The 539904-nt window shown below is 41.8% G+C and overlaps 19 protein-coding genes and 4 non-coding genes across 36 annotated transcripts; 8 read left to right on the top strand and 15 right to left on the bottom strand.

Moving 5' to 3' along the window:
* Nucleotides 1-24597: 24597 nt before the first annotated feature.
* On the bottom strand, nucleotides 24598-25827 carry LOC124049959 (musculin). The gene is made up of 2 exons (XM_046372123.1): nucleotides 25051-25827; nucleotides 24598-24894 (listed from the first exon to the last, which is right to left on the bottom strand). Exons 1-2 carry the CDS (start codon nucleotides 25471-25473, stop codon nucleotides 24811-24813), a joined length of 507 nt encoding a protein of 168 aa, XP_046228079.1. The 5' UTR covers nucleotides 25474-25827; the 3' UTR covers nucleotides 24598-24810.
* A 2394-nt stretch (nucleotides 25828-28221) lies between these two features.
* Nucleotides 28222-43341, bottom strand: trpa1b (transient receptor potential cation channel, subfamily A, member 1b). Its single transcript, XM_046372142.1, has 27 exons — nucleotides 43246-43341; nucleotides 42648-42810; nucleotides 41959-42134; nucleotides 41298-41405; nucleotides 40981-41089; nucleotides 40252-40397; nucleotides 39328-39464; nucleotides 37823-37871; nucleotides 36990-37089; nucleotides 36782-36882; nucleotides 36180-36355; nucleotides 34976-35140; nucleotides 34674-34788; nucleotides 34305-34471; nucleotides 34013-34103; nucleotides 33833-33892; nucleotides 33646-33738; nucleotides 32604-32674; nucleotides 32284-32440; nucleotides 31743-31832; nucleotides 31253-31422; nucleotides 31029-31158; nucleotides 30326-30508; nucleotides 30145-30213; nucleotides 29674-29775; nucleotides 29474-29592; nucleotides 28222-29136 (listed from the first exon to the last, which is right to left on the bottom strand). The coding sequence occupies exons 1-27, from the start codon at nucleotides 43339-43341 to the stop codon at nucleotides 28923-28925; spliced, it is 3357 nt and encodes a 1118-aa protein (XP_046228098.1). The 3' UTR covers nucleotides 28222-28922.
* A 21187-nt stretch (nucleotides 43342-64528) lies between these two features.
* kcnb2b (potassium voltage-gated channel subfamily B member 2b) lies at nucleotides 64529-141374 on the top strand. Of its 2 annotated transcripts, none has more exons than XM_046371171.1 (3): nucleotides 64529-64974; nucleotides 66162-66763; nucleotides 135490-141374. In XM_046371171.1, the coding sequence occupies exons 2-3, from the start codon at nucleotides 66179-66181 to the stop codon at nucleotides 137476-137478; spliced, it is 2574 nt and encodes an 857-aa protein (XP_046227127.1). In that variant the 5' UTR covers nucleotides 64529-64974; nucleotides 66162-66178; the 3' UTR covers nucleotides 137479-141374. The 2 variants fall into 2 exon arrangements, with proteins under 2 accessions (XP_046227127.1, XP_046227126.1); XM_046371170.1 differs by having other exon boundaries at nucleotides 66064-66763.
* Nucleotides 141375-142206: 832 nt separating this feature from the next.
* terf1 (telomeric repeat binding factor (NIMA-interacting) 1) lies at nucleotides 142207-147372 on the top strand. The gene is made up of 10 exons (XM_046371172.1): nucleotides 142207-142459; nucleotides 143037-143129; nucleotides 144066-144193; nucleotides 144310-144396; nucleotides 144480-144629; nucleotides 145694-145803; nucleotides 145905-145931; nucleotides 146045-146142; nucleotides 146362-146441; nucleotides 146571-147372. Exons 1-10 carry the CDS (start codon nucleotides 142276-142278, stop codon nucleotides 146730-146732), a joined length of 1119 nt encoding a protein of 372 aa, XP_046227128.1. The 5' UTR covers nucleotides 142207-142275; the 3' UTR covers nucleotides 146733-147372.
* LOC124049479 (somatomedin-B and thrombospondin type-1 domain-containing protein) lies at nucleotides 147269-151727 on the bottom strand. The gene is made up of 6 exons (XM_046371173.1): nucleotides 151591-151727; nucleotides 150242-151100; nucleotides 149035-149229; nucleotides 148776-148854; nucleotides 148048-148224; nucleotides 147269-147768 (listed from the first exon to the last, which is right to left on the bottom strand). The coding sequence occupies exons 2-6, from the start codon at nucleotides 150465-150467 to the stop codon at nucleotides 147651-147653; spliced, it is 795 nt and encodes a 264-aa protein (XP_046227129.1). The 5' UTR covers nucleotides 150468-151100; nucleotides 151591-151727; the 3' UTR covers nucleotides 147269-147650.
* Nucleotides 151728-158064: 6337 nt separating this feature from the next.
* Nucleotides 158065-160988, bottom strand: si:ch211-171b20.3. Its single transcript, XM_046372124.1, has 7 exons — nucleotides 160588-160988; nucleotides 160442-160487; nucleotides 160193-160284; nucleotides 159700-159838; nucleotides 159205-159312; nucleotides 159053-159108; nucleotides 158065-158801 (listed from the first exon to the last, which is right to left on the bottom strand). The coding sequence occupies exons 1-7, from the start codon at nucleotides 160790-160792 to the stop codon at nucleotides 158662-158664; spliced, it is 786 nt and encodes a 261-aa protein (XP_046228080.1). The 5' UTR covers nucleotides 160793-160988; the 3' UTR covers nucleotides 158065-158661.
* A 199-nt stretch (nucleotides 160989-161187) lies between these two features.
* On the bottom strand, nucleotides 161188-165783 carry rpl7 (ribosomal protein L7). Its single transcript, XM_046371906.1, has 7 exons — nucleotides 165708-165783; nucleotides 165092-165194; nucleotides 164781-164947; nucleotides 163985-164122; nucleotides 162634-162743; nucleotides 161920-162135; nucleotides 161188-161353 (listed from the first exon to the last, which is right to left on the bottom strand). The coding sequence occupies exons 1-6, from the start codon at nucleotides 165719-165721 to the stop codon at nucleotides 161927-161929; spliced, it is 741 nt and encodes a 246-aa protein (XP_046227862.1). The 5' UTR covers nucleotides 165722-165783; the 3' UTR covers nucleotides 161188-161353; nucleotides 161920-161926.
* Nucleotides 161779-161871, bottom strand: LOC124050024. Its single transcript, XR_006841532.1, has one exon. It is a non-coding gene; the product is annotated as a small nucleolar SNORD12/SNORD106 (small nucleolar RNA).
* LOC124050025 lies at nucleotides 162381-162472 on the bottom strand. The gene has a single exon (XR_006841533.1). It is a non-coding gene; the product is annotated as a small nucleolar SNORD12/SNORD106 (small nucleolar RNA).
* LOC124050023 lies at nucleotides 163783-163874 on the bottom strand. The gene has a single exon (XR_006841531.1). It is a non-coding gene; the product is annotated as a small nucleolar SNORD12/SNORD106 (small nucleolar RNA).
* On the bottom strand, nucleotides 164196-164287 carry LOC124050026. Its single transcript, XR_006841534.1, has one exon. It is a non-coding gene; the product is annotated as a small nucleolar SNORD12/SNORD106 (small nucleolar RNA).
* A 39-nt stretch (nucleotides 165784-165822) lies between the features above and the next one.
* Nucleotides 165823-178862, top strand: rdh10a (retinol dehydrogenase 10a). Its single transcript, XM_046371907.1, has 6 exons — nucleotides 165823-168341; nucleotides 168802-169037; nucleotides 175029-175127; nucleotides 176238-176383; nucleotides 177036-177167; nucleotides 177297-178862. The coding sequence occupies exons 1-6, from the start codon at nucleotides 168056-168058 to the stop codon at nucleotides 177418-177420; spliced, it is 1023 nt and encodes a 340-aa protein (XP_046227863.1). The 5' UTR covers nucleotides 165823-168055; the 3' UTR covers nucleotides 177421-178862.
* A 4569-nt stretch (nucleotides 178863-183431) lies between these two features.
* Nucleotides 183432-260224, bottom strand: stau2 (staufen double-stranded RNA binding protein 2). 4 transcript variants are annotated; one of them, XM_046371903.1, is made up of 15 exons: nucleotides 260037-260224; nucleotides 257447-257654; nucleotides 256379-256509; nucleotides 255845-256004; nucleotides 254799-254934; nucleotides 242053-242212; nucleotides 238706-238813; nucleotides 232199-232411; nucleotides 231570-231707; nucleotides 228061-228189; nucleotides 225874-225931; nucleotides 219430-219791; nucleotides 209339-209452; nucleotides 185265-185330; nucleotides 183432-184265 (listed from the first exon to the last, which is right to left on the bottom strand). In XM_046371903.1, the coding sequence occupies exons 2-15, from the start codon at nucleotides 257643-257645 to the stop codon at nucleotides 184230-184232; spliced, it is 2010 nt and encodes a 669-aa protein (XP_046227859.1). In that variant the 5' UTR covers nucleotides 257646-257654; nucleotides 260037-260224; the 3' UTR covers nucleotides 183432-184229. The 4 variants fall into 4 exon arrangements, with proteins under 4 accessions (XP_046227859.1, XP_046227858.1, XP_046227860.1 ...); XM_046371902.1 differs by lacking the exon at nucleotides 260037-260224 and adding an exon at nucleotides 259475-259531; XM_046371904.1 differs by lacking the exon at nucleotides 260037-260224 and adding an exon at nucleotides 258902-259412.
* A 466-nt stretch (nucleotides 260225-260690) lies between these two features.
* Nucleotides 260691-269552, bottom strand: ube2wb (ubiquitin conjugating enzyme E2 Wb). 3 transcript variants are annotated; one of them, XR_006841449.1, is made up of 7 exons: nucleotides 269399-269552; nucleotides 268439-268530; nucleotides 265397-265499; nucleotides 263238-263393; nucleotides 263074-263149; nucleotides 262664-262961; nucleotides 260691-261860 (listed from the first exon to the last, which is right to left on the bottom strand). XR_006841449.1 is itself a non-coding variant. In XM_046371656.1 (6 exons), exons 1-6 carry the CDS (start codon nucleotides 269435-269437, stop codon nucleotides 262948-262950), a joined length of 480 nt encoding a protein of 159 aa, XP_046227612.1. In that variant the 5' UTR covers nucleotides 269438-269552; the 3' UTR covers nucleotides 260691-262947. The 3 variants fall into 3 exon arrangements, 2 of the variants coding, with proteins under 2 accessions (XP_046227612.1, XP_046227613.1); XM_046371656.1 differs by having other exon boundaries at nucleotides 260691-262961; XM_046371657.1 differs by lacking the exon at nucleotides 269399-269552 and adding an exon at nucleotides 269308-269328 and having other exon boundaries at nucleotides 260691-262961.
* Nucleotides 269553-270996: 1444 nt separating this feature from the next.
* eloca (elongin C paralog a) lies at nucleotides 270997-273270 on the bottom strand. Its single transcript, XM_046371990.1, has 4 exons — nucleotides 273134-273270; nucleotides 272598-272631; nucleotides 272184-272327; nucleotides 270997-271449 (listed from the first exon to the last, which is right to left on the bottom strand). Exons 2-4 carry the CDS (start codon nucleotides 272599-272601, stop codon nucleotides 271259-271261), a joined length of 339 nt encoding a protein of 112 aa, XP_046227946.1. The 5' UTR covers nucleotides 272602-272631; nucleotides 273134-273270; the 3' UTR covers nucleotides 270997-271258.
* A 5136-nt stretch (nucleotides 273271-278406) lies between these two features.
* Nucleotides 278407-307348, bottom strand: jph1a (junctophilin 1a). The gene is made up of 7 exons (XM_046371819.1): nucleotides 307224-307348; nucleotides 306601-307101; nucleotides 303453-304221; nucleotides 288748-288866; nucleotides 281453-282186; nucleotides 281140-281236; nucleotides 278407-280958 (listed from the first exon to the last, which is right to left on the bottom strand). Exons 2-6 carry the CDS (start codon nucleotides 306977-306979, stop codon nucleotides 281156-281158), a joined length of 2082 nt encoding a protein of 693 aa, XP_046227775.1. The 5' UTR covers nucleotides 306980-307101; nucleotides 307224-307348; the 3' UTR covers nucleotides 278407-280958; nucleotides 281140-281155.
* Nucleotides 307349-308487: 1139 nt separating this feature from the next.
* gdap1 (ganglioside induced differentiation associated protein 1) lies at nucleotides 308488-312802 on the top strand. Its single transcript, XM_046372130.1, has 6 exons — nucleotides 308488-308688; nucleotides 309638-309830; nucleotides 310272-310445; nucleotides 310732-310826; nucleotides 311071-311185; nucleotides 311358-312802. Exons 1-6 carry the CDS (start codon nucleotides 308527-308529, stop codon nucleotides 311708-311710), a joined length of 1092 nt encoding a protein of 363 aa, XP_046228086.1. The 5' UTR covers nucleotides 308488-308526; the 3' UTR covers nucleotides 311711-312802.
* Nucleotides 312803-342237: 29435 nt separating this feature from the next.
* pi15a (peptidase inhibitor 15a) lies at nucleotides 342238-348273 on the top strand. The gene is made up of 6 exons (XM_046372062.1): nucleotides 342238-342558; nucleotides 342720-343036; nucleotides 343859-343977; nucleotides 345039-345171; nucleotides 345261-345376; nucleotides 346233-348273. Exons 2-6 carry the CDS (start codon nucleotides 342773-342775, stop codon nucleotides 346366-346368), a joined length of 768 nt encoding a protein of 255 aa, XP_046228018.1. The 5' UTR covers nucleotides 342238-342558; nucleotides 342720-342772; the 3' UTR covers nucleotides 346369-348273.
* Nucleotides 348274-357429: 9156 nt separating this feature from the next.
* Nucleotides 357430-372261, top strand: crispld1a (cysteine-rich secretory protein LCCL domain containing 1a). 2 transcript variants are annotated; one of them, XM_046372001.1, is made up of 15 exons: nucleotides 357430-357750; nucleotides 358258-358613; nucleotides 364552-364670; nucleotides 365881-366013; nucleotides 366124-366239; nucleotides 366465-366565; nucleotides 366652-366843; nucleotides 367547-367607; nucleotides 367697-367763; nucleotides 367930-368060; nucleotides 368191-368234; nucleotides 368355-368427; nucleotides 368534-368609; nucleotides 369407-369540; nucleotides 371216-372261. In XM_046372001.1, the coding sequence occupies exons 2-15, from the start codon at nucleotides 358359-358361 to the stop codon at nucleotides 371265-371267; spliced, it is 1554 nt and encodes a 517-aa protein (XP_046227957.1). In that variant the 5' UTR covers nucleotides 357430-357750; nucleotides 358258-358358; the 3' UTR covers nucleotides 371268-372261. The 2 variants fall into 2 exon arrangements, with proteins under 2 accessions (XP_046227957.1, XP_046227958.1); XM_046372002.1 differs by lacking the exons at nucleotides 357430-357750; nucleotides 358258-358613 and adding an exon at nucleotides 364142-364160.
* Nucleotides 372262-382612: 10351 nt separating this feature from the next.
* Nucleotides 382613-425050, top strand: dok6 (docking protein 6). Its single transcript, XM_046371790.1, has 8 exons — nucleotides 382613-382985; nucleotides 405768-405875; nucleotides 409668-409782; nucleotides 413075-413194; nucleotides 415326-415515; nucleotides 415904-416042; nucleotides 417149-417254; nucleotides 424031-425050. Exons 1-8 carry the CDS (start codon nucleotides 382920-382922, stop codon nucleotides 424183-424185), a joined length of 999 nt encoding a protein of 332 aa, XP_046227746.1. The 5' UTR covers nucleotides 382613-382919; the 3' UTR covers nucleotides 424186-425050.
* A 3714-nt stretch (nucleotides 425051-428764) lies between these two features.
* Nucleotides 428765-434885, bottom strand: cd226 (CD226 molecule). 5 transcript variants are annotated; one of them, XR_006841428.1, is made up of 7 exons: nucleotides 434052-434885; nucleotides 432973-433296; nucleotides 432417-432797; nucleotides 431897-431996; nucleotides 431744-431807; nucleotides 430984-431038; nucleotides 428765-429380 (listed from the first exon to the last, which is right to left on the bottom strand). XR_006841428.1 is itself a non-coding variant. In XM_046371326.1 (6 exons), the coding sequence occupies exons 1-6, from the start codon at nucleotides 434113-434115 to the stop codon at nucleotides 430234-430236; spliced, it is 1089 nt and encodes a 362-aa protein (XP_046227282.1). In that variant the 5' UTR covers nucleotides 434116-434885; the 3' UTR covers nucleotides 428765-430233. The 5 variants fall into 5 exon arrangements, 3 of the variants coding, with proteins under 3 accessions (XP_046227282.1, XP_046227280.1, XP_046227281.1); XR_006841427.1 differs by lacking the exon at nucleotides 428765-429380 and adding an exon at nucleotides 430339-430371; XM_046371326.1 differs by lacking the exon at nucleotides 431744-431807 and having other exon boundaries at nucleotides 428765-430371; nucleotides 430984-431065.
* A 106-nt stretch (nucleotides 434886-434991) lies between these two features.
* rttn (rotatin) lies at nucleotides 434992-465387 on the bottom strand. Of its 3 annotated transcripts, none has more exons than XM_046371320.1 (49): nucleotides 465206-465387; nucleotides 464667-464854; nucleotides 464293-464482; nucleotides 463997-464095; nucleotides 463818-463908; nucleotides 463544-463658; nucleotides 462191-462341; nucleotides 461804-461969; nucleotides 461096-461286; nucleotides 460748-460863; nucleotides 459700-459867; nucleotides 459379-459591; nucleotides 459026-459138; nucleotides 458798-458924; nucleotides 458348-458473; nucleotides 457927-458043; nucleotides 457236-457375; nucleotides 456289-456460; nucleotides 456098-456197; nucleotides 455465-455550; nucleotides 454739-454856; nucleotides 453949-454045; nucleotides 453781-453849; nucleotides 453492-453683; nucleotides 452338-452580; nucleotides 451813-451960; nucleotides 450583-450749; nucleotides 449689-449908; nucleotides 448562-448696; nucleotides 448338-448448; nucleotides 447201-447359; nucleotides 446804-446881; nucleotides 445942-446143; nucleotides 445348-445445; nucleotides 445149-445236; nucleotides 444629-444830; nucleotides 444353-444443; nucleotides 443871-444021; nucleotides 443470-443607; nucleotides 441850-442052; nucleotides 441605-441710; nucleotides 441378-441475; nucleotides 441066-441143; nucleotides 440493-440619; nucleotides 437605-437786; nucleotides 436909-437182; nucleotides 435605-435708; nucleotides 435285-435354; nucleotides 434992-435159 (listed from the first exon to the last, which is right to left on the bottom strand). In XM_046371320.1, the coding sequence occupies exons 1-49, from the start codon at nucleotides 465234-465236 to the stop codon at nucleotides 435080-435082; spliced, it is 6729 nt and encodes a 2242-aa protein (XP_046227276.1). In that variant the 5' UTR covers nucleotides 465237-465387; the 3' UTR covers nucleotides 434992-435079. The 3 variants fall into 3 exon arrangements, with proteins under 3 accessions (XP_046227276.1, XP_046227277.1, XP_046227278.1); XM_046371321.1 differs by having other exon boundaries at nucleotides 453781-453846; XM_046371322.1 differs by having other exon boundaries at nucleotides 464308-464482.
* Nucleotides 465388-471095: 5708 nt separating this feature from the next.
* On the top strand, nucleotides 471096-478230 carry LOC124049644 (suppressor of cytokine signaling 6). Its single transcript, XM_046371537.1, has 3 exons — nucleotides 471096-471806; nucleotides 472274-472343; nucleotides 473233-478230. The coding sequence occupies exon 3, from the start codon at nucleotides 473359-473361 to the stop codon at nucleotides 474967-474969; it is 1611 nt and encodes a 536-aa protein (XP_046227493.1). The 5' UTR covers nucleotides 471096-471806; nucleotides 472274-472343; nucleotides 473233-473358; the 3' UTR covers nucleotides 474970-478230.
* The last annotated feature ends 61674 nt before the right edge of the window (nucleotides 478231-539904 follow it).

The following is a 539904-nucleotide window of genomic DNA, read 5'->3' as shown; positions in this document are numbered from 1 at the left end:
GCTCTCATGCTTGTGTGAACCTCCTCCATAAGCAATTGTCATTCTACTCCTTTGATAGCATCAACTCATTGGACTAGATGGTTGGATGGACAGCCCTTAACAGCCTTCAGCAATACATCACAAGACAATTCTGATGATTTGTTGCATCAATTGACTGCTCACATAATCTCATTTGGGTTAGGAAATGCACTCATCCGAAGGTTCCAGTCCAGGCCTTCATTTCAACACAGCAGCCCACACACCTTCAGATAAAGGGATTCGAGTGGATGCAAAGTGCCACATATCCTTGAGAGCATTTTTTAATTTCTTGGTGCTCCATCTGTTGAAATGATAAAGTGCAGCCATAATGGAGTGCAACAAGATTAAATTAATCAGGTTTGTCCATTATACCGCCGCAGGCTTTTCACAGATGATTGCAATTTTCTCTGTCAGGCCCATTATTGTGAGATCTGTTTAGTGGCTTGATGCAATTAAAATGGACTTAATGTAAATTTAACAATACAAATAACACTTCTGTCTGTGTATGTTTAAGAGGGGTGCGGCTGGAGGGTCACCCACTGTAGCCATTTTTAACTTCAAACAAACCAGGGTGCTATTTGATTAGCGTGGACTCAGTGATCAATAACTATGTTTCATGTTTTCATGTTCTCTGTGATGTCAAAGGATCCGGTTGCACAGACCACCCTTGTCTGGACATCGGCACTAAGGAACACAACACCTTCTACAAGCGTATCATGATGCCTGTAGATCATTTGAACCTGGCATGTGTGTGTGTGTGTGTGTGTGTGTGTGTGTGTGGTGGGGTTTAATGGAGGTGCTCTGATGAAAGCATGTAAAGTGCACGTCTTCACTCTTGTGTATGAATCTCATGGTTCAGTACAGTAGGTGAGGCAGACTTGAGAGAATTTCATTAATTTTTCCCGGAGCTGATCTAATATTTTCCTGATTGGTTGCTTCCTCCTGCTGGATCAGGTCACTGCCAGGGGACAAAGCCTACAGGATGTGTGCTTAACAGGAGGAGATCTCGGCCTAGCGCCACAAAGCTCCCGCCGCCACTTAAACACGGGAACGGCGGAACTGTCACGCTAAAAATGTCAGATGCTTCTTATTCTCAGCACCTCTATAATTTTTGATTTATGCCATACAGTAAAATATAACAATGCACCAATGCTTTCTCTGCATGAAGACACTCCTACACGTTTAAGGGACCGGTCCTCGGTGGTACCTCTGCCGTGAGGCACGTTTTTCATAGATCTATCTGGAACCTCAGCGCCACATCTGTTTTAGGTGATTTTACTGGATTTGAGGCGGCTGAGCTTAAGGTTATTGTGGCTAAATGAAGAATTACCATAACCAATCAGACAATGCACTTTATTACATTATATGCTGCATTTCATTTTGAGGTCAGGTGTTTTGTATTAGTCTCCATATCACATTACAAGCAAAGTGAAATAACCCACACCTGGAGAAAAGTACATATTTTCTTTGATAAATAAAAGAGGCTTTTTTATTGAAAAAAATCTTTTCTTTTTCTTCTATACCCACTTTTTTAAAAAAAAATATCACACAGTGAGATTTATAATACCCAGTGTGCCGTCCAGGTAACCTGAGGAGGTATGCACCAGTGTGTTTGTTGGAGGCACCTTTCACACGAGGTGCATTCCAGTGGTCATGGCAGGCCAACAACAAGTCAATCAATCACATTCAGTAATTTAGTAGGTGTCACACTATCTCTTTTGTTGGCCACAGCAGTGGGAGTCAGAGAAAGAAGCAAGACAACAAAATGCTTTTCAAACAGCTGAGGACACATAAACAGCAACGTGTATTCCCTCCCAAAATCAGATTTTATGTTGTGTGTATGAACACTGAACTAAAATCACACACAATTTAAGACAGTAACATTTTTTTTATTACTTTTTTTTTTTATTACCAAGAATTTTATACACCTTTTATATCATTAAAATGACGAACTTTATTGGGCTCTGCAGAGAAGCACCCTTAAAGTTCAGACTCAAGCACAACTTGAAAACTGTTAGATAGTTGGCTACATTATTATTACATGAAAGCCTGTCTGTCACTTAAAGGTCCACTCTGTAATTTTGATTTGTGAACAACTTGTAGATTAAAAATAACTTTTCTGCAAGTCCCTCTACTAACTGAAATCTTAAATTCCCCTTTGTTTGTATTAAGATCACACATTGTTTCTTTAAAGGAGAGACGTTTTCACCATTTTAACCCTGCAAAACAATTTATTACACACCCCGATATCATGGAAAAGAAATAATTTATTATTATGATATATAGAGAGAAATATAGTTTCATTAGATCCAGTTATATGTGCTCAATAAATTACTCAAATTATTAATTTACATAATACTGCACAATAAAACCCAATATGTCCTTATTGTAATTACTTGCCATCTGTCATCATTTATATGTTTGACTTGCTAGACATCTGCCGAAATATGCAAACACAGTAACAGCCAAGATACTTTAATTCATTGCTCTGGTGGTAAATGACCTTGAGGTGACAGCCATCCAGTTGCCAAATCAAATATCCCTGCAGGTATGTAAAACCCGGAAAAATACAGTTCAATCTGTCCTCTATCAGCGGTTATATTGGAGAGGAAGTATGGCCAATGTTTGAGAGTGGAGCGCAAAATAATGAGACGCCCATTCCAAAAAATGTTCAATACAAACATACAAGCACCGGCATCAAATGCCAAAATTTCCCACAAAAAGAGCTCACGAAGCCCTGGTCCAGTGGGATAGCACAAAGTATGGGAAATTTGTAGTGGGGTGAAGTCCTCCAAAACTGTTCAGTACAATTACTCGGTATGTGTGGATTCTTTTTAATATGTCATGAAGAAAACTGGCACTGAGTGCAAGTCCTCCTCTTCGCCTTTTCACTCAGTCATGATTGTTTATGGGACCCACTTTTTAAAATAAAACAGGCATCTTCTAAACTTTGCCAAAGTTGGCAGTTGGCTTTACGGAGCTTTTTCACCACTGCAGAGAGATATGTTACCTTCTTTTAAAATGAACACCACAACAGAATCCTTATGATTCATAATAGAAAACTGCTTTTGGAGGAAATAATGTTAGTAAAGGTTAAAAATGTGAATACCAGCGAGGCGTTATGTTATTGGCTCTTCTCGGATATAATGTGATTCCACTGATGTGCCATCTGCAACCACCTTCTTTAATCTCACTCCTTCCCATTATGCTGACACCTTTTTCTGCCAGATTTGCCTTACATATTTTATATAATAATACAATAACTGGTAAATGCTCTGGCTGAGAGTGCTTGTAAAAACATTAGACACATAAAAAAAAAATAAAAAATCAGTGCTGACAGGTTGGATAATGTGTTTTAAGTCCATTCAGGTGCACATTGTCACATACAGGTACTGTCATGGAGGCTGTATTTCATAATGATGAAATAATTTTCTTTTGGGGGGGGTAATTAGATTTGTAACGTGTCCTCCCTGCTGCTTTTTAATGAAGACAAAGTAACCTCTGCCATAAAAGCAGACCACAGTCCATATGGTGGAACTCACTTAATCATAACACATCTACCTTCACCAGGACTTGCACGTACAGAAAACATCTTTCTCCTTAAAATGGCAAACACACCATTGAAAGAAAATGTGTTTGCCTCGTAGCAATAGGTCAGCAATAGGTGTGGCTGAGTCCGCAGACGGATAGTGATCATGTGGATTAAACTGCATTTAGCCACACTTGTCTCATGGGATTTTCCTTGGCTACATGCAAGCAGACACTGAGCCAAAGCCCAGCTCAGTATTTTGACAGCAGAGCCAGAAAAAACAAAAGTGTTTTGCTTTTCCGTTGAAAAAAAAAAGCGAGGGAGAAAGAAATGAAGATGTAGTGGAGAGAAACGGTAGTCCCTCAGCCACTGCCTTACTCAATCCATATGCGAGGCTTAGAGGCAGGAAATACCCACAATTCAGTGTAATCAGCGTAGAGGCCGCCTACCCCATCGGAACGGACCTGGTGGAACTGATTGGGCACCATTAGGGCAAGTAAGAGCTCAATGTGCAGCACACTCAGAAAGTTACCTTTTCATACAGCCAGAGAAGCAATCTAAGTACAATCTAAGTAATGGAAGGGAACAAGTTATATCTCCCATGAAAATTTAAGTAGAAATGGATTTGATCTTTAGGTTCATGTCTAATCTAACATCTTCAGTCTGCTGCCAAAGCGACACACACTTGCACTAGTTTAGAGTGACACATTTCCAAGTTAGATTTGTTTGATCAGTGCAAGGCCACATGTGTAAAAATCTCCCAGACCCTCAGTGCTGCATACTCTCGGTTGCCTTTGAATCACAAAGGAACATTTGTATTTTGTTCAGTTGCATTGCTAATTCACAAACTGCGGTGCACAGCATCCAACCACAAGCAAGACTTTGACCGAGCAAATGACAATGTGCCTCCCTAAGAAGGCAGCAGTTGTTTGACAGGCCGGTGGGTTTGTTCCATGATGAGGGAGAACTGCTGGCATGTTAAACCATAATAACACTTCCCCCCCAAACTAGCGTGCTAGCTGGAGCTCTGTGTCAGAACCAGAGAGGGGTTTCCCAGTTATACAAACAGAGGCTGGCTGGATTGTTGTCTCTCTAGCTGGACGATGATGGAATTTGAGGAGTCTGCATGTTTAGTGATAGTTGGTTTTGGTTTGTCCCTTTTGAGAAATAATTGGGGAGGCTGAAGGAAACAAGGGTAGCGACAGCTGATGTGGTTTGGTCAAAGGGAATGGGAACATCTGCCTTCCATTTAATGTGTGGTCCAATAAAGACCCGTGGCTCTGGTGCAATATCTGTCTTTCTCTCTGTCTCTGTCTATTGTTGGATTTGTCTGTCTCTCACACCATTTCTCACTCTTTCTCTCACACACGATGCAAAAGGCATCATCACCACCACCACACGGCCCCCCTGCTTTTTGATTGCTTTTGTTCCCCTTTTTTGCACAGTAAATGTAAACACTGGCCTGCGCGTTGTGAGTAGGAGAGACGGCTGGAGTAGTTAAATCCTTGATTTGTACCTCTCGAAACTCTCACAAGTCCCTCATGCCCCTCCACCCCCGCTCTCCACCTCCCACACAATTCCCAGGTCAACAGAGCTCTCAATATGAGGCGCGTCTGGTCTACTGTGACAGCATATGGTTATCCACTCAAGGTGTCCGGAGACAGTTGTTCTTAATATATTTCCAATAAACAATAGCATAAAGGGCTTATTCAATCAAAGCGGGTACTGCATTGAAGAAGCAAAGAGTCACTGTGCCTCAGTAAAATAAAAATCATGTATATATAGTATATCTTTAAATATTACTTTGCTCATAATCTGGCATTAAAAAAGGTAACGTTATACTAACATAGAAAGTTGGATTTCACTTTTTTTCTTCACTCTTTCTCTGCTATCAAAATATCCCGCCTTTAGCAGTTAAATTCCTGGCAAAAAGGAGCTACACTGTATGCGAGCGAAGAGTAAACACACTAAATGAGACTAAGATTACATCATATTTTGAACCAGGGACTCGAATGGCATCACATGAAGTTTCATGGGCACTGTCACTTACCTTTTTAAATACACTCATCATGGAGATGATGTTTACTTAAAGAAAACAAGTGTACGTTTTGCCTGTTAGAGGCACAAGTCCTTAAGTGCTCGGCGGCTCTGTGCAGATGTTTGTAGTGTACACATGCAGTAATTATTAGAATGATGTAAGCCCTGGGGGCCTGCAGACTATTACCACCTCTACTACTTTGCCTCTTTATTTCTAATGTTCATGATGAACAACCAAGCTGATGCTGATTCCATTAGATTGTATGCTCTCCAGCAGATCTGTCTTATGTATTGTCTGATCGGATGATAGACAGAAGCTGCCTTTCGCAGAGCTTTTTGTATTGCAGCTACATGGCGACAGTGTGGCAGGCATGATGGAGACGTGTGCTGAGACTGATAGCATCTCTGAAAGGCACATCCCCTGGGTTAATGGGGGAGTTATCCTATTAGAGCCCTCCCCACCCCCGTCTGCTGCAGAGCACCCATCACTGCCCGTCTCTCTTGCAAGGGGAAGAGGCTAATGGCCTCTGCTGCACACAGAGCGTCCAGGGCCGGGCTGGAAGTACAGCACTGACGTACAAATTTAGCAGTTTTACTTGTAATGGAGTGTTTTTAAATTGCATTTGCCACATATTTAACGAAAGGACCTGAAGACTTCCTGTTGATTCTATGTTTTAGAAACTAATAAATGGAATAATAAACATTTTATAATGCCACATAAGAAAGCAGAAGATTTGCATTCATGGGAATAATATTGAGAATACCAAAGTGGAAGTATCTCCATTTAGTCAGAGCTACCGGAGCTTCATGAAGATTAACAGTACAGTCGTAGCGCAAAAAAAAAACAATTCTATAAATATTTATTAATGCCACCTTAATTTTGGAAGTTCAGCTGACTAACTCTTGAACTGGAGGCTGTCGAGATGTATTAATACATCTAAAATATGTCACTGGGATAAACGATAAAAATATTTGAACAAAACAGTGAATGTACTGAGTCTGGCCTGGGCAGATGGTAGATTTTTGATCTGAATTGTTATGCCAGAGTACAGCTCTCCTCCCTCTCTGTATCAGTCTGCTGTCTGACTTGCTGTATGTCTCTCCTCTCTTCCTCTTCACCACTTGTTCCTAACTGCTGATTCCCAGGATCGATAATTCTCTGCGGGTGCCCTTACATTTCCCTCTCAACATGTTGGGCTATAAATCACCCCTCTGCCTCTCCTGGCAGGAAGGATGCCTCAGCTCGAAAACATCTCGAGCAAGCGCAGGTCAGGTGGAAAGGTGAGGACAGCTTAACGGCCTCTCCCCAACAACATGCCCTCCTCTATCGCTTCTAAAACAGATTGTTTTTGTGTTTGGTCCTGAGTCAAATGGTGGGAGGAGGAATAAATTAGGAAGCCACATTAAGCTGCCACCCAGGCCTTTGTACAACACAAGACTAGCTCTTCTCATGTGATGACGCTTTTCAGAAACCACATTGAGCAACTGAACCAGCTTGAAATCATATTTGTAAATAAAAAACAGTCCAAACAGAATGGGAGCACTGGATTTTTAAGACTATTTAAGACTAAATTACATCAACAGCCTTAGAAAATGTTTTACTTTAATGTGATTTTTGTCAGTGCCCTGTTGTACACTGTTCTAACATCTCCGCTCACATCAACCACAGCCACTGGAGAGCCTGCACAACAGGAAACAACAAAACCACCCTATTTAAAATAAATCACCACTGGTACAGCATATTCCAAATGGTATCCTGTTGTTTAAAACTCAACCTTCAAGTGTATAAATCACTCTGGGCCCAGGTTTTTCCTCTTCTACAGATATGACCATCATATAAACCATTCTTATTGCACATATGTTTGATAGTGAAAGTCAAAGGAATGAATCTTTGAAGATTTCAGGGATGTGCATCTGGCCTGTTCACCCCACTGCACCAGAGCTGCTAGTCATTTCCCCATGGCTTCTGAGGGCAGCACAAAGACATTGACCTAAGCCTCAGTAAAGGCCCCTTGGTGGCCATCCTGTCTTGCGATGTCCATCTTCTGCATAGCTGAGTCCCGGAGCACTTGACATTTTTATGCCGTAACTTGTGCAACTCAAGCGCATCAGCAAGGGTGCACTTGTAGGATGTTACAATAATGGAAGTGAGGAGAAAGAACCATAAAATAGTTGGGAGGATTAAAACAGCCTCAGAGATCACAGCCAACTGGGGCCTGCCTGAGGCTGCACCATGACTCGGTGAACACAAATTGTGCTTCAGGTGTTTTTCAGGACATCAAAGGTTGTATGGGGAAGGTGACTCACCCTCAGCAGGGATGGCTGATATATGGCGTGAGGAGGGAGACGGTATGAGGCTGAGGGGCTCATGAGGAAACTCCTTGGACAAATTCTCACTGCACCGTGTTTGCCCTTGTGACCCATGTTCCTGCCAGCGCTTGGTGAGGAGAGGGGAAATACTAATGCTTTTTCTTAACAGAAAATGCTCAGAAGTCCTCGTGAGGCAGTGGCTACGTGACTTTGGTTTATACTGACTGGTAGCAACACATTAGACACATTCATCTTTCAGTCTTCCACTGTTTGAACCACGTATTTAAAAAGTTATCATGTTCAATGGGGCGTGTACTTGGGTCTCAAATGAACCTCTTTGCTCTTTTGTTTCTTCACAAGATGAGCAGTGGCGGAGCAAAGCTAAAACTGCACAAATGCTTCAGAAAATGAAGAGTTTAATGGATTTTATCTGCCAACAATTTACGATTTTGAAACAAAGATATTTCCAGGAGAGGCAAACATTTTTCCTACTTGAGTGTAATTGTGCTGATTTACACCAACAGCTACCGAAACATTTAATTCCTTCTCCTCCCTTCAGGACAAGACTTTGTCCTTAACTGCCGCACAGACACACCATTGTGTCTCCACATTACGATAGAGAATACACAGATAAGTGGAGACTCGTACGAGACAATGGCTTTCCTATTGCAAGTGTGGGTAATCATCTTGCGGAGGGAGGCACTGTGTTTTGGCAAATTGCATCAGATTCATCAGGCTATAGGCATCCCCTTTCCTGCTCTCTCCTCAGGTTTCCTCCAACCCATCACAGTGCAGGGGCCTTATAGTGCTGCCCGCTCTGAATAGGCAGGGCCGACGCTAAGATTTCACATGCTGGCCAACCTCTCTGAGGGAACAGGTGTCCCCTCTGTCTGCCTGTGGTCGAGGTCCCGTAGTGGAAGCATGGGAAAGGGCAGCCACTGCAGAGGTTCTACCCCAGCGGACAGGTAACAGTGCGCCTTTCAGCTCAGCCTGAATTCAGCTAAATTGGTATCCTTTAAGGAACCTCGGGAAGCAGTTGGAACTAGAAAATAAAGAGCGGAAATTCACCAGGCGATTCCCAGTTGGCTTGAGGAGTATGGAGCTCTCACAATGGGAAAGGAGAGAAACTATTTTGATGTGTAAATGAGATTAAAAAAAAGGGGGAGGTGGGGGGGGGGGTTGCTTTACTTTGCTGCTTTAATAGAACAGACCGGACTGCACTGAACATATGCAACATACTCAGTGAATTCAAATACATCAGTGATTCAAGAATAGTTTTTGTGTGACTTGATGCACAAACAGTCAACATTTCCTGAGGAAATGTTTGGGGTTTTCTTTTAGTCTGACATGAGACAAGAGGGATTTTGGGCTCGGCGGTGAGCAGGTCATTTTGAAAAGAGATCAAAAGAGCAGCAGTGTCAGCCCTGAAGCAACCAGCTCATCAGTGTGGCCTGTGATCAATGGAGCAGATGTGGAGGAGAACACCAGGGCAGGTAAATATCTCAGAGGCTAACACCTTCAGCTACTCATTAGGCACATCAAGTTTATATCAACTGTGAAGGTTTTGGATTGTTATTATTTGGATTAAGTCCAAACGTCCTAATTTAAACCTGGTTAAAAAAAACACTTATTTTTTTGTCCAATTAATTAAAGATAATTAGTTTTATTTTTATTTTTTTAGACCTTTAACATTTTTATTAATGTCAACATCCCCCTCCATTAACAAATACAACGCAGCATAAACAGCTAAATCATCCAAGTCAACCACAGCCTCGAGGAAGCTCTGGGGTTATAGAACAAAGACATTTGCAAATGTCATTTGTGACCTCCACGCTCAAATTCTGCAGAGTGATAATATATCGATGGGAATGCCATTAAAAACAGTTTCAAGCTCCTCCTGGATTCATTTGCGCTGACCCAGAATGCAGTATTTTCTTAACACAAGCAGCAGGCCGCTTTGATGTTATCTCCCTATCCAAACAGTGGAGGGCCGGCTGCCCCTGCCCCGCCTGTGGCCGCGGAGGACGGCGTCGATTAATCACAGTGAAGCCTGCGAGAGCGCGCTCATAAATCGCCTCGGCGCTCCTTAAACAGGAGAGTCCCAGGGCGCAGCGCCGTCATTTATCAACACTCTCCCCTCCGGATGAGGAGTAAATAAAACTCTGAATATGTAACGGAGGTGAAAGGAGGGGAGGAGGGAGGGCTGTGCTGGGATGTTGAGCGTATCCACTGGTGTAATGGTAAATAAAGAAGTGCCTAAACTGTGACCTCCAGGCAGTCATCAATTTAATTTGTTTATTTATTGAATATTTTCCTCCATCTCACATTGGTTTGGTATTACGTAGACTACATAGTGCGTTTAGATAAGCAAAGCAATATGAAGTTCATAATTAGGAGCTGAGAGAGTCCTTGTATGTGTTCTAACTAATCTAAGGAATAGCCTTACTTATCACACACAAAATCAAACATTGCACTGTGTTACCTTGAAGATCTTTCTGGACTTTTTTTTTAAAAAAAATACTATTATTTAAATGTCGTTTTGTTGATCTCTGGTCATATTCTGTTCATATGTGGATCTCTGAATGTAATTTTTTGACCAAGGAACTTGATGAAAACTTTACCAAATCATGTGCAGAACCGAAATTATCATTTGATTGATCATTCAGTAAACTGGCAGAAAAAATATGTGCAACCACTATGACAACTAATAGAATATTTGAATTAAAAATGCCACTGAGAGCTTTGGGAAGTTAAGATTTTCAAACAAAATAATTAATTGGATGAGAAATTGATAAAACTGACAAAATTATGAACAGCTTAATAATTAATAACAACCTGACTATGTTTATGGCATCTTTTTAAAAACATTTAACAGCTCGCTCTCATCAGAAGAGCCTTTAGTCCAAGCTGTGTGCTGCAGAAACAAACTGGTGCCACAGCTGCATAATGTTTCCCTCAAGTGGAGATCAGGAAAAATGCATTAGTTTGGTGCTGAGATTGAGGGCTGTCCCTGATGTGGCACTGATGTGGCTCTAACTATATGGCCCTACAGCAGATAGTTCAGGACAAAACAAGAACTCTTTCATTGGATTAACTTCTGTTCCATTTTACTGCCTTATCTGTCTCATTCATTGTACAAATTTCATGATAAACATGTAAACACAAACTGCAGCTGCAGCAGAAACACACTTCTGATTTAAACCTCAGCTGCTTCTGTGAAACTACTCGCGCACATGCACACACACACACACACACACACACACACACACATACACACATACAATTAACAACTGGGTTGGTTGTCTTAAATACTAATAGTTTCATAAAAGAAGTAAGAGATGACATGCCATAAGGCCATTGACATAATAATTTAAGCTTTCAAATTTACACCCTTGTGAATGCATCATCAGAACAGACCACCCCAGAGAAACAATAAGACATGGAGACCAGTGAAAAGGTTTCCCAGGATTTCTCTTTGGGTCTGGCTGGGGGTGTAAGCATTGCTCCTTGTGTCCGGCAACACTGGAGGCCTGAGAAGAGTCTGGGAGAAGCAGCAGCAGAAAGCACTATCTCCATCATCGGTGCTCACCAGGCCTGTCCTCACACTGGCAACCCCACAAAGCCTGCCCGGAGACAGATGACAGCGCCACAAAGACAACACAGGTGGCTGGCTGCAGACCACCTGGAGCAGAAAAGCTCAGCCACACTAAGATCTCTGGGAGACACCACAGAGAGGAGAGCTTGGAGGGGGGGAGCTAAATTATGAAAGGGCTGAGGTGGTAGACGGCGTGAAGAGCAGGATGAAGAAAAGAAACAAAGGATAGGAATTAAGGTACAAAATGATGAGAACACAAGGTTGCAGGCCATCTTTTCATCAAACTTAACTTAACATCAAGCTTACCTAACAACACCAAAGTATTAAAGAATAAACGTATGATAATTTGAACATTAATATAGGAGCAGACAACTATTTGCTGTATAAAGATATAGTTTAATAATGGCGTCAGAAAATGACATCACACTCGCTCTGTGTGTGTGTGTGTGTTGTAACCTGAGCTTCACTGTCCTACAGTGCATGTGAGTCCCTCTTTGTCCTTTCAAAATGGCGACCTGGTAAGAAATTTTCTCCTATCAGGCCTAAAACACTAAAATACAAACTAAAATATTTTTATGAGTATTTTAAGAAACAAAGTGTTGAGTTGTTTCATGAGCAGAGTGTATTCAGATGTGCTTCTGGTCTTTTTCTTTTCGGCTTTATTGAGTGAACGACATGCGCATTTGTTTTCAATATCAAACGGCAGTATTGGACGATCAGAGCCAACTGCACAGCGTGATGTAGTTTACAAAGCAGAGGGATGGAGGTTGGGCTCGAGTGGTGGGTCACACACACACATGTGAGAGGAAACATACATCCCTGAACTTTTTGTAAGCCTCACCACAGAGTTTGTGTGCCTAAACTTAACCACAGTGGCTTTTTGTGTTCTTGATGACACGCATGATGATGTGGCAAAACACACAAGCATTAGTTGCACTGACTTACTCATTTCAATGGCGAGAAGGCAAGAAGAACTTAATCTAAACAAAGTTTTAACAGATGAGTCACACAATCTTAGATAATAACAAAACACACATACATTTTAGAAAGTAATAAGTGAGCATAAATGATTTAAAATAGCTTCCTACCCTCAAACGACACCTCCATACTATTATTTATAGTGATGGATAAGCTCATCAAAGCCAACCCTCTATCTATCAGCAGCATTAGTGAAGGACTCGTCTCAGATGTCACAATAAGACGGCTTACATCAAATTTGACCCCTCTTTCTCCCATTTCCTTCAACAATACCGTTTTATAACGATATGGTCCGTCACACTGCATATTGCGATTACATGCCCTCCTTTCAAGAGGTTTTCCCCTGACCAAGATGAATCTCTAGGGCTCACGTTCACCTTTGAACTTAGGGAGATGCTTTAGTGCCATGACCTCAATCCATTCCCCATATAGAGCGTGGTGAACATTTATCCAGACAGCGCAATCCCCTGGATCGAATTCATCAGCATGAGGGAGAATTTCTGGAGCCAGCAGGTCTTTCAAGCAAAGGTGGACTTTCAGTGAGGTTGCGTGCACTTGATAGCCTTTTAGACCCTCGATAAAAATTTTCCAGTGCTGGACATGAGCAGTAGTTAGTCTTTACAGAGATGGAAGAAGGTGAAAGGCAGCGGGAGAATAAAAATAAGTCAGACAGAGCATTGGTGGGGGACTGATTAGAAACACAGGTGAAGCTTGTACTCCCAGCACGAGGCCACATTCAGTTTTTGACCTCCTGCAATTGTCTGTGCTTTTACATGCCAGTAATAGCAGATATGACCTTACCTGCTGCTGGAAGAGCAATGTTGGAACATCATCAAGGCAGATTGATAAGCCTCTGTCGCTGCGTTGAAAACCACCCACAGGAGGTTTCCATGACATAAAAACAAAGTCAGGGCTCTGTTATTCTTCTATAATCTATGTTAGCTTTGGAAAACGTTTATTCCTCTACCATTCCTCCTAATCCCCTGGATCTTCTGTGACTCCTTCAGAGTGTCTGCATCTCTTTCTGTCCTTGTTGTCATCAGTATGTTTTTCTTTTCTCATTCCCTTGTCAGCGTCGCTTCACCATCCCACAGACTTCATTTTTCAATTCAAATGGTTTTCCCCTTTTTATGCCCCAGTCTCACCTCATCAGCAGCGCTTCCCTACGTGCACCGCAGCCTTCTGTATATGTTACATCTGGGCCCAGGCCTGCATTATGGGAGCCCTTCATGTCCAGCGTGAGGCCTGACTCTCTGCAAGCCTCTTCAACAGCTGTCAAGAAAACCAAACAGACACCCTTAATTGGCGTTCCAGACTCAAGGAAACTGGACTAAAATATTTGCATAATTTCACAGAGGACGGGAGGAAATTGTTAAAACATGTGAGCCGAGGCCCTGGCTGCTGTAACCCTACCCAGCAGGCCGAGTGGCTCTTGGGTGCCACCCAGCACCAACGGTGCCAGGAGGGAATGGAGATTGGAGGTGGGGAGGTGATGAGGGGAGGCGAGGAGTGAAAAGGTCATACTGGCTGATCCTATTAGAGTGTCTCACCTTCTCATGCTGCTCAGAGCCATAGAAGACCTGACACAGAGCCTGCATGTAGTATCATATGAATCCGACGCTGGGTGGTTCTTGTTGAGGCAAACAGCGATTTTTTTCTGTATTTCTGAAAGGCTTTTTTTTTCATATAGCATCTACCCATGTGTGTTTGGGGAATACAGTGAATTTTTTGTTTCAACAAATAAATCTAAAATTTTTATTCTACTGTTTTTTTAATTTCCATTTTCTTTGTCTGTATAATTTTATGTCTTGCTTAGTGTTCTTCGAAGTGAACTGAGTCAAATCCTTTGCTTTCTTGAGACTCTCACAGCTCATAGAATGTTAAAAAAATGATAAGAGAATGATGCGTTTATAGTTTCAAAGGCTCACAAGATAAAAACGATGGGGACAACTGGCTTATATTATTGCTTATATCATTATAGATTAACAAAATAGAGTATCTGATGCATTCCTAGCAAATCAGAGAAAATTTGGAGATTTGGAGCTAGCAAAACCAGGGAATGTTCATTTAAGGGTATAGTGACTAGAACTGTCCTAAAAACCAATGTATGGAGTCATACAAACATAACCTGTCTGTGTAGTCACTAATGACCCAGTAGAAGTGTGTGGCTGTGACTGTATCTGCAGTCTGTATCATCTTACTTTCTTTTTATTTTTCTGTGTTTGGGACATTTCTGGTCATTGATGATTCTGAAGAAAGATAAGCAATTGTTGAGTCTCATTCCCAGGTCGTCAAATACCACCATCAAATCAATTCAATTCAATACTTTGCTGTGCTTTCAGCATCTCGTATTATTGCATATTAGTTCATATTAGTATTAGTACATATGACCCCTGTCCTCCTCCGTTCTGTTTCCCACATAGCGAACCAGAGCGGTGGGCGTTCGCAGCCACAGCTGAGGCCGGGCACGGTAATTAAACTAGTCTGGACCATGTGGAAAAGACATAGAGCTTTAAATGCCCTCACTGGAGATAACATGAGCGCCATGCAGATAGATCACATGGGAGCCCACCGTTTACTGGGGATGCCAGCTGCACTGTGACACTGCGGCGAGCTTTGTCACCTTGTAAATGAAAGAGGAGAGACAGAGAAGTGTGGGGAAGTCAATGAGTGGTGCTACAGCATGTCAGGGGTGGGGGGGGCATCAGGCTCTGAAATTGCACGGTGCGTAATAAAAATGCGGAGGAGGCTAGTGTGAGGTGCATGAAGCGGCTCAAACAAGCATCAGGTGTCTTTGGGATTTCAAAGGAAATTTCATGCTGCAAAACCGTATTTTATGGTTCTCAGGAGTGATTGTGAAATACAAGCCTGTTTCTGTTTGTTTTTTCTGCTTTGTTATGTAGATGCAAATGAGGCATCACTGTAGCTACACTTCAGCAAAGGAAAGAGCAAATTAAAATTCACCACAGCTACAAGTAACTATTCTAAAAAAATAACTGTATTACCGACAGGTGATTAGATCTAATCAAGTGGAGATAAAGTGAGTAAACAGATCAGGAAACATCCGCTCCTTATGAATACAACATAATTATTAAATGATCATGGTGATTATACGCCCACCAGGGTTTGTGGCGTGTCTTCATTATCACACAGATTAATCAACGCCACAGGCTCAGGCAGCAGACTGCTGGAGTTTTCACGGTGTGAAAAAGATGCATAACTAGGTGGAAAATAAGAGCATATACATTTGTTTCCTCACAAAAATACAAACATAAAGATAAACCTTTTTCATGGTTCATCATTTAACTGTTTAACATTGTAAATATAAAGCAAAACTGTATATAATTTGCCAAGAAATCTGCTTGAATCAACTCTCTGGATGTTTGGCAGAATATGAGTTTTTTGATTATTTCTAATATGCTTTCCGATGCCTCATTAATATATCAATTATGATAAACAGAGAAGTCAAAATTTGAATAAAAGATTTAGAAAACTGGTGCAGCTCAAAGGTAAATCACCTAGGGGGAAATGCTATATTAACCTCTTGTTTTCTGAGTTAGACTATGGATGAGAGAATTTGAATATGAGAAAAGCTGACACATTATTCTTGTCTTATATTGTTCATTCACTGACTCAGAATGTATCAACAACTGCAGAGTAGTCAGTCTGATATTAGTTATGTCTCCATTATGTGCCGCAAATTAATCAGTGTCAAGGGCCCAGACAGTGGGAGAAAGATGATGGATGAAAAATATTTCTATGGCAACCATGTGATGCAAAGAACGGAAGAGAGAAAGACCCTGAAACAGACTGATCGTGTCTGTGCATCTGTGATGTGAAGTGTGTGTGAGTGCGTGTGTGTCGATGGTGACGAAACAAACCACCTCCGCTGTCATGCGTGGCCTTGAGAATCCTCTATGGATTTAAGGCTCCATCAGCCCGGGGGGGGCGGCTCTCTGGCCGTCCTTGGAGCTGCCTGTTTGTCTCTTTCCACACCGCCGACTAGCCAAACAGCAGGGTCCTCCGCCTCTCCCACGGGTCAGGTCCCTCTCAACCCCCGGCGAGCTTTGATCTGAAGGACGGGGGGGTCTGAGAGGGCTTTGGAAAGTCTAAGCTCTGCGTGTGTGTGTTTGATGGGGTTGCAGACAGAAAGGCAGGGGGATGGTCCGGGTCAGGTGGGGTTAAAGGCCGATGTCCATCTTGACTGTCCTGTTTTTTGACTACTGATGAACAGCCAACACACCCATCAGAAAGCATACACATACATACTGTACTTATGAAAGATTTAAAGCTGCTGCGATGAAGAGGCTAACGCTGTTATAATCTATAGTTTTGCGAATCCAAAGGATGTTATCCCTTGAGTCTGCTGTTTCAGAACTTCATAGTATCTTTCACCTCATTGTTTTGGTTTTCTGGCCCTCAACTTCACTGTTGTCATCCATTCTCAACACATTAAAAGAGCCACATTTTTCTTGGAGTTAGTGAAGACCAAAATGTGGTTAAATGAAGAATGAACACTGGACTTACACTTGTCAGATGCCCAGTGGCATGATAATGAAACAAAGGTTCCTCATATCAAATTAAAAGGTGATATTGTTTTTAGATTTTGTTTCTGCTGCCCGTAAGTGGCTAACAAATAAACTTTGTATAATTTAGTTTATTCAGTTAACTCACAGGTTTAAAATTATGCTATCATTTGCTGAAGAAATATGAGGAAACGACAAACAAAAAAGCACACTTGCAGGCCTTGCATCACTTTATGATGAGTCTAACCTGATGGCTCACCTGTGTGAGCGGTTGCATGTCTGTGTGATCACTGGGTGTGCGTGTAGATCTCCACATGTGCCCCTCGTCCCCACGCCTTTTCCCCACGGGCATCCTCTCTGACCACCACACAGCCATCAGCCCTCCACTCACTTCTAGCCAGGACAGCCCCCTTTTGAAGGCTGAGTAATTAACATGCCATCTGATACACCATCCGGCCGTGGAGCCTCTCCAGGGGGACATGCACACACACACATACATCTCACACATGCACACACACATCCAACCTGCACGCACACTTGCAGGCTTACACACACAGGCGATGCATCAAACAGTGTTAACTGGCCGAGTGTTGCTGTCAGCTGTGTCTTGCTGTATGACGGTGACCCTGAGGTTAGCCCAGAGAGACCATCATGTGCCATAATGACAATCCCCTCTTCAGCAATTTGGAATTGGATGCACCATAAAACTAATCCTAAAGATGTGATGTCTGATTGAAGGTCTCCAGCAGCCTTTATCCTGAAGGGATAGTTTAGTACGGGGGGGGATTTTTACTAAGTCTGCACTGACTTAGAATCAAACAAACTCACTTGTTTTGTTGTTCAAAGGTGTGTTGAGCTTTGTGTAACTTTGTTAGATGTACAGGGACACAAACACTCAATTACTGGGGGCATTTTTATGTCAATTAACTCATAATAAAATTACAGAAATACACAAAAAGAGTAAATAATTGCATAATTATTTGGAACAGCTCTTTCCAGTATATGTACACTCACATTTTGAGGCAGTGTGAGCAGGTGTAGTGAGGATGGGCATTTTTACACCATATGCACAGATAGATGTACAACAAATAAGTTAGAACATGAAAATTAGGTTTATCCTGACTACCAAAACATATTCATCAAAGACTGCACCGGTGTGTTTGGTCAAATCCCCCCCCTCCCAAAAAAAAAACATGCTTTGACCCATTTAGAAACAAAAAGGAAACATTTTCTCTTGATTAATGTCCTCTTGATGCATTAAAATACATTTGAATTGCGAAATGTGTGTGTGTGTGTGAGTAAGAGAGAGAGACGTATGTGTGTTTGCCTGCCGATGCAACACTTGAGCAGCAGTGTTGAGTTATTCATGCTGCTGTGTAAATTAGACATGAGCCTTACAAAACTCAACCGTAACTCAGCACAAAAGTTCATCAAAATGAGTAACGGCAGCGAGTGAGTTTTTGCTGTCATCCAAGAAGTTTGACAGAGGATGTCGAAAAAATCTCTGTAAAGAAGTCTTTGTGAAGCCACAAATTACAAAAAAAAAAAAAATATATATATATATATATATATATAACAAAAAAATTGCAGCTATTTATCTTTTCAAAATTCAAAAGGCCTTCATTTTGTTGCACCTGTGCAGACTGTAAGTGCTCCTCAGAGGCAATAAACAAGAAAAGAGACCACGTCTCACTAAATTTCTCTCTTCCACCAAGATTTTTTAAAATGTCACGTTCTCCATGATGACCGTGAAATCACTTTGATTTCTGATGTGGTCATGGAAAGTTCAAACCTCTTAGGGAAAAAAAGGTTGGATTTGGGATTTAGTTGCTTGGATGTGGCCATCAGAGACTCTTGAAAGAATATTTTCTCCCAAAGGTTAAAGGTAATGTCGGGATGTCAAAATAAGACTAATGCCTGGAAAAGATATCCTTCCTGACATTTATTTGGACTTGTAAAAACATTTGGAACGTGTAATTGGACTGATTGAAATGATGGACTCCTGTAAAACAATATAAATCAATTCAACATAGGACTAAAATAAAGTTGTCTGACTTTTTTTTAATCCCAGGTAAGCGTCTAAACACAACACGATAACAGTAATTACAAAAAGAAAAATCATCTGCATATTGTGTCTACCATTGTTGAGGGTGTTGACTAGGAAAGACTTGTTGTTTTGGTCTCTGGGATCACTTCTGATGCTTTTGATGTGGCCAACACTGCCATGGGCAATGTGTCAGTAAAGAAAGAGAAAAGGACAAGAGAGAAGAATAAAGAGGGTTAAAAAAAGAGAAGAAGTTCTAATCCATAGTTGCAGGTGTGTTACACTTTTGTTGCCCCAGCAGAAATTCACAACAGAGTTGATGACAAAGGGTTGGGCCCCATGCAGCCTATTGTGGCCTGGAGAACAATATGGAGGCTGTGAATGGCTAATCCCTCTGGACTGCTGACAGGTTGGGCCTTTAAGCAACCTTGGGACTCATTTCTCCACTGGGCTGGGTCGCCGTCTGACAGGGGTGGGAAAACCCGGGCTGCTTACAGCGACTGAGCCTTCGCCCAGAGCGGAGACTGGGAGACCATTGTGAAGGGAAAATATTATCTCCATTGTCAGGTTGTGGCCGTCTTTGTAATGTCAGAAGATGAACTCCAGGTAAATATGCCACCCGAGGGGGACTGGAGCAGCGATAGAACCAGCTCAGAGTGTGTGAACGCTATTCAGCCAATGAAGAGGTTTTTAGTCTAACACCTTGTTTCAAAACAAACTCTTTTGACCTCATTATTGTTGCAGAAGGAATACCCAAAAGAATCTAGTATAAATAAAAAGGTTACTGTTGATATTTTTATATATTCATTGGTATTCATGTCTTTCTTATTTTAATTACTCATGGTGTCATTAGGCTTTAATTATTATCATCACTGTGGTGTGTTTTAATAAATGTCTTTAAAAAAAAACATCTCCTTGGACACAACTGACATAATTTATAGCTCGTGTACACCATAAATCTGTTTGCATGGCTGCTACAGCATTTCTTAGAGCGCACCTTCCATGTGCAGAAACTGAGACACAATGGGAGAAATATGCAGTCAGTGTGTATGTAAAACAAGCCCACTGAAAGAACCTTGGTGGTGTAAATCTCTTTGTGAGAGAGACAGAAAGGCGAGGACAAGATAATAGGTCAGGGGGCACCGCCCAGTCCTTGTAAACAGGGCTGGGATAGCTACACATGCCCTGAGAGCAAACACAAATATCTGTTTCTTCTGGACTCCCACTGACGGCGGCGGCGTTGGGAGCAGGACGCCACCCAAGCAGCTCAGCGACAGCCTCAGCCAGCAAACAGCAGAGCAGAGCCAGTTAAGGAAACAGTGGAGGGCGAAATCGAGAGAGGGCCGCGGGGCTTATGTGGATGTTGTTTTGTCAACCTTCCCCTCCTAGTGCCCTCCTTACCCCTCCTCTCCAATTTAAGCATCCTCCCTCCCTTTTCTTTTTCCCTCTCCGTGTTTGGCTCGACCTTCCCTTTCAAAGCGTCCAGCTCATCCTGCCACAAAGAGCCTCCATTCTCTCCCGAGAGGAGGCGGCCAGTCCCGCGCTGTAACCCAATCACCGATCTAACAGAAGAGTGTGTCATCTCCACAGAGTAACAGGAAGTCTCGCGCACAAGACGGTCTCTCTGCATGTGTCTCTGTCTCAGTCACACCCACTCACCAGAGGGGCATATGCAGACATGCATGGATGGACGTGAATGAATAATATGATGGAAAACAAAACAGCATGACATTTCATTTTGGGGTCTTTCTGATACTTGACTTGGGGGGTTAACACTGACATGATTGTGCTCTTTAAAGATAAGGCTGATAATATTAATTATATTTTTCCAGATTGTGGACCACAGAGACATATTTCCTCAGATGAATGTGGACGCTGTAGTTTATTTTGAGTTGAGCCCACATACTCCTGCCGGAAATACTCAATAGCTCAGCAAATCTGTGGCTGAAAATAATCTCCCAGGAATGCAAAATTTACTCCTGCTCATATATAAATATATGATTTAAATCTTTAGTAGGAAAGACTGGGCTTATGGTTGTGTGTGGAAAGTTTTGACAGTCTAAGACAATGTTTTGGTCTTTTCATGGTTTTCCTTGATAGGAAGAAAATTGCCAGCCTTGTCCTTTAAATGACATAATTTACTATCAGAATACTTGTTCCATTTATAAAATGTCTAGTGTCTCTTGTCCTAAAACAGCAAAATGTTTGTTTTCTATAAATGTAACATTCACAGAACTGCTTATGTCCACAAAAAAATGAAACCAAAAAAAAGTGCATAAATACATACATACATATCCACTGAAAAATGTCTCAGTATCATTCAGTGGCCTTCATCAAGACAAACCAAACCTTCTTTCAGTCCAAGTCCAGCTCTGGATCTGTTGCAAGTATCCTTAAACTTTCAGCTCTTCAGTTCATGGTCACATTCCTGGAGATGTTCTGTCCAGGCATCACTGAGTTCACAGAGCCGGTTATCAGAAAACAACATCCGCTTCCATTCTGGACCACAATCCCACAGTAATAATCATAATTACAGCAATTTTTTTTATATATAGAAAAGCTCAACTGTTACCTTACATATCTGTTTATGATGACAGTTGTAGGTTCAGGGTCAAAATGTTCATACCTGGAAAGAATGTGTTTTCCAAACAAAGCCTGGACACAGCAGAGGGACTGATCTCCCCAATGGGGAAGTGTATACATTAGGCAAAAGTGATTGAAATAGTTTGGGATTTACATATCCCTTTTCTCATTAGTGGTATTGAGTGACTGGATATTAAATAACAAACACGCTGAATGTGGGTTTGGAAAGCTCAAAGCATACAAGCGGGATTCCTGCAGGCGGTGAAGGCCTAAGGTTAGTGCTTTTGGGGCAGCTACAAAGGCAGCCTCACTGAACCCCGGATGTTGGCTTTGGACCTATAGTTCCTTCCTGTTCATGGAAATTCCTCTGCAAACGAAAAATGTTTTAGTCGTACCAAAGGAAAAGTTGGACTGTGCTGAGCCTTGATGGCTGACGATGCAATTTTATATCAAAGCAGTGCGTCCCGTCTGAATTCAATTAATGTCTGAAAACAGTTTCAAGTGAGATGAAAAAGTAGCAAAGATAATAAAACAAGACAATATTTCTGTGTGAAAAGCTTACAAGGAGGAAAAGGGCAAGTGTGCTGCTGTTGGACTCGCATTTAATTTGTTCAAAAAAAAAAAAAAAAGTTAGTTGAACAAGTGAAGTTTTGGAGGGAAAAAGTCAGAAAAAATAATGTAATGCTGAAGATTCCAGACACCAATTCACTTTACAATGCAAAGAAAGCAGCGAGTGTCACAGTCTGTTGTGACCACAATGAAGACATGCTGACCTCTGCTGGACAAAAAGATTCCAGACAAAAATCAAGATATTTCTCCATCCTGCAGTAGTATATTTGTACTTAAAGCTTTGCAGTTGTGTTCACTGCGCTGAAAACCTTGCAGTTTTTTCCTCAACAGATTTTTTTCTCAGCCGACATTCAGACTTGTCACAGTGAGGAACAAACAGGTGTTACCAATGACACTAACGATGACTCTGCTCTGTTCAGGTGTCCCAGTGAGTCATGACAGCGTGATGGTGAGCCAGCATGAACAGCAGCCTGGAAGTGAAGCAGTTAAATGCAACTCAGCCTTCATTACATTTAATTTAACTTGGAATTATTTTACACCTGTGTTTTCCCACTGTGATATGACAAAATGCCCTCTGGTGTCTTTAACCTTTGTATAATAATAATTACAATGATTTTAGATCAGTTTCTTTGTGTTTTATTAGTTTATACTCTGCTAAATGTCATAAACAAAGATGTTATGTTGCACATACAGCAACTTCGACACAAATATGGCTGTAAGTGAAACTCAGTAATAGAGGAAGTGGCTTAATTGGTTAATTTCTCCATTTAAGGTTCAAACTCTGCAAACTGACCCCTTAAATGTTGCACATTATCATGTCTTCATAAGGTTTTTTTCCCCGCTCAGCTGAGCCTGAGGGCTGCCATGGGTCGGCCTCTCTGTGTTCACATCCCTCACCACTAGATGGCGCTCACGTACCATAACAAACCACACGAGCTCAACTGAAACTCGACACAGCAGCCCGTTTCCTCTGTCGCTCCGGCGCCATAAACTGGCACAGTCGTCACAGCTGTGAAATGCGAAAGCTTCTCTCCCAGAGAACTGAGATCAGCTCCCTGCCTGGAAGACGGCCCCACGTGTCAGCTTTTTGTTGACATGCCGCATCTTGATTAATGGCACCTCATTTTCCGTGCAGTCAGGATGCATGTCGGACGTTTAAGTTGCCGTCCCTTGGCGTCACTTTTGAAGTTGATGGTGCGAGAACGGGAGGCGGACTGAGTGTGAGAAGGCAGCTCATTAGCTCTCCGGGTCCAGCAACAGTGGCTGGTTTCTCTCAGGGGAGCAGCTCCGAGTTCTGGGAAACTCACCAACACGGCAACAGCTGCGACTCCACATGAACCTGATGAAAACTCTTCCTCTTTCTCCTCTCTGTGTTTCTCTCTTGATGTCCAGCATTGTGTCGGTGTATCCCACCAGACCGTCAGGCCCTGGAGCTCCATCCATCTGTACACACCTCATTTTGGGGTTTAAGTGAATAAAAGGACTCGTAGAATAAGACATCGCTGTCATCCAGTTTCTTTCTCTCTCTCACAAATGTGTGTGAATTTCTCTGTGTATGAGTGTGTTAATGGAGGTTGGCTTGGCTCTGTGACTGAGCTTCATCTCCCATGATGACTCGACTGCTCTCAAGTCGTGGTCTGAGTCCACCATGGTGTGTACGGTGGGCAGCACATTGTCCTCTGAAGAGAATTAATTTTTGACATTTAATTTTAAGTTGTCTGTTTTGTGAATATCTGGACGAGCTTGTCATGTGTTGGTAGATGTGTGGCAGAATACAACTAAACAAAGACAGAAGTACCAGACCTCGGCTGTTCACATCCACCACTACAGACGTATTTAAACCGTCCAGATTCAAGTATTTGTTGTCACCTGTGCTGAGTTTTAACACATGAAATATATACACAATGAGATGCTGCTCAACCACAAAGGAAACTGAGAGAAGGCAACTGTGATTAGTTAGATTTTATCTAAAATACAAAAGAAATATCATATCACAAACACAATAAATACAGTGGGTCTACAATATAGAGGAATTCTGCCACACATTTACACTTGGTGACTGCTATACAGTCAGGTTAAAGAAACAAAACAGACAGGGTTTTCAGCTGTGATGTGATAAGATCTGTCAGAAGCACCTGAAGCTATACACACTAGAATACTGCACTGACTGCTACTGTGTACCACAGACAGAGCTCCCAACACTGTCTTACACACCAGTGAGGTTTTGTGATCACTTGTCATACTTTTAGCACTGTTCAATAGTCAGACAAACAAAACAACTGGCTGGACTGAAGTTTGTAAAAATCCAAATCCAAACTTAAAATCCAATAAATGATCTACACACAGTGTAAACATGCCACGAAATTACAGCAAACATGCACACAAGAAAATACATCTGAAAACAAACTTGGAGTATTGTCTTTATTGTTGTAATCGACATGCTCTGAAATACACAACCCAAAGTGCATTAGAGGCTGAGTTCAAAGTCACTGTTCAGGACACACATGGAGAGACTGAGCCACAAACGTGCAGGCTTTTTGGACTGTGCACAGGACGAGTCAACATGTCATATGTCCCGCAGGCTCCAGGAGAACCAAAGCTGTCAAAGGAGGAGGCAGTCCTATGCTGTTGCTCCACACAGTCTCATTGCTGATGGGATGTCTTGGCTGTCCTCAGATCGCCCTGTCATCATAAATGGCCAGGTCTGACAAAACAAAAGAGACCAGGTTTAGCAGTCAGGAAACACAGCCAAAACAGTACATTCAAAGTGCGTTTCAAAGTGGTTTTTGGTGCAGTACTACACGCTGAGATATTTCACCCTAAAAGTTATTATCTGTCTGTTTTAGTTATCTCTTCGTACCAGATTTACTGGGTGCACAAAGTGGTTCTCGAATCGGTCATCCTGCAGAAGCTGTCTCAGGTGAGAGATGTAGCTCGAGGCGAGTCGAAGCGTGTCCAGTTTGGACAGTTTGGTGTCTGCTGGTACCCAGGGAAGGCTGGTTTTCAGTCTGGAGAAAGCTTTGCTCAGCACTCTCATCCGCGCCCTCTCCCTGGCGTTGGCCGCGTTCCGCTGAGATTGTCTCGCGTCCTTCTGGTGCGCCCTGGAGAGTTTGCGCTCATGTTTGACCCTCCCCTCCGCGCCGTCATCTTCCAACTCCTCATCTGAGTACCGGTTGGGATTGTAGCAGGTATCCTTCCGTGCGCTCCTGTCCAAGGCGGTGGCAGTCCTTCTGTGACATGTCTCGTAGTCCTCAGCATCACTCGCAGCAGAGTCAGTAGACATGGCTGCCCCACCTGTGCGTCGGAGGACACCGGTGGCACTTTAGGGACAGCACTGACAGGAAATCTGGATTGTCAGCTCGACGATATTTTTGAAAATGACACAAAGTTGGAAGTCAGCACTCTACCACCACGTTTAAATTCCCATTTGGTAGCCCACAACTTATTTCACCCTGAAATGTCACCACTTGACAATGTTACAGTACCAACTGCTTGAGGTCAAGTCTGAAAATTGCAGCTCTCTGAAACTGAAACATGCCTCTCTGCTTAGCTACCCCTCTAATTTAAGTGTCCAGGACTTGGCATCTGTATAGAGTTTTTTTTTCTTCTTTTTTTTTCCTGAGCATTTCTCCTCCCCTTTCTCTCCAAACCACCGTGACCTCAGAAAGACCACAACTCTATCTCTGTGTGTTTAGAGACTTAAGTTGCTCATCTGCAACTTGATGATTACATTAATCCTTGTAAATGAATGGCATATTAATCTAATAATCTAGTGTGTGTGTGTGTGTGTGTGTGTGTGTGTGTGGTGGTGACCTATAGGGTGATTTTTCAAAACAGACTGATAATCCTTCTACGTTCATTGTATACCTGATATTAATACAGATAGACCATTTCAGCATTTGGAAATGCACATTTAAAGTAAACATTTCCTAAGTTTGGCGGTTCCACAGATGTGTTTTGGTAATAGAAATGTCTTGAGGACCTTATCAAAAGTGTATAATCCTTTGCTGGTTTCACAGAGGGATTGGGTTTCTGCAGATGGAGCAGCCTTTCACACGCAGCCTGCGTGCACCAGCCCCAGCTGTTATCGGTTCCCATGACATCTGGAGCGTTGGCATGACAAGGGTGTGGCAGAGGCAAGGAAGCACCATCTTCATTCTCATAATATCACAAACATTTCTTGTTGTGCATCTTGGTCATTTTCACATTTGTTTTGTGTCCTCCAAACCTTCTTGAGAGCATCGGCTGCTAGAGATCACACAGGGTTGCTTAGTTTTGAAAAGAATTTTTGTGCACCTAACTCTTCAAACTCTGTTCTTCATACAGAATATCAGTTGTAGTCTGTGAGATTTGCACAAATTAAAACAGAGCATACTGCACATTAAATTAAAAAAGGAAGCTATGGGGAAATCTGTAAGGATCTGGGGGATGTTTGCACAGTTTCTCTGGATGTAAAATGTAAAGTTCTGTGTCATAAGAGCACTCACAGGAACTCCCCCTTACTTCCTCAAGATATTCCCAGAAAATCCCAGGTCCCTGATAGCTACTACGCCACATAATATGTGTGAAATTTAGATTTTTTTATGACAATAGTAAGGCTCTGCCAAGAATTACCTAACTGCAGCTGAGATGCATGCTTGATTTTGGTTGCTGGCCATGCCAGGGTGGAAAAAAGGGGCTGAATGAAGGCCTGGGCTGAATGTTGTACTGTGGTCCAAAAGTTCCCACGATGTCGTGTAATATATTCCAACATCTTGGCTCACGTCTTACAATATTAAACTTCTAATATTATATTAGACATTTGATATTGTGAGACTTGTTATACTTGTTTATTAGCTGTTTATAATGATGTTACAATTGAGGTTTTTAGTGTCAAAATCCACCGTGATTTTTTTTCCACCACTCAGATTTCCCTCTTTCACAGATGCGCCCTAATCCAAGGACAAATTCCCATGCTTCCCGCAATCCTGCTCCTGCATGCACATTTTCACAAAAAGACCTGACATCAGTTGGACCTTGGAGGGATCTTAGCTTATCCTTGAAAGTGTCATGAGGTTGAGATATTAAGTTCCAATTGTGCTGGTAAGACGGTCAAAGCTCCAGGCAGGTTGCCATCTCATCCCGTCACTGCAGCCGTCAGCGAGGTGGACAGCCTGACTGATACACTTGAAGGTGCAAGTTAAGAGATTCTACTGTCGGATTTATTCCTCATTTTATAAGCTGTCATCTTTTTCTTTTTTCTTTTTTTTTTTTTTTTTTTTTACATAACAGGAAAAGGTATTGGCAGCGTGACACATATTTCAGCTTGCTGCTTCATTCAGCGTCAACAAGAAGCAGGTTGAGTTAAAACAAGGGTGCTCATTAGTCATTCTGTACATGTACTTCCTCAAGTAAGAGCATCAAATATTGTCCAAAACATCAGTGTAATTGATGGCTACATGGTTATCGCATTTGCCCTGGGAATAATTAAATTCAGGGCCAACAGTAATAAATATCACTTGGAATTTGACTTAAAGGGAGAGCTAGCATTTGTCTATCAGCACAGACTTTCAGGGGTCGGGACCTTCATTGGGGCCCTGTGCTGGAGAAGCAGAGGGACAGGTGCGAGCCCAGGATGTCAGAGGCCTCTCTCTCTCTCGCTCTGTTTCGCCCCCAACCTCCTTTGATTCCCGGGATCCCTGCTGAAGCACCTCAAGTGCACAAAGCTGCTGAAGTGCACAAGTCTGCTGGCAATAATCCATCAACCACTGTGAAGTTTGGGAAGTTTTTCTATTATTGTGTCACACATTAAACCATGCACAGCCTGCAGGGCTTTAAATGGCACCACGCGTTAATATGAAGCAGATCTAGAAGCTTTCAAAAGATACTACAAAGAGTCAACAAAAATCAGTTCATACAATTCATGCAATAAGATTTCCATAAGATCTATCTATCTATCTATCTATCTATCTATCTATCTTGCAAGAAATGTTCTTTTGTGCAACTGATTCATATGGATTTTATATGCACTGAGGAAATACATATTAAATTTTGTTATGGGTTTTTCATAGAAATTCTTGCTTGCCATAGTAATTCATCCACACATGGGTGGTGTCCTCTCAGCTCTTATTGCAGCTTTAAATTTTGTCTGTGTCTCAACCACCAAACTGAAAATCGATGAAAACTTACAAGTTTAATAATACAAGAAGCCCCAAAACATTCCTTTATCTTTCAAGATCGTAGACATGTTTAATGATGGGGTGAGACGGAGGGAGAGGGGAAACATCATATGTGAGAGATAAAAGAGTGTATATTGCACATTAAGGCACATTACAGCAATACAGAAAGAGCTACTGTGTAACACAATGACAGCACGGCATACACAACACAAAATGACGTTAACACTCAACGTTGTCAGAGGGTCACTGGTGTAAGTTAAGCACCGTTTTGGACAAGAAACGTTGCTATTTCAGCATGCGATGAAAAGATTTTACAATTATTGGTACTTCATAATGCAACAGTATTTGGGATTAAACATGTAATAGTTAAGACAACTCAGCTAAGAGCACATAGTTAAATTAACTGTTAAAATATCCAGAATACATATAGTGGATACAGTGCTAAATGTTAACATGATGAATTACATAGTGCAGAAACAAAATAATTTGAAGTTATGCCTGGACTTTTACAATGCAGAGATAATTCACTTAGTAGTTGATGCTCTGTTGAGATGTTGTATTTTTCTCATCTTGTTCATTTCTTCTTGGACTCGATGGCCTTCATCAGTGGGACCCAACGGGACACTTCGTGTCTTCTTGGTTTCACCTGACTCAAGCTCGGCCACATCCTGCCCCTGACGTTCACCGGACCGTCATACTCGTCAGCCTCCGTGGTGATCTCCATCTTCTGGATGATGAGCTTCAGGAGGCTGTGCTGCTTCTCCAACGTGCTCGACATCTCCTTCATCCTGAAGAGGAAAACCTTGGTTCATGGGGCTCAGTGACAGACTTCCTTTAAACTGAAACTGATTTATAATCAGACTTTTTGAGGGTGGTAGAGCTGAGTGGTTCCATGTGTTGAGATACGGTGAGTCCGTGTCACCACAAGGGGCTGCTCATGCATCAAAAGCTGACTTATCAAATTGCTTGTGAGGCCATAGTTGTTGTGTTGTGTTCTTTTCAGTAGCTCACTGGTTTAAGTAATGATTATAAACAATTAACTGTTCATTATATCAGTAGCAGGCCTACTTGGAGCCTAGTTTTAAGTTTTCAGGGAACAGAAAACTGATGTCAAGTTTGCTTTACCTGTACTTCTGCTTTTTGAGCTCTGTCTCTATTATTGAGCACTGCTGTGATTTGGCCTGCACACGACTCCAGACTTCATTCTTCTCCTTTTCACCGATGATTAATTGTGTTAAATAGTGCTGTTAACAAAAGAAGTAAGCGTTAAGAAACTGACATAAGTTACATGCTGTGCAGTATCTGTTTTTAAGTATTGAGCTTGCCTTGGAGCACTTGCGGTTGGGGTAGATGATGATGGAGCTCTTGTCAACTCGTTTCACAAACCAATAAGGCAGCTTGTCTTCCAGAGCCGTGTGGAGTTCGATCTGGGGTCAGAAATTTTCAGTGTTAAAACTTTGAAGAAGAACTTAATTGTTGTATTACTTTGGTATGAAATCTTAACAGTCATAAAGCTGTTTTTCTTTTTGCTTTGTTACCTTTGTTTTGAATAGACAATTGATAGTACATTGTCTCTCTGCAGATAATATTTTTTGAACACTGAATTTTACACGCCAATGCTCAAAATCAACTTGGAAAAACACCGGAAGAACAGAACACGACAGCATCATCTGCTGTGCTTATGATGTTTATATTTGCCCGTGTACAGTCATGGCAGACTCTGCTTCTATGCTTTGAATATGCTGCATCCATTAAAAACAATACTCCAGTCACAGACGAGCTGCTTCTGTACATACCTGCATGGCTATCCTTTTTAGGGCAGCATTTCTTTGCACTTCAGCAATGTCTCCCACCGCTAAACCGATCTACACACACAACCACAAACCAATGAGCAATTTAAAGATAATAACAAGTAGTTTAGTGTGAGAAGTAGACATTCAAGGGGTGGATGAAAATGGACACAAAAGGTTTACTCACCATCAGGTTCACCAGCAGAATCGGCATGAGCAGAACAAAGTTCACAAAAATAAAATACGTTAGGAAACCAAAAGGCAGCTCATTCTTCAGATAAATTTCCAGGAAGTTATTCTGGTAGTTCAGTTCGCCAACCATCATCACGAAGGTTTGTATCACAGAGAGGGGCACGCTGTCAAACTCTTTCTAATGGCAGAAAAGAATCTACATTAAATACTATACTACTTTTCAAACAGTACATTATAATAAAACATGCATTGACTCAATATTGACGTCCAAAACCTGTCGTGAAATGTTTTTGTAAAACAAGTCTCCCCTCTGTTCAACATATTTAATGGGAGTTGTTTCAACCAAGTCAGTCAATAGAGTGAGTGCTGTGAGTGATCTTACAAAGACCAGTCCAGCACATGAGATACATGAAATGCATCACAAACATGAGCAGTACATGAAAAAGTACATGTGCTGTCCATGTGGATGATACATGTCAAATTCATCTAATCCATTACAGTGAGGCCTAAAGATGGTGAGTCAGCTTTTTTCTTCTCTTCCTTGCAGACCAAGATCACTGACATCCACTGGCTTCAGTACTGTAATGTTTATTATTGATATTCAGGCTCCACAGATGATGATTTTGTGACTTTGTTGCCTATTGTATAATCAGTATAGTAGTAGTAGCAGTGTCTAATTGCTGCAACCCTCATTCTACCTGGTTGAGCATCAGAGCATGGAAAGCCAAGCTGAATGCTAACATCAGGTAAAAGAACAGCATTACAATCCGGACCAGAGTCTTCATGATCTCCCAAAACATCACAACATAGATGCCAATGCCCTCAAACCTGCAGAAACAGGAGATTATACCAGTTAGTGGCCGTTACACCATAAAAAAGACATTATGTTAAAATGGTACAATTAAATCAGAGTGAGCAGGACCTCTGGAGATAAAGGAGAAATCCGATCCAGGACAGTAAAACTGCCAATGCCCCTGCTTGCCAGTGAAAAGAACCTTCTGCATTGAGCATGATGGGAATGATGAACAGAAGAGAGAGGATGGCTGAACACCAGTCGGACTGGTTGGAGTAATCCCTGAAGTAATTCCAGCGCTTTCAAGTGACAAGAAAACAAAAATTAGCAAAAGTCAACAATAATTAGACAAAACAAAAACTTGAATATGAGCAACATTTGGATGTAGTGTTTCATTTAAGATATCATGCACAACAATAATGTCACAGGATATTACTGGACACATGATGTGGGAGCGTTTTTATCAAAATGACTCAGATGAAGTGAGGAGGGGTCATTCAATCGGTGACCCTGCACATCTCAGGCTACATGATTGCTTGTGTGTCCACACAGACCTCACGCTGAACACATTTATGAGCACATGCTTCATGTGAGGCAATGAAACTTGTGGGATGGTTACCTGTTGTGATATCTGCACTATTTCCTTCGCCATGGCATAGACGTTCATGATCACGACCATCACCATGCAGAAGGACAGGAATAGATTTTGCTGTGAAATTAAAAAATATAAGACATTTTCTTTATCACTGCATAATTTTTCTCATTCTCCACTGCATGCGATCTGCTGCAAAAACTGAACTTTCTGGTCAGATTTCTACCACAGATTTGTGGTGTTTGTTTCAGTTTAAACCTCTGCTTTTATAGACAAGCAGTTGCAATGCAAGCAACATTTTTCACGTATGTGCTTGTCTGCTAAATGTTATTTTTTTAACGCAGCTTGCTTTGGGTAGCCAATATGTGAAAGCTAATGAGTAGCTAAAATTAGGTCTCTCACAGACTTAAGAGCATAAATATATTTTAAGTTTTTTAAGTTTTTTAAGTTATAGCTATGCTGTGTAGACATTTTAATGGCAATATTTTGATATTAAACAGAAGTTCCATGTATGCTAACACAGAGCTACAGTCTCTTTATTAATAGTTGTCACCACTGTGATTAGTACCTCTGTGAAAGATACGGGCACCATGGTGATAGTGTGCTCGCCTATTGCAGTGGTGTTTAAAGAGGGCCTCAGAGTCACCACCAGGTGAGTCAGGGGCAGCAGGCCCAACAGGTACAGAAACATGTTGAGCAAATGAGCCTTGCTCCCATAAGCGACCCTGTGGATTGAAACAAAAGAAGCAGATGGAGCAGTCTTAACATTAAAACAATGACATTAAAAGTAATTTGTGCACCAGCATAGCAAATCTTCTTTCTTACAACTGGAACAGTGGTTGCAACATATGAGAATGAGAGATTGGTGGTTAAATCATGGATACTCACCACTTCATTTCGAGGTACTTTTTGCAGACAGGGTGGTTGAGGAGTTCAATGCGGTTGTATTGCACCATTGCCTGCCCAAAGAGTAACAGAAAAATAGCCTGCTATTACTGGCACAGTTTCTGCAAGCAATAAAGAACAACCTGACAGCTAAAGCCTAAAAGTAGTATATGTATCCTCTTGAGGACTGGTGGTAGATGAGACTTTTTGCCTTTATGTAATAAATCAAAAGCCACTGCGTATTAAAATAAGTGGCGGTTGCTGTAAGAATGATTAGATTGCAAAGATTACATAAAGTACCTTAAGCTCAGTGATCTGACAGAATCATTTAATAGAGCGCTGCAGACATGGTTAATCACCAAATCATACCTGTGAACATTTGCTTGCAAAGTAAACACAATCTGAAGGAATGAACCATTTCCCAAATGAGAGTACTCAATATCAATATAAGTTAAATGAGCACTGTGGAGCTTTTGGTGGGTTCATGGCTTCCACATTTGCATCGTCAGCTGAATGCTTGCTTGCATCTTCCAGCTGTCCAGGAAACAAATGAACTGAACTATCTCCTGAAACATTCAGTGCTGACAGTCAACAGCAATGCTTGATAAGAGGTGGTGACTCCTGAGAACATGTTTAGCAGCTTGTCCATAAGCTTGTACACCCAACACATTGCAGCGTTAACAGGACAAGAGCAGCAGCCAACTTCACAACTTATTCCCACCTGGCCTTTTGTCAGGCTTGAGACCTGCTGCTCCTTCTCTCCCTGGAGGCAGAGATACAGTGCCAGCGGTAAGACAGCAGGAGCATGCTCTTTGCTAATTTTTCAAGGCGGTCAGAGGCATGAAAATTGAAGGACACACCAAAGTCTTGACAAAGTTTCATTAACGTCTTGGTCATCAGCTGTTAGTAGATGAAACACGGGGACAGGCCTGTGGTGAATGAACTGTGTGACTGCAAAGCAACTTCGCTGCTTCCCGTGGGTGTAAATTGCTTGCATTCTGCTGCAATAAATTTGTATTTACGTGAATAAAAAAAATTTGCTTACGTTTAGTGCAGCCAGCGGCCGGACTCTCAATGTCTTGTCAGTTTCCTTCTTCAATTCAAGGGGGGCTTGGAGCCATGCAAAGTTGTATACAATCTAAACCACAGAAGAAGTATTGTCTATTTTAACATTGCCTTGTACAGTATAGACTACTGCGATGCTTTTATTAGTCAACCTGAAGTTGAATTACATGGTAGTCCAAACTGTTGTGATCGTCTTCAGATTCCCTCACGCAGCTGTCCAACAGGTGCTGTTGAAGAAAGAAAAACACAGTGACAGAGGATCTTTAAGAACAAAAAAAATCTATGTTCATTTAGCAAATTTGACAACAGATTTATAATACACAGGTTTTGTCTTTGCCAATGGCAACCTTGTAGGTCTCAGGAAGGAACTCAATCATGTCGAATACTGGACATCTCTGACTGCTGCCAGGTGTGAACAGCTTCAAAGACTCGACACATCTGGAAGAAGAAAAAATGAATGAATAAGCATAATATGTGCCGAGTTTAAACATTTCAGAATTCTGAGCTACCCAGTGATAGTTTTCGAAAAGAAATTGTGGCAAGAACTTGAATGACAGCATGGTCACATAAAAATTATCCAGAGCTGTCAAGTAAAAAACCTGTAAAAGTTGTTTTAATCTGATCCACTCGTATGGGTACCTGTCGCTGTCAATCACAGCGTTGACCACATCTTTCCTCCCGTTCTGCAGAGCCTCATGGAGGAACGATGTGTCATTCTTGTTTAAAATGATCTCTGCTCCCCGATTCAGCATGAGCCTGACAGCAGCCACGTGTCCCTCTCTCGATGCGATGTGGAGTGCAGTGTTCTGTTATATCAACACGTAACAGGAGACAGTTTTCTGTATTAGGTATAGAACAGTGAATGTTATTAGGGTGCTGATGGTTTTATTGTCATGGACTGCAAATATAAGCTCATGATCTCAAGATTGTCAGCACAGATTTGAAGGTTTTAAATTAATTAAAGATCTGGATGACGTTGAACGTTTTTGAAATAATAGTAACTCATACTCCATCCTCATCTGTTTTATCCAGTAACTTGAGATTGGCTGACAGGAGAATGTTCATGGTTTGTGTGTATCCTGAAGACGCAGCGTGGTGCAGACAAGTCCAGCCTTTGTAATCACTGTGAAAAAGACACGTTTAAACAACCAGACTTGGCGTAAAAAGTCAAACATTTGTGTACAGCTTTGTATACTGCAACTACTGCAAAATAGTATACAGATGATAGTGTGGCATAAAGTCTTTTGTACAGTATGTGTATGTACTTTATATGTTTTCTTTCCATGTTCTGTGTATGTGTTTGAGTTCACCTATGGAAGAGAGCTCCTTTGCGCAACAGCAGCTGCACCACCTGAGTGTGCCCCTCTCTCGAAGCCAGATGGAGTGGTGTCAGGCCTCGCTCATCACCTTCGTTCAGCAAGCGAGAGTCCGTGATGGTCTCCAACAATCGCTGGCATGTATTGATACGACCATACCTTGAATAAGAGAGGAATGAGGAGAAGCATTAGGTTTTCTCGCTGTAATGATCTGTCGACCTCTGAAATGGAAATGCTTTTTATGCAATGTCCACGGCACAGCAAAGCCAGAGACCAGGGGGCAGTTACAGCACAGTTCATCTTGACAACTGAGTATCTGAGTATGAACGTAAGATTGCTGTTACACGGCTTGCGTCTGTAGGTAAAATGTATTTAAAAAGTGTCAGTGACTAATGGCGAGGCGAACTGGGAGAACACATAACCAGAAGTGACACACTGGCTTGCGCTGTGATCTTTCTTTGTCTGCAAACCTTTTAAGAAGGTCAGCAGCACTTTATGTTAGTGCAGTGGAACTGATGGGGAAAGAGAATGAGGTGTCTGCAATAATTTAAGTATGATATCATTGCATGGACTTCATTTGCCCTCTAGCTCAGATGAAATAGGAGGCACATGATAGAAAAATCAATAACAGTAATGTTGAATGTCCATTCATTTTGCGCTGTTAGAAACATATCTTCACATGTGTCTCGCTAATTGAATTCTATTCTTGTGCCAATTCCTTTGGGTAACTGTATAATAGGTATGTCATGGCAATTAATCATTCGAAGACTTCTGAGCGCAGAAACCGCTCACCTGATTAAAACAGCAGTGACATAATAGTTTAAAATGTAGGCACATTGTTCGTAATTCATCTGACCCCTGTTTTCATTTACTGTGATAAAAGTCTTGGCTTTTGGAAGACCAACAGTCAAATTCTTCTGAAGAGCCATTTTTAATTCAATGATCAATACCCAAAACTTGGTAGAGAACGAGAACACTGTCCTGCTGTGTAAAAAGTAACTGCTTTAGAGTTTAAAGAGTGGGACACATGGAAGAAAAGATGGAGGGAGTTTTTATTGCACCAGTTCTGCAAAATTGTTTGGCACCACTTTGATCAAATTTGCAAAGTCTGAGCAACTCTGAGTGACAATCAGGTCAATTAAGTATTTGTTTAGCACTGGTATGGAAAGTCATGCCCTCGGGGACCAATAAAACTCACTGAGCAGCAAAGTGCAGGGCAGACTTCTTGTCCTTGGACTTGCATTGGAGGCCGACCTGCCCCGAGAGGCCCAGCATGTTCTTCACTGAGTCATGGATACCCAGTCTGCAAGCGTAGTGGAGTGGGGTACAGCCCTCATTATCCTCACAGCTCAGCAATGTCTTCACACTGTTATGCTAAGGTTAGAGACATTAAGTATTCATACATTATAATGTAAAGTAATATGTGTATTAAGCAAAGCACAAATGCAAAAGACCTGCAGCAATCATGCAGCATAAAGGGCACATATTATATAACCCCTCAGTGTAGTGTAATAAAATCTGAGCAGAGAGAGAGAGGGATCCCGCTTCTAGTGTAAACACCATCCTTCCTCTGTGGCTAATTTTGAAGGCGTCATTGTAGCTTTAGGTAAAGCTTACACTGTTTTAAAGGATCATTTGGCTTAGTGAGAGTAAAATGAACTTCATAAGCTGAATGAATACAGCTAAGCTCAAGGCAAATTGATCAAGGGTGGAGTAGTAATTAAATTACAATCTCATAAACATCTTTGCCTAAGCAGCACGTTTGATGAGTCACAAACAGGCAGCGCTGATTCGGGGTACCTGCAGTACTTCATCCGGGAGGTTTCTCAGACCCTTGGGTTGCAGAATGGCCAGATGAAGGAAGTTACAACCGCATCTGTCTTTCACATTTACATTTGCCCCTAAAAGACATTGACACATGCATGAGAGTGCCTGCCTTATCGGGTGACTTACAAAACAAACTGTAATATGAGCATTGCTGTTGGCGAAATACAGCACAGTAGCTCACCTTTGGACAGTAACAGATTTACAGTTCTCCACGCTCCACAGCTCGTAGCCAGGAGCAAGGGAGAGTTTCCTTTACAATCAACACAATCGAGGTCTGCGCCCTGACGGGAGAACATGACACACACTAGTTTTAACACACAATGCTGTGATCACTGCAAATACATGCTTTTCCAGCATGAGCGATGTATGTGTAGAGCATTGTGAGGAGCCCGCTATGGACTCTCTCACAATGTTAAATGTAGTATGTAGTATGTAGAATGTAGTATGTGGCACATGTGCAAGTTCACGGACAAACATGTTAGTGTTGAAACCAATCACTCAGCAACATGTCTGTAAATCTATGGCTGAAAAGCTAAGGTATAGTCTAGTGTGATTGGCCAGCCTTTGCTGCCACATGTCACTCTGTGACATAAACATGCTCAGTGTGCAGACGTTTAACATTGTGGTGTTTGCTAACAGAATGACTTGACAGAAAATAAACTTGGACCCAAGCTTTTTGATACGAAGCGGTCCACAAAGTGCAGCAGATGGTGGCAGATGGTCCAAGCAACGGGTAGCACCTTTAACATTAACTAAGCAGAAGCATGCTTAAAATTACTAATGTTCTTTAGTGGTGAACACAACAAAACACACAGGCCATGTAAAATGACCCAATAGTTACATGAACTCTACCAGCTCTGATGCAAAAACTGGCAACTCGTCCTTTTTTTTGCAACAGGAGAATGCAGCATATATTAACTATTGGACACTAAAATATTATATATATTTAAGGTGGGATTGTCTTGTGCATAACAGCTGTTGGTGTGAGTGTCTGTGTGTGTTTGCCTTATTTACCAAAGAAATTAGGTACTCTGCCAGCTCTGTGTGGTCAAATATTGTAGCCCTGAAAAGTAAACACAGTTGTTGTAAAACCAGCCACACAACACATGTTTTGAGAGCCAAGCTTACGGCAGCACTGTCAGATGTTGAGCAGGACAATCAAACTCTAATTCTGCCTTGTCAGAGTATGATATAACAGCCATCCTGTGAGGCTGTTATATCATCTTTCCTTTGTGGTTACATCTTTTAACTCCTGGATTGAAGTGGCTCACTTCAAAGACGTACTTTAACAACTAATTCCTGGTATATGACATTCTGCATCGTGAGAGACTTAAGAGAAGTATTGATGCTCTTGAAATCTAAATTCCACAGATGACTGCTGTTGTTCTTTTTTGTCACCGTTTCGACTTACTTGACCAAAGGTGCCATTAATTAGTTTAGTGTGAATATCTTACAACACACTACAGCAACGGTGTCACAATAAGAATAAAAATGCAGGGTAAGGAGTTTTCTTTACAGATGTTACAAAGAGGGTAATCAGGCTTGTATAGATCCATGCCCCCGCCCTCTGTCCTTGTATCTCAGCCTGCTGCTGTGCCAACACAAATCGTTTACAGATAGAACTCCGTGTGGGAAGCATATCTTCATTATGCATTCATATCGTTATTATTGTCCCCATTAAAGAAGCTCACTGCCAACCGCATCAGAGGGTATTATATCTTTGTTCATTTGTTTGTTTTGGAAATATCTCTGAATATTTGCAAAAACTACCTAAAAACTTGTGGATCATTATGTCAGATTGGACTAATAAGATCACTTTATCTTTATCTTTTCTCAAAGGTCAGCCCTGTCAAGATGGTTTTACATTTCAAAATGTACCAAAGTTGGACTATACTCAAATGCATTATGAACATTTATATAAACTGCAGATGTAGGCCCAAAACACTGTGGAGCCCCAAGTCTGACCAAGTCTTGCCAAACAGCATGACAGTCAGCTGCTGCTTTGCTTAGCTAAACATAAAGAGTGGGAAAGAAAAAAGGAGAAACAACTCTATAGCTCACTAATTAACATGTTATATCTGTTATGTTTCATACAAATAAAACAATAGTGTGAAATTGACACAATTTCTGGTTTTATGGGTGCTTATGATCCAAGCTGAATCACTGGGATTTACTCTGGTTGCCTGGCAATGTCACAATAATGACAGTCACTGTGCCTGGCCAAGAAATGGTCCCACGCACAATAGCTCATGGCATCGGTCCATCTCTAGACAAGCTAAACAAATTTCCCATCAGGTCAAACTATTCCTTCAAATCCTCGTTGTGAAGCACAAAGTTTAGCTATAAACACTGAAGAACATCTTGAGGACATGTAATATCAAATTAGCATCTTGACATCTTTGAATCTCACTTGATAAACACACATGCAGTGGCAATGCTGTCAGTTCAGAATTTTCAAACGGGAGTAAAAATTAAACAACTACTCCGACAATAAGGGTGGAGCAGTAGGTTAAGCCCACCTGTGCAGAGGGGTCTGATTCGCCCCATCGGTCAGGTTGATGATGTCTTCCACTTGGTCAAATGAGGACAGCATCAGCTTGACTACCTCAGTTGCACCCTGGGTGCAGGCCAAATGAAGTGGAGTGGACTTGTCATTCTGAACAACGAGAAACACAGATACATTATGAGTGATAAATAATGAATGAATAAAATGAATATTCACCAGCTCTACAAGCCTGATTATGTCTGCTCCAATCAGAAACACCGTGACATCGAGAGTCAGACAGGGCAGAACATGAACACACACACATATGTGCAGACACACATACATGCAGACACATTAGCATGCATGCAACCTCTCACATGTGCTCATTTACACACATACATATTGTACACTTCCCCCAGTGCAACATTAGCAAAGACTTGCTGACTGAACAGAGAGGGCTGTAACACAAGCCTTTAATGAGATAACCAGGACTGGCAGGAGGAGACCAGTGATCGCTCCACTCAGCTTCACTGTGTAAGTGGAGGTAATTTGTATCAATTTAGCCAACCGAAGCTATTACTGTGCTCACTATTCCTGCTGTAGCTCTGGCCACTAGCCCGGGGCTAGACATAATGATCAGTCCCAGATGGGCATGATAAGACTGACATGCTCTAACAGGACGGAGACTGAGATCCTTTGCCAGCCTCACAGGTGCAGGCAAATGAGATCTAGTTTAAAAAAACAAAAAACTAAACAGTGTAGATTTGACAAAGCATGCAACAGACAGATGGACCATCAAAAGCAAAATTTGCAATCTGTAGCTGCCAGGTGTTAGAAGTTTATGACAAGGCGTTGCAGGGTGGTAGGAAAAACTGTGGCGACAACCAAATAAATCACTGTAGAGATTTGCATGTGAGTTTTCTTGTCATTACAATAATTATTATTGGGATGTCAGTACCTGTTGCTGGTCAACTTTAGCACCATTTGTAATGCAGAGACGGATGGCTTCCATATTCCCGCCGCGTACAGCCAGATGGAGGGGACTGCTCTTGGACTTGTCCAGATAGTTGATGTGTAAATCTATCTGGTGGCCAAACTCCTCTCCTGCCAGCAAAGAATTGAATAAATTGTGTATCTTAATGGTGAATAATGTACCAAATATATAACAGGATTATGCTGAAGGACTCTTATGCTTGCTGGTCTAAGCTTATTTAATAAGCTTTCTTTCAAGGGATTTAGAATTACAGGGCCTCCATCTTGTGCCTTACTCATTGGATTTTAATATTTGGATTTAGGGGAAATAAGGAAGTAATGAGTATGAATTGTGCCTATTCATGGTGAGCTGGTTTCGTAAATTCCTAAACAGCATAAGAATGTGAATACCCGTTAATTCCCTTGCTTAGCAAACACAGATATCTCCTAAATATTTTGTGCTCTGACTAAACCTTCCTTCAGCAACACAAGATTCACTAAACAAACCTCCCACTGTGAATAAACACACTGTCAGTCTGTGGTATCTGGACTGTGTACAAAGTAGCACAAGCATTTTTCTGCTGAACGTCTCTGGGGACTGAGGTGAACTCTTGTGTGATCTATCAGTTTCAATGTGCTGTTTGGCCTTGTAAAGACTTTTTCATTATTTTCAGCACTCTCAGTTTTTGATGTCAGATCATTCATTTTGTCGTACCGGCCTTCAGGATCACTTCCATGGCTTTCCTAGCACCTGCAAAGGCAGCTGCGTGGATGGGGAAATGGCCAAGCTTGTTCTGTTTGCAAAGCCGCGCTCCATGCTTTAACTTTGACAGGCAGGAGAATGGATGGAGAGAGGGACAAACACAGACAATTCTCTGTCAGAGACAAAGCTGCAGTGGGCTGGCAGTCAGTGCAAAGAACAGCTCCATAATCTCTTCTGCACAGCTGCACAGTCATCCTTTACAGGCTAGTGCAGGTGGACATTGCAATTGAATGAATACATGAGTCTGAATGCATTGCTCCTGTACATACCAATATGCTGAGAGCCTCACAGTTATTGATGGAGCAAGCAAGCATCACTGGGGTGTTCCCAAGGTCTCCCTGCAGATTGCTGTCTGTAGTGCTGTAGGACAGCAGCAGCTGCAGGGGGCAGAGATAAAAAAAAAATTAACAGCCTGTTTCTGTCCTCTATGATCTTACATACACCCACGTCCTTTATCCTCCACCACACTGCAACTATGTCAGTTTGTGGACGAGAGCCAAATGCTTTGGGGACAGACAGGACAAGGTCTTTCCGAGTAGACGGTTGAATCAGGTTTTGTCAGCGATGGAAACAGTTTTGAGTTGACCTCAGAGTGCAGTGGTCCCTCTGAGTGACAAGTTCATGTGCTGTAAATGATGAGATGTGATAATATCCTTTTTTCTTTCTTTCAGCAGTGCAGTAAACACATATAAAAGTATAAAGATGGTGAAGACAGTATGCTCCTGTATGTACTGTATGAAAATGGGGTGGGAAGGCGAGAGGGGTGCGGATTCATTTTTTAACTTATTATTTTAGAAAAAAAAGGAAAATAATCATAATAATACTACATTTATGACAAATAAATCCAGTGCCTCTGCAATGACCTCAGTGAGAAGACCTAAAGACCCTGGAGGACATTTTATCTCAGCTGGGCTCTTCCAGCTTCCTCACCTCCACCAGGTTGTTGTGTCCAAGGCTGACAGCCAGATGCAGGGGAGACAGGAGGGCCACGTTGAGGATGTTGGGGTCGGCCCCCCGGTCCAGAAGAGCCCTGCAGCTCTCCGCCTTGTTCCTCTCCACTGCCCAATGTAGGGGCACATTGCCCTGTTCATCACAGCTGTTCAGCTCTGGGATACGGGGATACAAGAGCACATAAAAATACACACAAATTCAATTACATCAATATGCATGTAGATATTGTTAGCTTTGAGTACCAGACAGAGAACTCTTTAATGTAAATATACTGCTTTAATATAATGTAATGCTTGTGTGTATATGTACTCTCTTTTATTTTGCTGGGAACCCTCTTGAACCACCTCAACAATCCCTGAAAAGTGGGGGTTCCCACTTTGAAAACCACTGTTCCATCAGTTTTAACTGCAGTCAGTTCTTTGCAAGCACACGGATAAAGTTTGATGCCGAACTCACAATGTTGGTATGACTGGTGAGTAAACAGCTGCTGTTGCTAAGGCCAGGGACACCCCAACTTTCTGCTGATATGCTGTCCCCTGTTTGTTTGAACTATTATTTCGGCAGGTGGCCAATTGTTACATATAAGACAGAATTATGGTGATCCACAACACACATACTTTTACAGTGTTGGATTGCAAACTTATGATCAATGACTGAGGGATGCCTACCCTGTGGGTCTATGACAGAGGTAATGAATTGGATGAGGGTGATGTAGCCCCCTGCGGCGGCGTGATGAAGGGGACTAGCTCCACATTCATCTTTCTCACTCAGGACCTCTGGGCTCTTCCTCACCAGGTTCTCCAGGAGAGCCAGGTCACCCTTCTCGGACAACTGGATTGTGATACAGAAATTGTTGTAATACAAGGAGAGTGAACACAATATCCATGTAGACTTTTCCATTTGTCTGGCTCTCGTTTCACCACAGATTATATGATGGTGAGCAGCTATCACTGGTTGTTGTTTCCATTGCCATAATGAATGTGTGACATAATGTCCATTTGTTTAATTCCCAAAGACCTGGCTCTAAAAAGCTAAGTTTCATTACTGCAACTAATGTAACATCATTATACAATGCTTGTTGTCATCATGTCTCCTTTCAGTGCTTTACAATGAAGGTTACACAGGGTGGGGATTACTGATGGAGTGTTACATAAACACTGTAAACACTTACAGGAGAAAGAAAACACATCTTAGAATGCTTTTCGTGGAGCTGTCCTTAGTATTTGTTGTTTTTTCTTGTTAATATCCATTTGGCTACAGCCTCACCTCAAACACATTAAGCCTTGCCAGGGCTGGATCCTCATCTTCTATCACATATGTATAACAGCTGGTCTGTCGGGCCACGTCTCTGCTGAAGTTCATCACTCAACTGACACAAACCCTGGGTGACCACCTGAAGCGTGACGACATGTGTATAGACCTAACCACACACACACACACACACACACGTACACATCTGTATGCATGCAACAACAAAATACACATCTGTATGCATGCAACAACAAAATACTAAAATAGAAAACAAATCCACCAGACTTTCAACCGGGTCGTATAACTGAATTTGTAAAGCCTGCTTTATAAGCTAGAAGAACATAGAATGTTATGTGACTGAGAGGGCAGATAATGCCTTAAGCCATACGCTCCTTGCCATGAGGGGATATGGGTACAGATGACTTTGTCTTTACCCGGAAGGGCATTCAGATCCAGCGGGTGTTTGGTTGAAGGTTGAAGCCCTTCTTGTGGAAAGCAATTATCCCCTCCACAGCTGGGGGGGCAGCTCGTTTGAGTCAGTCCCAGGTGTCCTTGGGTGATCCTGAGTGAGCGAGATTGAGAAAGACCTTGTAATTGTGTTGTATGAGGCCCTCAGTCACATCAAAAGGCCAAACAACAAACAACATTTTTGGTGAACAAATTGCTATGGAGAATTCTCTCTGGGAATCTCCTCGATCTTGTGCAGCAGCATTCCTTTGGAGTATACTGTGACTGATCGAAGTTGTTAGTCAGGTCAAAACAGCGGCTAATTCTTACTCTGTGTGGATGGAAGTCATTTTGTGCAAATGATATTTTGTTTCTGTTGCACGCTTGGTATTCCATGGGTCATTTCACCTGGATGGAGGTCCTAACGGGACTCTCTCCATAAGATAGCTCAATAATTAACTCTCGCCTCTGTGAGCTGTGGTTACTGCGGCAGTCGGTTTAATTTACGTTTCCTCAGGCAGCTCTGCAGAGTAGCAATGGATTTTCCTGATGGGTAAATAAAGGAAACGAATTTGTTTATACCAAATACAGTATGAGGGACGTGTACATATATCGTCTACTGTTACAGGTCTTACTAAAACATTTCTGCTGAAGAAGATTCAGAAATGCAATATAATGTTTGCCCCTGTTCGTAATAAGTTACCGCAAGACATTTCTACCAGAAATGTTATGATTTGTCAATAATTTATTATTGCTTCTACTTTGGTCATTTAAAGTAAATGTGGTCTCTTTGCTTTCTCTGTAATCCAAACAAAAATCCATCAGTGCAACCTCATTTTCTTCTAATTTGGTGGATTTGATAATGACACACAGTATTTCATCTCCCCACCATCATTTCCGAGCAGCAGTGGTAAATAATTATCGTTGTTGTAATCGAGTCTGCCGCTCATCAGCTCGCAGAGGCCGAGTACACAGGAAGTGCGCTAATGCACATTGATAAACATAGATCAAAGACAGCTGAAAAACAGGTTACAGATATGGTTGAATTTAGCAATAACATCCTTGCCAACCCTTTAAAAGTTTAGTCTTATGTCATTCATCTTCAGCTGTAGAATTACTGACACCTGTGGGGTAAATGTTTGCTTACACAATTTGACAATTTTAGAAAAACATTACCTTAAAAAACCTCCAATGACCAGTCAGAGTTTAATAAGTGAGACCAAAAGAACCACAGTCAGACCAGTCAGTTTCAACCCAGACCATTAGATTATGATGATGATTATGTTTATCCAACTTGAGGTACTAGGATAATTGTTAAGTTAATTATGAGCTCAAATCAATCAAGAACCACTTGTGGAAAACATTCAGGCACTGTATTTAAGTGTTATTTTTGAGGTACTTGTCACATGTCAAATATTATCTCAGTTCTACCCAAAAGATGCCTGAAGAGGTAATATTATCTATCATTTCTCAAAGTAAAAATGACATCCAAAAGTGATGATGAATATAATCGCATCTTTTGAAGGGGCCTGGCCCCTAAAGGTGGGGAATCAGTTGACTAAATTAGCTAACTGTATGTGAATTAAAACTAGCTTCACAGAGTGCAGCTACAACAGTGACTATTCTGTAGTATACACTGATGCATCAATATTAACGGATAGATAATACATCAGCCACAGGTATGAAACAAGTACTTTACCTTAACACAAGAAAAAAACACATTTTGCTGCTAATACTTCTGACTTTTTCATCTCACTCACAGCATGTACTTGCAATCTAGTATTTTTACACAGCTTAAGTAAAGTATCTAAATCTTGTCAAGAAGATACAACAAGGAAGTTACAGCATGTAACAACAATGATTCATTCTAATCCAACTGCATCATATAAATTGTGAAAGAGCAGCTAAAATATTCAGCTGGAAAGATCTGAAACATTTGTCTGCATCTAAAGTAGTAAATAAACAGTTAAGCTCTAACAGTGAAGCCAAAGTTGAAGTCATGACGTACTTACTGTATTTGTGTGATGTTGCTGTTGAGCTGAGCAGTGAGTCTCCCATGAATCTCCTCACTGCTCCTATAGGGCTTTTAAATAGTGTGGGAAGATGAGCTATTAGCAGGCAAGACGCTGCCCCTTGTGACCAAATGATTGTCGTGATGTTTTCACCGAGAAGAAGGCAAGCCCATGTTGTAATGTGATAGGCAAATTTGGTGGGCAGCAACACATTAAGCAGCACACATTATACTATTGTCTCCTTCACAATAGGATGTTTGTTAATGTGAGTTGAAGCTTGATACTGTATTAAGGAGAAAAAAACAGTCGCAGCGTGATGTGATCTTTAAACTTGTACACCATAATGGATAAAAAGCATTTTTCACTTTGTGCTGATTTACAAACTGGAAACCCTCTTCACACTAGAGGAAACAGATGAGGCATTCGGGTCCAAAACAGCTTTTGCCATCATTTCAAGTCTGAAGGGCTGACCTTATTATTATTGTGTAGAATTTGAAAGGCAAAGCTCCCTGACATTTTCAGCAAACCCGAGCAGAAACTTGACCACCCAGCTGCACATACAATGTATACCATTTATCCAAGCTTTACACTGTAGCAGAAAACTATTTCCTTTACGGCCGTGTTTGGGATGAGGTCTGTCCTCTTTTCTCTTCGAACATCTGACTTGACAAGATACACTGAACACAACCTCAGAACTCTTGTTGATGGTGGGGATTAAGGAATATTCCTCAGGGAATCTTTATAAGGCAGGATTATCAGATAAGGAATATCATTAAGTAAGGATTATACTTGTTTCTACCGGAATTATCATCAAGGGAACAAGTAACCTCTAAGATTGTGGACTGGTCGTTGACTACTCAAAATGTGGGTTGTATTCTGGCTGCAATACTACTGAATTTTATATCTCATTAGATCAGGTTAATGTTAATCAAGCATGTTCATTTAAGTAGGTGAACCGAAGTTTTTTTGTATTTTTAGTTTTTTAGCCATGACAGAAGCTAAAACTACCAAAACATTTGATACAGATATTCATGTTCCCTTTAGGATGAACTGAAATCAGTCAGCCTCAGCCTGAAGTTTCTGTTAAATGTTATTCGGCACGTCTTAGCATGCTAACACGCTAAAATGGAAAGAAAAGTTAATATGGTGAACACAGTAAACATTTTGACCTGGTACTATGTTGAACAGAGAAACAAATTTCAAACCAAAGAGAAGTAAGGAAAATTCAACACTCAGACACACAGATTTTATTCACATGTTCAAATGAGCATGCATTTAGTATTATCCTGTCGGTCATGAAGAGGACATCAGTGAGGACAGAACTAACGTCAAAGTCTGCTTGGCAGGGTGTCTCAGGTGAAATTATGTTTTTTTTGAACAGCTTTTAAGCTTTTAATAAGTCTTTAATAAGCCTCAGCAGCCAAGAGTGAGTGATAAGGACAGATCATCTAAAAAGTGTTTCCTAAATGCCATCAGTTTACTTAAACCTGGTGCGGTTAGAAGACAATACTATAAACTCTACATAGACGGCTTTTGATTGGCTGTCAGCGTTTCTTTCGTGTATCAGATCACTCTGAAAGTGATCTCAAATATATTGTCTTTGTCATTTTAGTTGTGGTGGAGGTTCCCCCATCCACTTGAGTTAAAATGATTTTTAAAGTTATATATACTAAATAGTTATTGTTATAGTTATAGTTGTTGGTTTGGACGACCCTTTAATCTTGTTTGTTTCCAGGTAGTAGAATTTGCAACCTATCTTTAAAACATTGCAACACTTTACAGTATTGAGCACTGGAGAGGTGCCACAGCAAGCGTGGAAAAATTTAATACTGCTATTACTACTGCTATTTAACCACTGACACAGCTTTGATTTATATCAGGTGACTTATAATTAATAAACTGATAAGTCTGCAAACAAGCAAAGAATTTGGGTAATTTTATTAAAGAACCTTTGCTTCTATTCTCCTGCCAAGCAATGAAAAACAAAACATCCCAATAAATGTCACCAGGTATATTCAGATCTAGAGTCCAGACCTAGTATACATTTAATGGCTCAATACTAATATTTGCCCGGTTATTGTTCCCCTAGGTTATCTTTGAGGTGTGCTATAACTGTCCAAGCAATATTTGCGGAAAAGCCACACCTGCAGCAGAAGCGGAGCCTGTGTCACAAAGACAGCATTATCTCCCTGACTGAGCTTGATGAATTGCCTGGTTCAGACTGCATTAGATAAATAAGTAGTAGGCCTACCTGCAGGACAATATGGTTGTTTAACTTGGAAATTTGAGGTGGTGATCATTTATTGCACAGCGGCGGAGGTGGATGTGAGGATGAGGTGAACCAAGTGATGGCTTTATGATATGTGTGTGTGTGTGTGTGTGTGATGGCTGTATAATGGCAATAAGGTTGAAAAATTCTGTCATTTAGACAGAGGGCATGTTTATTTAGCAGTGAAGTAGTGGCGCCTACAGGATGCTCCACTGCACCTGTCTGCGAAGCTGCAACTTGCTGACAAGTCGGATACTGAGGTCTGGTGCTGGAAGGCCTACTGGGGACTAAATTATACATTCATGCCCTTATACATACTGCACACCGAGAAATTCCCAACTGCATAAAAAAATTCTTTTTTTTTTGCCTGCTTTCCCACAACCCTTTAAAAAGCTTCAAAATTTAATTTTCAGTTTTACACGTTTTCCCTTAATTATATATTTAGTGTTTTGTTGGCAACAGAACATCTTCAAGCAACATGGACCAACATTTGTGACGCATGTCGCCATAAGAGCTATTTAAAGACTTGCCTTGCAGTGGGAAAACCTCTTATTGGTTTCAAAAGTGCATAAAGGACATTTTAATGTATTTCTGTATACTAGAGTGGCTGAGAACAGCTATGCAGAGTGCTTTACACACAGAGCTGTCAATCAGGAGTTCACAACAGCCTAAGTGGTGTTAGTGTGTGTGTGTGTGTGTGTGTGTGTGGCCCTGGTAACATGTGGCACTGCGTTGGTGTTCCATCACTTATGAATGAGGTTACCTCTAAGAGTGGTAGTGTCCTCAGGGACTCTCGTGCAGGCCTGGCTGCCAGATTGCTTTTTGACTCTATTTGTCCCCCGCCGAAAACCTGCTGAGCATGTTTGACTTCTCAAAAATACCATCAGTGTATTGTAATCAAACAAAAAGTCACTTTCCCATCCATTAAACCAGTATGACACAAGTTTGTTTTTCTATGATGGCTAAACTTATTTTAGAGATTTTCCTGCCTCACAGCGACACTGTAAGACAGACACTGTAAATTACCCAGAGACAAGAATGCAAATTTCATTATAAATATGTTTGCATGGGGAATCTCTTTAGTCATACTGGGGATAAGATACTTTCTACGCATATAATTAAGAGCTCAAAGACATGATTTTCAGGCTTTATTGAGATGTGCAGCTGTGTCAGAGAAACACAGCTGGATGCTTTCCTCTTTTGAAAGGAAAACATATACGATTCTTGTATTCCTAGTGTACTTTCACAGGGCAGTCAGAACGTTCTGAAAGACTGGTGATCATGACAATAATGCAAAGGTGAAATTATTATTACTCTTCCACGTGAATTATGAATGTCTATGATTTTAATGGACGTCAAAGACAGAGAGCACACAGCAGGAACAGTAAACTCTCTCTCACATGTGCGGGGGCTTGAGTGATGACAAATTAAATTAAAAGAAGCTGAAAAAGTAATTCAGAAATGTCCGCTATACACCCAAAAAATGCATGTTTTGCAAAAAGTAGAAAATTAGCCTATACTGGAAATGTCATAGTTAGGTGCCCTAAAGAGATTTTCTCTATTTTTTGTGTTTGTAGTGTCAGGGGTTTTTGTTTGTTTTGTTTTGTTTTGTTTTTGGGTTTTTTTTACAAATAAAAATATATCAATAATTTTTCCTTTTCATTATCCTCAATCCCTCCATGGACAGGGTAAATAAGAAAAAACAAAAGTAAAAATTAAAACAGAAATGAAGCCATGAAAGATGCCGCAGTGGTTAGAAGGCTGAAAACAAGCAAGTATTTTTGACAAAACACTACACTATTTTGAAACGCTTACCTTGTGGGGCAAAGTGTTATTTTTGACCCCACAACACAAGAGAACTAACAGTGAGGTAGAGGATGGTCTCCTTCTCCCAGAGATGTCTGTCCTCTGTTTTCCATCCCTCCAAGTCCCAGCTGGTCTGAGCTAAGCTGAGGTGAGCTCAACTGCATTGTCTTGAGACCACCCTGAGCATTATGAATGCTCAAACCCCCTGAGGTCTAAATCCTTGATCCCGATGCCTGCGATTATCTGTGTGGATTCTCTCAGGTCAGATTGGAAAAACAATCATAAGCTACACAGGCTGCTGCTGCCTGTCAGAGACAGTTTCATTTCTATTCCATCCTAGCTGCACCATCTGCTCAGTTTGTAGGGCCACGTCCTCACATGCTCGTTAGCTGAGCACTGTGGAACAAAGTCAAAGATTTGTTTTTAATTGATTAAACCAGAATAGTTCTCAGGTCATACAAATCAGCAGTAACTCAAAGACCCCAATTGAAGAAAAGAAGGATTTTTCAGAACTGCTTGAGGAAACGGCCGATGCACTTCATGTGCTTCTCTTTGCTCCATGTGTTGACATACCTGGAGGACCACATCCCCTGAGCCCACCTTTAATCCTCTTTTAACGGTATTCTTCCATCTGTCAGCATTGTGCTCTGTGCTGATCAGTTACACTAAAATTTATACTTCAGCCACTGACCTGGCAGGTCCTCTCATCCACTGGTGCTTACAGTGTGAGCAACAGAAAACTGCGGTTCAATTGACCCTTTGCTAAGTACAGTCCTTTGAATGAAGTTAAATCATACAGGAGTATTGGCCAGTGTTGTGGGGACTCAGAGGAGATTTAGCTGTGTCTAATCAATCAGAAAAATCTTCTCTCAGGACAGGATTCTGTGCAGCAAAGATTTTAATGTTGACAAAAAAGAAGAACAGTTCAACATGCACACTAAGTACACCCGAAGGGCTCTGAATAAAATGGCTGGAGGCTTTGCCTTGTATACCTTAGGGTTTGGACCTTTCCATGCCTATTGTCCATCCCTTTGCCGTCTTTATTTTTACACCATTAAGTCATCCTTTACCCTGGGTTTGGCTTTCCACAGGCTTCATTTTGCCTTCCACTTTAATTTTAATAATTTCTTAAACACAGACTACACCAATATTTCTCTTCCCCAGGCCTGTTTCCAGTTGTAGTTAGTTACTTAGTTAGTGCTAGTTATTGCTAGCATCGGACACCATTATTTCCAGTCCTCTTCGTACAATATTTTTTTTAAAAAAATTGTTTCATGCGAGATTACAATGAGATGTTATTTTCAGTCTTACAGAGATTATAATAAGGTTACATATGTCACGCTGTGTTAGTTTTGGTTATGTTCTGTCTTTTGATTTTTGTTCCATGTGTCATGTTTAATGTGTGTCTTGTCATGTGTTTCCATGTATTATGTTCCAGGTTTTGTCATGTCCTGTTTTATTTTGAAAATGTCACTTCCCCTGTGTGTCTCTTTCTTGTACCTTTGCTTTAGTTTATCCTGATTGCTTTCTCCCTCCTAATGTGTTTCACCTGTGTCTCGTTATGTTGTCTCCTTGTCTTCCCAGTCACGTTTGTTGGTCTGTTGTATTGCCGTGCCTTGTTTTTGTTGCCACAGTTTTCATGATCCCTTGCCACAGTGTGAGGTTTTGGGGGTTTTTTTTTTGATGAAATTAAAAGAACATTACTTTGGACCTCTGCCTGCCTGCCTCCCCTGCCTGTTTGTGACTCTGCATCGGGGTTCAGCCCTCTGTATCAGCAAAGCCTCTTGACAACATAGTGTTTCACTATCATGAACAGTGTTTCACTACTATAACAGTGTTTCACAAACTACACAGTTCACCTTACATAGCTCACAGGCCCATAGACAGTTGTACCTTTTTAATACCTTGCTTTTCTTCGATCATAATCAGAACATAACGTGACTACTTCATGTTGTCATAAGGCACTGCATACTGCAACTTTAGCTCATCACAACTTACTTTTATTGATTACTTAAATTATACCAGACCAGCTCCGACCAGGGTCTGACAACTGTTCGCTTGTGCTCCATAGACTCACACACAATTGTTTCAGATTTTTTTATTTTCATTGAGAAATTTTCATGTTGTGAGGATTTCGAGTGTTCTGCCTGCCATTGTGTCATAATGATGCTCGTTACACAGAGAGGTTGGAGGGAGACCTGTGTTTCTTTTTATGCATTAAGTCAGTCATTAACTATCACTTTGAGTAACCACTGGAGGTGCTGAATGTATACATGCTGTCTTTGCTTTTGAATTATTGCAACAGGGGACACAGACCCTGATTTACAGGAATAGTGTTGGTTCCTAAAGGGGAATCCTGGCAGCCTATTTTAATTCAGCGATTTGTAAATCTCTGCTTACTGTAGTAAACCAAGAACCTGGACAAATTTCAAACATGAATCACAATGATATTTATCCAACAATTGTTGCTGGGCATCTGGAAACAGATAAGAAAGATAAGAGTGTATGCTTGTTGGGCTAAGGAAATACCATACATCTTGTTTGCAACTACTTAAAGTGAAAACCGATTTTCCGGTTTCTAAAGTTTTGGTTCCTACAAACGCTCTTGGTGAATGAATAAGCCGATCATGTGTCATGGTTGGCACTGCTTGCTTGGCCCAGACAAAGCTTGTTAACCCCAGACACAAAGTTAAACTCACCCACAGCCAAAGCTGACCACTGGGCTGTCATTAGAAACAAACTTAAAGTCATATCGCATGACTGCTCATCAGAGAGTGAAAGACAGCAACTGTGAGTTTGTATGACAATAAAGAATGTGGATGAAACGCAAGGAGGGATTAGGTTGGAAGGCTGAGTTAGAAAAAGGGAGAGAGGAGATAGAGATGAGCCACTCCAGGATGCCCTGTTTTCTTGACCTTATTTAGTGATTGAGGTTGTATGAGCTAGTGGGCTGACAGGCATTGTGGGTAATGGACTGTCTCCACTTCTCTGCAACAATTATTTTGAAGGTCGATGGACGGGTCAAGACATACAGTTCCATGGACCAGCACCTTCCAAACTGTGGTAATGAGTGGTTGGCTTCACCCTCTCACTTCGCTGTTCTGCTCTCAGCAGTAAACGGTTTTGTAAAGTAACACTTGGCACTTCCTACTACAGGATAACAACAGTCCACAGACAGTTTAAAGTAGCTGGCATAAACAGTGAAAAGCACATTTATGCAGATCTCTCTGTTTGGAGTGGTGGTGTGTGTGTGGGGGGGTGGGGTGGGGGGTAAAGCAGAGTTAATTAAAGATCTATTTTAGACTACTTTATTTCTATCGACCAGTGATGTAGATGTGGGAAAGATGGAGGTAATAACACCCACACAACAAAGCCTTCAGGAGTCTGACTGGCTGTGAAAATGAACTACAACATTTAGCTAATGAGCATGACACCACCTTGTGGAGACAACACAGATTTCTGACTGGAACACACATGCTGAGACACACTGCTGCCGCTCGGTTGGTTGGCTGGTTGATACAGACCATTCATGAACATTACATTGTGCACAGAGAGGCAGGGCTGTTAAATTTTTAATTGAGAGCACATGCTTATCTGACAAATGAACGAACATGATTGTGGAGTTCGATATCATACTGGAAACTGTGGAACTTCTTGTTAATCCTTTTTACCTTCTGGCCGTAGTCTATCCTACTTCTTTTCCCAGAAATGCTGTTTCAAGAGCATTAGGTTTGAAATGTGTTTCGCTTCACTTGCACCACCACCACCAGCCAAAAAGAAAGCCAATCAGGACTAATGAATTTGAAACTGATAGCAAATGTTTATGAGGGAAGGCCCTTGCTCGGATGACGGGGGCCTCTGAAAAATGAGAAATGAGAGGCGGGAGAGGTGGGGTGAGATAGTGAGGTGGAGACAGCTTAACGGACGGCGAGGAGGGGAGGGAAGATACACTCCTTAGATTTATGACTTCTTGTTCAGAGCATACTGCTGAAACAGACTCATAAATGTTTTTGATGGTTCACAAATAAATAACTCTCAGCATGTCAGTTCAGCACACTATAAATAATCCTAAAAAGTTTAATCATCTTCTGTCCTTCTGATATATTTGGGGGATATTTATGTGAGTTCATATACACTGCAAAGTGCATACACACCAGGCTTACATTATGTTCCTGTTTAACTCCACATGTCACCTTCCAGTCTGTGAGATTTTAGTGAAATCTGAAATGGGAAAACTCTATTGGCTGTCTCCTCTGTGCAGTCATTTCAATGTATTTTGCTAAGAGCCATGTTCACCCTTGAACCTCCTCCTCTTCCACAGAAAACAGCTTCCCACATGCACAGGTCAAGAGACTCACTGTAAAGGTGCCCCCCCCTCCCTTTTTTTTTTATAACACTGCACTCATTATAACACACTGGGCTCCAAGAAATGCATCTCTTCTCCAGAGGCACACATGGCATGCATGTGCAGTTTGTGCTACAAGTGCATTTGTATGCTTTCATAAAATGCACTTCTGTGTAGGAAGACATCTGCAGCGATGCATGTGTCAGTAGGGAGCCTGAGATTGACCAGTGTGCGTGTGTGTGTGTGTGTGTGTGTGTGTGAGCTCATATGTGTTGGCGGAGGTTTCCCTGGAGAAGCTGAGCAACAGAGCTGACCTTGCAGTTAAAAAAAAGAAGACAATAATTTATTCATTGGCATTGCACAAATTTCTCTCTACCTTCTCTCAGGTGTTCAGCTGTTATCTCAGCTGTTTTAAGGCATCTCTTCCTGCACTCATGGACTATTGATTTCTCCAAATACTCTGTCTTTAGTTTAGGACATCAAGACTGATATCATAATTTATGATCTAATCGGTACACATTCAGCAGTTTCTCCTTCATTTTGAATCAGTTGTATACCAGATCCACACTGTCTGCATTGTGTATTTTTAAACCCTGAAGCTGAACCTTGCTGTAAAAATGTCTCTTATCGGACAGGGTCCAGCTGGCAATGTCAAACAGATGGCTTTATACCCTCTAGGGTTTCCATTCAGAATAAATTAGTTCAATAAAATACCAAGAGGGCACTTAGAGAGCAGACAATTAAACACCTTGCACAGAACGCAGTCGAGCTGTATTTCAAATGACTGAAAGCTTATACTGATGAATGCAGTCATTAAAAAAGACAGCACTCAATATGGTTTCAACAATGGACAGTCGTCACCCAGCCAAGCTTAAAGTAGAACGGGCACAGAGTTGAGATGGGTTAGGAAATTACTGTTTAAGTGTGTACTCGGAATCAAGCTGTTTTGTAACAAGTGGGTTACTTAACACAGAGGGAAAATGTTTTTGTTTCATTATCCTGGACCCTATGCGTGTATAATGTATGAATGAAAAATATGCTAACGGTATTCTTGACAAAATAGCCACTGTAGTGTATAAACACTACTTCTGTGCAGTAATTGAACCATATATGGTCACAGCATGAAGGATGACGGTCTTTAAATGACTTTAGTCAAATCAAAGAGCTACAGTTTTTAGGCTTAATTGAAGGATACTGTAAAGCTGATTAACAAAAAAAAAAGCTATTATAATCAGTGGAAAAAAACAATATATTTTCCAGATGAATTATCAAGCAGATCGCTCGCTCCTCTTAAGTAACTTTTGGTTATACGTATTAAATGACTGAGTTTGGTGGCTGTGGAGGTGTTCATTTCCTGAATCACGTCCAAACTGCCAACAGGCAACGCAGGTGATACGGTCGTTTCACTCTGAGCTGTGACCAGCGACCAGGGATAACAATGAAACATTCATTGAATCCTACTCAACATAATTAAACTGTATTAACTTAATTACCTCTGCCTCTGTCACGGTAATCAAATGGACAGAGATCCACTGTGCGCTAACCTTTCCCTCAGGTGTGAGTTACAGATCACCCGAGGGATAACATTACCACCGCTGCCAAGGGCCCATTTGACATTTCTTTTGAGGGCTTCATTCCTTTTCTGTCTATCTGCCAGGCCCGCAGGAGCTATAGTGAATGCAGGTGCCCTCTAAAAAGCGGAGAAAGTATTCTTAGAACAATGACCCAACTCCCTTGTGAAAGTAAGCTTGGGCCTGATCCCTTCACAGGAAGGTTAATGTGGGTGCAATGATCCAAGGACTGCCATCTGTCCTCAGGGGGTCTCCTTTATGCTGACAGCAATAACTCATTTTGATACTTCTCATCATGAGTCCACTTTTGGACAAGGGCTTGGACCTGAGTTCTGGGCAGAGGGCGTGTTGAGCTGCGCAGGGTTGCCTGGCATGTCGCATGATGGATGGAGGGAAGGAAGTCTTAGTTCCTGACAGGATCTATTCAGCCTGCCTCTTCAGTGGGGATTTGGAAGTTCAGGACTTGTGTCAGCTAGTTTTCAGAGCTGTACAAATCAATCATCCCCAGGCCATCTTAAGGCTGAGATGATCTTTGCTCATGCACCTGCAGTGAGAATCATGTAACCTAAGATATTTTTTAGAAAATGGGACCTTCATCTTAAGGATTAGTTGACCTTTTCTACTGTGGAAGTCTAAACAGGCTTCCCCGGGCTCAGCGTGAGGCTATAGAGGTATGGTGAGGTTATGGCATGTGAAAAAGTGTGGCTCACTTTAATTACGTTGAACATTTACAGTTTATCTAAACAGCATTTGGCCTTTTGCCCTAAGTGAGCTTCAGTAGTTATAGAAAAAAAGTAAGTGCCCTGTCTCAGATTTACAGAGGCCGGGAAAACACTATTGATGTCTGCTAGTGGCTAAGTGTATTGAAGTGGCGGGCCATAAATAATTGTGTGTAAAATCCATGACATGCACCACTCAAGTAGACCAAAAGATAAACCCTGCTAACAGACAAATCTACATGTCAGCCTCACAACACATGTACCCACTTTACGTACCCAAAAGACACGTCTATCATCATTCCCAGATATGAGCCCAGTCATCAAGTCTATTTTTAGGTGAGTATTCAGACACATCGACAGCAATCAAAGATGACTTTGTCAAATCAGTGTGGATGTTATGGAAGGGAAGTGGACGGAGTGACAACTCTGATGCTCTTGCCTTTTCTCAGAAACTATACTGCAGGGCGTTGATTGCTCAGCTGGTGTGGAGCTGTACATTCAAGGAGCCTGTGGTCGTGTTGAATGTGTAAAACCCTCGTCCCTCTCTCTGGAACTCATCCAGTAGATTGTTACTTTGAATCAAAATGTTGGTTAAGACTGCATGGTTACTTAATAAAGTTAAATTAGGATACAACCTGTTCTTGTTCTGAAAAGAATAAAAATCGTGTCCTCCAGTCAGCTCCTTAGTCCCAAGAGTGGCCTCCCACAGTAATTTGGGGTAAATGCATAATGTTCCAAGCGACTGAATCTCAAAGCATCTTCGTCTGTTCATAGGCGTAGGTCTGAAAACATCAAAGTAGCAGAGGACGCTCATTTTAATAAACCATTTGAATGCGACTCATAGATGGTGGCCTTATGAAACCTCAAAAGCAATATTTGCAATCTGCCATAAAATGGAAAGAAGAAGCAACAATTCACGGTTGATTAACATGGAGGAGCCACAAGGGGAAAGGAGGAGGATGAAGACAAAGATTCACATTCCCTTCCAGCTCTCAGTGCTGGGCAGTTTGACACTGTTGACGAATTCAGAGGCACGTGAATTAAACTGTCATGGCTTGTGTGTAGATTTGAACTTCAGAGCTCAAGGTTTTTGCTGTCCAGAATTATTTCTTTAACAAGCTCTCACAGATTTGATCAACGTTTTAATGCTTATGTCCAAAATGTATCGTGTTCCTGTTTTCCGTCAGCTTCAGTAACAGAGTTAAGATAAGACTGGTTTCTAAAAATCACTGCAAAACACAAATACACGGTCTATGTTTTAAATGTCTAGGAAGTTTTGAAAATGAGCAGAAATTTTGCTGAAAGGCATATGAGATAATAAAGTCCAAATTAAATTAATTCATTTATCACTAATGTGCACAGGTGCCACATACACAAAAAGTAATCAAACAAAAGACACAAAAGAGGATGGAAGATTAAATAACGCCTACATCTGTGTTGACTCAGCAGAGATAACATTAAATGATTTACAGGAGAATAAAGCAATGCAGTATTTTGTTCCATTATGTTTTCTATTCTGATTTGCCTTTTGTGTTTTCCTTTATATTAATAATGACATTTCCATCATAAACTGATACAGAAAAGACACAAATTGGTCCACAAAAATTCACCAGAATGTTTTTTGTGTAATGAGTGAGAAGAAAAAAAACGCTGGAGGACAGGCCCAATTTATCTATTTCACAGTAAAGCAAAGCAAAGGGATTCCCTGGAGGAAGCTATTTGGAGTAAGAGAGCAAAGAGTACAAAGTGTACAAAATCGTGACTGGCACTTAAATGTCCATCTGGGACAATAGCCAATATGATGGTTTTCTTTATAAGGTTTAATTTTACTTCAATTTCCCCAGCATGGTGCATTAACCTTCTACTCTGCCTGAGGGCAAAAATGAACTGCTTGGCACTTATCAACACAATTTAACTCCCTACTTTCTTTGCAATGCGAGCAGTCTTTATATAAATACAAGTGCAAGTTATTTTACTTTAGAATTACCAACCATATAAGAATAAATCTATTAAATGAAGGTGTCAAAAGCAGATTTTGATTCAAAGACTCTTTTTGAGACCTTAGGACCTTAGGGTCATCGAACAAAAGCACATTCAGGTTCTTATCTCTTCAACTGATGTTATGATTGAGTGGTGCACATTCACAGACAAATTTTCACTTTGACTGGCACAAACCAGATGACATAAAGTGCATCTAGAAGTTGGTAATCCAGGCTTGGTCCCCAGTCCCAGATATTCCATCTGCCTGTATCATTCGTGACACTGGTATGATACTGGTCTGGGCCAATCACTGTGGGTCACATTCAGGGGATCACCTGCCGTCAAGGACAGAATTCAAGTTCGGCACCAGTGACCTCTTTAACAGGCTGGTTTAAATTAGGAGGTGCTTCCAGAGAGCATGTACTAGAGTCCATCAAGAGCCTTGACATCTCCAGCAGTTAGCATTATCTTTAAAGTCCAATATGTGTAACCTTGAAGGACACAGACGAGATGAAATGATATCATATCACCACTGGACGTTGATAGTGATTGAAAATATCAACCGTGTACATTGGATCGCTGCATGTCCAGTGACTTGATGAATTGGTTAATGCAAATACCCAAGGTTATTGCTTACACACACACACACACACACAGTTGAGTTAGCTGAGGGGATGGGGGATTGGATATCAGTGCAACACCATCTCCTATACTTAAAGGCAAGAAATGCTGTTGCCCAGTATCATCAACATGACAGCAGACACGCATCAGTGGGTAAACAACAGCCTGAACAGGGAAACCAGATAGGGCGACATCACCTGCTCTGGTCTGACCTCGACACAGACAATGTATGTCTGCAGACACCTATAGTTAGCCCTATTTGCAAACATTTGTCACCCAGTGGTGTGTTCACAGCAGGATGCACAGTGCAAACATGAATACATAAGTCAAGTCAGATAGGCATGGGTCAGGCATGAGAAAATTGAATGAAAAATGAATGCAGGTATCCAAAATCGAAGGACTACGGTTTTACTATTAGGGCACCTGAGCTTCTTGACTTTGTCAGAAAACAAAACCCTAAAGTAGGCAAACAAGTAAATGTTGTTTTTAACTAGCGAACAAATCTATGCAGTATATTCCCCCAAAAGGCTAAGTAATTGAACTTGCAACACATTAGCAGTAAAGTACTGCATCAGTATTACATTACACAGCACCTGAGTGCAATACGTGGCTCGTATCTTAACAAACTGGTCCATCAGGCAAAAAATGGACCTGTTTGTTAACATGCTGTTTATGTTCTATAAAGCTCATCAGTGTTTTGGACTTTAGGTTTGTTAATTAAGTTCAAGCACTTCTGCCAGTTTTAAGGATGAGATCATTTGAGAAAAGACACAAACACAGTCAACATTACAACCTCCCTCCTCTTTCCTGAGTTCATTTGTGTGAGGAGGAAAGAATTTCCCCCTCTCAATATCCCTCCCAGGAGTGGGAAGGTTTTGGTTTCCTGTCCAAATGATTAATCTTTCACATTATTTCACAGAGGGAGTCATAACACCATAACGCTACCTGTGGACCCAATTACACAACTGACAACAGTATCAATGCAACTCTCTGACTTATGGCAGAATAAACAAGGCCTTTGTGCTACATCAGCATAAGTGGTTTGCAGGAATGATCTGCATAGATTGACAAGCCATGAGCGCTGTTTTGATAATGTTAGCTTGTCCTGTTTAAGATGCAAAGCAATGAGAAAGTTAATAACAATAATCCAGGCATGCCAGCAGCACCTATGGTAGAAAAACTCACTTACTGACTGGTCTGTTTCATATATGGGCTGCAATAAAGCACTAACTAAAAGCATATTGTCAATTCTTTTACTATAACAGGCACAGTGTGGTATATTGGAACAAACAGAACATAAAAATGGCTGTTTCATCTTCAACAAGTCAGATGCAAACTGAAGATAGGCCTAATAAATGGTCCACGCCAGGACCGTATTTCAGCTACAGCACAAGTGACTTCATTGCTATTCATACCGTGGTCTCTCCTCCCCGTCTTTCACTTCGAAGTACAACTCACAGTGATCAGTGGAACACGCTGGAGGTGCCAAACCTGCCCTGATTACATAAATGCTTATACTCATAGGGCAACTCTTGACAGTAGTTAGTGGGCCAAATCGCCAGCCTGGGTGTTTTTGCAGCAATTAGACCAAGTGCATTATATTCACATCATCATGCTGCCACAAGCACCTTGGGTTAAGGTGCAGCACTGAGCATCTTTACTACTCTGCGTGGCAGCATATTCACACTGATGAATGCTGATGAGTATGGCACCAAATTCCTGAAATTTGGAGGTTAATCTGAAGCTGTGCTGCAAATGATGTGACATTCTGAATTTGGTAAACAATGATGTGATGTTTCACAAACTGAAAATCTTTTCCTAACCTTGGCAATAGTGCTTGGGTTGCCCAAATGTTTCCTCCCTGTGACTCCAGTGCAGGCACTTAAGATAGTCACACGAATTCTCTATATTTCTGCTGCGATACTATGTTGGTCTGCGAGAGCAACCGACCAGCAACTGGAATCTCAATAAAAATATAAAAAAAACAGCCAATTTGTAATTCATAGCCCTGGATGTTTTGTTCAAACATAACCAGCAGAGTGGAGTAATCAATCATGTTTGTTTGTCCCATGTATATGTGTGTGTGTGAGTATATACATATATATATATATATATATTGAAAGATTGGTAGGGAGTGACAATAAACAATGGGAAATGGATTTGACCCAGGATTTAGTGAACGCATGGTTACATGATGGGGACTCAGACCTACGATCCCATTGGACACCTTGTATGCTGAAGTCTTATTTTGTGCAACAAAATACCAAAGCACCAAATGTATTTTTGACATGTTAGATGGTGATGGCAGTATCCGAGGTGAACAGGTGTGTTTTACGGGATGAATGAAGAGATGACATAGATTAATGACTCTGGTCTGTGGCAGACCATTATATTGAAGGCCACTGCTGCCCACTGTGGGTGGGTGGGTGGTTGTGTGGACCTTGACATGGCCACCATCTAAAAATAGCCAAAGAGAATAAACAGGCTGCTGCTAGGGCTCGTTTCCTCCCTCTTATTGACAAAAACACACACATGTCCGCACAGATGCAGTCACACACACACACACACACAAACACATTTGCACACACAGCACTGCACCTCGACATACTCACAAAGCCTTCAAACTCACAATCTTGATGACGTATGAGCTTTACTCTACTTTGAATTTCATAAAATAATAAATGACACTTCTTAAAAGGATGTTACATCCCAGGCTTGCACTGGCAGCAGAGAAACAGAGTGGGAGAAAGCACACGCTTGCATTTATAACCTTGCCCACCTCTGTCTTGTTTTTTTTCTTTACAAGTATTCAAATCCATTGCAGCTTTCTATTAATAGAAAGGTGTCCCACACTGATTGAATGCTTATTATTGTAATCTAACTGAATGTGACTTTTGCTCTCCCCCCTCCTGCAGAAGCTCACAGCAAATTACAGCCATCCACATTTCTTTCTCTCCCTCTTCTGCCACACACATTTTGCACACAAGACAACACAGCTTGTTTGTTTAAATCTGAGGTTTATTAACCTTTTCTTGCATGAATATATTCAAAGTCCAATAGAGTAGAATATTCTTTATCTGTCAGTGAAGACATCCAGCTACTTGCAGGGGAGCCATAACTGATATGTGCATTTCTCTCTCCCTAATGAAGGCGTTATGAACAGATGATGGTGTGTCTCCTTCATGTGCTGACAGCATCAGAAACAGGAGCTGCGGATTGCAAGTGTGTCCACGGTGTTAGTTGGATGATGGAGTGGACACGTTTTATGACAAATTGGAAAGGGAAAATACAGCAGGCAGTGACGGCTCAGGGATGCGGCAGCCGGTGGAGTCAGTCATCTCTTTTTGGTCTGAGATTGATGAGAACATGCTCAGTAAGAGCGAAGCTGGAGGTGACTGTTAAGTTAGGTTAGCGCCTCACCTTTGGGTTCTTCTTTAATACTTACTCTCTTCAGTCTTCACTTGCAGAACGTGCTGTATGAAGCTTCTGCATGGCTTTTAGTCTGCATTGCGTAATTTCTGTCAGGGTGCATAAAATATTCTGATAAGTACAGTAAAGTTTAATTGACTAAATTGTTGATTCAGTCGCCGTCAGCCATGCTAGCGTGCATGTCTTTCTGGCTCCGTGGACCAAAGTGTTCCTCCAGCATGATGCTACAATTTGGGTTGCTATGGCAACAACCCACACAAGTGCACATGCCCACATAGTACACAAGAATTAAAAAAGCCTGCATAACCTCATCTCTGTGAACACCCTCCAGGAAGAGAAAAAAAATCATTTTGTAGTCTTTTTTAACCTGCAGTGCATCAACAGATTTCTATATGGAAAGTTGGTAATTACAGATATCAAGCTGCTGCTAACTGGAGTTATTCCACCCACATGGTGGGACGCAGGCTGGCTTCAACTCCCTGGAGTACTCATGCATGCAGTTGATGTTAGTATAGAGCTGAAAGATTCTGCTGCACAAAGTATTACTCTTCACAGCACATTTGCCCGCTTTAGACGCTGTATTGCACACTCCTTCTCTGCTGATTATATTGTATCAATGCTACCTCACACATTGTGACTCAAAGGATAGTCGATTGGCTGCCACTTTGGATATAATTAATGGAAGGGGACACAGTCAATTGCCCTTAATCATTTCTCTGTTCCCTAAGTTATTAAGTGTTGTGTCATCAGTCATCGTGTGCCATGATTTTGTCTTCAAGAGAATCATTTACACCTGTCAATTAGGGGTCAGAGTGATGCTTCACTACTCCAGTCATGAACACTTTCAAATGAATCTCATCATGGTGTGTTGTCGGAGTTGACGTTTTCTCCCTCGATGATGAACATTTTCCACAACTCCGATGACCCTCTTGCCATATTCAAATAAAATTTGCATGGCAAAGAGATGGGGGCAGCCCATGTGCTTGACAGAGTAGTGAAGTCACATTCAAATAATTAATAAGGTCCATATGTGATCGCCATAAAGATGATGTGGGATTATACTGCGGAGAATCTGCAGATCTATGTGTGACATCTGGACATTTGACCTTCAACCAACAATTGCCACAGTTAAGACACAGTATACACGCACACAAAGGCTCCATTTAGTCAATGCAGCATTATTGATCACTTGTCACTGGAAGGAAGGAACATGGCAGGGAAATCAATTACACATATGCAGCGTATAATCAAATTTCTGCAAAAATGCTTGGCTAAGGGGAAATGTTCAACTGACAACTGACGCTCTATGGGGAAATATTATTGCTGTATTGAACACTATTCATATGAAGTGAGAGGGAGGGATAGAGAGGGGAGAGAGAGGAGAGCACTCCAGTAGTGTGGGTAATGATCTGAGGGATAATAAGGGATACATAATTTAAAATCTCCATTTATTCATTTAAGACCAGGGAGTGGGGACATCATTACATATTGATAGCTAAGAGATAAGGTGGGTTTTGATTACCTGGCATAAGGTGCATTTGCGTGGGTTTGTTGCTGTGTTACTGCTGCTGCCTGCCCTCTCAGGTGGTCAAGATACAGGGCCAGGACATGTTCTTGTCATCTTCAGATCACGTTACTTGCTGTGCTGTTACCATTGAGGTTTTAGCTATTTTGCTTGTAATTGGTGTGCATGTGTTCTAAAAATAAAAGCCAAATTAAAGAGTATTTTCTCTAAGTTTTAGTGGAGATTCTTCCCACTACTGTAAAGTAAAAGCCAGGGCTTTATTGTGCATAATCAGTATATCATTTCATAGTCACTTCACTAAAAGCTGCCCCTGGCAAAATTACGCACCTCATATTATTTGCCAGCAACACTTCAATACCAGCCACGGGATCGCTGATAGTAATGTGATTTCTCAGATATGAGGTAAAGGTAATTGCCTGTGTGTTTGTGCTGTTATGATATAAATAAATAAATAGAATCTCCAATCAACTCTCTTCGAGTCCACAATCCATCGGAATGGAAGGAGTTGCTTTCGTTTTGTTTTGTTGCAGAACATAATCTGCTACCCAGTCACACTGACGTTTTCACCTTTCGGATGTGGTGCAGCCCGAGCGCACCCCTCCGCTCCTCCTTATGTAGTATACAGCGGGACACTCCGCAGTTATCCCGTTCATTCCCGTTGCCTTTTTACGCGCCCCGACGTCCGCAGCACAGTGATTCAGTGAGCCCGTCTTCTCCGCACGCTGCGAGCTTTTGGATGAAGGCTGCACTCTTTTCCTTGTGTTCCGATGGCGAAACGCCGCTGCTTCTGACCCGGTGATCGTTTTTAGAGGAAGATATTCACGTTTTTCCCCTCCGCTCCTTCTTTTCTCGACTCGTTTTCAACAAAATGTGGGACGCGCGTTCTCAGCGCGGCGTCCGCCGTGTGCTCTGCTCGGTCTTGTCCGCTTGACTGAAGGGGGATCCCGGCTCCCTTTTTCATCCGCTACTCCCCGAGGAACAAGAGGAGTTTGCATGCAAAAGGTGGTTTATCTCAGCAAGGTGAGAAAGACTGTTTATTTGTGACTTTTTCAAAATTTTGGACGCCACTTTGAGCAGAGTCGAGAGCAGAATTCGTGTGTTGCCAGGTTTTATAGGCTGATTTACATACAAGGTGTTGGATTATGGAAACCTAATCAAAATACGGTGTAGCGTAACAGGTAGGCAATGCAGTGTTTTTGAATTTATAGGACTGCAGAACAAGACAAGACATAGAAATCAGCAACGTGATGCCAGTTTACATCCCTTTCTACACATCTACTTGAATTCATCTGGACTGTACATTTGACTGCTTTGTAGCGAGTGTTGGGAACACAATAATCAGGCAGTTCCAAATGTGACTAAAAACTGTTGCAATCAGTAACATCCGCTTATCTTCGTTCTCTACAGGGATGATACAAGCCCGATTCTTAATTAAAAATAGAAACTTGCTTCAGTTGATGATTTGAGAATAATATTTACAACTTTTGTACAATTTCAAGTGTAAAGATTAAATTAAAATTCATAGAGTGAGTCTTTTAATGTGCAAGGGATTATATTCGTCAGAAAAATGTGATTAAATTGACCACACATGTCAAGGGACAAGAGAGAATTAACAACGACAATTTAAATAAGACTGCAGAAATTGCTGTCACACATGCCTCCTCCACCCAAATAGTCCGAACAGATCAGTGGATTCGATAGCTTCTTACAGTTAATTTGTTTCCTGACCTACCACTGAGTCCCATTTCCACCGATGGGCTGCATGGAAAGTAGTGCTCCAGCGGGAGTTCATTGCCTCACTACAGCCATAACAGCCCTAGAGTGGAGTGCAAAGCAAAGCAGCCATATTGACTGTTAAAACAAAATCATTGATTCTGTCTAACACCTTCTCCGAAATGTGATGAAAGGGATCAATTACACTGGGCAGCTGTTGCTATATTTGACTGACAATTTGAAGTAACAGGTAACCGTGTGAGGGGCTGATTTAATTTTTTGTTTCATGATCACGAAAAAGATGTCAAATTTTGGAATGTTCAAATTTTAAATCACTTAAATAATTTTCATTTCATTTACTCATCTCGCAAACTGTCTCTTTTGTTGTTTTCTCAGCCATGGAGGGACTTCCCTAAAGAGGATCCACCATAATTCTAAATTTTTTTCCATTTTCCTTTTTTCCTCCCGTCATCATAATATCTTCCCCCAATCAGTCTCCCTTTCCATCATCATGGCTGAGAAGCTTGGACCAGCAGGGCCGAAGCCCACCAACACCCGGACTGCTCCCTCCCTGCCCCCCGAGCCCATCGACATCATCCGCACCAAAGCTCGATCCCGCAGAGTCCGCCTTAACATTGGGGGTCTGAACCATGAGGTCTTGTGGCGGACCCTGGACCGTCTACCCAGGACCCGGCTCGGCAAGCTTCGAGACTGCAACACCCATGAGTCCCTGATGGAAGTCTGCGATGACTACAGCCTGAACGAAAACGAATACTTCTTTGACCGGCACCCGGGAGCCTTCACCTCCATTCTTAACTTTTACCGCACAGGCAAGTTGCACATGATGGAGGAGATGTGCGCCCTTTCGTTTGGCCAGGAGTTAGACTACTGGGGGATTGACGAGATCTACCTGGAGTCCTGCTGCCAGGCCCGTTACCACCAGAAGAAAGAGCAGATGAACGAGGAGCTGCGGAGGGAGGCAGAGACAATGAGGGAGAGGGAAGGAGAGGGAGAGTTTGATAACACCTGCTGCCCAGACAAGAGGAAGAAGCTGTGGGATCTCCTGGAGAAGCCCAGCTCCTCTGTGGCTGCCAAGGTAGGGAACCGAAACTGGAAGTGTGATCACACCGCCCCCATCTCACACTTCCTGATCACATTCAAAGCCGAACACTCTGCCTGGATCATAACACATTACCAGCACACTTATTAAAGGTCTACTCCCACTAGGAAAAAAATAAGCATTAGTTCATCAATTTGAATCTTAAACAGGCGTGTACTGTACTCTCATCAGGTTTTTTCTCGTGCCATCTGTCTGCTCTTCATCTTTGTAAGTAGCAACAGTTGTTAGGGATGAATTAAATATAGAGAAAGTCTTTGGGCAACAATTTGTGCGGATGTAATGAAAGGAAAAAAGAAGAAGGTGAGGAGTGGAAGTAGATGTGTGATGTGCGAGCAAAAATCATGGTAAAATAAAACCTTAAGTTCTGCCACTGATAAATTTGTAGTGAAATCACAGCAGGAGCTACATTTAGACTCAGCTTAGTTTGACAAACTAATTGGTGAGTGCGTCAGCTCTGAGTGTTGCTTTCTTTGCAGGCATAAAATTTCTCAGTGTAGACCAAATCTGTCAATGACTTGTGACACGGCACATCTCTTGGAGGGAGCCGTACAAATCTCTTTCCCTGTGCTGTTATGTGTCAGTCTTAATCACTGATTGCATGTGCTCCCTTCTGGATCTGACTGTGACTAAGTGTAATGACAGGATGATGTCAAAACCTTGTGGCAGGTGTGTCGATGGATTCTGACGTTTCTAGCTTTGTTTAGCTGTGTTTACCTTGGGGACATTTACGCGATTTGATTATGAACTGAGGTAGTCATTGGCGCTTCCTCCCTCCCGCAGACCACATGTTTAGAAAACTGCTGCGTCAGTCACAGGCAGGTTTCATTTGTACATAATTAAGTAATCTTACAGAAGTCAAATGCCTGTGGGGCAATATGATAAAAAAATCATGACATGACGTGTTTGGTAAAAAAACGATGACATCTTATTCAGTTCCTCCTCCTCCTCCTCCTCAACTCTGGCTCAATCCTCAATTAGGTAGGTCAACCTTGATGAAATCCAATCACTGGTAATTTACCTTTGGTCTCCAGTATCCTGATCTCATCATCGGTCAGTGCAGGGTGAGGCTGGTTGGGATTATATTCCATGTCAGAGGATCATAAACACAGGGTCCTGTTTGAGCGTGTGTGACCGAGGCAACATCATCCCCCCCATGTGAGAAATGCAGCTCCCGGTGTGCTGTACGTGTTGTGTGGTGCATTGTTGCGGCCTTTCCCCTTGAAGCAAACAATATTTCGCTTTGGCTCAGGCACTTTGGAAATCGTGCTAGATTCAATTTCAGAGCCCTGGTGCCTTGTACACAATTTATAGTGCAATATTCAGCTTTAAAAATGGCAAAAATATGGTAATGACACTGAACACGTAAGGTTCAGCTCCTTTGTAGGGCTACTATACATGCCACGCTTCTCCTCCCTTTATTCCTGCATGGCTCATTTTCCCCCCATCAACTAGTGATTTGTGATGGACAGGGATCCCGCTTCTTCTCAATAATTGTATTCAGTCTTCAGTGGGGGTGCTGTATATCACAGGAATAAATTATCAGGAGGCTGCCAATATCTAATTTAGGCCAAACTCAGGTGACAGCGGTGGGGTAATTAGATACACTGTGTGATATTTAAAGTGATTTACCTCCTCAGCACAGCCAGTCATTCTCAAGACACATTTGCTGACCTGCTCACTATCATGTGGGGGAAGCCTGTGAAACCTTAAAAGGGAAACTCCAGCCTAATTCAAGTTGAATTGACATTCTGCTGAGTGCTCCACGAGGACAACTTGAACGTGGCTCTAGTGGCTGAGCCCTGTGATCGTGCTAAGGTTATCCACAGCTGAAAGTACATTTGGAAATAAACTACAGGGGCTGCTTGACAGTGCGATGGCAGCTCCCCAAGGTCAGGGAAGCCTTTGATGGGGCACACACAATGCAGGGAGAACCCTCGAAAGCCCCTGACCAAGGAAATGCCATTACTGCTCTGGTACACAGCCGTGTGCTTTTATTCAAAGCAACCTGAGCTCTTTGTCAAATGCAATCCCGGAGACTTCTTGCATGCACATATTCTCTCTCCCTCTCTCTTTCTTTTTCTCTCACTCCTTTCTTTTTTTCCTCCCACACTGCCCTAATCAGATATTAGAGACCAATGTGCTGCTTCATGGCACCTATGGCCCTCTCTGCCCTTAAATAAAGGTTAAACATGAGAGGACTGACCTTTTCAGCAGGGTCAATCAAGCTAGGCTTACATTCATCAGCAATAACAGCAGTGCACGGGCCCCTTGTAGAATGGAAAAGCTGAAAACTAATTTGATGTTGCACTAAGAAAAATCAGTTTAAGAGAGCAGCAGCAGAGTTGCGTTTAGAGAAAGCCACAAGTGAAGGAAGAGAGGTGGCGGAAAAGATAGTGAGGACAGAGGGAAGCCCTGAGAGAGAGAGAGGGAGAGCGTGATGTAAGAGATGCAGTCATGTAAGTTACGCCTCAGGATGCTGAGCTGGATCTTTGCAAACCTTTCCCAATGAATAATGAATGCAATGGTCAAAACAAAGAGGACATGGGCTAATGCAGTGGTTTCTGTGCGGTACTGCGTGACTTTTGGTTGAGTGCCCCGTTCTATGAGGAGGAGGAGGAGGGAGCAGGAGGGGGGATTATCTTCTGTCCGGTTGTATCTGGTGCTTGGCTTGTCACAGGTGAGCGTCCAAAAAAATGAGAAGTTCACGTCTCAGCAGGATCCTTGTAAATCCTTGTACTTGTCTGTGTACACCTTGAGGAGCTTGCAGCTCAAACATAACACAAGTTTTCTTGAAGATAAAATTTGATGGAAATCATGTCTCTCAGCAGTGCTACACCTCTGTTCTCCATTTCCACTGCTTATAGCCACTGGTAAAAGTCTGCCATGTGCTATTAAATTATATTAGATTAGGGGGGCAATCATGGATGTTGCCATTGTTTCCTTACTGCGGGGTATAATTTTTATTAATCCAGTAGAACGTGTCATCCTTGGTGTAGAGCCAGAAGGATTTTTGCTGCCCTGACCCTCATTTGTTTACAGTGAGTCACGGGTCGTGTTGTGCAGCAAATACGCTTAGCACAAGCTCATATGAGGAAGCCATATCCAAATTGCTGTATTGCTGGAAGGAGTCTGACTTGCAGTAGTGTTTACTTTTATGTTACATAAATGTACTACCATTACCAATCATCATGAGACCTGTGTGTGTTTTTCCTGCAAGTGTCTTCACTCATTGGGAAGTGTGATTAGATGCCTCAGGTGCATTTATCTGCACAATAACATGCAGAAAGTATGTAATTAATATCGGGATCTCGCAAACCATTTGCTAGACAACAAGTGATTTAGTGAGAGCTTCAACATTTAACACATGACTCAGGCTGTGCTTCTGGTGCCATAACTTAATGCTATTAGTTGTGGTCACACTTTATATACTGCATGTGTGTAGAAGAGTTTGCAAATGCAGCATCTTTTAATTTTGATTTGTGTTCGTGCAAAGCTTTCCACAATATTAACAATGTCGTATAAAATATTAAAGCTGCAGTACACCCATCACTCTAAGAGAGAATGCATTTTCCTGTTTAGCTTTTTCTGTGCTTTAGAGTCCATTCAGTCTGGACAGCCCTGGAAAATAATAGCCAGGGATTCAGAGCATTTTAAAGAGATCAATGTTTCTACTTGCCAGACATTTCAAGTTGGGTTTTCTGCCCCCCACCTCCTCCTCCACCCTACACCAGCCATGTCTAGCCTTGTGCTTGCTCCTAATGTGGATGTGCACCATCACTCTTTCCTTTATCTAATAATGCAGTCTAGCTGGTGGGAATGCTAAGCAATGCTTGGGCGCAGACTTGTGCTGTTTGGTCCTCCCACGCTCAGGAGCAGCCAAAGTCAGTCCGCTACAGACACTGTTGGTGATGATGACACCATGTGAGGAAGCTGTAGCGAGCATAATAAGGTACTGTAACAGACACCTCAAATGCCAGTCTTTGTGAATGTCAGTTTTGTCATATTCATCCACCTTAATGCAGTGCAGCCACAAGTGCACAATTTTCTTGATAAATTTATAGCATCGCTGATGAGTGATGCAGCAGAAGCGGCAATATGAATGCAGAGCTCACAGTAGCTCACAGTTTTGCTGTAACTCTACAGCATGTTGTTTCAGAACACTGCAGATGGCCTCTTACTCTCCACTTTAGCGACCTTTTGTGTGCATTGACATTGGGAGAGTTCAAGATGAAGGGAGGTGGGGATAGGGAAAATCAGTGAGAGGTCTTTAGTCAGCATTAAACCAAAGGCTCTCTGTAGCGTCTGCCCTCGGATCAAATTCAAGCAGCAGGTTCACTTCCGCGCATTTTCATCCTTTCATCTCTGCCTGGACTTCAGAGGGTTAAATCGATGGGCATTGGCATTTCCTGGAAGAAATGTTCTAAGCTTGTCGAGCAAATGGATTTTAATTACTTTTTTGCTTATTTTGTGCAATCAAAAAGCCTGTTCACTGGAGGCTGACCTTGACTGCTGAAATCAGCTTTTAAGGGTCTTCATAAGCTTGTCTCTATCTTTTTAAGCCAGTTACTTTGCTCAGGATGTTTCCTGTGTGCAAGAGGCAGAATGGGTTACCAGCAGCAGTTCATATTGTACTACATTATCTTATTTGGCCTTTAGGAAGTTATCAGACTGTATTACAGCAGGGGAGTTTGTCATTTAGGCAGAGCACATCTTTCCCCCCTGCAGTCTCCTAGTTACATAAGCCTTCTACCGGGCTTCTAATCAGTACAGCCTAGCATTTAGGCGCCAGCACCTAAATCCTCTTTACCCCACAATCATAATCAGATAAGAGTGAACCTCCTAGATTATAGGTGGCATGAGTTCTTATAGTCCCTGCATGGCCAGAGGCAGCAGCATTCATCATCTGGGTGTGCCAGGGTGCTGTTTAAGCCAGTCCCAGTGTCCACCATTGTCTTCATTTACTCTGAATAAGTCAACATGTGGAGTATGCTGAGTTGAAATGAGTTCTCTAATGATTTTGTTTTGATAACAAACGGTTATTCTTACAGTCCTGCAGTTCAAAGGGTAGTGGAAGCTGCATAAAGGAACAGGTTCATTGCTTGCCAACTAACGAGCAGCAATTTTAATCATTTCTCCTTGGAAATTCATTCTGATGTCAGTTTTATACTTTGCACACTGTGGCTCTTTCATTTGCTGTGTATGCTGCATATACCCAGTGGTTTGTTCTGCTGTTCAGTCACTCTAAACATGAATTTCCTCATATGGACAACAAACTGCACAAGTGATGTAAGCAATTGATGGAGCACTTTCCACTCTCCACTGTTGTGCTAGTGCTGTCTGGATTTATAGTTGTATTACTAAGCAGCAAATATCAATTTTCATAACAATCGTGTCGCATGTTTGTCATATGAGTTGATTGTGCAGTAAAATCATTTTAGAGTCTATGAAATGATTTCTTTTAGCTCAATTCTACACATCATATTCAGTGAGTGCATTTGATTTCTACTGATAATGTTGATGCACTGCTGTATGTGCAGAGATAAAAAAAAAAATGTACGTGGCAAATAATCCGTGAATCAATAGTTCATCACACAAAAGCGATTTTTAATTTTCAGATTATCTCTCACTGCTAAGAGGCTGGCTACATCGTATTTTGGTTTTATAGCAGAGGTATCCCAGGGTCATATCTACAATGAGAAGAAGCTTGGGACACTGCAGGCCTTTATTGATCTCACTTTAGTGTTGTATCTGTGAGTCTCACCCGCAGGGCTGAAAGGGAACATTTTTAGCGAGGCGCAAAGGAAGTTGTTGAAGATGATGCAAGAGAAAGCTATTGATGCCTCCGACCCTTAAAATTGATCTGTTGAAATCAAGCTGTTGTAAATTTGTAATTATTTCATAAATATTCATTGATCATTGTGTGCTGTAATTGCAAAACACACCTCCATCCTCTTCTCTCGTTTTGCTTTGCTTTGCACAAATAGCCCTTCACTGCTTTCTTCTATTTTCATGATTGCAAATGGGAGCTTGCATGCAGAGGAATTACAGTCTGGATGCAGTTCGGTGGCAGTGATGTCCCAGCAGAGCCCACTGGCCTCTCCTAAGGCTTACAGCACATGACCATGCACATAGTGATCCATGAATGAAGACATCATTAAGTGAAACTCATGAGGCACGACTAATATACGCTATGTTACTCGCACAGTGAGAGTGATCGAGAAGGGAGACAAGAACAGGCAAAAGTGGATTGTATAAACAACATGGCCAGTACAAACCAAGGCTAATGGGTGGCCAGAAGGTGTGAGGAGCCTGATAGCTGAAGTCTCATTAGTAATTCTGCTGTCATCCCCAGAATACACCTTCACATTTCCTAAGTGAATAAGTGTGTTATGACAAGGGCTTCTACTGTGGATAGTAGTAGGATACGGATAATCAATTAAGCTCTTAATTTTTTGCAAGTAATCATTCAAAGATGTTAATTTCCCAGAGGTGAGGTCTTCAAATTGTTTGTGTTGTCTGACCAGCAGTCAAAAAACCCAAAGATATTTAATTGGTAATGATATAATCCAAATCCTCTCATTTTAGTTGCCTGAATAAGTGAACATTTGACTTGACTTATCTGACAAATTATCAAGTTTTAGGTTGACATGGCGATGTGGCACGTGTGGCGATTTACACATGCAGCAGATAGCAAGCAATGTTAGCATAACAGAGGTTAGTTAGTAACTTTTAGCAGGTAAAGTTCAGTCCTTTAGTACTAAAAACAGCAGTCTTTGCGGATGATAGAGTGGTGATAAGAGAGAGTGTTAATAGTGAATTAAAACAGCAAAGTTGTGGAAACCAAACCCGTACGTAAAAGGTTCCACAGAGCTGGCGGGAACTGCAGAGTTGAACAAACCTCCTCATACTTTATTACAGCCTCTTTAAGCAAGCATTATTAATTTTCCACAGTCTACCATTTCTTGTCACGCACTTGCTATGATGCCTGCTCAGCCTGCAAAAAGTCCATCGGATAAGAAATGGCATAAAGCCTGAGCACCATCAGAGCAAGTCATAAATCCCACCGAAGGCTGGGAGTGGCTGTGGACCAGCAGCGAGCGGCAGCGCTGGCTGGCACTGCCAGCTTGAGTGACACTCAGGTTAAGAGGCTAATGTGTTCCTTCCTCCTCCTGCCTTCCTCGTCTCCTGCCTGCCGTCCTGCTCGCTCCTCCTCTGCCACCCCTTGTGTGGTCTGCTCTGCTTTTTGTTGCACTCGCCCAGCAAGAAATGGGGGGGGGGGGGACAGTGAGAGGGCAAGGGGTAGAAGAGCCATCATTCTAAATGCTATGAGCACCAGGTCTCCATTACGGGCTTCAGCGAACCCCCTTCGCACACAAACACTCACTGTGTACTCACAGCTCACAGTTGGTTTTCCACATCTCTGCACATACGCACATTGTGCCCTCTGTAAAGTGCAGCACACAAACAGACGTTCCCATATGCAGATACACACACACACACACACACCTTCAAATACTGCTGAGCCAGCTTTCTGTGTGTGCCACAACACAGTGAGTGCCACGCTGTTGTCTCCCTCACTCTCCCCATGCCATTTCTCTTTTAATATCCTTCACCTCCTCTCCATTCCCTGTTTACCTCCACTGCTACTTTCATAACCTCCCTTTATGTTTGCTTTTTTTTTATTGCCAGCTCTATTGCCAAATCCTGCCTTATAAGGCAGACTTCCCGCACCCTTTCATTCCCCTGCTACCCTCTGTTTTCCCTTCTCCTCCACGTTTCTGTTTTTATTTACTCACACGGTGAAAGCTGAATTGTGATCCTGTTCACCGTTCCATCTTGGAAGCAGCGAGATGAGAGTGCATTTGTATTCATGGTGGTGTTTTTACTTTTGGCTCCATATCAGTCATGTTTATGATTCAGTACTGGTGGCTAGAGGAGTACTTCCTCAGGTGTCTCCACTTCCTTTGTGCCTCCAGAGCCGCAGCACAGAAGTACTCTGCTGCTCCTAGATACAAACACTGCGTGGCTATACATGCAACAAATGCACAGTCCAGACACCTTGAAGAATGGCCAAAGCAAAACCAAGTGATGCGAACTGAGAATACTCACAAACAAAAGGGATATCCTTTGGATGAAGAGTCCTGGCAGTCTCCCCTGACCAAGAAAAAAACCCTCCACTGAGCTCTTGAAAGGAAAAATAAAAAACAAGGAATGTGTAATCAACTTGATTTTACTTGCTTCCTCAGAAATGCCATGTTTGCGTAGTTTCCATGGTGACCGTGGTGTGCCATGGTGACTTATCGACACCCAGGGAGCAATTCATCTCTATACAGGCTGCGTGAGAGGCAGAGCAGCTGGTACCTCAGCCCCCACAGCCAACCCCAAATGCAAATGTAAGGGAAACGCTTGTGCAATACAGTCGGGTCTTACTGCTAATTTTCTCTTTGTTTCATCTCAGCCAAATGCTTTAACAGTTCTCGCCCTAACCCTAACCCACTCCAAAATTAACTTCTATTGTACAGCGTTCAAATGGGCTCACACAGTTACATACAGCGCAATCACTGCTGTGATACGATGAGCATAAAATACGGTCAGTTTTAATTGCAGCAAGATGTAAAAATCTGTTGTCTTCTGTTTGAGGGGGAGAAGCTGAGAAGAGAGGAGAGGAGAGAGGAAGTTGGCTTTGCGTTTATGTGAAAGAAACAGGAAGAATGGGGTCTGTGCCTTTCTCGCGGCCCAGCTCTTCAGGCCAACCTGAGGGTCTCCAGAGTATCAGCAACAGAACAGGGACTTGGTTTTGTTGGACAGAAGCAATTAATTAAAAATCTCTGCTCAATGAAGGATCCTCTGAGGACATATGAGAGAAAAGAGACAAATCAGTAGGAGGTTGACAAGAGTTGAAGCCACTTGTTAGCCTTTGCCTCATGGATACTGGGTGACGAAGCAGAATTAATTGGGATTGGGCAAGCATTTCTTCACATTTCCCTCTCATCATCACCTCCTCTTCCTTCTCCTGTTCCTCCTCCTCCTCCCTGGTCTTCAGCTTTTTCCAATTTTAGCTCTTCAGTTGGACCACGTCCATTTTCATACACTGTCTTTTCCTTCTTCTTGCTTCACTTTTCTCTTGTGTCATCATGCCTTTGGCATCACTGTGGGCTGTACTGCCAGCTGTTTGCTGTCTCTGCGCACCCCAGGAAGTGACAGAAGAAATTATTATATCTCCTGTTCTTTGCTGTGCACGCCGGTCTTCTGCCGCGCCACAGGAGTTCCTCAGTGCTGACCGCAGTAACTCTGCCTTGCCTCAAATGCTTTAATGCACCTTAAATTTCAATTTTCCTACATCTGACATCCGTTCTGCATAAGGTTCGTCTTAAATACTGTATTCTCATATTGAGTCATAAAAGTTTAAATACGATATTAACAATTTATGCCCATGGCAGGAGATACTTCTGCTTGTTTCAAGAGTTTCTTTACTTGGACTTTCCTGAGATGTGAGCCAGTGTCTTTTTTAGACGTGGCTCTCTGGATGGCAGTGTCAGTCTGTTGGTCCCTCCCAAATAAAACCTGTCAGTATTCTAAAGGTCACAGCTTTAATCCCACTGACAGCTACTATGTGAAATCTTAGACAAAAACGAACAGCTTTTTATGCTATATTCGTCCCTCATTTCCTCTGGTATTCAAATTTCAACCAAGCCACTCATAAAATCAGTAAATCAATCAAACACATCACTAAACGTGTCCTAAAGTGAAAATGTCCATCTGTGAGTCCAGTCGGGCGAGGTGACAAGAGGCGCTGATACAGTCCTTTGGCTCGCTAGAGTGATTAGAATCAGCTTACTGTCATTGGAAGGAAGCACCCAGCTGACCAGTGGACGCCTGGGGACAAAGACACACACTCAGACCATCTGACCCATGTCATTGTCAGTAAGACAAGCGATGGGCCAAAGGGTCAACATCTGACATACCTGAAAGGTCACACTGCACAATGTATGTGCGGATGTGGGTCTGGTCTCCCCTGCTTGTAGTCGTACATTTAGAGTGTGTGTGTGTGTGTGTGTCTGTGTGTGCACGTGTCTTCAAAGTTAACAAATGGTACATTATATAGACAAAAGTACTCGGACACCTGACCACAGCACGGCCGTGATGTTGGAACAAAAGGCCTCGCTCTCTGTTTCAGTTTATCCCAAAGGTGTTGGATGGGGTTGAGGTCAGGGCTCTGTGTGGACCAGTCAAGTTCTTCCACACCAACCTCATCCAACCATGTCTTTATGGAGCTTTGCTTTGTGCACTGGGGCAGAAGAGGTCCTTCAACAAACTGTTGCCACAAAGTTGGAAGCACAGCATTGTCCAAAATGTCTTGATATACTGAAGCATTAAGACTTCCCTTCACTGGAAGAGAGGGACTGAACCCTAACCCTGAAAAGCTACCCCATAAAGAAGCCTGTCTGGATACTTTTGTCTATATAGTGTAACTGTGAAGTGTTGTCAGAGAAAATGTTCTTGGTGTCTTATTTTATGTGGTGCTGTCAGCTAAAGAGGGATCTGTCCTCCGTCACTGTAGAATCGGGGAAGATTTTGGTCTGTTGGGTGTTGACATTTGGTTGAAGCCTTGCCAATCGATGGAATAAGGTTCTCAGGTATTGACTGGTGTGCTGAAAGGCCCACCTGTCTCTTTAGATTTGAGAGAACAGGGCTGTGTAATGTGTACAGTGCAAGTGTCATCCAAGAAGCACCACTGGCTGAGCTCACTGTGGCTGTACTGGTGCTTCTACACGCTTGCATGTTTCTGATATTTGCTGTTTCACTCCCTCAGCTCCAGTGAATTCTGCATTTATGTCTGGATTCTTATATTTATTTTTCTGAACTTGGTGCTACTTTTGCAGCAGCTCAGCTCTCTTCTTTATGCCTCCTTGTGATTCACATTCCGTGACTCACTGTTAAGACGATTCTCTTTATAACCTTCTTTGATTATTCACATCTCTTGTGTGAAATATACTTGTTCACCTCCTCCTCTCTGCCCTTCATCTCACCCTGGTGTCCTCCATTCATTCACCCTTGCTCACTTGCTTCCTCTTAAGTCTCATCTTTTTTCTTCTTTACAGACTCTCTTTTGTATAAAGCTAATAAACATTTATGGGCCTTCTCCACCTGTTCTTTTTTATTTAATTTGCAATGTTTGCCGGCATGTGAATCAGCCAAACCCACTGGAAGTCTGGGTTCTGCCTTGCACCCAGACTTACTGGCCACCATTTCTGGCTGTGGCCCAACTAAAGATTTTTAAAGTACACTTGTTTTGCAATAAATCCTCCTTAAATAGCATGACAGTATCTAAAGGCCACCTAGTACTCTTAAGCATCCCTAGTTTTTCCTTCCAGGGTATTGAATAAGGTGTCTGAAAGCGAATAACAATACTAATGTTGATGGATGACTGTTGATACAAGCGAAAGTAGCACCGGCTTTGTCACATTTCCAGTGTTGCTATTCTCTCCTTTTTTGAGTGGTTGCTTTCCAACAGTATACAGTAAGAGATCACACTAATACCGCCTTAAAACTGCATTAATGTCACTATAAAAGTCATCTTATTCCACTGTTGGACACCATAAAGCTTAATATTAAAACTGCTTAACACTTGGAGGCAGATGTAAAGGAAAGCTCACTTCTAAAAATACCTACAAGGCAGCCAGTCCCACCACATTACAACACACTGAGTAAACAACAATGTGTAATCATGCAGAGAATAAAACCTGAAAATCGAGATTTTCTCTTCACTTCTTAGTCTCGTGGAATGTGGGGAGAGATTAGGAGGTCACATTTAAACATATAGCTGCATTGTGAATGGGTAAAAGCTAATGCGGATTATAATGTGAGGCATTAAATCGGCTAAGGCAGTGATTCATCCACCCTTGGATGCATGATTCATCTCCTCTGTTATTACTTCAATATGTATTTATTCCCTTTCTTCACATGTCACAGCTGATGAAACCGTGGCCTTTAATCTTTGCTAAATTCAGCTGGGACAATGTGGAATTTTATAAAGTGATGCACTTCCAGTGTGACCTTTTGACTCTGCGTGTATGGATTTGTATGTCTCAGAAGGCATAACTTCCAAAAACACAAGAGAGTGAGATGCACGGATAGCAACGACTGAGGAATATTCAGACAAGACAAATGAAAGACAAAAGTGATGACTTGGTGTCAGTTTCATTTGAACTGAAAGTTGACTTTTTCTTTCAGGCAGCTGAAGGAGTATGAACGCGTTCTTAACGTTAATCTGGATTTTCAGGTCAATTTATTTAACATTAAACCGCTGATTTATTTTTCATTTTTGCCTCGGTCTTCCAGACATTCACTCCATCACTTTGCATTAATATCTGCGAGATTACAGTCAGATTCACAGGTTTATACAGCTGAAGGATCCACTCAGACTTGGAGGAATGTGTCTGGAGAAACAGCACACACTTTGGCAGTGGAAAGTTGTGATAAAGTTGTGACAGAGGAATTCTGTTTATGTTTAATAGTTTAAAGTTTTAATAAATATTAATTTAAAAATGTTTACCATGTCGGCATGTTTAAGAGGTGCACTGATTTAATCATGCGGTGCAATTTGTCTTACTGAACACAAGAAAATTCCGCAAATGACTCTTTCCTAATTGAAAGCCCAAGTCTGTCTTCTTCCTAGGATTAACTCTGGTATTGAGAGGTATAAATCCAGCCTCCTGTCTGTCTGACGGACGGGCGAACACACCCCCAACCTGATGTACTGCTGCTCTAATCCCTTCTGACGACACTACCGAGTCTGAGGACAGAAATTAACTGCCCTGTTGCAATGTGTCAGTGACGACGTCCTGCCCGTCTGCCATCGCAACAGTCACATGCTCATGACGATGGCAAATCAATTAGCATTGCTTGTATAGCATATCAGATTAAGGCTAAACAGGGTCAAAGGCGGGCTCATTAAAACAGTTGTCTGTTTAGCTTGCCTCATAGAAGACCAAACAGAGGCTTAATGGGGGAAGGTAGATTTGTGGATTGTGGATTGCCGGGGTTCACACTTTAATCTGGAGTGATTGGCTTCTCTGTCTCCAGGCTGAACAAAATCAGAAGAGGGGGAGGTGAACGTGGACATGGAGGTGAAAAAATAAAATATAATATGTTAGACTGGAGAGCAAACGTTTGCACCCAATCACAGAAAATGAATTTCAAACCACCATCTTTCTCTAACTCAAAACAAATGTTTGTGTTGTCTGAACTGAACTGTTTGTCTCCAACTCTGTGTTGGATTTTTGAATTTAAGGATGTGTACACCTGTGCGTGTCCATTTGAGTATGCGTATATGATTGCATGTGTGTATTAACACACTTGTGTGGCCACATTGCTGCCTATTTTCAGGTGGGAACTCCGCATGCCTGCAGAAACAGTGTATAGGAGTCTTCCCATTGGTCCCCACACGGCCCTGCACTGAGAGACGCAGTGTACACAGCCTGCAGATTACATTAGTGCACACTGCATACATGTGTGTATAGTGTGTGCATGACTGTAGGAATGCAAATGCAGCACACTGTAGCCAGCCATGTAGAACATTGCAGGGACAGCATCATGCAAAGCATGTTGCAGTACAAATGCTCTGCAGCACGCGTGTCGCTACACTCACAAGAATACATCAAACACGACTTAATGGTGAAATTTCCCTTTAGTTCTTTGTCCTTTAGATTAAACATGAGCTCTGTGAAGTAGGATAGTATGATAATCAAATCTCCAATCTTATCAACTGAAGATATCTGCTTTGTGCTCTGACAAAGCACTCATTTATATCTGGAAGCACCACCAACGCAGGGTACAGTATGGGAGATGTACTTTGATATGAAATATTGATAGGCAGGACATTTACTTGAACAGCGACAAAGTGCTCACAGACTGAAACAGGGAGTTTTGGCCAAAGAAAATGAAAGAGCAAGGACAGAGCGAGGGGTGAGCTACAGTTTATCAGAGTAACAGAGTGCGGCAGTCTGAGGGATTAAAGCATATTATGAAAAGGTTGTGACTCTGCGACCATAACAGGGACATGGCTCCTATCCACAAGATTTTTACTGGTAGCATCAGGGCTCGTCTCCTCTCCTCTCCTGCTTGCAACTGCAGCCAGCTTGGAGTGTTTGTTGCTAGGCCACATAGAAGACTGTACATGGGAGAAAAACACACTACACAGGTGCAATCAATAGTCCCTAAATAATTTCCTAACTCTATTTATTTGATGTTTGGTTCGATCCAAGAGCATCATCAATAATGCTGTCAAATGAAATAATGTTGTAGTCGGCCATGTTAGCTGGGCCCTCTCTCTCTCTCTCTCTCTCTCTGCCCCTGCAGATTGAGGTAAATGTTTAATGCCCATGTGTTCAACCTGTGCCTTGAAGTGTACCACTCTTTGCAAAGCACATGCCCCATGCTCGATTTGTATGAGAAGACAGTCTGAGCATGTGTGGATGTACAGTAATGTCCCATCTCTTTGTCTGTCCTTCTCTGAGCTCTTCTAGGCTTGACTGCCCCTCTGCCTTGTGGTGTCTCTTATTTTGTAGTTGAAAGCTTAGGTTGTACCTCATATCTCAGGTTCTATGCATGAGACATATTTGCATTTGGCTGACTAGGTTAAAAATATAACAGAACATAATGTAGAGTAGGACAAACAGAGTCACAGAGCAAAGTCGAGGTATCGGGTCCATTGTGGGACTGGGACTGTTTAGCTCTCTACACATCAGAGAAGACGTAATCTGGATGTGGGGCAGTGATCCACCCAGTCCATAACTTTATTGATGCCATAAAACATCAGAACATCAATTCTTTAAATCCCACTGCACTTCCCTTCATTCATTTTATTCCAACCCGCTTCTTCATCAGTTTCTTTCTTCTTTGTTGTCCCTCGATGGCAATCCCTTTTTCTGGCAATCCCTTTTTCTGGCCTCTACTTGCTCCCACCCACCCACTATCCTGCACTCCTCCATCCAGCAGAGAAAACTTCCCTGTATTTCACATGTGGCAGACACTGCATGTAAAATCCGTCTTCCCAAGTAGTCCGTCATGTTTGCTTTTGTCACCAAACTCAGACCTGAAATTTGTGTGTTTTTTTGGTTTGTTTTTGTTTATTTTTAGGACGAGAACGTGTTTGTGTATATGCATCCTTTATCCCTGAGTGAGCTCTGAATCTGCAGGCCTGTGCAACAAGAGTGCAAGTCATCACACCAACTAATCTGGCACCGCCATCCAAGGCAATTTAGGCAAATTAGCAAGTGAGCCATGCGTGTGCCCGTACTAATCTGGCATAAACATAGAGAGGACTATTTAAAGTTCACTTTCCACTGCGACAAGACAAATTTAGCCTGAGCGTATGGATATCACTTTATCATCCTGATAACTTAATCCTGTCTTTGTGTAGTCATGCAAGAGGCAGAGATGGAGGGGATGGAGTTGGAGGTGTGATGGGTGTGAGTGTGTATTAATAAGATCATGGAACTCTGGAGCATAGCAAAAGGAAAATACCACATACTTCTGGAGATACAGGCAGGTGACGAAGAGGGAATGACCACGATGTACTTTGATATTGATGGAAGGCAGCTTGAGTTTATTCAAAAGACTGTGAATGTGAAACTTGTTTGGGGTTAAAGCTGCAGCACCTCCAAAGCACGGGATGGGAGTGCTGTCTGCTTTGAAGGAGGTCTGATAGTGAGGTTTTTTAAACATAACACATTCCCTCACAACTGCTTCCAAGAAACTGAACAACCCATTAAAAGTGATGTTTACTGTATCATAAAATACACTCTGAGGCCTCTGATGTGCATGAGGCTGTGTCCATGTGCGAGTGTGGTGTATAAATTTCCCCGAGCACCAACACTGCTTACAGGGCCAGCGATTAGCATTTAATCAAGTTTTTATTTGGTTGTAATATAATTATGCTTATGTGCAGGTGCTGTATCATTATTGTATCTATTGCAGGACAGGATAGGCGAGGTGGAATATGGGAGAAGCTGATGAAGCATAGGACATGAAACAAAATAAATAAATGTGTATGACACAAAGCAGGAGAGGCATGGGGAGAAAGATGAGAAGAAGCAGCAGGAAGTGAAAGAGTGTGATAAGTGATAAGAGAAAGAAACGAGAGATGGTGGGATGGAGAGCGGGGGGACTAATGTGTCCTTCATGGGGTGAGGCTGGACAGAAATGGCTCAGCGTGGAGCTAAATTGACTCCATTACAGGAGCTGTGCACCGGAAAGCATCAGTGACATCACCCATCCTCGACAGGCAGTTACTGCTCTCAGAGGGACTGATGGGAGCAGCCTGTCTGCAGGATGCAGCAACTGATGCGGTTGAGGCGTGTTTAATGCTGCTTTGCATGTTTTAACTTGCAAAACAGCGACAACATGTAAGATGCAAGAAAACAACATGTGAGATGATTTCATGCATGCTCAGGAGCCGAGAGACGCGGGAAACAATAACAAACAGCTAATGTCACTGGGGTCTACAGAAGAGTGGACACACTAACACAATTCACTTGTTGATTTCTGGCTGTTGAAATGCATGCAGTATTTCACTACATGTTTTATATGTACACTGCAAATTAACTGTGTGTGTTTGTGTTTAGACTGAAAATGTTATGTGCATCAGATGAAATGTCACCTGCTGGGTTACAGCTTTTAGCAAGTTTTCAGATTCAGTTTATCTGAATTTAAATGGGGCGGCACGGTGGTGCAGTGGTTAGCGCTGTCGCCTCATAGCAAGAGGGTTCCAGGTTCGAATCCCGGTCTGGGCCCTTCTATGTGGAGTTTGCATGTTCTCCCTGTGCCTGCCTGGGTTTTCCTGGCAGGCACAATACCAAAAACATGCACATTAGGTTAATTGGCTACTCTAAATTGCCCCTAGGTGTGAGTGCGAGAGTGTGTGGTTGTCTGTCTTTGTGTGTCGGCCCTGCGATTGACTGGCGACCAGTCCAGGGTGAACCCCGCCTCTCGCCCGTAGTCAGCTGGGATAGGCTCCAGCTCCCCCGCGACCCTGACACGGATAAGCGGTATAGAAAATGGATGGATGGATGGATGAATTTAAATGTAACGCATTCATTGGTCAGAGATAACATAACGCTTAATGTTATTAATTTTTGAAAAATCTGCTAATTATTTTCTCAATTAACCAATTATAGTGTTTTTTGGTCTGTGCAATGTCAAAATGTAGTAAAAAAATGTTTTTTATCGTGATTTCTTGGAGCCCAAGTTTGACACATTCAAATTCAGAGCTCATTTTGTGCAACCGACAGTCCAGAACCGCAAAAAAAACATTTTGCACCCATAGAAGACTGAGAAATGCAGCACAAATTATCATTTGAGAAACTGAAAACTGTGAATATTTGAAATTTGTGCTTGAAAAATAACTTAAGCAGTTACTTGGCGATGAAAATAAATTAATAATAAATGTCAAATGACTGATCTAACTGACATTTCAGCTCTAGATGAGATGATTGTGTTATACAGATTTCTCACCGCAAGCAGGCTGTAATTGAAAACTTACAAAATTACTGGTTTTTAACCTTTTTGTTTTGTTTTTTTCTTACGTAATGCAGTAAGGCAGCAGAAAATAATTGCAGATTTATGCAGACTTTACAAAGACATCTCTAATGAAAATATTTCAACTTTGGAAAAACACTATTATTGGCACTGAAATATTGACTTAAACCAAATCTATAAGCCTTTACTATAGACTATCTTGTGACATGTCGTCATGTTACCTTATCTGGTGTCACATTCAGTATGTGGCAGCCGAATCTGTTTTGTGCGTTAGCCCGTGTTTCACAGAAAACAGGTGCAGGTTGTGCACGATGCATTCAACCATCAACACCTACACTAAAAGCAGAACGACTAAATACGAAATGCAGTTAAAATTCTGTGCTAAATCCTACCTGCCAACCTGGATCAACAGCAACACACTGGAATCCGTATCGGATCTGTTACAGTGTCGGATTGCTCATGCACAGGATTAAGAGAAGGTCATGCTGCCACAAGTATGGGAATCACATGCCGTTGTGTCATCCTGTTTTGTGTATTTGTTGTCTAATACATTGTATGTTTATGTTCATTAACTAAGGCTTATTACTGATTTGGTGACAGATCAAGCGTTTCACATTAATCTGTTGTGTCCCGACAGGCTTCATCATCTGGATCAATACCATTTGTTTGACAAAATTCAACTTGATTTCAAGTATTGTTTTTATTTATTTATTTATTTTTTTGCACTCTGCCATTCATTTTCACTATTCGATGCTTTATACTCTGTTCCAACTGTTGACTCATACCAATGGGGGCTTCCTCTGAATTCACACCCCTCAGTGTTATTTTTAGAGCCAGAAAAGACAAGAAGGAACATGTAACCAAGACAACAGTGGATACTTTCACACTTCACACTGGATTGGGCTGAATGGAAAAGAAAGCATACAATTATGTCTCTACCCTTACTGTGATACAGCTGCCTGATTACAGAGACAGAACATGCATAAGCTGATGAATGCATCCAAACAGAAGCAACGGTGGAACAGAGTGTGCAGCATGTAAACACCTTTCAGACAATAACATCTCGTAAAAATAATTCCTCCAGCGTTTGCCCTAGTCTCAAAACAGCTCGTTTATTGAGATGTGCCAACTTGCATGAAGCCGTGTGGCCACTGGATTGGCCTGCGCTCCCTGATGTCCAGTCTAGTCAACACTGAGCTGTCTCATGACTTTGCACAGGGCAGAACTTTTTGGATCATTTACTTCAGTAAAAGTCCCAGCACCACAGAGTAAAAATACTCCACTAACACATAAAAGTACATTAATTATCAGCAAAAGGTGCTGAAAGTATGAAAAGTAACTGTGTCACTGTGCAGTAAAACGTTCGCCTTCAGTGTTTTACTGTTAAATCTGATATTTCTTAGAAATATTAACTGTACCACTGCATTCATGTTGCATTTTACTGCTGGAGATGTTTAAGTATGTAACCTTTATATACTGTTGGGTAGTTTAATCTACAGCAATGCATCACATGCCATAAGATCATATGTTTGTAGCATTGCTGTCCTGTGAGAACCATTTGTCTGAAAAAAGCCCGTTTTCAGTTATGAGAAAAAGCATTTTCCAACTAATTCAACTGGGTTTTTTTTAATAGTTTATTTGTCTTAAGAAGTAGGAGAATTTTACCCACTCATCCTTCAGTTTATCACCAAACATTAAAATATATAACATATTAGGAGGTACGTGGTTCTCACTGCGACAAAGTGGCATGAAAAGTTGTTATGGGAAAAGTACTAAAAAGTACTAACTGAAGCTGTCAGTCAAATGTTGTGGAGTAAAAAGTACAACATTTGCCTCTGAGATGTGGTGCAGTAGAATTATAACATAGTAGATAATAACATAGCAGTAAACTAAAGTACAAACACCTCACATTTTTACTTAAGTGCACTACTTGCATAAACGTACTGAGGTACATTCCACCACTGGTATTCTTCATTACATTATCAGGTAATGAAGAATGAACAAGAGCAGAAAAATATTGTATGCACCAGCAAGCGACTGATTAGGGAAAGTTAGTGGAGTAATTATACAGCTGTATGGAGAAGTTAATTAAAAAGGAGCACTTGGCGGATCAAGTGTGGTAGACACAGAGAGCACAAGATGGAGGCGCCTTGCTACAGACCTGGGCTGGACAGTGGGAACTGTGCAGCTGCAGTTCTCTCTGGCCACTGGCCCAGGCCTTCGTTTGTGCCCACTGCCTCTCCTCCGTTTCCACTTTCCGAGCTCTTCCACGAAGCCAGAGCACCTGCTGCCCATTCTTCCCCGGACTGATTTCCATCTGTTCTTTTTTGAACTTCCCATGAAAGGCAAGCCATGGGAAGACAAAGGAGGAAGACCCTCATGGTTAATGCAGCAGCATGTTGTCTACTCGTCTCATCTCTCGGGCCCTTTCTATTATTGATGGCTTGTTGATGGAGTGACAGTCACAGATCATAGGTCTTCCTTTGAGGGAAAGCTGCGCACAAAACGTCAAACATATCCTTCACAGCAGAATGCATGTAATATATATCACATTTCAAATTTCATCTGGCCCACTACGAAATACTCCCTTTAATCTTTTGTCCCTGCATGACATTCAATACCTGTTGATAGATCCAAATCCTCGTGTTTGTCTCACTGTCATCTTTTGTGCTGGGGAGAGCAGCCACAATAGAGATTATGATGTGGGCTTGTGTTTGCTGTGGTGAGTTGTAATTAGTGCATGAGAAGAATACAGAGGGACATTCTGGTCTTTACAATTCACTTAACCTCTATTATCTGCTGCACTGATTTGATCTGCACCCCCCAACCCCATTCTCATTAGCAGGGTAATTATCAAACAGAGCCCCAAGACACAGAACTGGAGCACAACATTTGGTAGAGCTGGATAACTCTGTTATCATACCTCAATTAATTAGACAAAGACTCATTCAGCATTTGTTAACTCCTCTGGTGTTCTCAGAGTTCGTCATCGGAAACTTCTCACACCTGCATCACTGTGCTGTCATTGCTACTGTCACTCCTCATTTGCTAATAACACACTGACCCTGCTGCAAGAGTGATTCCTGTGGCCCCTATCATAACAGGCCGACACTCCATCACCACAATTAAAGCTTAATGTTTCAGGTCGCCAGGTCTCTCGCTCCAGAGGAGGTGAAATGAAAGACACTGGATGTTAAAGGGGGCTCTTGGGAAAGCAGCCATTGAGGGAGAAAAGGAAGGAGGGCAGCTGCGCATTGGAAAGGATTGGGGGAAGTGATGGAGGAAAGAAAGGTGAAAGAGTGGCAAAGGGAAGGCAAAAGGAGAGGACAGAGGGCTTTTGATGTTGGGCTTTGGTGTGGCTCCACCGTTATTATTCAGGTGCACTTTGCCCAGATTTGAAACGGGCTGACTCGGACAGCTCTTTGGAGTCCTCTGAGGCTTATTTCCTTATCAAAGAGAGCCGCCTCTTAGAAACCACGACTGCAGGGCTGTTTTATTGGCTGCCCTGTCAGTTTATTTAAATGAATCCAGCTTTTCTTCAAGCTAGTCAGGAGGACAGTGTGCAGGGGTTTCCTACATTTCTGTTGACATGCCCACTGGTGAAACTTGTTCTTTGTTTGCATGCCAAATACAATATATATTACTACCCTTACTGAAGTTATTATCATTTATTGTCATCAATTTCCAGTAGTGACATTAAATGACTTTTGTCTGTGTAACAGTTTTGATGGTTATTGATGGAGTCCGGCATTCCTGTGCAGGATTATTAAGTACAAGCGATTCACATGAAATGACACATTTTTGAAATCTTGTATAATTTTATTGTCAACAGATGAAAAACAACAGGAGTTTTCTTCATTTCTTGATCAGTTTTAAATTTGGCAATGACTCATAACTTTGGCGAGGTGCAGTGAAGAGTAGCCACAGTGAGCTGCTAGATGAGGAAATGCAGGTGACAAGCTGCACACCTCCAAATTCTCACAAAGGTAACTAACTCCTTTGGTTATCTGCTGTTGGAAGGCTACCTATTCACACGATGTTCAGCATGAAATCAAACTGCGCTTTCTCAGGCCCAATAATTTTGGACTGACATCTTTGACTCTTGTGAGTTTGACTTGAGTGTAAACAGATACACCAGGTGGTCTTCTGTCTCTGACAGAGTGGCTGCTCAGGGAGTATTTTCTCCACCCACAGCTCTGAGCCCGAGGCTGCTGTTACCAGTAACTGAGGGTGTTTGATCCTGGTTAAAATTTTAAGGATAAGAAATTTGAATATGAATTTGATCAAACAAGCTGATTATGGAGAGAATTTGGGCTTTTTGTTTGGTCAGCAGAGCAGAAACCTAACATGGAGAAAAATAAACGTGTTTGGACTAAATATATCCAGTTGGAGGTTAAGTGTATTTTAAGATGGAAACAGACAAGGCTGTCCCTGTGGGTGCTCTGTCCCAGGCTTTATTTTTATGTCTCGACAGCAGGGCTGACTTTACTGTGCTCTACCTGTCCTATGAATGTGGCAGACTCCCCCTCATCCTTCTGTGATCCCGCCCACACAACAGCAAGCTGACATGGCCGTTGGCAAACTTTGTTTTTCTGGATCTGTAAGGGAATGTACACACATGAAAAGCAAGAGGGAGACAAGAGAGAGAGAGAGAGAGAGGGAGACAGTGTGAAGAGATGAACGACATGAACCATAACCTGCAAGACTAATAAAGGAGAAAGACAAAAGAAAGAAAAAAACAAATGAAGTGGGGGGGGTTGCAGGGGGAACGAATGAGAAAGAAAGGAAGAGATTAGATGATAGAATACAGTAGAGACAGCTGAGTCACTTGGCTTCTGTCTGAATAATCTGATATTGTTATTCATGTGGAGCAAGCTGCTCCACACTGCTACGGGCCATGTGCAAAAGCTGAATGACTGTAAAGAAAGCGAATGACAAGCTAATGGACTTCTGTAGGAATGCGAGGAAGCACTCGGAGGGAAGCTATGTGAATATGCACACTGTTTACTTGGTGACATTTGCAACATCATCGTGGCTCATTATTGCTTTGTTTTTCTTTGTTTACTTTTGTTTTGTTTGTTTTGTTTTTGTTTTTTTTTTTGCATGAGGATCAGTGAGTCTGTCTAAATTACAATGAGACACCGAGGGAGCTGTATGTTTTCTGCTATACTCTACCGACTGTGAGTAGTAACTTGTTTTCAGTGAGATGGTGCTGGTGGTTTGAAAAGCAGTCTCTCTTCCATGACTCCCATCTCTTGTATTTACTTCACAGTCAACAATAACTGCATTGCACGATCTGTCTGGAGGTGAGGTGTACAAACACACACACACTCACAGAGACACACATACATCCACATCTCCATGTAGATATACATAAAAGCTGGCACATAAAGCTACCCAGAGAATCAGCGTGATATATTTAAACTGATCACATAACCGTGCTCTATGCATAAATGCACATGCCCCTATTACCTTTGGTCTTTGTCTTTTATGTTCATACACCAGGGTGAACAGACACACACACACGCATATGTCGCCTCACCCCATCAAACCTCATAATATCCTGACATTTCATCTAAAACCCACAGGAAGGGCAGAAGGGCAGAACCAGGAGCTGCGAACTGTGTGGGAAGCTACAGTCATATCTCACCCCCCCAACACACACACACACACACACAGTTACATGATGTTAGCCTGTGTAGTGTAGCACTCCAAACAAAGTGAGTGCAGCATCCTCATGTTTTAACCAAAGAATGAGACGGTATTATATGCTGCCCTTCAGGTCCCACAGTGCGCCAGACCATCAATTATGAACAAATGCAGGGGTTTGATGTGGTGCTGAACAGCTGGGTACGATACAGAGAAGAGCTGGCAAATTTGTTATTCTTTGTGTAGTGCTAATGAATGGCTTTCCTCCTGTCTCCTCTGAATTTCTTTCTTCAGGTAGGGCACGGTCATGCCAAATATTAGCATTTTTCTGTAAGAATACACTGCACAGATATGATTAGTGTTGAACAACTTATTTGAAAAATGTACTCAGTTAGGTACTCATTGCATATTACTCGGTGAAAGTATTAAGTTAGTAAATAGTTAATATTACTTATTATTTTGTTGCCTTCAGACAACTTCAAATTCTCCATATCCACATAATTGTATTTAACTTTTGTGCACAAACAAACCGTTCAGGGACATAGGAATTTTTGTGCACATCATCAAAGGAGGTGAACGTAACTGTGATCAATAATATACTGGTATGTAAGCAGTATATGCAACAGCACCACTTGGCTAGTTTTGTGAAAAGATCATGATGTGGGTTCAGATAGGTGGCCTCAGATGGGGCTTGAACTGATTTAAGAATAAAGGAATTAATTATGGTATGCTAAATGATTCAAGTGGATTTGAAAACACTCACATTTCCACTTTGAACCTTGAAGGTAACGTTCAAAGGTAGTCTAACTTTCCAGCCAGCTGATCTTTACATCCTATTATAGCTTGTTGGATTTTGTGTCTGCATTTCAGGTATTTCAAAGCAGCCCTTACTTTCATGTGTTTTTTCTCTTTTTTGTGTGTTTCTTGCCTGTGGGCATAACATCATTAATACTGAGATCCACTGTGTATCTCGTCAGACCCCTCTCGACTCAGTGCATTGCAATGAAATGAAGTACAGTCTGTCTCTTTGCTGTCGTTGCCCTCTCTGGAAATGCCAGGTGCATGTGATAAGTGATTTGTTACCATCACTATGCTGAACATTTTACTTGTGTTTGGGGAGCAAATGCAGCCATCAGTGAAGTCTGAAAATTGCTGGGGAGAATTGGCAAATGAGTTCATATAAATTCTGTCACACGTGTGATGCAGTTGTCTAATCTATTAAGAAACACTCGTGTGGTAAATGGCCATGCAAACCCTAAGTGGGCTCCTAGAGGTGGTATTAATTTGATAACTGGCTTTGGAGAAAGGATGGGGCAATTGTTACAGTATGAGGTCTGTTCTCTTCCATATTTTACTCCTCACAGAAACCATTATTCTGTTTCATTTGTCACATGAGGCGTGCAGGACAGCCTTGTGATTAATGACTGCTTTATGTGGGTGTGTACCCCCCCCCCCTCCACCCTTTACTTTCCTGTCTTCATTTCATCCCCCTCCTTTTCCATATCCAATCTCTCCTTTCCTCCATACTTGTTCGCTATGCCGGAAACAGCAGAGCATTTGGTGAATGATGTGTCTTTCCCTTTCTTTGGATGACATATAATGGGCATAATGCTTGAGTAATTTGTGATTGATAGGGATGAGAGTGGGTGTGAGCAGACGTCTGTCAGTCGCCTTGTAGAGCATACATTAGATAGATAGATAGATAGATAGACTATATGGACAAAAGTATTGGGACTGAACTGTCATTCTACATACACAGACAGCTTTGCAGCTATAACAGTTTATACTCTTCTGGAAAGGCTTTCCATGAGATGTGTGTTTCTGTGGGAAATGTTTCCCATATGTGCAGTAAAGCATTGTGTAAGACCAGGCACTGATGTTGGACCAAAAGGCCTGGCTCACAATCTCTGTTTCAGTTCATCCCAAAGGTGTTGGATGGGGTTGAGGTCAGGACTCTGTGTGGGCCAGTCAAGTTCTTCCACACCAAACTCATCCAACCATGTCTTTATGGAGCTTTGTTTTGTGCACTGGGACACAGTCATGCTAGAATAGAAAAGAGCCTTCAACAAACTGCTGCCACAAAGTTGGAGCCACAGTATTGTCCAAAATGTCTTGGTATACTGATGTATTAAGATTTCCCTCCACTGGAAGTGAGGTGCCGAACCCAACCTCGCAAAAAAACCTGTTATTGTTTAGATAGATAGACAGATAGACAGACAGATAGATAGATAGATACTGTATACTGCCCCCCCTTTTGGAATTCAGCGCAATTTATCAGTGTAATTTGACATTTTTAGAGCGCTGTGTTGCCCAAGGTTTGGCACAATTCAAATACAATATATTACACTTGTCAGATGAATCAGGGCAGATCCATTGTCCATCCTCCAATTTCATTTTATAGGATACTGAAATTAGTCAGTTTTCTTTCTTTCAGACTCCTTGCACTTGGACTTTATGTTTAGCTGCCTCTCCTAAACCTTCCCTGTGACCTCACATCTCCAGGGGAATGAAAGGATGGGTGACAGTAATTAGCCCCCCTATTGAGATTGTGGTGACATTAGCCTCAGTCTAATTTAACATGAGCTGATTATATGACACATTGACACACCTGAAGGATTTCATCACTGGATTAAAGGTCGTGAGCTGAGTTTGTGGGATCTGCCCTTTGCCTGGTTCTAAGGAAAGCATCGACTTACTCTTTTATGATGAATGTCCATAAACAGTTTCTGTGGTCTAACTCTACTGGCAATCTCGCCAGTGAATGGGAGGTTGAGAGATGTAATGAGATTCAATGTGGAGCCTGATATAACCAACACATTATAGAACACTACCCAATCCCTCATCCCATTAATTTGCTGGCTGTTAAGAGCGGCAACATCCTCTATGTGCTTGTTTCTCAATGATGGGAGTTAAATATGTGTGATGTGTGTTTGGCAGGCGTACTAATGGTCAAGAGACCCTGCTGTTATCTCCTGTTACTATTGAATGTTGTAATTTGCTGTTCCTCTACAAGGAAGTTGTCATTAGCTGAATGATGCTTTGTCGCTGATTGCAGGAAGCAATGCAGTGTATCTCTGTTGTAGCGCTCCTTTTTATAGATTCGTATGCAAACACACCAAGCATGTGCACTTGGGTCATTATCATGCAGGATTATCACATTACACAGGCAGACTCATAATCAAAAGCACAATAACAAAGGCACAGAATGCAAAGATAATGTGTGGCCATATAACGAGGTCCATCCCTGTCTCAGCAGTGTGTCCCAGGAAATATTGACTTTATTACTGCACCACTGACGGCTCCACCCACTGATAACCATCAGCTGCATCAGCCGCCAGCCTGAAGCACGTCTCACTTCATTAACAAGGCCATTATCACTGACGGTGCTTATCAGGATGGGACGGACACTGAGCATGGAGGTGTATGTGAAGGTCCGTAGGGAATTTCTGCAACTGTCAAGGACTTCATGACTTTCCTCTTATCCCTATCTGAGATGTCTAACGTGTGCCTGTGTGTGGTCTTGTCATGATCTGGCATATAGGATGCGCCATCCCATTCAGCACACAGCGCAGCAGGTGCGACACTGCGTGAAAGGATCTGTTAACTGAGACAGAGAGTTTGTCTGTGTCCTATGATGAGACCCATTTCAGGAAGTTAGAGAAGCGAGCCATCATCATAACGCAGCATCGTTGTCCATCTCTGCCGCAATTTGTAGATCCAGTCTAGTAGCCAGCACCTGCGCGTGACTCAGTGCAAGCCAATTATGATTTATCCATGGCTTTTGCCATGTGAAAATGATTCATTGCTCTACTTTATCCGAACCCATGCAGCGTGCATTGAGTCTGGCATACTCCCTTGCATTGATAAATCATGTTCTGAATAAGTATTGATTTGCTTTCATGATAGAACGTCACATAGTTTTTACAACGTAGATCACACTGTTTAGTGCAGCGTCCTCACCCCGTGTGGCTCAATATCATATACTGGCAGTGACACAGATTTTTCTGGCATTACATACTTTAATGTTCCTTATTTGTAAGGCCTATGAAATGATTGGAAATGTAAAGGCACTTTAGATGTGATGCACATGTGCATTAGCATCAGGTTGAACAGTATGCAGTAGCTAAAATGTTTTTGTGGACATTAATGATACACTCTGTTATCCCTATGAGGAAGCTGCTAATTGTTAGATATTGGAACCTCACTAAAGTCTCTTCTGGGAAATTGAGATGGTAAAAGCTCTCAGAGATCGCAGCCATCACAGGGAAAAGCTTTCTCATCTCACGTGGTTCTCCCCACTCACTGCCACAACTGTGCAGTGTGCTCTTCAGTCAAAAGTTAAATACATTTGTTGGAAGAGATACAAAGACAAGGAGAGCGTAATGGGTGAGAGGGAAATTATTTAGTGCACGCCTGACACAACATTAGAAACTTATAACTTAAAAGTTAAATCCGTTATTATTCCAGGACATAAAACATCCAAACAATCATTTTTTTCCACTCAACTACCTTCACTCCTTACACAGAACTACCATCAGTGATGGAGGGTATATTTCATATTCTATTTATCTGTTATATTATGTCACCTGGTATTACCAATGCCGCCCTCTTATGAAAAATAAAACCTAATATTGACAGGATACTCTTAAGATATCACCTGGTTGGTCCATTACATCTGTGCTGTAATGTTAAGTATTCACTCATCTGTGGGTCGAGTGACTGTTTCAGCAACCCTTCAGAGGTTACGTTGTTCCTCTTACACTGATGCTCCCAGCAGCGCACAATGAAAAACTGTGTACTTTTTGCAGGAGCACAGGATGCTCAGACTCAACAGCTGAGGCAGGGTCAGTGAAGCGTGCTGCCTCCAAGTTCATCACGTCTTTTACGTGTACTGTCAGAGTGCCCTCCTGGAAAAGACAACAATGACAGTTAATAAGGGGATGGCTGTTGGCATCCCGCCTGCCTGTCACTTTACTGAGGACTGACAGAAAACACCACACAACATATGCACACAGTCACTGAAGTCACCAAAAACCACACGATGTATAGTGTGCAACTCATCCACATTGACACGTTTGCACCAAAAACATGTATGCATACGTGTTCCTGTATGTTTACACATATCATGTATGTAGTATGTACATACACCCGTTTCTGAGATATGACACATCAGTTGGCACTGCATTGCCTTTTCCACCTTTACCACAGACAATGGTGCAGCACATACATTATTCATAACATCATTACAGATGAACAGAAGGATACTCACATTAATTTCTCTTAGCACACATCTGCATTTGTGTGTGTGTGAGGTCATGTTAACAAGCAGGCTGTACAACCTGTCTGAGTCAGGGCTGCATGCTTAGTTTTTGACTGAGGTTAATCTAGTTAAATGGGATTGCACCGCTCAGTGTCTTTATGTGTCTGTGCTGTTTGTGGCACTGTTTGTCACGTCGCTGTTTGGTATCAGTTCTCATAGAAATGAGTTGTGAGGCGAGAAAGTGCTAAATGTGTCTGAGAGGGAAGAGCATACAGAACAGAGACTCATTTAGAAATGTTGAATATGCATAAAAAAGCAGCTTGACACACGAGTGTGCAGGTGTATTTCAAAATAATGAACCTGAGCAGGGATTGGTGACACTTAATTATTTCCATAAAGAAAATTCAGGCCTAAACAGTGTTTTTGTCTAATTCTGAAGCTATTTATGAATGACAAGAAACCTGTGTGTAATTGGGTGCTTTCACGCTTTTAAACAAAGGACGCGGTCTAGTTTATTAGCAGCAACATCATCCACCGAAAGGTCTGCGTCTCCTTCATTCACTGGAACAACACCTTGGATGAGACCGTCTCCAATTATAGAAGCCAAACACCACCAAAGGGCCCTGAGCTCAGGTGTCCCCTGAACCTCGCCAGTGGCAGCTATGCTTTGTCGGCGCGGGGCTATGCGCTTCTTGGCACAGACTTTGATATCCCACCACGTCTTGCAGAATGCCTCAGCTCAGTGAGCTGGAAGCGTCATGTGCTGTGACATTCTGGCACCTAATAAACCTTCTCTTATGACAAGTAAAGTATGACCTGTGAACCATGAACTATAACCAGCAAACAAGAATGACCTCTGCAACAACGACCTCTGTCTCACACCCAACACTTGTTTGTCAGTCCCCTTTTACAAGTAACTGAAAGAGAAGAGAATTTATTAAATTTATGCACATCGACAAGGATGTGTCATTAAACCTTTCTATTTTTTGTTGGAGTTGGTGGTGATTTAAGGTCCCCTGCTGTTACATCATTTTAACTTTGTTATTCTAAATAAAGGGGAAATTACTCACAGGAGGCTGTGCTGATGGTTCCCATAAGTCAGAGTGTTTTTGAAAGAAATGTTTGACATTATTGTAAATATTTTGCTTTCGTGCAGATTGTTAAATGACAGGATCGATGCCACCCTCATGACTGTCTGATAACTATGCTAGATAGCTTCTGTCGCATAGTCTGGCTCTATAAAATAAGACAGCACATGAATCTGTGCACAGTATCACAAATGAAACCTTGCGTCATCTATGTTACTTGAAGGTTATATTACTGGGTCTCGTTAAAATGGAGTACAGAATACACAGCACCGAAGAAAAGCCTCTTGTGTTCCAGAGGCAAAGTAAAAACACGGAGAGAAGAATCACTTTGACCTTTAAGAGTTCAAGAACAATAAAAGCTTCTGTTTCCTCTTAAACTTTGGGCTTTTTTCACATTTTCTGCTTGTCTCTCTCGTTCTCTTCCCATGCTTTGGAGCTCATCCTACACTACTGTAATCTTGTGTTCCGATGGGGATTAGCCCAAAATTCAGCCTGCTCTTAAACCCTGGCACCACCTTCCTGCTTCAGCAGGCAGCGTCATACACACATTATGTCTCAAGATTAAGATGCGGCCTATATGCTCTATTCTCACAGCCCTCTAAGCTCAAAACCCAATTCAATTAAAGAACAATTGCAACCCTAATTGCATTCTAATTGCCATTGCATCACTGGCTTGTTGGCAGAGTCCCTAAGATGTCTTGGTGTGTTTTCCGGAAAGCTGCCCACCCACATAACAAGGAGGAATTGTACCGGAAGTTTTGAGTGGATAGAGAAAGACCCACCCGGATTGAATTACTCTGCCATTACTGACCACTTAACAGTGGAGACTTTGGCTTTTCTCCACACAGCAGCATCTAGGTTATGAAAGTCTAGATGGTAGGCACTCCATTGCATCCACTTTCCGGAGACAGAGGTTGGAGACAGAAAACTAAGAAACACACATCAAGCTGCCAAAATCTACTGTTGGGATTTGAAATTCTCTAATGTAACGTAAAGACATTCAATGGGAAAAGCACTGAGGTTTGATTCATACTCTGACTTAATTGCCCTTGAAAGAAAGGAAACATCAGCGCTGTGACCTGCGGTTGATTGACGGTTAAAGGATAGCAACGACTTTCATAATGTGGCACCTGTCAGTCACTTCCCCCCGTAATGTCTTGGTTATGACCCACAAATCATTGAAATGTCAAGCGCGGCAGCAGGATGAAGAATCACACCGTGGTCTTGGTTGTCATGTTAACCACATTACCACAGATGGGAAAAAAGTTTATCTGCTCCGACAGCCACTGACTTGTGCAAAGGACAAAGCAATTTACTCTGTCAAGATCAAATATAATACCCCTTCCAATGAGTGAGCAATTTCTTCATCAGCAGCAATGATCTGCAGAGAAAAGCGTCTTTATTCGGCAGATTGCAGGCTGTCATGTTCAGCCTGGGCTCTTGTCCTGGATTAGTCCCTTTCTGCTGAGATGACATCGTCGCACAGGTCAAATCCTTGTGAAGAATTGAGGTCGATTGACGAGTAACAAAGGTGTTCAGTGGTGTCTGCTGATAAGGCTGGTTACCATGGCAATGAAAGGTAACAGCCGCTGAGTGCTGCCATTGTTGTAACGATTAGGACTGTGATAAGATTAAATTGGTTGTAGTGCTATTTTGTTAAGGGGACAAGGTGGCACATGAAAATGTTACTGTTCTGAGATTTAAAGACACAAAAAGCAACCATTTAATTGATGATTTGAGGGTCGGGAACATGGATACGCTAAGAGAAATGGTAAGTTGGTTTGGATAAAGATGCTTTATTCCTATTAAAGTTGCATAAAGAGTGTATAGTCTGAAAAAGACTCCATGGGATTCTTCGCTCTTGTGTGGACACACCAGAGTCCATCTCCAGCCGAGCCAGATGAAACATCTTCTCCGGCCAAAGAGGCTGAATGGAATAAAATCATTTAGTCTTATTGCTCTGCTAGACTTTCCAAATGCTACTTGACTGAATGGATAAATTCTGACAACACCGTGAGTTATTTCAGGAGTTTTGTGATGCCCAGAAAAATGTGTTGGCCATTTTAAGGCTGCTCCTTTTCCAATGAATGTGTATGGGAAAAATTGCTTTTTGTGACCTGAACACTGAAGTTGCAATACCTTGTGTGACCACTATGTTAAAATATCTTCACAGCCCAGCAAAAGGTGAGCACGTACTTTACATTGAAACTGAAACTGCTGTTGTAATGTTCATTATGGGGTGATCTGAAGTATTGGCTTTATGTAGCCTAGATGCCTGTTCAGCTGTATCTGGCCTGGCTCTACAAATGTCCAACCAAGAAACTCAGCAATGTGCCAGCGTGTTTTAAAAACTGGCTTAGCAAATGTTGTTTATGAGTAAGCGTTCGCCGTTCGTGTCTGTCTTCTTTTCATTTATTTAGAGCTGTTTTGCTCTCATTATCAAAGCAAATAAAAGCAAGGGTTTTGCCCATTTCTCAGTTTCATGAACTGAGCCTCCTACTTTTCCTCTGAAGTGATTTATTCATTAATTAGCTGCAGCAGCGCACTTCAGAGGCAGAGCTTGTTAGCTGCTGTGCCGGAGGATCATCTGTTCTGAGTGCACCAGCACTGCTGACCCCTTTGCTTGCTGCGCAGATGATTGTTTGCTCCTCACTTGGTGTAACACATTGTTCTGTTTGGTCAGGTCAGCGTGGAGACACACTTGTTGTATTGGTTATATAAGTGCTGGTTTTGGAGAATGAATATTTGATTGGGGCCCTTAATGCAGAGTGAACGTTCAGATGAGGAGGCGGTCAGTAGGCGGAGAGCAGCGAGCTGCATCTCTGTCCAGGGGCTGGCAGCGTGCCAACACAGAGGAGAGCTTTTACTGTACCCACTCTTCTACTCTTCTCACTACTCTCTCGATGTGCTTTTCTGCTTTTTTTTAATCCTCGCCTTTCCTTCATTTCTTGGCCCGTCATCTTCCTTTGCACTTTAGCTGTCAGCTTTCACTCTCCTTTGCCTTTAGATTCACTTTTATTGCTGATTTGGGTCTTCGTTACCTGCTCTCACACTTCAGCCGTGTCAACACAAAGTCAGGAGGCATTTAAGTGTTTTCCAAAACACTGAAAAAAATCTGAGCTCCTTGCCTGGAGAAGGTGTGAAAAAATGCACGGTGGGTTGTGGGATGTGTGGGCGGATATGACTGCACATTGCTGGTTTCGGGAGAGACGTGGGGGAGTTCAGTCACATGTATGACTAGTGAGGGCTTATGAATGTCATCTGAGGTTGTCTGGGACAGAGCTGAAGCCTGATTACAATAAAACAAAACAGACAAAAAAAAAACCAAAACAAAACAAAACCAAAAAAAACAAAACTCAGCTAACATAACAAGTGTTCAGCTGATATTAGAAATCAAATCCCTGAGAAAATAACAGCAAACGGGTGACAAAGAGAGGCCTTCTCCTGTAATTATCTATTGATGCTGTTCACATCCTGCCCAAATAATAGAGGGGTGAGCCATGCAGAGGAGAAGGAGCCTCAGGCCCACATTTAGTTGTAGAATACTAAGTAACCTCCCACCACCTCCTGACTCTCAGATACTCCACTACTCTCTCAGTTGTTGTTCTCAGAGTTGAGCATCATGACTGCTGAAAAACTAGCAGATTAAGTGGCAAATGAAACAAAGGTTTAATGTTTGAAAAGTTATTTATCAAGTAAAAGTATTGGAAGATTTGCTGGTTTTTCAGATGTGAGGGTTTGCTGCTTCTCTCTGCTACAAATTTAATATATTTGAGCTTTTGACTGCAAAAGATGTCACAGTTCTGGTGGCTATCTGCCATTTTGTTTGGACGTTTGATACGTTAAACTATCAATCAAAAAAGTATTAATAAGTAAAGCAGTTGCTGTTTTTGTGTTCGCCACTGTTTCCACGTATTCATTGTTGTTGAAAAGTTTGTTGTCTCTGTAAGACTGAGACTGTGATGAGCTGGAAATGCAATACATAAAAAAGAGGAGAATACCTTATCACAGTATTTATATTCACAGTAGTTCGGAGAACTGCTTTGACTAAAAAAATCAGTTTCAGTGAAACAAATGGAATTATGTTAAAATATTGAATCATTACCTTGTGTTGTTTAAAGTTTAAAGGCACATTTAAACTAAATTACTGGAGGCCTCACAAATCGTTTCCATGTAATTTCTTTTTTGCACTTATGGCTTAGGAAAAACAGATTTCCTGAGGGTAAAGACAGAAACAGCATGGGTGGATTTAAAAAGAAAAGCACAGGGAAGGTGAGGTTGTGGTCGGGTGAGGGCTGATACATTGGGGCTGCTGTAAGTTATTTCACCCCTTTGACTTCCCCTCTCACTTCCCACTGTGGACACAGTCGGACAGCTGAACAGCCACAGTGTCATGCGTCTCCCCCTCTCTCTTTCCCTCTTTTCCAGCCAGCTTCTCCTTCTATTTATCAGGGAGTTTTTTTTGTTTGTTTGTTTGTTTGAGGTTAAAGCCTTGGAGGGGAAGGTGCAGCTGCTGCCACTTTTTCAGTTCTCCTCTATCTCGATGTTCTCTCTTGACTTGCCCACCGTCCCCACGGGGGAGGTCATCCAGAGAGGCGGTTTGGCTCACCAGTCTAATTCCTCCCTAATTGTGGCTCCCATGAGGGTGAGTGGTGTGAGCGAATTATAGGGAAGCAGTGAGAAGGGAGGGGTGGTGGTGGTGGTTTTTGGTTGAGGGGGGTTACAAGGGTCGGTTGTCTCACAAAGGCGATGATGGCAGTACGGACGCACAAGGAGAGCCAGGTACACAGCTGTGTGTCTGCTCTGGCTGGAGGATGAGGGACAAAGAGGGTCCAAAGGGATTTGTTGCGCTTACATGGACCTTCACCGAGCATCCCGCTGAGCAGACAGCAGCAGACCATATGGGGAACCAGCACAGCAATGGAGCACAACATGCATGGAGGAGAATGATGCAGGAAAAGAAAAGGGTGGAAGGGACAGGAAGGGACAGATGGTGAAAGGTCAAGAGCATCAGTGCTTACAAGGATTTATGGTTTTCATAACACATCAGTTTAATGTTGCTGTTGTGTCATTGTTACACACCTTTAATCATCAGCATTTGGTGCAAAGGCAACCATCTTAAAGCCTCACCTAATGGGGTCACACAGTTTCTCACAGTCCAGATTTGTTAAAGTCAGCTAAAAAGGACAGCAGCGCTTGTTTTATTTCCCTGGAGTTATGAGATTCTTTATTTGAATATTCTTTTGACATTTAGTTAGATTTGTGCTGTGAGTTCCCAGTGGGTAAAATGTGCTCCACTCGTGCTGTGGCATTTAGCTGGTGCCCTGGTCGAGTGCCATATTTACCGGCTGTGGGCCACGGTGAGTTCTTGACAGCTGTGTACGTGTGTGATTGAACCACTCACAAACAATCTGAGATGTGTGAAATGCTGTGATTCTATGTCAAAGATTTTCTTCCGCAAATGACGCTATCCGCTACCCTTCATATTCTGTGCTCTAAACTTCCTGATGTGGCCACCTCCTGCATAAATAAGAATATTTACGTAAAGCAATAGAGTCAAATTACTTTCTGATATCGTAATTAGACGTGATTGATTCTCAGCAACATAATTAATTTTGTTGTGAGGGATCATTATGTAAATTGAAAGGACTGCATTTCATTAACATTAACTGTCAGCAAGAGAGGAGAGACTCATTAACTGGAACTGCAAAGATTTCTTGTGAATGATTTCTTCCTCACCCTTGATCCAAAATTGAGTTATTCTTAGCTTTGGTAGCTCCGGGTAACTGTTGCCATGCATACGTATCTGTAGATAAGCTTGCTTGGTGGCACAGGCTTTTTCTTCTCTCTCTCTCTCTCTCTTCCAGCAGTGGGTGGGTTCAGTGTTGTGGGGGGCGGAAAGAAGGTGATTGGTGAAATGAACCCAAGGGACCATTGATTTCCGAAGAGTGGAAGGTATAGCAGTTTGTTTCCACAGTGGGTTATGGAGCCATGAAATGTCCATTGTTTAACAGTAACGCTCGGATTGTCAGAGGGTCCCTGCTCTTGTACAAAGGCGTGAAATAAATTTGGAGATGAAAATACGAAGCGGGAGTGGTATGGATTGTGCAAGCACGTGCACGATGGTGCACAGGCACATACCTATGCTTGTGTATGTGCTCATTTCTGTGTGTGTGTGCGGCGTGCAGGTCAAGCAGCTGGCTTAGCTGTTCCTCCTGGCCTGGTGTGGGCAGATGTTTGCGGAAAGCTTCCCAGAAAAGAAAGCTCTCTCATGTAAACATTTCAACAATACCTTAAGCCTCTTATGGATTTTTACCCGCGTGGACTTCATTTACTTTTATTCATCTGCTACGCAAAACTGCATCAACTCAGTAGCTTCCACATTTCAGTTATTGGTGGGAAATGCGGTTACGGTAATTGCAGTTGAAGCAGGAAACTAGTGATGGAGAAGATGTTAGATGCGCAGTGTGATATAAGCTGCTTGGTACATTTGGACGTCCTTTAATAGAAGTGGGTTAGATTACTTAGTTCGCATCCATTTCGATCTGAAACTGAACTCTTGAAATTTAACTCTTGACAGAACACGTCATGAATCTGATACCATTGCTATTCCCTCACAAGTAATTTTAAATAAATCCCTTTTCTTTGCATTGAGGTCAGTTTAGGGTTAATATTTTGTCACTGACAGCAGAGTGGACCACCTCACCAACCCGGTGATAATACAGCACTCTTCAGTATTCTAAAACTCCTCAGCTGACTGCTTGTACTCTTGCGAGTGCAAATCGATGTTGGACTTGTTGACTTCCGACAACATGGTGCTTACATAAGACCTTGCAATGCAACTGACCTGAAGTGTGCTTGAACTGCAGACTTGAAGTTAAATGGCAGGAAGATTATTTTTCCTTTCCTTGCATCCCTCTCTTCTCTCGCTCAGTTTCAGTGGTGACTCTATAATACTATTATTACTATTAGAGACATGATGCAGAGGAGTGTTTCCTGTGTAAGCCTCAGTAAGCCAGCATAAAGACACTGGATTAGTTTTAGGTATTTTTATCAGTTGGTTGCTCGCCCTCAATAACGAGAGTGGAAATGATGGAGGGAAGCTGTATCGACTAAACTCTCCAATGTTCGATGGCCAGTGATCACAAATGAAAACGGGGGGAGAGCAAAGCTTGTGCGTTAAAGGTTAGGACAACAGATTGAATTTCCTCAGCTCGGCTTCATCTATACATGGATTTATCCCAAGCGAGCCTTAAGCTGGCATTCTTACCTCATTAATTCTGGTCTGGAAGTGTGTGTGTGTGTGTGTGTGTGTGTGTGCAGACAGCATAATGTTCCCGTTTCTTCCTTTACCTCAAAGCAAGGTGGCAGTGCGGGAAGCAAAGGGATCTTGTCTCTGCCAACTTTTTCATTCTTTGATTGGCTCCTAATCAGTTCAATTATTTATCTCTCAATTTCATAGATAGTGAGCAAAGCGAAGGCAGAATGCAGTGTGCATTAGGGAGCAAGAGGGAGGAAGCATAATCTCCCTTTCTGGCTGTTTGTTCACTGCACCACTGAAAAGTCCTGAAAGAACAGCCAGACTTGTGTTTCATCATTCCAAGATACCTGGAAAATAAGAGAGTAAATGTCTTGCTGTTGAAATGTTTGTTTTTACTTAATGTCTGCATGCGCCTAGAAAATCATTGTCCCTCAGAAACATAATCAGCTAAGTGTCATGCGATGCCTCATGGAAGTTCAGCAAGCACGAAGCCGGAGTGACTATAGCTGCATGTGACTCTTAATTTAATCACATACAGGAGAGGCTTTAAAGTAACCACATAAAAGCCGTGTTACAGCAGAGGAAATGCACTGGGTGTCACCGCAGATGTTCTCTCGGGTTGTGCTATGCAGTTTATTAGAGTGAACGATGATGCAGCTTCTAAGTTACTTGAACAAAGAGCCATCAAAGGCCAACAGTGAAACTGCTGTAAAATTCTTTCATTCAAATGGAGTCAGCACAAGTGCATTCATTCACAGTTTTTCAACACCTCACCGATCAAAACTTACCAATAGCAAAGCGATTTGGCAGCACTGGCCTTTTAGGGCCTAGAGAGCTACAGAGTCCTAAATGGAAGAAGCTATTGTAGCTTATTAGCTCCCTGTCGTCATCCTGTATAAACGGCTCCACAAAAGAGGCTTTGTTTACTCACAGTTATGATACAGAAATCAGTGAAAAGATTACGTCTCATGAATAAACTGCAAAATTATTGTTCCATTAGTTAGCGAGCTTTATGCACAGCCTGTATCGGCATGTTTCCTGGGCCGGCAAGCTTTTGTTCCCTTTCAATAACTTATCGAATGAAATTATGTACAAGCATCAGAACAAAATGCCTGATATTCTCCCTCTCACCTCTACGCTGTTCACCCCACCAGCACAGTTTGACTTTCTAATCCGTCTCTCATTTCCATATCGCTGACTGTCTCTTCTTAATCACTACCCTGCAGTCATGTCCCTGACAATCTGACCTGTCTCGACCTCCTAACTTGTCACGTATTCTTCGGCTTGAGGGTTGATTTCACCTCCGAATTGCTTTCCTTCAACATGTCTTCCTGCAGTCTGCCTTTTCTTTCTCTAACTGTCACTGACTGGACTCCCACAGGCACTACGTCTTTGTGATTATCCTTTAGAGTAAACATGAATGGACCACACGCACGTCATTTCTCTGCAGAATAATATCGGAGAGCTGCAACCTGCAATGTGTTCTTAAAGACATATAGGCAAGCCACCAGGAATCATTTTCTTTGTTTTTAACACCCACACTTTGCAAAAAGAAATATTTCTGCTGCTTCTTTTTCCACCCAACTTCAAAGTTATGCCTTGAACCAAAACTGTGGGTTTGTTTTTTATGAAGTAAGAACTAATGTTAATCTTCTTCTCATGTTTCAGGCTGGCTTTTGACAAGCTTATCGTCATAAAACAAGACAGTTTTATGCAGCATTTTATGCAGATCAAGCTGGCATGAAGCGTCAAAGCTGTGTCTACTCATTCTATTTATATAGCTGGTTGGGTGTGTAATATTTATAACCTATCACTTTTGATTTAAGCCAAAGAAACACCATGCCAAACAGGGAGATAGAATGTTATGTAAAGCGTAAAGACCACTCAGGGTAAACATCAAGGCCGCTCTGAGCGTTTTGTTTCGTCGTCCGGTGCCTCATGAGTTAAACACTGATCCAGATATATGCAGCTGATAAAAGCACTATCTGGGGAGTAACTAACAGCAATGCTACAAATCTGTATTTATGACTGTTATCACTGTGATGTTATGATCATCTGGCGCTGGGGTTTGAGGGTTGAGCTTGTATGTCTGTCCATCTGCTCTGATACTGACAAAAACCTGGAAGGTTGATGTGTCTTGGCAGTGTGCTCTGATATTTAAAGCAACATTAAGCTATATTTCTGAATCAACACTGAGTCAAATGACTCCCTGTAAAAATCAACAAACCAAGTCGATGCCAGTTCCTATAAAGCTCAGGGCGGCCGCTCACAGGGCAGAAGGGCACATGAGCTGGCTGAATACAGGGGGGTTTAGGGTAGTTATTAGAAAGTGTTTAGTTCAGCTTAAAAAGGAGGTATTTTAAGTTTTTAATATTTCAGAAAAAAGATCTAACTTTGGTGAGATTTGAAGAAAGTCAATTTTTTTTAGCAATCTGTTCTGGCTTTTAAAAAAAATGTGTCAACAGGAGTATTTCAGTTCAGTCACCAGGATATGATCACTTCTTCCAAACAAAATGAGATATGTATGTTATTTTGTTTATTCTAGCAATGCTAACTAATGATAACTAAGCTAGTAGATGGACGTTGAGTTTCTTTTGGTATTTTTATTAGGGAATAGGCTGAAACTGCAACAAATCTCTTGCAGTATGTTTTTTGAATACTATAGTATGTTACATGTTATGGTTCCTTATCTGTTTTTCCATCTTTCTACTTTAGGCTGTGGAGGGATGTGATGTCAGTTTTTTGTAAAGTAAGATTTGATATGTGTAAAGCGAACACTGCATTAACCTAACGAATATATCAGGCCGCCTGGCCAAAATGCACGTCACACTAGAGCGGATGTATTTTACTTTTACTCCATTCTATTGAAATGAAAAGACGTAAATGTATAAGGAGAAAAAGCACCCGCCTTTACAGCCTAATAGAGTGGATTACCTCATAGTCACAGACACCCTGTCAGCAGCATGATATAGGAAAAGGCACTACAAAGTTGACCATATGAAGAAATATGGCCGTCATAGCCCATAGTCCAGATACTTGGTCATCCTTACAGGCCGTAATGGTCGACTATAGCCACCAGTTCATAAGGTACAATAGATTTTACTGCCGTACTATGAGCACCTTATCCATCCTCCTGCGCTGAGGGCTGCAGAAAACCGTAACCATGGTCACCTCATTATAGGAGTAGAGGAAGATAAAGGAAAATCATAGCAGAAGAGACAGCCTTACTGCTCTTCAAAATATCACTCGCACTCGCACATGCTCACACGTATACACCTACGCACTCACAGTTAATAAAGTTAAGTAGTTACAGGTATTGGAAGCGATGATGTCAGTGCCGTTGTGAGACTTCAGGTCAGGCATCTCTCTGCTGTTAACTGAATGCCTTTGAACAAATGTGTTAGATATACTCGGCAGGCACAGTTTTGACGTCAATCTTGCTGATGCTGTGGCCTTGCTATTTTAAAAAGCGTATCTGGAGAAATACTTGTTGCAGCGTGCCCAGGAAACACTTTTTGGAGTTTTCTCCAATAGTACCAACTCTCTTGGACCGAAATGTGGAAAATTCAATACACCTACTTTGTCATTGCTCCTGGAATAGCTGTGGCGTTATCGATCATGGTATTCTTCTGTTTTTGGCAAGTAGTACTCACTACCCTGTCAGTCTGGAGGACAGGGCACTCAAAACCTGTTCCCCAAACATATTCCATCCTTCAGCCTTCACTGTGAACTGGAAACCTGCAGTCAAATAATTCTACCATTCAATTTTAGGTTTTGACATCAGATATGGATGTGAATCTCACGATCTGAGCGCTTGCTTTGATGTGATGGATTAAATGTGTGTTTGGACTAACTTCAAATGTAAAAGGTTGACATGTAAAGAGTGAGATCACAGCTCATTGGCTTATATTATTCTGTGATAGCTTTTAGGAATCCAGCATTTTATGAGCTTGCTTCTCAGTTGTTCTCTGATAAATAATTGAATGGGATTAGAAAATCAAGATGGATGAAAGTTGAGGGAATGTCTTTATTCCCCACCACTGTTAGATGAGATGAAAGTTTAATTAACAACCCCCAGGGAAATTAGGAAATGGAAAACTTATAACTCTCCAGCAAAATTAGCTGAAAGAAATTCTAATGAAGAAGGAACTAAATGTTAAAGACTTTCATGTAATGTGTCATGTAACGTGGATCAGTCAATGTGGTTTTGTCAGGGTTGATTATTAGTATAATCAAGGAGACTGACATTTGGAACTGATACACATTTGCAGTAAAAATTACTCTCTCACTCCCAAATTTAGAATATCTGTGGTCTACTTCAGTGGAGTTTCCATATTCTGCTACTTCATATTTATCCTACACTATATTTTGGAGGTAGATGTTGTACTTCATACCACACTACCTTTTTTGATAACCTGTTACCTGTGACGTGTAACCAATCAGATGGTGTAGTGGGCAGGATACTGAATGAACACACAGGGTACAATTAAACTTAACGAATAGTGAACAGGTATAATAATTGCTTTCACAAAAATAATAACCACAAACGCCAATGCCAGACAAGTTTAAAATCATCTAAGAAAAGGTCAACTGAGTTCTAATGTCAGGCTGCATTCATTTTCATCCAGTGCTGAAGTAAAGAAAAGTTTCATACATTCATTCAAAGTGATTAAACTGCTTCACTCAAATATATGACACACAGAATACACAGCAGCACAGTACAATCTATAAAATCAACCAAACGTCCCATCGACAGCACAGGTGTTTTATCATTGCAGTCCCCAGACAAAAAGTTGTCTCCTGATGACCCCTCAGATCTGTCATTTGTCAGAGTAGGACTATGAAGTGGTGCAGATCTAAACCCCTGTCAGAGCAAAGGTCAAGGATATTCTTCGCCTCCCTATCTTTCCTTTCATGTGGAAACAGGCTCTGTTATTCACTAGAGATGCACGGATAAATATCTGTGATTCTGTTTTTCCCTCTTCTCATGTGACGGACATTGAGTTTATTTGTAAGTACGATTTTGAATGAAAAGTTGCTTGTTGAATAAGTCGAATCATCTCTTTCTGCACTGACTGTGTACCTCGCAGTGTGAGGGGCACAAGATTACTCTGCAGCAGTGATAAACTCGAAATGTATACATAATTATGCATAAGCCATATGGTCATTTGAAAGTACAAGAGAGGAGGGCGCAAAGCAAACATGCTCAGCCCACCTGCAGTAGCTGGCTAATGATGCTACTTTATGCTGTTTGTTGTACAAGGATGTTGTATGGACAAGCTGTTCAGCCCAGTCTGTGCATGATGTGAGAACAGGAACGCTGCTGTGCCGGGAGGAGGCTGGATGCTCAATCTGCATGTGAACAGTATGTCTGTGTGTGTGTCAGGGCGTCTGTCAGCTTCAATCCTCTAAGTTTTGTAATACGCAGGCATATTTTGTGATCGAGCTGTGAAAAATAACACTGAACCCCCCCCCCCAGTCGAAAAAACTTGAAATTCATGTCATTATTTTAAATAGGGTTGTGTGTTGCATCATTTTTTTTTAACATGTAAAGCTTCTACAGAGGTTTTCAGATGAAACTCTGAATGTCTGTTGTCATGTTTTATGACGTTATTAACCCTAAAAAAATGTTTTCTAAAAATTCTCGATTCAAATTAAGTAATTCATGGCATTAAATGTAGCACTGAGTGAACACGTCACATGATATTTTTTTTGTAATTAATTTACTATCATAATCATAATAAAGTCATAGTTTAGCAGTAGTGGTAGTGCTTTTAAACAGTAGGCCAGCGCGTAATGTGTGTGCTCGGGCAGTGGGTCATCAACTGAGCGAAGAGAACGAGTGATTCATTCCTCGCAATTTATGGTAAGGACAGACTCGGACTTCGCAGGCTACGAACTGCCAACAACTGCAGGTGTTAGATAGATTTGCAAGAGGTCACAGGGGCCAAAAGCCTGAATTTTCATGATATGAGGAGAGTGGTGGTGAACGGAGTGGAGGAGGAAGCAGTTAGTTCTGAGCTGTAAATATACAGCACAGGTTGCAGTTCATCAGTAAACATGTGAGGGGTTGAGTCCTGAAGCGAGGATCCTCTTCACGCTGGGGAAACTCAGGGCTGGAAAGTGAGCAGGAAAAGCTAACAGCTGAAATCGATTTTTTGTTGTTGTGGTCATGTAAATGTACTTTACTACGCTGGTAGTTTGTTGTTTTTGTTGTTTTTGAAAGGCCAAAATGTCAACAAATATAGATTGAAGCAGATTATGTAATAAGATTAATGCATACAGGATTACATCTATCTCTGTAGTAAATTTTGAAATTTTGGTGAATATGTGCACAGAAAAGAAAGAAGAAAAACTGTGCAACATTCGAATGCTGATTTAGAATTACAGTATCGTTGTTATGGACGAAGCTTCAAAGCTTTGAACTATTGGGTTCGGCCTTAATTTCAAATGACATGTACATGATATTGTTATATTCATTGTGTTCACTCGATATTAAATCTGCCTGCTCAACGTTTTCTCCAGTTCTGCCTGTAAAAGCGCTTTTGACAGATGTGCACATGCACACATAGGCTGCATACACAGAGAAATCCTGGAACACGCTGTTTATCGCTCCACCCATGCGACTAATTGTAACAGGCTGGACCGTGAGGTAGTAAAGTGAAGGTCACCTTGTGTTTGGCCCCAGCTGATAAGCTGTAATGTCGTCTTTTATGTGATGCCATGCTCTCCAAGGACCCTCTGCAGCTTACAGCGGGTGATCAATACACTAAATCAGTCTCATTATGGCACCCACAGGCATGTGTGTGTGTGTGTGTGTCTGTACATGTGCATCATGCAGGATGTAGGTTATTGTGTGTGTGTATTTGAGCATTTTGCATCATATTAGAGAACGTTTATGGTTTTTATGTGTGTCTGTGTGATTGGGTGTGCATGCTGATCTCTCACTTAGGTAATGCAATTATTTGCTCAGTCATCAAGTTGCACAGACCATATAAATTAAAGGCAGTTTGAGGTTGCTGAGCCGGATTTGTCTCAGTTGACATTTAACAATAATCAGTGTTGTTAATATGGTATGAAATTGGGATTTTCAGGCTAAATGTCAGTTTTTTAAGTGATAACGATTGACATTCTTTGAGACAATTCTTCAGTTCATCAGCAAATGTTAGTCTTAGCCCTCTAATGTTGAATTAATGACAATCAATTGACTCTGAAACTGTAGCAAGAAACTTGACCTTTTCATGGAAAGTGAAAAGTTTTTTTTGGGTGGGGGTTGTTGTTGTGCTTGTGTGTATGTACACATGTGAGTCCATGTGCGTAGACCCACATGCACTTGAGTTTGTGTATGCGTGCACGCAGGTTCACGAGCTGGAAAAGTGGAGTTCAGCCAAGTGCTCAGAGCTTGTAATAGCTACCTTGAAGGTTCACCTTCAAAACTCCAGATTACAAGTTGTGCCTACCTCTCCTATGATTTCCTCGGCTCTCTTTATTCCCTTGTTCTCCAGTTTTTCCTCCTGCCTTTGCTGTAATTCATGCATGTCCTCAAAACCCATCACCTCGCCTGTCTGGGAATATCACTGCAATGAAATCAGGAAATGCTCCTAAGAATTGCGTCCTTCAGTGTCATTGGATGCTGTGCATGTGTGAGATGCCGTATAGATATGGCGTCACTGTTTTGCAACCCCACTCTCACTTTTTCAGAATCAGTACTATCATATAAAATCTCATTAGCACATCAGCAATGTGGAAAACTAGCATTTCATTGCACTGTGAGGACATAAGGATTGATCATAAGTTTATGTCCCCGATGACTGATATTTTTTACTGAGCTCATTGCGTCCTCATTTCACACACTCAGATACACACAGCCCTGTAATTTTCTTGCCAGCTTGTTTTTATCTCCCCTATAAATGATAAACATAATTCTCCACTCCCAGCACGAGGCAGAGGAGGACCTCCAAATGTGCAGTGGGATATGTTGCTATAAACAATCCTGTGACAGTATTTTTGGGTTCCTTCGTCTCGTTCTGAGCAATGATACGCGTAGCTGGAGGAGGTGCACATGGCCGTGTGCGAAAGGGTCGAGCGAATGTGAGCAAGACGAGGGGGTGGGGGCGAGAAAAGTCTTGGAGTCAGTCGAGCTAAATGAAAAAAAATCCAAATCTTTCAATTAATCTGCTTAGCTCCCCCGTGGGCAGATGTTGGGAGAGACTGCAGCAGGACACAGGTCAGAGAAATAAATAGACATGGGGAATAAAGAGTGGAAAAAATAAAAGAAATCAGAACTTACAGACCTCTACGTAATCTTCTCTGCCCTTCCAGCCACCTTGTCTAAATCTTTGCTTCTGTTTTGTTTGTATTTTTTTCTATCCACAACAACCATCTGGGTTCTGGGGGTACAAATAACTCACTAGTGATGCCAGAAATGTTCAGAGTCTGTCTTTGTGTCCTAGAAAATTACTCATCCTTGACTGCTTGCAGTCTGTTGATCACTAAAACAACCTGGATCATGAGACTTATCAGATAATCATGGAAGAAAATATAACGTGCCGTAGAGCTGGGCAATAAATCAACGTAATATCAGTTTTTTTGATTCATCATTGCTTGGTGTTTGGTTATTGTAACACTGTATTTCACGTATTTCTTGCATTCTTTGTGATGGGACATTACAGTCATGTCTCACTAGAAGATGTACAGTGATGAATGGTGTAGTTTGCTTTGTGGTGAGATGGGGACATCTTATTTTTGAACATCCATGAAAGACAGTAGGTGATGGCAGCTTGAGGTTAAACCCTTGTGGTTTACAGTACCTGCAGTAAGTAAAAAAGGAGAACAGCCTTCTTCCTCTTCCTCCTTCTCTGTTACCAAGAGATGCTGCAGCTCACTCAGACTTCCAATTAAATACATAGCACAGACAGAGCAGCAAAGTTCATTTCCTCACTTAGCAGAGCTCATCTCAGACTTTAATCAGGAATCAGGAAACTAAAATTGTACAACTAATGATGAGTATCAGATGATTAGCCACACTGCATGTTGAAGAGGGGAAACTCCTATCCTCATTATCTTCCAATGTGGACAGTAATTTAACAAACTGGAGTAGTTTCATGTTTATTTTTAGGAACTCCCTTATTCTCAGGCAGGGGGTCTGGCTGTGATTTGTGGCTCAATTTGTGTGCCAGGTGGATAGAGATTGCTCAGTAGAGTTTTAATCAGTACCAACACGCTGTCCAGTATCTGATAAACAGGCTAACTTTTTCTCAGGTGGACAGTGCTGACAGGGACATCAGATAGGGACAGGAAGCGGACAGGAGGGAGAAATTGGTGGAATGAAGATGGGATGCAAAAAAGAAGTGACAAGCCTGATATTCAGTGAGCATACAGAGTTTTAGGACACTGATGGGTTGCATGAATACCTTGCTATGTGCTTAAATGGTGCTTGTGAATTACAGCAGTTGAGTTATTTCAACCAGTAAGCTCAGTTTTGTTTCAGAGAATTACTCTGCACGTCGCAGTTGCTGCTCCCATTCATGAATTATGTTCATCTCCCAAATAACGAGGTGAACTGAGCTGCACAAACGCTGTTTGCTTTTGCTCAATCAAGCACACAGGAGCTTATATCTCTGTCTACAAAGTAGAGAACAAGGATTTTATTTCTTCTTTCATAAGCAATAAATTTGTGATAGGTGTGTGAAATGGTTTTCCCCAAGACATATATCCGCTGAGAGCTCACTATGTATGGATTATCTGTTCCTGAAGACCCTGGAGTAATACCTCCTTTGATAACAGACCTCTGTGAGATGGCCTAGGTGTGACATTGGTATCACTTCTGCTGGAACTATTCGTAGATCTAGTTTCATGGAGCACAAACTATAGCGAGGGCATATAAGAGTGTTTTGAGTAGAAAGAGCTTATAGCTCTAAAGAGAGATGGATTAAGCCTGTATTTTCCACCTGATTGCAATTGGAAGTGATTGATTTGCCTATTATAAGTGTTTCTTTTCCCATACTGTGGAAAATGCTCCTGTTAAGGTTTCCATTAACATAACCTGGTTTCAGCCAGACTGCGTGCTGCATTATCATAGGGGATCATTATATGGATTAGAGAAAACCTCACTGTACATAAATCTTTTCATCAAAGCTTTCCTTTCTGCGTCACAGTGTAATCTCAAATCAAGTCAGCCATATACATACTTTATCCGGTGGCATTGTTATTATTTCTTATTCTCACTTGATTTTCATGTGAAATCTCTGTGGAGCATCTAATATATCACACTAGATATATTTTGCTACAATGTGCAGTTTTGCCACATCCAAAATGAAGGAGTCATCTTTCATGACTGATTCGATTCTGGCTACATCAGCACCACCATGCTTGTTACGATAAGACCTTTGTAACACATTGTGTCTTGTAGAGGCTGCTGCAGATTTATTTCCTTGTCATGTGAGGAAGCAGCCATTTCTATAACAAGACTGAGTGTCTGCAGTTGTTTGCACTCAGGTACAGCAGAGTTTTGATGCCAATGTCAAAAATCTAACATGCACTTAATGATGATGCTAACATGCTAATGTTAAGAAGGTATAATATTTACCGTGTTCACCATTTTAGTTTAGTGTGCGAACACTTGCTAATTACCACTTTAAATAAGGCTTAAGGTAGATTTTTTTGTTTCCTCAGTGCAAAGACATTAAAGTGCAAGTCGTAATTTGTAGCAGTAAAAACAGCCACTATCTCCAGCCCCCAAACCAATTACTCGTTCTCCTTCTAATTATCAAAAAATAAAAATTTGAAAAAATTTGAAAGTAAATAATGATAAAGTTCTAATAAGTAAAAATGTGCATAAAACAAATGCTATTAAACCCTTCTAAAAATGGAGAACAAAAAAATGGTGACAGGTAATTAGCAGCGTAGTATAAGTCACAAGTTTGTTGTTGGAGTGTGTGTGACAGGGAGGACAGCTGAGGCTGATGGGAATGTCAGTAGTTTTGCAGGTATATTGTCATAAACCAAATGCTGGTTAATTACATTTTTTGTCCCTTTGATGATGTTAGATAAAATGTTAATGGATTACATGGTGGTTAGAATTCATCCTGAGGGGGACATGAATGTCTCGGCTAAATTTTATGACAATCCATCCACTAGTAGCATTCATTATCTGCACAAGAGCTTATGCCATTCCATCCAACACTTGAGATGTTTGTTTGAGTGAGCCCATGTGGTGAACCAACCAATCAACACCCCGTCAGACCAACACTGGCACCCCTAGAGCCATGCAGCTAGCATGGATAAAACTGTGTGGCATTTCCTCAAATTCCAGCTTTCCAGCCTTCCTACCTATCAGCCAGCAGTGGCTACATCTGGTCCCTCCGCTCTGTGTGTAGCCATGTTGTGTTTGCTAGCACCACAGCTTGCAGCCTTATTAGCACCAACAAATTTGTTCTTGACACTAATTACAGCTTCACAGTAAGCGGTGCAGTGGGCTAGACAAATGAAAGGCAGCAATCTCCTCATCACCATGGCCTTTTTGCAAGCACGAACAGTGACAGGTGTGGGGGAAGAGGGAGGAAAACAATGGATCCTCTTCTTTCTGCTGGGTTAAAGGTGGCCTCTTCAAAGGAAGGGGAAGGAGGAGTAATACAGGGGAGGGGATTTCTTTTTGTCTTTACTGGGGGTTGAAGAAAATCAAGAGGAGGCTCCCTGGGCCTTAGTGCTCCATGCATCACTGGAGTGGTGATATGTCCATGTCAGGATATGTCCTCCCCCCGCTGAAGCCGTTGTGCCTTAGGTTCCCTCTTTCACTTCATGTCTTCCATCTAACAGGCTTAACAGGCCATAACCAACAGCAACAGGAGCTCACAATCTCAGGATGTTTTTCATTGCTATAGTGTGAGAAGAGTCTGCATTTCCTGTCAGAGGTTTCAGCTCCACTCTGTATAGGCGTGTCCCCGTGTGACATGAGAGTTTGCTTAGTTCATCCAGAGGAGCAGAAATGGCCTGTGACTATGCAAGCGTCTAAAAATGGAACAGTTCTCCTGATGTCAAGTTACTCTCAACCCTCCAAACATCCGCTGTGAAGGCTTACGGTGGCAAACTGTTGGCATCGGTAATGGGCTCACTCACAGGACTTACTACTTTAGGGGAGTCAGGAAGCAACTGATGATGAGGAAGGTGTGTAGGCGGCCCCACCAACGCTGCTGCAGATCAGTGAAGAGAGCAGCAGGCAGGAGGAGCTGCAGTGAAAACACACACATACACATATACAGATTCAAACTTGTGCTCTTACACTCAGCTATTGCTCTGAAGAGAAAAACAGTCAGAGACAGAGAGATGAGGATATGTGTGTGAAAATGTGTGTGTGCTGGAGGGTGTAGATCATGAAGTAGATATCAGGGATTGTGCTTGTTTCTGGTCAGGGATCATAAGCCAGGCTACAGGATGCCTGGAGCGTACTTTAAACAGCTGGGAGGACAGTGACTGTCTCTCTCGGGAGTCCCAGCACGCTTGGACGGGCCTCTTATTTACAGCTGAGGGTGGCTTAATGCCACACAAGGGTTCTTACAGTTTGTTTGAGCTGACTTTGTTGTATTTTCGATGCCAAATGGGTTGGATTTGCCACAGAAGGCACTGAGCACCAGCTGGAGTTGCTGAAAGTTTAGGCAATCCCCGGAAAGTATTTCAAAGTTAGTTTATTATACATTTCTGAGAGCAACATCTGAATAGCACTCATACTGGAAATGCCAACCTTCATGCAGTCCAAGTAGGGTTAAACAAACACTAGAAATGATTTGGAAAGACGTTTTATCCAAGGTCTACTAGATGTACACACTGTACTTGAAACTTGGCTTGACTGACAGCGATACTCTGAAGCACCAAATATGGCCTGGATGCAGCACAGACTCTAGGGGAGATTCCGTGGTCCTCCCACATGTACTTCCATTTGCAGTATTTCATGGTGATGCCTGACTCCCCATTCCTCCTGACCAACACACAAACACACACGCACACTTTAACAGACGCACGTTTATGTACGTGAGTGCATGCACATGTGGAGCAGCACACAGCCGAGAAAAGCATCCAGTCTGTCGCGCCTGCTGCAGATCTCTGACCAGCAGATATTTGGTCATGTAAGCTGTACTGCCTGGAATTTTCTAAGGAAATTAGTTTTAAATGAGAGACTTTGCTTAAAAGTTAGTACCTATATTTGTCAATGTGTGTGTGTCTGTGTGTGGCTAATAAGTCATGAAAGAAGGATGTTTATAATCATTTCCTCAGACAGTCGTGTACATGCTTCTCTCTTCTCAGAGAAGAGAAGAGAGAGATCTTGCTCACAGAAGCATTGAAGAGGCAGGAGATGACTTACTCTCTCCAAGGATTCGTTTTCATACTTCATTCATAAATCTGCACACTGTCACTCATAAACACACACACACACACACACACACACACACTGCAAGGAAAAAAAATCAAAAATTCAGTGAAATGCAAACACATTGACACGGTCACTCTGTGTTGGTCCACCTGATCCCGTGGAGCTTCCTCTGGGAGCCATGAAAAGTCATTGAACATTAACACTCCTGTAAATAGCCTACCTGCCCAAAGTGCTGACCCAGAATAGGCTGCTCCAAATAAAGACAAAGCCAGCCAAGGGTTTTCGTAACATTGCTTTACAGGAGGATCAGCATTATATGCGTGTGTATCCATTAAGGCCAAAATAATGGCACACTTGGGAGACAGGGGTGGGGGGGGTTGCATGAAATTAATAATTGAAAGCGATTGATTATTGAGTAAGGAATGCTTTGCCAGTCTGTGTCATGTATTCTATTTTAATTGGTTGTTTGTCTCCAATAATGAGTGTCTGATCCTCTAAAGGTCCTAGGGGTTAGCTTCAAGATCATTACAAGAAAGAAGGAAAGGAGTAATTTACCTAATTAGAGGGAATATGGCAGAAGAAATGAGTATTTCAGCATATTTATGGCACTTTGCATGTGTGCATGCTTGGATACTTATTTGAAGGCATTCAAGTAACTGGAAAGCCCCTTTGCCCCAGAGGCATCCACATGTTCTCACACATCATCACACAGACATGAGAGAATAGAATATTGTTTGTTTACTCAGCAATCCACAATAAGGACGCATGCTCTCGCGCAGTGCAGCATACGAGTGGTGCCACTTACTATCATCAATATCTGCCTCGTTGGTTTTATTAAACTTGACTGTGGCATACAGAGTCATTAGGAGGTTGGCTTGTCAGGCGGGATTACCTCTGATCCTCCTACAGATCCTCCTTCAGAAACTTGTCTCTTTTCTTGTCCTCAGCAGAGATGGTGTTTCTGCAAGTGATGATGTATGAGGTGAATGCAACACACTGCTGTTAGGAGTTGGACTGAAATGATGAAATTAATTTAGAGGAAATGCGAGAGGAGGAAAGGCCAGAGGGAAGGAGGCAACCATGACTATTAAGAGGGGGACACATAACACCCAAAGCATAACTGTGTTAAGCAGATTATTGTGATGGTTTGGACATTACGAATGAGGGATCCAGTCTGTGGCAGTTGGTGTTGACTGTCAGGAGGTTAAATTATACAGGGTGTTGTGTTTAAGGACTCTGATCTAGTTGCTACCCGTGGTTCTCAATAAGACCCTTTACCAGAAAAGCATTTTCTTGACTGGAATCGACACCATCAACATTACATTTGAGACCGAAAGCAGCAATTAAAAAAACTGAAACTGTCCAAAAGAAAAGAGCAAATGGCAAATTAACTGATTACTACAGATTACACATATCCTGGCAAACTGTAGAGCCCCAACTCTGCCTATATTTGCCATAAATCTCAGCCTCAGCTGTACTGTACCACATACTGTATTTAGCTATAATTTTGAAACTGCTGGCCCTGGATATTAATAGTAAAAAACCTGATAGTAATTTATGTATTAGGGGTTTTTCCAGAATTGCTAAGTATTGACCATCTCTTATACAAGTTGCTTTGTCCAACATCTCATTCGAATGTTTTTTTTTATAACATACTGCCTAAAAGTCTGTGAATGCTGCGTGTGGAGTCTAAAGTCTCTGTGGGTTTCACTAATCAGTTTCCAGCTGCTGTGAAGACAGACTGACGTCCACGGTGAATGGAAAGAACGAGAACGAGCTTCGGGGTGTGTGAGTCAAGGAGAAGAGGAACAAGAAGAAGCGTGGTTGTAGCAGGACGGAGAGCTGAATGAAAAATAAAAAGCAAAGGGATAGGTGGTTCGTGGAGAATGTAATGATGGAATGCAATGTACTGTAATCTGGGTGCCAAAGTTAAAGCCGCTGTTGTTCGTGTGGCAACTGTTCTTAGACCCCCAGTGACATCAGAGTGTGGTCTGCTGTCCTCAAGCCTAATTTAGCCACGTATGCTGGCAGCCATGGGATCCACTGTTCCTGTTTGTCAAACAGGAACCACTGATGCCAGCAATGACATCATCATTCAGACAGACAGGAAAGCTTTTAAACCAAAGACATGCACACACGCTCACACACGCTCACACACACTAGCACACAGGCATTCAGGATCCCTGCAGGAATATCATCTTTACATGCTACAAGTGCAGCCGATGTTATTTGTGTTACACTGGTGTCATGTCACAGTCCCGCCAATGTTTCTTCTTCACTCGAGGAAAAGGTGGTGCAAGCTGAGGGAAACAAAGAAACTGTTTGACATTAAAGTAGATACGAAACCTGTCTCATCGGAGCAGTGGGCCCTGTAGTACACGAGCTGTCCTAAATCTGCCATTAGAAACACACACACACACACACCTCTGAGTTTATGCGATCACATTTCCCTTCCAACCAATCCCCATTAATTCTGATGAAAATTTCAGATGGACTTTTCACAGTAAAAGCCACACACGCTTGGAGGGCCTGTGACTGGACTTAATGAATAAGAATCAATATTTGACATTGATTGTGGGATTTTCTGAGAGTACGGCCTGCCTCAGTGGGCCTTTCCAGTAGCATAATTTTTGCATTTGTACTGGAGCATGAAGCTGAACTGTGAGAGGAGGTCAGAGGAAGTAAAAGACTCCTAATGCTGCTCATTAGTACTGGTTTCTAATGGGCTGGTCACTAAGAGCTGCGTGACTTCAGGTCATTCACACACATAACGTAATGGCACATATACATACGTACTTGCACTTTTCTCACACACACAATGATGAACCCTTTGGTAGATTCACCTCTACGTGACCACACTTCAAATACTGAAAGATAAAGTAACCTCTACTGACTGAGGGAAATTCACTTGTACAGATAAGTATAGAAAGAAAAAGAAATAAATAATAGCGGTATATAAAAACAAAAAAAAAATTAACACAAAATAGAAGTTATGCAAGAGCATTCGTGCAATAAATTTCAATTTAAAGACCACCAGATCTGATAGTAAATATCCTGTAACAATATTTATCATAGTATAATGACTTCAGTAATTTGAGACTTCTTTTGCTGTGGTTTTTCTAATAATAAAATGTGAGTGTATTCAACCTCGTAAGCCAGGGGCATAGGTTTACAGTCATTATCCCGTACATTATTCAGCTTTTGTTAGTGTGTGTGTGCAGGCAAGTAAGAGCCTGCTGTTTCCTAACGCTCGCCCCGAGCGTATCAATCGTGTTCGCTGCAGAGTGGTTATGTTTGTTTGCTCAGCGAAGAATCACTTTGTGAGGTGTTAGCTCGATGTGCATCACTAGCAGGGAGACAGAGGGGACTTATTTTCTTGTATCCTGGTTTAAATTATGAAGAGGAAGCGTTCCCCTGCTGCTGGGAGGGGTAAGGTTGTTTACCTGCTGCTACACAGCTGAGGCAACATAGCGGAAAAAAGGAATGGAACTCGGTGACACCAGAAGAGACTCGGCCAATTATTTTGACCTTGAGTTCACCAGCTAAGGCAGCTATGAAGCAGCATCACAGTGTGAAGTGTTGTTGAACTGTTTTCTTGCTCAGATTGGCAGAGCTGGGGCAAATCGGTGAAAAACAGAAGTTCAAAAAGCAGGCCAATCACTGCAAGCCTGAAAGTTTGGAAACTCACAGCAACAATTCTCAACTTTTTCACATGCTCAGTAAGAGCTGAAACCACAGTTATGAATTATACAGTACATACCAGAGTTCACTAAACTTAACCGGTCCATGAGCACACAAGTATTTCTGCCCTTTAAAAGAATAACTAACTGGTTTCATAGCACTCTTGCCTCCCACATTAAAGCAAAAAAGAGAAAATATATTTATTTCTTAAAATATGTCTAGCTGTTACATCAGAAACTGTGTAAAGACATCACTGGATTGTGACAGCTTCTGCAGTATTGGAACAGCAGCACAGCAGTTCACAGGCTAGATACATCAACCTCATCTTGACTGGACCTGGGAATAACAACCTGCATGGCTGTCTGACATGCTTACAGACTTAAAATGGAAGGTTAGGTCACAGGAGAAGGTCTCTATTTTACAACATTTATGCAAACGAAAGCAGAAGTGCTAATGGCTCCTTCTTAATCAAGATACAATTTACCTTTGATCCCATGTAAGCCTCTTTTATAGTGTTTTCCCTCTGACTTATGAGGCTTTTAAAATGTGATCGTTCCCTACAAGGTTGCAGTGTCTCCTTTTTATTAGTGCATGTAATAACAATGATTAATCGACTTTTAAAAGCCTGGCATTGATAAATGATTTGTGCTTGATTATCATGTCACAGGGTTTTAAACTACTAATAAGTATGTTTGCAGATTTCTTCACAGTGGACTTTTTGGTGGTAATATTTAACCAACAAAACCTCTCAAGTAAAAGCAGTGATGCAGACTTGAACTGACTGCTGATACCCAAAACTTAGAGGATTTCAAGAGTTTTTACAGCAGCAAAGACAGCATCCTCTGTTACCCTGATGATCTGCAAGTAGCAGACCTTGGTCTGACATACTTCAAAGCCATTCTGGGTGAGTATCAGGGCCATGCTGGTTCCTGATTGCATTAGGTTCTCGGGAGCCGGCTGGCAGCACCTCGCGTGGAGCTCACTCTCCTCTCGCTTTCTGACCACCAGCAACACTTTCTCTTTTCTCACGGTTTCCATCCTGTGAAGAGTGACCTTCAGTCACTTACAGAACTGCACCACAAAGATTATTTCAAGTCAAGTCAATATCATCTTTGTCAACACTGCTGATCCACTTTTGTAGTAGTCCATTAATTTAGCACAGGAGTTCCTTCACTAATAGGATTACACCTCCAAGTATGTCAGTGTGTAAAGGTTTAATTGTTTGTTCACTCGTCACTGGATTTGGTAGGAGCACAAGTTGCCACCACTCGTCCTGCAGCGTCTCTCCATTGGCGAGAGGTCTGATTTACTGTCTGTTTCTGTGTTATTTAAATCAGTTTTTCTGTCTAATTTGTATTCCATACGGTGTTGCAGTAACAACGAGGTGCATTGCTGTGGAAGGGCAGCCACAGTTGTTTTCATTATTGGTTCTGCTTTCTAAGGTTTTTTCTGATCAATTTGGTGACTGTTCAGTCTGTAAAATGTAAGAAAACAGCAACAATAGTGAAACAATACTGAATTTGTCCAACCAACAGTCAGATGACATAAAAAGAGTTAAGCAGCGTATGTGTTTATGTGTGTACCCATGCGAATACCCATGCCAGTATGTCCCGATTGTTATTATTTAGGCACTTTCTCTTGAAGAGTGGGCATGGACACCTCACTGCTATCATCAGCTCAGTTTAGATTTGGTTTGTAGATGGGATTTCATACTGATTTATGATTGCATACTAGCAACACATGATGAGAGATGTTGTCTGTACGTCCCTCCTCTGGGAGTTCAAGGGTCACGGTCAGCCACAGAGCAGGTTGGGATTTGGTGTCCTTCACGTTCAGCAGAGCAGATGCTCACCAACATGTGTGCTTAAAATGGATCTTCTGCATGAAGGGCAGCATCTATTCGCACTAACCACATCATTGCCCCCACTTGTGAATTTTTTTATGTGTGCTGATTCACAAGCGAATCATCCCCGGGGTACAATGACTATATTATTATCAGAAAATGCTCGGCTGTAATTTTTGTCTCTTGCTGTGTCTGCTCATCTACGTTCTACCCTCCAATTCTCTCATCTCCCACTGTCAGCCCCCACAATGGGCTGTAATAACTGTGCAGCAGTGTACTCAAGCCATGTTGTGCAAAGAAAACGTCTTGATTGTTGAGAATTTGCCTTCCATATGTTGGTGCAACTCCCAGGGCTCTTCTTCACCCCTCCTGCAGGAACCTGCTGTTTCGGGTGTTGAATCCTTAGGGGCATTCATACCATTCAATCTGAGGATGATTCAGGATAACTGTAATAGGATTTCAAGTCTATGTTTAGTAAGGATATAAAGAAGGTTGTAAGCAGTGACTCGCTCTTTCCTTCACATGAAAGATAATTGACCAATAATCTGATTGCACACCTAGCTTTTCATTTTCAGCTGCTCCCCCCACCTCCATGGAAACTCTCTTGGTGTTTGTGGAAATGTTGTGGGGGCTTATCGTCTTATACACACAGATTTGTTAATCCTATACCTGCTCCGACGCAGCTGTGCCGATTACCTGATTTGACTGGGCCATAAGCCGTAAGGCCACACTGACTCACATCACACTCCAGTGTTTGCCAATACAAGTGACGGACACACACACACACACACACACACACACACACATAAAATTGAAAATGAAACCGACCCAAATCACTACATCAAAGTCGAGCATGTTGTGGGAAACTGTGAAAAATGTTGTCCTGTTCACAGTATGACATCTGCCCACAATATGTTTATTTTAAACTTTCTTTTCGGATATTTGTTTATTGGTAGCTGTGTGGCTCTCAATGCGGGCTGGCTGACGTATCTCAACAGCTATCGCATGGATTGTCGTTCAATTTGGCACAAACATTAAGGATTCCCAGAGGAACGGGCTTTGGTGATGCCCTGATTTTTCCTATAGCGCCACCATGAGGGTGACTCTTGTAGTTTTGGATGAATAGCCATGAAATTTGGTTCAGACATTTTTATTACCCTCAGGATGAATTGTCATGCCTGTGCTGGTCCCTTATATTTTCTACTGCCATCAACACTGACCCAGTGAACGTGATAAATTCACCTTCTGAATATAAGCACGTTAGCACTGTCAGTGTGTATATGCTGACATTACCATTTAGCTCAGGTACAACCTAACAGCAGCTTTAATGTGGATGTAAACTCTTAGTCTTTGTATCATACGTTTCCAAACTAATTTTACCATGCAAGTAACATTTTCCTCACTCCTGATGCTGATTGCATAAAGTCATCTGTGTGTGTGTGTTTGAATGTGTGTGTGCAAGTGTGTCCTTATTTGGATTAATTAAAGGAAATCTCCCGTGAAGAGTGGGGGCGTCTCAATCTGGCCTTCTCAAGGACAGACAACCTATCAATAAAACCCAAGCCTCCACCCCAACCTACACACAATGGGTGACTACCACCCACACACACACACACGCACACACACACACACACACAGAGTTGTACCTCATGCAAACTCCATGGAAACAGTCTCCCAGTGCCGCTCCCAGGCCTGGTGATCATCACTCTCATTTGCCGGGGAACAAAGGCTGTGAAATTCTGCCTGTTATTGCAGCTCCCTTATCTGCGCTCCCTGCTTGCCTCTGCCATGAAACAGCACTCAGCTCAATTGCTCAGTCATTCATATCCCCCCCCTCAAGTCACGTTCCCATTGTGGACTGTTGGCTGTTCTTTTGTTGCTGGTGACCACTACGTATCATCCAGCGTGAGTCATTCCTGAAGTAAACATCATGGCACATTGCGAGGGAGAGCGCAGCATGTGTTGTGCTGTGGAAGGGGTTGCCCCAGCGAAAATAATTGCTGAAATCGCTCAGTTGAGCCACGGTTTTATTAAAATTGCGGTGCGTGTTTGCGCATAACGTGAGCGTGGCAGTAAATTTTATCAAGCTTAAATGGAAAAATAAGACATCCTTGATGGTGATACGCTGTGTGATCTTTTTTTTTTTTTTCCTTTCCTGTGATGACGGCTGCCTTTCACATGTGAGAACCAGGATTCCATTCACAAGTTTCTATGGTTACGGAGACAAGCGTCAATATGTTGTTGAAACCATGGTCACTAAGCTTCTCATTTTCGCCCGGAGCAGACGGCACTGTCTAGGTGTTGTTTGGTAACTGGGACGAGGAAGACTAAAAGGAGTTATGCATGAAACAGGACAGAAAAATACAAAGTTAATGTAGAGTAGTGAGCATCCGCAGTCATGTAGAGGATCTGAACTCTCACTTCACATGTGGTTTTAATTTCTTTTTCTCATGGCTTTGCTGTTTGTTAGATGGCCTTGCTGTCTGTTGTTTCACTTTTTTTACTTTTTCACTTACTTGGCTGCTCTTGTGCCTGCCTTGTTTCTCCTCCGTGTCTCTCATGCATATATTCATGCAAACATCATCAGGGTGAATCTCATTAGAAATGGAAACCACGTTGTCAGTTTGGTGTGTTTCTCTCAGTAAACAGAGTTTGGTTCATCTTTGCCCCGGTTTCCCAGAGGAAAGACCGAAAAAGATATTCAGAATAAATCAGCAAATTCAAGAAAGTGTGTGGGCATATCTGTGTGATTTGATTGGTTTTATTTATCAATATGTAAGACTTTTAATCCAAGGGGTAAAAGTGAGAACATGTGTTGAGGGTGAGTCGCGTTAAAGACACAGAGGCACAGGTCTGTCCTTGGAAGTGAAGCTGAATAACAATAAATCAGGCTGTGATGGGAAGTTTTGCACCGCTAGCACATAACTTGAAAGAGACTTTGTCAGTGGTACAATTGAGATTGACACAACGTGCACATCTGAAGCCAGCAGTCAAACAGTGTGCATTTTGCAGCGATGGTGTCGGCGTAGATGCTCGATGCTGATGTCGCGGGGAATATAAATGAAGGGGATGTGCCATTCAAGGCTCAGGGTTGAGCTTTATTCTTTCTTCTTTTTACTTGATTGGGATTAACTGACTCCTCGGTGACCACTAGTCTTCCTGCACTCCCCAGTGAGAGACAGAAAGAGAGAGAGAGAGAAGCAAAGTTCCTGTTTTTCATTCTCTGCGTGAAGGATAGAGGGAATAGCCAATGGATTATCTCAACTCCCCCTTTGTGGATCAAAACTCAGTAGTTTTCGCTCCACCTCCATCTAACCTCCTTGCAAAGAAAAAAAAAGGAAAAAATAAAATGAAAAAAATCACAAAGTCACAAAAAGACATTTTCACCAGTTGAATTCAGCTGAGGAGGAGCTCCCTCTTGTGGATGCGGGAGCTCTTTGTTCACCTTTCATCACAACAGCAACCCCTCTGATGTATCCGAGGTCATTTATAGCTCAGTGGCCGACCAGTGGAATAATACCGTGAGGTGTATGCTCACTGTCCTGCATTCTAAATTTGAAGTGCTGTAATCCATTTCGAACAAAAGTTTCCCTCAACTGCAAATGTTATCTCATATTTTGTAATTCATGAAGGCTGACAGGTTTTCTTTTGAATACCAGGGCGCCAGGTAACCTCTCTTTACCCTGAAATCTGTCTCTGTCATCCGTCTGCACAAAGGGGCGTATCACTCGGCTCAATGCTAAAGGCTCTGCATCACAAAAAAAAACAGTGTTTAAGTCACAAAGCTGCTTTCTGCTCGGCTTGCACGAGTAGTGCTGGGAGACGTCTCCATGAGGATAACAGATAGATAGCTACGAGAGGAGAGGGAAGGAGGATGTGGAAAGAGATGGAGAGGGGGAGAGGTGGGGGATTCTCTTTTCCATGCGAGGGTGTAGTGCCGAGAGCTATAGGAGCCTGCTGAGTGCAGCTGAATGTGACAGTGTTTTGGAAAGAGAGAGGAAAGGGAATTGTAAGAGTGCAAGAGGCAGGTGGAGGGTGTGTGTGTGTGTGTGTGTGTGTGTCTGCGCGCATATGTGTGTGGGAGGTGTAGAGGAGAGCTTTTCTTCTGAGGTTTTCCCAGTCTTATCTGTGAAGGTGATGGGAGAGTAATTCTTATTCTAAGTAAATAGCTGGAAAGTACCACACACACACACACACACACACACACAGAGAGAGAGAAAGAGAGAGAGAGAGAGAGAGAGAGCTTTTCACCATTACTAGCCCACCTTCCCATCCTCCTACAGCCTCCAAGGATGGATGATGTTATTGTGAAACTGAGGAGCAGAAAGCATGCGAGAGCTCATACCAATGTTGTTATCTTACATACAGGTGGTGCAACTGGAGCAGCCAAGCGCTTGGCGAGTTACTTGCAGCATTCAGAGCGTTGTGAATATTAACTGTCACAGGGTCTGGACTGCGTGTTTATTTCTTCTTCTTTCCTCTGGTCTGTGGCTTGAGGAAATGTTGATTATGGGGGCCTTGGCCTGGTGATTAACACAGTGATCGCTACTCAGGCGCAGGAGCTAGCACACTTAGTGGTAATTACACTTACTCCTGTTGACTGCTCTCTCTGGTGCTCTCTTCCTGTCACACATGAAGGCACACAGGCCTGCGGGAAGGCAAAGCTGCACAGCTGAAATTTACTGGACATGTGAGAAAGTTATCTGTTGCAATCATGTTGCTGTCCTTTGGCGTTATGCTTTTTGTTCCCTTTTCCCTTCATCTTTTGCACATGCAGATGTGGCATAATGAGCATGTGTTTAGATGTATGATTTGCTCATACATGTGCCCTCGTGTGCATGTACATGTGCATCAGTGTGTGTATGAGTGCTGTGGAGGGTACTGGCTGTATCTCTGGTCTGCCGGCTGTTCTCTTCTCTCAGGGGAGGGGAGTCGGAGGCATATAGGTTAATAATGTTGTCACGCCACGAAGGCCGAAGGCTTGTTCTCTCCAGAAACGCGCATACATGCACACACTTATGCGCACCATGCAGCACATGCACAGAAGCATATGCACATGCACGCTTACTTTTTTCTGTGTCCACCACCCTGTCTATAGGCAGAGAAAGGACACGGAGGAAGGACATTGTTTAAATTGGTTTCTGATGTAAGTACATATATAGATTAACATCAGAGAGATTTACCATCACAGCAAGAGATCAGCAAAGCAATTACACAGCAACAAAGTAATGACAACAGAAGAGAAAAGGTAGAGAAACAAGCAAACCTTCAGCTCTGGCTGTCTCACAGCTCACAGCAAGTTCTTACATTTTTTACTGCAGAATTAGTTTTATTGGATTTCCCCTGCCCGGAGTAGCATCTTTTGTTTATTACTGCAGGTTTTAAGCTTATATATTAGTTTAATTTCATGAATGAATTTTGCCTCCATATCTTGGTAATTTTGAATCGTAATAGGAAATCCAGCTTTGCCTCACAGTTAATACAGCCTGCTCTCCCCTGTAACAATCTCTCACAACCTGCTCTCACAATCTCCCTTTTGCTCTGTTTTTTTTCCTGACATTTGTTTTGTGAAAGTCAACGGCCGTGATTGGCTGCAAGGTGGCTAAGAGGGCAGTACTGATGGACAGATTAGAGAGGACGGACAGAAATAGAGCCAGATAAAGAGGGTGGCAAAGAGCGGTGTGAGAAAAGTGAAAAGAGCTAAAAATGTTGCTCTCACAAAGTCTAATCCAGACATTGTCCTAAATCTCAGTTCATTCTTCGTATTAAATGCTTTGTGGCGCAGTGTGCATGACTTTTCTCACTGTCCTTCCTGGGAGGCTTGGTCTCAGCAGGAACCACTTCTACATCCAACACTTAATTCACAAAACTGCTGAGTCGTCCATAGGAAGATAGATCAGCACGCAGTGGGAAATCTTTTTTCTTTTTTTAATACACTGATGAGATATTGTTGAACTGCAGTCATATCTCTCCTGATGTCCATACAGGGTGTAGAAATCTGATACCAGAGGCAGGAGGCTATGTTACAGGATATACAGTAGGATGGACCGAGTATCTATTTCAGTCAGCGGATGGCTCAAGGATCCTATCAGAGCTTTAAATAAATTCATCAATACAGTTGATTGAGAAGGAGAGTTGTGGTGTTTCTCTCAAGGTTGAGTCCAGAAATGGCCTGGCTAGCTTGTGATGTCAGAGTTTGGTATTAGAAGCCTGCTGTTGTGAATGTGATTGTGAGTTCATTGTGTGGTATGTCACTCATAAATGTTTTAGGTTTACCTGAGTGGTGTTGTGCTGTGCTGCATTGTGGCCTAAAAAAATCTATGCCGGTCAGCAATGCATATCACTCCTACCTTTCTGTTTGTTAATGTGAATGAATACACTTTAATCATCAGCAAATAATTGTGTTCAACTGGGCATTTTCAGTTTCTCTTCCAGCTGGAAACATTAAAAGTCTACTGTAGACAAAATTTTAATCCAGATCACAGAGATAGCATCAGCTAATTATCAAACTACAGCCAATTACAGCTAATAAAATCATATAGCAACACATTCCAGCCAACAAAACTGATATTTGCTTATTCCTGCCTGAAATAATTTGCTCTATCATCACTGGAAGAGAACAGATTCAGTTTGTGTTTATTTGACATGTCAAAAGCAAAGGTGGGCTGTGCACTCTGTTGAGTTTGCACAACTTTTTTGACTTTGAGTTTGGAAAATTCAACTTTTGTCTCATAGTAGTCTGTACTTTTTACCAGCAACTTCCTTCTGCTTCTATATTGCAATCCTTTCCCCACCACCACCACAGTGTTCATGAGAGAAGTCGGATTATTCTCTGCTGTTTGCCAACTCTGAGGACTCATAGGGATTCATACACTGGCACTTTTCCCTCCCGATGTTGCTGTTACAATTAATTAGCAACAGTCTGAGAGGGACATCATTTGAACAAACCATTGAAGGGGGAATTATCAGTACAGTGTGTTCACTAATACATGATTTTATATATTTAAATCAGCTAATCGTGATCACGTCAGTCATGCTGACACACATGGCTGTGTTAGAGTTTCTGTGCAGGCGTGTTTGTACCACTACAGGCCGAACGCACTGTATAAATAATTCATTATAGCCCACTTTGCTCCCTGAAACAAATATCACTCTGGTATAAATAAACCCTGGAAAGGAAGTGAAAAGGCTTTGACAGGGAGAGTGAAAAGCACACAAACAATGTTTTACAAGAACGGGAAGAAAAGGAGACACAGTGAAGTTTGGTGAATAAACAGTACAGAAAGAAACAGTGGAGGAATGTGTGAATTTTAATATTTATTTATTTACTTTGTGTCTCTTCCTCTGTTTTCTCTCTTGTAATGTTGAGGATAAAAACGACTCAAGCGCTCGGGAAGCAAAGGGAGGGCGTGGCCTCAAAGCTGATGAGATTTGCGTATTGATTTTGCTCAAATATTGTCAGCACACTCAACCAGTTCTTGTGCCGCTGAGGGAACCTCACACCCTCAGCAAAAAAACATTGGCTGAAACCCTCAGGACTCCTGCTGTTGCAAGCCTCCAGCAAGGTGAGAGAGAGTTCTGTACCGCTTATGGATGTTTATACCGAAAGCCTTGAAAAGACCAAGAAAAATAATTTACATGCAGCATTTGTTGCTCATACTGATTGCAAAGCACCTCACTGAGACTGACCCTGAAATTGTGACTTTAATCACATCATGCCAATACTCTTCATAAGGGTTGCCAGGCACAGAGGGACACGTAATATACTCGAGCTGACTGATGACAAATTAAATTGCAAGTGACACAGTATGGCAATGCTACGTTGTGCCAAGACAAATGGGTTATATCCACTGCAATTATTGACTGAACTGAGAGCTGTCAAAGATATATGAACAGCTCAATAGTTTTTCTTGAAATAATAAGCGTTCATTATTATGCACCACAATCCCACTGGAGCTGCCAAAAATAGTTAGCCAGATGGACACTGGAGTGGTTTCTTTTATGTAATTTTGTTGCAAAGTTGTAAAAAATAAATAAACCAATAAATAAAAAATAACGGGACATATTTTAGTTGCACAAACATTCTGTCAATTTCAAGGAATTTAGTTGAATTTGTCCAAATGGCATTCCTCCAACCCTCCATGAACCTAAGAGGAGCTGTGGGACAAAACAGTGGACGGCCACCAAATATCGCATTCCCCCTGTGCTTTTCCTCTCCCTGTGAGCTCTTTGGAAACAAGCCACAGCAAAGGCACTTAACCAGCAGAATCCTGACGGAGCGGGAGGGAAGACGCCTGTCCTTCTTTGTTGATTAATGTTGAGTCTTTCTGAGGGCGCATGTATTCAAGTCATACCCTCACTTTCTCTGCCTTATAAATCTTTATTTGAGTATGTGTGCCAGGTTCCTTGACAGTGCCATATTTGTTCAGTGCCATCATAATTTGTTGCTAACTGAATTTGTGCACTTTTTGGACTCAAACCTCACCTCGTCACTAATCCTATTTCCAGCATATGGAGCCGCTGGTCTGAATAATGAAGTAAAATTGCCCCTGGTAGATGCAAACTTAGTACATTAATTCATTAAATTAACAAATTATGCTTTGTTCTAATGTATGCACAAAGCTGTGCAGCCATGTGACGCCCAACACACACAACACACACTCTGACAGGGTCGTCACACTGGAAGAGAAACAGTTTCGGAAGATGAAATAGCTCACAAGCCCTCGGATCAATCTATATTACCATGGCCATAATCGCCTGGATTGATTCCACAGCAAAAAATTATCATACCTGAGGAATGGCTCAATTTGTGCAGCTCAAATTGATGACACACGTGGACGGAGGCAGAGTCAGTGGGGACCTCAGAGGTGGATCATGGTCCATAAGAGCTCCGAGCAAGGAGATCAATAGGAGCTCACTGGACCAGGCTCAGTGTCCATAATGTGATGTGTACACAATCAATAGCCTCCCCCAAGCTGGCAGAAGTGCCGCTGGTGTGGCGCGGGTTGTTTTTCTTCTCCACTGCATCATTCCTGCCTCAAACTTAGGAATGATGGGAAGGCAGGCTGAGGAGGTGAAGCAGGGTGTAACTGTGTGACCGCAGGGCCGCCACTGATGACAGGACATTTAGAGAGGAGTTAGAGTGGGCCCATTGACTGCTTCCTGTGGGAACTGAAAGTGGATGGGGAAAGGTGGTTCTTGCAATTTCAAGAGCAGTGGTTGAGATGACAGGTGGCTGAAGATGAAAATGGAGAGAGGCTCAGAGGAGAGGCTCAAGAGAGCTGTTAACTCAGTGGCTCCTGTGTCCCCCCCCCCCCCCCATCAACTTCCTGCTCCCAGAGGACTCAGTGCCACCTTGAAGGAGCTGTGGAATTAAAATTGTGATTGTGGGTGTCGGTGGCTAAAGCACATTCACTCCTTTGACACACAAGAGATATTCTCCTAAACTGCTGCCTACATTGTCGTTGGCACTACGTTTTAAGCTGTCCCTTGAGGAGTTTAGCCAGCTGGCTTTTGTTTTTGAGAGGGCATTCATCAAGTGATTTATTTTTTTTCATGATGTGTTTTATAATGTACCCGGGAGTACAGACGACCAAAGTATGCTGGGGAAATCCTCAGAGTATTTTTTTTTTTTAAATTAAAGTCATGTAACATCCAATAATTCTCTGCCTCCATCTGTCTTTCATCTCATTGTAAACCTCAGAGTGAAGCTTTATTTTCCAGCACAGCACAGTCATGCTAAGCAGTCTTTACAGCAGAACTGGTGGAGGGATAGTGAAAGAGCCAGAATAGCCACAGACAGCTAAAGCACGTCACTCACATCACCTAATCATGTGACGACATTGCCCTCCCGTCTAAGCCAATCAGGTGTTATCATGGCTAACCTGACCATGACCTGACTATGGCATCCTGAGGTCATAGGGACAGAGAGATCAAGATCGACAGAGGAGGATGAGAAAGAGAAAAAGCCTTGTTTAAAATACAAATCTTGCCTGACTTATGACATCTGTTCACATGTAATGTAACTGTTCATTTAGGAAATTAACATCAGCTTCATCTCTGATAATACTGTAGCTCTGTATGTAGGCAGATTGGCCAGCAGGTAGCAATGATAAGTTTAGTAAAATGATCACCCTGATCATTTATTTTCAATCATTTATTTGTGACATTTTAATCTCAGCCTTTTTTCCTCTTTGAAGTCCCACTCAAAGAATTTCTCAAGAGATTTGAAAGTGTCCAGTTGAGTGAAATATCATTGTTTCATTTCCTGTCCATGTTAGCTTTTCTCCACTGGATCACCTCCAGGTCAACTGGCCTGGCTGCACGTGTTTCCGTCCTTTAATCCACCACTCGCAGCATTTGATGCTATACTGAATGCCACCACACATGCAAATCAGGGGCAAAGAAGACTGAGTCCAAGTAATTGATCTTCTTAACTACTCCCACTCAGTTACAGTAGGTTAATGCAAGCCACCTCAGGAATGCTCGTTCTCACGCTCTAATGCCATTTGCTGCTGTCGGTGAGCAAGGGGTGCATGGATGTGTAGGCAGGTGAGACCGTATGGGTGTGGGTCAGTGAAAACATTACTCATTTTTCTCTTGTCTGTGAACGTGTTCGTGTGCATGCCCACGAGTCCATTCAAGCATTTGTTCATAATGCAATTGTAAAAGGGTTCACTCGCTCCAAAGTGTGATCGGCAGAAGATTAACGGCCTACTCTCTGTCAGTTAATGTGAATCTAAATAAAGAATGACCTCTAAAGTAGAGGCATGACCGATATCAGTATAGGTACTGAACTTAGCTTTGATAGTGGCCGGTGGCCGGTGGCCAGCGGCCAGGCGGCCTCCAGCAGTAAACTGGAGTGTACTGACTTTGAGGTAAAATAATAGTTGAAAAAGTACAAATTACTCTCATTTAGATTCATTTCTACACTAGTTTGAACAGCTCCAAATTTATATATTAGGTGTTTATTGTTTATTGTTGTTGTCTCCTCAGATCATATTGTATTATATCTGGAAAAAATCACTTACGTGAGCAACAGTTGAGCAAAATCACTAACTCATCTCAGCAATGGGAGCACAAGCAAAGGTGTTGTGATTGTGTGGCTCGGTATCAGGGGGGTGAGCCTGAGCTTAGCTTGCCAAAACATTTAGGGGTACGGAAGCGATCTGCGTCTTTCAGCTCGGTGCCAGGCCAGGCCAGGCCCAGGTTGCCTCCATTCGCTGCTAATAGGTTTAACCTAATCAGTCCCGACATTCATTTAGTGACAACACTTCCTCTGCTGAGCCATGACACCCTCTTGTCTCCCTTTTGCTCTGTCTCTCTCCTTCTTATCTCACCTGGAGGGAATGACTATTCTTTGAAAACATTTTTAAGCATTTAGGTTTGTTTAGTTCAGTAAGTGTGTCTAGCCTTTAGCCACAGTTTCCAGTGTATCCCCTGCAAGCCAGAGGCTAATGGATAGATCATAGAAATGGCTGACCCCTGAACATCTGCAAAATCCTTGAACTCCCTCCTTGCATGATATTCACTAATATGTAATATTTGTTGAATCAGTGAAGTCTCACAGGAGTTGCAGTGGCTGTCTCCATACTGCACTGTGTAAATTTATGTACAATAATCGGTGTGTTTTTTGTTTGTGATTAGTATTCTGGTTGCCTTGTTTGCCGAGCCTGACTGAGACTCTTCCATCTTTGTTCATTAGATTTTAATAGGTTTTATATTGCTCAGGTCATAGAGGACTTCACACAGAAGAATCCAAAAATTTCCATTTGTCGTGTGCTGCAGTGCTGCAGAGTGTAGGACAAAGTATTTTCATCCGTGTGGGTTGAGACGCTGGACTGAACAGAGCTGATCTGTGGAAAAGGGACATCAGCTAATCCCAGCGGCATTGTAAGGAGTTATATCTCCCGCTCCAGTGCAAGACAGAGACTTTGATTAAGTCTGGGTACTACACAAGAAGAGTAAAGTAACATGTGATGAGAGAATCATGTAATACTTCTCACACTTCCACTCAGACACTATTTAATATACCAAACCTCAGTCAGAACAGGGCAGATTTAATCTATCGAGGTCAATAAATAAATCCTGGTCAAGATAAAGAGCTGCAGTTGAAACGCAGCGACATGCTGCGCTGACCTTGTAGGATTATGCAGGATATTCTTACAAAAACCCAAACTGAACAGAAGGCACAGGGAACAATATCAAAGCATTATATTTCTCTTCTAAATTTCGCAGGAACAAAGGCTAGTTTGCAGTAACTGCTTTTGTTTCATTACTGCAAGCAATAAACTACGTTTTGGGACAGGCAGAGGAAGGTTTAGAGTGTTGTCAACAGGTGGAGCTAAAATGCCTCTATATTTTTACCTGTTGTAAATGGGCTCACACCTTGGGATTCACCCCTTCCAAAATAGCTGTCCGGCCTAGTTATTTTCCTTTATTTATATTTTCTTTTCATTTAATAATCTATCCTGTGATGCCGCAACCACTTAAAGTCTGCTCTTAGTCATGCCACGTTCCTTAGTCCTTATAAAAAGTACTGAGGTGATTTATGCATCTAATATATAATAGGATGGCTCATTTTCATTCAAACAACACACCAATAGTGCCTTTTAAGCAAAAGCAGACACTCCATTAGATTCATATCATTTATATTCTACATTTATATTCTTTCAACCTTTTATTAATGCATCTTTTCTGTCCCAAACTCAAATCAGACACCTAAGACTATCGACTATTGTATATCCCCACATCTGCCATGAACAGCTAAACCATAATACACTGATTGACAGACAAAATGAGACTGGCTGAGCAACAAGAGATGTCTGTCTTCAGATGACATTTAATGGCTCGTGCATTTTGTAGTGTGTATTTATAGTAATTCTGATATATTAATTCTGAGTGTTGATCCTCTTTGTATTCCTTAACAAATACAGTGAAAGTCACTTTCCACCTGAAGATGGATGAATTTTCTTGGGTCTAATATTGTTTTCCCTTCTATGCTCTCTTTGCAGATTCTTGCCATCATCTCGATCCTGTTCATCGTCCTCTCCACCATCGCTCTGTCTCTCAACACCTTACCACATCTTCAGGTCATAGACGAGTTCGGCCAGGCCAACGACAACCCCCAGCTGGCGCACGTGGAAGCTGTGTGCATTGCCTGGTTCACCATGGAGTACCTTCTTCGCTTCCTCTCCTCTCCTAATAAGTGGAAGTTCTTCAAAGGTCCTCTCAATGTCATTGACTTGCTGGCAATTCTGCCGTACTATGTCACCATCTTCCTAACTGAGTCCAACAAGAGCGTGCTGCAGTTTCAAAATGTGCGCCGTGTGGTGCAGATATTCAGGATCATGAGAATATTGAGGATCCTGAAGTTGGCCAGGCACTCCACAGGGCTCCAGTCTCTTGGGTTTACTTTGAGAAGGAGCTACAATGAACTGGGGCTGCTTATTTTATTTCTTGCCATGGGCATCATGATATTTTCCAGCTTGGTCTTCTTTGCTGAGAAAGATGAAGATGCCACCAAATTCACCAGTATCCCAGCATCATTCTGGTGGGCAACCATTACAATGACCACAGTGGGATATGGTGACATTTATCCACAGACTTTACTTGGAAAAATTGTGGGTGGGCTCTGCTGCATTGCAGGAGTGCTGGTCATTGCCCTACCCATCCCCATCATTGTCAACAACTTCTCTGAGTTCTACAAGGAGCAGAAGAGGCAGGAGAAGGCCATCAAGAGGAGAGAGGCACTGGAGAGAGCCAAGAGAAATGGCAGCATCGTATCAATGAATCTAAAAGATGCCTTTGCCCGCAGTATGGAATTGATGGATGTGGTGGTAGACAAAGGAGTGGACAAAACCTCCCTGGACAACCACCTGTCGCCTGGCCGCTGGGGCGGCTCCACCAGGCTCGCCAGCTCTGAAACTAACCTAAAATCCCCAGATAAAAGAAACCCAGAGTCTCTGCTGCAGAGCTCTCCTCATCGTATAACCATCACCACCACTGGAAGTCCCCAGCGGACAAGCAGGACCCCACAGCACCTCAACGCGCAGAAATTGGAGGAAATGTACAACCAGATGACAAAGTCGCAGTCCTTCACTAATCTCAACACTACAAGCTCCGTGAGCACTCTGAGCACAACCATGACTGGCCCTGTCTCACCTAAGAAATCTTACAGCCCTGAATTTACATTAAAAGAGGAAGTAGAGCTGGAGATGAAGGAGGTCCAACCCTCCTCATCTGATAACTTTGCGAGCTGCTCAGCAGACTTTAAACAACAAAGCTCTGACTCAGGTGAGAAAGAAGCTGCGCCCAGTAAAATCAGGCACCCCAGGGCGCCACCCAATCTGGATCTGAGGCACCTGAGGGCCAGTGATGACCACAGCTCTATTGGCATCGTAAAAGATGGTCTCTATAAATCTGTGAACCCCCACGATGGATCACAGCTCCACATAGAGGAAGGAGAGAGTTTTAACAGAGCTGTGGAGAACATCCAGAGCTCTTCAGCAGGAAATAATCCACTTAAAATAAAGGGGTTGATGGTCAACTTCACCAAAACCTCAGCTGAAGGCCCGCTAACACCGCCCAGCACTACCTCTCCCGGAGACATCAGCTCCAGCATCCTGGAAGATGAGTCCCCTGAGGGTGAGATGTCGCCACTCATCCCCAGTTCACAAGAACTGCTCCCAGTCGCAGAGAAAGAGACCTGCCCGTTGTCCCCGAAGAGGCTGGTAGTAGACACCCCACCCGGCGATGAAGATCAGTCCACAGAGAACCATGAGGAGAGGCATCTGATGGAGGTGGCGGCCGCTGCAGTCGCACCGCTGTCACCTAAGACATCAGCACAAAATTCCACCCAAGGTGTGGTTGCGGCAGGTGAGGAAGTCAAGGCTGACAGCAACCAAAGTGGACACAAAGTAGAGAACCACATGTTTACATCCGATATCCACCTGATACCTGGGGATGGCAGCCCGTCTCCGACCTGTGAAACCAGCATGTGACTGTGAGAGAAGCTCTGAGGGACAATAGACCCACTGCAACCTCAGCCACGTGTGTGGGAGAGCGGGAAAAACAGACAAGGGTGCTGTTGTAGTGACAGATATTTTTGCATGGCATGACAAGTCCCTTTTACTTGTGTTGTTGCGTATCGCTGAAAAAGAAACTGCGGTGCTTTGTGCAGGTTTGAGAATGACTTTGGGAGAAACAGTGGGCTCAGAGAGGAGGCTCCTGAAAAACAGAGGGAATTCATCAACTTATGTAGACACTTTGGTCCTCCAAATGTACAAAATGACAGGCTCCTTTTTCTAGCAAAAGAAGGAAATGCACAGAGACTCAAGTGTAAAAAAAGCATGCATTTAAAAAAGACAGATATTTTACGGTGCTTAGTTTACTGAAAGCGCTCCTCTGTAAATACTAGGACATCTAAGGCAATGACAATGCACAGGATGGCAAAGGAAAACTGTCACTGAACGTACAAATATTTGCAATGTGAAAAGGGAAGGGAGGGGGATAACCAAGAGCCCTCAGACTGGGTGTTGCATCGTAGCGACCTATTAAAAAAAACATATCATTACCTTTTGTGGAAATGCAAAGTGTTCCCATGATGACCCTGTAATGTTTTTTCGTGTGAAAAATGATGTAACTGAAACTGTAACGTTGACATTATTGCTTTTGGTTTTCATAACGGCTGTTGAACTTTTAGTTGAGCATCTGATATTCAGTCTTTGAATTAATGACAGCGAACAGGTAGGACAAGAACACCTTGACTCCTCTAAATACATCTGTAGTTGCCAAATATGTAACCAGTAAGGACAGGAACTATCACACTTTTGAAAATATTTATCATGCGGTTTCGCACGTTAGGATGAGGTTTAAGATTCTGTCCAAAACAAAACACAAAAATAAATCTTATTTACTCTCTGACTTAAGATATATACATCTAAAAGTAGTTTTAAGAATAAAATAAGTAGATCTGAATGTAGAAAAATTCTACAGTAGAAAAACAAGATTCCATTAAAACAGAGTTAAGACTATTTATTAATTCAGCACAGTAGATCTGGTCATAAACACATTCACATATATACTCTACAATTATGTCTTGGCAGTTCAAAAGGGTTAAAGTATCACAAAAAATGTCAATATTCCTTGTGATAACAACGGACCAAATCAAGCACACTGACAAGCTTTCATCTATCTCAGCTACATAGTAACATTTACAGTAACAACATGTGTTCTGACAGTAGTTATGGGGTTTTTTTGTTTGTTTGTTTGTTTGTTGTACCTTATGGTTTGTTTACCTGTATTGTGTTCATTATCCTATCCTCAGCACCCTGATGTCGTCGTTGACATTTGTTCCATACTACTGTAAGTTTATCTGATCCTGCTGATAAGTTTAAGGCATCTTTTTTTTCTTTTCTCTTTTTTTTTTTTTATTTGTATATGCGTAGTGTCTTGGACTGTAATTTATTGTGTTTTATTGTGAACAAAACTATTTTCAGTCAAACTTAAACCCAAAGGAGTTTTTTTTTCTCGTCTTCTTTCTCGCTTTTGTTTTACACTGACTGAAAATATCTGTTGTATGTTGCCTTTGATTCCGATCTTATTGTTGGAATATTTGTTTATTGTTTCAGCATGACACTTGGCTGAGTGTACAAGTAGTGTGTTTGTGAAAGCCGCACAAACCAGGATGGTACCGACAGGAAGTATGTGGGTGAATTCTTTGTTTTGTTGTTTTCCTTTATTTTTTTCTTATTATTATCATATTTTTCTTATTTTTTGTTCTCACAGAGAGGTGTGGAATGTGCAATATATCGCATACTGCAATCTATGCAGGCCAAGAATTGTGGCACTTTATTTTCTGTCTATGGGATTTGTAAGTGTACAGGCAGAAATTACTTGTATTTTTCAAATGTTATATCTTTAATATGAGGCAAAACAGTATTACAACTACCAGAATCTCACAAACAATGCAAATGAGAATTTGACTTTTACTTTTTCATATTATATGACTGGCATATGCTATCAAGCACCTTAATGCCAGATATTCATGGACCTCAAATTTGATTATCTGTGGGAAACGGGATCCAAATTGACCACTTTTGGCCTTTTATATTGCTGTTAGATTTACATGAAAAAAAATCTAACAAATGTCTGTGGAAGATATTAAGATAAACTAATTTCAATGGCCACACACAAAGGATTTTATGTTTTTTGTGAATTAACGTTGAGAATGATTCTATTTTTTCTAAACCAAAATGGAGCACGACCACAATTTCCTGCCATATGGTGGTTGAAATGATGCGTGCCTTTTCATAACACTGCTGTTTATGAGAAGGCAGCAAGTCATTTTGCTTTGTTCATAGCACTGTACAGAAAATTCTAATTTTATAGGAGAAATCAGGTCTTTATGTAATAGATACAAGTAATGTTATTGAGTTCTCAGGTTTTCTATAACTCTCTGATGTTCTGATTGGATAGATTCTCTGTTTTTTCTTTAACAGCTAATGTCAACTAGTTACTTCTGGACTTTTTTGAAAGGTGATTTTGTCAAATCCACATTGATGTCTTCGCTCCTGGAGTTAAGGAGCGGCAATATTTCTCCCTCCTCCTGGGTAATCTGTGCACCACATTCAGTGTCCACCCCCATCAGTCTTCAGTGAGGCAGGAAGGAGCACAAGCAAAGAAGTTTGACCGTTCAGAAGTTTAAGAGCTGGGAAGTAGACAGACGACAGACCGAGTGAAGCGTCCAGCCGTCCACCAACCGGCAGGAAAAGGTCCATACTGTCACTGAACAAAACACATCTGATAATTTCCCATGCTGACACCACTGAGTGCTCCAATCCCTACAGCTTCAGAGGCTCTAACCCCATGGCAAGCTCCCAGGAAGAGCGATCAGTCGGTGAAAGGAAGGTCAGGATACGAGCGTTAAGAGGAGAGGTCAAATGGGGTCCGCCCACATGGCTACATCACATCAGTGATCAGTTGTGGTCCATATTTCCTTTTGTCTGTGTATATACTGTATGCCCAGATTAACATAATTTAAAAAAAGTCGGTAATCAGAGATTCGTGTGAGAGCTCGTGGAAGTGTCTTTCATGTGAAATTATCGATCCCTCATTGGAAAGTCTTTGGTACCCTCCAAAGTAAAACGTCAGTGGTTGTGGTTGTTTTTTGGGGTTTTCATTTGTCTTTTTTTTATTTATTTCATTTTATTTAAGAAGAGAGGTTAGACAATAACCTTCTTCTTTTATATTTTTTTCTGTACCTGTACGCTCAATTTAGTGTTTTATTTTCCTTCATCCCTTATTTGTAGTAACCATGTCTCTGTGTTAGCCTCGAGTAATCCTTCATTTTGACAGGTAGGGTAGAGAAACAAAGGATTGATTGGCTGTATTCAATTGGAATGATATTTGTGTGGTTACTGAAATGAATTCTGTGAGCTGATAGCGAATGGACTGTGCTCTGTCTTACTGTCTCACAATGGCATTATAATCATCTGTGATGCTGTACAGAGTGGAAAGGCTGTGTCTTTATTTTCTCTGAGAGAATGGGTATTGTCCGTGTCACTCATGTGTGCTTACCAAACCTTGCTCCCTAAAATGCATAAAATGTTGTTCCTTCTTATTTCTCTGCGTATTCTGCCTCTTACATTTTTTTGGTTTTTTGATCTCTTTTTCTCCCTGTTCAGCATTGGAGAACATTATCATTAGACATAATCTGAGCTACAGACTGTTTCTGTACAAAGCAGCAACATCTTTGTATGCATGTAGTAGTCCGAACAATTATGTGACCACAGAACACTTTGTTATGGTACATGTATGTCAACATTTCTGTAGAGCATTGTTCCCCATTACGTCTATTAGCATATGCAGAATAACAAATAAATGTGTATATAACTCGTGTGTTTGCGTATCTGGTGTTCTCTACTCTCCAAATGTGCTGATATTTTGAGGCCACATCTGCATTTTCTGTGTGCATTTTTTACACTTTGAGGATCATTACATAATATGACCTAAATATATGAGTTTTTAAAGCATGGCTCAAAGTAAAATTGATATTGCATTTGCAGCGAGAAGTAATGCAAAGTCATTTTTCATATCCAAAAGTGCGGACAACTCAGCATTCTGGCATGGCAGGTTGATAAATGATTTATCACTGGAGGGAAATGTACTACATTCCATTAAATGTAATTAATGGATCTGCTGCTGTTGTGTACTGCCCTCAAACAGCAATACTGGACATAAACAGTCCTCCCAAAGCTCAAAACCAGAAACACTGGCTCTGGCTTGATGACTTTTATTTCCTTTTTGTGTATAAATTTCCTTCTTGAGTCTATTAGAGTTTAAAGTGCACACACCAGAGATATACAGATATTTTTTAATTTGGACTTTGTTAAATAAAATGCACGCAATATCACTTAGTCATATCAATACCAAATAAAATAAACATATTTAAACTTTTAAAACAAGGTTTATTCTGTGATAGTTTGTATCATTTGTGTTGCAAAAAAAAGTGTGTCAACATACATACATTTTACTTCAATGCAGTCCAATAACACAAATTTGAAAAATTAACAAAATTAAGATTTCATGTTTATTTATTTACATTTTACCGCTGATGTATTATGTTTATATGCGAAAACGTTGTAGTTATTCCTCCCAACCACAAGGGGGCGTTGCACAGCGCAAAGCGACACCAAACACGAAACATCAAAGCGCGCGGAAATCAACAAGTGTAATTTCGAAAGGAAGAAGAAGCAACTAAAGTATTGCTGGCGTTACTAGAAGACCTAAATGTAAACATGGAGCCCGAAATTAAAAATAAAAACGGCACGGATGCAAGTTACACAGAAGAAAGTGTCAGTTTTTCCCAAATCACCGCTGTAGTTACTGGCTGGACGTTGGACTTCATGTTTCTAAGTCTTTGTCGGCGTTTCAAGGAAGGCAAACTTGATGAATTCAACGAGACGCTGTCGACTTTCGAGTGTGAGTTATTCACTGCTAGCCAACATTAACTGTTGTTACTCAGGCAGCAGCTCTGTATCGGGATGTCTGGGATGACGTTTTCGATAAAAGTGTTTAATATTTGATAACGTTAACAAACTGTGGGGGAAACAACTGCAACTGAAACAACTATATCAGCCCCTAGGAACATACAAAAACTGCTGAAATAAGTTTCATTGCAGAAGTAAAATTACCCCGCACTGAGGGTGCTGATGGTGTTAAGAAAAGGTTGAATTTATGCGACAACATAACGCCATGAATAAGAGGGAATGAATTCAGGACACCTCCAGACTAAAACGCAGCTGTTATTAGCCTCCCTACTGTGGATGAAACTCGAGTAGCTTCAAAACCTGAATTAAATCGTGAGTTCCTGCAGCTACAGTAGCATAACTCTGTTAATTACTACTGCTTCATAATGAAAATTTATTATACACGTTTCCCCTGAAAGCTGAATTTCCATGTGCGAGTAATGAGGAGAGGAAACAGTTAATTTGTAATCTTCATAAAGTTTCTGAAGACAGCGTGGTGAGTTTGTTTAATTTTTTATTTTATTTTTTAGCCATTTCCCAGAGTCTGTCTCTGAAAGGAGAACTTCAGGAGAAAATTAGGATATGTGCCTTCCTTGCTAGAGTCATGCATGGAAAACAGCTGGGTAAGTTGTCGCAGTCAGAAGCTGAATTATTTCCTCTTCCTGTGCTTTCACACCTTTCTACACCTGTACAGGTTATCTTTGCAGCAATGTCATTTGGGTGTTTGGGAGTCTTTTATCAGACCAGTAAATAATTCAATTCAATTCAATTTCAGTTCAGTTTATTTATATAGCACCAATTCACAACTAAAGTTATCTCATGACACGTTCCAATTAGAGCAGGTCTAGACCAAACTCTTTAATTAAATTGGAATATAGAGAACCCAACATTCCCCCTTGAGCAAGCACTTGGCGACGGTGATGGAAAAACTGCCTTTTAGATGGCATAAACCTCGGAGCAGACCCCAGCTAAATCATCTGCCTGTAATGAAATTATAGCCAATTAACAGGACCGGTAATACAGAGCCAAACTGTTTTTATTGACTTAGCATAGCATCTACACACTCCGGTACAGTAAGTAGAGGTATTTTGCCATCTGCCAGTATAAACAGAGAAAGACAAGGAGTGAAACACACTGTTGTCATGCTCATAGTGTCAAACTGCTGCGCACAGTGTAGACTAGAGTGCCAAACATATTGTATATGTGTTTGTCAGAGGTCCAGAGAGGAAAGAAATAGTTTCAACACATCAAAGCTTAGCAGAGCTATGGGATATTATATCCATCTTTCTCTTACTCTCTTTCTCTTTCGTCTTAGCATTTCTTACCTTACTAACGGTTGTGAACTTCTTTTTAAAATCAACAAGTGGCAAAAAAAAAAAAAGTATTATCAGCTATGAGGCTGTAAAATCAGAAGAATAACTACAAGCTAAAATGAATGGTTTTTAAAATGTGTTCTCTGCTTCTTTACTCTGTGTACAGGCACATAGGTACAAATGCACACGGTCAGAAATGCCTTTATGGCCTGCTTCTGATATTTGTAATACACTGTTTTTCCCCAGATGTCCAGTTTGAAGACGATGCTTGTGTGATGCCTCTGATGTCTGCTGCCAAAGTATGGTCAAACCTAGAGGACACTGTGGCGGACAAAAGTTTGTTCGATAATATTACCGTCCTTTTGCTTGTGCAGGTAATCATGCAGACTACACAAGGCTGGAGAGTGTCCATAAGTGTACTGGTGTGATTGAGCAAGGTTAACGTCCATGTTTTGTCCTTGTTTTGGATGTGCATTTGCTTTGTTCCTAGTCTGTGGCTGTGTGCTTGGAGAAAGGCGAACGATCTTCTGCCTCCTCTGCCCTCAAATGGTTTCAGAAAAACCATGTGTTGCCACGGGTCTGTATGTCTATTATTGCTTCACATCACAGAATCAATACTGGAATATGTGTTGGCCTAGAATCACTTTTTTTTTTCAACAGAACGTGGGAGTTAAGCTGTCGACAGTCGTCACAAAGGCGGAAACTTACCACCCGCTCCTCATGAGTTTGAGCTTCAGCCGCCTGTTGGAGACAGTACAATCTTACTTGGATGCCTACTTAGAGAAAAACCCCTCTGACTACCTTCTCAAGGTACAGGACATGACCTCGCCTCTTTCAAAGTCAGCCTGGCACATAAGAGACCAGCTTGACAGTAGGTCCAGTACACCTCAAACTGGAGCTCACAAAATGCCTGTCCACACCGCAGATCCTCGAATATTGAAATTCCTTCCTATTCAGAAACATCAGCTTTATTAGGATTATACTTCAGGTTCATTGGATTGCAGAGAAGTGGTTGTGCAGGAAGAAAGCAAACAACAAGTCTCACACTGTTTGAATATTTACTCAGTGTATTCATGAGAAAAAATATTGTATGTCTGCTTTATGTGGCTGGCTCTGCTGGACTAATGCCAAAGTAAAATTAAGGATCAGCTTTGTATGGCTAAAAAGTATGGAGTGAGAATAGCTGTGCAAGAAATCTACCAGGAGGATTAGTTTCCTGCTTGCTCACAGATAAAAAAAAATTATAGTTGGACTGGTACTGTACTTGTTACTTGAAAACTCGTAACGATTTAGCATGAATTGATTTTGTTTTAAAATATCTGCCCTTTTATTTCAGACAAGTGTGGGAAGAATTAACAGTTATTTGCTGCTCAGCTATTTTTGTTTTTTCATTTACTGCTAATTAAATTACCACATGAAGTGTACAGTCTTTTGCTCCAGCTTACAGCAAGTTTTAACAAACTAATTCTCCTCCCCAGTAAATGTTTTTGGGCCTGTTCAGCTCTGCTCTCGTCCTTCTGGGGTAACGGCGCTTTGACCAACCCAAGGTGTTGATGTGACATTGTCGGTCATAGTTAATTGATAATTTTTCATCAAAATTACTTGGAAGGACAGACTGCAGGATTAAGTCGAGCCCTGCTTGGGGTCTAACATACTCACTTATTCATGAAAGTTTCCAGAATGATTTACATAGAGGCCGCTGTCCAAGGTTAATCTTTGAAGGGTGTTGTAATGACAGGCCTCATTAGTTTTGCTTTATTTATAGCAATACTTCAACCTGAATGTTAAGTTAAGTGTTTTGGATGAGCGTGAAAATGTAATATTTAATAACTATGGTTTGTGTTGGTCTGTGTATTTCTCTCTCCATCTACCAGGCAGCCACAAAGATGGTGCAGTCATCACACAACATGGAGGGTGTGGAGGACGCTGTGACACAGGACAGCCCTCTGTCAGAAGCAGCCGACGAACCAACACGGGACAGAGAGTAGGAAGTGACCGTTAACACACCCTGCTGTATTTCTGAAATTAGTGCAGTCCATTTCTGTTCTGTATTGAACAATGTGCTGTACATTTGTGTCCTAACAGGAAAGAGGAGAACACTGCGTGTTTGAGGTGAGTGGAAATGTTTCTTTTTAGTAAGGATCCTTTGTTTTGGCTTTTGTTGTCTCTCTTTGGGCACAAATCAGCAGGCTGTTCCAATCATTTTCTGTATTACATTTCCACAGAACAAAACGGAAACTCCTGTCAACCAGAATTACTGATGTATGGAAACCTGAGACGTGTAAGAAGCCTTTTGTTTGTGTCCGAAGAATCTCACAGAGGGGTAAGATTTTCTTCTGCCTTCGATATTTCTGATGAACTTTATTGATCCCACAGTGGGGAAATTCACTTGTTGTGTCAGCTCACAAGAACAGAAAAGAGTGCAAAAAGTGAGCAAAAACACTTTAAAAAAAAAAAAATTAATTAAATTAACTAATTAACTGAATTAATAAGTTAAGACGTAGCAATACTTTCACGAGAATGTAAAACTCCCCACCAACAGAGTTATCTCAGATGAGATCTGAAAAGTCAGTGGACACACTGACGAACAAGAAAAAGCAAAAAACAAGAAAACCACCTCAAGTAAGTTGAACTTCACAATTTACTCAATCTTCTGTCCACTTTATTAATCCCACATTAAGAGGCAATTAAGCATTGCTCAAATGCAACCTCGTTCATTCCCTTTATGTTGTTCTTTTTTTTTTTTATAAGAAATGGACAGCCAAGCTGGACAGATACCTTAAGGAAGGTGTTAAATGTCATGGTCCAGGGAAGTGGTCTCGCATATTAATGGACTATGACTTTGAAGGACGTACTGGCACCATGCTTAAAGACCGTTGGAGAGTTCTTGCGAGGGCACATGAAGTCGGCTGAAGAGGAAGAGCAGCTCTTCTTTGTACAATGTAGCAGATTACCTGTAAATTAAGATGTTGACTTTGCTGTTCTACTAGTTTTACCCTGTCCAGCCTGTAAATGAATTGCTGAAAATGTGATTGTATGTTAATGCTGTGTTAGGTTATGTTACAGCTGTTTGCATAAAGAAAATATACCACTAGAGGGCACTCAACTGAGCACAAAGGGCCATTTGTATTGCCTTCTATATGTTTATGTGATAGTACACAAAATATTTAAGTTTGCCTCTCTAACTTGTACATTGTTGTAGTTACTCCAGTAATTTATCCATTTTCAGCCCACTGGCTAAATTGTTCCTTCATGTTTTGGGTTTGTTGTGCTTTGCTTCTGCTCTTTTTTGCACCAGGAAACTTACCAGCAGAGGGCGCTCAACACAGAGCAATACATTGTGCCGTTTACCTAGACATTTGTGACTGGGAATGTTTCATGGTATGTGTTTGTTTTGTTTTTTTCTGCTTTCTTTAAAAAAAAAATATGTAAACAATTCAAATGTAAACTTTTTTTCTAATTTTAAGTTTTTTAATTTAAATATTTTGCCCAGAAAATTGTTAAAAATTAATGCAACAGTAGCTTTTTTCAGTAAAGAAATGAAAAATCAAAATTTATAGGTACTTACTGTGTGCCAAAAAAAAAAAAAAGGTGAAATACTGTACAAGTCACAACTGTCCAGAGAGAGTGCAAGGGTACACAGAGCAATGGAAATGTGCAGTGATCTGAACATGCTTTTATATGAATGTGCAGCGGATTTAAGAGACTGAACTGTGTTGCACCACTCCAGTCTTAAGTCTCTTAGTTGTGAAAGTGTGCTGCATTAAGCCGTCTGAGCTGAACACAGTGTCTCCGTTTCAAATGTTATTGCCGACACCAGCCGACACTGGATCAGATGAAGACGAAGCTGTGCTGTGGTGGACAGTTGCACTGCCGGGTTCTCTGGATCTTCCTCCATGTCCCACTGCACTGATGGTTCCCCACCGCCTGCCAGTGAAGCACAGCTTCTCTGCAACACAGTCAACCCAAAATGTTGGTGGCTCTCACCTGTGCAAATTCTCTCACATTTGTGCAGTGCAAGATGTCGACATTTGACTGATTTACTGCTATGCCGAAAGGAAAGATTAACTGTACTTGATTCTAAATGTTAAATGAATTTGGTATTGGTAAAATGGCAAAGCTGGGGAAAAGTAAGATGCTTTTAAGTTTGTACACAGTTGAACGTGGCACATACAAAGACGCAGCTTAAACTACACTGCAGACAGAATACGCATTTAAAAGTTCATACTTGTCTGAGTCCTGGCCGTCTCCTTGGCAGCTGCCACTATTGTTTCGCATGGCAGGAGGCTCACATGCTACACACACTTTAAAGCCTTCTGTAATGTAGCGCATCCAGTGTGTGTGTGGCCGGTTCTCCACCGTGCAGTGGGGCGTCCGGGACTCCAAGGTGAATTCCACGCAGAACCTGAGGGGAAAAGGGGCAGGGCATTGGGGGTCAAAGAGTCTGTCCAGGGGTATTAGGACCAAATGATCAAGATAGGTGACTAAAACAAACACTGGACATCACCATCTAGCTTGTGACTGAGCAGAATGTACACATCCTTTATGAAACAGGAATAACAATGATTAAGCCAATGGATAAACTAAGCTGCACACAGCAACTCACCTGGCCCCTTTAGTGCACACACGTGACAGTCTTTATTAATGTCTGAGTGTTTAATTTCAAAGGGTTGTGTGCAGTCTATCAGCATTGCTATATATAATGGTTTGTAGACAGACATCCAGGTGAGCAAACATCTACAGTAGCTCATACAGATGGAGAAAAGGTTATCTTTCGCTCTCTCTCCCTCTCTCTCTTTCTCAAAATGGTTTGGATTACACAGCATAATGTCAGCATGAAGTCGAGCCCTGGCAGTGTCGGTGAACTTTTCAACTCTTGAATTTAAAGATTCCTGAGGTCGTGTGCAGTTTCAGAATACTTAGGGAGGCTTTACAGGTGCATGATATGAAACCTACCCAGAGTCCAGGGGATTTCCATAACTGTCATGCTTGGGCCTTCCCTTGCCAAACTCCATGCTGGTGATGAATGCAGGACCTGAGAAGAGAAACCAGTTCAGTGCTCATGCTTGCAGGTTCAAGTTTAACCCATTAAATGTGCAAAGACCAAAAGTTGTCCTTACAAACAGATGGGAAATACATATAAAAACAAATAAAAGCAGTAAGCTACAATTTACAGATATACGTAGTAAGACTGTGTGTTAATGTGCTTGGGCACCTGAGTCGAGTCCACAGTGGTCGCCCTGGTGGTCTCTGTACTCCCTGCAGCCGCTTCGTTGCTCCAGGCTGGGGCAGGGCTGTCCACTGTTACTGGGCTGCTGCTCTATGTGGCGCACACGGACCCGTACCGAGGGCTGGCATGACTTTTCACAGCCGCTCCAAAAGCTCCAGTCGCCCACAACGCAGTCCTGAGCTGGAGGTCAGCACCCACATTGTGGGAGAAAGATTATTACAGGATATCCTCTGTGGCAGCAAACAATCAAACCGGGTGACGCTCCACAGAGATGTTGGACCGAACACTAACAGTGTGAAGTTCACAGTGTGAGCAGAGGTGACGCACTTTTCCTGTGAAACAGTATAACGGAGCTAAATATTCAGGAAATAACTTAAGATCAATGAAGCATTGATTGTGACTTGTAGAATTAGTGTTTCCTGCTCTTCTACAAGTACTCTGAGAGCGTGCCAAGTAAGCAACCCCATTCAATCAGCAAATCCTGTAATTTTTCCTCTTTTCACTTGCTCTCTGTGCTTGATAATCCAGCTTTGATGTAGGCCTATTAAGCATGCAGATTTAGTGACTACCGGCCTATAACACATATTAGATACGCTCGGCTTGTCTGACTGGGACTGTAATTGCTAGAACTGATTGACAGAATCACATTCTTCAAATATTTGTACTAATTCCATTATGTGGGCCAGTCCACTAAAATGAGGCTGGATGCAGAGCTGCCTGGGTAATTTGGTGAGCTGATGGTAGCTTTAGCAGCTGTTACACATACAGAAGGAAAATAAATGTTGACATTATATTAGTACAAGTTAGGAGGTGAGGAATACCGAAAAAAAAAAACCACCTGAGTTTGACAGGACTTCACAACCCTGAAGATAAATGGGTGCAAACAATCTCACATGCCTTTGATGAATTTGGAACATGTCCACCCAAGCTATCTCTATGCCACCAAAGGTATGTGATAAGCAGCCCAGAAACAATCAGGTATTATCTCTTTCCTCCACCTATCTTTATCTTCTGTCTGATGGACTGATTCAGAAGATCTTTAGCAAGATTTCAGGTTATCTCAAGCAACAGGTTATCTCCCACTGATGTCATATAGTCAGGGTGTGTGCAAAAAAAAAAAATAAAAAAGAATAAATAAACATTCTCTTGTGATTCATTCACACTCACAGTGGACCATCCATTCATCCCTCACCTGGGCACTCTGTGAAGTAGTCGAAGCAGCAGTCCTTGGTCCTGACGCAGCCCTCGTCACAGTAGCATGTCCCGTAGACGCGGTCCATCCTCCAGTCGGTGGTCAGACAGCTCAGGTCTCTGCCCCTGCAGCATTTCCCTGAACAACCTCCAGAAACCAACTGGTTCTTTCCCATAGTCGAAACCACCAGCAACAACCAGGCAAATTCCACTGAGGACCCCATCATGAGGGGTCAGGCCAGACCCCTGAAGTGAAACACTAGCCTTTCGAGTTGGCCCGATTTTTAACTTATTATTTCTAAGCTTGTTTGTCCCCTGCCTAGTCGTACTATACGTCTGTCAAACTCATGACCGTGAGAGGGAGAGGTTGGAATACCAGCCCAGCCCGAGTCAGCCGAGACTGTGCTCTGCCACAGGAGCCCTTGTGACCTGGAATTCCCGTGTCCTCCTCCTCCTCCTCCTGTGTCCAGCCTCTCTCTTTCCCTCCAGAAACAGGTCTGCAGGACAACCTAAAGTACAGAACACCCCATCCCAGCTCTGGTCACACCCTCACGTCTTTCTTACTGCACCCTGTCCCTCTGATCCGGAGTCTCTCGCTCCCTCTCTCCCTGTTCCCAGCTGAGCACCTCCCTTCAGTCGACCACGTAAGGGAGGAGACAATGAGGACAAGGGAGGGCCGAGCCGGTGAGCTTGGTGTTTGTTTTGCCTTCGGTGTCGGCTCTCTCTCTGTCTCTTACCCATGTCTCACCTGTCGTATTGTTGTTTGCCCTTTTTATTTCTTCCCTGTCCATGCAGAGTTACTGTGACCCCGATCTGCCAGTCATGCCCAGCAACTTTCTGCCACCCCAGACCTCCGAGTACTAAAAGAAAGGGAGGAATGCAAGCAGTTGGCAGGTCTCCAGATAATTGTGCCAGGGGGCCAGGATTGTAAAGCCACCCTTTGGTTCTCACCTCTCTCCCTTTTTCCTCATTCTTTTACTACTACTACTGTGACTGCAGGCCTAATCCACCAAAATCCCAACGTTTACATTGCAGTACATTGTACTTGGCCCATAATTTGACCCGTTAATTAAGCTATCTGACATTTTATTTTGTTTTTTGACGTGCTGGGGAACAGGCTGCTTTCTTGCCAAGAATTTGTTAAGAAGATCAATAGCTTTCATGTAGTGATAAACTAAATATGAAGCTAGGGTCAATAGCTGGTTAGCTTAGCGTAAAGACGAGATGTTTTAAAATCCTCTTACGTTCACTTATAAAATAATTTGTTTAATCCCTACAAAAACTGAAGAATTAAAACAACATGTTGCTAACAACAATTTGAAGACTGGAAGAAAATTGAAAAGAACTTACTCAGCCGACAAAATAGTTAGTGTTGGGAAAGTTCACTTTCTACATGAACTAGTTCAAAGTTCAGTTCACAAATTTTAAAATGAACTAGCTTAGTTCATAGTTAAAAAGTTTGAACTAAGTTCAAGATTTAAAAATGAACCAGTTCATAGCTCCTTTTTTTTGCTGCGAGCTATTATTTGTCAAAATGATTGCCGCAGCCCACAGAGAACTACAGACAGTAATTATTTTATCAGTTTTAACACTGAAACTACGTGTCAGATTCATCTTTGTATCAAACGCCATAGAGTTTGAGCGACTCAAGCTAGCGTTGCCTTCGTCCACGCTCCGTATTTTGATGACGTATTTGTGAGTGCGACAGGTATGGCAGCTGTTGCCAGGTTGGGTGGTTTTTCCACTACATGTTAACGGCTGTTTACGGTGTGTTTAGCGTGGGTTTTCGGAAATCTGGCGAACGAAGTTATACTGTGAGAGAGCGCCGTTCACAAACGCCAGGATGAACGCGTTCACAATAACGTTCATCAAGCGGAAATACAGCACGTTCAGGTCACGTTCGTCCAAAATATGAACGAGTTTATGAACGCGTTCAGGCACAACACTGAGAACAGTCCAGCACGTACCCTCCCGTCAAAGAAGACAACGTTCGTTTTTACGTTTAAGTTTTTATACCGATTTTAAAAATGAGGTTTTTCAAAAATAAAAGCAACACGGTTGTATGAATACTTGTTCATTTGAATTAATGACTGACATACCGCGGCCGGACCGGGATGCTCAAAGGGCCGTATGTGGCCCGCGGGCCGTGAAATGCTCAGGTCTGATTAAGAGGATGATTAGATTTTCTGTTCTGAATGAATTTAATACACGCTGCAAGGAAAGTACGCTGAGAATATCAATATAGTATTAAAGCTACTAATATCACATGCTACTTTGTCCTGTTTTTACTTCTACATTCATGCAGTGTAAAAAAAAATTCCCCATCACTGCAAAATCCGCTGTCAAAGGGAGCTCACCAATAACTGATCAATCTTCAGTCATGTGAACTGCAGGAAAAGTTGCAGCGGCAGCCTTCTTCACTGTTACGTTTGCCCACGGAGCCTGAATGTCTGAGGATGTTGTGAACTCAAGAGGGTCAGCTTTTCTTTGAGCGGTTCCTCCTCCATCTCACGGGAAACAAATGAGGCCTCCGCAGGGAGCTTCGGCAGTGAATGAGCTCTCCCGATGATTACTGCTATAGAAGGAGCACATATTCGTGATAATCTGGATACTTTGCTTCTGCTGTCTTGGAAAGCAGCTTGTGCCGGGCAGAGGGGGGTCTGTTTGGGTCCTTTGATTCTTCTTCTTCTCTCCATAAGCAGGTAGGTCAAGCGACAGTAATAGCCTTCATCTTCGCCATAATCATCATCAGCAGCATCACTGAGGAGCAAGAGTTGACCCCAGACTGACCCAGAAGCAACGCTGCATTTCGGCCATTTTAATGTGCAAACATTAAATACATCATGTTTTCACATGATACATAGTTGCTGTAAAGGGTTATGTTATGTGATTTCTCAATAAAAAATGAACTCACTTCTTGTACTTTTGAGAAGCAATGTGTTTTCCAAATGCGTAATTTATGTAATATGTAATTTAGCGAGTGTGAGTCTAGTAATGTTTACATGAAGGGGGAGACCCTTGAAATGTCAACAACACACACGTTGCATTTTCAGTGTTGATTTAATGTGTCTACTGATGCAGGACTTACAGCTGCATCAGTTTGCTGTGGCTTCAGCACGTTGGAAGTGCACATCAAAGCATGTGTGTTTTACATCTGACAGGCCCCCAACCCCGGACCTCCTGCCCTCACCGTGCACTTGTCAAAGACAATCAGCCTCCCCACAGCAACACGTCCTGCTTGGAGTTTTCTTCGTGTATATGATCAGAGAGGAAAGGAGATTAATCCCGCGGTAATGTGTTTCAAGACAGAGACCTGTAACTCTGTCTGTTTATGGTCTTAGGACTTTGTCACAATATGTCACGTCAGAGGCTGAATTAATCAGTCATACACCAAACTAATTTTATGTGAACAATACAAGAAGAATGAGAGGTCCAGGTTGATGGGAACGAAAGCGCATGCCGCCACTTCTTGTTCTGGGCGTCCAGGAGACTGCAGGGTGGATCCGAGCTCCATCTCGCCTATGTGGGGAATGCAAACCCTGGCAGTCTCAGGAATGGCGACCACTGACCTGGGTTGCTATAGTTTCAAAGCCTTTTGTTGCCAAATGTTAGAACTCACCTTCTCATCCTGCCACGGGTTGTGAAGGTACTCTGAGCAGAGGATACACTTCAGCTCTTAATCATTTATCTATTTTTTGCTATTGACTCTTTCACTTCTCATTTTTCTTTACTTACTGATGTTCTAAATAAAATGTATAACCCAAACGGTAACACAAGATGACCTCAAGAATATTTAACCTTAACCAAATATTTAGTTATTCTGACTAATTAGTCTGGGTTAGTTTCTTTCAGTTGAGTACAGTCATTTTCTGTCTAATGAATGGAAGCCTTTGTCCACTATCCTCTAAATTTACTGCTCAGATGTCTCCTACTTCCTCCCTCCACGTGAACATCTGTACATTTGGTGTGTGTGTGTCAGTGTGGAAGTCTACATAACATTATCTGTTCATGTGTAACAGAACTTCAGTACATCGTGTGTACATCGTGATGCACCTGGCTATGGCACACACACACACACACACACATGCAGATGAGTCATTATTTAAAGAGTTGAGGAGTTGGTTGTTTGACTTGGCTTGTGACACCTGAACACAGTATTCAGGTGGAGGCTGATGAGAGGAACAGATAAGTGGGGCTGAACATCCAAGTGAAAAACACTGAGATTCTCCAACAGAAATGTGTAAAATGAAGAAAAATTAAAAGCATGTGGCAGTGCCAGCTCTGCACCTGAGGATTACATCATAGCCGTGAGTGAGTATCCTCACATCGCACCTACATGAGTCGCACATCCCACTAACGATGCTCCATTCATTCCAGGTCATTACTGCTGAATACTTTATGGATGATGACACGTTTCTCCAGGACTGCAGGACCAAAGAGGGATGATGACAGTCTGGCAACGGCTCTGCAGGCCGGCTGGCCTTGGAGCAGCGCCAAAGCAATGATAACAACGACAGTGATATCGATGAAAGTTTTTCCTCTGCCAAAACCTGACATCATCTCTGATAATTGTCCCCTAATCAGTCACCTATCTTAGCATATTCTTCCATACGTGTATAAATCAATACAGACGGGATGAAACTTCAGGTAACGACCACGAGAGAGGGTGCATCTATCACCGTAGATTTCATAAATCACATTGCAAAATGTCAGGGAGCAGCTGGAAGGTTAGGTCCCTTGACTTGCCTGTGTTGCTCTGCCAAGGGCAAAGTGTATAAATACCACAGCAGCTATACATCAAGGACTGGCGCTGAAAATGATTTTACAGAACAGTCACGCTTACTTGCACATTGCTGGCAAACATGTCATATCTCACTCACACCCGGCAATGACATACTTTTGAGGGATGAAGACAAAAAGCCTCCTCACCCGGCAGTTGTAAAAACTTGTACGCAAACATTCTTAAATGATAAAAATTATCTTGAGGTTCTAGACAGCGAGTGCAAGCAAAGAAACTAGTGAATACTTAGGGCTCGGCAGGCTCTGTTGCCATAGATTTCACATATTTTTTCGCTGCTGCGTTTGAATGATGGCAGAAACCAAGAATTAACCTCTGCATGCCCCACTTAAACACACAGACATGCAGGTTACTATGGGACCAGGAGTTCCTGTTGACACATGTCTCGTGTTTGCTCTATCATTTGTTTTTGATCACTGTGTAACTATCTTTTAGGATCCTTTAACAGTCTTCCTTTGAGCCCAAACTGGTTTCACAACAGGGGAGGCAGAACGTATCAGTCGGGCAGTTATAGCCTTTGTAAAGGAAGAATTTTTATTGGTTGGGTGGAGGTCTTTTATGTTAATTTCTTGGTTAAATAATTGAATATGATGAGGACAGCACGGCACTGATCCACATCTGAAATGTGTCCGGTAATAACTGTGACCAGAGCTGCAACTAAGGGTTATTTGAATTATCGATCAATAATTCAGATTATTCCATTTGATTAATTAACTGTTTGGTCTACAAAACATCAGAAAAAAATGAAAATGTCCATCACAACAACATCACGACGATTCTGTCAAATGTCTTTTGTAGTCCAAATATATCAAAGCTATTTTTAATCTGAGACAAGAAAAAGCAGCAAGTCCTCACATTTGAGAAGCTGGAATCATAAAATCTGAACCAAAGCAGTAAAGTTATGGGCCAAAAAAATCAACGCACCACAGAGCTGAGGAAGGGACTGCACAGCTGGACTGATAATTCGCTGCGGATTCATTAATATGAGCAGTCACTCTCACATCATCCTTTCAACTTATTCTTGTGATAAAAATATTGATCATAGCCACTTTAACGTCATGTTAACTGGCACTGAACAGCAAACACATCATACGGATTAATTACATAAAGCGCTGGACCCGAGCTGGCTCTCTTCCTCTCATTATGACCCAAACATATTTGGGGCCATGTTTGATTTGAGGGGCTGGCAAAGTTCTAATTTGGCAGACAGGCTACATTCTCCTGTCCCTGCTGATGGAGTCGACTGGCACAACATCAAGTCAGGCGAAGCTGCCACACGAACTGGTTTTTCTTCACTATAACCCGGGATGGAGGCGGTCTCCATCACGCTCTCACCTACTGCTTCCGTTAGAAAATCCTTCATTAATAATACCATGTGACGCTTAAAGTTTGGTAACAACAGTGAAATCTTTCCACTCAATACCCGAACCTTTAAAGTTCACTTGAGACCTCATAAAGCAATTTAGCATTTTTGCATCAGCAACTCAAAATTTACCCTGGCTGATTTAAATGAGTAATGTACTCTGAGCCAGTTAAGGGCTCCTTGGAGCTACAGTGAAACGATAAACCACTTGTGGGCAGGTCCCAGTACAGCTTTTATTAAAGACCTCTTTGTTGACTGTTTGTTCCAGGTCATTTTGTTTCTCTACACTTGAAAGGGACGGTAAAAACCCTGGAAGAAGAGGGAGACCCGACCTCCATTGGAGCGTGAATCCAGCCCCTTCACTTAGCATGAACAAGCGGATGGCTCTGTGTTTCTAGGTCACTGTGTGTCCCTGAAATGCACACCTCACCATCCACAGAGAGGGAGGGAGGGACACAAACAGAGCCTAACGTTTGACAACATCACATTTGTATTTAAAAGGGAGCTGCGGGATACACCGGAGCAAATTAAACACAGTTAACTGCTAAGCTCCAAAGAGGCATGCTGACCAAAATTCCTGATCTCATGCACATCCTGATTTCCACCCCTTTGTTGACTATCCTCCTCTGTCTCTACTGTCCCTTCTGTCTCCACTTCATTTAGTCAAATGGGAATGTCAGAAGAAGAATGAAACAAAAACCTTGATCTTGCACTTGAAAGTCTCTCAGATCACCAAGAAGCCTTGATCTGTCAACTGCCAGGCCCGTCGGCCTCCACTTGAAATGATCTCAGCAACAGACTGCAGGACTCAGTCATCCTTGAAATGACAGCAAAGTGGCCGTCTTGGCTCAGTTTCCCCATGCTTCATGACAAAACAACTTTGTCAGTTTATTGTCACGTAGAGTTAAATATTAAGGACAACATGGAAAATGAAAGGAATGATGTAAAGTGTGACTGAGTAGTTAGAGTCGCATCCTTTTCAGTTCAGTTTCAGTTTTACTGCCACTGCCTCCAGCTTCAGTACGTCTGTGGCATCTGCCTTCATACCTTGCGCCAATTATCACCTGTGATACACACTCACATGGCAGCAGGTGAATGTTTTGTGTCTGACATGATATAATATATGATGATATGGATCTTGACTTCTGCTTTAGTTGTTCACACTGTGGTAAGTAAGGGAGACAGCTGAGTTATGTGAACCTTTTGGGAAGAATTAAAATAAAAAAGCCAATCAAGAGCAATATGAATTATCATAAACCCTAAACGAGCGCAAATGATAACTCCAGTTGCTATGTCATCAAATAATGATGAAGTCTGCATTTCTCTCTAAACAAAAAGGCAGTTTCTGTGACTGCTGTCTTTGTCAAATCAGTGAACGGCACTATTGAGAGACACAAGCTACCGTCCATACAGCAACAAAACAATGCATTATGTGGGAAAGTACCGCATTCTGGGATCTGGGGGCACAGTTTTGTATCTGTTTTGCAGATATGGAATGTAGATTATGTTTCATTGCAATCTTTTAGGCATTCAGATTGCTGTACGGCTCGATATGTCGCGTTGGTGCCAAAGGAAAGGGGGGAGCTCCCTTTATTAAACCCGTTAGAAGCTACAGAACCAAAAGCAAGACTCACAACGAGGAAGAGGTTCTTCACAAAGAGAATAACATTAATAAAAATAAATTTATTTAATTCCAGGAAGACGTTTAACAAGGCACAATAATGGTTTTGCTCAACTATTTCATATATACATACCGGTAAATATTTCACTTACTTAACAAAGCTTAATTGTATCTAACACCAATGTTTCAAACACTGTTAATGACATCCAAGCATGACAGCCTCTGTAACGTAAAGATGGTACAGTGAGACATATGGCAGTATTACATTACAAGCCATTGGAAAGGTAAAATAAATATTTGTTCATGCAGATGTTGAGTGGAAAACTACTAGAAGCTGTGAGTCAGAAAATATCATATAATAATTCATCATCAGCGTTTGCTATTGTGGCAAACGGGTGCGATTTACTACAGTAGATACTACATGTAATGACTAAAAGGGAGGAGCTCAGGTCAGGAATCCCAAAATGTGAAAACCAGCCATGTTAAGCAGGAAACTAATATCACTGAGGACAAACAAGCAACTAAAGCAAGCCCCTGGAATGAACACGGTGCCCAGAATGTTTTATTTTGCTCAGATGTCGTTGGCACAGACTCAGAGGTTTTGATCTTTAACCAGGGCGACTGGGAAGAAGGTGATTGTCAGGATGGAGGTTTTCTAGCTTTCTTCATTTTCTTGAGCTTTTCTTGCCTCACTGTCTCACCTTCCAAAGAGGACAGCTCAGATATCCTGTGGATAAAGGAGCGACTGGCTCCCACCATTGGGTCTGGATAGGACTGGCCTGTACGGCATGAGACAGACAGAGACAGACATATTAATGGAAGTGACAAAAGAAGAAATGTTAGGATGAGATATACTATAAAATAAAAAGTTTAGCATGAGCAGCATTTTCACGATGTTGGCTTGCAGCATAAGATCCTCAAACTGCACTGCTTCTGCATCTCGTCATTTTGTGAGTGGTATCAATTTAATAAGGTATATCAATCCAGTCTTGGGTGTCGGCTTCGCAGTCAAAGCATCAGAATAACTCACTCTTCTGATTGTCTTTAACAGGCAGTAGGTTGTAGGTTGGATAATTCACCTTAGGCCTGCAGGACAGAGGGCAAAGCAGAAAAGGCAAAGGTGTGAGAAATAACTGAGAGAACTATTGATTGTTCTGATTTAGGTTGCAAGGGCAAAAATACCTGCTGAGCTTGCATTTCTCTACTAAGAAAGTGTTTCTGCCGTTGAGGACCAAAGTGGAGGGAAGGAGGATGGCTGGACTTGCGATCAGTTCATGTCTTTCAGGGTAGCTGGAAGACAGAACTGAGGACGTTATGAACACGGGACACACACATCCAGCAGTTGGGATACATCCTTTGTATTTGGTGACTTTCTGTATCAGCATTAGTCCAAATTTATCCTTATTTTGTTTAAAGATGACCCACTCGGTTCATGTGACAGGGTATGGGCAACCCTGATTTCAAATAAAGGTGGGATGCTTGCTGTATAACATACAGTTACAAAACACAATGTGATAACTTGCTGTTCCTGTATAACATGTAATCAATTGAAAACAGCTTAAACTTCTCCAAATCCTCCCAGTCTAATTACTGCAATCTGTGCGGCTGTCTCCAGAAATATGCTATGATGAGTACAGCTACAACCTCTGCACTAAGTGACATTAATCCATCGGTTACCCCAGGGTGAGGGGCGGCCCAGCATGGCTGTGGGAAAGCTCCTTAGAGAGGCTGAAGGGATGCAGGTTGCCATGTCTGTGCACATGGTAGTCTCTTGGCAGTGGAGGAATCACACTTCTGGTCCTCTCTATCGTCTCGCCTAAACAAAAAGCCAATTAAATTTAGCCATTCAGAGCTCACAGCTGAAATGACAACAACAATTCTCAAAATGGAAATTGTGGAAATACTGTTAATTCATTGCACAGTTGTAGTATCTTGAAGTTGCTCTCAGGTTGACAGCGCAGAGGCTGAACCGTGTGTCGACATCGCCACCTACTGGTTGTCAGGTTACAATCCAGAAAAAAGCCTCAAATTCAAAGTGTGTTCACTTATAAAACCTTCTCAGCTCTCGGGTCAAATACGATCAGCACATTTCTGAGTTAAGTATATATGAAGAATCCTGTAAATCTACTGCCACACCGTAATAATGAAAGTGAAGTGATGCATGTCTTACATGTCCTATCAAAGAGAAAGTGCCTCCCACAAGCGCCCTCCGGGTCATCGTTCTTTGACTCCAGTTTGTCATCCTTGGCCAAGTGAGGTGACCTACATACAGATTAGAGAAGCAGGAATAACAACCAACCACAGCAGCACACATAGATGTTAAAAGGTCAACACCAACCATAGTAATGACACATACAGTATCATGTCAGGGTGTTATTACTGGACCTTCCATCAAATGAGCCAATTTGACGCATCTTACCCTCCAGCGATGATGCTGCTAACCAGTGCTTTCCAGTCCCTGGACTCTACAACGGAGATAAACGGTGTTCAGCATTCATGTGACATGCTGCTAAGCTAGCTGCATCTCGGATGAGTTTGACGGACACAAGGAGTACGCTTACTCACTGCTCAACGGTTGTATCGCGGACATTTCGCCCCTCATGTGATTACTATGCCTGAGAGCTGCTAGTCCTCCACCTGCCCCCATCCCGAAGCTCCTGTACGCTGGATATCCAGCCGCAGCAGGGCCGCGCTGGCTGCAATTTGAGCTTCCCTCGGATATCAAAGCCTTTGCGGTAGGCAGCGATCGGTTTACCTGGAAAGTCATCATGTTGGAGCTGCCGCACTACGGGTGCTACGGACATAAAGCGGTTATAGGTTACCCATACGCCCGGTCATCATAACGGTAGACTCGCATAGCTAGGCATCCCTGAGCAGCAAAGCCAGACGGCAGCTCGCTGTTGTAAAAGCCACCGAGTCACCGCGTCGCCATGGAAACAAGCCCCATTTAAATTTCATTTAAACCGTTACATGACAGGCCAAGCCAATGAGGATTTCACACAGTCAACGCGCTCCGTGAAATGAAACGCAGTTTTGTTACCACACATACCCACATTAAGTGAAAAATAAAAACATCTGGTGCTCAACTTCCGCTTCGTTGAACTGCACATTATTCCCCATATACAAGATTAAACTCATGCTTCATATCTGGACGTTTTAAATCACCTCGTTTATCAGGATTAATTTTAAGTTACTCAAATTTAAATACATTTGAAGGGGGCGGTGGTGGATACTTTTGCTACACACCGTTACATGACACAATCACAATAATGACAAGACCAAGGGAGTTTTTTTCCATGTTTTTATTGTACAATTTGAGTCCTTTGAAAACCTGAAAAGACAAAAAAGGGGCAATGTCACAAATGGAGAAATTAAAACATGTTTATCTTGATTTGTAACAGGATAAAAAAGATGTCCAAAACATTAACAAGTACAGTGTTAATGTCTTTCTTCTCAAGTAACTGTAGAGGAGATATGGAAACCTAGATCAACACTTCTTTCTCAGGTAGCTGATATATTTTCATACACAAGACTGAAATCATCCAAGTCATCTACGACTCAAATGGGTTGCATTTAGAAAAAATGATGCTGGATTGGATTTCTGAAACATCTTACAGAATGAAATCATGACCATATTGCTTTATTGGATCTTATCTGCTCTCAAAATAAGCCAAGATAAGCTCGCACTTAATTTCTTCCACATGTCTTGTACAGAATGAAGCATCTCTAGTGGATGATTTAAAGATTAATGGCTAAGATGTGGTTTCAGACATAATTGGCTTATTGTCAGCTGGTTTTCACCACAGTCGATAAGATGGGGAAAAAAGAATATGCATCATTAACCACACCCAATGAGCTATGTATGCTTTAAAGGCCTGCAATGTTCCTGCAACTTACCACAACTTTAGTTCATCCTCCTGATCATTCTGTTGATCTGATCCTCCCTGTTGCCAGCATCTCCTCCCTCCACAAAGTGTGTGGTCTTCTTGTTCATACCACCACGGGGGGATGACAACTTGAAGGGCCACAGGAAGTTGTTGGCGGGCTTGAAGTTCTTTCCAACTGTGTAAATCTCATGGATGAGATCCTCCATGCAGATGATGCCATATTTGCCTGTAGATCAAACAAGTTGCCAAGTCACAGCCAAGTAGTTTTACTTTAAAGTGAGAAATCCATAAAAGATAAGATTTCATTCTTTAACTGTTATTACCAACTGAGAAAATTTCAAAAACAAAAATACAAGTTGACTCATACTGAAGTTATATCCCAACAAGTTCAGACTCATAAAGCTCTACATACATTTTCACCTACTTCCAAAGATTCTGTAATATCCATCATTTTGATAGTAAAGTCATTGTGGTGTGGTTTCAGACACAACTGGCTTAGTTTTCAGTTTTTTTTCACCATAGTCGATAAGACGGGGAAAAAAGTGTGCATCATTAACCACACTGTGATCATGACCATGTATGATCTAAAATTAGAGAAGCTCAGGAAGAAAACAAACCCTTTACCAATTATTACTTTCTCCTGAGTGATAATGCTTGCGTAAATCGTAACTGGTCACAAGTTCTAAAGTTTTTCCAGTAATCCAGTGGAATAATATTTCCATACCGAGGGCCTTCTCCACCAGAGCGTTGTCTGTGAGGGCGATGCGCTGTTTCCTCATCCTGCCATGGCCACGTTTGTATATGAGCTCACGCACAGACTTCAGGTTGGGGTACCTGTGAGAAACATCATCAAGGTTATAAAAATATTGTTCAATTTCTTTTTGATGAACATATTTGATATTCTTCATGCACTATCAAAGATATCTTATTTGTCATTTACTCCTAAGTTCTCATTCTTTAAACATTATCAAAGGCTTTAAAAATAATTAGCACTGAAGTTGCACACACACACTCCTTTTCAAGGAGGGACTATCGCACCACTATTCATCCTTGCCATTCTGTATAAACAGCACAAACATGAAATTGTGTGTGTGTGTGGGGGGGGAATTGAACAGCTGACTGGACTGTTTCAATGCCCATGATCATTCAGATTCAACAAAAAGGACAGACAACTGCACAGGGTAAGTCAAAATTAATCCTGTGCATGTTTATTCTTTTAAAATGGCCAAATGCAACCACTCAGGGCAATACTGCCACCAAATGTCATCTATGAGCACAATACATGACCAGTCATTATGAAAATGAGACTGAAGACACAAGGTAACACACTGGTCAATATGCATTACAGATAGGAAATTTTCAAAGATGCACACTTGCTAGCGTGTACCAAAGTATGCCTTTTCCACAAGTTGGGAGGGAGTCTTGCCTCAAAATGGCACTTTCACCTGCTCTGTCATCACTTTTTGGGTTGTGACCAGAGCATCAACATGCTTTTCTGCAATTGTGTCTTATTCATCACACTTCACCTCACAGTAGACAGGAGGAGTTGTATTTTACAGCACCGCTCAGAAGTGTTAAATATTTTATTTTTCCCCCATAACAAATCGTTAAAACTGTGTGTCTGCGTAGCAATGCTTTCACCACCTTCAATTAAGCTAGATATTAGCTCTATCTTTCAGTAAACAGTGGTGGTTTGTCTTCAACTGCAGAATTGTTACAACAGTCCTTGTTAAAACTGCCTGTTTTCACTAGTATTCAAAATTTTTATGTTATTCCAAATTGGGAACCTCATAGCGATCAACTTATTTCCTTAAAATAGTACAAATGTTGCATTCCTCCAAATTCATGATTAGACTTCCTATTATTATCACAGAATGTGGTTTCAGACAAAACTGGCTTAGTTTCAGTCAGTATTCACCATGGTCGATATGATGGGGAAAAAAGTTCAGCATCATTAACCACATTCCAGAGATAAAAGTTAATCAGCACACTACAACTACATGTAGTTCACAATGGAAACACTTTGTTCTGTCCTCCATCACATCAACATCAAGTTTTAATGGCGACAGACTTACCCCCAAGCGATGTAAGGCTCAGCAATCCTGAGCATGTTGATTGAAGCCTTGTTCAACTTGACGAACACACCGTTGAAGATCTGGCGCAGACGGAGCAGCTGCAGAACTTTGCGGACTTTGGGGCTGACACCGTTGATACTGGAAAATAAATTAAGATAAATGATTAGCTCACATGCTAGCATATGCATCTTTCTCATTTCTCATTCTATTGCTTGTGGTTTCAGAAGTAATTGGCTTATTTTACAAATCTGTTATCACCACTGTCGATAAGTCGGGGAAAGAGTGTGCATCATTAACCACAAAACTAAAAAATAATTTACAGACTAAATCAAGTACATTTACATGGATTCCTATACTAAAAACTTAGACATTACAGAATCAAAGTACCACATAAACAGCAGCTAATAAACCCCAAATAAATTTTGCTTTGACTGACTTACAACTGCATTGGACAATATCTGAACAGCTTCACATGCTCTCTTGTGTGATACAGAACTTAAGTTTCTGCAGAATTTGATTGCAAGTTATGCCCACAGCACCAACAAAAGGTTTGGAAATAGATTTATTCAACATCAAATACTTTAGAAATCCTACATCAAAAGGAAAGTGCATTTTTCAGCCAGGAGTAGGAAACACAGCATGGCATGTGAGCAGAAGCACAAACAGTTATTTAAATAATCCATATGATTAACTCTTTGGGCATAATGTCTTTTAGAACATCAGAAATCCATGTAAATGTTACTGACGAGTCTGAAGAGCAGGAGATTTCTGGCCTCAAAGAGGGGACACTACTCACCCTCTGATCCTGATGACGAAGGCCAGTTTGGGCTCTGCTGGCACATAGTAGTTTCCCACTCTGCGAGCATTACGACCAAGACGGATCTCACGCCTATACATCTGCCTGTACTCCTGGTGGTACTTCTCGGCCCTCTTGTAGATCAGTTTCCTGGTCACCTTGCGGGCCTGAAAACACATAAGGAATACACACTCATTTAGCAGAGGAATTACAGAAGTCACATGGACGTTCAATCACACACTGACACCGACAAATACACGAATCAAATCGGCTCTTCTTTAAGCTTTCTTTCTTTTCTCTATACAGCTTACCTTTTTCTCGGCCAGCATCTTCTTGACACGCATGGCCTTAATGGAGGCAAAGGCCTTTCGCCTTTTCAAAAGGCTCTCAGGGACTGCCGGAACCTTCTTTTTTCTGTTACAGAGACATTTAACTTCAGATACACACTGGAAAAACATTGCAATGTCTACTATTGTCACACAGCTCATTTACTACGCTGAGACACATCATCATCGCCGCTAGTACGTTCGCTAGCTGCTAGCTTGCTAACTTTGCCGGTTTGATTACAGGTTGTCTTACTCAGTTACATACTACCTCACCTGTCCAGGAGGAATTAACAGCAACACAAACGTCAACAACATAACTGTTAATTATAACTTTTAATTCTTAGCTTTGTCCCCATTTTAGCACAGAAACCAATTCTCGAGTGCATGGAGGTTGGAGAGACAGCCATGTTCTTCTACTGCTACCGATGTACATAAGTCTCCATAAAGTGATCATATTAACTATAAAAAAGCAAATCCTTAACAATACTACTGGGATAGTGATGTATACAAGTTACACTATCGATCCACGATAACAAACTGACAAAAATGTTTATTTTAACGCGTGATGTGCTTAGATTTTAATAAGGCAGCAAACACTCACTCTGCGTCCGCCATTGCGCCCACCGAGAAAGAGAAATTTTCTTTTGCGCATGTGCGCGTTAAAGGATTTAGGACCTCCGCGGACGGACTGTCTTTCCAGCTGCCTGTTTGGAAATTTCTTTTATTAGCCTGCCAAAATATTGCAAAGCACAGCGAACGTTGCGTAGACTGCCCTCTTATAATAATATTTTGTACAATGGTTTTAAAATCTGCGGTGTTCCGTCTCGATAATCTATTTTATATTGTTTCATTTGGATAGTGGCAAATGGTTACAAGTTCAACAACAAATTCTGTAAAGCTAACTAAACTAACTTTAAATGTTCGGTCTGTTATCCATTACCATATCTTTGGCACAAATTTGTTAAAGTAAATTAAGACGTTCCACGGTACTTTTCCAAGTTCTAAGCCACAGGTGATGGTCATGCACTCGCTGATCCGACAGAGGGAGCAAACACTTCATTTTGCAGCCCTGGATTACTGAGCGTCCGAAGAGGAAAGTTTCCTTCGCTGAACCGTTCCTCTGGATCTTGGATCTCAGTGGGGAAAAAAAGACCAGCTCGTTTACCTCAGATTTTAAAATACAGACAATGTGGTGCACAGCAAGTTTATGGAAATAAGAAACAATATGTTGTAAAGATATGGCCAAATGCATGTGTCAAAAATCCACATTTCATTTGTTTCAACAGTGAGGCCTACGTTTTTGCAGGTTTTCAGTTTTAGGTTACTTTAAAGCTCATCTTTGTATTCGTAAAGGTATTTTCTGAAAATATGTTTAGATGCAAAATGCAATGCAGATGATCTTTTTTATATAACTCATGCAGGTACGTTGGCTTAAATAGCATGGAGAGAGCAACGGTGATATTTGACCACCAAGCAGTAATATTATTAACATATCGCCCTGTAAGGAACCTTCAGAATAAGTATGCACACTTTTGCTTTCACTCCCATTCACACTTAGGCTCCTCTGAAGCAAAATTTTGAATGGGACGTTCACTGAATGCAATATTCACATTTTAGCATTGGAATCTGAAAATTCCTCCAGCAGTGGTTTGGTCCTCAGACCAGACACGCCCACCACATGGAGCCCAAGTGCTGCAGGACGTTACACAACGTCGTAGGCGTAGTGCGTTAAATAATGGAAAATTGTTGGAAACTGGTGAAAAACGTTTTCACATTGTCCGTACCGCAGGTGCGTCTGTTGTTCCTGCGGGAAGCGGGTGTTTGTCTGTCCGTGCGCCTTATAATTATCTTCATTTGGGCAGAAAATGTCAATTGAATGCCGTGTATCGCCCTTGTCCAGCCTTTTTACGTCCGACTGGGTGCGTAGCCCACCTTATCGATCCACTTTCACTTTCCACAATGAACAGGTCGCAGTGGATCATTGCCAGTAAATTGCTATGACATGTCTTAGAGTACACACCGACTCGTTCAAATCTGATCAAAAACAGCGTAAAGGACATAAAGTTGAGATTTGAGGAACAATCATGGTTTAGCCTTTGTCGTGCATGGGCGGACTTTGACCTGCTCTTGTAGGATATGATCTGATCTGTGGCTGTTTGAAATAAAAAACTGTTTCAATAGGCTGTATTTAACATTTCTAAAGTACAAATTCCAGTCAAAATAAAATAAAAAAACAAGAACTCCGATGAAATGAATCGAGATCATTAGGATACTTAGTTTGACAGTCTTGCTTGTACAGCTGGCTATATCTTTGATATAAAGCCACATTTTGTTGTTAGAAATGACTTTATTTCAAATATAATTAAAGCCCATAGAGAAACATCAGTGGCTTTAAGGCTTTCAAATGACAGAAAACCCTATTAACCGAGCTTTCTCTGAGATATTGAACTGGAGGGGGGGATCGCAGTAGATCAGTGTTAGATAAAATCTGAGGTTAGACTACATCACCTCTCGGTGTGGTGTACGGACCTGGCGCTTCATTCTGACAGGCGCTCAAGTCTCAGTCCTATTGGGTCCAGCGTTGATGGGTGGACTGAATAAATAGCGAGTGAGATGCGAATGAGGATGAGATGAGTGGAGGAGCAGCAGAGGAAGTAGGAGGCTCAGTTCGTAGTAGCTGCTCATAACTCACTGCAACTGTAGTGGCAACTGGACTCTCACTGAGCAGCATCTGAACTCCCTTTTCCCTCACAATCTTGCTGCTCTTCTTGCGTTTTTTTCCGCCTCTTTTGTGTGTATGAGCGTTGCTGGCGTTTCCTGCCTGCACTGTGGTCCAAGTTTATCGGTGTGACCCTGCCTATTTCTTAGCAGCAGGTTTCAGGAGGGGAAGCACTCTCTGCGCCTTTCTCTTTCTTTTCTTCCGCTGCTCGTTTGAATTTATAGGTCAAGATGATGATAATTATTGCGGAGTTCTTCGTGGTCATTTTGAAGGTGCTCTGGGCCTTTGTAACTGCCGGTGCTAAATGGGTTGTGCGGCCCAAGGAGAAGAGCGTGGCGGGACAGGTGTGCGTGATCACCGGGGCTGGAAGCGGCCTCGGCCGGCTCTTCGCCAAGGAGTTCGCCCGGAGACGAGCGATACTGGTGTTATGGGACATAAACAGCCAAAGCAACGAGGAAACGGCGGAGATGGTGCGGCAGATATACCATGAACTGGACACTCCCATAACCAAAGACGGTAAGTCTGCTTTCTTTGCAGCACTTCGGATGTTTTGTTTTTTCTTTTTACGCACGGTCAGCGAGATCCCTTGTGTTGAGTTGTAAGATTCTGGTTTTGATTCCGCAAAGGCAAAGCACACTTCAGGAGCAGTATAGCTCCAGTGTTGTCGTAGGTGGAGTGTTACAGTGAACACACCGAAATGCTTCACACAAGATGCGCGGACATGGTTGCACACAGTCTCAGTTTTTCAAACAAGCCTGATCTGTAAGGATTTGCTCACGTGGTCTCCTACCGTTGAAAAGTAACCTTTTAATATACATTCAAGTCCAGACCTACAAAATCACCAACATTCAAACAAAATCTGTCCAGTTTCACTTATTATTTCTGATTTATTAGTTAGTGCAACTGGCTAGGTCTGAACCGGCCTGCTGAGCAAACTTTTTCATTAATTACTTTTATCATCTCTTTTTCCCTTCAGGACCTGTTGGAGGGGTAGAGGAAGTCCCTCCTTTCCAGCCGCAGGTCTACACCTACGTGTGTGATGTGGGAAAGCGGGAGAGTGTGTATTCTACAGCTGAGAAGGTGCGCCGGGAGGTGGGAGAGGTGGACATACTGATCAACAATGCCGGTGTCGTCTCTGGCCATCACCTTCTGGAGTGTCCCGATGAGCTGATAGAGCGCACCATGGTGGTCAACTGTCATGCACACTTCTGGGTGAGTTGATGCACAGTCATTTAAGCATGCCAGAGGGGTAAAATCAGTATAATTTGAGTTGTATGCGGATATCAGGTTTGATGTATCTGCTTCAGTTTTCACAAGCACAGTGTTTTCCAATGTGTTTTCTGTGATGTTAGGTTCACAGGAATGTTTCCAGTCCGTCTTGCATGCCTGTTCATAATCTTATCCTTCTGTGTGCCAAAGAATCAAAGGTGTGTGTATGTGTGTCTCCAGGATTGGGGGTGGTGGTGGAGGAGTGTGTGACCATAAATAGTTCCCTTGCTTGTTCATATTTCAGCCCTACTTTGTTTAATTCTGCCAGAGGGAAGTCACAAGTTTGCCTTTTCCAAGTCTTGCCTCTGCTGCTCTTTGGCGGCCCAGATCAGTGATGATCCACATGATATGTCAGCCCTTCCCTCTCCTCTCCTTTGCAGGGCAGATCTGCAAACATCTGACTTGTGTGATGGAAGCAGGGGGTTCTGTACGTGGGTTGGATCTGTGTCGGATCAGCTCACCACATTTTGCTGGCAGGCAGTTACTTGTTGTGTATCAGGTTTTACTCTGGCTCCGTTCCTCGGGCCCTTCAGTGTGAATATTTATCTGAAAGGTTGTGTGGACTTGATGGAGTGAATATGTTGCACTTTAGATAAGCATGAGCTGCAGCTTGTGCGTGTTGTGAGGGTGTGGAAAGCCCATAGTACTTGTAGCCTGGCAATTACAAATCCATTGAGAGGAGCAACCTTACTGATGGGATTCAGAGTTGAGTGTTTAGCATTTTAGCCCCCTCTCCTAGGTACCTAGATAAAGCAGTATTGGTAATTGATTGCATTGCTGGGCAACGGCTAGCTCTGTAGGACAAATGTAGTGATTGTGCACAAATTGGTTCATCGACCTGCTGTGGAGTAAATTGCAAGGATTGAGAATGTGTCCTTTTCCTGGGGGCACGGCTCCGAATCTTTGATTGCATTTGTCACAATATATTGAGCAATGGGTCCAGTGACGCGGATGATTCTCATTTTGAGACTTTGGCTGCATGCTCCTCTTTTTTTATGGAGAACTGGATTCTCAATGATACCATGAAACCAGCGATTGTGAAGCTCCCTAATTGAGCATGAAAATCTCTTGTGCTGTCAGTCAGGCAGGTTGTGTGTTTCCTCCCTTAATGGATGCTCCATTCAACTATTCATGTGCCTCTCTGCTGGCCAGCTCCACGTTCTTTTACATCCAGGATTTGGAGTCAGGATCCAGTGGTTGGGTGGCAGATTTGGGATTTTTAACAAGGGCCTGTGTTTGTGTTCTCCCATATTCTGTGGAGAGTGTGGTTTCTTTAAGGGTGGGGGTGGGGGGAGTGGTGGGGTGGGGGGGCAGATGAAAGGGGGACTTAATGAATGGCGACAACCAGAATGGAGGATGTGGTTCATTAAAGACACAAGCTCAGTGAATAGAGCTTAGACTAACAGGGACCTGTCCACTTTCCTCGCTTACACAAACACGGTACAGTTACTCACTGCGTGCAGGTGGTACATTACACAAACCTTTGATTTTTGTTTTCCTTCTTGAACAACAGGTTTATAAAGTGGTTTAACTGTGGTTCATGACTCTGCTAATGGACTCGTGTTTTTAATGCTGACACTAAAGGATGTCATTAAAGGAGGAGTTTGACTCTAAAAAAAGTTTGAGATTAAATGAAGAGTCCCTTGGCGGTTGTCATTTATTTATTTGCTTACTCTGCTGTTGTCATTTCTTATTTTAGGCTTCATCAGTGGACATTGATAGTCTCCTGGTGCATTGTTCTTGAGGTGTGTTCATCTCCTTCAGCTTGTCAAGCGTCACTATTTGGCTAAACATCGTAATGACTTTCTCCCCTCAGGGAGACATCAGAGAAGCCCCCCCTCAAAAAAACAAACTTAAGTCTCCTTCCATTAATCTAAGCCAGTTGTTGAAATTAACTCCCAAAACACCCAGTTTCTCAAGAGCAATGTGACAGTAGGTTCAAAGCTTTCCATAAATCTTAAACGTACCACAGCCTGAAGGAAGCAGAGGGAAGGCTTGAATTCACACAAAGAAAGAGAAAAGGTATTTTTTTCATTTGTTGGACAGTGTAGTGGGAACAAGGAAGGGATGGAGACATGAACAGGAAACGGATGGTAATCGCTCAGTTCAGACCCCACACTGTTTCTGTCCTCCTTCCACAAGCCTCTGACTCCTCCCAGCCTGATTTGGAGGCAGTGGGTGCAGCTGCATCGCAGTCATGGAGGTCAGTTCTGTTCATCTGGCTCTGCCACAGACACACGGACACACGGACAAACGGCTATGATTCAGTCCCTCACTCCCTTTAGGTTTTTATGGGGCAGCAGGGTCCTAATATTTAATTTGTTTGATGCTTGGCATGTGATGTCGGAGCCACAGTTTTTTGGTCATGCTGGAATGGGGAATGTGCAGTCATTTCAGTAAATGTCACTAGTTTGTCTTTGAGGATTAGTGTGTGGATAATGGAACGACATGAAAAGAAATCATGGTCAGCATCTTGATCTGGTTATCCAACAGGTGGTTTATGAACAATAAGCAGTAATTTCCCCTTCTCGTGGAAATCGTACCTCTCTTGTGAGATCAAATGAAAGCGCAGAGCGCTCGGCAGTGACATGGCGGGAAAAGAGTAGAGGAAAGAAAAGAGGAAGGAAGGCAATGCCGTCCCATCCACAGGCGAAGGCGAGAGGGTAATGGTAAGCTGCTGCTGACCCACTTTATCTGACAATTGGTTTCTTGTCTGTGGATCAGCTTGACAAGATGCCAGGCGACAGGAGCCAAGTTCCGCAGGCCGCATTCCTGCTGTATCCAGAGAAAGGAGGCAGCCAGGCAGAAGGGTCCTACTTGACTGGCTTTATATGGGCCCCTCCTCAGGCCTGGTGCACCTGTACCCCCTCACTGATGCTAGCCATGACTACTCCCATGTTGGGTCTCTTCCTGAGCACATACCTGTTCTCAAGGGTTGAGAGATAGGTTTGCAACTAATTACTTCCATTATCTATCAATCTGCCATTTATTATATTGGAGTTAAAACTGCCCATTATAATTTCTCGGAGCCCATTATGATGCTTTAAATGTTTTGATTTATCTGTCCAACAGTCCAAAACCCAAAGATATTCAGTTTACTCTCTTGTGACAAAGAACAGCATCCAGCATCACATTTTACAAGCTGGAATTTTTGGACATTATTGCTTGAGAAATCCAGTATTTTCATCTTGCCATCACTGAGTAATTGGTTTTATTACATTGAACTGCTATTACTACACTCACAGATTTTATAGCTACAGAGCTATTATTTATAGAGCACTTGTTATAAAAAAAAAAAAAAGTTGGTTAAAAGCAAGCAAAAGCAGTTAATCAATTTTGAACTCATATGATCGTTTGCATCAGTTTAGTGTTTGCAGTGTATTGACACTGTTGCTGCTTTCCAGGAAAATTGGATTCTACTGGTAAACCAGCTCAGGGGGGAGTTGAGGTTCAGTCGGCTGCAGCAGACACTTACTGACTAGCATAGCAACCACAACATGACCAATCTCTATCCATCATCCCTGATGACTAGTAAATACAACCCGCTCAAACTTCACGAGTTGTTCTAGGATCAGACAAGCTCTTGAGCACAAGTGTGTGTGTGTGTGTTTCCTTTTTCTTTCCTCATTCTCTGATCCAGGGAGAAGTCAGTCCAATTAAATGGCCATCTGGTAGTACGCAAAGGCCAATATTTTGTTCATATTCCTGTTGGTCAAGCGCTTGCACTAATACAGCCTGACACCCCAGCTGCAAGAAGCTTTGTTTGGCTTAAATGCTCCTGGGGGCACACACCAATTAGGGGGTGCAGCGGGCAAGGCACCCCCACATAGGCCAAGGAGGCCCGACTGTGTCAGCGGGTAATTTAGCGGAACAAGGGAGCGTTGAGACCCAATTACGGCAGCTCTGATGTAAGACACGAGCCCCTGGTCGCCTTCACACATTTTGTGTCTGAGAGGTCAGCGGGGGTCATACCCACATGCCAGAGCTGCCATGAGAAGCAGGACATCACACGAGGGTGGGTGAGAGACGGGATGTTTGCTCACGTTTAGTCCCGTCCCCCAGCTGAGGGAATCGGCGCTCTCCTCCATCGGCTCCACTTATTTTTCAGACCACTCAGCAAATGCTCAGTTGTATCCGAGTGTTGGCTTTAGTCGTCGATTATTGTGCCAGATCGAGTCATTCTCTGCTCTCTGAAAGTTGCTGTGGGAGTGGGAAGCTTTGGCTTCAGTCAGGTATGGGCATATCTTAGGTTAATGCTTCATTTGCACGCAACTCTCTCCCTCATCCGCTGCCATTCTGGCTTGCAGAAGCCTTTTTCAGCTTTTATCCAGGCCTCATGTTCTCCCACTCCCTCTCTTAAGGCCCCATCATTCGATGAGCTGAATATTGCAGCAACCTGAAAATTTATGTCCTGGAAAAGTGCAGATGTTTGGAGCTGAGTCAGATCAGTTACCTGGCTATAGAATAAACTCCAAAAAGGCGAAGTCCTCTTCCCTTTGCCAGCCTTTCTCTGCATGGTTCTGACTCATTGCTTCCAGGTTTGCTTACTTCCCAGAACAACCAGAAAGATGTTTAACTACAGATGTAAAGCACAGCAGAGAATGCACTAGAAGTCACTAGGTCTGATGCAGTTTTAATGAGACCTTTCCTCCTCTGCCAGTGATTTCATGGCTGTACTGCCTGGTACCATGCACTCCTGGGCCCTGTGTTCCCCTCCAGCAAATGTTTACAGAGGAGGCCAAATCATTTCTCTGGCCAGGCTCACATACTGTACCAACCACTGACACTCTTACCTCTCATTTATATGACCACACAGTTATTGGAGCTAGTAATGAAACTGTCAAAAGTAAAAACAAATGTTCACCCCAGTTTTCCAGAACCCAAATTGATGTCTTTAAAATTCAAAATCAGAAGTTAGCACATTTTATATGACTGTAGCCCCCGGGCTCATGGTAATCTCATCGTATTGTGATTTTAAAGGTGTCCTCAGTGTTTTCATTCGCAACCTCAGTGACATCTGAAAGGAGTGTTGAAGGCTACATGCATTGTTCTTCACTGTGGCAGCGCACATCTGACTTGAATAGATCTGGCAGGGCTACCAACAAAAGGCCTGCTGGTTGTTTTGTAGACCTCCTAGTGGGAGAGTGATTGGTCAGTTCCTGTCATTGCCGTCACATGTCACACCTGCTGATTGGCTCATGCTGTGTCCAAAGTCAGCAGACGGGCAGAATGAGGAACGGATCCACAGGTTAATCAACTGTAACCGTTAACTCCCTCTGAATCTCCTCGGCGGGGTTGCTCTTCTCACCACCTCGCTAACTCTCATTGGCCCGACCGGTGGAACCACTCAGGCTCTCACGTGGCACTCCGGTGAAACTCTTTCATCTCAAAGCTCATCTTGCTCCCGATTGTTCTGCTGACTGCTGCCCGGGCAGGGTGCAAGGCTGCGTGGGTAGACGAGAGGCTGAATTGTATTGTTGTTGAGTGAACGGAGGCCTATGATTGGTGTTGTCACCAAGTCTTTAGAGCCAGGCTCGACGACGGGCACCAGATCTGTGTGGGAAAAGAACAGATTGTACAGCAGCTACACACACCGCTCAACTGTACCTGTTTGTTCAGTGAATACCTGAAGAGGGGAAAACCCTCATTCGTCTCTTCCGACAACATCTAATTCACGCCTACCGTGAAGGACAAAAACTTTCAAGTTAAATTTTTCTTCTTTCAAAGGCTGCACCTCTAGCGCTCAGACTGATTTTGTTTTGTGTGTGTGTGCGTTATGAATTCTCATTCAGACGCCTCTCTCTGCATCACCATGGAGAGGGGGGATGAGAGGGAGGCAGAGAGGATCAAAGGGCTTTGGCACAGACAAACTGCACAAGTGAACTAACCTTCCTCTTTTTCTTTGCCCTTCTGTCTCTTCTGTCCTTCCCCCAGACCACCAAGGCGTTTCTCCCCAAGATGCTGGAGTTGAATCATGGGCACATTGTGACGGTTGCCAGCTCCCTGGGTTTATTCAGCACAGCTGGAGTGGAGGTTAGTATCATACACAACAACACATACACATCCCATCGTTCCCACCATCCAAAACCAGCGCTTTTCTCCAAAGCCCTCAGTGTGCCAGCTAGCACACTGGGCCAGGGGAGGTTAGGCCCCCTTTCTCTAGTTGTCCCTCCACCCGTTAAATTAAGGGACACAGATGAGCATTGGGGAGCCTCTTATAGATTCCTCTATCTGCAGCAGTGGGGGTGTCGGGCCCCTATTGGGCTCTGGCCCTGGGGCCAGAATGAACTGACAGCTCCGCAAGGGACAGAGACATCTTCATCACTGCTTTGTGAGCGACTTGGTGCTCACTCAGTATTCAGCTCACAGCGGCTTTCAATGGATAAGGTTTTGGTTTTCTTTCCTATAGTTTTTTTTTTCTTTTCCCTCCCCCCTTACAGATTCTTTTTTGTTATTTTAATGCATGTTGAAATATTTAGTGGAGTCATTGTTCTCCATAACCACAAAGGGAGTAAATTGTTAGCCCTCTTAGGTTTTATTTTGATACTTCAGAGAACAGAGTTCCCATTTATCCCCTTGTCTGAGAATGGTGTCATTTTCAGATTGTCTACAGGGACTACTACTCCATTTGTCTTTGTTTTTATAGCTGCACGTTTGCTTTTGTTGTACGAGCATTCATCCATAATCATCAAGTCCCCCTTCAAAGGAACTGAAGCTAAGTCCGTTTTTGTTAACCTATTATGCTTCCTGGAAATGCCTCGAATGTGATTTCAGACTCGCACATTCATTTCAGGGAGCCGAAGCACTCGCCTGTCATGTGGGCACAGTCAAATCTCTTTATCCTCACCGTGTTTATCGACATGCATCTGTGTTTGCCCAAGCCCTTTTTTTAAAGATTATTTCCACGGCGAACCACATCAAAACCTTCCTGCCAAGCAGAGCAGTCTCCTGATGCACCGGAGAAGAATGCTAATGAAACTGTAGAACAGCGGACAGGCTCGCTCTGGTTTTTGCGGCTGTATCATTAACAGCAAGGAGAGACCTCTGTGCCCGTGGGGCATGTTTGATAATGTTCTCCGGTCCCTGGGTGCGGGCAGGCGCACAGTCTTACAGGGCTAACCTGTTCTCTCTTTATTCCCTCAGGATTACTGCGCCAGTAAGTTCGGTGCCATTGGGTTCCACGAGTCACTGAGCCATGAGCTGAAGGCCTCGGAGAAGGACGGCATCAACATGACTCTGGTGTGCCCTTACCTGGTAGACACGGGAATGTTCAAAGGCTGCCGGATAAGGTTAGCCTCGGCACACAGTGGCCACTTTAATTGTTCTCGTGTGTGTTTCTTTAAAAAGCCTTCTTGCACCTGGGATAAGTTTGTAATCTACAATTTTCACCATATAAAATTGCTTCACAAACACCTTTTTGAACTTCAAAGCAGCAGCTGATGGTTTAAGTTGTGTTTGAGACATTATAGTGAGTTGTATGCTGATGGTCAGCGCTCTGCTTAAACAAAGAGGGCAACTTTCCCAGGGGAAAAGCTCACCAACAGGTGCACCTGGGCTATGCCCCCCCCCCCCCAAACGCACACACACACACACACACACACACACACACACACCCCGTTCTGCTGTTAATAGTCCTCACTTTGTTTGGTGGTCACAGGCAGCAGGTGTTTCTTTGGCTTTACTGTTTTGTTCCTGTGCACGTAACCCGTCCACAGCCTTTCTTAAACCACTTATTTCATTTCTTGATTCAAATTCGTTGTAGTTTGAGCTCTTTAAAGTGCATTCCAATACCTCTTAAAATAAATGCCCTTTAAATAAGTTAAATAAAAAGTCAAACACTCTTTGAACTCTAGTATTTTTAATTTGAAGGTCCCTGAAATTTGGGCCTGTAGATAACTGATCTGTAAATAACTGATTTGTGATGTTGTTCTTTCAATTCAGGAAGGAGATCGAGCCTTTTCTGCCTCCTCTGAAGCCAGAGTTCTGTGTGAAACAGGCCATGAGGGCCATCCTCACTGACCAGCCCATGATCTGCACACCTCGCATCGTCTATATGGTCAACTTCATGAAGAGGTGAGCTGCCTCCTGAATCCTGATATCCTGTTTATACTCCCTGATTTCAGCCTCTCACTGCATCAGCTCTCAGTAAACTATCCAGGAGTGTCTCGTCTCACAAATCTCCCCTCTGTCCCGTCTCTGCAGCATCCTGCCCTTTGAGGCCATCGTGTGCATGTACCGGTTCCTAGGCGCCGACAAGTGCATGTACCCCTTCCTAGCTCAGAGAAAGGAGGCCATGAACAACAATGAGGCAAAGAATGGGATCTAGGGGGTGCTGTTTGTAACACGAACAGAGGCACATAAACCTTCAAGCATGAGGAAACAACCACTGAGGATGAAAATGGGGGAAGACGCGAAGGACGGAAAGACTGAATCTAGACTGGTGCACTTGCATTGAGCAAATGCAAAGGTTTACCATATTGTTCCTCTGGAACAAAGAAAGCTGTGTACTACAAAGGATTTATTTGACTTTGTTTTGTCTTTTTTTGTTTTAAAGAAACCAACATCTATATTCTGTGTCACTAGTTTTGAAATCATACAGTTAAGGTATCCAATAATTAACTATTTACGTAATGTAGTCACCAGCCTTATCTAGTGTCATTGTGGAAATATACAGTATGTTACTGTACAAACAGTAAAAAAAAAAAAGTTTTCACTTTTATTTTATTTTTGTAGACATGCACTGTAATTTCAGATATTTTTTTCTCTACACTGCCAGCATTCTCGTGTAGGAAGGTTCGACACAGCATTTCAAAGTACCTGACGTCTCCCCACGCAGAGGCTCTCTTTCAGTCAGTCAGGAAACTGGTCTGCAGCTTAGCACGGCTCTGCTTTATCGCTTGTGCCGTTTGCAACAGAGCACCATGAATATTTCACAGTTTAAGTTTACCACATTCTGTTGCTGTTGCTGTTAAATACTCAAGTCACAGACATGTAGCGTACATGTTCATAATGAAGTCATTCCAAATGGGATATTTAAAGGCCAGATTGGGGCTGATTTTTAAACCTTCACAGGCGTTTCCAGTGTAATTGTCCCGTTAATGGTCCTGTCAGGTCTGCATCGACTAACCTCTCAAATGAAAAGTGGAGTCAGAACCAGCATGTGCTTTGGGAGAAACTGAGAGGAAACACTTTTTTATTTTTTTTTATTTTCGAGCTCTGTGGTGTTTATATTGTAAATTTATCTGTTGCCAATATTATTTGTTTAAGAAATAAATAAATAACCCGACGTAGGCTGTAACTCCAGGTGAGCCGCTGTCCCAGCACTAACGTGTGTTTGAGGGAAATGCATTTAAGACACTAGCTTTGCATTATTCTTTCCAAAGTAACGCTTTAACTCTCCTGTCAGTTGTCCACCTTGTCTGGTTGAAGTGAAATGTAAATGTTTCAATGTTGTGAGTACCCCAGTATCCCAAAATGACTGTCTCTGCCATTTTTGATGTCTGAATATTTTATATACCTTTAGGGCGACAAGAGTCTTTGAATTTCAACGACATTCCAATAGGCGTCATTCCTTCAGTCACAGCGATGAGCCTAAATTCTCTACCTCTTAATTTTTGCCATTTTTTTTTTTTGACAGTATGACATAAGCCTCTTTTTAATTTTTTTTTTATTTGTAATTTTCTGAAGACTGCTCCATAGCAGAGCAAATGTGGTTCCAATGTTTAGTGTCTCTACCTAACTTAAATTAATAAAAGTGATTTAGATTATTAAAAGAAGTGTCATTTTTACCTTCAACCTGAATTGGCAGGAAAAATGGGGAATCTGTTCTGTCCTGACCTTCAGTGTTTTTATAATATGCTCTCCTCACTTGTTGAAGCTAGAAGTTAGTATTTGTTATTCTGCACGCTGTGAGTCACCACAGCCAGTGACAGGAAAGCGGATCTTCTGCAGTGCTGATGAACGTCTTGGACACGGTTTCCATTGTTAAGATGACACCGGCCCAGCCCTTTTCTCCTCTTTATGACTACTCTTTTGACTAGTATCGGTATCACTGTCCTCCCACATTGTGCCACACAGTGAGGCGGCCTTTAGATATGGGTGTTGGCTAAAGAGGGCAAGAGCCATTTGCCTTTGTGAGCAAATATACTGTACGTACAGCCCAAGCAGACATGTGATGTTTGAAACAACAGGCTCATCTAAGAGTCACAGTGTAAAACACTAAAAAGGAAAGAGGATGCACGAAGTCATCATGTTGTTGATTACAGAAAGCTTAGCTGTGTGTCAGATATTTTACCTAAATACATAACAGAAATAATGCAGGGCGTGGCTGTCCTAATCTTCAGCAAAAACACTCATCAACAGCAATAACTGGGCTAAACCCCCCTATTGACAACTGTCCAGGGGCTGGACAATGAAAAAAACAATGAAACTCCTATCATTTCTACCGGAGCTGTTACGTAGCTGACCCTGACCTGCTACTTCCCCAAAGGAAAGCAAGAAAACAACATGTCCTAATTGGCATCACATTAAAATGTCATGAGCTCGATTCGGACTCACATGCTCAAACAGCTGAGCTGTTTGTGTGCATGGCTGTAGCTGCCTTTGAGGTCACGTCCTTGGAATTTGTCAGAAAATTTGGGGATTTTAGTGACCTAAGGTGCTGGTTATATTCTGAAATTAAAAGTTGTACACTTGCTGTTGAGCAGAGGAAAACCAGACTCGTTTCAAGCTTCACAAAAGCACATTTTTTTACATTGTTTTCTCAACACCAAGTGCTGGTCTTTAAATCTTATACCAACAGTTTTTAGAGTTGTATCCTTGAAGATTTCCTCCAGGCATTTTTTAGGCCTGGGTAATAAAAACAATACAATGATTCATATTTCTTCTCCAGAAATGTTTGTATGCCCAAGGCTTCCTAAACTCGTGGGGGAAAACCTCTTTCAATGAATAATAAAATGACAGAGAAAATATTGGATAAAAAACACACTGTTTTTGTGTCTGTTCTTGCATCTACAGAAAATTTTGGGAACACCAATAAGACGAGCTGAGGCCTGGAGGCCTCAACTTTATATAACTAAGACTGTCTTCAAAGCCTTTTGAATCCTGTCTCAGACCTCCCCTCATCACTGCTGGTTTTCCGCAGTCAGTTACCAGCAGACAGCAGATCACTTCTAGACGATTCATTAAAATTGACTCAGCCCTGAGAGACTGTATATGCCAGTTCTTAATGCAAAAAAAATTAAGGTTTCCAGGGACTTGTTAGAGCTGCTGTTCAGAACATCCTCCATTAAAAATGACCAGTAGAAACCAGGTCTCAACAACAAACTAGGGTTGTCCATCTGTCTTAAATGTTTTCTATCCTGGAACTGAACCCGATTCACTCCGTTAACAAAGTTTTACCTCCAAAATCCTTAAGTTGTTGAATCCAAAACTGAGCCTGGGAGTCAAGTGATCCACCACACATATAGCATTGCAATAGCAGACACGCATCTCTCCACAGAACAATTTCTTGGTGGGTAACAGAAAATACACCCATCCTCCAGACTCTGACTGCTTGCCGCAAGTTACAGGAAAGTGGTGAGATGTCAGAGCCTCAGCCCACAGCACGCAGCGCTCCTCTGCCATGACTAATCAGGGCTGGATAAAGTTGCTCAGTGGCAGATTAGTCCTAATATGAAGAGAGCTGTACTGACAGTTGCGATCCTTCTGTGTACAGAAGCAATCGGCACCAGCCTCTCCAGGACCGAGTGCAGCTCAAAACACAGTCAAAACCATCGTGTGAAACAGGCCTTTATTTAAGGACACACAAAATTCCTTTTGACTCCTCCAAGATAGAAAACTATTAGGATTTTGGCTTAATTCGCTGCTTGGCCATTCATCAACACATATAGGATTCCCCTCACTCTTTTATCCTCCTGTTAATACAGCTCTAATTTAGAGGACTTCAAGGGGGTCGATGGCACATAATTCAGACGGAAAAATCAATGACTACAGCATTTGCTTTTGCACGGCACGGAGAAGCTCCAAAGCCCCATTGATTTAGTTCTATTTTGGGCAGCAAGGTTCACTTCCCATATTGGCTGGTCACAGTGAGGCAATTCATCTTGGGGTCTAACATGGCCTCAAGCTGGTCTGCCACTACCTGAACAAGCTTCTGGAATAGAGATCTGCTGCTAATGTGTGTGAACAGCCTTGGCGCTGCTCAATGGCTAGCAGATGTAGCTGCCAGCTGAGTCCATTAGTCAGTGGAGCTGAATTAGACCACCGCTGTCCCGTTCGCTCATTCGTCTCACTAATGGGAGAGAGCAGAGTGGGTTCGGTGTTGCAGAGGTGGTGGACTTGCATGTAGAAATGCAAGTGAAGGTGATGGAATGGTGCAACGCAAGTATGTAACAGATAAGGTGCACACTATCAGTCCAGCTGAGAGCCATAAAGTTAAAGATTAAGTGTCTCTATTTGGAAAAAAACAAAGTCCATTTCTCCTTCACTAAATGGTCATGACTACAGCATGAGGTTTGTCTCCAGTTTAAATTAACAGGATGTCATGACATTAGAGAATATGCAGTTATTCATTGCAAAGGCAGATCTTCAGATAACACGCGTGAGAGACAACATGAACACCGTCTTTGTCCTCAGAGAGGAATTTACTTTGGGCTGCATGGCTACATATTAAACTGTGAAACCAGCAGGCTGTCCTGAAAACGCCACAGAGGGACAATTTAAAGGATAAGTCTGGTGAGATTTTTCTTACTCACAACAAATCCCAGGAAAAGGACAAACCCTGATCCCAACAACAAGTGCCATCTGCATAGCCATGGCCTAAACATGGTCACTGCAGATTATTTTAAGTATAAGTAAGTATATTATTTAAGATAAATCTTGTGCTCGGAGTCATCAGATTATTTATAGGTTCATATGGCACACGCACAACATTAGATAAAGCAGTAAATGATAATGTATTAGGAAGAGCGCTCTGAATACCACCAGCACAGCTACCTAGTTTGAAGCACAGCTACCCAATTTGTTGTATTTTGTTCATTTAATTTTATTACTCTTTATGTGTTAAACTTTAACGACACAATAAATGTTTTTTACAAGGGTAACCTTAATTCGCTTTCTCTTTGAGATGAAAACAATTTGAGTACTTCGCTATCATTGGAGCTGTGAAAATAAAAGATAAAGCAGGACATTTTGCAGGTGCAGAAAAATGCTTCCAAACTGCTTTTGGACAGAGCATGAAAGCGCATTCTTTACTTTAAGAAAACAATCTTTAATATTCTGGAGACGATTAATGAGCTTCTCTCAAGGTTTCAAGCTCAGCATCTGACAACCTGAGGAGGAGACTTCACAATCAACTGTCTTTCTCCAGAACTGCTCAATCTACCTTTAACTCACAAGCTTTTTCTGGAGCTTTCAAATGCATCACACGACCAAAGTTAGACATTTGGGTTACGTTTGGGTTAAGCTTATGCTTTCAGAAAATGTGTGAAAAAGCAGATTAATTAAGGAACGGGGCTAACTGATGTTGGGGTGAGATGATGTGTTTACGCCTGGAGAAAATAAAGACACAAAGAATTTTTTTTTTTTTTTTCCACATGAACTGGGGTGTTTTTACTGCATTTCAGCAACAGAAACAGCCTTATTACAGATTGCACTCACAGCGAAGAAGAAGACACATCCTCAATGTCAGTGAACAAAGTGATTCAAAGTGGCCTTCGAGAGGGGAAGGGGCGGGGGGCGCGGGGGAGAGTCTGCGAACTGGACGCAGGCTCTCCCCCACTCAAAAGATGCACTCCAGAATGCAGGCATTAAAAGCACCCAGTTGATGCCTTGGCGGGTCAATACAACACACACAATGGGTGTAGATGTGATCGACAAAACTGTGTGTGTGTGTGTGTGTGTGTGTGTGTGTGGGGATGGGGGGGGACGAGCCACTGACACAAAATCACTGGACTAGAGAGGGCTTTTCATTCACTGGAGGACATGCAGTCACACCCGTACAAAACTCTCTGGAGTTTGTTAAAAGTTTACTGGCATTACACAATGTGTGCACAAAGAAAAAAAAAACGAGCCACTGTCAAATGCAAATGGCCTAATTTTTTTTTCTTTTTAGATAAAAACTGTTGGTGGCCCCCATTGCCTCCGTTGTTTGTCAGGTGATGCTCCAGTGATGCTATGCCAGTGTGCGGTCATGTTAAAGGGGAAAGTCAGACCCCTTCAGGAAGTAAAAGTCAGTCCAACCTTCCCTCCGTGTGGTCAAACACTTCTACGGATTACTGCTAACACCAGTTTTGTCCTTTTTGTCCACATGAAAAAACTTTTCTGTGTTATTTTTTGGAATATGATACTCTTGCAAGTCATACACATCCATATAGATAGATGAATCTTTTTTTTTTTCTTATGTCAGCATACAAGGTAAGCTGGGTGACTATATATGAAGACAACAACTACAACTTTCACAGCACTGGCATTGGTTAATTTTAAATACAGTACTCAAGCATTGTTAGATTAATAAAATAACCAAAAAAATAAAAGAAAAAAGAAAAAAAAAAGGAAACATAATACCCCGGAAAAATAAGCTACTGTACGCAAGTTGGTTTCTCCCCTAAAATGTTTCTTTTGTATTTCAATGGCATGATGTACATATTTGTTTTAACCATACCAACGGACACTGATCCAAAGGGAAAGTTGTCTATGCAGCGTACTCACTTTGGATTTCCCTTGATTTTTCATACAGTACCATGCATTTATCTCATTATGTTTATGTTTCGTGTATCCACTTTTTTCGACCTCTAAATTTTGACTGAAATCATCGATAAACGTGTTAAGATAGCGTTGTCTTCACATAGACTCAGGTAATGGTGTTTTAGTCGGTCATTTCTCGGTGCACATCCACCCTATTGCATGTTTACAGGTTTTGCAGGATACAGTGGCAATCATGGGGTTGGGAGGGAAGAGAGGGTGGGGGAATTGTGGGTAGTGGGGACACTGTGGGTTGTAGGTTATGGGAGATCGGGGTGAAGGGTGGGGGTGGGGGGGCTGTGTATGCTGAGGGAGGGGTTTGGGGTTGTCAGCTCCTAGACGACAGCCTTTGAATCCTTGCAGACCTGAGTGGTGGTGCCTGAGTTAGTCTGTTTAATGTCCGTCCTCCCTCCCACATGGTTCACTGGGCTGAAAAGACAAACAGAAGCGTGTCAGAGAAGATTTTGTCCAAGGACTTGAGGAAAGTTACAATAATCACTCCTGCTGTCGTTAAATCGCCCTAAGTCTTCCACAGAAGGATCTCAGGATTCCCCCAGCCTTTACTGATTACGTTCAAAATACGAAGGGTGATTCTCGTAAAAGAAAATGCTCACAGAAACTGAAAGTGCTGCCACTCCAGACACTTAAAAAGTCCTTGACCTCAGTGTGTAAAGACAGATATTCATGTGTAGGGGTCCAGCAAACAGAAGAACAGGTGCTGACACGGAAGAAAGAGTATTTTCATTTTGATAACGGAAAAAATGTGTTAGCGGCAAAGCATGGGGTGAGCTAAAGAGTTTTACACTCAGAGAGGGGAACGAGTAATGATCGACTGACGTAAATGAAGCTGTTCGAACGGTGTGGTTGTCCTTCCTCTTTCTTCCTAAAGTAGACAATTAAGAAAATGACTCTTTTTCTTTCGCAGGGCACACCTACTATGAAAATACTGAAGAAATGCTGGATTTCCTCCGTGGTTTCCAAAATAACCCTGCAGCGTTCCTGCTTTCCTACTTCATCGTCTGCTGTCGTCCTTCCTTCTTCCTTCCTTCCCTCCCTTCCTTGTTGTGGAGGAGACAGGGAATGACGGGAGTTGCGTGGAGAAAGCCCTCTCTTCTCTCATGGCTGAGCCTTGGTGGTGATAGCCATCATGCAAAGTATGGAGCAACTGACAGGAGTGTAGTGCATGTAAATATATACGCCTACTGCTGCTTTCCTATGGAGGAAAAATGTCGAGCGGAAATGTTGGACGCGTGTGTGTGGGTGGGGAAGAGAGCTGATGATGGACCAGCCTGCAGCGCTGAGGATTTGCAATAAGCCAGAATGACACACGCACATCTGTCCACCTGTGATAGGCCAACTGGTTAAACATCCAGCATGGGGCGAGCGCAGAGCATCTGTGAGTTTGGCACGATCCACGTCTTACCGTACCTTGATAGGGCCATCCACCGGGTCCAGTCCCTGCTCTGACAGCTGTTTCAAGGCACTTAGAGCAGCCTGAGAAGAGAGGGAACAACAGATGGTCGAGTGAGGGAGGGAGAAGGGGGGGGGGGGGGGGGGGGATTGGGTGGGAGGAGAGTGAGTGTCACCCTTCAGCTGCTTTTCAAATAACACTTACTCTGGGAAACCTGATGCCAGCAGGACACTTTCCCTTCACACTCTGTTGTCTTTGGCTCCTCTCCGCTCACTGTTTATCTAGTGTTATTGGGTTAACATTTCCACTTTATGTTTTGGCTGCTCTGCATTTTCCTAAGGCAGTCAGGGGGACATTTGTATTCTCTGTGGCCACAGCTAAACAAATGGCACTAAGTCTGGCAGGCCTATAAATCATAAACGTGACCCAAAGTGCTCAATAATCCAATCTGTGTAGCTCAAAACACAGATTAAACAACCAGACCAGGAAATAAGAAAGTGGACATGTAAATGTTGTTCAAGACTTCATTATGCTTTATCTCTGGCTGAGGAGCAACTGTTTTCAGCCTCACACCACCATGCACGCGCAGCACTCTAATCTAATCAGTCATTGAAGAAACAACATCGTATGCATGATTCCGTGAATTCACACCACGCAGTAACATTAACTCTCTGCTGCCTTGTGCCAGGCCTCAATCAAAGATGCCATGATGTCATTTCCTTCCCGATCATCGCCTGCCTGCCAGTGCCAGCCACAGGGGTGACGCGAGGAGGGTCCAGCCTGCTATCATAATATACACAACATGTGCGGGAGTCAAGAGGAGCAGCGTAGACACACACACGTGCCATGTGAGGCAGGACTGGAAGGTAAACGAAATAACAAATGAAACCTGAGGCAGAGGTTGTTTTAAAAAAATAAATCTTTCACATTCGTATTGGTGAGTGTGACACTCAGACAACCACTGAGCTAAACCATCGTTACCAAACACACTTAATGTCACAAACAGACACCACTTGTGGGCCACTTCTAGGCGGGAGATGTTCAAAGATGGAGGTGAACTGATTCATCTGTGCCAACCGGATGTTTTGACAGAAAAAAAAAAGTCAAAATAAAAAAAAAAGTTAAGAGTTCATAGTATTTTCTGCAACTAAGTAACCAAGTGCAGACCAGACAATCTGCTTCCTGTTCTCCACCAGCACCATACCTGTGTACGTACGGTCACGTGATATGTTTCCAGGCGTCCAGGTGGGCACGCAGGTCAGAGTTGAAAAGGTGCTAAAACACTCACTTTGACACAGAAGAGGACGTAGCTGAGGGAGCACATCTCCTGGCAGAACCGCAGACCTCTTCCTCGCGTACCAACCATCATGACCTCTTGACAACAGTATATTTCAGTAATTCTGTCTGCTATTTAGGATCATATTTAATTGTCCTTTAAAAACCAACCACCATGTGTTTAACTGTGTGCCTACAATTGTTTGTCTGCGTACTGTTTGCACATTTCATATCATAGATTTTTACAGTTTACAGAAATCGCATTTCATCATTACTGCAGCGTCACAAAATGAGAGAAAATGCAAACGTCCCCCGAATAGAATAAATTAAAAAGAACTTCCACTGCCTCCTTAAGCTCAGCTTTATTATGCTACGGACATCTGCTATACAGTGTTCAGAACTAGACTGGATCCTTTACACTCCGTCAGCGGTTAATCAGAGCTGAGATAAGGAGTCCGCGGCTCGGCTCAGCAGATGAGTGAGATGTGACGACTGGCTGAGTTTGCCTCATTATGGAGCCCACCAACGTCAATCTGTAGTTTATTCTTATTAGTTATATCAGCTACGTGGTGCTGACAAATTAAATTCTCCTCGCAAGAATATCTAAATGGGAGACATTTTTCTGATACCTTCAGACGCACAGACAGAGACGTCTCCATGTGAGTAACGGTCTGTATTTAAGCTCGTATGCTCCGAGGGGAAACGTTAATCACGGTCTAATCCTGAGAAAATATAAATCCCCCTGCATGGCGTATCAATGTGTCTCTAAGGAATGTAATATGTAGAGGAGGATGTTACACTCTATTATCTGTGTGCTTGCACCCGAAATAATTTTCAAAGCGTTTAACTTGAGATTATGAGTAACATAAACCAGGAATCATAATTTATGGCCGACAGGTGCAAGGGTCAAAGTCTGGTTTGTATCCATCAAACTGAGAAAAAAAAAACTTCCACCGCTTACAGGTATGGAAAACTCAGCAACACTATAGTACGACTGTTTTGAAAAATTGATATTCTTGGGTTATTACTTAACGTGCTTCTCCAGAGACTCAAAAATCAACTGGAGTCCCCCACTAAGTCTGTAACAGACAATTTATGGTGTGATGCGTTTTTTTTCCTCTGTGAGCATCTGACAGCCTGTGAGATTTAGGGCTCACATATACTTACAGAAACTTAGAGGCAGGCAATCTGATGATTTTAGATCGCGATCTTAAAGAAGTCCAGAACCTACTTTTCAGGGGAATGGGAGCGATCTTGATAGTTATGTCCTCTTACTTTACAGTGTCCCACACACTTTAACGGGTGGGTTTCCAGGTGTATTAATGGCTGGCATCCAGATTAGAAATTTTGATTTTCACTTTTTCATCCGCCATCGGTGATCAATCACTCTACGCCTGCTATCTACTGAGCACTGACAGTCACAGAGAGAGAGGCGTTCCCCGGTCGGATGTCCTTGCTGTAAATGCACTGTTTGTGGTTCTTTGAGTGCATCTGGTTGGTGTGACGTCAGTGTAACAACAAGCCTACTCCACATGCAGCACACCTGCAATTATGAAAACCATGGGTGAGTGAGTTTGTGTGTGCGCGCAGTCAGAGACCTGAGGTGTAGGTTTGTTTGAGTGGTGAAAATAAAACCAAAAGGGAAAAACAAGATGAGTAGATTAAAGTAGTCTGTGAGTAAAATGTAAAAGAGGGTGAATTAAGTAGAATTAAAAAGTAGTATAGTAATAGTAAAGTAATATAAGCAGTACCATCATGCTTCAAGTTGACCACACATAGCAAAGTAGAAAAAGCAATTAAGATAAGAGGGTAACTTAACACAGTCAGATTAATGCAGAACACATTATCAGGTCACGCCTGATAAACAACAGTGGATCAATCTCCATTTTTTGGTGACCAATAAATTGTAATCACAACCAACTTCCCCGTGATTACCTCTGTTGTATTTCATCGGTTTGGGACCTTTCTCTCCCTAAGTAAATAGCCAGAGCCCATCTGTTGGAGGGTGGGGGGACTAGAGATAAACAGCCATAAATCAGGGACTTGACGGTGGCAGCGCTGCTGATATACGACAGGCAGGCATGAGGGCTGTGGCAGCCAATCACTTGGCCCAGGAGCTCAGTGAAGGACACTGAGCCTAAGACAAATACAGGGCATATCTGTGGGAATGGCAGCCAGTGAAATCATTATTTTTCTAATGAGATAAGTTGGCCATCGTTAGAGGTAGCTGCTACACTGATGCATCAACACCAGAAGAGTATGTTTAGTCTGAGGCCGTGAGACGCAAAGTGGAGGTGTTCCATCTCTGTCACGGAACAAAGAGAGAGAAAAAGGTGGGTAGGGAGACAACGTGCAAAGAGGATGTCGAGTCATTACTAAATTGGAGAGGAAGAGCAGAGGCTTTCAAATTGGAAAAAAAATAGCTTGGGTTAATCTTGAAATGGTTTTAGCCAAGTGCTGCTTGGAACGAACACAGCGTCCGCGTCCAACGTGGGCCATTCTGATGAAAGGGGACGCAGAGTCAAGGTGGCCCGGACAAACAGCAATATAGTACTCAGCCCCAGAGTACCAGGAGTCAAACAAAAATCAAAGCAAAACACCTTGTTACTGTATTCTCTGTCATGAACCTGGCCTCCGTCAGGAGTTGGTCCTGGACACTTTGTCCCGTTCCACCCTGACTGCGTACGGAAACCCTTTTAATACTTAACTGACAGTGTTCACTGACATCTCCCAGTCAGACAAAGTCAGCTTACGCACATTCTGAGCTAACGCTACGAGATTCGGCACAAGCCAGTCAAATCTCTCTGTTGCTGCCCTTTTTTAATTTAACAGGGTTCACATAAACACACTGAAGCCAAGAGTACTCCACCGTCCGTTTCATGGGAATTTTAAGAGGAAAAAAACAAAAACAAACAAAAAAAAAACAACAGTGCCTCATTCACTTCAATGAGACCACTGCATTGGCACAGCAGGGGTGCTGATGCAGGGGGCTCCAACAACAAATTGTAGTGTTGTTTGGCCATAATGCAGTTCACCTAGGAGTGCAAGCATACATTCTAGGTACAATACCGTGTAACGAGAACATGGTATTAGCAATCATCAAGACGATCATAAAAACCACCACCACAAGAACTTTCCACAGTTATAAATCCTGCCTCAAAGTATTAGCATGTGCTGCTTTTTTAAATCTCATAACACTTCAAACTAGAAGTATATTTCCTAGATCATCTTTCATCTTCTCGCCAGTACCTATGATGGTATGTCCTACCACAATGGCACCTTGAATTTGCTATGGAACAAGTACTGAAGTTACCCTCATCACTCCCTCTTCACCCACCCTGTCTTCGGCCCAACTTTAGATAACAAACCAGCAATTGCCATCAATCCAAGGATCCAACCTGAAACGCCCCACAGCCCCTTCACACATGGGCTCATTCATCTATCTACCTAGCTGTCCCCAGTTCAAAGGCTTGGACAAACAGCGGTCGAATGTGATGGCATCTGAGGAGGATCTGCGACCGTGGCCGAGTTCCTGATGTGGATTGACAAGGGCGGCTCATTTTTCTGGGCCTGCTGCGCTCTTAATGGCTTCTCCGACAGAGTCTTCGTTTCTGTCAGCGGCTTGGCCAAACAAAGGCTCGGTCCCCCAGGAGTCCCTGGCATCAGCCTGATGGATCTGATGGCTTGTTGGATCACACCGACCCTGACAAATCAGACCCCTGTGTCAACTCTCACTGCTGGACAACTGGGTTCTTGGGAAGCAAGGAAGACTTTTTGGGGTATGGGAGGTTGGCTGTGGAGAAAAGGTGTAAAGAAGAACAATGGGAATAGACAGCAGAGGGCGAGGCTGGAGAAGGAAAAAAAGAGGAAGAGACATGTTTGGTGGGAAAGGACCCAGAGAGAAGAGGGTAAGGGTGGCTTCAATACTTCAATCCCCATCACTTCACCCTCTGGCCTTTAGAAGCCATCAAAGACCTCAGGGAGGTCCTAATGAGGTGAAGACCACCAGTACATCATTCAGTCTCACACACTTGGAGCCCTCTCTCTCCTCCTACTCTGAATCTTCAGAGTGGAAGAAGAAAGGGAAACGTTAGTCTAGTTTGCATGTCCTCTTGGCTTTATCAGATCAGATTCTGCCTCTGCTCTGCTGGAGGCCAGATGAAAGCACAGACACGATCTTAAGGTTTAACCCAATGACCCAGTCTCAGTAGTACAGTGGGGCATTTTTCTCTTTACCTAGCAGATTCAGGGCTTTCTGTGCTTCTGTATAGTCCAGCAGGACTACTACCTTTCTCTAATCTTAAGTCCAGGCCAAGAGCATCAAAGGTAGCGTCCCCTCTTTTCTTTGATCCTGCACCAATCACACGTCATGTGTTTGGACTTCCACTTTCTCCAGGACCCTGTTCAATAATTCTTAATTATTTGGGCCTTCTTGTTAATTCGACAAACATAAACATATGTTTATGGAATATAACAGTATAATGCTGGGAAGTGAGATCTGCTAACGAGTGGTCAAGATCACGAGAGGTGTGAACTGACAGACTTAAAGATGTCCACAGGATGTCCTCAGGATGCATGTTAATTCTGGGTCTGAGCAGGCTCCATGAGAGCAAGAAGGCAGGAGTAACAATGCTTGGTTTGTTCTTCAGACACATTCTTCTTATGGTATTTGAAATCACAGTTTGGGCTCCAAAAGGGAGTGAATCTCAGTAGATCCCCATGTTAAAATGGACAACTTTAAAGTAGAAAAATATGTGTACAGCTTGGTACACTGACGGGTTTGGTCTCTATAGCTCATTTCTGCAAATTCTTTTAATATAACTCATTTGTTTAAATTATATTAAGTAAATGCACGCATAATTAAGGGCGTGGTCATTTTGAGTAACAGCTATCCACAAACTAAAGTGTTCTGGCTACCTTGGGTGAAAAACCCTGCAGTCAAACTTGTACAAGTAATGTTAGATACAAATAAAGCCTACTATCTTAGCCTTAGCTAGCTTGATAGTTTCAAGCTCGATGGATGTGTTTCACCAACTTCATTCTGCTTACCTCGGCTCTATGCCTACTCCACCTTTTTGCTCATTTTTGCATTGGCTGGGAGTTAGGAGGAGTCAGGCACTGCTAAGATAAGTTTTCAGTTTAATTATATTACAAGTTCAAGGAAGCCAGTAAGCAATTATGTAAAATAACTGTGATCTTAATACTGACCAAAATAATCATTATTATCTATTTTTTATTTCTTGCTGCTCACTTTTGTTTGCTCAACTGTACAATCACCATTCACCCTCTTATTTTGCAATAACACACAGCCAGATAGCCAGTATGAGGTCTTAATAATGCTAGAAAAAGTTAGATTAATGTCTAATGGCTGGTTCTGAGCTGCTGTGACTGGCGGGAGGGGGGGGGGCATGAGGGGGACTGCAGGACGACTGCTGATGAAGATGATCTAAGGGTGTTCCACTAGACTAAACAATGACCCGAGTGGATTTCAAACAGGGTGTTTTTACAGGGAGGACCTGGGAAGTTAGAAAAATGAGTGCCCTGTCGTCAGAGAAGTTCTGAAGCTGCATATATTGTTCTGAAGAGGGCTTGTTCCGTTTTCAAAAGGCCACATAAAACCTTGACAGTGTTCCCTCTTTTTACGCTCATTCCCCAAAGCACAAAGAAATATGAGATACCAGGGAGGAGAAAACCCCAGCCATCTTTTTGTCCTGTGTTAACCCTGTTGTCACTTCCATGCCACATCACATCTTTCACTGATCATTAAATTCTTTTCAACATTATATATTGCAGATTTTCTTCTCGTTTTCCCCTTCTGTCATCTGTTCTCAAGCTTCTTCTCATCCCTTGGCATTCGTTTCCTCTAAATTATTTTCTTTTCCTTCTACCCACATCAAAAGCTTGGACAGGGATCACTGATACATTCCCGGCTAGCTCGTGGAGAGCACCTGTGTGTGCATGAGTGCTGGCAGTGTATGGTTCTATTTGTTAATATGGTGTGATGTGTACATGGATTCTTGAGTAACTACAGAGAAAATGTATTCAGATCCTTTCACCAAATCCCTTCTTCACTCTCTCTCCAGATTTCACATCCTCTCCCACATCAGAGGAATTGATAGAAGAGGCAGTGTGTGCCTGGCAGTGGCCTAGATGAAGCCTGACATGACGTCAATTCTTCTGAAGTAGCGTTTCACATGTGCCACTTCACTTCTCGTGAAACAGTGTAGCAACTGTGAATGCCGTGCAGCTAAATAAACTTCCCTACGAGGACTTCTGTTTGATTTCTGTATACTTCTCAGCCATGTGCGCATGCTGCCACATTATGGTGATCAGAATACCTGCAGTGGATAGTGTGTGTATTCTTCTGTGTGTCTCCCAGGCCTGAGATGAGCACTGAAGGTTGGCTTAGTGGGTAATGGCCGTGGGGCTCCCCGGGGGAGCAAGCCTTCGCTGACATGGGAAGCCATAAATAAGGGCCCAGGGCGCAGCGCCATGTCATGCGTCATTTGGGCCAGAGAGGCCTGCTTTATCCCCTCCCATCGCTGAGCTGCTGAGGATGGCACCTCCTAGGGCGTAATACAAAACATATGGGCAGAGGGCGAGGGGCAGAAGCACCTCAGCATACCAAACTCCTGCCTTGTCAGCAAAGCTTCTCGGAGGAAAAGCAGATACGGCTGAAGACGGGCTCCATGATAAGACTGAGCTAGTATGCCATGATCAAGCTTCGCCAAGAAAAAGTAGGCAAAAACACTGAGCTGAGCTTTTTGATGTTTCAACAGTGTGTCATAATTATAAGATAGCAGCAGTAAAAAACTGAGCATGTCAAACTATATTTCATAATCAATATATAAGCACCCCCCCAAAAAAACACCATATGTCACAATATAATAAGAAAAAGGTTAGCAGTAATCTGTCAACCTATCAGTAAATGTACAATATAGTTTACAGAGTGTCAGTGCGTTAATTAACGTTACAACGTTTGGATTATTTATTCATTTTTCCTTGTGGGAGACAGTTGGTGGTGTTGTTAGCTGTCCAATATCAATCCCACAAAGCCTTAGGTGATGTCGGTAAAGAGCTCAACCCTGTGATAGGCATCGGATCTAAATACTTTAGAACATTGTAAAATTATTGTAAGCCAATATACAAATAATGTATAACTGGCTGAAATTTGACGCATATATGTATAATGCATATCATGACATTATAAACAAGTAAAGAAGAAAATTTTGATTTTTCTTAAAGGTTTATACCAGTGAGGTGTGATGTTTTGCTGCTCTATCTGCATATGCAGTAAAAGCAATTTAGGTCAAGAGTGACTGGACTGCAAACTGACACATTCTTAAACCAAGAAGAGGAAGAATGACACTTTCTCTTTTCATCAAGAGTGGAGACAATGACACATCTTCACTGAGAAAGGAATCTGCCACCCACAGGAAGTTACGCAGGGGAGCCTATGTTTACATATCCCCAATATTTCAAAATGTTTCCAAGACTGATGAGTCAGTGATTAGGCATGAGATGAGATATAGGACAAGCAGAAAACACTGTGAAGAGACTGGGTAAGAAGATTAAAATAGCCTCAAGGCCAGTGAATCACCAACATGACTACTAAGTTGAAATTCTCCCCAAAAAGGAAGGCCACTGAATTCTCATGGTCAAACGCCCCCCCCCCCCCCCCCCCCCCACACCATACACATCTGCAACCTGGGTGATGAGACACAGTCTGGGTGAACTACTCCTTTATGACTCATCCAATGAACCACAACTATTTCATTTATTCTTCATGTGTATGGATGACATAAACAGAACACAATGCTGCTTCACCAACGGTACTGTGCTATAAGTCATCCAAAGGACTGATGACGCTTCGCAAATATGGGGAAGTCGAAGAAATCTTCAAAAATCTCACACTGAATATTCACTTCCTGGGCAATGAGTAAAGTCATGGTTGGAGATTTGGGAAATCCCTTCTGACTGTCCTGAATGGTTCATGTCTGTTTCCAGCAGGTTTCCCCAAGCGAGACCAAAGCAGTGTCACATCATGTGGTCTCCACCTTTCTATGCCAGAGGGAGAGGCTTCTATAAGCCTGAACAATTGCACTCAAATTGCCCTGGGGAGGAAGAAAAAGCTGTGGGAAGAAAAAGCCAGCCTTCAGACACTCACTCTGTTATCAGTCGAGAGATGGTGATCGGTCTCGGGGGCCGTCCCATTTCTCTCTTTTCTGCTTCCTAATCTTGCTTTATTGTCCACGTTTCTCCTTGTGTCAAAGATCAACCATATGATCCTTTTAACTGCCCTTTTCCTGCCAATTTTCTTTGTCCTTGGATTCAAATGACAGACTCTCGCTGTTGGTGGTGAAGTGAACGGCCTAGTTAAAAAGGCGGCAGTGATACAAGCGGAGGGTGGTTGGGGATGCAGATGTGATGGCTGTGGTTTTGGCCTGGCCGCTACACAACCTGCAGCAAAGAAGGACAACCCACTAGGAAGGATCCAAGGACTTAATCACTTCCCTCCATTTGCATAGATAATAAACTTAGTAAAGATACAACAATGAGGATATCAGCCTGGACGTCAAAGAGCATTGCTGCAGGTTATCAGCCCTTCCGTTAAAACGGAAATCCAATTCTGCATTGGGTAAGTGATGGAAGCTATTATTATTAATATTTATATTTAAAATGGTCCAAACAAATGAAGTGATAGGTCCAATGAGTCATCAGTGGAGCAACTTTCCAGAGTAGTTATTAAAACCTCCTATTCCTTCATAATGAAAACAGCTGCTGGTTGCCTTGAGCTAAGAACATGAGCTGCAGCCCAGGACGGATGCTTGAAACAAAGCAGCTTGTAGTCGAAATGTAGTCCAAATGTGTCTGAAAGCTCAAGTGTTTATATCTGTTCTGAGCAACTACACCTGAAGCTGTGGCCAGAGGCCTGCTGCCAAAGAAACGGGTGAGATATGAGAGTGCTTGATTAGATTCATGATGGGATTCACAATGTAGAACATGTTTGTACATATGAAAAGGGACAGAAGAGCTTGTGTGCACTACAACTATGTAATGTCTGTCCAGACACACATAAGTAGGCAAGGAGGAATCTAATGGGTAATAAGTTTAGTTCTTGGCAAAACTGAAGCTGTCAGTATATGAAGAAAATCTGTACAGCTATCACAGTTTAAAGGTGGACTTCCAAGATTAGCGTTACCAGTTCAGTATAAGACAATGTATGGCAATCCAATAAGCACTTGGTTTGAAGCATACTGGCCCCATTAGACCAACAAAAAAGGGTGACTTACAGGTGTGGAAAGATAAACAAGAAGAACCTGGGCATGTAGTATATGAAACGGTTAAGATAAAGGGTGAAGGGCTAAGTCTCTCACTGTGACAGCCGCCAGCTGCATGCAATAATCCTCAACTCTCCACCACGGGCCCTTTTTATTTTCTTGTCAGAGACGGCAGTGTGCATGAGAGAGTGGATGTCTGGTGGACAAGGACATCCGGTAACAAGAGAGGACGTGCAGTCAGACAGCGTTTTACACCTTCTTCCTCTTGACTCTTCCTCCTTGTAGTTCCCTCAGCTCCTTTCTGAGTTTACTTTTAATCACCTCGTATACACAAGAGACATGCCTGTAAAACCTGTTGCTGTGTTTTATAATTTGCTATGGATCCTTACAAGGCCTGTGACTGTTTCTCATTACCCAGCATGCTCGCTGGGCCTATAAGATGTGGATGGATATTTTGTCTTCTACCTAAATCCCAAGAAATACTGAGTGGGACTGCAACTCCATGTGAGATGGGGGTAAAATGAGACCCATGATGCCTAAGGGAGCCCCTGAAGTGTTATGAAACCCTTACTATGTTCCTATGGCAACTGGCAGTGTATTGCTGCAGTCACAGATTATGTATAAGGCATGTTTACTGAAAACAATAAATTCCAGTATGCTTATATCAAGAGGCAGGGTAAGACTCCTCCAACCGAGCTGGTTTTCTGATGAATGGGTCCAGGGGCCACACTAACTATCCAAAGATGTAACACGATGGGGGAAAACGTAACATAAACCACACTGAAAACATATGTCTTTTAAAATATGTTAGCATAATGCCATCACTGAGTTAGCTGAACACTGACAAGCCTATCACAAAGTTTTCATAAACAACACGAAGAGAGCCATGTTGTGGATTCAGTCTGCAGACACAGACTGACTGACGTGATCAGCAAACATAGGCTGACGCAGGCATGCAGAACAAAAGCAGCATGACATGATCTTTTCCAAAGCTGTATAGCAAAGAACACTAAAAAAAAAGTCACATGCGCACAAATTTCAGCCAGATAAATTCTTTGTAATGCCATGTCTTAGAGCAAAAATAAAATCTAATTATTAAATAATTAGAACTGATTTTTCAGGTTCCAGTGTTCTCAGAAAGGTGTAGCTTTCCATGTAGCTTAAAATACGCAGCAAAGTCAACCCTCTCAAAACCAAGCGCATCAGAGCTACAGTTTTCCTGCAGTAGCTCAGTCCAGAGGCTACAATCCATTATTTGTCACTGATGCTGTGATTTTATCCATTAAAGGAGAATGAGTACTTAATCCTCTGTGGGCGACTTTTTACGAGCCACCTCACACATTTTTACAGCATGACAAACAGACAATAAACACCAGGAAGGCGCTGCGTTTTAACATGTGATTAAGACGGAGCTAATTAGATTGTGGACAGTAAAACTGTGAGGGGAATCGTAAAAGAAGGAGCTGAGATGGATCTGAGCTAGGCATCAGGTACAACCAGCAGACGTTAAAGTCAGCGCGCCACAGGCTGCTGACAAATGACCAAGCGAGGGTTTCTCATTTCTGCTGCCTTCTCAGCAGTGAAAATGTAAATAGCAGACTTTCTGTGGTAAAAAAAGAAAAGACTCCCTCACACATCCAAGCTCCCCATGTCCACCATCCATCCATCGCTCCATTCTTCTCCTCCCTTTCCTCGTATGCAGTGGTTGGTCCCATGAAACAGGGGTCAGGGTACTAATGGAGGACCTCATGGCCTTGTGTGCCTCTGGAAACAATCCCCCCCACCACCACCACCACCACCCACCACCCTGCTCTCTTATAAATCAAGCAAGCTTCATTGAGAGTGGCAGAGTCCTCTGATGTCCCAGCCATGTCTCATTTCAAAGTCCTCCTGAAGGCTCACACGGTTCCACGTTTACTCACTGAGCACAAGGGAGATGTGTATGTGGGGGGGTGAGTGCGAGACTCAAAGAGTCAAAGGCAGAGAAGCCAAGAGTGAAATAAAGAGAATGAGTTTGGGTTAAGTGAGAAGTAGAAGGAAATTGGGAATAGAGAAGGTGTCCCAGAGGAAAAGGGGGCCTCTAAAACAAATGTTTATTTAGTAACTATGCTACATCAGACCTCTGACTTGAAAGAATGAACAATAAATCACACCACTTTGGTAAAGTCATTATAGCATCACTCTAACACAACATGTGGACATGCAAAAGAAGTGTAGATAAAAAGCACATGTACAGATATTTACAGATCACCTATAGAAGTGCAATCAAAATATAATTGTTCTGCCTTCACGCTAAACTGAACTGTGCGTCCTTTAGAAGGATAAATGATCACTGAGATAATGAGGTTGGGTGGTTTCCTTTACTCTATGCATCCAGTGACAGATGAGTTACATATGGATTCAAAATTAATGTTTTCCTAACTGAAAGTTTTGTTGTTACACACATAGCCTTTCTACACGTCATGATGCTGAGAGCATTTAATCAAAACCAGTAACATATACAGACACTCCTGAAGGTTAAAAAGGGAAAAGAAAACTATACATTTCTATGCAATGAATGTAGTTTTGGAGAAAAAGAAAGAAGGGTATATGTATCAATGGTACTTAAGATGAGCCTTGAGGAACTTTGGGAACTAAAGAACAACATTTAACAACAATGAAGTATTTTATGGGTGGTCATACGCTGGATGATTTCTTCACTAAGAGCAGTTTCATTTTTCATGTGGCATTTTATATTTTGTTTTTGCTTTTCTTTTGGTCTTTAAGAGGTTAACAACTCTTAACAATTACATTCACATTAAAATACATAAACACTGTGCACCTGAGAGTACAAGCTTGCAAATCCTGTGATGGCTGTCATACACAACAGGACAGAGCAGGACCACCTTATGCTCAGCTGGTAAAGACATGTGAAAGAATAAAAAAAAAAAATGTATGCATCTCCTGTTTCACTTACTACTGTGATTTCTTCCTCTCAAATTTAGGTAGTGACAGTGTGGTTTGCTTAATCTTCCCTTATCTCCTTTAAATGCAAAAGGTTGGGATGAATTTGCATGTAAAACAGAACACAAGCTGTCACTTGTGACTTTATTTACAGAGGAGATTTGGAAGATCATGAAGATACTGTTGTGAGGCATGCAAGCAAGTAGACACACACACACACACACACACACACAGAGTGTTTACTTAAACCGCAGGAGTTTGCGGCACCTTAGTCGTAACTGGTGTTAACCCCCGATGTGGCTGTTGTTTTGAGAGTTTCAAAATGTCTGCTGCTTAAGGCCTGAGAATGCGTTAACATCGAGATGAGAGGAAGGTGGTTGTAGTGGGTGGGTGTGGGTGTGGGGGCTCAGACAGACAGAAAAACATTCCTCAGTCGCTATGCTCATCTCCATAACTCAGTATGCTGCCACAGAGCACTGAACCCAACACGGGACATTAAGGGCCCGACTGCCACCACTGGATGCGTTGTTACCTGCCACTGAACAGTAAGGGTCACTCAGGGCCCAACTCATGACTGCCATGAATGAAAGACTGAAAAAAAAGGCCTCATGGCTGCAGTAATCATATTGTGAACGATGGAAATCAAAAACAACTTTGATAAATAAATAGCATATAAGCATCCCGGCGATCTTATTTCAGTGCGTCAGGAAAGCAACAAAAGAGTACAATTACAACAACAACACAGGTCATTGTGCTGAGTGAGTGTATTTGTCTTTGTATATGTGTGGTTGTTTTTATGCCTGTGAGGTGAGCTGCAATTACTGTCAGTGTGACTTGCTTAAGATGATTAATTCTTAGAAGTTCTTAACCGCAAGACGTGTGTCACATATCAGGTGAAAGGGCTTTTTAAACTCTAGAGCTTTTATTTGGGGAGTTGCACAATAGATGCTCAATTGTTGTTTGTGCAACTCTCCAAGGGAGGAACACCAGGCTGAGAGAACAGTTTGCATATTAGGACAATAGGAGACAGCAAAACAGTTTGCATAATGCTGATAATGAAAGAAAAAAGACATGTTAACCTTTGCAGAGTGAAAACCTAGCTGTGTCGGTGTTAGAAAAAGTGTTTTCTCCACAGGGGACATATCCCACACGCTGTCACTGAGAGATGGCAAAGCACAGGAAAAAGATTAAATACCTGTCTCTTATCTTGGGGACCTTTTCAGCAAGGCGAACTATCACTCAGTATCAAATGGCATTAAGTTAATGAGCCAGAGATGCTACAAAGAGCGCTGGGTAGCGAATTAGCAGCCTGTGCCTCCCACAGGGGTGATGAGTGAAGAAAGGTGTGACTGGGTAAGAGACCTTTTACCCACGCCAAATTTGTGTGTGAGGGAAATCACACACAGAGCCTGATGGTGCTGAACGCTGCAAGGCCACTGCCAAAACAACTTTCTTTTAGCACGGAGGTGATAATGAATGTAACACCTTTGGTTGCCTTAAAGCAATCACCCTGGTCTGACAGGTCTAAGAAACCAGCAGGGAGGGAGAACAGTTCAGTTGTATACACATAAATACAGATATAAATTACACTTAAACAAACACATCACTCGTTTTTACTTTCATCCTTAACAAAACTGGATATTTACACAAAATAAAAAAAATAATATCTAATATCTTCATCTAAAGTGGCAGATAGTGTAACACTGAGTCACACACTAAACAGTGTAAAGTTACTTAGAGTGAAGCCGCGGGTATTAGAGTTTTGTTTTCATCAGGGCTGAACAGAAGTTATCATCTGTTATCATCTAGTTAGCCAGCATTTGTGGGTAAATACTGTTTCATGTGAGAGAAGTCAGCTTGTAAACACTGCACACCAGCAGTAACCCCCATGAGGTGCTGTGTGTACTGTAAGTTAGTGTCAATTTCTCATCTCTCATGCGATGTGTCACAAGGTCACTTTCTCTGTTACACGACATTACGGGGTCAAATCGCCAAAATAACAAATAAAACGTTTTTTGTTTTTCCCCTATTATTTTAATTTCCTGATTTTATCTCACGAACACTGAAAATTAAGATAAAGAGTGTCAGTGACACAGTAACGTCTGTAATGGTTTAAAATCTGCTCTGTGGCAGTGTGTATTAAACCTTCTCACGCATAAGAGAATAGAGAGAATTTATTAAGATAAGATAATCCTTTATTATTCCCATAATTGGGAACTTACATTGTTACAGCAGCAAACAGGATATAGAGGGTGCAAAGCATGCACATAGTGATCCTAGAGGGCAGTAATCTCACCAGGCCTGAATTTTGGCTCTCTGCGTATTTTTTGCGACACCATGCCTGCAAGTGCATACATTTCATTACAGGGTTGTATAATTTCCATCTCGGGTGAAATGCATGTCTGCTACTTCTAGGGTTGTTGCTTATCTTTCATCTTTTGTTCAAAGTAAATACCACTCAGAGTGGTTCCACACGTGTGTGCGTGTGTGTGTGTGTTCACTTCCACACCATGTCAGCCCTTAACAGACATGCTAATGTTCCAAGGGGCCACTTGGAGCTATCAACACATCCCCTAATGGGCAAGTTCATGTTTATTCTCTCCCCACTGGTCACAGCTTCCTCTGGTGCACAAAGAAAAGAAAGAAAAAAGTCACTTCTGTCTCCCATTTTCTCATTCCCTGTCCTCATCAATCTCAAGTATTCCCACTCAATCAATTTCTCTCCAGTGCTCCCATCTCCCTGATTCTCTCTCTCTCTCCCTTACTGAATCATTTACACCCTCTTCCTCCTCCTCCATCATTCTTTCACTGCTTCTCTCCTCTCCCGTCACACTCTAATCTCCTGGTCTGAAAGGTGTTTCCTGAGGAGGGCGTGCGGGAAGACAGGCGGGAGTGATGGATCGCTCGGTGGTCGCTTCACTTTGTCCTCTCTCCAAGGCGGGAACAGGGTGGGGTTGGGTAAGGGGAGCAGCAGGGGTCGGGTAGGTCTGACAGAAAGGTGATGTTGAAGGGGTGAGGGGAGCAGGGGAGGTGTTTGTTACTGCTCCCCCTCTGGTTCTCTATGATGTGAGCTAATTAAAGTGAAGAATCACAGCTCTGCAAACGTATCCCTCCTGCTGCTCACAGCTACCTTATTTTATATAGGGCTCATTTTATCTGATAGTAAATCAGTTCCACTGTTGCTCCCTCTGGTTTTGTTTCAACAAACTCTCTCTCTCTGGCTGTACCACTTTCTGTTCTCTTACGAGCAATAGCCGATCAACAAGAAGTAGAAAGTGCAATATGTGCCTCCAAAATAGTAATGATGTAGCAGAAAATTAAAAAACTCAAGACATACAAGGAAAACTCAAGTACAAGAACCTTAAAACTGCACTTAAGTATAGTACTTGAGTAAACTGAACCATTGCCATTGCCCGTTGCCTTACTTACTAATAACTGGTATCAGTACTGACCCTGGAAGTAGAGTACTGATGAGTTCTAGGGATCGGTCCATCCCTACTACTCACATTTCCACTTGTGAACTGTTGCTATTTAACAGAGGAGTTCGGCTCACGGGAGCACCAGATGAACACCCCCGCAGGCCAAAGTTTTGGATCATTACACTCAGCTGTGACTTTATATTTTCCAAATATTTATCATGTCTGTTGAAGATTTTGGCATGTTATGTTTTGACCCAAATTTTCAGGTCTTCAATGCACTCAGAAACTTAAGACCGTCTGTTCCATACTCACTGAAAACCCTCAGGCCATGTTGATGCAGACTGGGTCCCACATACAGTGATTTAGGATACGTCCAGGTGCTGTGTTTGGTTACACAACATTGACACATAAAGAGGAGACAGACAAGACAGATAAGACGGGAGGAGAGGCTGTCCAACAGCTGCCTGCCTGGTTGGGTAACACTCCTGCAGGACCCCCTGAGAGGAGCCCAGCCTTGGCTAACGTCTGTGCCCCCGTCGGGAAGGAAAGACTTCAAACACAAGGCCTGAACAACCTCCACCCCTCTTGCAGCTCCCTCCCCTGCTGTTCTCCTGAGCTCCACGGGGGATCTCTGAAGACCATGCCAGCAGTCACCACACCATGAATCAGTCCTGCCGATCCTCCTGCTGCCACCATGCTCTCCTATTGTCACTCTTTCACTGATACCTGCTGCCAACAAGCTAAAACAATCAACAAAGTAATGCAGACAAATTGTAAAAATGTGTACCCCTACTGCCCCATTCTTTCATCCTTTGTTTCCTCTAGGGCAATTCAATTCATTATTTATTGATCTAAACTGACGCAAAGATCAACAATTCAGCATCAATTTGATACGCATCTATTTTGAAACCTCCAGGGCACATCTGTGTCCCTGTTCCCATCCAAGCGCACCTCTGTCCAAAACATCCAAACAGTATACAAGATAAGGTTTGTTATCATCACTCACTGTGTCTGTTTCAGTTTTCTTATAAAATGTAACACTTGTGATGGTTAAAATTTCTTTGTGAAACCAAGACTGTCGCTGCAGGGAGTCTGATTTTTTTCCCCTCCTCCTCAGCTGTGCTTCTGACACAATATCAGGTGGATAATGTGTTGCTGTTGGATAAAAGAGTGCCTGGGATTAAAACGTTACAAAAGTTATTTTTACAATAAACACATAAACGTATACACACCGCTGTATCGTATTTTAAGAGCTACGGGTTACGGGTTACGAGTTACAACTTCTGTTAGGGCTGTGCTGCTGATCGACTGACTCAGAAAGAAAGCAGAATAACTAGAAGGTAGCGATCAGCAAGGCAGCGGGAAACAGCCTTGACAGCTCTGCTGGACTGCTAGAAACTGACTGTATGACTCTCTTCTAACTCTCCTCTCACTGACTATTCACATTCAAAGCTTGTTACTGACATATGTGGTCATCTTGTCTCCGATTGTGTTAAAACGGCATATGATATTGTCTCACATTGATCACAGGCCGCTGACTTGAAACAAAATCATATAGCGGCAGACTCTGTGATATCAGCAAATACTGCATGTTGTCCAAAAGATCAATATAACGTTGTATTTTGATTAAAATTAAACCTGTTCTCCTCATCACAATTCCGCCTGCAGCAATGTGGGTACATATGATGAACAAGGTCAGATGTCCAATTAATGTTAGCAGAACTGTCTGTTTTGTTTCCGCAGGCGGTACTGAGTGCTCTGATTGCATGGTTATGTGTGTGTGTGTGTGTGTGTGTGTGTGTGTGTGTGAGTGAGTGATCTGGCATAAGATTACAGAAACAGGCAAGTGAGTAAGCATGTGACCAAATAGTGTTTTGGTAAGGTGAAACACCTTTTCACAAGTACTGTCTCAGTGAATGAAGTCTGTTCATAGACAGGCTATGGAAAACCTTAGCTTTGCTTAGCTAGATAACAAACTACAAAGAGAAGAGAGGAAAGAGACCTGGCAGAATTCATAAGGCATAAATCCAGAATGAAGCGATCCAAAATTTTTTTAAAAAGTAGCCCTCATTACCTGAAAGCATGTCTAAAACACATCTTAATCCTGATGCACTATGTTCAAAATGTCATATCAAATTAGACAAAATGTGTTCTTGCTACAGGAAACTCAGGCAGCCACAGCTGACAATCTGGGAGACAGGGCCTCCAGGGCCTGGGGTGGCTCAGCTGAGGACATTACTGCACGCAAAGCAACCCCTCACCCACACACACACACATGCACAAATGCACACAGAGTCTGGTGGCAGACAACAGTCACCCTGTCATCTTCAATTGCAGGCCGCTCATGTTGGAGCAGCGACACCTCACCCACAGCTCAGTGGGCCTCGGCCCCCCTGGTGTCCCATTGCCGCCACAGAGGGACTGCCAGAGAGTTACTTCAGCTCTGCAGAACAAACACAGAAATCTGCCTGTCTAAAAAACATGCAGCCCTGTTGAAAAATGTCTAAATATATCTCAGTGCAAAGTTTGTGACCAAGGAGTAACCCATAGCTGTAAGTTCAAAGGCTTTCGGACTGGAGGTCGCCTAAAAATAAACTTTTGAGTCAATATGAGGCTTTATATAAAAAGAAACAAAAAGGAATGAATAGTTCTCAAAGTGCACTAGTTAAGTCAAAAAGCTGCCAAGATTGTATTTTTCCTTCTCATCTATGTATTAATTAATTCAAATGCACAATATGTTGACAAACATTTTTGGCTCCAGGCGGGTTTCATCTAGCATAGCAGCCAAGGGGCTCACATGTGTTTGGCAGATGGCACAGAGTAGATGGCATATAAGGTCAGAGGGAGCACTCAGCTGTATATCTCTCACACATACAGGCCCTCCAGGAATGTCTACACAAGGCCAAAGATTATGGCAACTAAACACTGTGGTGTATGTTTACGCGTAGGTGCTTCTATGTGTGTGTTTGCGCTTGTTGACAATGAGCAGACCATTGTAGAAATTACACTGACAACACCTCTGCTCTCGATCAGTAATGTTTACTGTGAAGCAGAAGGGTGTACTAAGGTTTCACTCTCAGATCAACGATACTAAAACTTTAACGTGTAATTCATTCTCTCTGTTAAACTCAAGTGTAAACATAACACCATGCGGCTGACAATGTTAACTGAGAAAATGGCCTGTTGCACAAGTAGCAACATTAGTTTAAAGTTAAAGTTAGCTATAAATTAAGTGTTTACTAAGTGGAAATTATATGTAATTAAATTAAAATGGGCTGCACCACACAAACCACTTCTTGTGTGGAGATGAGTTGTCACTATATATTTAGACATGCACATTTCCAGGTGTAACTACTGTGAAGCTAGCTGAACCAACTGACAAAGCTAACATTAGCTTGCTAATATGTGAGCCGTTTACAGTGAAAGTTTTATTAAATATGGCAGACATATCTGACCTGACACTCTAATCGCCATTTAACAAAGATGTGAATGAAATAACATATCTCAAACATTATGTGACTATCAGACAAAGTTATTAAATAATCAGTCAGTTAGCATAACATATTGCAAACACACTATAAACTCTGTGGGGATAATCATTCTCAACATCATAACAATAATAATAAATATAATAATAATGATGGTAAAAAACAACAATCAGTCATGTGATTAAACCCGATTTGGCACGACAAATAGGCCAACCCTTACTAACATAACAACAGCAAATGTTTAATCTCTGTTGAGTCAGCCTGTCAACTTAATGGGATGAATAAACACAAACATACAAAGAGAAAACTGCCTTGCTAGCTCAGTCTTACTGTTGCTCAGATGGAAAAAAATATTTTTCCCGATTTAGCTACCACGTCAACAAACTTCACATGTATATTTAAGCTAGTAGCGCCACGCCAGCAGCACAGCTGATGAAGGACGCCAGAGCATCAAGTAACATTGAGGCTGGGATTTTGTGTGATCCAAACATTTCAAATAACTCCAGAGCGCTATTAAGTCCAAAAGTCAAAATTAATTGATAAAAGATGTAATCATTTCCAAAATTCACAACATGTTTTTATCGAACAAAATATTCTGCTTCAATCTATTTTTGTTGGCATTTAGCCTTTCAAAAACAACAACATTCTGACTGCAGTCACAAAGGAGTCCAAACGAGGACGTTCCAGTTATGTGGTAGGCGCCTTAACTATTGGGCTCCTGGCGCACCAACAAAACCATAATAATGGAAAATGGAAAGAATAGCCTGTGGGCAGAGAAAGGGAGAGCAACACATATGGGTGGGAGGGACGCACGCTCTTTGTGTTTTAAACTAAAATAAAAGCAAGCTTTGGCCAGAAACAGGAGACTGTCTGTTGAAACATTATTATAGCTTTCCATTACTATTGCTGCTATTGTTCAACAGTTAGCTGATTAACTGATCAGATTACGTCTTTTCTTTGATCTGCAACAAAAAGTAAGATGTTTTGGCAGCATGAGCGCTCTTTCTTCAAGTGCTTCTAATACTCATTTAACATGGAGGCTAATTAAGATGATTACATAGCCGACATACTTTTTTAAATTTTGATTTACAACCCGACGTGTGTTTATTACATCTCTGGCATTCAAACAAACGCTAAAATAACACCTACTTGGGAAAGATTTCCTCATGTTGCCAAGTGAAGACAAAACCACAAGAACACAAAACAATATTATTAGAACAATGATATACACACAGATAATAGAATGGTGATGCATGGATGACATTAATATCTATTAAGTTTTTCTGAAACTGTTTGATTTACAAAACTGTAAATCAAACTAATACTCTTTAAACAGTTATAAATTAAACACATCTTGCTTAATTTTCATCAAGAGCTATTTTGCCAACTGTATTTTTGTCAACTACTCATCCATAACTGCAGCCAATATCCTACACATTTTTCTTTCATACATCAGGGGCAGAGGAGTGTAGAGAGGATTTCCTTTAGGTGTTGATCTTTATCAATTGCTCTGGTCTACCTGATACGAACCTCCATGACAGTGCAGATAACGCAGCAGGAAATTCCCACAGAATGAAACGCACAGGAGCCTCCACACATAACTGTGTGATTTGTGTGTGTGCTGCAGCAGCAGCAGCAGACACATGCTCCAGGAAAGGTTTTTATCACCTCTTAGCCAAGAGATCCCCTGCTCCATCACATCAGATTTACGATGTCTAATTACACAGATAACAGCGCAAGGTGTGTGAGTTTGTGTGCATGGATGCCAACGCCAGCACGTGCCACAGGAAACACGTTGATCTCTGGTGAACCGTTAATTGGCACCTCTGAGGTATGACGGATCGATCTGAACGCGGATGCCTGAGATTCTACTGAATCAGTTCTATTGACTTGCAGGTATGTCCAGGGGCCTTATTAGTATGTCAACAACGGGCCTGTCCTCACAGCAGCCAGTGCCCGTGTGCCATCATCAAACCAAATGAGTGACGCATTCAGCCCTACTTTGTTCAACAAGTGTTGGAGTTTGGGGGGCTGCTGAGGGTGACCCCCTTATTGTTAGGTGCTCCCTTTGTGGTTGCACTCCTCACTGTACTGAGAAGAGAAGAAGAAAGGCCTTCTCTAACAGTCGGTCATGCCCCAGTGCTCCTGGCAACAACAGGTCCCGAGGACGCAGACCTGCCTGGCCTATATTGGCTTGGCTCTCAGCTAGCGGTGGCGGCACTAGCCCCCTGTCAGCTGTCCCATTCAGGGCCCGGTTCGGCCCTTTATTAAAGCTTTGAAGACTGCTGAATAAAGGGGCGTCCTATGTTTAGATGATAGAATGCAAGCAACTGGTTTTCTGCTTGGGCAACACAAGACAAAGAGCTCCTTCTGAATACCGGGAGCATGTGAGACAGAGTGAGTGAGAAAACTGGAGAGGGAGGGAGAGAGAAAGATGGGTAACGCCACAAGATGTGGGGGCACTCGTTTAGATATCAGGATGGAGATTACTTTGATGGACTGAAGAGCTAGCGGCTGTGTGTGGGTGGAACAGGAGCTTGTTAAGGAGAAATATGACAAGTGATTATCATCATAGGTGGTTGTGATGCCCTGGTGATTAATACTAAACCCACAGGGCCAAGACCCTCTGTTAATTAGAGGAAGAGATGCCCGCCAAAGTGTCCACACAATATGGCCTATATGCTACACTATACACACTATATGATCCACTTCACTGAACCATGATAAGCAGAACCTAAGAGCACGTCCGATGTTATTGGCCGTTATTGGGTTATCACAGATGCATTAGCATCACTGTTTACTGTATGCTGGGAAAAACTGCATCAATAAATAATTTATTGATGGTATTTAAATGTTTGACATATACTTTCAGTACATTTTTATTTATAAATATGACTCACAATACTTTCAAGTCTATAATGTTTATTTTACTGTCATCTATGAATTTATTATCGAACTGTAAAACATCTTAACCCAGTCTTTATATTAGAAAATGTTTATTTTATGCGTTTAGGTGAGGAAAAAATTATACTAGACAATATATTATTGTCACAGTTGTATTATTCCCAGCTAACAATATTAGTACAGGACTCTAAAACCAGGTTTTAGTTGGGCTCTGCTAAAGAGATTAATATATACTTGTGTGTAGTAGCCAAGAGGATTCTCTTTTTGCTATCCTTAACAAGTGTTTGGGAAATGCAGACCATTTCCTCTGGCAAAACATTCCTAACATATGATACAAATGTCTGCCTTTGACGACTAAAACTTCTGAAGTTGCCTGTTTACCGGCACATCGAGGTCACATGTCAAGCATTTTCATACGATTTGTTGGAAGCTGTTTGCCCCTGCATTTCCTCTGAGTTAAGTGTGTGTCACCCACTGCAATCAACAAAGAAACTGTCTTGGAAGCATTAACCTAAAACTGTATGAAGTGCAAACTGCTTCGTGCAACAGCCAATTAAGCTGCTAAAACCTGCTTTCAGACTGGTATTGCTATGACCAGCTAATCATAAAATCAGCTCACTGAATTCACTCCGTCGTAACCTCACAGCTAGATGTCCACTTTCATCTACAATGACTGATATTTATGTAACATTTTCTTCATGCAGCAACGCATTTAACAGGTGAGACACTCATTCTCCCTTCCCTTCAATTGTTTGTATTCAACACACACACACACACACACCTGGTCATGGCTGGCTTGGAGGGTGCTCCCGGTGCCGTGGAAAGTCATTTGCACAGGGGAGAGGGTCAGATAGGTCACACAGTCCTTACCACTCTGTGCATCACTGTACTGCACCTGGAAGAGAGAACAAAGGTAGACAAACTGAGTTACCCCAAAAATAATTACAGAAAAAGATCAGTCTAAGCACAAAAAACTAAACAAAACAAAAAAAACCCAGCAAACCGAAGCCTCTCAAGTTTTCAGTGGGAATTGGTTGGCTTGAGAGTAAATCTTGCATGTCTAATTGCCATCACAGAGCATTTGCGGACAATTACCCCACACCATACAGAGATGGCAACGGAGGGGAATGAATGTAAAGATGTGTATGTGCAACCGAGGGGGGTGTCTGAGGGGGTGGTGATGACATCACTGGCGACCCCTCATCATTGAGAGGTTAACTCTGCAGGCATTCCTAAATGCTGTGCAATCAGGACTGTTATGACATGATGCTCCTCAGGGACAGTCTGCTCCTGAGATCCAAGGGCTTTGCTAATACTGCCTGCTTGTCTGCCCTACTTCTCACTGGCTCTCACTCGGTGCACATGTGTGTATTGGCATGTGCGCGTCTGTGTACATGTGCATGTGTTTTCCTGGCCTACTTATGCCCAAGACAGCTGAAGGCATCTTATTAAGTGGCACCGACAGCTAAGAGAACTGAAAGAAGACAAATATCCAGCTGATTCACAGAGACAAAGGACAGAAGGAACGAGAGAGAACATTACTGATTCAGACTGATTTTACAAGTCAACGAATGGCACATGAAAAAATAAGCATGAAGAAAGGGAGGAATATAGCTATGGACGTAAAAGAGCTTGTGGCTACATCAGTACAAACGGACTGCACTTCAAACTCGTCAGATAAGTTAGATCTAATAAAAAAGGGCTATTTCTTGGTTTCTTGGCTTGAATACCATAATCATGATGCACAAATCCATTTTACATACTTTTTTAGACCCATGCATAATTTCCATAACTGCTAATATAAAAGAAAGAAATGTTGGAAAAATATTTGTTGAATGCATATACATTGTGAGTGTTTATTTGTCTGTATGTTTTTGTTGGCTGAGGAGTTTGAAGTTTCTTTTAATCAACGGAAAACGTTTGTCACAACACAAACGTGCGTCTTTGTATGAATTTTCCTCACTGGATCAAAGCCTCATGTTGTGCAGCCTACAATTCGTTGGCTATACATGCTGAACTTGTGCGTGCGCGCACATGCATATAAGCAGCCGTATATGATCTGTGACCGAAGGCTTCCAGAGCGAGGTGTGTGTGTGTGTGTGTCACTGTAAGAGTTATGATCATATGTGGAAAAGTGCGTGTGTATTCTCCATCCGGCCAGCCGTAAAGATTTCTGTACATGAAAAAACAGAGTTATAATGTATGCAAACACACAACGATATGAACATATGTATACAGAGATATGTGATGTTGCATACACTACATGAGCAGACACACACGCTGGCGTGCATGTGCACACACACCCAATGAAGAGATGGGCCCACAGCGATAAATTGTGGAATGCTATCTGTTATGTGTATGAATGATGAATGTAGTAAAGTGAGCCGTGGAAAAAGCCTTCTCTGACAAGTTAATCTCTAATAAATTTTCCAGACTCCAACATTAAGGAGAGACAGAAAGAAAGGGGAGGGAAAAAAAGAGGAGGGGAGCGTTTTAGGGGTAAGAACATAATTGTTTTGTAACAAGGAATTTGAAAATCTATACAGCGAACTGGAAATACAGCTTCTTCTACAATCTGAATTCAAACGCTTCGTGAAGAAATACAAGACTGTGCTCTGAATATGAATGTCTGTATGTCTGTGCATGTGTGTAATTGTCTAGTATATTGGCATTGAGGCCTGTGGTTGGAGGCCTGTGATGTATGGTGTAATCATGCTGTCTGTACGGCAGACACTTCAGTCCAGTTCATCTATTGCGAGCTTTCAGGGCTCCAGCTGAGGGTGAGGCCCCTTGATGGCGCTGGAGGAAACTAACTGAGTCTCTCATTGTAAAGAGATATACGCTCACATATATCAAATTTCTAATCATTTCCAGCCTCTCCCATTGACTGCATGAGTGCACATGCAAGTGTGTATTATCAGTTGATTATACACACTTGCCACCTTACGGTCAAAGTATGTTTTCCTGAGAGATCCTAACAGATCCCTCACAGAAGGTAAAGCTTGTGCAACCAAATAACAATGAGAGTAATTCATTATTAAATAAACTGAGTTACTAAATTCAGTCATTTCATACAAAATACATGTTTTTAAACAAGTTCAATGCCTATGTTGCATATATGTTTTTCCTGACAGATTTCTTTCTGAGAAATCAGGAGGATGTTTCTCTACAAACTATTAACTTATTGTAATCCGACCACTGATCCTTTTGCTGTATTTTAAATATCAATTCACTCTTGTAGCTTCTGCTCAAATATATATTACCCTGAATGAACAGGGACACTGAGTCCCACGTTCCTTGGGATTCCTTTCTGAATCTCCTCGTCAAGCTTCCTCCACATTTCAGACATTTTACCTGCAAACATCTTAACACCTACTTGATGTTTTCCACTGGATGAACTCTAATCACTTTTGTGATTTCTTAACCTTCCCTCTAGTGTCTTCATGAGGTCAAATTGCTAATTGGTCCAATATCTGGATTATGAACACATGCCCACAGAGCTCCGTTTCTCATCAGCCTCGGCTATACTTGGTGTTTAGTGCTAATGAGCAAATGTTTGGATTCTATACTGAGATATTGTGTCTGCTAAATATCAACATGTTAGCATGCTGATTTTAGTATTGTTTCAAAGTATAGACTCACAGAGCCACTAGCAAGACAATAGACTCTCCTTTCAGATACAACGTGACAACTACTGCGCACTGAAACCTGTTATTTCCAAAGGCCTGCACGGCACCATGCTAGCTTTTTTGCTGCGTATAGCAAAGCAGTGTGAGCACCACAACAAACTATGTGCTTAAGTTTTTCTTTTGTCTCTTACAGACCTTAAACTGGGTCTAGAAAAAAATAGTTTCAAGTCAATTTGTACGACATGATATTGGACTGTGAATATAAACATTATTGACCGACAAACACCAGACAAATTCTGCATAAAACAGCAAATCTGGCAGCTCACCAAACATCACCTGGAGGTCTTACTTTCTTGGTGGCTTGTTGATAAAACAAACAAATTTTCTTCATTGCTTTGGGGATTTTCCATCGACTCTGACGTGCAGGCAGGAAAGAGAGTTGCCTGATGTGCCAGCATCAAAGAACAATGAATCATCTCATCTGCGATGATTTGGCGGAAACTGAAATAACGAGCAACAAACTTAAAAACAAACCGTCTATTCTCCCATCCAGGCTGTCTGGTTTGAGTGCATGTTTGTATGCATCTGTGAGTGCATGCATTCTAAACAGGCCTAACTAATCATCCCAGGTCCCAACTCAGAAAACAGCCTCTAATCCACTTCCTTTAGAGACAAAGAAGCAGGAGAGTTACGCAAGGCCTGCGACTGATCGGCGGCATTAATATGGAACGACCTCTGACATCTGCCTTCTAAAGCTGGATGGCTTCTCTCCAAATGCTTCTCTTCGTTTCGACAAACATGAACATACAAACTCTAAAAAAACAAACAAACAAACAACTGCAGTCATAGCATTAACGCAGCATGCTGACATCTATGTCAAAAGCACACATGTGCACACCTTCAGACACAACACCCAAAGACAACACAAACGCAGGCAAAATACTTGCACAGATACAGGTGCAAATGTCTATATGCTGTCAAGGTATTTGTCAAAACAAATACTTATTGGGTATGTTTTTGTATTACTCCAGTCAAAGCCACAGAACACAAGCACTGCAGGACTTAATAAGATTAAAGCCGAGTGATGGAAATAAGATTTGCATTCCACTAAAATAAACAAGCCATCTGAGCTGAGCAACGCTGCTATTGTTGGCGAGAAGCAATTAGAGGGCCACGGCGAGCCACTTCAGTGGGGACCTCAGGGGTTAAGAGTGTTTAAAGCACACTGTTAATATACTTTTCACTTCTACTGGCAGGAGGTTCAGGGCAAACAGAGTTGCCTCTCTTAAAACTTTGAGAGCCCTTTGCCCCTAAAAAAAAGTCCTTCTTTGTTCTAAGAAAGCCAGCTCATTATTGAAAATTCCCAAAATAGACTTTCTAAAGAAAGAAGAAAGAATAAGTAACCACCCCCACTCTGAAAAAAAGAAAAAAACAAACAAACAACAAAACACTGTGCATTCCAGTTACTCAGTAAGTATGTATAATAATAGATTTAACACAGTCAGAAAGCTGTTAGTTATGCTGAATGGATTCTATTATTTTTAAGGCATAATAAGAAGGACAGCAGTTAAAATGATGACTGATGATGAACCAGATACACAACTGTAGCACAGTACAAGCTGCCAAATCTTAGTCTATTTAAAATATTTTAGCCTGACTGTAGTTGTTACTTGCTTCTATCTAGACAGAGTGGTGCAAGTTATAAAAAGGTGATTAGGTAGCAGGAGTGATAGTGGTTACTTGTAACATTGCTGTCATTACCCACTTGTTTCTTCAACAAAGGAAAAAGATGACTACATGTATTATAAATAAGAAAAGGTTTTATGTCTCTTTTTATCTATAAAGGCTGCTTCTTTGGCTTGATCCACCTGCTCCTCCAAATGTCTTTTTCATTGTAATTCTAAATGACATTTCTATGTGTTTAGTGCAATTTTAAGGAAATTGCTCAACACTTTGGAAAATACTTCCTTGGCAAGAGAAAGGTGAGAAACTTGATATCACTCTCATATCTGTGGATTGAAAAGAAAGCCATCAGCCAATGAAAGCTTAGCATTAAGACTGGAAGCACTTATGAGTCTGTTCAAAGAACCAGAAAATAACTACCAGCCAATCTAGCAGCCCATCTAAGACTCAACAATGAACATGTTGTATGTTGTTTATTTAATTTTTCATAAACAAAGTGCTAAAAACTGTAATTTGTTGTTTTTACCTGGGTATGCGCCAGACAATGTCTTTGGTTGAGGCTGTGACTTCTATAATCCTGGACGTTTCTGTGAGCTTGACAACTTAAGTGGATTTATTTACCTTTTAGACTCTTCCAGGCTTGCTGTTTCTACAGCGATAAATAATGTGCAGATAATGAAGAGAACTGCTTGGACTCCAAACTAAGTGCCAGGTCAACACACCCTCCATCTCCCCATGCTGGGACTGTGCTGGCACACAGCTGCTATCACTGCCTCGTGTTGAGAACTACATGAAATATGATCAATACTATCAAAATACAAAGAACAAAAGCGTGGAGAAAAAAAAAAAAGAGATCACGCTTCATATACGACTTTGCAATATGCTGTGCTGGCACTTGAGGGTATTTGATTTAAAAGTTTGCAAATGGGCTTGATTGTGGTGCAAAAACATCATCACTCAGTTTTGCCAAACACACACAGACACAGGCATACGCACCAACACGCACACAGAGGGCCACCATGTAAGCAGAGAGACTGTGCGCCAAGCCAGCACGGCATTAACAGCCTGATTTATACCACCGACAAAACTTGTTTTCGAAGATCGCTCTTCACACAAATATGCCGCAGAGCGCAGCTGGAAGACATCACGCTGCCGCAGAAATCAAATGTGGAGGGATTAGCCATCCCGAAATGTATTTTCTAACGTAAATCCCAAAGTAAACAGAGAGTGGAGGAATGACACTGTGACAAGGAAGTTGGAAACAAACTGTTAGAGCCTTTGAACGTTTCTACCAGATCAGGCGTTTGATGTTGATACAGAGACATGGGAGTCAGCAGAGGAGATCAGGAGTGGAGGAGAAAAGGAGCATGGAGGTGGAGGAGCAGAGGGCAGAAACTGCCAGGCAGGTTAAAAGGTGTAGTCGGCACCATCTGAAGAGGTTTCTCTACACAGCCAAAGAAGGAAAAGGAGAGAGAGAAGAACAAACAACGTGAAAGTGTGAGAAATCCTGGGAACTGCACTGAATGGATTTCAACACCAGCCACCCGCCAAGGATAGTGTTTTCATTAACATGGGATTTCCAACATAGAAGTTCTGATTCCCGCACAGCAAAGAGTCCCGGGCCCTCCCTTTTCCCTAAATCCATCTCCCACGTTAAGCCTGTCATGGCTAGATAACATAACTCGGCTGATCGCTATCTCTGCTGTGTTATTGCATTTGGATTTAGCAGGTGGACAGAACTGATAGATACAGTAGATACCATTCAGCTTACTCCCAGACACAACCTGGGGTGTTACAGCAAAGTATGCTGATCTCTGATGGCCATAGCAAGAGGATATTAACAATTTCTACAACACTGCAATATCCTGTGTGGTGAAGAGTTAACATCTGACCCCTAACTTTTTGGCACCTTCAGAGTCACAGATAAGAATGATTTTGCACTCATTGAGAGACTCCACTTCACAAGCACTCAAATAACACAAAGTAGTTTATCAGTGTTGCTTCATGCAGGTCATCAAAACACTACAGGCTGGTTAAATTCTCTGCCACAATGCACAAAGTGGTTCTGTCACGTTTTCCATTTGCACAACCAGAGTATAGCCTCAGGATGGGTGTAATTTCTAATTCATGCTGAAAGAAGGTGCTGCATTCACTGCACATGCCAGTTACTGGGAAATATGGCTTACTGTATTATGTGCAGCAAAAATAATGAGATGCGTACTGACTGTTCTTTGTCATATGCTTTTTATGCAATTTTTTTTTTTTTTTTTTAAACAAGGGTTCATGTAATCTATATACGGTGTAACCATAAGGCAGGGTGACTCTATGAGATTGGATTTAATTCGCCTTCATAGCGGGCATGATTTAAAGCAACCTCGTAACTTCTGAAAGAACACATTCTTTGTCTCACAGATAAAAAGTTTATCTATCTTCATTACCAATAAATAGCTACAGTGACCTCTGTTCAGCCAAACTTACATACCTAAGTTTGTTGTCTGGCTTTAAGATTTGGGTTTCCACATTGCGATGCCTGTTTTATGTTCCTGTTATGAACTAACTACTGTGCGTCGCTTTGGATGAGAGCAAGATTTACGGCTGAGGTGATACACAGATGTAAACAGATTAGGTGCACTCGTCCAAAACATAAATAAAATGATGAAATGTGAGATACACACAGCGGGCTGAAAATCTCTGTTCTGAACCAAAGATAAACCAAGATTATCTTTAAAAATGAGTAAACAAAACGCAACAGGATGCACACAAGTTTACCACTGAAGGAACTGGGAACAGAAGACACAGCTTCCCCACTCGTCGCCTCCAATGTCTGAGCAGTCATTCTCAGTATTGGTCCACAAATAAAGGCAGTATGTGATCACACACACATAAAAGACACACACACACACACACACACACACACACACACACAGGTCTTTCATCCACACTTCCTTTCTTTCTGTCCCTTTCACTCCCCTCTTCTTCATTAAGTCGCTCAACCACTAAAATCCCTCCAACTCTGTCATTCTGCTTTCAGACGTGGACAAACTGAACGAGCGGCTCTGATAAACGCTCCAGTCTTCCAAGAACCAAACATTTTATTGGAAAAGCGCATGCAGACCGGTGTAAGAATGAAAGAGAATAGATCGACTCTGCAGAAACAGATTTGTCTAAGTCCAGTTCAATTTCCATCAGTCGTTGATTTTCTTTATAAAAAATCTCCTGCTCACTTCAAAGGGAGGCAACAGTTAATAATGTGAAGCCTGAAGTCTGTGATGACTCTATTAAGTAATGTGACGGCAGAGTAAATGGGCAGCTGGTGACTGCAATGCCAGGGTCAAGCCCTTCAAGGTCTTCAAACTTCACAAACGGCAAGAGAAATTAGAGTGAGTAAACCTGTGACGGGAAGACGGAAGAAACTGGAACAGATGAAGTGACTGTGATGAGAAAGAGATGAAGAAAGACAGCAAAGTGAGAGATGGGGATATAGCGAAAGAGGAAGAATCTGTTACGTGGCTCTTAGTCAGTACTTCATCCGTGGTCCATGTGTTGTCTATTACCTCCTGCTTCTTTGTTTCTGCCCTACTTCCAGCACACATACCCATCGTGCCAACAACAAGCCAGCCAAATTAATAGGAAATACGCATGGACGCGCACACCCACACCCACACACACACACACACACTGGAGTAAGCGCCAGCATCCTTGCTCCAATCTGGCGTGAGTACAACACACTGTTGCTTATCCAGTCACAGCTTCCACCAGAGGCTATTTTCCAATCAAACCAAAAGAGGGGCTTAGCAGGTAGGCCCGGGCCTTTGTCTGTGGAGCTGGATGGATGAAACAGACACTATGAGAATGTCTTGGTTTCTTTAATCCAGTGTTGGGCAGTCACTGTAATCCGCTCACTTGGATAACATAATTACATTACAAAAACGTTACTAATCAGACAAGGAGATTATTATCAAATTACTTAAAAGAAATTACTTTGATCTGAGCACTTGTCTGGTGTCGAGTGTGGGTGAGAGAAAGCCGGCTTGACACAAAGCGGTGCTTTACGTGTGTAAGTGCATTTACTGGCAAAAAACATTTGAAATTTGTGGTGGTTTAACCCACAAAAACACACAAGAATATATAAGCCTTAAAAGGTCTCCCTGACAAAGTTTTTTCATCAACCAGAGGGTCTCATTACAAACCCACATGACATGAAACATTCGCTCAATAGAACACATATTGTCTGCACGTCTCAATTACAGCCTGATTTCCTCGCTTAAGAAACACGCACACGGAAATACGCGATTGATGCTTATGTGCGTATTTACTCAGACCAGCACATGCAAAAACGCACAGACAAAGAACATTCTTATATTTATGTGATACGGGTTGCGGGTTGAGAACGACAAGGACTTACACTGCACTCACGGGCTTAGCCCAGCTCTTCCAATTCCACTAAACAGAACCTGCTGTGTGTGCATGTGTGCATATGTACGAGTGTGTTTGGGCTTGGCCAGGCAGCAGAGCTCTCTCAGGTTACACACACACAGGAAGGCTCAGAGCAATAACAAAGGCCTTTCAAAGGAACCCTCAGCAGGTTAAGATAAAATGTTTTCGCTCAAACTGATAAAAAGCATCTGCAGCTTAAATGAACAGGCGCTGGTATCAGTGGCATGGTATGCACCCCAGATCAGCCGGCACTGATGGAAACGGACACTGGACAGTCTTCTCTTTTGCACACACGCAGAGTGCTAACAGTAAGTGTGTGTTTCTGTTCAGTGTGTGTCCAGTCTGGTAATGACAGAAGCACCTGTGAGGTTTAGTTCCAGCTCTAAATCTATGACCTGCCAATAACATCCACAGCGAGAAACAGAAAACGGATAGTGTGCTATCAAGCAGTTCCTCTCTCTCGGGTCTTCACACGAGCCCATTTGCTCTCATCTTTAGAGAAACAGAGTGACGCCCTCCTTCTTGGAAACTGGTATCATGCACATGAGCATGTTTTGATACAGAAAGCCTGCATTCCCCTGTGTGGAGAGGTTTCAAGTTGTGTGTGTATGTGTTCTTATATTTATGCATGGTCGCGCTAACATCTGTGCTGCCACTTTAGCATGCGTGCATACTGCATGACTATACTGCAGGGTGTCTAATACTAGTTTAAATTATTATATATATTATAGTTTTATAACCTAATTGATGGCAGTTAAAATGAAATACAAGCCCACATTTCACAAATGAAATAAATGTGAAATGTGAAACATTTGTATGCCTGTCAGAGTGGAGGCGTCCTCGATGGGGCTTTTATCCAGAAGAAACAAAGCATCAACACAGTGCAATATGCAAAACTGAACTTCCTTACATGAAACTTTGGATTTATCACAACTAAAATCTCACTTTCTTAATTTTCTATCATATCTTTTACAGTTCTGGTAACACCATTAGTATTAAGTCCAATGGGGTAAGAAACACAAGCAGTCATACGATCCGAGCAGTGTTAAACTAAATGTGATGCTACAACCTTATGGATCTGGAGCTAACTTTCAGTTAGCGCATCCGCCTCCTTGCATCTCACCTGGAAGCCCTGGATGCGTGCCAGGTAGTCCAGCTGCTGTGCAGGCTGCACTGAGACGCTGCAGGCCAGGGCTGGGTTCTTCCCCTTCATTGACAGGGAGGCGTCGGCTGTGGGTGACTGACCGTTAAGCAGCAGCTCCCTGGCCATCGTCGCAGTTGGGCTGGGTGAGGAGGCTGACCCGCTGTAGTATGGAGGATGTCCTGGGGGCAGAGGAGCAGAACAGGACCCCATGTCTTTGGATGCCATGTAGTTGATGGAGCCGGCACTGCTTCCGCCGGAGCCCGGAGCGCTGCTTCCCTGTTTTCTGCTGGCCTCCATTTCCTGGTAGACGTCAGGGCTGAGGTGGAGCAGACCTTTCTGGGCTGTAGGGGTCAAGGAAGAGCGGAGAGGATGGTTGGAGGATGAGATTGAAATGATGAGGAGAGGAGGAGAGAAAAGGAGGAACAAAATAAGGGTTGAATGAATCAAGGAGAGGGGGTGGACGATGAGACAAAGATGGAATGGGGATAAATAGTATTGATGCATGGATAAGGTCACATGGTTTATAAAAGAGCAGAAAGGGACAAAGATGGGAGATTGAAGGAGAGAGAAAAGAGAAAAAGACTTATTATGGCTCTCTTTATGAACTGCTGAAATGATCTGCATACACATTCCTCTGTCATTCACTAACAGACAATAACAGGGTTAACAGGGTGTGTATACGCATGTGTGTGTGTGTGCATAAACGAGCGCATTGGCTCCCAAACTGGCATTCCATTACCTAACGTAGATGAGAGTTTCATGTGGTTTGGCACCTCTGAGCACTATCAAAGTGTTTGCTGGGAAACGCACACAGCCTCTTTCTTCCTCACTGTCAAACACAAACATGCAGACACAAACGTAGCATCTACCAATATCAACAGAGAGGCTCTGACTTCATCACTGATGGGAAACAGCTCTGTCAGCTAACCAGCATCCTGTCTCACTTACAATGCCTCTTCAAACGCAGACCCAAGAGAATCTCGGAAGCAGGTTCTGTCTCAGATCGGGTTCTTGTGAGAATATTTCAGTGGCTCTGGGAAACGTCCGAAGCAATTTGGAGCTGGGAGGCAAGGCACTTCTGACCAACTTTTTGATCCAGATATGCTGTGGTTCTAGCCAGCTGAGCACAACAGCACTCCAAGACTATGTTCCGATCCAGACTGTTTGGATAAATCTCATTCGTTTATGTTGGCTTCATGCACTCTGACATCACTGTGCCGAAATGGTCGTGACAGGTGGAAGGAGGAAACACAGACAGGAATGACGCTCAGTACTTTCGTCACTGTGTGGCTGCGGCTAAAGTGAGACGCAGAAATGAGATGTGAAAGAAGAAGAAGAAGAAAAGATGTGAAGGGCCAGAAAAGATAAAAAGAGAAGGATGAGCTGGGAGTCAGATCAGATGGAAGGGGAGGTGGGGATGAGTGGATGTGAAAACCATGCGGAGCCTCCGAAGCCCAGCCAAGGTCACCAGAGACAGGAAGACCAGCTGTGTGTGAGTTTGTGTGTCTCAGTGTGCATGTCTGTGTGTGGTTGTTTGTGTGTGTGTACAGACCAACAGCTGGGAGAAAGCGCTGGAGTGAGCCCATGACTGACAGGCCACTTCCTGTTTGAGTTAACATTACCATCGCACACTGATACACACATACAAAGACCGACACTGTCGTGCACTTGGTCTAAGGTTTCTGGGAACCTGCAGACAGCATTTCCCATTCTGAACAATGAATTTTGCGCTCCTTTCCAGAGAAACAGAGAAGCTGAAGGAAACAGCAATGAAATCCAGGACTTATTACTCATTACTCATACTACAACAAACTGCCCCATGCCAGCAATGACACAACTGTTCAGTTCCCCTCCCCCCCGATCATGATGACAACTTTAATTTAAACTCATGCAAGTAAAACTCACAGGCCTGTGCATTCTAAATGTATCACAAAAAATGTAAGCCAACATGACATCAGCTGTGGACAAAGAATATTGTAGTGGTGTTGGCTGGAAAAAGACAGTGAATGCAATCCATGTGAGTGCGTGTAATTGTCTGCTGAAGTGTGTGTGGGCGTGCCTGTGAGGATGTTTGCATGTTTGCATGTGATTGAAGCTGGTGTCAGCTGATGCCGAGCAAGAGCGTGACAGCAAGAGAAAGACCAAGAGCGGGAAAAAGGAGGAGAGACAGTGAAAGTGAATAAGTATGAGTTACGGAGTGTGCATGACGATGTTGGGCAAAGATTGTGAAATTGTGTACATGAAGCAGGAGCAATTTAGAGAGAGGGCAGAGCAGGGGAGAGGCACGGCGAGGCTGAGAAGTGGGGAAGGAAAGAGTAAGCGAGACTGAGTGTTTGTGGTGCAAGTTTGAAGCAGTTTTTGGAGGGGTCCCACCCAGACTCGGCGTCCGGTGGGCCAGGGGAGCGCTGGAGGGAAGCCAGAGCCAAGCATGAGACTGATCGAAAACAGATAGGGCCGGAGCCCGCCGCTATAAATCACCACGGTGGAGCAAGACCCTCGCATAGTTCACACATGCACACAACCCACAGACACACATCAACACACACACACACACACACACACAAATATGCACAGCAGGAAATGAAATGTGGCAACTCTAGTGAAAAGCCCTGCTGCAATACCCATGGGAATAGAAGGGAGAAAAATCACTCTCTTTCTACTTCTTTTTCTTCTTATTTCTTTTTACACTCCCTTTCTGTCTGAGCCAGCCTGTGTGTTGTAGTCATGCATCCCACAGCTCACGCAGGACAAAGGACACAACCACACACTTCAATACAAACACATATACAAAGTCTGCTCGTGGGTGCTTGAGAGGTGTGTGTGTGTGTTTTGTGTGCAGAAGAGCAAGATGGGCAAGACAGAGCCACAAGTGAACAGCCCGTCACACATTTACCTATTTTCTTCTAATTTTGCTTCGCACTGTGTAAGAGAATCTTTACTGCTGTTGTTCCAAGCAGCGGCGGAGTCCGCCTTTCCTGTGCAGGATTTAAATCACAAACCCACAGCAATGGATCCACTAAACAAAGAAGACAAAAGCTGAAAGATGCATGCAATTCTCATAATGTGGAAGACAACACTCGATCATGAGTTCAGCAGTATTGTGTTGGGTGATGCTGTCGACAAAGTGACGTTAAAGATCCTACCGGCCCCGCAGTTTGTTTGGGAACACTGTACACAGATGAATGTATTGTGACAACCGAACAGCAGACTCCACGAAGGCCATATTCAATTAAATGAGATTTCTTTATTGTTTCTTTTACAATGAAGAAATTTCATTTAATTGAATTTCTTCATTGTTTCTTTTACAACTCCATGAGGACAATGCTTTTTGGACCACTAAGGGGATAATGATAACTTTGAGAATAAAAATTACCTAGAAAACCACCTAGAGGTTTTACGGTTGGCTTGATCACTTTCATATTCATTCGTTAATTACTTTGAGTTTGATGTTCAGCTTCAGATTTATGTATTTATTACTTTGACTGAGATGTTCAGTTCAACAGTCATCCAGTTTCTGATCAAGATCGTTCATTGATTAAGCAGTCATTAGCTTTTTCCTGCTATAGACAATCATTATCATATCGACCTTTGAAAATCCACTCTACCTGCTGACCTCTTAGTGAGAAGTCAATCCACTGGAGGTCCGTAAAAACAAGACTGTCAGCTGGTACTGACTTGACTTCCTTAACATTTAGCTATGAAACAGCTCCTGTAATTCAACAGTTGTTAAGCCTGTCAAGAGCTGAAAGTCTAAATATCCACTGGAAGAAGCAATTAGCTGCAAACTTTGATTGCACAGAAATGATTCAAGACCTAAAACTACAGCTTTTCTGGTTAAAAAAAAGAAAAAAGAAAAAAGAAAAAAAGCACTTCAGAAACTGCTATTCTCACTGTTTATCACGTAAAAAGATGTTACAGTAATTCTGATGCCAGGGAGTTTGTTTTTACCGAGTATGCTGCAATCCTGCAAACTGATTTATTTATTGCCACTTCTGTTCAATAAACTGCAGAGTCAATCAAAACAACAGACAAAACAGAAACATCTTCCATTCAGCAATCACTGACACACACAGAAAACTGAGACCAGCTGCATCTGTTTGAATGAGTTGTAAATGGTGTTTATGCAATAAACATTATTCAGACATTAGCGTCGTGTGAGTGTTGTGCGGTCTGGGCAACTTTAAAGAGGTAATTAGCAGACAGTTAAGCCTCATGCTGAGTGTGAGATAAACTATGAGCGGGAATGGCACAAGACCAGAGGCTTGCTGCAAGCCAACGATAGGAATAGACTTCGTTTCCCGAGGGGCTCTGCTCCGGAGGTATTGGGCAATTCCTGGAGCTTAGGCTACCATAGAAACCACAAACACCAAAACAGATTATCCAAGAGAGCAACCATCTATCTATGAACACAATTTAGATGATATATCTTTCAGAAAATTGGACTAAAGCACACATATGAGTGCTGTATAAATTGTGGCAGGGACTGAGTTCTCATCTGGATTCTGTAAATCGAATCTGAGGAATCAGTGCACCAACACAAAAAGTCGGAGTGATCAGTCTTACCAGTCTGCTTTGTACTTTTCAACATGAGAAAGCTGAAACATCACATTTTTTCTCCTCTCCAGAATGAAGCTGGATACCCAATGTCAGGGCACTGCAGCCCTGCCAAAAACCTCCATTAGGGCCCAGTGACGACAGCACATTCAGCTCTAATAAGGCTATCTGTTTGTTTTCCACTCTGCTGCTCCACATCTCACAGACTGTTCATTTGTCCCCTAAACTGCTCTTTCTCAAGCTGCTGGCATTTACTTTGCTGGCATCCAGAGCGAGACTGCTTGCAGGGTGTCCTTTTATCAAGATGGGACATCACAACAAATCAAGCTCAGATATGCACGTAAATCTGCTTAAGCAAAAGCATGACTATGAATTCCCTGCATTTCTACACCTGTAATAAATATTAACTTACCTAACTCCCACACCATATGGAATAAAGGGAAAAATAACGCCGCTGCCTGAGTCTGGAGACCAGGAAACTGAAAATAGAATGTCAAGTCTTGAAATAGCATTCCACTTTGTTGAGAAGAATGTGTTTTCTTTATTTTTATTTTGATTAAAGACAAGACAGCCAACTTAACAACAGACAGAGCTGATGGAGACCAGCTGTTTCCTGCAAAATTGCATCCTTACGCTTCTTAGTCCCATCCTATGCCCCTATATAAACGAGATGCCCTCTGCATAAATCATGTCATGAACAGTATTTTGAGTTGCTCTACAGTTAAAAATGTCCATAGGTTGAGGATTTTTTTTTAGTTTTTCCAAATGAGGTGATGACGCAGGAGGCTGCCTTCACCATGTCTGCTATAATCTGGTTTCATCTCTGACAGACGAACAGAAGGAAGGCTGACGTGCTGATGTTTAGCAGGTATAATGTCAACCGTGTTCACCATCCTAGTTTAGCGTGTTAGCATGCTATCATGTGCTACAAGCAAAGTACAGTTGAGGCTGTCATCATCTTTTTTTTGGAGGGGGGGGGGGGGCACATTTCATGGCAAACTCATCGAATAGCTGTCAAGATGTTTCACAACAAAAACCCAAAAATGTCAACCTCTTGATGATACTAAAGGAAAGTCAGGCGATCAACAAAAACAATAGCATTCATTCTCTCGGGACTGTGGATGTTTGTACCAAATTCCATGGCAGCCTGACTAACAGCTGTCAGCGTTTCACACTGAACCTAACTGATGGACCTACTGACCCAAATCATGTGTCAAGAACTGCAGAATTAAAAACAGTGAGAAACTATTCGAAGGGGAAATGAAACATATTGCCACATACGACACACAGTGCTTAAAATACAGTAATACTTCCAATGGGTTAATATGAGCTTTCTTTGTTGCTGTGTTTATAAAGATGACTAAGATGTCTCAAAGCGCCAGTACTGTTTCATGAGCTCTTTAACTTATTTGGTCTACAGCTGGTATGTGAAAGAGAGACACAGCTAAGTGCGATTTAGCTTTCTTTGTATATGTCCTCATATCATATCATCATATCCTGGCTCCTCATTTTGTGTCTGCGTCTACAGGATTATGGGTATGTGTGTGTGCATCTGCACTCCAGTGTGCTTGTGTGTTAATCCTGAGTGAAAGACTTTTTTGCACAGGAAAGCAGTGAGGGGACTCCCCGAAGGGCCCCACTTTGCCAGCCCTGAGAGCCTGTGTGAATGAGCCTGAATTCGCAGGCTCCCCACGAGGACGCACGGCCGATTAAGCTGACAGTCAGGAGCCCATTGACCAGTCACAGAGATTAAACGCCGGGCCATCTCGGCAACTAAAACCACCTGCGGGATGGAGGGAGCGATAGAGAGTTGGAGAGGAGGAGTAGAAGGAAATGGACAGAGACACAGGGAGACGTGCCGATACTCACTGTTACTTGTCGCTTCGGTAAATGACGCCTTTTGTCCATTCCAGCCTTTGTTGTCCATCTGTAGTGATGTGGAGAGAGGGAGAGAACAGGGAGGTAAGAGAGATGTAGATTCTTGAACAGACAGCTTCTTCACGCATGTCAGACGAGTTCCTTCCTACTGTTTAGGCCACAAAGGGACGAATGCTCACAGGAGGGGATGCTTACGGAGCCTAGTGTCTGTCTAGGCCAGCTACTTCATTGGAGGGGGGGGGCTTGTCAGTGATTGGTAACTAAAAAAAAGGCTCCTATTCAGTGTGTTACTTCTGCTGTGGTATGAGTGTCTGCCCACACAAGCACACACAGCCACAGTCAAGTGTGTGTGAAACTGAAATACAAAACATTTCTGATATGTGTGACATGGCTATTAACAAATGTGGGGTGCGTTTGTTTTAAACACCCCACACCTCATGTCTCTTCATGTTTCTGCACAGATCACCCCACAGTCCCACGGTGGGAAATGTAGTGCAGCAGAACTCCATACAGAAGGGGTGGCAGGGAAGGAGGCGAGAGAGCTACAGAGAGACAACCTTTCACGCAATGTTTAATCATTCCATAGAACTTAAGATTGTCTGAGGATCTAGTGAGAAGTAGGCCGTCCAGGTAATTCTTTCAAGTAATGCTTTGAGAGAAGTCAGGCCAATGCACAGCCTCGAATCAGCCAATCTGTTATGTCTAAATATTCTGCCTTGAGCATAACCAGAAAGGTCTCACCTCTTTCCAGGAGTTCCAGTTTCACAGTGAGACTGCTTATTACTAGTACAGCAGAGTCTCATTAATCTGAAACCTTAGACTTCAAAACACAGTGGTTTATAGGGCTAACAATAACGCATGCCGTGATGCAAAAACACATTTGATAACTTGTACAACAACTGACATTTCAACACATGTATCATAGGCAATTTCAGCATAGAGTGTTGAACACTTAAGATTTGGAAATTTGTCAGAGGTAACTACACAACAGACCAAAGTGATTAATGCCAGAGCTTAACTATTTAGTATGAGGACGAAGGCAAAGGGAAATACTGACTGACTGCAAGCTGGGTTGTGGTGTTTCAGGAGAAATCTCAAAGTCATTCTGATAAGAGCAATGTGTCATCCTTTAGCTCAATGGCGTTGCTGTCTGAATAAGATATATGCAGTGGCACATATCTAACTAATGAGCTGTCCTGGGAGCGGTGAATATTCTACAAAAGCCCGGTTATGTAACATCTTCTCTTTCTGAATCTGCTCCCCTGAGCTTTAAAACCAATGAGGTGAATAAAGATGATGGAGATCAATGATTGCTTGCAAAACACGTTTGGTTCAGAGGAGCTGAACAGGTTGCGTAATAGGGTCAGCAGCACTGGAACTCGTGATAAATGTGAGAATCCACTGCGTATCAGTGCATCATTCTTGAAGTCTGCACAGTGCGGTACAGAGATAGTGTACAGACAAAACTGGAGCGCTGCAAAGACTTTCTTTATGTAATCCCTTAGTATATAACTGTACACACACCCTGCTGCTAGCGTGGCTGGAATACTCATTGCACAGCATCTTATTTACATCTCAAGTGTGTGTGTGTGTGTGTGTGTGTGTGTTTCTGCATTTCTAGAAAGAATCAGGATCAACAATCATTGTTTTAAACACGTGACAACATGTCAATCACGAGATATCAACGCCCCAAAGCCGACCGTGCTTTATCGTCTATTTGGCTTTGAATGAAACTGTAATTTAAAAACTGAACATTGTGCTGTTTTGGTCAAGACCTGAAACTGACAACTAAGTCCATCAACTAAATTTCTTTCTGCAACCACTGGGGTCACCCCCTGCTGGCCACGAGAGAGAATGCGGATTTAAGGAATCACTTTTCAAACCTGGAAGCTCCGCCTACACTTTTGTCAGTTTGAAGTCAGTGTGCTGATTTCCAGTAGTTGTGCATCTACAAGTACGATAACCATGCTCCTTCCTAATCACTAATAAAGATAATTATAATCTGCAGTCCTGTAATCATCAAGCAATTTTTCCCTCAGTAGAGCACAGACAGATTATACAAACTATGTACACGTACAGTAATCAGGCACTAAAATAAATCCACAGAGCGGCAGACATGTATATAAACAGGCTATGAAATATGCGAGTTAGTGTAAGCAAGAGAAGTAAAGTTTGTACCTCGGTGGGGTTCTGAGGGACTGTGGAGGCCTTGTATCCCAGCTGCAGGAGCATCGCCTCGGCTGCATTTCGCTTGGCCACCTTCTTGTTGGGTCCTGTTCCTGTAGCAACCTCATTATTCACCTTCACCTGCACGCGCAAGGATGCAAACAGACACACACACACGTATGAGTTTAAAACATCCTGAATCTTTTCAGATTTACAACAACTTAGGACTGTAGAGAAACATCCTGTGCTGATGAATCACTGGGTGAATCCCTGAAAACAATATTAAATGCACTTTTCTCATGGCTTTCCCCTTCTTGTCACACTTTTAAGCAGAAAAACACTTTTGGGACGAGTCAGCCGTGCAATTTACATCTCAGCAAAAAGGCTCCCAGTGAAGTGTTTGTTTTTCAGTGATCCCAAAACATTAAATCTGTCTACACATAATGTAAGCAGATATTTCCAAGAGAATATCAGACGCCGCTATGTTATGCAAACAGACAATTACACTCTACAAATAACATTGTGGGAGCCAAAGCCTGTGAACAGTGAGGCCTCAGTGCACTTACTCAAAGTGGTTTGACGTGCTCGCTAAGCGTTCGTCTCAATGCATCAAGTAGGCCACAATGTAGAACGAGAAGGAAAGTCTCAATAAATTACCAAACTGCTGAAATAAACACAATCACAAATTAAAGATGACCACCCACTCAAAGTCATGCGGCACTTTTTCTGTAACTAGTGAAGGGTTCAGCAAAAAAGATGAAAAAACAGAGACTCATTTTAGCTCTGCTGCTTACCCCGGGAAACAGTGTGGAAATTTTAGAAGAGTGAGTGGACTACACAAAAGGAACATACATATACACACACACACGCACACACACACACTCGCAGGGTCTAATGTGTGTATCAAAGAGGCATGGAGAATAGGTTTGGGGCTGAATTACGGTACTGCCTGATGCTAAGGGAAGCTCTGTTCTTCTTATGAAAGAAGAGGATTAAGGAAAGAGAAACAAAGAGCGAGGGCTTGACTGAGAAGGATGGACACAGAAAGACGAGAAGGAGGAGTGAAACAAAAAGAACTGCAGTTAAATTGTTGCGCATAAATTAAAATGGACAGCGGCAGTGTTGCTAATTGCTTGTTGGGACCTGGGGTTGCAGATACACACAGATTGTAACACCAACAACCAAAGGAAAAGAAACTAATTAAGTAACCAAATCTAAAAATTGAAAAATACAATCAGCACATTCAGTGTACCCGCACAACATAACCCGACTACTCTGAGCAGCTCAATATAAGCAACAGTTTCGCTGATGCAGTAATGTGGTTTGCAATAAGCTGATTTCTAATGAAGCTTGACTTTTCTGATTAAAGCATGATTGAAATCAAATTAAACAGCAATCAAATGTAATTTTTTGGTTATTTAGTGGGATGTTTTTCTCACCGTATTCTGTGGCAGTTTCTATTAAAAAACAGACCAAGACTAAGAGTAGACCTTAACCAGTAATGAACTCACTGACAGAACTTCCTAACTTGTCTTCCTGCTGACTAATAATCTTTTTGATGCATGTCCTGAGACACCTCCAGCAAACTGGTGCTGTAACTATGGTATCTGATGAGATCCCGTCCTCCTTACAAAGTTCTTCTATTTACTGGATTAGTGGTGGACAACAAATCTTCCATAACTTCCATTAAAGGTTGTTGATACAGTAAGACCAACACATTTTACCATGTTAATCAATGCTGGTTCCTAACTGCATAGACCAGAGTCTAAGATCTAATATCAGAAGACAATCAGCCTGCATTCTTTATGAACAACAACACTCTGAAATTGCACATTAATAGCATTAAAAAGTTGGCTTCTCCACCAAGGAAAACAGGGCTATAAAGATGGCGGTTCATCTATTCCAAGCTGTACGTGCAGGCTATAAAAATAATGAACAGAACTTATCAAGATGGAACAGAGAGAAAGATAGGAGCAAGAGGAGAAAGAGAATGTCCAATTAAATTAAATTAAATCAGCAAAAAGAGAGTACATGCTGCACCACCGGATAACAGAAAGGAAAGGTCAAACTTTTTGGAACTTCAAAGAACAACTATTAGTCCAGAGATAACACAGTTCTGGACTGTTCTTAAGCTTAAGGGTGTTTTCACACCTGTGGTTGGGTTCATTTGATCCGGACCAAGGGAAACCTCGAATTACTGTCTCTCAGGTTGTAGTTTACATGCAAGTCTGTTCAGATTCATATGATATACTGTGCACAGTGACTGACAGAGGCCTTCATCGCATGACAAAACTCAATATTACTTAAAGTAATGAGCTTCTGGTGGACTACAGCATTTCAAATATTGGAAAGGACTAAACATGAGGACATACAGACCAACAGGAAACTTGTGGACTGAACAGTTTTAGCATCCTGCATCATCAGCACCATTCAGCATCACTAGGACCCACATGGTGAAATTAAACTGTGGTAGCACTTCAGTGCTTCTGTTGTGCACACTGTGTTTATATTCTTTGGTGTCACAAAGAGCTCACGAGCAAATAACTGATTATAAGCGATATTAGTATTAACAGGCTGCAAGTAAGCCACATGTTATGAGTAATGACTAACATGTAGCGATAGGAGGAAAATGAGACATGTTGCACAGTAATGGTCTTATTACTTTGGGATTCCTCTGACACACTTGAATAAACTGACAAAAGTACACGGAACAGCTACAACCTAAGAATTAACAGATTTCAACTTATTAATTAGCGAATTAATAGCTGCACTGATTTCACAATCAGGAGAAGGATTTATTAGTAGTTCTTGATATTATGCTAAAATCATATCGGATTTGCTTTCACACCACTAACAAACCATTTCAGAGTCTGACTGGAAGCCGCTTGTTTTGTCCCACATCTCTGGGCAACTGCTGTGTTCGCAAAGACAAACCAGTCTTTGTAAAGAGACGCTCTCAGTTTGAACACAACAGCTCAAACCAAGCCAGGCGTAAATAGTCTCTAAACTGCCTCAGGGTTTGTCAATTTAATGCTCGTTTGCAGGACTGGATTGGGACTACCCACATGACTGAAATAGAAAACCAAGTCCATCCATTTACAGAGCACCTTCTCAAGCACACTCCTCATCCCGCAAAGCATGCACGCATCCTTTGATTTAACCATCTCGCCGTATCCACACAGGAGGCGTTTCAGCCATGTTTTACTCTCAACATTGCAGTGATTGTTGGGTTCTGAGAGCTGCCAATATGCTGGTGACTTACACTCAATTCTACACTCAAACACACCCTGTGTAGTGACAGACAGAGCTGGAGACAGTGTTAGAGTAAAATTCATAATAAGCACTTCCAGTGTATACATAACCCTCATCTGTTCACCCTCCTTCTCCCACTTCATTTAGACTATACTCTACTACCTAAAACTTAATCCCCTGTACAGACGCAATGTTTTTGTAGCAGCACATTTGAAATGTCACAAATATGAGAAACTGCACAAACAATAAGAAACAAAAGCATTGTCTACCTGCATGATGAACTCCCGGCGTCGGGGCATCCCTCTTTCAGAGAGCAGCAGGTACTCTGGCTCCTTCTCCTTCTTGGCCTGCTGGATCTGGGCCAGGCGGCTGATCGGGTTCATGCCCTGGCCATAGTCTGGTCCCGTCTGGGAGGAAAAGAGGAGACACACGATGGTCCACTCCAATTCTCACATTCATTTACTGACTTATCACAGTCGTATCCACTTGTCTACTGAGATACTATTTTTTTTAATTTTTTTTGTAATATATATACAATAGTATATTATTATGGATACTCATTTACTTTCCAGAGCATAAAGAAAAGGAAGTGAGTCATTTGCAATGGCTAGATGCAAAAGACAAGGACCCAAGAAACAAAATATCTCATGATATCACATTTCACACACTTTTTGGATGTCAGTGGCGCTGATGCTATTAATATGAAAAATTCCTGTGTCAATGTTTACCCATTGTGCAGTCAAGTATTTCAAATGGAGAGAATGAATAATTCTGCCCTGCTAAATGTATCATGTCTGCCAATAGCAACACACTGAGACAACAGCGACATGTCTCAAAGTTGCTCTGTATAACGTGAATATTTGAAATCACAGAATGTTTCTACAGCCAGCTGCAGTACCTTAAGGATGGTCTTGGTACGTTTTTTGTAGTGTGTCTTGGGTTTCTCCACAGCGGGGACGAAAGGCAGCTTCTTCAGGTCCTGCAGGATGGACAGAGCGGCACGCTTCTTGGACAGCTTCTTGCTGTTGCCCTCGCCCTCAGCGGAGAACTCCCCCACAGTGACACGGGTCAGGAAGCTTTTCATGTGTGGCGGGCCGCTCTCTTTCAACACCTGAAGTTGGAAAAGGACACAGGACGGACGGGTTGGAAATGAGGAACTTTGGTAGATGACACAATTAAACTCGTACCACCTTTGCCACTCGGGCAAACATACAGATGAGTACAGAAGACAGAAAGAAAAATGGAATGAATGTGAATCTGAGTGTTTTTGTCATGCATGATATGTGCAAGGGAGTGAGTGTGTGCAGCGCACTGTGTAAGCAGCCACACCAGGTGGTCCAAAACATCTGTTCTCGATGGTCACAGCACTACCCACCCATATGCGCATGTGTTACTCATATACAAAACACACACACACACGTACAAGCACACATGAGGAGGAACATGTTCCTAGATGACAGTCTCTAGTGTTGAGGGCTCAGTTTCCTTCCTCTAGCCTCTGGTCACCTGGGAGACCTAAAACAAACACCGGCTGGCGTTAGGTCATGCTTCTGCAATCACATCTACTTCCTGTGAAGTCCAAGAACAGTGTGTGAGCGTGTGTATGTGTGTAGCAGGTGGGGTTTTCTCCAGCCTTATTTAGGAAAACACACTGGAGCAGGAAGAATTAGGTTTCACACACTTACCGAGTCCAACAGTACATGTTCGGCTAATGGGGACGCCTTTTTCAAGTCATAGATCACCGACTTCCTCCCTCACTCTCCCTCCAGCTGTAGCTGCTGTCTGTAAATGTTTCTTTGCACTTTCTCAAACTTCCCTACCCGACTCTCGCTCTCTCTCTCTTTCCTGCCCTCCTTTATTTGAGCTCAATTTGCGGTGCAGACAGCACAAATTGTAGCAATCAGGTGCAATCTAGAAACAGTTAATTTGAACCCAGTGACCGATAAAACTGATTAAACTGATAAGCGGAACGCTTGAGCATTCCTCAAATGCTTCACACGTCAACACAGGCTAATACCAGACCTCGAAGAGAACAAAAGATAATGTGTGCACACCCCTCCTTCTGTAGTGCGTAACTGTACCCAGACAAATTAGTGTATTGTTCGATAAGTACGCTCAAATGACAATGCAAGTCTGGTGCATGAAAGGCAAACAAAGGTAAAAGCCAATTACTAAATGGTCAGAAATGGATAAAACAGACAGAAAACTATAAAACAACACCCACAACTCCTACAACAAAGACAATACAAATCATCTACTCCATCCTAGCTATTCGTAGTCAAGTAACTGCAGGACAGTCCTGTTAACATGGCTGACACTGGCCCTGTGTTCGCTGTCAGTGTACCTGTTAGCCTGTCAGCACTCCTGCACAATAACTTTAAGTATACATGAGAAAGCCTTGGAGCACTAGCTGTCCAATGCAACAGCCAAGCTCTGTCCTACCCGGGGGATGTGTTCTGGTATGGGTCATCACCAGAAAAGGGAAATGTAACATGGCAGCTTCTTGTACATTACACCATTCAATGAGACGAGATGCATCCCATTTCAGAACTTTTTCCACCAGTCGATGGAGTTTATGATGATGCTACATGTAACTGGCCACCGGTCAGCTGAGATTATGTGACATGTCAGAAAATAAATTCAAGCTGCAGATGTAACTAGTGTGTCAGATGCCACTGTAGTGTAGGATGGGGTGTGCAGGACAGGAAGGATCTTCAGCTGTCTTCAGTTCTGTAGCTGTACTCCCTTAATCGCTCATTCAAGCTTTCTTTCTTGGTGTCCATCACAGGCTCTTCTAAACATGTGTAACTCTTCAGTTTGTGTGGTTGAGCAATATGGTAAGCTGACCGAGAAATAAACATATTTGCGTCCTGGTGGGTAACCACAACGTTCTCAGTTTGATACAGACCATGAACTTCTGTTACACGTCATTGTTTGTCAGGCAACCAGCTCAAGTTACTGGTCCCAGCCAAGAAAAAGCCCGGCGCTTAAAACCTTTTAGATTACAGTCAAAAAACTGCAAAGCGGTCAAGTGGCGATTTAATTATGTTTTTTAACCATGAAAGAAAGGAATGACATTCATATTCAATAATCTTTGTAACATAATTCACTCTTTCATTTCAAACCAAAATTTACAGTAATAAATGGTCAAGACGTGCTTGGGTTTTTAAGCTGTCTCCTTTCATTTCTGCTTACCCAAAACACTCACAACCACAACACAGTGATAGACTGAAAGTGATGAAGTGTTGCATTGATAAGGTTCACTTGTGCTTTCTTAAGCAAACACATGCAGTCACTGACAGGAGGCAAAATAATCAGATGTGTCCTGTGCAGGTATATGGTACAGTCCACAAAGAGCAAAGAGACAAAGTGTGAATGCGTGCACACATGTCACACACCCTTGGCCCAGGACGGCGGCAGACGAGCTGCAGTCAGTCTCCTGGCAGACGGCACGGGATCTGTGCCACACCGATGGGATTTCAGCACTTCCATTCATTTACACGCATAGCCCCACACACACACACACACAGATATATGCAAACAAACACACAAACATATCCGTCTACCACCTAATGAGACAAGGATCAGGTTGTGCACAGGAGATGCTTGGTAATTCAAGGTTGATTTTTTTTTCCCCAAACACCCTTCTCCTCTTGTCTCTTCATCTCATCTTTTCTCTAACATGGGAGGCCTTCTCTCCGGCTTCTCATAGCGACATCAATACCCTGGGCAGTGTCAGGATCTGTGCATGCGAGACCTCAGGTACTCTGAAGAACAGGCTATGGGAGCAGGGTAGGACAATGGAGGGGACTGGTAGAAGGAAGAAAGGCTCTTTTGTGACGAGCAGTGGATGGACAAGCCCCGAGGGAAGCTTCTTCTTGTAAGATGGGTGGTTCTTGGCCCAGACCCTCTTCTCTTGTGTCCTCCTTGGAAAGGGAGCCTCTGATCCAACACACAAGCTGTGATTTATAGATTGGTTCCTCTTTGATGCTGACATCTGTTTGATATTGCCTGACGGGGGGATTAAATGAGCCAACTGGCTCTCAGGGTGGCGACGACCCTCATCGTTGCAGAGGGATGGGAAAGCAGACACTCGCTAGCAGTGACTCACGGGTAATTTCATGCCGCAGTGAGGGCAGGGATGAGGGGATGTGAAAACATGGCTGCTGTGAAAGGCGTTCACATATGAGATGACCATTACGGTTTTGTGTAGGGTGCATGAATAACTGCATGCACGTGTGCAAGTTGAAAGAGTTCGACATTTCTTCTCAGTGCGTCAAAGAAGACATGGTAAAGGGAATGTGACACAACAGCACAGGAGATGAGGCCAAACTCTGTCTAATGAGTTATAATGTAATGGACCCAATGGGCAAGAGGAAACCCATAGAGACATCTGTAACTCACACTTGGTCTCTAGCCACAGCATAGTGGCAGTGTGAGAGCATATTGCATGCAACTCACTGATTGAGGATGAGAGTGAATCAACTGGAGAGCCATCAGGGGTATGAGGGGGAGACAAAGGTATGCCATGCCAGGAGAGGGAGTGGATAATTGTATCAATGCAGTCTGGCCTTTGGACAGTTTAGTTTGACATGGCACATGGGAAAAGAAAAGTAATCAACTACCAGTGAAACAAAACTGACCCGTTTCCTGTTTCCACTCTCTCTGCTTTGAAATCCATTTAAAGCACAGCAAAGGCAGAACAAACCAGCCAATTGGCAAAGAATATTAGCTGCAGACAAACACTAAAAGGAAGACAAAGTGGCGAGAGGTTACTGATTTACAGTTCATCAGACAGCCATAATGAACAGCCAGTCTCCAGACTGACAGCGAGCCAAAGAGAGAAGAAGTGTTTGGAGGAATGTGGTTGTGGTCTGCTTTCAAAAACCGCTGCTGTCAGCTTCCAATTTGGCAGAACTGAAAATGAAAGCGGCGTAATTGCTGACAGTGACAAAGACATGACATATGATGAATCACATCAATCCAGATTTAGCTGGCAGAAATTATTAATAGTTCCAGGAAGGACAGCAATGTCATGCTCTCATGAGCAAATGCGTTTTATCGAACAAAGGAGGGGAGGATTGCACAGCTTTCCAGATAACTTTTCCAACGTAGCGTAAATTTTCATTAACAAGCAAAGGCAACAGACTGAGAAGAGTCTCCCTCCCTTCCTTCCATCCTTGTCTCCATTTCCTCTCATCCCCATCCGCCTATCCCCTTAGCTTCAACACGCAACCACCCTTTGTGTGATTTTTGGGAGTGATGGTAGAATAGGGGGAGGGCAGGGATTTTGCAGAGGAAGGGAGGGGGCACATAGAGTAAACTGAGCCTCCCTTGTTTTTGGCACCTGACAGAGTGCAGTAGAAGAAGAGAGGCCAATCAGGGAGTGAATACTGGATGAGTCAGCTGTGATACGGTGAAAGCCAAAGAGAACGGACCCAGTAGGTCATGTAAGGACAGACTAGACTTCTTCACAGATTGAGAAGTTGGCGGCTGTGGCTCTAATGGCTAGAAAAATCAGTGGCAGGATTCCCTCTAAAGTCCAGAGGAATCTTGCAACGCAAAACTATGATCTTGAGCACGACACTTACCCCTCATCTTGTCCAGTGGGAGAATGTAGCAGCACTGGGCAGCTCCCCACTAACCTCCGCTACAAAAGCTTTTCTTAGAAGCCAAAAGTCAAAAAGAAGTCAAAAGTAAAAAAGAAGTCAAAGTATGTTCTTACCAAACAGAAATCACCATAGCGGGACAAACAAAGGTGCAGAGGTGGCTTGAGATTGATTTCCCTGTAATGGTCACCGCATACTGGGTGTTAAGCTGACTAAGAATGTGCTGACGTGAAAAGGAAATTCCCAAGACATCGAAAGAGCATTTCAAGCATCGTTGCAGCTGTCCACCTCCACCACGCATTGATGACTGCTTTCGGTCAAGAGGAGGGGTGCTCTTTCACACAGCATAGGATGTTTTTTGATCACAAAATATAAGTAGTTGTTGTAGTTGGATTTTCAAGACTTGGCACAGCAGACGACAGTGACTGATTGGTTACGAAATGTCAGGGTAATAGAGCTCAGTCACAGTCAGCTGCAGGTGTGTGAATAACTCACATGTGTGAGAGTACAAGCACCACTGCTGGTCAAGCAGCGCATTTAAGTTAGATTAGTCTGAAAATCTCCAGCTGGAAACACTTTTCATCTATAACGCATTGAAATTAAGATAGTTTGATGCTTGTTATTGAGCGGCCGCACTTGAATTCAATTATTCTCATCAGAGGAGAGGAGAAGCACAAGGCAACAGCTCTGCCCTTCTGTCTGCCTCTCAACTACATCCTGTGGTTGGAAACCACAATGGCTCATATTCCTAGAATCTGCCAAATGTGAAAGGCAGATTTTGAATTCTGACTCATTTGGACTCTGTGTATTGTACTGTGGGGTCACAGAATAAAGACGTTTGGTCTCTTTTGGAGGTGAAGGTGCGCAAAATTTCAGGTCACAGATTTATTTATTTATAAATTCAAGGTTCAGTCTCTACTTATTTCATTTAGCAATACCCGCATACATTTGTGGGGTTCTTAATTGCAAACCTACTTGGGCGATGATGTTGTAATTCATGTTGAATTACAGAAAAATGTTCATTTTTCCAGTTTTATGTCCTTTAATTATATAGCATTGAAGCAATAGAAAACAGCGTCTTAGGTGTGAAAATCAAAAACTTTTGCTAAACTTAGAAAAGGTTTTATCAAACTCTGCAGCTAAAACTTAAGTGATCATTTACTAATGAATACTAGTTGTTAAACACACGTTTTAAAAAAAATATCTACTTTATAAATAAAAGCCTAATTCATTTTATTTCTCAGGATTGTACACAAGGCTGACTACTAAAGAAAAACAAATAGGCATCACATCAGCTGAGTAACTCCTTAAATCAATAGGACCACACCACAAGAACCCATACCGATGTCATCTGATGTACATCGGGCCAACAACATGTTGAACTTAACACCGTGAAAATTTCCACAAGCCTTAAAAGGTCGAGGTTATCCATCTGAGATCGCACATTCTTTGGACACTCTGTGTGATAAATGACCTCACTGGTGGGAAAATTAAGCAAAACTGCGTAAATACGCATGTACTTGCACAGTTGACATTTCATTATCACTGGGGGACAGAGTATTATCAGTGACTCCTTCAGTTTTTAATGAGCGTAGTTTTCGTAATATTTACCACATTATGACATTTCACAAGCACTGATAATACACTATGACTACTCATGTAATTCTCAGTCATTCTGTGATTACTTACAGGAAGAACATGATATCACAGTAATACCATTAATAGTGGTGTCACATGGTCAATTTTTGTGGGTGTTTGTATGATACAATGTCCTAACTTTGCCATGATTTACTCACCTCAAAGTTGACAGATAAGTTCCTCTTGAGGGCAATTTCGTAGACCAGGCTGATCTCTGATTTGCTGGCATCAGTGCCTTCCTCAGTTTCCCCTTTCTCCTCTGGGCTCTGGAAAAGGAGAGAAAACAATCAGAGGTCAGAATGGTAAAAGCTTTAGGTACTGATCCTTGCTACACAAACCTAGTGCCCCTTTTGGAGGCATTACGGCCATCCAAACTGAAAAACCAGTAGTGTATAAAACCTAAAATAAATGCAAGCCATTCAACCAACTAAATGTCAGGAAACATTATGAATGTGGGAATAGCTACACTAAAGATGCTAACTCATTTGAAATGGCATCCACAAAGCATGGCTAAAATGGACTGAGGCGTAAGATGTTCTCGTAGCATTCTGGGCCAGAGCAATAACGAATCCCATAAGAGTGCTAGACATATGAGCCGCATTCAATCGTAGAACACAATGTGCTTGAGGCCTATAAATTTCCTTCATGTGCAGATGCTTTATTAAGTTGGAGCAATACTGAAAAAAAATGTTTTCATTTAGATGACTTCTGATATCTTTCAATGTTCAAAGCAACTATTATGGCCAATGACTGTTTAATTTGGAGATTTTTCATAATAAACGGAAAGAAAATGTATCTTTTCCTTGCTTTAAAGTACCAATTATGCCAAAATATGACCCAAAACTGTGGCACATATAAAACCAAGAATTACCCGTCTATAGGGTGGATGTTAGCCAAGCTGCTGCAATGAGAAGCTTGTCTCAGTTCTGGCTGTGATCCTTATCTGATAAGGAATTGAGAAGAACTCAGTATTCTAGGACACGACTGGTGGTCCTCTGTGTGCACAGGAAGGCCTCTTAAAGTGATGGTCTACTAAATATGAGACTTGTTGCACATTAACTCTGTTTTAAGACACTCAAATTATTATTTGTGAACATAATGAAATGTCTCTCCCTGCAAGAAGAGACTAGGGCTCAAAAGGGCTCAAATCTGAGTTTTCATCAGGCGTGAAACATGGACAATGAAGAGAGAAAACGTCAACACACCAGCAGGTTTCATCAGGATAACAACTCATTTTTTAGATCCAGACAGATAAGAACATTTCTATAGAATTTTTTCTCTCAATCTCAAACATTTGTCACCCTTGAATCTACAGTATAAAGTAATTCTGCACCGAACACCACACCAGGTCTGAACTTTCAGTCAGTTTAATGGGTTTTTTTTTTAATTACTAAGTCTGGATTTGGAAGTCTGGAATTTAAATATGAATCAGACACACCAAAAGTGTTAAAATCGATTACTGTTCACCTCTGAATAGAAGACTTGCTATTGGTATCCTCTACTAATAAAGAAACCGTGTTCACACCATAGAGATCATATCATCAGCCATACAACAAGGGGCTTTTTGGTGCCAACTGTCTATGGGACTGCTGTCTCGATCTTTATCTTCTCATGTCCAGCTCTTTGTCTGATTAAGCCTGAATGGCTGCGGTCTTTCCCTTTGGGCCTCTTCCCTTCTCCTGCCTCATTGTGCGACCTGATACGATGCATGATTCATACTGAGAGATCTCTTGGATTTCACAGGAAACACGGTCACGTGGTACACTGCACACCTACCGCACACTGATGAGAGGCACGTGTGCGTGCGTGAGCACTGTGCTTTGTGTCGTGTCGCTGAAACATACATTTTCTCTTTTATTATATGTGGACATGAAAGAAGAGAGTCAGCTCCAAGGGCCCTCTCCATTCTTCTTTCGTGAACTGTTTTCATTACAGTTCTAATATGTATTCATGGTTTTCATGGTTACACGTCCTTCTGCCACTATTCGTGATGTGTGTGATTAATAACGTGAATCCCCTCTCAGGGGTGAGTTAACAAGCTGTGAGCATCTGCATGTGTCTGTGGGAGTGTATTTGCGTGCAAACTGGAATGACCAAAATGATCAGCAGCAATCCTGTGACAAAGACAAATCAAGGGATAAATCTGTCTTTGGTGCTGCTTCTACTTATAAACCCAATGGACCGAAAGTCCTAGGAAAATCTTCAGCAAACAAAGAGCCCATATAATACTCTGAGACATTAGCGCTCGCCCTGAAGGAGCTGCTGTGAATGAACAGTGACTGTGGGCGAACAGAGGGCTTAACATTCACATCTATGCTCACGGGCAATTGATTTCGTAACAGGGCAAAGGGCTTTTATATCAAAAGATGGGAAGAGGTTTGCTATTTTACTGAACAAAATATATCATCCTATCAAAGAGGAAGTATGTTTGTTTAACTTTAGATACCATAATTTTAATAGTATCACAAGTCTTGAAAGTAACTGGCAAGAATTTACGATATAGCCAGCATTTTCATTGTGTAAGTTTTAATGCCTGAAGTCCTGTAAAGTTGACCAAAGATTTAGTGTATCCAAAGGTTACATATTGTTAGTTTACCAGTATACTGTATAAACACAACACAAGTGGAGCATCACTGATATTTCACTGTGGTCTTCCACAAAATAAAGGATTGACAGCCTATGGTAACAAGTAACACTTAAAGCCTGAGGGTGTCCACACATTTACACATGCAAGAACACACACACACACACACACACACACACATTTACACACAGGCAGAGACAGAATGACAGACTTATACCGTAGACACAATGTGCCTCAATTTGTAAAGCAAGACTCAGAAGCAGCAGCAAACAAAGAGCACATTTATGGAGGCTGACGCCACAAGACAGCAAGTCAGGCAGGTGAGAGGAGCCAAAGCGTTTTGAATAACCACCAGCGATGCCAGGCGGTGAGGATATGGGGTAATTTGATTTCCGGTGGGAGATGATAACAACAGTTAACAGCAATGCCTGAGGGGAAACTCTGGAAAGATACAGTGACATTGAGAGTAGGTAAAAAAGAAAAAGGACAAAATAAAGAGAAAATACACTCCTGCCAGGCGTAGACTAAACTAAGGGGGCTGCAGAGATTAAATTATACATTAAAGTAATTAGAGCTCAGACGGATTTAGATTCAATCTGATGAAAAGCTGGTTATGCATTCATCTTAGTACCTGCGAAAAACATTATGCAACCCTTAGAAAAGAGAGCATTAACAGATCAGAAGTGAAAATCCTCTGACTTTTCATTAAGGGAAGAGTTTTCAAGTACGGTAAGATGGTCATCTGGTGTGAAAACACTCACAAGGTGACAAAAGTGCTGGAGAACAATTTGAGTCAAAACGGTCAGGCAGGCAGAAATCCATTTAAGCTTATATAGTTATGCACTAAAGACTGTGGCAGGGATCTTCACAGTCAGCAAGTGCCTGTTAAGTTTATACAGATGTGTGTGTGTATGTGCTTACCTGTGGCGGCCGTTCTGGGATGGGTTCATCGCGCAGAGCTTGCAGGGCCTTCATGGCAGCACTGTGTCTGGCTGCTTGGCGGGTGCGTCCCTCTCCAATGAACTCATGACTCCCCACAGACAGCTGCACATAGAAGATCTTAGGAACAGGATAATGGTACCTGGCATTAACACAACAACAGAGGGAAGAAGGAAATATTTAGCATAAAAACTCCTTTTTTTGGTGTTTAAACACACACACTTTTGCCCATACACGCAGTGAAGCATTTGTGAAGTCAGACGTTGATGTTGGACCAAAAGGTTTGGCTCACAATCTCCGTTCCAGTTCATCCCAAAGGTTCTTCCACACCAAACTCATCCAACCATGTCCTTTATGGAGCTTTGCTTTGTGCACTGGGGCACAGTCATGCTGGAATAGAAAGGGGCCTTCCCCAAACTGTTGCCACAAAGTTGGAAGCACAGCATTGTCCAAAATGTCTTGGTATGCTGAATTATTAAGATTTCCCTTCACTGGGGGTAAGAGGCCGAGCCCAACCCCTGAAAAACAGCCATATCAATACTTTTGTCTATATGGGGTATACGATATATATGAGAAGCAAGGGAAGGGACAAGCTCAGACATTCTGGGCCATGTCAATTCAGACTTTTACACCGTTCCCAAATTAAGGGCCCACCAATTCATCAGGGTCAATTACTACACAATAGCCTGTTGGAGAACCACTTGACTGATGTTTTGCTATTGAATCTCAGCTTAGGGATGCCAAACAAAGCACAGCGACATATATATCTTCTCCTCTTTCTTATGGCCCCAAACATAGATTTTCCTCTCTTTCTTTGGGTCCTGACAGAGCGGGACTGAGCTGTCAGCGGGCAGATTTAGAGGTCTGCGAGTCCGCGTGTGTGATACCCCCCTCCTGGGTCAGGGGGAGAAGGGCTGAGAATGTCTGCCGGATTGAGGACAAGCAAAGAGAAATAGTGGGAAAGTTAACCACAGAAGAGAGTAATCCAAACTTTAATATCCGTCTCCCTGTCCTCCTTCAGTTGAACTTTATGGAATTCTGTCTTGACAAAACTACCAAAATGAATTCAATATTTTCATATATGGTCAAGTCAGTGGGCTTGGGGAATGGAAATCAATGGTGAACACGGTAGAGTTTATACCATAACTACAGACTGAAGAAAATGAAAACAACCTTTACAGAAATGCAGCTGTGTCTCCGTGAGATTCAATACGCTATGTTTAATGCACCTTATTCAACAGTAGCCCAACAAGCTCTTTTTGATATGTTTGAAAACTACAAATGCTCCCTTTTCATAATGTGAACTTATTTACCGAACAACATGACTTTCTTCAAGTCATTAATTCTCATTGAGTTCACAGCCATGCTAGCAGTCCTGTGATGTTGTGATTGCAGTTCTTAGCCCAAAATGCAGTGTATCAAACAGTGTGCTAACACACTTAAAATGGCAAGGATAGCACGCTAACGTTTAGCAGGTACACTTTTTTTACAAGGCTTTACAGGGCTTGACATTAAAGAGGAAATATTATGCTTTCGGGGTTTTATATTTTCCCTCAGTGTGTTGAAAAGGTTACAAAACCCAAAGTCTATACCAAAGGCATTCATTGGATATGTGAAACTTTTAACTGGCTGACAGTGTTACATAAAAGATGGGATGTCGTGTACACCAACGGATGGAGCGACAAACGCGGCTCACAGGGCTTTAAAGTCAGAAAAAATACTGCTTCACAAATAAATGTTTTAAATGAAGATATTGCTTCATAATGAAACTGCCTCTGAAGTGCTGACAGACTGGCCAGTGTATTACAGTATAAATACGATTTATTATGACTTGGACTCTTAACTTGGTAGTTTACGGCATCATTCCTATTGGCAATAATAACACTGTACTCACCAATTTAATGGCTGACATCTGGAAATGGGTAGAAGACAATGCTCAGATGGGGTAAGAAACATGAACACTCACATCACTCAGATTGTAAACAAACTCCAACACTTCATTTTTAACTTAACAATCCACTCCACATGACTGATCAATTTTTGGCTTGTTTACAACCTGCCTTATCATCTAAATGATCAGCCATGCCCCATGTTCCCGGATCTCATCAACTGGTAAAATTCCTCTATTTCAACTAAAATAAGACCCAAGTTGTAATCAACATGATTAAGATCTTCAGAAGCTAAATGTCAACATTTTTGACTTGTTTTCCAGAATACCATAAATACTGACTCTTTACTAACAGTAACTCTTAACAACACATCTGTCCTTTCTGTTCACATCTCCTCCCCTCTTCTCTCTCTCTTTCCTCATGTCTTTCCTCAATCTCCTGCTCAGCAGACCTAACAATGAGTCAGCGTTTTACTCCCAGAATTCCAGCAGGTCTTTCTCCAGCCCACAGCCCTTCTCTCATCTGTCTGCTCTCGGCTCCTCCTGGCCACGGGAGCCTTGCCTGGGCGGGGGCCTGCCTGGCCTTCGCACGTCAAGTGTGGCCCCAGGGTCTCAGAGGACATGCCAAGTGCAACATGGGCTTCAGCCAACAGCGCCGAGCTGAGATGGGAGCAGCTGGGGCTGGAGCGCCGAGTACAGGTGCAGAGAGGAAGAGAGAGAGTTGGAGGGAAGAGAAAGAGAGAAGGGGAGAGAGAGAGAGAGAGAGAGGGACATGGAGGGAGGCCTCTGGGAGACCCTAGTCTACAACGTGGGAAAGTAGTGGCTTGCACACAAGCCAAGTCATCCAAGAACACAGGCAAGCACATGCACACACATTAAAATCACGCAGTTTTTTTAAAAAAAAAAAAAGAGAAAAAAAAAAGGTGGGGGCAAGGAAAGAAAAATCACGTCAGCGCTCTGTTTCCAGTACAAAAATCGGCACATGCTGGCTGGATTTGCCTGAACTGTGTTATCAATTATTATTTTTGTTATTATTATTGCTACAGAGAGGGAATTGGACCAGGACACCTGTAGGGAGTATGTGAGACTGCTGAAAGAAAGACAGAAAGAAAGCGCCTGTATGTGTATCTGCTGCTGATAAAAAAACGACTGATACCACAATTCGATCAAATGCTAACTCGTCAGCATTTAGCAGTGAGTAATGAATTTTACTCTTTGAGGTCAGAATCTTTGCTGCAGCTCCAAATCAGCTCCAGCTTCAAAGACACACACAGACACATTCAAAGGTGAGCCCACACACAGTCCGACTGGGAAATGGGAGATATGGCATTGCAATTATTACTATAAATGACAGGGTGACATTTCTGTTGGAAATTATTTTCCTCTGTGGCATTGAAAATTGTTTCCTTCCTAAATGCTTGTATGGAAGAAAAACAGCTCTTTCTTCGCTGCGTCGAACTAAACGGGTAACCACTAGCTTAATTCAATTTCCCTGAAGGAGTCATCCCAAAGGGATCAGGAAAGTGAAGTCTAGGTCTAGCTTGACTTTCTTTTTATTTTGGGGTTCATCAACATTCACAGCAGCCACTAGTTTCCATAGTTCATAAGTCATATATATATTACAATACGTTACACGAAGTGACATCTGGTAGGTCATATCAATAGCTATAGCTATAGATGTGCAAAAACCACACAGCTCACTCCATGCCAAGAACCATGGTCACCTTTCCTTTCCTACCTTGGTAGGTAGGGGGTGTGCATGTAGGTGATTGTTGTGTTGGGCTCTTGCATTCATAGAGGATATGGCTGTTATGTGTTTGTGTACTGGTCTTTCTTCGTCTTGGTCTGCCACTGTGATAATGGACTTGAAAACTGTTGGATGATACGGTGCTGTCATTTTGACTGGTCTGCGTTATCAGGTTCTTTTGTTGCCTTTTTGTTGAGCTTTGTTGGTGTACTCTTCCAATCAATAAAAACGAAAAGGCAGTGCGACAACAAATGAGCATTGCTTGTAGTGTTGGCACCTCAATCTCAAAAGAGAAGGGTGAGTGGAGGGAAGCGTGCACACTTAGCAAAAGCGACAAAGTGGGGAAATGGGTTTTCTGATTGGCTGGTTTGAAAACGTGGGGGGAAATTAGCAGTCACACTGTTGGATTTTGCTTCTAAACTTTTGACAGGCTAAATTGGCCATCGAACGTGGCTCACAGTAGGATCCAAACCACAGATTTCACTGTCAACTGTTGTCAAGGACAGCCCAAAGTGTTACACTGTAAAGGGTTCTAATAACGTCCTAATATTTAACATATTAATTTTAATGCCGTTTAGTGCAACAAATATTCACTTTCGAGAGGGTGGAACAATGTAAGAATTGGCTTTAGATGAATGTGTCATTTACATTTGCATACTTCAATTTCTTGATGTGTAGAAATCAGTGAGAAACACTGATAAGGATACAGGCGTCTGAATGGTGATGGAAACATATATAAACATACAGTGTGTAGTCTACCACAGCAATGAGCAGCAGACAGGAGAAAGTGGGCCAGTCAAACACAGACAAATAAGTCGGGAATGAGGGGGCGTATTGCCTGACTTTGCCTTTCAGCGTCATCGAGCTTGACCACCAAGACATCTACTGGCCACACATGCAAACACAAATGGTTGTATACAATAATCCACAGTTACACATACACACAGATATGACTCAGAGCCTTGTAAAGGGGATGAAGCTGTGCTGGGATGAGGGGAAAGGGGGGGTAGAGTTGGACAGGCTCACTCCTCCACCAGCTGCACTTTCCTCCCACCTTTACTTGTTTTCTCTCCCTCCCAACTTCCATACTTCATTCACTGTGTCCATCACTGATTGCTTTTCTTCCTCTCTGCTTCACGCAATGGCTAAAGTAGAAAAATACATGGTGGTGTGAGAAAACAATCCATGTAGTCAAGTAAACACAGCGCTCAAAAAGCCAACTCTCATGGGAGATGGGGGTTAGGAACCACTAATCCACATGGGAGAAACAGATTCATTGTGATGGCGGAGCTGTGGTTTCACAAGAAATTAGTTTACTGTCAGTAGCCGCTTGTTAAGCAATATTTTTCCATGTAGTACATGAAACACAAAAAGATTAGTGGGGTTGTTTCAACCCACAAATGTCAATTTCAGTCTTCACTGAAAAAAATTAAGCGGTGGTTTTAATAAACGTAAAATTAGATTTAGCACCTTGCAGTTGTATGCCTCTACCCTCCAGTCAGTTTGCAGTTTACATTCATATCTGTTCAGATCCAGAATATATGGAGTGAATGACTGAGCTTTATCGCACAACCAATGATGTCCAATTATGTCAAAAGGCCACCTCACCTGGTCACAGGCACACAAAGAGACTTTATAATGGACTGACAATCAATGGTACACACAGACAAAGCGTATTATAAGTGTGAGACAATTCATAAGCTGTTTAACTGCATAAATAAAGCCTTTGCATTCCAATAAAGTTTTTAAAAATGTAGCTTGCTAGCTAGATGATAATTAATTAGCAGTTTAGAACGTGTAGAAAAAGGTGTTTCTAAGTGCCAACAAACAGGCTTAAAGTGATAATGAGAAACTACGTGTGCGAGACTTGTAGCGGTCTCAGAGAAGCCACATGATGTTATTCAATCAGAAGTCCCCCTGAGGCAGCTCTGACTCAGAGACGCTACACTCGTTCGCTGTGAAGATGAGGAATTAAAATGGTTTATGTGCTGTCAAACCATCAGTGTTGGATTGCATGAGATCGTGAATCTTGTGGTGGAATAAAAACTTCCTGAATGCTTAAATGGACACTGTTTCCATCATTCATCAAACCAGTCATGTGTAAAACGCAATAAGTGCAAACTCTAACTCGATAATATGTTGGCTCACGATCCAAGGCTTTCAACCGGTCACTATAGCTCTCACTTTACAGTTTAATATAACCAAACCTTACATTCTATAGGATTTCATTAAGGTTCACCAGGGGAGCAATGTATTTTCTTACCTCATATCCCTCCAGTGTATGTGTGTCTCTGTCAGCAGACAGCTGGTGTCTCTACTCATATCACTGCCTTTACCGACAACAGCTATTCATCAAGAATTGCTAACAGACGTAGGGCATAAAACGGACGTTTCACTGCTTATTTTAATTAAATTGTCCAATCTGACAGCGTTCATTGTTTTTACTGTTTGTTGTGGTTTCAATTTTGAACAAGAGATTAAAGCTCTCTTTGTGCGAGCTCTGTAATCAGTGTGCTGTCTCTGTGCCCTCCTCCCATGCCTGGCTCACGAGAAGTCACAGCCTCATGTAAACCGACCCCGGCTCTCCTGTCACACTTTATTGCTGAGTCACGGCTGTACATCATGTATTGTTTCCAAACACGATAGATTTATGGTGTTGTTACTGACAGGTAGCATGCCATGGGGAAAAATGCACATGGACTTACAAAGTTAAAAACAAAACAAAACAAAAAAACAACAAGGGCCGATATCATTACGTTGGTAATAAAAGCAACCACTCGTCTGAATAAGAACAGGCAGTGCACGAAGATTTCTGACTCCTCAAGCACAGAAAAATATCAGCAAGAAATAGAAGACTTGCCAGTGTGTGCAGAGCAATTACACCATGTGTGCGTTTATGTGACTCTGTAAAAAAAAACTACTTATTAACCCTTTTGCCCTTCTAGTGCCAATTGTTAAGACTTGGCTGGCTGAGAGGAATGACTGGCTCGGGATCAGTCTAAAATCAGACCCTGCTGTCCTCATTAAGAACATTACATTGTGACCTGCTGTTTTATGGACATTGTCATTAAGAAGGGAAAACGAATTGCCTTGTTGGGGAAAAAAATGAACACCCCTGTGCCATTTTCAAAGAATTAATATAAATTTGTTATTGCCAACTTGTTGCAACAAGCCTTTCTGATTGCAAAAGATTTTCCTTTGTCTTTTTATATGGGCATCTCTCGGGGCAACATGCAACTTATTTTACTGTCTGATAAACAAACAAAATAAAATCTTAATTGGCTGTTGTCAGCAATTCAGCTGCCTCCATTCAGTCCCCCTGAAAATCGATGTGACAACATTAATGAGCAGTCCACAGTTAGTGTGCATCAGAGATGAATGCACATTTGAACCTTTTCAGACTACAGTTTTTGTATAATCTTCAACAGAACAGCATATATAAGAGACAATAACAAAAGGGATTCATGCACTGGTTAAATTATCTTTGGGCACAATTCTCTTTACTCCTTGATTATTCTGAGTCAGATGAGAATGCCGTTCAGCCTCGGCTTTGCTAATAACTGCCATGTTCAGACACCCTCAAAATGTGGATATTTGAGCTGCAGTGTGATTTACTTTGGCTGAGAGTGCGACACAAACCAATTACACCATGTCAGTGACAGTTGCTCATATTCCCCTGTTTCCATGTGAGCTCTCAACTGGTAGGACCACCAAAGAAGAAGTGCAGCATCACTGAAGAGAACAAACTTTGTTTTGACTTTCAGTACTCTGAAAATGTTGCAGTGTGCAACCTAAAAGGCACCCAAAAGTGTGTATGTGTGCTGCAGGGACAGTTCAGACCAAACCAACTATACTTTTCTAATAGATTGGGATGTGTGTACTCCCCTCAGCGATCGGTGCTTTTGATGCGGACTGAGTTAAAACTTAGGAGTCTGCTTCCCCAAAATAAGGAACCTGTCCTCCCACTCACAGTTACATGAACCGAGACGCAGAAAGCACACCCATGCAAACACCTGTAAACTGGAGAAACAACAATATAGATGCTTATTTATGGAAATGGGCGATCCAAGAGCTTAGATCACAAACAACTGCAGAAAATCCATTAAGCAGACCTACTGAAGGTACACAAGTTTTGATTTGCTAATATGGGAGATGAATGTGCTAAAACTTTTGCAGAACTGATGAGCAACAATGCTGGGAAACAGGACCCTGGTGAGCTACCCAGTTGGTGAGAAGAAAAATCACTTTTGAGTAATACAGTAAAAGAAGGGTACAAATTCCTGGAACAAGGAACAATTTGTATTTGCTGACCTTGCCAAAACTCAAAGGCAGAATTTAAAAAAGTATTTCTAATGATGCAACCTGTTTCATACGTCCATTTTTACATTCAATACATCAAGGCAAAAGAGGAGGGGAGGACACACAGGGATACACAAACACCAAAGTCCACTCAGAGGAGAGGAGATGAAAGGAGAGACCAGACTTCTGTGTCACTGAGTCTGTTGAGCACAAATCACTCGAAGCATTTGTTTATGTTGGACCTGTATTCCACTCCTCCACCCCCAGTCTCCTCGATAAAACACAGCTTTATGAGTTTACACCCATCTGTACAATTTGGACAGATTATACTTTGTTCTGGCATGTCGCCCATGGTAATTTATGAACTATGTGAGCGAATGCATCTGATTTACTGAGGTACGTAGATAGGTGGCTGTTGAAAAAAAAAAAAAAAAAAACACGTAATGCAATAAAAAGTTATTCCTCTGAAGTCTCTACCTTGTGGGCTTTGGCTGCTCCCTTTTGTTTTTGGACAATGATGATGATGGGACTGATAAGAGAAACCATATCTGTAGCATGCCTGAGTGGGTGAAAGAGCACACAGTGTCCTGATTAATTGTACACACCAACAGGCCAGTAAGACATTTAAAAACTAGCTAAGAAACCAGTTGCAGTTTATATCCATGTCAACTCATTCTAAAAAGTGATCTATCCAATCAGCACAGTTTCAAGGTGGGGACTCAACTCAGTATCCACCCAAATCTGAAATATGGTCACAATCTGCCCTTCTGGTGTTGAACAATGGACAGAAAACATCATGATGTCACACTGAATTTGACTTTTGACTGTTTGGATATAAAATGTCATCACATAATTTCACCGTACTAGACACTTCTGTGAAATTTTTCTCATAATTATTGCATGAATTCTTGAGTTATGGCTAAAAACGTGTTCTGCGAGGTCAAAGTGACCCTTGATGGCCAAAGTCTAAGCAGCTTATCCATCGGTTCAGTCCAAGCATTTGTGTCACATTTGTGTCAGATCTGAAGAAATTCTGATAAAGCGCTGAAAAGATACTGCGTTCATGAGAATCTGATGGACAGACATACAACCTGACGACATAAAGTGTACGGTCACGGGTATCGCTGGCGCAGAGGCATAAAAATAAACCTGAGTGGGAGAAAAAAAAAAAGGCGACTACGTGTGTGAAGGGGACCTCAGAGGACATCTGATACGTCCACACAGGAGGACATGAGAAGAAATTTAGAATATAGAAAAGCGCTCATGGGCAGATTTGCCTTTTCAGTGATCCGGGGTGGCCCAATTAGAGATGCAGATGACAAAGTACACCTGTGTATGCGTGTGCGCTCTTTGTGTGGGTGCCGCAGTTTTGCTGTCTGGTGTTATTCTGATGTCCTGTAGGCATGAGAAGGCTATTCATTTTTTTTCCCCAAGGACAAGTATCTTTCCATGGCAACTGTCTTTCTCACATGGGCATGCACATATACATACACACACTGCGTCACTGAGGCATGTGTAATCGATTTTACAAGGACATGGCCATGCAGTTCTAAGCAAAACTAGAAGACATTCATAATACATTTTAACCCTTCATATGACACAATCAAAAGTCAACTCAGCAAAGTCTCAAGCGTTTAGAGCTACTGATATGTGTATCTGAAGCTTAAATGCCACAGTGATAGATGTTTTACTGCTGTTCATCAATGCCGCCATGCATGACGGCATAGCAGATGCAGTTCTCCTGTGGTGAGGAGGGCTCATCAAATGCCACTGGTAGATGACAGTGTCAAGAAAAGGAGGCGGCGCACTCAAATGATCAAGCACAAAAGGGGTAATTAAATGTGCATTCTAATCAATCCGATTTTTTCTCTTAATATTCCAAACCTTTGTCCTAACAGGTGATTCATTCCCAGATTTGCATTCAAACCTGTAATAAGTGATTTTTTTGCTACTCCTAGGCAGCACAATGAGTTGTGAATGCAACAGCAGCATATGATCACTTTATAAAGTTAGGCACTGTTTCTTGCAGAGAAAGTAGTAACGACCAGGTTAGTATCTGAATATCATCACAGGAGGAAATGTCACAAAGTAAAGCACCCCCAATCATTCAGCCCACTATTCTTCCACTGACATAATTTACGGTCATAACCAAATGAGGGCCCGTAGGAGTTGGGTGGCTTCTGACAGTTGGGCTTTGCTCTAACAGGGAAAGTCCTATCCAAATTCCAACTCTGACAGAATGCAGGCACCCCCGCCCCCTCTGGGATCGAAGCAGCAGGGGGAAAGCTGGGAGCGCCGTGGATGGACTGGAGGAACCCTGTGTGAGTCATCGGAATCAGGTGTTCCAATGATAACACGGGAGTCGGTGATAGCCCATGGAAAAGTTTGATGAAGTCACATTTCTTGATAATAAAAATATTTTCACGATTCACTGATTACTTATGTGACACATTTGGACTGAATTTCCGTATTGTGTTTCACAGCAGCTCAGTAACTGACTGAATAAGCTGAAAAACATTGTAAAAGAGCGTGTGTTCAGCATTTGAGAATGAACAATGGTGTGCTTATGACTGCAGGATAACAGAGATGAAGCACTGATTTTAACACCGACTTGAATGGTAAGAAATTCTGCACAGGCCCTTCGCCATAAATAAGATTCATTAAGACGCTGATAAATGCACGTTTCATATTATTGCCATATTTTCTCATCAGGGCACTTTCTGAATGAATCAATACTGGTCTTGGTGGTGATTAGAGTGCTGATGGATCAGAGCCAGGCTGCCCTTTTTATGGTAAGATTTTCCATCAACATGACTCCAGATCACTCTTATTCATCATAATAAGTAAGGGCATGGGCATATGGAAACCTTCGCTTCCATGCAGCATCATTAAGGTGACTGATTGTAGATATGGCCTGTCACTCCGCCACGTAGTTAGTCGTCTGATGAAGAGAATTCATATTCACAAGGTCTTGCTTTCATTAATCTGGGGCTCGACCACACTGAAAGACAGAGACCTTATGAAAACATAAGTGACCTTGGGAAAATATATGTGTCTTTTTGTATGCAGACACACACACATACACACACATCCCCTCAACCCCTTCTCTTCCTTACAAAGCAGCATAAGAAAACAAAGCAGACCATGAGGAACAGACAGAGCCTCTCACTTAGAAACTCATCACTGTGACATATGACATTGACAGACAGATGCTGGAAAACAGATTTTCTCCACCACCCCAGAGACATTTGTCTTTCACCCCCTGTTTGTTCCTGCATGGATCAAGAAGAAGATGTGAGCCAGATGCTAGACTGTCTGCTGACTAGACTCAGTTACCCAACACCGCAACTGATTCACTGACATTTTCTGGCAATGTGTCCACGATTTTTAAAATAAATCCCACACATTTGGCATCAGAATACCTTACCATAGGACTTTAATAAGCCAAATTTTACGTAAAAACCAAAACAGACATGCATGCCTACTCCCTGTTGCAGCCTTCTGTGTTTAGTGCTTTAAAAACAATGCTTTACACGCAAATACTATAAATTACATCGCAGAGATGCATACTTGTGAAAACCTATTTTAAAATCACCACATTCTTATCATGCCTGTTACAAAATGGGCGCTCAATCACCTTAGGAAAACAGCGCAATTGGATTTTTAAAAATGAGGAAACACTGCCATCTGGAGGTAATCACAACATCTGAAAATAACACCTGGCATATCAAACTAACTAGATGAACACCGACTTCCTGAAATTTGCCATGTTCTCAGGAACAGAGTGTGCTCTGGAGACACATAACTCAGCTTCTGTAAACTGTATGCAAACTCATGTCACTTTGGCTCTGTAATGAAAATTATATCATAATATTTAGAAGACTAATAACACCATAAAGTGCTACGATAAAATATTTATATTAAGCTGACATTTCAGTGAAATTGCCGCAAAGGAAAAACAGAAGATTTATCTTGAAGCACATGCTTCACATTTTTCCTACCCTACTTGATTTATGATTTTCTTGTTGTTGTTTACCAGACACAGAAAGTGTCCACAGTGTACCTGGTTTTCATGTTATTCAAGTCAACACATCCAAATTCCTAACTAACATTCCTTCACTGAGGGAGGTGGGATCATTAATTGCGCCTCTGTGGCATTTTTATGGAGTTTTGGAAATGGCTGGATGACTGCAGTAAAGGGGAAAAAAATGAGGGGAAGAAAGAAAGTTGACAGAGACGGAGCACAAAGGGACCCCATGAGGGCACCACATTCATCAGTTTAGAAAACATATGGAGCGGAGGGCCATGTCTGACACACATCTGAGCCAGTGGGTTCAAAGAAACAAAACCGAATGAGGCCATTCAAAATACACCAAGAACATCTCCACATTTCAGCAGATTCGCAGATCTCAAGTTTTCCTCTGCACTTAGGCCAACTACCAATTCACCACAAAGCTGGCATTTCATGCACTCAAGTTTCAGCTTTGAACTCAAATCCAGGTGATTATGTAGTCCATGTGTTGTCATTGTTTGTGTTTACTCCAACAGCGCTGCACTGAATATGAACAGCTGGAGTGTAAAGCACAAATTAAGTGAACACGTATAGCAGGAAGCAACAGAACGGCTGTTTGACCCACACTTTGACCTAACCAGGCTGTGTTCTAATTATGATGGTTCTACAAATGATGCTGTAGTGCACAGATGAGTAGTTTGTCAGCTGAAAGAAAGAGGAATAATACTACAGGGTCGTTACATAGCTTGGGGACTACAGTGGTTTCAGTTTTTGGAGCTCACCTTTGGTTGAACATCCCTCTAAAGTTGTAGTTGGCTCTGTAGTTGGGCATGGGCTTGGGATCCAAGGGCCTGTATATAGCTGGCTCCCCTCTCTTCATGGCTAGACCGTTTAGCTCCACTGTGGGTGTTATACTGCCTGCATATTAAAATAAATCCGAGAGATTAAAACAAAGGCAACAGAAATCTGTGGTAAACACTGAATACCAAGAGATGTCCAAATAATGTATGAAATACTGGCATCTGACAAAAGGAAACTGAACTTTAAAAGCTGAAAAATGTCTCTCAGGCTTTAAATTAAGTCTTGAGAAAACAACACAGGAGCATCAACTGACTTCACAAGTTAAACTATGAGGATGTCAGCCTAAAAACTGCTGAGCTTTACTACCTGTCTGACTGTGTACAACGCTTGCAGTGTTCAGCCCACACCTCCCCACTGGTGTTGCATAACCTATCACAGGGCCTTCTTAATCCCCTCAAGAGGTCAGCTATGAGGTCTTTTACGACAACAATGCCACAGAGGGAAGGGGAGGTAAGACAGGGTAACAGTATTAATTCAGCCAGAGACAAAACATAAGCCTGCACTCAGGCTTTATAGACAGGGTCTGTACTGGCTTTGTTCCGAACACAGATTAACTAAATATATCCAGTGGCTTAAGAGCCACACCTGGAAACCAAAGTCCTCCAGGTGAACAGCAAAAATACCAAAGCATTCCATTTAATCGTAGAGTCAAGAAGGTGTTGAACCATCGTGAAACAAACACGTTTCTTCCTCTCACCCTTAACCTCAGCCCACTTCAGCCTCAGTGCATGGTGTCCACGCTCTACCAGGTCAGAAAACAAAGTGCCCCAACTTCTCCTTAGCTTTCACCATATCAACTGCCAGAGGTAAATAGTTCATTTGCACCTGTATAAGATCAGCTATCTAACACATCTAACACATCACTAACAGGTCTAACACATCACTAACAAGTAGTTTTAAAGTTGTAATCCCTCACAGACAAACTCTTAGCAAAAACTCCAGCCTAATGTCATTGTGATTGAGGTACCTGGGTTGCTGTTGATGTCCACTTTAGGGGAGCGGGGCGCTGGCCTGGGAAGGACACTCTCTTCCAGCGCTTTGGCGGCTGTGGAGTGCTGGGCCTTTTTGATGCTGGTGCCCTCTGCCTCCCACACCTGCTCCCCAAGAGTCAGCTGCACTGTGAAGATCTGAAACAGTGACACACAGAGGGAGATGCGTTACCCGACAGCAACATTTCTACCAACATCCCCCTGGAACCCATATGGTAAGAGCTCTATTACATATTCATTTATGAAAAGAACTCAAAAACATGAGGAAATGTCATAAATTAGCATGTGTCACCTTAGTATGAAGGGAAACTTGTGAACCGATTCGCTGACAGATCATTTCCAAATACGACTGAATATAATCCAGAGATTTTTTTAAATGGTTTACACTTTCATAACAGATAAATTTGTTGTGATGCCACCATGACTCAATTTGGGAAAGTTAAGTGTTACTGTCTGGGTGTTGTAACAGATGAAAGACAATCCCTGTTCCCAACTTTAAGTGTCATGTGTACCTTAGCATGTGCAGGGCCTCTCTCATTGAGGAGCTTGTACTGTGGTTGGATCCTGTTGAAACGGGCTAACTCATTCACCAAACACATTGGAGTTTTCTCTTTAGGGTTTGCCATGTTCTCCTGGGGCGGGCCTTTAACAGAGCACAGCAGAATATGTGTTACACTGAACAGCATGGTTACAACGCTGGAGACATTAATATATACATGCATTATCAACATAATTGATTTTGTTATTGTGAATTTATTGTCAGCAACACCTTTTTCGTTACACACACCCTTCCAACTTTTTTAGGAACTGGACTTGCACAATAAATATCTCCTTAAAAGATACATTAATTTTAATTATAATTAGATATTTGTATAGTGTAGAATGCATCTTATGTAGCATTTACATGTCAGAAATGTTGTACAACACAAAGTTCACATGTAACTGCCACGCACAAGAAACGAAACCCAAATGGGCCAATCCATGAGTGACAAAAACATTTATTCAAGATGTTTTCTCTCTGCCGTAGATGATGATCTCAGGTGTATCGTGATTTACCTGAAAACTACAGGATCTGCCAGGTTAGTAAGTGAGTCTGAGATTCACTACTATGGTTTAAAGAGCAGTCGATTTAATGATAATAGAGCAACACATTTCACACCCAAATACAATACTAATCTTGAGGCAGGTTGAGTGCAAACCTTCAGCGACCCAAACCCAGTGTGGTTCAAGAGCAGAAAAGGTGACTGTCTAACAACAGCGAGGTCTGTTCTGACAATACCAAGACAAAAGGGTCATTTGAATTGACTGATATTCTTTTCTAGTCATAAAATAAATATTCTTATATAACAACCATAACTACACAATAACTGTACAATGCTGGCACATTTGCAACACTGGAACATTTCATCTCATTCACGTCCTCCTCCTCCTCCGGCAATTCAAAAATGCAGATGAGATGAAAGTGGTTCATTTTTTATTATGAATCAAACAAACAAAATATCATGAATAATAATCAAGACCACAAACTCATTTCATCATTTCCTTTCCCCTTTCCCCCTCCTCTTATCTTGGGGTTCTACCTGGCGATGTGGCAGACACAGGGGCGTCCCCATATCCGACTGCAGGAGCAGGGCAGGCGGGTGTGGGGGCCGGGCCTGTGCCGTTGACGGAGGGCTGCAGACCCAGGGATCCTGGGCTGGCCATGGCCGTCGGGGGAACTCCGGGGGAGAGGCCAGGACCAGCCAGGGGTGCTGAGGTCTGTACTTTCACTTGAGCCATGCTCTATTCCTGGAACCAGACAACAAATAACGTAGGTATCTTTTACAGACAACGCTGATCATTTCAAATAATCACATCACTTTGAACACAGACATCTGCAGGGCAACGTTTAGTTGTTTGATAAAAACATTCAAATTCATAATAAAAAAAGGCTTTGCGCAACATAAAGCTGTTCACTGTCATTTGACAGAGTTCTGTGGGCCTGGAGAACAGACGTCACGCTGAGCAGCCCGAGGCCAAGCTCACATTCTGATCCACTGGCAGCTAATACACCCAGACAATGAAGCTTTATTTGAAGGAGCTTTGCTCATGTTACTGCTGCTGAGCTCCCCGGAAAAAGGACAGAATCCTGTGATAAAAGCCCAAACAAGACAATGGACATCCAATCACATTTTAGTCAAGATTGAAGAGAGATGCAAAGGTCTATGTGAAGTAGACGCAGGTTAACACATGAACACAAGAGAGGGTCCAACAATCTGGTAAAAGTTAACAAAACACACATAAACTTTGTTATCTTTTTGTGCATTCACACAACAGTTTGGTTAACACAATTATACACAGGTCTCAGCTGTGGATATGTAATTTATGCAACATAATACGCTACCATGTGTTTCATATCAATGAAAGATGAAGACAATGAAATAGTTTTAAAATTAATTAAAAAGGTACAAACTGTATCACAACATCTTGCCAAGATGGCTCCAGCACTTTTTCACATTAATACGCAGCAGGAACTGAAGTGATATGAGGGAAATTCTTTTTATGTCCCCACAGAGATCAGAGCAAAGGGTCAGACACGGAACTGAAAACCCCTGGAGTGCGGAGAAATTGCACTTGGACGCTTGAATAAAATGCTGGCTATGACCCTGGCACCTCCAGATGATTAGACATTATATTCAATCACCACGTCACCGTGAAATAATCCGTAAAATAATCAAATTGGGAGCAAAATAAATAAATAAATAAAATCCAGTGTCTTATCCTTTAGTGAAAGGTTTAAATAAATAAAGACGGGCTTTAGATAGCGTACGGTTCAATGGACACAGTTTCGAGATGCGTTCATGGGCTTCACCCTGAGATCATGATTACACGTGTTTTATCGATTGTTTACAGATGAGGGCCGGTGCTGGACTGGTGTAAACAACAGAGCAGTGGGATGTCCCGAAAACAACTGACATCGACTGTCATCTCGAAATAAAATGCAGGTTTTGCCTTGATATGTGACCTTTACTGATTGCATGTGATCGACTGTTTACCCTGCTTATATTTTCGATGCATCCAGTCTTTCTTGTTTTTCTTTTCCTCTCCCACGGCAACATGCACAAACACAACACCAAGCAGCAACCCGAGTCCACGGCTGTCTGAAACAATAAGTTGATTGTGGAGGTGGTGTTGCACTGAGGCTGACTGACAGAGCTACAGAGTTGTCTGCAACCCCTCAACCTACATTACAGCTTCGCTTGTGTCCAGCTTAGCAGGAAGCTAGCGTTACCAACAAGAAAACCGCATTTCCTGCAAATGTCAGCTCCTAAAAAAACCCAACAGAATTGACACGCGTGCATGCTGTCGTAAATATGTCAGTGGGGTGTTTCCTGGTGAATGTACACCATCTATCCACCTCCAGTAGCGTTAGTTTAACCGGTTAATGCTCATCATGGCTGATCGGCCGAGCACCCCTCTTGCTAGCATCTCCATACCGCCCATTCCTCCACGAAAGTCTGGGGGATTTCAGTCCATCGCAACAGCATAAACGGACTGGCAAAATAGTGACGAATGATCCAGAGACTATCCGATAACAAAGGGACAAATATTTTACGGTATTTTATTACCTTTGTCCAGGGCCAGACCCCAGTTACACCTCCGACATTGGCAAACACTAAAGAGAACTGGATGGAAGAGGGACCAGACCACGTTATTTCTTTAGGTAAAAAAAATTAAAAATGTCTCATTATAAGCAAATGACTCGTCATTTTGATATTTCAAGTATAAAGTCGGTGTTGTGTTGTAACTGTCAATGTCAAAAAATTGCATATGGTTAACTTAACATCATTCCACTTTAAGGTGAATCTCGAATGAATCAGTCACCCCCGCGGTGATGTGAATGGTTCAGTCCTGGTTTGCTTCCTGCGAGGCTGAAACAGTGTAACTTTGATCCAGAGCGAAATTAGCCGTTTCAAGTTTGCTTTCTCCAAACGGCTTTCTTTAGTTTGACTGAATAATTCCCATTTGTACAGTGTATTTTTCTCTCACAAGAAGCTGTGATTATAACAAAAAAAAATCTGAATTTTTCTACATTAATGTATGTAGTTGTTAATTTCTCTATAAAACTTGGAGTTGGACTGTTTTTCCCAAAGCGCACATAAGGCACCTTGGCAGTGGAGTGGCATTTACCTTGGTTTTGAATGAAGAGGCCTAACAACCAAGTGTCACAAACCACAAGAGGCAGGTCTCTGTGTCACAAGCTCTTTTGAGCTCTTTTGATACCACACCCAGTCCGTGCTGTTCTTGCTAAGATTACAGGTGGTGGTGGTGGTGGTGTTGACTCCCACAGGTGGAGGGCACAGGTAAATTACGGTTGAAATACGTATGATAGGGGACAAAAACTCAAATCATGGGTCCTCTTTGGCAAGAGTACTATTGTCATGTGACCACATGATGGCGCCACTAAACCACCTTTCTCAATATGTGCGCTAATCTGTATTCTTCTTTACGTAAAGTACGTACCGATTAGAGAAGCCAACGCAAAGCTTGACCTTTGTTGTATACAATTTATAGAGGAGAAAGAATAGACCCATAGCCTTATTTTGTACTTAAGTCTAAGAATTTTTACTATTCCTAAAAAAACTTTTTTAAAACAATACGACTGCCAGATGAGACATTTTTATGTCATGGTACAAATGACTCTCCCACCTGCTCCCACCTGTGCTCTCTTCAAAGTGGACATTTGTGGTTTAATATATGTTTGCGTAAAATTCATAAAAGGCTTTTACAGGGTGTAGAAAAAGTACAGAGGCACTATGTATTCAAACACTGTGCAAACCAAGGTTGAATAAAAGTGAATTTTTGCTTTTATTATTGATTATGAAAATGAACAGGCACCTATTACATGGAGCTTGCACATCCCAGAACAAAATTCAAATATAAATAACACACCCTCATTAGTGTTGATCACTCACAACAACCTGCAAGCTGAGAGTTCAAACCAGATTGGAAACAAAAATTAGGAAGAAAAAAAAAAAGTGTCACATCCAAACTGTTTTTTAAATCCTCTGATCCACTGCCCACCGGGTGAAAGCCTGTCGTCCCCACACAAATGCTATTGTGACTGCATTTACACAATCATCTCAGTCCCACTGTCTTTTCCCCCCCTCACAGCACAGTGACAGCAGACAAGATCATTACAGTGAACCTAATGAGGAAAAAAAAATCATTGGTTGAATAGATGTCTTTATGTTATCAATATAGTTTTGGAAAAAGAGAGAGTGGTGTGCTGTGGTAATCTCCTCTACAGTATAGAGTATCATCACATTCACTCATGTTCATTCAAGAAGCTCAGCTAGACCCTGGGGGGGAAAAAAAAAGTAAATGCAACACAAATGACCCAAAATGGAAAATTCAAGTATCTCCGACTGGATGGCGATAAACATTTCTTTAGGAATGGAGTGATTACAGTCTAAAATGACCACAGAGCCACACAGCCTCTGGAGGTGAGGTTTGTATTATCCATCCCATAAGCCATTACCTATATTATGGAAAGACTAAAACTTGTCACAATGTCTGATGCCAATAAGAAAAAGTAGGGTTTAAAACTGCATGCACCCCCACTGTAAAACTACTAAACTTTTTTTTCTCCCAACTGTAGTGTTGCTGTCTATACACATCCTAATTAACAAAAGATGCAAGCTAACTTCCCAATGAAATAAAGCACTCCTATTATCATTCGGCTATAAAGCATCATCTGCTAATTACTTTCACATCATCCAACAATTTAAAGAGTTATATACAATAGTTTCGGACATGTTTTAAGTTTACAACATAACAGTCTCTTTTGGTGAAAATATAGTTAAATTCAAAATATCTGATAGGTATCTTTTTAGAGGTGATCTCTTTATTGAAAAAAGTACCTGAGCCAAAACTCTGACCAGGGGGAATCACAAAAGCCTCGTCTCTTAATGACTTCTGTAAAGACTCTCCTTGTCGTCATTCATCACCACTCTGGAGAACGAAGATTTAAGTTAAATAACAAATACAAAAAAAGAAAAAAAAAATCCAAAAACATACTGACCCATCAAAACAACCCCCCCACCCCCACCCCTAAAGTCTCAGCTAGTTGAAAAACAGTACAAAAAAAGAACTCAAGAATTTTTAAAATCAAACATTTTACAAGATTAAAGCATGAAGAAAAACAAGTATTGTACAAATAAAAATGGATCATGCAACAAATTTCTCTTACAGACATTCTTTAAATGGAAGAGAGACCGCTGCACATTGTCGAGGCCGGACTACCGAACACTACACGAGTTCAGCCCAACTTTAGGAGGAGACGTACGCCGAGGAGATCACCAGCTGAACAAGAGATCTCTCCTCAGTATCATCTGTACCGACATTCAGTCCAACAGCAGGAAGAACTGCAGCCACCTCTCAAGTTGGAAGATAAAGAAAACTGCGTCTACTCTTGATACAGTGTTTGCAAACTAAAACCCTTTATCCTGATAAATAATTGGAGGACTGCTTACAGTCAAACTGCAAGTTGGGAATAATATACTAATAGTGCCTTTTTAAACTAGATACTTTCACAGTGCATATAATTTAAAAAACAAACAAACGGATGAAACATTTTCTTGGGGTTATGATGGTCAGATCCCTTCCAGAAAACGGTCAGATTTGGATTTCTCTTTGTAGGCCCAAGCATGCATCCATCAGTTATTATTGCACAACACAAGGACCTTAAAATGCACCCACACACAAACAGAAAAGTAACAATAATAATCTTAAAACAGGAATTATAATCATCTCACCATAAATCCACCTTTCCTGCTTGCTTGCTCGCTGCATCACTACCTTTTTGCCAAAAAACGATCCGTCTTGGGTGCGTCTAAACGTTCAGTTTTTTCGTTCCCTATATTACAGCCAACTAAAACATGCATTCAACTGTCCATGGGGGAAATGCAGTCAAGAGCCTCCAGCGCATGGTGTCCATTGTTCCAGTCAAAGGTCAGAGTTCAAAGACTGAATGATTAAAAAGTGCTTTACGTAGGTCAGTAGGACTTCTTTCTTCTACGATTATTACAAAGTTTGTACATTAGCATGTATCATCTGGGAAGGAAAACAAAATATATAATGTCAACCTTTAAAATTACCAACTTTTTTATGTCCTCTGGTTAAAAAAAAAAATGAAGAACATAAAAGTAAAGTTTAAAAAACTCACCGTGATACCACCATTTTGTCTTCTTTGGATTTTTGTTACACGTTCTTACATAAAAGGAGTTATCAGGCGGTCGTCTCTGCAGAAAAAGAACATTTAAACCTAAAATTTTAACACACGCAGACCTTTCAAGAATCACTGTATTTGCATCATTACGGGTTCCCTACCTTTTCTTTGCAGCTGGACAACATGCTGATAATGCTAAGACAAACTGATTGCACTGAGAGGGCTGGTGACCAATCTTCCGTTAGAATAGACAGACAGATGTGACCGTTACTATACACATGAGGGTGGACAGGTATATTCTCTCCTGTGAACATTACCTGCAGTAAACAAAGAAAAAACAAAAGAGTGGTTATTAACATCATGTCATTATTTTAAGCCTGGTGAGGATGTGATGCCTTGAAGATTTTGGATATCTTTAATAGCTGTTTCTATATTTTTCACTGAATTTAGGGCATTTTGTAGGTCAAAGATGCGACTTGGCAGAGTCCGGAAAAAGTTTAGATTTTTTTTCATTGACGACAGAAAATGAGACTTGCTATTTAAGCTAAGGCTCAGCCCTGTACAGCGACATGAGGCTCTGGGATTAGGACAGAGGGGCCGGAATGGGGCAACAGGGGAAGACAGAAGAGACACGCTTCATAAAAAGAGTCATGCTCTGTAAAAAGAAACTGGTAAAAGATATCAGCTGGTAAATGGGTGCAAGAGTCAGAGCTAAACTCTGATGAGAAGAGTGCAACTACAGACCGAGGAGCTTAAATACAGCGAAGGGAGAGTCAGGATGGGTAAAGAGTGTAACGAAGGGTAACAATGGGTTGAGGCAATGTGGCACCGGACAGGGCCTCACAGCAGAGTGCAGACTCCACATCACTGGGGCTGAAGTGGGGTGACCAAATCAGTGTTACAGATAAGAGCAGAAAGTAAAGCTGGGCCTATACTCAATATGTCAAGACAACCAGGAGCTCCTTGCTACCGCAAAGTTATAATATTTACTGAAACATCTGACACTCACAAAGTTTAGGAGTCTGAGCACGAGGTAATCTACAGGTTGCTTTCCTATCTCCATGTTTTTTACAGGTACTCTTGTAATGCTCTTGTTTGTATCCTGCCATGTGTTGCTCTTGTTGCCCATTTAATTTCTGCATTAACTCTTAAACTACTATAATTTTTTTAAATGTACTTGGAACAAAATCAATTTTATTCAAGTGAGCAAAATGGCAGCCAAAAAAGGCTGCTGCATTTGGCTTTGATTGCCAAAATGAAGGAGCCAAGTGTTCACCATGGAGGGACATTATACTGCTGGTAGCAATACAATACAAAATTAACTGTGACAGACAGAAGTAAAGCCAGGAAAGCGCAGTCCTAAAACTCAATACTGAAAACTGCAACCAAATGCATGACATTGTTGGACAATGTTCTCTGTGAAAAATCAGACAAAAGAAATTAAATACATGTGGCATGTTTTGTTAGCAAATCTGCACTCTTTCCTGTGACTATGCAAAAGAAAAAAGGGCAAGAGGACCTCTGTGATTCGACTCTAGCTGTTAAGCATATCTTATCAACTGAGTTTGAGGACAAGGAGCTTTTTCTTCCCCATGGCAACTACACATGTGCACCGTACAATATGCATTTACCACTGGAACTGCCCACACAACTAATGACGCAGTGCAGCACTCAACACTTAAGTTCCTTCAGGGGGACCAGAGGGACGCTTTGACAGCCACTCCTTCCTTTTTGAGAGGACAGTGGCTATGTTTATCCAATTTTCTCCACACAAACACATTCTCTGTTTTTAGGTGGCCGGGCTCCTGATGAGTGAAACATGATTGTTGAGTTAAACTAATCCCATTCAGTGGGAGCTCTCTGCTGGTGTCTCTGTCAGTGATTCCTGGCTCGAATGTTTCCAAGCTGAGATTCATTCCATGAGCAACTGCAGAGCCAATGTGTTTCATGTGATTATTGCAGGCATCCAGACAGTGGAAACAGAGAATTGTTTACATAAGTCTTCAGTGTTTTTGGCACCTCTGTGCACTGTACCTGCAAACCATCAGGATGTGAATCCATCTGGGAAACCACTTTTGTAATTAAGAACTTTGTTCTTTGATCAAACCATCACAGAGAATTTACTTAGGAAAGAAGTTAAGTAAAGACTGGAATCAGAAAAGGTGGGATGCTGGAATCTGGACCTAAGATCTGTTGATTCATTGCTGTGCACACCCAGCAAAGCAGCTTGGATGTCATGGTTTGAAACAGACAGGACTTTGTAGGTCAAACAAAGACAAAGCGCCTCATATACATAACAAACCCAGCTACTTCTGCTTACCTGAGGTGAATCAAAGGGATATCGACTACTAAATTTGAAAAGCAGCTGAAATTTCTCTCCTTCATACAGTGTGCCAGGTGCTCCTTCCATGTCTACAATCCACCTAAAAGAAAAGCACCAATATCAAAATGTGTTCAACATTTCACACAAACAAAAAGTGCAAAACAGTGGAAAATCATACTGATTATCCCTCAACTAACCAAAACACAGGGGGTGCCCAAAAACTAAAATCTGTTCACTTGTTTTCATATAAATGCAGTTTTAAGTACACTCACTTCTGCCTCTTAAAATTTAAGTAACCAAACTTTGAAAATACCACGAGAGATGGGCAATTGGATTTTCCACTTTCAATGTTTTGTTCTTGGGCTCAGATGATTTTCTGCACTCAGTGACAAACTTAATGCCGGTCTGTTGCTAAATATTTTTAAGATAATGGAGCAAAGATTAAATGCTGTTAAGTCATGATATCAGGTTAACACTTCCCTTAACAACAAACCTTTACTGTATTTCGTGAAGTCATGGTTTCATGCAATACCGGGTTAGTAATGTCAGTCTGTCAGTTGGTCTGTCAACTGCCTCTGTGCAGACTGAATTATCTCAACAACTCCAAGAAACACCATCATAAAATGTAGTACAGAAATCCATTATGTTTACATTATGCATCCTAATTACTTTGGTGATTCCCTGACTTGTCCTCTAGGGTCACTGGCATGTAGTTTTGAGTCTGACTCAAACAGCTATTGAATGAGCTGCCATGACATATTTGCTACACACATGAATAGTATTAACTGTGGTCATCAAGTCCCCTGACTTTTCTTCTAAAATCCAAAACTTCAATTTGTCCAATAGTTTGTTTTATGACTAAACCGCTGCAGAACTAAAGGCATTTCCATCACCTGTCGCCATACTTTCCGCACCTGCTAATTAACATGTGCATGTATTGTGTTCAGGCAATGTGGTTCATGTAAATGTGTAAGCCTCACAGAGCAATCTCTTATTTTTGCTTACTGATGATTAATAACAAGCTCTGTGTTCTATAACTCAACATTCTGGGTAGATGAGTTGGAAATAGAGGATTGCGTCTCATTATTATCACAAAGTCATACAAAATGTGAGCCAACAATGTTGCAGTAAGTGTGTAATCAAAAGCTTTGAGTCTGACTCATTCCAGTGACATTCAGTATTCAGCTGGGGTATGACAGTGGTTTAGTAATAATGTGATACTCTATTGATCTGGTGAGCAAAATCTATTTTCTCTTCTGTAGCCAGGCTACAGAACTGTGCTGACTGAGCTGTGAGGGATTCAATGTCTTGCTGGGAATAGAAGAAGACTGCAAACACAGGGGCTTGATCCTGGGTCTTTTCAATGAAGGACAGCTTTCTCACTATAAGCCTGAGGCTAGATGCTGGTTCACAGGCTAAAAAGCCAAATATTTAAGTGCAGTACAGAACATTTATGGGGTTTGACTGTTGAGAGAAGAAACCTCAGAGGAGAAGAAAAAGGAACACTGATGGCAGCCTCACAATCTCTGGCCTAATTTCTTCCAGGCAAGCAGAACAGACAGAACACCAAAGAGACTTGTGTCTGTTGTTTGGGTTCACAGCCTTGTGCCTCTTTCTAATCATGCCTTAGGCACATGATCATTTAGGCCTACATACACAAGGTCAATCCTGTATAAAATTTCATCCTTAGAAAGTCCATGGTCGAAGCGCCTGAAAGGAGCTCCATTTCTCTTTCTGAGAGGGAGACTATCACTGTGCATGATGCTGAGGTACACCTGACGCAACCCATGCCGAACAAGGCAAGGACTCCAAGGACATCATGCTCAACTTGCTCAAATTCCCACATAGCCTGGTGATTATATGATCCAATCAACAAAAACAACACCCGAGATACTTAGTGCAAGGGAAGAAAACTAACTGCAACACATATGAGACTCTGCAGTGCTATAAAGCAGTAATTTCCTTGTTTGCAATGGCTGACGACATCAAGATAAGCCATCTGTACTATTGTAGTCTGCAGAAACACGTTCAAAGTAATGAGCAGCTCTAAGACACAAAGTGTGCCATATAAGCAAAAGCTATAAAACAAAAACAGACAGAATAAGAATATAAGAATATGGTCAGCTTTAATGTGCCTTATTCCACTACGACAAGCGTAATAAAACAGGCAAATCCCTAATACTGTTAATCACTACAACAGAAAACTAACCCAGGTTCAACACACTTTTCAACGTCAAAGTTAAAGGGGGAAAAAAAGGTATGCCCATACATACCATCTCAAACCTGGGATGCACAGTGAACATGGAAACCAGCTGAACAGGTTTGGAAACTTGTCAATCTAACCAAGCAACTGTTACATAACACAATGGATAACAAGTGTTTCCTCTTTAAGCTTACAAAAGTGCCAAACAACGATGTTGGAAGACATTCTCATGAGTACAACCAGAAGTCAAAACTTTCATCATGCAGCTGAAAGACATATGAGTAACAACCAGAAATTTGTCTCAAATCCATTTACAGAACCATAACTCAGTTTGTCCTTACTGCTTATCAGACAAAATTTGACTCACTCAGTTACCATATTCACAAGCACTTAAAGGAACACGCTACCCATACAGAAAGGTCAGCCAAGCAGCTTCTGTTCCTTGCTAATCTAGCCCAACTCCTGCATGCCAAATGTTAAATATTTAATAAGAATGAGTAGTGACACTGTGCATTAGAGACACTCCACTGAGGGGCCAGAGCTGCCATTCACTGGGATGACCCCAAGTCCTCCTCACCAGTCGCTGCTGAGGTTTCAAGAGCTTTGTGTCTTAATACCTCCTACTACTTCTATTGCAACACTAACCTTCAATGCATGTGTGGCACCATGCTCACCACGCAGGCCTGTCACAGTGATGACACATGACATTTTATGAAGCCACACGGGAGTTGTGTTTATTCATAGATGCAAACCTGCTTCACTGACTTCTGTGGGCGTAAGGTGACAGTGTCCTACTGTACCAATGAATCACACGGGATAAAAAAGAAAATACTTACTGTGTAATGGTGTTCTGTACGCTTTTCTCGTTAAGAGTCATTCCTGGGGGTGGATCATTTTGCAGGGCTAATAATTCCTTTTGTAGCCTTTTCTGTTGGAGAGAATGTGCTCGGGTTTCTACCACTCTCAACAATGTTTTCACATAGCATCACAACAATATACAAAACATAATGAAGAAACAGCAGAGGCAAGTCAATTAAAACCAAATACAGAAATGCCAACTTTCTCCTTCAACTTGTCGAGCTACCCATATCCAAACCACCGTAAAATATCAGTGTTTGGATATATCATTTAATGACAGCGCGATTACAGCTAACGTTTCGGAATGCTAAGTGTAACTGAAGTTAAAGCAAACCTCCGCCCTGACTGACATGACCAGTACACCTTTCATATAACAGTACCGATTTGTGTTAAAACAACAAAACCAGGTCATCAGTAGATAAATTCACGAAGTCGGCTTTATAACTTTCGACGCAGCTATCTTGAGAAAGCGATACACCTGTTCACCTCTAAAGGAAACTACTCAATCTGCGCACTGTCTCGTTAGCTAGCGAGCGTCAACGTCAGCCAAAAAAAACAGCCAGCACTCGTGTAAAATATCTGAATGAATTTCAACTCATTACGCCAGATTTCTTCAGTTATCATTCACATGTGACTGCGAAAAAAATACATCGCCACTCATTAATATATGTATGTATGCAAAGCCAGGAAGATGGTTTCTATGCTAGCCTAGATCTGGTGCTGTTGATGATGATGATAGGCTAGTTGTATTGCTAAGCAAAGACCAAGCGCTAACCCTCAACAGTTTGAGGATAAATATCACTGCTTTTACATTAACGTCATCGCTACTTCGAACAAATACGCGTACCTAAATGAAGTGGTTAACAAACTACCAGAAAAGAGCGGGTTGAAGGTCGGGTAAATTCTAAATATACGGTCACTGTCAATTGTACTCTTACCTGCATCGACGCCATGATGGAACCCCCCCCTCCCCGCATCAGCGCAGAGTGGAGGACTGTACGTCAGGAAGTCACGTGAGAGAAGTTGTTTTGACAGAGGAAAACAATCCAGTGATGTGCACCGCCATCCGAGTCCAGAACTCGGTCACCGCGCACTCATTGTACGTCCTTAACGGACCATTTAGCAGCTTCACAACAGAATGTGACTAAATTTAAGAATACGTGTCGTGCTTAAAAACACTGAGGTTACATTAGGGAGGAGGGACAATAACCTCTGGTCGAAGAGCGATGAAGGAGCGTGACATCCCTTAGTCAGTCATACCAAATATTGTTAATATTTCATGATTGCTTTTTGCTTATTCAAATGATATGACAATCAGAAAAATAACTAAACAAATTATCATCTTTAATTCAAGTATAAATGGATTAGCCTATGCCTTTTAATGGAACGTCAACAATACACTTGTGTGCTAAATTAATAGTTTGTCAATTTGACCTATCTTTAATTTTTTTCAAAAATGAGGCATAAATGTGTATCTCACCTTAACTCGTACCTTTTCATTCAAGTTTATAGATAAACCCCCCTTGTCTAAGGAAATATATTATTTTTTCTGTCAGCTAAGGTTAGAACATTTTATTCAAGTGCAAACTGACTCAGCTTCCAAGGATGTCCACAAAAAATATGCATCCCTGCCTCTGTAATCAGCTTTAACCGAAGTGTGATAGTGAGAAAAGAAACAAGCTCAGTATTACAGATAATACCTCAAAATGAGACTCTTCACATTGACTACATACATTCACTTTAAGTAATAAACATACCATTATATTTCCTATACTTCAGGACATAGACAGTATGAATGTTCAAAGCATTTATTCAGAATTATCATGTCCATCAGCTCGCACTTGTCAAATCAACTGGTAATTAAGACAGTTTTTCCACTTTTTCTAGTTTAAATCAAAATAGGACACATCTGAAATATACTGTGTCCTTAACTTTCATCTGCAAGATGTACCTCATATCTCGTCACCAGCCCTAAATATTTCACTGTTGATTTATCTACATTATTGTTACTTTCCTACTGCTTACAAAAGTGACCACATTTGATGTCAAACATGTTCTTGTAATGCATTTGCAATAGGGTCACTTCTCACAATTAAAACATAACTGTGGGTCTTGTTTCTTGTTTCAAAAGACATTTGTTAGAATGAGAGATTAATTCTTTAATATATTAAAAACTGAATTAGGATCATTTTTAGAGTGTTTCTATATTATTGTCCTCAGAAAATTCAATACATTTTCTATTAGTTTTCCATCTTTTCTTTCAAGTATCCCCATCAGGCGAGTATAAAGAGACAAAGTTTTTCAAGACAGATCTCCTCGTATGGCTAACTACTAATGTAAAGCTATGAATCATGTAGCTGACATTAGCAGTTAGCCATACAAAGAGAACCAACTTAAAAAATGTTGCTCTTTATGCTTTTCGTGGATACAATATATCTGGACAATGAGACGTTTAAAGTACAATTAAAGTATGATGCAGGCTTTTGGGAACTTAGAATTTTAAGGAAATGTAAAAAGGTAGCAAATGGCAACAAAGTGCTCACCAAACATGTCTTTATTAAGCTGGAGAGGTGAGGAAATACGTATGAAGCAGGGGCAAATTTGTCACATTCTGAGGCAAGTGATGCAGCCTGCCATATCCATTTATTACATTAAAATGAAATCCTTTAATACTAATAAAATTGTGACAGAAAGCCAGGTGCAAAAAAAAAGGTTAATGTGATGAAAATGTCAAAACAGTTTAAATATTCAAAAAAAATCTAAAAAGTGTTTTAAGCTACTACATTATCTTCATAATTTTAGCAATCCAAAAAGTTTGCAGCCATGAGCAGTTCCAGTGCGATCTCCGGAGCGATGGGGAACTCAGGTATTTCTGTGGAGCTGTTGGTGTAACGGACTTTGTATGTAAAGTACATGCAGACCTTGGACAGGACATGAGACGGAATCTCCCTGAAGTTCACTTCATTGGTTTCGTTCTCAGCAAACTGACCTGCAGATGGTAGGTTGCAGTAGGTGTCAAGAGTATAAATAATGAACTTAGACAAATGAAACAGTTGTATGGTGGAAGCACAGTGCCACCAACTGGACATGCAGTTACCTTGAATAAATAAACACCAATACGTTAATTGAGATCTTAAATGAAAGTGGGCTCAATCTCAAGTACCACAAGCAAGTAAAGATCAATGTACACATTTTATATTTGGTCTTGAACACACTCTAATAAAATACAGACCAGCGATGTGATTAGAGTTAATGAGATATCCACAACACTGTGACACCATATTTTTAATGGTAACTATCAGATGAGTGAGAATCTTTTTTATTAACGTAAAACCCTGATAATATGTGCTATGTTTAACAACAAGGTAGTGGATCAGCTCTGAGCTCAATTTGGTCCTAAATGGACATATCAGTCATTTTTACAGACTGCACAATCCTGAATCAGTAAGAAGTCCAGTATATTTTACCTACTTTTAACAGGAATGCAGTAGTGTGGGTAGAAAACACCATGAGCTAATCCCCCACTTCTAGCAGCTCCAAAAAGGCAAACACTGTAACATTATTTGTATCAAATCATTTCAATTCAATTCAAGTAAGATGGAGTGTGCTAATCAGTCTATTTATTTGTTGAGCACAGCAAATTTTTACTAGTTTAACAAGACTAACATTTGGAGAAGATACAGCTGTTCTCTATACTTTTGACTAATGAACCTAAATCCTCACCTGGTCCACTCAACATGGCTTTGATGGTCCCAGATGTCAAAGCGTGTTCTCTTTTCACGATAAACTCATGGCCATCTGAAGAGATTAACTTCACATACATGGCATCTGGCCCTTCACAGCCACCATAAGTTCTCTCTTCTCCATCTGTGAAGCAACACAAACTGACAAGCTCAAACAGGTGTAAGCCAAACTTTCAAATACCACACACACATATGACACACACGACCAGCTGTAATGGCTTTAGCTTTTAAAGAGAACCCATCTTTGCTACTGAGGAAGAAACGTTAACAAATGACACCTCTGTGACTCCGCACGCACACCCACAGTGATGTGAACAGATATGTTGAGAACTGGAAAACAACATTATGAATTCCTGGGAACGTACACGATACATGTTTCCAGTTAACTACTCACCCATCCTGCTTCGATGTTTCTGTTAGCGCTGATCCTGAAAGCCAAAATGGAAACGTAAAATAGACACATCTTATTCAGGACTCCAAAACCTTTGAACACACAATTAACTTAATAACTGTTATGTAGCGTAACACTAAAACTATCGTTCTTGTGTTTCCATTAGCTGGGCCTGAAAAATTCATGTATTTGCGAACATCACCGTACAGCGTTACCATTAAGACAGATCAAATAGCTATCAACAATGTACAAGTTAACGTTAACGCGTCTACTGGTAAAATAAATCACTACAACTGAAAATTCACTGCTCTAATCCAGTTTTATAATATGTTTTAAATGAATGTTTTCACCATGTCTTTCTCTATCCAAAATGTTTTTAACCTGGTTCGCAGCCGTCTGGGTTAGCCAGCATTAGCTAACAAGCTAACGTCTTGCCAAACATATCGATTGTTCAGTGTTTAAAAATCATTCGGGATACAACAGCCCGATACACGCCAATACACAACAATATACACTAGAAATACAACACAGTTTCTTACCACTTTGTAGTAAAATGTGGAGTTGAGATTTCAGCTAACGTTAGCCAACAGGCTCTTGATACCCGGAAGTACTTCGTCACACACCCGTCCGCGATAAATGTCTTCCGTCTCAATAATGTCCATGTGAAAATTAAAATCCAGTTTAATTTTTGGCCAACATCCTTCTTTAGTTTTCTAAGAAGACGAAGAGGACGAAAAGTTTTTGTAAAATTATATTTGTTATTTTTTTTCAAAAGCGAAAAAAATAATGTGGTTATTTCTGTCCAGAGGTTATTTCTGGACAACGAACATTTACATCTGCGCTGATCAATATACTAATATAAGTCAGTGTCACTCCACAATATGTTTGGATAAGAGAGTGGAAATAAAGATACTAAATCAATTAATTAATTATAATGAAAAGCTGAAATGACTTGAAATGACCACCAATGAGGACATAAGATTATGGAGACATAAGACTACAGGGGGCGCTTGTGCTTCAGGCTACCTTCCCTGACTGTCTCCACTGGCAGTGATGAGCAAGAGCAGGTGCTGAATGGACACGACAGAGACATTTTGTAGGCCCATAAATATGGATTCAAGAAAAAAATTATTATTATATATACACTTTCAAAAGTCTAGATGAAACCAATAACACACACTAAAAACTGTGCATAGAGTTATAAAACACCAACAGTTAATAAACTAGACAATTAAGTTTGGTGTTTGCATCAACAACCAACAATAACAGCCCATGAAGTCTCTCCTATTGGGTAAAGTGTAGTCCGTCACAGATAAGAGGCAGTTTAGAAGTGGGCTCATACTGCAGTCACGTTCAGGTTTGCGATGACTTTGCCCTGATCCTGCTTGGATCTCTATGCAGGAAAAGTGATGACTGCTGAAATCTGAGGCTTCCAAATGGACACGGAGTTATCTGAGCTGTGACACTAGGAGTCACAGACTACTGAGCATGATTGTAAATTGTGTTGTTTGACCCAGGGGTGGGGGGGCTCCTCATGGAGGACAGGAAGGAATTTTATAATTTTTATTCCCTTGTTACAGATATTAGTGACCACCAGCTGACTCACAGATGAAACAAAGGAAACTATTTTTCCAAGATTGCCATGGTCAGTCTTACATAATTGGCCATGCTCAATGTTATGACTTATGTCAATAGTGACTTCTGCAGGGGTGACACCTGACCTGGTATTTGTCTTACACTAATGCCAGGCTTAGCTATGCTGTCAGTTTGTGTTCCAGAAAGTTCTAGTAGCCTCCTGCCTGTGCTTCCTTTTGATGCTCTCTCTCAAACACACACACACACACACACACACACACACAGTTACACACACTCACACACACAACCAAAAACAATCACTGACCTTCCAGTCCCCCATTACACTATTAGTGCTTATGATCAGAGCGGGTGGGTGGCGGCAGCCGCTTTGATGTCTCTCTGATATGACCCACCCCACTGCAGCTGCTCTCAGCTCTATTTCGGGGAGGCTGCTGTGGGCCCTTACAAAAGGGCTTCCTTGACACTCACACACACATACACAATACATACAAACTCTCTTGTCATGCCAAGTGATATCATCCACCCGTTTAACACATCAACCGTATGCTTTCTCGGATCACCCCGTCCTGCGCACACCGAGGCCATTCTGGTAATGGCCTCCAGTTAACCTGCTAGAAAAATCTCTAATTAAATGTTTGTGTTTGTCTGACATATTAAGCATCGAGCATTGTTACAAAGTAGATGCATACCGTGATGTTTACTTAGCTCATATGTGGTTTAAACACCTCTCTCCTTCACTGCCTGTTTCGATACCACTGAGTCAGTCATATATCAATACATGGGATCATTTCTGAACAACACATTAGCTTAGTTGAAGAGGCCTTGAATGAAACCAGGTCAGAATTTTGGTCGTGATGGAGAAAGATGGGGGAGGGGGGTCGTTGGGCATCTCTTCTCTGAAAAGATGGAAAGGCTTGTCACAATGAATTTGAGGGTACTGTCCCTTTTGCCTCCAGCCAGTCACAGTGCCCAGAAACTCTTATGCTGGTCCTTATCCCATGAAGCTTTGCTGGAGAGGAGCATCATCAGCCCATAATAATTAAACTATTTTAATAAATAAAGCTCTGTCTTGTTCATGTAGCCTCATCACCAAGATAGACTGTGATAGTTATAATGTGACATGCAGAAAGACATACCAGACTCTGATTTTATTACGTGATTTCAGGATGAGATATGCTGAAGCAGATCAGCTCTTGTTGCAGTGCGACATGCAGTAATGTCATTTGGTGACAGTTTGAACACTGACTCACGTGGCACACATCTGCCATGTGCGATTCTTGGATGGACGCAAAGTCTGGAAAATTGTTATATCATTCAGTTCTTCGGAAATGTTATTACAAGCTGATGGCTGGCACTGGCATCAAAAAGTGTGCTCATCATGACTGCTGTCCTCAAATGTGATACTCTTATGCACCATAATATAGTGGTTGAGCATATTTTTTGGATTAATAGATGCAGCCTTGTTTATCAAACAGATATGGAGTCACAAAGAAAGGGGACTTTTATGTACGTTATCAAAATATTTCTGAAAATTACGGCTTCAGCAGCTAAAGCAGGAACATAATGCACTCTGAGCCACTGAGTCACTAAAGCAACATCAGTACAATCATGATTAAAATTGCACTCCATCATATAATAATGATTCAAAATGACCAGCTTGTGCAATCATTAAAACAAAGAGGTTCGGTCATAACCTGGTCACAAGCAGGAGAAACCATGAAATGATCTGAAAAGTCCTTTAAAAGATGTTCCTGCTTCACATCTTTGTTTTCTGCAAAACAGTCTTAGTTTATTGCCCCTAGTCCTCACAAGATGAAAGCTTCAAATGGCATAACAGACAGACGGAGTGGATGTGACAACCATTTACTTTCAATAGCCTGAGGCTAACACACTTGTGTCAAGGCCTTGCTTGTCTGACCTATAATGACTCACCCAACAGACCCCGATAACAAATCCCTTACCATAACTCACATGTCATTAGATAAACAGGACACGAAAAGTCTTGTGCTAATCGGCATGTAAGTGAATTGTGTTTACCTTTCAGTCATCATTGTACTATCCCACCAAAAAAGGGTTGGTGGGAACATTAGCAAAGAAAGTGCTCTCCTCACACGTGATAAGGCACTGGCAATAGTTCACTTCAGATGACAGAGTGATTGGTTTATGCTTTTATAACTGAGGTTTGTTTGTGTAAATATAACAGATGAAGCGATGCTAAGCTAAGCTAGCTATGCGAGGCATGGAAAGGGGATCTTCTTAATACTGATGTCTTAGCAACAGTTTTTAAAAACGCTGGGCACTGATATCCCCTCACTGCTTACAAGCCTCAATCCAATTTTAGAAGCACAACCGAGTTGCTTTTTAGCCAGAAGGTGGAGGCTTGGTCTCACCAAGGCAAGTTAAATATACACATGAGAAACTCTTGCTTTCATCTCAGTGGGTACATGCAAGGCTTGACATGCCTGCATTGTATGGCCAAAGCAATGCTCACAGACACACAGCAGAAAAAGAAGCACATTTCTTGAAATCATAGTTGATTTATTTTTTACCAGAAGTCAATCACCAAATCAACAAATTGAGCAAATCTGTGACAAATTATAACAACCCCCTGACCCTATTTTGCATTTATAAACATTGCATAAACATTAAGTGGTTTATAATCTATAGTTCTACAGTGAAGCAGTCATAGGCAGCGTAAACAGTTAGTGGATGTTTGTAAAACTGTATGTGTTCTTCCATTTGTAACTGTTTATTGGGCATCAGGTTCAAAAGGTATGAAAACTATTTTAAAATACATTAACAACTATATGATATAATGTTATGAATTCATTAGCGATGGATGCTTAATTGAAGGAGTCACTGTTGTTGACAAATACATTAGAAAAGGTTAACTATGTCCTTATGTCTGCTTACAAATACAGTATTACTACATCATTGTTTGTCATTTATTTATTTATTGTTAATGCTGCCTATAAACTCTAAGTAAGGTTAAGTTTGATCTTTATTTGCTGGCTTTAGTTTGCTACCTTTTAAGAGACTGTCTTAAATGTTTTGTCATCAACACTTACAAAAGCATCATGCTTAACAAATTCATGGTTACAAAATCTGGCCAGTTATTACTGTTTACAGGCTGGTCATGCATTATGCATTATTATTATTATAATCTTTTTCTTTGTGTTATTATCTATTTTAAGGTCCAGAGTGTGGGGTTCAGGGGAATTATTGTTTCTACAGTGGCCCAGAATGGCGCGAACACTGGCTCTAGAGAGAACCTTTCACGTGTTTTTTGCACTTGATGAAAGTGGGATGCGCTTATATGGTTTTGGTTTATATTTGTCCTGATGAGCAACCACAGCTTGTCTAGCATGCTGTGTCATATCAGAATAGTAACATAGATATTCTATATTATTACCGACAAGTTGAGCTTCGCATAAGGGATTTAGGTGTCAAGTGATTATACTCATCTGAATACTCCTTAAGAGGAAATGATATAACCTGATAGTTTAACATGGAAGACAAAGTAAACACTTAAATGAAAAAAGAACTTGCCAAAAGTGAGTTAAGAGCTCAAATGTACCGCCAGCTAAATTGGCTCCACAGAAAATCTTAACGTACACTCTGGAGCAGCGTGAGATGAGGAAACTCTCTGCAGGCTTTGCAGTGTCTGCCAGCGTCAGGGCAGGAGGGCACAGCAAGTGCACGACATGGCGCTGCAGATTCCAGGCAGGTGCCGCTGCTGGTGTAACACGACACTAATCCAAGGCTGATCAGCAGTGGAAACAGTACAGACTGACCCCAGACAAAAGTGGGGCACCTGCTTGGGCTCGCACTGTTGATGTGAGACCCCGACAAAGTTACTTTGATTTCATGCCTGCTCTTTCCCCTCCGGATCTCATTATGAGAAGGTCACCAGGAGGCTAAGCACAGACAGAAGGATGAACCTCACACAGAAGTGAACATGAGACTGGAATTTAACACATTCGTAGAAGACAAGAAATCCTTGTGTCTCTCCATCCAAATCCATCCAGTGTAATCATTTATATGTATATATATATATATGTGTGTGTGTGTGTGTGTGTGTGTACATATGTATGGAGAAGAGAGAGAGAGAGGGAGGGAGAGAGAGGGAAAGAAATCAACATATGAAGTCACCTGAACACTTGAAAGTTATGATGCTAATATGCTACTAATGTAAAAATATCAGAAATAAGCAGGATGTACTTTAACAAGGCATAACATCTTTATTGTTATACACATAATTTCATCTCCAAAGACTTTGCACAAATCAGTGGGGTAACACGAACCTTGAGATATCAAAAGTCTCCTCGCAGTTCCTCGTTATATCCTAAAATACTCAAACAAGTACATCTGCCTCTCACATCCCCAAATGGTACATACAGTACATCCAATTAGAAACAAAGTAGTTTTTTCCACTGTCAAACATTACTATATGTGCATTACATTACCAATTACAAAGAAGTTATAATCATTGTCAAAATACAGGTGTGCAAATTGTTAGAAAAATACCAACTCATACCAGATTCTGGATTGTGCTCTGTAAAAATCCTTACAAATAGTATATAATAATCTATATATAAACGACTCCAACATGCAACATTGCATTTCAAAAAATATTCCATAAACAGGCTGTTCTGTTAAACCCTCTGAAACTCCAGTCTCATGTGAAGACTGTTAAAACAAGAAAAAGAGGGTGTAGCAAAGAAAGGGAGAAAGTTGTTAATTAATGCACCACATCTGTAATACAACAAGATTTTTGAATCATTTGTGTCTTAGACTGCGTTTATTGTCTATTCCAGGTTTTGAATAGAATTAAATTAGTTTCCAGTAGTTTTATGGACAATCTGCTGACATCTAACTGACTGACGCATTCGCACAATGAAATACATGCTGCTCGTTGTGTAACCAGCAATATAGTCAAGTTAGACCTCAAAAGTGAATTTGAGCAAAGACAACCCAGCCATATTAAAGCCCTTTTTATGATGACCAATGTCCACAAATGCATCAGTTGAACAATTAATTAATTAATAAATAATTAATCCTGATAGTGATGACAAGTAAATGTCAACCATATAAAATATATAACCACTTAAAAAAAAAATCGAAGAAAGAAACTCATGCCATACCTGCAACAAAGACTACAAACAGCTACGATGAGGCAAGTTCAAAGCAGGATTTAGATGATGACAACAGTCAAAGTATCCCCCACACTACGAAGTTAAGACAAGGATGGCATCTCTTCCCCTCCCTCTCCTTCCTCATCTTTTTCTGAGGTAAACAGTAGTACTGTTAAAGACATTTAAAGGCGTCTCTCCTTGTCCCTGGTGCCACATTCCCCATGGCCTCAACCTGAATAAATTCAACTTCCACTGTCCACGAGACTGTTTTGATCCAGTCTCAAAAACGTGCAAGCACTGCTGGGCCTGCAGAAGCAGTCGTGTGAACTGTGTCTATGCATTTTATACTGAAACAATGAAAGCAATGACTAGAATGAGGGAATACAAGCAAAAAGGTCTAAGCATGGACATGAAAGATTTTTCATTGTGATCTAATAAATAACGTAAGACATTTTTTTACTTCACTCTCACAGAGCTGGATAGCTTTTAGTGTGAACCTCCTTACTAAACGCAAGGCTGGCCATTAACAGACAACCTGTCTCAAAGCCAACCTATGCAAATTACAAGAATCTGACAAAATAAATGGAACATAGGATTTTTATAATGATACAACCCCCCTTTTTGGTAAATTATACTATAAGCTTTCCTTTGAAAAGAAAAACAAAAAAAAACAAACAAACAAAAAAAAAAAACATAACATATTGCACTTTCAATGACATGAATGTGACAAATGTCAAATTACACCTGAATTGTTAGTAATGATTAAAATTTCAGAATAAAAGGGAAAACCAACTGATTTACTCCTTTTTGGGAAGAGAACTAATTTCCTTTCCACTGCGAGTATATGACTGCAGGTAACCAACATTCAGAGAACAACAACAAACACAAAAGCTACAATAAAACAGAAAACAAACAAAATGTTAAAACTGTACCATGCAAGGGGAGTGTTTCAAAGCAGTGTATCCCGTGTTACGATGGACGGAGCTCGACAGAGCTGCTGTGATGATTGGGTAAACGGAGTAAGACTGGCTAGTGACCGTGCTAGCACTGGCTGCTGGCAACGGCCGTGCCCAGTTTCCTGTTGCAAGACTGGTGTGAACCCCCGAAACGCTCCGTACACCCGAGCACACTCCCGCTGCGACTGCCCCCCCACCCCACCCGAGCTCACATCTCCCCATCAAAACGTCAGATGGCAAAATAGAAAGGCAGCTGTTTGCTCCCATCATCTAAAAGTGCATCTCCACACTCTTCCAGCAAAGTCCATCAGCCCACCGTTAGGTCTGCCAAGGCAGTGGGAGTGGGCTACAGAGACCAGCTTGGATCAGCACACGTGTGGGTTTCAATTACTTCTTTTTTTCAGACAGTATATGTTTGGTTGCATTTTTTAATTTTTTTTTTTAATCTCACTAGACACAACATTTCACCTCAGCTTTTAGAGAAGCTAAAGGAGTGCTAATTCATGGGGCTGGTCCTAAAGAAGGCCCATGGCAGGTTGGTGGTACTGATGCCTTCCTCCTGATTCTCTTCGGTGCCACGTTGATTCCTAAACACCTACGGCCACCCCCATGTCTCACTGGCGCCATTTTCATGTTTCAAGGCCGGTGATGCAACTGCACTGGTTGCCATGGTTTCACTGCAACATAAAACAGTTTGTTGAAATTTATTTGGCTGCTTGTCACATTTCAGACATGCACTGTGGCATGCAGGACATGGACAAAAGGGCAGATTCATCTTTTAAAAAATACATTATTTCATCTGCTTCTCATTCATATTTGTTGACAAATAAATGTGTCTGGGTATATAAATGAACTTACCTGAGAAAGAGCATCATCATGTCAGAAAATGGACAAATATAATTGCAAGGCCAATATTCAACAGCATTACCATAGCAACAAGGATGGAGTTGGGACCCTGCAAAGAATGACATTATGATAAAGAGATATTAAGATAAGATAAGATCATAGTAAGATTTGAATAGAAAGAAGAAGGCATTACTAAAGGAAATAGTTCTATTTCAAATGTTTTTTTATTTTTGGAAAATTTTTGTCCAAGGGCATATGCAAAATCCCCACTATGGCAAACTGCTCCTTCAAAAAAACTGTTTCCTGTCCTAACACTGATACTTACCGTTTCTTCTACGCTGTCTGCAATCTCCATACTGGCTTTCTTCGTGTCTGCGAGGCTCTTTGGCTTTAGGGAATCCTGCTTCCTGAGTTTATGGTCGCTCTTGCTCTCCCGTATGGAGGCTGGCTTAGGAGTAGGGGTGCTAAAGGACTTAGGGGGTTGTGGGGGCATACGTGCCAGGGCCAGGGCACTTGGCTCCTCTTCTTGATCCTCCTCAGGGTCTGGGGGTGGAGGGACCCTTGTAGGGGCCTTGACGTAGTAACTGTGGTATTCACTGTGGAGCTCGCCATTGACTGGAACTGCAGGAGGCTGCAGAGGAGGAGCGGATGCTGTGGTAGACTGCTGAATTTTAACAGGTTTAGCTGGAGCCTCGACATGCGCATGAGAACCTTTGGGACCATCAGTGACGGACAGTTTCTCCTCTTTACTCAGCTTCCTGTTAGACCGTTCGTCCTTGCTGCCCTTATGACTTGGCTTCTCTTCTTTGCTTGTCTTGCGTGAAGGTTTTTCCTCTTTACTGGTTTTGCGGCTGTTGCTGTTGGCAAGCTGACTTTTCTTCTTGCTGGAGGGAGGCGAGGGGGGAGGCGTGGCTACAGGGCTGGTCGCAGGGGAGTGAGGAGGAGTAGTACCTTTGCGGTAAAAGTGGGGAGAATCTCTTGGGGACCTGTCCTTCTTTTCTACAGGGACCTCTTTAATCTCCACAGGCTCCTTTAACTGTTGTTTCATGTAGTCAGGTCCTGCAGAGATGAGAGAGATAGCACAGGTTAACATATTAAATCATAATCTACATGCCTATTACTACAATAAAGTTGTAGAGCAAAAGGATGCCACACTGTTTACTACTTTGGTTTGGTTGCAAATTGGGAAACAGTTAAAAGCAATATCCATCACTGTTTTAACACAACAGTTTGATTTTTGGAAAAGACTTCTTTTGTTGTTGCTGTGAAATAGAAAATTGATACCACTCTCACTCTAAGGTTTTTTTGGAACTGTGGTGGAGTTAGATGACCTTCTGGGTTTTTCAAAGATCAGATTTTTCAAAGATTTCAAAGATTTTTTTCAGAGAAACGGATGCTCAGCTCTGTGGCTCGGATGTAATGACAGCAGCCTACACGAGAGGCACAGTCTGGAGCTAACACCTGCCTAGCTCACATAGTGAGAATGCATTAAGGACCACCACAATCCCATTTATCTGCAGTGCAGACACGTTTCAGCGATAACACAGGAGATTCTGAACCTGTCACCAAAGATTTAATTTAAACCAAGGCCGGTAAAGCATACTTGAACTTTCAAATAAAATATTCATGAATCAACATTATATATGCAGTCATTCTGGAAATACTGAGGAAGACAGTGAAAAATAGACCGATTAATGCAGGGTCACCAACGCTGTTCCACAAAGGAAGCCTCTTCTGGAGGATCCTCTTTATCATCAGTAATTCTCTTTTATTAGTGTGTTGTTTTCCTGGAAAAGGCCTTCGCACATCAGTTCTTAGCAACAAGCTAACATGATTGTACAGATCAGTCTTTACTTTAAGATGCTATGATGCTATGATGCCTTTTCATTTGTCTGGAGAAGTTCATACCGTTGGCCACTTCCTTTCCCTCCATCAGGAGTTGCTGGACTGGGGTTCTGGGTTAGAGGACACAGATGATGAGTAATACTAGACTAAATGCACACTCCTGATTTAACTACATATCTTTTGAATTTTCCTTATTTACATTACACCCTCTAATGCGTGGACAGTAGTCCCTGAATCTGAATCTGAATGTAAACGCCTTTCTGCATGTGAGAGAAATGACACTACAGTCTTTTGTTCTGTACACAATTAATATTTATTAGAGACATCAGGCTCTTTGTTTGCCTATTTTTTTCTTTTCTTTTCAGTTTGCCAAAATTAGACAGTGTCAGAGTGACTAACACGGGGACAATGCTGCCTTGTTCGAAGTACATCAGATGGCATGAGCAGAGAAGGATCCTCAGCATCCCATACAGCCAATATGAATTAGAATTTTATAGGCAACCCATTTTATATGTGTATGTAGAGAGAATGAATGAATTTTGAAGATTAGTTACTAAACTCAAGTCTTTGCTTGTTTTCCACTCTTCTTCACCCCCAACCAGATGCCACATATTCATGTTAGTGCGTTCAGTACTGACTGGGTTACTGGGTTGAAAAACCAGTTAATCTCAGAGATCAATGAGAAGGATTTACAAGTTGCCTCTTATATATATGCCACCTATTAAGTTAACACACTGTAATTCAATAAAAGAGTTCACATTGTTTTACATTTGGCACTTATCTCTTCTGGGAACAATTGTGTGAACCTCAAATCCAGAAGGAAACAAGTGTATCCAATCCCATATCAGCGTAAACTGTCTTATCACAGAATGTTTTGGGCCTCAGTACTCATAAGCCCCAAGTATTTTTCGGCTGCGTGGCATTCTTAATTTGTTTCATAACCGCCACGACCAATAAGACCCACTACAAAGAGGCAGGAGGACATTTGAACATCTGTGGGGCTTAATATATCTGCTGAGCTTAATTTCACACCATAACTCAATAAGAGTTAGGGCTTCGTGGGAGGGCTTGAGCAGTTCCACTTTGTTTGGGGACAGATTCCTGCAGGGGTTCCAGGCATTTTCTGAATGGTTCTCAGCACTTAAATGAGCCCCTGCCATACATACATTGACTACACTACACTACACTTCCAAGACCACGCTAAATTCCAGAATATGCCGAACTTGAACATGCTAGTTGGAAATACTGAAATCTTTTGGAAATTTCACTTTGCTGAATATCATTTCCTCTGGTCGTCTGGTAGATATTTTTAACATGTCGATCTTGTTGTGATGAGTGAGTGATGATTTATTAGATGTGCTCTACCAAGGAATCCTGACATGTCAGCTGGAACATGTGCTGGGACTCAATTACCCAAATGGCCGTGGTGTTTCTTTCATCTGAACATTAATCAGCTGGGCCGAGTCTGCAGCCCTCCAAAGAGGGTCATTAAAATAGGCCGCAGTTTTAGTCATGACATATAGACAAAAGTACTCAACACAAACCAATGCACAAATGAAGATGTGAATTATGGTATTCAGAGGATTCTGTCCCTCAAATTATCCCGATTTTGTTGTTCTTTTGAAGAAAAGCTCGACTGTAATATGTACTGTGTCATTTCTTCCAGCCTCATCATTGTCTCTTTGAGGTTATTAGAATACAAGCTTTTGTTTAAGCTGTGGTTGCCAGTTCCTTTCATGTTAATCCACAGCACATTTTCTGCTCCAGTGCTCTCTTAGCAAAACACACACGTGCATGGCCATATACTCACACAAACCACAACAGATCGGCTGCTTGAGACCCATCCTAATCACCACTGACCTTAATATAAGATGAACAGCAGTAGCAAGAGGGGAGCTTCAGTATGCATGTGCACGCGTGGACGTGTGTGTGTGTGTGTAGGCGGGAAGGAGTGCAGAATTATCACATCTGTTGCCATTGTGCCTCATTCTGGGTTTAACAGAAACTTCATAGAGGGACAGTAGCTTCTAATCAAATAAAACATCCAAGATGAAAAACCAATTTTGGCCTGAAAGGAGAAACTAATCTCGTCTTTCATGAAGACAACACTGACCCAAGGCTTTTGTTGCTATATGAATGATGACAGGTCTTGGTTGCTGCCTTGCCTTTACATCTTATTAAAAGGGATGGAAACGTACATTTCCTAAGGCAACCTGTGTATGTGTTTTTGTGTGTCTATGTGTCAAATATAATAACATGTCTTCCAAGTGACAGCCATGTGCATTTTCCTTGTTTCTGTTCTCCGTGTATGATGCATTTGGTTATATTTTATTTGATTCACATTCTAGTACTGATATTATATATTTATCAGTCTGTTCTGTGGGTTGTGATCTCAGCATGTTCTCTATGCTGTTATATTTACCATTCATAGCATTTTAGATTTTCTCTTTCTTCCTCCTACTCACACTGGCACACTGGCAGATGGGCAGGGGGAGCTGTCATTGTTTGGCCAGATTACTTCCACTTCTACTGTTACACACACACACATATACACACTTACATTTGTACTTGCAAAAGCACATGCAAATAAATTATAACCCATTGTCTGTGGCTACTTGTTAAATGTAATTACTGTCTACCGGAGCTTTGCTTGTAGGTGGTTATAATGCAAAGGAGAACAAGGGGGGGCCTCATGTTCACATGAAATAACATGTGATTGATAGAGACATGACATTCAGCATTAAAAGAGACAAATTCAGACGAGGAAACAGCAGGAAACGTGGCAGGTTTCTCCAGTCACAAGCTTTACATTTTATGGATCTGAATACATCTGCATATTTTGGAAAGGGAACCATTTTTAAAACGTTACTCATGTCTCTTTGAAATCTTCCTCATACAACTCTGATGAACTTCAAGTCCCACATTATTTTATATGCTCTTCATTTCATGCAGTATTATTCCAGCAGTGGACCTTTACCTCGATCATGAAGTACTGTGTGACATGCACGTAATGTCCCTTCTACCTGACAACTTATGACCACCATATCCCCAAATGGGACTGATAAAAAATGTTTTTGAAATTCATTTGGAAATGGGTCATATCACAGCTAACTCAAAATACCTTACATTTATCTTTGAAAGTCCTAAGAAGTTGTTACATGACTTTAAACTTCAGCTGAACTGCTGCCTTGAAACTTACGCCACAACACCTGCTGCCATGAATATAAAGCAACACCTGCTCGTGTCTGGTTTTCAGCCCTGACACGACCAGACTTTTACGGTTCCACCTGGTCCAAGTGTACCTTGACTGGGTCAAACTGGGCTGATCCCTGCTGGGCCCTCCAACCCCCACCCTATCCCCAGCGACCGGTTGAAGGAAGGGACAGCTGCTCTGCGTCAGCCCTTGAGAGAAGTGAGTGCAGGGCCGAGCTCCTCTCAGTGCATAAGGATTTCAGCTATGTCTCCATTAGACCCCAGTGAGAACCAAATATAGCCCAATTAACGTCACGACACAGGCCACGCCCAGCTAACCCTCGCTGCTCCCCCTCTGGGGTGCTGTATGTGAACCAATCATAAAGGTCAGGGTCCTGTTCCCTGTGACCCTCTCTTCTCTTTTGAAGTACACACTCCCAATCTGGGTGATAATCTGCTATGAGTCTGAAATGCCAATTACAAACAACAAGGGGTTTAGACCCCTGGTTGTTACCCTAGAGGACTTATTAGAAGCTGAGGGATGGGGTAAGTGAGAATGTTTCAGCAGTAAAGGTAGACGTCCAGGAAGCTGCGCAGATAAGTTTGGGAAAGTCACAAGTTCCCTTTAATGCAGGATACTCAGATTGAGTGACTTGGTCCTACTGTAACATTAAGAGAAAGACAAGGTTAGGAGTCTAAACTGACTTGGGATACACAATACATTTCTTTTTCTTTAAGGATGACAACAGTGGCAGTCATTTTGCCATGAAGCCACAGATAGGGGCAAGTGTTTACACTAAACCATGATATAACATGCCTTAGGAGAAACCGTACACCAGCAACAAACCTAAAAGTAGGCCATTCTTGATTGAATCTTACATTATCTAAAAATAAAAATTTAAAAAAAAACACAAAAAATGGGGTTCGCTGCTGCCTGTCAGGCTTTTGGCTGGGATTTCCAGACACTCTTACGCAACTGAACGTTTAAACGCTGCTGCTCAGATGTCGCCATGCGCTGCACATTATTATGACATCAACCACTTTCCCATTCATGATCTGACTTATAAGGCAAGGACACTCTCCGCACAGACTTGCGAACCCGCAGATCATCCGCCCTGCCAAGTATGACCACCGTTTTCCACAACACAAACAAGCCGCAGGATGTCTCTGGCCTGGGCTTGCCATTTCTGCGGCTTAGTGGAGGGACATGCTTGAATGGGTCCCATTGTCAATCTGTTTGTCACCCACTATTTTGTGGTGGCTTTTGGCAAGGGCCCAAGGTCAGCTAGCCCACAGGCCTAAATATATTACACACAGTGGAAGAGGTGGGATCTTTCACTATAAATAAAAATAAACAAAAAAGGTATGACATAGCACTTCTGAATATGCTAGCATTTTTCAAGCAATATTAATAGAACAACTCTTTGTTTATTTGTGAAGAACTGCTTCTACATGTTAAGTAAAAATAAAAACTAATCTGCTCTCACAAAAGACCACATTTACCCAAGAAGGGAAAAAAATAAGATAATTGCCTTTCCTGATGTTGTCCTCTTTGTGCCCTTATGTTTCACCTCTGAACACATGTGCATCACGAGATCTTTGACAAAAAAGGACTGTAATCCTCACTCTTTACTCACCATTGCCCTATAAAACTCACCTTACCTTGTAAATGGACTAAACTGAGATGACTTGATACCCTATGCTGCAAGCTTCTGTATAGCATGATGGTGTGCCTGTTAAAGATCCAGGCACAGGAAAGATGAGAACTGCTTTGGTTTAGTAGGTTTCCTTGACCAGTACTCAAAAACCTGTAAAACATTTCTGTACTCCACTAAAGCACAAGATGGATATGATCTGGAAAAACAAAAAACTAAAATAACATAAAACCTTGTTTTTCTCGGATTTTTTGGCAGAGTTTATGATTGCAAATTTTAGTGAGTTTTTCCAAGCAACCAGTTACAACAGGCCTTTGAGAGCAAAGACAAGGCTTCCATCCAGTATACAGTACCCTGCTTCAAGCTAGCGCTGCTTTGTCTAAGCACAAACACAGTCCTCCATTGTGGCGTTAGAAGTCATCCTCAATACTCCTAGTCTTCGATTACAGTCCTGGAACACCAAACCCTACGCTTTTGTGCTCCCAGAACAAGCTCATTACTGACTCAGACACAGCCTGCGTAAACAACTCTGAAACTGTGCAAACAGCATTATTCATATAAAGTACCCAACCTCTTCCTAGTTACCCAATGAATGGAGGTGGAGGTGAGAGGGAATAACTGTCTCATTGCTGGGGGTGTACTACTCATGTTAAAACCTCAACCGCATCCCAACACTCACAGCACATACAGTTGCTTCACCTGAGGATCAGTAATGTCTAAAATGTCTGAAAACCTTTTCTAAAATATTTTCAAACATGCATAATAACCCAAGAATCATGCAAATATTGTCACTTGGAATAGTCTATTGTACTTCATCAACTGCGCTGATGACACACTGATGTGCTCCGCTAACCACTCAGTGTACCTGCAGTGCACTGTTTATTATTCAGACAGTGGCATCCAGAGAAGGCTTGTTGTTTAAGGTTACCTGGTTGGTAGAAGTTGGGGGAGAGCTCCCTGGCAACCGCCCTGGCAATTTCAGAATCGTGCACGGCGGAGAGGGCGGCCTGCTCTGCAGCTTCGCTTTTTGTCCTGGCATGGGCCGTCCTGGAAAGACACAAACAGAGACAATAGGAGAGTTGCACGGTAATTCAGAGGTAAAGGTAAAGATAAAGAAGGCGAAAATCACCATGGCTGAAGGACAAACATCCACAAATGCATATTTTTTTCCAAAATGATTAGTCTGTGACTGGTGTGACACTTACTTCATTAAGAGAGACACATCAACTTTCTTCCACAATCTTTTTCGTTTCCCTTTTTGCTCATCTCTGACCCTGACCCACCCTTTGTCATCATCTCTGTGCTGTATCACTCAGTCTGTCCCTCTTGAGGACAACATAACACCTCCCCTTGTGCTTCTATCTCAAATCCAAATCCTGATTTTCCCAGTGGAGTGCAGCCAGAACCAAGCAAGACCTTAATCCAGTCCTGAGCACTGTGCTGCTGCTGGACCATACGGGAGCAGTGCCCAAAAGGCACGTACACACATATACATCATATCATATACATACCTGTTGTGTAGTTAAGACTTAGGTTTGAATGCCAGGCTAGTCAACATTCATTATGGAAGTTGTTTTCAGTTCTATTCTATAAATGACCATAAGAGAATTGACACAGTAATGACAAAAATACTGCAGAACTTAGACACCAGCATGAGAAAAAGTTTGCACCAACATCTTCTATACTGTGCTGATGCTCAAAAACCAAAAGGCAGACGAGTAATACGTTTTGGGATCAATGTGAGCTTAGTATTAGGACTGAGAGGTATTATGGGTGCGTACCATGGATAGACAGACAGAGGCTGGGGGTGACCTGCTTAACAAATCCCATGAAAACTCCACCGAAACATACTGTATGTGTACACATGCTTGTGCACATGCAAACACACCAATACTAATATGAGTAACCATAAGTACAGGAGGCACTGGTGAGGGGGGATGTTGCCACCTGCTACCACCAGACTCCATTCAAAAAAGACCTAATTATGCAACAATGCGAAACAGTAAAAGCCATTGGATTAGTTACTTAATGTATGAACAGAGAGTAAGGAACCCTGACACAATACACAACAGTATATGCAACATGAAATGCAAGGATCCTGTTGATCTGTCCAAATATCACTGTAAGTATTAAGAGCCTTGTACCCTGCTTAACCCCACTCATCCATCTTCCTCTCCCTCTTTCTTTCACCATCCTGTCTCTCTTGCAATCAATGCTCCTGTTTTTTTCAATCCTTCTTTATCTGTCTATTAACGCCGTATCCCCCTCTCTTCCCCTCCCTCTCTCTGTCTCTTTCACAAGTGACCCCAACAGACAGATGTCTCTATTTCAGACTACTTCGCTGTCCTTGGACTCTGGGTTGTCCTGTTTTTGACAGGCTGGCACAGTAAGATATTAAAATGCATGAGGGGCCATATGCTGGCAGGAGAGACAGACCATTTCCTCTCTAGAAATAAGTCCCTGCATTACCCACAGACAGAGAATGCACTCAGGCTGTATTTACTGGCATTACAACCTCTGGAAATCGCTGACCAGCTGCAGATAAAAATTCGCATTTAAGACATTTTTAGCAATCACACACAGTGTAACACACACTGCCTTTGCTATGACTTATTACAAATATGTAGGAATTTCAATGGAGTGGCTAAACGCAGGTACAGTATAGCTTTGTGGTACCACTCAAGAGCACTTCATCATTTAAAACTGACATTAAAGCATTGCAGTTACATCACACAACTGACATGTATACTGTACACATCCACTTGCCACACATGCTACCAGAAGGACATACATGCGTCTATTTCTGAAATGTGTGAAATGTGCAGCCGAGTGAAAGGAGGCATGAATGCGTCACAATCATATACAGCATGCCCATGACATATCCTAAGGATCTTAACAGTTCCCTTTAGGTAGAGCTGGCACAAAGTCACGGGCAGATGCAGGAAGGGATGCAGACTGTTCACAGACACTATGTCTGGTGGCGGGAGGTGACAGGCAGAGAATGATGGGAGTGTGATAGAGCAGTGGGACAAGAGGAGAGTGAAATGAAAGGCGAGAAAACGTGGGCATGTGAAGCACAGAGACGAAAGGGTTGATTGGTTTTCTTCCAATATTCTGATATTCACGCTCCTTATAGCTCCTGAGGCAAGTATCTGACTCTTAAGCTGTTAAATGCTCCACTATATTCATCAGCTATAGTCACTCATTTTGTTAAAGTAGTTAAAAACACTGTAAATGAATGTAATGTATTTCTTTGCTTGTCATAGATTCAAGGCAAACAAAAGTCCACGTTTGCAAGCTCACGACTGACCTTTGAAAAAGTTTTAAGTTCTATAACTTGTCAGACCCCACTTGAGGCTGATATACCTCTGAATATAAAGCAACACCTGTTCATGTCTAGTTTTGGGCTTTGCAGGCACTCGTGCCTGATTGAGGGCTGGGGATGGGTCCAAGCAAATCAAGGCATTTGAATGCATCAGCGCACCTGCTGGCACAAATGCAAATATCACACAAGCCAACACAGACACACACAGAGAAATTTCGAGAAAGTGTAGAAAGAAGCGAAAACTTTGAAGCAGTTCCCTTTGGACTGAAGCTCCGTTTGAGGGATGAGATTGATGAATGCCTGTTGAGATCCATGGTTGGTTCATTACTGTGACAAATGAGCTGTGTGAAAAGTGTTGAGTCAGTTTGGCAAGCAGCACTTCGGATGCTCTTTCTCTCTGTGGAATGTGTGCCGATGTGTGTTTGAGAGAGAGGATGATGGTGAGAAAAGCGAACACAAAGAAAAAATGTATGGAAATGGAAGGGAGAGAAAGACAGAACTGGAGAGAGAGAGAGAGAGAGAGAGAGAGAGAGAGACAGAGAGAGAGAGAGAGAGAGAGAGAGAGAGAATGAGACAGATTGCCCCGCTAAAGACTCCTGGGTATTTAGAACTGCTGAGGCATTCATCTCAGCCCCTCTAATTTTACTGTAGGGTTAAATTTCAAACCCCAGCTCCAGTGTGGCACAGTGCATCCTCCTTTAAGGTTGCTCATACCTTGTCCTCCCGCAGAATACAGTATGCGTATGTTTCTATTATATGCCTGTTGTGTGTGTGTGTGATTGCATGTCGTATGTGCACATTCCCCTGATGAAGCTTCAGCCCTATTTGAGGAATCTCCCTCACATATGCTGACACAGACATGCACCTCCTTCATCTCTCAGTCCCCTCCACCCCTCTTTGCTTCCTCCAAAGTGCCACCCTCCCTTCTCCATCACACTGACCAAAGCCCCCTCCCCTTCAGTCCAAGCTTGGTAACTGGAATGCTGACTGGTAAAGTATATAATAAGACAGAAGATGAAGTCTTGACCTTGTCTGTGGTAAACATCAGCACTCAGCAATCTTCCTTTAAAACTCTCTGTTATCACCCACGACCAAGAGAAAAGTACTGCTATACAGCACAGAGTCATATTTTAAGACTCATTTGGACTCTGTGGCTCCTGTTCTGAGTGCATAAATCCACTCATATTATACATCATCAGCTATTACCGCCCTGTATCTTGCCCAAACAGTCCCCAGGTCCAAAGAACATTACACAAAACATCACAGAAAGTCTGTACAAATTAGTGTTTAGTTTGCCCTGCTCATATCTCTTATATACACGCAGGCCTGCTATTGAATTCCCGACTGGTGCTAATTCAGGATTACTCAAGCATGACTAACACCATTAGTGGTTGGCTAAAATGACTCTGAAATTATTCAGGAATTATTCCTGGGCTGAGGTCTGACCTCACATTACCAGGGGTTGCAGTGGTGAGGGGACAATGGCTACAGCAAATGAGGCTTTAAATGGGAGAAGGAGTAGGAGGGGAATATTTGGCCATGGCCATGTACTGTAGCCTACTCTAAGCCTTTTAGGTCTTAGGACATCTTTAGCAGGCTAGGGGTTTGGGTTCATTCTCCTTTCAACCTTGTTACTGCTCTCAGTAAAAGTAAAACTGAAAAGCAGAATCTTGATCAGTGAGTCTTCTTGAGATTTTCCCAGCCTTATGACAGACTAATCAAATTATATGTCTTCTGAAATAGGAACCAAAATGTTTTTTTGCACATTTCACCTACAACATGCAGGGTTTGTTTGATGTAACATGAGATACCATCCAAACACAAACACTTAGAGCACTGCAGCAGCATATAAACACAATCACAGACACAGGCACTTGAATAAATGACAAAACAATATGAAAAGCATGGGGTTGAAAGGCTGAAAGCATTAGGCAGGGCGCACTAAAACAGGACACTAAGCGAGAAAGCATGAGTGTGTCAAGTACACCTGTCAGATTGTAGAAGAAACGGATACAGGGGAAAAGACAAAGCCATGCCGATCGTTAGCCTACGTCTCGTAGGAAAACACAAGGCATGACACTGTGTGGCACAGCTTTAAGCAACAGAAACTATCTTAGAAAAATCTATGCCTATTTGTTGTCTTGCTGAGAGTTAGATGAGAAGATTGATACCACTGTTGTGTCTGTAGGCTGAATATGAAGCTACAACCAACTTTGGAAAGGAGTAGTTCAGGAACTAGCAGGAACTTTGGACGAAGCCAGGCTAGCTGTTTCCTCCTGCTTCCCACATCTTTCTAAGCTAGGCTAATAATCTGTAGACTACCCTCCTGGATCTATGGCTCATTTTTTCATTCTTGGAAAAATTTATCTGTACCTTTGTAACAGTCCATTTTTATTTTGCCTCCAAATAATGCATTTATTGTGTTTCCTCATGACACACAGGCTGAACTGGCAGGTAGAGACAGATTGAAGTTCAGCTCGCAAACAGACTTCATTTCTGGGAAAGAGAATGAGCAGAATCAGTTTTTGATTAAAAAAAAAAAAATCCCCAAACTCCATTGACATTTCTAGCTGTGGATTACAAACAGACCTAATCTCCCACTGGTGTTCTCTCCTTAGAATCTTTGCACTGACCCCTGGGCTGAGACTTCACCTGGCCTTTATCCAAAAACACATGGTAACAGGTACGTGTTCGTGCCTCAGGACATCAGTGCGTGAATGTGCATAGGTTCTTCTCAGAAACTGCGGTGACAGTAATATTCTGCATACTGCTGATATCTGCTATGTTTAATAATGTGTTTAATACCTGATATGAGCCTGTTGAGGGAGTGACACAGAACCCCTCGCTGATATGATCCTGCTAGTTTTGGTTAAGGGCAATGGCAGGGATTCAGACCTCATCTCTGCGCTCTCTGTGTCAACACTGCCAGTGAAACGTGGCCACAGCTGATAAAACTAATGACACAAAGGGGGAGGCGGGGTGGGGGACGTTCTGAAGCTGGAAGGGATGAGGAAACAGAAACTTAAAGCTGAGACATCTGCCAATCAAGCCGACATCACTCAAAATATAACCTGTCCTCACTACTTTCTTGACTTGCAAAGTTGTCATTTCAGATTGACAAAGATCGTTTCTGTTATTCATGGCACAATTCAAACAGGATCATTAACGACCATACATATTTTTTGTGAAATAAAATCTCATGTGGGGGTACTGGACAGGGAGGCACCTCTCACACAGTGGATTTAATTAACATGCAACTTGTATAAGAGATCGGCGATTAATATAATAACTAGACTAGACTACCATCACTAAAGTACTAAAGTAAAGCTCATGATTTTGAGGATTAGCTAAAAAATTAAGCTAAAACAGTAAATGAAATGACGTAGGTTGCAACTGTGATTTTAATTATTGATCATTTCTCTGAATTATATACAATTTATTGATCATCAGCATTTGCTGTTGACTAATTTTCTGCCCACCAACTAAACTGGATTTGTACTGCATCACACATTCAGTGCTCAAAGTAGACACACACACACACACACACACACACACACGACTCCACTGATGCAAATCAAGACATGCTGTCGCACGACTGTGCAAACATTACACACCTACATCATGCAAACTCACATCCGTACAAAAGCTTGAAAAATGGGTTACCTCTCATGCATGTGTTAACACACACACACACACACACATCAAATCTGCATGAGAAGTTGAAAAGGACCATTAGTGAGACATATCATAATGAGGCCTACTGGGAATCAGGCAGTCGGTGTGAATAAAGGACACACTGAGGTGCCTTCACACTGTCATCTCTCTGATAACAGTTCATAAATCTTTTGTAAATCTCCAACGAGAACCAGACATGCTGAACAGGTCTTAACAGATGAATAATAGTAATGTTAAACCAACAACGCCTCCTCACTCTGCAACTTCATAAACCCGGACTGACACGAAGTTGATGGCTGCGTGGCAGTAAGCACGATAGCCATCAGAGACACTTGAGCAAGCTGCCCAACCAGGCATCTGGCCTGTTTTAATGAATTTTCAAATGAACAAACCCAGACTAAAGCCCACTGTATGGGTATAATCTTACACTATACTACACACACAAACACACAAGTGAGATAAATTTTAGTGTGCTTTCACAAAATAAATATGCTAAAAACAATTAAGGAGACACAGGTGCAGAGAAACAAACACACACACACACACACACACACACACACACAGCCACTCCATGGTGTGTTTCATTTAACTATGAGGCTCAGCATCCGATGCTGAACCTGTGTGAGTAAAGGTCACATTGCCTGGCAACCACTTGAGCTTAAGGAATAGTTTTAATTATGGTCTGTGCGCTCTCTTCCAATCTCCTGCCACCATTCACCACACTGTCCACACACACACACGTACACAATCATATACACACAACCATCAATTTCCTCTTCAGTGCAAAGCTCAAAGGGGCATTAGCATTAGGTTACATCTGCTCACAGCTGAGAAACCGCGATGCAGTTGTGATGCACAATTTATTGTTTATTGCTATTTCTAACTGAAATACATTTGCATAAATAGTCAGCAATTATATAAAAACATTTATACAGTAATGTCTCACTACTATCAGCCACAAATATTAATGATAAAGTCCCCACTATTAAAATAATATAATCCAGTGGATTATTGTGACAAGATGACAGCGATAGATCGTCACTGCACAGCCATGTTTACACTGCGCCAATGGTACAGAAAATTGTACAGTGTCATCTGCTTGTGTGATTACTAGCGTGGGTGCATGCTTCACAAAGGATTTCTGTGTGGAAAAGCAATACTGTGACTCAACAAGAGAAGTGATAATTCCATAATCCAATCCGTGAACATCTGGAGTGAAAGCGGGCCTAGCTAGCCAATCAGAGTGGCTGAAAAGATTTAGCAGGGTACATTAGTACCCAGAGGTTAAAGATGCACGGCTGTGGTAGCAGGTACAGAAACAACAGACAGATTTTAAGAGTTCCTTCAGACAATGAAAACTGAAACAGACTGCTGTTTGGGGCCTGCTTTTTGTCAGCTATTATGACTAAATCTGGTGTCGCTGCCAGTCTTTATTTGAGCGTGAAATATTCAATGGAAATTTGAAAGTCACAAAGATGTGACATTTTCGTGTCCACAGGAAGCCTGTGTCACACCTTGTAATTCATAATCTTATAATAATGTTCACACAGTATTGATTTGTCAGCCACAGCAAGACTGAAGATCATTTAAAATAAGAATTCCACTCGCAACCCAAATCACAATGTAGTACAATACTTTGACAGAAGATGTCACTCATATCACAAACTTATGTGTGTGTGTATATTAAAAATGTTCTTTAAAATAAAATAAAACTCAGAAAATAAAATAAAATCGCATCTGATTTTAGGCTCAGCATCTCTGCTGCGTGTCTATTCATACACGCATGCTTTGTTCTTTGAGGAGTTAACAGGTTTTTCTCCCGAACAGCGGTGGCGGCTCTGGAGAAGGTCACGTATAGCGTTTTGGTAAGTCAGCACTTTTAGCACAGCCTAAAACCCAGTCACAATGTAATTGTTGTTGGCTTACAGTACATCATTGATTTTTTTTATATGGATTCGCCTCATCAGAGGCTTTAGAGCCATTGGTCTCAGCATGTGGTTGAGAATTGGCATACATGCTGTATCAATGTAAATTAATGTAAACAGCTCTGGAACAGACACATGGGGTTGGACATGACGGCACACTCACATTTGGCATTTTTACATAGTATCTGGTCATGTCATGTGAAACCCTCAGGAGGACAGCATATACATTTGAAGACACACACACACACACACACAGACACACAATGAAATCCTTAGAGATCAGGCTTACTCAACAGAAACACTGCTAACTTCCACTTATTATTTCTCTACATCTCAGATAACAGTCTGTCTAATATGTAACTGTAACTTAATAATGGAGAGAGTGCATAAGCCGAATCAAGCAGATATTGTAGAGGAAATGGAGGAGTGTGGTAAACCTGCTGCACAAGGAGAACTTTTAAATTTTTAATGACTGCAGGTGAACCACTACACGAGTGAACCTCTTTGTAACAGCCTTGGACTCTACATGACTCGCCCTTCTCTGGCTGACTCATCCTCATCTTTCTCGAGAAGCTGCAGAAATATGTGCCATTCTCGGAGAGATTACAAGCCACAGCCACACAGTGTAATGGCATGTTGGTGAAACCCAATCCTATCACCACTGCTGTCGACACAGTCCGCTCACTCACATCTACACACAGCCATCTCCCACAGGCCACTCTCCTCTACTCCCCCAGGAACAAACCTTTCATGCAGTGTAACTGTAAGGCCGGACTCAGGGCCTATTTAGTCTTTCTCCAACTATCTTCTTCATCATTGCTGTTAACTGAGGTGTAGTATGGGACCATAACATGTACAGCAACAGAGACAGATGCATCAGACTTCAGTCGGCTCTCCTCTATCTGGTATATGATCTCATTTATGTTATCTAGTATGTATTATAAGTATTTCTAATCGTACATTATTGCACAATAAGTAAATGAGAAGAACAACAGTCTACAGCCATGCTAGCAGTTCTTCGAAGCAGCCGCGCTATAAGCCAAACACTACTGTCCAAATTTTAACAAGCTCATGAAAGGTTTTTGTCCTTGATTGGCTCTTTATAGTACAAATGAAAAAAAAAATTCTCACATGATGATTTGAACAAGGTATAATATTTGCCATTTTCACTATTTTAGTTTGGCATGTTAGTGTGCTAACTAATCAGCAGCAAACACAAAGTATGGCTAAGGTTGATGGATACGTCATTAGTTTTACAGGTATCTGGTCAATGGTCTCAAGCTGTCTCGGGGGCAGGCAGGAGTAAATAAAATAAAAAGGGCTCCAGTTGCATGAGGTGATTGCAAAGGCATCCCAGAGGCCACTTTATCACATTTTCCTGCAAATTAGGCCACCTTAAAGGGTAGTTTGTTATGTTTTTGTCTAGCACAGGGGCATCCAAAGTCCACCAAAATCACCTTATAACACTGGCGGCAGCATGAATGCGTATACGCATACAAAATTTAATGGCAATGCATCCAGCAGTTGTTGAGACATTTCAACTCCATGCCAACGAGAGAGGAAAATCCAAGGGATTGTCAGAATTATTGGGATCCTAACCCTAACCCTCCAGCCTTTCCTTACATCTCCACTTCAGCTGCTTTCACGGTTTCAGCCGCTGACATCTTTAAGGCTGCTAACTATAACTTTATATGATGACAATGTGGGGTAGGCACACAATACCATTACATTACACGCTCTAAGCCGATTGCACTGTGGGTCATTTGGAAACTGCTCGACTAACTCATGACGCATGCGCCATTGCATCAGCTGCATTATTTATAGCTCTTTCGTATGTACAAGGTGGCAATTACTCTGAGCATTAATTCTACTTATATAGATAATATGAGCCATGTGCGGTCGGTTATTTTATGTGCGTACTGTATGTGTGCGAGCCTTTGACTCTGTCAGCACTAAATGTTGTGTTACCTCACACCACCACATTTCCATTAATATGAGACATGTCAGGAGATAAATATACTGTATGATGCATCTTGATTTACTCTGGCTTGTGATTCAGACGGCTGGTAATTCTTCCCGCTGTTACCGTATGCTTCGTGCCTCAGCGCTACTGTACATTTTGTCACGTCATAAAGGGACAAACTTGACATACCTTTGAAAGGTGTGTGGCGCCACTTCATAAAAACTCCATAGGAGACGGCACCAGCATCAAGATCAAAACACACACAGAAACAAATGAACCCAATTGCACCTCTGCCCCTATTTGGAGAAGAAGTAGTCATCGCCATCGAGGACAGCCAAGACGGAATCTTACATGATGTACTGCTGGCTGGGATTATTTTGTTAACATGTTGAAATACAGGCTGATCTATAACTCTCTCCAAAAAGGGCAGGTGGTGAGTGGCTGAGGTCATCACACAGCAGGTGATAAACAAACGCCTCTGGACACAAACACACCACACACACACACACACCACAGTTTCTCTGTTCTCTTGCCAAACGATAGCAAACCTTATCTCATCTCTCACATCCAAACAGACAGTTTCTCCCATTCTCTTGAAATCCTTTCCTCCTTTATGTGGACACACACACACACACACATAGACGTACACATTAAGGAGAGATGATAGTGTGAGTGAGATGGCGCGCTGCTATATCAGTGGTGGGATGGGTATATATTCCTGGCTGGTGCTGATAAGCCAACTGATGCCTTGCCTTATTTAGTCAGTACTCACTGCTGACACACTAGCAGAGTTGCACACACTGCATGCAGCCACTGTGTGCATTTGTCTTGTGTGTGTGCGAGGTGTTCCTGTGTTTAGAGAGGTGAGTTCTGATTAAGTGAAAGCATATAGATAGTCTGTGTGTCTGAGTGCTCCTAAGTATGTGTGTGTGTGTGAGAGAGAGTGTGTGTGTGTGTGTGTGTGTGTGTGTGTGTGTGTGTGTAAGAGAGAGAGAGGGAGAGAGAGAGGATACACGAACACACACGCGCCTCTAATGCTTGTCTTCTGATGTGTACAGTTGTTAGCTTTCTGTGCTGAGGACGTTAACAGAATATCCCGTCTGGGAGGAAATCTTGGATAACAGCGCAATGTGAAACCAAGTCATTCAAAATGTGCTCTAATGTCTCAAACCAGTTCAACACTGTACAATTTAAACTACACATTACAACATTAACTATGAGGTACAAGGAGATTTGAAAATCACACATCATCAGTTTATATTAAATCAAGATCCTGAAACACACTACAACATCCAGTTTTACCTATAAACATTTGGTTTAAGGACTTTCACCATTGCTAAAGTGAAAAATAAAGTTTTGAAGTATGAGATGACAGGCTTCTATCTTTCTCTCAACTGAGTGGTGTGCAAATGTTATATTTTGGTTTAACTAATGCCAGAAAATGAATTTCTGTCCTATCTGCAAATCTGATGGAAATCTATTCACGTGAGACAGAAGGACGCCCATTAACTCTTTAAACGTTCCCGAATATCGTTTGTCTCAACTTTTTGCTGATTGCTGTGAAGGAGAAAATAGGCATCATATAAATATCTTTCCCCTGTCCTGAGGAGGACCTGCATACTGGGTGTTGGCTAACCTTTCACTAGAGCCTGCAGAGCAAACAGTGCTATCAAATGAAAACACAAACTTCCACGACTGGCTTACAGTATGTCTGTTTTGGTATTTTAATTCTTAACCTCGTAGAAGGAGCGAGTTTAGAAAATTTAACCCAAGAGATGGAACGTCCGATAAAAGAATCTTTGCTAAAGATCCTTTTTACACTTGACACACTTTGTTTTAAGACTTCTGGTTTCATGAGATAGCATGGGGAGTAGTGGGAAAGTTTACGTGTAACAAAGGCCATTAGAGTAGATTACACTGACATATACTGACACGCCACTGAGCCGCCAGGATGCCCGAACTGCTGCTCTGCAACAGAAAGGCTTTATGGGTGAAGCATCATGACACAATGAATTTCAACGGCGTGGTCACTTATCTCACTTCACAGGCCTTGGACACAGCACACACACACTGAACGCCATGTGTGTAAAGGCCATTTTTATATAGATAAGGGCGACAAAATAAAAGTGAATGGGGGTCACAGAGACAGAGCTCCACTCCACCTCATCACACTGGCTCTCTATCGATTGCCTGATCACAAGCATGAGGTCATCAGCTCCACCCCAGAGGCTGATGGGATAGCTTTTTTGTACAGTAATTCACAAGGGAGGGGAGGCGTGGGTGTGTCCCCTTTTTACCCTGCTCTCTTTTCATTTCTGTCTGTTCAGACTCCTCAGAAACCACTTGCTCAGCAAAGTCGCTGCATCCCCCCACGATCTTATCCAATCAACACTTATCCCCTTGCTCTCTCATTTCAGTCCATTTTTTACTCTCTCTCTCTCTCTCCTCATCTCCTCCACTGGCTGTCTCCCTCCCCTCATTCCCTGTGGACCTACCGGGTAAGCTTCACATTAAAAGACAGAAAGTCACGTGACCCGAACTGGATCGATACGAGTGCATCTTTTGCCATGCACTGTATAATGAGACTTACATAACCTGCTTACACACGGCCCTGACAGTCTCCCGCTGAAGCTGTTTGTGACACCAAATTCAAAATCTTGACTTCAGTCAGAAGAACAGAAGAGCTTGTTTTGAGATTTTCAGCAGCACATGACGGAGCGCCTGCACGCCAGGCAGTAATTTGATCACTTACTACAGTACAGGGGACCTTGTTTACTGCCATAAACACTTTGTATCAGCTTGAATGCTTTTACTGTTGCTGCCTTAGCGCTATGCATCAGGTTATGCGTTTCCTGCTGCTGTAAACTGCACAGCCAAAGAGGGTATCCGATGGCTCTTTTTTCATTTTTCTCTTTTCCCAGTAGCTTTATATCAGCCTCACCGGCTTTCAGGGAGACAGATAAAGACTCATTATATTATGGGTCTTATCTGTGGAACGAACCATATGCAAGAGTTTTAATATCAAGCATGTTAAATCCACCTTATGTAATCTTCATCTTATATCCTTGATATCTGCAGAATTAATCGTTTTCACTCGCAGTTCGCTGGAGAGGAAGTATTATACTTCATAAGAATGTCTGGATATTATTATAATAAAGCCTGCTATTCAGAGTCTGCTATTACCGTATTGTCGTAAATGGCTGAGTTCAGCTCAGAGTCAAAATACTCTTATTCATTGTCTCTGGTGTTTTGTAATATGTGTGCGTGTTTTATTTCATAAGTTAAAAAAGACTGATGACGCATTATTTAGACTAACAATGTTGACATAATGATCCATTATAAATTACCAGAGCACAAAGTGATGATTTATTATTGTTTAGATGAGCTGAAGAGCAGCCAAAAAATGGCTGAGTGTGAAGATGGCAACAGCAGCCAGTTCACCACATTCATGACCCCAAGAGGATGAACCCCACTGACTGAAGGTCCCTTCATGTTTCCTCTAGCACCACCATAAATTTGACATTTTTGTTTTTTACATAAACGCCTGAGCAATTATTACACAGATTGCCATGAAAAGTGGTCCTGATATTCATGGTGCCCAGAGGACGAATCCTGAGGAGCTTGATTGCTTGCGTGTCAGGCGATAAGTCATAACACCTTTGACATTGTTGGTTTTGGGTGAAACAACACTTGGTTGCATTATCTTGAAGTGGCTCTTGGTTTTCTTGTATAATTATATAAAAGATGAAATAGAAATCTAGAAATCTGTGAAGGTGTGCCCCACAGAATAAAAGACTAATTTATCTGATTAGGTAAAATTATAGTTAATTATATTCCTTGTAATTACTTGATTGACTGGCTAATTTTTTGCGTGTGAAGGTGCATTTTCTTTCCGTTGAGTGTGAGATGGGAATACGACAAAATGGCTTTTGCATATCATAAATCACGGCTCATGTGCTTTCATGTAAGCAAATTCATGTGAACAGCTTGAGAGAGGAAGAGAAACAAAATTCAAGTTGCATTGAGACCTTTTCACAGCATGCACACATGTGTACAAGCTGTGAAAAGGTCTCAATGCAACTTCACAGTCTTCAGTCCAATAATTTCCTGATGCAATGAAACCAGAGGATGTCGAAGTGATGCTGCATACGCTGAACTGTGTCCCAGTAGGAGGGAGGCTTTAAAGGAAAAGGTCACATCTCATCCACCTGTTACAGAGCAGATGCCACATCAGAGCAATACTTGGCAGGAGGAGCAGGTATCGTTATTGAGCACACGAGACGCTTTTGGCACGGGCACAGGTATGGCTATACTGCTCATGCACATGAACTCACGGCCACACACAAATCTCTCTCAAGACCCCCCCTCCCCCTCACACACACACAAACACACACCCACCCCTACGCAGACACACACAAGAAGCCTAACCCTCTCCCTGAGAATGAAAGATATGGGCAGAGAATAGAAACAGACCCTTCCAGGGATGATCACACTGGCCACACAAAAGCCTTCACTGTGGATGATGTATAAAGGTCGTAGCTGTTGTCATGGGACTCCACTTACACAAGACTGAACCTTCAATCAGACCGGGAGATGTCTGTCAAACAGGCCACAATGCCGAAAATAGACTCCTGCAAATGTTCACCCTGTTTTTTATGTTTTTTTATGGTTTTGTTTTTGTGGTTACACAGTATACACCCACATGCACATACAGAAGCATGAATGGACGCACATAAACACAGTACCTGGAAGCTGCTATTTCCACTTTGCTTCTGGCAATGGCTGCAGCCCTCTGTGCCCCCTCCACAGCTCGATCCACCTTCTCTTTGGTTTTGGGGTTCTTAAGAGGGATCAACTGCTTCCTTATTCCACGCACCAGCACATTATTTTTGTACTTCCCTTCTTCCTTGGTGCCATCTGGGAAAACCGTGCACCCATAACCATGGCGCTTGTTGTTAAGCCATTCTCCCTCATATTTCATCCCGTTGGATCTCTCTGAAACACCAAATCCATTGCGCTTGTCGTTCTTCCACTCGCCCATGTAGGTCTCAGTTGTAGTGGCATCCACATGGTCTTCTAGAGGAAGGTCCTCGTCTGGCAGCTCACCATCACCGATGGATATGGTAGAGTTGGCATCACTGGAGCTGATGCGGCTCATGGCGGCATCACTGCGTGCAGAGCTGCGCTTGCTGGAGATGGAGGTCCGAGAATCAGACTTACGCAACTGCCGGAGGCTACCAAAGAGTGACCCCCGGCGGAACAGGCCCTTCTTCTTGCCCGTGACCACCTCGCTGTCTGAGTGGAAGTTAAGGACGAAGCCGCCGCGGCTGCCTGTCGGCGTGTCTGCGGGGGAGGAGAGGTCCTGGAGCACAGTGCCGTTGCTCTGCTCGGAGCGCAGGGAGGCCAGAGACGTGCGGAGAGGAGAGCGGATAACAGTGGCCATACCATAGGGAACACTCTGACGCACGCCGTAACCGTGCCGCATTCCACCCATCCACTGGCCTTGATAGGTACCTGAGGAACAGGGGGACATGGGTCAGTGAGTGATGATAGTCACAGCTACTGTAACATGAACACAAGCAGTGGTTTCCAAGTTTCGATTATTTTATTTTATTTTATGGTTCCTGTAAGTCACGGTCCCGGAAACAGATCTTTCTGAACTTTGTCTCTTTTAACCATCACTTCCAAGAGGAGACGTTAAGCATTAACTGGCATCATAAAACACAATCAGAAGTGCTCTCACGATCATTTTATAAAGCACAGGTGCATAACAAGTGCTGCTTGCATCTGTTTTTGCTTGTGTGCTCGCTCTGCTTGTGGCACCGGGCCCACTTCCAAAAAGGGGTGTTTTATCTGAATCAGTTGAAAAAGAGTACAACCCTTAAAAATGTCCGCAGTGTGGGATCTCCACAAACTGATCTGAGCAATCTGAGCAAGACAATGAGTAAATGAAAAAAATCAACAAAATAAAAACATTTGAAAGTGCTCCTCATAGACCTTAAGGAAAACGTTTGCACCATCACAGATTATTTTAAGATACGCATGTCTGGAAAGCTTAACTGGTTTAAAATATACCAGGGCAACATGTACTTTCATACAGTCATTTTTTTCTACTGTAATTTTGAAGATGACAGTCACAAGGTTTCACTTTCTCGTCTGTTGTACACGTTACATTTTGAAGGCCAGATATTCTCTATATCAGCACTAAGTCCGTTAAACAGCATTGCATACGGGAACTTACCATAGAGTTTATCAGCCAATGAAATATTATTTCTCCGTCACCTGCGAGCATAACTAACTCAATCACAGAGATTTGATTAAGGTACTGAAACTGAGGATCACTTGGGATGAATGTGAATCACTCAGCTAGGAGCCTATTTTCAGGCAGCCACTAACTCCCCCACTGACAGTAGGCACATTCACCACCATCCGTTTGTCTCTGACGGCAGGGAATTGCTATGAGTCACATAATGAGAGGAATACTTCATTAATCCCATTTGGTGCTGCTGAGCCCAAAGAGCATGTGCTGGCCTACTGTAGCTTCTTCAGAGCATCATATTACAATCGTGATCCCAATAATAAGAGAGGCTTGATGATCCGGCGAACGAATCTCATTCACTAATACAAAGACGTAAGCCATAATGGTCAGATTCTATAACAGAAAACGATATACTAGCCCAGGCACGGAGTTTAGATGGATAAACAGTGTGAGATTAACAGGCTGGCTCTGCGCTGCAGTTCAAATCGGTGACCCTGCAGATAAAGTTATCAGGATGTTGCGGGGTCAGACGGCCAGATGTTCTGTAGATCCTCTAGGATCAGCTGATTTCCCCAAGCCCAGCCCTCTCTAACTGTCATATGCGAGGCATTTATTCTGCACCGTAAGGCCTCCATTAGTGGAGATGATGCTCTCAAATGAACAAGCGACTTGGATGTTTCATAACCCGAAAGGACTGTGCGTAACAGGCCTTGTGCGTTACTTGCAGGCACTTGTGGTTGCAGGCCCATCAGGATGTTTGTGCCCTGATCACACAGGTCTCGATTAGTGAGATCAAATCTCTGGCAGAGGCTTGCACTGACCTCTCACTTTCAGGAACATGTGTATGGCTTAACATGGCTGAATGGCTTAACATGGCTGAATGCACTGATGATGGATATGTTTCTGTATTTTCAATGATGTGGAAATGTCTAATAATATTTATGAACTTATGCGCACGAATTGTGCTTTCACTAGTTTTCATGCAAGTGAGCACTGTGGGGTTTTTTTCCGAGCAGAGTGGCTTAACTTCTACCTAAAGTAACACTCTCTCAAGAAAGTGGATTCGCTTGAAAATGTTGGCTGTTATGCAAAAGGTACACTCCTGAAGAGGTGTGTCCACTGCAATGAAGGTTCAAATGTGAAAATGAAACAGAAGTAGGTGATAGTCTGGCTATAATTGGCTCCAAACAGACTGAATTGCTGTGATTTCCAAACTCCTTCTAGCTGGGGCATGTTGCCACTGAGCTGGCAACAGGAGTCACTCTCCTCCCACTGTCATATGAGGAGCAACCGGTAGCTGCCAAATGAGATGGAATAAGAGAGGAAGCACTACCTTAAACTGTATCCAGTGAATTAACATCACCAGGGTGACAAGTCGTAGTTTTTTGGAGGGTTAATGACGATGCTCTCGACCAAGGTGCGCCCAGTGCGCAATCTCAGCTTCAACTCAGATCATATCAAATGGAGATTCATGCCCTGATGTATTACCATTAGCCTCCCTCGGTTTTAATCTGAGCATCCTCTCTCACACACACACACACACAGGCTACATAACACATCGACAGTCACAGCCGTTACAGCGACACACACGTCAAACAAACGTTGGAGCATATTTATAAGACAGGCTTTCTTACCGCCGTCAACGTAGGTTTCGATTCCGTATCCATCCTGCAGCCCGTTGCTCCAGGTGCCGTCGTATCTAGCAGGTGTGTTGTGGCTTTGCCGGACACCGTATCGACCCTTAAAACCATGACTCCACTCTCCGCGGTAGATCCACTTCCCTTTATTCTCCACGCCGAGCCCATGTCGCTTCCCCTGGGACCAGTAGCCCTTGTAGGTATTCCCGCTGGGCCAGGTGTACACCCCTACTATCTCAAAGCCGTGCGACCAGGACCCGGCGTATTCGCCCTGGCCCTTGGGTCCGGTGCAGATGCCGTGTCCGTGGGCTTTGCCATCCTCCCACCCCCCGCAGTAAGTGCCACCGTCGTCGAAGTCAAACCTTCCGCCCGTCATTCAGATATAGGCTGGAAATAAAGCAGATCGTGCGCTGCTGCAGATTCAGGCGTCTCCAGGACCGAGGCTGTGGGGATCCAGGACCGGTGGTGAGATGAAAGGAAGAGTCGACAAGATGATGACTACATGAATAAATAACAGGAGGGTGAGGACAGAGGGTAATACTCCCAGACACTGACATGTAATACAAAAGGCATGCGTAATGGTGGTAAGTGCAAAGGTATGAATGGTGGGCGTCATTTACCGGAGGCGCACGCCGTGATCTCCGTTGCGTGTTGCTCGTCTCCCCCCTCTCACCCACTGATCACAGAGGGAGAGAGAGAAACGCCGAGTCCCTGCTAAGGAAAGACACTGGGCCAATCGCAACGTCACGCCACAAGGACCTCCCACTCTCTCTGACGCCCCATCACCACCACCACCACCCTCCTCCTCCTCCCACTTCAGTGTGGAGCCCGTGCGCCTCGACCCCCCCGCCCCCAGTGTGAGGTCTACTAAGCCCCAATCTACATCTAAGAGACTTCACAGGTGTGAATAATAGGACACATAATGCCCTCAGAATTAAAGTATTATTCTGTCATTATCAGTAGTGAATTTATGATGACTTATTATACTGTGCTTATCTTACTTCCCGTGGTTACATAATAATATTCCTTTGGCCTAGTTTGTGTTTTGTGAGGTGATAATGTAGAGATTTCTATTAAGTTGTAGAGATCGTACTTGTAGAGCATGTAGTAATGCTCCTATGAGATGTCACATCATGTTCTATCCAGAAGCTTCAGCTACAGTTTAGAGCTAAAGATAGCTAGAGACTGAATACTCTAGGCATGTATATCTAATATATTGTATTATATATTGTGCTATATTTACTCTTCATGACATACTATAATATGCTACTTACATATACTCTATATTATATTACGTAAATATACACTATATTATATTTGATATTCTATTCAATTTTGTTGCCATATAGCCTACTGATTATAATGTTGTACACTATCATATTCGCCTTTTACTATATCTTATATCACATTCTATGTTATACAGTATTATATATTATATTATATTATGTTTTTTATACATATGAGAGAAAAAACACTAAGTTTTCAGATTGGGGGCAGCGACACCTGCTGGTCAAACGCATTTGTTGCATAGTTGGAGAGGTAAGAAAGCATTGAGTTGTGTGTGTCGGTCATCTATCACCTATAAACTATTTCTTGAATCGTGAATATTTCTAGACTCCATTTTAAGCCGTGTACTGCTTGATGACACTGCGTGTAGACATAAAGGAGCAGAAGATGAAGGAGGAGGGGGAGAATAAGAAGAAATGCGAGAGTTCGACTAACTGTAAATACATCGCAAAATACATTTGTATTTTTCTTGTGTTTTCTTTTTTTGTTTGTTTGTTTGCTTGCCTTTTTGAACAAAAGTCTATGAAAAATGAAGAAGCGGATTAACGTTCCACTCCGAACCAGTAGGGGGAGCATTTATCTGACTGTGATGTGGAGTGCCGCCCTCACTTGTCCCCTAAAACACTAACAGATAAAATGGCGTCCGAAAACAGCTCTGAAACATCCCAGGATGAGAAAGCAGCTCTTATAGAGACGAGCTCGGAACAAGATGCACATCCGCCATGTGGTCCAGTTGCAAAGCAGAGCGAGTCAAAGTTAACGCTTTATCACTGGACGCAGTCTTTCAATTCGCAGAAGGTGAGTTACGTTTCAGCACCACAGCGCAGTGGACAGCTCCCCGTTTCAGCACACACCTGGTAAAATCAGCCAGGTGTTGGAATACCTGTCAGGAATACAGTATTTAAAGACTTCTGTCTGTCAAAGTCACTTCTCCCCAAAGAGACCTACTAACCATACAGTTTGTAATCTCTGTTCTGAACTGTGGGCGAAATCGTACTTTCATCATTCATCTGTATTATCCCTGAAATCTTGGCACAGGCGGAAATGTAAAAGACATCGATGTTAGTTGTTTTTTTTATGAACCTGAGTTATGTCAGAGAGTTTTGTCATTATTTGTTTATGTGATTATACATATCAGAACACCCCGCCTCAAAGATGCTCCCTTTCTTATGTATGAACATGTGCGAGTACGACACTTTCTATTTACCTTGCTTAAAGGAAGAACATCCATAAATCTACGTACTTCTATCACCATCGTTCTTATTCTTTGAAAGTGATCCCAAGCAGTGCATTAGAAGCGTTTTGTACTACTTAGTACAAGAAATCTTATAAAACACAAGTGTTGTCACTGTGATGTTTGTTGTTGCTCAAATGACAATCTGTTAAGTGTGGTTAGAATGAAACCTAACATACTCCATCTGTTTTTTAAGAGGTAGATGCTAACTGAGAAGGAATATATTTTTAAAATGGATCTACATTTTCTGATGGTAGAGGTCCAGGGTGTCTCCTGTCCTAAGCTAAGGCTTGTCAAAGTAAAGGTGGCCGTCATTGTAATGGACACTGTTTGGTTCTTCAGTTAAGAAGAACTTATGTGCTGTGTTCTTTATTCATCTGCTTGCAAATTCAAGCGCATGCTTTCAAGAGAACAAAATGTGCATAAGCTATAACAGCCTTGATCAAGAGGTCCACAGGTATGAGCAGAGAGATACCGTAACATCTGCCAGAGGTCACACTTGTTGTTTTGCAGGTGCGTCTGGCCATAGCAGAGAAAGGTTTGCACTGTGAGGAGTATGATGTGAGCCTACCGCTCAGTGAACATAACGAGCCCTGGTTCATGCATCTGAATCCCACTGGTGAGGTGCCAGTCCTAGTCCACAATGAGAACGTCATCTGTGACCCAACACAGATCATGGACTACCTGGAGCAGAATTTCAATGATGGTGAGAAGAAATGAAATCTTGTACAAATCCTGTCCATTCACCTGAGTGTCTTACTTTGTTATCCTCTTTTTGTTGAATTTTTGGTTTGAAATGACATGCATGTTTTTTTGTTTTCATTTATTGTTCAGTTTGTAGCGTGCATGTGTTGATTTTTTTCAATTATTCACTCTTCTTTTTCTTTTTTTTTTAATTTTCCATTTTCTCTCGGTTTGCACTGATCCATGATAGCTTTGTTCTAAGGGTTCCCAGCCACCTTAAAAGAGGAGAAAATCTGGTAAGCATGGAACTATTTAAGCTAATGGTAAAATAACATGTTTAAAAACCCACTGTTACATAACACATAAAAAATAAAGAAAATCACTTCTGTTTCCTTCAGTTTTATTTGGAGAGACGCAACTTGCGGCACATTACATCATTGCTCCTTCCTTGTTATATCTCCAGAGGGCACTCCCACACTCATCCCTGAAGAGGGCAGCACATACTACCACAGAGTGCAGCACTACAGAGAGCTGCTGGACTCACTACAGATGGATGCCTACACCCATGGCTGCATCCTGCACCCTGAGATCACCGTGGACTCCCACATACCTGCATATGCTGCCACGTGCATACGAAGTAGGACACCCTCAGTGATGCGCTCGAGTAGTTTTATTCTGACACAGACGCATAACTTTGAATGCCTTCCATTCTTGCCTGCATGCTTTATATTTAACATGAAACTGCTCATGAAAGGAAAGGTGTACCTGATGATGCTGATGCAGCACAGAGACTTACACAATTTGATACAATTTCAATAATTTTTTTTCATATGAAACTCTGAATGAAAGTTTTACAATGGTAATAATAATCATCACTGTAAAATTCATTATCTTTAACATTGTGCTGTGTTTCTGTGTGACAGCACAGATTGGAAACACACAAACTGAGCTGAAGAAACTGGCAGAGCAGAACCCAGAGCTCAAAGATGCTTATTTAGCAAAACAGAGGCGCTTGAAAGTAAGTAAAGTCAGTGTGAGAATAAACAAATAAACAAAAGTGTAGTTTGTGATTTACACTTGAGGTTATAACCAAAAGCCATTCTGCCCTACAAAGCCAAAAGACAGCAGTTAATGCTACATTCATCTAAACTGAATAAAGGCTGGATGATTTTTCTTTTCATTGTTCATAATAATGTTAATATGCAATGTGTAACGGATAATGTGCACTAATGAATTGATTGATATTGATTGATATTCTGCAGTCCAAGTTGTTCGACCACGACAACATGAAGTATCTGAAGAAGCTTCTGGATGAACTGGAGAGTGTGATGGACCAAGTCGAGACAGAGCTGCAGAGAAGGGTGGAAGAAACACCAGGTATGCAACCACAACAGGTTGTCCCTTAGAAACCACTTTACCATCAACACACACACGATAAAAGACACAGTCACGTTTTTATGAGTGTCATAATGTTAGCACATGTGCCAGCATTTTGAATGTCACGTTATCTGTTCTCCATGTCTCCCTCTCTGTCCTCTTCCACTCACAGAAGAAGGCAGTCAGTCCTGGCTGTGTGGTGAGTTCTTCAGCATGGCCGACGTCTCTCTGGCGGTCACCTTACACCGCCTCAAGTTCCTTGGCCTCTCCCGTCGCTACTGGGGCAACGGTAACCGTGTGAACCTGGAAACATACTACGAGCGTGTGGTGGAGCGCACAGCCTTTAGGAGAGTGCTGGGCCATGTCAACAACATCCTGATCTCCGCTGTCCTTCCTGTGGCGTTTCGCTTGGCCAGGAAAAATGCACCGGTCATTCTTGGCACTACCGTGTTGATAGGGGTTTTAGGAGGAGCTACATACCTTGCTTTTCTTTATATGAAGAAGAGGCTGACTCTCTTCAGCTGAGTGAGACCATAAGTGTTTGAGCTGCTTTTTTGGGAATCAACTGGGGACCGGGAAAATATCAGAAATGTCAGCAACATCATCATTTAAACTGTGTAAAGTTAAAGTACATAGAATAATCCAGTCATTCAGCAGGCATCGGTAATGTTAGATTGAAACAAACTCTAATTATTCTGATTTCTCTGTTGCTGGTTGCGCTAAAAGCACTTTTAGTCATCCCCAGTATGTGACTGCTGCATTACATGCCAAAGGATTGACTTAGAGGATTGTGCTGGTAATTTCTTTTACATGCTTTTACCATTTCTTATAAATCACACATACCACATCTTATATGGTTTTGAAGCTCTGCAGACTAAGAGTCAGCTTCCAAACAGCAATGTATTCAAAACGTATGTTATTGTAGCATGTTAAACTTGTCCAAACAGACACATGTCCAAAAATTTGGACTTTTGACTGTGTGCCATGCAATTGTAGCAGAACTTTGACACAAACTACAAAGTGCAAGTAGACTTTCTCACTTTAGTGAAAGTGACTGGAGGTACTTGATGCCTGGTAGACGATTACAAATTCATAAATTAAAAAATGGAATTAATATTGAAGTTGCCAGTACCAGTCTGTGGCAGATTTGATTTAACTTGACTTAACTTAATGGGCTAAAATGTGCAGAAACACCAGTATGGTCAGACATCTGTATGTGTGTGCGTAAGATGTTTTGGCTCACATGTGCTTCATCTCTTATTTCACTGATGTTCATATGTGCATGTTAGAAATATTAAAAGGTTTACTAGATGCCTGCAGCCTGCTTTCTGTGTCCAAGTCTGCCAGCATTTCACAAACTGATCTGCTCAGCAGTTAACACAGTGTGTGTGAAAATCCGCCTGCATTTGAGGCTCTGTAGAAGCTCTTTGTTATCACATCTGCACCCATGTTTTACTGTGTGACTGATGGATAATTATTTGAATTATTCTCTATGTAACCATAGTCGAGTGAATGCTTTTCCAATCTCATTTACATCTTCAGACCATCATAAGCAACATCTGTCTGAAATTAAAACTGCTCCCTAACAATCTGCAGTGTTTTTTGTTCATAATTGAGAATGACATTAAGAAAATCACAGCCTCATATAATAGCCTATCATATATCATCAAGATTTTTTCCTTCATAGGCGAACAGCTAAAGACTTCTCATCACATTTCCCAGCATCTGGATGTAAGTCAAATCTACAGTCATTTGTTTGCCCAGTCAGAACCTCCAGGCCAATGCTGACATTTAACATATGCCCAACTTTAATTTAAACTCCTCCTCACGTGAGCTCAGCCTCACATAAAACAGACACATGCTGAACCTTTCAACAAAGTCTGGCCTTTGTTTTCAGCCTTCAGAGGGCTGGCTAGTGTGTCTGTCAAAGAAATGCCTCACACGTGTTGAAGCCACATGTGAGCCAAGCTGTCAGAGAATCATAAGCTCATACTAGTGTGTTAGCTCTGGAAAATCATACCCCTGCAAATGGCCACCGAAATGACATCATTTCTGCTGCAAGGTTGTATCACACAGGTGTCGTTTTAGGAGATGAGGGTCAAAGTCAGAAATAAAGAGCAAATGTATGAAGTCTACTGTGATTCAGGGGCAAAGCTAGTAGTGCTGGAATGTAAGTAAGTAAATTTACTCAAGTTCGAATTCAAGGTACTTGAACTCGATATGAGTACTTTACTTTACTCATGTACTCCACTGTAAAAGCAATTATTCTACTTTTACTACATTTGTTTGGCTGTTTTAGTTGGTAGTTGCTTTTCACCGCACAGGTGAAAACACTATAAATGTAAGATATTCTTATGTGCATTGCTGTAGATTAAAGTACCCCACAGTACACTAAGTAGTTAAAATGAGTGTAACCTTAAACATCTACAGTATTAAAATGCAACACTTTACTGCACAGTGAGTACTTAAAAGGTTCTGATCACAAAACTTTTACTTGTTACAGAGTATTTCTACACTTCGCTTCTTTTACTGAAGGAAAGATTTTGTCTGACGGGATGGAAGCGTGTATGTTTGTTCCCACTAGGTGGCAGTGTTTCCTCAAACAACACTCACCTCTGCGATAAGGGAGAACACTAATCAGCCCATAATTCTCAGTGAGGGGGAGTGAACTCCCTAAGTCTGTGTGTGTTTGAAATCATTTATTTTCTTTTTAAGCCATTTTTTCCTCAGAAAGCTAAAACTTTTTACAATATGCAAGGTGATATAGTATATGTCAGATCTGTCGTTTGGATAAATGAATTTTTGTGTGGACTGCTATCTATTAGAGCTGCAGTTGCAGCCAAAGGCGATTCAGCCAGCTGACAAACTCAAGCTCTCGTTGGAACAGGACATGGTCACGTATTGTTTAAATGATTAGTCCTGACGTCTCGCTATTCTGTTGTTTAAAATCTAACAGGTGGTTCACAATAATTTGACAAAGTTCTCCTCACTCCAACTGTAAAACAACGGCGAAACAATGGTGATTTTATTCTTTGTTGCAGAGACAGTGTCATTTAATATTAGATGAAACTGTCAACTTATTAGTAGTCTTGAGCACTGAGTCAGACTCATAATAAAATATGTGAATGGCTCCAAACAGCAGACCGATTGTTTACAGGAGCCGAGCTGCAGAAGGGTTTGATGGGACCAACTAGCAAAGACGTTTAAAGGATGTGTTCTTGATATCTATAATAAACGCCCACTTCTTTGTCCTTTACTAAAATATGGATCACAGACATTACCACTTTGACTAAATCCATAACTGTAGTTGATGACAGCCAGATCTATAGAAACAAAAAAGGTCAAGCCGTATCAGTGAACTACTGTCTATTTAGTGTTGCTATCTATGAATTAAGATTTTTTGAAAAATGAAATTTCGAGCAGGCCCTTTGCTTGAAGCATGCTGACGCCTGTGGCCACCTTGTGATTGGGAGCTGCATAAGCTGAAGGGTGAGCCGAGGTAGTTAAGTGGAGTTTGGCTGCTTCCACGTATATATACAGAAAGTTCAACAAACCCCTGAAAGACGGCCATCTGCACGTGCACAGGGTCCGCCTAGGCAGGTCTGAGCACTGAGTGCAGTGAATGGTGCTGTGATGAGTGATGAGAAACCATACAGTGTCCTTGATGATGTGGCATTAGAGTTGAGTCTGTATCAAAGCGTCTGTTGTACTGTAACACGTAGTCCAGCCGGTGGATTATTTGTATTCCCATTTAGAGCGTCTTTAAATCCCTGGGTGTACATTAAAGATGGCGAGTGGCGTCAAGTCAGACCACTAACAGAGAGTTGTATGCAGGTTTTTCGCTGCCATTCAAATAAACAAAATCGACTGTGTCTCAATTCATCACAGACTCCCTTTATTTCTCTCTCTCCCTCTTTCTCCCTTTAATTCCCTTTTACTCCGAACACAGATCCTCTCTTTTGCGTTTCCCAGCAGGGAGCGTCTACGTCAGAGACGTATGGGTGGGGTGGTGCAGGTGTCTGTTTTGAGAGAGGGAGAGTTGCATGGAAACCCCCAGCAGACGTGCATGCCCACAGACGGACAAACAGACAGTGGAGGGACTGGGGGAAAGTGGAGGCTTGCGGTGGACTGCGGCAGGGATGGCTGGGAGTGATGGATGGAAATACGCATGCAAAAAGGGAGAAGTCAAGGGCAGTATTGAAGTTGAAATTATGTGGACAAGAACTGGTTGAAATGGGATCTTTACAACCATAAAGGAAAATAAAATGTCTTTCCCAAGATGATAAAAAGAAATTAGTAGGTGTGACCCTCGAACCTTTTAGACTGTAACCACAATCCTCTGTTAAAAAAACACAGAGATGAGTACAATAACCTCTGCATTAGAGTAATAACAAGAATCTTTCTTTCAGCCAAAGGATTTCATGCTGGATTGAAACTCGTTGCTTTAAGTGAGCGAGACAGGTTGATGGGGTGATGATGTGTTAGCCACATACAGGCAGGCTGGGTAAACAGTAGCCCACGCAGCAGTAGCTGACAGCTAAGCCCGCTTGATGTGGCTTTCGCTCTGGTGACTGAGTGAGTGGGCATGGAAACTTCCACGCTGTGAGCTGCATGGGTAGCGGTAGATTCAGGGAAAGATGGGATACCGTTGGGCAGAAGGGGAACTGTGATATAAACCAGACAAACAATGAAGCAACCGGGAAAGAGGAACAATGCATCATCTAATATTCTCCTTCACATCTGCAAAACCAATAGCAGAGATTCTTCTTGCCCTCCGCCTGGTCAAAACAAATGGAAAAGATGTTGAGGAAGATAATGAACATCATTTGTTCCTGAGTCTACAGTGACATTACGTAACAGACATAGGAATGGCATGGCAAGACGAACTACCTTAGCGAATGGAGCAGCAGCTGTTTTGCTCTTTGTACAATGTCAACAGCAGTTTTGTCACCATTGTCCAGTGAGCCTTTTTGTTGCATCAGTCCCCCAGCTCTACTCTCTTATATCTCACTGCTAGTTTTCCCCTCATGGTTGCTTTGGAGACACTACTCAGAATCAGCGAGGGAACATGTCCAAAGCCTGTTGGCACCATCAAAGGTGTTCTGAGAAAACCACCACCAGGCCTTTCCAGAAAGCAGCGGTCTCTGAGATATACTGTTTGCTGAGTCGACAGAGGTGGGATCTCATGATGTTGACACTACTGTTAAAATGACCCCCCGCCGGCTTGCCCTTCACAGCTTTATGATGAAATCCTGTGGCACCATTCATCCCCACATGTGCTCCTCAAATATTTAAACTTGGCCTACATAAACACTGCTGTGCAGGAGAGATGATACTCAACGTCTTTCGGAGCAAACCTGCCGCATTATAAATCTCCGTTCAATTGGCCAGATGTGGCCAAGTCAAACACGCCATCAGCTTTTTACTCTGTTAATGAATTGTCTGTGTATGATAGGTTTGCCGTGACCATGCAAATTAACCAGTGATCTCGGTGGGGACCCGAACTTATGAGAGGAATTACTCTTCCATCTCTTTAAGGTCTTCAGTGTCTGCACACTGAAGACTGCAGAAGTGTGAAGATTTGACAGGTGATGTTCAGCTGAGCTTCTTTCAGGAGAAATTCTTCAATTTTAAGATAATTAAGTCACTCGTCACCAGAGTATGTGCGGTTTGATGTGTTAAAAGTGAATCTATAAACAATGAAATAAGAGTAAGGAGATTAATGTGTGTGTTTGACAACGGGCATTCGTGCCTCCACATGTCATCTTGACACAGACTGATGTCACTGCTCTAATGTATCATCTGTCTCATCCCAGAGGCCAGTGAAGGTCACTTCACCTACTGTGACTGTCACACATAACCCTGTGAGGGGGCTGGACGTCGCTGAGGCCATATATACACGGATATCCTAATGTAAATACCGAGCTCCCCTCTCGCTTCCTTTCCCCTGATCTCCTAAGGCAATAAGTCCTGAGCTTCAAACATGTTATGTAACACCTGTCATCAGATAAATCAAAGGGAAGCTATGGAAAATATTCAAAGACACCGACAGTCGGTGAACAAACAACAGTGAATTGTCACTGCTGGTTGGTTGAGGCTGGTGTGGAAAGGCGGTGTTGTCTCTGTATCTTTGTAGTGAAGCTCCTTGTGCTGGAGGATGCATGCAAGGATTTACACTCTCCCCACATTGGCTATGAGTTAAAGCGGCAGCCTCTCAAAATGCCTGCAGCTTCGCAGATATTTAATAATGCAGAGACATAAAGCACAGCAGAAACGATTTTCCAGATATTTTCTTTGATTGTTGGCAGACAGAAGAAACGTAAGAGAAATTTTCCACCATCCTGTGAGACATCCAGGACCTTCAGTGAATGACATTTCTTAACGACTGATTATTTATAGTTTTATTTTGACATACCAGTAGAATGTAGTGACATATGCAGAAAACGGTGACATAATTAAATTGAGATTACCTAAATTCAAAATCGTACACAATACTGTCACTATCGATTTCCACGTGTGCCGTCACACTCATATAAAACCACATTCGTGCTTGGAGCTTCAGTGCAAAAATAGCACTAGTTGTTTGAAAAACATCAGCCATGTGCGGTAATCAGTGTCAGTGAAGTTACTGCTGACAAGATTTGCTGAAACCACATTTGTGTTTCTCAGAAGTAGGCTGTGTTGCCATTTCCTCAAAGAAAACATGAAATCTGGACTGGTGTAATTGCTAGCGGTGTAATTGTATAAGTCCATTGTGGCCAATCATTGCTGAATATGCGAGATGGACAGAAACATAGTAAAATGACTGATTGATTTCTTGCTGCTTTTGATTCTTTGATTCTTTTTGGTGCAAGAGGAAATTCTCTCCAATCACAGATCAGCGAGCTGAAGCCATTCATAACATGAGCATGAGGCCTGAGCGTGCAGGCAAGCACTCACGCTGCCCACTGGCCTTCACGAACAGCATTTATTAGTGCATATGATTTTAATTTAGTCTTAGTCTACAAAAAGTAGATATAAAGTAAAGTATGTTGGTGTATTATTCATTTGTGACATTTATGTCAACATTTGTGAAAAAGCAACCCCACCTGCCTAAGCACCCCCAGCATCATGTCGGGGTGGCACCAAAACACCGGAACTTTATGAGTTCTCGTATTTCCGAGAGGTTAGCTCACTAGTACAAATGCCTTCCCTTTGACCCATTCGTGGTCTCCTGCCACTGCATCCCTTGAGTCCAGAAAAGGACGGATGGAGCCTGTGTGAGATAGAACGAAAGGTTACAATATCGTAACCCGAGTTCTATAAGCCTGCTGCTCCGTTGCTGCTTGCTAAGAGGGTGCAGGATGGTTGGCAGCAGTTTCACGGCCTTACATGTGGCGGCATCCCTACGTAATCATCATTTTGTTGCCTGTTCAACACAAGCTCAGTTAGTCAGAACACTTTAATCAAAACATTGTACAAGTAATTCAAGAACGAGGCAACAAAGAATACTCATGTCAGTACATGAATTGATCAAAATCAGCTGAGTCATTCTGTGAGTCTCCAACCCAACAGCTTGTCCTCTATGACCTTTTAAAGGCAATGACTGAACACAACAATACAATCTGTCTATTGTTAGTTGCAAAAATATTTTCCTGAGGGGAATTTCCTGTGACAACATGAAGATTTGAAAACCATCTACTCTGAGGAGGGTAGTGCATGTGTGTGTGTGCACGATGACATCTGATTCTGCTGTGATTGCTGACTGTGTGTGCAGATACCTTTGAGATTTCGGGTCATTTTTTTCTGTCCACATATCTTCAAAGAGACATACAATTTACAGAGATGAGTTAAAGCTGGAATACTCTCATCAGTGTGTCACAAATCGCACGCCGCTGTCACAAACCAACATGCTATTTTCAAGATGGTGGCCAGAAAACAAGCTTCATTCGGAGAGGAGCATTTGATACTGAAGCTGAATAAATTTCACTTTAGGCTTGAAGCAAAATTTTGAAAGTATGCTCCGTGGTTGCAATTGTGGTGAGTAAAAGATCTTTTTATTTGTTTTTTTATTCTTAAATCCTAAAACATGATAAACAGACTAATTCTGATGCAGGGAACTTCTATCTGATGTTCCATCCACGGCTTTTTTTGCTCCAAGTGCAAAGTAAGGTGAAGACAGTAAAACCTACGGTGCTACCGACACATTGCAGAAGTCACTGGGGACAAATCAAGACGCTCAGAGGAACATGCATTTGTAATTAGATTAACTATACATGTGTGAAACACTTTTTTCACTGGCTCTCAGCCATAACATACTTCTAAAAACTCAACAAAGCCATGAAAACATGCTGACTGTGTGGATTATCTCTGAGAATTGAGCAGGATAACAGGTGAAACTATATATGGTATTCTAAGCAGGCACTGGAAAGCAGATTTTGTGTTGGCAGGATTTCGGTGGCCTCCCTGCCAAGCACAATACTCGGCATAATGAGAAACACTTGTTTCAAAATGAACAATCCACTGAGCCTCACAGAATTCAAAAGCAACCGAGGGAGCTCATATACTGAATATCATTAACACTGATTATGCTTGGTGGCCTTGGTTCAGAGCCATAGAAATGTTCCATACAACACTGCTTTATAGATATTTGAGAGGTGTCGAACAGGAGATGTGCAGTGCAGCATTGTAAGTTTGCAAAGGAACTGAGAAGAGAGCAGACTGTAAAACAAGTCACATTAAAGTCCCTTTGTCTTCAGTGCAGCCTTTTGTAATCCGACAGACAGGCCCAAAATGGCATACTGGCACGCAAATGAATGACAACAAATTAAAGACGATAGAAGAACAAAGGCAAAACACGAATCAATCGAAATGACAAAATCCCAGTTGCACGTCTCTGAGCATGACGGCCTCTCCATGTTAAATATGATGTCAAAATCATAATGGAAGAAACACAATCACTCTGTCAGTGGGTTTGTCTGTGCTGATGCTTACCTTGTTTGAAACACTTTTCTAATTACAACCCTGGGCTTTCAGTATTAATGCATGTGTGGGGAAGAGATGGAAGAATTGCATAAGCCCCTCGACCAGAAACAAGGAGATCCATAAAAAAAATGTTGCCTCAACTGAAATTAAAATGTCCCTTTAAAGTTTCTCGGTGTGACTGTGTATCTCAGCAATATTTCACAGTTACAAAGGGAGGCATTAAAGGGCAGAGGGTTTTATTGACACGGCTGTGTCCACGGAGGATTACAGAGGTCTGTTTTCTCTGAGTAGCCTGGACACATTAACACCAGCCAAGTGGAGAGAGACATTTTTTCCACTGCTTGGAGTTCGTCTATCTTGAGGCTCCAGCCAATGAAATGAAGTGCTAACTATGACCCTGGGGGCAGCAAGAGAAGTTATAGTAATGATTTTGAACTGAAATTCTTTCAGTGAATTTGTGCATGTTAGACAAAACATTTCTTAACATAGGTGGATAAACGCAGAAGAGGTTAATGCTTGTTACAGATCAATTTGAGAGAAAACACAAGCGTCAGGAAGAACTCACATTACTCTGCCAGCTTAACTGGGTTTTGTGATCGCTTTGCTGGAACCTGAAGTAGTTACTCTCCAAACTCTTGGGAGAGAGAGTGTATGAGCCAAACTACATGGTGGTTTGGTCTGGACTGAAACCTGCTGATTCTGATTTCAACCACAGAAGCTGACGTGTATTTATTTATGGTTGCTAATACATCACTGCAGATTAGAACCACTGCTGTGGCCCAGAGACAGCCTGCATCTTTGAGCTGTCGACATCATCACGTTCTCATTCATAATGAAAAGATGGCGTGCTGACAAACATCATACCTGCCTCTCATCTTGCACATCCCTGCCTCCAAAAGGCACCAAGTGCTAACTGGGGGTTTTGAGCTTTTGTAGGTTGGAGTACACACAATTGTCATTTTCTGCGACCAAGCTGATGCACCCCAAACTTCTTGTTTAGGCTTGAAGGTGATGTGATGCTACTTTGAGACCACTCGTGCTCGGCCCAGCAGATGTTTTCCATCAGCTGTCAAAGTCTAAGCACATGCAGTGACCTGCTATTACAGCAATGTTTAAACTGTTCAAATTACGTGTGACCAAACCATCCAGACTTAAAGTTAATCTACTCTCTTTGACTGACTTTCAGCAGCAGTGTCACAGTCACAGCAAACAGAACAGGCTCAGGAGTCAGGTGTGGTCATTAGTGAGGGTACAGCGGATTGACACTCCTGTCTTGGTTCAAAGATGGCCTTTAGGGTTGTGTTCAGAGACAACTATGTTTCCTGTGTCCAGGGTTCTTGCTGTTTGAGGATTGTGTTGTGTCATTAGCAGCAACTCAGGGTTTGATTCCACCTTGCAACCTTTTGCTATGTGTCTGCACTTCCCTCCACACCCTTTCCTGTCACCATCTTGAGCTGTCTTGTCCAATAGAGACATAAAAGCCTGGACCAAAGTTCCACGCTTCATGTGATGAGAACCCAGGGAGTTTATTTTGTCAAAGTAAGCAAAGGCCAGGAATGAACTTGCATGCTGAAATGATCAGGGAAAGAAAAGGAAGTTCTGATCTTTCATCATTACACTTGCACTGTAGTATGAACTTTATTTATGTAACCCATACACCATGTTAATAATAAGAACCAAAAGTGAAAATAAACTTCACTCTGCCTTAGAGAAGGTGCAGTATTGTTTTGGAGGCACAACTCAGCGACTGCTCAAAGTCGAGTTTTTGCTGACCTCTAGTGGTTTGCTGCAGTGAGTCAGGCAGGTCACATAAACGTCTCATTTATCGTATACTTGACATCGTGAAACACAACACTCTTACAACATTAAACCTTTTATAGCTCTTCCACTTTTTGTAGCTCTCCTTTGTGTCCCTCCAGATGAAAATGAGCTCAGCTTTGTCTCCTTTCCACTTTTATATGCCAGAAGGACGCATGGGATAAATAAAGCTGTGGATGGGTGGTGGGAAGCTGGTGAAAAGGGCTCAAACACGCCTGTGTCACATGATGCTTAAATTGAAAGAATACAATAATTCAGATGGATATGAACCATGGGTTCCATTGCAGCCCTGAAAAGAGAGGAAGCTGGCGTTTCCAGCTGACTTTTTCGATTAAGCTTCAGAGTGAACAAAAGGCAGGTTAAAAAGTTGAAATGACAGTTTAATGTCTCACAGAAATGGCATTCACAGCGAGAAGTGGAAGGCCGCACCGGGGTCTTTATGTTTTTTAGAGGTTTGGTGCGAGGGCCCAGTTTCTGGATGGCAGTACGATACTAACAAACATTTGCACTGATATGGAATTGCACTCAAACCAATAAACTGTAAATGCAGTGTTACAGTCCTCTGAGTCAGACCTCTCAGAAAATGATCCACTGCTGCCATCTAATTCACGCATCCACACTGTAGTGTTATTGTGTGTGCATTTGGCAAGATCAGCTAAACACTGATGGAAAATGAAACTCACTCTGAGATGATATTTACAAAATGTAATGCTCTGGGATTTCTGTGGTTAATAACCAGAACACAGCTGTTAAAAGTAAAAGGAAGAGAGGCGGTTTATACTGTCCTTCAACAGCTCACATGCATAATGGACAAGAAGAAAAAGCAAAGAAATATGTTCATGAACTTGAGAGTGAATAAATTATCTAAGCAGTGAAATATACAGCGCTGAGAACAGCTGTCCTCGTCCTCAGCACCCTCAGAGACAATCTCATTTGATGTTTAAGCACAATTAAAAAGGGAGTGGGCAATGCCTTGGGACATGACGAAACTTTCCTCTTTAATAGCCGATCCAAAGCTCAAATCAAAATGTTTGCTTGTGTATAGTTTGAGTCAAAAACTTCTTCACTTCTTCAAACGTCTTCACAGTTAACGTCAGCATTGTTTCAAGGGCTTTCAGTTTGCCGGTTTTATCTCCACATGAACTGTTGACAAGGTTACACTTGGAACATGGTGAGAGCTCTGGCTGCTGATCAGTCACTTGCTGAATGGGATACAATGAAAATTATTGGAAAAAGTCATCATGTTAATATGCTTAACTCAGTTGCAGACTTTGAAAACACAGTAATGCTGCGAATGAGGTGAAGCTGGCTTTAAACTTTCCATCAGAGAGGGTAGCAAATCGCTGCTTTTTGGTTAAGATGCTCTTTAACCATGAAAAAAATTCTTGCTGAAATCAAGTTGCTTCAGTTTCCTAAACTTGACTCTACTCTTGAAAATAATATTAAGTGTAACTCCAGTTGTACGAATTGATTAACTTAACTGTTTTCATGTGACCAATGTTACTGTTGCATCCAAATCTTGACAGTTTTCATGTGTTTCTGTCCACCACATTTAATGTGTGTGTCAGGTTTGCAGGTTATTTCATGAAAGTTTTGGCAATGTGTCGGCTCAGTGTATGAGGTCGAAAGGAGACGACTCCTGTCATTCTGACTGGTGGCGCTGACATGCAAACGGATTCAGATTTTGACCACTGCTTGTCCCGGCCCTGCCCTGCTCTGTCCCTCACAGGCTGCGTCCGCTGTCCCCTAGCCAGCCATCACAGGGCTCGTGTCCTGCAGCTCACCTAAAACGCAGAAACAGGCTAACCATCAGTGAGAACTGTGCCCATAGCGGCGAGCCAGGGCACAAACCACAACGAAATGAGGTGAAACTAAAACGATCCACATACACAAACAGAAACACCTACACAGTTGGACAGTATTTTTGTCTTGGAGGGGGATGCATATTTTTTTTTTTTATAGAAAAAGTAAAACTAGACATTCAAGAGGTAAAATGAGGTAGAGGAGGGATTGTACAGTCAATCAGTCAATTCCATTTGTGTTTGGCTTTTCTTTTTTTTGGCCTAAAATTGGGTAACTATGATTTTGATTTTGGGTTGGATGATGTATTGTGCTAGCTAATTTTATTTCCATTCCTCTCAAGCAAGTGAATGGATTATTACAGAGCAAAAATAAACATGTCCTGGGCAAAAACCTGCATCCAGAGGTTAACGTTCAATCAAGGAGTTCAGAAGGGTCGCACTGTGTGAAGAGGCTTCGCTGAAAAGTTTGTGACACATGGGCTGACCAAATCCAAATATTTCCCTCAATGACACACAACATGATGTGAATACTTCAACTTTTGGATTGCATTGCCTCCAAATGTCATAAATATGCAGTAAACTAGTTTGAACTGTAAATAGAACCACAATGACAATTACATTCGTTTAAATAATGAAAAGGCTTTAATAAATGAGAAATAATTCTGTGGATGAAGTGAGACGATAACAATGAACTTCTACAAACGATGAGTCATGTGGCCAAGTGCACGCAAGGCACAAATGGGATTTTTTTCTCACAAATTTAACACTTTTTTTTTGGCTTTATATTTACTTTCCCTCTGCTTAAGGGAGTTCTGCTAACAATCCCCAAAGCCCATTCAACAATCTGTCTATCTCACTACACACACTATACCCAGGTGTGTGTGTGTGTGTGTGTGTGTGTGTGTGTAAATTGCATGTATTTTACTACACCAGCCTTTGTGCCAGGATGCGTCATCTCTCTAATGACTCTTTGCAATAACACTGGCAGGGTTACGTCGCTTACATCCACGGGGACTCACAGAGATTCAGGAAGAAAACCAGTCATGGACACACTTGGGTTCAATAAAAGCTCACTAACAAGACATTGTGAGGCAGTTGTTAACATTCAGAAACATTTTCTGCATCAGTTTTCAAAATATTACTGTTAAGGGGAAATGACAGAAACTAAATGATGGGACAGGACTGTTGACAGCATTCGTCTCGTTAACTAAACTTTTATCGTGTGTACGGGAAAGTAAGTGAGCTGAGGTGAGCATGGTTTCACACCTGTAACGTCCATCCTGTTTATTGTCTCTGAGCCATTTCCCTGAAGCACATGCAGAAAGGTGAGAGCAGCCAACACTGAACACACTAAAAGGAAAACATACACATCTTCATGCATCACGTTCTTCACGTGTCAGCTGGCCAAAAATCTGCGTAAACCATCTTTTACTGCCATTTAGAGGGACTTGCAAATATTTTATGCTTAAACTGTCTTCTGACATGTCCAACCTGCAAGGCCGGGGATGAGAGGGAAAGCAGAGGGGAAGGGAATGTTGTTTGGGGGTCTTAATAGTATGTTCTTTGAGTGAGTTTTACGTCACTACCACCCACTGCTTTTCCTCCACATGTGGTTCAGTTCCAGGAATGTGTTTCTTTTGCCTGTTCTTGATGTCATGGGTCACCTCACTGACACTGCACATGCTGGGGATGGATGGCCGACCACGCAAGCATTTGAAGGATGGATACTGTTTGCAGTGCTGTTGGATGATAACCTTGAATTTCCAAAAGAAGTCACATTTTCCGAGTGATGACTACTAACTTGCTTTTGTCTTGGCGGTACGAATGGTAGCATTTCAAAAAGAGAGGGCTTAGAAGACATCATAAATGATGCAAAACGTGCTGTATTTGTAAATGTAGCAAATCATTAATACTGATAAAATGAAAGAACCTTATAAAGCTAATACATCATGTTTATGAACTGCCTAAATCAGGAGCTTTTTTGTGGCAAATTGGCAGAGCCATTCAAAGTAGTTGTAGTAGTTTGGCATTTTCTCATGTCTGTGTGGTAAATAAAAGGATTCAGCCAGTAGCTGGTTAGCTTAGCTTAGCATGAAGACTGTAAACTGCAAAACTGCCTGACAGAAAATAGTCTGGCAAATAACCCTGTGTTAAACTATAAATGTTTATACTTTGCTAACTGTACAAATCAAACAAACAGGATGTAACACATTGTTCAGTGAGTTTTACAAGTGTTTACAGGCAGATTTCAGCTGTCTTTACGTCGAGCTAAGCTAACTGTATCCCCGCTTCATATTGTGATGTAGATTTCATTGAACTCTCTGTAAGAAAGCAAATAAGCCGGTTTCCTGAAATGTCAAACAATTCTAAACTCTGAAAAATGACAAATTATGACTAAACTAAACACAGGAAAAAACAGGAATTTCATTTTAAAATGTTGGTGTTGTAACAGCAGCAGTTTGTTAGCTCCCATGTTGAAACACATTTACAATTACATTTTTTTATTTTTCAGTTCAGTAATTGAAAGTGATGGAAGTTTTTGTTGCTAGGCCTTTTATTTCTCACTTAATATAATTAATAAAATCACGCTTTGTAAAAAATTACTGAAAGTCCCACATTGAGGAAGACTAACACAATAAAACTCACAGATTTCTGAAGCCTGGAAATCCCCAATTTAGTGTTCTTGAAACCAAAACCAAACAGTTTATTAGACAGCTTCTACTTCTTTCCAATATGACAGCATTATCTCTGAGCCTGGAAGGGCCCTGGATAGAAAGCATATGTAAAGTAAAGAAAGCTTTATTAAATAATCCATTTCACACTCGGTGGTATTTGGTGTAAAGGCTCCCTCCGTGTCCAGCTGGAGGGGATTTGAGGCAAATCTGGAGCTCAAAGTCTTCCAGTTAAAACAGATGGCGACGGCCCGTGGATTCCCACTTAGATGCCACTTGGATGCAGCTGAATGCTAAATTGAGATATTTATGTATAGTTGGCCTGTGTTTACATACTGTGGTCTCTGCTTTTACCGCATTTTGTAGGATCAACTAACATGAGGGTAAGGGTTGAAAAAAATGACTTCTTGGTTCTAACAAATGTTTGGTTTTTGTTTTTGTTTATTTTGTTTTGTAAACAATTGGACAGATTGAGATTAGATTTAGTACTTTTATGCTACTTAGAGGTGATTTGTTATTAATTCACATACCTCTAGCACCATGAGCAGGTCAAATTCAACACCTATCTTGTGACAGCTCAACGTCTGCACACGCTGACAAAAATATGATCGACATTCGTGTTTTCCACACTATGTATACAAATGACTTTTTCTCCACCATCAGCAGATCGCCATTTATGGTTTTAGAGTAAATGGATGGATTCCCATGAAATTTCGTTCAAACATTCATGTGCCCATCAGGTCGAATTGTAAGGAATGTGGTCATATTAATTTTCTATCTAGGCTCACCTTCAGGTCAAATAATCAAATGCTTTGGTTCATGTACAAATATCTGCAAACTATTCACATCAGTCTCAGATGTACATGGTGTTTAGTACAAATCAACAAATGTTCGCAGACCAACACAAATTGTTACACCTGCAAAACTTCAGCATGTTACCGTCATCACTGTGAACATGTGGCATTAAGCTCAAAGCATCGCCGCACCCAAACAGTCTCAGGGAAAACTTCCTGTGATTCCACCAAGTATTTGACAATCTCCATATTTATAGCTCAAGTTTTTGTGATGTGTCCTGATGGAACATGAGCTCCTCTTTCGCGCTGTGTTCCTGTCACTCTCCCCCTCCTCTACTGTCACACCACATTAACTCGGCTCACACTAATGTTTAATAAAGCTGCAATGCCTTGGGCACAACAAATTTTAACAGGGAGATTAACATACCGCAGAATACCACCCGAATCGTTTTATCTCGGTTAAAGCCCTCTGAATTGGCTGACTGAGATAACTGTGACAGTATAAGACGAGATGGGATAATCCAGAAGAAAATATTTGTCACTGCACAGACTATCTCTAAAGGAATAGTTCCAACTTTTGGGAAATGTTTGCTTTCTTGTCAATAGTTAGAAGGGAACATTGATAACATATGAAGCTGTAGTCTGTAGCCAATTAGCTAAGCTTAGAGTAAAGACTGGAAACGGCTAGCCTGGCTCGGTCTAAAGATAATAAAATCCACCTAAGCTAAGCTGTCTGGCTGCTGTCTGTGGCTTTGTTTGTACCGTACAGACGTCAGGGTCATGCTGATCTTCTCTAACACTTTTCAAATTTTGCCTCAGATATATACCTCAATCGAGCCAGTTCAGCCCGCCCAGAAGTGAAAAGTAACCCAGCTGGTGTCTGATTCATGGAAATGTCGGTGACTCAGAGTCTTACCGTGCATTAAGAAAAGCCATTGAAAAAGAAAAAGGATATTTTGCAAACTGATCTCATTGACAAATTTTAAGAGTAGGTAATATTACATAATTTGTTGAGCATATGCATCCTCACAGATGGCTGACACCATCTGAAGCTTTGTCCAACAAAAGACTACCTTTTCCCAGTGATTTCTCCAGCCAAACATTACAGAATGAAAGAGAGGAAGAGAGAGTGACTGCTCCCCATTGAATGATCACTGTTGAGATTTGTTTTTTAAAGTGACTAAAGCTTTTTTGGCTATGTCTCTTCCCCCCCAAAAGGTCAGCAGGGTTGGGACCACCCCTTTCTCCTACCGCCCGCAATGACTGCAGCTGAAGTGCATCCTGACATGTGAGAGGAGTGCGTTTTGAGAGTGCACCTGTTTTTTTTTTTATTTATGGGCTTGTTTATACCATTAGCGTATCCACACTCGTTGGACTGGATTTTAAGGAGAGTTCACAGACTGTGTTATTGGCACAAGGGAAATGTAACTGGGTGAGAAGTCATTTGATCTGGTGGACTCAATACCCTTCCTTAAATCCACGCTGCATTGCACATTGATTGGAATGACTTTCACAGAAGCTATAAAGCTTTGTGAGAGGAAAAGAAAAATCAGCTCTCTCACATATAACACCTGGTACTGTTTTAGGTAATGGATTTGATTGTCTGCAAGTCTGCATCAATCGAACAGGTCACAATGAAATATGGAAACCACCTCTTGCATAGGACCTGTTCAAGGCAAGTTGGGGGATCACACCAAATAATGTAAATCCACACTCACAACTTCTTTGGTCACTGGTTTTGCTGGCACTGGCCAACCCTGCAATGTGACTGAAACCTGAAGTTGTGGTGATGACGCCTTTCCTACCACAGACAACCTCCATCTGGAATCACTCTGCTACTGTGTGTCTGGGGGACTGAGCTCGATGGGTCAGAGGGCAGAGAAAGGTTTGTCATTACAACGGAGCTGAGAAATACCTCAGATGGACACTGCAACTTATTATTATTATTGGACGGACAACTGAGCCGTGGTCCATCCAATGATAACAACAGGCACAGAGGAAGAGGTGTAACTCTATCCGATGGGAATGGCAGTCATTGTGTACAATACTGTATGCTGGAATAAAAACATGACTTTAGTATGAAAAAAAATTTAAAAATGAGAAAGTGAAACTCTTGTAAACTCTTGTAAACAAAAGTTATCCTTATGCTAAAATAAAACATAAATATGAGAGTATGCTTGAGGTATACAAAATGTGTTTAATTAATTTCTTCTTCATAAAACAATGCCAAATCAGAGTGAGTATTTTAAACCCTGCATTGTTTACATCCATCATGTTCACTTACTAACAGTCCATGTGTGCCCTGCCTTTACTGGCACACTGAAACACATCTTGGCCTGTTACACCTCCCTGCAGGTCAGTGGAAAAGAGTGAAGCGACTGGCATCTTATCTATTCTTTTGAGCCTAAAGCTGTAATTACCGGTCAATTTGGACGTGATCATAAGTTGTGAAGGCAACATTTGATCTTTTAAGTTGATGGTGGTCTTGTTAGCAAACAGCTGTTTGTTTACACAACCAGCAGTTACAGGACAACATTATCATTTGTCTATCTGATGAATGTAAGTCTGATATTAACTCTTTTAGGTTAGTCTGTACCTAACTATATTAACTTTGTCTGTCTGTCGTCAACTTTTTTTGATGATAACAGCTGCCTGCAGCACTATGAGGCTGGTGCGAGTGAACAAAAACAGTGAAGTTCCTGGCCAGACAGCAAAACAAAGAGCTGAAATTCACTATAGAGCTCCAAAAAGCTGAGGAGAGCTCCAGATTCAGGTCATAGTTCTCTGCAGTTTGCTACGTGGTAGAACAAATTTATGTCTATATTTCATTTGAAGTCAAGAAAATTCAAGTTTATTTGTAGCCCAACATCACATACAAAGTGGACTCTACAGGCCTGCAACAGCAACGGTTCCCTACCCAGCTGTTTAAGGAGATGAGGAAAAAGCTTTTCAAAAACAATTTAGCAACCGACCAAAGCAAGCACTGTTTAGCAGTGTTGAGTGTATGAGGGGGAAAAAGGAGGCAACCTGAGGAGGGGAAATTCGAAAAGAGATCCCCAGCATGAAAAAAAAAAAAAATAAATCCATCCAAGGAACAATCACTTCATGTTGTACCAAGTCCAGAGTGCCAGGCAAGTGAGGCAGGGGTTACAGAGAAGGTTCAATGCGCTGGGAAGCTTGGAGGAAGTGCTGTGGGACTTTGGGGCACAGAAACATGAAAAATAGAGCAGGCCCAGCTGTTCAGAGAGTAGCACCAGCACAGAGTCCTTGAACCTGAGGAGGGCACGATGGCACACAGCAGTAAATCGACTGAGACTGAACTTCACTGCCTTGAAATACATGTTATGATAGGAAGTATCCCGATGTGACAGGGAGGAAAAAAGAGAAGAGATGGGGTTTTTGGGGTTTCCATTTAATAATCGCAAGAGTCAAGAGTCAGCTTCTCAAATGGCAGTGGGGAGTTTTCTTCCAAAGAAAAACTGTTCGGGTTCGGGTTCATTAAGCATAGCAGAGTTAAGTACTGCCTTACATTTACATATGCACATTACACGTTAAACTGTTGCATGGATGGGAAGCTGTTTTCATAGTTCAAGCTCATATTCTAAACTTAAAGAGAGATACATAAACAGAATAGTTGAAATGTGTGTGTGTGTGTGTGTGTGTGTGTAAGTTGCAGGGTGGGGCAGGGACAGTCATAGCATCAGACTCCTTGATGAGCTGTGTGGACAGTTGTGGATATTTTGGCTGGAAGGAAAGGAAATCACTGTTTCACATCTGTTTTTTTTCTTCTTTTTTGTCATTGTTGGACAAATATCAGCTTATAAAATGACAGACACGGTTTGATTTAGTGCAGTGAAAAATGAGCATGGCTTTGAATTCTCTGCCCTTTCATATTTCATTGAATCCTACCTCTGTGAATTTGCTCTCATCGAACTGACAGCTGTAGGTTTTTCAATACATTCACATCTCGGTTCCAAGGACTACAAATTCTTCTGTTCCCTTTGCCAGCAATCCCAAGAAAGCAACGTGTCTGCAGTTCAGGTTTTCTCTATTTTCATTCCTCTTGTGGCCTTGATTTCAGCCTCAAATTCTGAGATGATGCTCATTGGATTAATGGGAATAAAAGCAGACAATAAGATGACAAAAGACCTTGCACTAATTTCAACCATGTGCAGCTTGTGGGAACACTGACCACTTGTGCAGCAGCAGCAGTGTCTCTTGATGAGTCTCTATAGCTCTTTGATGGGAACAGGGACAGGAAATGTGCATTGGCTTGGGGATGCTGAGATACATCTAATTCACTCACTGCCGGACAAACCGGAGCAGAAATAGGGCAGCTGGTTGGATTTGTTTTGGCCCAGGGCTGACCAGTCCAGGGCCTAGTAAGACCCAGAGAAATTTCCTGGTTCATAACAAGCAATTTCTGTTACAACAAGCAGTGCAGCTTTAGGGAAGACAGGCTATGAGTGGAGTTGTTTATACGAACTGCTATAAGGAAGACATGGGAAGACCAGCAGGTGAAAATTTTCTGCAAAATCGATTTTTTTTTGTGTATAATATTTTTTGACGAGACATCCGGTGTGTAATGTTTAATAGGTGAATGATCTCAGAATTTAGAAGCTGTTCTAACCAATATTTTTTGGAAGAAAATGTATGAAATGACTGTGATAAGAAAGGATTCGACTGTAATGACGACCACAGAGAGAATTACCCTCGATTCAGTGGAGCATCTTAGTGTCTTTCAGTTTTTAGGCTCATGACTTCACTTAACAGCATTGTTTTCAGCCATAGCACACAGCTGTTTGATTCATTATGTGTTCATCAGCTATTATTGTTCTAAAAACCAACTAAGCAGTGAACATAGCTGAACATCTACATGACTCCAAATGAAAGTTAATGTTGCTCAGTTTCTCCCGGATGCTTAAAGCTGTTCCGGGTTCACTAAAATTGTGTACAAGTGGATGTTTGGTGATGAATAAAGCTGATGTTGTCATGTAGGATCATCAAAGTATATCGGAAGCTGCAGTAGTTGGTGTTAGCATAAGGTGTTAGCATAGTGGTAAATTATACTCGCAAAGCACATCTTGACGGCTACATAACCTGAGGCTAAATATTTGGTAATCAGAGAGAGAGAGAGAGGAAAAACAATTTGTAAATGTGGAATAATTTCACATAAACACACAGTCATATTCATGGATAAATGGTTAATGCCAGTTTGTCATTTTGCATCAGTATGTTTATTAAGGTGATTTCAGTTTTCACTTGACAAGGAAAGGAAAATTAAACTCAGAAAGGAAACGGGAGGTCACGTACTGAGGACATATGAAGGTTGAAGACAAACAAGTCCGGGACTTTCCTTTAACAGCCATAACACACGCATACAAAAACTAAAGAAGTTCAGATTCATGCCAAGCACATCAAAGGCAAAAACTGATACATTAAGCATAACTGAATCGACTGCTCAGGTCAGTTACAGGGCTAAATTGTAGGAGCAGTTTTCAGTAATACAACAACAACGACTCGAAAAACACAGATGACCCCTGGATGGTCCTCAAAGTAATCTGGCTTAGTTTTCCTCTCATCTGATATGACGAACTCAGGATGTTCAGTCCTACTGCAGAGAAACGTGAATATCTGCCGCCGGCCTAATAAATAGGCCAACAACTGGGAAAGCTTGATAGGAAGTGAATTAATGGTGTGTTGTTTTCTAGAAACCAAGACATCATTTGCATACGTTGCAGACTGTCTGCCAGTGGAAGGGTCAATCATCCGGTAATCTATACATGTGCATGCATAGGATGATTCAAGATTGGCCCAGTGTTTTCATCTGATCAAACCTCAGTTTTCAGTGTGTGAAACTGTTTGGCAGATGGGATTACTTTGAGAACCAAGGCCGGTAGAAAGAAATGAATGGGAACGCCACCAAGATGCAGAAAAGAGTCAAAACACTTACTGATGCAAATCAGGTTAAAACCACCACAACCGTCCACAACAGCCAGACACACACACCCACATATTTATGCCACGTGGGTTAAAGGTTTATGGAAACAAAGAGAAAGTTTACTATGTGCAAAGATTCAACAGGATAAAATTGCAAAACATTCCTCGTATGATGTAAGGTTTTGAATGAGAGTTTGACATAGCTCGTTGCTATTAGAAATTTTAACCTGGGTTCAAGACAATGTTGATTATATTCATCTGCAGTTCATATTCATGCAAACAGCAGAAATGGGATGAGGGAAAGAACCTACACGCACATGACGAATGAAAAGGATGGTCGATTTTTTATGAGGAAGGGAAAAGATGACATCCATCACATCATCATCATCATCATCATCATCAACATCAGTGAAACACTCGTTCGTACTGAATGATATGTTCTGTCAGTACGAGGCCACTGTAGTCTACTTAGAGTCAATTCCAGCACACCTGATACAAGGGCATGAAATACTCCTTAGTGCACCCAATGTGTATTGAACCACAGCAGAAAATAGTCCGGTACGAATGCACCACTTTCTCCTTTTTGAGTAATGTTTGCTAAAAGCTACAGTGCCCAGCTGTTCTGGGAATTTATCTGCATGTATCCTTTTTGAAAATGAAATGAATACAATATATCTTCAGTAGGAACCAATGTTTTTTGGGCTGAGTGCCGCAGACGATAAAGTTGGAAAAGATTGATGGACTAGAGCATATTTGGTTAAAGTCTTTTCAGGGGATTTGTTGAATTTGTTTGAAGAAAACCATAAAATATTGCCTGCCCCATCCTAAAAAACAAGAACAAAGCAACATGTGGATGAAGTATTTTAATAGTCATCCCTTGTACTCCACAAATTTGAATTAATTCGTATTAGGTGTTAATATGATTCATTTTTGTCATACAGTAGTTCATCCATTTATCAAAGGCATGGAAGAATGTTTCAGTGTTTTATTTTGGTGTGAGGGCGGAATAAGAATCAGCGGCTGTTGTGACATCAGCATGCTAACATGCTCAAAGTGACAATACTAACAAGCTGGTGTTTCGCAGGCATAATGTTTACCATGTTCATCACCTTAGTTTAGTGTGTTAGCTTGCTAATTAGCACTAAACACAAAGTACAACTTCGGCTCAATGGAATGTTATTGTTTTTGTAACCAAATTTGATGATGACTGTAGATGAGATGTAAAGTTAAGGAAGTTATTACAATTCATTTGAGGGGAAGATGAATGGAGCCAAATGTATGTCAACAGATATAATTGTTGCTTTATCATGTTCTAGAGTTAAATGCCTGGATACTGGAATATCTGAAAGGTTCCACAGGATACATGAAGCCATGTTTCTCTGTCATGCTACAATCAAACCGCGGGGACCGTGACCTCTTGGTATTTGCCCCATAAAACTTGGTTTGTTTGCATTGAACCAGAAGAACCAAGCTATAAATTCTTATGAGGGATGCCACCTGCCGCAGACTCACAAAGGGAGGTGGAGGGCAAAACATCTGAGGTCACCTTGTTTGGACCACAACAGTCTGAGAGAGGAAGATTGTGTGAGGATGCACTGAACCCCACAGCGTTTGTTTTCAATAACTTTTGATTGATCAAATAAACACAAAGGGATTGTGGCAAACACGTCTCCAGCCTTGACCCTAAACAACAAGTAGGTTCTGGCCCAGCAATGGGGAAATATTCAATAAAAACATGACACGCACACCAGTCCCATCAACTGAAGTTCAGAAAACTTGGGAAAACCTAAAAACTGCACAATGCCAACCACTAGGATGGCGGAAAACAAGAGGCCAAAAAGGGGGACTCCCAGAAACCCACAGAGACTTTGCGTCATCTCAACTTAAAATCTATCACTTTCATGGAGCACAGAGTACATGAAAAGTTGGGCTTTTCTGATAAGCTGGATCCAACAAAAATACTGATGTCATCATAAATACAGCCTGGGCAAGAGCCTTCTAATGACAGATAGCTGATTATTCTTTTGACGTCATTGACTAAAACTCAAGTGAGATAAATAGTCAAGAAGCCTGTGATTCTGAACATCGTAAGTTTCTTTTAAAGATATCATATTGCTCACAAATCAGAAAGAGCCGAGAGACTGTTTTAATTCCAGTGTTATTGCTGTTTTAGTACACCAAGTCTTCTCATCTCTCCTTGGACTCTGAGGCGTGACTCCCAGATTTCTGTCATCCTCAAGGCCAAAATCAAGAGCGCAAACAACAACTATGGAAGAAAGGCAGAGACAAAAAGAGTTTATTCAGGTCTAATTGTTTGTGGTCTCACTTGCTTCTGAGCTAATACAAAGGATTACCACAGAGCGGCACAACCGGCGATAGTGTACATTGAATGAAACACATTTATTTCCCCCACTCTGCACAATATTTTCAAAAATGTTGGAGCTGGAAAATGTCCCAGTTGGGTCTGGCCATTAAAAGTGTAAACTGTATTAACATCTTGTTGAATCTTCTACACCAAATCCATAGCACAGATAGGCATCAGCTCTTAAATCTAACAGCTGTGAGATGAAGGTTTTTAACAACAGTGTTAAATTCAGACCAAGAAAGCAGCGGCCACGAGTGTAACAATGGTGTCATTTGTGTTATTGTACTTTGTTGCATGGTGTTCTGGCAGGTAGCTGCTCGAACGGGCTCTAATAGGATCAAGGAAGAAAAGCTGACATAAAAAATAATCCAACATAACAATTTGCATATTCTTTAACGATGAATGGTACAGTTCACCAGATGTCACCGCTGCACTCTGGACGCAAATTCTGAAAGTTGCAGCCCTCGCCTGTGCTTCCCAGCTACACAAAAGCTCCTACTGAGTGCCAAGTAAGCAAGGATCAAGTCTTAAACCACCCACGAAGGGATCGGGACTGAGGCTTTTGTTTCACTTTCTGATCATGAACGTTTCTTTGGGAGTAGTGGTGAAAACTTCAGTTGAATCATAAATCCTGGGCAAAATTTTGGTTATTGGAAAAACAGGTTTTTGGAAGCTAACAATTTCAGAACAGGGATCTGAAAGTACACGTATGAAAGTGGACTTGTTTTTTCTAATCTCCTATTAAACATCATCAATTAGATGCATTTACTACAATTAGGAAAGACTGGGATGTTTCAACTTCAGAATAGTCCAGTGCAGCTATTATTTCTGTCAGTGACAGGAGTCCCATAGGCCCTGCCCTGCCCTGCCCAGCCCATGAGAGTCCCAGCCACAGGACCTGCCTGCCAGGGCCCGGCTCATTGCTCATCTGCTGTCTAGACTGCCTCCAGGCCTACCCAGCCACAGCAGGATCCAGCCAGCCAGCATACATCCAACCATCTCGTTTGCTCCCAACTGGCCAAGGTCACAAGAATCCACCTTTAACAGAAAAATGAGCCACAAACCTGCATTCATTGGACAGATTTGACCAGTTTGCAAAAGTGCTAAACTTGTGTCTGGTCAGCTTAAACAAATACATTTACATTTTGGGAAATGCTGTCACTCATTTTATTGCAAAGAGTTTAATACGGGGTATGCTAAATATAAAACCAGAAACAGGAGAGTTTTAGCTTAGCTTAGCAAAAAAAATTGTTGTTGTTTTAAATTAATGAGCTTTTTTAGATTTTGCTTTTTGTCTTTTGAACCAAGTCGGACTTGCTGTTTCCCCTTGTTTTTCCAGTCTTATTTATGTTGAGGTAAGAAGGCTAAATCAACCCCTGGCTCTACCTTCATATTTAACAAGCACGTATGAGTGATATAAATATTGTTATTTAACTCCCAGCAAGAAAGTAAATTATAAAAACTATTCCTTCAAGAACTCAAACTGTAAACTGTGCTGCAAAAGACACAAACGCCGCTTTAAAAATACTGTCCTCAATGTGTGAAGTCAGAGAAATCTGTATAGGTTGTTTTGGCACTGGCAGTTCACTCCTGAGTCCCAGGTGATATTTTTTGTTACCTGCTGTCATGAAGATACATCATAAAACGTCTCAGCTCTAACTTTAGGTCCTGGTGGATTTTTCATGTTTGCCTGTCTTTCTCTCTCTTTCTCAGCTGACATCTGAACCTCTTGAGAAATGTCTGTGTGTGACCACAGCCACGTCTCTGTCCAGTCTTACAAGGCCTAAGCATCAAAGATGGTTGTAAATGTCTTATAGATGGGTGAGAATATCTGGGGGCAAAGGAATGTAACATGTCAAAAATAGATACACAAGCTGAGCGACTTATTTCTGAAGAAAAGGTCCCTCCTCTATAATCTCTCGGGATTTTCCCACACTCTAAACAGTGTTTCTGGAAAAAAGGGAATTTAATTGTGTATGTTCTGCTGACATAATGTTTGTCAAGAATGTTTGAAACACTTTACAGGCCTTTGCATAAAGCTAATGATGCAGCAACTTTTTTTTACTTTCACTGATGTCTCTTAGCTTTAATCATCTTGTTGTAGGAATGATGCATTGCAACAGGAGGGAAAATTCTTCTGCGGATTCTGCTGCATCTGAACCTGAGTGGCTCTCACCCTCATTTGCTCTTTACTTGTTAGGTTGTCTTAATGGTCTTTACAGTCCCGCTTCCTTCCTGTGACCGAGGCTGGGGACAAAGTCACTTTGGATTCCACTGGGCAGCCAAACAACAGCCTGACTTGTATCTAGACAACAACAGGGGGAAAACATCCAGTCTGACAGACTCTCTACAGTCATGTTTGCTGAGGTTGCTGTTTGGTAAACATAAGGCTGTGTGGCTTTGGGTTATAATGGGTGATCTTTCAGCGGAAAGCACTGTAGTTACACTACCTGCTGGCATTGTAGCCAATCTATTGCCAACTGGATTTGATTAAAAAAAGGTTGATTTAGCAGTGATGTTATATTAGCACCTTAGCGTATTCTAAACACAGCAGGAATTTAATTTTGAATTAAATTGAAGCTCAGCAAGGGCCCTCTTTGATCAGAGGGCTGGGATATTTATTGACTTAATTACTGTGCTTGTTACTCTTTGGATGAGAGATGAGTAATAATCCACTCCTGAACCTCTGATGGGGACACAGGGTTGAAGCTTTCTCACCCGCTTTTCACTTTCAACAAGCCTTTGCCCCGTTGTGAGTTAGCAGACTGTGTGAAACATACAATATTTGCTATGTAACTGCATATTCCACAGATACAATGTTTAGCAGCTGTGTGTGGAAGAAAGCAGCCTGGACAGCTTGAAGTTAGAGACTGGGCTTCTTCCCAATGTAAACCACTCTTGAAATGTCACTATTTCTTTTTGCCCACCGGCCAACAAAAACCAACTCATGACATCATGACTTCCCAACCCCAAAGCTGCCCCAATACAGTTGCCTTTTAAAAAGCCAAAATACAGTATAAAATGTATTTTTGTAGTAACGAGTAGCCTGGGCTACTTTCTTTTATCAAACTGGTATTTGTATTACCTTTGAGGCTGAAGGAAGCTTAAAGGAGTAGTTCAACAGAAAAATGGCTAAGAGCTAGATTAGGAAACTGATACCCCTCATATGCCTGTATGGTAAATATGAAGCGAACACTGGCAGTCAGAAGGTAAAAGAGGACAACAGCTAGCTTAGGCCCTCATTCAGACCAAATGAGGCAATGAAGTAAAAGTTGTAACAGACCCAACTCACGCTAATCAATCAGACTGGCTGCTCAACAGTATTGTTGTTCAAGCCGTTTACCATTTGGTCTGAGTTCCTGTTATGTTGTTTGCTGCCTCAGACAAAATCATGCTGCCAGGAAACTGCAAACTTGTTGCTGTTATAGAAATCCTCTGTGGAGGAGTTGTTCTTTCCAAGCCAAGAGCTGCTCTCCAGGTTGATATTACAGACAAACGACGATACCCTCCCAGTTGTGTTCTCCCACACTGTTGCGCAACCCGGCAATAGTCACTGCAACGCCTGATTCTGTCTGAATGAGGCCTGACTCTTACCAGCTTGTTAATTAGCCAAACCCATAATACAGCTGTATGTCATTTGTGTAATCTCAGTAAAAACAAAGTGCGAAAACAGTATTTTGTGGTCTTACAAGGGCTGTCAGACCATTTCCTTGAAACTTGTCAGTCTGAAGAGGCTACAGGATCTGACTCCACTTGGACAAAAAGTAGTCCAGCACAGCGAGCCAGACAAACCCAGTTAGCGGTTTCCCCGTTTCCACTGCTAACTGCTCTTAGAGACTTCATTTTTTACAATGCCATACTCTCACATCTATCCATGATTATGAAGCTAGCTCAGCTTAGCTTAGCGTCAAGATGGAGGCTCGTTACACTTTTGTAAGCCTGCAGATTGAATAAAGCAGCTTTAGTGATGCTGGTTTTCGTTTTGGGGGTGTAGGAGGGTTACTTTGTTACCTTTTACTTGAGCCAGGGGAAGCTGTTCCCCCTGCTTACATTCTGTTTGCCAAGTTAATTGTCATTTGCATCCAGACATGAGAGAGGTATCAAAATTCTAGTGATGTTTTCGATAAATGTTGAGATATTCCTTTAAATCAAATTTATAATAACAGAATAAATACTCATCCAAATAAACAAACCACTGCAACAATCCTGTGAACAACTTACTGTATCACCTTTCAAACTGCTTCCAAAACTTTTGGTCTTTAACAGACATCTTTTTCATCCATCCATTCACATGCTGCACATCTCTTAGTGACTTTCCCATGCATGGTGGACTCTGCCAGCGCAGTAACAATAGCCTTGGGTGGAGTGCACAGCTGAGCTGGAGGCTGCAGCATGTGCTTTGCCTGCTGGAACAGTGAACAGACTGAGGAGACATCCTCCGCTATGCTCCATACTCGTGTCAGAAACTGTTCAACAACACTTATTTGCTTAAACCTGCTTGAAAAACAGATGATTGTTTGTTTTGGAGATTTTTTTTACACAAATTTACATGATGATCCATACTAGTCAAAACCTTACAAATTCTGTTTACCTGTACTCAAAATCTTTCTGCACTCGTATTTTGAATTTTTCTGCCTTGGTTTGATGCATCAAGAAACATAAGCAATTCAACACTTGAGCTGAGTCTGTCTATGGTCTGTAGGCTATTCTTCTTTCTTGCTTTCCCTTTTGCTCACCACTGCACCTCATTCTCTCTGCTGTACTGGCATCAGCACTGGGCTTCAAGAGGCCTCCGGAGAGGGGGGGAAGCACAGGGGAAACTTGGAACAATATATTGTAGGTAAATAAATGCTCTGTCTGTAAAAGAATGCCTTTCCAAAACAGACCCAAGGCCCCTTAGAGCAACATGTGCCCCAAATAATGCCCTAATTACTCCTGTGATAATGTGATAATAATGCTTCGACCTCTCTCGAAGTCACCGGGTTCACTGCACAAACCAGGCCCAGCACTCTGAGACTGAGGAAATATCATCTGGGGCCTTGAGGAGACTGCACGTGAAGAAACTGGGTGTATGTGTGTTTGTGTGGTGGGGGAGAGAGGGAGAGAGGGGGAAGCGGGAGATACAGTGCAAGTACAGTATTTTATTCAGTCCTGGTTCCAGCTTTTCCAAAATGAAACTAAACTTTCGACTGCACTTTTTAGTTTTGGCTCAGAAGCCTGTGGTCAAACAAACATGACGGTAGTGTGAAATGCTGTGAAGCAGGTGTATGTTAAGCCAATCTGATGATATGGACTATGATATGGCTATAAACCCAAGGATGGGCTCTCTGCACTGTGTCTATCAGAATCTTTGGCTGGCGTCCCTTGTTGGCTGCAGAGAGGCCTGACTATTGATACCAGATGAGAGGATGAGTCAAAATACTGAGCAGATGTGATGGTGCATAGTCATAACATAAAAAAAATCACATCATATCTCAAAATATATTTAATGGGTTAAATAAATATGTTGTTGTGTACAGTTCTGTGCATATGACTTGAAAATATTTGCATAAAAAGCAATTTTTGAAAAATCTATACACAGTAGTAGCTCTGTTCAAGTCCTTTTATTTATTTATTTATTTTACTGCGAGTTCATTCAAATGTAGCTGATGGTCTATTGGAGTTTATAAATTAAGGCTCAAGTCCTGTGCTTTCTCACTCTGTACCAGCTTTTCCTCTACAGTGTCAGCTGTGTGATTTATGTAAAAACAAAGAAAGCCAACATCACATCTCCAGTCCTTTTGCCTTCAGTACTTTTAAATATTTAAAGTTTTTCCTGTTAAATTCAAGAGTGCAATTCTGGTTAGTGTCTTGGCATTAAGCACAACACTGGATCAGGTCGAGGAAGTAGAAGTATTCAACTAATCTGTCACAATTTATCGTCTAAGTCTGACAACTTTCCATCCCAGCGAATTTCAATATACTGAGGAAGAGCCGCAGTGGAGGAGCTGAAATGTATGGATGGAGTGAAATGGAGGAGAAAATCTTCGCTGTGCACCACTCTTGAGTGATATATCCCTTCCACCAATTCCAGCACCTGAAAAGCCCATCACTTCCAAGAAGATTTTTGGGAAAGCACCAGTTGCCGGCAACAAGAGAAGAGAGAGAGAAAGAGAAAGAGAGGAAAAAGGAGGAGGAAAATTGTTCCTGCGTCACGTTTCTTTAATTTGTTCACCAGCTGCCAATGAAAATGATGACCTGCAGAAGGTTTCTTTTTTTCCCACTTGGCTCTGCATGTGCTTTAGCAAACCACACAGCTGGAGCCCCACACTGAACAAGTGTAATCTTTATAGTATAATGAATACGACAAAAGAAGACTGATAGGACACATGGACTCAGCTCTCACACTGATTTGACTCAGAAAACTGCTGGTTTCCTCCCACTCATAAGTTGACTGGAGGCCAGTGGAGCAGTGGAAATCTTGTCACTTGCATTGGAAGCTGGTGTGACAGTTTAAATGCTTAATTCAGTTTGGGCGCGAGAGACTCACACAATTAAAAAGATAACGCTGAAACATTAACATAAATCCCATTTCATTAGATTTGACATCACATCTGCTGCACCCATTATTTATTTTCCTTTGAAAACCGAGAGAAAGTTATTAATCGTCATCTTATTTATCAAATGGTGCCTTTCCACATCCTGCCGCTGCTGCTGCACAAACCTAAACAAGATGTCATGACGAAACAGGGGAGGATTTGCCCGGAACGTGTTATCAGAGACCAAACATCTCCAAATTATGCAGTGTTTCAGGTGACAAGGAGGGGCTGTGCGTCTACCTCCGAGGCAGGCGCACTTCCTACATCGTCCACTGCAATATATAAAACCCGCAAGCACGGACCTCTCCTGCAGCACTCACAAAGTTTGCAAAGCGCAGAAACTCCTCACTTGCAGCCCTCCCTCTCTCCAATCCATTACTGAGGCTTTAGGTGATACAGCCTTGGCAACGCAGGCACAAGGTACCTCTGCGCAAGAAAAGGTAGGACCAAAGACTGTGTGAAGGAATGTCACTGGTGTTTCTGTGCTGTACTGCAAAGCATGGGGCTTTCGAGCTTGACTTAAGCATGGCACAACTGAGATGCACTTTATTTGTGCGCACCGCAGCAACACTTTAAGTTGATCTTCGTGCTTTCCTTTCAGATCAGTCCAACACCCGGGATTTTCTGTCTGTCTGCAGTCTCCTCAAAACAATCATGAAACCTCAGCTATTTGCCATAGACCTCATACTTTTATGCATATCTTGCGGAGCAAGTGCATTGGCAACGAGTATCCCCGCTGTGTCCACGTCCAATTTCACCACTCCTGGCTCAGCGCGCAGCTATGGAACAGACACCACGACTGTTTCCAAGATCAGGAGGAAGCGTTATATTAGTCAGAACGACATGCTTGCCATTCTTGATTATCATAACAAAGTGAGAGGGAAGGTGTTCCCCCCAGCATCCAACATGGAATACATGGTAAGTGAAAGCTTTCATTCAAATGTATTGTTATAATTCCCTTTCTTGTTTTTTTTAATCAAGGTGTGTGTTTCTACATACTGCATACCTCATCCATTTTCGTGTAGTAATTTTTTATCATCATGTAAATGTTCTGCTTGAGTCCAAAATACATGCATTCAATAAAATTATCTGTGATGGGAAATAATGAAGCATACATGTGTATGGATTTTAATGGATGTAGCTTTGTGAGGAAGTAAAGTGATAAATGTCACCTTCAGCTGTTCGGCAGATTGCACTGCAGTAGACCACCAAAGTAGTAGGGGGGTCATGTATGGTGCCAGAGGCTTGCTGGCAGTGTAATATGGATGGAGCAGGAGTTGTAACTTCCATTTTAAATTAGCAGCACCTCTATTCTCCATAGTGGCACTGCTATTAAAATGCAGCAAGGGGGGGGTCTCTTTCCTAGACAAAACTACAGTAGGATGAAGCGATCAGAGGACGTCGCTCCTCATTCCCTCAGTCACAATCCATTCCCAGTGAGACCATACGGGATAAGCTGTGGACAAGATTGAATTCTGGGGTTCTTAAGGTTATCCAACCTCCTGTCTATTCAGTGAGGTAGTTACATGGAACATCGGGCAACGGACTCTTTCTGCTTATGTAACTGATTTGATGGATGACTTTTGCGTCTTGTCATGGTAACACCTGTAACAGCACGATGAGCTCAGAAAGTGCAGACTCTTATCTCACATCTCGCTGCTGAATGAAGATCTGGTGTTGATATTTTCCATCAGTTATGCAATTGCTTCCCATGTTCCCACCGTGTCTCTGTGTGCTTAGGTGTGGGACGACACCCTGGCCAAGACCGCCGAGGACTGGGCTCATGCCTGCCTGTGGGAGCACGGGCCACCTAACCTCCTCAGGTTCCTGGGTCAAAACCTCTCCGTCAGGACAGGACGGTGAGTGACCTTTGACTCCCCTCCCCCTCCTCAACATCTGCTGCTCCTCTCAGGGATGACTCTCTGTCTGCAGTCATGGTCGTTGCCTTGCAGCCCCCTTCTTCTTTCTCCTAAAAGTTTTTGCACTGTGACCCAGTGACTGCTTAAGGAATGCTCCTGTGACCCTTCAAATAAACAAAAGTTGTGTTTTCAGCCATGACCCATGAGGACAAAGGCGCATCCTTTTAGCGGGTCTTGACTTTCCATTTGGAAACCCAGGGCACCTTCACATGTTTTAGATTGTACTGAGGAACAACATGAGACTCAAGGGAATACGACTTATTCCGACTATTCCTTTTGACTCACAGAGAGAGTCCTATAGTAAGGTTATTTTCTTAAAAAGAAAGAAAAACACTTAACCAAAGCAACGATGCCATTCTGTCAACTTGGAAGAAAATACTGCTAACACAACAATCATATTTAGTTAGGAAATAGTTTGTGTAGTTTAACTTTTCGGTTAATTAAACTTCACTTGCTTGCTTCAGATCACTGAAGTAGTTTTCTGTGAAATACTCATATGACACAGAAAGCAAATAATGTGCAGAGATGGATAGAATTTTTCAGGGGATCTGCGCAAAGATGCAACCAAATGATCCAAACCACCGTTAAACCCTTAATTAGACATAACATACACGTTGTTATCGCTTCACATTCGCTGGGGACTGGATCAATCAGGCTGTTGGACCAATGTCCCTCTGCACTTTGTTCATTTTCTCAGGGAAGTCAGCTTTTCGCAGTGCAGACAATGTCTGACCATCTCACGCAGGAATCTGGCCATTGTGACCACAATTATGAGAACTGATTCTTAACTGTTACACGCTGAAGTGCTGGCAAATCCTCAAAATTATCTTCAAGATATCCCGGAATCTTACCAGTTTGTCAGCTGTGAATGTGGTATTCAGACAGTGTATATTTCTCAGCTTCAAATCTTTTGGTCAGTCTCTTCTTCATGCTAAAATCAGACATGATCAATGTGATATGTACAGTGCAGCTTGGTGAACATATCTGTCTTCTGTTCACAGCTATCGATCCATTCTCCAGCTGGTAAAGCCATGGTACGACGAGGTCAAAGATTACTCTTTTCCGTACCCCCGTGACTGCAACCCTCGATGCCCTCTCAGATGCTATGGACCGATGTGTACCCATTACACTCAGGTACACAGACAACAACCAGTATTACATTTACCACTGTTAATCTAGTCTGCCAATGGCATTTAGCAGCTGCTTATCTGTCTTTTTTGCAGATGGTGTGGGCGACATCCAACAAAATCGGCTGTGCAGTTCACACGTGTCATAATATGAACGTGTGGGGATCAGTGTGGAAGCGGGCAACATATTTAGTTTGCAACTACTCACCTAAGTAAGTACGCTTGATAAACTGACTGTTTTTTGTGGATTGCTTGTGTAGACGGCTTTGTGTAGTGTTAATTTCGTGCTGTAAGGAAGCCCGTTAATTCATCTGGACCCGATAAGCTGATGACGACAGGGTAACGACAGGCTTAATCCGGACACAGACCGCCGTGTTCTGTGGTGAGTTGTGAAATGCCACCCATGCTGCTGGGAGATTCAGATAACCTCGATACAAGGCTGTGAACCGGTACTGCATTACCAAAGCTGTGGAGACCCTCGAAACAGAAGAAAAGATCCAAGAATCAAAGCCCGTTTGTGTGGACTTGTGACTGACTTGTGACCTCGGTTCTTTAATCCCATTGGTTTGAGACATATGTAAGAGCAACAGGCTCAGACCACCGATGACCTATTTCTGCTTTAAAGAACATGGCCTCCATTTTTCAGACACAAGCCATCTTGAATGTGGAGGGTGTTAAGATAAAATTTAGCTGGTTTGTGCTAACACCTTCTCTTTGATACACAAGCTGAAACACGATTTCCTATTTTCTCAAAGTACAGGTTGATTAGTAAGTGATATTCTAACAACGGTGAAATGATTCATCATCATCATTCATCTTCATCAGTAATATTGTTTTTTTGTTTTTCCTGAGCACAAACAAACTTTTACGTTCTGATGAAGATCATGTAATATGATCTTGAATATGATATGACTCTGGAACAGTTACTCAGTGGACATTAGGATTTGTTACTTCTGCGTTTTAGATGTGAACGATATACTGATTCAAGTTCAGTTTTTGTTACAAACAAGACAAAACAAACAAACAAACAAAAAACTTCATTGACAAGTAGATGTTTCTGTCTTTCAGGGGTAACTGGATTGGAGAAGCTCCCTACAAAGTAGGCGTACCCTGCTCCGCCTGCCCTCCCAGCTACGGTGGCTCCTGCAGCAACAACATGTGCTTCCCTGCTCTCAAGACAAACTATCTGCACTGGTTCAAATAAACACAGGTTTTCTTTTGATATAAGCTGACAACCAACAGTACCACAGAGACATTATATCAATCCCGTAAGGATTTGCACAGTCGTGGACCACACTATTTTGTATATAAGGGTTATTTAAAGACTCAAACATACATTTGAAGGCAGCAGACAATTTAACATTGATGACTTGTAAATAAACTGTAAATTAATTTCATTTCTGTTAGAACTGCTATGACTATTTTAATTGATGAAATATAATTTATGTGCAGAGTGGGTCCTTAAACACAGTCTATACTGTATGTGGTGCTGTATCCGCTTCTCACTATTTCTGTTTACCACTGACAATGTGGTAATTAAGGACATAACAAGATCATAGCTGCTCATACCTGCTCACTTTGGTGCTATGAGCATCACACCTTCATGTTGTGTGCTCTGCCTTCACAGGAATGCTGGGATACAGAGATCAAAGCTTTTGACCTCAGACGGTAAAACCTTCATCGGCAGTGTCAGCTTTGTAGCTGCCGTAGGTACACTGAAGACTTCATACTGAAGTCTTTGGGGATTTTCAATTGTGTCCTGCAACAAACTGGCAAAACTTAATGACAAAAGTGCACTTACTGTAAAGTGACAATACACAACAAAAAGAATATACAGCAGTCATATTGGGAGGTCTTTATTTGAAGGCTTCATGCCAGTATACAAATCTATTGTCTAAAGCCCTGTTTGTTTCAAACCTTACATCACACTTTTGCAGGTAAACTGATTAATGTTTCATTAGAGATGTTTCAAACTGCAAGGTGTTTCACTGTAAGGGTGGGCAACAGGGTCACCTTTATCAATAGTGATACTTTTTATAATTAATAAGAACCAATTTACTACAATTTTAACAATCACCAAATGATTTTTCAAACACAAGGCATTTCTTTTTACTGTTCTCTGACAATTACCTACATGAATATTTAAATGTAAGACAGCTTTTAATAGTGTTCATTGTGTGAATGATCACTGTGTGTAATCACACAACAGCAGCAGAAATGTTGCAGAATGTTCATCTAAGATGTGATGGATCATTGTTTTTTTCATTAATCCTAGTGACACCAATATTGATGCTCAAATCTTTGCATTGGTAGTAATGAGTAATAACCCTTTTTTCCACAGATTTCTTTCACATGTCTCTTAATATTTATGCTAAACAGAGCACCTACATTAAATCTGACCTACATATCTCTTCTATAGTCATATTTGTACATGTTATATTTGACAAATCCATTGTTTATATTTTGTTATGATCACTGATGTAGTTGAGTTAGGCACTCAAGTGCACCTTAATTGTCTTAATTGTAAATCTCCAAAACACCATTTCTTTTGTACATGTGGATAATCATCATATCTTGATTATCTTAAAACTAGTATCCTGTAAGTTATTCATTTTTATATGGGAAAAATATTTAATTGCTAGTAATTTTTATTGTTTTGTAAAAGGACTGTAAATATATCTAAATGATTAAAAAGTACTGAATACGGTTAATTTGCATGATAACTCTTAGAATGTTGAAAGAGATTTACTATAATGTAAATGAACTTGGTACATTTCTACAGACAAAGCACTACCATAATATTGGCAAGCCTCAACACTTTAAACTTAGCAAATGTACCAGAATTTTCAAAATCCAATTTTCAAATTGGGGCAGTTTCAGAGTACAATCTACCACTGAGAAGAACGTATCATCAGCGTAATGGAGACGTTTGCAAAATAACAAAAATGCAAAAAATGTTGCCATTGATACAAACTTTGGGAAAAAATTCATTAAAATACGAAAACATTTTTCGCACTGACTGTATTTAAATCAACATTAACAACAAGCTATATATGCAATGAACTGCGCTTTTCCAATTGTTTTGTTTTTGTAATAAAATTCTATTTTCAAAATCTATTTTGATTGTGTGTTTTCTTTTTCTTTTGTTTTGTACAAATCAACCTTCGTCTTGCCTCAGGACAAAGCAGTAAGATTGTCCATTGTTTGTACTGCAATGTCTGACCTCTTCCTCCTGTCTGATATTGATTAGACTTTCTGCCCAAAGTACCAATCCGCCTCTTTGATTCTGAGTTTTCACTTCCAATTAAAATGGTGCCATTTGCAAAGTCCCACATCCTGTGTATCAAAGGCTGAGAGGGGGAACATCCTGGGGCTACATCTGAATCCTAATAAGAGAAAGTTGACTTTGGCCCCATCCGTCCATGTCTACACAAATGAACAGACAACTGATATGGTTTCAGGGGACCTTCTTGTTTGAGTTTGTTCAATGAAACCGTTGACCTTACTGAGAGGGAGAGATAGGAAGCTGAGTGGGATGCTGGAGGCAGAAAGACGGAGAATGGATGTCACCAACAGACATACAGATTCATCTAAAGAGTGGGAAAGCAAGAAGACGGCATTTTCTTGCTGTGCAACTTTAAGATTTTGTGTAGATAATGATGGAGAAACTTGGAGAGCCCTGGTAAGAGGTAGGGACAAACACAGAGGGAGCTCTATAAAAGACCTGATGTGTTGGGCAGATGCTGCAGTTTTTGCTTTTTTCTCCAGCTGGGATTGCAGGATATGATCCAGCTTGCATCAAAGGTTTATGTATTGCTTTGACAGGCTATCAAGCAAACAAATTAACAAACAAACAAGACTATAACATGTTTTATTTGTTATATGAAAAACATCTGCGTTAGTTCAAGTGCAAACTGGGCTGCAGAGAGCATCTTTCCAGGCTGAAACGTTCACTCCAATGCACTTTGGCAGCTGGGAGTACATGGCCTCACATTTTCAGGCTAAACTTTGCATAGCGTGAGATTTTTCAAAGCATTTCCTTTATTACTTTATTAAGACGCTTCATCTATGCCGCCAGCCTTAACAGACCAGCACGCTCCCTGGAACCAAGCAGAGAAAAGTTTTCGAGGAACACATTTGTATGCATGGGAAAAATCCTAGTGAACCCAGAGCCAAACAAATGATTCGTGGATGTCTGAAAGGTACATCAGAGTAATGAGCAAGAAGCTATCATGAGTTAGTCAAGCTGCCGCCTACATTCACGTGGCTTATCAAATTGTGCAGAATTTAAGGACATGAATTTGGGTCACGATGAAAGTGGCCTCTGATGGTTCAAGGACAAGAACAAAAAACACCTGAAAATGGAGTGTTAGTTGGAAAGGAATAACACTGCATCATAATTTCATTATCAGTGTCCTTACCATTAGTGAGGATTACACGGATTGAACTCTTATTATTGTATTTCTTTATATGATGTTTATGTAAAAATTAGTTCAGTCAGTTAAACAAGAAGTATAAAATTTCCAATGAGCTCAGTTAAACAGGGAGACAGAAACACAGTCAGAAAGACAGAGAGAAGAAACAGGGATTTCCAGTCTCCAGTTGCTTCAGCAATAAATTCTCTGTTCAACTGGTTTATGTTATCAGCCAGTGCCAACACCTGCTCAGGTCACGATGACACATTCACATGCTCATCCAAAGGTGCACCACTTTCCCTAATAACACACGTGAATTACTGACCTGTCAGATAAACTGTTATTGCTAAAACAGCTTCATCTCCCTCAAGTGCGAAGGTGGTGAAATGTTTATTTGGAGAGAAGATGGAGACTTCATAGGGACCATGGCAGGGTGATAGATTATTAACAGGGAGAGTGTGAGGTTGGGGAATCAGTTTCCAGAATGTGCAAGCAGCCATCCAACCCCAATAATGGGGAGAAGTATGAGAAAGTGTTTGAGTGAGTACAGTACTGAAAAAGGGGGATAAATCTTCTGGTGGAATGAGCTTGTAGGTTTGCTGGTGTTTGTTGTGCAGCTGCAGAAAATCTCCTCTCGTCTCTTTCCTTTATCAGCTCTGTACTCTACAACCCCATGTGCCCTCCCTGACTCCAAGCACTGAATGGTTGAAAACTTGGCTTCTCCATGCCTCAAAGGGGATATTGGGAGAGGATTCTTTCTAATCCGTTGTGTTTTTTTCTTTTTCTTCTGTCCTTGTTGAAAGCACAGTAACTGTGTTTATTTTGGTTCCCTTGCAGCTCAGCCATCGGAAATGCAGCCTGTGCCCAGTGCAAGTCTTATTCTGTCCCCCAAAATCCACCACTGCTTGGGCAGTGAGGACATCAGAATGGACTTGTAGAAAAGTATAGAAAAATTTTTGGATATGGACAATATTATTATTCACTTCTATATCCAGACATGAGCAGTTTAGCTTGAACTGACTGAAGATGGGCCTGCAGAGGCAGAGAGTCGCATCACTATTGTCTATGCAGGGCAATTTAAAATAGACAATCAACAGATTTGGTCATTGTTACATGAACATCTTTCTTCCTCTCAAGCTGCTGAAGCCTTGAACAGATAGACCAGAGTCGTTTCTGTACATTGCACACAAAATAATAAATTACCTTGACAAATCATCTCAACTCATCGCCCGCTTACTCTGTCGTTCTGGAGCTTTTGACCGCATCACACTCTTCATCAGGAGATGGTGTTTGCTCACTCATTGTGAATCTAGTGATGGGGACGGAACATTTTATAGAACACAGTTTTAGGAAATTGCATGTGACAAGTACCTGCATTAAAATCTTTCACATACAGCACTGAAATGTCTACAGACAGTTGTAATATAACTTTGAACTAAGGAAAACTTGCCTATTTCTGACATGTGCATTGGTCCGGCATGAGCATGTTGACATATGTGTTTCCCAGAGACTGATGTCAGCTACTTGAAGCATGTTTTGGGATCTCCTGAAATGTTTGCATGTACATGTTAAAACCCTTTTGCTGCCATAAATCTCCCGGGGCAGCAGAGTTAACTGCAGGGCACCATTTTGCACTCTTTCTTCTTCTGGGCTGGATGCCCTTACTTCAAACAAGGAGTAAAAAATAAAGTTTTCAGGTACACAAATCATTTGCGGTGTCTCAGTTGTCTATTTTGGTATATTTAGTTAGGACAGGGCCACCATAACATGTGGGGAAATGTTTCATTTCTCCCAGGTTCTCCTGGTTGAATTTACATGTACTTCCTACGCTAGCAACACAAGCAAGCTGTACTGATGTTTCACTCAATGAAATAAGACACCATTTCAGATTGAGGTGAATGGATTATGTTATGCTCACTTTTCTAGTCTAGTGACTTTCCCTTGGCAAAGCATGCTCCTCACATGGTCTAGTAAAATATAAATAAAGCATATCTGGAATACCTCAGTATAGATATTCCATTTCATGAAGAAGGACAAAAGCAGGTATAATGTCACAAAACTGTGTAGTCTATATTCACCTCATATGTGACGTTAAAAGTAATCACATGTTGTTGACCCCACTGGCACTGTTACCCTCCACCACAGTGGCTGTTGGAATAAATCTACAGTACGTCCAGCCCTGACATTGATTTGACTTTTCTGGTTCAGTCTGAGAACATAAACTGAGTAAACGGTGGCCCATGTTCTGTGTTTAACCTCCACATCCTACTGCAGTCTTTGGATGGGGCCACATTAGCCTCCTCGCAGAGCCTGGCGACTTCAGACGAGCGACATCCTGCAGCCGTGGGCCAAAATCAATGTCCTCTCACAAGCATAGTGCTGGGAAAGTGCTGTATAATCAGAAGGGCTTTCCTTCTTTATTCTAAATTCTTTTTTGTACCTGTAGTCAACAAACTCACAGAAGCTTTGATGCTGATGGCCTTCGCTGACCTCCTTGTATGCATGGTGTATTGTAGCATTCTTCCAAACTGGATATTTTATACAAACACAAGAAATCTGCAAAACGTGTCTCTCTTTGAGTGCTACAACTCATAAAAACAACCCGAGCAAAGTTTGCAGTTTCATATTTATGACTGGCTCGAGGAGAAAATGACGTCCAATGTGGCAGATCAATCCACATATCAGTTTCAAAAAAATGCATGATTATTGCATTTCCCCCAGAAGATCATATTAGAGGACCCAACTATACTGTATCTGGCATTAGTGTGAACTTCTTTGAGTTTTCACCACAAAGAACAATCCATGAAACCTTCAGCACAGGAAAGCAAAGCACACTGTCAAACAGTGTAATAGGAGTTTCTGGTTGTATTGCAAGCTAAATGAATTCTGACATAAAACAAAGGGAATTTTGGTACCCGTAATCTGCAAGCTCTGAAAACCTCAGCTATCAGCACACCAAAATGTTATTCTTTTTCTTGCTCAAGATCTGACTGAAACAGACTGAGGGATGGATGAGATCCTCAGCTTTGAATAGCGTTGCCTTTGTGGTAGAAAAGTGGGAAAGCTCAAACACTTTAGTTTGTCATCACAAATGTGTTTTATGTTTTTTGTTTCATTTTCAACCTGATTCAACCCCTAAAAGATTCACTTTGTCTGTAAGTCAAACACCGACACCTAGTGGTTAAATGTGGCATGCAACGTGCTTTTTAGACTTCACCCTTTGTTGATAAATTGCTGATATTTATGCAGTTATGAAATTCTATTATGAATACAGAAATTTTACTTGTAAGTGACATATTTGTACGTTGTGGTATTTGTACTTTAACTCAAGCAAAGGATCTGAATACTTCCTATACCACCGTGAAGTTCAGCTTAACACAATGTGCTACACATTAAAAAGGTGAGTTAAGTTAAGAAGGGGCAGAGCGCAAAAAATAATAGCTAAAAAAAGAAAAACTTCTGAAAAGGAAATAATTTTTCCATACTGTTTTTTTGTTTCCTAATCCTATCACACAGGATACTGGAGTTTGAGTCCTGCATGAAGGCCTGCCCAACACCAGCTGATTGACAGCTTGCCCTTAAAGGACAATGGAGTAATTTACATGCAAAACATACATTTTGGAAAATACACTGTATTATTATTGTATATAATATTTTGACATTTTTACTCTTATTTATGGTCTCTATAGTTCTACATTTCTTTATTCAGTTGTTTTTTTTTCCTGTTTATATTTGTAGAATAGTTTTTTTTTATTCTTTTACAGATTTATTTTTTATTTTTGCTCATGGCAGCCCCCTGACTCCATAAAAATATATGAATTCAAGTCAACAAATAGATTTGTTCATTTTAAACGCTGCATTCAGTGTTAGTGTATCAGCTGCACTCAGTGCTGTGTTTCATTTGGAATCATTACAATAATAAAAACCTCTGCAATAACACCTGTGAGCCAAACAGAACAACTTATGAGAGAAGGCTGCGTTCAGTGCTCACAGATGCATTAGCATCCCTTCACCACAAGGGGGTAGAGGCAGACAAACTAAGCCGAAGTGACCTGAAGTGGATATCTGAGGCAGCCTTCTGCTGAGCACTGCTGATAGTGTCACACAAGCAGTGATGCAGAACGTCTGCCAAATGACCTTGATGCTCTTTACTCCCATCCTCACCCCAACGCCGTTCCAACACTCTGACCTCAATTCAGCTCAACCAGAACCATTAGGGAACAATGTGCCAGATAACGTGGGCCAACAACAAAAAAAAGTGTTCTTCGAGAGTGTTTGTATGGTTTGCTGCTGTGTCCAGAGGCTACTGTTGTGTGGATGCGGGGTCTGGCACGGCTGATGCATTCTGCTGGGTTCATGGGATTTCTCACAAGACCACATGCTGAATGGAGGAGGTACCAAATTGTGCATCTGGACCCGTGGCTTAACAATGACTGGGGGGGGGGGTAGAGAGAGCAAAGGGAAAAACAATGAATGGAGGGAGAGAGAAAGACAGGCAGAAGAACTGAGAGTGAATTTCTATGTGTGAGAGAGAAACACACAGGTAAGGGGGAGGGGGGCTGATGCAAAAAGAATAAAAATGTGAAATATTAAGACAGACAGCAGTAAACAATAGAAGCAATAAAAAAGAAGGGATGATAGAGCTGCTAACACAAGAAGTCCAAGCATGAAATCATTTATACTGCGCTACCAAATAGTATATATTTACTGGCAGGCATTGTAATAAACATTAATCAGAGAACGTGTCTCGTCTGCTACAGATGGCTTGACCTAAATTACCACACTGTAAATCATAAAAATCCCTGAGCAGTTGGTAAATATTTCCTTTATTCACACATTTTCATTTTCATAGTCAGGGTCAGAGACATGCTCAGTCTGCAGCCATAACCTTTCATATTCCAAGCCCATAAAACTTATTCTGAGTGTTTAAAATAATTACATGTTTTATGTATTGACTCATATATTTATGTTATGGAGGCATGTGTACCAATGCGCACGCACACACACACATGTCTAAATGTAGAGCAACATTAATTCTATAGCAGATGAATGAGTGTTTTCGGCAGTGCTTCCCTCCTGGGAGCTGTGGGCAAAGCGAGAGCGTTGCTATTTCAGCTGCGGTGTAAGAGTGTGTGTGTGTGTGTGTGCGTGTGTGTGGTGAGGAGTGGAGGGGGCGTCGGGTGGGACCGCAGAGAGAGGGCCGCTGCTGGAGCTGTGGTCGAGGTCCCTGCTACTGACCCGGGGAGCAGACAGTAAACTCTGGGTTTAAGGAGGCTCAGAATGCGGTGGGTCCCCAGTGTGAGTGTTCTTGTATCACTTTCTGCACATATCCAGAAGTAGGTTAGACAGCAGAGGCGCCTTGCAAGAGAGGGTTTTATAAACATCTTTAGTTGTTCAGCACACACTGATCTGCATCTTAACTGAGAGCAGGGGCACATTCACTCAAGTGCTGTACCTGTAGTCCAGTTTTAGTACTTGCACTTTAACACATTTCCATTTAATGTTACTTTATATATCCAGATTAAATATTACAGTCTAGACTTGACTCAGCATGAGATAACCCATCCATCCATCCATCCATTTTCTATAGCGCTTATCCGTCAGGGTCGTGGGGAAGCTGGAGCCTATCCCAGCTGACTGCGGGTGAGAGGCGGCGTTCACCCTGGACTGGTCGCCAGTCAGTCGCAGGGCCATGAGATAACCTTTGTTGTGATTTGTTGCTATATGAATAAATTGAAATTGAAAGGGAAAATTTTAATTATATCTTTTTCTTCTTTGAGTAATTTGATTATTCAATACAGCACACTGTTAAAAACGAACCCAGTGGTTCCTGCTTGTTTAGCTTGTGACTCTTACCATTAGAAAAGAGTTAAGATGACTATGCGTTGTTAGCAGTCCCATGAGACATTTCCTGTCCATACGTCTCAGATTCTTTGATTTAGACATCTATTTGAAGCCCAAACAGGTCAATTTAACCAGTATTACATATTTGTTGCAAATTTGGGTTGCAGAATCAAGTTTTTTCTTCTTCCATACCCCATACATCATCTCACAATACCTCAGATTTATCTTGTGTCCCAGTGGAGGAGGACCAATCTTTTTGGTTAGGAGCCACTGAATTAAACAAACTGCAAATCAAGGAGCTAAAGCTAGCTCCACCTTGACCAGCTACAACAGTAAAATGTTGCATGTTTACACATGCAACAACAAACTAAAGCTGTAATATAACAATATATCAGTCAGCTGTCGGGTAGTTTTCCTTAAGTAGGGATTGTGAATGTAGGACTTTTACTTGCAGTGTAGTATTTTTACATTGTGGTACTCTTTGTGGCGGTTTTATTTAAATGAGGAGTACTTCCTCTACCCCAAAAATGTAAACCTTATTGTATACATTTATATTTTTATATATTACAGCTTCCAGTGACTATTTTGAATCTGCGGCCTGACACATATTATGAGTCTCACAAAGCTCCAATATATCTGTTATTGAGTGTCAGAACTGTCCATTCTGTCCTTGACTCAACTGATGGGTAAGGGCTAAGGGCCAAAAAATAATAAGCACAGAAACATCAGGGAGTCATGGAAACAAGGGGATTAACTGAAAAAGACAGAGCAAAATCACTGCCGGCACATGGTCGGCTTGGCCCGCGTTTGGTTTATTATGTTTGTCAGGTAAAATACAAGAAGATTGTGTCTCCCTCTGTGGAAAGTAAGTCTGTATGGGGGGGGGGGCAAAGACACAGAGGCCTGGTGATTAGCTACTGTTTCCACATGTGCCACAGCTACCAGTGAAAATGACCAGATGACAAAAGACAAAACCTGCCTGTTTCCATTATGGAATTTGTACTGTGGGGGAAACAGTGACGACAGGTTCAGGGTTTGGAATTAACAGAGCATTGGTTTGTGTTTTAATCCCCCCAAGGAGTCACCTGTGAACAGTTAGACTTGGGAGAATGGGGCTATTTTTGCCGCCAGGCTCCACGGAGGAGGCCGATCTGGTTTAAATTAATGTGTTTTTCACCAAAGCCAGTTACCAGGTAAGACGACAACAGTCAGCCAACAACCTTTATGTTGCTGTTCTGTGGATGAACAGTTGCCACTGAACAGAAATCCTTAAGAAGATACAAATAGTCTGCAGAACAACACTCTTAATATGCATTGAGGACAACAAGGCAGACAGTATGCACAGAACGCATGGCAGAAAAGTTGTGGTAAAGTTTAGTGAGGGGAGAAAAGCATGAAGAAGATGAAGATTGAGCATAATAAGATGCTGGAGATCAAAGCCTGGACTTTGGATGGATTTAACCGTTTAAAAACCAAAATCAAACCAAAATACAATTGTTTTTCAATCAAAGAAAATAGCTTTTTATCTTTTTTCATTACTGATTGTCCCCTTTCACCTCACCAGCTTGTCCATTTTACCTAAACATGTCATGAAGTGATGGTGGGTTCTTGGTGTGTTCACTTTTTCTTGATAATATCTTGTCTTTATGGGAAATCAGCACAACCCCACAACAAGTTCTAAAAGGAACACTTAACGTGGTCTAATGTATTTTTTGGTAGTTTACTCTGTAATCTACCAAAGCGGGTCCAAATTTACCACCGAGTGGTTGTGATGTGCTTTGAAAGATTGTAGAGGCACATTGAAGATCTGTTAAGTACACTTGAAACAGCATTAACTTCGAGCACAGTAAGCAATAAGGGTTTCTTCAGGCATATTAAAGAATTGTCTGTTGTGGTTGGGAAATGCTGACTCTTCTGCTGGACCCCCGACGCACACAGACCCCGACGCGCAGGATCTTGGCACGGACGACTGGGCCAACCTTTTGGAGAGGCGTGGTCAGGGGCGGTACTCTCTAAGGGCAGCCAAGTTGAGGATAAAATGTGGATAAGTGATGCTTTAGCGGCTTTGGTGCAAGAATCCCGAAAGAAGAGAAGAGAGAGCCACTCTCACTGTTTTCCAAGCTTGGTGAAAACGGCTTGAAGCCACCACATCGCGTCTTTCATTTATGTCACATGGCAGCCGGCGTCAGTCATCAGCGCTCCACCTGAGCTCTGCAACTTAGTCTGAAGACGATTTTTTTTTCTTCCTCTTCTTGCTGCTGAAGTTTTCTCACAGCCAGCTCTGTGACAGGAGCTCAAGAAGCGGGCCGCGTTCCAATTCATTAAAGGTAAATTATTTCTAAAGTCTACATTAAATCACAACACTCATTTCTGTTTCCATTCCTCTTCATATTTTCCATTAGGTATTGGCACGTTTAATCAGCCTCTGTCAGCACCGCAGCATGCATACAAAAACACAGTATATAGTGAATGCAGTAACTGCACCATGCATCATTCTGTGCACTTAAGTACATTTATTACAGCTGTACTGCTTAATGTGATTTGAAATGTGTCGTGTATTTTGAACAGCCCCGAAGCTGCCTTTTCGTTTCGTTATTTGGGAAAAAAAAAAGTTTTAGAAGTTCTCTTTCATCCACACTTTCACTCATCACCCTCAGTCTGCCAGCTTACCCCCAGTGAACCTCATGAGGTTACCCTGCGCCAGACTGAGTGTCTGCAAGCAAATGTACTGTCCTCACCAAGTTCAATATTGACTCAGCAAATCTGATACAAAACACCAATTCCAGTCCTTCCAATAATCCTGCTTTGCTCTCTGCTCTTGGCCCCTTTGCCAGCTCACATTGCACACGAAGAAGAGTGTACTTCTGTTTCATCCCATCCGTCCTGCCTCAGCTCGAGAGGGTCACTGCCATCACTACCTGCAGCGCTTACCAGGATGATGCATGTATCTCCACACTGGCTGAGGGGCGTGTCCCTGCTCCTGCTGCTCCAGACGGCCACTTCCATGCCGATGAACTCCACAGTCTTGGAGCAGATTCTGGACAAGTATATGGATGAGGAGGGGGACTGGTGGGAGGCCAAGCATAGGGGGAAGAGGGCCATCACCGACAGTGACGCTCAGCTCATCCTGGACCTGCACAACAAGCTCAGGGGCCAGGTTTACCCTCCTGCTTCCAACATGGAGTACATGGTAGGTGGATGGAGGATTCCCAGAAGGAGTGCATTTACACTTCACTCTGCTTACGTTTGTTAAAACGCTTTGACCGCATTCTGAACTCCCTGAGAGTCTTGTACACTTGTGGACCATATAGCTTAGCGAAGTGACCCAGTCACCAGACTGGCTGGCACTTGTCCCACTTGGCTCACACACGAGCAGCATGCCAGCATCTAAGCACCTTCACACTCGAGCCCCCCACCCCCTTCACACACACACACACATGATTTTGATTGTTTTGCCAGAAGAGAAGAATTCCACCAACTTGCCAATGATCACATTACTACTGCGTTTTTTTGCTGTATTTTTTTAAACTCATACTAAGAGATTTGTTTGACTTTATCCTTTGGCCATCACGTGTGTGTACAGCACCAGATCGCTTTTCACGGTGCAATTAGAATCAGAGCACGGCACCAGGGCTTGTTTTACCAGCTGTCTGCCCCCCACTGAACATACACATACACTTACAGGCACACCACACCTTCTAAAAAATCTGCGCTCCACAGATCTGGAACTTTTCTAAATACACCACTAAATGCGTGGGCCCTGTTTGACCGCCACAGTGCATTGCCACCAACAGCACTTAGGAGGCTAAAAATCAATACAGTGTGCAGAAGGTAATGATGTTTTATCATCCTTTCATCTCTACTTAAAGAACTGCAGAACAAAAGGCAGTATTATTCTATGGTAAAGGCAAATAAACAGTTCCTGCTGGGGGCAATTGCTGCACTGTGTAATTGTATAATTGAGAGGTTGGACTTGAGGACCCCTTGTGTGTGTGTGTGTGTGTGTGTGTGTGTTCATGTACGTGTGCGCCTAGCAGGCTTCTGGTTGAGCCACACTCCAGTGGAGAAATGCTGAGCCAGCAACGCACAGCTCACAGCTTTCTACTGTCTCCTGTTACATTTAGCTATTTTTTTTTTAGCTCCAGGGGCACCCAGGGGTGAAATATGAAGAGGCATGCAACAAGAGGATGTGAGGTGAGAGGAAGAGAGTGAGAGCTAGCAATGAATAAAGTGGGTAAATAAAAAATAGAGGAGTGAAAATGATGGAGGATATTTGCTCACAGAAAGGAAACAGAATGAGGCGCAAAGGGAGGGACAGAAAATAGCAAAAAAGGAGCAAAAATAATTGACAAGAAAGTGAGGAGGGTGAATAAGAGTGAAGCAAGAGGAAATGAGAAAAGAAGGATGGATTTGTTTGAAAAGAGAGAAAAAAGAGACACTGGCTTTTAAGGATATGTGCTGAAATCCTATTTGCAGTTTTGTAAGTTGCCACATCAGGAAGGAAACTGTTCAGGCCACATGTTAAGTGGATTTTCAGTGATTTTTCTGCACTTTATTTCCAAAAAGGGGCTCCATATTTCTCTGGTGTTCCTGTTGTCTGTGTTGAACTGCTGTCACCTTTCAGAAACCTCACAGCTTCACTGTACTGGAAGACTTCATAGACATGCTCCCCTGCTCTCCCCACACACTCATGCATGCAGATACACACAGTAATATCGCCGCACACATACACAGCCATTCGCCCATCAGCTCTGTTATTGTCTGCCACTGTATTAAGCCATAACCCTGCTGACCCTCTGTGGCAATCATCACAGAGACTCAGAGATAACATCAATTCAAATCCCCCCTCTCCTCCCCCTTCATCTGTTTCCTTTTCTTGCCCGCTCTTTCTGCCTCCCTCTCCCTTATCCCTGTGGCTCCGTTCCCATTCTGTCATTATCCAGCACAGAGGCCCAAAAAAATTCCCCGGATAAGCATTCACACTCTGTAGTGATCCACAAAGCTTCAGTGCACCTTCAGTAGGGCGACTACGGTTCTGCCTCTCACTCAAATGTTGACCCACAGGTATAAACAGAGAAGTGTCAGCGTTTGAAGTGCTGCGAGACAAACAGATGGCATCATGGGAGAAGGGGCCCCACCTGCCTTGATGTTTAACTTGCCTTTGCTTGGCTGCAGTCAGGTCTGAGGTGGCAGTGATTGTGGTTTGTGGTTTAAGATAAGGCTGTATTGGCAGGTTTTCTTTTCGAGATGCGTCAGAGATGTGCCGCAAACGTCAGTCGCTTTAATTCACTGCTGGATTGTGTGTCATTGTCCAGTCGGATGGTAATTAAGGGCTAGACAAATAAATTTGCTTTGAATTAGCTTAACCCAATTATGGTAATGTGGAGAAAAAATGTGGAACGGTATTTACACAGCTTAAATGTCCAGAAAAACTGAGTCAAATTAATAATACTGAAATAATTAATTTGTCACAATCAGACTGCAGTCGCCTGGAGCGTAAATCTCTCCATTTCCCCAAGGTATGATCAGCTGGTTTTGCCCCAGAAAATCCACTGGCTTCTCTGGATGTAAAGAGCAGCTGCCCAATACTATAGTTTGAAATAATAAATGTTCTTCATCACTTTCTGTAGCTCCTACAAGTGTTCCAGTCAAGGTCATACATTCCCGTGAAGCCAAAAGAACATTTTTCTAAAATAGCCAAAATGCCATCCTAACGTCACAAAGCTGGAGACTCTCCCAGCCTCAGCCGAACCGGTTGCATCCTGCCCCCTAACATCACAAACAGGAGAGGCAACACGGTGGACCCTTGTGGGAGTCCAGTGCTCACACTGAACCTGCTTGATGCAATACCAAGACTGTAACCGTAGCCTTTGCTCTAAGTGCTTTCAGATCAAATTAGCAAGTTCCAGTGCTCCCACAATTATTCGTGAAGCTTCATGAGGACAGTCCCCTCAAGGCCCGAAGTTTTCCTACTTTGTTCTGTACTCATCGTTGTCCTCAGTCCTGGAAAACACCTGCTGGCTGCAGGTATTTGCCGTAGATCAAATCTAAATCTTAGAATTCTGTGTCCTGTCCAGAATATCTTTTGTGTTTTATGAGTTCCTCAAAGTCTTGCTTTCCATTGTTCATTCACCAACTTATTTTAAACCTTCAGTGGAAACACTTGAAAGTCCCGTGTAGCACGTTCTCTCATACGTGGGTGTTCACTGTTGGGATTCCTGTACTGCAGCTGCAGACCCTTTGGTGTGATGATGATTCTGTGCTGACTCTGGAGTAGCATGAGCCAACAAGACTTCTTCAGCTACTTATTGCTTTCTTTTGTACAACTGTGGTTATGCAGTTATATTTTGTAGCCGGTAGGCTGATATTTTCATGTTGTTTTTACTATTGATAACAGTAATGATCTGACTTCTATTATCTTGTCCAAGATATAATAATATTAGACCAATCAAAATGTTTGGCTTACAGTAAAATTCACTGCCTGACTCACAGCTGACAGCTTCACGTTCACATCAAGCGTACAATAATTGGCTATGCTGTTCTGGTCAAGCTATGTTCCTGTTATAACATGAAAATGGGGGACAATGGTATTCGCTGGTTGACAAAATTCAGATAATAGTCAGCCCCGGGACTGAGTGATGTGAGTTGATGTGGGCTGGAATGCACCACAGCTCCGTATACTACAGGAAATTTTAGTTGTAGTTTGGCCAAGCCATTTAACATACATACACAGTGAAGCACAAAGGACATGCACACATTCCCTGAATGTCATGTATGGTATATTTTATTATTGATCACTTTTCCTACCTTTAATCTTCTTATTAAATCATGACTACACCTCCTCTCACACCATCTTATTGCTTGTTCTTCTCTGTTCTCTGCCAGGTTTATTGTTATCTACTTTTTTTCTCAACTTCACATTCTCCAATTCCCATATCTTTCCCCTGCTTTTTTAGTATTTCTATGCATGCACCATTGATTATGAACAGGAAACCTGAAGGAAGTACCGTTTGGAATGCAACCAGATGACCAAGGAAGAGAGGAAAAAAATCCAGCTGCAAATGAAGTGTGAAACGAAATACACAATGTCATGTGCTCAGTGCTGAAAGACTTTAGCAGGGGAGGTGTTTTTCTTTATGGGCCCCAGCAGAAGTGTGGCTGGTGGATGTGTGTGCGGGGGTCTTGGTTATGAGGCCTACCCTGCTGGGCTAACTGAGTAAACAACAGCAGCTTGACAAGCCGGCTGCACTCCGTAGCAGATTCGACAGCTCAAAAATATGCATCTCGCTCAACGCTCTCTGAGCCTGCTGTCTCTGCAAGTCTGAGGACGATGGATTAAGTTCCTCAGCTGGAGGGGTGCTGCTTATACATATTATTATATAAAACCTGCTTCAAGAACATCACACCATAGTCAGCCACATTCCCTTACAAGAAGTCATAGCCAGCGTTATGGTCGTTTTTGACTTGATCTAATATAGTTGTGGCCAAACCAAATGTTTTCCAACCCATAACCATTCACAAATGGTCAAAAACATTGTGTTGACCCCGCTCAAGCACAGCACGTCCTGTGCTGTGGTTTGCAGATCGTTTTGCAGTTACCACAGCTCAATACAATGTCTTTTAGTCTGCTTATCAGTGTACACATTGATTATTTTTTCTGCAAGGAGGTCATTTGTTTAGAGAAACGAAGGGGGGAATGACTTAGATAAAAGTCAAGGTTGTTCTTCTCTCTCTTCTGTGTTCTGAGGAGGACCAGGCCTCAGCCTCTAAAGTGTTTCTCTTTCAGCTTTGTAAGCTATTGTGTTGAGCAAAAGGGATAACTTGGGATTACAACACAGATTTGACAATACTGGTATTTATTTGCAGCTCGCTGCCAGCAGAGGTCATTTCTGAATGGAGATAGAGTTTCAGGTTAACAAATCTTCAGTCCTGTTTTAGCCCTGGCCCTGTCAGTCATCGTTTGGCCTTATTGTGCAAGACAGAACATGCAAATACAGATGAGGCTGCTGTAACACTCCCTCTGTGCAGGTGTAGAGATGAATGAAACATATACTCCACACCTCCAACTGTTTATTTGCTCTATATGCAAGTTATGTTACATATGACACAACACGCTGTGCCATCACTGCCGAGTCCACCAATATTACATAGGTGGTGTTGATTCCTCTTCTCAACAGCAAGCGGGATTCCCAGAAAGGACTGAGTTAAGAATGAATTTTCAGTGCTGCCAGATATCCTGTTGTTGGGCAGTAAGTGTAAGTGTTTCAGCACTAATGCAGAGAACAGCAGTTGTTTCTGGTGGGGCTGAAAGTGGGTGATGGACACAGGGGAGTTATTTGAGTGTATGTTATTGGATGAGATTTAAGTGAGCATAAGCTATGACTTCCAGGGTCCAACGTGTGAAGTGTAAAAACTTCTAACACCTCCGCTGGTACACTAATGCATGTGCTCACACACAGACACACATTTATGCAGGCTAATTGACTTTCTCGTCAAGACCTGTTACATTAGCTTTCCCACACAGAAGGTGAAAGTGAAGGTGTGCAATTAGAGGAACATACAGTGTCCTTCAGAGGAATTACAGCTGGTGTTATTCTAACTTTTTTTATTCTGGTAAAATGTAGGTCAGCAGAGAGGAAGGACAGTCTTTGCATTCCCAGAAAACCCCAGAATGGGAATATGATCCCTTAGTATCCAACCAGAGCCAAACTTAACTGAGAGGGCAGTTCAGAGAAAGGTATAGTGAAACAAAAGCTTGCACCCAGACATCTCACCAGAGACATATGGAAGGTATTACTAAAGGAAAAACTGCTTTTTTGAATAACACCCAGTCCTATGGGGAGACCCCTCTGGGGAAATTCAGCAATAATAAAAACTAAAAGCTCTTCATACAACAGCAGCAACACATCGACATAGTTCTGCATTTAGTTTGGAGATTGACTAAGCCATAGCAGCTCCTAGTCCGTATGACTTATCATAGCATATGATAAGTAGTTTTCACTGAGTGTTCGTTTGAATACCACCTCACATCACATCACTGAAAGCTGAACAAAGCTGTGAATATCTCCCGTGGCTCATTTCTGTGTCTTATATGCTCATGCTGTTTTTCCATCTCATCTCCCGTGCAGGTGTGGGACACAGAACTGGAGCGTACAGCAGAGGAGTGGGCAGAAACCTGTCTGTGGGAACACGGTCCTGCCGGTCTGCTGCCACAGATCGGACAGAACCTGGGGGCACACTGGGGAAGGTAAACAATGCCTCGGTGCAAGCATGTTGAAATATGTAATGTCTTTAAAGTCAACATCTTTTTTTGCTTGTGACTTCTGAAAAAACATATCTAGTGAGGTTCCCACATTTCAGATGTTTGTGGGTTCTTAACAAGTCCAGCAAAGAGAGATTTAATCTTCTCAGATAGACCCAGAGACCCAGAATTAAAGAAAATTGTTTAAAATTTCACATGAAAGCAAAGATTAGAGGACTGTTTGTAATTTTTTCCAAGTCTGTTTTTCATAATGTTGTTTTTCTTCCTTTCTGACACCTTAATCATTTCTGAACCCCTCAGATTCATCTGGTTACTTCAGTGAGGTTTAGTTTAAAAACCGCTAGATAACTTTTTTATTTATGTATTTATTTATTTGGCAGTAAAGTCCACCATCCATCTACTCATTACTTTTTGTTCATACAGAGGGCATATTAATATGAATTTGCTACATTTATGAAGAAGGCTAAACAATGAGCCTCAAGGATATCTCTCATTAAAGCAAAGTTATATAGCTGACGGCAGCATCTACCTACTTCACCCATGGGCCATAAAACGCAAATGGAATCACACATAGTGCAGACTCTGTTACATGAGCTCATTTGTTGGTTTGTTTGTTCACTCAGTCCCCTGTAGAGCATCTGAAAACAGCACTGCTTCACGTAAGAGACTTTTGTTCCGTATCTAATCATACCCCTTCACAGTCAAGATGTCTGCTTGATTAACTAGCAACACCTGGTGCTAAATCAAGGTCAGTCCTTGGTTACTGCAATTTATTCAGAGAGCACAAATGCTTGATTGCCACCTAGGGGCTTCATGGCATCCTGAACAGGTGTGTTTACGTTGCTGTGGTTACCAGTAGGCACTACAGCTGAGTGCCATGTCAGTTACTTTATTCTGATGTTTTGTTTTTTTATTTTTTATCAAATAAATAAATTATTTCATAGTGTGTAGCCTTAAAGTAAGCATGTTGGCATGCTTGCTATATGTTTTCTCTGTGATTTTGGGAAGGATGTGAAATGTAAAATATGTTCAGTTACTGTATGGGTTAACATGGATATGCATGTGAGTCAGTGAAAGAGGGCTTCCTGTAAGCAGAGAACAGCTTTGATGTTTCAACTCCTACACCTACAGACACACGGGACAATAGAAACAACAGGAACATTGTCATCACAGTTATGCTTACTCATGTCTCCAGGTATCGCCCACCTACGTTCCATGTGCAGGCCTGGTATGATGAAGTGAAAGACTACTCCTTCCCTTACCCTCAGGAGTGTAACCCCTATTGTCCCTTCAGATGTTCCGGGCCAGTGTGCACTCATTACACACAGGTAGCCACATCTGAATTATACAGTTTCTTCAGGATTTGAAAGAGTTTATGGCATTTGATTTAAGGCTTTGTAATCAGTTTTAAAGGGTCTGTCCTATCACCCATTTGCAGCTGGTTTGGGCCACCAGCAGTCGCATCGGCTGTGCCATCAACTTGTGTTACAACATGAATGTGTGGGGACAGATTTGGGCCAAAGCCGTCTATCTTGTCTGCAACTATTCACCAAAGTAAGCACATTTGTTGTCATGTTCCTCCACAGCTGTATGACTGACATACGGGCTGCAAGAGTACAAGAAACTGAAATAGTGCTCTTGTGTTGTTTTTGATGTGACAAAATCGTCTGCTGCTGATTTTGAAAGTTTTGTCACAGATGAAGTTCACAATGGCCACACATTAGCTTAAGTAGTATATGTTCTGCAAAGTAAGCCTTGCTTGCTATGTGTCCTGAACAGGGGAAACTGGTGGGGCCATTCGCCTTACAAACACGGGACCCCGTGCTCAGCCTGTCCTCCCAGCTATGGAGGAGGCTGCAAGGACAACCTCTGCTACAAGGGTATGTGTGGAGAAAAGACAGACAGGGTAAGAAAACCTAAGGAAAAATTAGCTTACTTTGCCATGCTTTTGTGACTTTACTTGAAGGTGACAGTTCCAGCCCCCCGCAAGAGGAAACGGAAGAAAACAACTTCATTGAGCCCGAGGCCCCCCGTGCTCCTCAGAAGCCCTGGTCCAGGGCCTCCAAGCCTGAGCCTCCCAGCCTCCCTGCTCCAGCACCCACCAAGCCCCCCACAGAGGACCTGCAAAAGAATGAAGTGGTCAACACACAGCAGATGTGTAAGCTGCCATTTGCCAACTGTTTATTCTGGATCTAGTTTCATCTCAAAATGTGGGGTATGTGATCTGTTTTAGGGTTGGGAGGTGCACAGAGTGGCAAGAAGTACAGAACAAAAAAAAATAAAAAGAAACTTCTAAAAATTGGGTCAAAACCAGAGAGTTTGCAAATAACTTCCCGCCAAGTGTCGAACGTGCAATAATTGATAAGTGCAAAAAATAGGCCTTGATCGGATATATTTTTCTTGCAATTTATCTTAAATTGCCTTGATGTTCTGGAGCCTTTATCCGTCATCTTCCTGATTAATCTTGACAGTTTCTTAAGTGTACTTAATATTGCAAGTCACTCTTCGGAGCAGGGAGGGGAGGTCTATTTTAGCATGATCCCCAGAGTGTGTTTGCTTTTGGCCAGCTGAGAGGGGTTGAGGGGTGAGAGGGGCTCGCTGTGGTTTTTAAATGGCTTCCTCTCTGCATTGCAATGGGCCTGTGCTTGTAAGCTGAGACACTTCCTCTAGTGTTGCTGACCACCCTGAACCTTGCTGCAGGAATTCTTCCTTTCAGTGCTTAAAGTGTCACGACAATAGTCTTCACTTGGGTTTCACTCAACTCAGGCTTTCAGAAACAGGCCGTCCGCATCAGAGGAGCCAGTTCATGCATGTTGGTTCTTATACAAGCACTGAAAGGCCTTTATGTCCATGTTTTTCAGCTCAGCTTGTGACCTGTGACACCAAGCTTCGAGATCAGTGTAAAGGAACACCTTGTAATAGGTACAGTTTGGATGAAATACGACAAAGATAAGCAACACAAAATGAAGTATACAGTACATTTCTCCTTATTTTCACCCAATAATCTACAGATATGAGTGCCCAGCTGGTTGCCTAGATGCTACAGGAAAAGTAGTTGGGACAGTATACTATGAAATGGTGAGTACACACAAAGTAATCCATGTTAAGTAGTCTGATTGGGTGGGTTCTCTCCCTTCCTGTGTTTCCTGTCAAAGTGCCCTTATCAAACCTTTTTTTATTATGATCGCATCAGCGAAAGGTCTCTAATGTAAGTGATATTGTAAATAACATGCTCTGTTTGCAGCAATCCAGCATCTGCAGAGCTGGTCTACATGCTGGTGTCATAGATAATGATGGAGGGTGGATGGATGTAACAAGACAAGGCAGAAAGGACTACTTCATCAAATCCAACAAGAATGGAGTTCAGTCTGTAGGGTGAGATAACAGCATTACAAGCAATGTTTTCCATCAGTAACATTACTCGATAACACAACTGGTGAAATATACTCACAGTAAGTGAAAATAATTTGGTGTCATGTCGTCATTGTGTGTTTCCTCTTGACAGAAAATATCAAAGTGCTAATTCCTTCACCGTCTCCAGAGTTGCAGGTTAGTCTGACAACAGTGTGACATGCTGATTATAGACGTGTCACTTACTACATTAAATTACTCATTATAAGCTGTGTTGCAACTGTGTTTGATGACACTCGCTGTAATTATGTCTTGCAGTCAAAGCCATCACATGTGAAACCACAGTTGCACAGCTGTGTCCATACCAAAAACCTGCAAAACACTGTCCAAGGTATGAACCCGGTTTTATGTCCGCTGCCAGGTCGGTCTCTTACACAAGTTTTGTTGTCCAGACTTATGTAAGTTCAAGTCATTACATTCAGACGTTCTCTTTTTAGGTTATACTGCCCGAGAAACTGTTTAGAAGAGAATCCTCACATATCCAGAGTAATCGGTACCAGAATATACTCTGATGTAAGTCACTCTTTCAGCAGCTGATTGTGTTAAAAACTGGTTCAGCATGTTGGTGGTGGTGGAGTAGGGATGAACAAATATTACTGAAACTGAACGACTGCACTATCCAAAACACAGGAACTGTGACTTTTTGATAAAGTTAAAAGGTGATGCACCAGCCTAGAATTAATACTCTCTAGACGTAAGGGAGCCTAGCTGGTACAGATAACAGCAAAAAAAGTCACATCTTCATTTTTAGATTTTTTTTCATTGGAAATTAAATACAAAAAAATGAAACTGATGGCAGATATTGCAGTCATATACAGTCATATTTGCTCATTCACTGTCCACCTGCAGTTCACTTGCACTGTCTACCTCACCCACTTGCACTATACTCCACCCTGCACTACCTCACTTTGAACTACCTCCAGTAAAGTATTTATTTCGCTTATTTTATTTTGTGTTACCTTATTCTATTTTATTTTTATTATTTTTTATTTTTTATTTTTTTTATTTTATTTTATTTTATTCTTCAATTATATGTTACTGTTATGTTCTATGTATGCACCAATCACCAAGACAAATTCCTAGTAATGTGAAACCTCTTCACTTACATGGCAATAAAGTCTTTTCTGATTCTGATTCTGATTCATATATATAGTTTTTGCATATCGTTCAGCCCTAACTAAATGAATCACCATTTCTTACATAATGTGTTTGTGAAATGCGAGTCTTTTGTCCACTTTGAGTCTGAAACTTGAAATGTGCTGTCTTTTCATAATTTCTCACGCTTCCTTTGCTCTCGTATGTCTCTATAGAAGTCCAGTATATGCCGAACAGCCGTCCATGCAGGAGTGATCAGGAATGACGTGGGTGGTTACATTGATGTGATGCCAGTGGACAAACGGAAACACTACATCGCTTCATACCAGAATGGCATTTTCTCGGAGAGGTACGACCACACTGAAAATGTTTGTGTCGAGGATAACAAAACTTCACATCCATTGTAACAGCACTGAAGACAGCGGTACCTTATATTTGTAGAAACAGCAATTAACTTTAACAAAGGATAATAAAGATAAAACAAAAACAAAGTGCGACAAACACATACAAAACAGACCAGAGATGGTACAGTCTAACTGTCAAGGAATGAACTGTTGAATGAGATTACTGATACTAGTCTGCATCCTGTCTCACAACTTGTTTGGAAAGAGAAGGGGTTAATTTGTTAATTTGCAGGGAGGACGGATGAGAAAATCAATGGCTCTCAGGTAGAGAGATATTTATTCACTCTGCCCTCCCATGTGGACTTAATCTTTTCAGGATGCAGGCAGTTTGTTACATCTGTCCTGCAGTGTGCATGGGAGGGTGATTAGCATGCATCCAGTTCGAAACAATTAGTTGCTTGGCAGTTATTGCAGAGAAGGTGAGAGTATCTTAATGTCGTTCTTGGAAGGGTTTGTTTTTTTTTTGGTAGTAAGTCAGAAAGTGAGGGCAGTGAGTAGACAAGCTTATGAAGTTCAACATCAGAAAAAGAAAAAATAAGGAAACAATCAAATAAGAATGCAAAGCAATGAAAAGCCAAAGCTTATGCACTGAGGAAGAGGTATCCTATAACAAAGAGGATCACTGTAAGGTAAAAGTTTATACCATTTGAAGCTTAATTCAACCAATATGTTGTGTTTAACTAAAAGTTTGGACAAGGTTGTCGAAAGTGTGTGTGGATGTCAAAGTGGATTCTGTGTAAGACGTTTTCATAACATGAAATAACATGATCATTTGGTGAGTCTGAATTGTTTCTGGCAGGATGGAATTAAACTTATGAGCCAAGACTTTATAGACGAGCCTGCCTCTTATTCTCACTGTCAGGTAGATGTTTGTCACCATCTTCCTACATAGTGAGCCCTCAGTGGCTGAAATGAAATAACATTTAGGTCACAACATGGAAGAGAGCTTGTGATTGCTACGAAAGCAAGAGCACATGTTGAAACAGTGGTGTACCACTTTACAACAGCATTAAGGTTACAGGTCAGTACCAGCCTCTGTTTAAAGCTGGTGACCCACATACTGTTTGGTCTGGTCTTTTTTTGTTGTTGTTGTTGTTTTGAGATATGAAATCGCACATACATTGGGTTATTCTGTGGTCTGCAGAATAGCTGTTGTTAGCATGAGTTGTGTAGACCACACACACACACACACAGTCTCATTTATTCTATGTTCTTTTCCTCTCCTTTTCTGCCCTCTTCCTTTCCTCCTTTGTCTCTCTCCACCACATTTATCTTTGTCACTCAGCTGAGATGCTTGACGTCTGTTAGTATCTGCCCATCATTTATCTGTCTCCTTTAACTTCACAACATGTCTGTCTTTGTTGGATTAACACGTGAAGTCCCCCGTGTTTATGTAAAAATGGGTGGTTTATCTGTTTTCACAGGGAGCTTCAGCCTCTATCTGTTTGTGGCCTATCTGTCATCAGAGTGTCAGACGACACACTGACGTGGACATTTCTCCGTAAAACCCGAATATGTTTGTGTGTGCATGTCATCCATGTCTCTCTGCGAAAGACTGGGACATGTTTTGTATCTGACACCCAGACTGACTCTCCCTCTTGTTTCTCTCTCGCTCTCCAGCCTTCAAAACCCTCCCGGAGGGAAGGCGTTCCGGGTGTTCGCTGTGATTTGAGTGCCCCAGAGGGCGGCTTCACCAAACAGAAAGCGCACTCGGGTTGTTGAATAGGCGGTAATCAAGCCCTGTTGTCAAACTCGATGACTGAAATGTTTCTGGCTTTGCTACACTTCAAGGGTTAGAGGTCGTCTCCATGACAGCGTAAACCCGGCAACAAAAACTTGACACGTACACAAGGAGAAACTGTCAGGACTCACTCGCTCTCATTCTGCCGTCTTTGGCAAGAACTTTTATGAACTGTAAATATCTCCAAATATTTTGTTGTAAAAAAATGTGTTAATAATATTACACTTGTTTTGTCTTTGTGCCATTTCCTTGCCGTTTTTTAACAGACAGCTGTGTATGAGTACTGATTCTAGAAATCCTCTGATACAACATTATAATGGCACTTAAGGATGAATATCATTTTTTTTCATGTATTACATCTGGCACATGTTTACTGGTGCTCTGGAGAGGTTTCTTGTCATATTTTGTATTTTGTAATGTTAGGGGAACAAATTTCTATGCATTTATTTTTATATGATTATGCATTATATCGGTATGATTTATAAAAGGATGCTGCTATATATATATATACATACATATATATATATATATATATTGTTTTTGTATCATTATTATAATTGCCAGTGTGATGGGTTTTGCTTGTTTGGTTATTATTCCAGATAATGTGGTTTAGTTAAAACTCCCTGCAGGTCGGGAAGTAGGCTCATGTTATTTTCTAAGAAAGAGAAACAAAACCATGTGCCCAACTTCATCATGCATCGCAGTCTACTTATACGTTGCTACCCCAAAGATGTTTTCAGGTCATGTTTATTCATCTCCCCCACAACACAACGCCTCTAACACTACGCGGTAACAGTTTTATTTCATACAGTGTGTAGGAGAATGATGATTTCAAATCAACAAATATATTTGTTCATATTCTACCAGCTCTCAGCTTTCTTATCGGTCAATATCATTGACAATTAAAAGTATTTTTGTCACTGTTTCTCTGTGCATTATTTGTATTTTCCTACCTCAAGATGTTAGGAAAAGTCCATTTTACAATAAAATATTACAACCACCACAGTTCTCTTTCACTAAAAGTCGGTATGACATTTCTCAGATACTTTTGCAAGGACATTTACATACAAAACTGTCTATGACAGAATATATGATTGAGTTTTATTATCAAATGCTTCGTGACTCAACCTGCCTTTCAAATGAAAGCATCAGTGGTGATTTATTACAATAAATATTTGACAGCACTTCATGTGAGCCGCTGCTCCAAGACGGGCATTTCCATGAAATGTACAGTTTTTTCTTAGAAATATTTCCTTCAAACCTATGTTAGTATTGGATTTCGTGCTGTACATCTGTGGTGGCTGTGGTGGTAGGGCGGCGCTTCTTCTAAGTTTTTCTTGTAAGTACCACGATCATAACTCAGATACATGTTTACTTGTGCTGATTTATTCCAGACAACACGCTGTCTCAGATTCATTTCACATCAGGCGGAGTCAAAATCCATGATGGCTAATTTGAAGTTTCAGACTTTGACAGGAAATTTTCTCTGAATGATCTACAAATGAAAAAGGCACATGTAATATGCATTAAATGATCAAATATTGAGACTCTGAAACTGGGAAGCCATGTTCATTTGATAGGGGTCATAAAGCCCTCATTATGAAAACCTCACTGGCAATGAGTTGTCTCACATTTGCTCTAAGTCAGAAAATAAATATGCAGATCCAAAATAACAAAGATCAAAGTACCTCAGGGAGAGGTAGGTTTTGTAGGTTGGATGGAGATTGAATCCAATCCCGCACATTTCCAGATCCATCCTGCACAACATCTCAGGACGTCTCAGGAAAGTCTCTCAGGATGTGGCACCGCCTCCTTCTCAGTATCTATACCAGTTGTTCATTCAAACCCCAGAGAGCGGAAGCGTTTGATTTTAAATGTACCAGCTTTCCTGCTAGAGTTTGTCACCAGGGAGCAGAGTCGTCACTCCTCATTTGCTTCTGAGCAGCAATGGGGCGAAATGACCAGTCTGTAATGGGTTCCACCATATCCATGTCTGACAGTGTTATGATGTCTGGAGCGCTGCAATAGGCTATGACTCAAGCTGCCAGTCTTTGTTATTCCCCAGACAAGTGCCACTAAATCTTACATGATGGGTTGAATGTACAGCTACTGGCCTGGTGACACCAATGTGAAACAATATATGTGCAGTCTTGTTTAATGAGTTTTCTCGCGGTTTTATGGGTGTACGTGTAGAGTAATTACAGTTGCACATGTGGGAGAGTACATGTTACATGCACACTGGCCCTCACAACATGTGGAAAACAGTTTATTGTTGGTGAATCAGGAAAAAGGAGCCACCTGTGTGTGTGTGTGCATGCACTCATACACTCACATGACACACAGTGCTTGATTAAACTGAATCTCCAGTGATTGGCTGAGGTCTGCAGGAGAAGAGACTGCAGAGTGATTGATAGGCTGACCATGTGGACCCCATGTCCTGTGAGAGAACAGAGAGGCATACATCAGACAGGTGTCAAAATTCACAGCGGGATGTGGTGATAGGTGACGTTCAGGGGCTCTGAAGAATGAAAGGCAAGAGGACGACGAGGATACAGAAAGGGAGAAAGTGGGAGGGATGGAGGAGGAGAGGGCAGAGAAATAACCTGAAGGCTAGAGGAAACAGTGTGAACTTTCAATTCTCTGACTTCATCATAAGAATGACATTGGGATACCATCTGCATAATTTTCTTTTAACTTTAAGAGTTCATACAAACAAGACAAAATTTGGATGCCGTAAAATAAAGATTTGCAGGAGCACTTTTCTAACATAGCGGGACCCTGTTAGTTAAAAACAAATGCTGCACGACTTCACATAATTAAGGTGATGTGCAACACATCGGTTGATGGTGATTAATTGTTGTGCGGCTTCACTTGACCCACCAGACAGACGAGGGTGCATTAGGAGCAAACTGACTGACTGACTGAGAGACAGCCATAGGCCCATTAGGACCGAGGAGACTGAGTGCAGTGAAGACAGATGGGATGAAAGACAAGCTTGCAGCTAGCAGGGTCTGCATGGTGCCACCAGTGTTTTCAGACTGTCGTTTAAAATAAGGAAAGCCATTAATAACCTCCTCACTGTGCTCTGCTCAGCTGCAGTCTGGCGCTCCTTGCAGAGCTAAATGTGGTGCTGCGTGGCAGCAGACTGGCAGACTGTGTCAAAGAGTCCGTATACACCTGACAGGAGGGAAAGTATGTGCATCCACATTTGTTTGTGCCTCATATGTGTGTGCGCACATGCTGTATATTTGGGTTTAATTGTATTTTTTTCTCTCACTCATTTGTTTGTTTATTTTGCTGTGTATGTGCCACCGATCCTACCATAGTTGGATGCGAATCAGATAACAGTGATGCAGTCAGGGAAGCCGTCAGCACCGAGGTGAAAAGCTATGGTTGCCAGTGGTAAAGACTGTGTTCCTTCTTGTCAAACCTTTACTTTGGCAGATGAACAAAACATAAAATTTGACAGGGAGTGGGTTTATTTTCCCCTCATGATCCAAAAATATTACATGTACATAGCCACACTGTGAATGTGTTTTTGCAAAGATGGAGTGGGTACTTGTGGAGAAGAGAAAAAAAAGCCTTTCCTGAGTGGCAAGGTGACTCATACTATAATTATTGAGTTATTTTAGGCGTCCGTGCTTTTAAAACAACCCTCTGACAAATGTGAGACATTTGATTTATAATAACCATTCACAACCAACCGGCTCTCCAGTGACTAATCTTCAAACTACTTGACTGAAGCTGAAGATTTTATACATGTTGAAATTGGTGCTCAAGTACATTTAGTTATACTGAAATACCTGATATTTAAATTGGTACTTTACATGTGCCAGTCAGGGGCCAACAACAGATGCCTGCATGGTTCTTCCTGCAACTGCTCCACAATTAAACCTCACCGCAAAAGGTTGTCTCCAAATCTGTGTCAAAGATCTCTGTCCAGGCCTCTCAAAATGCAAAGAAATATGTCACATGGTTTGCTTATTGGACGGTTTTACTGAGGTATGAGCCGCGTGACCTAATACTGTCAAACCAGTCGTTAACTTCACGTGAATTCTTATGGTATGCTGGTATAATCCGTAATGTGAGCCTCAGTGGCGCACACACTGAATCCTGGTACGACACGGTACCATTGGAGAGACACAACTCAGACGCGGCCAGCGTGTTTTACTGGGTTAATTGAAAGGAGGCTTTCACAGATCAGATATTCCCACTTTTTTCAGCCCAACACAAATAAATCTCCCCTCAAGAGAAAAAGATGTCTTTGTTTGGTTAGAAAATGAAGAAACGTGAGTTTTTCATCATGTGAGATTATCTTATTCATGTATACTCAGGTGATTAAACCCAATAAAGAATATCTGGCAAAGTTACTCCTTACAGATTATGCTAAACACAATAATGTGCATCTTCATACTGCTGGCTGCTACTGTTGTGCTGTCTCTCACTGTCTTTCTCCCTCACCTCACAGACATCTCTGAATGCACACTATGATGAAGGTACATTCATCTTACTTGTGTCGTGACAGGCAGGACTGCAGCCGTATCTTAAATGCTTTTACTACCAACGAAAACAACTGCACATCAGATGGTTAATCGTCAGCTATTTGCACCAATAAGACACTAATACTGACATTTGTTCCTGGGTAAATGGGTGTCAGAGAATTGCTTTTATACTCTGGATGCAGATGTGGACCACATGTAAAAAAGCCTTTCCTAAAACAAGCACTGTGGAATAGGGAAAGTTGTGCTTATGGTACCTCTCCCGGAGGGGCTGGCTGCCTCCCAGACTGCCTCTACCCCTCAGAATAAATAATGACAAGTCCACATCATGTGGACACTTACAAAAACCAATTCACATCTGTAAATCTTATTGCCTGGACCAAATCTTAAGCCAGCCATCAATTAATCAATGTTTCATAGCTGTCTTCCTTGTACAGCGCTCATTCCTATAAGGAAGCTGGGGCAGAGGTTTCCTGTTTGTCCTCCAGATGTTTGTCGGTTGAGATTGCGTTAATGATAACACTAATAACAAAACTATAGCGCAGGAATGTGGCATAAACACATTCACACACAAAGCCATGGATAATAGAGGAAACGGATCGAGTTCAAAGAAGCCTGCTTATCCGAGAAGCGATCAGACGACCTGCGTGTAAAACAAACACTTGTTTGCAACTGCAAGGAAAACAAATGTTGAGGAAGAACTGAAACATAGTATAAGACGCCTGGCAAGACAACAAGGAACAGCCTGAAAGGCTACATACAGGACAGTTCGGGGTCATGGTCAAACAATAAAGCAGGCAGGCAGATGGGCGCACACACTCCTTTGCAGCCAGTCATAATACAAGAAAGAGGAAGTAGGAGAGTTTCGGGCCAAGGCCTGGAGGGCCCAGGGGTAATGGAAGAAGAGCACAGCATGAAGGAGTCATGAAAAAGTCATGAAAAAAGTCATGAAAAACTACTGTTCGTAGTAAGCTACATCAAAAGGCATCCCAGAATAAGTTTGTTTTCAAGTTTTCGTACGAGTCAGCAAAAATGATTCCTTTTGTAGCTGCCTGCAACACGTGGCCCAGTACATAGACTTGTGAGCAGCGGGCAACACACCAAAGACAATTCTGTGACAGAAGTGTACTCGTGTATTTATATTGGGATCACGGTCTGGGAGCACAGAGTGCAAAATATAAAGAACTGCAACAAATCAGGCACCAAAGATGGGCCGCAAAAGCACGGAGGAGGCTGTCCCCGGACTCTGACGTCATCGCTGACCTTTCATGTATTTACAGAGGAGGTTTGATTTCCACTCTTTTCCATGCTCACACATGAGCCGTTGTGAAGCAGGTCCTGGAGGTAAAAGAGTGGCTTTGTCCCGACCTGGATGGTGAGCGCTGGAGTCATGTGCTCCTGCCAGTCCCGAAGAAGGGCCCACAAGCCACTGCCATTGAGAAAAGCACAAGCATCACCTGTTTTATATTAAATCTGTCAGATTAAATAAGGAAAGCCAATAACCTGCAGCTCTCAAGGTGCAGTTAAAGTTGTTTTCAAACCGAGCTGAGGGACAGGACAGACACGTTTTGCAAAGAAAAGAAGGAATTTGATGCAGAATCACATTAAGTACGATGCAGAGTGATAAAGATGTCTTTTTCTGCATTTCAAGCAAACCCAAGGCATCTTTTCTGTTTGGTTTCTGTTTGGGCCAATACAAGGATTTAAACTGAACATGACAAATCGCTTGCATTGTGACTGGTTTTTGTTTGATATGTATTGTTTATACAACTTGTTGCTCCACAACAAGCATAAAGATCTCATTATCATACAGTCGAAACATGAAAACATTTAAACAGTCCTTTCAAAGGCCTCCTCCTATGGCAGCATACAATGTTGCCCTCTACAGGGCATATTTATTAGTCACGCTTGTCTGTGCCCTCTTTTCTTTTTTTGGCTGTGATGAGTCGAACGGACACAGCACCACATGTGTCGAAGAATGAACAGTAATACAGTGTTTATGGAGTGGGAAGACCCAGCGGTTGTGCAGCGGCACAGTGAGGTCATGGCTTCCAAGAATCTGGATTGCACCCTCTTGACATTTAGCTTCTGCCTTGCTGATGTGTCCTTTGGCATAAATCCTGCCTGGTTTGTAGTCAACCCTGACTTGATTTGACCTCACTGTGAAGGGAGCAAGAGCAAGCGAATAAAGACACTGACGAACTGAACAAATACAAAAGTAGTATTTAAAAGAGGTGACTAACGACAGCTACAACATGATGCCAGTCTTGTAACTTCAAATGAATGTGCTGACTACAAAAAATAATGTTTTACTAATGTGAAACTGAATTGAAAAACTGGTCATGAGGGCTGATCAGAACAGCAACAAAAGACCTGACATGAATACATTTCAGGAAAATGGGATCTAATTCATCAAACATCTTTGAGTATGAAAGACAATTAAAATGAATGAGATGGTCAGACGAAGGACCGGGTCAGTGATCCAAGACCAGCCAGTCCTTCATTTAGAAAGATGATGAATTCAGCCTCTGGTCTCCAAATTAGCTGTGCCGTATTAAAAAAACGGAGAAAAAGGAGGCATCTCACATCACTCTTGTGGGGACGATGGACCTCTTTTTCTCTTGAGCTGAATGTGATGAGCTGTGGTCATTTTCTAAGAGAAACACTGCAGCAGTGGAACAGCTCTGTCTCTAGAGATCCAGCCCAGGGTTCAGCCTCAGTGTGACACAAGATGGACCCCAATTTAAGACACAAAGACTGTGTCAGAACAGCAGGAGGTATAGCCTTTCTCTGAGAATGATCCATTTCTTTTCTATTCATTGTGGTCACGCTCTTGCGTCTCTTTTTCCTGTTTTTGTATTTCCCCCTCTGCTTCACTCTCATCTGTCTGCATCTCTGTCCTCAACATTCATCCTCCTCCATTACCATCAGCATGTAACTTCTATAGTTCCTTTTATGACTCATGCACTCATTCACATACACAAATCTTCTCTGAATGCAAATGTACATTATGTACTTTATCTCATTTTAGATGGGCAGAATTTAAAGTGGACTATCGTTAAATGTGTGTCTGCTAGATTGCTTTGAAAAATGAGCTTGCACGAGCAAATTAAATCTTATCCTCAGCTCTTCAGATAACATTTTCGGCTAATTCGGTAATGCGAGGAACCCTTGTTATAGGCTTACGAGCTCTACCCATACACTCATCTGCGATTGAAGTGAAAGACCCTCTCGAATCGCCCACTCTCACGACTCACCTTCTGGAGAAGGACAGAGAGGCCCTCCAACCACTTCTACTTCTAAATGCTATAGAGTAAATCACAAACATGTCATGGCCTGATCCTCTGGGACTGCACACAACCTTTGCTGTCCTATATTATGTGACTAACCATGTTCTCCTTGGACCCACCGAGCTGAGAACAGCCCGCATCTCTTATTCTGAGAAATCTGCACTTTTTTCCCCTTTCCACGCTAGCCTTTTTTCACCCTCCAGGCATTGACATTTAATCAAACCCAAATCCCATTGTGCCTATTAACATATCAGGCTGATACGGGCTGCTGTAAAAAGCTTGAGTACAGGAACCCGGAGCAGAACATTACCATAACTCTGCCTGTGTGATCTCTATTTTCTCTCCTCCGCCCACATGTAAAAATGCTTACCTGGCGAACAACTAAGCATATGAGAGGCATTTCTCTCTCTCTCTCTCTCTCTCGTTCTCTCTGCCACCCCTCCACTCATTCACCCCTGCTTATCTTTTCAAAATGTGTTAATTATTTAGCTGTTTGTGCTTGCGAATGTTCGCCAAATAGCACTGAGACAAACTAAGCATCTAATGCAAAGGCAAGTTTTAATATTTCACTAGACCATCAAAACCATCCAGAATTTGCCTTTCGCCTCAGCTGTGACTAAATAAACAATCCAGGAGTAGTTTTTAGGGGATGCTTAAGTACTTTAATGGATGGCATGGTTTCTCTGTGAGCCTTCCTGGTATTAATCATCATAGACGTGATGGGACTTGGATAAGTGATGTGGAACGTCTATGAAAAATGGTGATGATTATGAGGTCACTACCTGATAAATTGCCAGATTGGAGTTGTTTTCCACAGTTCAGACCTTGATGAAGGTCTTCCTGCTCTTGAGTGACTCTCAACACATCTGACCCCGTTGGCAGGCGTTCACGTATGTCAGGGCCATATGTTTGTTTGTGTGGCGGCCTGCATGCTGAACACACTGAGCCTCTCTACCTGTGACCAACCGAAGCCAAACTGATTGTCAGTCCTGCAGCACAGCAGGCAATTACTTCCTCAAAACTAGGACAGTTCTGGGTGATAACAGTCACCAGCGCACAATATTTAGTGCAATGGAAAGACATTGTTGCTGTCAACATTGTTTTCTTAGAGAGGGGCTGACAAGGCAGTGTGAATGGAACAGAGCCATGTTGTACAAAGAGGATTAGAGAGACAAAACAACTTTGACAAGTCTGAAATTTGAGGACACTTCCGGAGAGACATGAAGACTATCAAAGTCAAGCTGGTTGTTGGAAGGCTTTGTGTGCCGCTGTGGATGTGATGAACGGGACAGAAAATACAGTTCTACCTCTGGACTCAAAAGCTGACACTTGACAGAAAAGCACTTCTCAAAGTGGCAGCCTTCGACACACACTGAACACAGACCAGCAGAGGACATTTTCTTTCCATGCAACACAACAAATAAATAAATCAGTGTGAGCAATAGGATAACTGTGCAAAGCTGGCTGCTGTGGAGTATTTGTGTCCTCATTTATAAAAAGAAATCTGTTTCCTGAAACAGCCATATTAATCTGTGCTTCTTTCTTACTGTTAGATTGAGGAGCATAAAAAAGTGAATATAAATTCTGGAAATAAAAGACTTTTTGAAAGATCTTTACTCAATCATATATCAGTTTATATAACTCTGTTACATAAGCCATCTCTCTTCTCCTCATTTTAATCAATGTTAAGTAATGGCTTCGTCTCATATCAATATACCTGAGCCATCTGCTCTCTAATACTGAGGATTTCACTCTCTGTGATTGCACAACGCCTCTCACTACATCCCTATCGGGATTATGTGAGTAGCTTTGGCAAGGATCAAAATTTGTTTCTATGCTTTTATTTTCAGAGCTTTCTGACTGCCGTTCTACAGCATTGTATGCACACTGTGCAAGTTGCGGGTGTGCATGTATCTGCACAGTGTATCTGATCCTTTAAAAAGCCACTTGACTGTCTGGTTTTATTAATCACCAAATCAAACAAAAACAATTCAAGGCCACCTAATAATGCCAAACTCAGGGCTCACACGCTGGCAATCTCAAATTGTGTTTCCTTATTGGCAGGCTGTCTGGTGAAAAATATGGAAATGATATTCATACTCCGACAGGTTATAACCAAAAGGAAAGGTGCAAAGTGTGTTGCAAATTACTCTGAATACTAAGCTCTGTTGTACATTTGCATATTTTGAACATATTGTTGGGGGGGAAAGGGAGCGAGGCCACAATATGAATGGTTTCAAAAGTTACATGGAAATAATAAGATAAAGATAATCCTTTATTGATCCCCCAAAGGGGAATATCGAGTGTTGCAGCATCTCAGGACAGAATAAGTATAGGAATAAGTACTGAAGGCAAAATAAACAATAAAACAAAATATTCACACATACATACAGTTGTCTGTTGATGTATTAATTACCAAGAAATAATAGTAGTCTTATTTAATAGGTGGAGTGATATAAATGTGTTGATGAGATGTTGATCTTGATCTTGAGCATTTACTTATACACAATTTTAATGATGAACAAGATGAATGACAGCAAGAGTCCAAAAGGATCTTTCGTTTTATCAATACTCATAACCCTCAGTTTCAGAGAAAAGCATGTTTCTCCATATGTGATCACTTTGATTTTGAATGTTTGTGATAAATTGAAGGGTGGAGTGTTTGGAAAATTATGTGTTGAGAAAGATCTCCTACTTCTTAAGCTAAATAAACTATTTAAAAACCCACAGCTAAAAACAGAGCTGTGTCTCATGAAAAGTTGACTTTTTTAGACATTTGTGGTTCTCACAGAACAGCGAGGCTACAAACACATGAAAATCTTGTAGCACATGTTTTGAAATTAAATTACCCAGCAGTATATACGTAGTTAAAATAAATGCGACCCATCTGCATCAGTAATATTTTTCCAAAAACACAACATCAAAAACTAACAGGGACCATTTCCTCTCTAAGTTTTCATACTAGTAAAGTGAATGCAGGACTTTTTACTTGTAGTGGAGCATTTTCATTGTGGTATTAGGACAGAAATATTTCTTGTACCAATATCAATGTATAGCCAAACAGTTGTTTTAATTAGCTACTAGTAGCCACCATAACCAACTGGTCATATCAAACCACGTATAAGGCTAACAAAACAAAACAAAACAAAACCCTGAGGGTATTACATTCAGTGAGGGATGGATTTTGCCCTTAAATTCTACTTTTCACCTGTATTTTTTTCATTTAAAGGTTAAATTGTCACTTCTAAGATGACTAATGCTAATTCACAAGCTAAGCCTTTTAGAAACCCTACAGAGAGTTTTCCACTAATTCTCCCTGACCCCTAATTCGGTGAAATGATTCACCACAGCCACAGTCATAACAATGAAAAAAAATAAATAAAAGTGAGAGTAGTATTTTTCATGTTAAGTTGTGAAATAAAATAAAATGCCCACTTCCACCCCCCACCCCACACCCCCCTCACTCTTTCGGGGATGGTGTGGTCCAGGAAGCGCACCTCTTCCCTGCTCTCCTCCTCCTCCTCCGCCTCCTCCTCCTCCTGTGTGCTCTCCTCACCGGCTCCAGTGAATCAGCTGACGAATGGTATCTCCCTCCTCTCCCGGATGGATCACGCCGCTGAAGCCGGACAGCCTGAGCGCTGACACAGGAGCAGGTTGTCCGCCGTTGGCTCTCCTGCTGCTGGATGCGATCGAGCCTCAAGTAAAAGACTCCGCCGCACAAAGAAAGAGGCTACTTTAGTGAACCTTTCTTTTAATTTTCACCTCGGGCAGGAAGCTGCCCGCTTCCCCTCGCCATGGCTTCCAACTTCAACGACATAGTCAAACAGGGATACGTGAGGATACGGAGTAAGAAACTGGGGGTGAGTACTGTTGCACTTGCTGTCTATGGCCGTGGAAGAGAAGGCGGAGGTGGTGGAGGAGGAGGAGGAGGAGGAGGGGGAAGGAGGAGGAAGAGGAGTTCCAGTTGTTTTGAGGGGGGGCGGCTGGATTAAGAAAGAGGCTTTAATTGCTCCATCGGCTGACGTCCTGCTGCGAGCTCTTCAAGAGGAAAAACAGACTAGAGCAGCACGATCAGCGGCCAAGTTTCTCTCGGTGCGTCGGTGCAAAAACATATGCTTGTGCACATACTGAGATGGTTGGTAAAGTCTGCATGATTGACGGGTTGTGTCATATGAGAATAAGTGTAGCTCAAACCCTCCTCCCCCCAATTTGTTTTTGATTAAGGAAGTTCTGGCTGCATTTAGTTTTCTCTTAGGTTGCGAAATCTTTACCCATTTTTTGTTTCAAGCAGAAGTGTACTGGAGAAGAAAATTGCCCATGCAGAAAAGCGAAAAGCTGATAATCTCATATTTGACTGACACATTAACCACAACACAACATACTATATAGGTTACTCATAACTGAGCACCGTCATAGCACATGGTGCAAACTGACTCCATGTTGTACAGATTGTGGGATGGACAGGATATCAGGAATGCTGGGAATGCTGTTTATCACTGTAGTCAGTGCCACCAGCCTGGTATCAGTACCTGTACATGATGAATTATTGCCAGCATTGAAAAGTCCCCCTGAACTACAGCTGACCAGGTGTGATATCGGCTCCTCACTACCTTTTATAATGGATTACCAGCGAGGGAAAAGCTTGACTAAATGGAAATGAATGATATATATTCAATAATGAGCACCTTATTGTCTGACTCATAAAGCCATCTGCTTTTGTTCATACTTCCAGCTCATTACGCTAACAGAACGAGCACACTCCCTCTTCTCTGATGAAGTGTGATGATGGAGGCTAATGATGTCTGCCTCCTCACATCATCACCTGGCTTCATCAACACTGTTCCCACTGTTGTTTGCTGCCATTGTACCTATCTTTGATCACTCTTTTACAGTTATTGTTGAGTAAGAGAAACCTTTACTTCCCTTGAAGGACTTGAACAACACAAGTGCCTAATGAATATGTTTGTTGTTGTTAACATGCAAATAAGCTTGCTCACATACAGTTGGCTCAATTTATTTACTTCTTGCATATTCTGGATGCATTCAGAAAAAAGACATTGTGTGTGTGTGTGTGTGTGTGTGTGACTTTGCAAAGCAAGTGAGGATGCACGCTGTGCTGGCTGGGCTCGAGGTATGGATGCCATATCTCTGCCAGCTCCACGTCTCATCCTGCTGTTTGTGGAGAAAAACAGTTTGTGTCCTGATCGCCCACTCCCTCAGTCCTCCATCGCTGGCTGCTGTTTCATCATAGGAAAGCCATGCTGCGATGGCCTCACAGGACCCTGGTGTGGGTAGATAGAAAGTATTTATGCGTCCACACCAGGGTTGGTTATTCCTATCCAGTTTTCATCCTGAATCAGTTAGAGAGAGAAAAATGCAACATGAAGCAGTAATGGGTATTTGTATGGCTGAATCAACAGGCACTGATGCAGCACATCTCTGTGATCTTTTTCTGTGTGGGGAAAAAGAATCTCATCAGTGCTAAATGGCATCATTTCAAGTGTTTTTAGAGAGATGCAACAGCAAATGTGTGATAGACACACACATGTGGGCTGATTGGAAAGATACGCATCTGGGTGGAGGTGGATGATATTTAGAGTTGGCTAAAATCCAAAAAAGTGTTATTTTGCAGCAGGACTGCAAATATCATATCTCATTTTTGTTTAATATTTCTTACAGCTGTTCACTCCACACTCAGACTTGTGGCATCATTACCTACATGTTCTTCACACAGAGTCTGGACAGACCCAGAGACTGACTGACTGATCGATTGATGTAACAGAACAGGGAGATGTCCTCATCTCTTTGCTTCTTAGGATTCTTGGTTGCCGTAATGAAGCCAAACGTGCCACATACCTCCATCCAGCTGATTGTTGGAAATGTTTCAGTACTCTCTGGCATGAGTTTCTTTGTCATCTTTCTTTAAGGTTTTTTCTCTACAAATACCTGCCTTTTCCTTTGATGAAATGAACCAAATTGGGCTGCAACTAAAGATGATTTTGATTATCTATTAATCATGTGATTATTTTTTTTAATTAACTGTTTATATGTCTGGTCTATAAAACATCATCAAATAAGATTCTCAAATGGTTTGTTTTATCCAAATATACAGTCCAACAGCCCCAAAAAATACTAATAATCCAAAACTATTAAAATAATCTTATATATGGCAAGCTGGAACGAGTGAATTTGTGAAGTTGTAGATCAATTCTTCTGTTCGGCTGTAACACCAAAGGTCTGGAATGTTGAATGTATAAACACGAGCAGCCATACAAGGATGCTGTTTAAATCAAAAACAGTCTAAAAATATTTTTTTCAAGTAGGGAAACATCTCCTCAAAGGATAAGTAAACATGATCATAAATCTGTCCAAAGCATTTGATGCCAGTCGAGCTGCCGCTAACGATTACTTTCAGTCTTCTTTTCATGATTAATTGATTATTGTTTGTGTTATAAAGTGTCTGAAAAATCTCCTAAATCCCAGTGTGACATCTTCAAATCACTTGTTTTTGGTATCAACAAAGATATTCAGTTTATCATCACAGGGGATGAAGAAACTCATCCATAACAGAGGAGCTGGACATCTGAAACAGCCGCAGGTTTTTATTACTTTCAGCTTCAGATTCCAGCTTTCAGTTTTTGTTTGCCTCAGACACATTTCATTTGGTAGCAATTAGCACTAAAGTTTGAACAACTGGATGTACCTTCTCGGCTGGAAAGGTCCTGGATGTTTTCCTCCTCATGTGATGACTTTTTAATGCTTTTTTTGTGCTTTAAAGGTCTCTAAAATATCACATATCAAGACTTTGCATCAAAGTTGACCTTCTAACGCTCCCACCTTCGTCTCTATTGTAATGCTGTGTCTTTTTAAAATGTATTATACATTATTTTCCATCAGAAAGCAGCACAGTCGAATGGTTCTCTTTATGCGGAATGTATTAAAGTGGCCACACCAACACCAACGGCTTCGACTGAACTCATCAGCATCCATGAGTATGATTGGCTCATTTCCAAACCCCATCATGTGTGAAGGTCGAGGCCACGAGGTCAGCCCTGTGTTCTGCCGAGTGATCAAAATTACCAACCGGGGCACTTTCTCTCCTCTTTTTTTTTTCCCTGGACATTTGTTTTTCTTCTTCCACTGACAAGAATGGTAACGATTTCCTACATTAGCCAACCTCTTTGTCTCTTTGTTGGCTGTAGAGACAACGATGCAGTGTTCTTGAATGCACAAGTAGTTTCACATTCCCCTCCTCTTCCTCACCTCTCCACCCATTCTCTCACCCCACCGCACTGCCAGCCCTGCGTCTCACCTGTGCTCCCCACGCTTCACAGTGCCTCTCTTATCTCCTCTCCCCGTATTTTATCTCTCTTCCTCTTTTCTTCCCCTTTATCTGGCTATCTCCCTCACCTCGTGCCCCTTTTTCTCTCACCTTTCTCTCCTTCGCTGGTTTGCAGACAGCTGAGAGACTGAGCACAAAAGCATCCTATTCATCACCCCACACTGCACCCTCCATAACCCCAGCAGGCTATTCCCCCTGATACAGTGCAAAGGCAAACACACACACACACACACAAAACTTCACTTGGTTCAACACTGAAGAATTGGCACACACATGCAGCCGACAAACAAGTAAACAATCTGCTGCCAGAGAACAGTGTGTGGATTCTCAATTAATTTTAATCCTGTGGCTTTGTACTATACAGATTTTTCTTTTTTTTTTACTACATGAAGACAAACTAAATGAGCGCAAGAGCCAAAAGCAAGAGAAGTGTGGCACAGAGAGAAACATAAAATCTTGTGGTCTCTGAGAAACAGCCGTAGTGATGTTACAATCATCCATGTAGCTGTTTCTTCCTGCCCTTTGGTGAAAAAAGCCCGATGCTACGAGCGGGATGGAGCTGAATAACACGACCTTTCATTAATTTGGTGTCAGTCTCAGTCCAGGTACATGTTTCCCAGGTTAAGGATTGCAGTGGTAAATAGAAAAAGGTCAGTCGTCTGTCCAACAATTCTTCAAGCCTTCACAAAAATGGTCAGTTTACGTTTGCTGTGGGTGAGTCTGTCCGCCATTCAGTCTCTCCATTCACAAACGTGTTTTGACACTTCAAAAGGAGCCGTAAATCAGATGTTGGCCCAGGGGTGGATATGTAACATTTTAAGAGAGCGCAGAGTGTTTCAGACATGCACTTCACACTTGGATAAAATTTTATTTCCCACCAGAGTGATGCCACAATATTTTCACCAACAGAAATAACACCTGCAATTAACTCGTTTTACTTCATTCCAGATAATTAGAATATGATTAACATTGGTTATTAACAATGGATCACATGAGTACTCATTTGTGAAAGGGGTTGCATGTAGTGACAAACCCACAACAAATTTTCATCCAACTCTTGCAGTTATAAAAAGTTATATTTTTATATTATTATTTCGGTGTAACTGCCATAACTTCACTGTTTTGGTTTCCTCTCATGCCGACTCAGACTCAGCAGGCCGCTCTATTCAGCAAAAAAGCTCTAAACACCCACTGTGAGCCTGTCCGATACCAAACGAGAAAGACAAAGTTGGTGTTTAGGTGGTGGAGAAAGTAGAAGATTTTGGAGTTGGTAGAAATGAAAACCAGAGCAAAGAGGGCAGGGACTTTGCATTCATCAAATGGACACAAACACAACTTCAAATGAATGCTGATACAAGGCAGGCGTGTTAGCACACCATCGCCTTTTAATACATCCAGCAGATATGGAGAACCTCCCTTATGGAGTTGTATTTCTGTCCACTTAGCACGTTTAGGTTCAATATTCGCTCCCCCTTTAAATCTGTTTTTGTCTCCGCTAACCCATCAGTGAAACATTTGACTCTTTCTCTGTTAAATGCTCCATAGCTCTAAGAGGCAAAATATTTTTGATTTTGGGGTGAATTGTCCCTTTAAGCAACCCTAGAATTAGGTGATCATTGTCAGCAGGTTTCATGTGACTCCTTTCATCATCATTCAACATCATCAGTTGCTGCAAAAGCTGCAAAACAGTTTTGAGCTTCAGAAGTGCTGCTGGACATCTTAAACTCAGGGGACGTCGCTTCATTGTGCTGGACTGCACAGTTAGAAGAAGAATCACTTTATTGGCAGTATAGATAGATACTTTATTGATCCTGAGGGATATATTATATATTTTTACATGCACACACTGAATTTGTCTTCTGCATTTAACCCATCTTTAGTTGAACACACATGCAACACCCAGCGAATTACATGCAGTGAAACACACACAGGAGCAGTGCCCAGCAGAAGTGCCTTGCTCAAGGGCACATCAGCTGGCTAATGGAGGGGGGGGGGCATTTTACGCATTAATCACTCCACCACATCAAATTTTTCCTGCCCACCCGGTGGGAGAATCAAACCGGCAACCCTCCAATCACGATCTCCAACCTCCAGGCCACGGCTGCCAGCAGTTAGTCGAACTTTTGCCTGCTCTCCTCTAAATGCAAGCCCAAATAAAATTAAAAACAACTTAGATCTCAAAAATCTACATATTTTATAGATATAATTAACCTCTAATGTTATGTGCAATAGTACAAATAAAACTGAAAGGGACAAAGTTGTACTTTATTGCCTTCTAAGCGCTGTAACTGAATGAGAGGGCCTTGGTCAAACGTGAAAATGTCAAAAGCAGAAAACACATTAAAAATGCATTATATCTGGTCCAGAATGAGGAGGAGTGAAAATACAATCAGCTGAAAGTATGGATGTAAACAAATAATCAGTAAACCAATAATCGTGGCAGCAGACTGAGAGTTTAAGTTATTCATCATCCGAACACAGGGATATCATTTGCAAAATAGGCGGGTTAGTCTCCTGTTTAGAGATATACAGAAGTGATTTGGGGTTTTAAAATTACTTTTTTATGAGTGAACCGTCTCACAATCTTGGACATGTATACAGTTTATTGTAGGGCAAATATCCCTCTGTAATTTAAGGACTGAGAGTGAAAACTAAATTTAATGTGGGGCAGGAGGTTCAGTCTACAGAACTGAAGAGTACTGCAGCAACAGCAAAAACTGACTGGATGTATTTTGATTTATTATGACTCAATACATCTAATTATATGGTGTAATGCTCCTACCAGCCACACTGGCTGTGGTTAGGCACTAATTATGACTCATGATATAAATCTGAAATTCAGGTCTCTTTGTCGAAGAAATTTTAAGTACTTGACGAAAAGTCCAATTTAATCGATTTGTTGATCAGACGGAAAATCTCAACTGTTTTGATAACCGATTCTGCTTTTAAGTGTTTTTTTTTTTTTCTGTTTTTCACTTTTTGACAAACAGTCTGTGGTTTCTACTTCTCAAATGTGAGGATTTGTAGTTTTTCTCTCTTTGTATTGTTCCAAACTGAATATGGGTTTTTGGCTTCCAGTCACACAAAATGAACAATCAAACATCACCTTGGGCTCCAGGAAACAAACAAAACAGTGAGTTGAATAGTTGAGCGCAGTAATCAGTAAGGGAAATAATAATTAGTTGCAGCCCTAATTTCATTGCAGTTTCTGTTTTCTTTACTTGTCCACATTGAGTCAGATTCGGACGACAAAAGTAAACGACTTTCAGAAGTAATCCACCACTGATCAGAAGCCAATATTTTACGAATTCATTTTTCAGTAACAGTGCCTGGGACTCTAACTATCTGGAAACTTTTCATCGATGGGAAGATAAAATAAAAAATGTCAGAAGGTTTTAGAGACCTCAGAGTCTGATGCTTAGCTTGCAGTTTACAGCGGACAACGATTAAGACATTAATGGTGCAAATAAAGCATTTTTCTAGCCTTCTAAGAGTTATTACTCTTAAAGTACTTTTCTGGACCCAGTAGTGCTCTCCTCCCATCTCTGTCTGCAGATGAAACAGTTATTAATTGTTTTATCCCGCTTTTGTCTCACTCAGCTGTTTTTGACCCACAAGTGGGTATTTGTGTTCAGTGACCAGTGGCCTTTATGTGGACAGTGTGTATTGTCATGGTGTGTGGGTTTGTTCCCCCCTGTTGGCGCACAAGCACCCACCAAAGCGGAGGAAAAGAAGTTGAGAACAATGTGTCTATTGTCCAGGATGGCACAGCCATTTAAGATGGGATCTTGCCTCTTCCATGCACTCGATATTAACAATGACAGGCCGTCCGGAATGGTGGATGTCTGGAGATTTTTCAGCCTGTGCTTGTCAGTGAAGCGTAGAAAAGACAAAGTCAGCTATGCAGACTTGTAGCAACTGAGACACCCAAACAACATGATAAATGTGGCTGGGCTTGTGCAAAGAAATCTGATTATATAAATTAGCAACTCATAAGATTCTTTCATCCATTGGCCACAATTAGGTGTCTTCTCCTCTTCGTCTTTCTGATTGCCAGATAGAAATTAAAACCGCAGCAGATAGGGGATTCCTAATATGCCTAGTTTTGTTTATGATTGTATTTGTGCCTTGTGGGTGCACGTAGCCCACTTTCAGCTTTTCTCGTTAGATGGATGTTTTTGGACTCGGTGCATTAATTCACAGATATGCGGGGCTATACATTGTGTGGTCATTTCCTTTGGTTTTCATCAGCTTCCTCCATCAGACAAAGACCTGAAGACAAATTACCAGCTCTTATTGGCCCTGATGAATTGCATCTCGAGCAGGATATAGAAACAACAACCCAACAGTCGTATTTCATGGTGAAAAATGGCCCTTTGTTATACAGTCGCTTTAATAAATAAATCTCTGCCCGGACCCCACTTGAACATTTAACATCATTGATTCTTGTTGTTGTTAATTAATCAAAAAAGCTTTTTGTTGTGAATAGGGACACATTGTTATCAGTAGTCGGTAATGTCTGAAACTCAGTTGATTTAAGTAACGCTTGATGAACAGACTGGTGGCTCATAATGCTGTGCTGCATCAACAGTCTCTGTTCTTGCTCTCACTCAATGTCACGATCTCGAAATACCAGACAGGATTCTTCTCTCAGTTCCAGCCACCCCCCCCCTTCTGCCTTGCTTCTCCTTCTCTGCCAGAAATCCGTCCACACACACATGTTTCAACAAACTGGCCTTGTCCGTAACAGCTCTGGGTTCCAAATGTTTTCTGGTGAGCTGCTTTGTAAAGTGCAAAGTTCTCTAATCCCGTTGGGGGAGAGAAGTCACAGCTCGGTAGAACAGGACTCTCTTCATGGCTGTTTAATCTTTGCAGTCCCCTGCAGACCCTGCACCCCGACAGCAGACTGCACACTTGATTCAGCGCCACAAATTTAAGCAGAGAAGACGACCTTAACATCCAACCACATTTTAAGTTGTGCTCCGTTTCGTTATGTTTTGTAAGTCAAGTGTGTCAATGGTTTATAATAATAATGAATCAGCTTGTATGTGGAAGGGGTCCCTTGTAATCACAGAAAATGATCACCTGACTGTATTTCCCCTCAGCTTCATGGAATTTTACAGCAACTTTCAGCTTGTTTTGGTTTTATTGCCTGCAACTTAGAGTCCAATGTTGATTCAATATTGGACACACAGTCACCAACTTCCAAGAAGCACGACTCCAAACAAATGCTAATGTAGCTCTGCATCTGCAGCATATCTAAACAGGGCAATGGTTGCCCAACACCAAAGATTACTGTAACTTAAAACAAAGTCACAAGGTGTTCAAGTCCAACACCACACCTTTACTAATTATGTTTAAGATTCATCTGTTAGTCATATGAAAGTGCATCAGTGAGCTGTTTTAATTTTAAACACATTTTTTCTTCATAGGTAAATTATCTATTTTATCCAGAATCAAATTAAAATGAATTCATTTTGGTTTAGTTTTACCACTTTCTTTCACATCATCACTGTTATAAAGGAAAGACTAAGACTGTTTCTGTATTTCAATCTTATATGTAATGTGATATCACTGAGAGATTTTCCTCCACCCGCTTCTCTGACAATGAAGTGGGGACAGACTGTTGGCTCAGAATATTTATCCAAGCTGTTAAATATTAAATTTGAGCGGTGCGACAGTCATGAACAAATTGGATGTTCCTGTGCAGAGTGCTGTCACTGTTGTCTCAAAGTTCGTTAGCCCAGGATGCGCCTCTCAGGAGTGTTTTACAAGAGAATCTGCACCTTTTTCAAGTTTTGGTAAAGATGTTTTCAATAAAGTTAGTCAAGTGAAATATATTTTGAAGTATTTTGGTTCTCTAGCTCGTGAAATAGAAAAAAACAATGCAGTATTCTGATAATGTTCACGCACAGTTAAACGTCTTCCCTTATGTGTATAATTTTGAAAGGTGAATGCATTTCGCTTTATAGTCGAGCCCATCTGATCAACATATTTCACCTCCCATGCAGGTCTCGGGCTTGACAGGGTCTCTGTGGTGCTGTATGGCTACATTGTGCAAATACACTGGAGGCTCACCTATAAAACACCAAGCCTAGAGGAATCTATCATAGCTCCATTAACACCTCTGCTTCATCCTCCTCGCCTCGCCTTCCTCCCCTCATTAATCAACAGACCAGCCCTCTGGGCTCTGCTCTGCAGCTAAGCTCACTTTCACTTCGTGCGTCTGTGTTTGTGGGCATTGTGTGTTTGCATACGTGTACGTGCATGTGAGCTTTTTGTCTGTTTGTGTGTGTCAGATTTCCAGAGCAAATTTCTTCTCTGTATGAGTCTGTTGGATTAAATTTAGGACTGAAAATCTGAGAGGAGAAACTACGATGCACCAGATATTCCCTCAGACTGTCGTTAGCAGTCCATCTAGAAAAAATACAAAACTCAGTCGTCCCTCTCAAACTGTTTTCCAAATTCAAGTGAGTCGTTATGTGATCATGCAGATTTGTAAATACTGTTTTAGGAGGGAGGGGACCTCATGAAGTTATTCTTAGGAAAGGAAAAAAAAAGTCCCACCTACCTTTTATATTTGAATCACAATCTATAATGAGTTCCTCTCCTGCTGTTACATTTCATCAGCCTGCTTGCCAAGCACATTCAGTACAGTGTGCAGCCAAAGATAGCCTCAGCTGTGTGTCTGTGTGTGTTAAGGGGGCTTGTCTTTGCGTCTGTGTTCTTCTTCAGTGCACTGCACAGGTAAACGTTATATGGCCCTGCTGAGGAATAATAAAATATTACACCCGAGCCTCTTTGAATGCAAGCATACAGCCATGTTGAATGTTGTACGTTTGCCAAGCTGTCGGGTAAACAAGGCTGTTTAATGTGTCACTAATTGTTAGGCTCTGCATTATTAATGTGTTCTTTTAAAAAAAAAAACAAACAAAAAAGCTTGACCTTGGAGTCTTGTGTAAGCAGAAAATGAAAGTAGGCAGTTCACATCACCTGTCTGTGTGTTTGTTTCTGTTTGTTTGAGAGGAGTTTGTACACTCCACTTTCCTACCCTCCGTCTTTCCTTCTCAGGGGAGTTCTTTTAATAGTAAGGAGGTGACAGTTTAGCTCTCACTGAGCACTGGGGTGACAGTTTGGTACCTGCCCAGCTCGGCGGGAGACGCTCCAGCTGACTCGCTCACATCGCATAAAAAAGCTGCCCGCTTTTGAAATTCGCACTCCTTTCTAAATAAGCTGAAGTGACCTCAAGTGTAGGCCAATCTGGTCCCCTTTCTATTAAACAGATTTTAATATTTCCCAAAGAATTATTGTTCAGAGAATGAATTTCGGATAAGGTCTGCCAAGGGAAATGGCGCACACAACAGTAGCCTTGGCAGTGGCACTTTGAGCAGATCATTTAAAGGTCATAATGGAGGAAATAATGGCTCTTAAGAGTCATAAAACAATTGAAAACATGGGGTTATGGGAATGAAATATATTACAGAAGAAAGAGGAGTTAATATGGCAAACTTTTGACCCATCATGAGTCGTGAGTTTGCCAGCTGATTAAGATTTGGGATTTAGAATTGGACAAAAGGAAGTCTGAAGTTGAAAGCACACATTAGGGTCAACATTAACTGGTGTTACACTCACACACACACTCACACACCTCCCTTGCTCTCATTCCCCTCTTATGCTCCCAGTTATTCGCTCACATTTCAGAGGAATGTCTGTTGGGTGAAGTGATAATTGCATTCCTCAATGATTTCATGCTGAGACACACAGTGACACAGAATCACAGCCCACTTATTCCAAGGGAGTGTGTGCTTTGGGAGGAAATGAGACAAAAACAATATGACCAACTGCATCGAACCCCGTTCTTTGACATAAAAGTGCACTTCCACGTTTCCTCTCCTTTGCACACACATGTTTATTCCCCAGCGTCCTCCTCTTTGATTTGAGGACCAAATGTGGCTGAGCCAAGTTAGTTCCAGCGAGCACAAATCTCTGCTTTCTGGTTGTGAGGGAATAGTTGCTGCAGACACCGAGACCGCTGCTTTCCCAGCTAACCGTATCAGAGAAGCAGCCCGAACATCAGTGAGCGACTACCTCTTTAGAATTAATCCTCAGGCTTTGGAGAGGGTGGGGGGGGTGGGGGGGTTGCCAGTGACTGCACCAGTGCATGAGGATTACTGCTTTTAGGGCTTCTGATGAAATTCAAATAAAGTGTCCTGGAAAACACGGTGTGTTTCATAATATCCTGCTAAACATGCAAATGTTTTCTGGAACACTGCGCAGTGGTCTGTGCCTCATTCGATTTCACAGTCTTAATTGATATGATAATCAAGTGGTCAGCTAATGGAAATCAGGCTAGTCAATTGATGGCGTTGCGTCATTGTTGCAGGCCAGCACTCCTTTCATCCTCTTACTTTGTATTCTCTTCCCACAGAGGCCAGTCGGTCACTTGTGAGGCACTGTGTTTGGTTTCCATGTAACAGACCATCACCTGTTGGCCTAGATGCTAATTTTGCCTCTTAAGCACCGACATCCTAAAGGCTTTGCCTGCATTACAGTCAGTCTTAAACAGAGTTGTGTGCTGTTGTGCATTCAGGCCATGTTCCCCTTCATTTATGGACTTAGTTCAGTTTAACATTCAGCTTGGCGAGGGGACACACGGCAGTGGACAACTCATTCCAGTCTTAAAAAGAAAATAAAACCGTGCTCTGTATTGTAGCTCATTGTCTGTGGTGGTCTCAGTATGTTTGTATGCGAGGGTTTTCCGCCATAGTCAAATCCTTCTTTGTCTGCGTGTTATTGTCTGTGAGCACTTCAGCCTTGTACACGGATTAAATGGAAATTGCTCTTTGTGTGTGTGTGTGTGTGTGTGTGTGTGTGCAGAGGATTGCTGACTGAAGCTATAGCACATAAAGAGGTTTGAGTTAGGGATGGTTTAAAGAGCAGGCAATCGTCATAATGATGACTTAACGCAAAATTTCCCCACCGTAAAAATGTTTTACACATGCACGAGTCCAACGCTGCCTCGCACACCATAACCAGCCAGCAGTGCTCGCCAGCCTCAGCCTCGAAAGAATCAATAGAGGTTAAAATATACGATGGAATAGCTTTACCACACTGAAGTAAGCAGCATTATAAAGCTGTATTGGTACATAATGGAATTATAATTGCGGTGTAATCCTTTGTCCTCTCTTCTCCTCTAAATAAACAATGGGTTCTCTCTTAGTCTTTGTCACTTTGACTCTGGCCATGCCCGGCACCTCAGGGCGGATGCTGGTGAAGCCATAGTCTAAGCCGACATGAGTGATATGCTGTACTGTTTACACTCTAAAAAATGACCGTCCTGCTCCTTTTCGCTCTCTCACACCTGCGAGGGAGCTTCAGTATTGACCTACATCTCCTTCAGAATAATTTGGCAGCTATTTTTGCGCTGTGCCTTAAAAAAATGATCAGCCTCCCCTCGCCATGATGGCTGGATCCGCGCAGCGTGTGACATTTCAAGTCATGTTTCACTGCTCAGGGCTGCGCTGCCCAGCATGAGTCAAACATGGGTCTCCCTGCTCTCTCTCATAAGAGATCCCAGTAGAAACATTTGTGCCTGCCCTCAACAATGTCATTTACATGAAAACTGGAAGCAGGAGCGCCAGAAAAGACGTGGCTCGTAGCTTTTACAGGGTTTGAAAGAAACAGCAGTGAATAAGCTGTTTGCCCGGAATCTGTGCTAAAGGAAAGAGAGATTCATATGAACAATACAGCAGAAAATAGACATCGTGATCCGTCCTCAGTGTTCTGACAGCAAGTCCTATTAAAAAACATGACACATCATGAATCCTAATGGAGGTGCTGCAACCGGTTGCCTCTCTGATTCTGTTTTTCCAACAATCATTCTCACCAACTCTTGATCAGCTTCTCCAACTTTTCTTTTCAGACAACTTTCTTGCTTTTGGCCTCTTATTTCACTTTCCATCTTTCATGCTCTCTTCTACTCTTCATTCTGCCTGGTTTTCTCTCAATCTCTGGACCGCCCTCTTTTATTTCTCTCTGTTACATGGTCATTTCAATACCAGCTGCCCTCGCAGCCTTCGTCATATTGGATAGACGGACCCTTTGCTTTTGGGATTGAGGAATCAGCTGGATCCCGTTGTCCTTCATATTTCATGCCACATTGTGACCGAGATCCAGAATTTCAGTGATGAATACTGCGTTCGATGCCACCCAGTCACAGCCAAGAGCCTTAACGAGAGAAAATAAGGGTTACTAATACTGTGATATTACATTTCGGGACCAGTTTGGCTCATGAATGTTTGATGAGAATGTCCAATCATGCATAGACACAAGAAAGAGATGAGGAATGGGAGAGGAGAAATTTAGAAGCGAGAGGGTGACGACAGAAGGGCAGGGGGAGAGACAGAGACGAATCAGGTTCGGAGAGACAGTGAGGAGTGTGTGTGTGTGTGTGTGTGTGTGGGATGGAGTCGGGGGCAGTGATTACTTGCTGCTGAGGTAGCACTGCATTACACATGAGGATTTGGAATGGCCCAGATAAAGTAATCTATGATTAACTGGGGCGCGGCTGGCTCGCCACCCTGCAAACAGCTGTAGTCAGGGGCGAATTATAAAATTATGGGATGTCAAAACATTTTAGATGCAGCGGGAAATATATTCCAGTTGGGTTGGAGGAGAGCTACGTGTCAAGTCAAAGGTGGCAGCCGGGAGACAGCGACAGCGCAATTCAGAGAAACTTTAGTAGCCATCGCATTTGGCGGAGAATTGTTGAAATGCTGGAACGGTCCTTGGAGGATTTGGGGTGGGGAGGCCGGGGTCATGGCTGGCGGAGTGATCGCTGCTATGATTGCTGTAACAACTGTCCAACCCGATAACAAATCAAATTATAAAGATGGACACTGTGGCGCAGACCCCTCCGCCATCTGAAATTGATTGCCAGTACCAGAGGCTGATATTGCCAGGCCTGGTCTGTCATAGTCCATCAGGCTTCATTATCACCAGGGGAACGCTAAACCTTATGCAGAGCTGAACGAGGAGGAAGACTTCATCCACACTATTGCTATGAGTTTGACAGAAAAGAAAAAAACAAAACAGACACGACTATCAGAAGGTTGTTTTGTTTTTTTTTAATGTCTACTCTGTGATTAAAAATTCCTTTGTTTCGAATCCGGTTAAAACATAACTCAGCGTTCCACATGCTAAGCACCAGCTAAATCTGGACTGCTATCATCATGTCTGAGTGTTGCAGGGCTACCTTGATTGAAGTGCTCTCATGTTTTGTATTGCCAGTAAGAGCAGCAGTAATCATCTTTAAATCTTAGCTTGTAGCACACACGAATCATCGAGGGGGTACAAACACCATCCCACATTTGTCCCTTTTTTTTAATGAAATATTCGAGGAATAATAAATGCGTTTGTGCCTCTGAGGTATTACAATTGTGTTTCAGTATTCTGTAGTGCTCCAGAGAATCTAACAGGCGGCTATTTTTATCCTGCCGTGTGATTAGTCATTTACCTGAAGCAGGCTGTCATTGGAAATCATTTTCGTGTCTTTAGACAGTTGCTCAGTTCATCCACATGACAAGTGATTTTGCCTGTGGGAGGAAATAGAGCTCATATTTTATTGAGAGGCGAGACAGTTCCTTAATAATGGCAGAAGTTTGATAATGTTCCGTGAAGTGAATGGACTTTGTGTTTGAGGCCACTTAGAGAAAATGACTGAGCCTTCAAAGATGGCTCATTACTGAGGTCCATGAAGTGTCTGATGTCCTAAATCCTCTACTAGACCTCTCAGTCATGGTTTTACACACTCGTTCACCTTACAGCAAGGAACCCGAGTTAAACTTTAAGGCATTTATTGTTGCTTTAAATGTCACTACACCATAAAGCAAGGTTATTTTAGACTATAACAGATGTGTTTGCAGTTTACTTTGTGCCTTTTACAAGAGCCCATCAGACAGTCTGCTTCTGTGTGTCTGTCTGGGATAATCCTTCCGGTCCCCTCGAACAACACTCTCAGTGTGGTTGTCGTTGTAGAGCTGGTGTCGATGAACTCGCTGCATTTTGCCAAGAGCCTCCTGAAGTGTTCTCCTTGCCAGAGACAGACCTCCCTAAAAGTGGAGGGATTGCCCTTGAAATGTTCTCTCAGGCTCGCTGCTTTTGCTGCTGCCTGTTTTACACCCTGTCTTGCAATGCGAGCTGATGTATTCATTGTTGTTTTTTGATAGTGTGGAATCACACAGAGCTGCATTTCAGAGCTGAAGAGTATCTTACTCATATCTAGCACAGTGTTTTCACAATGTATTCAACCCGGGCTAAATTTTTAGTGTTGCAGGTTTAATACAAAATGGATTTCTTACATTTTTTAGCAACAGTCTACACAACATAGAACACAATAACAAAATGAAAATGTGCTCTTCGAGGTTTTGGTATTTTTCCCATTCACATTTGTGCCTTTGCTCAAGGTTAGTCAACAAAACAATTTTAAAGCAATTCCTTCCAGATATCTTCAGTGGAATTGAGCTTTTGGCTTTGGCTGGGCCACTTCTCAGCCGTATGATTTCAATTCACATCATAATCAAAGATCACTTTGAAGCAGGTTCCCATCGACACTTTGCATTCGACTCTTTCCTGTATCCTCATAGGCTTCCTTTTTCCACAACTGATGTAAAGACTGCTCTTCTTCATGGAGGAGAGCTTGCATGGATTATTATGGGCTTAGCTTTGCTTTTCCAGATGCAGAGTCTTGCTTCATAACTGCAGTGTTCGGTCTTTGTTTTTTCTGACCACAGAATATTTTTGCTTTCCGCCACGTTGTCACGTGCTTTTGTCAGGAGTGGCCTCCCTCTCGCCACTTTACAGATTGTTCTCCTATCACCAACTTCACCCACCGCAGAAAAATCGGTTAAATTAATTTAAGTGAAGTACAAATAAAAAAGGTCCAGGTCATAGCTGTCTGTCTGCTTAGTTTGGGGCAGTTATTCTAGCATCACAGATGATGATCTGCTTTACTAGATGAGAGGGCAGTACACAGGACTGACTCACAACAGGGATGTTTGGATTACATGTACTGTAGTTTAAGGACACTGTACTTCTGTAAGTCAGCATAGCATCCAAGCCATCACTTCAGTGAGCTGCTGGGCAGATGTCCTTGAGTTTGAGCTATGCTGCTAAGATTCCCAAAAATATATTTTCTGCTGATTTATTTCTAATCAGTTGAAGAAGTCACAAGTTCAAGCCAAATCACAGCACCAAGACATTTTAAAAGTTCTGATTGCTTCAACTCTCATACCTCTTGAGTAAATTCTTAAGGTGCAAATTAATTCTTAAGGTTTTTAAATTTAATAGATTTGTTAGATTTGTCAGTGGAAGTTGGAAAAGGTTGCAAATGTTTGATAACAAACTTCCTTGCATAAGATTTTTTTTTTCTCACGTTAATTTCTGTTTTTGGTCCGTTTACTTATGAATGAAAAGGACACACACACCGCCCATAATCGTAGTTGGCAACTTGAGCCGAAAAAATAATTTTCTTTAATAAATCATTCTAAGACTGTGTTAATGAAGTGCTAAATTTTAATGACCAAATCTCGTTTGGATTCCGGTGACCCTGTAGGCTCATCGCACCTCCCAGAATTCAAATGAGTACGCAATAATATTATTTCTTTAAATCCTGATGTTTGTCTTCTCATTTTTATGACCCTTGCGACCTGAAATTTGTCTTTCACTAAAGGCACCATTTCAACCAATAGATCAAATGAATAATTTTGTTGTCAAGAGATTTACATATCGAGGGTATATTAGACCTGCCAATGTGGAGAAGTGCTGAGAGGGTGATAATTATGTGTATGTATGTTTCTAAGCAGGTATGTGTTGAGTGAAGTGTGTGTGTCTGTGTGTGTGTGCAGATGACACATCCTTGTCTGACTAACTTTTAATGACAAGCCCCTCACTCATTAATCACACTGACTGAGACCTGCCAGGCAGACCCCTGGGAAGGGCTCAGACTTCAGAGTTCATATTTGAGACGGCTGAAAAGCTGCTTGATTCCAGTCGAAAAGACCCATCGCGATTGGACCTGTTGCTTAATGTAGGGTTAAATAGATTCATTCAGAATCACTCAGACGTCTGCGGGCAAATATCAGCGGAGTTACAGTCAGTTAATGTTGTCCGTGCCAGATGGAGGAGCTTGTGCCAGCAAACTTAGTTTTGGCACTAGTTGATCTGAGCGCTGCTTTTGGAACACTTAATTATCAAGTTCTGTCAGATATTGAAGACTGTCCATATTTTTCTGGCAAGTCTGTTTTCTTTTTTATTGATGATGATGATTATTTCTCAACAGGAGACATGGCATCTCTGTGTTTTTCCTTTTCAGTGAAAAACACGTATCCCTGAGTGCTTCCACCACTGACACTGATGGTGTATTTTAATGCCTTGATGTGACAAAGCTTCTACAGTTCAATCACATTTGCATAGTGAACTGAACAGATCGGTTTTGGTCCAATGTGTGGAGGGACGTGAAGTTTAATAGTTTAGACTTACTCAAAGCAAGCAGGAAAAAGACCTTGGATTTTCTGTTACTTTTCTGGGACCAATGTCTCTTTATCTGCATTCTTGTGACTAACTATGTGAGTTGACATGACTCCTGGAAAAGAAAAGGAAAGAAACAAACAAGACATTGTACACTTTAGCTTCAAGGCTCGAAGGACCCAACATAAAAACCAAACCCATAACATTGTCATAGAGCTGCAGGGACAATCAGAATTACAGAGGCAGTGGAAACTGTCCAGCCTCTGTTCACTGCAGAAATCAAAACCATAGGCGGCGTTGCTTTTTGGTCACAAGGCTGCAGTTTTGTTCGTAAACACGCCACATTCAGTTGTGTTTGCAGTTCACGAGTTCACATGTTTCTTTTCCAAACTCTGTGTGGTAAAAACCATGCCTATTTTGTGTAGCTGATCAAAGGTATGACGCAGGGCGGGGGGAAGGAGGAACCGTTCTCACACAAAGGCAGTCAGAGGAAAAGTTCAAACCGAAACTAAACTGATTTAATTTTCACCAGAACAGTCCTCTTCATCATTACTTTGTTTTTTTTCTGGAACTGGTGGCGTTGGTTTTTCACTGCCAAGCAGCGTATTCTGCACTGTTCTGGCATTAAATGAGTCACACCAAACCAACAGAGAGTCTCATTCACGTCTGTGTAATTACAATCAGTGTAAGTAAGAGTGTCTCTGAATAAGAACCACCAGCAGCTCGCGAAAAGGCCTGCCTTGACAAAGCGTTGACAACTGTGGAACAGGAAAAAATTAAGCCCTCTCCATTCATACGCCCTCGTTCTTATTATGCACAAGCTATCTCACTGCGTTTGCTTTTGTGCTGGTATAATTACTTAATCTGAGCACTCCTAGGGTAAATTACTTTGTGTGCGGCAAACAGGCAGCATTACTTTGATTCCAGCTCCCAAAGGGGAATTGAGGCTTGCTTTAATTTTTACTGTTTTAAAGTAGCATAACGTGATAATGGCCATTGTCAGAAGGGATTCACCTTTGCTTGTGTTTCTGTCAAAGCTGCAGTTTTGTATTATTTTTGCAGGCATTATTATAGAAATAAATTCAGCATGTTCAGTTTTGAGGAAGATTTTATCACCTCCGTGCTTCTTTAAAGCATTTTATGGACGGTGTAGAGAATGATCCACGGTGCATTAGAGAGTGTGCAGCGGACTGTTTTGTGTTGTTTGCTGTTTGTAATGGGCCTGGGCAACACTTAACTAGAATGGAGGCCCATCAAGGCAGACCGATAAGGACCTAGGGATCCACTCTAGTCAATTACTGCAAAGTGCCAAGTTCAACTCAGTGGGCCTTTTATGAAGTACACCAGCTGAGTAAACAAATTAATCGTACATCCATGGTTCCCCAACACAACCATGCGGCCCAGGGCAATCGTACATCAGGCAGAGTGATAGCGGCTGTCTCCGACACGAAATAGAAGGGTCCCACTCGGACCACATAGACAACCACATAGGACTCATAAGCTGTTGGCCATCACACTTATTCTGCTTCTCAACTGCACTGTTCTGTCTGTGTTGGCTTTCTGCGCCTTGACAACGTCTCTGTAAAACAGTTTGAAATCCTGGCTTTTGCAAACCGTTTGCTAGTTTTATTGTGTGGTGAAACAGTGGATGAGGTTGACAATTAATAATAATTAAAGCTCTCTATGATAATAGCAGTTCTTGTTTACTGAACCCCAGAATCACGTCTCTAAATTTGGATGGATCAGTTGTTTCTTTCTCCTACTTCTTAAGCAAGTAAACAATGGACATTTATTAGCTGAAAACAGTGCAAATCTTCACAGGACTGTTTGCACAGGCCACAATAATGGAGTTACAGTGACAGATGTACATGGTCAAACATGTGCGTCCATGCAGTCGATTACCAACTATTTTGATTAATTGTTTCATTTAAAAATGTCAAATATTTGTTAGTTCCAGCTTCTGAGATGTCAGGATTTGCTGTTTTTGGCACGAGCGGCCACCTGTTACTACTTGCTCCTCTACCTGCTCTACTTCTTTTAAGTACTCTTAAGTACTTGTCATTTATGATAGTAAATGAAGAGTCCTTGGGTTTTGGACTGTTTGTTGGTCAAAAGAAGCAAATGGACGACTTCACTTTGGCTTTGGGAAATTGTTATAAACATGTTTCACAATTTTTTTTACATTTTATAGACTAAACTAATTCATTGTGAAAATAATTGTCAGATTAATAGATAGTGAATATCATCATTAGTTGCAGCTCTAGCATTCATGTATGTTTTTGTGTGCAGCCTACTCGTGATGAGAACTAAGAAATGCTGTATTTTGTCATGCTTCAACCTTGAAGTATTCTGACAAACAACACCATGTGTTTGTTTCTTCTTCAGCTGGTGGCTGGACCAGACTGTGTACAGTAATCTCCTGCACCAGAGAGAAAGAGTCAGGAGTTTATGTGTGCATTTGTGTTCACGGTAGGAGTGGACCTTTCATGAAGGGGAGCCCATTACTCCAGATTAAAATGAAGTTATAAAACTGTTATGCTTGCAAAGCAGGGTGCAGTTTTGTTTAAAGCTCTTCCGAGCACAACTGATTCGGTGAATTTTAAATGTAATTTCAATTCTGATACAATATTTGTACGTATATTGAAGTGCTGCTTAACCCCATAGCTGCCATATCACTAATGCATGAACCAGTCAATTCACTGAGAAATGGGCGAATAAATAAATAAATTAATTTAATTAATTATTAACAAAAAAAATATGCGAATAAATTAAATGAATTTTTCACTAACCTACATTTCTTTGCAAAATGTAAAAAAATTAAATAATATATAAAGCTCATGTACTTTTTATTTGTTTATATTCCTTTAGCTCTTGCTGTAAAGCAGCTCTGGTGGGCGAGGCTTTAAGTTTTAAGATTCAAGATGCTAGTTAGGATTCTGCATCGACAGACTTTCATCTCAGCCAATAACACAGTCAAACATTAACAACTTTTCGTCCTCCATAAAGTCCCAGTCCGCAGTGAGTCCCAGTAGTGGACCAGTACGATGTGAGCTCTAGTTTAAGCACTGGGATGCAGTGGAAGTCAGTAACTGGCTGTGGAACTGCAGAATTATTTAAAATCTTGGCTATTTGTAATAGTAATTGTAGTGATTGTCTGGTGTGTAAACCCATAATTCATTTCCAAACAGCTGAGAATAACAGACTCTTTCATAGTAGATGGACGTTTGAATGGCCCGTGAGCTCATTGTGGTTGCATTTGACCACAATGAAAACATTTACTGAATCCTACAGCTCTGGTGATGCACAACCAGTTGCAATAGACAATGAGACGAGAACATTTGAATGAGATATCAATAACTGTATTTTTAGAGGTGTGTGATTCATGAGACATAATCGTTTCATTTCCTTTCCTAAGCCTTGTGATGGTTCCTTTCCTCTCGTTTTGATATCAGCTTGCTTACGTCTATAATCAGTGCAAGACTCGGGTTTATGTACTTTTTGTCGTTGTGCTTTCCAACATGAATGAACCCTGAGGCCAGTCTATATTTTGATCAATGGAAAAACATTCATTGCTACTTTAAAGTGCTCAATGGCTTTGATGTTTGCAGGGTTTGCTGAGGTGGATTTTAGTGGTGAATAGTAAGTTTGAATTCTTGGGTGGTAGCTCGCATTGATTTCTCTGCTCTCAGCTTTGGTATAGCATTGATTTTTCTATCCTGTTGATATGATGTCAGGTTGGCTTCGCCTGCAGCCTGCACTACGAAGCAGAATTTGTGATTAGCGAGGCAACTTCAGGTTTATTCCTGGGTTTTTAGGGTTGCGATGGTGGCTCATGTCTTATCAGAGGACACTGCTGTGGTAATACACACCCTGCATGATCCTGTGCAGGTTATGTTTAACACATCCGAGCGAATAACAGTAACAGCCTACTGACCAATCAGATCTTGGGAAAATGACACTATCATTCATAAAAGATCTCCGAGCTCGGCGTGAGCATCGTGAGAGTGTACCTCCGTGTGCTTGCTCTTTTCTTCATTTCATTTCTTTCCCGTCAAAGACATTTGAATGTGCTTTTGTTTATCAGTATCACCAAACTGATCAACAGAGACTGATTGAAGCACTAAAGCTTTTTTTTCCTCCCAAGTCCGACTGACCATGTTGGGAGTCCCATTGCAGCTGAGTCAGGCCAAAATTGTAAAACCTTTTCCATAAGAACAAAGCTGAATGACACATTTAACAAACCTAAATGTAGTCAGATTTACTTTACACCCAAACCTTTACTGTCCTAATGACAGTCAGTAATGTTGTAAGATTTATTCATTTAGCCATTCACACTGTGAGCAATTTTTGAAAAAAATTTGCTGTCAGTCCTGCAGTTGGTGACTGCAGTGTGTTGCTTTGAGCCTGGATTATGTGTTTAACTTCTTTGTATTTGTGTGATCTTATAATAAGGCTCTTAGATTTTAACATATGCTGCTTTGCTGCCTGTAGACCTGTCCCTGTTTGCCATTGATCCTGTCCTGTAAACACCACACCTTTTATGTGAACGTGATCATGGCTAAATTGGCAAAAACCTTGACTGACTTATCTAGTTGATTGCTGGATTTGTTTTGGATTTCGTTAACTGCAACTGTTTAGCAAAGCCAGATCACATCTTGGGTATGTTAAACTTGTTTCATAGCACAGGCCTCTAGTTTATTTTGTGGTTAGCTATAGGCCTATCTTCCGTTACTTTAATTTATTTCTTTGCTGCTAATTCATTCTTTGTTGTCAGATCTTCCGGAGGTGTTGGCTGGTCTTCAAGAAGGCCTCCAGTAAAGGACCCCGACGGTTAGAGAAGTACCCAGACGAGAAGGCAGCGTACTTCAGGAGTTTCCACAAGGTGAACACACACGACTGAAATACATCACATTCTGATCAATCTCATTTTCATTCAGTTGGTCTCTAAAAAACATCACAAATAGTAAAAGATTTCATATTTTGACTGAATCTGAGGTGGCATCTTAAATTACAAGAACAGTTAGGAAATCTTAAAACTTATTAAAAATATATTTTTTAAAGATGTTTCCTGCGGCTATAAGATTTTCACTGTTTTCTGAGATTTTTCTGACTGATTATTTGCATAGTCAGAATCAATTTTGTCATTTGTTACAACCCTAAAAAAATATATTAGATTGTAAAACACTTTTCTAACTTAAAGTTTATAAAATGCTTCACAATAGAAGCAGATAAAAAATAAAGTATTTGGAGGTTGTGGTGTCTGGAGCTTCATGCATCTTCATGGATATGCATTTATGTGCTGCGAGTGGAAAGTCTGATTAAGAATTAGGAATCAATATTCATAGGCCGGATTATGAATCCTAATGATTTAACACCACCATCAGACATCCATTCTTGTTTAACAATACTGAAGTCTGATATTCATGGTCCCCGGAGGATCATGAATGTTAAAGTGTGTCTTTGTCTTTTTGGAAATCCAAATGGAGATTAAACCTGGAGTGTCAGCCCTCTGGGAACAGTCTCTGGCCCGGTCTAAATGCTACAGCTACATCGGCATGCACAGCACATTCATCAGACAACAGCCAAGGGTTTCATTTTGCAATTTGGCCAACTGGTCGAATTAATTAGCTTTAGCTGATAAAATGTGATGCCAGTGGTCGCCCACCAAAAATGAGGAGCCAGAATTTCAAGTTAGGCGTGAATTGTAGTCTTTTAAATAATATATGCTCTTTCTTTAGGAGTACTTATTGTAAAAGATACTCAAGATGGGTGTTATTGTATGAAAAACAGAAAAATTATTAAACCTATAGAATAAATCACTGAGCACTCAGCTGTATTAAACACACCCACTGAACCTTGTTTTCATCTTCATAGAGAAAGTCCCATGTGTTCGCCATAGATGATGGAGTTAAGCATGCGTAAAGAGACATTTCGCAACTTTATTTTCTCCTCTGGGGTCTTTTTCTTCCCTTTGGAAAGTAATAATCCACAGTATAATATCTCTCTCTCCACCTCTTAAGCCCTTTGAAATACTCCAATTATGGCTCATTATCACGGTGAGGGGAGATGATGTTAAAGGAGTAGCACCATGAATAGTGTTTAAAATAATGGGAGCAGATAACAGCAGATGATAGGGGACTTTGACTCCAGGTTTCCCACGTGACTGCAGTTTGAGAGTTGATTTAGTCTGTAACAGGCTGCCTGCTACCATGTAATTATGCATGAAGCTGGGGGTTTTTCAAACATGTTGGAAGTTACATTTTTCTAGTTTTGTCAGTTCCCCAGAAAACCATGCAGGCACAAGCTAGGTCGATGTTTTGACTTTGTTAGCATCCCTTGCTGCTACAGTGTCAGCCATTTATTGTGAATGAAGCGTCTCCCTGCCCACTGCATCATGCTGTCACACGGGGCGTCCTGTGTGGCTGCAACCCCCCCGGCTCCCAGAGGCATCTCATACAGCCAGCGCTGGAGTGAGCGATGAGTGCACACATGCACCAGTGCACCTGGTAATGCATCGCCACAGAGATCAAGAAAGGTCCCGTCTGAGGGCTTCATTCAACGCTGCAGTGCTTTGGGAGGAAATAGGCTGCGCTGGTGGCTGATTTACAGAATCAACACAAAAGGGATTGGCTTTCTTTCCCACTTCTTTCTTTCTCTTTTTTCTTATCGCCCTGACTCCCACACTCTCTCTCTCTTTTTCTCTCTTTCTCTGTGGCTTTTTCTCTGTCGGAGAAGCGAAGGTCCACACAGTGAAACAATCTCTGAATATTTTTAGCAATATTTTTAGCCAGGCTGTGACAACTTGTTTCTCTGTGTGCTACATTTCTCACGCTCTCCTGAGCTCCTGACAGAGGAAGCTGAAGTGTCAAGATGTTGTTCAAATGCCTAAATACAGTAGCGCATATGGGAGCGGAACCACAATGCAAAGGGGGGTTTTGACCACATTAGTTGGTTGGTCCAAACTTTAGTCTAGAGTGAAACACCTCAACCACTACTCATGCATTACCTTGAAATTTTGTACAGACATTTGTAGTCCACAGAGGATGTATCCTAATTGCCCTGGTGATCAGCTGACGTCTCTTAGTGCATTTTTATCCCCTAACCTAACATTAGCTTTGTGTTATTGATTCTTTCATATTTAGTGTCACCATCAGGGCAAAATAGGACTTTGTCCAATAAGAAATACTTGCTAAGCTACTGATATTTCATTCAGCATCAGCTTTACTTTGTGTTTAATGACGACTAGCCATGTTAGCGAGAGTCTTGTCGCTGTGAACTTGTTAGCGAGCTGATGTTAGAATATAACCTCAAATGCAGCCTCACAGAGCCCCTGTTGTGGCTGTGGATTCTTGGTCTCCCTAACATGAGATTTAACGCACACTTTTGAATTAACTAGATGGAAAAAAAAGAGGAAAGGAGTTGAGGAATAGGTCTCATCACAAGTGATTCACTTTGCTTGGACTCTGGTGCCTTAGGCTGGGAATGCACCCAAACCTCTCCCTTAGAAACTCAGCTTCACACACACACACAAACACACACGAAGAGAGACTAAAACATGCACAGATACACAGTGAGCACAAACAGAGAAAGTGATGAGAGGCTGGTGGAATTCACGGCTCAGAAATTCCCACTCTTGGTACTTGCTTTGTGCCACTTATATGTATGAATAGCCTGCCTGAGGACAAATACATACTGTATCTTCACAGGGGAAGAAAAAGAATCACCTCATCTCACATGAAATATTTAGATATTATCTATGAGAGCGACTAGAAATAACAAATGAAAAATATCTGCTATCTTTCAATATCCATAACCTCTTCTCCCTTTTTTCCTTACTTTGTTGTTGAAAGACTTTATAAAAATCTCTCTGTTTTACTTGGATGCTAAGCAGAGAATGTTTGATATTATAAGGGGAATTTATTAAGTACAACATCATCGAGCAAAGAAATCTGTAGTCCACATATGTTGTATGTGTTATTAGATTTGGTCTTTTAACCTTAAACAGTCAAGCTTTACTATGTGGGCAGTGAGCCCAGCTAATTCATTCCCAACAGTCTGGCAATGGGCCCACGGTCAGCACACAATGGACTACAATAATGTAATGGGCCTTATCTACCAGGCGGAGTGAACACAGAGAAGACTGTTGAACAAAATGGCCTGTAAATGCGGGTGATATTCAATTAAATGTAATCTTCTCTTTTAATTTTTTTTTTTTTCCATTCCCAGTCAATCTCCTGGTAAAGTGATTTTGATGCTTTTGATCGCACTCCTTCCTATTGACTGAAAAATGCTGTTTCAAAGAGGGGCACTTGAACAGTGGATGCACATTGTGTACAGAATGAACATCAGGTCGCATTCGTCCACAAAGTGCTTTTAAAATAAATTGCGGTACATTACGTGCTGCACACTGCGACGCAGCGAACACCACTCTGCGGATGATTTCTTGCTTTCAGAAAAGGGCTGCTCGTAATCAGAACAACTAATGCTTATTAATCCTTCAAGATCACCCGTATTTCTATTTTACTTCGCCATCCTTCATATGCTGAACCTCTAACTACTACTGCACCTTCGCTGAAGCAAGTGCAAGATGGCAATTAAGTGTTGCTGCTGCTGTTGCTGCTGGCTGTGTTCATCCATGGTAATGTGCTCGTGCCACTGTCTCCTTTCTCTTTAGATCACTGAGCTCCATAACATCAAGAACATTACCCGGATGCCGCGGGAGACAAAAAAGCATGCTGTGGCGATAATCTTCTGTGACGACACATCCAAGACATTTTCCTGCGAATCAGGTAATTCAAATTAGACTTCTTCTGCTGCATTTGAGCAGGGGAGGGAGGACAAGATTTTGGTGTTTGTTTTCATTTTTTTGCATGCAAAGACCTCAATGTGTCGGCAAGATGTCGGGCAAGAAGTTGGAGGGGTGGCTTGCGGAAAGTTTTGTGAGAAGTGGAGGAAGAATAAGAAGTGAGAGGCAGAAAGAGAAATAGAAAGAGGGAGGCGAAAGAAGCAGCGGAGGACTGGAGTTGAGCCAAGTGATGCTCATTTGCCGCTATATTAAGAAGTGGGAGGATCTGTTCCGAAATATTGATTTTCATACTGCAGGTATGAAAAATGATATTGGGCATCATTTGGAGTGTGTTTCAACCCAATTATGGACTGTAACAATAGAGATTGCCTGTAATACGTGGACAGGAAGCCAAAGAGACAGACACATGATGACGGTCGGCCTGCTCTTTAGTTGGAAATAAATGAGAGCTGGATGGAAGGAGGAAGCCAGGGGCGAGAGAAGGTGGATGTACCTTAATGTGGGACCAGACATGAACTCAATCTGAATTCCAGCCTGGTGGATCCGTTTGCACACGTGTGCAATGATCAAATTTGTGCAGTAAACCTCAGGGGAAAAAACTATAAAACTCTCTTGCCTTGACTCTGTTTCCCATGATCCTTCACTCCAACCCTCCCCCGCACGCACACACACACACACCACCATATGGATGTTTCTATCACCGTGTGTCCACTGGCCTCCCATTGTCCTTCACTTCCTGGAAGCCCCTTACATTTACGCCCCTCTCTTGCATTCAGATGATTGCCATATGGGCAGAATGAAGAAATGTGTGATGTCAGTGATTTTTATACGTGACTGACTTTCTAACGTCATTTAAGTCAACTTTAGTAGTGAAATGGGTTTTATTTCTGCTTTTAAGGGAATTTAAAAAAGTAAAATTGTATTTCCAGAGCTGAATTTACCAGGTCCAACTCTAAAATGTGAGTCAATGGCAGTTTGCTTCCGAAAACTGAAACTGGCAGATGGAAAGCAAGCATCAAACTTATCCGAGGAGCATCATCAAAAGGCAAATCATTTGGACGAGCTAACTCTAAAACAGTCATTAAGCCTCACGATGATCCCCAGATATTTTATTTTCAAAAATAATCCCGAGCACTGCTGTTTTCTTCTGCGTGTGCTGTCAGTGAGACAAGGAGCTGAACAAAAGATGGTAACAGATCTTGCATGTTTTGACAGTTGTGTGCTTTGTGTTCATTTGTCAAATATACACCATGAAGAGACAAAGACACAGCGTGACCTCCAGCTTAGATAATGCGTCAACTCCTGATATTCCACAGTGGAATCGGATGCAAATAAATGTGCATGTAATAATATCTATTGTATCTATTGTATCTGTATCTGAGTAACAACAGCCCGCTGTTGAAATCAGAGAAGACAAAGGATCCTAAAACACTCCATCGTCACATGCCTCTCCATCCTTTTCCATCGCACATCTACACCTCCACACACGCACATCCTCCCACCATGTTTCTTCATGCGTGGCACATAGACGAGCGAGGCCTCCTCTGTGCTGATGTAGTGTTTGTTTAGCCGATTTTCCACTCAGCGGCCTTGAAAGTGTGGGAGTTTAGAGGCACTTAAAGGCCGTAGTAGCTCTGAATGAGAAAAACTGAATCTGGGGAGGCATTAGCTAAAGTGCAGAGCTGCTGCCCATGAGTGTACATGTGTGTGTTTGTGTGCGTCTGTGCTTCTGCTTTCTGTTGTGTGTGAATGAAGTGCTTCAGGCAGCACAAGACCTTTCCCTCACCCTACAAAGTTATGAGGATCTGTGCCATTGGATGCAAGAGTTGATCTTATAAACAGGCTGTCCGCTACAACACAAGCTTGTTTGAAGTGAATGAAGTGAAATTACCTCCACACACGCACACGCACGTTACACAAGCATGGGCTAACTTTTGATTAACAGAAAACACTGTGGAGGTCCCACACTTGTGTACACATCACTGGTCATATTCCAAAACTCCACGGGGCCTGGAGTTAAGGAGCTTCAGAGAGATAACCAACTCCAGCAACTGCTTCATTTCATACCCCAGTAACTCTCACCAACAGCTTGCATAAGACAATTGGAAATCTTCTGCATTGTAAACACTACATATTTTTTCTGACTGAACGGGAAGCAAAATTGCTATTCACAAACAACAGATTTCCACAAATCTGCCACAGATTTGATTTGTAACATCATTTGTCTCCACTTTGCCTCCAATTAAAAAAATTCCGTCTTACAGTTAATGCCCCCCCCCCCTTTAAGTACCAGCTCAGAGCTCAGCTCCTGAAACCAACACTGCAGCTTTAAAGAGTCAATAATCATAATTCTCCCTTATTTATTCCATAAGATCACCATTACAATGTGGCATTAAGGGGATTGTTGTTCATCGTAATATTTGCATTCTTGCCGGAAGTTTGATGATCTCATTCTCGTTTCTAAATGCTGTTGTTAATATTGTTGTCAACAGATGGTTTCCACAGCTAAGACACCAACCTTTTGTGCTTCAGTGTTAGGATGTGAATTAGTGATTAGTGCTGATTGGCAGATTTGTTACTGCTGGAAAATGCCAGATGTGCAGTTCTATCCTGTTTCCAGTCTTTGTGCTAAGCCCGGTGAGGCCATAGCTCCTTATTTAACATACAGACATGAGAGTGGTATCAATTTTTGTCATCTAACTTTCCACAAATAACTATACTCATACCTTCAACCATCTCCTTCAGGTGAAATATTCTTTATTTTGTTCCATGCATACTTTTCCTTTCAAATTAACAAGCTTGAGCTTGAAGCCGTCCTTCAATTTGGAAAATAGCTTATTGACTGTCTGAATAGATGTTCACCAGTTTCAGCTGTGACTGTGGCCATATTGTTTCAGCAGAGCTACTTATATTGTACAGACTTGGAAAAGAGTATTGGCAAAGGATGGGGGGGGGGAAATGCTGGCCTGTCGTTGGCCTCCTCTTTTAATCTCCCTCGAATCGATCACATAGATTTTTCTCCACCCGCGGTTACTATTAGCTGCACTCGTGTTACATACACGCAGCTTTTTATTCTGAAATTCCTGCTCTGATTTATGTGCATGTGGATGTGTAAACACAGTAAAGGTGTCACAGTTGCAATAGTATAATCTGGACAGTGTGTTTTATTATGTCTGCAGTGCTGGATGTGGAGAAGGTGTGTGTGTGTGTGTGTGTGTGTGTGTTCATGCGTTTGATGATGGACACGCCTTAACGCTGTGCCGCTGTGTGTGCAGAGCTGGATGCAGAGGAATGGTGTAAGCTGCTGTGCATGGAGTGCCTGGGCAGCCGTCTCAACGACATCAGCCTGGGAGAGCCAGACCTGTTAGCAGCGGGGGTGCAGCGGGAGCAGAACGGTGAGTGCCCAATTAGTCCCTGCTAACACAGACAGCCATTCAGGGTCAATCTCTCTCACTCCGCTCGCCACCAAGCAGTTTCCGGATGCAGTCCTGGCCCGAATGTGTTAATGCAGCTGAGCCCTCAGAGGGTTAGGGGAGCAGAACAGACACTGTCCAATTAGGCCTGGCTAATAAGGGCCATTTTTTTGTCAATACCTGATTCAAAGTCCCCAGTAGCAGTCCTTAGTTACTTGAGCACATGTTGGTTCAACTTCAGAAGTACGTTTGGATATGTGTGTGTTGAAGGAAACCTCTGTGTGTGTGTGTGTGTGTTAGAGCACAGGTCACAGGCTGTGGTCGGGGCTCTGTTCCAGGCCTAATGAGAAGTGCTGTGCATCACTGGCTTCCCTCATAATGAAGCTTGTCACAGAGATGGATGAGATTATGGCTCCTAAAGCCATGTGAAATAAATGTGCTATCCCCACATATTCCACTCACAGGAAATGGAAATTGAAAAGAGAGGAGACAACAGGGCGCTTCTATCACAGTGGAGCTCATTCTCTGTGTAATTTGTAAACTCGCAGAGGAAATTGAAAAGGCAACAGGGAAAGAAGAGGAGTTTAAAGTAGTAAAAGGGCGAGTAATTGAAAAGAATCTGCTGTCATTTCAGCCCATTTCATTTCACTGCAGCCATAAAGTGAAATTTTATCCTGTAACCTAAAGATATACCAAAGTTTTTGACTGTGCTGCGATGAACCAACTGAAGTGTAACAACACAATTCGTCTCCTTTTCTTGTGGCAGAAGTGTTGTGTTGTGCAGGCGAGCTGAGCCAGCATGAACGAAACAAGTGGCTTGGGCCTGCGACCGTGTTTCAATTAGTAGCCCTCCCCAAACGGCGGGGGCAGATAATTAGATCAGAGTTCATTTTCACTGTCCCTAAAAATACGCCACACTATGACATTGCCATTTTCTCTCCGCTGCAGACACATGGCTTATTTTGAATCATTAAGCGTAATTAGTGAGAACTAATTTAGATTATGGAGAACTCTGTCCCTGTCGTCCTCCCTCTGTCTGCCTCGGAGGGTTAGTTTAATGTGAACAGGCAGATTTGGCTCCTTGATCCCAGTCCAACTTACCGGATGGCTAGTTAGACCCACTGTAGGTGAAGTCAGGTAAGTATTATTAAATACCTTTTTAAGTTTTTGTCTACTTTTGCTACAGCTGATAAAAGAAAAAGAATCAATCCTAGGTAAGTACAGTTGGTAAAAGCGTGTTGTGTATTACTGTGCTACACTGATTGAATAATCACATATAAGATATCTGACTTGATCCAAAATGATGACGCAAATGGCTTATTGTTGTATTATGTAAAGCTATTAAGAAATATTACTCTTCCCTTCCCTCTAATAGTCCATATCTTAGTTTCACATAGCAGAGAGGGATGAATGATCCATGACTTGATAAGAACTGATCCTTTTTCTTTATCAGACTCCTCCACAGCCTCTTTTTAGATTGGGACAAAACTACATCCCAAACTATTCAGTTTAAGTTCACTTTATCTTCTTTATAAATAAGAATTATTGGATTTTTTTTTCCACAGTTTGTCAAAATGTAAGCTCTTGTGAGTACTTACTGTTACTATTGAGGTTTGAGTCAGTAACATTGCAGCTAGGATAAGGAATCATTAAAGAAGAATAATCTCTAACCTATATGTACGTTTTGTTTTGCTAGCGCTAGTTATGATCGGACGCCCTCAACGCTCTGAAGCTGATCATTTGTTTCCTGCTGAGAGTTAGATGAGAAGATTGATACCACTTTCATGTCTGGACATTAAATAGGAGGCAACTGCCTGATGCTTAGCGTAGCTTAAAAAGCTAGCCTGGCTTTTTTTTTTAAATGCACCTCAGGTAATATTTAGCTGCTTTTGTTTTATTAAAACTGAAACGAGAGAGTGTTGCTTTTCACTCTTTTAAACCGTCTGCTCTTCATGCTGTGAGCGCCACAAATGAAACATGAAGAAAACCAAAACTGTCTGCATGGTTACTGTACTGCTGGATGTAAGAGGTCAGATCAAACAGATCCCAGATTTCTCCATGTTTGTACCAGTGTTATCCCTCACTCTGAAAAGCTCTCTGTGAATCCTTCTAGAACGTTTCAACGTGTACCTGATGCCCACCCCTAACCTGGACATCTATGGGGAGTGCACCATGCAAATCACCCATGAAAACATCTACCTGTGGGACATTCACAACGCTCGCCTAAAGCTCGTCATGTGGCCTCTCAGCTCCCTGCGCAGATACGGACGAGACTCCACCTGGTTCACCTTTGAGTCTGGAAGGTGTGTGTGCATGAAGATAAGCGCGTGTGTTGTCTTCTGCGTGTGTGATTGAAATGTTGGCGGTTGCGAAGTAAACAAACTTTTAGAAGTGTCATAAAAACTTCAACAAAGCAACTTTGGATATCCAAAACATCCCAGGATATCAACATTTGCCGCAGAGCCCTTCAGGCACTGATTTGACAGGTGTGTCTGTGTATGTGTGTCTTGGTGTGTGTACCACACCAAGACACACACCCGTGCATGTTCGACTTCACTGTGCCATTATATCAACGTGCCTCTCTGTAAGTGCGCGTTCAACTGTGCGTATTTGTAAATCAGCAATCCAAGATTGAACGCGATCAAAGTGTGTGCACTTCTCTCTGTCTCCGTGTGTGTGTTCCTGGCGCAGGATGTGTGACACAGGAGAGGGTTTGTTCACGTTCCAGACACGGGAGGGGGAGATGATCTACCAGCGTGTCCATTCGGCTACGCTGGCCATTGCCCAGCAGCATGAGAGGATGATGGAGGAGATGGAGAAGAGCTCCCAGGTACATTTTCACATTTATTTCATAACCACAGAAGCTCACAATGAGGCCAACAGTTTTGTTCTCGTGCTGCCAACATTACAAAGAGCTAATTATGAGTGCAAGTGTCAGGAGTGCTTATTTAGTGCATGCATAATGTGCGTCACCTTCATATTTATTTTCCTGTTCCACAAATGCTGAGCAAGAGTCAGTTGCAAAGACTACATCTATACAAACACACGAGCATAAATTAATAAAAAAAGAAGAAAAAGCGTTTTGAGTAAAAAAGTCTCCTTTTCTAGGTTGTTGGGTTGGTTTCCTTGCTGTCTGTTTGATTTAAGCTGATCAATTGAGGCTGTCCACAGAATTATTTTTAGAAACCGGTGAACGCAAAAGCAATAAATCATGATTCGCACGCACACACACACACACACAAACACACATTTCTCTCTCGGTACTGCTGCCTGGTCACCCCCCAAAGTGCAGTCTTGGACCAAGAGCCCTCTGACACCCTGCAGTCTTGGCCTCCGCTCCCTCCTTCCATCACAACACCCATCCATCCATCCCCTCCTCCCTCCTTCCCTCCCTTCCTCCCTCCCTCCTTCCTTCCTTCCTCCCCTCCCCCCCGCTATCATCTGTATTCTTTATTTATGTAGGCCTGCCTAGTGTTTGATGAGCCTTGACCATATGGCCATGCTCTTGGACCCCACCATTTGGGAACATTTCCAAAAGCAGCACTTAGCCTCAGTTCTGTAAATCTCACAGATCGCAGTGCAAAGCTGACCACTCGCAGTTGCAGAATGGCTGAATTAGCATGTTTACTCCTGGGTAAATGCAGGTTGTGCTGTATAATGTTGACACATTTCATATATTTCAAGCCGTCGTCTGTCTCTAAGATGAAACCTTCAGTGACACTCTGCAAATAAAAATCACCACAATCCCAAATGAATCCTCATCTCGCCTCGCCAAACAGCCTTCCAGAGTAGAAATGTGCCATTCAACCGGCAATACACCCTAACACACACGCTCTTTGTTTACTGACATACCCACCGCAATTTCCCCTGCTGTGAGAGAGTGACTGAGAATGACAGAAAGTGAGAGACACTTTAAGCTTTCTCCGTCTGTTTCAGATCCACTCCAGAGAGACGCTAACCAAGTCCATCTCCCTGCCACGCAGCGCCTACTGGCAGCACATCACGCGTCAGAACAGCGTGGGAGACCTCTACAGTTACCAAGGTACAGGCACAAAGTTACTAATTATCATCCGCGCCGTGTTGCTATTTCTTTACCTGCTTGTGTCTGTGGTCATGTGAAGTGAGGAGAGACAGGTGGAGAGACAGGAAGACTGACAGAGTGACTGATGTACCCAGTCATGGAGGAATTGTCACCTTGCATACCTGCAAATGTCGCTGCCTTTATTTATCTCAGGAATGCATCAGAATCAAATTTTACTGCTGACTGCTAACTTTTGGAAGGACTTTTTGTCAGGGTATCCAAAAAAATATACAATATTCTATACAAAGCCATAAACAGAGGACACGGTCACAACATACACTATATAGACAGAAGTATTGAGACACGTGACCATTACACCAACAGAGACTTTGAAGACATTGCATTCTAAATACACAGACATCAACATGGAGTTGGTCATCCCTTTGCTGCTATAACAGCTTCCACTCTTCTGTGAAGGCTTTCCACAACATGTTGGAGTGTTTCTGTGGGAATTTGTGCCCATTCATGCAGTAGAGCATTTGTGAGGTCACACACTGATGTTGGACCAAAAGGCCTGGCTCACAATCTCCATTCCAGTTCATCCCAAAGGTGTTGGATGGGGTTAAGGTCAGCGCTCTGTGTGGGCCAGTCAAGTTCTTCCACACCAAACTCATCCAACCATGTCTTTATGGAGCTTTGCTTTGTGCACTGGGGCACAGTCATGCTGGAATAGAAAAGGGCTTTTCTCACACTGTTGCCACAAAGTTGGAAGCATAGCATTGTCCAAAATGTCTTGGTATGCTGAAGCATTAAGATTTCCCTTCACTGGAACTCAGGGGCCGAGCCCAACCCCTAACAAACAGCCCCATCCCTATATATATATATATAGTGACCGACTAATGGGACTTTTCCATGTTTTGGCTTGATCATGACTGTCACCTGCAGATGTTGGTCTAAATGTAAAGCACATGGAAATCAGTTTGCTGTAGTCAGTGCATGTCTCCCACCTCACTTCCACCCGGGCAGCATAGTGCAGTATCGGCTGGTTAGACACAGCAACAGTCACAGTTTCCTCCATCTTGGTTCACTAAGAAGACTGCTGACAGCCAAACGGGTTCACCCACACACACTGCTATACTTATTGAGGCAGTGAATTCGCTGGTCAAAGTTTTCTTTGCTCCCCTAGAATTTAAATGAACATATTCATCAGTTTTAATTTCGCTCACGTTTGACCGTGAAGATGTTTCACATTGTGAATTTGATGCCTGACAGGTCGGTGACAGAAACGCTGTCTTACAAATGAATGGAGCGCTGACAGCGTGGGGGGATCCAACTCAGCTCAAAATGATAAAATACCATGACAATAAAGACTGGTTTTAAACAACTAATAAAAACAGGGCTAACTAACTGCTAACACACACAGATCAGTTTGTGTAAAATAAGCTTCCAAGTATGGACTGTCATTCATAAAAAGCCTAACAAGAAAACATTTGAATTCCAAATTAACTGCGTTATGCTAGGAAGTCCCGACTCAACCCATCAGAGACCAGTGCGGATTCTTACTTTCAGTCTTCAGTTAAATCATAAAATAACGTGTTGTAGAAATGTTTTGAACTCAGGCAGAGTTTGGTTTGTGTTTGTCTCCGATGAAACGGAGAGACACAAACAAACCCGTAATCTAAACAGGCAAAAAAAAAACATTTGCGTGTGCACTTGAAAGTGAACGAGCTCACGTCTGTATGTGAGTGAAGAGAGACATGAGTGTCAGCACCAGTACAGTAATACTGCAGCAGGTGCTCTGCAGCGTTCAGGCTCGGCGCCGCGTGTCCGCTGTGTGCATTAAACGTACACACAGACAGTGTGCGTTTGCGTGTGTTTTAATGTCTAGATGTGGGCCAGAGGCAGAAAGGTGATTAGTGAGCTTGATGAGATTACGCTCTGTCTGTGGTATTAGTTGATTAGTAGACTTATCGGAGGATTACGGGCCTTTTGGCTTTCACTGATAGAGCAAAGCAGAAAACCAGGCTAAGATGAAAGTCGCTCTGACGTCATAATTTTCTTTTGAAAAGCTGAGGAGGCTGAATTTGTTGTTTTTTTTTCATTATCTTTTAATTGTGGCCTGATAAGCTTAAAAGCAAAATATGAGTCTTCCTTCCCAAACATACAGGGAAGCTTCCTCCTCATGGTCATTATTTATAGGCCCAGTCTCTGTGAATTCTCCTTTTTAAACTCTTCCTCTGCAAATGCTGGTGAGCAGATGAGCTTCTCTCTCATCCATCACCCTGGCATCTCCACTGGTCCTCCCACACTTTCTCCTGTGTCTGTCCCATTCAGAATGAGCCTCCACCTTCTCCTGCTCATACACACTCAGCGCTACAATTGCCTCCCCTCCTTCCTCCATGAATAAATTGAATGCATCAGTGTGTTTGAGGACACGGCGAAAAGGTCTCATCAGACAAGGAGGACGGCGAGGCGATTCTGTGTAGCGGCTGGAGTTTAACTCCTGTTGCGACACGGGATGTTCGGCCTGCGAAATGCGTGTCGGGAGAACCTCACACATGTCCGGTGCTGGTGCTGCTTTTAACATGGCTGCAAGCTGTGTTAGATGAGGGGAGGCACATACAGTAATTGCATTGATCCCTCATTGGCAGAAGGTCTCCACTTCCCTGGAGCTCCTCTACATCGCCTGCTCTTTGTGCTGCCACAGAGAGCTCTTTGCATAATCTCATAAGTTGCAACAATTTGCGTCTTTAATAGAGGTGTAAGCCGTTTTTCAGTAACACACACACACACACACACACACCACACTGCTTCTTCTCACCGCTTTCCATCAACTCATTCTTCACACTCATGTTAAGATCTATGGAGTTCATGGAGGATAAATGTCCATAAAATGTAACTTCATCAGGATTCAGACTTTTATGTACAGTATCGATAACCAACATGACAGTGTGAACAGGAAGTAGCCAAAGCAGCATGAGGCACTTTTTGTCAAATTGTAAACAGACACGCTGCAGGCTAAAAACACAGGGTTGTTGATGTGTTTCAGGTCATCAGCTTTTCACCATATGTGTTGCAAAAGCACAGGATGAAGCTGATGGATGTCGCACAGGTGTTATTCTTATCTCACGATCTGATGCTGAAGCCTGAGTGTGAAAAAATATGCAATATGACACGACGCCAGGTGATTTTGACTATTTATAACCGTTCTGTTTCTGCTAACACTCACACAGATTTTGTTTATATTCAGTTTACTTTTATATATTTTTGCAGTTGGGTTTGAAGTACAAGTCATGTTTCATTACAAGCCCAGTTGTAATGAAGCTTTGTAAAATGAAGCGGTCTGGTTGATCAGTTTGTGTAACAATGATAACATTAGGTAAAATGATTGGGGTGCAAGTGAAGGTAAGAAATCAGGAATTTGGACCAGGCTGACCGGCTGGCTGGCAGGCTGCGTTTGCTCCTTGGCCGTATCACCGCGTGCATGATGAATATCCAATCAGCACAGTCAATTTGCTGAGTCATGCTCGGGTTGCCTTCAAATACCCTGCGGGTCCGGGGGAATAATTAAAGAACACGGTCTCCTGTCCCGTTGAGGTTTATTCACCTATTTGTTTATTTCTTTGCCTCAGTTAACGGGGGACCTGGCAGTGAAGTGCAGTAACTGTATTGTTTTAATAGATTTCACATCTGCTTTTTATTTAGCTGGAAATGACTCAAACCCACATCCCAGAAGCCTTGTTCGCCATAATTGAAAGTAATAATTGTCAAATGTGTTTTGTTTAAAAGAAACTAAGGGATGAAGTGTAGTTAAAAAAATAACAGTCAGTGTTGATCATCTTGCAATAAAGTATGCGAAAAAGTCTGCCTCTAAAGTATTCACCTTTTTCAGTAAAACCTGAGACAGATGTTTTAATCTCCTGAAACTATACCCTCACACAATTTATCTACTTTGTACTGCGTTCCACCTCTACTCTCCTAATATTATTCACTCTTTTGCAATTCGGTGAAACTGCTGTGTTCTTGGAGTTTGCCGATGCATACAAATAAGTGCACTTTAAAGTTTTGGAGTTGAAAAAGCAAGGCGCCATGCCTGTCGGAAATGGTCCAATTACCAGCTCTAATAGTGGAATGGGAAAGGGACAAGAATGCTTATATTTTTTTGGACGCATTTTTATGATATTTTTCCCCCCTTTTTGCCATGTTAGACTCACAAACACACACACACACACACACACAATCTCCTTTCTCTGTCTGCATTTCATTCTGTGGAGTTCCACTGTTTAGTGCCGTAGCATTAGCAATTCTAATGGGATGGAGTGCTGCTCTTAGTTTGATCGGCTGGGAGCGATACGAGGGGATTTTACAGAGAGGGAGCAAGTATCAAAGGAACAGGCACAAGATGATAACAGTATCTTATCTGCAACAGGCGACGAGGAATATAGTAGATGTAGATGCAAAATCCGAATCCCATGAAAAATTCATTAGCGCCAGGTAAGACTGAGTTCAGCTGTGCTGGTCTCCTGTTGGTGGTTGCTTGGAAAGTTTTTAATCTCGTGCGTTGCTTGAAACTGAAGTTAACCGACCCGATCGCTGGTCTGCGTTGGATTGATATGTTTTTCGTCGCACTGTATGGTTGCCCCTGTGATTGGTTTGCTACACAAAGAGACACAAAGCTGGATGTCAGCAGCTTCGCATAATCTGGAGGTTGTGGTCCACGCAGCCTCTCTTTCTCTGGTTACAGCTGTTACTAGGATGCCATCTGGGTTATCGCACTGTGAGGAAGGAAGGTGCAGACAGGTGTGTGTTTGTGTGCGTCTACATGCATGTATGAATAGCTGCTTGTGTCTCCGGGTTTGTCATTGTATCTGTCAGTGTGTGTGTGTGTGTGTGCGTGCGTGCCCTCCCTGCCTGTCCTGTCTGCTCCGGCCCAGCAGCTGCCACCCCAGGCCAGATAGGATGACATGACCTTCTCTGGTAATGAAAAGGCACTGACAAATCACTGTCTGCTTCTCATAGGGATGGGAGGAGAAGGAGGAGGGGGGATGCTGACACCATCTTCTCTGTGTGTCTTTACGTTTATTCTTTTTTGTTGTTGTTGTTTTTGTGTGTGTGTGCCGATGTGAATGCGTTTGCCTCTCCTGTCCAGAAGCGTGGCTCTCGTCAGGGGTTTGGCATCACGCAAACAACTGCCGCCATTTACGACAGAGGAGATGATGAGATCTGCGTCAGCCTCTCTGTCTGCGCTGGGCTCCCTGCCTCCTTTTTTTCCCAGCCCAAATTGGCCTTGGTTGAGGGGAGGGATTGTATTGGCAAAGATGTGAAAAGGATATGCCTGGTTGCGCACCAGTTGTTTCAGCAATCTATTAAATACGAAGGGGAGGGGGGAGAAAGTGTCCGCCTTATTTTGACCTGGTTTTTTCTTCTTTTTTGCCTGGAACATGGACTGAGGTGCATTGAAAACCTTAAGCTGGAGCCTTGTCTCATTTTTCTTTATTTCAGGGAGTGGTGGAAGGGAAAGACTAGTGGACACAGTTGTGTGTATGTGTGTGTGTATGACTCACCTGTTATGGCTGGTACTGTTTTGGTCTCACCCTCACACCCACACCAGCCCCTCTCTGCTTCCTCCTGCAAGCTGTTCCCTCAGCTCACACAGGAAAGTGCTTTTTCCTGTGTTTTTCATTCTTATTGTCCTTGTTTACTCGAGCATCATCTCCTTTCACACGCATTTCTGCTTTTATCTAGACTCTGTTTGCCTCTCTGTGGCTCGAACACACACTCGGCCACTTGACACTGATTGCCAGGCTGACTGGGTCATGTTTTGTATTTCATGCTGTGGTGATTTGGCAGCGCACGTGTGTCTGTGTGCATGTTTACTTCATGATGCGCACAACTTTAAACTCTTATTTGGCAATAACCACGTCAGCAGCACCAGCCGAAGAGAAAATTATCTCTTTGTCGATATTGTCAATGTCGCCGTGGAAGCTTATAGAAGACAAATTCAGGTCTTAATTTGTTGATCAAATTTCAGTTAACTGCTGGAGGTAAACTGATTTGAAATGTATGAAAAATATTGACGTGCAGCAACTTCTTCTTGCCTGTATTAGCAGCGACTGTATATGCTATGGGACAGAGTTGATTGCACTGTTGCACCTCCTGAAATATTCATCAGTGGCCACTTTCTCCTTGTTCGGTGCATGATCAGCATGACGCCAGCCACTTTATCCTCAACCCACCTCTCCGTGCACATCTCCAAAACAGCATTCTAATATATTATTAATGGCCTCCCAGTCGCACAGAACAGCCCTCCACCCACAAGTATCCATTACTCCCTCGGTGCAGTTAACCAATATGAACTGCAGAACAAATTGGCCCAATTAATTTAAATTAAGGTGGAGAGGGAGAGAGCAGGGAATGAGAGGAGACAGCAGACAATCACAGAAGATGAGACAGAGTAGATCACTCTCAAATGAAGTTGCTTATTTGAGGTAAAATGTTGATTTTCCATCACATGTGTTACCTATCATACAACTTTATGCTTTCATGTGTTGTGTGAGAACCACCCACATCAGAGAGCTTTAAGAAGGCCGGGATCATTCCTGTAGTCTTCACTCGAATGTAAAAATATCAGCATGGACAGTAGCTAAGCAACAGTTGTACCATGAATGCATTATCTATGAAAACAGGACATACTGTTTTTGATGTAAGCTCCAGTCAAATGAAACAGGTAAAGTTATTTCATTCAGCCAGAAACAAGTCCTCCAGTGATGTTTTTCTCCGCTTTTTTTCCTCCACAGGAAGCGGCCTCACAATGACTTTCATCCCTCGAGCACAGACGTTCCCCAGCTTTCTGTCTGATGAGCCAGAACGGGAGGAGAGCCAGCGCCAGGAAGAGGCACCATCGCCCTCTAGTGGCTGTGAATCCAGTTGCAGCCTGAGACCCCTTCAATGACAGAGAATTGCACCACCAAAACTGGACACTTTTCCCACTACTGTAGAAAGGATGTAGAAATATGTATACATGTGTAATATATCATTTCCTGGTCAACTGTAAAGTGAGTGGTACATGAAAAGGATCCTGAATAGGATGATTTTTTGTATGTTGGGTGACAGCTGCATTAGCTTCAAAGATTGCACCAAAAATCCTCTTAGCGTAGTTTTAACATGTTTTATGTTGTTGGTACGCTGCCAAAGCCAGCAGGAACCCCCCCCCGCGCCCCTTTTCTTTTTAAATCCACGAACTGCGTCTTTAGAAGAAGTTAGAGGTACTCACACACTAAGTTCCACTGTAAAACAATGTTAAAAAAGGCTTCTGATCTTAAATTGATGCAGTCGGACTCGTTCCAACAATGTGCTGCCTCAGCAACCATTTTCAGAGAAATTCCACCATTTTTAACACACATCCACCCATTCTTACTGTACTTCGCTCCCTCCCCAGAATGTGAAATTGATCAATGCCTTACACCAAAACCGCTTGACTTTGACGGCAGTGATGAATCAGCTAAAGCCCTTAATCGGTTACAACCAGCAAGGGGAAAAAGTCATTCAGAAATGTGCTTCAAGGATGTAGGAGTGGATTGTCTTGTCAGAAATGATAGAATGCAACCTTCTCACAGCCTCAACTTTAAACTGCCAACCCGACGTCACACTAGCAGGGCAGTTTGGTTCCAACAGCTTCCGAGCTCTTCTCCAGCCCCACATGTGGTGTATGATAACTAGATAATTATGGTGGCCTGACGGGGCGAGTTATGCAAGGCAGAAGTAAAGTGAGTTAAGTGTTATGTTCATACTATATTAAAATTTAGGAGAGAAAAAAAGAAAAAAAATTGTCAGTGAATCCTTTCTGTAGCATATGTGAGTTTTGAAACCTGTCACAGAGTGCGTAATGCTGTGGCGAAGATGTTCTCATTGCATCTCACCGCATTGTCCTCCTCGAGTAAGAAGTGCCTTTCGACACAGACTGCAGAGTGTGAGACCTAACCAGAGCAAAGTCTTTGGGCTTGGAGTTTACCATTGTGGACTGAATTGAAATCTGTACCATCAGTTTCCCTTCCATACTGTCGACACATCTGTGAAACCTCATGAACACTACATCATACGCTAACCTAAGCAGAGCTCTTAGATGGTTGAGAGTAACACTTGTTAACTGTTGGTGGCTGTCAGCAGACACATAGTCATCTCTTATTGTGGTTAAGGTGGCTGTGCTTGTTGTCAGATGTTTACATGATAGAAAAGGTTCCCATCAACTACTCTGAAATCAAAAAGCCTTACGGTGACAATCAGTTTGAGGCAGCAAAAGTAGTCCTTAATGTCCAACTTAAATCTCTTATTTTGTTTAGAAATAGCTACCTGTGAAACTGGAGATACAAGCAGAAGCACGTACTTTGTGTTGAAATTAGATTTTGCAGTGAGTCACTTTGTTTTTTTAAACTGCATTTAAAAACAACATTTTAATTTGAGCCTCAAAGTGCCCATCTACAGATGTGTCTGCATCCCAGAGCCCGTAGCACAAAGTAGGGCGACAGCTGTTGAGATGTCCGGTCACATTTCTGCCCTTGTCGTCTTGAGTCTGAGCTCAAGTGTGCTTAATAAATAAATGTATAATGGTTTCACTACATCTGGACCATCGCAGCCGTACTGAGAGGAGTGAAGAAAGTTCGAGTTGACTGTGTTCATCATTTGTTGTTTATTGTAGCGATTGGTTTGTTCGTTGGTACGACTTGATGATTTCAGTTACTGTTCCTGTACGATCGTGTTTGTGTCCACCATGTTTTGTGTTCTGCTACTGTCAGGTTATATGTTAATAGCACTTTGAATACATTGAGCGTAGGACTACAGTTTTCACTACATGTACATATGTAATGTTTTTGATGATAAAAACGTAATAAATTCAATGTTACATCAGCTACCAGCATATTTTTTTGGCAACAGCAATACTGAATGCAAGGTGAGTAGTTAGTTAAGGAATGGACACACTCGTTGAACAGCAGACATTTTGGTAGGTCCTAGCAGGAAACTCTCAGGTGTGCTAATGGTTGCTTTAATCCATTTATTGATTTTTCTATTTATTCCACTGTTATGTAACTAGAGCCAGACCAGCATATGATTAGCTTAGCTTTAGCATAAAGTCTATTTTTGGCTAAACAGCCTTTTCCTAACTGTTGTTTTTACACTTTGGTCTCATACAGATTAAACAAATGGGTTACAGTGCATCCAGAAAGCATCTGCACCACTTTGCTTTTTGCACAGTTTGTTATGTTGCAGTCTCATTCCAAAATGGATTAAATTCATTTTTTCCCTCAAAATCCTACACAAAATACCTCATAATGACAAAGTGAAACAAGTTTGCTTGAATTTTTTTTTTGCAAATTTGTTAAAAATGAAAAACAAAAACTCTAACATGTACATATGCATTCACACCCTTTGTCATGACACTCAGAATTGAGCTCAGGTGCCTCCTGTTTCCACTGATTGTGCTTCAGAGGTTTCTACAACTTGAGCTGAGTCCACCTGTGGTAAGTTCAGTTGATTGGGCATGATTTGGAAAGGCACACCCCAGTCTATATAAGCCCATTTCTTTGCAAATTTATTAAAAATAAAAAAAAAACTAAAATATAACATGTACATAAGCATTCACATCCTGTGATCAATACTTTGTTGAAGCCCCCTGGCAACAATTACAGCCTCAAGTCTTTTTGAGTGTGATCCTATAAGCTTGGCACACTTATTTTTTGGGCAGTTTCTCTCACTCTTCAATGCAGAACCTCTCAAGCTCCATCAGGTTGGATGGGGAGCATCAGTGCAAAGCCATTTTTAGATCTCTCAAGAGATGCTCAATAGGGTTCAAGTCTGGGCTCTGGCTGGGCCACTCAAGGACATTCACAGAGTTGTCCTGAAGCCACTCCTTTGTGATGTTGGCCTGTTGGAGAGCAGGTCTGACTAACTGTTAATCTTTAAATCCTATGCTGCCGGGGGACACAAACATGATCCACCAAGCAGTTCCCCCTCCTCCTTTTCCTCTTCTATCCTCTCCCCTCGTCAGATTAACATACAGTTCATTATTTTATGTCACTAACTGTGTGTCCAGTTCTCCTCGTAGTTTTGTGTCTCTTCCTCCCTTTCTCTCTCTCTCTCTCTCTCTCTCTATATATATATATAGATATATCTTTCTGCAGGCATCTCTCCATCCAGATCTTCATGTTGAACTGTAGCTGGCTCTATGACCAACCCAATGTCTACTGTTGACATCTGCCTGTCATTCTTCTGTGCACCGACTATCAGCAGGCTGGTTCTCCCTTGCGGGCCGAAATTGAACTGAATAGAATTGATAGGATGGTGATTTTCAACAGCACATAAAAAAAAAAATACATGAATGATACAGCAGTTCATTATAATTTCATTATTATAATTTCAGTCTTGTGAAATGTTAAAATCATACTGAGGTGGTGTCAAAAGTGAAACTAAACAGTTGAGATTTAGTTTTACTTGTCTTTTTAGTAATGTCACTCTCATGTTAACTGCTTTCCTGCCTCTACAACATCCACCCTGAGGTTTCTTCTATTTTTTTCCTGTTAAAGGTTTTTCTCTGGGGGTTTTTCCTTTGTCGATGTGAGGGTCGAAGGGCAGAGGATGTTGCTGATGTTATGTTAAGCCCTTTGAGACAAACTGCTTGTAAAAATGGGCTATACAAATAAAGTTGTCTTGTCTTGTCTTGGAAGGTAATGCTTCACAGTAGGAATGGTATTGGCCAGGTGTTGAGCAGTGCCTGGTTTCCTCCAGACATGACGCTTGTCAGTCATGTCAAAGAGTTCAATCTTTGTTTCATCAAACCAGAGAATTCTTTCTCGTGGTCTGATGGCCCTTCAGGTGTCTTTTGGCAAACACCAGGTGGGCTTTCATGTGCATTTTACTGAGGAGTGGCTTCTGTCTGGCCATCTGTGGCCTTCTACCCCGATCAGTCAGTTTAGTTGGGCAGCCAGCTATAGGAAGAGCCCTGGTGGTTTCAAACTTCTTCCCCTTAAGAATTATGAAGGCCACTGTGCTCTTTAGGACCTTTAATGCAGCAGAACTCTTTCTGTACCCTTCCCCAGATCTGTGTTTCAACCCAACCCTGTCTCAGAGGGCTACAGACAATTTCTTTGACTTCATGGCTTGGTTTGTGCTCTGACACGCGCCGTCATCTGTGAGGGCTTATATAGACTGGGGTGTGCCTTTCCAAATCATGCCCAATCAACTGAACTTACCACAGGTGGACTCAGCTCAAGTTGTAGAAACCTCTGAAGCACAATCAGTGGAAACAGGAGGCACCTGAGCTCAATTCTGAGTGTCATGACAAAGGGTGTGAATACTTATGTACATGTCACAGTTTTTGTTTTTCATTTTTAATAAATTTGCAAAAATAAATTCAAGCAAACTTGTTTCACTTTGTCATTATGAGGTATTTTGTGTAGGATTTTGAGGGAGAAATTTAATTTAATCCTTGGAATGAGACTGTAACATAACAAAATGTGGATAAAGTGAAGCGGTGTGAATACTTTCCGGGTACAGTGTATAACGTGTATGTTAAAGTACTGAGCTTTAGTGGTGCTGTTACTTTCAGACAGATCCAAACTAGATGTTTCCAGGCTAATCCAACAGCAGCTTTCATTTACGATATGTGACACTTTTGACATTTTGGCAAGACAGAATAAAAAGGCTAATTTTCCAAACTAAACCGTCAAACTATTCTAAGAGTTCAAGCATTAACATTATGATAAACGGCCTGTCATTTCACACCAAACCATTTGGTTTCCATGAAAATTCTTTTTACTCAGCAATGGTTTTGATTTCCTCTGATCACACTCCCACATCACAGGAAATCACCAACGTAGTGGTTATGACACTGTTTTATTTATACCACACTGAGGCACAGAGTCATATCATTTTCAGTACTGCTGCCCACACAGTCAAATGTACATTTGCAGCTTCCACTGTTATGCCAGGAACAGCAAGATAGGAAAATGAAGGCAAAAACTATATATATTATATATATATATATATTACATATATAGTCCCTTATGTTCCATATTTAGAACTTGTCCACATTTGTCTTGTTTCTTAGTGGGATAGCCTGCATATCCTTTACTGCTTCTGCCACTGCCTCCATTTCTATGGAGATAAATAAATCAGATCACACATAAACAACACACAGCTTAACAGTCGTAACATAAACCTTAAATACTGATTTAAAATTGTATCGAGGCAAGCTTAGAAATCATAGAAAAATTATACATACAACATGGAAAACTTGTTAAAAATGGGAAACTAAACTCTTCAGTAAACAGTAGATAAAGTATGAGGAGCTTTAAACTGAAGCACAAGATTAGCTAATTGGAGTTTAGCTTTCATAATAAGAGTGTGCTGCAGTTAGAGTGCAGCCATCTTAGACAGACAGACAGACAGACAGAGTCCTCCAGGGGAAGGCAACAGTCTCAAGTGACGGTGCAGAGCTGAGTGACTGCTTTTCTTTTCTGTTAGATGATTAGACACTATTGTCAAGCTCTGAATGGAAACCAGGAGGGATGAAAGTAAAAGGAGAGCAATTACACAGGCTTTTGTCAGTTGTTTTACTCGGGGGTTAGGGAAGTGAAAAGAATGATTATACAGGCTTTTGTTTGCTCCTCGTGCATGACGGTTACTGTCAAATATTGTTTTGCCCTAAACAAATATTTCCTCCACAGTAATTATGAAGTACATACTACATTTAATTAGTGACAGCAGGGCTTGACTCAAAACAGCTTCCAGAGACTTACATGAGCACCAGCTTGTCCACTCACTCCAAAACACAGTGAGAATATTAATTGGGTTTAGTGAGATCCCTGCTTCTTAGTTTAAAAAAAACAAACAAACAAACAAAAAACCTCAAACAAATAATTGGAATCAGGGCTCGTCAATATTCACTCATTTTTGGTCACATTTACATGAATGTGAAAAAAGCTCAAGCAGCCGTGACAGATAGAAACTACTCCTTCACGTATTGCAGATGATGACTGGTTTTGTGTGAACGCACAGTCTGCAGGTTGGCGTAGACCGGACAGTTTCTAATCTGCCTGGACTTTTTCTTCCTGGGACACACGGGGATGTTTTCATAGAAGTTTGGCTGTGAATGTGTGGCAGATTGTATTAGTCCATGAGGTGTTAGAGGAGGACATGTGACAGATGATAATGCAATGAGGCTTGGCAAAAAGACACAAAAAGCAACACAATATGCTTCTAAATGAGCTCAGATCAGAAATTTGTTTTGTATGATGATATAAAAGCACATTATTCCATAGTCACAAAGCTGGTAGTTAGTTGTAAAAATATCTATTATATTCATATTTCATTTATTATTTGTATATTTATCTTTAATTAAGATTACACACAGGGAAATAAGATTATAACTTGACTTTAAAATCTATAAGAATAAATACAATAAGATGTATTATTTCCAACAGATTTGGCTTCATTTTGACAAGCTGCTCTTGTACAGCCTGCATGTTGTGCTGTGGCACTCAGTCAGTTACTGTAAAGCAACATTAGTTGAGACATGAAGCACCCACACAGCTTAACAGGTTGCACAACGAGAGGATGTGCTGCATCAAACAAGATTAGAGGGGTAAAATGGGACTTTTTTATAGGTAAGCGTATGTCTAATGAGGGCGTAAGGCAGCGCTGTGAATGTGTCAAGTGTCAAGACAAAAGTAGATATGATGAATAATGTGACGCTCACCTGTCGCTGAGATGGGTGCAGCTTGACTCTGTACTCCTCTCTCTTGTTCTTCTTCCTGTGGCGATTATTGCACAAAATTAAACTTTTTGGATTTTTTTTTTCTTTCAGACTTCCCTCTAGACTTTGATTTTTTTTTCCATGCGAATTACTAACAATTAAACTTTTTAAGGTGTACTGAAACCTGGACAACGAGAAACAGCTGGTCAAAATCAGTGACGACGATGAGGACTTGCAAAGAGACACTGCTGTGCTTCACAGAGATAATGATGATACTAAATTAACATTTGTATAGCACTTCTCTTAACAAGGTTACAAAATGATTTACAGGAAAAAAACAGCAATGTTAGAACCAAAACAGTACAAACAAGCAAAAAAGCAAGACAAAAACACTGGCTATTAAAACATGGTTAAAATTATAACATGGCAGGAATCAGGGGGGTTTAAAAAAATTTGGAAATGTTGCTTATTCATAATCAGACTCCTTTGAAAGAAAGTTTTAAGAGCCAGGTTGGCAGCTTTGGTTGAACCAATAGCTGTGATTCATCATCATTCAATTTTAAAAGTTTTGCAGCATACAGCTTTTAACAACTATTGAATGGATTTCCAAGAAATCTGCACAGACAGTAATTTCCCTTTCAGAATGAAATGCAATGACTTTGGTGATTCCCTGACTTTTTTTTTTCTAGCAACACCAAATTAGTCAAATGCTTTGGTTTTTAACAAAATACTTAAAAAGCTAATTACATTCCATTAGCCTCACCTGTGCTAAATTAAGCAGAGCCAGTAGAGAGGCTCAAGTCACTTGCTGACACTGAGGTATAAGACTGCAAAGATCCAAGCATTTTGTGTCAGTAAACAGACAGACACATAGTACACAATCAAGATTAGTTTCCACTGTTGGAGTTTACCTTACCTTTTCACTACTAGTATGATGATGACAATGACCAGAATAAGCACAGCAGCTCCAGCCCCGATGTAAAAATACATCATGTACACAGAAAGGCTAAATCCACCTGAAAGTAAAAGTGAATTTTGAGATCAGAACAGAACTGTGCGGTTTTGTTTGTTTGTGTTGACTGACACGTATGTTCATAGTTATGGTTATGACTCACAGAGGTAACATCACATTGAAGGCATGCCACACCCGGCATGCTCTGTGTAACCTTTAAAGCATATGTAGTGTGCAGACACATGCCTGCACACACTGCAGTATTCAGGCCCCCACAAGGGGATTTTGTGGTTTGCTGAACTGTTGAACTGATGAACATCATAAGCCTTGATTATTGTATTGATCCAAAAATCATTGCACTCAGGGACATATATTTGTATTCATAAATCACGTTATGTATGAGAATATGACTTATCATCCAGAGATAAGGTCTTGTACACTGTGTATGTGTGCTGTAACAGCTGTATGCTGTCTGTGTTAGTACCTGAAGGGAGCACACTGAGCAGCACTGTGGTGGTCTGCTCTCCTGCATCTGTGCTGAAAGTACAGCGGTAGAAACCACCATCTTCCTGTACCACACCTGTCAGGTGCAGACTGACATCCAGGCTGTCTGTGCAGCTGACCCTGCCCCTGTCGCTGTAGTCTTCACCCACCAGGCCCCCCTCCACCTTCTTGCACACACCGATAATGTTCCACGGCTGGCCATGTGGCATCCTCTCCAGGATGACCTGGTAAACGGTGCCTTTGTGCTTGTGGTTACAGCTTATGGTCAGATTGTTGTCCTGCTGTGCTGTCAACTCTGTGTCCAGCTTGATCACCTCTGAGGTGGGGGGCTCTGTGCTGTCGTCTTCTTCTGGGGGCTCATCTGCAAACACGGGAAGGCAGAGGGCAAACAGGAAATAGTTTATCTAAACGTGTCATGGAAAGAATGGTCGCATATCAAGTTTCATTTCCAACATCAGGTTTTAATTACTGAGCAGGTGTGCGGTGATTCAAGAACTCGAAACTTTCACCTCAGTATTTCCAGCCACATCTTTTACCTAAATCTTCCACCTGAATGTTCGTTGTCCAGGGGCCTTGAGGGAAGGTCTGTACAGAGCAGTGGTAAAGCCCGATATCCTGGTGTGTGACGTTCCTCATAGAAATACTTCCATCCATCGGTGTGGTCCTCAGGAACTCTATCCTCTCCCGGTACCGGTGAGAAAAGGCCACTCCATACTCTGGATGGAAAACAGCTATTGGATCCTTGTCTGGCATTTTGGTCCAGGACACCATGCTGAGGTTTCCGTTCCAGGGGCACAAACACCCGAGAACCATCCCTTCCTCCAGACGAACCGTAACAACCTCTTTCTGCTGGACAGCAACTGGATAGAGTGCATTTGTCTGTTTATTCAGCTCATCACAATCTGGACAAAATCCACAAATCCATACAAGACTTGTATGGAAAGGTGCGAACTAATAAATCAGGGAACAAAATTAATCTAAATTACATACAAGAATAACCAGATGTTTGTGGGATTGTAACTGATTATATTGAAAGAATTTACATGTATTGGTTCAGAATCATTAACTTCTAAGGAACTATTCTTACATCTACGCAACGTGGCAAACCCCCCTTGTTTTTCCACTTTCAATCTCCTCCACTTGAAGATTATCACAGCTATTCACAGTTTTGAGGCCATCCCTCGGGTAATGGTAATTAGGCTAATTTGAGCCAATACACACACTCACACAACTGACAATAGTTGGTGATGAAGCTTCCAAGTTTTCAAAGGCTTTTATCCGAGCTGAATGACAACTGATTTCAAGTCCAGTGATTCCCTCGGCAGAGCTCTGGCAGGTTTAGAATAATAATGTCTTGCAAAACTAACAATAACAAGTTTCCACGCAAATTTAACTAAATAGAAACTGTACAACCAAGTAACATCTAGTTTTAGATACTGATTATAAATTAAAGATGATAAACTGATTTAACTATATAAAAGACATTTAGGTAAATCACTCACTACCAGTAAATTTCACTTTCAACACTCAATAAAAAGCTTTGCCATATGACACACTGCCATTCCTTAAAAATGAACACCTCTAAAAGCTTTAAAAATATATCTTAATTCCATACCTTTAAGGAAAGGAAGAAAGATGAGTACCACGAAGTACCAGTGGTCCTTTTGTACAGCTTCCATCTTGCCCCACCGAGGGAGAATGAAAGCCGCATTGATGAGACGAGTGGAGAGGCACCCGAGTTGCACTTCCTGCTAGCTCTCTGGCTATAGACACACTTAAGCTACTGGGGCTCACTTCATGGTAGCCCACTGTTAGCTCATTCCACACAGAGGGGCACTTTATCACCAGGGCTTGGAAAGGGAGGCAGGCTGATGGCTTATGCTGCATGGAAGGACCCATACTCAATTTTAAAAAACTATACCTTTGCTCCTTGAAATTCTGCTTATTATAAAAGTTTTTTGTTTGTCTGTTTGTTCTGGCATTTCAAAACATACAATAATAATTAAAGGATGTAAATCCTGAACTGAAACAAACTTTAGTTTGCGAGAAGTTCGTGGTGTACTACTTTCGGTTCAGACAACTCTTGATAATCACTGGGGGGTTTTCCATGAAAACTGGCACAGATGTTCATGATGCCCAGTTGATGGATGGCTTGGGGATACCTCAACCCTTCCTCTAGCGCCACCATGAGGTTGACATAGGTGGTTTTTGCCATGGAATTTGGTAAATCATTGGGTGAAAATTTTTTATCTTAACGGTCTCACACAGCTGTAGCATGGCTGTTGCCTTTTGGTGTTCATGTTTGCAGGAAAAACACAAAATTTTCAGTGCAACTTCTGCTGGTGATCACTATCTCCCCCAAGGCAAAAAGGTGTGGGACAGCACCTTCACACCCAAACCACAACAGCATTGTGAACCACAGATGGTGCAAATTATGAAAAGCTTGGAATTTACACAAAAAACAAAAGAAAACAAACAAACTACAACAACAAAAGTAAGTAAAAACAAAGTATGATTTGAGTTTTGAGTGAAATCACACCATACAAGACAGTAGATACATTTTCAACTTGGCTCTTTAATATCAAATTAAATTTAGATTTAATGAATTTAGAACATGATTCAAAACAAACAATATAAATACAATCAGTTATTTAGCAGCTGAGAAAGGTTTTCGAGGCACTTCAACAGGTGGGTACACAAAGGCTCCTGCTTGTTCTCTGCATCTGTGGTTTGTAGGAGGAAAAAAGCACAATCATGAACAAGTGGACATGCAAAACCTAACAGTCTGATGTTGAGTCCCGTGACAGTTGCTGATACGTGATCGTCATCAAAGAGAATAAATGCATACCCTTCTTAGAGATGGTACGCGCCTCCTCAATTCTCAGTCGAACAGAGGGACACTTCAAAGTAGTCTTGGCCTTTGAGGGGAAATTAGAAAGACGGATTAGAAAGAGCTGATGAGCCTGAAACCTGGACATTTCTCTTTATATGCAGAAGATAAAAGGTGGATCATTTCCTTTGTATGTGAGAAGAGAAGGAGGCCTTCAAGCTGACTCATACCAGAGTGAAGATTTCATTTGACATACACCACCAATAAGCTCCAATAGTAGCCAGTAAAATCTGTCACTAAAATAAAGATTTAATGCGTGTATTCATGTGTGGTTGTACCCTTTGATTGTTATGGAGCAACGCCCACAGTGCAGAAGCTCCCATACAGCGAGTCTCCAAATCTTTACTGTCCAGACAGCACAGCAGTATCTTCATGGCTTTGTCTTGAAGAATGATATGCAGATAATCAGAGATGAAAGCAATGACAAGAAGGATTCTACTGATCAACACAGACATAATATCAAAATACAGAAAAATCCTGACCTGGACAATAACAATAACTGATGAACTATGTAATAAACATCTCATTATGCGGATCATTTCCTCATACCTCACGGCATCATTAATTTAACATTTTGACTTATTCTTAAATGGAGTCATAGCAATCATCATGAGTGATCGAGATCACAGTTTGTGCACAACACTCAGAGGAAATGTGGTATTTCCACAGGAAACAAGAATACTGTCTGCTGGTCGCATACCTCCCACCCACAATATGAGGGGGGCACGTGCATGATTTGCACATTTCCTGTAATCAAGCAGATACAAAGCATCCTATTACACTTGTTTTTCTGACCACCTGATAAATTTTCGTCCAATATTCACACTTTGTTTTGGATTAAGTGTCTGTGGCCCTTAGCTCGGTAAATGCTCAACTTTCTTCACCAGCCACTTGTTTACTAGGAAGGATTTGTGAGAGCAGCTGGAAGGAAAACCACAAATTTTACTTCTGGAACCAAAATGAGGTGGAGGTGACTAAAAGCATTTAAAAGTTTTAAATGTTGATTTTCCGTGGGTCTGGCAGTGCTGAAAAACCTTCAGGTTGAAGGATGAGTTTGACACTTTGGAGAATTTCTTTGCTTACTGAAAGCTGAACAAGAAGATTGATAACATTCTTATCTCTGCGCGTTGAGCTGAAGCCCAGAGGCGGTTAGCTGAGCAAAAAGACTGGAAGCAGGAGAGAAAGAGTTAGCCTAGCTTTCTCCCTGTCCATCTTTTTATCTAACTTACAGTAAGAAAGACATCGCATTTGCCAAATTGTGAAACTGTGTTTAATATTGAATGCTGTGATTCTCTTTTTTGTGCCTTCAGTCTGAGTGATCACAGAGCAGCTGATACAATCAGATGATAGTAATGATGATAAGACTATTTCACAAATGATAAAATACCACCAATTTGAATTTAAACAGAAATACAGTCACAGACCGTGGTTTGTCGTTTTTACAGAAGCAAAAGTGAAAGGTGGGCTGCGGGAAGATTCAACGGTGCAGGATGACAACACATCTGCTTCCCTCTTATCTGCTCTGATACTTTCATATCCCTGTGATAGATGGAGATATTTAAATCCCGTTTCCCTTTCATACCATTGGCAATGACATGTGGCTTGTTGGCAGGACAGAAGCAGAGGTTGTGAAGGGTGAGCAGCGCGTGGCGTCGGTGCTGTGCCAGGTCTGCCAGCAGCTCCAGAGCTCCAGTCACCCTAAGGATACTCTGCTGGCCGTCGTCCGTGAACGAGAGATTGACCAGCAGCTTCAGCCACAGGTCCAGAAGGCTCCCGCCGCTGCAACCTGCAGACGTGGCCTTAACGCCACCCGCCTTAGGAACCGGCACTGACAGGAAGGCTTGAAGGAAATTATTCTGAGAATGACAGTGACATTTACTGTAAGAGCTTTAGAGTCATTTGATCAGATCATTAAGAGCTGCTCCCCAGTTTAGAAAATATTTTCACAAGCGCCATGGTGGAAGTGTGAGGGCGAGATTTTAGACATGTTAGGTGCAAGAACAGCTTATGTCACAGAATTTATTTGTAAATTCTGTTAACACTGCATGTCTCACTTTAGTTATTTATTTATTTTTCACAGCCAGTTAAAAGGAACTTAAAAGGAAAACTGTTCAATTGGCTAATCGGGACAGGTTTATTTTCAAATATTCTCATTTGGGAAAAGTGATGCTGATTCTGAATGAAACAGATGATCACCAAGACTTCTATTAATGTCTCCAAGTTTCTGTACAGGACGGTTTGTCCACGGTGTTATGTGCACTGTGTACCGGGACTGCACCTTTTGCAGGAGGCCTCGGCAGTCACGGGACATGGCGAGGTTGGCCAAGAGAGAGAAGGCCAGCTTCTGGACAGGGCTGTTGTCAGGAGCGACCCCTGAGGCCAGCTTCATGACAGAGTGCATCAGAGTGCATTTAGATCCTGCTGCAACACCAGGGCCACTGCCACAAAGAGAACTGCACGCTGAAAGGAAAACAAAACAACCATGATTAGTTTCTCAATGTACCTCATCCAATCAAAATTCACGGCAGAACATGTTTCGCAGATAATGTGGCCGTGTGTAAGTCATTATGTCATTTATGTGTCTCACACACCAACAGACCCACATGCATACACATGCCATATAGTGTAAAATGTGTGGGGGCTGGAGCACATTATGCACAGTAATTACAACAAACAGCAGATCAAGGCTGGAGGTTTATTTTAAAGAAACCTTTATTTTCCAGCTTTAACCCTGTGCCTTAAATAGCTAGAGCAATAATCAATGCATGATGCAGTCCACAAGCTTGCTTTGTGTCCCGGAGAAAGAAAGCCAGTCAGGGGTGAAGCTGATTGACATGCGTATGCTGAAAAACAACAACTATTCCATCTTCTTTCACTAAGGGCAATACTTACTCAGAGCAGTGGATTGTGGGGGCAGCAAATATTATGCCCGAGCTAATAACATGCTATTTTAATGTTTGTATTGTTAAAATGTTTCCTTCTGAAAAAAGAGACATTATTACATGAAGACTACAGTTAATAACAACCAAACAGTGGACTTCAGTCTATTTAGTTCGAGTGTCAACATAACATTTTTGTAATCCCTCAATATTGGACTGTAGTTTTGCATACTGTTAGCAGCTGTGCTTGCCACCAAGAAAAGTCCAGTACAAACCTTGTAACACACAGCAAAAACACTCTCTCCTTCTTGCTGGTGAACTGGTTGCTTCTTTCTGTTTATCTTAAAGCTGGCTAGCTGTCCAGCCGGTGGCACCAGTAGCCACAAAAAATAAAGAGCAACCAGTCAGGCTGCACGGCTGTCTGCCCACTACACCAAAACACCTCTGCATGGCTGCATGCACAGCTTGTTTTGCTGTAAAAGCCGTCTAGCCAAATAAAAATGATGAGCAAGATTGGACGTCTTGTGCAAAGAAAGAATAAACTACACCTTGGCAACAATAAAGACAGTTGCTGAGACACAACAGACACAATATTCAAAATGTATTCAAGCACCAAGGTCTCACATGTAGAATCAGACTGCTTTAAAACATCACCACTGCATACTTTTAATAAAACAAAAAACTGGCATTTAATCTTCACTCGCCATGAAAACGTCCTGACTGATGATGAAAAGCACCATCTTCTGACTATGGGAGGGAGGGAGGGGAATTATTTAGCTTTAGGCTCTGGCTACATTTTATTCTACTACAAAGCCATTCAGAAATGTAAACACAAATAACACGCAAATGAGAGATGCATATAAAAATATACATATTTTTCGGCACCACACTCATATAAGCATAACTGACAAGACTAATTGCTGCAGCTATAGATTCCATATAAAATACAGAAATTAACAAGCTTGAGACAGAGAGCATTGACAAGACACAGTCTGACACTGATTGATGTTGCTTATTGGAGAACATGACAGCTTGTTGGTTATACTAATCCTGGAATGCTAACATACTGCAACAGGCGTACGCTGATGGTAGCCTGAGGTTATCTCAATACCTGTCAAGAAAGCTGGTCTATCAGAATTGACAAGGGAGCTCTGCTTTATAATGGATCTACTTCACTGAACGGCGTTCCTACTGTTGCTAAAAATCTCTCAAATTTTTTTTTTTTTGCAACCATATAGGACTGATCATTTCAGACAAGTGTAGAAAGAACATGTTGGGTTTTTTTTACTTTCTGTGTGCCTGCGGAAGCAAGTTTTGGGACTGCTACAAAAAAATCTGTGGAAATGTGTGTGGCACAGATGAAAACAAGTCTGACTTGAACTAGCAGTGCAAACAAAGCCCTGGATGAAGGAGGAAGACTGAAGATGAAACATTCAGTAGAAATGTAGCAGTCTCAGGAGACAAAATGGTAGCCTGAGGGTGGATGGTGTAATACTAAGCCTGGCTGCATGCAGCCTGAACACAACCTGCTGTTCAGTTAACCTTTAGGGAAATACTGTGCCCGACTTCCCGGATTTCTGGTGCTTCACAGCTTGAGCATACGAGGGGTCTAAAGCGAGCGAGTTTAGATCAGAGCAAACGCACCCACTGAGGAACAGGTGCCAATCAAACAGAGATGCACATAAAGACACACACACACACACACACACACACACAGAGGTTCATAAGCGTTGCACATGAAACTTCTTTTCCTGTACTGATGAAACTGATTTCCATTGCACAACTGCACCAGTCTCTCTCTCACACACACATCAATGAGACCACGAGCTGTTTATCAAAGTAAAATATACCTACTGCCCCTCCCCCACACCCATATGAATCTTGCCTTTTCTCTACTCAACAAGCTTTTGCTGTTGTGATTTCCACACACACAATTCTTACATTTTCATGATGGAAAACCAATAACAGAGATGCTCTGTGCTTCCCCACATCATCTCCTACTGGTCTGAAACCCGTTGCCATACATACAGTGAGGCATGCAGCCTGATCGTTGGATCTCGACACTGTGCCCATTGTGACTGGCAGGCGAGCAGGCGCTGGTCTTATACAGTGAGACACAATGTGGTTCAGTGGTTACTGGAGAGAACAATGGGGTCCTTAGTGCTAAATGCGTGTGACTCAGTCAGATTGCTAACCGCAGACTGAGGCGATGGGCAGGCACGGGCCAGGCACAGTGCCTGCGCAAACACATTAAGACATACAGACAGAAGTGCACACACAAACAGACCTGTGGAGCAGTTGGCTGTGTAGACACACAGAAGCTCCAGCACCGCCTCCATGGCGGAGTCGTCCATCAGGAGCCAAGGCCAAAGAGCATAGACTGCCAGTGTCAGGCGAGCACCTGTGGCCACCACCTACACACACACAAATACAAATGGATTATACAAATACACACATGCACACTGGGAAACAGTCCCACATACACTTATGTACATGATTTATACAATAGCACAAACACAGATGGCAGTAATCAACGCAAAATTGCTTCAATATTTTCCTAAGTGTGCAAGAGAAACACACAGAGAGGGAAATAATAGCAGAGTAAACGCTGTAGAGCTTTGCTGGCTATTTAACCCAAGGTAAACACCCGTGACAGAAAGGCCACTTGGAAAACGAAAACCAGCTAATATGCTTCATAAGTAACGCCATTACAGGGTTTAAGAAGCTAAACTTGCTGAGATGTAAGCGGGATCATGTACATTTAGGTAAATCTCATTTACAGGCACAGCAACTGGTACTCTGAGGTTCCATTAAAAATCAATTAGCAGTTGGGAATTAAAAGGTAGACTCAGAGGCTCACTTTGCATTCATCGTTGCAGTAAAGAGCACTCCGCAGGATCTCCACAGTCAGCTTGACTTCCTTTAAACAGCTCTCTTCCTGGTAATGTAGAAAGACAAAATAAAGACCAACATATTTCAATGTTCAAGTTGAAAACAGCCTTTACTTCATCTGAACTGCTCCATAACAGCAAAGGAGAACAATGACTGGGAACTACCAAAGATAAAAACTCACTCATGTTGGATTCAGATTGTTATAATATCCAATGGACAAAAAAAGCACAGGTAGCATAAAAACGCAGAGACTGGAAATTTCTGGCCAGTCTCTGCTCACCTTTCTGCGATGAGAAGCCTTGCCGGGTCGGACCGACTCCAGGTGGAGCTGGGAGTGAGCTTGCTTCATTTGCTCCACAGTGCTGTCAATTAGACCAGCTGAAAGAAAAAAAAAAGGATGAGGATGAGATTTAATATTTCAAATTAGTATGTTGAAACACTTATGTGTGTTTCACTAGTTTAAATTTTGTACATAGCTTAACTCTAGCTCAAGTTTTGGGGAAATACCTTTGGCTGCGTGACTTTGAGCTGTGCGGCTGCAGGCTAGCAGAGTCATCAGAGCTCTGCCAGTCACCTTCTTTAAAGGGTTCTGAAAGGTCATCTTCTCAAAACTCTGTCAGTCAAACAGGCCAAGATGAACACATTCACACACTATCAAGATGGCATGAAAGTTTTCGAATTCTTGAAACTGTGCCACGAGAACAAACGCTGTATATAAAAAAGTTCAGGCGGTTTCAGACACCTCCACATACCTGCAGTAACAGTTCGCACAGCTGGCTGGCTGAGGGGCCATTCACAATGTCAGACAAAGCAGTAACATGATTAGGGTCTGAGTTCAGGAACTCTACGCTCTGACTCTTTGCCTCCTCTGTAAAAACCGTAGAGAGAAACTGCAGAGCCTCTGTGTGGAGTAGAGGGTCTGGGAGCGTCTCATTCACACACACTGATAAGGTTCCTGCAGACACACGAGGAAAATAAAAGGAGTTGATGGGAGAATATCCTTCTTTTAATGAATGAAACAGCAACACACCCTGAATCAACAATGAGACAAAAAGGCAAATCCATTGTTTAAATCCCTTGACAGCAAGATATTTGTCCATGACTGAGGTAGTTTGCACTGCCTGAAGACACACTAATCATTTAAATGTGTATGCAGACACCCAGATACCATAAACATGTACACACAGACATAAATACAAGCACAAAGGCTCAGCATTCATCTTTTACTGGGCTCATCAGATTTCCCTGCTGTGCCATTAATCACAGAGGAAGATGAGTAGGAGGAGTAGAGGTAGTATAAGGACAGGATGCAATTATCCTATCCTAGCATCTGTTCAGGGATGTTAATACACTCAGTAATTAAAGCTGCAAGCAGCATTGAACAGGCCCTCACATTTCACGTGGTCTTGAGGGGAGCAGCGGTGTCGTCAGTCTTCATAACTACCAGACACTGTATGAAGCTGTTCAAAACCATTTCCTGTGTCGACTACGAGGTGAGAGAACACATACTAATACATGATGGTGCTGAACATCGAGTGCAGACCGCACAAGTTTCACGAAAAGCGAATGGCTTATTTCCCGTTGCCAGTAGGAGGTGCTATGACTATGGCTCAATACCGATGTGTAAAATCCTCCATCCCTTATCAAACAGGTCAGGTTTGCTGCGTATTGGACAACGTGGAGTCAAGCTACATCAGCTTGTTTCGAAGCCAATCATGAAACTGCTTACGTGCATCTGACCAACCGGTGCATGTGTCTTTATCATTGGCTGTAAAAGAGGGATGACATGAGAGCTCCCCAAAAGTGGAGCCAACACATCTCCATCGCCCCCGGTGGCAGCGTGCCCGCAAAAGCTGTCAATGCGCATACCAAACTCGATGAACAAAGAGAGCAACTCTATCCTGTCTAAGGCCTGCCACGCATTAGAGGAAAACGGATGCAATGAATTTGTTAATATGACAGTTACTTTTTTGTACCAGAATTCAAGTTGTATAATTATACTGTACTTCAAATGTTCATCCTGGTTATTTAGTGAGTTATTGCAATCAGCATAATTACACTAATAATGACTATCAGTTCTTATGATTCTGAAAAAGACAAAAAATAAATAAATAAATAAAAATTTTACATCCCCATTTCATCATGTATCAAGAGTTTGACTCTTTAACTGTAGAGGTTTTCTTAAACTGAATGAAACATCCAAATCTTTCAAAAAAGACATCAACCTGCTGTTATGAATTGTGAGAAAAAATTCATAATAGCTGATTATAGAGCAAATTCTGTAGCCTAAACTAGAATAATTAATTTTGTCACTTTTACACTCTTTGCACACATGCAGGCGCGCACACACACAGAGCATAATATCTGTATACCTGCAAATGTTCGCCAGCGTCTCCCCAGCGCAGCAGAGACAGATGGGTATGCTGCTGAGCTGTCCCTTCTCACCAGAGTAGCCAGGAGCATAAACACGTCTGCCCAGCACACACAAATCACGTCCCGGGTACCTGCATCTGAAGAGGGAAAGAGTGAGTCACAAATTGACACGAGACAGTCACAGATCACACTGCTGAAAACACTGCAGAGTCAGGCATATAAGAGTAAGAGTTGCATTTGGAGCGTTGATGATGGCGTTTAAAACAGATCAATAACGGTGACATATGTGACAGTATATATGGAATAACAAAAAACATTCAGAAATATTTTTGGACTACTATTACCAAATTTATTTGCTAAAAATGATGACTGCCATTTGAATTTAACATTAGGCTCTCACCTAAACCTTTGGTGTTCAGTGTGAGCACTGCCACCAGAGTAGTTAACAGTTTTTTCAGGAAGTCCATCTGGCCAACAAGCTCCTGGCTCACCGTGACACACAACTGCAGCAGTTTGGAGAAGCTGGACAGGAACTGAAGTAACATGACAAGCTGGAAACATAAACGCACATAATACCAAAAAAGACAGATTAACCTTACATGCATGCAAATATCTAACAAACTTATTGACTAGCTAAGCTAAGGGAAAATATTGAAATGGGTGTTTTTAAAACCTAATTTTCCAAGCTGCAAAAACAAAAGTGTGATTTGAGTTTAAGCTTGTTGAGTATTCCACCCACACTAACAGTCTGGTGGTGCCCTAGCGCTGCACTGAAGCTCCTACTGTACCGTACCAACCCACGTTTTTTCTTTTCTTTATATAAGTCATAATAACAAAAAAAGTTGAAAAACTCTTCAGAACTGTCGATCACAGTCTAAACACCTGGCCCTTGATGTCTTCTCTCTCTCCTGGTAGGATGTTTGGCGTCTTCAGCTCAGTCAGACATTTCTCGATGGGATCAATATGCACCAAACTGAGGAAGAAAGATGATGGGAAATGTGTATTTTAGCAAGAGATTAGCCAGGGGGGGATCAGGGTTATGATTAATTCATTATTTAATTAATAAAAGTATATTTTTATTTTCAAAAAAGAATATGTTTTATTCATTAGTAGCACATTTGAGTGGAGGATGTACTCATGCTGCATGTGGCCTCTTACCCAGCAAGCGCTTCGAGGAGCTGGTTGTGTCGGAGGGCAGTGAGGGTGAAATCTGGCAGGATGGCCAGCAGGTTAGTCAGCAGACCGCAGTGAGCTGTCATGAGGCTGGGAGTTACCATGCCAACAGGTTCCACTGCTGAGGGTTCACCCTGGCGGGAGTCTTGGGAAGCAGCTGAGTCGCTGGTGTCTGTGTCACTCTGGCCTATGAGACACATCAATACACAGCTAATAGAGACGCCTCAGCAATGGTTCACGCACTGTGTGAATCACATCACTAGAGATGGATTGACCACATAACCAAAATACAAGAGAACAACTTTATACTAAATTGTATATGCAAGACAGAAACACAAATACACAAATGTGGGGAATGGTTTTAGTTTATAATTATCACTGACCACAGTGAGGCTCTAAAGGAAAATAATGCGAAGGTTTATGTGGTAAGCAGAAACCATGATGTGTTAGTATTATTGTGAATGCACGTGTGCACATACACACACTCTATTTGTCTCTGCAGTACCTTGAGCCACCATTCTGCTGGCTGGGGTATCTTCTGTGATGTTCGATGGGGAAGGACCCTTAGGGGTGTGTAACCCTGAACCCCTTATCTGTAATGCACAACGTGAAAATGTGAGGATCCACTTGACTTAATGCAGCGGATTATTTCCAAATGTCAGTGTATGTGTGTGCATTTCTGAGGGTACAAGAGCATAGCTGACCACAGTGCTAGATGTGGAGAGAGAGCTGGAAGGTCGGCTAGAGTTGACAGTGGGCGCTGGAGGGTTGCTTCTCCAAAGCCACAGAGAATTCACAGAATCTATTCAGACATACACACATAATGACACATAAACGTACACTAGAACTACAATTACCACTTCACATTTTTCTCCACATACAAGTCGAGTTTCAGCTTGTTGGTGCAATAATAATCGCCTGAAGCTCAACATCAGCAAAACCAATCAGTTGGAGGTGGACTATAACGCTTCAAATACGGATGATGCTACAAAGCAAATGCAAATTCTAAAATGTGGATGCTTCACACACATCTTCAACCAGGCAGCACAAAAGATCTATACCAGTGGATCACAACAAGGACCCCTATACCCACACAAATTAGACCACAGACCCCCATTTGAAGATTTTGTCCCGTCAGTACATCTTTGAGTCAAAGTGAACTGTTGTGCCAAATTTGAAGACTCCACGGTCACAGCCAACGGCAGGGCAGAGGCATAAAAGCAGGGCTAAAATACAATATCATATCACTTCAGAGCCACATGATCAAATTGACACACACACACACAAAAAAAGCCTACCCAGTGAATTGCTCTCTTGAGGACTTGGTCCGCTGGTGGCGTCAGGACAATGGGGTTGCAGGTGGAAGGTGTACCTGCCTTGGTAACAACTGGAGGCAGAGAGAGCCACATGCTGGAAGTACTGACAGTGGTAAAGCAGAGCCTGCAGAGCTGGAAGACCCACCAAAGACACACCAGACACTTCATCATGGACACACGGGTGCTGGAGGAGAGAGTTAACAAGGAAAACATGCAGAGAGATGAGTTCACATCAAACTGTTATATACAACTTAAATACAGATGGCTGAAGGTAAAATCCAAGTGGATTAACTTCATCTTAACGTCATTACATCCACATTTTCCACATTCAGTATTAAACTGAGATCTGCTTTCAGTTCAGTCACTTCACATCTGCGGGGTGGCATTTTGTGTGAGCTTTTGTTGTCATTATGTTCTACTAAATTTTTACACTCTGTCTCTGTCATGTTAAATTTTGTTCTGGCATTACAACTAGATCAGATTTGGTAAACAACAAACCTTGCTTTTAAAAGATAAGAATAAATAATACTATTTTTTTTCACCTCTGACATACAACTCCCCTTACAAGTCCCAAATTAAGATGCTTTTGGTGTCTTGACAGAGATTTAAACGTAATTATTTTGGATGTGAGAGCTTGAGGCGTGCGCCCCAGTAGAGCTGAATTCTAGCAACACCCCTAGTCTGAAACCTGCAGGGCTCAAAAAGAGGGGAGAGGAGAGATTTAGAAATGGCAGGGAGGAATGGGGGCAGGGGACAGAAACAAAGAGAAACTGAAAGAGAAAGAGAGAGAGAAAACAGTTCATGGTCTGTTAAAGTGTTTTAACTGGCTGGCAGAGCTGCTAACCTGCCAGTGGGAGTCCTTGGCCTCCTCAGCGTTGGCAGGCATGGGCATCACCAGCAAGTTCTGCAGGATAAATGCAGCCTGGATACGCACGCACACACACACACACACAAACAAAACAAAAGAAAAACAGGGACATGCCCACTCTGGGTCAAGTTAGACTGCATCAGCAACAGTGCCATCTGCCTGTATTTGGCTAGTAATACATAAAAGTCCAGCCACATTCTCTGACCATAGATAAAATAATTAAATTTGCCTTTTAATAGGTGTGTGGGAGTAATCAGGTCAAAGCAACATACATTTTGACCCACAAATCTGTAGAGGAAGTCATTTATTTCCTGTGTAGCAATAGATAAAGAACATTTGTGGCTTGTACAGCATTGCAGTTCTCACACCGTACCTCTCTGCGGACCATGCTACTCTCCTGCTGATCCAGGAGGATGTTGAGCAACGTGCCCCACAGACCTCCGCTGATGTTCTGACAGCTGGCACACAGGGCCTGGCACCCGCTGGGCAAAGAGGAAAGAGCAGCACCTAAACCCAAACTGGCAATCCTCACCTGACATAAGAGGTGATATGCAGATTCAGGTGGATGTTTGAGGAGAGAGGCAGAAATATGAAAAGAAAGATGGTGTAAGCGTACAAACATCCACAGACCTCCAAAAACTTTAATGCTGCTAATGTTACAAGACACCTATGCATAATAATATCAACGTGAATTTGGTCGCGCTGACTCGCATTTAAATTGATGATGGCAAAGACAGAGTCTACCCTGTCATGGGAGCCTCTTAGATTGACTTGTGTGAGAACTTATTTTTGGAGACAGCCAGAGAATTTGGTGCAACTAGCTGTCATGTGCGTCTTTCGTCTGTGAGTTCTTCTATTTCCTTTTATTTTGCCCCAAAAGTCATTCATCTAGAAATTTCATTTTATGACATGGGGGAGTTTATGGAGTGTGAGCTGAAGAATGAATAGTGAACAGGTGAAAACTAGAGTGTCATACACTATATATAGTTGTATTTTTAAATTGTTATAAATTCTAATTCAAATATTATAAATAATAATAATTCACAATAGTTACACATGCTTTTACATGTAGCAGGCCAGAGTATTGTAATGCTTTCCTTTCTGGTCTACCAAAGAACACAGTCAATCACCTACAGTTAATTCAAAATTGTGATGCATGCATGCTGACTATAGCACAAAATAAGCAAATTTTAAATATTTACACTTGTTACGTGTTAGTTTTCATAACCGATTCAATATTTTTTTCCCATTTATAAAGCACTACATGACCTTGCACCAGACAACCTCTAAGAAATGCTTTAAGTCCTCTGGTTCTTCTCTTTAAGCGGTTTCAAAAAGCACAACAAAAACATTTGGCAATTTTCTTCTAACAGTCTAATTGACTAATCGACTAATCACAGAGTGTGCATTGGCCTCCATGTGTCAGTCACTTGGAAAGCGTTTAGAATTGGCTTTCTTTGAAAGGTGCGATAAAGATAAAGTTTGATTGACTGAAAGAGACTATTCATACTTCTTGATCTCTGTCGACCCACAGTGGGATGAGCCAAGCCAAACCAAGCTGAGAGGCACTAGCCTCCTCTGGAGATGCCTCATTCCCCAAAGACCACTGGGATATGAAGTCCTGACGCAGACAAAGTAAGAGAAAAACATGTTTTCAGTTGCATTCCAAAATGTTTTAATACTGTGCAGTGTAAGAAGAGCCCACACAGCAGAATGAAGACTGTTGACACTTGCCTTGTCCTTGTTCTTGTTCTTGGCCATCATCTCATGGGACAGGTGAAGCAGGGAGATGACAGCATTTTTGGTCACACCTTTTCCCATGAAAGACAAGGAATTGCCTCCCCACTCAACATAAAAGGAGGAGATCACCTGTGTAGAGGACACAGATTATATTGGGTTTACAGAATTAAAGAGCGCTCTGGTGCAGTCATGTGTTTTATTGTTTCCCATCCAGAGTTTCTCATCCTGCAAAGACATAGCTGCACATTATTAAGTGGTGGGAACACATGTTGCTTACTGGTTTCTGTTTGTCATTTGAATACCAAAGGAAAAGAAGACTGAACAAAGACTGTTTGTTTCCGAGTTGGTGATCACTGTATGTTTGTCATGCAACTCAGATCATCCAAAACCAAATACATCTGAGACTAATTATTTTGCTTTGATGTGCCATCAGGATATGGGAGTACACTGAAGAGCAGATGAAGAGAGGGGAGCCCAAGGCCTGCTGAGCTTAAGGGCCCTACAGTGACAGGAGTACCAGGTGAGAGGTGGATCAGAGGGGCTGACAAGATGGTGGGTGAAAGAGTTAGGGTTCTGACTGGGATCAGTGAGATGGAAGTAGGCACCAGAGAGCTTGACTGAAAAAGGAAATTAACATTCCATCTTCATGTAATCATATTTCATATCCATGAAAGCTGCACATTGAAACAAACCAAATGAACAAGGATGGGTACTGTGTAAACACAAAAGTATATTACACAGGGGTCTTCATTCCCAATCAAAAAATGAAAGTTTGGACACCTCTGTGCTGAGGTCTGCTGCACAAGCTGGTCCACATTGTGTTACACTATCGTTTTATGGACTGTTAAACAAGTGAACAGATGGAATATTCAAGGTTGATTAATCTCATCAGCATCTTCACAGTGTGGCACACCTAATCAATGAGATTTTTACCTATTGCAATTCATGTCCCGTAACCAAATTCTGTTTAATTTTAATTAATTCCTCAGAAAGTACTGTGCTTTTCCTTTTGTTAATTTCTGTAGAAAGTCTCAGCTCTGATGAGCGGGTGGGAGGCTTGCATATGCACACATGCTATTCAAGCAATGAAATTCACACACATGGCACACACAGACACTCACCTCCAATAGCCCACTGAGATACTTGGAGCAGAGTGGGGCAGGCTCCAGGTCAAGGCAGTGGGAGCTCCAGCCAGGCTGGGCAGTCAGGCTGACCATGCCCTGCAGTGTCCTCTCCAGGCTGGGAAGACCATAGAAACGTGGGGCGTCAGACACCCGCAGGCTTTGAAGCAAACGGACTGCCAGCTGGCTCTTGAAGGGGCCTGCTAATGCCAGACAATGCCTGGACAGACAGGAAAGGACAGAGTGAGAAAGAGAGAGAAACAAGCAGACAGAAGGGTAGGCAAGAGGCAGTAAAAAGCAAGAGAAAAGATAAAGATAATAATAACAACTGCCATACAAATTCTTTATCATGATTAAATGTTCAAATGTTTGGCATTCATTTTCCTGTAAAAGGACTAAGCTAGCAGGATTTTCATCACAAATTAACTGAAATAAAAACTTCCCCTACAGTGCAAAAACATTTCAGCATCTTTTTCTCATCCTGATGATGTTAATCACACTCCACAGGAAGGCTGAATAGCATTACATGAGAGTGCACTCACCTTTCCCTTACTCTAACAGAGTAATAATTGCAGTTCTTTCATTTATTATTCATTAATAATTCATTAGATCATACTGTGGCATATCACTAGCAGAAACACACTCTTGGAGGGTCAACTGTGCCTCTGTGGCCTTGAGATGCACCTGTAGTAAATGCAGCATTAAGTACTTCACTGCATGTTTAATAACCAAATTCCTACCTATTCTAGAATTATGATGTAAGAAACAAAATTATCTCTTACTGTTTAATTTACAACTTTAAAGATATTTAAATTGCAATTAAAGACACAAAGAAAATAAAGAACTGAAGAAGTGAACCATTGTGTTGTGACTTTTCGTGTGAAATCACCCAACCTGTCAGTGGTGTGGGTCAGTCGGAGAAGCAAGAGGTTAAAGAAGCTGGTGAGTTCTCTCTGCAGTTTCTGGCTGACGTGGTTCTTCAGTTCCTCTGGCTGTCCCGAGCTCTGAGCTGGGGTCTGGGTCTCCACGCCGAGCAGCAAATTAAGAAGGGACTCGGTTTCCTGAGTGATTGATGGATGAATGGTCATTATCAACTTCTTGGCTGGTTTGTTTTTTGATCTTATGTAATTATTTTTGGATTTATTCCATTCAAAATGTGTTCTTCTTAAGCTGGTCTCTTTTTAACTTAATTTTCCTTTCCTTTAAATGTTTCTTTTGACAATTTAGGAATATCTTTACCATTTTTTTTCTTCCTTTTATACCTCCTCAGACTCTGTTAACTGCATACACAGCTTAAAAGTACATCCCTTGCTCAGAGGGGTGATTAACTTTAGTGGATTATGTGGAATTAATAGTAAATATGAATCTTTCTGCTGACCTTTCTAAATTCAAACAAATCGACCCATGGAGGGAAGATGCAGAGGAGTTTGACTGGTGAGCATTTGAACAAGCACCTCCTTCATAAGACCACCCATGTTTCCCCACGAGCTGAGAAGCAGGAACGCCAAACATGCAGAAACTCTTCCTGTGCAGTGCACTCACAGTAGTTAGTTAATGCAAGCGTAGAGAGCGACAGATGTTCCTGAAGCAGCTCAGTAATTACAGAAAAGTCGAAGCAGAGCAGAACTGCTCACCCCTACCAGGCATTCAATCTGAGCCTGCTTTAGCTGCCAGGGGAGGGCTTATTGTTTACACACACATTAATGAGGAAACCAAGGTGAGACTGATTAAATCCTAAAAGTAGCTCTCCTCACTAAAACAGCGCAGTTATTCTTCTCCTCAGGCAAAAATATGACTCCATCTTTGTGTTAAGAGCTCAGGAAATAATCTCTGCTGCAGGTCTGAGGCGGTACGCTGTGATACTACTTTTCTATCGGTATGAGAGAGTAATACGTTTGGCTTGTCTGATTGCATGTGATTTATTCAAGCTTTGATTACGGGTATAGAACCCTCTGTGTTGGAGAGCAGAAACCCTAACCTGATTACTGGCTAACAGAGATGCCACACACACGCACACCAAAGTCAAGCTACACAACAGTAATACACAGTAGTTTATGTACCTATACAACAACCATACTGTTATTAAAGCCAATTGGTTTTACTTTGTTGTTAAATTATTTGTACCTGGTTGAGAAGCAGCTCCAGTATCCAGTGCAGGTCCTCTCTGTGACATACAGACTCAGTGTTCTGCTTGAAGTAAGCATTCAAAAATGCAACAATGTCCACAAGCAATCTCTCGTCCTCCACACAGGCTGGACGCACTTGGAGAAACCTGCAGACACAGACCAAACAAGAGGTGGTGGTGAAAGGGGAAGAACTTAAAAGGGGATAATTTAATACTCATTATTTGTCGAATTACCAAAGTACAAACATCATGTAGAAAAACAATATAAAATCAAACACTCTGTCAAAGATTTCACTTTCAGTTTGTCATAAGAAGCTTCAACACTCATATCAGACAGAACTGACACTATGAACTGATGTCAACTGTGAAGAATGAGACAAAAAGATAAAACCACACTGTCCTCACTGAGCCATGGAAAAACATTTAGTTCACAATAAATCTATTTCCATGTAATTTGCATATTTACTGACTTGGTTGTTAGCATGTGAAGGTTAAGTACGTATATGAATCTGTATGCACTGTACCTGGTCACTGCTGCCTGCGAGCTGAGGGAGCGAAGGGTGTCTCTGCAGCTGTGGGTGGGGACGTGAGGGAGGGCTAGTCTGTCAATAAGTAAATAGAGGCGAAGCCTGGAGAGGGCAGAGGTCACCGAGTTGTGCCCTGCTGCCGTGACGATGCCCTGGATGCAGTCCTGCAGTGCAGTGGGAAGGTGCACTGCATGCAGCGACAGAACCTGTGCCTCTGACAGCTTCAAGTCAGGATGAAATCTGTGGGAAACAAAAAAAAGAAGAAAAAAAACCAAACACACCTTCAAAATCAGATTACATGACTATTGATGTGCTGACAAGTGAGTTGCATAAGTAGCATCTCCAGAATCATACTAATGACTGCATTAACGAACATATTTGATCACCAATCTGCAGGGATGAGACACTTATGAGTCATCCAAAGAAAGATGTTTTCTGAGAATTACATGAAACTGAATAAACTAGAAGCAGAGACAGACATACTAGCAATAGCAATACTCAAGGAAACTTTAAAAATTGGACAAAAAAGATGAACTTTGTAAGAAGACAACAAAATTGTCAGCGATTAAGTACTCTGAGATACCTCTCCATTTTCATTTACTCATCCATCTTAAACAAGTATTCTTTCTCCCAGTCATAGCACAATATCAAATTTAGCTTCTGGTGGATTGATCCATCTATGGTGTGCTTTAAACATCTTTGCTGTAATCAAACTGGTTAAAACTGAGAGACATTCTCATCTGTTTGAATTAGGTTACATTAGAAGTAAATGAAAACAGATGAAACACAAGGCGCCAAGCCTCTGACACTAATTCTTTACTGCAGTTCTCCACTAGAGAGAACATTGTATAAGAGTTTCACACTAGGGAAATACTGTGCACTGTTATTTAAAAATACTGTCAAACTCTTGCAAAAAAACATGAAAAATTAATAGATAAAAGAATATACAGTACTTACTTTCATACTTTCATCCTCCAATGAAAGACAACTTACATTTTCTTGATACAGAAGCCTTGGTCTTCAATCTTTTTCAATTATGTTTTTTTGTGTTTGTTTTTTTTTTTTTTACACAAATTACAACAGACTCCAGTACAATTTAAGATTATGCTAACAACCTACTGCATGCATAAGAATAACATTAAGGTTCTCACTGAGTGACATCGGTTGAGACGCCATGCCGCTCTTCAAGGAGGTTGTCTATCCCAGAATGCCATGCGATGTTCCAGGCAACCTGAAGGGCTTGGCGAGTGGGTGCTAGGGTCAGGAGGTCACAGGAAGGAGGCAGGACACAGCAGTACGGGCTGACAGCGTGATGAGTCGCTGCTTTGAATGGGATGTTGTACCTAGGAGGAAATAAATGGGAACACAGTTTGAATAGTTTGAAAGGGACCTTTAAAAAAATACTGCAACCTAAGTAAGAGTGTTCATGCATCAGTTTACCTGCGTATTACTGACAGTGGTAGGGAGAATGGGGCAGGGGTCACACCTGCGCTGGATTTGTCAGACCTGCTATGATACAAAAAACAGGCAGTACAGAACAAAATACAGAATGAAGGCACAGTTAGTTTAGAGGCATAGAAAGCTCAAAGAGAGGAAAAATAAACTCACCACATTTCAATACTGGCAATCTCATCAAATAGCAGTAAACTCATCAGGACAGTGATCTCACTTCCATTGCCGTTGTTCTCCTTCAGTATCAAAGATGCTATAATGAAGACACAACATGTACAATTTAGCACCATTCCCTAAACTGTATCACTTGCCTTCATGAATACATTTATAAGGATTTTACACTTTAAATTCCATCTGAGACAGTCGCTTCGACAAACGCTTAAAAACTCATTTCAAAATTGAAGTTTGGAAACCCCCAGTGAGACTGCCAGCCTGCGTCAAGCTTTGATTACATTATGACATGATTACTCTGAAATTTGGCAACTGAGGTACTTTAAACAGAGTTGTACAGACATTACATCTGTAATATATAAAAACCGTTTTGCACGGAACCCCTCAGTAACTCTCCAAAAAGTACACTTCTGTCTAAATTAGGCTGTGCAATCAATCCACAACTAGCTATACAGGTAGTCACATTCAAAATGTTATATTTAACAATAATTGCCTCCCCAGTCAAAAATTAGTGACTGACAATTTAGCTACAAATTAATGCAAAAAAAAAAATGCAAAAGTATAGCAGACAAAGCTCTAAACAATGCACTGGTGTTGAGCTGAGCTCCACGGCAACAAGTTGCATCATACTAATATGCCACTTAGTGCAGCGTGACAACATGGTTAATAGCAATGCATCAATGGATGATTTGTCATCTTTTTTCGAGAAAGTGCCCCCGAGCTACACAACACAACGCGGATAGCTGTTACTTAATGAGATGTCTTGTGAACGTACCCCTGAGCAGTGCGAGGAGCAGGAGGTTGTGCTGTGCCAGGCTGTGCCTCAGAGAGGGATCTGCATACACCAGTTTCCTCAGGATACATACACAAGACTCCAGCAGGCAATCTAAGCTCTGGGGAGATCAGCAACATATGCAATCAGCGTTTAATTGCAGGAAAAACACAAACAACCACACACAATCTCTTTGACTCCTCCTGCTTCTGTGTCTTTCAGATACAAATGCACAGTCTCTAAACTGTCTCTTCACATAAACAAAGTCCAAATGATGTGATTGTGCAAGTCGCACACAATGCAGAGTTAAATTCAACCTACACACTTGTTAGCTAAGACAAGTTATTCTCTGTGGCCGTGTTCCTTTGCCTAAATGTAGCCAGACATGCTGGACGATTACCCCTGTTAGCATCTTCTGATTCGAGGCCTGGGAATGATCAACAGACTGCGACTGTAGCTAGAGGGTAAAATCACTGCTGACCAGGGCCTGTCTGACACTATTAACACAGGCCATTTCATCCTTCTATCATGCACGCCTCAGTGGGTTTCCTCCACATCCGCTGGCAACACACGTACTCACATGAGCACATATAAAAAAGAACATGTGCATAAATGGGAGCACATGGAGATGTTTTAATGAGATGATGGGTTTGTCTTTATTTGGCTTTCAACAGCAGTTCATTGAGTACAGATCTATTTATCACTCTACCAAAGCAGAACAGTTTTTACCTTGTTGCCGTTTACGCTCTCCATAACAAAAGAAATGACTTTGTCTGTTATTCCAAGATTCTTCAGCACCGGGTGCATTGTTGTGTCTGCAGGGAAGCAAGAGCACAATTCAACACACTGACAATAAACATTTGTGTAAACTATTTGCTTTTCATGCTTGTCTAAAACATATGGAGGTGGGAAGGCACATACTCTGCTGCAGTCATGTCAAACTGTAGTTTTCACAAGGGGAGAGCTCTCACTTATCACACAAACTTTTTAAGTTGTTTTTATTTATTTTATCAAGTACATACAATTTCATTGCAAACTCTATTTAGACGTTTAAAACTTTTTTTAATGTCTTTGATAATTCAGGCACTTTAGATGCCTGCAGATTAAACTCAGTATTCTCAAATCAGCTATTAGAGGGATGTGAATTGCCAGCAACTGCCTTCTGCTTTCACACTTTGCAGCGATATTATCCCGTTTGTGATTAAAGTATGCGTCTACTTCACAGAGTAATACAGAGGTAGATTGATGTAAAAATATTAGTCTGCCAGAGCAACGATTCAGCATGAAAATGTATTAAAATATTACAAAATTTGAGTTATGAAATACTGTCTTATTATTAGCAAACTTTTACAGACAACTCACCTTGTAGGACCACAGACAGCTGCTCTGCCGCTGATCTTCTCAAGGAGATGTCAACAGTGACTGAGGACAGGATACCAAATAGCTTCTCCACCGACTCCACCTAGCCACCGTCAAACACGTTAAGCCCTTATTTCTTACTTGTTTAAACTGTATGTAAGTGAGTTGCTCTTTTTGTGTCTCTGGATTTATACCTTCAGGACAGACTTGTTGCGGGTGTCCAGCGTGATGTCTAAAGGGGTTCTGAGGCAGAAGAGGTTGGGAAGTGAGGAGACCATTGGTTGGTCCAAGTCTGGTCGGGCTGTGTTAGCATCATCAGTGCTAGTTAGGTGGAACAGGATTTGTTGCACTGCTGCTATTCTCACACTGTTAATAAAGAGTAGAAATTATAGAAAACTTTTAAATATTTAATTAAAAATCAAAAACAAATAAAAATAAAGTTTTTTCAAAATAAATAAAGTTTTGAACAAAGACTAAAAATTACTTAAAACAGCTCAATTCAGACGATAAAGCAAGTCTGCCTTACAGTACCAACTCAGGGCTGAATGTCATACCTGTCTTTTTTGGGTTTTTTTTCTTACATTTTTAAACATGCCATGAAAACTTTAAAAAAGAGGATCTCAGGCAGGCAAACTCTGTGTCCTCTTTTAAATCTCTCTAAAACTCACTTTTATTGCTTAGCTGTTCTTAATTATTGATCCGATTAATCTCAATTTGTTATTTATTTATTTATTATTATGTTTTGTTATTATTATCAAAAATGGCTGACAAATCTAATAGCTGTTGCCAAATTTTACCAGAGTTTGTCTCTGGTCTGGTTTCTGTCTGGTGTTAATTTTCATCTCTATCAATATCCATAGACAGGGACTGGATAGCTGCTTTCAGGCCTCACAGAGCATTTAGATGGCCTGATGAGCACATCAGCTGACAGTAACAGACAACAGTAATATGTCCATCTCATGCTGCAGAATATTCTGGACTTTTAAGAGTTTCTTCTTCACAGCAACCCTGACTCCCAAGAGATTACACAAAAGAAACATACCACCACAGACCTATACACAAACACACACCTGGACACGCACGTAACACCCAAACAAGACATAAACACTGACAAAAGAAGAACCCCGAGTGCAGGACTCACGTGGGCTGTTTCGTGAAAAGGAGTCGGAGCGCTGCTTTTAGCTTGGCTGTGCTTGGAAACACGACGTCTCTTGCCACGTCCGACATATCACTTATCAGCAGGACACAGTTTCCCAGTGACTCGTCAGTGCTGGCATAACCCTGCCACACACACAGAAACACACGCACACACACAATGCTCAGACTGCCTTGGCAGACAATGGACTGAACAATGGGGAATTCCAGCTAAGCAACAACAGTAAATAAAATATGCATCGTTTTGATTACGGGTGGTTTCATTTCATCTCTTGTTGACATGGTGGGCCCATCTCTGAATGGCCCCCTTGAATTAAATCACACTTGACAGCCTAGTCAAAATCTCATGTATATTCATGAGGAATTTCCAGGCTTTCTCTTGCCTGAAACTGAACAATTAATAAAAGCTTGTTTTTTTCCACCCAAAAAGGAAACAATATAGCACAGAATATGTAAATGAGAGAATAACAAAATTTTTCCCACTGGCAGTTCAATATGCAGTCTTTTGTGGTCCAAGAGTGCTAAAATTGCACTTTTGATCATTGTTGTCTTGATTGTGGAGAACATACAGCATTTCTCCCCGCTCCATAAAAATAATGTAATAAGTTCCAGACATGATGCTGCTTTATGAGCTCTGCAGTACAAATACAACACAGCCTCTACAGCGAGCAAACCACCTGTAATACGGGCATGACCGGGTAAAGTGCCTCATTGAATCTGTCCCAGGTTGACGCTGTCATCATCAATCGTCCCTTGAGCAGGAATAGCAGAATATCCTTGGCAGCAACATTCACCTATAGATCACAAGTAAACTGCTGAGTTCACAAAGGCGCCGCTGGTAAAACATTTACAAGAATGTACTGTAAGTGACAGCCTTTTAAATGTATAAATTACATGACCCCAGTGAAGACTGACACACACAACACACAGTAATCCCTGTACTTTTACCCTCATGAATACCTGCATTGATTACATTTATTCCTTTCAAACCTGACTTACATACCAGCTAACATACTTAACATACTAAAGGAGTGGCTGAAATGAGCAAGATCCAAAGGTCTAATTTAATTCTAATATAAATACAAGAAGCACACACACCTTCTCGGCAGAATCCTGGAGACCAAAAGTGCTAATTTCGTAGAGCACCCTGTGGTGGAGAAGGAAGTTGACTCCACCACAGGCTCCTGGTTCCTGTCGTGACACATTCTGGATGCCAAGGCAGTCCTAGGGGTGTATGCAATCACACCGAAGCACATCATAAATTATCACTATCCTCTCACTCGTGCTCGCTTACAAGAGTTCCAATTCACTTTAAATGTAGCCATGTACTCTAGATGGTGGTAAGTAAAAATGAAAAGGAAGACTGATTTCAAATGTCAAGTGGCTTTTTAACAGCACACTGTCAAAGATCTGTGATTCATCCACATTCACCCTACTTATTTACATATGGGTGCCCCACATTATGGATTTAGCAGCTATAATTCCAGCCGTGAACTTGTACACTCTCATTTAAACTCTGACTATCCACAGAAGATGGCTTGCTCTGACCTTGACCAGTTTTAAAGACTGTTCATATGTTTCCGTCTTGACAGGCAGTAAGGGATGTGACAGCAGCTTGAGGAGAAGTTTCTGGCTCTCTGTTTGGAGGAGCGGACTGGGCTGATCAAACTTCCACCTGGTGATGGGCAAGCAAAAGGAATTAGAATATTTAATATATAAATGCAGCAGTATAAATGAGTGATGTCAAATTGCAAGAAACTATGGTCTTTATCGTACAGGTAGGAGCAGATGTGAACACATTCCTTGATGATGGGTAAGTGTTGGTGAAATGGGAAACCCTCTATGGCTTGGTCTGCCAGCTCCAGTAACTCCAACCAGTTCTTTTCTCCCTTGGTTAAGAAAAGATAAAAAAAAAAAAAGAAAAAAAAAATCAGTGAATGAACACAAAAATGCAGGTATGAGTCACAGATTTTGTTATAGCCCGAGGGCCCCAACTGGTGACAGTTATATGATTTTTAGTTTAAGAAATGTAGGTTGTATGTTTGTAAAAGCTTTTATGCTCTCTCTGTAGACTACAGAGCTACTATTGTAGAAATAATGATAATAATAAGGTGACACGCAGCTCATACCTCATCATGTGCTTCCTTGAGGAAGTTGCAAGTGGATTCCATCCAGAGGGCAGCACGGGTCACCCTCCTGTAGAGATCATGGCGGTCAGAGCTCACCTGCTCCAAGTAAGCTACTGCTGCCTCTTGCATGCTGGGTAATAAACCTCCCAATGACGTGTCCAAGCACAGGTGGAAAATAGCTGTTGCCGTGCTTTCTGAGAGATTGTCACTGGCCTGGATGAGGTTAGGAAACCTTAATTTTCTCCTATTTTGGAGTTAAAGTCATAACAGAAAACCATCATGAAAGCATTGAGATTTGGTCACACAAGCACGCACACACACCTTCTCCGGAGGAAGAATGGTCTGTAGGAATTTAATGGTGAATACAGCAGTGGCTACGTAAGCCATTCTGTGATGAACCTGAGAGTTGCGGGGAATGTCTGGTGAATAGCTCTCATGGTAGCCGAGGATATCCCCCAGCAGTTCCATACAGGCTTGCAGCTTCTCCTTCTAAAATGCACACAGACAGAAATGTAGGCAAAAGCACACATGCCACACAAACAGAGTAATACACGTGCTGCACCGACACACAGCTACTGGCTGAAAGCCAAGAGAAAAATTGTTCGTTCCAGGGGTTAGGAATTGAATGTAATCAGATTTCAGGGTTATTTTGGGACGAGATACAGATCCACCCCATCTCAATTTGAATAAATTGGAACAATCTATTCTCAGCCACTTTGTTCTGGGAGTAGAAATTGAACAATGTAAGATATGCACCAGCAGGGGGCAGTAGATGCCCTGTGCATTTCCGTGGCTGGCATGAATACTTCAGCCCGTTCCCATAGGAAAAACCTAGAGGTCTGGCACACAGAAGCTGCTCTCCACATAAAGATGACAAAACAGGTCTCAGGCTGCAAGTCTCTGGGCATGTATTAAACAGCAGAGGGCCAGAGGGGCCTGGGTTTGACAAGTGTATAAGTCCCCCTGCATTGCAACATACCCTTTAAACAGTCAGGAGGATAACAAACGATTCTGCACAGTGAAAAAAAAAACAAAACATTGGTATAACACAATCCATTGTATGGACTTAATACACATAATAAATTAAGACATTTACTAACCCAACAATTCTGTGCTTGGATAAACACTCAGGTACAGGCAGGAGTTATGCATGCATGTGTGAGAAGCTCTTTGTAACCAGCAGAAAGCCTTTGTAACCTTATATAATTCATTCAGCTCAATCACATGCCCACAGTTCTCCTTGACAGTTGAGTGCCGTATGGCTGTGTGTCGTGGCAAATTGTCTTGTGGCCAACCCAGTTCCCCCTTTTCAGTGAAGTGGATCCATTCATCTATATAAGAGGCTGTCATGAGTTGTGTTTTGACTTGCCAGCTCCATCCCCACCAGGCTGTGATCGTCCCAGACCAGTTCACAAATGCTGTCCCTGAGCAGGAGGACGGCATCGCACAGCAGCTCCAGAACACGAAGGAACACGTGCGAACCCTCTGAGAATGATGTGAGGAAGAAACAGAGCAAGAGCAAGGGAAGATATTTCCATAAAGATCAAATGATGACAGGATACAGTGAATGCAGTCAAACAGGTGAGAGCTTATTTGCAATATCTGATCTTTCTTCAAGCAAAAAACAAAACCAAAAAACGGTGACACTTAATTAATATAATTTAAAAATATCTTTTCTCCCATGTCCCTTTACATCCAAGACTACAATGACTCTTACCTGTCTTCAGCAGTGGTATAGCATGTTCCATGGTGGCAACAGTGAACTGAGCCAAAGTGAGCTGCTGTAACTGCAGCTCCAGGACATCTTCTGCAGCCATGTCAGGAAGTGCCAAATGGGTAACATCTGCAGGCGACTGAGGCGTCTGCCTGGGGGCCTGGAGTGCTGCTCCACCTCTGTGTGAGCTGCCACTAAATGAATTACAGAGGAAGACAACTGTCAACCCATGATCACTCCAGTACAAGGAGTGCATACCTAGGGATGCAGCACATACAGTACTCCTTGTACTGGAGTCATACGGATCACAAAAAACTGAACATGCTATTATGGGGATCAGAAACTGATTTTGAACATTGTATACCAGCCGCTAGAGGGCTGCCGGTGTTATTCACATCCAAGACGAAAAAGAAAATCCTCCAGTCATTTTATCTTCATTTGTTGGTTGCCAGTGTCACTTGCAATGTTGTTATAATCATAAAAAAAATCATAAAAATTCTGACTGTGCACAAATTCCTAAAGAGTGTAAGACTCTCTTGTCACATGTAAGGTCTGATGAGCAGAACTGACAGTATTCAATGATTTCAAAATGTATTTCTATAAGCAAGATAGACAGACTAACATAATACCATTTATGCCTTTTTTCAAATGTACAATCTCCTTTAGCCTTTGTTTAAAACGCACAAATGCATGTCGAGTACATTCACACACCTGTTGGAAGCTGCATCTCCATCTTGGCCATCTCCCCTGACTCTCTGGCCTGTGCGTCCCACCACAGAGGGCCGCGGAGAACAGTCTGCCACCGGAGATGAAGCCTGGGAACGCTGAGTCCGCACCTCCTGGGAGTAGGAAAAGGATGAGTTCTGGGACACTGGATCTGCAAGACCAGAAAAACTTTATTTGTACAGAACCATTCATAAAAGAAGTGCAGCTCAAAGGACAATAAAACAGACTTGACAATAATAGTAAAAATAAGATATACGGTATAGTGAAAGAACATATGTGAACTAACACAATAATAATAAGTCACCACCTGAAATCCATTCTATCAGCATGTAAAAAGATCTGTACATCAGGATAACCTATAAAGCATGCTACCTTGCTTTGTAGAGTAGAAGCTTGGATCTTGATGAAAGCGTAGTCTCCTCCTCAGCCCCACACAAAGCTGCCGCAGGCAGGAAAGAGACTGCAAGTGCAGGCAGCTCGCTTCACCTTTACCCAAACCCAGCCTCAACAGTGACAGAAGGTTCTGAAAGCAGAGGGGGGAAGTGCATTGTTTTTACTGTGAAGCTGAGTTATGGAAAGGTTTTCTAAAACCATAATTAACAACTACTACTATCCAAATAGGATGTTATTGTAATTGGGCAAATATATTGTTTTATGGTTCTGTTTACAAACAGAACCCAAGATGAAAAATGCACCTAAACTAAGACAGTGATAAAAAGTTGTAATAAAGTTTGCTTAATAAAAAGGGCAAGTGGAATCAAATTATTGAAGCAGCAATTTGTTCCAAGTTCAGATTCCCTGCCCTCTGCAGCTAATGATGTCGTGTCTCTAAATTCAAGTCTTTTAATTTAGCTTAACAGCTCGAGCAACTGAAAGGAGAGCCAAGAAAAGCCACAAGAAGAAAAGTACCTTCCCATAACGATTTCTTTTTGATGAGGAGACGGCTGGGTGACAGTACGCTAATACTGCCTTGAGACCGATGTGATGTTATGCACCACTTTATTAACAAAATAGTAATGTTCACTCACAGTGGCTCATCAGGGCAAAATTATGTCTCCTCCAACACTCTTCTATCTGTGCCAATGAAATGAATAGCTAGGATAACAGATGCACAATGCATTTGAGATTTGGGCTTCAACACATACACAGTTAGGAACACAGCCTCTGATTGGCTGATGAGAGGATGAAGCAAAATACCGGACCAAGGACTTACAACCCCTGCAGAGGTACATCATGACCAAAATACATCCTCACAGCAATCTAGTGCCTTCTCAAGCAAAGTAAGCCTCCAGAGGCCTCCACAACCTCCCACAAGATCAGGGACACTGCATTACAAATTGCTGCTTTGTTCAAGGGCACTATTTGACAGGATATTATTTTGACAGTAGCTACAGTGACCATCCAATAAAATTCTATTACAACTTGGTCACTCAAGCCCGTCAAAACAATACAAGCATCGAACTGATGTGAAAAAAAAAAAACATTCATCATGACATTCCTCATCAACATTTTTAATTTTGTCTTTGTCACACATATTGAATAAAGTGTTAAAAACTAAGTTAATTGTTAACTTTAATTTTTAATTATATATTTTTTTGAAAAAAAATATACATTCAGTTGACACTCAAACATTCAAAACAAAGTCACTGTATGTGAAATGATAAGAAAAGTCAGTCATTCTGAAATTATTGGTTATAGCATAGGATAATGGTTGTGTAATGATACCTTTACAATACTGGGCCTTTGCAGGAAGATCTCTGCAGGAAAGTCTTGCATAATGACATCACGCAGAAGTTCACAAGTGGTCCGCACCAAGTTGGGGTTGCTGCTCCTTAGGGAACTGTTTAGAATTAAAGCAGATATATTTAAACTGAGTAATAACTATTTTGTCAGATTCTTAGTCTGGTTAACATGTTCTAATAGCAACTGTTTCCTGCAGTTTTGCACTGGGATTTAATTAGGCATATTCTGTTTGTTATACACACGTGCTGTCTCTCACCTGTCATTGGATGAAAGTATGTGTCTGTCTGTGTTTGTCAAAGTTAGCCATGGAAACACAGAAAACTTCAGACATCTCACAGACCCGTGCACTGTACAATACAAGAGGGATGAAATATGTAAAACGTAAAAAAATTATAGACAGAAATCATGTATATTAAGTATTCAAAATACTGTTACCTGCTATCCTCTGAGGTGGCACATCTGTATGGTTTTGTATGCTCGTGTGGAAATAGCCCATCTTAGGAAAATGCTCTTCGGGTGGAACAACTGTAGGTGCTACAACACAGACACCAGATTTGTTAAATTACCACTAAAGATGTTGCAAGCATTTTATCAAACCGTTAAACGATCTGTTCAAAGTAAACAGATGACACGCACCAATCTCTCCCATCTCTCACGACATACAATTGTGAATTTTTAGCAGTTTGTAGGAGACTCAAAACAAACAATTATTTGGCCGTAACTTCCAACACCTGTTGGAGTTGTACCGCGCTGTTCATGCGAGTAAAGCACTGCATGACTGGGGAGTAGCTCAGGTAGCTGGAACAGCTGGTCCAAGGTTCCATCGATGACAGCTCGCAGTCTGGGTTCTACATGAGGAGACAGTTGGGTGAGAAAGTCCACTGCCCCAACGTCTCTTAGCATCTGGGCTGCACTAGGATGCTTCGAAGACAAAATGACAAAATAAATAGTCATGAAATGAAAAACATAGAATTTGGTATGTGTAAATGTATTCTTTTACAGTCCTGCACATAAAGTACAAGTACATTGCACAAAGGCAAATACAAATACTCGGTACCGACAGGACTCACCTTGTAATGCAGCTATAATCTAGCAGAGAATTTACCTTTGCTAAAGTTGAGAGCAACACAAGAACATCTTCCTGCATTGGCACCTCAGGGAAGTTGAACCATTCAAGAAGGTACACAAACAGCATCTTTTCTTGGACAATGTCAGAGACGCTAATCAGGGAATGGTCCAGTTTGCATATGATGCTCTTCAATGCTCGAACTCTTATCTCCATCAAAGAGTGGCCTAAGGTTTGCAGAAAAATAACGTGAGAAGTTAGCGATGTTTTGTTTCTGTTTAGCGGACGTTAGTCAACAGCTAGCTAAAGTCTGGTGGAAGTCCAGGAAAGTTTATAGACTTTGGTAAAGTTACTTATTATTAGCGTAATAACTCGTAATAACTCTACAACTCTGCTTTCTCATGTTAGAATACCGTTACAGATAAAAGTACAGCCCAGCTACAGTAGGATACCGTTGTAAGCTAACGTTAGCATGCAAGCGGCTAATATTAATTAGACAATTGATAGGTTTTGTTAACGTCAGTTCAGGTATAGTCAGGCTCCTAAGCTACATTTGCTTAGCTAATAATTTAGCGTACCTATTTTCTTTATAAGTGGAGATAATTCCATGTTCAATATATATCGACTCTCGGTGTAAAAACCGGGTGGAAAAAGGTTTAAAAAGTCGAGGCTTGTCAGTTTAGTAAGTGGTTGTCTATTAGCGTCATGTCAACAACGTCTGCCCGAGTCTGTTTTTAACAAACGCGCCAGCGTCACTCCACTTCCTGTCGCCAGGGTGCGTTCAGGGGACAAAACTGTGTAGGATAAACTGAAACTAAAATGAAACACAAAAGAGTTAATGATGTACTTCCACAAAACATTTACGCTATCTAGAAACAATAACGTAAGCAAGGGAAACTTGCTAATCAGCCCTTTAAAATAAAATTATATAGAAAGATCCAAGTGACTTTGGAACAGCGAAACAGCAGTTACAAAACCAGCCAAAAAGACATAAAAGTTAAAAGTAATTGGCAACCTGGTCCTTTACATCAATCCACCTTTGTAGCAGTGGAAGAAGTAAAAAAGGTGTGTTATTTTATCTTTCACCTTTACCACACCACTAATGGCACTGGCAGTCCCAAAAACCTTTTTAGGACAAGGTAGATCACAACAGATAAGGTTATGACCCAAGAATTCCTGTCTGTGGGTGAGCCTTTCTGTCAACAGAGTTTGTGAAATGACACAAGTGATGTTCCAATTTATGGCACATCTCTCATCTGATCTTTTGAAATGTTATGTAAACATGTTGAAGCAATTTTTATTGCCAGGATCATCGGTGTTTCAAAGCATGTTTCAAAATCACTGAAGGCTTTTGCATTGCTTAGATACTGAATGACGTTTTGACAGCATCCACATTATCTTGTCATTAAATTAATCTCTTCAAACAGCAGCGTTCTCAAAAATCAAAGTTGATGTGCATTGCCTCTTAACACAAGTGCGAGCATAAATTATTTTCTGTGTGTAAATTAATCCGATTGCACAAGATCGCACACTTTAGATGTGATGTGAATGTGATCAGCAGACAGGGTGATAATTAACAAAGTTAGCAAATGATAATTTAATATGATAATGATATAATCACACAGCTCTTGAGAATTCCAGAGGGATTTAAGCCCATAATTAATTTGGCTGCATACTGTATATTCTACTCTCACCTTCGACAAGTTTGAGAAGTAAAAGGAAAATAATAATTTGTGCTTTCATTATCCATTACTTCAACACATGTAGGTACATTTTACCACAGTCGTTTTAGGCAAACATCACACATATCTATACTTGTTCCAGAGCATCTTATATCATATATACTGCGCACTGAGCCAAATATTCAAATTCCAGATGCACAAACCCCTAATTCTGTGTAACATATTTGTTTATTATGTATCTTTGCATAACATCATGACCAGAATTTAGAATCATGTTTTGTGGGTTGGAACAGACCTTCCCTGTACAACATGAGTCATATTGATGGTCCTGCCAAAGGGTCTGTTGACCCGAGGAAGATAAAAAATGTATTTCAGTTCCCCCAGACTCTGATGCGATATATAAGGCTGAGTCTGCCATTCTGCAGATATACAATGAGAACACAGAGTGAGAAACATTCAAACAGCTGAAAAAAGTCTTCTTTACCTTGTGGAAAAATACATCGCCCAAGGTCAGACCAGGAGCTCTCAATGGCTGTTGAGTCTGATCCAAACAGTACTCCACATCATTCTGTTTGACAAGCAATGTGTGCCTTGGATCATTTGTTAGCCTACACTGCAGACAGGAAGCAAAACTTCACTTTAAATAAATTAAAATATGGAGTAAAGTATATGTCATTCAGCGCTGTAATTTTTTTTTTTTAAATCTCAGACACAAGCTTTGCTTTTCTCCCAGAAGCCTTATCAGATGCTTCTTTTTGTTTGTGAATTTTCTTCATGTCCTAAAAACTGTATTTATCCTTTCATTTAAAATACTTGTAAACCTTTGTGTGACTGTAAGATTTATAGTGAGTATTTAGTTTGAAGCTACATTTTGTGTACTTTTAACCTTTAATTGCCTGTGGTTTCAAATGCATATATTTTACCTCAGGCTAAATTACTCTTATGCCAGAAACCACCTCAGGCTGTTAAAGGATGTTAGCTTGATATCTGAGTGGATATCATGCCAACTGAAATACTTTGAGGCCAGATTTATTCTCAAAGCCTCCCAGTCTCTGGACCCTCACTGTAGTTAAAACTGATCATGAGTCATCGTGTCCCTGACCATCTTGGCCAACCTGGACAGAAGCCATGGAGCACACCGTACTGATGTACATTTCATTTTGGAGGCTAGTTGAGACTGCATGCTGTATATAGCTGTAAAAGAATATATGGATTTAGCCTCCAGTGTTTCAAGCTTTAAACACAAACAAAACAAATTGAAAATGAATTAGGGGTTGTATAAGAATTATTGAGTTGGTGAGGGAGGTAGAATCTTACATTTCACTTTTTTGATAAAGCACAACCCTCTGCAGCATTGTTAATGTTTTATTTGGTCCATTTGCTTGACACATTGTCAATATTTAGTAACCAATTTGTTTTACAACTAAAAACTACTGAAACCTAAGCTTAAAGATTTTAAGATGGTATGATGTAATTTAAAGCTTAATAAATTAATGTAATAGTAATTTTCACAATAGCTAATAGACTACCAAGGCATACATTAGAATAGCAATTCCTAAATGTATGGCAAACATAACAAAATTGTGTGTATTCCAGAATAAAGGAACACCAAATGGGAGACTATATTTGAGTAATGGCATTACTATATTGGGCAACTGACACACACCTTTTTAAAACCTTCTGTTAATATGCAGATGAATATGAAGGATGGAACAACTGGTGGAAAAAATAATATTTAGTCACTAATATCCATGAAATTGTGTATTGTGTGTTTCTCACAACTGACATGTTTGCCCTCACAGCTGGTTGAATGTGGAGAGAAAAATAAGCCCTCTAATAGTGAAGAAATTTTTGTTTTCTCACAAGTGAAGGCCAAAATATAAATTTGGGATAAGTTAAAATTAAAAGACTCTCTTGTGTTCTCTGAAAAAAAAGTCAAACTACCCCACAGCAAAAAGAAAAAATAACTCCACGGCTTTTCTGAACTCCTCTCTCCTTTTACAAAGTCCTTTTTAGCACATTCAAGAACTTTAAAAGTGAATGCAAATTGAAATGTGAGAAAACTAAAATAAACTAAGCCATGCACGATAAGTCTATCACCAAATGTCTCAGAAGGGCTTCTGGGCAAAAGGACTAATTGTTACCCGCATAGCATTTCATGCACAAAACAAGGTCAAATCAGCTAATTAATCATATCATTATTTTAATTGTCCAAAATTCAGCACCCCATATGGCATCAAAATACAAGGAGTTGTACTTGAAGTATTAATAATGTTAAATCAAGGGTGACATTAGAACAGAGCTGGAAAACATAAGCAAGCGCAGACAATTAATTCATTGGCAGCTGTTTGGACTGAGCTCAAGTCTCTGTAGCTGAGTCATTACATTGTATGTGGATGCAGCTGGTGTAATGTAATTAATGCATCTTTGAAGACCTCTTATGTAAGGAGGGAAAAAGTTATATGATTGACTGCCCCAGCCGTGAGGCATTTTTGCTAAAAAGCTTGCTAAAAAGAAGATGGAAAATGAACATGCTGAAATCACAGTGAGACACAAAAACAATGAGGCTGAGGTGCGGACATCATCCTTCCCATAAATGCTCAGACTGTATTTTGAAGCTATGTTATTCCACAGTCATTCCTGAAACAAAACCCAAGTGGTCCCACTGGCCCTGTCACTGTTTGACATGCCAGCACCCGTCTTCCGCTCCGCTGCAAGTGTTGAGGTTATGAGGGTGGGCATCGAGGGGCCCCCGACAATCCCCCCATCGGCAAAGGAGTCAAGTCAAACGAATAAGTCAAACTGCAGCAAGCGCAAGACATATTGTGCACAAAATTTATGGCTGATACAGTGTTCATTTGAAATTAAGATGAAACACAGAGAGCTTCCCCACATGTAGAGATGTCTCATTAAACAGTGTGGCCTACTCCATGTGTATAGTGTTCCATCCTGACTTGAGGTTCAGTGTTTTGAGTCGTGCTTATACATAAATTCAAATTCTTTTGGAAATATCGATCTTGAGAGAGGGAGTGAGGGTGAGAGAGGCTTAATGCCCTCATATGTTGTGCTCAATGGTGTTTGGCAACACCATGTTGATACTCCATTCCTATACAGTGAGATTTAATTTATGTAAAATCTAAGCAGCCTGCAATTAGAAACTATCTGAGCTGTTTATCCTTGCATGACAAGAAACAGACTGGGCTATGCCCACGGCTGAATATTTACTTGTTTTTACTGTCTGGCAACAAATATCAACCATACTAAAGTTTGTTTGTCAGGTCTAATTTAGCTTGTAGAAACATTGCACCCTTGCTTCCCAGTGTCCTTGGTGCTATATCTAAGAGCTGCCACCCCTCTTTCCTCACGCTCCACCAGCCCTCCCCCTTCTGTGCCAACACATCAAGTGAAGGCAGCCTGATCAACCCTAATAGGGCCTGGTAATTAGAGTCTTTGCATAGAGCCTGTCTGCACACAGCTACCCTAAGCAGGTTGGCGAAGGACTGCCATACACTTGACAGTGTGGAAAAAACAATGTAATGTTCAGTATATGGACCAAATTAGCCTGGCAGTGGTAAACACAATCTACTTTAAAACAATAGTGACACTAATTAGGCAAGCAATGTATCATTTCAGAGTTCAAGTCTTAGTCGCTGTATCAAATACACAAAAAATACTTGGAGAACTTGATGTTGCTAGAATAAGAATTAAAAAGAACTTCCTGTGTAAAGGCTCTAAGCACAGCCAGCTTTAGGGGGGGGGGGGGAGATAGCTGTTTATTTTTCTGCAGTTATTTGATATCGGAAAAAGGAATTCTGATTTTTGTATTGAGGGAACGTTATACAGTGTATTAAAACTGCATGGTGTGAATTGCATGCTAACAAGCGAAAACAGTTTTAAAAAGTCCAAATTCCTTGCTTTAAAGTAAAGGTACAAAAAAAAGTTTAGGTCATTAGCATTTTTGAGCATTTTCATGAGCAGCTGCTGTATTGAATCATAGACTACTACACACAACTTGGTTGAACAAAACAAAAAGAATATCTGTGATTTCAGAGTCACATTTCATAGCTAGAAAACATTCAAGATGTGACATTTTGGATGAAACGCCGGACCATATATTTGTGAGGACAATTATTTGGAACAATAAAAACAAAAAAAACAAAATCACTCTTTATTAACACATGCTACAGTCTCCTTACAAAAAGAATCATTTTAAGAAACTCTCTGGGACAATTTAGCAGGAATTTATCTTTAGTAATTTGTACAAATGCAAAATAATTTCCTAGACTGTGTATCTAATGATTTCATGCGGGCCAGGGAGATGATTTATGTCTCTGTGAACATGAGTGGACTGAACAGGCAACTTTCTGCAGCAACTACTCCATGTTTAACCGTTTTTCTTGTCCAATCTTTTCTCTCTCTCTCTCTCTCTCTCTGCAATGCAGCACATTCATTTCCATTTCTGAATTTCCTGTGGAATGACTTATGTGTTTTGAATTTTCATGCACTGGCATTCGGTGAGACACTTTTACACCTTCTTTGCTTAGACACTCAAGAAAACTAATATAAACACTGTGTAAAAGGGCCAACCATTGTTTTGCACCATATATCTTTGTGTCATATTCACTTCTTTCATTTTAAAACACGAAACTTAAACTCAAGGTACTTTAGCAGAAGTTCACAGACCATGCCTGTTTTGTTGCAACACCTTGCTCCATGCCTCAGAGCTGTTCAACCACATCCTTCTGCTTTTGGCAAATGAGCAGCACCTTTAGAGCAATCATAGTAAAATACTTTGCTCAGAAGCGTTCAGTGGTAAGTTCTTTAGGGATGGAGGACTATTACTAATTCACTTCACTGGGCCAAATTTGTGTAGGTGTTCAGATGATATAATCCTCTTTCTAACCATTCATTCAATAGCCTAAAACAAATTCCAACTTCAGATGTCTCCAAATAATAGCACTAAATGAAATGCCATTAGCCATTTAATTAGTTATTATTAGTCATCGATTTAGTGAAAATATGGACATGATCAGTGCCAGGGTAGCATCCGTCTCTGGGATGTAGAAACTTGCTGTGGCTGCTGAGTGCGTTTGATTCGCTGCATCTCAATCTGCTCCCACAATTCAACAGGCAACAAAGGAAGAAAGGAAGAGGCCGTAAGCTACAAAGTGTTAGCCAACCTAGACAGAAAGATGTCATCTCATTGTGTCATTCTTCTGGTCGGCAACGTAAACCCGCACATTTAGAGAACAACCAGCTCCGACCATATAAAAGCTCTAGACTGCAGTTTGGGCACAGAAGCTGCCTAAAGGGAAGCTAACGGTAATGTTTTCGACTGCAGATGTTAACAAAGCTAGCTGACTGGCTTGGTTAGTAAGCTAACGTTAGCCAAGCTAACATTAGCTTTCAGGAGCGAACCTCTCATGAACGTGTTGTAAAAGACAAATACCAACGCTTCTGGGTTATTTCGACAAGTAAGACAAGCAGAAGTGACCGGGTAAGAGACAATATGGTGTGCTTATCTTTTTAAAAAATGTTGTAGGTTACAAATTTATTTAAAAGTAGATAAGTAGTAAAAGATGTGCTAACAAAGTAAGTGGCCGTTGCTATTTGGTGTTAGCATACAAGGAAATAAACATTTGTTAAATTGGCGATTTCTGTCGAATAACCCTGTTTATTGTGCTCTTAATATTCTTAAAGTTTATGTTATCAATTGCAGCGTAGGTGGAGCATGTATTTTCAGCGTATTGTCATTAAAGCCACAAATTAGCAAACGCAGCTACGCCAAAGACATACTATTGTGTCCGTAGGCCTTGCCAGGTCAGGACAAACCATGCTAACATTGACTGTATTAACACGCACTGTTTATTGTGATTATATAAGTACATGTTATTGTTTTGTAAAATAACGCGTAAATCAAAAGAGGAAGCACCTTTTCATATGAGCTGACTTTGGTTTTCCTAGCATCAAATGAAAGGTGGTGGAAGTGGAACTTGACCCATCCAACTGAGTCACCATTTTCCTGCACATAATGGTGAGTAATCAGATTGCAGCCGTCTTGATTGTCTTAGAGCTTTATTTAGGTGCTTTAAGTGGCACATGTCTCTAGCTACTGTTTTCTTGAGTCTTGATTTGCCAGAACTGTCATAGCTTTTTTTTGACAGATAGACAGGCAAAGTCATGACTTTTAATACAGTGTGATTGGTGAAGAGTTGTAGTGGCACATTTTCTGTTGTTTGGAACAACAGCCCAGCACTTTGCATTTACATCAGAATAATGAGGTGTAGGTGCTAACTTTCAGGTATTATTAGGTATTATGCAGTATGGACATAGAAATGAATCACACCCAACCTGAAAGTCAGCAATTTAATCTCATTGTGACAGTATTTAAAATCCACTGTATTGGAAGTACAGAGTTTAGAGCTGAAACTATTGCTCAGTCAGCAGAAAAATAACTTATTTTAATGATTGCTTAATATTTTTTAATAATCTTTCAAGCTAAAATACCAAATATTTTTAGGTTATTGCTTCTCAGCTATAAGGTTTTGCTACTTTTCTTATTTGTATGTGACTAAACTGAATGTCTGTTACTTTTTGAATGTTGGTGAGAGAAATAACTGTTGACATTTCATTGGACTTTAGAAAATCAAAATTAGCTTTTATCATTTCTGACATTTTATAGATCAAATGCTTAACCAAGAATTTATTTTTGTTAAAGATTTAAAGTAATTGCCAGTTGTGGCCCAAACAGACTCAATATAGCAAATAATATTTACTATATAAATACATGGGGACTGCACTAATTGGCTGTAGCTTTGTTAAATTAAAGTTTTTCACTCTGCTGTGATATGTGTGTTACTTTAGGAAGTACTGGAAGACTAAACATTGAATAGCTATAATCTTGTGTGTTTTTCTTTTGGCAGGGTTTGATGGCACTGCTGTATGTATGACTTACGTCGTGTGGCCTGATGAGAGGATACTGTGGATAGCGCTTTCATCAGGATACCAGGGGAGCCATCCCATGCCCCCACTTTGGAGGGCCTGTCAGAATGAAGAAGATAAGCCTTAAGACCATTCGCAAGTCCCTCAGCATAAAGGGCAAAGAGGAGGGTGACTTTGTCATGCTCCAGCAGCCCTCGGTGACTACAGAGTTTTCCAAGGAAGAGTCACTTTTTGGGGGCTGTTACACCAAAGAGCTTTCTGGCTGTGACCTTGGTGGTGAAGAGGACAAAGGTGGGCAGAATAAGAGCCGCTCAAAGAGCGAAGGCCTCATGGGATCACTAAAGAGGAGACTGTCTGCCAAGCAGAAGACAAAAGTGAAAGGCAGCTCCTCCGCCATAGGCTCAGTCGATGACGATGACACCTTTTCGTCCTCGTCTGTGCCCATCAGCTTCAACGAGGTGAAAGCCCAGAGACCTCTTAGATCTGCTTCCCTACGGAGTCACCATTATAGCCCCTCACCATGGCCTCTGCGGTCAGTCAACTCTGATGAGGCATGTATCAAGATGGAGGTAAAGGTTAAAGCCATGGTTCACTCCCCCAGCCCGAGTCCCAACTTAAATGGTGTCCGTAAGGAATTTCATGATTTCCAGATGGAAGGGCTCTTTCAAGACCAAGCAGAATCCCTAAAGAATCTCCAGCAGCCACAAAATGGTGAGCTGCATCTAAATATTGATGAAAATGATGTGCCTGTGGTGCTGGGTTTGACTCCCCAGGACTACATCCAGTACACAATGCCTTTAGATGAAGGAATGTACCCAGAAGGGTCCCACTCCTTCTGCCTGGACAGCTCCTCTCCTATGGAGGTGGTGACTGAAGCGGACAATGGGTCCCTCCACACAGACCAGGGACAGGAGGAACATGAACTGGTTAGTGGGATGCCTCCAGATCTCTTCATGGAAACCTCAGTTAGTAGTCTTCTCATTGGTTCTGCTGGTGTGATGCTCCAAAGCTCTAGAGTAGAGGTCCCACCACCTCTCTCGCCACTCCTGCCGCCCATAACTAGTAATGGACATATTCCCAGGACTTTTTCAGGGTTCAGCTCTTCAGACAGCCAGGTTGCTGAGAGGGTAAGACACCACCTCAATTTTGACCCAAATTCAGCTCCTGGAGTGAGTCGGGTGTACGATTCGGTCCAGAGCAGTGGTCCCATGGTTGTCACCAGTCTGACAGAGGAGCTGAAGAAGCTGGCGAGACAGGGCTGGTACTGGGGCCCTATCACACGTTGGGAGGCAGAGGAAAAGCTGGTCAACTTGGCTGATGGCTCATTCCTGGTCAGAGACAGCTCAGACGACAGGTACCTTCTCAGCCTGAGTTTCAGGTCGCAGGGCAAAACCCTCCACACCCGCATTGAACACTCAAATGGACGTTTCAGCTTTTATGAGCAGCCTGATGTGGAGGGACACACGTCCATTGTTGACTTAATCGAACACTCTATCAAAGACTCAGAAAATGGAGCTTTTTGCTATTCCAGGTCTCGCTTACCAGGGTCTGCAACCTACCCTGTCAGACTAACCAACCCAGTATCTCGGTTTATGCAAGTGCGCTCCCTGCAGTACCTTTGTCGCTTTGTCATTAGACAATACACAAGGATAGACCTAATCCAGAAACTGCCCTTACCTAACAAGATGAAAGATTATCTGCAGGAGAAGCACTACTGAGGACACACAGATAGGACAGTGGTAGCAATTTGCACTTTTGTGTTCAGTTAAGAGATTGAAACAAGGTTTACAGATGACCACGGTTTTGAGGTGATTGGTTTTGGTGACTCTTGATTTGTGTCCAGGTGACTCTGTCACTGTTAAGTCCTCCATTCCACTGTTCTGGGTTTTTTTTTTCCTCCACTGCTCTTAGGGAGCCTCTACACAATCTACTGCAAAATATAACAGAGGTATGCAGCCAAGTTATTTTAGTTGCATATATTATGTGCCAACATTAGACTTGCAACATAATGTATGGTTAAGTGTAACATTCAGATGTGCAAGCAGAGCAGATTTCCATGAATTTGTCATCTGCGTTTGAGAAAGATAAAACCCTAACCATGAAGTTAAAAATTCATTCAATTTTATCCACTAAATTGTACATTTAAAATGAATTGAAGAATGAAGCAATGAAGAATTGCAGCAGTGATTTTTTTTTTCTTTTTAAAAATCAAATTTTAACCTTTCTGCAGACTGACCAATTTTGATCATCTTTTGCATTTTATCACTTGTAAGACTGTGCAGTGTTACCATCCTTCTGCATAATCAGACTGCACATGAGAACATCATTCTGCATTTATACTATGCAATTTGTCAAACAGCAAGGCTTCAACAAGTTTTGATAACAAACCTGTGCTTTTCATGTTAACCCGATTTTTGCTAATTTTCAAACATAAGTACTTCTCCAGTGCTTGTTGTTTCTTCCTCTGCTGCTGTTTCACTCTGTCATAGGCATGGTACTAGCTGACACACTACAGATACGTTTGTGCTTCAGGATGCTTATACTGGTCCTGACTTTATTTTTCACTTTGTCATGTTTGATACTTTAAGCTATACTGATGTAAAAACATGAAAAGGGTTTACTAGATCCACAACATGAAGAACATTTTATTGCAAAAGGTGTACAAAATTTGCCAGTTTCTGAGGGTTTGAACAGTTTGGTCAGAGAAGTGGCCTTAAATTGTATGGCTGCACGTAGCCGTTGTATAATGTGCAAACCTAAAGGTACTGATGATGCTGGATTTTGTGCTGTTCATTTGAAACAGCATCAAGTTGATATATAACCCTTTTAAAAATATGCTAACATTAGAAGTTAAATCTTTCTGCATTAGGAATGTTACAAAAACTGCACTGCAGCTCAGGTCTAACAATTTGTCACTGTCTGTAACGCTTGTATCTGCATGTACTAAAGGCTTTAAGACTGTCAGTTAATGGCACTGTAGAGTTACTCTAAATGAGGATGTCACGGTAAGAGTGAAAGATTTTGTCTGTGTTTTTTAAGCGCAACTCTTGAGTAAAAAGCTGTTTAATGCACAATTGCATTTACCTTAGGCAGTTTATAAGTAAAGAAAATTGCCCTCAATTAACCTACAACTGAAAAACAGACCTAGTCAGCTGACCTGAATCTGTATGTGCGGATGGCTGTTTCTTAGTCACTTAACACCAGCAATGAGCTGGACCCAGATCAAAGCAATCCCCAAAAATGGTGTGAGCTCCGGTAAAAGAACTTGGGAAATCCAGGGTTAAGTCCTCCTTGCCATCTTGGAATGATGCCAGTGTTTCAGTATATAAGGAAAGTTCCATCACACCTGCATGGCTGCATCGTTAATGTTACGTGGATTTCAAGGACACGGAAAAAAAAAAACAAAAGTTGAAAGCATACAGTTTTTGCGATTGCTTATTCACATTGTCCCCACAAAGCTGCACCGCCCTAGAGTAAAGGGAAGAGCACACACAGTTTGCTACGCAAGTGCTTTATATGGATACTTCGACAGGGAATTGTGTTTTCACATTATGAATGAGCATCTTTTGTGACTTCAGTGTCCTTAAAAGTATTTGGAAAAGTGTCTCTCTCGGACAACTTTGGTAGGTTGTTAGCGCATAGTTCTAGTTTTAGAAATGTTGGTGTCTGAGGAAGTTACCGTGAGTCTAGCACAGCAGAAAATAGATAGGAACTTTGGATGGTGTTGCATGTTTAAAGACTTAGCATTTTAAAGCTTTGAGTTGTGTAGGAATGGAGGATCTAGGTTGTCTGTTTGGCTGTGTAGAGGGTTGATTTTTCTGTCACAAACATTGGCTGGACATTCTGTGTACAAGAGATGTATTTTTTTATTTTGTTTAGAATCTTTTTGTGAATTTTTTTTTTTGTGACATTTGCCATCTGGGAGATGGGGCTGTACAAAAGGAATGTACGCTTGTTTGAGGTATTCATTTTATCTGCCTGCAGACCAGTTACAGAAAGCATGAGAATCATAAAAACTACATGGAAACATTTTTGCACTTGAATATTCTCCATTGACATGCTTGGATCTTTTTCTGCCTCTAGTTGTCCTACAGATGGCAGTTTTTAAAAAGAAATATAGTCACACGTTTGTACTTGTTTGTTCAAGTAACTGTTTAGATTAAATCGAGATTGTTTTGTTTATGTCACATCTGTGGGATATAAAGGGGAAGGCACCAGCACCATATCAAAGCCTGCTAATGCTCACGGGCTGTCAAGGAACGGGATCCTGGCAAGAATGTGGATGTAAATTAGATTTGACTTTGGGTGTGTGTATGTATTTCAGTTGAAATGTGAAAGTAAAAATGTTAGTTTTTTTCAACACAATGTTCTTTTTCTTGTATTTCCATTTTAATTTACAATTTGTCATCAAACTTTGACAAGCAGGAACCAGCTTCATATGGTGTTGCTGCTGAGTTTTCTGAATATTTAGTTTGTTATGAAGCATTATTGCTTTCAGTATTTGATTCCAGAGGTTGATGCTTGTTCAGACTGCTGAGGAATTTTGAATTAATAACAGCTGTTTCGCACTTAACAAGCTCCAACTTTTTTTTTTTTTCACTTTGTTTTTTGTGCATCTCGATGAGTGAAGGTGACTGTTTACAACATTATTTGCCCCCTCCCTCCTCTTTCCTTTTCTTGTTTACTCTCTCTCACATGAACATCTTGGTACAATTTGAAAAGTCTAATTTCATTTTAATGTGTTATACACATTTGTGCTGCTTATGGATATGATTGCCTTTCTTGTATTTAACAATGGGGAACTAGAATGTCACCAATGTAGATGTATGTACACATAATGACTTTGGTTATCATCTTGGGAAAGCAAAGCAGATTTGCAATTTGTTAACAAACTGTAGTCAGTTAAAAGAGCATTAGTAGCAATTAGTAAACCCTCTGTAGAATTGCCAGTTCACTCCAGTTTACATTGGTTGTCAGATTTCCAAAGTAGATGATCTTTTTGTATTTTTCTTTTGGGAAAAAAATCAAGTGATTTTATTGCACACTTTGGATACAGTTTAAGAGTTTTTGTATCTGCCAATTATAAATTATAAATAAAACTATATTCTAAAAAAATCTTTTCCTTTATATTCTCATGTAAAATTACGTTGAAATGAGCGGTCCTGTCGTCACTGTCGTTAGCCTCGTGGGTGGATTAAACTCCTTGCATACAGACTTCAGTCACACCATCACTTGGAGCCAGTGATGTGCTCCGCAAGAGCCTGATGGTGCTTGAAGTTGTGTTAATAGATAAAATCATGAAGGTCTCAAGGAGTTTCTTTCCTCATTGGGTACAAATTGGCAGCAAGTCCCAGAGCTGTGGTCGCTTAACTTACAAAGACAATCCAGGCAGTCTTTAAATAAGTCGAAACTCTTGGGAAAGATTAGCAGCATTGCTACCATCCTTGCTTAAACTTTACTTTATGTGAGCTCTGAAGACTGAACACTGAGTGAATTCCTGCATTATGGAGTGGGGAGAGGAGAAGACGGGGTTGGGGTAATGGTGTCAGGTTTGGACTTGGATCTGCTGAAACACAGACTGCATGATGATGAGGAGGTAGGCTTTGTTAACTGCTCTGTCTGACAGGCCTCTCCAGGCATCTTAGGTGAAGATACACAACTGTTTACTCTCCGCCCGCTTCAGGATGATTTATTCATTGCACACGCTGGTGGTCACATGTCATATGGAGATGCCTCCGTCATAAAAGGAAACCTCTCTGCCTTCGACTCTGACTTTTTTTTTTAATTTGCAGCATTTTATATTCAGATTTTTTTGGGAGAGGCTTTACTTAGCTTGGAAAGTGCAGCTTGTCATGATGTGACACAGCATCTCAGCAGGTTTGGATTTGTCTGTAAACATTGTGATATTCAGCCTGCTCACCTTGCCGCCTCATACCCTGGATGTTGCCTGCTTAACCAGAGTGCTTCTCTTCTCTTTGAAGGGAAGCTGTCAGTTAACAAAATGTCAAATCAGGTGTTGTTTCAGCAAGCATTAAAGTGATTTAAGTAGCAAAAAATTCTTGATAACATTGACAGAAATTTCAATATATTTTGTCCTTTTAGTTCATGTCTTAGAAAAAAAAATACTCACTTGCTAATTGGGATGTATTTATGTGTATTCATAGATATACAGAAGGTGACAGTGTCTTGGGTTCTGGTGTCAGTTTGTTTCGGATGCACCATGGAAAGTGCACCAAGGTACTCGGGCGAAATTGGAAACATTTTAGTTTAAAGGAATAGGTTAACATTTTGGGAAATACACTTACTTGCAGAGAGCTAGATGAAAAGATTCACACCACATGAAATATGAAACTGCAGCCAGTTAGCTTAGGTTAGCACAAAGTGTGGAATATGTCGAGCCTGGTTCTGTCAAACGGTAGCTCGTATAACATTAAAATAAAAAACATAAAATATGATCTCAGTCTCAGTATAGACAGCCCGTCAGATGTCACCATTAAAGAATTATTTTGTGCAGGAAACAGCAGCTGGCTGAAGAAATGGAGCGTGTGCACCTTCAGGCTTACTGGTGATTAAATAATATTTAATAGTGGCTTGTTGTGTTCCTGACAAACCGACACCACTGGGTCGACCCCTTTCAAATTATTTTCAAATTGTCATTTGTTACATTGTTGTTCTGAAAATATTGATTGTAGCCACTTGAGGCCTTGTTGCAGAGACGTTTGACCTGCTCGTTAGGCCTGATAATAAAAACAGGGAGTGATGGCAGATTCTAGTCCTGCCTTTTTTTTCACATTTCCTTTTGGATCACATGCTGTACTTCTATATCACGAACATGAGTCGTGTGAGATAGACGGTGTTTTCATTTACTTCAGAGTGTAATGTCGACACAAAAGTGCTCATTTGTGAGCAAATTTCTTCTCAGTGTGGTTCTTAGTTTGAAACTGTTTACTCTGGAGAATCCATCCATCACATGTCTGCCGTCTCAGATTGATGATCCATTCCTGCCATCTGGTGCGCTGCGTGGTGCACCCATTTTTCACCTACAAACAGGGATGATGTTGACAGCTTGAATTAGCCAGCAAACATATATATCGCTTTAAATTGTCATGCCAGGAAAACATCAGTGGGTCTAGCTGGTAATGATAAAGCCGAGGTTACCTGCTGGCAACAGATGTCTTTCAGCCCAGAGTGAAAGGTTCAGTTCTATTAATGCTTGTGATCTCGTGCCAGCAGTGCCGTACACCACTGAGACCCTCTCCTTCTCCATCTATCATGCATTAGATGCCTCTGAACCCCAATTAGTTCTGTTAGAGGGGGGACTGCCTTCATCATTATCAGGTCCCCACTGAAACAACAGCACATCATGGTATTCATTGTGATCATTCTTCACAGTTTCCTATGTATCCGTGCAGCGTATGTTTGTTGAAGTTCAGCTTGGTAGCTTCCACTTTGTGTGTCTCTCACTGTTGTGCTGTATGCCTCTAGATCAAAACGCCTTTCATCACGCTCCTCTTCCAAAAGCAATATCTCTGCTACACCCAGCGAAGACAGAATTTAGTAAACAAAGTGGCTCAAACTGTGAACACGGAGTTGCCAGCCTCAGTTGCTCTTTTAGGAACAAGTGAGTGCTTCAAATTCGTAAGGAGCGAGTGTGGTTAATGATCAGAAAATGGACAATCCAGATGGCCTCAGCTCCAGGGTGTCAGCAAAGAAGTTTGATATTTGATTGATAATGTGCCTAGAAAATTGTTCCTTTTGTGAAGGTCATTCACGTTTCACATTTCATATGATTAATATATGATTTTCTGTTCTTTGTGATATCATTTGACAGCAGTAAGTCATAATTACATATATTATAATTACAAGTGTCATAGATACATATGCTTTGAATACTAATAATATGCAGGGATTGTGTGTGTTTATGTGTGAGTGCTTGAGTAGCATGCATACCTTCCAGTACAGACTGAGGGCCAAGGGGAGTCGTAAGACGGTCGTAATTATGTCATTAAAAAGAGTGACATCTGGAACTCGGGGGCCATTGAGTAACACACAGAACCCATCTCCTTTCCTCTTTTGGCCCCTGTGACAGTAACAATCCACTCTGCCCACCCCTTGTGCCAGAGCAAGGTGTGATGTATGTGTGCGTATGTGTGTGTGTGTGTGTGTGTGTGCGTGTGTGTGTGAACAGGTGGCGGCCATCAGGAAATGGATGGGGAATGTTTTGAACGGGAAACTTGCCTCCATTCCTCACGGAGTACCTGGGTGTCTGCCCTTCACCAGTGGTCCAAGAGGCACAGCGAGGACGGGAGAGATGAAACGAGAACAGGTGGTGGTTTGTCGTTTATGGAGGAATGGAGTTCCCCTGTAGATCTGCGAAAAGCACAGCCAATAGAGCGCTATGGACTACGCCCTCACGACAGGAACCCCACCCTACTGCTTGCAGTTCTCTGTGGGCTTCACGCTGTATCTGAAACAAGAGCTTTAAAGCTCACTCTGTGCAGAGCTGGTTTAACTTATTAACCCGAGGATAATTTAAGAACAAAAAAGACTGACAGAAGAAGATAAATAATTAATGACATACCTGCCTCCAATCTGGTTTTGGTCAAGGGCCAAACTGCCATCATTTTGTACTTTGATTGAATTGCAGCCACACTCCCCACTCTTTGAACTACCACTGTCCCACAAGTGCTCCCTTAACTGAGATGTTGCATGGCAATTAACAGCTTGCCTCCTGCAGCCATATCCTCTTAATATTCTTCTCCCCTTCCTGCTGCCGCTCTAATGCGCTGGCTGCAGGGCCTCTTGAGCCTCTGGTGCAATGATGAACTCAGTTTCTCAGTCCAACACACCTCTGGTACATGGCACCTGTCTGCCACACAGCAAGCGCGGTGACGTGCTTTGTGACTTTCAGATTGAGCCTCAGTCCATTGTAGCGGCAAGAAAGACATCCTAATTCCCCTTGCAGGCTGTCATACGTTCTTTATGTGATAGCATTTACCAGACAATTAAGCCAGAGTTGTAATTTCTCTCCCTAGATGTAATATTTTCTCAAGTGAAGTGAGCATCCATCATTTTTACTCCTAATTTTTAGGTTCCTTAGTCACATCATCAGAGTGGCTGCATTAGGTATAATCACTGAAATGTATGCTAATTGTGCTGCTTTACATCAGTGGTTAATATTCATCCAAATATCAAAAGCAAAATGTATTCTTAAGAGTGTAGGAATTCAATCATCAGAAATATTTTCACTAAATATTAGGTGTCATCTTGATTTAATAAAACAGTGCAAACTGAAATTTGACGTTCTTGCTCCACAGAGGATGAACTGTAATCCCTTTACTTTACATCCAGCAGGTGAATTTTCTTTTCAAAACTTTGGTTTGTGGCCAAATATCTGCAGATTTTAATGAGATTCTCATCAGCCTCAGCTGTATTTTGAGTGTTGTGCTAATTAGTAAGTATTAGCATCTCTAAACTAATATGGTGAAAATGGTAAATAGCATGCAAGTATTGTCGCTGTGAGCTTGTGAGGTTTCTGGTGTGAACATTTTGCTCACTGTGCTAAATACACATGGACTACTGCCTCACAGAGGCACTAGCATCAACATAATATCTTAGCCTTGTTAGTCTTGTTATAGTAACGACAATTTAGATGCAACAAAACCTGTCCCGAGGTGAGGTCTGTTATCTGCTAGGCACCACTAGAGGTGAGAGAGAAAAATTTGTTGTTGTTTTTCTTTTTTGGGTGCATCAGACCTTTAAAACATAGTGTTTATCCTCTGTATACAGTTCTCTCTCCTCTGATGGAAAAGATCAGAGGAGCGGCCTCCATCTCTGACACTGATGTAAATCTGAACTAGCACACACGGGTAGCCAGCTTGAAAGTGAGCCTGGAGGGAAGTCTTTTAAAATTAGATCCAAACTGAAGGAATTGTGAGGAATACTGGCCAGTGCCTAACACTTGTAAATATACAGCATGAGTGCATCTCTTCACCAGCTGATTTCTTCTTAGTTCCACCACATGTCTGGTTATTGATTAGCACATTAATACCAGTCACCAGCATGAGTCAAATGAAAACTGACTGTAAATAATAAGGTATTCTGAGAGTGTGCTTTAAAGTACAGTATGAAATTATGGAGGAAAACCCATTTATTACCTGAATGCTAATCAGAACTCAGGTCATTTTGGTTGGGTTAACTTGATCTCCTCACTGGTTATATCAGCTAATCTTACTGACGTTGTCTCCAGTCAGCCATTTATTGAGTCCGTCTGTCTGTCAGCCCATCCCAGCTTCTCTGAGCTCCCTGCAGCCACGGAGACTCTGCTTGAAATCCTTCAATACCATTAGACTTAAGTATTTCTTTGCCTAATGTCTGCCCAGAACAAGTCAAACAGAGAATTCTTGTCCTGAATCTGTCCTCTTCTCTTCTTCTAAAAACAAACAACAGCCGGAGATAAGTCCTTTAAATACACCTTCCCCATATAAAGGTGCCTAATGTAACATGACATACTAAATGAAATACTCATTCATAATTCAGGATTTAGTTTTTAATGGTGGACTCCCTGTCCTGTAATACAGTGCTCTTTCAATTGTTTCCAGTTTGTAAATAATGCAGTGCAGTCTTGATGAGTAAAAGTGGCCATGGGCCATGCAAAAGTAATGAAGACTGGGAGCAGGCTCAAGCAGAACTGAGATAATTCTCCTTGAGGAGGACGGTTAAATATCCACAGCTGTCATTAGACACATCTACGGGGATGTGCTTGGATAAAAGAATGTGCTCCTTTATTTATTCATCTCACAAACTGTCAAGTACCGTGAAGGCTTTGTAGTTTGTTTAACGCCAACGTTTAAATTAAGAGAAAATGCTTTGTGTATTTGATCAGAAACAAAATTTGCTCATGGCAAGCTCAATGAACGTTGTGTATGAACAAATTGTTGCAACAAAGGAAAAATGGGTGAATGGGGGATTTATGACTCAGAACTTACAGACCTCAGTGTATTAAAAGTATTTGATCAAAATACACATAAAACCAGAGTACTTTATTTTCACGGCCCAACTGCAAATAGTTGATCCTTTTTATCCAATATCTTTACAAAGCCCTTCATCTTTCTTTGCTCGGGTCTCAAAGGTCAAAACACCCTCTTGAATCAAAATCAAAACCTCTAAACATGGTACTGATTGAGTGTGATCAGGAAAATGAGGGTTCCTGAAAAAGGTGCCTCAGTTTTTCCTCTTTGAGTGAGGGAGCCTTAAGAGGCATGAAGTGGTCTTTGTGGTGTGTGATGTAATTTCCAAGTAGAAAAGCTAAACAAACAAAAGCACATGCAGAGATGTTTGGCTCTTTATGTGACTTTACTCCATCAGAGGCGCCAAAAAACCATTTTTCAGTTTTAGTGTGTCACTTTGACTAAGTAGCTTTAGCCCATGCATGTCTGCTCCTCCTACTGAAGTGTGCCATTCAATTCTGAGCAATAAAATCCTTACAAATCCCCTCAAGAAAAACAGCAGCTTAAGTAAGGTTAATGTTCACTCTCCTTGCTTCCTTCTCTCTGTCTAAGATTATGTTGAAGCATGTGAAGCATTTCTATGAGCTGTGAGCAGTGAGTGCAAGCAGCAGCCGATTGTCACCCACATGCATGGAAGCTTTTATTTTGATGTGCACAGTTTGGCACACATGTTGTGAAGAGCATTTGCATTACTAGGTGATAAATAAATAACATCAAAAGGTGACTGACTTTGTTTTATTATTGAAATGTACATTATTATAATTTGTGTTGGTGAAATTGCATCTTTTTTTCTGATGTAATTCGTCAAGCACAGAAAGGTACACTCAGCCAGTCGTGATTTTTGCATTATCCTGTATGACCCATAGATGTCCTTGTTCAGCAAGTCATTCTGCTCCAGTCCTGTGCTGTGAAAATGTTACCTCTGTTTTCAGAGAATAAAATGAAAATACTCTATCTATTTCTCAATAAAAAGACACACGTGCATGTCTGAAGACTTCAAGGTTATTATGAGTATGTCTTTCCCTTTTTCTTTCTTTTCTTCAATTCTTTTTAAATGTAAATGAATGTGATTTGTGAGCCTTTAGTCAGATTCATAGTTAGGTCTAATTTAAAATGTGCAGCTGCTTTCTTGTGTTATGTGTATTTTTCGTTGTTTCAAATAATTGTGAGTTGCAGAGGGAAGCCTTTTCGGAAGCTGCACTGCAGACTCCTCGCCTCTGTAGCTTCTACAGAGGTTTTCTGTGGTTCAGCATCTTAGACACAAGTTGATCCAAGAAAGCACAGGCAATGTCTCACTCTGATTCACACATTATGAACAAAAAAAATGTGTAATCATGATCCCCGGTTTGTGTATTTTATATGAATCAATACAGACTGTCTGTAACAGAAAACAAACTATTTGCTATGTAAAGATGTAGTCAAGTAGTGACGTCCTGCCTTTCCTTATTTTGGTAGCCAGTGCTCATGCGGACATGTTAGTTCATGTGACTCCTGCTCTATGGCAAGTTGTTTCAGTAATGTAATTTTGATTAGTTGTAATTACACTGCAACGAGTCAGACTGAAGATATACTATACTGACAAAAGTATTTGGACTGGAAATGGGCTCAGTCTGCATTAGAGACTGAGCCCATTTGTAGGGTATTTCTAATGTCATTCTGAATACTCAGAACAACAGTTATACCACATATATAAAGCCCATGTCAGGGCTAGAATGTCTATAAACCAACATTTAGGGGAGTAAATATGCCGTATGTAAGGCTTTTGGATCATCTATGAATCACAAAGGTAAAAGACTGTCAGCTCCGGTGCTGCAGTGCGTAGATCTTAACGAGTGAGGAGACAAGAGAAATGTGGAGCAGACGTGGGTGGTATTTAAAACTACATATAAATAAATAAAAGGTGAAAATAAATAAATAACTCCTACCTACATCACTGAGCTGATAGCTATCTCTTGTGAGATGAATCCAAATAGAGCAAATGGAGGACAAGCTGCTTAATTTTCTTGGTTTAGCCTTGAATCTGTATATGCTTCTCAGTACTGATAGATTGTTATTCCACACATGTGTATGTGTTTTTAACCTGGTAGAGTTATCACTGCACTGACGGTGATTGCGCCTGTGACTCATACAGGTGCAGTGGTTCACATTCATGCAAAAAGGAGTGATTTTTAAGCAGTAATGCTTTGGTAGACATTTAAGATTCCTTTCCCCCATCACTTTAGAGAGAATGGATACTAAGAACGTCAGCCATAAAAGAGCACTTTTCTGCATATTATTCAAATTGAGCTTTCAAACATATGAAAAGACCCCAAAACTGCTATTGCCTGCCAGTCCTACGAGGACAGGAAAGAGCTTTTTCATTGTTCATTTTCAGCAGACTTTCTTCCTTGGAAGTGGCTAACATAACCTGGTGTTCACCTGCACGGTTTGAGTGAATGTGCAGACCTGAAAGGCAGTAGTTAGATGTTTCACATTGACACAATACAGCAACAATCAGGATCATTCCATTACTCAATACTTCCTCAACTCTTGTTTGAACAAGAAAATCCATGGGCTCTGGCGAAGAAGTGAGAAAAAGGTACTCAAAATTTCTCTGTTTACCTTTCATCCCTCGTCCCCTCCGTCCCTCATCATCCTCTTACCATCTGCCTTATGAAACCATGATGGTCTCGGGGTTTTTGCAATAATTTGTGTTTATCCCAGTGTTTCCTTTTCTTTCTTTGGGGCTACCTGTTTCCCACTCCGGTGTTACTGGAGGTTACTGGAAGTAATATGGATCAATAAGGACATTTCAATTCAAGGCCAAATTGGATGCAATAAAAAATACATTAGCCTACAGTTGCTTTCTCAAAATGCGTATTTGTGTATATTTAAATGTGTTTTTATCTTTTTTCTGTCTACTTTTTTGTCTCTGTGTGTAACTCAGACACAAGGAACTTTGTCTATGAGCACTGGAAAATAGGAGGTGTGTAAAATATTGATCACTTCACCATCTTTCATTCCTGACTGGTCAAACTAGCGGCGCTACAACCAAACTCTGTCTCCTCTATATCTCCCATAGGGAGCTTCTCTGTTTGGTTGCCCTCTTCCTCACAACAGGGCAGAATATGGGATCAGCAACTCAGAAGTGTCCATGGAGCTGGCAGCGGTTCAAAGTCTTGCTCAGGGACACTTCAGCAGCACATGAATCTTGGTTCTCCAGCCAAAGGACATTTCTGTCTTCACCTTCACCCTGCTAGTAGTGCAGGTACAAAAGGTGAAAAGGATGCTTTTACTTACTTTAGAAATATTAGTATGACAAAGTTGCATGTATGTAAAGTCAAAGTAATGTCAGTACTCAGAATAAACACAGTCACTGCTCTGACTGAGTCTAAAGGAGCTAAAAGGTCACCAAATAGTGCCCAACTACATATTCTGAAACCTGTGGTGTCACAGGAACACACTGTGAATAAATGTTAAGCCAACTAAGTTCAAAGTCATTTTTCATTTAGCTACCACAAAGCTAATTGTCATTGCAATAGACCTACATGTCACTACATGTTTGGAAAAAAATTTGTAATTTAATCAGAGACATGTTGAATGACCCTAAATGCCAAATTAAAGGCCATGGACGTTTCTGTTTCTGTCATCACATGTTTTGAAACCTAAATTCCAAGGCTGCTTCATAACCGAGGGATCTGGTGCCAATTCTGCCACGGTTTTAACTGTGTTTGTGTTCGTTTCCAACTCATCCAATGCAGTACAGTGATGACAGTGATGGGTGACAGGGACAGAGCTCGGAACCACTCATAATTCCATGATCATGATAATAGAAACACAACGGAAACATTGGAAACACATTGTGATGACAAAATCTTAATGAATCAGGCCGACCATTTATGTGCACCAGGAATTCCTGTCTGCGTCAGTTCTGGTGACACAGCATGAATTTACAATGTCAATGGATTTTTCGCAGACAACTCAATTTTAAACTGGGTCTTAAGGAGAATCTCGGCCAGCTGACTGTGTCTTTGTCCCAGTTTAAGTTTCCTGGCAGGAGTCGTATGTGCAGAGCTGAGCACTTATTTGTTCAGGTGGAAGAAGACGGCATGTCATGCTTTTATTATATGTAACTGTATTGAATCACAGTTAAGCCATGAGGATGCTCATTTATATAAAAAGATGAATTTAGGACAAAGCTCTTCAAAGTACAACTGCATGTAATTCACGGTCATGTTTTGACATTTTTCTAATGGATATTTACTGCTTGTACATTTTCAGTTTTGTTAATAGCTTCCTTACATATGATAAGTCGATATTCATACAAGAAAGCACTAAAATAAGTTGATTTATTTAAGCTCAATGCTTCAGTTGTTTCCCACTAGCTGTGATGTAAAGTAAGAAACCGGATGAAAGCACCGCGAACAAAAGCAACCACTACCTTAATCTTCCTGTTACTCATCCTTGTCACTAACAAACCGGCTAGTCCTTTGACCTGTGCAGAGCTACGTCAGTCGCTGTGCCGCAGGAATCCAAGGTATTCTCCACGGTACCAGCTGGTGCACCACTTGTGCCTGTTTGATCCCTTGGCAGACTCTCCACCCTGTTTATGGAGTATTTTTAGGATATTAGAAAAATGTAGAAGTGATGTTGCCCACAGTAATGTTGCATGGATGTGTCATCTTGCTTCTGCTAGTTGTCATGTCACTTTTCATTAGTTTCCCCTAAAACGTTTGCAGAGTCAAACACAAGCTTTGGGGTCACGAAAAGGATTCGTCTGGTCAAGCTGTGTTGTTTATTTGTGTGTGGCATGTTGGTGCTACAACTTAGTGGGTGGTCAATATTAAGATGCTGCAAGCTGAGGTGGTTTGTCCTCTAAACGTGTGAGATTTTTGTCTCACTCATCTCGAGATTGGCTTTTTAGATTTACTTTGGCACCGGAAGAGAGACTGTATGAACGTTAAAGGGGAATTCTGGTATCTTCAAAACTGGGATGTTTGCATATTTTGATGTGTAAATGACAAACAGGTACAAAATGTTTTGGATCCATAACAGCTGCAGCGGCTCAAATGTGGGCTCATCCTTGGGGCAAACCCTTAATACATCGCGTTAGATGTGAAAATATCAAGAGAGCTGCCACACTTCCTTTCCAAATCACTCACCAACTTACTCACCTGTGCATTAATAACAACACAAATAAATTTTCAAATCTCTTCACAGAAAAATTTCTTGCTAGCTGCAGACTCTTGGATTCATAACGATCACAAATGACTAATGATGAATATAGTTGAATGAAGCATAAATGAATTTTAAGACCCAGTTTCTTTATCTGACTAAATATAAGGTATCATGTGAATGTAAAACCGATTCTCACAGACAGAGCAGTCATGAGGAGGAGCATATTCCTGACAGGCTGACAACACAAGCTTCTTTTACTCAAACTAAGGACTGTGACAGCTGAGATGCTGCAAACAGTGACAAAACTTGGCCACCCCATGCAGCTGCGATGCATCAAATGTAGATGAAGTGAGCTGAGTAGACTTGAGGCTATGGAAAGGGGATAGAATTTGGCATTTGACATCCATGAATTTGAAATTATTTTACGTTCCCTGAGTTCGTTGAGCTCCCTGACCCAGCAGCTTTGCACTTGACCTGACATTTGTCGAAGTTCGCTATTCAGCAATAGCAGCTATGAGCCTATTCATTACAAATGCGATTGTACTGCACAATGCATGACGTCGAGCAGCCTTTCCGTATTCTGTTAGGAAAAATTTAGCCGTGAAGATTAGTGAAGTGTGTCAGTGTCTCTCTGTCCTCTCTGTCTCTCCCTCCCTCTCAGTATTACTTTCTCTTCGTCTTTCTCTCCTCCCCCTTCGTGCTCCACTCTTTCTCTCTCAGACCTGCTGCTTTGGAATTCTTCCTGTTTTCCTGCTGTGGTATTGTGGCACCTCATTCACGTTACCTGGTGTCACAGTCTTGACTTCCCTTCCCTTTGTTAATCGGCAGTAAACAACATGGCTGTCTGGGGACTCTGCATGTTGGAGGGACATATTTTTACCCCAGTGGGGGAAAAAAAACAAAAAAGAACGAAACAACAACACATGATTAAAGATGATGCCTCTCATGCTGCACACTGTGCACAATGATACAATGATAAAAGGTGCTCAGATATGCTAGTGACAGGTCAAAGCGATGCACACAACTAATTGATGCTGCCTCAGAATCTCACTGCAGTATCAGAAACATTTGGCAGTTTCATACACTGTCAGTGTTAACATGGGATTCATTTTTGTTATTACATTTTTACTTGAGCTATCAATTCCATTAAGTATCAAATTTGAAACAGTGACAAAGAGGATTGACTTTATGTGTTAGCATTATGTGTTAATTTCCTGGTGATATTTTTTATATCAGTTTGGCAAATAATTTGTTTTGCTTCAGGGCAACGTGTGCTGTCCAAATCAGCCTCATCTATTTTTTCAGTTACGTCAGTCTCATTTGCAAAGCCTGGTCTCTGATTTCATGAGATTTTGATATTTGTGATCTTGATTCTGAGTCACACACACACACACCCATTGCAGACACACATTAATAACTTGAGAGAAGAAAGGTATTGGTACCAGAGATTCAAATGGTCTCTCTAATGATTCATGAAAATGATTGGATCACTCAGTACTGTTTGCTGATGGGGAAGACATCTGCAGTTGCCTTGGCACCGTAAAGATGAACCAGTCACAGAATAGATATATGATTATTCACAATCCTGCCAAATGTACTTTAAGTGTAGTGCATATTGCAGAAAAATATGTTTACATGAAGTAAACAAAAGCTGATCGGACCAAGATCAACAAAACTCTAACAGTAAACAACACAAATTGCACAATCATAACCATAATCATAATATCAATATTTTTCGTGCAAGCAAACTCTGCACCACATCCTTCCCATGAAGCTGGCTTGCCAGTGTGATGTGTGTCTGTGCAAGAGTGTGTGGCATGGTTTTTTTGTGTGTTGTGAGAGTCCTTTCAGCTGATTAAATATGTGAATATTTAAAAATGACAATTCTCAGCACAGCTGCAGATAGTCGGCAGGTCTGTTCCTGAGAGACCCGCCAAGCTGTTCCTCCTGCATTCAGCACCACGCGCCGAGCTGCACGAGGAGACTCAAGCGCCATTGGAGGGGACTCCATGTCATTTGTAGAATCTGATATTTCCCCATGAATACAGAGCACTCAGCACGATTCATGTACCAAAAAGACAATCCCAGAAGGCTGTGAAGTGTTTGGCTTTCAATTAGCTTTGCCCTCCCTCCTCTGCCTCTGCCATTTGCATCTGTTTGATTGTGGCGATCGTGGCGAAGCGGTGTTGGCTAGCTCTGGTGGGATCATCTGTGGAGGAGGGCAAACTGGCACCACAGTTAGTCTACATCCAGACATGTTTGGTTGAATGCAAGAGATAAAGGTTGGTAGAGCAAAGGAAGAGGGTGCACTGTGAACACGAGAGGTCAGGGACACCCGCCTCCTTTGAATACTACACTTGCAACATTTAATAGATAATGTAAAGATGCGTTTTGCTCTTTGCAGTCAATTTTGTGCAAATACCTTGGAGCTGACGTGACTTCGTTGATTTAAAATTTGAGTTCCCCGTGCTGCTCTTTTTGTTGTTTATTTCCTTGAGTCTTTGCAGGGTTGAGGCATCGTGCAAAGCCTACCTTTGCTGTCTCTTATTATTACAAGTCGGAAAGATGGGGACTGTGCCCTGAGCACTTTACTTGTATCTCCAAAGGAAGGAAACGGACAGATGTCATTTACATTACAGCAAATATGATCTGGATGTTTTCCTGGTTGAGGATGGCATGGAGAAAGGCTTCCCATGTCAGAGCGCACATTTTCCACTTGTCCACACTGATGTTACCTCATATGTACTGTAAGCAAAGCAGTCCGTTGACATACTAATGCACTTAAACAAATGGAGCCCAGTAGATGAGTTAAATTCTACAATTAATCCAAACAATATTGAAAGTAGTAGCCTGCTCAATATGAATATTCACTTATCATTTTCTTCATTATTGTATTTTCCTTTTACAAGGTAATAACTGTATATGTCTGTATATTATATCAATCATGCAGTGCAAAATCTTATATTATCTTATTAAATCATGTTGACCATGACTAAACATGCCAATCTATGGTGCACCTTAAAGGAACAGTTACACATTTTTGGAAATGGGCTTTCTAGTAAAGTTAAAGACAAGAAGATTAATACTAGTCTCAGGTCTGTCGGTTCAATATGAGGATGTTTAGCTTAGCTTAGCTTAGCATAAAGACTGGGAACAGGGGGAGGACAGCTGGACTGACTTTGCCTGAAGGCAACCGGTGAGCTGTAGAGTTGCTGGCAGGCAGATTTTCTTTATCCCTTGAACGGAGCCAGGCTGTTTCCCCCTGCTTCCAGTCTTTATGCTAAGATAAGCTAATCGGCTGCAGGCTCTAACTTCATGTTGAACAGTGATTTCAATCATCTCATCTGAGTATGGCAAGAAATCCAATGAGCTCAACACCCAAAATGTTACTCTGTTGCTTTAAAACACTGACAAAATTATTTATTCACACTTTCACCTGATACATACATCGCCTGTTCATTAAAGCTCATTTGCACTTGCGATATTTCTGTGAGTGAGCCCCCTGCCTTGGAGGCGCACTGGAGTCGTGCTTCAGAGTGCTCAGCTCTCCCACTGCTCACATACACTCCCCTGATGAGCCCATCTGCACGTTCACACCCGACCTCCCCACCCTCCCACCCCACACTCAGCGGCCCCTCCACTTGCGTCAGGCGTGCCCCTGAATCGCCCCACTCACTCTCTCCTCGAGTGTATCTCAACACTCTGCCAACCCCCTACTTCACACTTCAAACACACACATCTGCTGTATCCACAAAGACACACACTCCCTGCGCACACAGAGGAGACAAGAGAGAGGAAAGAGGTCAGTGGGTCTCCTCAAACACAAAGAATCACTTGAGGAACACTGACTAGTTTACACTGCACTCAATTACCTGTATTTGATTATTGGCTTGTAGACTGACTTGTCGAGGTGTTGTTGCAGCAAGTTAAGATGCTGTATCCTCGGCCTCTTTTGCTTTCAACCTACCCGTTCACATTCCTCTTCTTTTGTCTTTGCCAATATTCTTCCATATCAGTCTGGGTTTGTGTCATCCTCTCCTCTTTTTCATCTTTTAGCGTGTCATTATCACCTAGTGACAACCACCTATTTTTTTCCCCGTTTTCTCTAGTTTTACTCCTTTTCATCTGCTTCTTACCGCTTCTTTCTATTTTTCTCCTTCCCTTGCCACCTTTAATATCTGGCACATAATCTGGCACACACTCAAGAAGCTACTTCCATGTAGAAATGTGAAAAGAAAATACATCATAGATGAGATGTAAGAAGCCTCTGAAATAGTCATTGCACTTACCCACATACGTTTCTTTGTCAGTGACGCACTGTAGTTATTAATATAGCACGGTATTGTATAGAATACATAAACCCTTTTAAAACCACCCTTATGCAGAGGATTGAATGCACTAGAGAACCTTTTAGTGTAAGGGTTTTCTTCACTGAGCTACATAGCATTTCCTAATGAGCAGGCTGAGCAGTTACAGCTAAGTGCTATTCTCATGGGTTTACCCAGGACTTCCATGGTTGACTGATATGTAGTTGTCATCCTGAGAATAAATGATGAAAAGGGGATGAAACACTGGAGTAAAAATTTACAGTTGGGAAACACTTTGGTGCTATATCTTTATGAAAGCCTTTAATTCTTTACCAGCTGCCAATGCCTAACAGTCTGTAAACTCTGGCCAAGTTTTGTGACTTAAATAAACTTCAAATCTGTACTGAGAGGAAGCATTTTTTTTAAATTTTCAATTCAAAGGTGACATTTCAAGGAGATCTGTCTCTTTTCATTACACGCTGTTTCAGACAGTTCAATTCTTAACGCAAAACTTCACACACTGTAAATGATATGATAACATTTTAATTATTGAAAGACAGTGCATTGAAAACAACACTATGTTTGCATGTAGCAGACATAAATATAACTCTAAATGGAACCCAGAGGGCCATTCCCAAGAATCCTGCGAATTTCATTCTTCTTACTGTGCTACTCTATGATACATAAGGGGTAGGCAAAGTACATCTTCTGTGTCATGAAATCTATTTGACAGCCACACTAATACAGAAGATCGGGTGTATCTGCCGGCTTGTCAGAATATTTTCATATCAAATGAGACTGCATTGGGTGGCAGTTAGTGGCTCACACTTTATCAAAATCCTGCAAAATGAAAAGTAAAAAACATCATGCATTTTTCTGTTCTCCTGTTCATCCATACCTCAATGTCAATGTGTCCATCCTTAGAATGAGTCTGTTGCTGTGCTGTATGCAGGTACATAGTTTTGCTTCACCTTAGTGAGGAGCAAAGTTCACCTAATTAGCTTCAAACCCAGCTGAGCTCCCCTCAGACGGGGGTTTGGCACCATCACAGACACAATATCATCCTCACTATATTCTGGGTTGGGGGAAAAAAAAGAGCCACATCACATGCCTGACAGATCAGGCACCCTTAGACTTCCACCCCTACCCACCGTTTTTTCTTGTCTTCTCCACCCTCTGTGTCTGTCACTCTGTTGCTTCCCTTTCTCCCCTCCAAACCCTCTTCTTCCTTCTTTTTCCTCCCTCTCTTCTTGTCACCTGCCTTCACCGCCTACACAGCAGTCGGCTGTACATAGCAGCACCAAGATAACACCGAGGCCCGGACAGTCAGACACCTCATTTATCAGCTCATACTCTAGTTATTCGCTGCAAAGCCACAGCAATCCTGCAACAGGCTTGTGACAGCAGGGTACTTGATCAGCTTGCACAAATTAGAATGCAAAATCTGCTGGAAAGTCATCACGACTTCACACAAATCACACAAAATGTCTTTGACTTAAAAAAAAAAAACCCAAACCTGAACGCTGTTGTGAACCCATTCGCATATGACTCAGGTGCGAGATATACAGTTTGTTTGTCATTGGGAAAAAAATGTTTTAAGCCCTTTATGCACGTATATCAATATTCAAAGAGATTCACAAGTGCAATAAATGTTAATGCATCACTTCACTTTTGATATTCTGATTTGAAAGCCACGGGGACAATGGACAACAAAGGCTGTGGAAGAATCAAGTCATCTAATTTCTCTTCCCTCTCTCCCAATATTCTCTTGATATTCAAATAAAGCCAGTTATCAGGGAGATTTTACCATGTAGTCTTCCCTAAAGGTGTACACACTGCATTCTATCAGTATGCAAATCTTTCAGTTCAGAGATCCCATGGTGTCATTACTGCATCCTCTTATGTAAAGAGTGTTACCTGTGTGAAGAACATCTGGTTGTTTCTGATGTTCCTCTTTACGGAATAATGAAGTCAGGAGGCTACGCAATTACTGGTGATAATATGTGTAGGGATAATGTATGCTGTGAAAATCAGTCTCTCTGATTTGTGGCTAAACTGAGGCAGGTAAAAATTCGGTTTCCGCTGAAAGTTTTTTCCAACACTTCATGTCTTCCACATGCTTTTTTCTGAAGGAATGATGTCAGACTACATTTTTTATCTCTGAGCTGAGTTTATGTCTCTTGATTGTGTTGGTAATAAAGACTATTTAAAGGTTACTTGAATAGTTATGCATGATACATTTTACTGCATAAATCACAGCGATATTACCTTACATGACCTGTTTTTCTTTTTCAGCTTTCACAGATCACAGACAGACTTCTGTCACAATAAACGCCACGTGTCTTGATTTCTGGACGAAATCTGGTATTCTGTATAAAATACTTTAAATGGCCAGTTAATCCAGATTACAAGTGTATTTTTTCAGATACCCCATACTGATGATTTTGGTTTTATGTGCTGAGGTTTTGAGGTATCCCCCTCTGAAACATATCACGCCTTCCAATGCAAAAGTGGTGAACTGACAATATGTTAGCTAGACAGTAGTCCCTGTCCCTGACTGTTCATGATGGGATCTGCGGTGTTATTTTTCAGTACCACAACTTTTATTCACCCCAGTTGTGCCGCAGTAAAAAGATTTCAGAGACAGATATAGTATATAGACAAAAGTATCCAAATCACCTTTTTATGGGGTTGTTTTTCAGGGTTTGGGCTCGGCCCCTGACTTCCAGTGAAGGAAAATCTTAATGCTTCAGCATACCAAGACATTTTGGACATTTTGGGGATGGAGGGGCAGTTCAGTGCTTAATGTCAGGTGTTAATGTGTTCAATATGGCTTAATGCAGCTTAACAGCTTCAAGCTCCTCTATGTTTCCTGATAAGAAAGGAACAAGAGGATCCTGCATCTAAAGCAGACTTGTACTGGTTCAGTAACAACATACCAACATTGACTTCTCCTGCATTCTCAGTCCCACCCTCTGCTACACCGCCTTGTACATCCATCCATCTGATAGACGGGTTATGAGCCAATCCCTGCATAAGTGACTCAGGCACACTAGGAATCTAGACCAGCTGGGTTCGATCAATCTCACTTAAACTATTCTCCATCGCAACCACGCGCTCTAATACTGAGACAGCAGAGAGGGCAGTTCCACAGTAATGCTATCAAATCCTTCCTAGAGGGATGGGGTGATCACTTTCCTGCAGAATGAAGGGGAAGTGGAGGGGAAAGAGCATTTGAATGTGAGGGGGAAAGAGAAGACAAATTGCACTTTTTAATTTTGTGTTTGGGTATGAAAGCAGTCATGGGCAAGTCATGGAAAAAGGGGAAAACTATACAGCAGGTACAGACCTCAGTTAGGTATGTGGAAAAACTCATAACAGCGGCTTTGATTCTGTTAATGGGGGTGATAAAACTGAACGGACATAACAGTCTATGTTTGGGCCGAGCAGTGTGGCACTGCGAAAGCCCCAAGGCTTGTGTCATAACAGACACTGTGAGGACAAACACTTGTAAAGAGCCACTCAGATTGTATTGACATTGCTTCCTCAGCCAAGGTTTAGCTCCCTTTGTTCCAGGTCTGGTGTCATGGGGGAAGTAAATTTACCCACAAACCCTCAGTGGTGAACAAGTGAACTTTCATTATTGCCCATTCTGTCTACCCACAAATAACTTCACACAAGAGACAGAATGATTGATACTCTTCATCATCTCTGCCTCCCTCCCCAGCCCCCCTAATTCAATTCCAAATAACTGCGAAGCTGTGTCACCCATACCAAGGAACTCACCAATGGAGCAACACTATTGATCCACAAACACCACACAGCGCTGGACCAAATGAAAGAGAGGGAAAAAGAAACAACAGACCTGCACCCTTGCAATCTTTTAGCAAAGTTAAAAAACTGAATGGGATTGTTAGCGCAGTTACATCTGAGTGGGGAATCGGCACACGTGTATCCTGCATTTCACACTTCGCAAAGGAAACATCATCCCAGATAAATGTTACTAATTTCACCCCCTCATTAAAATGAATATGATCCCCCCACCACCACCACTTCACAGCACACACACACTCACTCACACTTACAGCTCCCCAGCCTTCACTTCTGTCCTTTTCCTGAGGTTACTACCAGTCAGCATCCTTCTCTACTCCTGAATAGTCATCATTTTTGTAGTCACAGCGGTATAATCGGCCCTGATCAGGAAGCCCCCGGACTCTGAACGAAGCACTTTTATGCAGAAAAGCCCAGCAGCTACTGTCTCATCTTTCTGTTTTCAGGACGGAAGGGGAGGAGGGGGGGCTTGTATAGCACAACAGCATTGATGGTTGCTCACAGACCCTCTAGTCTGTGTACATTTCAGTAGGGCCTCAAATTTATCACATCAAAGACACAGCAAATTGCTACATAATTCAGTTTAGAAAGATTCTGCCAAGGCTGCACAAAAAAAGGTGAGGGGGACAAAAAAACTGTCTTAATTTTGCAAGAAAATTTATTCCACAAGATTATTCAAAGCATTTTTGTCCAAGAGAACAAAAACTTTTTGGTGTTTAGAGCAAATTCTGGTTCGGTTTTGCCTCCCGTCTGCTGCTCAGCGGAGATGACACTTCCCGCGATGCTTTGCTCGAACAGCTTAGCTCAGCAACCAGGAGAAACTGAGCTGAGACTCCAAAGACACACCCAGGAATACAACATCTGGCTTAGTCTCACTTTCCTTATCTGTCCCATCGTATTCACCCACACAGGCATTCACCCTGCAATTTAGACTTTGTTTTTGAATTCAATCTCCCCTGACATTTGGGTACAAACCTAGTTTATGACAGAGCCTTATGTGATTTAATATTACCGGATGACATAATGCATTTAACAGTGCACCCGGGTAAATATTATCGGTGAGGAATGGCTCATAAAGTGTCACCAGTCTGAGGTAGGGACACACAAGTGTGAGATTAGGTGACGTCAGAGATGAGTAACTGACCTGATTAGACCACTTTGATAAACACTGAGAGGATTGTCTCTCACACTCACCTCCTCTCTCTACCTTGCGTTGCCTCACTTGTTAGCTGTCTGAATGGCCCTGCATGAGAACATTTGCTTACATTTGAAATCATCCCCACCTTCGCACAGATTGAATTAGCGCCAGAAGAAGAAAATAGCCTGATAGAAACAACAGATGCACAGCATTTTCACACAGTCCTTCTGGCAGTCCTTCTGGAATCATCTAATTTCTAACCTCTGTTTTTCGTGCATCCCACCATCTCTTAATGCCCCTAACATACTGTAGGATGAGGGGGAATGTTAATGAAAAATACATTATTCATATTCCCACAAAGCCATCTAAGAGTGAGGTTGCTGTGCCAGCCAGGATGCCTCACCCGTGCACAGAAAGGCAAAGAAAGACAAAGCACGCCTAAACAATTTATTATCAGTTTTATTGATTTTCTCTTTTTTGGGCTGGGTGAGAATGTTTGCTACTATATTGTACTCCAAATCTATTTTTTTCCGCTTCCAAAATATGTTATGCGTAGCAAGTCAAAAGTCTGACTTAGGCAGCCGATGTTTTCCACCTTTTCTTCTAAAAGGATGCACTTGAATAACAATGAGGACGAAATGACGACAGCGAGGAGTCACATTTAAAAATGTAGCGCAGAGAAACGAAAGAAAAAAAACATTACCTCCTCCCTCCATCCCAATATGATTTATGACTCCGCTGGAGAATTACATGTAATGATTCAGCATGTTGATCAAGGGCTTGTACAACAGCGCACCATCCAGAAATATTGCAGTGAAACCGAGAATAGACAGCAATGCAGATCAATTACTCCACAGCTCCACATTGTGCATTCCGGCATTCTACCTGCAGCTACGGACTTTATCCTCACTACATCACAGCAAAACCACCCCGTCAGCCTCTACAACATGCAACAAAAATATGCATTCTAGTCAGACGCACTTAACACTCTCTTACTGTCTTCAAAAATAAAAAAAGAAAATCAATTCCGACAAATTTTCAAAGACATCTCCAAAGGGGAGAGGGGAGTTTTTCAACCCCACCGTCATATTTCAATATTGCTGTGCAATTCATAGCAACGGCTCGCCAGGAAGACATATGAATAATTAAGTAGTGACTTGCTCACAAGGTGCTGTATCTACAAAATGAGCAATTACTTTCTTCCTCCTGGGACGGGCTGCCGTTTATGGCTGGGGGTCAAAGGGGAAGACGAGATCCACAGGGCAAAACTAGCCTCAAATCTCTCCATTACAGATTTATCATATAGAGCCCGGGCTGATAAGAGATGGGGAAACCTTCGTATGGACAGTGTGATGTTATTATACATAGCCACAGGCATCTATCATAAGACTGCACAGACAAGTCCACTGAGAGTTAATGTTCTTCATGATATATCCAAGAATTGTTTTCTGGTTATGGACCTGAAAGAGTCATTTACCCGTTGATGTCAAGGAATCTTAAACTGTTCATCTTTTGAAGGCAGTTACTCTTTTAAAAGCGGACTGGTCAACAATGTGTGCCGACAATCTTTCTCCTACCCCCCCGCCCCCCTTTATTTTGACACTCAACACAACTGATTACAGGTAGGAGCTGGAAAAGGTCACCGGTTTGTCTCTGGTGAGCGGAGTTGATGGAGAGGAATGACATTTACATTTAGACAGGTCAAAGGAATGAAGGTGAGGCTGATTTTAGATCGCCAAAGCTCTCATCCACTCATTAACAAGATTTTCACTGGATAACTTGTGTTAGAGAAAGCGTCATTGGTTCACTCACTTGGTTCCTGCTTTCTCCAAAACAGCAAAGATAACCTCTTTGTCAGTGGGTTAGAACTAGAAATACAAACATAACCATAATGTTCAATAAATGTTTGCACGAATTCAGCATCCAAAATGGGAGAAAAGTAATCCAGACATATGGTGCTATTTAATCCATCTTGTTACAGCAAACCTTGTAAAATCTGGCATCTGTTTCTTTAATAGGCTTAAGGAGGAAAGACCTTGCCCCTACCATATCCACCCACCTCCCTGCACTAACCTCAGGTGTTTTGTGCATGTCAATGTGTCTGCAGCGACAACGATCTGCTCCCTTAATCAGAAGCAAATCTTGTTTTCAATAATTAGCTGACAGACAAAAAGGAGAGAAACCTCATTTTCCTATGAGACTTGACACTGCTGCACAATCAATATAATGAATGTCTAATGGCAAGTCTGTTTGGCTCAGGAAGACGTTAATGTGGAATTAAAAACATGTCAGACCTATCACATGTTCTTTCTCCCTCTCCCTTTAAATCCATATCATCTGTCAGGATTCACACTAATAAACACACTCTGCAGAGGCTGTTCAGTGATGTGCTATAAACAATTCAACAGGGAGTTTCAAAAATCATCTTTCTTGTAAATATTTTTCTAATCCTACTTGTCAAATCATACAAATGCGAAATGAGGAAAGAGAAAACCATAGAAGGCTAAATGTTGAGGTAATTTTGCTTTACAGTACAAAGTATTTGTTTAAAAGAAAGCGCAATGCTACTAGGACGGTCAGCGTTTGCTCAACAACAAAAAAACAAATCCCTCCACTAACTTTTACTGACATTCACGTCTTCTGCTATTCATTGCATGTTCTCGCCATTGTTGTCTGTTTCTTCTTTTCATTCAGCTCCGCAGTATATACTGTGCTCTTGCCCGTGATGACAATGCTGAGCGTAGGTAACCCACAGTGACAAAAAACCCTTGGAATCTGGAGACTGTGAGACAGATTGTAAATGCATCTTGGAGGGATATCAGCTTCTGATTAATGCAGTCGTCTCACAGCATGCTGACGGGAGTATATTGGGCCCGGAGTCGACATCCAGGAAAAGCAGTAGTGATAAAGAACTAATTAAAGGTGGTAAAAGGTGAATATGATTTTGGGGATCTGTCAGTAATTGGGCACATGAAAGATACTGGCAGGGTGCAGAAGCCGGCGCTGCTCTCCCTTATTAGGCTCTAATGTGAAAGTTAATGTATTTCAAGCTGGTGCCCAGACGCCTGGAAGGAGGGCTGTGGCATGGCCTCCGATGCCCCTCACAGGGTGGGAGCCCCACAGGGCTGTTTGTGAGTGGTGCGAACACAGCTTCCTCTCCTTAGTTTTAATTCAGAGCACAGAGACAAAGACCAAGTTCTCAGGAAATCGATGGGACTAAAGAATTCAGCAACAAAGAGCTGGAAAGACTCAGGATGTGTTGGAGAATATGCTTTTTACTCTTTGTGATGAAAACAATGATATCGCCGTCATGTTTGTACGCCTACTTATTTATAATACGGCGGAAAATAATATACAGAAACGCACAGCAGGAAATCATGAACAAAACAGGAACAAATGGACAATGAAGATCGTCTGGTTCTGTGAAGACAGCATGCAGCCAACCTTCTACACAACAACAGATCAAGTGCTCGGCTTCCCTCCGTCCTTCTCATACGTAAAATCAAAACTGATCATTAAATCTGGTTTATAAATGCAGCCCCAGATCTTAAGGAATTGATGCTGTCGCTCCATACATCCCAAATCCAAATAATCCTTAAACCAGCTGTCTACGGTGAAACAATTCAATTACTTCACCTTCCAATTAAAAAGCTATTGTCCTTTCGCTGAGAGAAAGGCTTATGCAATCAAATGTTTCTTACTCTGTAATTCTTTTGAGGTTACTCCGTCAGTCTCACTTTCCGATAAACCCACTGTTGCTGCGGCAACCTTGTTTTTGGATGTAAATGTGCACAAGAATTTTCATAAATGCATAATTTCAATGATCCATTCCTTTTTAATACCACCATGCCAATCACCACACATCATCAGATGGAGACTAACGTGCTTTTCCAGTGTTTTCTAGCTAACATTCCCGCAGAGGCAGCAGCACAAAATTGACTGGTTTTTGAAACAACCGCAAACTGTGAAGACATCAAAGGCAAGGAACAAACTGTAAGCAACTTTGAACGCTTTTCTGCCTGTCAGCCTCTCATCCATCCAACTATGGCTTGATCTCATTATTTCCCAGAAGTGAGCCAAAGTGTCTCACTGAGGCTAAGGTATGCAGATTGTTACAGCAGGAAGTGGCACAACACGTATTCACAGCCCAGTTAATTGTTTTTTACTCTTTTTTGGTCATGTTAAATTTCTGGGAAAGTTTGAACAACCACACACTCACACCCGGGGGCAATGCGGAGTAGCCAATCGACCTAACGTGCATGCATTAGGTTTGCTTTTGGGATTGTGGGAGGAAACCAGAGTAATCGGAGAAAACCCACGCAGGAACATGGAGAACATTCAACCGCCTCACAGTAGGGCCCTGACCTGGACTCGAACCCGGAACCCTCTTGGCGTGAGGCGACAGCGCTGACCACCACATCACCATGCCTCCTTTTTTTTAACAACCAGAAGTGAGAATTCAAAATGTTGAGAACCCCTGTATTACATAAAAATAACAACCCTGAATGACACTGCCTTCCGTACCATGTGATTAGTGATTCAAACAGCCAAAACTTAAAATAAATGAATTCCTATAGAGAGATGACCAGAAAGGTGGAAAGGAGAGTAACAACAAACCCTGGACTCAAACCGTGGATGTATTGGTGTCTTAACCCCTTAGTCACGAGGGGACCACAAGACAGACTTCTGTTCTCATATCACATAATCATCCACAGCTAATTGGAAGTAGTGGGAATACAGTGACTCCATGCACACATCATGTGGTGTGACCAGCAGAAGCTGCGATTTTGACATCTTCCATCCTGTTGGCCTCGTCTCACTGTATTCTCATTGGGAAAGCCTGTATGTGGAGGTGCCATGAGGTTTGATGTAAGGTTTCTGGAAACATTGCACCACATACTACTCACCATCTTGCCATGCAGTTTGCCAGTTGTATTAAAAGATGCTGCATTGTAGCTGATTAAAATTCACCAGCGAAAGCAGAATATTTGTGCATCATGCTGCAGCAGCACGAAAGTCTCTAATATAAAAATCTATTGTCTGATTAACTGTCGCGCTTGAATTAATGAAGTGAGCTGAAAAATGTCTTTTAAGAGGCATTGCACCATTCAGACTTGAGGGAGATGTAACACGTATGGAAACCTGTTCTCAGACATACTGTTCTCGTAATTACCAGGTTGTATGGAAACAGATCTTAGTGGCTTCTTTGAGGTTGAAGAGTGCACCGTTGGACTCTGTTGTTCATGCAGGACATATCTTTTCTTAAGAACAGGAGGATTGTAGCCCAGGCTAATGCTGAGTAAAATATTTTTTTTTTCAAACAGGCGCTTTTGTCTCTCCTGAAAGGCAGACGCTTGAGGCTAATGGCAGCTTTTGGTTGTTCTCGAAATGCATTCAAGTCTTATTAGCCCCCCACCCCTCCATCCTGTGGTTTACTTTTACTCTTCACTTACAAAGACACCTGGTAAGTTTACAAAGTTTCAAAGGATTCATTTATTGTTTAATCGCTCCCCGAGGAGACAGGTGTCACCCTGGATCTTATCGGCTCTTGCATAATGAGTAAAAATGATGGAGCTTGGTTGGATCCTGCAAAGGTCACACAATCACACCCTTTTACAGAAACAAATGGAATTAATGAAAGCAGTTTGTCTGGACCCCCCCTCGACTCCTTGTCTCCTCCTCTACGTTACACTCCTTTGGTCCCTCATTATTCTCTCTTCCTCTCCGTCTTTGTGACACACTGCATTCAGTGTCTCTCGCTGGTCCAAGTGTGCAACTTTAACATCACAGCGAGCACATTGGCACATTTCTAAGCTGTTTCAGCAGAGTGTCTGTCCCTCTGTCCCAGCTTAGTTTCATGAAATAATTTTAATAAAGCCAGACATTATTTTGGAAAGAAAAAAAAAAGAAATTAACAGGTTTTGTATTCAGAGAAACAAAAGATTACAATAAAACATACCTCGGAGAAGGAACGTGATTGGATTATTTCCTGCAAATGTATTCTCAGAGTGGAGTAAGATATTGCAGTCCCTAATATAAACAGGAATTGAGAAAAGTTGGGTGTTTCTCTGCAGATGGGAAAGAACAAAGGCAGCAAACAGCTTTGAGGCAGTGGAGAGGGCATGACAGCTCCCACATTGTCTTTCCTGCCCAAAGTTTTTCATCCAATGCACCGTATTCTTAAAGGTGCAAAAAAAAAAACAAGACACGGGGAAGCGACATGGATTGTATGTACGTCAAGGTCACACAGAGACTCACAATTCAGTGGTTATCAAATTTCCCTCTGGTCCAGCATGAAAGGAATGTACACCTAGCATAGCGTGAGTTATTCTTAGCATGTGGTAGCCTTCCTCCGCAGATCAAAAGACTGTCTCCAAAACCCGGACAGAGGGACAGAGGGAAGCCTCGAGGCCATGCCACCCTCAAGCTGTTTGCTAGATGGGAGTCAGATACAGAGGTTTTCTTGCTGGACTCTGCACTGTTATCAGACATGCACAATGGATGCAAGCTGTCACGGAGAGGATTATTTCAACAGAAAAACGGAGGATATTTGAGTGACGGTTTTTCACTCAGTGTTTACAAAAGATGTGGGGAAAAAAAAGCCTAACGACTTTAAAGAGTTGAATCATCCAGTCGATATTCTGGGATTTCACCTGGGGGGTCCTCCGTTGTGTTTTGCACTACTGACTCACAGTATGTGTATGGAACACTGCTAAGTTTAGACTTGTGTATGTTTTCTCCACAAACGAATCTAGTTCGTAATTGGCAGATGCAAGGGGTGAAATATTGACTGTGTTTGTATGTGTGTGTGTGTGTGTGTGTGTGTGTGTGTGTGTGTGTGTGTCTGTGTGTTTGGTTTTGGCTGCCATCCTGGTTTCATCTCAGTGTGCTACCAAGGAGACATAAGCCACTTCCATCTGCCTCGTGTTCCAAGTTTCTTTGTGTTCCCAATAAAAGACAGGAAGTTGAATTCAAATCAAATTTTCATCACCACACCAGTCTTTAATTAAAGGATAAATGCAGCGTGAGGAGAGAACTTTTTCTCAACTTTACTGACTGACATGAATCACATTAAAAGATACCATGAAAAAAATGAACATGCTGCACTGACTGACCGTACTACACATGTGAATAAAATAAGACATGAATTCGGTAATCGGCACGGTGGTGCAGTGGTTAGCCCTGTTGCCTCATAGCAAGAGGGTTCCAGGTTCAAATTCCTCTCTGGGTCCTTCTATGCGGAGTTTGCATGTTCTCCCTGTGCCTGTGTGGGTTTTCTCCGGGTACTCCGGCTTCCTCCGGCTTCCTCCCACAATACCAAAAACATGCACGTTAGGTTAATTGGCTACTCTGCATTGCCCCTAGGTGTGAGTGTGAGAGTGTGTGATTGTTTGTCTTTGTGTGTCGGCCCTGCGATTGACTGGCGACCAGTCCAGGGTGAACCCCGCCTCTCGCCCGTAGTCAGCTGGGATAGGCTCCAGCTCCCCCGTGACCCTGAAGGATATAGAAAATGGATGGATGGATGGATGAATTCAGTAATATCTTTCATAGTATTTGTATGCTGTGAAAGTTTTCTTTTTGTTTTTTTTTGTTTTTTTTACTGGGTATGATGTATTTGAATTTTACTTCTAACATCAAGACCTGAGGATGGGACAAGATAGGCCACCATGAGATGGGATGCAGTCTGAAGAAGGAAACTAGACACACAGCAGTCACTGTATACACACTCAGCTGATCTACACAAACCCTGTGCTTGAAGGGGATCTCCACATACATGTAGAAAATATATTCACATGTGTTGTATAAAGAGGGAAATTCACAAAATTTGATAAACTGCCTGATGTCACTTGAGCTAACACTGGCTGTGGATGACTGTTACAAGTTTGAACATTAAACAAATCTGGGGGTGTGGAGTTAGGCAGAAGCGATATTATCAGACCTCAGAAGCCCGCTCCTGCTTGAGGCTAATGGCCCACGGCTATATTAGCTGCTACTAGCATAACACACCCACATCTGCAAGCTGAACATGTGGGTATTTGTGTTGCGTTGTGGGTAAGGTAGGCTCCAGGTTTTGACAAGGAAGAAAAATGCATAGAATAGTTCCCAAAACCCAACAACTGTTGTTGTGTTCAGATAGAAATGCCTGACTGATGAAGTACTTAGTACCACTCTGACAAAAATTGGATCTCAGGGCTTAATTAAGTTAATGTTACAACCCCAATTTCATAAAAGTTCCATAAAACACACTGCATAAAACGTTTGGCCAGGTGCAGTAAACTGATGACTTATTGTCACTAGAGCGGATGAAGGGGGAGTCGTCTAGAAAAGGGTTTGAGATTGTTTAGTCAAAATATGCAGTCACCATTCTGTGGTTATTTCCCTCTCAAATCACTGAAAGAACGCCACGGGTCACTGATCAGGTAAACAAACAAAAGCATGTGGTTAAGGTCAGGGTTTATGTCTGCGTTAGGCAGGGTCTCTCTAATTAAGATCCTTGTGGGTGTGATGAAGCATGACTACTTGAGCAGGGAAAAAAATATGCACAAGAAAGTGACATCTGCGAATTCATTTGGTTTTGTTAATTTTGTTTTCCCTGCATATTCCTGAACCAACACTGATTAATTACAACTTTGACTACATCATCACTGGTGTCATCAACATTGGTGTTCTTAACTAAGGAAAGCAGGAGGAGTGTTCAGCGCTCACACGGGGAGAAATCCAGGAGTCTGAGATCAGTTTCTGCACTGAAAGCTGGAGTTAAGGGTCAAAAGGGATTTTGGTAAAAGTAGGAATTCTCAAAACCAAATGAGGCAGGTGCACTGGCTGCCACAGAGTGAAATCTAACGATTTACTTGTATTTTATGGTGGAAGAAGTGGGGCAGTGACGACTAAAAGAGGACTATTATTAAAAAAAAAAAAAGATGGCAGAATCCCCACTGGGAATATTGGGATAAGGGGAGATGAAAGAATTTATTGAATTTAACAGCAAGTAGCAAAAAGGGGGTTTAAGGCTCTGAGGGGCCATTTGTAGTGCCGATAAATATTTTTAAAGCTGAAGTGATTGACAGCCACAGCTTTGGACTGTTACAGACAATTTCAAATATAGAAATGCTTGGCTGGCTGTTTTGTTGGCTCCATATCATGTAGAAAATATGGTGCACATTGGCGATTGAAAAAATAAATTAATAAAACAGAGCAGTGTTAATTGGACTTAAACCCGACTCAAATATGGCCTTTGAAATTTCTGGAAATGTCACCACAGATCCTCACTCAGTCCAAATTTCTCTAAATTTGGCAGGCATCACTGAATTTCTTTCCAAGACGCTATTGCCATGTTTAGCACTTATTTCCAAAAAGCAGTTCGTTTTACAACCCACACTGATAACGATCAAAATTGACCAGATTTCCTCCTCGGGACTGCAGCTAGGTGTTGTGGACTCTTTGGGGCTGCTGCTGTTGTGAAGACGTCCCTGCCAGATCACTGAATAGTTCCACCTGAACTGAGCTTCATGCTAATTAAACAAATGGGCGAACTTTGCCCAGTTTAGTGCTAGGCTGTATCCATTCCAGACGGCCCTGTAAAGCCAATTTATAAGTCTAAGTATAAGACGAGGAAGTGAGATGGTCACAGTTGTTCCCATATGCAAAGAATGTGACTTTCACCAACTATCTGAGCAGCTAATTGGGAATTTCCTGAGAGATGTGAAAAATTTTACCTCAATATACAAAACTATAAGTCTGCAGTAGGGATGTAATGATACACAGAAGTGTCTCTGAGTTCATAATGAGTACACTGTTCAACATGGTCCTGTCCTGTTAGCATGTTGTTAGCTACATAACTTTAAAAAAAATCTTGGAGATTGAGCTTTTCAGGTTTGGTTGTTTCAACAGTCAAGAACTTCTGTTAGGTGCTGAACCCTTGAACTTTTAATCTAACTTCGAACCAATTCAAACCTAGACTTAAAGAAAAACCTCAATGGAGGACTTGTAATTACACTAATCTGAAATCAAATATATGGCAAAGGAGACCCAAATGGTTTATATAAAATAATTAAACACCACAGAAAAGACAAGAGACATTTTACTTTGCACTACAACATGGTTAATGCTATTATGGGGGAGTAGCTTTATCACAGATCCCATAACACCACAGGGAGTGTTTCCTTGTTTTAATCAGGTGCTAAGTGGCTACAGCTTAACAGTGCACGCCTGCGTCTGGATCGAGCCTTGGCTGCTGTCTAATGAGGAATCATATTTAGCTTTGCCTCCGAGTGTGAATATCAAACACAAATCAAAAAGATTCCCTTCTTTTTCTTCTTCTTCTTCTTTGAATCCCCTCTTTCTTTGCTTAAGCCTGAAGGTCTTCATTTGTGATGATGGTACCGTGAGAAGACAGACAGGGCGCCTGGTAAAGACTTGTGTACTGTTAAGTGTGTGTGTGCGTGTGTGAAAAACAGCTTCTTCGCACATCATGTAAGTGTTCTGATTAGCTGTTTGCGGTTGTTTTGACAGTTTGAAAATGAGGGTAGCAACCAAACAATTATTCCACGCTTGTGTTGGAGAAATGAAATTAGATTGGTGTTAAAAAGGGTTTTTCCCCCTCAGCAAGTACAGTATATCTAACTGCTCCCATTAATCATCATTAACCATGGATCTTAACACAGCCCATTTACAAATCTGCATTTGTGTCAGTGTCCACATTACAGAAATTATGAACATCTTGGAAAGTTTGGATGCGAGGAATGAAGTCTGTCTGAACTCAGTTTGGTGTAAATACAATTTAAGTTAGCAGGACAATGGTCCATTTGTAGAAAACTGACATAAAATGTGAAAAATATATAACTTAAAAATATCACATTTCTTGTGGAATATGGAGTAGAATGCTGGTATTAATACACAACCTGTAGTTTTTACATATAGGACTTTTCACTACTGTCCTGCTAAATAACTGGGCGGTTTCCTTCAGTGATGTCTCAATTTCATAGTCCTGTGTTTTGTTTTTTTTTCTACATGAGTTGCAACAGATAATTGTGCAGATTCCGAATAACCTTTGCTAAACAGCAATGTGTTCAGTAATGATGATGTCGACACAATAACCTCTGCTGATATGCAGGCCAGATGGCCAGCCAAGTTGCCCTTTCAGAACCCTGCTATGCTCAGTGAGGGATGGTGACGGCCTGTGTGTGTGTGTGTGTGTGTGTATTTGCATGTGCAACTGCATATGTATGAGTGTGCACGACTCTAACAAATGTAGTCGGATATTTTTTTTAAATCTACAATAGCGTAGCGCTCTGCCACATCACATAACTATTTAAAGGATAAGACTGGCATCATTCTACATTTTAAATGTTGTCTACAAATTTTATGCAAAGATCAAAATCAACAATTCAATAGTCTGTTACTCACTACTTAACCAAACCCTGTCTGGAGCATTTAGCCCCAAGCCTGTTTATTTCTACTGAAAATATAAGGTTTTAAATTAGGTTTTAAATTCACAAATATAAAGTTTTTAGGCTAGTAATTTCCAAAAAATTCTGGCACTTCTTTGGGTGACTTTTGCAGTCACTTCCTGGAGTTGTGCTAGGTGCCTGATGGCTTACAGTCAAATCAAGAATCCAGAAAATCTGCCGGCCAGCCAAGTCATTGTGTCATAACTGGCATTTCATCCATCTATATGCACAAGTTTTGGTTAGTGATCTTTAGATGAGTTTTGTGGTCTCTGGGCAGAGCCAGGCTAGCTCATCTGCCTTGTTTCCAATCTTTATGCTAAGCTAAGCTAACTGTCTCCTGGATGTAGTTTCGTATTGAGCAGACAGATGTGAGAATGATTTCAATCTTACCATCTAACTCTTGCAAGAAATTGAATATGAAGCAATAATTCATTGCTTTATTCAAACTGGATAGTATTTCATGTCTCACTGGTACTTGAAACAACACATTCCCACCAAAGCTGCCACTTGCAGTTTTTTTTAACAAAGGGCTGTTTTGGTCCAATAACAACACATTTGGTGCACAAGTGTGGACTGTGTATGTAGGACTGACTCACAGTAAACTCCCATGTTCAGCACGACAAAAGTGTGGCTCATTAATGTGCTTTTGGACAAAAGTAAAGCTTTTGTGTCTCAGCCTTTGGCCACGCTTCATATAAGGATCAATTAGTGCAATTCATTTTATGTGGGTATAATAGAATGAACCGTTTTCGAGGTGAAACCACGATATAAGGCACTATAAGGACAGATAAAAAGAGAGAGAGAGGAAGACATCCTCAATTCCTATGGGATTCAGAGGAAATATCCAAATTGTGCGAGCAGGTGAGCAGAGCTCCGGAAAGCTCACTGGGTTCTTAACTTGTCAGAGTAATCCAGGTCCACCCCTAAGGGGGAGCTGGCTACTGGCATTTTCCCTGCAATTTGTTATAAGAGTGAGTTTACATTTTGATTTAATAAGGCCCATAGGCATGGCCCCAAACAAGAATCAATCATCAGGCTGGAGCAAACCAGACTCTGGCCAGCAGAGAGCAAGTTGACTGGCTGGAATCAGTGCAGCCAGAACTAACTCACTCTCTCTTTCCGCCTTTACTCCTCTTTCTTTCTTTCTTTCTTTCTTTCTTTCTTTCTTTCTCTACACACAATTGTGCCAGTCCATGTCGGTCATAAAAGACATGGTTTTCATCTAACTAAGAATCAAAGGCTTTGTCTACCCGCATGATTGTTAGAGGCACATGAAGGAGGGCATTTCACTTTAATAAAATATGGCCTTCTTGCGAACTGAATGAATGCAAATGTATTTAAACCAGTGAATTACATGCTGCCTGGAGACATCAGAGCCTGCAGGGCCATACTTCCCTATGTTCCATTTCTCATTACTGTCTAATACCTGGCTCCCTTGATATGGCCCCAAAGCCTCCTGATGGAACATTCATAATTGATTCTGATTTGAATCCCTCATTACCAACAAGTGACTCTGTATTGGTGTGTGCACATTCATCTCCAGAGGGCAAGTCCTTTGGAGTGTGAGTTTTAGCTTCACTTTTACCCTCATCTGTCTCTGTGTGTGTTTCCCTCTCTGCATGTACACATGGAAAAAGAGTCTGAGGAAAGCTTGACATCCTTTGGAGTGTGTATTTTAGTTTCTTTCTATACTCCGTGCTGTCTCATTTCCTTTGTTGTACACACACACACACACACATTCACACATGCGCGAACACACACACACACACACACAGGCACCTGTCGTATTCTCTGTTCTTTTTGTGCACGTCTTTTTTTCTGCATCTCATACAAAACAGAAGCAGCAGGATGGTCTGTTTTGCAGATGGAGGCGAAACGGTAATGATATGAAAACTGCCAGGGTGACATTTACGGAGGCAAAGTATTTGCACTCTTTAACAAAAAAAATAAATAAAAACAGATAAACAGTCAAAAAAGGACTGATACAATAAATTCTGTTTCCTGTGCAATTTTCTCTGTTTGTGGGTGTAATTATTAAGACACAGCATCTCCTCAGAAGTGGCCCATCTTCAAAATAAATTATCGTTCTTTTAGCGGGTGAAGGGGCCAGGGACTGATGCGCTCTGCACTGAAAACACTACACCCGTGCGATGAGATAACAAGCTCAGTGGCCCTGACCTTGTCTAATGGCACTTCCGTCATATTTACCAAATGCTATTTGGAGCAATCACCACCGTTGCGATGAGATGGATAGATGGACAACAAAGCAATCAGATCCACAAGGGTGTGTGCTCCCACAGCAGCTTATTCTGACTACAACCTGTTCATAATGCAGGGCAAACAAGAAGGATTTCATCACTGACACACCAAGCTCTCCCTCTCCTTTGTCAGGGCAAGGGCACCGTCAGTGCTTTGTTCTACCCTCTGATTTCACCACACGTGATCAAGTCAGAGACTGAATGTTTAAACAACAGGTTTCACCCTCTACACCTTTTTCTCTTTCCTCCTCCTCCTCCCTCCCCATTCCCCTTCCTGCTTTTGTTAAATGCATGAATGCCTGAATGTGAATGAAGTCTTTGGGCAACATTTTCATCTTCATCTCTGATGTTTCCCCCTCCCACACTGGAGAGGGGAGGGGAGTGACAGCAGCAGCAAGGTGAGTCCATCAAAATTCAGCAGGAATCGTCCAGGACAGTCCCTCATGGATTGCCCTCCTTGGAGGACAGCCTGAAAATGGCTCCTGGTCTTGTCAACCATGGTAATACAGTGCAAGACACGGCAGGGATAAATACCTGGGTGACAAATAAATGTGTTGTAAAAGGGGCATTAATCGCCAGCTTTGTGAGACGTGTGTCCTTATGACAAAGGAGGGAGACATTTGTCAGTCTGTTCCACAGATGGCCCCACAGAGCCCTTGATGAATCACCTCCACCTTGCTTTAACTGGCCGCTGGGCACCCGATCTACAACAAGGGTGGTAGAAAAACTGAGCAAAACACATGTGTTCTTCTCATCCTGTCTGCTGTTAACTTTAAGCAATATTTTGCCAAAGTGGGAAAATATGCTGAATATCTTGTTTGTTTTAGCCGCACACTACTAGCAATGCAAAGACAACGTATTGTTGATTTACTGGGAGTTTTGTAAATGTTTCTCAGCGTGCAGCGGCCAGAAGCAGTGACTTCTGACTTAAGGTGACAACGATACACAGCTTCTTATTTTTTCACTACATTTAAGCTAACGAGTCCTCGTGTTTTAGACGTGTTGGTACAGTACGTATGTCTCTGTTGGACCCCCTTCTTCTATCCATACACAGAATTATCACCTACGTTGGAAGTTATCCTCCACTTTATGGAGCTTTGCAATGAGTCAAATCCCCTGTACACTACTTGTTCCAAATAGCAGACAAACATAGTTAACGATTAGCTGGTGAACATAATAGAGCATTTAAGAGCGAAAGATATTTCCCTCTGGAGTTGGAGGAGCCCAAAAACTTTGCTGTATCAACTTGAGGCTTTGGTTAAGGGATTTGGGGTGTTTTTACAGCCAGTTTGATATTCTAACTGTGTGAGTTTGTTGCCTTGTCAGTCTACGTTTTAGCAACGCCACATTCATAGAAACTTAGCCATTAAATGGGTGTGTACAGTCTTGTCATTACAGGCTAGATTTAAGGCCCAAACCAAAAGAATACAATCCAAGTTGTGATATACCAAAATTAAGCTTTAATGACCTTTAGGAAACATTGTCTATTATTCATATTCACTTCCTTGGCAAATGTTTTGGCCTTGACAGCTAATTAGTGTGCGAATACTTTACATTGAAGTGTTTAACATTGTTTAAAATTCTTTGTGACTTACTGCATAATGATCCTAATGGGGGGTGTTTCATCTGAGCAAGTCTGGCATTGTCTACTCTCGCTCTGCTCCTTCCAGGTCATAAGCTCTAGTTTCAACAACAGAACAAGCCACAGTTTGACATAACTCCCCCTGATGGTTTTTGTGGCCTGAGACATTTCGTTGAAGTGAACCACACTCCCACTTTGAGAGCACAGAGGCACTGGCTCCTTTAATTGGTCATGCAGTTCACAGTGGATGTGATTAATCACTGGCCAATTAGCCACTGGCACCTGTGCCAGCGCTGGACGAGGCCGGGAGTGCAGGCAACTCAGGCGAGAGTCAGTACCACTCTGCTCACTACTTCTCCAAAACTGTTTTAATGACTTTCCCACTTCATGTTTTATTTTTATGTCTTCAGTGCTCAGCGTATACTGCAGAGGACTCCCTGCGAGCAAAAAAGATCAATTATGCATGCCATTAAATATGTATATCTGTGCCTTTGTTTATTCGATTGGAGTACACTGATATTTCTTTTTCTCCTCCCAGTGATTTACAAAGAAAATTAAAGCGCCCTCTTTTTCTTACTTGCAGCTGATGCTGTTGAGCTCGGATGATGTTGATGAACATGACCCACAGATGACTTCCTGTGTGACATCACTGCAAATCTCCTTTCAAACCCTGCCTGTCAGCCAATCAATACCGTCTGCCTCCTCCTACCAAGCCTACAGGGACACTTCCTTTGGCACCTCGGAGTATCTAAATCCTTTTACAGTGAAGCCTTCTGGCCGTCTCACAGCTGACTGATGATCCTGTATTACACGTTGAACTGACACATAGAATAGGCACTTGCTGGAAATCCTGAGTGAGAGGGAGTACGAGAAAGAGAGAGACAGAGAGAGAGAAAGGAGAGTCTAAATGCTGGCTTGGGATGGATGCCTGGTCTACTCATGACTCAAAGACATGTGTTGGGGCTGGAGGTTGGAGGGATTAGAGTGCATAATAGATTTCAGAGCAAGGGAGCACTGATGCAGGCCCAATTCAAACACTGCCTGGGGCCTGTAAGCTTTCTGCACCAAAGATTTCGGGAGAAATAATGGCAAGTTCTTTTTTGCGGGTGGGGAGGCACTAATAGCCTCTTAAGAAAATCCCAGACTAGTGTCAGAGAGACCAGCTTCGCTCCAGCCACAAAGCTGCACTGAAACATTCAAAGGGCTCTTCTCGACCATCGTGGCCTGTCTAGCATCTCATTTTTCAGATCTCCGAGACTCTCGAAGATGTCTGCGAGAGTGACTCGAGTGTTTCTCTGCAGCCTTGAGTTTGTATCCAAGCTAAAAGTAAAGTCATAGATGTCCCACTGTTACTTTATAATGATGTGAATTAAAGAGATGTTTAAAAGACCTTTTGTTTATCTCAGTGTTGAGGATCTGTGGTGTGTTCATGTGATCTCTGCAGAAAGATTAGGCCCTGACCACTGACCCTAAACACAGCTTAGCCACATGGAGACAGATACGGCTATTAAAGTACCATAATGGAGGGAGAAAAGTGACACCAATTAGATTAAATGTGCTAGATATTCGCTGGGCCTTTTCCCTTCTAATTTCTCTTGGCAGAGAACCAGAGAGCAACTCAGACTGGATAAGAGAAGATAATGATCTCATTACAGTACACACTTCTTTGAGTCCGCATCGAAGTTGAAAGAGGAGTGAGTGGGGGAGGGGGGCGAGGGTGGGGGGCTATTGGCCATGACTGATACATAAACACACACACACTGGTCAAGCAATACGCTGAGCTGAGGTAACAAAAAAAGTCCTCCTGTATGTACTCAAATATCACACAACCCTGTGTGATATCTGAGTGAATATTTAATCCAAGGCCAGACAGACTATTTGAAGAAAATCAGAATCTGCTGTAGCTTGTGCTGTTTGAATTATTAAGCATTTTAAAATCTCCATCCCCAAAAGTTCCCACTGCATTAATTAAAGTAGTTCAGTTGGAGAAGCTATGTAACATCCCCCTTGATGACAGTAGACAAGGAAGTACAACCATTACATTGCACTCTGGAGAGCGTTTATGATTGCTAGAGCTCTGCACGGCCGTGTTGCCTTGTCTATGTACCTGAGGCGAAAAAGACTTTCAGCAGGACAAAGTAAAAGAGTTTTACCCTGTTGTCAAAGTCACACTCTGGCAGGTGAAGCCATTTCTGTGATAGGGTGGTGGTTTTTAAAAATTTTAGCAGAGTAGTTTTGTAAACTCTGACTGTGTTTTATGACAATATGTGTCATACATCTCATGTGTGATTATTAATAATCAAGAAAAAGGAACAGAATTACGCATTATCAGTTTCTTGGTCAATATCGCTCACACAACTGGTCAGTTTGGAGTACCAGCTCAGCGTGGAGATGGGAAACAGGGGAAGTTAGGCCAGCTGACCACAAGGTGTCATTTTTACTGGATTTTGCATGAATTAAACAACAATAAACTGTGCCTTGTTTTATGTTTGTCTTGTCATGTGTTTCCACGTATTGAGTTCTAAGTTTTTGTCATGTCCTGTTTTATTTTGAAAGCGTCACTTCCCCTGTGCGTCTCTTTCTCATGTAGCTTTGCTTTGGTTTATCCTGACTGCTTTCTCCTCCCTTAATGTGTTTCACCTGTCTCTCGTTATGTTGTCTATTTAGTCCTCGTCTTCCATAGCACTCTTTGTCAGGTTGTTGTTTTGTCTTCACATTCTGAATTGCTTGCCATGCCATGATTTTTTTTGCCACAGTTTTTTGCTGATCCTTGTGCCATAGCGTGTGCCTGTTTTGAGTTCTTTTGATTTGGATTAAAGATTATTTTTGGACCTCCGCTCAGCTCTCTGCGTCAGCGACGCTGTATTTTCTGACAAAAAAGTAACAGTTGATAGTTTAGCTGAACCAAGTTACGCTATCCACTTTATGTCATTTTCTTCATTTACTTGAAAGCGGCACCCGTCTCTTCATGTAACTCTTGACGATAAGCAAATGTGCATATTTCCAAGTGTTGAGCTATTCATTTAATAAAAAAAAAAAAAGCTGAATAAAACCTTCTGCCTTGACTAGCAGCCATTTGGTGTGACATAATGTTTAAACTACTCAGATCCAGCCTTTTGGGGAAGTTCCATCTTGAAAAACAAATGTTTAACTTCCCGGGTCAAACACTGCGATGAGACCTTTGTGTTCACAGCCCGCCAAACTTTGAATAGTTCAGACTTTGAAGCAGATGCCACAAGTTAAAAGACAGAAGTCATGAGTCACATTTTGTCTGATGAGTTACTGTGGCACTGTGGTCCATCTGCTCTCATCAGACACTGGCACTCTGGCTGCCAACCTCCCACCAGTCTGACTACACTCGGTTGTAGTGCTGTTTAGAGTGCACTCATTAGGGCTGAGAGGAGCACATGATAATGCAAGACAATCTCGCCCAGTGAAATTCACTCAGTTCCGGCTAACTCAGTTTGGACATCACGAACATGACAGGATGTCTACATTATTTATTTTAATGAGACACATAATGGACATTTTACACTGAAACGAAACTTTAAAAGCCATCATTAGAGGAGACACGAGACAAAATATTGCATTCCTAGAGCACGCAGCAGCTCCCAGTGATACACGCCATATCAGCAAAGATAAACAGATTTATAGAAAATCCTGAGTTAGCTTTTTTTTCCTGGTTAATATGAGTTTATAAAGAATGTTCAGATTCTTAATACTTGGTTCAATAAATTCTGGTTGGAATATTAGATAAGCTTACAAAGCGGACGAGCAATTGGCTGAATGTGGGTAATGCCGCATAATGAAATTTAAGGGCAAGACATTCAACTCTGTGCTGTAAAATATCAAACGCTTATGGTGATATTTGCTGAACGTTCAATACACCTAAAATAACTTCGGGCTTCTTGAAGAGCTTCACTTATGTACACAATTCAAAGAGAGGAGGGGACACTGAATTCCCAAATGTTTAAACAGGAACAAAAGGTAACTTTCCGTCCTATTAAAGGCACCATTTTTACCTTTAGTCTTAAACGTGAACGACAGAATTAGACAGCGTTTATTCCTTTAGAAGCACTGTTTGCAAAAGTGTACAAAACTGAAAAAACTGAGTCTTTGTGTAGAAATGTCATTATGCAAGATGAACATTTTGACACACTTATCTTTCTACACATATATCTTTCATATTACAGATTCATTGTAAAAAAAACAAAGCATTCATTAGGTCATTATGTTTTGTTCACCTGCCCTAAAGCTGCCTTAAAATGGTGCATATTGGACTCTGCTATTCCCTCTAATGTCAGGTCTGAAGTAAGCGCAGCCGTCCACATAAAACACAAAGGCATGACTTTGATTGGCACGTTGGTGGGATGCAAAGTGCAGATACAAAGCCTCAAATCTTTCAATGGCTCATTGTTTGAAATGGTTCGATCAAGTTTTTCTTTCCTTTTTTTTCCATCACACGAAGTAGTCCTATCATTAGGAAATCACTGCTTCTTTCATTTGCTTGCTGCCTTTTTTCCTATTTTCTGTGCTCACTCACTAATTTTCTCTTTGTACCAGCTCTGCTTTAAGCGCAAAGGGGGATAAGTGCAAGGCTGCAGTTGGTTTCAGTGCTCCAACATCATGCTAATCATGGCAGGGGAAAAATGATGGTAGTGGAAAAAAAAGAAAAATATGATTCAGACCTAATCTTGTGACTTGCTGTGGCAGCTTAGCAGTGAGTTATTGTGCCCCAAGGGTGGATTTGGCTTCCAGTTCTTTCCCTCTCCTTCATCTTCATCTCGGTCTACAATGAGTATGTGTGTCTTTCTGCACATACAGGACTTGCCCTCATGTGATCATATTGACACAAATGTCAGCGTCTCGGTCGCATCTTTTCACTCGTGCGTGTACACAGTAGCATCTTGTTATTCACAGATCCATGGCCATCTTTCCATTCTCAGCTTTTTTTTCCAAGGAAAAATACATGCATGACAAGATGTTAAACAAGATTTTGGCACTATTCATCTTTGAACGGAAGGTCAGCTGCACACTGTGGCCTGGGTCACAATGAAAGCATTTTATCTCAAGAAGAGAGGTTTCATTCCACACAAGATTTGATTAAAGGTGACATATACCCTCAGCAGTGATTGATGCTACAAAAATAAGCAAATATTTGGCACATAATATATATATACGTATATATATATATATATATACATAAATATATATATATAAAACAGAAGCTACTTTCATTGGTCAAATGAATGGCAACATTTTTACAGGCAGAACCATACAAATTTTGAAGACACTGAATGAAAAATCGCAGCACTTCTGCTGCCGTCCTTGCTGCAGGGACCGGAGTGAGTGCAATTGCCACAGATTATAATAACTTTCTCTAACAATGACTTGAAGGGCCACAAAGAACAATAAAAGAAGCCCTGGCTTTCCCAGGCTATTCAAAGGAGAAAAAAAATGACCCTTGTGTTTCACTGATCTGTTAGGTCTCCACGTCATGTGTGATGGGAAGGAGCCTCTCCATGATAGCCGTTCACAGGGTTTGTTTCTCAGCAAGGCCAGATGGCATCAACCTCCTCCTCTCTCGTCTGTGTGCAAACAACTATTCACAGCTTGGTCCTGATAACCCAAACTCATTTCTGTTGGACGAGAACAACTGTACAAAGATTCCTGTAATCACAACTTTTCGCAACGCAGGAAGGGGCAATGGAGGATCACACTGGTGGAATGAAAGATGGAATAAAGAAGATTGTTTTGGGGCATGTGTGCAATTTGAATTGTCTGGTTTCTGACATCCTTTTGTTTTTGTTATATTCTGCCTTAACGACAGCTTTTAATGCCAAGAACATGTGACTCAGCCATTCAAACAAAGGTCGCACAGTAGATCCAGAGTCATGCTCGTCAGTCAGAATCATTCTCAGTATCCCACCTTGTTTTTGTTTTCAGTGTCTTTATCTCCAGACGCCAGCTTTCCAAATGGAAAAAGGGCCTTAGTCTCCGAGTTGAAGCCAAATACCAAGGGAAGGTAAAATAGAGTGAGAGCATATTACTGTGAAGTGTTCCATGGATACATAAAAAGGGAAAAAAATCATCCATCTCATTTCCCTGTTGAGGGCCTCTATGAATTTTCTGAATGATGCTGGAAGCAGATTCACTCCCTTCAATCGTTCTTCTGTGAATGTGCTCTGAGGATGACCATAATAGGAGGGGCGGGATCTGAAAGCCATCAAACCCTCTGGAGTGCATTGATAAGAAGCTGACTGTGCATGCTTGTGTGCGTGTGTGTGTGTGTGTGTGTGTGTGTGTGTACACGTGTGTACGAACTGAGGGTTTGGTCAGTGTACAAACTCGTGTGTGTTGAAGATGGTATGGACTGATGGGGTTTGGGCCAGCAGGGAATAATCAAAAACATAACATCGTTTTACTTCCCCAATTCAACTTCTGTCTTAATTTTATCGGTTCACCACTTTGGTCCAAACTGAAATGAATAAATAAATGAATTGTCAAATTTTGTGCTGACATTCATGGCTCCCAGAGGATGAATCCTAGTAAATTTGATATGTAGCATCTCTTGTGATGTTCAGTTCAGTTTTTTTTATTTATATATTTGATACAGACATTCCTGTTCCCCTTGGCATGAATTGTAATTTTTAATCAATAACTTATGGTGGACTTGTGACTTTTTCTGTACTGTTGGGCCAAAAAAACCTTCTTAACATAAACATTTTAGCACTTAACCTTGTTAGCTGACATTAGCATTTAGCTAAGAGCCGAGCCACTAACAAGCCTGAAGAGTCTTGTGGGCTTTTTGTCAGTCTTTTTGTCTTCTATCTTCCACTCTTTCATTTTCTTCTGTCTATCTTTTTCTCACTTCTGTTCTGTAATTCCTTCCCTCACACAGCCTGTGTGAGCCTGTGCTTAAGTTATGCCACTGTGCAATTAAGGTATCTCCGTCAAATTAGAAGAAACCTCCACCAAAGCTTAATTGCCTTTGCCATCTGCATTGACTCGATGAAGCCTATGCACCATTATCCCACAGTAAAATATGCATTAGTTCATATATTTTTACACATTTGGTTTTCCACTTGTCTTTCTTCTCAGACGCAACATCAACATGAAGAATCACTGCACACAAAAACAGTTTTTGACTCCTTACTGCCAGAAGAGTTGGAAGTGAGTTTTGCGATATGTTGGTCTCTCCCATATTTCAAAATGATGACTATCAGTTTGATTCTACAGTAATCAGACAAGACCTACATTGTAAATCGAATAAAACAGAAACACAATTAATCACGTCAGACTGTGTGTGTCTGAATGAAGTTTTACCTTCGTGTGGGCACACTTTGGGCTTATTGCATATCTCAAAATCCTCTGAGCTCATTATTCAACCCTCATTTCATTAGTTTTGTCCAGTGATATGTGAATGAGTATTTGGTTCCTTTTACTTTTCAGTCCTTTTATGCACATAATGTATTTGCACAATGTTTTGCAATGACTGAGAACACTATTCTAACCCTGTCACTAGCATGTTATTAACCTTTTGACTGACTCAGCTCGTGGTTAAAATAATATTTGTGTTCAGATGAATATTTGTACTGGAGGTGTAAACTCTTTCAGTTTCGCAATTTTTCTGATCTTCCTCTTTGAAGTATTTTCTGAAAGCATTCAGAGGCTGAATAAAGTGACCCAATAGCATCTATAATATACAGCATGGGCTTGGAGATGAGGATACTGTGAATTTAGGTATAATTCAGACATAAAGCTTGGACCAGTGTTTGGTAGTGCGAAGCATCTTCATCATCTCATCATATTTTATTTTTATTTTTATTTTTTTTTCTCACCAGAATAGATTACAGGACTCCTTAATCCTCTATTTCAATAATTATTTATAAGGTTGTGATTGTAATGTTTCCCTCAAAAAGCCTTCATTCCCATTAGATGTGTCACGTATAATTAATGGTTTTTAATAAAGAAAAAGAGATTCCTCATAAGACAGCAGGGATGGGAAAAGGTGCGGTACAACACTGTATTAAAACATATTGCAATGCTGTGAAAGGGGAAAACAGCCATTCATCATGCCATGGTAATGTTCATGCTTCAGTATCCACCAATTCTCAGCTATTGCCTGCGTGTGTGTGTGCAGGTTGTGTTTGTGTGTGCACCCAGACATGTTCATGTGTTTTTGTGCAATCTGACTCACTGGTGTGTGGTTATCTATGATGTAGCTCCTCATTACCACATAATTGGCCTGGTGATAAAATGATCATAGTTAGGCTAAATCACTGCATCCATACACTCCGAGATAGACTCTGCTCTGTGAAGCTATTATAGGCAGCGACTTCATGTATGTGGTGCTCATGTGTGAGCGGAGACTGCATCCTGGATGGGAAGCTGTCAGAGCAAAAAAAAAAAAAAAAATTCTTCCTTTTCGGTAAATATGTTGATTAAAAGATCCTACCTTTATATCTTTATTTGTGTGTTCAGTTAGAAAGTCCTGGTGCCATCTGGCAACTCAAGAATATCATACTAGATTTTGATGGAGAGCCTCCAGTATGAGTCAATCCGTCGTCACTGAAGTAGCAATTTGGAACATTTTACTCTGACAAAGAAAGTTTAAAAAGTTTTCCAACCCCAGAACTTGTTGTTTATCAAGCAGATGCCAAATGCAGCTGTTTTGCAATAGAAAAACTAATTGTGATTATTCTTGGTTTTTCACCGTCGTTTGCTGACATGTTATAAACATTGTTGAATTCTCTTAACTCAAACTTAACTCAAAGTTCTCTTAGCTTACCGCCAACCTTACCCGTATATGTCTACAATAGTTTTAAAGTAAGTCTGTATAACTTGCGCTAACCAGAGGCTACCATAGCAACAGGTGACCGGTGCATAATGCTAAACTCTAAATAAGAGATAATCAGTAGCACATGGTTACATGCTTGTAACACAGCAACGACAGTTACACAGCAATATCTAGCAAATGTTTGCTAACATCAACCGCCATAACACTTTACACCTACAAGTGCAACACCACAAGTGCAATATTACGGACTACTTCCTGGACTACCTCATACTAGCACACACTTGCACATGCATATTTATGCTGCACATGCTAGAACTGGCTTTTTTATTTATTTATTTATTTTTCTCAAATGTTTATTTTTATATTGTATTTGTATTTAGCTCATATAGTCTATTTTTACCTAGCTTATATTTTTATTTTTTATTCAACTCTTCATTTCATATTCTTATATTCTGCTTATTACTCCCGGGACCCGAGTCCTAATTTCACACCATAAACATGTAAATGTGAGCTGGTATGACAGTAAAGTTCCTTGATCGTTGATCCTTGATAAGCTAACAGTTATAGCAAAACAGGTAAGACTCTGGCAAAGTCTTAATGATTATGAACTGAACATACAGAAATGGTGTATGTGCGTGTATTGAGTAAGTTGGTGGGGGTTGTGGAGTAGTGTCAAAAGAAGAGGGATCTTAAATAGCTTTCTGGTATATATGGGAGTAACCTCAAATATGGAAACGTGGTGAGCCAACAGTGTTTTCACCATAGGTGCTCCTGATCCTTTCAAATGGCCTTATATTCCTTGACTGTTGTGTGACCTTGCAGACATGTCATCAAACTTAATGACTACCAGAAGGTGAGCACCATTCTGGATCCTCCTCCATTTTAACTGAGCAACAGACAGTGTGGGCTGGAGACAGTGCACCGGTCAAGATGTAGGAAACACAGACTGAATATGATTTTGCTCCTCACTTTGCTCCTTAAACCAGTTTTTGCTGCATGTTTTTATTTGGCAGCCACACATTTGCCATAAATTCCAACTTTGTGGAGCTCACAACCCTCAATTTAGGTTGTGATTGGCTGACAGAGGCACTAATTAAATTCAGTGACTTTTTTTTTCTAAGCTTTTACATTTATAGCATTTAACCACTATCCTGTTAAATGTTTATTCCTGTCACTGATCCGCAGGGGGGGTTACAGCAGTTTGTCTGTGCTTGGAATACTGTCATCATTTTTAGGACTACAAAGAAAAACATCCTCTGTGATAATTATATTTTTAAAAGTGTGTCTTTTGACTTGTCTTAGTGAGTGTGAAATTGCTGGAATTAGAGAACATTACCATTTGAAAGTGAATTATCTGTCACAGGAAATGAGACATTATAGACTTAAAATGTGCTGAGAAAGTAATACTTTCACCACCAAACTGAGCTGAAAAAAAAAATCTGTGGCAGAAGTCATTTTAAAAATACATATTTAAATGTATGCCATTCTTATTTGTTTTTGTGTTAAAACTCAGTATTGTAGAAACATCACAGAATGATTGAACAGTCGGGAAAAAAAAAAAAATTTTCCCCCTCAATAAGCAGCAGAGGAACATATTTAGTCCAACAGTAAGCAACCACTAAATTATTCCTTAGACCACAATGAAAATGATGAAACACACATACAGTCTCTGCCTACACATGCTGAAGTGGCCTTCTTGAGATCGTTTAATACACTGAAGTAGATTGTAATTCAGACACAATGGGTGTGTGTTCCCGGTCATCGTATCCTTCCGTGTCCCTCAATAAGCCTCCCCTTGGTGCTGAACCCCTTGCGAAAGAGCAGACTCCATCTGCAGCAGGTGCAGGTCTAATGACGCTTTGATGCCATATGTCAAATCCCATCACTTGCTGAGTCGACTGACATTTCTGTTGATGGCTCCTAGCAACAGCATTGCAAGTGGTTGACGATCGCTTCGAAGAAGGAACGGCCAAAGTGCTACCAAGAAAGACAAAATGAAAAGAAAACATATTTATTTAGGAGCACTTTCCAGTTTGTACACATGTGACAACACTTCAATTTCTGCTTCCAATGACAGAGGTGAATTTTAGGTTCCAAATGTGTAAACCATATAATGATTCACAAGTTTTTTTTTCCTTTTCCAGAGTCTGCTGGCATGTTTCACTTCATCTTTTTCTCATTGGTTGATTGATTGCTTATTGCATCAACAGCAGTCTTTAATGTCCCCCTAAATTGTGCTTTTTTTGGTCAAATCATAGCTCCACAGCCTCCACTTGAATGCTGAGTAACTAGTAATCATTCCACTTCTGTTTGATGTGTGGGGTGCTGTCTAGTCACAGGCAGCCCATCAGAGTCAAGTGGTATGGAGTGATTGCCTGCATTGTGTCAGTGATGGAGATAGAAGACACTGTTTGTCCTTGTGAGTATAAAAAACAACAACAAATATAATAATAAAAAAAAAAAAAAAAAAAAAAAAAAACAGCAGCTGAGCCACATGTGTGTGTGTTGGTGGTGGTCGGGGTCCATTCAAGGTCGTCTTTGTCCTGTGTGGTGATAGGGTTGCCAGAAAATACATGACCCTATGTGCAGAACCGGTTAAGCCACCGACCAAGTCACATCAGGTGGAAAGCTGCTGTTCCAGCCCCTTCAGTGTTCGGGCTAAGCTCGCCGAAAACATTTTGAACGAACTGTGAAAGGGAGGCACTTTATTTTAATTTTCTCACACTGTATAATCTCACATTCAATGTAATTACATAAACTCATCTCTGTTAGAGTCAACCAAGCAACAAACTGGGTCATTTTAGTGGCTGCAAAGAGAGTCGTCAGCTGTGTATGTGGCAAGAAAACCAGGTATTGTAAGAAAAACATGACATCTTTCCAACTGTAACCAAGTGGTTTTTGCGTCTAGACATAACCAAACATTAAGTGCAGTGATGTCCCAACATAAAAACTGAAAACCAAAATGTAAAGTTTCGACATATTCCAACATATAACCTTTATTTTGACGACTGCGTTGAAACATTTGCTAGTTGAACCTTATTTCTAAAGTTTGTCCAACTTACTTTCTCAATTTCTGTCATGGTGACTCACTTTTATATGATAGAATATTAATAAATGAACCATTATGTCGTTCAGTTTACTCTGAAAGGCTGCAGTTGCTCATGCTTTAGCCTTGTTATGTTTGCAGTGCAGAGTCTATTAATTTTCTACAAGTGTTACAGTGGTTTTCTTTGTTTATCCACTTGTAATCCATAATTGGGACTGTCAAGGTGAGGTGCCATTTATCAAAGGCAGGAAGAATTTGTGATATCAAAGAAGCAAGAGAGTAACAATGTTTTCCTAACTGTTGCAGTATAATTGACTGCTAAACTGTTTCCCCTCAAACAAATACGGTGATCTGCATGGCCCATAGCTTAGATGTATGCTAATAAAGCTCCTCTATGAGCCGCGGCATCAATGTTGTTAAAGGTGTAGTCTCTCCTCTGATTGCCTCTAATCAGCTCCGCTCAGGCAAGCTTACTCCACCTGGAGGACCGGCTACTGATTTTCTGTCAAAAGGAAAAGCACACCATAATTATGCTGCCATTTGAAATTCCATCACTCTCCTTTTGCAACAGAAATAAGATGCATCTCATTGAAATGTATGTGGAATGCTGCAGGGATATATTCTCGGGTAAACCTTGTCTTTTTAATTAAACACACAGTGGCCTTGGCGGATTGCTTGTGACACAGGGAATGATCGGGGCACTTAGAGGGCTGCGGTTCAGGTAAATATGCCTTTAATGTCCCAGATGACAGTTAGGGAGGAGGGGCGGTGGGTGAGGGCAGGGGGTGCATGACTTGGCATGTTTATGGGCCTCTGGAGTTTGGAAAGTATATTTTAAAAGCACAGTATACAATAAAACGTTAACCTTTTCACCCTGAAGTTAAACTGCAAAACATGACAAAATGAAAAATAAGCGCCATTAACAGCCTGTACTGATATTTTTCCTCAGTATTCATATTTTCACCAAGTATATCTTGTCTAAAAAATGAACTGCAAGAGGCTGCTCACACATATCTATTACATATTAAACCCTCGGATGATGACGGACCCATTCTGGATGATATATGCAGATTATGAAGAATGATACAGGATCACGTTCTCCCAGGTCCCCTTTACTGGCCTCCCACTAGCATTTACAAATCCCAAACAAAGCTCCCAACAAGCTCTGCTCCCAGACATGAGTCTGCTGTTCGTTGTCTTTCTGAAAGAGCAGTGCACACACATTCATCTGGATTATCTTATTAATCTTTTCTTTTTCAGATGAAAAAAAAAAAAGAAAAATATGGGCACAATTTCTTACATGCAGAGAGAAGAGATGGCACCCAGATCAGTAATTCTACAAAGTTGAATGACCTTGACATTTCACTTCGCCGAAATGCCAGTGGATTATTCAGTCAACTGAGGAACAAGAGACAGACAGGAGGAGAGAGGAAAAACAAAAATAGACTTATTCTGAGGGGAAACAGACATCTGAATTCCCGGTGATGTGCCAAATATAACTTTAGCTGCATTTACTGACAAGTTTTTGTTGCCACAGTCGGGGGAAGGCTCTGTCATTCACTTTACAATTACTTTTCATGATACGTCTTAATGAGTTATGGACGACAATCTGGGTCATCTTTAAAAACAAGCTGTTTACATACATACAGTAAGTGTATATTTGCTGGAGGGACGAGGAGGGAGGAGGGGCGGGCGCTGTGGGCTCTCTGAGTCAGCCGTTGCCCCTTCGCTCTCCTCTCGCTCGACTGCCTCTCACCTCTCACCTGCCCCATGGCCTCCCGCCTGCAGATATGCGCCGGCTAATCTTACCCTCCTTTCTCCTCTTTTTTTTTTCACTCTCTCCCCAGTAGCCCCTCGCAAACAGGACAACAAAGTCTGACCACCAGCCTCACACTCTGACCACAATCATTCACCTTATAGAGCCTCAGAAAACCTGTTTATTTCACTTGTGTGGTGTCACTCGATGGCATTAAACAACCTTGAACCTTTGCCAGGGTAAAACACTACAGTAGGAACAACTTAAAATGTAGATTTCTGCTCATTTTTTATTATTGACGAGGCAGGAAATGGGATTAGATGGGGCTCTTTCGTAAGATGCTTACCTGTGAGTGCGCACAGTGCAGACAGGGTTTAGATAACAATAGTTTACATGCTGTATGTTGTATTTCAGTGTTGGGGATGCTATGTTGCCAGGTTAAACTGATCTCTGCTCATTGTGGTCCGTGTCCCTGTCTTGTTTAATAAATGCAGCGTGCGGCCCCGCTTCCCTCCTGTCCGCATTGTTTTGCCAGCAGTGTTGTGTCGCTCCGGCGCTGCTCTCTGAAATGTGCATCTGCATCACCTGTCACTCACAGGGAGGCATGCCATGTGCTGCTTGATTGACGTCTGGATCTGCTTGAGGAGAAGGGACTGTCTCTCACACGGTTCAGTGCGCCAAAATATGTGTGAACAGAAATAAGGACATTTAGGGAGAATGAGAAACTGTGAAGAAAAAACAAGAAGAAAAAGAAGAGGAAGACAGAAATGATAGAACGCTATGACTGTGTTTTAGGCTAATTTTGCTCCCCTGTGTGTGCGCTGTGTGTTTATTTAACAGAGCGTGAGCGGTTGCTTGTGTGTGTCTTTGCGTGTATTCCTGAGTGTATTCCTGTGCTGCATAGCTGTGTGAAGGCGAAACTGTGAGATCTTTCTCTTTTGTGCCTCATCTGATGTTTCCCAGCCAAGTCAAGCGCCCCGGCAGAAAGTGACAGGTACACAGGTGTGGTTTGACGGGGCTCATCTGCAGGCCGTGCATGCAGCACGGGACCATAGGGTGCGTTCACACCCCGAGGTCAGACCGAGGAGCACCGAGACACTCGCTCTCACTGCAGAGGCCTAGTATGTGTTAGGCTTTGATGTCCTTCCATCCTTCAGCGTCCTCTTTGGTCACATTCAGCTTGTAGGAGGGCAATGGCTGTTAAACCAGAGCACAAATCAAAGCACTGCATGTCCTACTGATGTCAGGGAGGGTCTGCGCTGCATTTTCTTTTTTTAAAATCAAACTGTGGGTCTAATCCTGCAGTGGAACATGCTCTGTTGCATCAACAGTAAATAAGGAAATAAATTTTCTTGTGATCTAACCCATAAAGGAAAAGTTCCACCTAATGTTGGAAAAGTTGAGCCATTTTTATTTATTTATTTATTTTTTTTTTTTTTGAAGAAGCTGCAGTTCACTCACATTACTACACTGACATGTTAATTGTAATGCTTTGTGTCACATTCTGCAGTGTAAGTAATACAACGCCAGCCGATCAGTTAACAAAGGCTCAGCTGCTTGTGTGTTCTATTTATTTAACACTCTGAGCGTTGGCATTCTTCGACACAGCGAGGCTGTGTGTTTTGATAAAAGGATTCACAAACTGGCTGATTTCGCCAAAAAAATGAAAGGTTCACCTCCGAAAGAAGCGATGTGCCGTTTGAAAACGTGTCTCTGACAGTTGCAGAACACCCCCCACAAGATTTTTGAAAGACTGGAAACTTGACAGTTTTGTGACTGTCTCCATGGAAACGGTGAGAGGGTCTCATTAGGGTAGTACCAGAAAAATCTGTTTTGGAGGAACAAAACCCCTGACAAAAAAAAAAAAAAAAAGGAAAAAAAAAGCTGGGACCGGCATGAATTTAAAAAGAGGCTAAGTGAAAAAAAGAAAACAACAACAAAGGAGTGATATATTTTGCTTGGAAATGTGAAACTTCAAAAACAGAGGACAGTAGAGGACTGCCATTATTAAACATATTTGCAGAGCTGCGGATTCAGAATGGCTCTTGACACAGACTATGAGTTTGCTGTTGCATCAGACAAAGCTAGTTTTCAAGGGCAATCTCTCTCGCCCGTATCTGACGGGATTTGCCAGCTATTTCGGTGGCATCACCATCATCTACAGTATTTTGTCTGCATCTCTCCTGCAGCTTCGCCAATTTTCTCACACTTAAATTTTACACCTCATAATATTTTCACGCCCACATACAGATGTAACTGGCATAGATTTTTGTTGTTTTTTTTTATTTTACAAGACACTTTTCTTTCTCTGTATGCCCGAGCATCTAAAAGATATCTCTGCACTGCACTTTCCCTGGAAGAAAATTGCTTGGAAATTTCACATTCTTCACAGCTGACACGTTAAAGTTGTACACATTTCGCTTGAACGGTTGAAAGATAGTCAGTGGCGGCAAGACGTAAGCAATCCACAGCAATATTTAATGCAAAATATGTGGAATAAATTAATCACTGACTTGTTCTGTCATTTAGTTTTAGATACAAAGACAAAATCAGGAAGAAAAAATGATTGTATTTAATGTGGCTTTTGGTTTCCCATAATCCATTTCCGATGATGCCTGATGTATTTGAAATGCAATCTTAAGCAAATTGTGTCATGTTTTATATGTATATCATTATCCCAGCAGAATGTACAATAATAAGCATTTTAATTCAGGAATCAATGTTACTAAATAATGAACTGACATTCGACTTGTATTGCATATTTCTTTTTCATCTCCATGAAATGGCCCCAGGACAAAGCATAATGTAAAATAATGACAAAGCCGTGCCAGAGGAGGATACATGAAGCAACTTAAACTCGTCATTCTGAAATATTTCACTTATTTCATTTATGGAAATCACAGGCAACTTTTCACCCAGTTTTAATAGAGAGGATGGTCCTAACGAGTAGACAAAGAAATGTGTCACAAATTATTTGTCGTTACAGCTATTTGCACTAATTGTGGTAAATACAATCCCATTCAAAACAAACGCGCGATATGAGATGATTTCTGAACGGAGAAGGTCCAGCTGACTTCTGAGACTTTGTGTGTTTGTTTCCTGGTCGCAGCTGAAATCAGCAGGACGTTGAGATGCTTCCTGTGTGGAGGTCTTCAGCCTCGTATGCAAATGACTGCTGTGGTGTTTGCATTTTGAGCTTGTGCGACTTTCATTCGCTAATGGAGATATAAACAGTGGTCGCATTTATAACCATTACTATGTTTATCGCATATCATAAAATTGTGATTATCAGTAATAAGGAAGAGACTGTGCTGTTATTGCCTTTTCTCAAATATTTTAAATGAACACGCAAAGGCCATTTATGAGCACTCATTAAGAGACTACTTTCTCCACACATCTTTCATCCTCACACCTCTATGTGGAGCAACATCATTAATGGTAAACTGAAAATAAGTGAAAGGATGAAAACGTTTGCATTTTCGCATCCGGCGCAGGAAGCGTAATACAGCTAAGTGCAGCGTAAGGGCCACAGCATGCCTTGTGGAAAGCTGGGAATTAAGATGTATTATGCCAGGAAGAGAGGACTTTATTTATGGGAGCATCCGGAGTAAGCAGAAGGAAATATGGTAGCAATACCTGGGGACAGAGTTAAATAGTGTGAGACCATTCCCAGGACAGGGATACTGCAGAAAAACCAGGGGAAGGGATGGATGTGGCTAATGAGAGCATCTCTGGATCCAACACACACACACACACACACACACACACACACACTTTACACTTACGCAAAGGCAGCCAAACACAACTGAATTAAATGAAAAGTTGATGGATACACTCAGCTTCGTCACATCATCATCATACTCCTCTCAACTGCATGTCAGCTGGCAACGTGTGTGTGCTGCTACGCCGCATACCTTACATGTGGTATTAATTACAGTTAACACCGAAGCAGTCAAGCTTGCATCTCATTATCAACACACTACACACCACGGCTCTCTGAAGGAGCTCACGAAACAGAGAGGAGGGTCTTCATATGTCTGTGTGTGTGTGTGTGTGTGTGTGTGTGTGTGTGTGTGTGTGTGCATTTTGTGTTCAAGTTCATATATGTGTGCATTTAAGTGTGTGTGCATTGATGAAATGTTTTTCTCAAAGGGGATGTTACAGCGTGAGAGTTTGGAAAGCAGCCATTTCAATAAAAGAGAAAAGTAGGCAAGGATATTGTGAGACAAGTCCAGGAAAGAAAGACCCACATCCCGATTTGGAGACTCGCTGCTGTCTTCTTTATCCCTCCTCCTTTTTTTGCCTTGTGACATGGCCTTCACCCCTGCATGTTGGCCCTGTTGGCATGCAGTGAGTGGGGAGGGAAGCGAGCTTGTTCTCCTCCACCCAGCCTCCGCCTTAGCCTCTCCTGAGAGCACGTGACAGAGAGCATGGAGCAAAGCGAGTAGCCTTCCCGACTGAGCCAAACTCCCCTGCTTGCCAGAACCCGCCAAACCAGCTCCCTACTGCCCTTTCCACTGTCTGCTCGAGACAATCTACAATCAGCAGAGAGACACAAAATATTTACTTATCTTCACAGCTGAACTCGCTCTCTCTCTCTCTCTCTCTCTCTCTCATGCATGTGTGTGTGTGTGTGTGTGTGTGTGTTGGGAGGAGGGGGGGGGGGGGGGTAAAAGTATAGTCTGAGGCTTGACAGCAAATTAGTGCCCTGCCATGACACATGTGGTGGTGTGGCTCGACAGGTCCCCTCTTTTCCCATTTTTATGCTTGAATTATTCAGTGGCATCCATTAGCATAACGCCAGCCATTTTATATTTAGCCCCCCCCCCACACTATGTTGACACAGTCAACATTTCCCTCCACATACCCCACTAACATCCCTGACATGAGGAAAGAGACAGTGACTCACAACCGAGTGCAATTAGTTACCAAGAAAATTTTTCTTGGTCTATCGATTCCGAAATCACAAGACTAATGTGTGCTTAGTTCCCAAGAGGGAATAAAAAAGGAAACAGTCCATAATTTTGATTAGCATGGCAAACTGGCCGGTTCTAATGGCATTTGCCAAAAAGAAACTGCCACGCGTTTATGGATGTGCTGTAGCTATCACCCGGTCTCATTTGTCACTATTAGCTGCAATGTGAAAGATCCCTCATCTCATCTTGGAGGTCTAATTTGTTGGCTTGCAATGATAGCCGGACTGAGCAGACCGGAGCTACAATGATGAAAGAGCTCAATGCTCTTCTCCCTTACTGAGTGCGAAATTAAAACCTTTATACAGCGGTTGAGGTTGATCTGTATGAGCCACTCTGCACGGACATTTGTACAGTATATTTAATAGAACAGCATTTAATTTCCGGATATGATATGTGTGGGGAGAGGGTCATTCAGACACACAATTATAAATGTGTGTGTGTGTGTGACTGTATGTCCACAATATGCTTGTGACTGGCATGTGATCCCATCTCTCCTCATCCCCACCAGCTGTACACTTTGACCTCCCACTCATCTTTGATCCACTGTCAAAGAGCTCGCTCTCTGCCGTCGCTCGGCTTCGCTCTGCAAACCTTCACTTCTTGCTCCAGATTTGGGCCTGGAGTCACTCGGTGTGAGCTTCTGACAGTCTGTTTGAGGCAGCTCCATGGTTAAGCCCCTTAGAAGAGAGAAGTTCTGTTTGTGATTCACTCAAACCAGAAAACTGGCTCGTACAGCCAAGGCTTTGCAGTATATGCAGTTTGTTAATTTAATTAAATTGCAAAATGTTATGGAATCAGGGGAAATAAAGCTGTCATTCACACGCACACACACACACACACACACACACACACACAGCTGAGAGAGCAGAAGTCCAAGCTGCTGATTTCTTTTTCATATAAAGTCAGCCTATTGATCCAATAAGTTATGGACTATTTCTGAGCACTTCTTGTCTTCATCTATAAATTATAGGAAGCATTTTTTACTCGAAAGTACATAAGGAGAAAAAATAAATAAATACAGTACGTAGCACAGTGTGTTATTTATGTGTTGTGAAAGCAGCTGGTAATTTATTACTTACGTTGCCTTGTTGATTTAACATTCATCATACTGAGATAAAGTGAGCAAGCTGGCCCCGACAGTGGAGAAACACCAGGAGATGACTCTTTTCTCTGTTGGTAGCAGATAAAATACCCACTTTAGTGACAGACTTTCCTTAGTTTGTCCTGTATTGGAAATTGCCCAACATTCAGATGCTCAAACCAGCAGAAGATCTGATATCCTAAAAGTAAAATAGACACGATGCAGCCCTTTTTAATCCTTTTTTACAATTTAAATTCATGCTAAAATGTTCATTCAGTTCTAACACTGTGTAACTCTTTCATAAATAATTAAATGTTTTAAAAAAAAAAAAGGCTTGTAATCATCAAGGACTCCAAACACTCAGGGATGCTTTACATGATGTAAGAGGAGCGTCGCAGGTCCTTTATCGTTACTGATGTGTCAACATGCCTTGAAAATCTTACAAGACAATTTTTTAAAAAGCCCAACATGAAATACATCTCGGGTATTACAAGTTTATACAATGTGGATAAACTAAAAATTTTATTTCATTCCAATTTAACCCCAAACAGCAAATCCATCCAGCCATTTGTGTGCAAACAGAATTTACAAAAAAAAGAAATTGCCTCTCGATTATATAAACGAACGAAGAAGTGAAGCCCTGCCACGCTGAGGCCTCTGTGCAAATTTGGACGTTGCCGATACCCAGTGATCTCCCGCCAGTCCCCTGGTGTACGAGCGAATACTTTTCCTTCCACCTCGGGACCAGACTATGTTTTTCTATCTTTGAACTTTCTGAATTTGATTCACAGTGCAGTCAATACTTGCGCAGTACCTGCTTCTTCACTGCCTTTGAATTAGCATAGGTGTGTACTGCATATGGATCCTTCACTTCCTGGTGCTCACACTGCAATGTACACCAAAAAAATTTCAAAAAGACTTAAACTTGAACTTTTTAACACCTGTGTCAGGCTGCTTGCATGTTTTGTCTTCCAGGTGCCTGACGCGGCGCGAAGCTCTTTTGCTGCAGACCGTATGCGGCGCACATATCTGTGTATCGTAAAGCAACCAGTGCACGCAGCTTAATATTGACAGTCACATCCTGGATGTAGTCTGATGAAACCTCGCCTGTGCTGGAGATTGAGGGGACGTGTGTCACCGTTCCTCAGGCTGTGTCACTCGTCTTGTTGGGCTGATCTCTGTCTCTCTCCTCTCACTTTATCTCACGGTGAGGGAGACGAACATGGTTTCTCTCTATGCGCTCCACAGCCTCCTTGTTCTCTCCTCTCACTGTAACGCTGCAGTATTTCAGCATACCAATAACTGGGACTGTGGGGGATCCTCTCCTCCTCACTGTGCTGCCAGCCACCCAGGTGTGAATACATGTCAGGGAACACTTTCACCAAGGCCACAATTACACTCTCCTCCTGACTTTGCAATGCCAGCCTTTCTTATTAATCCATGACCCAGTAGCTGCTGTTGTACATGTGTATACATTTGCTGTCATATATTAAACATGGGTATACACGCACTTACAGGTGTAGAGGGCTGATATTTGCACACACACACTTAAGTATGCCAGGAGCATGGATTGTTTGAAGGGCTGGAGGCAGGTAATTGCAGCTGGTGTGGGTGTGAAGGTGAGAGCAGGTTTAATGGACAGAAAAGAATAGGTTTAAATCAGAGTATTGGTTTCATTTACAGTTATGGCCCTTTAACGGCCTGCGTCTCGTTTGCGCTTCATCGCGTGCAACATATAATTTCAGCATTTCTGTGTTTCTTATGTGGTTTTAATACACATTTAACAGTGTCCAATATATCCTCAAATTACCTGCTGACAAAGACATCCTTAATGATGTTTCTTAAAGGGATTATTTCCTAGTGGAGGTTTCCTTTCTTTCCTGTGGGCGTCATGTGATTGACAGTAAGCAGAGTGCGATGTAATGTGCGCACTGACATGAAAGCCCTCATCTCAGTCACAACAGAACAACAATAAAACAGAGATAAAATGAAATTATGACTTCATACAGACTGTGATGTGTTATCACACTTGGGAAATTTCAAAATCTATGTTTTTTTTTTCATGTGTACAAGAATGAATGGCTTTAAATGGCAGCTTCTGTCTTCAGGCGAGTGAGCCCTGATATCTCCAACTATGCTGAGGGTGGGTAACCTAGATAACTGGGTGGTACAAACTTAAAACATACACTCATACAGAGAGAGAGCGATAACGCTGCTGTTTTGTATTAATGAATTCAATTAAATATTACACTGGGCCCATGTGTAAACCCTAAAAAGGACAAATTAAATAAACTGAATCAGACTCTAAACAGCGTGAGAAAATATGTGCAAACTGTTTTTATGTAGTGCACCCAATCGTATTTACAAAATAAACAACTCAATTAAAGCAAAATAATACTCTTCTTTCTCCTGCCATCTTTCATGAACTTAGCATACCGAAATATGTTAAAGAGATAAATCACCAAATCTGGAGACACACGGTTTTCACTGGATGATAACTATGTAATCTTTATTGCACAATGTTGAACGGAAACAAAACACAAAACCTGCATTCAGTTGGCATGGAATTGGGGCAGCCATTGACTGCCAATACTGAACTGTATTTCACCTGCAGAAGCTGTGCGAGCTCCTCCTCTTTTATCCACTCTGCATTTCGATTGGGCCGCAACCGCCGACATCCCCGGACTGTGAGCGTCACGGTCCAGCCGAGCACTGCAGGACAGTGCGATTCACTGGCTCAGAACTGTGGGAGATGTGCAGTGTGGGGTGAGTACAGGTTTATTTAACTTCGGAAAAGGCACAAGAATGAATTGAAGAAACATATAAATTCTGTGTCCTTTTGCCTCCCCACTTGACTGACGATGGATTTTATCTGCTGCCAGTGAAATATATTTATTGTAAGATACACTTTCCATTTTTTTTTTCTGACGATGTTCAGCTTCTTCAGCATACCAATAATTCCCCTTGGAGCATGAGCAGGTAGGCATTCACTAACATGCTCAAGGGCACTTCAGCAGGGTGGGTGTGTGTTGACACATGCAGAATTCAAGGGAAAATCAGGATGTCAACACCACAAGTTATGAGAGAAATACAGAAGAAATGAGAGTGTGGAAAACATAAACAATGGGCTTAGGTTATAATGCAAATTCAGAGGCAGAGATCGCACGCGTTAAGGTAAGTCGGATAAGGGAGGGAGGGAGAAGAGGGGTCGACTGCTGGGGTGATTGGTGGGGGGAGGGTGAAGGGGAGGAACGGGTGAGGTGTGGTGGGGGAGGTGGGGTGTCTGACATCGCCCCCACGGTCATAACAGCAAGGTCTGCATATGGGAGCAGCTGCTGTGCCCTCTGCTTCCTCCCTGGAAAATATGGCTGGAATATTAATTGCGCTGTTAATTCTGCTTATCGCAGCTTTTCGTGACGCTCAGAAGGTCCAGTGAGCCCTGTTACATTCGCCTGTTAGCGATGACGATGATCTCAAGCCCAAGCTCGGGTTAGACCAGGATGAAAGCGTTATCAAAACACTTTATTGGACACTGCAAGGGGCAACAAAATTATGACATTATTTAACAGTTTGTTTTTCTATTGGCTCCTCTGCGATTAGAAATTATTCTAAATTAACAGAAAAAAGGTTCTTCTCACTTTGATGCAATATGTTTCAGTTTGTACCTTTGGCATCACCTCCATTTCTGTCTCAGCTTCTGTGTCAGCTCATTGTCTCACATGAGATCAGCTTGATTGGCTGCAATGTACTTACACAAGAATTGAGCTAATTTGAAGTAAACTCTGCACAAGTGGCTGAGTCGTTGTTTTGTGACCCTGTTTGTGTTGGATGAGCGCACCGTTCCTCTCTTGGGAGCAGCCTACAGGCATCCCACAGATCTGACATGCAGCTCCACACACTTGCAGAGAAAGAGAGAGGAAGGGAAAGAAGAAGAAGAGGGAGGAGAAGAAAAAATACAGATTCCCAAGAATCCTGGCTGAATACATTACAGGGAAATAAAAACTAACTTTCCTCCAAAGCTTGGGTCAAAATACGGAAAGATGAAACATGCAGAGCATGGCAAAAAAACCTACAACTTTTTTTAGATTGTAAACGCACACCTTCTGTATTTCAAATGCTCTTCACATCCTGTTTCATATGAGTAAATAATAATATGAAGAAAGGGAACCTGGGAAAAAAACCTACAGCGCAGCATTTTGTGATATTCATGCCAGAATGAAATTCTCCCTCTTTCCCCTTCTCTGTGAGAACGTGGCGATATATCTTTGCGAAATCAGAACACATTCAGGACCTTTGTGAATGTATACGTAAGGGCCTGCAGGGATTTTTGGGCTCCCCCTTAGTGCCACTGAAGCACCTCAGTACTCAGCAGGACCTCTCAGATGACAGAAGGAGCTGAAATGTCAAAAGTAGGACAGAAGGAAAGGTGCTGGTGGAGGAGGGGGCGACCCTTGGGATCCTGGAGTGGGGTGCTATATGCAAGGGAGGTCAGAATCAGTGAGTGCCAGTTTAATCGGATAGGAGTTCATCCATGCAGAGGAGCTGGAGAACCATGCAGAGAAGCAACAGTGATATGCACAAATTATGCGCCTGTGAGAGGAGAAGACAGACAGGGGGAAATATATGGATGTGTGAGTGGAATGTAAATTTGTGACAGAGGAGGGAGGATGGAGAAAGGAGGCATGATGGGGTGCTTTGAAAACATGACAGCTGGAGTCATGCACAGACAAATGTGTAAGGTATATCTGAGTTGCTTAACAAATCTATTCATTGAGTGCATGGCTCCATATGTGATGGAAACGGAGGAAAGAGAGGGAGTGCCGTGACAGGTAGGGACAGACGATTTGCAATCAATACAGGTGAACACACAGTCCCCGCACCTCCTTCCTCCACCCTCGCCGAACAGCGAGGGTCACCCCTACTTTCGTCTCTCCTTCCACTCCACTGCATCTCCTCGTCATTCACTGTAATTAAAACCACAGGTGGGACCCGTAACGCTGCCTGGCTGCTCCCAGCATGCAACAGGCACCATCTGGTTCACAGGAGGGGCATTTTTTCCCCTCCAAACAGCCAGGGGTTAAAACATCAAAGGCTCAGATCTTTGATCGGACCTCAGCGGGGTTTAGAGCAGAGGGAATAATATCCACTGTCTTTTGAATCTTTCTGCAACACAAAGCATGAAATGGGAATGTGATCTTGAGCTAGTAAGCCACCGGGTCAGATACCTGCAAGTCCAAAGGGAACCTTTTGCCATCACCTGTATCTCCTTTCCCGGTATCATGTCCTCCTAAAATGTCTGCCTGCTAACCTGTTAGGGAGTATTCTCCAAAGACTCCCACAGTGCTGATTACTTTTGCCTCAGTGCACGCTTCACTAAAGTGAACATGCTCACTGCTCCTTGAAACATGACAGAAGTATCAGAAAACATGCGGTGTCTAAGTCATGGCACATCACAGAGCTTTGATTATGATGGAATCTCCGGCGTTTTTGAATGCTTTGCAGTGTTTGTTTTTCAGCCACTGTGAAATTTAATATTCATCTTTTTTTTTGTTAGGTAAGGCTGCACCGTAAGCTGTTGTTCAAGTATTTTGCTTGGCAAGTGAAGAAAACGTCTTTCAAATCAATATCTGAAATGAAAAGTTATGAGGAATACAAAATTATATCTCAAAACCTTCTCTCTCCCCGCCAGTGTAATAGAGCCCTTAAACAAAGCATTATGCAGCTGTCTCTAGAGACAAGACGACAGACCAGGTTTGTATTATTTTCACCGACAGGAAAGTGCCACAGCACAGGATGGAAAAGCTCATTTGAGATCAGCACAGAGACGGACAGAGTTGTAGCTGGGGGGCGTTGGCAGATTGCAGATGTCTGTGTGTGTTCTGTTCACTCCAGTATGTGTGGTGCAAGCACCTTACATGGAACAGCCCCCCTGGTGGAGAAATTCACTTAAAGTTTGGTCGCTGAGGAACAATAAAGACCCCAAACAGCGTGCCTAAATTTAAGCTAGCATGAAATCCCCCCGCTGCTGCTGGGCGGCTGCTCTGCCTCCTCCCTCCCCTTTCTGTGATGTGACACAGCGTTTCAGATGTCGCAACACAATTTGTGTTTGCATGTTGGTTTTATGTACCGGGAGGTTTACAGCATCAAAACCAGCCGGCGTGCGTGTGTGTGAGTTAACTGAATGTGTCCTGAGCATCTGTTGTAGAAAAGGGCCCAGCAGAGGTTGACTTTGAGCTGATGAAAAGCTAAAGCCAGCACTGGT

This window comes from Scatophagus argus, chromosome 18 (assembly GCF_020382885.2).
Source record: "Scatophagus argus isolate fScaArg1 chromosome 18, fScaArg1.pri, whole genome shotgun sequence".
Lineage (NCBI taxonomy): Eukaryota > Metazoa > Chordata > Actinopteri > Scatophagidae > Scatophagus > Scatophagus argus.
Note: the sequence above shows the minus strand (reverse complement) of the source record. Positions and strands in the feature narration are given on the sequence as shown.

Excerpts from the sequence above, each read along its gene's own strand:
- LOC124049959 (XM_046372123.1), bottom strand. The coding sequence starts at position 25,473 with ATGTCTACTGACTCTGCTGCGAGTGATGCTGAGGACTACGAGACATGT. Across the intron at positions 24,895-25,050 it reads TTGTGCACCCAGTAAATCTG|ACCTGGCCATTTATGATGAC; the intron begins GTACGAAGAGAT and ends TTGTTTTGTCAG.
- trpa1b (XM_046372142.1), bottom strand. The coding sequence starts at position 43,341 with ATGAACTTCAGCAGAGACGTGGCCCGACAGACCAGCTGTTATACATAT. Across the intron at positions 42,811-43,245 it reads CAAGGCTTAATGTGTTTGAG|TTGTCCGAGAAGGGTGACCT; the intron begins GTGAGGCTGTAG and ends ATCACAATCCAG. Across the intron at positions 34,789-34,975 it reads AAAGGAGCTCTCTTCCATAG|TGATTACAAAGGCTGGACTT; the intron begins GTGAACTCAAAC and ends TCTTTTTCACAG.
- kcnb2b (XM_046371171.1), top strand. The coding sequence starts at position 66,179 with ATGGCTGAGAAGCTTGGACCAGCAGGGCCGAAGCCCACCAACACCCGG. Across the intron at positions 66,764-135,489 it reads GCTCCTCTGTGGCTGCCAAG|ATTCTTGCCATCATCTCGAT; the intron begins GTAGGGAACCGA and ends CTCTCTTTGCAG.
- terf1 (XM_046371172.1), top strand. The coding sequence starts at position 142,276 with ATGGAGCCCGAAATTAAAAATAAAAACGGCACGGATGCAAGTTACACA. Across the intron at positions 142,460-143,036 it reads GACGCTGTCGACTTTCGAGT|CCATTTCCCAGAGTCTGTCT; the intron begins GTGAGTTATTCA and ends TTTATTTTTTAG. Across the intron at positions 146,442-146,570 it reads AAACAAGAAAACCACCTCAA|AAATGGACAGCCAAGCTGGA; the intron begins GTAAGTTGAACT and ends TTTTTTTATAAG.
- LOC124049479 (XM_046371173.1), bottom strand. The coding sequence starts at position 150,467 with ATGATGGGGTCCTCAGTGGAATTTGCCTGGTTGTTGCTGGTGGTTTCG. Across the intron at positions 148,855-149,034 it reads CCACTGTGGACTCGACTCAG|GTCCTGCATTCATCACCAGC; the intron begins GTGCCCAAGCAC and ends TTCTCTTCTCAG. Across the intron at positions 148,225-148,775 it reads GGAAATCCCCTGGACTCTGG|GTTCTGCGTGGAATTCACCT; the intron begins GTAGGTTTCATA and ends TTTTCCCCTCAG.
- si:ch211-171b20.3 (XM_046372124.1), bottom strand. The coding sequence starts at position 160,792 with ATGATGACTTTCCAGGTAAACCGATCGCTGCCTACCGCAAAGGCTTTG. Across the intron at positions 160,488-160,587 it reads CGCGATACAACCGTTGAGCA|AGTCCAGGGACTGGAAAGCA; the intron begins GTGAGTAAGCGT and ends TCTCCGTTGTAG. Across the intron at positions 159,313-159,699 it reads GGGCCGCCCCTCACCCTGGG|CTACCCTGAAAGACATGAAC; the intron begins GTAACCGATGGA and ends TCTGTCTTCCAG.
- rpl7 (XM_046371906.1), bottom strand. Across the intron at positions 164,948-165,091 it reads AGATGCTGGCCGAGAAAAAG|GCCCGCAAGGTGACCAGGAA; the intron begins GTAAGCTGTATA and ends ATGTGTTTTCAG. Across the intron at positions 162,136-162,633 it reads TCTGGTGGAGAAGGCCCTCG|GCAAATATGGCATCATCTGC; the intron begins GTATGGAAATAT and ends TTTGATCTACAG.
- rdh10a (XM_046371907.1), top strand. The coding sequence starts at position 168,056 with ATGATGATAATTATTGCGGAGTTCTTCGTGGTCATTTTGAAGGTGCTC. Across the intron at positions 175,128-176,237 it reads TCAGCACAGCTGGAGTGGAG|GATTACTGCGCCAGTAAGTT; the intron begins GTTAGTATCATA and ends TTATTCCCTCAG. Across the intron at positions 176,384-177,035 it reads TTCAAAGGCTGCCGGATAAG|GAAGGAGATCGAGCCTTTTC; the intron begins GTTAGCCTCGGC and ends CTTTCAATTCAG.
- stau2 (XM_046371903.1), bottom strand. The coding sequence starts at position 257,645 with ATGGCTCAAGTGAAAGTACAGACCTCAGCACCCCTGGCTGGTCCTGGC. Across the intron at positions 256,005-256,378 it reads GAGGCCCTGCACATGCTAAG|ATCTTCACAGTGCAGCTGAC; the intron begins GTACACATGACA and ends TCACTGTTTCAG. Across the intron at positions 209,453-219,429 it reads CACGCATCCAGGGCTTCCAG|GTGCAGTACAGTGATGCACA; the intron begins GTGAGATGCAAG and ends TCTCTCTTCCAG.
- ube2wb (XM_046371656.1), bottom strand. The coding sequence starts at position 269,437 with ATGCGGGGAGGGGGGGGTTCCATCATGGCGTCGATGCAG. Across the intron at positions 268,531-269,398 it reads CCATCATGGCGTCGATGCAG|AAAAGGCTACAAAAGGAATT; the intron begins GTAAGAGTACAA and ends TCTCTCCAACAG. Across the intron at positions 265,500-268,438 it reads GTACAGAACACCATTACACA|GTGGATTGTAGACATGGAAG; the intron begins GTAAGTATTTTC and ends CTTTTCTTTTAG.
- eloca (XM_046371990.1), bottom strand. Across the intron at positions 271,450-272,183 it reads AGCCATGTTGAGTGGACCAG|GTCAGTTTGCTGAGAACGAA; the intron begins GTGAGGATTTAG and ends TACCATCTGCAG.
- jph1a (XM_046371819.1), bottom strand. The coding sequence starts at position 306,979 with ATGACGGGCGGAAGGTTTGACTTCGACGACGGTGGCACTTACTGCGGG. Across the intron at positions 304,222-306,600 it reads CGAAACCTACGTTGACGGCG|GTACCTATCAAGGCCAGTGG; the intron begins GTAAGAAAGCCT and ends CCTGTTCCTCAG. Across the intron at positions 282,187-288,747 it reads CCCCAACTTCTACCAACCAG|GACCTGACTACATGAAACAA; the intron begins GTAACCTTAAAC and ends TCATCTCTGCAG.
- gdap1 (XM_046372130.1), top strand. The coding sequence starts at position 308,527 with ATGGCGTCCGAAAACAGCTCTGAAACATCCCAGGATGAGAAAGCAGCT. Across the intron at positions 308,689-309,637 it reads AGTCTTTCAATTCGCAGAAG|GTGCGTCTGGCCATAGCAGA; the intron begins GTGAGTTACGTT and ends GTTGTTTTGCAG. Across the intron at positions 310,827-311,070 it reads CAAAACAGAGGCGCTTGAAA|TCCAAGTTGTTCGACCACGA; the intron begins GTAAGTAAAGTC and ends GATATTCTGCAG.
- pi15a (XM_046372062.1), top strand. The coding sequence starts at position 342,773 with ATGAAACCTCAGCTATTTGCCATAGACCTCATACTTTTATGCATATCT. Across the intron at positions 343,037-343,858 it reads CATCCAACATGGAATACATG|GTGTGGGACGACACCCTGGC; the intron begins GTAAGTGAAAGC and ends CTGTGTGCTTAG. Across the intron at positions 343,978-345,038 it reads CTCTCCGTCAGGACAGGACG|CTATCGATCCATTCTCCAGC; the intron begins GTGAGTGACCTT and ends TTCTGTTCACAG.
- crispld1a (XM_046372001.1), top strand. The coding sequence starts at position 358,359 with ATGATGCATGTATCTCCACACTGGCTGAGGGGCGTGTCCCTGCTCCTG. Across the intron at positions 358,614-364,551 it reads CTTCCAACATGGAGTACATG|GTGTGGGACACAGAACTGGA; the intron begins GTAGGTGGATGG and ends TCTCCCGTGCAG. Across the intron at positions 368,235-368,354 it reads CACCGTCTCCAGAGTTGCAG|TCAAAGCCATCACATGTGAA; the intron begins GTTAGTCTGACA and ends TATGTCTTGCAG.
- dok6 (XM_046371790.1), top strand. The coding sequence starts at position 382,920 with ATGGCTTCCAACTTCAACGACATAGTCAAACAGGGATACGTGAGGATA. Across the intron at positions 415,516-415,903 it reads TTCACCTTTGAGTCTGGAAG|GATGTGTGACACAGGAGAGG; the intron begins GTGTGTGTGCAT and ends TTCCTGGCGCAG. Across the intron at positions 417,255-424,030 it reads AGACCTCTACAGTTACCAAG|GAAGCGGCCTCACAATGACT; the intron begins GTACAGGCACAA and ends TTTCCTCCACAG.
- cd226 (XM_046371326.1), bottom strand. The coding sequence starts at position 434,115 with ATGGAAGCTGTACAAAAGGACCACTGGTACTTCGTGGTACTCATCTTT. Across the intron at positions 433,297-434,051 it reads CTTTCTTCCTTTCCTTAAAG|TTGCTGTCCAGCAGAAAGAG; the intron begins GTATGGAATTAA and ends CACTCTATCCAG. Across the intron at positions 431,997-432,416 it reads GCTCAGTGTGCTCCCTTCAG|GTGGATTTAGCCTTTCTGTG; the intron begins GTACTAACACAG and ends TTTTACTTTCAG.
- rttn (XM_046371320.1), bottom strand. The coding sequence starts at position 465,236 with ATGGAATTATCTCCACTTATAAAGAAAATAG. Across the intron at positions 455,551-456,097 it reads GCTGTCTGTGGTCCTACAAG|ACACAACAATGCACCCGGTG; the intron begins GTGAGTTGTCTG and ends GCTTCCCTGCAG. Across the intron at positions 437,183-437,604 it reads GCCGAGGCCTCCTGCAAAAG|AATAATTTCCTTCAAGCCTT; the intron begins GTGCAGTCCCGG and ends TGTCATTCTCAG.
- LOC124049644 (XM_046371537.1), top strand. The coding sequence starts at position 473,359 with ATGAAGAAGATAAGCCTTAAGACCATTCGCAAGTCCCTCAGCATAAAG.